Here is a 540,387-nt window from a genome sequence, read left to right as displayed (position 1 = left end):
GAGCTAAAACTTTTCACGCAGGTGCGCTTAACGAGGGTCACTTGGAAAACATGTTGGAACGCGGCCCCGAGGACTAGAGCTTGACACCTGTGACCTTTGACCATGATATTTCCCTAATAAAGTGGCCTGTTATTTGGTACACTTGAAAATGGCGGTGTACCTAATGGAGTGTCCGTGTGATTCCCTCGTTAAGTGCACCTGCGTGAAAAGTTTTAGCTCCTGCGGAACGTGAAAGGAGCTAAAACTTTTCACGCAGGTGCGCTTAACGAGGGTCACTTGGAAAACATATTGGAACGCGGCCCCGAGGACTAGAGTTTCTCACCTGTGACCTTTGACCATGATATTTCCCTAATAAAGTGGCCTGTTATTAGGTACACTTGAAAATGGCGGTGTACCTAATGGAGTGGCCTTGTGATTCCCTCGTTAAGTGCACCTGCGTGAAAAGTTTTAGCTCCTGCGGAACGTGAAAGGAGCTAAAACTTTTCACGCAGGTGCGCTTAACGAGGGTCACTTGGAAAACATATTGGAACGCGGCCCCGAGGACTAGAGTTTCTCACCTGTGACCTTTGACCATGATATTTCCCGAATAAAGTGGCCTGTTATTAGGGACACTTGAAAATGGCGGTGTACCTAATGGAGTGTCCTTGTGATTCCCTCGTTAAGTGCACCTGCGTGAAAAGTTTTAGCTCCTGCGGAACGTGAAAGGAGCTAAAACTTTTCACGCAGGTGCGCTTAACGAGGGTCACTTGGAAAACATATTGGAACGCGGCCCCGAGGACTAGAGCTTCTCACCTGTGACCTTTGACCATGATATTTCCCTAATAAAGTGGCCTGTTATTAGGTACACTTGAAAATGGCGGTGTATCTAATGGAGTGTCCTTGTGATTCCCTCGTTAAGTGCACCTGCGTGAAAAGTTTTAGCTCCTGCGGAACGTGAAAGGAGCTAAAACTTTTCACGCAGGTGCGCTTAACGAGGGTCACTTGGAAAACATATTGGAACACGGCCCCGAGGACTAGAGCTTCTCACCTGTGACCTTTGACCATGATATTTCCCTAATAAAGTGGCCTGTTATTAGGTACACTTGAAAATGGCGGTGTACCTAATGGAGTGTCCTTGTGATTCCCTCGTTAAGTGCACCTGCGTGAAAAGTTTTAGCTCCTGCGGAACGTGAAAGGAGCTAAAACTTTTCACGCAGGTGCGCTTAACGAGGGTCACTTGGAAAACATATTGGAACGCGGCCCCGAGGACTAGAGCTTCTCACCTGTGACCTTTGACCATGATATTTCCCTAATAAAGTGGCCTGTTATTAGGTACACTTGAAAATGGCGGTGTACCTAATGGAGTGTCCTTGTGATTCCCTCGTTAAGTGCACCTGCGTGAAAAGTTTTAGCTCCTGCGGAACGTGAAAGGGGCTAAAACATTTCACGCAGGTGCGCTTAACGAGGGTCACTTGGAAAACATATTGGAACGCGGCCCCTCGAGGACTGGAGGTCCACACCCCTGCTTTAAGTGAAAAGTCTGTTATTAGGTACACCTCATGGACACTTGAATAGGTACACCACACGATGCAGAATGCTAACAATTGGTTTTCTAGACCAGATTCTTCACTTAATACTTTTGATTTGTATTTTATAATTGATTTAATTGATGGTATTTGTATTCTTAATTCATTCAATTAAATTCTCACTCTACACTTGCGTTAAAATTTTCACATTCCATCATGACGCAGAAAATATCTGCAGGAAGTGTTCATTTTCTTGTTTTTCAAATATAAGTCTTACTATTTATGGTCTTTTTTTATATAAAAAAAATGCCTTCGTATACGTGGTCATTTATTGAGTAAAAGAGCCTACTTATACAAAAAGACATGTACACATACACATATTCAATAAAAATAAAATCCAGTGACTTTATTGTTATACATTGAGTAGATGTGTGTGTGACAAAGCGGGCAAAAAGATTGCCTGATCGATCCACAGTAACGCGAACATCATAAAAACATCATAAGAACGACGGTATGTGCCGCTTTCCACCCGATTCGAGATTCGTACCGGTGCCCGCGGAGACAAATGACAAATTGTGTTCATTAACCCAATGTATAGATCACTTATCAATTATTATAGATTACAGATGTGGTGTTATGAACATATTCACTGTGGCTTTGTTTGCACCTCTTATTCCTCAATGGTGGAAGTAGAAGGGAGGACATACAAACAAAACACAACTAAATACAGATAAAAAATGATAAAACAGAGCAACATAAGGCACTGGCAATGATTCATTCCCATTCACACACATTTGATGGTGACAGGAACAACAACATAGAACAACCAGGAAAAGGGACACCAACAGCAGCAGTGAAGTCAACAAATACAAAACACACACAATGAAGCAGAAATGTACAATGGTTGAAACCAGCCAACCTACATCACGTCTCGAGGGTTAGTGGAGTTTGTATGTATGTATGTAGGAATGTATGAATGTATAAATGAATGAATGTATGTATTATGAGTTTGGGGGTTGAACTCTGATTTTCACTTCAGCTTCTTCGTTGACCCCATCTTCTTCGTTAAGGAGTATTCATTTGTTACATTTAGACAAACAGAGTAGTGTTTCTTTTCAACAAATTCTTACACAATATTGAAAAAGATGAACAAATAAAATGTCTTCATAGATCTGTCAACGCTTCACATGCTCAAAACTTCATTTGGCACGAGACTCCAAAACAACAGACGGCGTTTTCACGTTTGGAGCTCAATTTGGCCGAAATGTTCCACGGAGAGCTGCGGAGCTGTGGCCGTGTCTCCTGGGCTCGAGGACTCCAAATGGTGGGCAATCTCAGTCCGAGTCGGAGTCTGAACATTCATCTGGAAGACAAAAAACACCTCCGTCAGCCTTATGCACGTCTTTGCAAAGTTTGGAATGATCAAGCATGATGATTGTGGACCAATACCTTGCCGTTTGGAAGGCTCCTCTGTGGTTTCTCCGCCTTGCTTCAGGAAATTGGCCAGCTCGTTAAAAATGAGATAAAAATCTAAAGCGAAGGCAATGGTAGCGATGAAGCCAAAAACCTGCGAGGAGGACAGAAGGTGAAATAAACACGGGAAAAAAAGGGGAAACAGTGATGCACGTTTACCCCGGCAGCTTTGGAGGAACCGTCCGTATATTTGGACACGGCGATGATGGAAATGATGAAATAGATGATGGCAGCAGTCACGCATCTCATAAAATCCTCGAAGGGGGGAAAAGAGGTGAAAGTTACAGCCGCTTTGGTCAACGCGTCGAGCGATGATGCGGCTCGTTACCATCAGAGGCCACAGGAAGCCTTTAAACCTCTGGTTGAATTTGGTGGAGTAGGCGAAGAGCAGGAAGAGAGCGGCCAGGAACTCCAGCAGCGGCACCGTCACGAAGGCGGCCGCCGTGGACGCGGCGAAGCAAACAAAATCCACAAAGGACAGCGCCTGCAAGACAATACATGGCAGCCTCATCTGATGATTTTTTTTTTTCCTAAACTTCTCCTCCTCTGCTTATTTATGAAGTGAGTCACTTCCCACATGGACTCTTGTTTACTTCCTGACATGGATCACTATCTCGTAAGTTTGTATTTCATCAACATTGGGCTCGGCATCCATCGGAACGCCAAAGTCCGTATGGACGCTACGCACATCTGGCTAGCAGATCTGACGCCAGGCCACCAGTGACTGTACAAGTAGGTCGGATCCACTTTGGCCTCCTTCCGAAGCAAAGGGCGGAGCTTATCCACCCACGCCTCCGGGCCTACTTCCTCCCTCTCGCTGTCACTACGGCTCCCGAGACCAAATTCACCATCAGACATTCCATCATGGAGTCCAACTTAAGGGTTAGGGCTGGTTAGCGTGGTAGCTCATTTAAAAACGAGCGGAGCTTTGCTCAGGCGGAATAAACGATGAGAATTTCTAAGAGGATGAAACACTTGTTGAGTCCAAGTTGATGTCGTGGTACTTCTCCTCGCCTGCAGTCAAAATGAGCTCTTAGGCCGTCATTGTGGGCAAACAGGGTCTACTTCAAAGGTTGGGAATGAGTGAGCAGGTACTAAAAGCTTGTAAAACCGGCTGGGAGTTACTCAAAACAACAAAACGGGCCAAATCGAGATTTCACACCAAAAAAGGACTGTTGGATTTATTTGAAACTAAATTGTTACGGACTGCAGGAAGAGTTGTTTGAAGCAGGCGGGATAATAATAACGCACACTGAAAGCTGCCGGGTGGTTCTTGATCGTCTTGGAGATAAAATGTAAACATTGAATCGAGTGTCTTCTGCCTCAACAATTGGTCAAGCACGCTGCTCATGTTGTGGAATGGAAGCGAGCGAGCGACTCTGAGGAAGAGAATGGCCGCTCTGTGGTCATGTCACTACATTAGCTCAAAGTCACATGACGCCAGTGTGTTGACCTCTTTACCGCAAGCACATGATATTGCTGATGTTGCATCTGGGTTCGAGCTACGCGGGCTTGCTATTGCGCAATGCTTGATATTAATTCCTCCATCCAATTTCTCCCATAGAGTAACAGACATCCTCATTTGGGTTGTGGCTGAGGTGGCTCCTCCCAGCTGACCTTGGACGAGTTACCAGAGCAAGTTCACTCCTTGATCCGTCGTAAAAGCGGCTGGCGCTTTTCTTCTTAGTGTTTAATGATGCCAAGCACTGGAATGCAACCAACAAATTCCTTGAAAGTTTGAACACACTTTGCCAATAAACATGGTTCTAATCCAGTGAGTGGAACGCGCCTTTAAAAAATATATAAATGATGACTTTGATGCCGAGTGTTTGCTTTTCAAAATGAATCAGGAATGAATGACATAACAATGAAAGCATCCTTCAGTCTTGATGAAATCCAGCAGGGAGCACACTCATGTTGTGCTTTGCGTCAAACTAACAAAAACACGTTAGATAGTTAAATAAGATCATTTAAAAATGTAAATCTCACTCTGTGTGTAAAGTTACAACAATAAAGTAATCTAACCGTATCGTTCTGAACTGAGACACGCCAAGTCAAATCGAAGCGTCCCTGAATATTCCGCGTCCCACAAGTTGAAAACCTCAAAATCGTCTTTCGACATTCAGCAGATTATATTGACTAATGAAATGAGAGTGGCATTTAGTTAAGGTTAAAGAGATGCGTGGAAAAATATTTTTTTGGGGAGTGGGGGGCGTGGGTGTGTTTCAAAACTTTTGTCGCTCCTCCGTCATTAATGGACGCCTTGCGACTTGACCTACATTGAAGCAGACGCACGAAGATTTGACTTCAAACCGTGTTAAAGCGCGTGAGGCGGTGACATATTTCCACTGTCGTAAGTAAAAAAAAAAGTTTCCTACCACTTCAGCGATGAGCAACATTCCTTTCCTGGAGGAGGCGAACTCTCTGCTGGGGAGGACCGACTGCAGCACGCTGCGGCTCGGCTGCCTCGACTCGGGAGCTTCCAGGTCTCCCATGGCTGCGGCCGCAAGACAAAAGTGAAAGAGGCAAAAAGGGCAAAGTAGTGAGGGAGAAAGAGAGAGATTGAACGAGGCTCCTCTGAGGTGGAAGCGGAAACAATGACAGCGCGGAAGCACAACGGCTAGCAACATCTGTTTGGCCAGATGTGAAGCTAGTGGAGGACAACCCTCCAAAACTCGCACGCGCGCGCGCGCACGCAACTCTCTACTATCATATAACTCAGAACATAAGCTTTTGAGATATATAAAATGATTAAAAAAAAAAAGTGATGTGTGATTGCTGGTTTCTTTCTGTCCATTCTATTTTCATTCCTTTTTCATTCTTTCCTAGGAGTCTGGTTTCACTTCTCACTTTTGGGCTTGCTGAAAAAAAGTGGCTGACAACAGGAAAGCAAATATGCGCAGCTCGCGCAGAATATGCACAAGGCCCATCTGTGGAATGTTACCGCAGGATCTTCCTTATGCTCTGTCACATATGTGGAATACAGTTAGAAAAGGCAGAGATTGAGTGGCGCCGTAAAGAGGAAGTGGCTATCTCTCCACAGTTTTCCTTTTGAGTTACGCTCTCTGCAGACTCAGCGTTTTTTATGAGGTCAACAAGCCACAGCATCACCAAGAGAAAAAATCAAAACTTTCTCCAAGTGGATCAGATGGCAACACGCCCTCACGATGCCACACATGATGACAATTTTGCTTGCTTTCATATTACTGCAAGCAAAATTCATTTTGAAGCACGTTTTGATATTTGCTCGGGTTTGACAAACAACATGACACGTTCGAACCGCATTTAAAGCAATTCATTGAAATGCTGACATCAACAATTGTGCAATTATGCAAATGATATTCGGGGACTGATCACATTCAAGATATCAGTCAAACCTTTGTGCATTTGAAAAACAAAAACGAGACAATACTGATTCACATTTGACTTTGTCAAGTGCAGTAAGGCACATGGTCCAGTTTGGCTTCCTGCTTTTTCAGTGCGGCCATTCACACTTCCACGGAGACGACTTGGGCACGTCGAGACACTTTCCTAACTTCTCGCAGCCGGCTGGGGCCCAGTTCTGGAACACAGCAGATGTCATTCAAACAAGAGAACTTGGAAAGCATTTCGCTCACTACCAAACAATCCAAGTATCGAATGAATTGATTGCAAGTCACCTCACTATTTGTTTTCACGGCACTTGCATTTAATCAATTGGCCACAAGAGGGCAGTAGTATGTCACAAACGAATCGGATGTTCAAGTTCTTAAGCGCTGCAAGAGGAGCAAAACGGTTGCGGTTATTTGTACACAATTGCTCGAGTGATTTTAGAAACAGCACGTTTGTTATTAAATCATAAATAAATAAATAGATCAATAAATAAATAGACAAATGAAAGTAAACATTCACCGTGAAGAGAATATCTTGCTGCCATCACATTCATACCAATTAATATTTAGGGTCGGCGGGTAGGTCATTAATACTTTGCACCATTTTTCTAATCCTTCAACCTATTTATTTTCCACTCTTTTAAAAAAATTTGTGTTCTGTTTTGTGCGTACTATTTTGCACAGTGTTCAGTTGGAGGATAAAAAAAAAAAAAAGTAAACATTTTCCAAGAGTGTCTTTCTTGAAATTTTGGGCAAACAACTTGCAGTGAGTCTTCCATGTACGTAATGAAAGAAGAGCCCAACTTACCATGACGGCAAGGTCACACATGTTGAGCTGGGGGATGCCCGCAACCAGCGTCTTCTTGTGTCGCTCCACAACTGGCGAGATACGGCTGAGTGCATCCTGGTATTCCTCTGACAGCACACTGTCGATACACACCACACTGAAATGAACAATCTACCTCCAGTTGTATGTCGCCAGCTTCCATTAGCGACATTTATTTCTCATCTTTAAAGCACAAGACGTGGAATATCTTGATTAAAAAAAAAGAGAATCACGCTTTTATTAGACCGAAGGCCGTGTTTGCCGACATCTACTAATTGACTCGCTTGCGAGGAATTTAAAAGGCACACGCACAACATAATCTCTCGGTTTGTTGTGGCTTTGTGCTGCGAGTGAAACAGTGGCCCCGGCGTAGGGCTTGATGAAACGCCGCCGTGACGGCCGAGCTTAAGTCATTATCTGAGAGAGGGGCCCCAGTGCAGCTTTCAAGCACAAAAACACACACACACGCCGGCACCCCGTGGGAAAGGCCGCTCAGCGGGGTGGCTGTGGAACTATCCCTCCGCCACACCCCCGTCTCTCAATTACTGCTGTTGGACTGCAGTGGGCCCCACACCTCTGTGCATGATTATATTCAGTGTGTAAAACACAGAGCCCCCGGAGGCTTTCAAAGGAACGCCACTGCCGCCGCCGCCGCCACTTTCAATAGGACCTGTAGGGTTAATGGTCTGTGTGCGTGTTGGGGGAAGCGGGCTTCTGGTGGCGTGACACACGGCTAGACAAATATCAGCAGTGCAATTACACCCCTGATACACTCGCCGCCAGCACCTGTGCCGGGCCCGTGTCGTCCCCTCGCGACAAGCCCCGCTTTCTGATTGGCCCCTGGGGACCGCGGGCGCGCGCGCGTGCATGCGGGGTGAAGTGTCAATTAGAGTAATAACCCCGGGCCCTGTCCAGCTCACACCTCCCCTCCCAAAGCCGAGCCGGATCTCCCGCAGGGCGGCGAGGGTTCCTTCCTCCATCAGCCGGCACCTGCTCCCTCCCTCCCTCCCTCCCTCCTCCTCCTCCATCCTCTCGGCTTTGGACTTTGCTTGCGCAATTAGACGAGCGGTAGCGCGCCGACTGCAATTAGTCTCTCTCGCTCTCGCTCCACGTTTGTCATCAGCTAACGACTGTGACCCTCGCCGGGAGGGGAGGGGAGGGGGGGAGGGATGATTACACCTCTCGGTTAAAAAAGCAGAGGAAATTTGCCGCGCTTATCTGAAATCACAAATTGTGCTGCTCCTGCTGATTCCCATCAGTCATTCCCCTGCTCTCCGCGCTGTAGATTCATTTTTGCGATAAGCGGCGGAGCGACTTCATAAAACGCGAGCAAGTGTTGGGTCGGCGAGCCAAGCGCGGCGGCGGCCTCCGCCAAAGCGCAAACTTTGCCATCGTGGCGTCCGCGCTCGGCTAATCGTATTTGAGCAAAGCGCCGCATCCAAATCTAATTATATCATTTGTTTGTGTCTCTGGCGCAAACAAATAATGAAAAGCCACCGTCAGCTAGCGCGACTCATTAGCATGACTATAAGCCTTAGCTTACTGGTGCACGGGCAAAGTGCGGAATAATAAGCAGGCTGTATGCAAATGGACTCTTTTGATTTATAATTTATGGCACCCAAGAGGGGCAGGGGCATTGCTCAGGTGTGTCGCCATGCCGATTACTGATTCATAACACTATTTCTGGAACACACGCACAGGCACACAATCAAGAACACAGTGGCAGACGGAGGGGGAATTGAGGAGACAATCAAACGCATGTGTCCTACCTAACCCCTCCCTCTAACACCGCCCCCCCCTGGCTCCTCCCCTCCCCCCGAGTGGAAATGGAGCACTTGGGTGAGGACTATTGATTGGGGACACGGTGGTAGGGAGCAGATGATGCCAGACGGAGAGGCTCTGCCTGCAGCGTCACAGCCGGGACCGCACTCTGGATGTGTTAACCTTGAAGCCTCGGGTCATCCCGCGAAAAAAGGGCTCTGAACGCATCTGGAGGTTGCGTTGACCCAGTTGGGAGTCCGCGCCTAATTGCGGATGACCCCTCCACAGTGCGGAAAAGCCTCTTGAGAAGTGAAAGTCCATTTTTGGAGTGGTGTGATTCTAGTTTGCATGTTTGGGACTGCGACACGAGTGAAGGCATGTGTGCAGACAGGCGCTGCATCATCTTAAGTGGCTCTTTAGGTGCAGGCAGAGATTAATGGCAGCCTGGCAGTCGCTCCAGCTGCGGGAGCCGAGGAGCACACGCTTAAAAAGGACGCTGGATGCAGAGGAGCAGCCACTGAGAAGGCAAGTGGCGCAAAGTCTCAAGGAAGATGGGAAATGGATAGATGAGAGTGGACATAAAAGACGCGGTGGAGACGCGCGCGCTCGCGGCCTTACAACACGGAAGTCGTGCCTGCATTTTATCTTCGACGCGCTCGGTACATGGCTGCGCATTGATTAGTTGAGCTTTTTTTCTTCTTCTTTCGAGTCGACTGTGCCAGTACAGAAATGAATATTTTATCATCCGATCCCATTTTGGAGAGAGGAAGAGAGCGAGACAAACAGCAGATGAGGAATCAGAAGCAGAAGAATTGATCATCCTTCACATAGTCACTCGGCTCGGTCATCTTTGACTGAAAAATACACAAACTGGTTCGTGAAGCAAATTTGAAGCTTCATTTGCCCATCATTAAAAAAAATCCTTACAATTTGTAATTTGTTTTTGACTTTAGTTCATTTTGATTCTTTTTTCATAACTGGTTTGTTCATTTTACTTTGTTTTATTCATTTGTTTAGTTTTATATTCAGTTTTAGAATTTTTGGAATATTCGTCAAGTGCAAGGTTGAGAAAAGAAAAAAAAGTCACTTAAGTATTGTATAGTAAACTACTGACGTTCCTTCCAGAGATGGACTTCAACTTCAATTCACCCTTTGATGACTCCATCAACACGTGTGTTGCCATACAAATAGCCACGGAGCATATTTTCACCCTCATCCGGTAGTCTGAGGCCAAAATACACCAAAGCCTATTAAACAGCACCCTCGCCGAATTTCGAGCTGAACAATTTATCTGGCAATTTTAACCTGCAGTGGCGTGACACACTAATCTGGAAGAGGGCTGTTTGCAATCACAAAGACAAGAGTGCAATCAGGCGCACGCTGCGTGGCTGAGCAGCTCAATCTGGCCTTCTTCTGCCACTGAATCCGCATTGATCTCATCGCCATTCCGCGCTAGTCGCTGGCAAACGCTCTGACATCATTGGCCCGCCACGCCTTTTCTCACGTTTCACGTTTCTTTGTTTTGCTCATCTCGCCCCACAACGAAATGCAAGCGACTGACCTGAGAGGGAACTTTTCCCCGGGATCTCGACCCAGGTGGAAAATGAGAGGCTGCATCGTGTGCTCCTTTTGCTCGTGCGTGGTCACACCCGGGACCTCCTGACCCGGACAGAAGTTCACGCCCTGAAGGAGAGCAGTAAATGATAATAAGTCAAATGGCAGGTTGAGAAAAAAAATGTTTGCATGATGCAAAAAAAAAAAAAACCATGCTCGTTCCACAACAATGACCACATTGAAGATGCGCACACAGTCGGCGAGAGTGTTTGGTCCAAAATGTCTCCTTTTGTGATTCCTTCATTTCTCCGGCTGCACTTTGGCAGGCAAGGTGATTGAGTCACATACACACTTGTTCAGAAACCCCCCGGAGATGGGCCTCTTTCTTCAAAAAACACACATTCACTTTTTGGGGTAAGCGCAAGTAAAATTGAAAAAGCTTTCATCTGTAAGGCAGTGTTGGCGCCCGCCCCCCCTCTGAGATGGCCCGACAGAACACCTCCAAATACATATTGAAGAGCGCGAGGGAGAACGATAGATACCCGCTGCCCCGCAGAGGCTCGTCTGATCCCGACCACTCCCGCCTTTGAAAGGCGAGAACTCAGAAATGCAGAAAAGGAAGAAAGAGAGCTCATCCCAGAGGAGGCCTGGTGCGGGGAGCTCTCTGCCTCTTGTACTGGCGTCTCCGAGGACGTGAATGATATGAAGAGCAAAAGGAGGAGGATTTCAAACTCAAGCAGTGCTCAGCTGCAGGCGCATCAGAGAAACAGCGGGCATCCAGCACAAAAAAAGAAAACGGAGAAATAGTTGGGACAAGCCTTGTGAATATCATATTCAGTGGCGGAGAGAAGGGGGGGGGCGGTTGGGCATCGCACCCCCCCTCTCCCCCTAAAATATGCTTGGACCCACACAAGGTATCAGAACAGACAATTGACTTTTGGGTATTTTCCGATTTTTTCCGATTTCACCCATCCCTTGACGGGAACATTTAATAAATCCTTATTAACCTTTTTTGAATAACATTTTGGGGTTGTAAGAAAAAATTGCGGGGAGGGCTGCAGACAACTAGTGTTTTTGCTATCTTAAACAGCACATTAGCACAAGGGACGTTAAAAAGTCATCAGTAGGAAAGCAAATTGTGTCCAGCTACCGGCAGTCATTTTTGTCTTGAAAAGTAATTCGCCAGCTCTCGTCAGCTTATATGAGTAACTCGCTTAGCGGCTAGCAAGTTAGCAATACAAAAGTATTTTGAAATATTAACACCAGCACAACGCCTGCAGAGTGTTGGACGGGCGCCTGCCAAATTTTCCTCATGGCTGAGCGGCATGAACACATGGCGCCTCCTGCTATTAACCTGTAATGTCGTCACGCACGCAAACAAACACGCAGGCACGCACCACCCCTGTTTATTTTTCACCATGCGGGATGAAAAGCTAAACTATAACAAAGTAGCGCGAGGGAAATCTCCATGATATGAAAGCTGCCGTATTTGCTCCAAAGGTAGGCAACTTGAAAAAAAAAAAAAGTCGATGGAAGTCCCGCAATCGGTTTCTGTTGTGTGTGTTTATCAAAAGCGCGTGATGTGTTGCGTGAACAGTTTAAGCATTCTCTATCGATAGCAAAAGCGGCGGCTTTTGTGGGAGCTCACTCAAATACATTTTCACTCAAAAGCCCAAATCATGCAAAAGCTCTCTCTTGTCCTCCCTCTCTCTGTCTTTCTCTCTCTCTCTCATGTACTCACACGAATCAATAAGCAACTAGCAGGCAATCAGACACCATTATTTGTGAAGTTCCACTTGAGTTCACATGAGATGATAAAAGAGGTTGCTATTGATTCAGCGGCCCTGAAGGAGAGAGCAATTTAAGCGACCGATGGGGCATAAAGCAAAGTGAAGGAGGGAGGAGCTCACGTGGACATTTCGAGAAAAGCGAGCAAAGCGTGTTGCTTCTCAAACATCACATTTCATATTCCTCCCCATACATATAAGCAGCGCAAAGTTGGACTGGACTCCGCCCCCTTCCCGTCTATCCGGCGTAAGTTCGCAGTGGGAAATGTTGCTATGTAAATGACAACGAGGGAATTCTCCACTGGAGCTGCAACAAACAAGTCAAGCGGCTGATGAATGATGCAAGTTTGCTGATTTGGGGGCTCCTCATTAATATTCATTACGCAGCAGTCGACTGATGAGCCATTTCCAGCGCAACGCCAGCAGAGAAAGCCGCAAAGGGGTTCTTCCGCTTGTTGCAAAACACTGATTGCACTCTACCATATGGACAAAAGTATTTGGACGGATCCAACCCCATCCACTCTTCTAGGAGGATTTGGACTGTTTGTCATTTGTGAGGTCAGAGGCCACCCATTAGACACTGGGCTCAGTGGTTCGCTCACCTTTTTGAACTCATCCAATGAGTTGGTCCAGGTCCAGTAGTGGGCCTTGTACTGGCCAAGCCTGAGCGCCATCAGTTGGTTGCCACGGTAATAGAAGATCGGCCTGTTGGAAGAGGACGTATGACGAGCGGGTGGGAACGCGATCCGGAAATGTGTGATGACATTTACCTGTTTTGCAGTGCTTGCGAGCTGTTGAGGAGAACCGGCGTCAGGTCCAATCCATCCAGGGCTCGATCATCGGGCGGGCTGATGCCGGCTAGAGATAAACTTGTGGTGTACAGGTCCATTACATTGGAGAGCTGGAAATTCACCTTTGAAAGCAAAACATCAGTGACGTCGTAAGTGCTCGTTGGAGTGAAAATGACTTTGCCGTCACAAATCGACAATGTCACACTTGAGGAATACCACAAACGCGCTCGTTATGTGGGATTTTATCATTAAAGGCAACACGGACGTTTGTGATCGTGCGTGTGTGTGTGAACACAGATTGCTAAAGGGGTGGGTGCGTTTCCTCAGTGCACCTAATCTCCTTCCGCAGGTTTTTGTATGAGGGGGGGAAAAAAAAAAAAAACGTGCATCTTTTTAAATGCTTGAGAAGAAGTCGAGAAAAGCAAGTAGGGAGAGGACGCCGCCCGGCTGGGCAAGAAAGCATCTGGAGACAGCGAGGGCTGTTTTTTTTTATTTTTTATCTCCTTCTCCCAGTCCCACGGAAAGAAAAAAAAAAAACGCTTTATTTTATTTATAAACTTTGAACTATTTTCAGATAAAATGCCATTTTTCCGCTGTCATCCTTGATCTTCCCTTCCATTCTCTCCTGAGCGAGTCTCGGAGGGAGACGGCACGCTCACAATCAGATAGCGCTATCAGGCCGCTGCAGCTGCACGGCCCATGTGCTGCTGTGCTCACACACACACACACACACACACACATTTGAAATTAATTCACTTTTCTTGCGCAGTAACCGCACAACTAGTCGGCGCAATGCATTCCAGATCACACGTTTAAATCCAGATTCAATTTTTCCTTTTTTTTTTGCGGACACACACTCGCAAAGGGATAAAAGAAGGCAAACTGACATTTAGTCTGCAATAATGTCCAAACATCAAAGGTGTTGTCGTTTTTGCATTGAGGCTTTTTTTTTGGGCGGGGGGTCTCCTCTGACTCATCTGTCCCCCCGGTCCGGTTCCCAGGAGATTGGCTGCCCTTGTGTCTGCATCCTGTTAACCAAAAAGGATTGCGACGCTCCGCTACACAACGGGTCGGGCAGCGCACCCGCCTCTCCGTCTTTGTTCCTCCGGGGCCTTCCGGAATTGCGAAGGATGCTGAACTTCGCAAGCCTTCATTCCGTTACACCTCCTTTCGGCCTCTTGGATACAATTTTAAGGAACAATTGTTTTACTGATTCAAATTGTTGTTATTTAAAGTTTATTATTATTATTATTATTTATTTTTATTATTATTTCGTTTATGGTTTAAGTTTAGGATGTGACAGCCCTTCTGAGCCTCAATTCAATTTTTGTTATTGACATTTTCTGGGAATATATATGTGAATATTTGTCAACGTGAGACGTTTCTGTGATTTAGGGCGATATCCAAAAACTTGACCTCTCTTAAATGTTCAGGCTGCAATATATCCCATCACTAAGGTCGCTTCACCGTCAGCCAGAGGGAAGACCTTTAACACAGCATTCTGCTCCGCCCCCCCAAAAAATCTCAAAGAAAAAAATAATTGCGTACGCATCTTCGTCTTTGATGCGGAGGACAATTACGATGACAAGACCCTGCGCACACAACAATGTTCCTGGCAGTGGAGTGTTTCTCTTCCCGTTCTCTTTTACGTACATCTTCTTCCTTGTACTCCTTCCCCCCCCTCCCCTTTTCTTTATCCTCAGCGCCTGGCATATTCAGATACTGAGTCCTCATTACAGCTCAATCCAACCTCAGCAAACACACAAACAGATTAGCTGCTTAAGACGCTCGCAATCCGCCTCTCCCTCGCTCCTCGGTAGCGCTATCAGGCCCCAGCACAACCCTACGAGATGAGCCGGGGGGCAAGGCTTAGCGCCGTCTGCAGCCTCCGCTCGCTTCGCCGCCGCCGCCGCCAAATCCCTCCGCATCACAGCCCCATGTCACAGCTGCCCCTAATACAATTAAAAGTCATTTGCGCAACGCAGCGGCTTAAAGGATCGCGCTGTAGGTGGGGGGTTAAATTAGCTTGTGCCGCAGAGAGGTGGCTCAATAATTGCCGTGCAAAATGACAGGAAACATGCCCCCCCCCAAAAAAAACAAAATTTGCTCGCAATCATACACTTGATCTTTCTTTCCCGGCCGGCGACAACTTCAACGGAGCCAAGACGAAGCGCTCGCAGCGCAAGCGGCTGCGACGCGTTGTGGTAAATAACGCACAAAAGAAACAAAACATAACAAGCGAGTCGATACAGAGGATTAGGAAATCAATTATTCATTTGCTCTCATAGTGATTTACAGGACTGCACACTGCCTGCGGCTTTCCATTTACATTTTGCGCTACCTGTTGAGAGGCGGAACATTAGGAAGGAACAAAGGCGAGCGAGCGAGCGAGTGCACGCCGAGTCACTCTGATGATTGATGTTTGGATTGTAAAAAATGAGACCAAACATCTGGGTGGGGTCCTTAACAATAACATTTGTTTTCAACCTCGTGTTGATGTCACCTCCAAAAACAAAAGCCTCTCTCGTCTTGTCAAAATTGGGAAAATTGCAGAAAGTCCAGCTCACAGCTACCTGGACGGGTCTGACTGAGGAAGGCTCATGTTTGCAGTTGTGAAATATATATGTATATTTTTGCTTGGTCTAAAGTTGCAAAATGAAATTATTTCAATCATGATCGTTTTTTTTTTTTTATCTCCAGTTTTTCACATCCTCTGAGAATAGCGATTGCACGGGCTTTTCGCTTTTTTCACTTTGGACTTTCAATGCCAAAAGCGCACTCACCGTGCCTGCTGCGATGCGTCCGGGCCACCAGGCGATGGCGGGCTCCCTCATGCCTCCTTCGTAGGTGGTCTCCTTCCCACAGAGGAAAGGCCCATTACTGCCACCTGAACCATGGGGAGGCATCAAAAGGGCGATAAAGGCGACAAAACGCAATGACGCTTACTCTCGTTCGGGCCGGACGTAAGAGCGGCTCCATTGTCTGAGGTGAAGAAAACAAAGGTGCTGTTTTCAATGGCCAGACTCCTCAGCGTGGACAGGATCCGACCGAGGCTGTAGTCCAGCTCCATCACCGCATCGCCGTACCTGCAAAACACCGCATCCTGGTAACAAAAACAATCACCCGGTGAGGCGGTCGGAAAATCACGGGCCCAACGCACCGGCCTCGTCGGCTCTTCCCGAGGAAGCGTCTGGAAGCGTAGACGGGGGCGTGGGTGGCGTCAGCGGCCCAGTACAGGAAGAAGGCTTGTCGGGCCAGACTCTGGCGACGGATGAAGTCGAGACCTTCCTGTTGAACAGGGAAACGCGAGCGGGAACATTGTCGGGGGAAAAAAAGGCGCAGACAAGTGGGGCTTTCGATATTTGTTCATATTTTCCATTCAATTGCTATTTTTGAAGTATGTATCACATTCAAACATTGCATGTCCAAGATTTCCTTGCAATTATAAAAACAAGAAAAACTGTTGACAAACTGTGACGTCACCTGCAAGTATATCTGCGTGAGGTTGGATTCTCCCGTCTTTCGGTCGATTTTAAACTCCTCGTAGTATCTAGAAAACAAGTCGACGTGATTAGACAGACAGTTATGCATGCACGTTTCAGGAAAGACACACGAGCAAACTCCACACAGAAAGTGAGCTTCATTCTCGAAGCTCAAAACAGCCAGACACACGTGCTAACCACTTGCTAGCATGCGCATTCAAATCTGATCGTACACCGAACAAATTAAATTGCGAGACGATGGAAGTTTCCCAGGTGCAAACTGTGACGAGGTTTGCCAAGTCTCTGCAGACCGCAGACCGGGAGGGACCACTAAGATGTTGCCGAGGTGCAGCGAGGCGAGCAAGTGGGCACGACGGCCAACTCTCAGCTCTCCTCATAAACACAACCTGCCGTCTCTGGAGGCCTCTCGTGAGTACGCCTCTTTGGAAACGTCTTCACGTCCAAGCTGCGCCGATTAAACTCCCAGCTAAGCGGGAAAAAAACACAGCCGGCCGGCTGCCAGTTGCAGTGACCCCGAACGCACAGACGGCTGTTTTGCCGGGAAACCACAAATGCAGGCGGGACGAGATGCTGGTCTTACTCACGTACCTGCCGACCATCTCCGAGTTGTTGTAGACGGGGATGTTGGGTCGCCCGCTGTTGTTGTAGGGCCCGAAATGGCAGTTGGGGGCACCGAACCACTCGTCAAATCCGTTCTTCAGGGGGAGGTACTGCGCTCTGTGGCCCAGATGCCTGGCGTGAAGTAAAGTGCTCTCACACAGTGCGGCGTCAACGCGGCTGACCGAGCACACGCGTTTCCACTCGGTCACGTATGCTGCGCACATTTTGCACATCGCTCTGATTTCAAGTCGGGGATTCCATTCCATTCACTTGAGTAAAAGGTGCACTTTGAGCTGCTGACACATTATTCTTCGCATTGTACGTTAGGGCAACATTTCACACAGGGAACCGATTTGAGACGTTCTACAGGGAATTCATGGATTCAGAAAATGTGGATGTATAGAAGGGGAATAAATGGATCAAATTGTGGCCGTTGAAACACAACCAATGTCTAATGGGGAAAACATGTCCGCTCTAAAATGAATACTTTGTTGCTGAAGCACCACTGGCAATAGAGCGCTCGATAACATTCAGTCCTTTTGGTTATGAGTCATCATGGAATAACTGAATACCGTATTTTTTTTCCACTCTTCCTTACAAAAGCACTCCACATCTGTCATATTTAGAAAAGATTGCTGACTTCAGGTCACCCCACAGCTTTTGATAGCATTTTGAAAGTACATTGAGAAATCAAGAGGCACTCACCATTTCCCAACGATCTTGCTGATGTAGCCTTTCTTTTTCAGCATCTGAGGTAACAGAATCTCATCCCGGGAGATTCCTCCCACAATCTCCTGTGGTGTGTATGCTGCAAAAGAGGTCCGCTATTTAGTCTGCGTGACTGCTGTGCCAACTGACATTAGCAGGCAAGAGATGAACACAATGACTTGAAGGGATTTGCAGCTGCTTATTTGGCAGCTTTGAGGATGTTTTTGTGGGTTTCACCGTTTCTGGCATGGCCATTAGTGGTGTAGAAGCCATTTCGGACAGGTAGCCTCCCTGTCAGTAGTGCAGCTCTGGCTGTGTGAAATGTGCAGGGGAGGGAGGGAGGGAGGGAATATTTGTAAAGGCTTTACAAGGTGACAGGGGGAAAAAGTCTTTTTATAAAATAACAGCAAGTCTGATCACTCACAGGGCGAACATAAAGGGTTGGCAGTGTAGAAGTTTGGCAGGAGCATGCCCTGTGCAGCCATGGCATCCAGGTTAGGAGTCTCTTTGGAGGGCTGGCCCAAAACCCCCAGGTCCCCCCAGCCCATCTGATTCGGAGAAGAAAAGTGCATCATTTTACACCGTGTAATAAAACCAACATAAGAAAAACAGTATTGTCACGTGCTGCTTAACTCACTTCCAGATAAAACCAAACAGAACATTATATCCGGATTTAAACGAGCAGTAACACAAGGAGAGTAAATAAAACTCACGTCATCCATAAGCAGAATAATAATGTTTGGTGGCGACGCATCTACCAGCTTTTTGGACCAGGAAACACATATTAACGTACACAAGAAAGCTAAAACTGTACCAGACATAACAAACACCGCAATGGCGATCAGCACCAACTTTCAGGAAGTGCTCTTTGGTTTCCTTCAGGGAGTTTGTCTGCGCAAAATCTGCGCATACAGATTTGACCATGAATTTTACATGGACGTTTTCAAGTCGTTCCCGGTCATTAATAAAAATGTAGTTGTTGATTTTAGAATATAATAAATCAATGTAAATATTTTTTAGATCTTTATCCAATAAATATACAGGCTGATTTAAATGCGAACGCCTCGTTGTCACGTGATCATCCCGACGGCACAAAATGGCGGTGTGCATCGCTGTCATCGCAAAAGAGGTAATGTTTCTTCTTCTGAAGCACTACTATCTGTATTATAGGAATATTTTAACTATTTTCTTAATTTTCTTGTGTACGGCTAAAAAATTCAGGATGTTAAGCTCCTGTGTGATAGTGTAAGGCAGCATTCAAGATCAGCAGTGTTTCGAGAAAGCTGCTGTCAAAATCGGTTTATTGTTGGAGTGGTTGCAGTATTACAGTGTTATGTTTTTGTGTTACCTCAGAACTACCCGCTGTACATCCGCAGCGTTTCCCCTCAAAATGAGCTAAAATTTCACTACACCGTGCACACCTCGCTGGATGTGGTGGAGGAGAAGATTTCCGCCGTGGGAAAGTCACTGGGTGACCAGAGAGAGTTCTACCTGGGTCTACTATATCCCACCGAGGATTATAAAGTGTATCCTCTTTGCTAAAGAAACACTTTTTTTCCCTTCAAAATGTATAAATAAAGCAGTGTACACATCTAATGATATTCAATGCAATAACTATGTCTCAAATGAAACCCACTATTGCAAAGATAAAGTTAATTAACCCTTGGTTAAGCCTAAAAATGATGCAGACCAGCACAAAGTACAATTCCACTCAAAGTGCCATCATCTTCATAGTATGAGCCTTTTTGATACAACTCTGGTACTGGATCGTAAAGTGCTGAATGAACAATATGGTGAAAGTAGGATTTTGCAATGGAGTCAATAGAATCCTTGAATGTTACTCCTTGACTATTTGACTAGATATGGCTATGTCACAAACTCCAAGGTTAAATTTGTTATTGTTGTAGATTCAGCTAACACGTCGTTGCGGGACAATGAAATAAGAAGCGTAAGTTCAATTACTTTTTGAATGTATATTTTGCACCTTTAAGTTACCTTTTCATTTCCAATGCCATTTTTTTCTTTTCTACAGATGTTCCGAAAACTGCACAACTCCTTCACTGACGTCATGTGTAACCCATTCCATACTCCCGGCAGCCCAATTCAGTCCAAGTGAGTTCATGCCGGGTCAGTTTATTCGTTTCTTTTTCAAAATGAAACCATTCAATGGTTGACCTTGTTTTCTTTCAGAGCATTTGATGAGATTGTCTCTGGAATGATGTCTCAAAGTGCTTGATATCTTCTGCAGCCTTCCATGTACATAACACAGCTTTGAAATGCCTCATTTGAATATGTAAATAAAAATATCCGTATCACAGTCCATGCAACTTCATACAAATGAAGCATCTCATCATTTTATTTGTTCACATAAAGCAAAGGATGTATAAGTTAAACAGAGGAGGATTTAAACACGGAGCACAAACAATACATTTGCATTAGTTCCTAAAAATGGAAGGACACATCAGCATGAAGACAGGACCGTCGCCCCATCATGTATTTTAACAAGAAGCTCAAAATAATCTAGCTCGAGACCTGATGCAGAAAACAAGAGAGCCTTTTAAAAATCAGTTCAACCTCCCACAGCCACTTTGCATACGAGCAGCAGGCAAAGGGCTTTCTAGCGCTGTTGCGGGTAGTGCTGTCCGCTAACCCCGGCTCCCATTTCCTCGGACGGTGAGCTGACCAGGAGAAGACAAGGGTAGCGTTTGGACGTCTGTTCGTGATAATCCACTGGGCCCCACTGTCTCTTCCCCACCGGGGGTGCGCCGTAGTACGGGTGGGGGTTCTGCTGTTGCGGTCGAGCCGACTGGTAGCGAAACCTGCCCCGGGAGCCGTGCTGGCCCCTGGGTGGCTGGAAGCCCCGCCCCCTGCCTCTTGAGTGGCCACCTCTGTGGCCGCCCCGGTCGGTGGTGCTGATGCCGGGCATGTTGGTCCTTTTGGGCAACACCTGAGATGTAAAAAATCACAAGGTATGTCGTTAGCGCCATTTGTCAAATGTTTTCCTATTTATAAAAAGATACAACTTAGTGTAAATTGGTTGAGTTGTAAGTTTTGCTTCCTAAGAAATTGTGAAGGGGATGCTCACCTTGAGGACTCGTCCTCGGAACAAAGTCTCATGCAAGCCAACGGCATTCTGCACCGAGTTGCGATCGGAGAACTCGATATAAGCAAAGCTGGAAAACAGCAGAATGAGCAACACTTTTTTTTTTGCAGCCGTGAGTTTCAAAACATATTGTTACCATTAGACTGACCCTTTGGGGTGGCCGGAGAACCTGTCGCAGAGGATGGTGACGCGGTTGACGGGACCACAGCCATTGAAATGGATCTCCAACTCATCTGCCGTAGCACCATAGTCAACCTGGGTTTTGAAACAGAGTGTCAACAAGGCCTGAAAGCCTGCCACGGTTATATCCACTTGATATTTGAATTGTAATAATTTTGTGATTTCAGTGTCTTCAGGCTGTTTTTAGCATTTGGACAAAGAGGTATAAAATGGGGGGAAATAAAATAGTACAATGAACTTACATTTCCGACATAAATAGACCTGTTGTCGGCATCTATTCTCTCCTCGGGTGTCATGTTGTAGAATGGGCCTGCGGCAAAACAAAAAATGGTCGACTAATGACATCACTCAAGCTTATTGAAGGCATTTCACGTCAGGTCAAGCAAGACATTGCATGCACCATAATGTGTTGTGGAGTTTAAAAAATTTAGTTCTCTTTCCACCTTGAAGGTAGTAAGCAATTTAAAAAAAAAAAAAAAAAAGTTTCCACTCCATCTCATTGGGCAGCGATGAAGCACATGAAGTGTCCCAGGTGTTAGCCACACACGGCTAGCTAGAAATGCTGCACTGATGCACACCTGGCTAAAATACAACATAGAATTTCATGCCGCCTCTATTTACTCCTAGCAAACATGAAATTATGGGTCATCTCACCAGGCCGGGGGCTGCCAGTCAGCAGCTGCATCTCTTCGCCATCACACCTGTCCTCCTCTTCTTCCACGCCCTCCTCCTTCATTCTTTCAGTCTCTTCTTCCATCTCCAGCTCCTGAACGCGGGCCTTGATGGCAGCAAGCTCCTGTCATACACAAAACGACAGCATCGAAGTCAACATCAGCTTTTAAAAAACAGATGTTCGTCCCAGGATTGCAAAACATGCATGATGTCCAGAAAACATGGATGCGCCCATGTGCGGATCCAGGATTTCGTGACAGGGCGAACTGAGATCGTGGAGGTGTACCGTTCGTTCAACTATGCTATTTAACAAGTTATCTTGACCAAAAATGCGGATGGAACCCTCCAGGTAAAAGACGATCATTATTACTCGCTGCTAAATTGAAGCTAGCTTGTTAAACGGTTACGTGCCGGCGTTTGCGCCATTGCTACGCGGCTGCTAGCGTCCGATTAACGACCACCACAGCGGCGGCTCTTTTCCGCGCCGCTAATGAAGGCACACTCACCGGGTCCTCGGCGAGATGCTCCCCGATGGACTGTCCCTGGAGATAGGCGTATTCCAGATGATTGTCGGCCATGCTTATTGTTAAAACATGGTTTCTCCAGAGAGCTCTCACCGTAGGCTGCTAGCACGCCACACGCAAATTGTGTCAACCCGGAAGCAGATTGACGGCGTGAGGTCGCGCGTGACGTCAACTCAGATCGGATTTAACGAGCGTCAGCTGCGCGCGTGCACGTCACTTGTTGCGTTGATTGACAGCTCGTCGTGGACCGCGTCTGTCAACTTCCGGGATGGAGTTCCGGGAACATGGGACCTGCTCCATAAAATTAATTGCAAAAAATAAAAATAAAATAAAAAAAGAACGGCCTGAAATCAGACTTAGTCTTTTCTGGGACAATATAAAATAATTTCAGATTAATAACATTGGGCAGTTTTGCTGTTGACAATGCAGTGTAATTGCCAATAAAGTTATAATCTGCAGACCTACTAAAATGTATTAATGGCCTACCTGAGTGTGAAGAATAATTATTCAGATTTCAGATAAAACTGAACGTTTTGGGCGACTTGTTTTTGGGTTACTTGCAACTGTGTAAAAAGAAACAGAATTTTTTACTGGGTGGAATTAGAGGCTCTGAAAATTCGCCCCCACCGTTATGTAACGGTACATTCAATTAAAATAATAAATTCACTAAGTTCTAACTTCACTAAGTTGAACTGTTACGCTGTGTGAGTGCTTAGTAAACAATTTTATGAGTGTAAAAATGCAGCGAGTACAGCTTTCATGTCATATTTTAATTACACAGTTACATTGTTCAACACAGACAATAACCTGAATTAGAATGTTTTACAGCGTCACACATCCAACAGAGCGAACAGTTAAAGAGCGGTATTAGCAACAGGGAGGAAAGCATGCAAGAAATAAATACAAATCAGAATTTAATTCCTCTGGCACATTTTACCTCATCTAAAAACGGCAACGGGAACTTGAAGAGAGAGAAAATCAAACAAAGAAGAAAGTGTTTCCGGGTTTCAGTCAACCTTTCCTACAGATATTTTTTTTCGTCATGTCATAGTGTATTGCACAATACCGTATAGAATGCTGTCAGACACTCCCATTTTCATTCTAGGTAAAGGTCAAAATGGGACCATCCTGAGCCATGACTTTTTGGAGGGGAGGGGGGCGGGGCTTACACAAGTGCTGTATCGGACCTTTTTCACGTTAGCCTTCAAGCGGGCTCTTCAGCAGTGCCTGGAAGGATGCACCATCACTTGAGCTGAGCCTTGAGACGGACGGACGTCATCGGTGACTGTTACCGGTTTCGGGTGCTCCATTTCGCTGCCTGATGTAAAATGGAGAGCCTTGAAAAGCGTTCACAACAGCAGAGCCCGTTTCTTTTCACAGAGTGCAGAGAAAAGAAAATGATCAATCTCATTTGTTTGACACAATGAAGATATTTAAGATCCTCTTCGGGTCTGCTTGCTTGGCGTGAATCTGGCTTCACGCCTGATCACAAACTCTTAATGTTCAAACAAAAAACATTTCCCTACCAAGTACAATGGAAGCAAATCGCTTTTGGTTGTCTTTTGGTCATTTACAAGCGGTCTGTTCGGTTTGGTTTGTTTCTCGGAGGGCTTGATTGCAGACGAGGGCGCTTGAAAGGACTTGCCACCGTAACGCTCGTTTGATGCCGATATCGTTTACACACACAGCACGTGAACACAGATAGTGTCGCTACATATCTCTGTCAGTCGTTTGCCTGTGGTCTTTTATTAAAGCTCGGAGGGTTTCAAGTACAAAAGAGGTGGCGGGGAAAAAAAGGAAAATCATTTTTATAAAACTATTCACACTGGACCACATGCTCACCATTCATGAGTTTCATCTCTGCAAGGCTTTGTAACTGCTAGAAGATACAAACAGTCCAAAGGAGACAAAAGTGAAACGGTTCGCTCTCGGACTGTTTGCATTTCAGACACTTTGGTTAACTGTAGTGAAGCGCCAAGCTCGTCCTATCTGGTTTGGCATCAAAGCCGCTTTATGGCAATGCAGGAGTACTTTGGTCTGCGCTTTTATTGGTTTGGGATGACAAATGGCTCGTCACGCGGTTCAGTGATATGTTTGGTTGTAGTTTCACTCACAAATGACGGACGCAATTACGGTGGCAAGGCCTTTGGCGATCCATAAGCAAATACTAGCCTAGCTATGTTAGCGGTAGCGCCGCTAGCATATTAGTTATGCTAGCGGCGCGACTGCTACGTCTGCACTCAGCCCATCTTTTTCAAAGTCCAGGTGAAGATCTCCTGGTGATTAGCTGTATGGTCTCAGGAGGTAGCAAGTGAGGAGTGCTCTGGCGTCGCCAAAGTCAACACAGAGGCCATTTTGTAGCAAATACAACAACAACAACAAAAATGCTACACACAGATGCAGCCAAAGGTTGCAGCTTCTTTGCACAGGATCGGCTTTAAAAAAACGGTGTTTAGTAGAACCAAATACTTGTAAAGCGTAGTGGGGGTCAAATGAACCTCTGATATTGGCTGTAGTTCATTTGAATAAATCATTGGAATATTCCAAATGAGCGCTCATTGTTCACAGGACTCAATAGAAACTAGAAATGGAGCTAAATCTGCTATATGAATTGGGTCCCCTCCCACGGGGGCAAAATATGAAGTACGTCACTCAGAAAATATTCCCCCATATTTGATGAGAATGAACCATCATTACATCTCTTGACTTTATCTTCAGTTAGTTCATTAAAGCCTAATTCACGGATTCCTGAAAGTCATGCAGTCCATGCACACTTGATCTGTCAGAATGTACTTTCCCCTACATCTACGCCACTGAAGAAAAGCCATTGAATTATTATTAATAAAAAAGAGAGAGAAAGAGAGAGAGAGCGAGAGGGGGGGGGGGGGAAAGCAGTTGATACATTGAAGAAACAAATGTACTGTGAGAAAAATCATATTCTGGACATTAAACTTTAAAGGTTTCTGTTATTTGGCAAACACATTTTTGGACCTCTTTAAATACTATGTACATTCACATTAAGTTACTGATGTTACTTTAAATATATTTATATGTATCTATATTATATGACACCCTATGGGCAGTTGCTGAGGTTCCATTCAGTAGCTGAATTCTCTTCATATTGCACCTCCGTCCTCTCACTGTCTTACAATGCGAGCCATACAAAATATTCTACAAGAGGGGGTTCATCTCAATCAATCAGATAGATACAACAAATGAGTAGATGGTGGGGCAAACGTCCTCGCCCGCACCTCACTGCTCGGTCCCCCGTCATGACCAAAACCAAAAGTAAGCAAACGAAACAGAAAAAGGATCCACAAAATGAGCGAAGGAGAGAAAAATATCTACAAGCAGGTTCCATCCCTTGTCCAGGCTGTCCTGCTCCGATGTTCACGCCAAAGCAGGCGGGGTGGGGGAGAGGGGGGGGGGGGGTCAAAAGGTCAGGTGTTTGGGGATGAAGGGAGGTAGAAAAAGAGGAGTGTCTGCACCGTCCGTCTCTTGGCTCTGTTCATCGTGCTTTGGAAAAAGGTGTGTGAATGTGACGGGAAATATCACCTCACGGCTGGAGATTAAAAAAGAAGAAAGGAACCCAAACAGACACATCCGACGCTCGTGCGTGTTCTGCTGGAGGTTTTTGGTAGCTACATTATGTCGCTTGATTTCCGTGTAGCTTTTCCGTTGCCTCTTTTTTTTTTGCTTCCCGCTCGCAAATTTCATCGGGGCGAGGCCTCGGTCCGTTTCAGCGAGTGTTTGACGTCCATCCGTTGGCTCGCTGAAGGATCGCTGAAGCCTCCGTTCTGTGGCGGGCGGGCGGGCGGGGGGTCGGGGTGGGTGGGTGCTGAGGAGGTGATGTTGCTTTGCGTTTGGTTACGAGCGCTTCTCTTTATCACTTAGTCACTTTGGCAGTGTCATACAAAGGTTTGGATTACGTTGTTTTTTTTTTTTTTATCTTTGAATTCATTTGGGTTCACAATGGTTTCGAGAGGTGAGTCCGGCGTAGATTTTTCTTGGCTCGCTAGCAAGGTAGTTAGCAGTTTAAAACTCCCTTTCGTTTCATGATGGTTAACAAACGTCACTATCATCACGCTTTGTTTCTCTTATTTAGAATATTTGGACTGTTCTTGGTTTTCCCTTAAAGCCAGAAAGAAACGTTCCATAAATCCTAAGTTGTGTTTTCTGAGGAACGGCAGGACATTGACCAAAAAAAAAATCCTTATCTGTTAGCATTTGGAGACGGGACTGTTAGTGCATATAACAGGTCTGGGTGCTCACATTGGGGCAAAATGATTTGGGAATCGAAGTGCTAATTGGTCTTGTCATCCTCAACACTCAACTTAAGAGCACATCCTGGTCAGCAAACGCTACGATATCTTGCTGTCGCTCATCAACATTGTGCTCACTGAATGCCAAAGCCACCCGTTGCAAAAGGCAGACTTGAGAACTTTGAAAGGAGCAAGGGGGGAAAAGGGGGTCAAGGTGAGATGAAGATTCCTCAGTTTGGTTTTGTCCTACCAGGGGACGGGACGGAACGTCAGCGAGATGTGGCGTCGAGCAGCGCCGGCGTGGCCGGAGTGGTGGAGCGAGAGGCGCTACTCGAACTGCTCTCCTTGGGGCTGGCCGACATGCTGCCGCCGCCGGCGCCTCCGGCCGCCACGCCGCTCTGGCCCGCCAGCGCCAGCGGACCCGGCGGGGCGCCCTCCGAGTGGGCGGGGGGCGCCCCGCCGGAAGCCGAGGTGCCGAGGGGAACGGCGGCGCCCCCCGGAAGCCCTTGCAGGCCTTGACCGCAGACGTGGTGGTGCCTCTCCCAGTCTTTGTGCTGGCAGAAGGAGCCGCAGTAGCGAGCCGTGTTGCAGCCGCTACACGTTTCGCTGGCTTTCCGCCCGCAGTTCCAGCAACTCTGGTGAGACAGTGGGAGAGAGACAGACGGTTGATAAAAATAAGTCGCTTTTGCTCTCCCAGACATAACGCCGTCGCGCGCTCGTGTGTTTGGAACTCGATTTACGGCTTTCCCGCGAAATCTATTTACACGGCGGATATGTTTGAAGTCGGCTCTGGCTGGAGTCACCAGCAGGTGGTGGTCATCTGCTCCGGAATGGCCTCAGTCTGGCAGCCTGCTCTTCCCATCTGGGGCTGTCTGCCATTATTAGACAAACAACTGGACTGCTTCCGCGGCCGTGATGGCTCCGTGGCCGTGCGACTCCAGAGCCAAGAGCTGAATGTCAGAGGCTGATGCTGATAATGTAGCCTTTCGCAAAACTGGGAGGGAGGGAGCGAGCCAGCCTCAGTCCCGCTTTCAATCGTGACATCCCACCTCCAAGAATTCATGTCAAAAGCTGTTTTTAATTTGTACTGCGACCGCTCGTAAAGGCTCAAAATAGGCAAATCAATTTAGCCTTGCCTCTAGGTAAGAGCACAAAGTTGGTTGTGTGAATTTAAAAAACAAAACCAAAACAAAAAAACAAATGAAATTGAAAAAAAAGTTGTTATATAAAGAGGAAAAACAGTTGTATAAAAAAAAAAAAAAGATTATATAAAGAGGAAAAACAATTGTTCTTTTGTTAGCGTGTCATATTTTTGTTGTTTAAGAAAACCCTGACTTACGGTCCCTGCAATTAACATGCAAAAAAAAATAAAAATGCTCGTAATTTGGTCCATCTGTATTTCTCTTGCGCAAAAAGTGAAGCTGTTGCTGTCTGTGGTACTCACTTCACTGGAGTCCTCCTGCTGGTTGATGACCGTAAGTGCATCCTCGGAGGCTTGCCTCTTGGCCTCGGCCAGGGCTCGTTCCATTTTGGAGCGTTCTGCCGAAATCATCTCGTGAGCTTTCCTCTCCGCGTCCGACACGGCCTTCTGCAGCTCCGACATGGCCTGCCGCTTGACTTCGTTCACGGCTTCCTCTGAGAAAGCAAAAGGGAAAGACAAGAGTCGCGTTAGGGCCTCCGCCGTCACTTCTTAAGCCGCTGTTTTGTCATCTCTTGGCGAACAGATGCACGCCATCCAAGAGTGAAAAAAGTTGAAGCCAGAAATGAGGAACATCCAGACTGTCGGCGATGAACACAATCTGGACTCGCACAGCAGATGCCTCCAAAGTTTTGTCACCAGCTTGGCTGTTGAGCCGCCATCATGGAATTCCCTTCCTGCCCGTTCCTCTCACAAATCCTCAGGCTCCAGGAATGCTCATCATCGCGACAATGCTCCCCGTACTCGACATTGTTGTGCGTACTTCCAGGAAATATTCAATAACGAGGCAGTTACGGCACAATATTTGGACAAAAGGAAACTCTGGCGTCGAGATGGAGCGTGTGCTTCCCCGTGAAAGACATTTTCTATGCTTCCAAGCTAATAGCAATAGTTTGTTGTGGAGTGTCATAGTGAGATGTCTTGTGATAAGATCTTCATGGACATTTGACATCCAAAGTTCTTCTGCATGGAGGAAGCAGATGGTTCGAAAAATACATGCTGTGTAGGTAGTAGGGGTGTAAATCGCGGGTTTTGTAACGATACGATATCATATCGATACAAAGAACCACGATATTTGCCGATATCTTAAAGCCTGCTGTGATTCATTCACGATACATCACGATATAGTGCTCTACGATCGATTTATAACAATTCATACGCAAAATCAACAAGGTACTGCAAACTCTTTATTTAGGAAATTACAAAGTGCTTCCAAACGAATGACTTGAAGCCCAAAGGGGAGCGAATTTCCTCGTCTTCTTGGACACTAGCCATAGCACCAGCCCAGGAGCCGCGTAGTTGTCGGCTCCCCTTTCACGTGCCTGCTCTGCTCACAACACAACACGCCGCGCACTGCTCCCGGAAAGAGGAAGCAAGCAACAATGAACTGGATTTCAAAATAAAGTCGCGTCTAATGTCCGAGGTCAAAAACGGGCGATATAGATCGATGTTTACGTTTAGCGTCGATGCCAACAAATCGTAGAGCATTATATCGATTAATCGATGTGTATCGATGAATCGTTACACCCCTACTAATTAGGGTTTCAAACTAGGGTTAGGGTTTCCGACTAGGGTTTTAAACCAAGGTTAGGGTTACAAACTAGGTTTTAAAGCTAGGCTTAAGGTTTCCAACGAGGCTTTCAAACTACTTTTAGGGTTTCTAAGATTAGGGTTTCTAACTAGGCTTTCAAAACTAGGGTTAGGGTTTTCGACTAGGGTTTCCAAAGTTAGGGTTAGGGTTAGGATTAGGGTTGGGGTTAGGGTTTCTAACTAGGCTTTCAAAACTAGGGTTAGGGTTAGGGTTAGAGTTAGGGTTAGGGTTACTAACTAGGCTTTCAAAACTAGAGTTAGGGTTAGGGTTAGGGTTTCTAACTAGGCTTTCAAAACTAGGGTTAGGGTTTCCGACTAGGGTTTCCAAGGAGTTTTGCCATCGCTAATTAGGGTTTCAAACTAGGCTCAGGGTTTCCGACTAGGGTTTTAAACCAAGGTTAGGGTTTCAAACTAGGTTTTAAAGCTAGGGTTAGGGTTTCCAACGAGGGTTTCAAACTACTTTTAGGGTTTCTAAGATTGGGGTTTCTAACTAGGCTTTCAAAACTAGGTTTAGGGTTTTCGACTAGGGTTTCCAAAATTAGGGTTAGGGTTAGGATTAGGGTTGGGGTTAGGGTTTCTAACTAGGCTTTCAAAACTAGGGTTAGGGTTAGAGTTAGGGTTAGAGTTAGGGTTAGGGTTACTAACCAGGCTTTCAAAACTAGGGTTAGGGTTTTCGACTAGGGTTTCCAAAGTTAGGGTTAGGGTTAGGATTAGGGTTGGGGTTAGGGTTTCTAACTAGGCTTTCAAAACTAGGGTTAGGGTTAGAGTTAGAGTTAGAGTTAGAGTTAGAGTTAGAGTTAGAGTTAGAGTTAGAGTTAGAGTTAGAGTTAGGGTTAGGGTTAGGGTTAGGGTTAGGGTTAGAGTTAGGGTTAGGGTTACTAACCAGGCTTTCAAAACTAGAGTTAGGGTTAGGGTTTCTAACTAGGCTTTCAAAACTAGGGTTAGGGTTTCCGACTAGGGTTTCCAAGGAGTTTTGCCATCGCTAATTAGGGTTTCAAACTAGGCTCAGGGTTTCCGACTAGGGTTTTAAACCAAGGTTAGGGTTTCAAACTAGGTTTTAAAGCTAGGGTTAGGGTTTCCAACGAGGGTTTCAAACTACTTTTAGGGTTTCTAAGATTAGGGTTTCTAACTAGGCTTTCAAAACTAGGGTTAGGGTTTCCGACCAGGGTTTCCAAGGAGTTTTGCCATTGCTATTTAGAGTTTCAAACTAGGGTTAGGGTTTCCGACTAGGGTTTTAAACAAAGGTTAGGGTTACAAACTTGGTTTTAATGCTAGGGTTAGGGTTTCCAACGAGGGTTTCAAACTACTTTTATGGTTTCTAAGATCACGGTTTCTAACTAGGCTTTCAAAACTAGGGTTAGGGTTTCCGACCAGGGTTTTAAACAAAGGTTAGGGTTACAAACTTGGTTTTAATGCTAGGGTTAGGGTTTCCAACGAGGCTTTTCAAACTACTTTTAGGGTTTCTAAGATTAGGGTTTCTAACTAGGCTTTCAAAACTAGGGTTAGGGTTTTCGACTAGGGTTTCCAAAGTTAGGGTTAGGGTTAGGGTTAGGATTAGGGTTGGGGTTAGGGTTTCTAACTAGGCTTTCAAAACTAGGGTTAGGGTTAGAGTTAGGGTTAGGGTTACTAACTAGGCTTTCAAAACTAGAGTTAGGGTTAGGGTTTCTAACTAGGCTTTCAAAACTAGGGTTAGGGTTTCCGACTAGGGTTTCCAAGGAGTTTTGCCATCGCTAATTAGGGTTTCAAACTAGGCTCAGGGTTTCCGACTAGGGTTTTAAACCAAGGTTAGGGTTTCAAACTAGGTTTTAAAGCTAGGGTTAGGGTTTCCAACGAGGGTTTCAAACTACTTTTAGGGTTTCTAAGATTGGGGTTTCTAACTAGGCTTTCAAAACTAGGGTTAGGGTTTTCTACTAGGGTTTCCAAAATTAGGGTTAGGGTTAGGATTAGGGTTGGGGTTAGGGTTTCTAACTAGGCTTTCAAAACTAGGGTTAGGGTTAGAGTTAGGGTTAGAGTTAGGGTTAGGGTTACTAACCAGGCTTTCAAAACTAGGGTTAGGGTTTTCGACTAGGGTTTCCAAAGTTAGGGTTAGGGTTAGAATTAGGGTTGGGGTTAGGGTTTCTAACTAGGCTTTCAAAACTAGGGTTAGGGTTAGGGTTAGAGTTAGAGTTAGAGTTAGGGTTAGGGTTAGGGTTAGGGTTAGGGTTAGGGTTAGGGTTACTAACCAGGCTTTCAAAACTAGAGTTAGGGTTAGGGTTTCTAACTAGGCTTTCAAAACTAGGGTTAGGGTTTCCGACTAGGGTTTCCAAGGAGTTTTGCCATCGCTAATTAGGGTTTCAAACTAGGCTCAGGGTTTCCGACTAGGGTTTTAAACCAAGGTTAGGGTTTCAAACTAGGTTTTAAAGCTAGGGTTAGGGTTTCCAACGAGGGTTTCAAACTACTTTTAGGGTTTCTAAGATTAGGGTTTCTAACTAGGCTTTCAAAACTAGGGTTAGGGTTTCCGACCAGGGTTTCCAAGGAGTTTTGCCATTGCTATTTAGGGTTTCAAACTAGGGTTAGGGTTTCCGACTAGGGTTTTAAACAAAGGTTAGGGTTACAAACTTGGTTTTAATGCTAGGGTTAGGGTTTCCAACGAGGGTTTCAAACTACTTTTATGGTTTCTAAGATCACGGTTTCTAACTAGGCTTTCAAAACTAGGGTTAGGGTTTCCGACCAGGGTTTTAAACAAAGGTTAGGGTTACAAACTTGGTTTTAATGCTAGGGTTAGGGTTTCTAACGAGGGTTTCAAACTACTTTTATGGTTTCTAAGATCACGGTTTCTAACTAGGGTTAGGGTTAGGATTAGGGTTGGGGTTAGGGTTTCTAACTAGGCTTTCAAAACTAGGGTTAGGGTTAGGGTTAGAGTTAGGGTTAGGGTTACTAACTAGGCTTTCAAAACTAGAGTTAGGGTTAGGGTTTCTAACTAGGCTTTCAAAACTAGGGTTAGGGTTTCCGACTAGGGTTTCCAAGGAGTTTTGCCATCGCTAATTAGGGTTTCAAACTAGGCTCAGGGTTTCCGACTAGGGTTTTAAACCAAGGTTAGGGTTTCAAACTAGGTTTTAAAGCTAGGGTTAGGGTTTCCAACGAGGGTTTCAAACTACTTTTAGGGTTTCTAAGATTGGGGTTTCTAACTAGGCTTTCAAAACTAGGGTTAGGGTTTTCGACTAGGGTTTCCAAAATTAGGGTTAGGATTAGGGTTGGGGTTAGGGTTTCAAACTAGGCTTTCAAAACTAGGGTTAGAGTTAGGGTTAGGGTTAGAGTTAGGGTTAGGGTTACTAATCAGGCTTTCAAAACTAGGGTTAGGGTTTTCGACTAGGGTTTCCAAAGTTAGGGTTAGGGTTAGGATTAGGGTTGGGGTTAGGGTTTCTAACTAGGCTTTCAAAACTAGGGTTAGGGTTAGAGTTAGAGTTAGAGTTAGAGTTAGAGTTAGGGTTAGGGTTAGAGTTAGGGTTAGAGTTAGGGTTAGGGTTAGGGTTAGGGTTAGGGTTAGGGTTAGGGTTAGAGTTAGAGTTAGAGTTAGAGTTAGAGTTAGAGTTAGGGTTAGGGTTAGGGTTAGGGTTACTAACCAGGCTTTCAAAACTAGAGTTAGGGTTAGGGTTTCTAACTAGGCTTTCAAAACTAGGGTTAGGGTTTCCGACCAAGGAGTTTTGCCATCTCTAATTAGGGTTTCAAACTAGGCTCAGGGTTTCCGACTAGGGTTTTAAACCAAGGTTAGGGTTTCAAACTAGGTTTTAAAGCTAGGGTTAGGGTTTCCAACGAGGGTTTCAAACTACTTTTAGGGTTTCTAAGATTAGGGTTTCTAACTAGGCTTTCAAAACTAGGGTTAGGGTTTCCGACCAGGGTTTCCAAGGAGTTTTGCCATTGCTATTTAGGGTTTCAAACTAGGGTTAGGGTTTCCGACTAGGGTTTTAAACAAAGGTTAGGGTTACAAACTTGGTTTTAATGCTAGGGTTAGGGTTTCTAACGAGGGTTTCAAACTACTTTTATGGTTTCTAAGATCACGGTTTCTAACTAGGCTTTCAAAACTAGGGTTAGGGTTTCCGACCAGGGTTTCCAAGGAGTTTTGCCATCGCTAATTAAAGTTTCAAACAAGGGGTAGGGTTTCCGACTAGGGTTTTAAACCAAGCTTAGGGTTACAAACTAGGTTTTAAAGCTAAGGTTAGGGTTTCCAACGAGGGTTTCAAACTACTTTTAGGGTTTCTAAGATTAGGGTTTCTAACTAGGCTTTCAAAACTAGGGTTAGGGTTTCCGACCAGGGTTTCCAAGGAGTTTTGCCATTGCTAATTAGGGTTTCAAGCTAGGGTTAGGGTTTCCGACTAGGGCAGGGGTGTCAAACTCATTTTTTTCGCGGCCGCATTGTAGTCATAGTTTCTTTCGGAGGGCCATTATGACTGTCAACCCAAATAAATGTATGAGCACCTCATATTATATACAGTATACGCTACAAAACAAACTGACAAATAACTCGTTTTCAAATCAAACTAGTAAAAAATGGTCAAATATATTCGCGGGCCACATAAAATGGTGTGGCGGGCCGTATCTGGCCCCCGGGCCTTGAGTTTGACACCTGTGGACTAGGGTTTTAAATCAAGGTTAGGGTTACAAACTAGGCGTGTAAATCGCGGGTTTTGTAACGATACGATATCATATCGATACAAAGAACCACGATATTTGCCGATATCTTAAAGCCTGCTGTGATTCATTCACGATACATCACGATATAGTGCTCTACGATCGATTTATAACAATTCATACGCAAAATCAACAAGGTACTGCAAACTCTTTATTTAGGAAATTACAAAGTGCTTCCAAACGAATGACTTGAAGCCCAAAGGGGAGCGAATTTCCTCGTCTTCTTGGACACTAGCCATAGCACCAGCCCAGGAGCCGCGTAGTTGTCGGCTCCCCTTTCACGTGCCTGCTCTGCTCACAACACAACACGCCGCGCACTGCTCCCGGAAAGAGGAAGCAAGCAACAATGAACTGGATTTCAAAATAAAGTCGTGTCTAATGTCCGAGGTCAAAAACGGGCGATATAGATCGATGTTTACGTTTTGCGTCGATGCCAACACAAATCGTAGAGCATTATATCGATGAATCGATGTGTATCGATGAATCGTTACACCCCTAGTAGGTAGTCTTACACTTTGATTGTTTGCTCACTCTTGGGCTGGATGCTAATGGGTCACCAAACATACATATTAACCCATCTTTGTTGTCAATGGCACTGAATGAGTTACGTAATAGGCAAATCTGCTTTTGATTTGAATTCCTCCATCATGCAAGCTATTTTCAGCTATAAAAGATTCCACCTTAAGGCTGCCCATTTCCATCCCAAGCACAAAGGTGATCCTGTTTGTAATCGACACTGCTGCCTTTTTTGAATTCCTCCAGTCAAGTAGCACTCTCCACACACACGCACGCACGCACTATCGCAATTTGCATTTTCACGTCAACACATTAAATCAGACGCGTCTCAGTGCTTTGCCTCATCCTCACATTTCCTTCATCCTCCACTTCATTCCCCCCCCCCTTTATCCCTCAAGCATTATCTGCATTATCTTGAATCTTGAATCTCAATTATCAAGCCTAATGTATGCACCACCGAGATAAGTTTGCAAATTTAATTAATTCTTATCAAGGAGAGTACATAGCAGATGCTAGGGCAATTAGCACTTAATGAAAAACACAGGGGCAGCGGCGGTATTAACGTTATAATTCCGCAGGGATTTGCCAAGTTTTTCCACAGACCAGATCCTTTTTTTTTTGTTTTTTTTGGTCCTGAAATCTGGATCAGAGAAAAGTCTGTTTTGAATGAAAAGGAGGCGGGGCAGACTAGCAAACGCAAAACAAACACACAGTGAAAGCAAGATGCTGCTGTGAGTGAGACACATTACTCACCCTGCTTGTTTTGGAGGTGCTTTAGCGCTGGCGAAAGCGGGATGCTTGTAGTGCCTGTATGAAAAACAACTGCAGTTAAAATTGACTTTTTTTTTTTTCTGCGGGTGAAAATGCAGCGCAATATTTTTGCCAACAGCAGCAGCGTCTTTGCTCCACGGAGATTAAGGACTTGCCCCAAAAGATTTTTGGACAAAGGTGGAGCCAAATGAAGGGGATTGAATCAAATGTATGTTTGCGTCCGTTTGGAATGTATGGATTTGTATTTCTAAATATTGATATCAATGCTGCTGTGGCTTGCCTGGGCCTGCATTTTCACCGCAGCTTAACTGCAGTGGCCTTTCATAGTGGTTACAGATGGAAGGCATTTTGCCAACATTTTCCAGAAGCTTTCAATCCTCCCGCCTCACCGACCTGACTCGAAAGTTCTGAGCCACGTTTCCACCAAATGGTACAGTTAGCATCTCCGCTAACTTTGTGATTTTGTCAGCAGTGGCCATGGAGCCATTTGGACATTTGGTGGAAAGAACCGGGCTTCGGTGGCGAGATGTATGATGGTGTCGCTTTTGGGAGGCTTTTGTTAGATGCTGAGGTTCTTACCAGCTTTTCTCCAGATTTCCTCGGGCAGGTATCCCGATGGAGGCCTGTGCAGAAAGTCTCTGTGGATCTCTGAAACGCACACAGACAGACAGACAATCAATAACGCACAGGTACTTTGCGCGTAACCCTAAAATATCGCGTCAGGATGACCTCATGCTTTACGCTACGTTAAAGTTCCCTCCTAAGCGTAAAGCTCGGCAGCATCCTAAAAAGGGGCCCTACCTTGCTACACGTGCCAAAACATGTGTGTTTGTCTACCTGTCTGTCTGCCTGTCTGCCTTTCAGCAGCCGAGGAAGCTCCTTTGGGCACTGCCTCACTGCTGCTAGCTGTGTTGGAGGACGAGTTGTGGTGAGGAGGAAGAGGAGGAGGAGGAGGAGGAGGAGGAGGAGGAAGGCAGTGCTGGCCGTTGCTCCCACCTTTTTTCATCTCCTCCACGTCGCTGTAGCGCCGGATCCAATGATTCATCTCCTCCCGGTCGGCCTCCTGGCAGCGTCGTAGCACCGTCAGAGAGCGACGCGTCTTCTCCACCATGTCCATGATACAGTTCAGCAGCTGATGGGAATAATGGAGATGAATATTTATTATGAATGACAACAACTTTAATCGGGGCATTGTTCTTTTGTACGTTCTATTGTTGCAAATTTAAATACAGTCAATTTAAACAAAGTTTGAAATGTAATCTAAATTTCATTTTGAAATAAAATTAAATAAATTAAAATTCTAATTAAAAAACTAAAAATACAGCCTAACTTGCAATGAGCGTTACAGAAATGTTGAAATGAATATATTTATATTATTATTATATTCTTTAAATTTAATTTTAACATGAAATACATTCATATTTAAATAAACGTAAAATTTAATTTAATTTAAAATTTTAAAATACAGCCTAATTTGCAATGAGTGCTACGAAAATACGGCCTATATATATCTATTTTTTCCATTTCCAGGAGACGTAACGGTCAGTCATTCTAATTTGCAAGTTCCCCTCAGTTGTTGCCCATGTGCTAGTTAGTGATTTAGAATTTGTGAGCGCGCTGCAATAATAACAACGGAACAGCTGGACTACAGATGAAAAGGTTGAGCGAATTCCTTCCAGCCTTCTGCTCCATTTGCTGCCAGATTTTCTTTCAGTTCTCTTTTCCCCCGTCTCATTGTAGCGTCGCCGCCTTTTGCTACTCCACTAAATGGCTTTAACATGTTCAACATTGGGTCCTTTCACATTATCCACGTTGGCTCTGCTGCCGTGCCGTCGGTCGGTCGGTCGCTCGCTCTGCGCCCGTCACTCTCCTCTCGGTGAGCTATATTTATTTCAGCGAAGTGTTTCTAATTTGGCAGGGGTCCAAGCCTGGCCGGTTCTCTCCATGACTGCAGCTCTTGTCTCAGCTGCTCTGCCCAGCTGGAGCTGCTCTCTGCTGGGTCCCGGGCTCCATCTGGGGCCCTATTTCTTTGCCTGACTGTGCGTGTGTGTGTGTGTGTGTCTGGTGGATGTGTGCGCTAATGCTTTCCCGGAGCTAAATGTTGACAAACTGTTTGCATGCGAGTGATGTCAAAAATGCCTACATTATCGAGATGCTTCCATTCTTCTGCCCACTCTCGATCTGTTAGACGGTGGTCGATCACTTCCTCTTGGCGGGCTCCGTGCATTGCTGTGACAGAAAGGCAGAAGATTTTCAATCCGCTCAACTACATTCAAAGTCGCAGGGAGGTTTTGTAAACATTTCAACAAATGTGGTCCGGCATGCTGGATTGCAGGAGCTTTTCCAGAACACCCAACATGAGCCTGAGTCACCTTATCACAGAGCCGCCATATTGGCTAGCTAGCTAGCTAGATGGATTCTTATAATAATATAATATAATATAATATAATATAATATAATATAATATAATATAATATAATATAATATAATATAATATAATATAATATAATATAATATAATATAATAATGAGCTTGTAACTCATCAAGGGGACACTTTGGCTGAGAATGCACGTCTTTCTTTCTCTCGGGCTAAAGCAGTCGGAAGGCATATATAGTTGCCACAGTTGTAGCACACGGGTATGTATGGCCGGGGGCTTTATATAGCTGCACGGCCACGAGGATTAACACAGTGGACTGACAACTGGTCATTGTTCCTGCCCCCCCCCCCCTCCAGTAATAAACTCAACGAAGGCGCCGTACCTGTCTGCCGATGTCTTTCTCGACCGTCTCTGTGTTCATTATGCCTGTAAGCGTCTCTGTATTGATGTGCCAGCGCCATGTCCTCCAAGCGGTAGTGCTGAGGGCCCATTTGAGGGTTTTGCGGGTGAGGCAGGCCATTGGGAGGGTGTGTGGGAAGGCCGTTGGGGGGTGGGTGAGCAGGGAGGCCCGTGCTGGGACTGAAGCGCTGGCTGGGGCTAATGGTGCAGGGCCTTTTAGCAAGGTGCTCCGGGTGCAAGCCATCTCTCTCTGAAGAGTCTTTGGTCCTGTGGAGCACAGAAATGTTGAACTTGACGTACGCAGCAAAGCAGGACACCCGTTCAAGTCGGATCCAAGCGCACCAGTGTTGATATCGTTCAAGTAATTGCAATATGACTTGGCTAATCCTTCAGGGTAAATGAAACACACAAAGAGAGCTCAAGTGATTGTCAAATGTTTTTTTTTTTTTTCCAGCCGCTTGCAGCTGCTTGGATGCTGAAGCTCCAGCAAACTCTGTCAATACTGTAAATTGGACAACTCCCACGCTTGCATGTGCACAAGCATGAACGCTATTCCCGTGGAGAGACGCTTGTTGTTCAGCTACAGTGGCGGCGGCGGCGCCCAGCTGCACGCCATATGCGGCAAACAAAGCCAAGTCCGAGCGTCTCCAGCGTTTCATCTGAAGATTGCAACTATTCTTCAGCTCGGGCTGCAATACGGACCAAACGCGGATCGTGCGGCAGATGTTTAGAGACGGCGTGTAGGAGTTGTTTAAGCGAGTGTGTGTATGTGTGTGCGTGAGTGAGGCCGTTTTGCGGCCATCTGCTCAGTTTAAAGTGGAGTGTTGATATTAATCTTTCAGGCATTCGGATGGGAATCAGTCAAAGGCCAACCAATGCTTGACGGCGGCGTGTAATAGACGTGCACGGCGGTTATCCGTGTGTATTTTCAGCGTGCCGGCAATACTCGTACACATCCTCGGCTCTGGCGAGCGACAAATCATACGAACAGCTGGCGCGGCCGAGCCTCCCCCCTCCCTCCCCCGAGCGAGCCGGGCCCGCTGTGGATAAGGCAAGAGGTCGGGAGGCGGAGGTGTGCGGATTACAGTCCCATCCAAACCACCTCCCCTCACCCTACGGAGGATGTGTTCAGTGTTACGGTCAGCACATCGCCATCTGGACACATATGGACAGCTGCTGGGAGCCTGCAGGTCATGCACTTAAAGGGCCAGAGAGAGACATTGACGAAGTCAGGGATTTCACATGCAGAAAACATGGACGAGTTGGAAAAATGTGTCACATTCACCGAGGAGTAAATAAAGCAAAACACAAAACGTTTTGGGAAATTGTGCCGTCACAGGTTTTCTGCCGCGTCGTCTCTTTTAATACCTTCCTGCCTGCTGTCCCGACGGACAGCCTGGCAACGATTGTTCCCCAGACGTCGGATGATAGATGGATGAATAGATAGATAGATAGATAGATAGATAGATAGATAGATAGATAGATAGATAGATAGATAGATAGATAGATAGATAGATAGATAGATAGATAGATAGATAGATAGATAGATAGATAGATAGACAGACAGACAGACAGACAGACAGACAGACAGACAGACAGACAGACAGACAGACAGACAGACAGACAGACAGACAGACAGACAGACAGACAGACAGACAGACAGACAGACAGACAGACAGAGGTAGTACATATAGCCTCCCGCCGGCTTCCGAAATGGTTCATCACCTGTCAGGGGTCCTTCTCTTGCCATGCTCGTTCATCTCCAACATGATCTCGGAAGAATCGAGCGGCGAGCTGGCGTTGGCGTCCAGAAGGAGCTGCTCGTGTTGAGCCAGGTATTGTGCCGGCGTCTGCTTGGCCAGCCTGGCACAGTGCAGCAACTCCCTCTGCAGCAGGGGCAGGTTTGCCTGGAACAAAATGAAAACACTCATTAAAGTGAGTCACAGAGAGAGAGAGAGAGAGCCAGAGAGAGAGAGAGAGACTAAAAGCCAGATAAGGCAGTGAAAAGAGTGAAAGAAGAGGGAGTGATAGATGAAGAGACACAATGAGATAAGACAGATCTCTTGACACATTCCTCTGCCATGTGTCTCCCTCCGAGGTGTGTGTTGTGGATGTGTATTAGCGCTGTCAAATAACTCTGGCAGACGTGTGTGCTTGACAAAACACAGACTGCTGCAATGTCCCAGATGTGGCCGATGGCCGCCCACAAGGATGCACGACACCCAAACACACACACACACACCCCTGACGTTTGGTCTGGACCTTCACCTTAATAATCTACACTCTGTTGACACAAAACACTGCCAGGTACATCTCTCAGGTTAGATTAGCTCCCCCCAAAAAAGTCATGAGCAACACGTTTGGGTCAGAGAGAGGGTAAATAAAAAAAAAATTGAATTTGAGCTGCATATGTTCGTAGAGAAGAGCCCTCCAGTAATGTATGAATGTGCAGGCCGTAGAATCCGGGGCAGCGCTAAATATATAAACAGACGCACACCTGTGCACGCTATATTTACCTTCAGGAAGGGAATGACGAAAGGCCTCAGAGGGAAGTTGGTGGCTTCGTGAAGTTTGGAATGAAACTCTTCAATGGTAAGTGTGGAGTTCTAGAACAATAACAAAACCCTTGAGCCTTTTTTTTTTCCCCAAACATTTGGGTGACATAGTAAATACCCGGCAAACTTACCACCAGCCCCAGGACCAGGCTGCGCACCCGCTCTCCGATCTCCGGCGATATGTCGTTGCCAAATTGCTGCAAGGTCGTCAGGAAACGCTTCAGCTTGCAGAGCTGGCGGGCGCCGCAGGCCGGCGGGAGCTGTTGGTTGGACAACGACGACGTGGACGACATGGCCGGCCCGTTGCTGAAGCCGTTGGGAGTGGACGGGGCGCCGTTCAGCGACGTGGGAGAGTGGCTGCTCCCGTTTAGCACTGCGCAGACAGACAGACGGACGGAAGGAAGGAAGGAAGGGGGGAATTAGGTCACTCCTTTTTGAGGGGGCATCCACGACATCTGGGGGGCTGACGCTCTGATGAAAGATTTCACGCAAGCACCTCACAGTATTGTCACCAGGTTGTGTGTTTTTGTGCAAAGTGCAGCTGTCTCACAAGTGTCACCATTTGATTCCCCTCTGCGGCCACCTGCTCTTGTGTCAGTCTATTTTGCTTGCCCTGTTCCCCCAACTCTCCCCCCACCCACCGACTCACTCACTAGGACACAACTATAAGAGGAACTTGTAAATGAGGTGCCAAAAATAGTCTGTGTTACTTTTATTCCAGTGGCAGGTGTGGAGCTAAATGCGGCGCCGCACATGTTGGCCATCTGAAAACAGATTTGCAGCTCGGAGGTTCACAATCGCATCAACATTCAGGCGCACGTATTTGAAGCCTTACAAAATGTCCGCAAACATGCCCAGCTTCCTGACTTGTTTTCTGCGAAAGCTGCGCTAGCTAGCGGCGCGCGACGCCATTAGCGGCACTTGGCAACAGGTGAAAGAACACGGCCCCACATTGCTATATAGGGAGGAAAGTTGACTGATGCCCTCTGCCCTGCCACCTAGTCTGCTACCAGCTGGTGAACAACACACACACATGAGCGCACACGCAGCCGCCGGCGGCGCACAAGCACTCAGAGACTCTTGTCAACAATTTAGCGGAACAAAAGACACGCCCACCGAGGAGCACACTCCACGCTCAAGTAGCGTCAACACTCGGTCTGCAGAACTGCTAGGAAGCACACATTGTGGAGGATCTCTTGACACGAGTGCCTTCCAACGGTGATGTCATACACACGCACTGAGAATAGATACGGCGACGAGACCTTGCGCCCGCTTGACAGATCTCCCAAACCATCCGCTCGTGGAGGTCTGCCTGCAGCCCCGTACGTCCTGCGTGGAGACTCAGTTTTTGATCGGTGGTGAAACACGTCGGCTGTGTTCACACCCACAACGGCGCCAAACACCCATGTTTAACTGCACCATGAAAATACCAAACCTTGGACTAGGCCACCCCTGCGCAGATTTCAACCGTGCTTTGTGCTAGGCTTGCATTAGCTATGGAAAAATCCAAATGTGTTGCTATTATTATTTTTTACAATGCTTTCCACAAACTCCTGTATTCCCGTAAAAAGCTGCTTGAGGTTTTTTTTTCTTTGTCTTGCACATGCTCAATTTATCGCTTGCCGACGTGGTCGTTGAGCACGAAAGCAAAACAGAAACAAAACCCGCAAGCCTCCCCAGCTGGGAATGATTGTAAATGAACGCAAAAACCATATAAATATCATAAAATAATAAAATACAATAAATATATAATAATAAATAAATAAAATGTGTTATTATTATTTAAGTAAATGAATAAAAATATAAATATACGAATATAAATGAAATAAAAAAAAATCAATCGAAAAAGAGGCGCTTTTTACTTGATTTACTGGTGGTGGGGGTGAAAGAAGCATTACGACTGCTTGCTTGGTTGACTGCCGGGGGTGGAGGAGGCATGGTTGGCGGGGTGGACCTGGGCTGGCTTTTCACATCCGCAGGTGAATCTGGCATTGTTCCAACCTTCGGCACTCTGCTACCTGGCGAGAAGCGGGGACAAATAAAACAGATCAAGATGGAGCACTACGGTGATGAGAAAAGAAAACAAAGGCCGGCGCTGACATTGTCACCCGGGAGCCCGGTTTGCAAGGAACAGAAGCCGCGTGGAAAGAGCCGAAGCAAATCGATGCACGGTGTGGAAATGGCCTCAAATGTGTACTGTGTCTCTGTTGGCTTGAAGAAACACAGGCCTGGGAGACATACAGTAACACCTGCTCACCCACTCAGCTGCTGCTGACCCCCCCCCGCCACTCTCCTTCACACACCGTGTAGCTCTGACATCCCAATCAGTGCCCCTCCAATCTAACCTATGGCACCCACCCACACACACACACAAACACACACAGCACGGCGCGGCGCGGCTGTCCCCTCTCGTCGGCGCTTCAGACAGCCAAGTTGACTGCCAGTGACAAGTGCAGCTGGATCTGCTGCTGTCCATCATTGGGGACTGACTTTCAGGAGAGGCTCCATCCCCGCGACCAGACGCTCGGCCTTCCTCTGCCAGAGGACCAAACAAGGCAAGAGCAGGCTGGCTGGTGGCGAGCAAATAGATGGCATGGCATGGCATGGCATGGCATGGCATGGCATGGCTGCACACCACCAGAGGAAAACTTTAGGATGTCTGCACACCTATGGAGTTTGCTTATTATGCAACGACTTCATTGATTTGCAGCGGGGTTGAGCTGAGCCAATGATTTCATGATGCTGACACAACAATTGCAAAATTTGCCACGGAATCTTAAATATCATCAAATAAAGTTTGCTCGGCATTATGCCATTATTGTTTGCCAGGCATCGGCGGAGAGTGTTTTTCCTCCGTACTTGCCCTTTCAGTTTGTGGAAGCAGATGTTCATAACCTGAGCACAGGACTGTGATGACTGGAACAGCTTGCGAGCTGCACGGCTTGCACGGCTTGCACGGCCTCCAGCCAGGTGCGGCGCGTAAAGCCCACAGCAAGCGGTAAGTGTGATATTTGCAGGCAGCACAAGAAGCCTCTTGAAAAAGCTCCTTCATAAAACTGATTTTCATCACAGAGCAATTATCAATGATTGACAGTATTTTTGATTTTCTGTCAATTTAATCAACACCACCCTCGGTATGCTTCTGTTTTGGGTTTTTTTGGGGGGAGGTTGCAGAGAAGCTTCGACAGTTGGCGTTTGTATTTAAAGAGCGTCGCGGCGGCGTATGCCGTATCGGGGTCACCGACACGGTGATCCTCAAAAGCACGAGGGCCAAGCTCGGCGCTCTCAACGTAAACACACAAGGTTAGAGATGGCGGCCGGTATAAATAGATGCAGATATTCTGGTCTAAAAGAAGCCCGAGCACACAAACAAGCCACCCGTGCTGACAAAGTTTCCTGTGGGGAGGCCGCCATATGGCCTAATAAAACCTCCTCTCTGATTAAATGTGCACTGTCACTCTATGTGTGCGTCTTCAATGCACCTCGCAGAGACTGTGAAGAAATTCGAGAGGCCAGTTTGCTTTCTTTACTTTCTGTGGGACAAGAGCGTAAAAATAAGAGAGAGAAGATAAGGTTGGGGGCTGCCGAGTCTGTTTACTCCCTCTGTGGGATTACAGACAGCTGTATAATCTGAACAGCTACAGGGACAGGGCTCACACATACACACCAGGCGAGGGATTTCACTTTTTAATACATTAGGAAGTCTGCTCGGTCTGCAAGCCCATCTGCGGCCATCTGGGCTCGCGCCGTACCATGCGCTGAAGGACGAAACACTTGCAGAGCAAGCAGAAGGGCCAGAAAAAAAAAAATAGATATATCAGCTAAGGTGAGACGGTTAAATCCAGGTCTGGACCATGCCCCCCCTCTGAGCACCCATTAAGAGGAAGCAGATGTGTCACCGTTAGTCCTGCGCTGACGACGAACGTAAAAATAAACAACAATTTGCGCCTGGCTCTCTTGCCTTTCGGCGCATCTGCACCTTTGATGTAATCTGGTCTAAAAGATTGCTCACCCAAAAAGATCTCCTTTCAAATGATCTCTGTCTGCTGCTCTCCCCCTTGTGCCGTGATGAAACCAGATGAAAAGACACACCGGAAGCGGCCGGCGTGTAAAAAAATGCAGCTACACACACATCGCCGCAACGGGACGCCAGCCGTCGTCTTGCCTAACACGTGCTTTCATTAAATGTCAACAAACGAGCGTCTTTTGATGCTCTGATTGCATTGATGGGCGGCCATCTTGTTCACTGCGATGGAAACACAGCTGCGACTGATTAGCCGGCGCGAACCGCCGCAAAGTACTTTCTTGACATCCTCCTGTCTATTCAATGGCTCCAAGTCCGCGGAGACTCTTGTCAGTGACCGCACAGCCCTAAACTCTTCCTCCCTCCCTCCCTCCCTCCTTCCCACTGTAATTCGTCCATGCAGTCTCCAGGAATGCTGTTGTTTTTAATTTCTCCCAGCTGCTCTGGCTGGCTGCCCGGCCGCCTTCCCTTCCCTTCCCACATCTGTTCCCTATGAAGGAGTCCGCACAAACAGAGCCTGAGCCTCTGGCCCGCAGACCCCCACCAGGCCTTCGTATCAAAACACGGACTTTGCAGCCGGCGGACCTCAAATTCGCACATACTGCGGCACCCCTTTTCACGCTAATACTGAACTATCTGCCTGATTTCCTCCATTAAAGGGAAAAAAAATGGCGGCCCATCTGCTGAGGAGGACTAACAATGTATAGGAAGAACACATGTTTTCTCTGTAGGGCTAATCATAAGATTTGTTTATTTGTGTCTGTACCAATTTGGCCCCTTCAGACAGATCCGGACTCTGTTTCATCCTGAGCTGATTTAGAGCTCACAGGCCTTTGAGTCCGGACTAATGATAGGCTGTGCAGTGTTGTGGGTGCACACACACACACACACACACACACACACACACACAAATGCATCGAACATATGTTGGCAGAAGAGCTGCAAACAAGAAAGCTGACAGAAAACAAGCAGCTACGTGGCATTGACAGAAGCCATCCGGGATTTTCAGCTAGGACGGGTAGCTCGACGGCATATACCCAATTTGGTGGGTGCCTTGGCAACCCAAAAAAATGAGAGCATGGGTGAAGGGAAATTGATTGTGGGTTAAGGGTAGCAGAGATGTTTGTGTGACTATGCGAGCTGCAGGTATCTTGAGCTGCGATCTGCGAAAGCTGTTATTGATGTAATTGTATTGAAGTTCTAGCGAGCATCTGTTCTCCTTTGGGAAGGTCTGGCTCCTCTCGTCGCCAGCGAAGTGCTTATGTGCGGCGCATCGCCGCTGCAGACGCGAGAGAGGAAAAAAAAAACTTCCTTTTCACATTTTCCCAACGGCTGCTAATAAAATCCAGATGTTCGACTTGAGCTGACTCCCTCACCTCTCCTCCCTCCACTTCTTGTGTCATTCTCCATCCCTCCTCTTCCTCCGCCTACCATTTATTTCAGCTTTCATCTTCTGCCCCCCATCCCCGTCCATCTACACCTCCTCCTTCAGAGTCATTTCTAAATAAAGGAAAGTATTTGCGACATTTAGTGAAGGTAGGCTGGGCCAAGAACAACTCCTTGGTGAGCCAGACACATCTGGAGTGTGTTAGTGTGGCACTTGGTACTACTGCCACACTAACGTTTAGAAAATGCTCTCGCATCTGGATCGTAGAAAAGATTTATTTGAGCTGGACTGGACAAATATTCACAATCACACGACGTCGTCGGCACCCAAAAACAGACACCCTGGCTTTTGGTTTGCTTTCCAATTTGGAGGCAAATGAAGTTAAGCTCAAGCAGCATGTTTGTGTGCGGCTTCGGGCTCTCTGCGTGAGAAGACTTGAGCACCTGAACATCAATAACTGTCATGAGGGCCACCTGGGACCCCGCAGCCAGCTTGCACCGTGGGCACACAGCCATCACCAGCACAGCTGCCACGGAGAGCGGGGGGAAAGGGGGGGCAGAAATATAGGGGAGAAAGCACACAGAAGGAGGTGCAAAGGACGACATGCCGCTCAGCTTTCTGGCTCATCTTCTTCAGCTGTGAGCCTAATTTTGCCAGCTGAGAGCTTCGCCTCTGGCCGCCACGTTCCGACACGGGATCAGACTTCCTTCCCGCTCTCCGATGACCTCGGTTAGCAGGCGCCATCAGACATGACATAATTCCTCTAAATACTTGTCAGGCCACCCATACGAGCACGAGACGAGACGGCCACCTGAGCGACTGCTGCACAAAGTCGCCAAGTCCCAGATTCCTGAAAGCTTCTCCTCCATATTTGCCCGCTATGTTGACGCCTCCATGTTATGCCGCACGATGATACGGCTTTGCAAATGCAAAATTACCTTTGTTGACAAAAATAGTTTCGCACTCACAAAAGCGTCAACTCAGCATAAAAACCAGAATTGGCCGATGAAAGTGAAATCTGCAGCCAATTATCGAGCTTGAATCATTAAACAGGCGACAACTTATTCAATCGCGATCAAAAGGCATATTACGGCGTGTCTGGCGAAACAACCAAAATAACTTCCATCAGCCAAAAGCAACTTGGCCCGGCACCAATTAGCTCATCAAGCTTTTAATTACTCTGCTAATTGCATACAGGCAGCATGAAGGGCAGCCTGGGAATGAAACATGGGCGCCTCATGAGGACCCATCTTGACAAATAGGACAAAGTATGTGTGTTGCTATTGTTCTGCTACGGTATATTAATTTCTTTGTGGTTATGCAGCTGTTGTGACATGAGCTATATATAAATAAAGTTACTATATCGTATGCCTTGCGAACATCACGGCAACGAGAAGACGGACCGAAGGTGCATTCTTGTAAGGGTGCAGGCGTGGGAACCTTATTGTATTGGTGGGAGAGTTTGCCTGGAGTTTCCACAGAGTGACCCGTCTGTCATAGAGTGCTGCTATAACACAAACATCCTCTTCACCCCACCCCAACACACACAAATGCAAAAGCACATGGCAACACTTACTGTTTGATTTTCACAGTTTGTTCTCCCCTGAATGAATATTGCGTTTTGCTGGCTAGGTCTTTCCCTCACATTGAGCAGATGTTGTGCCTCCGTTTCTTCCAGGAGCATTGTTTGAGGAGGTGTATCCAGGAAACAGTGGCCGGTGCTCACTTCCTGTGTGACAGGTGCACGATGGAGGCCTGACAGCTGCTGTCCTGCCCTCTCTCTCTCTCTCTGTCTCGCTCCCTCGCTCATCCCGCTCTCCTTTTCTTTCCAACCAGCTGCAGCCGAGCGCCGCACTGTTTGCCTTGACGTCATAACGGCTGCCTGGCGATTTATGAAGTATAAAAGTCTTCAATTTGAGCCTGGCAACAAATGTGTGTGCTCACGGGCGGGTTATGGCGTCGCGTTGTTTTTTAATTTCGCCACAGCTCCCGTGAATTTGGGCATCATTTGGGTTTGACTGTGTGAACAAAAGGCTCTGCATAACCTGAGCTGCCCACTTTGTGCAATTTGGAGTGGGGTGCTCCTTTGACAGGTTCAGGAGAAGCTCTGACAGTTTCTCTCGCAGCCAAGGCGCCAGGCAAAAATAAATAGCAATATGCCGCTGACTGCAAGACGGCTCCCTGAAAAGCAAGCGCACCCATTATGATGATGTGGATGACAAATTGAGACGAGCTGGTTAGCAACCGCTGTTACCAAAGGAAGTGTGAATCATCAATGGAGGGGAAAAAATGGTTTACAAAAAAAACAAATCCAAAGTTTTGAAATGTTCAGTTCACCCAATTTTTTTTTTTTTTTTTACAATATGGTTGAGAGATTGAAATGCAGGCTGGCCACAAGCCAAGTGCAAGGCACGTAAAACGATTTCCCATCACATTCGCACCTTTAAGCTTTTTTTTTTTTTTTTTTTTAAACCTATAAGCAATTTAGCGTCCTGGATGAATCGAATATTCACGTTTTTGGAACGTGGAGGAAAGTTGGAGTTGCCGAGGAAACGCCCGTCTAAACATGGTGTCTTTTGAAAGGTCACCTTTTTTCCAAACGCTGAAAAAGAAACGCATTTATCATGTAAAATGTCTCACTCATAATAGCTCATGAATAATACGGCTTCATCTCTCTTTTGGGGGCGAGCATTTGACACCATCAAAAATAAACCTTACACTCCCGCCGGGATCCCTTGTGACTTTTTAATGTCATACGATAAGTCACGTCTCAAAGTGACCATCCGTCTCGGACACATCAAGAAAACACGGCGGATAGTCGGCGCCCGGGCCAAACTGTCCATTTTATAGCCGCGTAGGTGATGAGAAGGCATAAAAGGGGATCAGGCTGGAGTTTGTGTGTGTGTGTGTGTGTGTGTGTGTGTGTGTGTGTGTGTGTGCTTTTGAGCGTGTGAGCAGAGACAGCCAGGCAGAGGAAGGAAGGCTGGAGCCGAGATTAAGGTCTGTTCTCCTCGCTGGTAACACAAGCGCCATTCAGCAGCTCGGCTCCCATTTGAAGAAGGACGGAACCATCTGTGTGGCACCAGATCTGTTTCCAGCAGATAACGGCCTTTAATTTGAGAAATAGATCGCTGGCGTGGATTTTATATATATGCAGAGCGTACTCTAGGCATAGAAAGACACAGAAGACGGGCTTAAGACTCCTGCAGACGGCTTTGGAGTGAATGCCCGAAGCATTTTCAGCCCTTTTGTGTGTGTTTACTCGCCGTCTGTGATAAAGGCCACGGTGGAGGGCAGGAGGAAGGGGAGGGGTAGCCGCCGTCTATCGAGACGTGGCGGTGATACGAGCTTCCCATTGTCTCTGCCCCCCCCCGACCCCCGTTCATCTGGCTTGATTAAAAGACTGCCACTGTAGATTAGCCCTGCTGCTTCCTGCGTCTGACTCTGATGCCAGCCGAGCAGAACTGCAGAAGTTAGGCCAGAGGTTTCGGGCCATGCCGGGAAGTGCGAGGTGAGGTGAGCTAGAATAGGCACAAGGCAAGGAAGGGAGGAGGAGGAAATGCTTTGGAATTCATAGCACGCATCAATTTCAATGTGACACAATTTATGGCTCGGCTGCTTCTGTCAGCTGGAAATGCGACTTGTCTTTTTTTCGAGAGCGTGATCGGAGGTGCAATTTGTCAGTGCTGCGGTAATTCGAGGAAAATCAAGCGTCAATCCAACAAATCATTAGCAGACATTTTCCTGCGAGATCATTAGTGGGTTGCGCCTTCTCGCCCCGCCGTGGAAAGTCAAAATGAGTCACCTCACAATCGCTGGGGATGAAAAACACGGTTGGGAGAGCCTCGTGTGTTATTCTTCGGCGATCCCAGAAGGAACGGTGGCTAAAGGAGAAAAAGTGATATTCCGCACGCACGCGGACACGCATTGGGGGTTTGACTTGGCCTCCACCCACCCTCAGCTCTGCTCCCACGCTGTGGCGTCAGCGGGCCGGCCGGCCACAGAGTGCTTTTCTCATTCCGTCAGATGTTGGGAAGCCGTTCAAGTTCTCCGCTCTATTCTTTGACATTCCCCATCTCCCAAGAGAGGATGGGCAGCCTTGTCGCAGTAATGTCAAACACATGTGGAGCGCGCACACGCTTCCAATGGACTCCAGATGCAGAGGCCACGCAGACTTTGACACTCGTCATCTCGTCTGCGATGCGAAAACTGTCAAGTGCAGCAAAAGTCGTGCGACTTGCAAAATAGTTACAGCCGGTTTCAATCCAAGGCTGCATGCAATTCATCGGACAACAACAAAAAGGCCTCCCAATTTAATGTATAATATTATTTGAATAACTTCCATACATTATCTGTTGAAAAATAAAAAAAAGGCAATTTGTTTTCTGAAAATTAACTAACTACGCTCAGACGAGAATGTGAAGCTGAAGACCTCCACAATATTCAAGATGTAAATAATTTTTGTAAATCTCTTGAGTGCCTTTTACTATTGTTTTTGTTGCATTCACAATATACATGCGTAACCAGGAGGCACTTCTACTACAACTTCAGTGATGTCATCATCAAGTAACCTTTCCCCTTTTAGGGAGCACTTGGAGAAATGCCACTTGGAAAATCCGCCGCTCAACTTTGAACCCAGAAGCTCAAAAGGCAGACATGCTAGCCACGATACGTCGGATTACAATGTGCTGTTTATTTACCAGCACCATCAGAAGCACAAAGGCCATGGCGCTGATGATGTCTCACAAATGTTCTTAAAGCAGGCCCGCACGGAGCGTGGCCTTCACTCACGAGCGATCGACAGACGGACGGAGCGAGGCCGCCCCCAAACGCGGATGTCTTTGGCTTGTCTTGTTTGTGCTGGCCCAGGTGTCTTTGTTGTGTTGACCACCTGACTGAGTGGCTGCTAGCGCTCGCCCGCCCGCCCACCTGAGGCCATCTGCTCCGCTCATTAATTAGAAGGCAGGCGGCTTCACCTGCACTGGCCGCATTTAAATCACAATCATTACGGCACAGCACACTTGGCCGGCCCACGCGCACGCACCAGAAAGAAAGACGACAATGATACAGGTGGAGAAACGACCATCAAAGCAAATTTGCATCTCCCGAAACCTCATCCGATGATGCTCTTATTGTTAGAGTGCGCTAAACGGCGGGCCAATAACCACTCACGCCATTTAAGAGCGCTATTTAATGATAAAGAGGGGACAACTGCCTCCGAGGGCCGGTCAGCTCTGGAAGGAGATGATGGACTTCTCCTGTGCGGTCAGGCAGGCGGGCGGGCGGGGCGCCGGCCGGCGCTGCGGTTTCACCCCTGCCTGTAACCTCACATCCATTGTTGGAGTCTATTATGGACTCTTCAATTATTCAGATGATATTTACCAGCGCCAATTATACGGGGCGGAAGAGAGCGCTGGCTTGGAGGCTGTTCAAGTAGGGGGGTAGAACTTTCGTTTTTTTTCCAGGCTATGAAAAGCGTCTTTATAGCATCTTTGCTTTGAAAAGGACCACAAATAAGGGTGCAGTAGGTGTCACGCTTCAGTACACTGTAAATGTTTCAATTTATCCCCTTTCACCTCCATCACCTCCATCCAGTGGAGGTGGACAAGCACAGCAAAGATTTTGTGTCATCATTTTGTTTCAGTATCACTTTGATGCTCACGCTCAGACCTTCCTCTCTCTCTCTCTCTCTCTCTTTCACTGTCATCCCTGTGTCTTTTATTCCCTGCAATAAATGTAAACTACAGCAGAAGTTCATAAATACCATTAAGTGTACATCATGTTGACAGCTTCTAATATTATTAAAACGCTCTCGCATAAAATGTCGCCTATCCTCCCCCTTCCACATGTCTGGAAATGTTTTATCGAATTGACTTTGGATAAAATCATGTTGACATGGAAAACCACACTGATCACAAGTGTCCCCTCACCTCAAGACGGATGCTGACGAATGATGAACAAATTTAGCAATTTCGGTGAAAGAAAGAAAGAAAGAAAGAAAGAAAGAAAGCTCTCAAAATGCTGTTTTGCACAGGCTGCATACAATCAAGATATTTTCTTACTCTGTGAAGGTCGAGGTCAAGATGATGTTGGTGAAGAGATGATAATCCAGTTTTTTTTTCTTCTAGAAGAGCTTTTATATCGCCTCAATCCTCATGATGAGGGGTGGCTGGGGGTCTTCTAGAGATAGAACGGACGGACGCTGGTCCTCGTTGACAGGAAGGGGAGGCAAAAGCCGCCACCATTAAATACATACAATTAGCGTCAACTTTCCTTTGGGCGTCCAGGTTGGGTCACTTACGAGGTATTTAATTTCTTATGAAATCAGGAAAAAAAAAATCAGTCTTTGGTATTGTAAGATGTCAAATATCACAACTCGCCCAGTCCATGTAAATCCGCTTTCTGTGTCATGGTCAGTATTAGAAAGAACCAAGTAACGACGCACTTTGGACGAAAACAAATCGTGCTTTCCCCTTTTGTTGGAAAGACTCAAAGCCCACAAGTCCTCAAATCCTGGTGACTCCCACGTCAAAAAAAAAAACTGCAAAAACAATAAGATGCGGATCCTCCGAGTCTGCAGCGTGCGTCTCTATCCTCGCGTGACTTCTTCCTCAGTTTACACTTGCATGATCAAAAAGTCCAAGAACGTCCGATGAGAATAATTCCTGTGTGAAAAGCAGTTTTTGGCTTGGTCGCGACGCGCTCCTTCTTCTCCACCTCCGCCGACTGACTGACTGTCAAGGCTTTGTGGCCGCCGGCCGGGTTGACTTTTCCAGCATGTGCACTCCCAAATCAGCCTTTCCTTTCCCCCCTTCTTGTTTTGTCCTCCTCACTAATGAATGGAGCTGGCGAGCCCACTGTGCGCACCAACCAACCAACCAACCGCGGCTCTCTTGCCTCCTCCGCCTCTCTTTCGCTCTCTCTTTCTCTTGCTCTGCTTCGCTGTCCTCTCTGGAGCCTTCTGTCTGCGTTTAAACACCATCTGGAATGAACGCCGTCTCTCTCTCTCTCTCTCTCTCTCTCTCTCTCTCTCTCTCTCTCTCTCTCTCTCTCTCTGATTTATAGAGTGACGATTGTTGTAAAAACGCAAAAAAGTTCAATTGTAACCCAACTCGATATAAAATGAGATTGTGCCTCGCGTGTTTATAATTTTATAATTCGAACCACCATCAAGTGACCAAAGGCACGGGGATTGTCAGTTCCCTCGCCGGCCAGTAAGGGCCGCTGTTTCCACACATCACGACGCCGAGGGAAGCTAAAAATGCACTTTTCCTGGTTACACATGCGTCTTTCTTTAACTTGCCCAACAAAATATTGAGAAATATCGAATTGGATAGGGCTGCACCCAAGCCTAAAGAAATCAACAATACGTTTTAGTTTCTACCAGTTATTAAGTGATTTATGTGTATGTTTGTTTGCGAGGGCTCAAGCAGATAAATGGAAGTACATCAGATGGACAGTTATTAAATGTGGGCTTCGCCTTTATTCCACGGAAGCTTTTATGCTCACATCCATTTTCCATTTTATTGTTCCTATTTATTGGGCGTCTTTGTTGCCTGCTTTAATTAGCGCCCAGTAATATCACACAATCTATTTTCTGTTTAGGTTATCTTTACACGCTGCTGTCTATTTATTATGAGGTTTTTTTTCTTTTAATTTACTGCTTAACCTTCCATTTAAAGCCAGCCACATCTGTGGCAACGTTGCGCTGCAGCCTATAGTGTTCTTACCTTGAACGCTCTGAAAGAAAGCAATGTTTGTTTGTGTCAATGATGAAACAAACAGCAGGCTGCCAATGTAATATAAAAATAAACTATTGTTTCAGAATCTTCATTTTGCTCCATTACAGAAGCACTGTTGGCTCGTACATTTTTTTTTTTCTCCATTTAATCTTGTTTATCGACATGGGCACCCGCATTTGCATTTATGACCACTTTTAAGACTTGTGAGGTCAACGAGAATATATTTTTATGATGACATGAATACCTACCGCAGAGCAGGACACTATATTTTCAATCTATATTACTGGCTGCAAATAGTTACAACTGTTTTTAATGACACATCAACTTTCAGTTCAGCAGTCATTTAAAAAAAAAAAAAAAGCAATTTGCTACATGTTACAATAGTTCCAGCAGGTACGTTCTCTCGTGAAGATCGTCCACCTGTCCACTTTGGCCAGGCCTCACAAACATAAACACCAATGCGCACACACAAAGTCATGATGAGGGACAGTAGACAATGCTGACACCCTCCCGACCCCGCCCGTGTCGACAGAACAAATAGAAGCAGCTAGTAAAGTACACACGGACAGCTGTTCGGCCCCAACTCACGTCTCACCGGTCGGCCTTAGCGGCCACCAACACAAATGTTGCTTTCATATCAAGCCAGGGGCGCCTCGGACTAAATAATGCACATGCGCTGGAAGCTCGGCGCTTATTTTTTTCCTTTAATGCCACCAAACATACATTCAGCAACACTGCAGATACAAAGAAGTGTTGTCCAGAGTGAGATCAAATTGATTTCAGAAATACTGATTGAAAAGAAGCCCAGTTTGCAGACCCGGAGGTCAAAGCGAACACGGTGAAGCAGCATTTAGCTGTTATGCTGCACGCATTCGGGAGAAGCTTATGCTTTAGAATCCATTTTTTCCCATTTTAAACAGTTCTAAATCAATTTCACGGTGGGGCCTTTTAGTCATTTTATTTCTTTCTTTCTTTCTTTTAAGGTTTTCCGTGAATGTGTTTGAATGTTACGTCCTTTACATTTGATTCATCTACTTTTGTTTTCTCTGCTCTGCCTGTGAATGTTGTCGGCTGTCGTGTTTGTAAAACGCTTTTATGAATTGCGTCTTTACTTGCAAGCACGTTGAGTTGCCTTGTGGATGAAAAGCGATGAATAAATGAAGCTGCCTTGGTTGTCACGGAGATGAGATGTTTATCCAACTTGGTTTCGCCCTCTCCGAATTCCAGTCAATGCGTTTTGTATTTGTTACTGTCTGGACTTTGCGGTCAAAGGTGCTTTGCGTTTTGTATTTGTTACTGTCTGGACTTTGCGTTCACGAGGCGGCGGCGTCCGTGTGGTCACGAGTGACGGAAAGGTCGGCGACGGGGGCGGCGTCCAAAGAAAGGATTCCTGTCAAGGTGACAGCTCCGAGACGGACGGGACGCTATTCTCCTCGGGAAACAACGTCAGTCAACCTGTCAGCCGGCCTCCCCGACAGCCTCTCATTCCTCTTAATTTGGCCTTTTGTTGCACGCTCAGCGGCTAAGCGTCGGCTCTCCGTGTGGTCGCTGTGATAAACTGCACAATAAAACGTGCGCAACTCTGCGAGATGAACTCTGCGACATCACGCCGGCTTCTTTCATTGTGAAAAGCCTTTTGTCTTTCTTTGCTTATCTGTCGTCTGCGCTCCATCCTTTTCTGTCTATTATGTATTGACAGCATCTCTTGAGCACTTTCTGATACGTCGGCCTTTGTGGCGTCGCAACGGTAATGGCAACTTGTGTGTGTGTGTGTGTGTGTGTGTGTGTGTGTGTTAAAGCAAGGAGAAGAGAAGTTTGCCGCACTCACACACACATTGTAAATCTTCTCTTCTAATGGCAGTCATGGGCTGGAGTGCTGAAAGGAGATAAGACCCTGAAACTGAGTGAAAAGGATCGTTGGAGGCATTGTATTCTCACTTCCCCTTGACTCAGCTCAGCTGTGGTTGGGCGTGCCGCGTTCGCTCTGATCAAGCAAGAAGATCGCAACAGGTGAGCGCAGACACGCCCAAAACAAGGCAGGAGGGATCCAATTTGGATCCAGGCCAGTCAATCTTCTCCCGTCACGTGAGGTTCTTCAATTTGAGCTTATCGCCAAGCGGCTCCACCAAGCGACGTCAGAGTGCCTGAAGGACTCTGGAGGTGTCATAGATGATTGACCCGCCCACTCAGGCACACACGCTGTAATCCAGAGTCTAACATGTCAAGAATTCCTCATTTAATCTGACTTTCCGGAACCAAGAGTGCCATTTAAAAATAATTGGCAATCATGAACTCATGCAATAAAAATAAAAATAAAAATAAAAATAAAAATAAAAATAAAAATAAAAATAAAAATAAAAATAAAAATAAAAATAAAATAGATGACGTGATCTAGCCTTGATTGTCCCTGCCTCATAAATTCCGAGAAGTGAAGGACGGAGCTTTGTTTCATTTCTTGTCTCGTATCGTCTCATATTTTCAAAGTGCCTTTTAGAAAGAGAAGACGCAAGCACGCCATTCATTGTCATCGTCGTGCTGTGATGACACCACGTCTCGCTTCTTGGAAAGTGACATCAGCAAATGAAACCAACTTTGCCCAAATTTAAAAGGAAAAGAATAAGACACTTTTAGGAGATGTTCCAAGAATTTGCTCTGGAAAATTCAGAGTATTAGGAACAGCTCTCAACATCATGGCCAAGACTACTGCAAGGTGCTCCAGCCTGCATGTGTGTGTTTGTGTGTTTGTGTGTAAGTGTGTGTGCATACGCTCAGACAGTTGGTGGTGCTGGCACAGGAGATAGCGAGTGGGGGGAGAAGAGGCAGTGTATCAACTTGTGAACATCTGTTCCTCACACAAACCACAAAGCTGGTGCGGAGAAAATAGAGAGGATGACTCCTCTCTCCTCTGCCCATCTTTCTTCACACACACACGCACGTTCACACACACGTTGTCAACACCTTGTCTCTCCTCAACATCCCTGCAAGTATTTTCCCATTCCTTAATCAGCTGAGTTTCTGTCCTCGATGCAGCAAAATCATTTTTCCCCCTCTCGAGTATCTCTGGTATGATATCTGTCACATTTGTTCTATTCAATTATTGAAAAATAACAAGCCAAGATAGCAAAAAGATTATTTTAGTTATCGCTCGGGAAAAAAGTCGGTTGGTCGAAACCAAAAAAAATGCATGCCTCGGCATTATTTGGAATTATTTTTAAGTGGCAAAATATGCTTTTATGTATGACTGCAAGGCGGAGCTTGGACACTTGGGAATGTTTGTCGATGGAATCATCCTTTGGAAAAAGATTTGTTTGGAAGGATGAATCAGTCTTTGTGAAAAAATAAAAATCCTTTATTGAGTTTGTCTCCTTTTCTTCTTTCTCATCGCCTTCCTTCCTCTATGTGGACCTGCTGGGAGGGTGCGCTAGTGCTGGCTAGCTGGCTGGCTGGCTGGCTGGGTGGGTGGTGGCAGTTCCTTATTGTGGAGCGCCTGCATGTGTGTGTGTGTGTGTGCGTGTGTGTGTGTCAGTATGCTGTTTGGGGCTGATAAGGCCCAGGGAGAAGAGCCAGCGTGCCGACATATTCTTACCGCCGCGGTTATCGGCCGTCGCAGCTGTGCCTGAGCTGGGCGACATCTGCTCCCTCACAGGAAGCCTATGCTGCAGCTCATAACGCCTCGCACTGACACACAAACACTTGCACGTGCACTGCAACACACACACGTGTGCTCACACGCACACACATGCACCGTTACAGGTAGAGCTCCTTGAGACAATGAAGTGTGTTTACAGCTCACACTGACACATTTTGATTTCTTTGGTGTGTGTGTGTGCGTTTCACGCGTGCGATGACTGGATTGGAGCAGTGACACGGTAGTTCTACTGGTTTTTTATCAGCGAATTACAGAGGGTCTGCTTATGACTAAGCCTAATTATAGAGGCCTTATCGGTGGCATGTTGACAAAGCTCATTACTGGCACGGAATGCGCTGCAGGTAATTCAGCGCGTCGGGTATTCGTCCTCGATCCGGCCGAGACTTTCCACGTATTTCGATCAAATGAGGATTTTCAAAATGGCCATGTGGATCCTCTTCAATCATTTGATGCTTTAATCGAAGGCTGTCAGTTCATTTTCAAGACATGACTTAGTTTCTTTGAGAAGCTTGGTCTTTTTTTTTTTTTCCGTCTTTCTACTTCACTCGATTTGAAAGGTATTAAAATTAGATTACAAGTTACTTAGTTACTTTCAGCAAGTACCTGCAAACCCATCTTAACATAAAAATGGCAAGTTGACTTCCTTATCCAATCAGGAGTTGTGCTCTCATCCTCCCAGCACACACACACACACACACACACACACACACACACACGCTCTACAATATTGCAACTTGTTTCATTTTCCTTTCCACCACAAAACATAAACGAAACCTCTGAAAGTCAGCTGCCTGTGGACTCAAAACCGTAATTTCACATCTGCATGGGAAATAACTTGCTGATGGTCACCAAGTCAAGTTAAGAACATTACTGCAACGGCAACTTTGCTTTTGTGTGAGCCAAACGTAAAGACCGAAATCCACAACAAGACAAATCATTTTGGTAAGCGGCATTAAATCAAGGCAAAGCGTTTCCATCTATCTCGCTCGCTCAATGAGCAGATCTGATGGAGCCTCCATCACTCATCACTGTCTCAGCTTCCATAAAAGATGCGCTCCTACCTTCAGCAGATCCGAATCGGACACTCGGCGCCGGCGCCGGATCGAGGCCTCGGCGTCGGAGTGCGTCTTTGGTTCTGGGCTCTCTGCGGCTGACCAGGGTCACGGTGGGGACAAGTGGCAGGTGTCCACCTTTCTGGTGAAGCCTTTTCTTGTGCTCCTGGTGGACCTCAGCAGACATTTTCCCATCTAATTTTCTTCACCGTTATGATCGGAATCTTCAACTCGCAGTTCTCGATTTGTCTTTACCCAGTAAGAAGGAAACTCAAATGCAATGAGGCGGAAACATGAAAGCGCTCCATGAAGCAAAAATTGGCAATAATGTCTTTTTTCACAATCACAAAGTTCTCCTAAATGTCCATCGTCCTCCAGAAGAGCCCGCTAAATTATACCTTGCAGGTATGATGCGATGTAATGTTCCAAAACGAGCAAAAAGCAAATTGCATCCTCTTCATCCTTTCATGTCGTCAGCAGGATGATTTCCTTTGATATTTTGTGTCCCGAAAATGGGAGCTTTGATATCGCGTTCTCTTCGAGATGATAGCAAGTTCCTTCCGTGTTTCTCCGGCGACACAACACGCGTGTGTGTGTGTGTACGTGTGTGTCAGCATAGCAGGTCAGATGGTGTCAGGGTTCTCTGTAAAGGGGCCGTGCTCTGGTGTGAACCCTCCTCCCTCCCTCCCTCCCTCCCTCCCGCCCTGCCCGACCAACCAAGAGGTGTACGCTGGTGCACCTTGCAGCGCGTGAACCTCTGGGGAGGTCAGCCAGCCAGGCCGGCTTCATCCACGGTAGCAGACCGCAGCGGGACCTGAACCTCCATCTGGGCTTCCTCCGTGGGAACCAGCTGTGACTGCGGCTGGTGGCATCTTCTTCCCTTTTTTTTCTCTTGCCCTCCTTCTGCAGGCTGGCTTGTGTCGGTGCACCCCTCCCATGATGGCTTTTGTACTTTCATATAGCAGACGTGCATCATGCTCGAGTATCAACCCAGTTGCTAGCGCAGCTCGGAGCCAAAGAAAGGACGAAACTAAATAAAATAAAATAAAACAAAACAAAATAAAATAAAATAAAATAAAATAAAATAAAATAAAATAAAATAAAATAAAATAAAATAAAATAAAGGGTGGAATTGTTGAGCGTGCTAGCTTCATTTGTGTCCAAAGGAATGTGCAAGGGAACACCTGTCTGGCCAGCCCATGTTGAACGCTGTCACTCCCGTAGCAATTGGTCTTGCAACCTCTGACCTGGTTACCCCACAGCTCCTCAATGACACACACGCACACACACAAACTGCAGGAAGCTTCTGTTGGAGCGAGATGTGCGCTGATGAGAGAAGTGAGAGGGGATGTGTGCACATGATGTGCCAAATGCTTGCTTGAAGCCAGATGGTCATCAGTAGAGAGGAAGTGAAAGAAAAGTGCTGTGTGCAAGGGGGGGGGAAGCAACTTCTTCACAGTGCATGTGGGATTTCCCACAGTTACTCGTGCGCATGCAATTATGGTGCTAGTCCACTTGAAGTCAATCAATAATTGACTCACAGATGTCAAATGAAAATGCAAGCTCACTGGACGGTCAACATCGTTTCTTGCTTGTCTCACATGTGAGAGTCGAGTCACACTCGTGTTGACACCTATAAAGAAAGTTTGGGAGGAAGGTGCTGTCCAAAAAGCATATCAATGTGAACCTAAATGTGACTTTTGTTTACAAGTAGCATGCTAAGATCAACTTTTATGCACCGCACCCACCTGATATCAGCACACAACCATTTTTTCTTTTCTTTTACTCCCTTCCCCAGATGTTGGCAGGTTTAAAATGAGGTTTGGGTGGAGGGGGGAGAGATAATAATTGTACCATAATCATGGGCAGACAGCTCTGACTCTGGCAGGTGCTATCAGAGTAGCGACCCAGTGGTGCCTTCTCCCCTTAGATAAGGTCAGGGGGGGCAAAGCGTGCATTACAGATGAGCGTCTCGCCTCGCCTTATCTCGCCCCAGCGGGCGCCGCTGGGGGCTTCCAGATGCCACGCGCCCAAGCAGCGGGGTCACAGCCATCCCACTATCAGCGGCGCGCAGACGCCCGCTGCCAAACACGGAGCCCGGCAGGACCACGCGCCATTAACTCTCTTACGACTCCATTGCTGAGGAGGTGCCAAATAATCGCTCACTTTTGTTTTGGCGCGCCCACGTGCTTGTTGTCGCTGTTTGTCGCCAGACGGTTTTGGTCACCTGACTGCGTCAAGCGTGAGAAAAAAATGAGGCCTGAACGGCTGGAAGGTGCTTGGTTGTGTGAAGCGGCCACATGCTGAAGCATCTTGAGACATTCACCGCGGTCCACCCACTGGATGACCTCTCAACTCCAGTTTCTTAGCTTGAGGCTAAAGTTGACTCCATTTTTCAAATCAACATTTGTTTGCGCAACTTGAGTTTCCAAATGCAGCAGAGCTCCGTTTCCCCTATGAAAGAAACAAAATACGACGTGGGTGCTTGATCCCAATCGTTCTAGCCTGAGGAAGCCGAGCTGTAAAATGTCACCAAACTAATAAACTGCATATTAGTGTCTTTGTAGTGGAAACGAGGCAAACAAGTCAGAGAGGACTCGTTCACCTCTCGTTCGCTCTCTCTGCGGTGTTTTTGGAATAGGCCGCACCTGTTTGGCACAGCCTGCGTTCGAAAACCTCCAGATCCTAACAGAACTGTAAAAGTTAAACCGTCCCCATCTGTGGCAGATGCACATTGAGCGCCTCGTCGTTCTTCTCCCTCCTCGCAGCCGACTTGGCGCTCATTCAAGAGCTGTCAGCAGCGCACCTGCTAAATGAAGCCCGTTCTCAGACTTGAACACATGCAGACACCGAGGCCCGTTCAGCAGGAAGAGGCTGTGTTTTGTTTACACACATGCTCACTCACACATCAACACAATGCTATGTGTACACTATATGCTTGACTGCTATTCTTTATTCCCAGTGAGGGCTCAAATTGGAATTTGGCAGCGAAAAATAGTGGTAGGAGTAAGTCACATGATCAAAGTCTCGAGGCTTTAGCTTCAAGTTTCTGTGGCCAAAATCAAGCGCAATAGGTTAAGTTGATTCCAGACTACATTTCGAGCAAATGGTGCTAAATCTCAAGTCAAGTCGTCTTGTCATTATTTGCATATTTAGATATAAAAAGAGGCGGGAATACAAGTTGTCTGAATTGCATGGACAGCAGTAAACAAACAAGTGTTTAATAATAATAATAATAATAATAACAGGGACAAGCGTTATAGAAAATGGATGGATGGATAAATAATAATAAAAATAATTATACGCTCAGCACTCAGTAGACTTTTCCTCAAAGCGCCTTACACTGAATTCACCTCTTCCTGCTGATGATGATGCAGCATCAGGAGCAACTGGGGGTTCAGTATTTTGCTCAAGGAGACTTAGACGTGGTAGCAAAGGCTGGGCTTGGGGGAAGCGTTTCAAAAAACTCTTGTCAACGGCCCTCAAAGCAAACATGTCCTCTTTTGACCCATCTTCTCACCTCTCTCTCACCTCCTAAATAGGTTGCCGCTGTGAATTGGAGACAGATGGAAAGGAAGGTTCCCCGCAGCGAGGTTCCCTTGCAGCTGCGTTTGGTGCCAGGGAGCGACGACAGCATCGTGAGGGGACACCGACGGCGGCGGCGTTTCCATCTTTGCTCTGCACAAAGGTGCAAAAAGCCGACGTGTGAGCTGCGCCAATCTGCTTCCAGGAATGCCAAAGTGAAGACACAAGTGGTGGGTGGATTGTTGTAACACTTAGCATTCAATCACATGACAATGAAGCAAACTCAGATCGGCTCGCTCCTCATCTGGCAAGTTTGGCGCCATTGTGCTGTTCCAAGGTTGAGCGAACAAGCTTCTTTTGTGTACAAAAAAACAACTATGAATGCATTTTTCCCTTTCTGAGAACTGTAAATTGGGTCTAGATCCAGTGTTAAGAAGGAGACATTTGATTTTCTGCTTCACTTCCATGTACTATGTGTAATTTTGTAGTGACAGTAAGAGGGAATCTCGGCAGATGTGGAGAAAGCAAAAAGTGTCAAGATGCCTCTGCTCATTAGAGGCGTATTTTACACATAGCGAGCGAGGAGTCCAGGGATTACTTGTGTTTGATCTGCTTTGCATAAACCGATCCAATCTAACCCCGCTCGCCAGGAAAAATCAATTAAATTCTCCGTAATTGGACTGACAGCGCACTCCGAGTAGAACAGAAGTCAATATTCAAGATGAAAAATGAAGCCAAAGGCCACCTCGCGCCATCGATTCGAAGCGGCTCGCAGATATTATTGCCACGTAGGAATATGAGCTATTGAGCTACATGCTGTTGTTATTGTCTCCGCGTTGAAATGGATGAGAGGCTGAGCGGGAGCGCCGGCTGACAGCTCCAATCAAGGTTCACTGATCTATATTCCGAGCTGCTTTGTTTATTCTTTGGTAGGTAGGAGCTAGCCCCGCTCCACACCATAACTCATGCGAGCGGGCTTCATCAAGACGCGATTACTGGAGAGGCGCAAAAACACATTAAGTCTGGAGGCTACTTATTGTATTTTCATTATGAAGTCTGGTGACTACACTACAATCAAAAAGCCGTTTAGCGATGGCAACAAACATGAAGAAGAAGAAGCAGCTTCTTATTCTAAATGAAAAGATGGATGAAGCTACAGTTGAGCGAGCGCAGCAATGTTTTTAACCTCTAATGATTCCAAATTCCTTTGGGGCGTACAGCCAAGTCAAACACATTGATGCTTGGTGTGGTGAAAATATAGAAATACTATATGTATGATGGATAATCATCATTATTATTTGATGTATTATAATAATTATTTCAATAAATGATATATACAATATATATTAATATAATTTATATCAAAATAATATAATTTAGATAAAAACTTATAATCAAAATGTATTTATTTATTTATTTATTTACTTACACTACCGTTCAAAAGTTTGGGGTCACAAAATTGTTTGGGTGACCCCAAACTTTTGAACGGTAGTGTATATATTTATTTAGATAATTATTTATAGATTATATATATAATCTTCTGTGTAAAAAATGTTATAATATATATGTATACTTATATTCATAGATTATATATAATCTTATACAAATATAAGATATAATTTATAATATTTAATTCATAATATTTTATTATAATATTTACACTACCGTTCAAAAGTTTGGGGTCACCCAAACAATTTTGTGACCCCAAACTTTTGAACGGTAGTGTATGTATGTTAGATTTTCCACCTTTGGAAGCACAAACATAAGACTATGAAAAGTCATTTTCAAGCAAAAAGTCGTCAGTGTCTCGCCATGTTTTCCACACGCTCTGTTCTGCGTTCATCTTCCGCTATCCGGGTTGAACCAAATGCTGACAGATGCGCACTAATCAGCAGACAGATGGACTGACCGACCATCAAAAGGTAGGCAGATGATCACATAGTTAGACGAGGCTTTGAAAAGGCACTCTGGCTAATTTTATAGACACATCTAGTGATGTTCAAGTCGGAGGGAGGCCGAGAGAAAGACCCACCATGTCTTCTGCTTGGCCCTCAGAAGAGCTGCGACTGGGCAGAGAAAAAAGTAGGCCCGCCTGACCCCCTCATTGAAAAATCATCACGTGACAAAACCACAATGGATCCAAATGGCTTCCGACAAATTTGTCTGGCGCCTTTTAATGGACATTAAACTGCTGCGTATTATTTCCTATGTGCCAATGTGATATTCGTATTTTAATTGCTCACGATAAATTCGTGATATTGGTGCTCAGGAACGCAAAGGGAAGCACGGTCCAATGTCAAGATGGCCGCCGTTGCCTTCGCTGCTGCCGGTCGCCCTCCACCTCTTCGCATCCTCTCCTGCCTGTCAGCTTATCGGGACCCTGGCAGACACTGTGATCGGGGTTAGCGAGCGCTGCCTGTATGTTTGTTTGCTTCTTATCCCACCTCGTAGCGTGCCACGCGGCACGCGGCGCCTCAAGCCCCTTAGCATACCCCGCGTGGACCGCAGAGATAAAACAAACTGGGCAGGGAGGCAGGGGGGCACGAAAGTTCAGCCATCAGAGAGGACGTAGACATCACCGGAGGAATCTGCGTGCCCTTGCCTCAGGAGAGGAGAGGAGTACTGCAAAGTTTAGGGAGTGACTGAGTTGATTGTCTTGAAGCCGCTCCGTTCCGATTTCCTCGGGCTCGGCCGCAGTCAAAGTCTGATGGAAACAGCTGCCCGCTAAGCTACTTGGAGAAACTCATCTGCCGCCTTCTGGCAGACAATTACACATTTTGCTCACGTGATTTCGTCATTTCTTTTCAAAGAGACGATCAGGAGTTTGTTGGGATCGTAAATGCTAAGACTCGAGATACGTTTTTGGTCAACAGTTACATTTTTTTCCATGTGGACAGCAAGAAGTTGCGTTAGCATGATTTACTGTTTGAATTTTTAAAGACAAAACACCGGTCGGGCTTTTTGGAAGAAAAAAAATATAGCCAAGTTTTGATGATTGTCATAATTAGCTCACGCTTGTCTTTGCGCTTCCCAAAGACTTTTTGAAGCTTCTGAGAGGAGGTGCTTTAGGTTTTCTCTCCGGAGTCCGGGAGGCGGGGTGGTGGCAAGATGACAACAGGAACCCAAATCTGTCAGCTGATGCTTTTTCGCAGGATGGCAAGTGTTTGAATTTCATACCAAACTGCCTACACCGGTCACATTTGTTTTCCCGCCCTATGGAAATAGTGGACCCGACGTACTCGTTGGCCATTTCTGTCGCAGAAACCTTTGAGGTCAAAATAACCGACAAGGACGCTTTGATGCCGTTCACCGTGTCAAGCGCTCCACCGGCGGGAAAAGAAGTCATTTAGTTCCGCACTTTTGAGCAGCAAAAGCAGTGTCCACAACGGTGAAGGTCAGAGACAGATGCAGGACAAAAGATACAATTCAAAGTGACAAATGGCTAGAAAGACTGAGATAGCGCTTGTGAGGAGAAAAGAAGAGAGAGAGAGAGAGAGAGAGAGAGAGCGATGAGAGACAGCGCCGTGCCCGGCGGTGGCAGAGAAAGAGGAGGAGGCAGTGAGTAAATAGTCAGCGGCTCTAATAGGAATATCAAGGCAGTGAAAGGTAAACAGGCTTCTCCAGGCAGATACAAAGGGAATGCGCCGGCTTTGAGAGCGCTGGAGTGCCGGCACGCCGCTGTGGCACAATGATAATAGCCCCGGGCCTGCCTGCATCCCCGAGATAAGGCAGAGCACTGGCATGTGTCGCCCCTGATCCCAATTTCACAGTCAATATTCATCCAGCTCGACAAACAAGCACCATTTAAGATAAAAAATAAATATAGAGTCCTTCTGCTATTACCTCCTGTTTATAAATCTGCACACAGCCAGCGCCCGCTGCCTTTTAAACAGTAGCAAACGCACGGCCCGCAAGCAACCCCCCCCCCCTTCTTTCCAGGCCCTTCCCTCCTCCTCCTCCTCCTCCTCCTCCTCCCAATCCTCTCATCCTCATCTTTGCCGTCTTCCTGCACATCTGGGGATTTGCGTGGCTTTGTTTTTAGTCTTTCTTGACTGCTGCAGGCCTGGGTGTCTTTACGTGGCTTCTCACCAGGCCACGTGAGTTGGTCACCGAGATCAGATAGGAGGCTGGATATCGTCCATATCCCCGCGGCTTTGATTGCTGCGGACTCGTTTTTGGACGTTTTTGTCCAGTGACACCTTTGCTGCGACACATGGAGCAGTTTCAAGATACGTATACATAATACATACAATACAATAAACAATAATAATAAATAATAAATAATACACTGAGCTCTGCTAAGGCGAGTTTATGCAGCAATGCGCTCAAGACATGGATGCATTCAAAGAGTATATATTAATGAACTAATTAATGATGTCATGATCCACTGCTTAATGTACCTGGCAACAGGCAGGCACTCATTTTGAAAGCTGTAGAAGAAAGAGTGTGCCAGAAGCGTCTGCATTTGGTGACATGTGAAAAAACGGGCTAGACTTGCTGTTGAGCTTCAAATTTATTTTGAAAAAGTTGAAGGGAGGAGAAAAAGCAAATGAATCTTATCCTGCAAAAAGTTTGCGTCTAAAATAAGATTACATTCCGGATTGAACAACTTCCTATCTTGTATTGCAGGCCTTAAGCTGCCTACGCCAGGCGGGCTGCGCTTTGATCACCATCTGCGACATTCCCAAAGAGAAATAAATCAAGATCCAAGCACAGCTGGAGAACTTGTTTTATTTCTTTAGCTGGGGCACGCTCGGAGAGGCTGCCGAAATGACTTTGAGGAGTTTTGCACCGCGCCGCAGGCCAGATGACACGTCGCTTACGTCACCGCGGCAGATTCAGCCCACTTGTATTTTTCTCAACACAAGAAGAATCTATTTCTATGAGTTGGCACGTGGACTGTAATTCTTGACCTCCATTCCTCAGGTCACTCAGCAGCTTCACCACAACGGTCCATCCCTTCCTTCCCTTTCCTCCCCTGCCCACCACCAATGACCAAGTGGCCATATCCCTTTAAATCTGGCCCCGCGCCGTCTCGGTGAGATTACTGCGCACTCGGCGAGGATCCACAGATGGGAGGGACAAGCTGCCAGCTGGCACAGGGGGCACCCACTATCCTCGCTGGAAAGTGGCCAACAGTCTCTGGCTCTCTGGCTCTCTGGCTCTCTGGCTCTCTGCTCTCTGCTCTGCCCATTCACACTCTTTCTCCAACATTCTGCTTCACACTCTTTCCGTTTGGCTAATAAACTCCTATATATGGTCAACGTAATATTTTAATTGAAGAAAGAAAAGTTCCAATGTATTGTTGGTATTGCCATCCAAACACACATTATTTAGTGTGTCGGTAAAAATATGAGAAGACCAACTGGATTAAATAATGATTATTAAAAAATTATTTATTTTTTATAAATGATTGAAAAGTAATGATTATTTTAAAAAATTATAAAAAAGAAAAAATAGTAAAAAAAATAAATGAAAAAGTTCTGGATGATCTTGGGAGGTACAAAAGTCAACTCAATTTGAGGAATTCATTAACAGTTACTTTGTCATGGAAGTCACGGGTAGTCCACTGAGAGGAAAAGACGCCTCCCGTTTTCACATGATTGTGACTCAGTCAACCCAGCGGTCAGCGTTTTGGATTTCATCAACAGGAAACAGGTGACCTTCTACAGCTCCATAACACTGAAGCATTATTCTTGATCATTCCTTTTTTTTTTTTTTTTCTTATCTGTCACCTTGCATTCCAGGACATTTTCACCACGATGTAATACATCTTGAAGCGACAAACGCCGTTGAGTGATGAGGACAAAGGCGCCATATGAAAATGTGTTGGCCATCTTTATGTATGACTGCGTGGCCTGTTTAAAGTGTCACAGAACGCTTTTCGGTAGCTTAAAGTTGATGTGCGGAAACTTTGCTCCCCAGCCTGCTGCTGCTGCTGCTGCTGCCGGCCCACCAGCTGGGCACTGCCGTGATTGCACACTCAGATTGCTGTGCTAGATTACTGTGACCCCACGGACCCCCTCCAGATGGACACGCACACACACACACAAACACACACACGCACGGTAGTAAATGGCTGGCTGGCTGGATGGATGGACGGATGGGTGTACATAATGCTTTTATGAAAATTTCAATCAAAAAGGAAAAAAAATCTTCGTGTTCTTTAGATGGAGCTTCGATGGATAACAGATGCAGCCAATTGTGGGAAGGGTAAGTGCGTCATTGTAAGAATATAGAATTATAAATAGAAAAGGCACCTGCAACAACTAATTGAAGCGCCATTTACAAGCAAATGATCAAATAGCTTCACACGTTCAAAATAAGCCACATGATGCAGAAAAAAAGAAATTAGAAAATGACTTCTCTGCAGCTGCTGAAAACAAACCACAGCAGATCTGATAAAACAGGGACAGTTCTGGAATCGAAATTGCAGCCCTGGGAAGATCAAATGAATTGATGAGATAAAGAAATGTCCAGCAGATAGAAGATGGGGAGTCAGCGCCATGCATGCAAACATTGCGCCGTACAAAACTCTGTTTACTTAAGTTTGAATATTATTAGACAATCAAAGATTTCAACTGCATTACAATTTGCCTTTAAAAAATATATAAAAAATATATGTATGTAGATATAAAATAATAATTAAATATTAAGCAGAATATAATAAATAAATTAATTAATTAATTAATTAAAAAAGATAAAGAAACTATATATATATATTTTTTTTTTAATCATGAGTCCATCTCATTCATTTGATCTGATTAGCCTGAGCAGGTGTAGTGAGGCGTTGTTTCGGTTACTTCAAGCTATGATTTAATTCCTCTGCTTTTATGAGGTGAGCCAGGAGCAGAAAACATTCAACTATTCTAATGAATCACATCACCCCCAATCGCCAATGAAGTGAAGAGGAAGAGGAAGGGCTAAAGTGACATGACACGCTTCACTTTGCATCACATTTGATGGACTGTCATTACGCTTCTCATCTCTTCATAGCAGACTGTGGACGTCACATGATATCAGTAAAGCTGAGAAGGTAACTTAAGGCTCTATATCCCTCCTCCTCCCCCACTATCGTCTCTCCCTTCAACCGGTACGCCCCCCCCCACCATCTCCTCCCCCCTTGTCCCTCCCCTCCTGTCATGTTTGCAGGAGCGAGAGCTGTGGAGGGTGGCACTGATGGCGTGAAGCCAGATGGCAGCCACAAGGCAGGCGGCGTGGCACCGAGAAATGAAGTGCGCACACACACGCCCGCACACAATCGCCCGCTCGTGCTTTTGCTCCTTAATGAAGGGCCATGAATTATTCATCACACGCGCACGCACACACACACACACACACACAGCTCCTGTCAGCAACAGAAGGCTCAGCGACTTCTCTCTATTTTATTATCATTTCTCCAGGCATTTTCCCTGCTTGTAAAGGAATACCAGGTGGTACTCTGCCCCTCCTCCCCAAGCATCAAGCCATCCTCCTACCTCCATCCCATTTCCTTGTCGCACCCTGTCTGACTGAGTCATTGCCATCTCCTCAGAACTTCCCACCGACTCGTCTTCCTCGAACCGACCCACGTCTTTTCTATCCACCTGTGCGATGAAACAACCCAACTGGAAGTTGGAGGACAGCCATCGGAAAGGTGACGTTCCCAGGAGAATACTTGATGAGGGAACGCGTTCAGGACTGAGCTTCCTCCTCGTCGGACCCGACACACACCTTTGACAGACTCGGTTTGGGTCCAATTAAGCGGCCTGATCGCATTTCCGAGTGTACCCCGTCCACGGTGACTGTCACGTATATGATGGGTGGTGAGATGAAAAGCTGCCCTCGCTGTCAGATGGGTTCAAGGTAACAAAAGAGATGTGAAGGGGAAGGAGGGCGGCTCGGCTGTTACAGGGGGGAGGACCGCAGCTCTCCGGGGAGCGATAAGGATAAGTGAGTCTGATCAAGTGTTGGTGTATGAGAGGAGTGATGGAAAAAATGGGAGGAGAGAGAGCGAGAGAAAGAGCCGCAGAGTGACGGGAGGAGAGGGACAGGTTCTGTTGCTCTGCTAAAGGTCACCAGCCTCCCCAGTGAGGTTGAATGCTATTTCAACCTCACTGGCGTGCTGCGACGCTCGGAGAGCCCGTCCTCATTCCTGTGTGTGTGTGTATTCTTGAAAAGCCCACAACTGAGAAAGTGCTACAAATGGTGCCGCAGCCATCCATCCATCCATCACACTGTTGCTACTAAAACTAAAAGTGAAAAAAAACAACATCGACAACGACCTGAAAATAGTCGACATCTTATGTTTGTAACCAACTATTGCAAAAATGTCCTCCATTTTGTCTTTGTCAAGAAATACCAGACATGGAATTGTAAATAGGCATTTTTGGACATTTGTACAGAAGAAGAAACATCAAACAGTCATTTGGGAATAGGAGTTTAGTATATTAACCAATCATTTGCAAATTTGTGAGACTAGAACTAATTTGAAAAAAAACAGCTAAAACATTTATCGAAAATACCCAAATTTAAAAATCAAAACAAACTGTAAAAAAAACGATTATAACCCTACTTAGAACATAATAGCACTAAAAAAATACATTATATTCTGACATGCAGAAATACAATAGCTAGAATAGATTCACAGCTAATCTAATAGAATGTGCTGGAGAAAAGTTTTGCACAATTACAAAATATATAAACATGAGTCAGCGTGTAGCGGCAGGAGGCCCTCCAAAATGATGACCAACGCCAAAGTGATGTTGATGGAGTGAGGGCAAAGGAGGCCACAGTCCTTATCACCTGGGCTTCGCTCCTGTGCGCGCCGGTGGAGACTCATTCCCTTACCCCCGGCCGTCCGTCGCTCAATAGATCTTTGCCGTGATTGGTCACAATTGAGAGGAGCGCGGAAACACGCTTGTCTCGTCAAGCCGCCTCACGTCGATATCACACCGTCATGATGAGAACTTGTGCGTCTGTGTGTGTGTAACAGGAAAAACACACTCTAATTTGACTTCTGTTATTTGTCATATATGTCATCGAATGTAATGTCAATGAAAATTCCCGAGAGCTCAACTTGCTTCCAATCCGCCATCGTGCACTGAGTCTGCTACTCAACTTCTTTTGTATTCTAATCACAACTGGAAGTATAATTTCCGAGTTGATTTCCTCAACAGAATGTGAGCTCGACCTCACGTTGCGTGAGAAATGTTTAATTTAGCATCGTGGGGGGACAAGGGCCAAAGCAAAACAAGAGTTTTTACATTTAGCAGCTTTAGCCATTTGCAAGGAGATCAAAGTCATCTCCATCCAACATGTAGTCTGGCTTGAAGCTGCCGCCGGCTGCACGGCTAAAGAGACCTTGGGGCCTTCCTTGCTGTCTGTCCTAAATGGCGAGATGTAATTGCAGGGCTGCCGCTTGCGACACCCCCCCCCCCCTGCTGCGTGGAGATGAAAGCTTGACTGGCTCAGTGGTGACCCCTTCATCCTGCCTCTCATTGTATCCTTTCTCATGAGCTTTCTGTCTTTCTTCTGCTCCCTGTCACCTCTTAACTCCACTCTGTCACTCACACAACACTCCCAAACAAACACCAAGAGCACTTTCACTTGGAGGGAAATAACCAAATGGTGACGATGGACACACGCGTGGGGGGGGGGCCGCGCCTTTGTCGATGCTGCTCTGCGGGGATGCTCAGCAGGGTCCATCTTAAAGCCTCAACAGTGACATGGCCATTAGGAGCTTCTCCACTCGTAAATAGAGGAGCATTGTGAAGTCGTCCGTGATGGTTACGATGTGTCGATAAGGAGATTTCACGCTAAATATTCACTAGTAGTCACTAAAATATTCAGTAATAATACTCACAAAATATTCAGGCTCGTATGTTCTACCACACCAAAGTCATGCTATCATTTTGGAGGAACGAGTTGCATTGGAAGCTTTGAATCTGATCAGGTGGTCATACGTGGAGTCCCACAAGGGTCAACCTCAGAGCCCCCATTGTTCAATGTGTGTGTGTTAGCTTTGGCTCCAATGCTTCAGAATGCCAAGGTTGGCTATATTGACATTTTTCATGTCGTGGCACTGTCAAGAGCAAATTAACTGCTGGATGATGTTGTTGCGCAACACCAAAAGTGAAGCCGTAACGTATTACAAATGCCAACGACTCTATTTATGGCAGATGTTTCCAATGACATGCATTATGTCACAAAGAAAATCACATTTGAATTTGTTCTCAGCCAGATGAATGAGGACATGCATCAAAAGACACATATGAAGCTTTGTAAGCTGACACTATTTTCTCTCTCTGGCACATTGTCTTAATGTTGTGCTTTTCACTTCAAAGTTCTCAAAGAAATTAATATGCATGTGTGCAGCTGTTGACATAATTACAGAGGGGGGAAAAGTGTGAAATTAATTTTAAATCTAATGTAAATTATAGTTATTGGCAGAGCTGCGCTAATTGTACAAAGAAAATATGCGCGCCTCGGGCTTGTTCATGTGCAGGCAGAGGCGCGTTCAATAAAGCAATACATTTAGTTGCAGGTAGAAATTTGGGATGATTTTCAGTCGCTCTCTGCTTGTTAGCAGCAGCAAGGACTTGTGTGAAACCCATGCAATTGCACCCAACAATAAAATAAAGAAAAGAGGCTCTGTTGACAACACTCACTGCTGCTACTACTGCTGCAGCAGTGTGCAAGAGAGACCTTTACTAAACACGCCCACTTAATTAACACAGGTGTCTTCACTTAGCACAGGTGTCTTCACTTAGACCATAGGTGTCAAACCCAAGGCCCGGGGCCCAGAGACGGCCCGCCACATCATTTTATGTGACACATTTTGCATTAACTTGATGTCATGACTACGATTACAAATTGTCTTCAAAAGAGATATTGGGAGCAATTTTATATTACCATTCATCTTTGTGAACAGTATTTACTGGTCTCTGATTGCAAAAGTAGTCAATTTGTTGGATAGCATATGCTGTATAAAATATAATATAATAAAATATCATGTAAAATATGGCCACTGGTGAAGTGAGGCTAATTTCAAATCTTGCAAACTCCACTTTAATCTGAAATGCTTTGACTGGATTCATTCACAACACAAAGATTGTCTTTTTCCAAATAATTATGGTGAGATTCAGATTCCAGCCCTCGAAAGCCGATGCCAACTTTATTTTCCAAGACATGTTTTTCTTATTTTATGTACCGTAATTTTCGGACTATAAGTCGCACCGGAGTATAAGTCGCACCAGCCATAAAATGCCCAAAAAAGTGAAAAAAAACATATATATGTATATAAGTCGCTCCTGAGTATAAGTCGCCCCCCCCACCCAAACTATGAAAAAAACCGCGACTTATAGTCCGAAATTACGGTATGTGTGTGTCTTTGGTAACTGTTTGTCTAAACTGCCTTCTCTTGCTGCAATGTCAACGCTTTCGTTTGAGTATGAAAACAAAGCCCTCATGAAAATCTACACAAACATACATATTTCCATATGTCGAGAGGCCCCCCGTCACTCGGCATCTGGGGTATATAGCTGCCTCCGCCCAAATTAAAACAAAGAGGGCCAAAAGATATTTTCCAATTCAGCAGATGTGAGTCATTTCATCTTGTGATTCAAATGAGTTTGGTGTTTTGTGTGAACAGATGTCCGTACCCCGCCTCCTTTATCAACATTAGCTGATTGGGTTTTAGCATGCGGCTTGCCGTGCCTCTGCCTCACAGGTACTAACGCACTAATCTGCCTCTGCACAGCTGTGGAGGAGGGCGGAGTGGAGAAAGCGACGAAGGAACCGACGGGGAAGGCCTGCGAGGGATGGATGGATGGATGGATGGAGAGAAAGGATGAGGAGGGAGGAAAGAGAGCGGAGGAGGAGGAGAGGGAGGGGGGGTGGTTGAGATGGCCAGTGGCCTGGAGACAGGATGCAGATGAGACAGAGAGACAATTGGAGGAAAACAGATGCCAACAGTGAGAAGAAAATATACAATGGAAAACAAAAGAGAAACGTGCCAAAAGTGAAATGAATTCGCAAGGGCTGATACGACATGTCCAGTGTATTTACAAGCACTAAAAATAGACATTTTTAACCGGTGCCGCTGTCAAAACACCTAAAGGGGTGAAGTTTGGAGGTTCCCCCTGTGGCTTCACGCCTCCTACTCTAATAGCACGTGGGCATTCAGGTGCACGCGTGAGTGCTTCTCCGCCCAGTCGACTCCTCTGAGCCCAACCGTCGGGCGTTTTTGTGCGGAGTTTGTTTTTGTCTGTGTGGGAGGGTGCAGCATGGCGCCCGGGACCTCTGGCATTACCCAGACGTCATGCCACAACAACGGGACTCTTTCTGTCTGCGCACCTGTTTGCAGCCCTGACACCAGAAGCAATCACAAAGAGCACCTCTGCACCCGTGATGGGGGGTGGGGGGGGAGTCAATTCGGGCTCGGGGAAAGTGCAGAAGAGGGGTGATGAAAAGCAGCATGATGGACAAAGTTTAGTGAGACAGACGTGGTGGCGAAAGTGACGTATGAAGCCAGCTCGGGAACGTCGTCACCCCTTGCGTCAGTCACTCTTCTCCACCCCGGGAGCTGATCGGGTGCACTCAGCTTGTGAGCTCATTAAAAAGCAGCCATTATTCCCACATTTGCACGCATGGCATGCAAAACTAATTTACTTGTAAGAAATTAAAAGTTCATTTTAATTGCGCTCGCACCGCAGTATGCAAATTAGGAGTACATAATGTACATTGATGCAGAGCCGACGACACAGTTGTACGGACGACACGCTGGAAATGGGCTTAACCCTTTCGGGACAATCTTTGGATTCCCCACGGCGAGCAAAGTATTGCATTTTTAGTCACCAATAGCTTAAGCGTGGGCAGCAATGGAACAACACAATTGTTTTAATGTCACTCAAGTTCAGGTGACAATCTTGCCAATCATCAATTGAAAATAGTCTTTTATTCTTATGGACTCCACATCAGGGGTCACCGACCGAGATTGAGCTGGGACTTAAAATAAGATGGAACGGAGTGTGTTTTTGTCTCCCGAGAGTGTGTGAAGCCTCTGCGCTGACCTTTGCGACCTGGCTCTGAGCTGCCAAATAGCCAATAGCATGTCAATAAGTTTGTAGTCTACTAGAGGCTTCCACTGGTGTGTGTGTGTTAGAATTATCCTGTCTTTGACCCTGGAAGTGATTTTTTTGGTCATCTCTCAAAAATTGTAGAGATCAATCAACATATGAAAACTCTGCAGTAATTTGTTGCATCTTTTGTTTTCATTTAATTATGATTATTATTAGAATGCATGCAGAGTTTAATTTGTAGACTTTTTCCATCCTCAACTCAAAGTTACTCGCTTACTAGTCTGAATAAAGCAATTGAAAAGTTGATGGCCTGTAGCTTTTCGCCGCCTCAGCATTTTCCATTACGATCGATTAGCTGTACAGAAGCTTCTAGTTGTACCGTCCAATTTGAAGCTGAGTCAGCACTGCGAGGCCATGGCGCTGCCGCGCGCACCCCGGCCGGCCTACGGCGCCAGGTGAGCTTGGCAAAGGCGATGGCGCTAGCGAGCGCAACGAGAGGAGGGCGCGCCGTTAGCTGGCGCGCGCGGGCCCTTAATGAGCAAAGTGTTGATTTGGCGCACATCCTAATAGGATCAAAGCTGTCATTTGGCTCCCCCAATGGCTGACAGGAGGCCACGCCTGGCACAGCACCAAGAAGGAAGGCAAAGCAGCCGCTTTTCTGCTTTTCGCTGTCATTCCATTAACTGCAAAGACAGTCAAACATCTCACGAAGCAAATCACGGAGCTGTCGTGATGGATCATCACCGACGTTTGTATGTGCGGAAAAGCCTCAAGGCCAAAGTGACTAACAAAGCCAAAGCACGGACAGCGAGAGCAATCGGAGCGATGAATGGAGATGATATTGGAATGCTCCGAGGAGCCCAGGAGCTGACTCGGGCTCATTGAGAACCATGATTTATGGCGCAGGAGTAAGTGGGCTTTATTTTGGCTGGGGAGCGCCGCGTGCCCCCAGGGCTGATGATGGATGCACGTGCGCACACACGCACACACATGCACGAACTTCAAGGCGATTGTTAGCATGCTACAAAAAATGTGAACAACTTCAAGGCGATTGTTAGCATGCTCCAAAAAAAAAAGTGTCCAAACGCAATTCGGAACGCAGAGACTGTATAATGAGACGAGGAACAAGAAAAAGTCATCACAGAGGGGGGAAATGGTCTGGAAAAAGAACAACAACTCTTCTTTGGCTGATGAAATTAAAATGCAAATGTTTTCTTTCCTCCTTTGTTGTTTTACTTATCAGGAGTTGCCTCTTTGTGCCGACCGGGCGCTACCTCCACTTTTTCTTGCCTCGCTCGCACCCAAAGCGCCAGCCATCCCCCTCTCGCCTCCTCCATCCCTTTGTCTCAAAATTAGTGAAGCGGAGTGCTCGGGCGGCTAATTACGTATTCAAATGAAAGAGGCTTGTTAATGTTGCACTGGGGAGAGGCAAGATGATTGGGAGAGGGTGATGGAATTGAAATGAGCGCCGGGGTGTCGCTCGGGCGGCGGCGGAGGCGGCCGCGGCGGCGGTGGAAGAGGCGGCGGTGCATCTGGAACCAGCCGAGCGCATCCTGGCAGATGTCACCTCCCGGGGGGGGGGGAGTGGGTAAGAGAGCCTGAGTGTGTGGGTGGGGTGAGCCAGGAGGGAGGTGTGAAGCGGGGGTGAGGAAGGGGGAGTACGGTCAGACGGGGGATGCACACGTCGCAATGACAGGATGGGAGGCGGGCGGGCGGGGTGTGTGAGGGGGGCATATGGCTTTGTTTCAACAGAGGACACACAAAGGAGAGAAATTGGATGGTTAATTTAGCACAGCGGAGAAGGAGAAAAAAAACGAGCTAATGAGCATGTTGTTTTCGTCCCTTTGTGTGGTTGTGCTACCACATTGTGACCACTTGCACAATCTGATGAGATTGGGAGTTGTCACCCCCCCCTAAAAAAAACATCATTTCAGTTTTGATTGACACTGTCGCTTTGGAAGTGCCCTGCAGCAGCATGAGAGCCGTCCGCGTCTAATGTATTGACTTTTGCAGGTAGCTAAATGAGGTAAACAAAATATTCGGAGAAAGTCTCAAGATAATTCAGCGCCGTTCTACACCACTGCTTTCCGCAACTCCATCCATCAATCAAATTCCAACTTCTCCAGTTCAGCCACAACTTTCATGTGGCAGGTCTTTTTGTTATAGACGACTGGAAAGCGGGTCACATGGGGACCATCATCATGTTCGGAGTAGGCCCTTGATGAATTTAAAAAAAAAAGAAGAAAAATCTGTGATTTTTGTGTACAAACTACGTTTTAAGTTGCAATATCACTAATAACCACTAGATAGCAGCCTTTATTGCCCTATGCCTCAAAGCCCAAATCTTATGCAGGACAAACATGGTACCTCATTAAAAATCCAATTTTGGGCGGTCAATTTCCAACTTTGGAGTAAATTGAAATAGTTGCGGGTTACCAAACTGAGTGAAGAGGAACGTCTAGTGCACAATGATGTACAGGGAGGGATGAGGCGAGGTGTTCACACACTTCCCCAACTTGCCATCTGCTCTCTGTGTCCTTCATCTGACATACTTCTCACCCATACGGGCGCTCGCTCACACACACGCGCACTCGACCTGTATTCAGCACACACACGCACACGCGCTTAGCTGCGGTCTGATCCTGTATTCATAAGGGTTGTCCTGGCTGCTCGCTACCCTGAGGCCTCCTGCCCTGTGGCCTGCAGCCATCATTAGGGCGAGCCTGGACGCTCATTATTGATCTTCTGCCTGATAATGCTATGGATGCTCCATCTCTGGGCTGCACCGCCGGGACTGGTGGCCCTTACCTGTCCGGCTGCAAGGATTTTCTGTCAGACTCATCACTGCACATCTGCACACATCCATCTATCCATCCCTCCCTCCCTCCCTCCCTCTCTCGGTTTCTCTCTCACCTCTGCATCCTTTCTTCCACTTTACCTCCATCCCCACCCTTTTTTTCTGACGGAGATGCATGGTGTTTCTAATTTGGCATGCAGACATTAATTCCAGCACAGCTGCTGCCTCCTCCTCCTCCATCCGAGACCCCCACCCATCCCCTCAACCCCACATCTCCGACTCCCTCCCTCCCTAAAGGCTTCTCTCTAATGTGCAGCTTCAGAGAGGCGCGGCAAATTAACACCATTTGTTCTGCGGAGCATGCCTTCTTCTCAACACTACAAGCATATCTTATGAGGTTTGTTTCAATGTGAGGGATCACTGAGAGAAGATTTACACAGCATTTTTTTTTTTTAAAACACCCCCCCACTTCTAATCCATAAGCCCAAAATTCAGCTACAGTACATGCGCGCATTTGTTTTATTTTTACACCGACGATAGCAAGCCTCGTAACTCTTTTATCTGGTCGCAATTGTGTTTTGCCTCCGCTTACCAACCGCTGAGATCTATTTTGTGCCGCGTTAAAACCAACGCATTGGCACGCAAACAAGAAATGTTTTATTCAGATGTTCTAAATCCGGGAAGATGAGAAGCAAATATGATTTTGTTTGAAGGTTGAGCAATGCTGCCAATGAGAAGTGTTTAGCAATGTTCAACATAACGTGGCACGCTTCGTCGCACCAGGTATCTCCTAATGGACCTCCTTCCCTTGGTTTCCACCTCTCCGTCTTCTTTTGCTACTTTATTTACCTTCTCGCCTCTTGCCGCCGCGATAACGGCATTATTAACTGGAACCTACACTTGACCTACACTCTCGATAAGCTACGCCCACTGAGGATCCCTCGGGTTACTATCTCGTGGACCAGCAGTGGCCGTAAACGATGAGGGATCGGTATAAAGTCCGTGCCCGGCCAGAGATGCTCGATGCAGATAGACTCGCTGGAGACATAAAAACAAAAGACGCCCCCGATGGAATGTTTAGGCAAGTTATTGAATCAGTCACAAGCTTCCCTTCCCAAAAAAATGTGTGTAAATGAGACAAGCGTACAGTAGGTAGAAGAAGTTGACAAATGGGCCGCCGGAGCATCTGCTCCAAGGAGGCAAGAAAAAGAAGCAGCAGAAGAAGGGAATGGAGAGCGAGAGCGGAGGGATGGAGTGTTGCTGCACTTGGAAAGCTGCCTCCACATCTGCTCGTCCATGATGTCTGCGCCAGCCGTCAGCTGTCATTTTGGACCGCAGTCAAGTGGCACAGAGGTACCGCGGGCCTGGCAACGTGCCTCCGTGCGTACCCAGAAACAACCTCGTTTGTTTTTCCAATACCGTCTAAATGTCCTGTGTCTCTCTTGACCCATCCGGTCCAGGGGGCGGGGCTAAATTCCGCTTTTGCCAGCTACCTTTCTGGAGTTCCATGTTGTGAATGACTTGATCCATTTGGAAGTGTGGAGATGTGAAATGAAATGGAAGTCTCTCGCTCACTAAAAAGCCCATCGGTTGTAAAACAAAACAAAAACAAAAAGCATGCCACTCGCAAGCCATCAAGATGCATTACAGGAGGGCAATTAAGCCAAAGTAAGAATTGAAGTGTCCCAACGCATCAGGCGGCCTCGTAAATAACTGGATTGTATTTAAGCACCGCCATTAGGCAGCGCAGACAAACAGCGGTGATTCGACAACCCTCTCACATCGGCCAAATGAAATGAGAGAGATAGAAGGGGGGGGAAAAAATGCAAGTCAGAACTCAAAACAACCAGAAAAGAAAGAAAGATGACTGAAGAGGACCAAAGTCCAATAAAGTATCAACCGATAAAAAATAAAGCACCATCGTCTTCCTTTTTGAGACGATGGCAACGTTGAGAACAAAACAGGATGTGACAAAGGATGTGGCAAAAGACCAATAAATAAATGAATACATAAATAAACAAATAAATAAATACATGGATGGATGATTGGATGACTGAGTGAATGAATAAAGGGATGAATGACTGAATGGATGAATGAATGAATGAGTGAGTAAATAAATAAATAAATAAATAAATAAATAAATAAATAAATAAATAAACGAGCAAACAAACAAACAAAAAAATAAATACATGGATGGATGGATAGATGAATGAATGACTGAATAGATAAATAAATAAATAAATAAATAAATAAATAAATAAATAAATAAATAATAAGCGAGCAAGCAGGTTCTGGTGTGTGTGTGTGTGTGTGTGTGTGTGTGTGTGTGTGTAAGCGTGTGTGCTGCGCGGTGCTGCGTTGCTGTGTGGTGCCTGGTTGCCTATGAATATTCCATGAGGCAGTGAGTGGGGAAGTGTGCTGCCTGGAACATCTGGTCCGGTCCACAGGGACCCTCGTGGCGAGAAAGCTGCAACTTCAGGAGGAAAGAAAGGAAAAAAGAGGTGGGGGGGTGCCAAAATGTGTGTGTGTGTGTAGTGGAGGTGGGGGGGGGCACCAGCAATCAGCAAGCCTGCATCATATGCTTGATTTGTTTGGCTAATTTGATTTTAAGACCAGTCGTCCGCACTCATACAATGCAGAGGAAATAAATGAAAGCAAAATATTCTTCAGGGTTAGCTTTGAATGTGATCCCATACGTCGCTCGCCATTCAACGGACGTCAACATGCCGGCCGACAAGCATTTGTTTGCACGCTCACGCATTTGCATTCAAATTGCCAAAGTCCATTACGGAGAAGACGTAGCGGTGTATATGGAGAAACCACAAGGTTTGCGAGGATTTATTCAATGGGACTCCAAGTGGAAGATGTGAAGAAGAGGCAAGGTTGCCAAAAGGGGGCGGGGGTCACAAGCGGAAAGGCTGAATGCAAAGTGCACAATTGACGACGGCCTTGTCACGGTAGCGTCGACGAGATGGTCCTAATGAGAAGCGGCTTGGCTTTCACCTAGTGACAAGCTTGCATATGGTAATTGGGTGAATGCAAGTTCTTGAGCACTGTCTGAATTCACCAGAAAATAGTGGCGATGACTTCTATTGGAGTCAAACGTACAAAAGATAATGCCGAGACCTTACCCTCAACTTATTTATTTATATTTGCCCTGACCTTGGACAAAGCAAGTTGAAATGTGAAAAAAAAATATATATATAACACTTTGATTTGTAATGCGAAAATAATTGACTTTATGTTTTGATTTGTGTAAGAAGTTGTTATCCAGCTGTTACTTTCTCTCATTAACAGCAATTTGATGTAAAACATTATGAGTAAAAGGAGAGGTCACAGCAGACGGCTTTTTGAGTAGCATAATTGCATTTGCTTGAGTGAAACATCTCAAGGTTTGCCGCCTTAGAAAGTCTCTTATGTTTGGATTTCAAAACAAAAATGCAAGCTCTTTTTCCAATGTTTTTTTTTCTCCCCAGCCATATTAGTTATTATAAAAAACCTTGTATCAAACATCTCTGAGCTGAATGTATCTTGAAAAAGAAAATATGGCAGGGTGAAATTAATTCGTTAGTCTGACTACTTTTCATGGAAGTACATTATGTTTGTTTGCAGTGTTTGTAAACCGGGAGCCGTCAATTACGTTATTTACTTTATTTCAATTTCAACTATTTAACAATTCTCCCAACCTAAGTATATTTACTCGGCAAAACGTGAGTTTGAATGAGAATAATTTTTTAGCTTAATAAACGAAGGATGACTTTTACTTTTACTCTTGCGTTTGTAAACCTCTTGCACAATTAGAAACTAATGATCAAATCCAATAATTAACTGAATTATTATAATTCCTCTTCCTGCCCTTATCAGGAGTGTGTTGCGGCAGCTGGAGCCCGATGCTGTCCGCGCTGGCGGATGAGGGTCAGGGTGTCCTGTCCTGTCCTGGATGCTGGATCATGGAGATCCTTTCATTAGACACGATCAACTCTGCCATGATTGGCCTTCACCGTGGCGCACCTGAGCACAACCCAGCACGACGCTGCTGCTTCAGCTTGCCGCCATCGCACTCAGCATTTATTAGCGCTCTACTCGCGTGTCTGCCGGTGGTAGAACTCGCTTGGGACTGGACCGGCTTTATGAAATGAATATAGGCATATGACGGAGGTACTTATTTCATGGAAGTGCCCTCATGTTTTTTTCCATCATTCCAAAAAAATAATCAAGTAAAATGCATGTCCATATCCAAAAATCTTCTTTGCTAAATCTCCCTTGTAATTTTGTACGCAGGCTGAGGAATCAAATGAATACAAAATCGATCGGCGTGTCCCTCCCGTTGGCAAACGGAGGCGTTTAAAAACGCTTGATCTTTCATGTGTCCGCGGAGGAGTCGACACACGGCAGAATCCTCCGGTCCAATATCCGCTGATGGATTGTCTGTTTGACCATAATATGTGTGGTGAGAGACCACACGAGCACACCTCATTCATCACTGCCACGCGCGCTACGCCTCACTTTTCACCTTCCCATCACGCCAACACACTCGTTTCCTCTTCCACCTGAGACCTGCACATCACACACACATAGGTGCCCTTCACCTCTCCTCCACCAGAGCGCCGACCTTTATCTTCACCTCTACTCCTTTTGACACAGCGCAGAGAATAGCTGGCCTCGATGGCCCCCTCCCTCCTTCCCTCCCACAGCTTTAGAAAGCAACGTGGCGCACGTAAGCATGTCGAGTGCAGCCTTGAGCTATTCACATCTCGCTATGCTAATTATGACACACTGTTAAGACAAAAACAACTTGCCAATTCAACATACGCGAGGAAAGTCTTGATGAGGAAATTGTTTTTTTTGTTCTCGTTTCAATGTTACGCTTCACACACGTGTGCTTCCATGACTATTCACTGGGCTACCGCGGGTCGTCGGAGGTCGAGGGGAAGGACTGGAAGTAGCGCAGCAAGCAAGCAACATTCAATAAAATAGGTGTCAAAATCAGCTGTAACGAGTTTTGCTCCGAGCAACCAAAATGCTGACGTCATGCAGGGTCTTTTTATTTGTGGTCAACAGCTTTTGCAAAACGATCTTGCCTGTTAATTGAAAGCCAAGTGTGAGCGAATTGCATCGGAGCACCCGTCCAACTCCCCCATGCGTGCATGCATGGAGATGATGGAGCATGTTCAGTATGCCGCGTGCGTGTTCTCCTGCTTTTATCCTCTCGCTATCAAATCAGCAACTCGGATGGTGTATTGTTGTGTTTTCACAGCAGAAGCAAGGAGTAAATTAAAAGCAGCGGCTGCCAGAGAACCATATGTCGAAAGGAAAAAGAAAAAAAAAAGGCTGCAAAGATGAATTGATTATCGCTGCCACTTCCAGCACCTCCGACAGGGATATTAGCGTGCGTGTGCACGCGTGCTGCTGCGCCTGCCTCGGCGTCTTGCGTGGTGTGTACGTGTGGTGGCAGCATGTTTGTATTGCCCAGGAGGCCCAGGAGGGGGACCTGTCAGCCATGATGGTTTGTATCGTCTGCGGCGGCGTCAAAACAGCACCGCAATAACATTCTTAAACTTGCCGTGCGGCCGTAAAAGCCAAGAAACGTGGGACTCGTTTGCGAGAGCTTCGTCTGTAACCTGTGACTTGGACTCTTTTGCTCTTTTGTCTCGGGCAGCAACATGTGACGTTAACGAGGCTGCTTGGCAGTAAGAAACGGATTCAGAAGGCAAGTCGCATACATTTATTGGACAAAATCGCAGAAAAAGAAATGTGGATACAGTTCAGTGGGTATTGACCCCCACCTGCTAAAGACAGACTGGAGGTGAGCATACTTTTACAGAATCCAGAGGAAAGAAAAGCAGAGGAGAGAAGGAAGTGAGCGAAAGAGGGAGGAAGACCACTCAGGGGAAATCAGCTCTCTCCACTCATAAACAAATTCATCATCAGCACTGACAAAGCGCACGCCGCATAACGATGAGCTTAAGTGCACAGCGCGGCAGGGAGGGGAGGGGAGGGGAGGGGAGGCTGAGGGGAAGAAAGACACAAGGAAAACAAAAGGTGAAATCAACATTAACATCCAGTTAGAGACACACAATGCCAAGCGCAGCTTTGAAGATGGATGCGCTTCTGCTTTACATTTCGCTTAGGCTCGCTGGATCACAATAAGGATCGCGATTGGCAAATTGCGATTATTATTATCATCGGCGTTATTATTATTATTATTGGATGGATGGATGGATGGATGGATGGATGGATGGATGGATGGATGGATGGATGGATGGATGGATGGATGGATGGATGGATGGGGTTGGGTGGATGGATGGATGGATGGATGGATGGATGGATGGATGGATGGATGGATGGATGGATGGATGGATGGATGGATGGATGGATGGATGGATGGATGGATGGATGGATAAATGAATGGGGTTGGGTGGATAGATAGATCGATAGATAGATAGACAGATAGATAGACATAGATAGATAGATAGATAGATAGATAGATAGATAGATAGATAGATAGATAGATAGATAGATAGACAGACAGACAGACAGACAGACAGACAGACAGACAGACAGACAGACAGACAGACAGACAGACAGACAGACAGACAGACAGACATAGATAGATAGATAGATAGATAGATAGATAGATAGATAGATAGATAGATAGATAGATAGATAGATAGATAGATAGATAGATAGATAGATAGATAGATAGATAGATAGATAGATAGATAGATAGATAGATAGATAGATAGATAGATAGACCTTGGGTGTGGTGAAGCAGCGGCGGAAGGGAGGGAGGGAGGGAGTACAAGGACCCCTGAGATGGAGGAGCAGAGGGGAGCCAGGGTCTAGACTGACAGCCCATAATTACGGCTCATTTTCAGTCATTAAGCGCGGGCACTGATTAATAATGAAGCCTCCCTCTTCCTCCTCCGACACGCAGACAGAAATATGCAAATACAGTACGTGCATGAACAAATACACTCAAAGATGAGCAGTCGGGCACGTTGCGCACACCCAGCGCTAATGGCCTCCACCAGGAAGTCGGCTGTTTGCTTCCTAGATGTATTTTTACATGCGCTGATAAATACGTCCGACTTGACAACTCCTTGTTTTCCATTGTGTTGAAAACCAAGGAGCTGTCCAGGACAGCGGTGGTGCTGAATTTCAAGCGAGCACACGAGCAGCGGGCGTCTCATCCCTCTGTTTTCTCTCCCCCCCCCATCTCCCCTCTTCCCCGCCCACCTCGGCATCTCCTCCTCCTTCTTGCTAGCTGTCAGAGGACCCAGCGCCTCCTTTGAACTCCAACACTGGCACCCTGCAAAGATCAAACTCTGAGCTGCTCCCCACCATGAAATATTTAACACACAGAGGGGACACGTTCAGTCATTGTGGGTCGAGAGCTGCTACAAAGGTGCTACATGAAAGTGGGAGACAAAATGAAAGGAGGAGAGGAACATTTTCAAGCCAAGGCTTGAGCTCTTCCCTTGTAAACAAAGTACTCCTCCATTCGGGACTCGGGTTTTGAATTATGTTGCTGGAAAAAAAAATCACGTGTTTCCATCAAAAAGATTATAATCATTCCTGATTAAATTCGAGTTGTTCTTATTCCGTGATTATTGACTATGACAACATTGGTGCAGACACAGCCCCAAACACACACACACACACACATGCGCATGAACACCAGCGGCACCAGTCCAAAGAGGGCCAGGACAGAGTGGGCTGGTCCCAGCTGGTCCCTGCTAACACATTCCAGTGCACCCTAATGACAGCGGGCCCCCCAGCTTCTATGACCCTGGCCCTAACACCCCTTCATGGGTCCCCAGGGATCCCGCAGGGCCGGGACGGGTGAGGAGGAGGACGTCTCGGGAGGAGGAGGGGGGGAGGAGTGACACAGATGAGGGAGGACACTCCAGGTGGTGGGACAGCTCTGAGGGAATTGGAAGTCATGAATATATTAACTGACAGGAGGGGGAGTAATGAATTCAAATTAAATTATATGTGCTGAGCACCGCATGAACACGAGCAAACACGCCGGTGATATTTCAAGGGGGTCGACATAATTATACCTTTCAGGAAATGTGATATAAAAAAAGGAAATAACGTGTGAGATAATTTGATGCAAAACACAGTTGCACTCAAAGAAAGTTCACAAGCTCAAGTTTTAAGGTGGCGGGAATTGTTGCCACCATGATAGTCCATGCGCTGAATTTAGAATATTACAATGAAACATGTCTGCTACTAATATATGAATATACACTACATATATATGTAGTGGGGCCGTTCACAATGAAAAAAATGGATCCAGCCGATGTTTAGTGTGGTGGCCTCGCCCCCTTTCTTTAACTTGTTTTTTGTTTGTTTGGTTTTGATTTGTTAGTCAGTTAAGCGTTGCCGGTGTTCTTTGTATGTCTCGTTGGATCATTATTTCCACCTATGCTTGTTAGCCCCGCCCCTCGTGTCTTTCAATCAGCTTCCTCAGCCACTCGAGTCTTGTCCTGGAGTTCCTCATTGTCTGGTCAGTTTGTTTGTATTTAGTTCCTTCCTTTCTGTTTGGTCTTCGTTGCCTTTTGTTTCTTCAGCTTTTCCTTGTTTGCTGTTTTTTTTTTTTCCATTGAAATGAACTATTTCTCGACTGAGCCACAGCCTCCTTGCTTCCCTGCACTTGGGCCCTCCATTTTCTCGATTCATGCATGTTACAGAGCAAACCAGGATATAATAAATAAAAAATAATAAAGGGATGGAAATTTGGATGGAATGTATTTTGATTGAAAAAAAAAAATAGATTGAGCGCTTATTCAAATAATCATTAGTAGCTCTAAAATTGAAAAAGGTGCTGATCGTCCATGTGATTGGTATCGGAAGTGGCCGATCACACAAATCCTTCTCGGAGCACCCCAAAAGCCTGAGAGGTGTTTTCTGATCCATGTTAATCAGGCTGATTTGCTCATGTAGGCCAAGCATTTGCTCCTTGTGGTTGTACAACCCGGGACAGCCGTGAGGTGAGAGGGAGTCCAGCTGTCTCCCAGGGCTGCAAGTGGGCGAGGCCGCTCCACACATGCATGACCCCCCACCCACTTTATTCTAGGGTCCGTCTTGGCGTCGCCAAGGGCAACTGTCATCCCTAAATCCCCTCCGCTGTGGTGTGAGGGAGGCCAGGTCTGGTGACCAGAGGGTAAACATCACCGATTGGTCCAACCGCAACAAATCTGGCCAGTTGGGCTTGCGACAGTGGTGAGAGGTGGGCAGGTTGGAGAGATACAGGAGAAGATGGTGGCGGCGGTGGGCAGAACCTCTGCGTAGCCAGTGGCAGAAAGATACCCGATATTATCGGTACACCAATACTGATGTCGCCATTTTCTGACGGATGGTCGTCACCAACTTCCCTTATGTAGTTCATTATTTTATTGGGGTGGGATTCGAAGCATTTTTCCTGAAACACGAAAAAACCCCGTCAATCTTTCCACTTTCCATTGATTTTGATGCGTAAAAGTAACATTCAGTTTGGCAAGATGTGTGCTCGACGTTAATTATGGATTTTTAAGGCCGATTAAAAGTCCCAGTCACACCGAGCCGTGTTTCAAGGTTTCTATTATTCGGCGAGCCTGTGAGATGGCGAAAGATAGCACGTGAAGCTCCCGAGATAAACATGGGCTGAGATGTTGCTGGATAAGCGCTTATCTCAGCTTTCACATGCCTTTCAGCTTTGTCCTTCTTTTACCCTCGTTCCGCTCCCTCTATCTCTGCCTTTCTATCATTTTCCATCTCTCACAAGTAATCTGTTTTCCCCCCACATTCCTTGTCCCCGTGTCGCCTTTCAATTTAACATGCTCATCCTGCTATCTGATCATATCCCGGCGCCTTCTCCAACCTTCTTGCTATGCAATATATAGACTTTAAAGTTGTTGGGGGTTTTTTCTCCATTTTTCCGCATCTCCTTAATGTGCCAGTAAAACGCAACCATGACTCTCGCTCTCACCTGGATGAATTATAAGGAGCGTTAAGAGCATTCTCCGCACGTACCAACGATGATAAATACTGTACGGCAAATTGAATAGTAAAATAGAGTGGGACGGGATAAGTTATATATTAGTGTGTGTGCATCGTGGCGCAGATTAGGAGGTGCGAGACAACAGATGGGTATGTCAAACAAAAAAAAAAAAAAGCCCCAAGCTTCTAACATCAATCACTGATCCCGGATTGAGATTGATGTGAAGGAGCTAACACGTTTCAATAGCGCGGCTAAAAATTGCTTACGAGATATGACAATCGGACAACTTGTCGCAAGCAATTAAGAGCAACTTAAATGACAATTACAGAGGAGGAAAAAAAAGACTGGTGATTGATCAAAAGATCTCCATCCAGAATGTCTTTTTTCTTTTTGGGATGCTCATTGCTCACCTCCTCTTTCCCTGGTGAATCATTTCATCGCTCTATTTCTTGCTGTGTCAGTCCCAACCGTGTGTGTGCGTATGCACGTGACAGATGAACATGGACGAGCTTGATGACAATGACAGGACTTGATGAGTAGATGTAGCTGGCTGCTGATGCTTTGACCATATGGACGAGTATTGTTTTGCCCCCCCCCCCCTTCACCGCCACAGATGGTGCCCGCGGCAACACAACACAACAAAACCTCAGCTATTGTTTTACCACTAGCAGTCATAATAAGGAGAAGGAGGGGCAAATAATTACTTGTGCAGCCAGCAAAATGTGTCCTTCTTCAGAGCTGGTGTCCAGAAGGGCAGATTCCTGAGAGAAAGAGGCCAGAACGCTTGTTGGTAATTGACTGATATGCTAATGAACACCTAATTATAGCCAGCGCACGAGCGCAGAGGTCCGCCTCGGCAGTCGGCGCCCCGTGACCCGCTTTGTGACAAACTGTCACTTCATCTTGCCGCATCACTCCACAGCCTATCAAATGTGACCCCAAAAATAGGCAAGTACAAATATACACACGTTGAAAGATTTGACATATGTGCACGTACAAATGGACTGGACTGGATAAGCGCACACTTGCAAGCACACACACACACATTTGCATGTGTGTGTGTGTGAGAGAGAGATGTAATGAGTATTGACTGGGGTGTAATAATAAACATCAAATCGTGGCAGCGCCTTGAAAGGAAAAAGTACAGTTTAGAGTCACGTATCATTAAAACGAGACTTTCTTTGGAAAAAATTCAAATGACAGTTTGGAATCACAATTGCAGGTTGTAACGTTTGGCGGCTGCACCAAAGGAAAAAAAAAAAAGACGGTGTCACTTCCACGGCTTATTCATTGAAATTGCTTGCCTGTGTATTCATGATCTTGTTTTACTTGTGACTGTGCTTTGAATAGTTTTACAAATGACTCTGCGGGGCTGCCAAATTACATCGGCCTTTGACTAAAAGCAATTTGAAAAGAGTCCCAAACATGCGCCACTTGACAAGTAAAAATGGCCATCAGCGTCCTTCCTTCCTTAAAAGGAATTGTTTTTTTACACACTCGGGGCTCGGCGGTGTTTTGTTTAGAAATTTTATTATGACATTCAAGTCGGCGTGTCCGGGGATTTATTTCAGATTATTTCAAACAATCATCCAAGAATGAGCACAATGGATGTTCCCTATCGATTATCATCGGTGGGCAGTTCTGGGTCAGACTTGGGCAGACCAGATGGCCTTGATCCAACAGGTGGTCTCTTATCTGGGCTGGGGGGGTCTGACATCTGCTAACCAAGGCAAGCCCCTCACTCAAGATGGCACAAGCGTCGTCCTTTCCTACCTACCAATGTCGATCACGTCCTTTCCACGGCTGATAAGTTGAGCCTGAAATTGTGCCGACCAATTTCAATTAAATGTTCATTATACGGGAGAAATGTTGTTTTTCCGAAAAGGAGGTGAAAAGAATGAATAAGATGCTCTGACTCTTTTTTTTTCTTATTGTGAGTAGCTCGGGTTACATTTCTACGCACCTCCAACTCAGGAACCGCTGCCGAAACAATCTCTGCAGAAATATTGTGATGAAAAGTGCGTGACACACGCTGACCTCAGCGTGAAAGTTCAGCCCAACTTGCTGCTAAAATTGAATTATTCATCAGACGTCAACGGCGTTCTTGTCTAGCTTTTAATTGACAGGTGTCGAGGTGAGTCCATATGGCACACATGCGTGGATACACGTATTCGACAAAGACACACACCGGTGCACACACGGCAAGGGAGGGACGTGCTCTGGGTTCACAACAGATGATGTACGTGTGTGTGTGTGTGTGGTGGAGGAGAGGTCTCGTTAGCACTACAAGTGTATGGCTAAATTAGTCTCCTCTATCCCCCATCACCTGCTCTCAGACACTGCAGCTGTCACCCAGCTATCTGGCTCTGGATTTATTTATGAGAGGTTTAAAATTGCATTCCGTACAGTATAGCCATAGTGTTTCTATGCCCCCCACTGCAGTGTGACACCCGTCTTTATTTGGAAAATAAAAGCAACTGTTAGTATCGTGTACACTATTGTTGTTGGTAAAGTCGATCTCTTTTGATTGCGAGTTAACTGTGTACGCAAATCTGATGATAATAATAATAATAATAATAATAATGCAATTTATTTGCCACCCCTTTCATGTGACACAAGGTGCTGCTTGGACAAATTTATCAAGTCCACAGAAATCCGCAATAGCTTATTGTTTGTATGTATATTAGTGATTTATTTATTTATTTATTTATTTATTTATCATGTTGATCAAATAATAGCTTTTTATTTATTTATTTATTTACTAACCTTTTGCAACCTGAACAGCTTTTCATAAGATAAATAGTTATACTAGGTTAGACAATTTCGGGTTGGTGACAGCCCTTGCAACCCACCTTTGGGGGAAAAACTGAGCAGAATAAAAGTGGACAATAGTTTAAATAAGTAAGAAAGGGTGAAAGGTCACAAGGGTTACGACCCCTATAGTTGTGTCAGTATGTTGTCACCAGCTTAGAACCTTTTAATGACACTCGAGTCATCTGTGTCTGCCACTTGGTGGCATATGGTCCCATTTCAGCCCAATAGACATCATTTGTTTTTATTTCTGCGTCTTTATTTCAGCCCCTCTACACTAATTGGCATGTGACCTTCCCGCCACCCTCTCCGTACTGCTCCAATAAACAAACAAAGATGTATCTAACGGACAATAGCAAAGCGTTTAATTTCTAATTTCACAGTCCTTTGGAAGAGGGGACAACACCCAGCGACACCCAGCGACACCCAGCGACACGCTGCTCTTTTCTGGCCCTCCAGTTTTTAAAGAGCATGTAATTACATCTGCAAGCTTGGTGTCATGGCTCCCATTTTCAATTTAATGTATAGATGTAATAATGCACTGTGGCCGGAAGAAAACATCCATCTGGAGCTGCCTTTTTACATGCTGCTCATAACTACAGTCAATCATTCAATTTGCAGCCATATACCACGCACGCACGCACGCACGTGTTGTGGACGCTGACCGCACTTTCAATGCAAGCCTAATGGATTGATTGGCTGATAACAGCGGGCCGTGAGTAAGTACTTTTCCCACTCGCTCGTCCGACCGACCGACCGACCGACCGACCGCAGCCATGCCGTAAAGAGATGAGATCAATAGGAAGCACCGGCAAAGCAGATTGAAGCTTGGCTTCGTTCAAATACTCCTACCAAATAAAAATCCTATAATCCTCCTCTTTGGCTGGTATTCAGGTTCGTTTAGAACAACTAATCCTGTCGTGAGCCTCCCGCGTAGGGATCAAACATTGTTGTCGAATAATAACGGCGACAACAATGTGTACGTTTTTAGCGCTTCGTGGTTTTTTGGATGATAAACACTTTAGAGTTGAGAGTTTTTGAACTATCGATATCCGGTATCTTGCCAACTGAAATTTTTGTCCTATCTGGAAAAAAAAGCGGTTCAAGTTTTGCTTATATGTCCGGATTTGAGTCCTCGTAGGTGATGATGCTGTTTGACTTCTTCCGGTCCACGTTTCTCCTTTTTTGACTCCCCTTGGACATACTTGCCTGCCTTGATTGTTCTCTACATCTGCCGGCCATTGTCCAGCAGCGTGCGACACAAACAGCCGTGTGTGATTGCTCGGGCGGGCCCGGGCACCTGTCTGAAACATCCTTTGACGGGCTGTAACAGAACCCCTGCTCTGCTAAAAATAGCCGGATACACACAGGTCAACTCGGGCTAATGATCGCTTTTGCAGGTCAGCCTCCGAGTGATCACTGTTGAGAAGTGACACGTATCCTGTAAAAGTCAGCGAAGATCCAAAATCTGGTCACTCTTTGTTAACTCTTTGAATGCCAACGACGAGAATATTGACATTAATGACGCAGGATCCCGTCGACGAGTATTTTCATCAACTTGTTTTTATTATATTCATGTTGACATGCACTACAACAATAATACAACTTGAGCTTTGTTTGAAATGTGTTTTTTTATTTGACATACATCTCTATAACTAACTGTTGGCAATGGTGTTGAGGTGCATAAATAACCAAATTATAAAAAACACATTTTAGGATGTCTCCTTGGTTACATTTGTTGTAAAGTGCCATACCGCCAGTTTGATTTATTTAATCATTTATTATTGTTATTTATTTGATTTATTGTGAAATCATGCTTTCCTATGCTATTGAATAAACACAATAATTCATCGATTCATGCTTGCGTACATTCGACAGAATTGCTTATTCCATCTATTCATACCGTGCCGCAAGCAGCAATTGTTAAAATATTTATTTCAACCCACAATCATACAGGAAAAAAAATCCTTCAAAGAGAAATAGAATGCAAATCGACAATGACGTGAACAAATATATTTTGTTTGTACAAATGATAGACAATTGCATTTTTCGCGTGTCAATAGTTAATCCTCAAAAGAAATGACAACAAAGAGGGAAAAAAAAAAACACATTTGCATATGTCAACATCCATCATATGCTTACACGGATAAAAGCAGAGGTAAATATTCCGGTCTCGCACAAAAAGACACTGTTAATCTGCCCGCAAACTTCACGCTTTAAAAGAACCGCAGCTAATTAACAGCACACCAGTACAGGAATATATTTTAATATTGATCTCCTTCTGTCCCTGGAGCATTGTCTGCAAAATGTGCCAGTGCGTGTGTGCAGGCAAGAGTATGATTATGAATATTTTAAGAGCACATTTAACATGGCGAAGCCGGAGCAGGCTCGCTGAAGGATTTGTGCCTACTCTTCAGCTAATGACCTCAGGCGCTTCCAGCAAAGCTTCTTCATATTTTAAAGAAAGTCGATAAAGCCGCAGCCCAGTCAGCAGCATTAAGATTCATACAGACGCCACGGGGGGGGGGGGACTCTGGCAAAAAAAAAAAAAAAAAAAAAAATTAATAACACGCGTGTCTAACAATCCGTCCCGCGATTTAGCGGAGTAACCGAGATCTCGGCCTCAAATGCAAAGTAGTAATGAACACATGGATGAGATCAATTCTGCACACGCCTCACTCTTACCTCTCAAATCAATGTACAAACACACTTTGCAGTTCCTTCGGGCCTCTCCGTGCGCACACAAACACGTGTGCTGCAAAGCAAAGCACACAAATACTTCAGCGGTACACAAACTCATGTGCCTTACACATTCATCTTTCCTCTCTGAACAAAAGCTTTATTTTATTTGATGTTTTGTTTTCTTATGCAGATGTGATGAAGGCTCTGAATGCAAGGTCAACCCTGGAGCAGAATCCACCCAAACTCTTTGTTTACAATCTGCTCGTGGCACTTTCAGACAGCGCCGAGGGAGCAAGGCACGGCATTGGCGTCAATGCAAAGTGTAAACAATTCACACATGCAAAAATAAGAGTGGGTGGCGACAAACCATATTAAATGTATTCACATGCTTTTGAATGCACCTCAGGTGGCATCTGTCCTTTGTGGTGGCTTTTCAGAATGACTGTTTGTAAAAAAAGAAATAATCATGATCAGATTTGTTGAAGTCCATTTAAAATGTAGCAATGTATTTGCCGGGGGAGTTTTTTTGGACAGTAGCTGGGTGAGTCGGTGTCACTTAGTGAGGAGACGATCGGAGCGTGGTAAGCGCAGTCGTCCCTGAAAGGCGAGACAGCATATGGCGTTGTCTCCAAGAGAACAACGCGGCACCCAAGCCGCCTGGCAGCAGTGGTGGGAGCACACGTGTGTGTGTGTGTGCGTCCATGCGTGCATCCATGTTGAGTCTCCATACAAACAAGCAAGTCAAGTCAAATATTAACAGTATTAAGAAATGACGTCATCCAAGCGTGTGCATTTTTGACTTTTCTTTGCCGTAATATGCACAAAGGCAAGCGATCTGGACTCAAAGAGCAAAAAGTCCCGAGCGATCATCTGCCTGGCAGAATAGTTTCCATTTCCCCGTGTGGGAGTTAAAAGGGAACGGAGAGAATCAATAAAGCTTTAATGGAAAGCCATCAGGAAATTCAGAAGCTCATTACAAGCGGAAAGCCGGGAAGCTCCACAGCATTTATTTAGAGCGAGTTACCTTAAGACTGCCTGTTGAATCAACTTTATTCCGTCCATTTGACCACACACTGTTATTCGCACACCAAGTAAATTCCAATAACACGTTGCGGGCAAATCATGGGAAGTTACAATCTGAGATTTGATTGGAAACTGAATGAAAAAGGCTGCAGGGGAGGACATACATATCTGCTACCCAAGCTGTTGAAAAGCAAAATCCAAGGCCAACCCAAACAATTCAGCATATAGCCACTCTCTCTGAAAGGCCACAATGAGAGGCTTGTTTAAGCAGCTCATCGGCAGCCTGGTAGCCCATATGTGCCTCACACGCCAGCGTCCCAAGTGGCTTCCAGCTCTGTGCAGTGATACCATCTCATCTGCCAACACGGACCTTTTGGAAAAGCCCCAATTCCTCTGGTTTCTCTCCTCCTGGCTGATGTGACCATCGTCAAGACAGTCTTTCTGCCAAATAAAGTGATGGTGGAGCAGTTGGGAAAAAAATAGAAGGCAAGATAGAAGTGTAAATAATAAAACAAACAGATCGTTTCTTGTCAAGGTGTGAATCTTCCCGGCCAGTTCTGACTTATGTGGTGAGAAGCAGACAGATATCCACGTGCAGATCGAGTCATATGCTCGTCTGCAGGTCCCGCATGGCGACGTTCCGCTCATCCCCCTGCTACCGCACATATGTTCGGGACAGTTGGACGCGGCCGATGGCGAAAATGGGTCAGGCGGACGCAGATGGAGAAAAAAATCTCCCACCGGGTTGTATTCACATATCTTACACATTCTCGAAAAAAAGTGAGATGGAAAAAAAAATCAAGCAGTAGCTCACAGGTTGTTTTTTTTTCCACATTTGTTAAAATCTTCCTTCTGAATAAATGAACATCCAGACAAAGTGTACAGTAAGACTGCTATTACTCAGACCTCACAGGAGGTTTGCCCTTTGACCTTTGAAATTGTAAAGAAGCTACATAAGTGCAGAGGGCCAAGGTTTGTAAAATGACATCTTCGGCTCAAGCATTTAGACGTCACATCTCAGAAATGCACAAGCGCATTTCTGAAAAGACCGAGAAGAGGATATACAAAATGCAGCTGGACGGTTAATCACACTTTTCAACACAAGCATAAAAGAGAGGTCACGGAAAAGGTTACATCACAGTAACATGTTGACTACCCTCCCGTCGCCTTTTCAAGTCATCGCAAACGACGTGTCGTTAATGTTTCGTCTTTTGTGAACGGAGGCCGTCTTGACGCAAAGCGAGGCCGCTCTTTGCAAGCGTCCTTGCACTGTCAAATCTTTCATAAGAAAACTGAAAGTACTTCATTGTGGAGTTGAGATCTTTTCTAATCTGATCATCTGTTTTTTTTTCTTGCACAACAGAACAGGTAAGCCAAAAATGTTTTTTCAGTAGCATGGTTCATCTTACACCTCACATGACCCCATCACATGATTTCATTCATGCCTGCATGCTCCGAGTGGCACTCGTATGTCAACAATCTGAATCTCTTGGATGAAAGTCAAGTTCGCAGCTGCGACATCGGAATAATTCATCGCCGGCTTTTTTTTTTTTTTTTACCCGGAGGAGCCACAGGTAGTTGATGAAGTGGCAGTGCCAAGACTCCCAACTGGCAAAGACGAAGCGCAGCTGCCGGGAGTCAGCACGGCCAGATGCCGTCGCTGATGTACCATGTGTTCCGAGCAGGGCAACAGTGTGTTTGTGCGCGAGCGAGCCGGCTGCGAGGGAAAAGTGCGAGACGCTTGCCAAGACATTCTCACGCTGATGCCAACCCGACACATGCTCGGGTAGTCCCCGTGGTTGGCGCAACCGTATCAGCCTCTCTCCTGAATCTGTAGGGGGTCCTTTCTTCCTCAGATGCGGCACCCTTTGCCAAGATGGAACCTGGCACCCGTTCGCCGCCGTCCCGTCCGTCGGCGGCGAGATCGTTTCAGGTGGCGGTCTTTGGCGAATAATGTCTTGGCAGCGGGCCATTGCAGCTTTACTCGGTGCCATCGTGTCACTGTAACCTTTATCGCCAATCCTTACACGGCTACGCGTATATCAATATATGTACATCTAATCTCGTACCGCGCCAACACGTCCTCCCGCGGTTCGAACGAGCCTCTCGACGGCTGCGATTCCTGTACCCGCGAGCAAAAAACATGGCTGACTTCCAGGAAACGAATCCCCAAACATTAGTCGTTTCTTCAAAGGAGGCAACATCCAGTCGTTCTCAGTTTGTATCCACGCAAAATTCGTCACCGGAGAAAAACCGGAGAGGGAAAATCACGACAGATAAAGCGTTGTCAACGTTGTTATCGTAGAGTAGCATCCTCTTGAATAGGAAGGGCTGGTCTTCCTGAGAGCGGAGGGCTTCTCTGATACAAAGACTCCACATTCATTAGGAACATGCCATCATCGTTTGTGGTGTAGGGGGTTTGGGAGGCAAGTGAAAACTTTTTGAACGTGTGCCACGTCTGTACCATTCTGTTATCCGAGGCCCTCGACTGCCAGCTGGCGGCTGAATGTGCCCACTAGCGCACTGATGCCAAGCTAGTTGGCACAGCGACACGTGATGTAAAGCCAAATGTGTCTCTTTGCTGTGGCTACATATATGCAGTGCTCACCCCCCCCCTTTTCCTGATGAGCACCTCCCTTCTGCAACGGCAGCTCTTCAATAATGGGGTTTGATATTGACAGAATTAATACTACTTGGTATTTAATTAATTTAAATAACCTTTTGACCTTTTGAGTCTAACTAAGAAAAAATTTAAAGCATGTTGGGGGAAAATGAAACAAATTAATACATTTCAACGCCAATATTTGACTATTTGTGGGAGGAATAATTAAGATACCAATACTGAAAGAATGAACAGTGATGCCTTTATTTTATTTTATTTTATTTTATTTTATTTTATTTTATTTTATTTTATTTTATTTTATTTTATTTTATTTCATAATGGCCACCACACTGAAAGCGCTGATTTGTGTTGATTAAAGGGGGAACAACTTTTCTGGCGGTTCGTGTTTCCTACCGGCATTATTATTGATTGCACCGTCCTTCACAATGAGGATACCGGCTTCTGGGTAAGGTTAAAATAATAAGTAAACAGTAGTGTTTTAGTCAAACATAATTAAATTACCCTTTCCGAAAAAAATTATTTCTGTTTGGTCGTTTCACTGTACATGATCTTTAGTTGTGTTAAACGTCGAATCGTCGCAAGTCATTTCTATTTACCCAAAACAGTAAGCTTCTGCACTAAATGTAGGAATTTAGAAAGTTAAATTAGATTTTCCTCAAGTGATGAAAACAAACATTGAAATTGTGATAAATCTGTCAATAAAGTATCATTTAATATATTCCAACATGATCACTTTTAGGTAACTAATACATGTCACTACCCTTGCATGCACTCATTGTGTCTACCTAATGTGTTGATGAATATCAGCACGTGTCTAAATATTCACATCATATTAATATTCAACTATCTTGTTTGTTCTTATCTGATCAGTTGCAGAGGACACTTTGTCAATATTGACCCATGAGGAAATTGTGCACCAACTTCAGTTGCAGAGGACACTTTGTCAATATCGACCCATGAGGAAATTGTGCACCAACTTCTGGTTCCTTTTGAATCACATCTTTGAGATGTCAACCATGGTGATGATTAAAGTGGGACCGTTCTGAGCGAGCTAACGCAACCATGTTGTCAAGATGTGTCGTTGCACGCTTCTCTCTGAAGTGGAGGTGTTACTGGGAATCCAGTGTTGACCTGAATTGTTGGTCTTCCCATCCAAGGCGATGGTTTTTAGTAAATGCGGTCCAGAGGAGAGCTCATACCCCGACGAGAGCTCCCTCGTCGAGAATCACCCGGAAGCCGGCGTTTGCTCGAGCTCCAGCATTTGGAGAGCGAACGGCCGTGATGGACTCGAGCGGCAGCCACAGCTACAAGCAGCTGTACGCTAGCAGCTTGGGCCTTGCGGGAAGAATCAACGCCGCGCTACACTCTGACTTGGGATGCCTGGAAGGTCGACCCATCTCCTTCCTGTGTGCTAATGATGCTTCTTATACGGTGGCCCAGTGGGCCATTTGGATGAGCGGTGGGACGGCGGTTCCGCTCTACAAAAAACACCCAGCATCAGAACTAGAGTACATCATAAGAGACTCCCATAGTGCTCTGTTGGTGGCCGGGCAGCCCTTTGCTGAAATCTCGGAACCCCTGGCACAGAGACTGTCGCTGCCTTACCTCACACTTCCCCCCACTTCCAAACTCGACACTTTAAACAGCAACGACGGCCAAGATGTGGACGCGGCCAGCACGGACTGGACTGAGCGGCCGGCCATGATCATCTACACTAGTGGTACGACCGGGAGGCCCAAGGGCGTTCTTCACACGCACGGCAGCATTCAAGCCATGGTAGGTCATTGCTTTTTGTCACTTTGGCTATTTGAATAAATGTTTCCGCAATTTTCTTATCAGACTGATGTTAGATGAAGCTGTCAAGCTGATTTAGATCAGTCAATGTTTCTCTCAGCGTCCACGACTGATGGATGTTAGGCACACTGCTTTGGGAGTCAATCGACACAATTGAAATGTCATCATATTGTGATAGAATATTTCAAGACATATTTGCATTTCAAGTGAAAGTAAAAGTGTGCAGCACTACTATTTTATGACAGAACATTTTAGGAGATAATTAAAGAGTGACTATTTTTATTCAAGTATTTGGGAGGAAAAAAAACGGTCGTCATTTTTTATTTTGAGACTTTCTACAGAACGTGTCAGACATGAAGGAAAGAGAGTGCCACTTTATTATGCCATTAATTCAAAACATGTTTTTAAATTCAACAACTGGGTAGATGTCTTACATCACCTCTAACGCACGCACACACACGCGCTCTTTGATTAGCATAATTCCTCTTTTGTTCCCGTCTAGCTTTCTTAATTAGCTCTAATTTATGCCATTAAAGATCTCCCAAAGATTTTGCTGTATAGTTTCGAGTCAAATTGACCCACTTGTCTATTAGTGCGGAAAATCAAATCATTTCGAGTGTTGTCAGAGCTTCATTTGTCTCCGCTTGATCTGTTGTGCTAAAGTGTCGAATTAAGGTTTTTTCTTCTCAGAATATATTAAATTCAACTAATCAAAGTTCCTGGAAAACTTCACAATCTTGTTTTAAATGAAGGATAATGATATAATTGTGTATGTTTTATGTGGTCCACCTGAACAATTGCAGTGAAAAGGCCTCACCTACTAAACCTGCAATTGGTCCCTTACAAAAAAACACCTGAACTGAACTGAAACGTCTTGCCCAGCGCCTGATTGATTGATTAATTAATTGATGAAATGGTGCAATCGTGTTGACAAAGGCCCTTTGACGTTTCCACATCAATACATTTGGCCACCATCCTTTTTCTCCCGGCCTAGATTGCAGTTGGCACAAACTCGGCTTTGCTACAATTTGTGCAAAACGTATTCAATGTGTTGGTTTTTTTTGCAACACTGAGCAATAAACACCATTTGGGAATTTGGAGTACCGTAATTTTCGGACTATAAGTCGCACCCATATATATGTATATAACTCGCTCCTGAGTATAAGTCGCCCCCCCACCCAAACTATGAAAAAAAACGCGACTTATAGTCCGAAAATTACGGTAGTTGCTCATATGTAAATGGTGGGTAAAAAAAAAAAAACAGTATAACATGAACAACATTGATTAACCGCAGGCCGTATCGTTGTCGTCATGCTAACGTTGCTAATTGTGTTTGTCAGGATAAACAGTTTTTTTTGCTGCCGTTATCTCTTCAATCCGGAAGTCAAATCATCCTTTCTGCCCTTCTCCTCCCTCAGGTGCGGTGTCTGGTGTCGGAGTGGGCGTGGTCCCGCGATGACGTCATCCTCCACACGCTGCCGCTCCACCACGTGCACGGCATCGTAAACAAGCTGCTGTGTCCTCTTTGGGTCGGCGCCACTTGCGTCATGCTGCCTGATTTCCATCCCCAAAAGGTCAACATGGTGCTTTCTTACTCTTAACTTGTTTTCTGGCAGAGGTGGAGAAAGCGGCCATTTTGCATCAACTGTGCTGTAATTTCCTATCTGGTTATCAGTGTCTCTCCTCCTCCGCTCTACTTTTCTTCTCCTCTTCCTCCCTCCCTCCATCCCTGTCAGGCTAAGTGTTTTGGGCCCAGTGATTAATTGCCCCGCGCGGCTTTGTATCTGACCAATGCCGACTCACGGTAAGAGCTTAAGCAGCGGATCAATCGATGAGCCGACGTTGACGAATGATGCCGCTGCTAAGGTGTGTGCGCGCGTCTTCGGAATACAAAAGGAGTGACGACTCAACTGTTTCCCAACATAAAGATATGTTTTTTTTTGAAGGAGCTTTAATGTGTAGACGGGAAGCAAAGCCCCTTGAAGGACACTTGGAAGTGTCAGAAAGGCGTTTGGCACAATCTTGTAGCCATCAGTATGCCGCTGTTCTCCATGACCTTGTGGACCCGACCACAAAGGGGGGGGGGGGCTTCATTGTCCTTCCCCTGAAGTTGGACTTGCTTGATGAAATGCTCAAGAGTCACTTTGTTTTATCCCTCAAGTCCTCTGAAGGGTAAAAGGAGGCAGCAGTTTTTCAAAGATACTCACAAAGAGGTAGAATACAGATTGATTGGCTCCAAATCAACTTTGAGCAATATCACTATCATGCCTGTGGCTTGTAGCGATATTTAATACCGCCGAATGATTTATGAACGCATTTCCATTTCAAGTGTTTTAATGCAAGCGGATTAGAAACGTGCGAGACCATGAGTTCTTCCATTATCACCAAATCTACAGACTACTTAATTTAATCTTCATAATCAATTTAAAGATGGAGCCGTAAAATGTTAGAACATATTGGAAAAATGTCCATCATCATTTCAGACCACTCCAAGGTTAATTCTTCCAAATGTCTTTATGGCGGAAAGCCAAATTAGATTTTCTTTATTACATTCAGAGACTATGCAAAGCCACAAAGTATTTCTCTTTTGTCTTTCTTGCTCTCTTTCTTTCCTCCCAACTTTCCCTCCTTCGCTTTTTTTTTGCCAGCGTGAGTATTCACCCTTTTAATATTCACTGACAACGACGACAGGTACTTTTGATAGATCAAATTTCATTTAATGCAATGACAGAAAATTGTGAACAGACTATCGCTGAGGAGGACTTACTCCATTTCAGATTTTGTTTTCCTTAAGTATCGGTGGCTGGTATCGGCAGCCTCCACGAGTACCGATACCTTAAAATAAGGCCGGTATGGCCCGTTCCTATTTCTTACCATAGTTTGTTAACATGTCACATGTTCTGCAACAAACAAAATCATTGCACCTCGGATGCTGACCGTGTCGGTCGGGAAAGGCGGCATTTGTATTTGGTTCCCACCTTGAGCTCACTGAGTTGTTCAGCATGCAGCCCATGCATTTGGGTTCTCCCTGCATCCCGTCCCCGAGGTGGAGGCCAGCTCTTTGACGGACATAAATTGCCTTCCTCTCCCCTTCGGAGTGGACTCGGTGGAAGCGCTCGACTGGTCATGATGGACAGCGCCCGCGGTGGTCAAGTCCGAGCCAGTTAATAATTCCCTAGTCACTATCTGCTGCGTAGCATGCGGGGCAGGCACACCCTCCTGTTTAGAGGAGCTTGTAATACCACCGTGTTAGAAAAGGAAGGAAATGGGAGAGATGATTTAAAAAAAAAAAAAAAAAAAAAAAGGGGGACCTGATTGAAATATCCTCAAATCTGTCGTCAGCCCGAAACAAGTTGATCCTATTTGATTGCCGTTTTGAAGTCCCATGAATGACAATCACTTGATGCGTACGTGAGGGAGGGAGGGGCTGCCATGCTAGTCAGCAGAGATGAAGGGAAGGAAGTACAGAGAAGCTGCAAATTGAGCTGGAATTAATGTTGACCAAGTGAGGATAAGTCGACAGAGAGACAGCCGGGGAGGAGCATTTGTCTCGCGGGCACAGGTAGAGGAGACGGACTTAAAGAAGAGTCTTGCCGCAATCATCGGCGTTGATGTGACTGAAGGAAGGAAGGCCATGAATTGTTTCAAATGTTTTTCAGCGTTATCACATTGGTGTTTGGCTTACAGGAAGGATTGCTTGTTTGAAGCAGCTCCACAGAATAGAGAAGAGCATGTATGGCATCTCTTAAAAAAAATACAAATAAAAAAAAAAAAGCACATTTGGTAGCTGCCCAATGTGTCAGTCGTGCCCCACAGCATTCGGCTGTTTTCCTCTCTGTGACCTTTTCAAAAGCCGCCTTTCCTTTTCGCGCGTTGACAGCTTTCATATGAGGCCGCCTCGTCCACGGACGGCAACCTGCCATTTGCATCAAATAAAAGAAACAAAAAGGCTTTTTTCTTTTTTTTAATGGCATGCAAATGCGAACGTAACGCTTTCTACTCCATTTATATTTGTATTGGTCCCGTCCATCAGCGTGTCTTTATCGCCTTTTTCCTTCTGCCCTCTTCAGTCAGAAGCCAAGCTCATCTCCCCCTCCCCTTTCTCTCTTCCCAGGTATGGGAGATGCTGCTGAGCTCCAAAGCTCCAGCGGTTACGGTTTTCATGGCCGTGCCAACCATCTACTCCAAACTCATCCACTATTACGACCAGCACTTGACTCAGCCCCACGTCAAGGACTTTGTCAGAGCAGTGTGCAAAGAAAAAATCAGGTATGGATTTGTAATTTAAAAAACAAAAAAAGCATACATAAAAAACCAAAATGGCGTCTCGCTTCAGACTGATGGTCTCCGGCTCTGCTGCTCTCCCGCTGCCCACTCTGCAACGCTGGCAGGAAATCACGGGGCACACGCTGCTGGAGCGCTACGGCATGACGGAGATCGGCATGGCGCTGTCCAATCCTCTGAAGGGCCCGCGCGTCCCAGGTAGCGCATGTCGAAAAGCTCCTAAAAGTGTCCCACCTCATATTACCGTATTTCCTGACCAGCAGGTGCAGTTTTGGGAAATTTCCATCTCCTCTAGGGCATACGGTAGATTTTGATAAGAATTAAAGGATTTGAATTGTGCCTTATAGTCTGACGCTAAACTCATTTCCTTTTATTGCAGTCAGATAAATCTTTTCTGATTATTATATTATCACCTTAGATTTATTTACACACGGTAAGATGAGTCAGAGGACAAGTGGAGCCCTTCCCAGACGTCCATGAAGCTTTTTCTCGTATTAGGTCTGCAGACACGTAAACTCACACTTAGACAATAAAAGCCAAGTCTTGAAATGAGGTCGGATCAGAAGCTTTTTTTTTTTCCCCTCCCCTCCTCATTTCTCTTCTTCTTCTACCTCCACCTTCCCGTTTCCATCCCGCTGTTCCCCGGCCACCTCTCCCACTGACAGCTAAAGCTAATTAGCTTGCAGGTTGTCTTTGTGGGGGTGTTGTTTTTGTTTGACGGTCGTTGAGTTGTTTGCTATCAACCGAGGTGGCTGCCTTTGATTCCTCTCAGGCGGTTATTAGGAGGAGTTTGAAGAGACGCCTTTGGCGTGTTCACAGGTGTGAGCGTAAACAGGCACTTGCTGGAGTGGGGATGCTACTTTTGCTCTTAAAGTAGGTTAAAGTAGATCAATAGCAAGCAGAGGAAAAAAAAGGGGGAGGTGGAATTGTCCTCTGTGCTTTTATTTGATTTTCATCCCCCGAAAACAAAACAAACACAGGTCCGATTCGGAGTTTTTTTGATTCCATTTCTCTGTATGTGGGGCATCGATGTGTCTGGCCTATTTTTATTGCGTCTTACAGTTTGAGAGCATTGTAGATAAAGAGCAGTACGTGATTCTAGGTCACGCTGCCCTTGCAAACATGTGCTTTGCATCTCGTGAAAATGTGCATCTGGATTGGCAAATGCTCACGTAAGATAAGGTAGACATTTTAGTTTGACATTGTGCTTTTTCTTTGACTTCGACACCCTCGCGCTTGGGATGAATGAACGACGGGAGTGCGACAATTCGTCATGGTAATTCAAGCATTTGAACAAAATTAGAAAAGGCCTTGTCGTGCACTCAGCTGCAGTCAGGCAGTGCTGAAAGAAGCAAGTTAAAAAGGAAGGAGCGCAACTTTCTCGTGGTTTGGTGACGGTATGAAGTGCCAGTGCCATTGCGTTTGTGTTTTGGGGGCCTCCGTGATCAATCGCTCGCTAATTGCTCGACTCTCAAACAAATAAGCCTTCTAGAGAGTTACGTAGTTTATTTAAAAAAAGAATTATCTTTTTTTCATTTTTCTACAAGGGAACGTCGGTAAATGCTCGACTGTCAAACAAGTATTCTATTTTATTTATTTATTTTTTCTCCAAGGCCACGTGTCAACATTTTGTCTCTAACTTGCGAGGTCAATCTGTGTGCGGCAGGAGCTGTTGGCTCGCCGCTGCCTGGTGTGGAAGTGCGCATTGTCATGGAAAACATGAACAACACCATCATTGTGGAGGGAAACCACAGGGAGAACCAGGTAGGTGGCAACTCCTCAATAAAGACATTCTTGACATCTAAACGGCCTCTCTCGCAGCTACGGCCAGGTCTGGAAGGGAAGGAAGGGGAACTGCTCGTCCGAGGTCCATCTGTCTTTAAGGAGTATTGGAACAAACCTCAAGACACCATCGCCTCTTTTGCAGATGACGGCTGGTTCAAAACTGGTAAGTCTCACTCCAGCGCTTTTCTTCCTTCATGCTCTCCGTTCTTCTGCTAGATGTTTGCCGGAGTGAATTCTGACACTAATTGCACAAGTAAAAAAAAAAAAAAAAATAGACATGCAGATAAAGAGAGGATGAGCTTGGAGAAGGCAGGCAGTTGAAAAGAGTCAGCAATGACAAGGTGAGGATGACTCGTGAAAGAGTGCTGGAGAGCAAGGCTAGGAGAGCCCAGTGTGTTTAATTGGCTTTGCGGCCTGGAAGGACAGAGATCCTCAGCACAGCACGAGGCTGTCACACTCCATTACAGCCGCTGGACGCATAATGAGAGCCTGAGCAATCTGCTCCCCGCAGACGGGACACACACATAGATGTACGTAGAATGGCACAGGTGGACTGGGATGGAGCAAATAGCGCTTAAAAAAAAAAAAAAAAAATCATTTTAACCAAGCCGAGGCAGGTCATGAAAAAGTCTGAACTTGTTTTTTCAGAACATGCTGTCTTCTCCGATGTGCTCACTTGGATTTGTTTTGGGCTTCACTTCTCTCTTCATGGTCACACCAGCAAGCTTTCTTTTTGTGCCCATCGCACTTGTCCGACCGACTCTCTTGTCGCCTGGAGCTTTGTATGGCGCTTTCTTTTTTGGCCTCGAGGTGAGGTGGAGAAGAATTGAGCGATGCTTGCCACTTTGTCGCTTTCACAAGATGTGCTTTTATCTGTCTTGCGTAAGAGTGCTTCTCAACCGTTTTTATTCCTTTTAACCGGGCACACAATTACATTACAGATAGATGTGCGTGGAGTCTACAGATCCAACGTCTTTCTCGTATAATTAAATGGACTGCATCTGCTATAAATAGCCGTAGCTATGAATATCGTTCCATTTGTCATCATTTGTAGTGTGAAGGAAGGAGTCGGGCCGTAATCTTCATTCGGCGCGCACACACGCCGAAGATGAAACTTGGCCAGCTTCTTTTTTTCCCCCCCGAGCCAGGCGAACGTGCATTGTCGGAGATAAACCGGCAGAATTGTTGAGTTCAAAGAAAAGAACTCATTGGCGGCAGAAAATGAAAAATCGTTGTTTTTGCGCCAAGGCCCAGCGAGTAAGATGAAGTCTTAGTCGAAAGGCGTTTCGTCGAAGATGCTGACGGCCAAAGAAAAAGAGGAGAAATGGCCAAAGAAAGATGGAATTGAAGAAGAAAAGAAGCGTGAGAATTAAAATCAATAACCCCTGGGCCGGCCGGAGGTGTCTGGTGGAGTGCGAGTGGGCTTGACTGGCAGCTCTATAGGGAAGCTGTCGCCTTCCCCCGAGTGCTCGCTCTTTCCACTCAACCTCACAAACATCTCCGAGCGCATTGATTCTTTCGGACTTTTCTCTTTTTTAACACCCCTGTTTGTCCATCTTTGCGCAGAGCTCACAATGTTTGTTGTTGACCTCCACACACACAGACGCACCTCCAGAAAAGGCTGCTAATGATTTATTTTATTTTTTTTTAATTATTATTTTTTCAATTTAATTTTTTTAATAAATTTTAATTTAATCATTTTTTTATCAATTCAAAATTTGAATGAAAGATCCCAAACTATTCTGACCCCGGCAAGACATGGTCGAGGCTCTTTTACGGCCGGCGGATCTTTTGCTCTCTTCTTCTCTTTGTTCGCCAATGTCACATTTCACCCGCAGTCCCACGATGTCCTGCCAAGCCAAATGTCACACAAAGCAACTCTCCCGCCTCCCAGCGGTCCCCTCCCTTCCCCTCCCTCCCACCTACGTCCGGTTTGTCAGCTCGGAGCACCGCCGGGTTTCCCGTTGAACTTTTGGAAATCGGTTAAGCCATTCATTCGTCAGCCGTGTGAAGGTTTGTTTATTTGTTTGTGCGCGCGTCACTTCCCGCTTTGTCCTTGAACGTGATGCTACGACGAGAGCAGATCCAGGACTTTTTATTTCTACTCAATGTGAATTTTGACAATGAGTCTCCTTCATCACAGGCATGTTTTCCACCTTCACTTTTGTGCGTTGGAGTGTAGAACAGAAGCATGTAAATGGCGACTAAGCAGTTTGCCAGATGAGGGTGTCAGATCTGAGACAGACATCAATCCTCAACTTGGGCTTGTTATCGACTTGTGAAGAGGCAATCTCATCAGTGACATTACCATAAAGCAATTCGAGCGCCTTTAATTGCATTATATTAAACAAATTAGATCAGCCAGCCGAGTGCAAAGTGCTGTTTTGTGTGATATTAATTACCAAAAAAGGAGCTGTGACAAAAGTTAAGGATGATGAATCGTGTCAGAGCGCAGATTTCAGCGCTTTGGCTGTCTCTTATTTATCCTCATTAAGTCCTCCATCTTGGCTTTTGGGCTTTAATGTCCAACATTAATATTCATGTATGCAAAGTGTTTACAGTCCCGCCGAAAAGAGGCACCGCTCGCGTCTTTTGAGCCGATAAGGTTCTCCTCGCCGCGCTAATGGAGGCCGCTGGAGGTTCCCCGCCGAATTTTGCGAGCCGCCCAGCTCCCGAATATCGCTCGGAGTGCCCACTGTTGGCTCGGCGCGCGGGTTCCCGGTTGCGGAAATCACCGGCGACGGATCGGTCGCTGGATGTGATCATCTTGTTGCAGGTTGCCATGGCAACCACAGAAGCGTGCAGCGCAATGGACAGACAGACGGACGCGATTACGCAAGTTCTCAAGTTGTCGGATGAATAAAGTTTCCTGGAGAAAGTGAAACTTTGCGACGACCTCCGCTTTCCGTTTAAGTCTTGATCTGTTTTTATTTCTTTTTCATCCTCTCCACTGTTTGCCTTCACTTTCTTTAATGCCTCTGAATGAGATGAAAGCCCAGCGCAATTAGGCTTCTTATCGTTTTAATTAAGAAAGCCATTCGGCCATATCTTCCTCTGACGCCGTGGCACATAATGGTGGAGAGGCTCTGATGCCTCCAGTCGTGTGTGTGTGTGTGTGTGTGCGTGCGTGCGTGCGTGCTGCTTGTGTATGTATGGTGTGCATGTTGTGTGGCCCCAGTAATACCAGCACTTACCAACATCCCTGTCTTTCTTGCTCGTAAGATTTTTTTTTCTCCTCCTCCACAATCACAATTCCCACTTGTGCCACCCTCTGAACACGCTGTTCTATTAAGTGCACACACACACACACACAAGGTCGAAGTGCTTCCAACTCAACCCAAGTAGCGTACTTTTAGTGTTAGTTTTTTTTTGCGATTACCCACAAGCGTTGTTTTACTTTCCACAGAGGTCGAAGGTCACCCCGTTTATCGGCCTCAGCTTGCAAACAAAGAGGCCCGCGAAGCACAAGAAAAGTAGATGCCGATAAAGCTACAAGCTACTTATTAGCTACTTAATGGCTATCTTTTTATTTCCTCCCTCATCTGAAAGCCAGAAGACGAAAGGGGAGAGTGAAACAGCCCCCTTACAGCCGCCCACATGCCCCCCCCCCCCATCCCCCTCCCGTCTTCCACGGCCTATCAGCGCAGAGCAGTGGTCTGTGAAGAAATTCCCGATATCTAAATTTACACTCTGTATCAATCTTGTTTAATAGACTGGAAAGCTTATAGGCAGCGCGGCAGCGAGCGAGCGAGCGCACGCAGCGGTGATAAATTGTCGGTGTGCAGGCGACAGCCGCCCGTGATGTATAATGAAATATTTATGATTTATCCCAGCTAATAAACTGAAATGAAGTGCCTGATGTATGGGAGCAGATGGGCCCCTCTATTGATGCCGAGCCACCGAGGCAAGTGGAAGACGGAGACGGACAGATAGGTGCCGAGAAGTAAACACACAATGCGATGAGAGATGCTGCCGACGGGTCCGAGGAAAGCGTGAAGGCTGGAAGGATGGAGTTGCTCAGCAGCCATAATATTAGGTACACCTGTGCAAGCTACTCCGACGCTACTCGTATTGTTTGGATGCTGTCAGAGCAGTTGAAATGAACTTTATTAGTTTGACCTGCAGTAAAATGAGAGATTTTTTTTTTTTATGCTTCTGTCTCGGAAGTGAATGGAAGAGTCAACACTCAAAAATTTTACTGAGCGGCCGAGTTTATCACGAGTTAACTAACGCTAATCTGTGCAGCTCTGCTTACCTTGCACAAAAATGCCACTGACTGATTTTTAGCAAATCACTGTGAGGTTTGTTATTTAAATTAAGTCCACAAGGGTTAAGTCTTTTTTTGGAGATGCAACAATGAATTGATCAACCGATCAAATTTCAAAACAATGATCAGCATTTTTCAAGTTATAGACTGAGTAAGTAAGTCACTTTGAAATAATAAAATGAAAGCATGTTTTTGTTTTTAAATCTGATTGATGGAATAATCGAGTTTGGTGCGTGCGTGTTATGTGCTTGTCATCACCTTGATAGCAGTTTTTTGCTAAATACCGAAAATCGCTGCCGGTTGGTGTGTGTTGAGTGTATTTGTCTGACCTCCTTTTTCTGACCACCTTGACTCAGTCGTGACTGGTGTCGCCTGGGTGGCCCCTCCCCTTCCCCTCCCCTCCCCAGTCCCAGCTGTGGATGCACCACCTGTAATAAGCCAAAAGTACATCTTCTGGTGCTGACCCATTTTCTCTACTCGCCGTCCCCTTGCCCAGCTGAGCCCATCCAAAGCCCCCACACTTGGCCCCTATGTGTGCCTGTGTGTGTGCTGAAAATGCATTTTTAATGATGTACACACACAGTCCAAAAGTCTCGCTTTTGAGTATCGGCTCGGACTCTCTCCTGTGGATTTTTCATGTGTTCCTGTGCTTCCAAAAACTGTGATGTTTAGTTCATAGTGTGTCATCATAAATCATACAAGTAGGCTCAAGGGCACACACACACACACACACACACACACACACACACACACACACACACACACACACACACACACACACACACACACACACACACACACACAGCGTCCGTCTTGAAGTGAGCCTGACTCACCAAGCCCCAGGGGCTCACTCAAGCCCGGTTAAGAAGCGCTGCTCTATATAGTCAGGAGGTGTGAAAGGGAATGTTTGTTTGTCTTCACGTGCCCTGCGGTTAGCCGGCGACCAGTCCGGGGTGTACTTCTAGGCCAGCTGGGATTGGCTCCAATTCACCGGTGACCCGAATGAGGACATGCAATATAAAATGAACACACGTTAACATTCATTTCATTCGACATGCAGGCGACACGGCAGTATTCAAAGATGGCGTCTATTGGATCATGGGCCGCACCAGCGTGGACATCATCAAGAGCGGCGGCTATAAGATCAGCGCCCTCGAAGTGGAGCGCCACCTGCTGGCTCATCCAGACATCATGGGTAAAAACCGCTGCCATGCGCTCGCCGACGTCGGAAAGTGTAAATCGCACAACTGTTGAGAATAAAATCAACGCCCATCGTATTGACGAGAGGCCATCTTGGACGCGAACGTTGATTTTGAAAATGTTTTGTTTGGTTGTGCAGACGTGGCTGTGCTGGGCGCACCGGACGATACGTGGGGACAAAAGGTCACCGCCGTGGTTCAGCTGAAGGAAGGTCACAATCTGACCTTGCCGGATTTGAAGACGTGGGCAAGGTAACGCTTATTTATCTTTTTTTTTTTTTACTTTTTTAAAATTATTTCCTTCATTATCTTTATCAACATATTCATAATATATGTTTACGTGTGTGTTTTAAAACCGTCTACCTTTACGAGGACATTTCTTTGATCCGATTAAAATTCGGACCTCATGCACTGTTTTCATGGTCGCCGTTTAGCATTTACGTGTTTCACGCATCACACGAAACAAATCACTTTGGCATGCTCAGATGGTCCAAATATACTTGAAATAGTAGAAATAAAAGTAGCGACTCGTGTCAGTTCGGTCTTGCGCCCGCTGAATAACAAAACCACCAAGCGTTTCTATTCCGATCAGGTTTTAAATCTGCTACTTGCATTTTTTTATTTTCTTTTTTTTCTGCTCACATGCACGACTGATGCTCTCACGCACGCGACTGAAACATTGTCAGCGTGGGTGAGAGACTTTCAGTCCAAGTGAGCAGGCATAGCTGCGGGGTCCATATGCTGCTGTGTTCCTTATGCTCCAACTTGCTGTAATGCTGACCCATATGGCGAAAAACGCACACACACACACGCTCCAGCCAGGGGGGCAGCCAGCGGATGGGCAGCACCAGCACACTCGCCGCTAACAGGGAAGAAGAAGGCAATCAAATGAGACAAACAAGTCGATGGATGCTCACTCTTCAGTGCCCCGGCTGCAGCCGCCACTCTCCATCTCCGTCACGCGTGCCCAGCACACACACACACACACTGCCCCAAAGAAGTTGGCAGCACAAGCGAGCCAATGTGTAGGCATGTCCTGTACTCTGTAACACTTGGTCTGAGTCATTGTGTTCACTCGCAGCGCAAAGCGCACAACTCGTGTAAAGTAGGTTAAGAAATTAAAAAAAGAAAGAAAGAAAAGCTCTAGGCTGCAACTTTCGCGTACGGGAAAAAGAAAAACACTTGAAATGAGCCGGGCCTGCTTCTTTGACTTTTATTTCTTTATTTTTGTGTGTCTTTTTGTGTTCTAATCGCTCTGCGATTATTTTGTTTTGTTGGGAGGGAATCGTCTGTGTCTGCGAGGTAAATTTGGGTTATTAGCGAGGAAAGCTACATGAAGGACGTTTCTTATCGCCGCCACAGGCCTCGCCTTTGTTGTGCAATTGTTTTCCGCTCTTGTCGTCTTTGTTGTGGCACGCGCACAATTATTGACTGGAGTCGCCGTCGTGTGTTGGTGCGCGTGGCGTATCTCACCTCGGCAGCGGGCGCCAAACGGGTCTTAATTCGTTGTCCGCTGCCGCGATTGCAGAGAACGCATGGCGTCCTCCGCCGTCCCCACCGGCCTGCTTGTGGTGGAGCAGATACCGAGGAACCAAATGGGCAAGGTCAACAAGAAGGACCTCCTCAGACACTTCTTCCCGTAAATTCAGCACTCCATTTTAAAGCACGTGAACATCTTCCAAAAATCATCTGGTTGTGATTTTTCTTTCCCCTCGAAATAAAACGAGAGTGTTGAAATTTGAAAGCGTTCCCTCAATTTATTGACGACACAGCTGCGGCGACGCAGGTGCGCCCGATGCCGGCAGGCAGATCCTTTAGCGCCACAGCTGGACGCCCAACTCTTCTCGCCTCTCATCCTTTCTCATCTCAATTTCCACAACGCCCGTCTTCATCACGACTCGTAACAGATTGCCGACTTGACTCGGAGATGCCTTCTGGAGTGCCGTGCCAAGGCGCAGAAGAAAACGCCGAGGACTTGGGAGAAGCTTTGAAGTATCGGAAGAAGAAGGAGAAAGGAAGTGAAAGATGATCCGGTTGGGATAAACAAACCTAATGAACAGCCAGAGAATTCCTAAATGTGTGGAAGGGACACACAAGTGCAAGCGTGACATGGAACAAGTCCGCACGCACGCACACACACATCGTGGTCTGGCCACAGCCACCAGAGACCTGATTAAGAGAGCAGCGCTATCGATCTGTGGGCTGGCAGACGAGGATGGATGAGCGAGCAGGAGCAGCAAAGGACGGCGTGCGTGCCCCCGTCCCGCCCCGCATCCCGCCCCGCTGCCCCCAGTCAGCCACCCACGCTGCAGCTTGAAGCGGGCCAGGGCCTCTGCGGCAGCCGAGGGTCCGACCGAAGCCGGTGCGTCAACCACAAAAGGGAGGCGGCATGTCAAAAACGGTGACGCCGGCGCCATTTTAGAAGCTGCCGCTCGTTGACGTCGATACACGCGACAATCCGGACAAGGACTACAACTCCCAGACGACTTTTTCGAAGTGTGTGTTACGATGTTCAGATGGAAGAGGGGAGTCTGTTTATTCCCTCAACTGAAGCTTGATCAAGTACTCGTGCCCTTGAACTATACTCCACCTCACACACAAACACACACACACACCCACACTTGGGCCTGTGTCTGCTGGCGCATGGTGGAAGAGGTTGTCTGCAGATGGCTGCTTATTGGACCCCGGGGTCCAAGAGGATGGCTTACGGGGGACACTGCTGAGCTTGTTTATGTGTCACACACATACACAAACACACACCGTTTGGGTGGCGTCATCCATAAATAGCTCTCATTGGGATGTTTGTCAATATTGTGCTTTTTTATAGCGGCGTGCCCGTGTGACGATGGCCGCGTACGGCCTTAACGCAAAGCAGCTGGCTTCAAAAATGGAAACATTTGCAAATGTAAATTTTCTTATTCACAGTGTTTCAATGACACTTTATTCGATTTATTTGCTGAGGCCATTTTTTCCATGGGTTGAGCAAACTCTCCGGGTACCGACCCCTTTGAAATTTGTCCGCCAGAATCCTTGTCGCTCCAAAATCCTCATTATCGTGGTGGTACCTTCTGAGTACTATGCTAAAAGCCGTGCTGCATTTCCTTTGCTAATACGTCGCTAACATTTGAAACGTGATCATTTGGGGACGTTTTTCACTTGATCGCGTCTATTATCGTTTCACACGGGGCTGCAAATGTCCGTCGTGAAGTTGCTCCCGTCGCTTCTCTGCAAATGCAAACAACACAAAGGCCAGCCTCCGGATTCACAGCAGCGCGCCCGCAACACATGCACGCTAGTGACATTCACAAAAGGCTCCCATCCTGCAGCTACTTGATGACCACGAGGGGCGCTCGGTTTGGAGGCGGGATGGGAGCACAACGGGCCTCAGGGACCCCCACCCCCCCGCAGTCTCGCAGCAGGCCTGCGTGGGTGCACGGGAGATGTGGCCTCTTGTTGTTTACGCGCTGCTCGTGTTTATTGTGAGGCTCCGTTGAGCCTCAGGCTGGCGCTCGCCCTCTCGCTCTGGCTCTCTTTATTTCCTCCTTCGCTGCAGTTGACCTTTTCCCACTCTCCTGGCACTTGCCTCTGCATACGCTTCATTTGGAACGCTTGCAACCTTGCACTTGACACAAAAAACTCAAACAACACACGCACACAATTGCGGCCCTTCCCGTCAATTAATACGCGGGAACCGGCTCTCACTTTCAAAGAGGTCGCATTAGAACAGGAGTCTCAAAGTCATTTTTGTAGTCGTAGTTTGACTGTCTACACAACAAACTGATGAATAACTAGTTTTGGAATCAGAGACCAGTAAAAACTGATCAAATAGTTTAAAAAGACAAATGGTAATAAAAATTGCTAGCGATATCTCTTTTTAAAAAGTGAAGACAATTTGTCATTTTAGTCATGACACATCGATGCAAAATCGGGCCCCATAAAATGATGATGCGGGCCAAATCTGGCCCCCGGGCCTTGAGTTTGACACCTATGCAGGCGTCGCTGGCAGAAGTCGGGCTTTCCTTTGCTTTGATGAGTTGAAGAGAAGAAGGCAGAATTAATGCAACGCTTCTTCACAGTCCCCCCAAAAACAGAGAATCGATCTCAGATTTGATCACGCCCGAGCTCTCATAAGTCGGCCCGCTCCACAATGGAGAGACAAGGTCACGAGAGAATAAATAGTAGGCGGGCTCGCCGATGATCGATCATTCTGGACAAGCGGCTGCGCCCGAGAGCAGGCCGGCTGACAAGATCATTAATAAGAGCTGCCGCCAGAGTGATCGATCAGCTCGATGAATGATCAGAGGCACAAATACTATAAAACACCTGCACGGTCAGACGTGTCTTTTTTTTTTGGACGAGGGGCTTCCTTCCAGCAAAACACTGCAACTGTTAAGATAGCCCAAAGATTTTCCCGACTGCACCGCGCAACGACGCGAGGCGAGTCTTTTGTGTTTGATTGGACGTAATTGAAGGTAGATGAGGAGCGAGTCGGCGGGGGTCGCCGGGTCGCCTCGCTGGAGTGTAATGGAGGCATTCATTATTGACGCCCGGCGCTCACAACACTGAGCTGGACGACGGGGAGTCCATTGCAACAATGAACGTCCGCCTCCTTCCCGTCTTATCTGCCGTGTGTCTGGCGGCGTGGCAAATATATCTTACTCAGCATCTGATGGAGATTGCTAATCTTTTCACTTAGAGGGAGAACGACTTGAGAAGGACTGTACTCTCTTCGCGTGGCTGCGCGTATCAATATCTGCCCATTGATCTGGGCTTGGCCTCTCCTCTCCTCCTCCTCTTCCTCTTCCCTTGGTCCACATATAGATTGCTTTTCCCAGCAGGTATCGGTGCCTACAATCTGGCTGATGGACGGCGTGTGTGGGGGGAGGCGGTATTGAACCGCAGTGTTACACGTGCCGCCGCAACGCGTTCGACCACTGAACACAAAAAAAAAGCCCGTAAAAATTTGCAGCAATGCACTAAAACTTGTTTTGTAATCGAAAAGTGTTTTGTAAATCTCAATTTGTGCAGCCAAACTAAACTAGAGAGCAAAAGTCAAATCAGTGAGGCACATTTCGACCACCGATGTAACGTTGCTAATTGTTATATTTTGGCGAGGCATTACAATTTTAACAGGGCTAAAAGCTCCCAAAAGTGGATTTCGTAAAATCTGCTTCCTTTGCTGTGTTTTACCTGAACGTCGTTTTGCCGTTGTGAGCAGCGTATTTGGCATTTGCTGTTCCAATGCTAAAGCATCAATAAACAGGAGTAGGTACAGCTCGTGCAAAGTCATTTTGATGCGTGAATGCATTTGTCCGTTTGTGTCGGCGCTGTTGCCGTCAGCGGCCGACCATAAATCAGAGGCCCTCGGGCCGGGGGATTGCCCGGCTCGCGGCTCCCTGTGTAATTACAAAGCTGACATTTAAACAGCGGCGGCCATATTTCACTCTCGGCGCCGGACGCGCCGTGGTCGACGGGCGGAGTAAAAGTTTTCAACTGAGGAACAAAGAAAAAGGATGGGAAGGAAAGGATCGATAGGAAATAGAATGCATTCTAATGCCTTGTTAATGGACCCGCATATTAATTATTCAAGTGCGGCCATTTTGACTGGCCATTAAAATGGCAGCTGAGAAGAGAAATGTGCAGCACACCCTGCCCTGCCCTGCCCTGCCCTCACACATTTTGGAATTTTCATTACAGTTAGTTTTAAATTTAGTTTTTTTAAATTCTGAGAATAGTTTTTAGAGCATTTGGGTTTTTTTTCCAACGTTTTCCTTTTGGTAGGTTTATTTTGTTATTGTATGTATTTGATTTTTTTAATATTAGCTAAAATAAATTTAATTTGTAAAATTTAAAAAATGTGTCATAAAACTACAATTCTCAAACAGCATCTATCTTCTGTATTGGTTTTAGCTATTTTGTTGTTTTTGACAAAACATTATTTGGAAGTGCGGAAAAGCTTGTTTTTAAATTTTCCGTCTTTCAAATATTTTGTTGTTGTGGAATGAATGGATCGACCAATCTCGGTTGACTTTACGTTGACAAAGGAGAGACTATAACTGATAAGCGTTTTAGAGGACTATTGGCATTCAAGACATTTACTCGGCAGGGTTGCATGACACGACTTGAATGCAGGAAGGGAGGTTGACCCTTGAGTTTGCCGTGGCAAGATGAGTGCGGTCATTAAAAATGGAGGGGAGGTAAAAGGTTGATTCTGGGGCGAAAATTAAAAGTCCTCCTCTTTCCCCTGCTGTCAGTCTGCATCTGCTGACTATTCAGACGAGCCGCCGCACCGCATGACCCGATTCCTAATGGCACTCAAGTAGCCGTCGCCACCGATGGCTCTTTCTTGATTTATTTCTTCCTTTGCGGCGACTGCTCCTCTCAAGTAGGGCTGGCCTTTATGAAAAAAATAAATAATAAGATTACAATATATTGAAATTATAATTTTCAAAAATGATCATTCATTGATTTCAAACCTTTTTTTTTTTCATCTACCATTCCATAAACACAAAAAGATCATCACGAGCAACAGTTGATGCTAATTTTCCCTTAGCATCTCAATGGTATTTTACATGGGCTTTAGCATGAGCATGGGCAATCTTTCTAAAACATTTGTCCAATTTGTTTGATTCTTAAGTTCAATGCAACACGATGCATTCAAGGTTCTTTCACATCGGAATCTTGCAAACTCACGTTTGGCTCCTTCATCGTTTCCTTCAACTGAATTGTTTTTACGATCACGGTTGGATTTCGATTCAAGCGCTCCGTTTCTCTCTTTGTGTCGCCCCGCTCGAGGCCGACACGCAGTTTTCTGCTCAGCACCACGCCAGTGGCAGGCAACATCTGTCTGGAGGTCCCCCTGCCACACAGCGTTAGAGTCAGGGTGGCTCGCTCGCTCGCTCCCTCACTCGGGTGGCCTGTCTGGGAGGGCCCGTGGGCACAACGGGGCCGAACGGGCGAGGGCGTCCGCGCGGAAACGTGTCCCCGGGTCCATCCCGCTTGTCTGTCTCGTGCCATTTGCAGTGCTTTTGCCAGACATTTTGCAGACGGTCCTTTTGTGGGTCAAAGGGCACAAACAACAAAAGGCTGCTTCCATCTCGCCGTCCCTGAGCGTCTTTTGCTGTGTCCTCTGCTCGCCGCCTTTATGCAAATGTCCATTTGTGCGTGTCTCTGATTCTTCATCAATTTGACCAGCTTTCATCTTCTTACTTTTAAATGGTCTCAATTCAGTTAAGTTGCTATTTACCAAAGCAAAATGGAACACTATCAGAGGCGGCAGGCGGGCAGGCGGGCAGGAATCTGTCAGTCACACAGCAGATAGCTCCTTCATGCAGCCACGACACAGATAAGGAGGAAATGGGAAGGCAAGTCGTCCTCAGTCAAATAGTGGAGGAGTCGTGGGATGTATGTACTCCACCCCCAGGTGCCTTTCATTTTTTTCAAATGCGTTAGTAGTCTCAGTCCAGTTGTGCCTCTCTCGCCATCTCTCTATTTGAAAACCTTAAGTTGACTCTTTACCTCCATATCCATCCATCTCTTTGTCTGGCCTTTTCTGAAGCAGCAGTATTTATCATCGCTATAGCGAGATGTCGCTGGCTCGCTCGCTCGGCCACGCTGTGCGTGATAGATGGACGAGTCATCCGTGTGCAGCTACCTGCGGAGACACGGCGCGCACGGCTATTTAGTAGCAGAACAAGACACATTGCTTTTCTTTCTTTGTTTTCAAACGCCACCGATGTGTGTGTTTGTGCTCGGGCTGTTTAGAGGGAGCCAGAGGAAGGAATGAGGAAAAAAGAAAAACAACAAGAGATGCTTTTTGGCTGTCCGGCAACATGCGGCAAGTGTGCACCAGATGAGCTATTATCTATCTACAGTGTATCACTATGTTGTTGACAAATCAATGGCTCTGACAGTGATGACTGCGTGTGATACAGCAAAGCACTCAGACTGTCTCCGTGCCTGCCCGCTGTGGAGGGAGGGAGGGAGGGAGGCTTCAGTGAGGGAGCACTTGAGGCAAGAGTACTCGGAGCCACGAGGGGAGCGTGCGTGCGTGCACGTGCGCGAGACAGAAAAGAAGTGACTTTATAGAACACACGTTTATTGTCGCTGCTTGAACAGGTGTCAAAACCAGACGTTCAAATGGTGCCAGAAAATGCCATGCACACAATGATGGGTGTCGGCATGCTTGTAGTGGGGAAAGTGCATCATTATTCTGCATGAAAAATTTGTAGAAAAGTTTGTTAGTCATTTTAATAAGAGGAAATCAGACGGATATTTGCTAAATAAATTAGGTTTTTTTTCCAGTTGTTTTATTTTCCAAACTGAAAGAATTTTTCAAAAAGCGATGATAAAAACTCAGTATGTTTTTTCACCAATAACTCCTTAAAGAATTCCACCAAAAAACAAGAAAAATGGAAAAAAAACCATGAAAAAAGAACAGTAAAGTCTACTGTATTTAGCTGCAATGCCACCAATCACCAGTAGATGGCGGGCGTGGCTTAAGTGATGGTGAACCTGTTAAGCATATGTACATTTTAAAAAAAGAAATAAATACAACAAACGAGCAGATAAAAAAGCATTTAAGCTGCCCCTCCCCGCTTTAGTCATTTAGTCCTGCCTAAACAAAAGACATTTTTGGCGCTTGTTTTGTAATGAACAAGAAAAGTCCATCCGAGACGACATGTACGCATTGTTCGGCCCTTCTTGTGGGACGTTGCCATGCATGAAGGAGGGATGAGCCACACAGATACTTGATGGGGTTAAAAGCGACCACTGTTAGCGGCACCCAAACAAGAAGACAAGTGTCGACAGCGACAGAAAAAAGACGGAGCCTCCCCCGTCCACCCTGTCCACCCCTTCCCCCACACCGCAGACAAGCATATGTGGGCTGACAACATGACATTGCCGGCAAAGAGGAGAGAGAGAGAAAGACCAAGAGCCAAACTAGCCCTGACATCTCCGATTGTGACAGCTGATGGAGGCAAATTAGCCTCACACATGCATACAACTGTCAACTCTAGCCTGAAAACTCCCCCCCTCCCCTCCCCCTTTTGCTGCAACCACCTCCACCCCCAGACCATTTACTCCAAACGCCATCCAGCCTTCTTTCTAATATCTTTCTCCTGATGGACCCACAGAAACACTCAGCAATGAATGAGCAACATTTTATGGGTGGGTTTGCATCACAAGGAGCTTTTCAATTTTGAGGTGAAGTGACCCCGGCCGTCCGGCCGGCCATGAGTGTAACAACCATATCGCCATGCAAGTCAGCCGCCACAAATTGGGGGCGAATGGCAAACGCCTTTTGGCCAAGACGAGCAAATATCCTTTCGTGTCATTTGTGTAATCCCCGGATGTCCTCGCACGGTCGCCACATGATGCATTAGATATGTGGCGCATTACATTTTTTAACTTAACTTGGATTAAAAGGTCTTTTTTTTCTGCTTGAAAATCATTGCTTGGAAAATGAGGACAAGAAAAGGGCAGAGAGGAATTTTTTCAGAGTGTTTGTACATTTCTGTGAAAGAAATGGAAAGCTGGCATTTTACTCTCTGACAGGTAAGAGAAGACTGAGTGAGGAAAAGAAGTGTGTGTTGCCAGTGTGTGTGTGTGTGTGTGCAGACTTGCACCCTGGGACGCAATGTCATCGATCGTGCTGCAGGAAGAGGCCTATTATCTCCAGCCACGGTTCAAGCGGGAGAGTCAAGTGTGTCATATTTGTTGGCTCTAATTGGCAACCCACCCTGGTGGAGGCAGACTGGGGTGAAGGCACTGCAGCAGAAACTCTTACCCACCCCCCACCACCACCATGCCCCTCACCCTTGTGCTACTTTCGTGCATTTCTTACTCGACTATTTGTCTGCAATAACCACGATGCAATCGCATTAAGAAATTGAAAATATATAAAACCTCTCTGAATGGAGAATTTTGAGGAGCATTTTTATTTTTTTTTTTAGTCTGGAGCTTTACACCCCTTTGTTGTCTTCTGGAACACAGATCGAAATGTGCTTTCTTGAGTCCTCTTTCTGCAAGCAGTTTTTTTTCTGTCCTTGCCTGTCTCCTTTTTTTTCACGGTGGAACACTGCTCTCTGCAGGAGGAAACCGATCCAACCATTTTGGTGTGCTAGTTTTTCCATAGGAATTAATCATCATTAAGTATCTTTTGTTTTTTCGATTACAATCAACGTCATTTAGGTTGCAATGATTTTTGTTCTGCATGGGGGATTCAACTTCAAACTCGCGGTTTGCCTTGCATTTTTTTCATATGCTGTAGCTACTTGTTTAAAAAAAAAATAGATTGACCGTTTAAACATTTTTATTTTATGGCATTTTGGAAGAACCTCAATTGGCATGAATCCAAGTCCTAAGGCCTTTTTCTGTGCTTTAATTGTCATTCTTCATCATCCCTGTGAGATATACAATTTATGGAGCGCTCTTTCTCTTTTGGGTATTATTTCTTCTCACCGATAGGACTCCATATGGATGCCATTTTCATATCTCTCTTTTTTTCAGTAAGTAGTTAGTATGAGAAGCTGAGAAGTGCGGACCCAGATGGCCCCTTTGGGTCTCTTCATGTCCATAAAGTTGCATGATTCAGCTGAGTGTGAGTGGGAAGGAGTGCACCGACGGGAATCGAGCACACGTGCATGTTCTCCATGTTGCTCAGATACTGTCGTGATATTTTCAAATGACTTTTCCGACTCGATTGAACTCGGTGTCGCTCATTGCTTTGCTGACACACGTTGCGTAACATCAGGTGGTCACGATGCATTTCCTCTGGCCGCCACAAGGAGCTCCCTTTCTCCCATCTACCTGGTGCAGCATCTGAAATCAATTAGCATTCAGAAGGTGATAAAGGAGTGGCGAGGAAGGGTGAGGCCTGCTTTCATTTTGCAGGCATGACGTGACCTTGTTGGAGTTGCGGAACCACAATGTCGGGTGCGTCTCAATACATTTGAATTCTGCAAAGTGCGACACAATTTTGGAACTCACTGGAACATGTTTGAGTTAAACAAGTTAGCCTCGGACGCAACCAAATGATTCTGTATGAACTCTGAACCTGGCGCTGAGCGTGTGTGTGGATAAGGAAGAGAAACATGAAGGCAAGTCTTGCCAACTGCATGCTTCTAAAATGACGGAGACAGGTGGTGGGTGCTCAAATCTCCCCTTCTGAACCCCAACACGTGTTTCTTTCAACTGGCTGACTTCTTTTCATGGTGTCACCTGTTTGTTTAGCTTCAATCCTTGCTGGCCAGACATCTCATTGTTAAAATCTTAATTGTTTTATTTTGGAGAGGGGTCAGATAAGAGGTGATTTAGCAGGGCCAGAACATGTGTGGCTTTCTTTTCAAAGAAAGGCCACTTTACGCCTAAATCCTTTATGCTCTGACTATCCAGAACAACCTTTGACCTTTGAGCTGACCTGCTAGGACGGACGGCCTTGAAGAGTGTTTGAAAGTTGCGTTTGGAATACTTGGGCCACAAACCATCCCAGTGCCAAAAACACATCCCTCAGAAGCATTTTTGTTCACTTTTCATTCTTTAAGTGTCAGCCGAAAAAAAAATCATCATTAATCATGATGTCGGACGGTCTCCGAGACAAACGCGTTAAACATGTTAAGTCGAAGAAATGTCTCTTTCTGTCAGGCGGCTTTGTTTTGGTGTATAGACGACTTAGTGCCGGCAGCTGCCCCACTTCTCTCCAACTGTCTGTGGGTCGCCAAGACTGTGAGTGACGACGGCACATGTACATGGGAGGGCCGCTGGTGAAATTCTAACCCCTGCCTGCCCCGCGACGTGAGACCCAACCCAGATGCTGCTTGGAAAGAGGAAGCAGCGTAAGGAAAGAAGGAGAGCAGGCAGCTTTTAGGGTTGCGGAGCCTCGCTTGCTCACTCGCACGTGTTCAGAGGGGCTCGGGAAGTCGGCTTGATCTCGGAGGAGGTCCGTGTTGAGGATGGCCAGGAGGATGTTGATAGCCTGTGTGCTGGCTGCTGTGATTTGTCAGGTAAATGAAATCGTTATTCAAATTTGAGCGAGGCTCGTTGGAGCGTTTTGTCAAAATGCTTGCCTAAATTCTACAGATGGGCTACTTTTATGTTTAAGATTCAGAATTCAACCTACGCTACGTGTAGCGTCATCCCGGTCTGATTTTGGCTCTGGGGAATGGCCTTCAGCTGCCCCGGCCGGCGTCTCTGTTTTATACAGTTTATATTTGTCGGCAGCCAATTTTCACTCACCGTGCAATCAGAGGTTGAAGTTGATGTCAACATTTTGAGCTGGTTTGGAGAGAGGATGGCTCCAGATGTGCACGTTTGGGGGCCAGCACCTGTCAAGCGACGCCATTATGAGAACGGATGGCTGACGTGTTACCAACGCCACCGGCGGCCATCATTAGTCAGTCTTTCTCCGTGTTTGGAAAAGCGACGGAGCCCAAGTTGGTCGAGTGAGTGAGTTTACCTCCGGTGGGACCATCTTTTGTAAACTGAATATAAACAGCCTCTATATTTCTGCGACTTATTGTCCGGAAAATACGGTAATTGGAGTTCACCGATATTTACAATCATTGGAAATTCAAATAGGTTGTTTGATTTGAAACCTAAAAAAAATAGAGCCTTAAAGTGTACAAAATGGAGCAGCTGAATATAATTTGTGTATTTTGCACGTGTCACCCGATAGCCGGCCGGCCGGCTGTTATTATCCGAGAGGTGTTGAGGCGGGCTGCTGGATTTTGGGCAACAGTCGGGCGGCAGCAGCTGTTCCCAGATGCATACGCCACGCCATTTGTCCCGCTCTGTCATCCCCCTTTGCGGAAAGAGGAGCGGCTCGCTTCCGGACCATAAAATCGGGTACAAATCAAGAGTGCAGCGGCCAGCTGGCGCCGAGCTCTCACTCATCGGAAACAATCGGTCAAAAGCTTGGCGGCCCGACGACAAAACAGAAATAAACCGTGTTGACTTTGCATTCTTTTGCAAGGTGAAAAGAAATCAGACATCCAATCAGTCCGTTTCTCGGAAACTGAATAAGGACTCGCGATCTCTTCTTTAACTTTGTAACATTTGCGCCGAGGGGACACCAGAAATAGCGTGGCAATGCCGTGACGCAGCAAAGAACAGAGGCGGAGACACTGTGACCTGGGGTCACCTGTGCGACCTCTAGGCCTGAGCTCAAAGACACTTCATGGCATGGGCTCCGCTGAAAAGCTCAGCTTGCAAACTTGTTTGTTTTTCAGTGGTGGAGAACAATGGCTGGATTGTTCTTGATATTGAAATCTTTGCATCGACAAACGGAATTTCAATTGATCATTTTGGATATCAAACGTTCCCGATTGCAGTCGGGACCGTGACCACTTATTAGCGTCGGCAAAACAAGCTGTCTGTACTTCTGTGAGGGCCCGGGGTCAAAGGTCAGCTTGTAAAGGTACCTGGGAAAAGCTTCTAAAAGCGTTCGAGGGTGTGCGGTGTCATCACTCAACCCGTCAGAAAAGGCAGCCGTTGGGCTAATTGGTAACGGGACACTTGTCTGGTAAAAACATTAGAAAAGTGCCGGCGACTGGAAATTATCCAAACGGCAGTCGTCGAAAGGTCGTCCCGCTGAGACCAGAGCCGACGTTATGAATGAGGCGGGAAAGTTGAGTGAAACAGCAGACCGATTTCAAATTGACATTTTTAATCTTCTTGACTGCTTTGATTCGTTTTTTGTTGGTTTTTGACTCTTATGGCATCTGACACCTTCCAGATTGTTTGTTCCCCGAGTGTGAAGGTTTTCCACAGAGGTTGACCCAAAAGCCCATTCATCACCCGTAACTCACAATAAAGAAGGCAAGCTTGAGCAGCTTTCTGCAGATGAATTTGTGAGCACCTACGGAATGCCTGTGTAAACATGCAAGTGGGAGTGTGTGCTGATGAAGGCCACAAATAGATGAGCGTGGCTGCGGATGCCGGCCATCGCAGGCGTTCCACTCGGAATAGCCATCGGGGAGGGGGATGAGACCAAAAAGACATTTCAAAAGAACACAAACAAAAGATATTCATGCTTTTTTCCTCATGGCAAAAAAGTTTATTTATTTATTTATATCGTTGTTGTTGTTTTTTTTTAATTTACTGACTTACTTACTTACTTATTTATTTAAACGCCTTTGTATGTTTGTCCGTATAGTAGCCGAGTTTGAAAGAGGAAATGAGCAATGGAATTGGCACGCACGAAGCAGGCGCTTTGGAACATATGGCGAGTCATGTCGGATTTCCCACAGAGACGATGTGAATAGATGATTTTTGTGTGGGTGGCCGTTTGCCGCCAGCGTGAGAAACTCTCCGTGCGAGCATGTCGGATGAATTCCGAGCACACGGCGCATCCGTAAGGTGACCCCGAAGTCCCAGTCAGGTGCGGGGCTGAGCATAAAGGGGAATTTGGGAGACGGGAATGTGGCTGGGCTGGGAAAGCGGAGGAACTCAATCCATAGCGGACAGCTGCTGTTGCTGCCTTTTGTGTCAATGTGGAGAACGAAAGGCCTGCGTGGTGACTCTTTGCGTTTCCCCATTCCAAAATGAATTCTAGAGGCTCTTCAAAGGCTGCTGGATTAGCCAGTGAAACCTGAAGCTCGGACACACTTCTTCTGCCTCCCGACAAATTTGCCAGCATGCCGACGCCGCTGTTTTTGCACAGGTGCGGAGTGCTCGACATGTTCGGGAGATCCACCCGTGGAGGAGCCAAGGCAAAGGAGCGGTGGTCAGGGTGAAGAGAGACTGGATCATCCCTCCAATTAGAGTTCTGGAAAACAGCAAGCAGGTCCCAGAAAACTTGGTCCAGGTAAAGGTTTCCACAGTGGCTCAAATCACAACTCACAACTAACACCAGCTCCTCTCTCCGACCAGATCAAGTCGGACAAAATCTTCACAGGCGAGGTGATCTATAAGTTGGAAGGCCCGGGCGTGGATCAGCCACCCAAGAATTTCTTTGAGATTGATGACAAGTCAGGAGTCATCAGAAGCAAGCGTCCGCTGGACAGAGAGAAGTACAGAAGCTTTAGCGTAAGGGCATTTTTACTGTGAGGTCACAAAGGCGTGTTTTTGGCAGCTTCTTGTCATCTTCCCACCAAACATATGCGCCTCAGGTCAGCTTTTTAAGGACTTTACCGTCATCAAGGGAGCCACTTTGCAATATTTTGGACAAGATGGCCATGATGTAATTCACAATGTCTAACTAAACATCCTTCACGCATTTCCTCCCACTTGATCCATGACTCAGAGATTGTCATTCTTGGAATGTTCCTTCGCAAAAGTGTGACAAATCTCAAGTCCAATGTATTTCTTTTTTCTTCCGATGTGTAGTTGAAAGCTTTTGCGCTGTCATCCAGTGGAGAGAGACTGGAGAACCCAACCGCCATTGAAATTGTAGTACTGGACCAGAATGACAACAGACCGGCCTTCACCCAGAAACAGTTCACCGGGGCCGTCTCGGAGTTCTCGGTGCCGGGTACAATCCACGTGACATCATGAAAAAGACAAATCAATCGGAAAGTCCAATCCAGTAATGGTCTAAAAATGTCGCCGAACAGGCACATCGGTCATGTCGGTGTCAGCCACGGATGCGGACGACCCGCTGACGGAAAACGCCTTTCTCAGCTACTCCATCATTGGCCAAGAGAGCATCCCGGCCAACGCCATTACCAAGACCATGTTTGGTATCAACAACGAGACGGGAACCATCTACACCAGAGACGTGGGCCTTGACAGAGAGGTAAGACACAAGACATTGTCTTCAGTTGAATCCTGATGTCCTCTTCCCACCTGCAGGTGGTCAAGACCTTCAGGTTAATGTTACAAGTGGCTGACATGGGCGGCATGGGGCTGACGAGCGAAGGTGTGGCCATCATCCACGTGTCCGATATCAACAATCATGCGCCGCAGTTCCACCCCAGCTCGGTGAGGCCAAGCCCAATGAGGACAATCGGGAAATGACGCAAGAAGTCGTCGACAGCTATTTGTGTTTATCCATCCAGTACGCCATGACGGCAGTAGAGAACAGAATAAACGCCGAGATCGGACGTGTCAATGTGACGGACGGCGACGATCGCGGGACGGGAAACTGGGAGGCCAAATATTTCATCTCCAACGACCCTGACAAAAACTTTGCCGTCACGACGGACAGCGCCACCAACCAGGGCATTCTGATGGCGGTCAAGGTAAGCGGACCTCATTCAGATAACAGAGGTTTACATTTTTGTCACAAAAATCAACTCAATTGAAATATTATTTGTCCCGCATATCATTCCAAATCCCCAGAAAAATATCTGGCCAACTCACATTGGGGCAGTAAAGCACAATTAAGACATGTACGGTATGTCATCTAGTGGTGATTGGTGATATTACAACTTAAAATTACAGCGTCTATTCACAAATTTTCTCTTTTTTGCTCCAATATTTGTTCACAATTTGGATTTTGAGCGTTTTTTCAGGATATGGGGTTTGTGAATAAATAAATAAATTAATTATTTTAAAAAAAGAAAATAATAAATAAATAGTCAAGGGATTTCAATTGAATTACGAATGTGATTTTATGTATGTTCTGCAGCCACTGGATTACGAGGCCCAGAAGGAGCACATTCTCTTTCTGACAGTGGAGAATGTCAATCCTCTGAGCGACAAGGCTCCCAACTTGCCAGCGAGCAGCGCCATGGTGGTGGTGACGGTCGTCAACGAGAACGAAGCGCCGCATTTCAGGGAGGACCCCATCCGCATTGTCGTTCCTGAATCGGTGGCTCCTGGAACGCTCCTGAAAAGCAACATTGCGTTTGACCCCGATCATTCTGACCTGAGGTAGGTATCAAGGCGTCGCTTTCTCATTTCATACGATTGTCTCAATGGTGAGCGTGAAGATGGCTGCTGTTCCGGCAGGTACGAGATCAGCAGAGATCCTGAGAGGTGGCTAACCATCGACAAACATACAGGAGACATTTCTGCAAAGAGAACCTTCAACATGCGATCGCAGCATGTTCAAAACAACATCTACGTGGCCACCGTCAAGGTTACGGGTCAGTCCGAACGGTCAATCCCGTCTTAACCTTGTGATATGTGTCGCTCAGCCATGTGGCGCACCTTCACCTGCGCAGATGCTGGCGGCGTGTCCACCACAGCCAGCGTGGCCATCACTTTGAAGGAAACCAATGACTTTCCCCCGACACCCTTCCCACTCAGCGGCGCCGTGTGCAGGGATGCGGGAAGGACGGCCTCCGGGTTGCTGCTGACCGCTGTGGACCACGACCTCCCTCCACACGCGGCGCCGTTCATCTTTGAAATGCTCGACGATGTGTCAATCAACTGGACTGTCATCCAAGTCAATGGTAGGATGGAAGAATAACGCCAGCCAAACATTGGCCAATGAATTTGTTTCCGCCCTGACTTCAGACACGCACGCAAAGCTGCGGCCTCTCGTCCACTTGGAGGACGGAGAATACACTGTCGCGTTGTTGGTGTCGGACTCTGGAAAGCCGCGCTTCAGCTCTTACGCGGAGATCAACGTGACGGTGTGTCCCTGCGACTCGCACGGAGACTGCAAGTCTGAGGCGGGCGCCGTCTTCGCCTCCAGCGTGGGGATCAGCTTCATCGCGCTTATTATTATCATGGCCGCTATTGGCCTCCTTCTACGTGAGTCACATTTTCAACCTCCAAACTGCCATTTTAAAAGGACAAGGGAAAAAAAATGGCTTGCACTTTTGAACATGTTTTGCTTTCTAGTGTTGCTGCTCTTGGCTGTGGCGCTCAAGTCGTGCGGCAGACGCCATCGTATCAAGAAAGGAACCGGTCTGCTTGTGGCCGATTCGGAAGACGACATCCGGGACAATGTCCTCAACTACGACGAACAAGGAGGCGGTGAGGAAGATGAGGTAAGGCCTCACCATGGATGAGATCCTATTTAGAGTAGCACAATTGATCCAGACGTGAGTTTCAACATCATTCAAATCCAAACTGGAATCATGTACGGTTATTCACACCATTCATTTGCCAATGACTTCATGGATTTGAATCCTTATATGACAAAAAAGTGACAGCTGAAGACAAGAATGAATGAATACATAAATACATAAAAACATAAATAAATACATCAAAACATAAATACATAAACAAATACAGAAACAAATAAATATGAATGACCGTCCTCGCAGAACGCCTTTAACATCGACCTGTTGTGGAATCCTCTGGACGCCCCCGTGACCCCGGCGTCGTATTACCCCGTCGCCCGAGGCAAGCAGCCCGTCAGGAGGGACGCGCCGCACGACCTGCCTTCTCCCGCCTACCCTCGGAGGCCCCCGGCGGATCCCGCTGACATCCAGGACTACATCAGTGACGTAAGACGCCTCTGTTTACCGAACCAACCAATCTGGAGTGTAATAAAAGTCCGCCGCATCCATAATGAGAACAAAAACAGATGGGCGGATGTTGAACTATGCCACATTTTGGCATTCACACACATACAGAAGAATGTCCGCATGACGGCCATGTTTTATTTCTGGGCCTCAGGGTCTGGAAGCGGCAGACAAGGATCCGAACGTGCCGCCGTACGACACAGCCCTGATCTATGACTACGAGGGTGAGGGCTCCCTGGCGGGCAGCCTCAGCTCCATCGCGTCGGCAAGCTCAGATGAGGACCAGGACTACGACTACCTCAACGACTGGGGGCCGCGCTTTCAGAAACTGGCCAACATGTATGACCCACGTTAGGTGGGAAGGGTGAGTGCTTTTACTGTTTCATTGGACAAGAGGAGATCTTCTCCATCACTGTGTGCCAAAAGGCGTTTTAGCGCAGCACTGCTCTTAAACTGATTTGTGAGATGTTTGTGAATATTTCAAAGGGCGCAGAGGGAAGAAAAACGAGTAGGAGCTCAACATGTTCAAAAGATGGATTTGATTTATACCCAAACTTGGATTGCTTGGGACGTGCGACTTTTTTTTATATTATTATTTTATAAAATGAATTTGTTACTCATGTTTATTTGTTTGATCATAACACCTCCATTCCAGCATGTTACACTTCTGACGCAAAATATGACTTAACAAAACAAATACAGATGCACAGAATTTGATGAGCCGAATTATTTCATTAATGCAGTACAAAGAATGTAGAACTTATTTTCATATTCCTAAGGGCACAACTTCAATAAAATTTGGCTCAAATATAACAATTAGAATGTCGCGTTTCAATCTACTGTCAGAGCTTGAGAAGATGGAGGATTTTAGCGCCCTCTACAGGACATAAAAGTCATTGTGGCGCTGTAATTGGGTGAGAAACAATTGCTGCAGTTCTTCCACTCATTGCATCTCTTTTTATTTTTTATTTCTATGCTTTAGTTGAAGACCATACATTGTCCAAAAAGGCCGAACAAGCATTTTAGCGTGTCGCACAAAATGAGTTACAAACTCCACTGAAAGGTTTCAAGCAAACTTACAAAAACTTTTCTTTCACCTGAAAGATTTAACAGTTGCTGACTCCAAACTTGAGAGATCTTTGACCTTGAGTTCAGTTTGCATCCAAACACTATTTGCAGAATTTTTGCTTATTTCCAGTCTGCAGCTCAGATGCATTTGCTAGAATTGTGCACACCCAACGATTAAAAAAAAAACAAGGCAGCAGCAAGTCTGGCGCCCACTTCAAGTCATCTCGGGATTCATGTCGCCTTGGTTGCGTCCGTGTGCGGGTGGCGGTGTTTCGTCCTCGCCCGTGTCTTGCTTGTCCCTCTGAGCTTCCACCCAGCTCTGCGGAGCAATCATCTTCTTTGGCCCGTGGGGGGACGGACCCAGCAAAGCCTCAATGTCGTCATAGTTCACCACCTCCCGCTCTAACAGAGCGTTGGCCAACTGCAAAGAATGCAATGCGGGCAAATGTAAACAACGGCAAGTACACAATTGCGCAGACGAGACAGGACAAAGACAGAAGAGGGAGCAAACCAATGTCAACTTGTCTCTGTTGTCCAGTATTAGCTTCTCTGTATGGCGGTAGGCGCGGGCGATCAACATCTTCGCTTCCTGAAAGCACAAATATATTAGAGGAATCATTTTAAACAGCAAGATTTGGAAGGATTCTAAGAAAGACAACAGTCTGCAAACACGGCGTAGGAGAAATGGAAAATTCTGAACGTACCAGGTCCATCTGCTGCTGGAGGCCTTGGCTGAAGGGTCGGCGCCCGATGGCACCCTGCTCCTCCGTTTCGGGGAAGGACACCTGGCCGACACTTGTGCACATGCCGTACTGCTTCACCATTGAGTAGGCCACGCGGGTCACCTTGCGCAGGTCGTCCTGAGCTCCTGCACAAGAACAAGAACGCACAATATAGAAGAACAAAAAAAAAGTTTTACACAGCTGTGTGTGTACCTGTTGTAACCTTATTAAAGGTAATGGCTTCCGCAGCCCGTCCTCCTAGAGCCATGCACATGCGCTCAAAAAGCTGCTCCTCGGTGAACAGGTACTGGTCACGAGGCAAGATCTGGGCAAATCCCAGGGCAGCATTTGTCCGAGGCGCAATAGACACCTAAAGCAAGCATAAAGAAAAATCACACTTGTGAGGAGCACTTGAGTTGGACTCAAGGTCAAAATAATGAAGAACCTTCATGACGGCCTCCGTGTGCTCAAGCAGCCACCCGACCAGCGCGTGCCCCGATTCGTGGAAGGCGACCACTCGCTGTTCCTCTTTGGAGAGGATCTTACTCTTCTTCACGCTTCCTAAGAACACGCGTTTGCATTGGTCGTCGACTTTTCCCATATGACAAAAAAAAAACGTATGGACGGACAAAGGCAAGCAGAGTCAACTGCACCTGCAATGACTCTCTCCACCGCATACTCAAAGTTAAACGTGTCGATTGATTTGTGTCCCTCTCTGGCAGCATGCAGGGCAGCTTCGTTACATATGTTGGCAATATCGGCACCTGTGGACAAAAATCATTTTAGGACGCAGCTTGAAAATGTTTTACACGCATGATGTACCGCTAAAGCCAGGCGTGAGCTCAGCCAGGCGCAAGGAGTAGAAGCCGGCCGGTTGAGTAAGCTTCAGGATCTTCAGATGCTGTTCAAAGATTTCCATCCGTTCCTGAGGAAAACAAACTTTTGGAATTAGGCTTCGGGATCGTTTTGAAGAATTCGTTAATGTCCGCCTTTCACCTGCAAGGTGGGAAGATCGATGAAGATGTGGCGGTCCAATCTGCCAGGTCTCATCAGAGCGTTGTCCAAGATGTCCGCTCTGTTTGTGGAGGCCAGGACAATCACATGGTCAGTTGTTCCCATTCCTGGGGGGAGAAAAACAACATTTGGAGTCATTTCTCTGGCAAGACAAGAAGCTTTCGATGGCACAACTTACCGTCCATCTCAACCAGCAACTGGTTGAGGGTCTGCTCCTCCTCCGTATTGGAGAAGCCGGACATGTTGGTCGAGCGCTTCTTTCCCACGGCGTCAATCTCGTCGATGTAGACGATGCAGGGTGCCCGGCCACGAGCCTCCTTGAACAGGCTCCTCACCCTGGCGGCACCCAGACCTAAAAACATTTTTCATTCATTTGATTTATTTTGTACAGCGACAGTGAGACGGGCAATTTATTTTTCTTTCTTATGCAAAGCATGTAGGTCAGAACCCCTCTCTCTATGAAATGGTTAGTGGCGGAAAAACAATTGAGAACCACTACCCTGAATCAATCAAGTTTTTAATTCAAACGATGCGTTTCCAACATCTGTCCAGCAGAGGGCGTTCTGACCACATTGCTTCAAACAACAAATTTAAAATGATCAATGACAATTTATTTGAGTTAGAAGTGAAATTTAGAATATTCACTCTCTGTTTCTCTCTCCAAAAATGTTACTATACTATATTTTTTCTTGCAACATTATGTCAACAATGGCAGCAGAAACACGAGTGAAGCCTACTGTACCTCCAATGACCTCCACAAATTCTGAGCCAGCCATTGCCAGGAATGGGACCTGCGCCTCTGTGGCAACGGCCTTTGCCAACAGCGTTTTTCCACAGCCCGGGGGGCCTAGCAACAATGCTCCCTTTGGTACCTTGGCTCCCAGGAGGAGGTATCGTTCGGGATTCTCAAGAAAACACAACATGATGACACTGTCAATTTCGGTTTGATCTGCCGGACACTGTTAGAAAACGGCAAACCGTAACGAGCCACGCGTCTCACTTTGAGGTAGTCAACAAATTCTTTCACTTCCATCTTTGCCTCGTGCATGCCTGCGACATCTTTGAAGCTCACACCTTTCCCCGACTTGCCGTCCACGATGGTGAATTTGGCCATCTTGAGCTGATTCTGTCAAGCAAGTGTACTTCTTCAAACAACGGTGAACAAAGAGAGAAGTTTGACTTTTGCTCACTTACAAATGCACTGAAGCCTCCTTCTCTGCCACCCATGCCTGCCAGACGAAAGATGTACCAGAGAATAGCCACGCCGATTGCCGCCATGCCAAGAGCGTACACAGCGCTGCAAAGAAACATGAAGAGCCACCGTACAAAACGCAGCAAAAATGACTGCTTTGTTATGATTCGGAAACTTTCATCCACCGTACAAAACGCAGCAAAAATGACTGCTTTGTTATGATTCGGAAACTTTCATCCCATCATACCTTGCAAACTGTTTTCTCTAGATAAACAAAAGCCGACTTACTTTCCAAAGAATCCAGTGCGTTTGTAGGAGACAGGTATCCGATCCTTTGTGTCAATATGCAGCTCCTCCTCAGCGGCCCTCAGCTTCTCCTCAAATTTGTCTATGTTGGCGACTTGCATTCTATACATGAGCGCAAGCCTCTAGCAAAAGACGCATGAAACCAGGAAGAATCAGTCATGAAAATTCAGTCGGCAATATTTTTGTTTATAGGAAATAGCGGTTAGCGTACAGGTCTGCCAAAGATGACTGCCCCGGGGTGAAGGTAGATTTCCACAATGTCGCTTTCAGGAACCACCTGCACCCGTGACACCTCTCCCTTCGCCAACATCTCATTGACAAAGTCATTCCAAGAGATGTTACCGCCGCTAGTGTTGATAGAGTTTAGTAGGCTCATGATGAGCGCTATTATAAAAAGGGTCCGCAGACGCTCTCGGTACATCTGGTCCTCCTGCTCGCGCCGTTTCTTTTCCTCTGAGAAGCACATTTGTGGAGATAGTCAACGACATGAGGAGGAAAATGGTATCTGTACAATCGTACCTTCATCTTCCTCTGGCTTTTTCCCTTTTGGTTCATTCTTTTTATCTGTTGTTTGTTTCGACTCAGATGTACTGAAGTAGCACGTTGCCCCTGGAATAAAAGGGTATTATCTGTGAAATATGGCTGCATTGGAAAGTAATGCACATCATATTGTAGAGCTCCATAAAAATAAGATTACCTAATAAATGGACTAAACCCACTGGGTTTTCAAGAAGGTTGTTCCACACTAATTTTCTGCTGAGTCCCGCCAACGTGGGGCTCAATGGTTTGAAGAGAATACTCTGGAACAGACATATTCAGATGGTGAGAAACCATCTGATGTGGAAAATGCAGTGTTTTATTGTGACAGTCATGATTTACAGCGGTATTGTCTACATATGGGGGGGCGGTACTAATTCTGCCATAGACAAAAATAGACAAAGCGGGTTAGTTTTATGTCCTTTAGTTGAAATACATAGTCATAACCACATCACATAAAACATGCGATATTGTTTCTTACTTTGATTAGTTTTTCAGGTTGTCCAGTTAGAGTCCTCTCGGACATTGCATATAACATCTTTCGTAAGCGCTCATTGTTGACAGTCGCCCTGTTGGCTAATATGTGACAGTTTCGCCTTGACCACGTCCATGCTAAGCCTCCTGGATATTTCGTGCAAAGACGAACGTGATGCTGCAACAGCGACGCCGCCATAACTTCGATCTGCACCGAATTATTGAATATACATTGCTGATGTTTGGTTTCAGATTAGCCTTCACGTTTATTTACTAACATCGATCGGAGCTAGCTTGCAATGTTGTGTGACGCACTTCCCGGAAATGTTACACGCACACAAGTACACTCCAAACAAAGCAATATGCATTGAATTGGCTTTTATTCTACCAGGGATGTGTGTTGGGAAAATTCTTATTCGGGCTTGTATTTGCACTCGTGTTGAATTCGATTTTAATGTAAAGTTGTTGAGTTCAAGAGTGTTGAGCTGCGCACCCTTTTACGCAGCCTGCTTGAAATACGACCACTAAAAATATTTATTATGTAGTTTAAAAACTAATGAGAAATAATAATTATAAAGAAAAAATACGAATCTATAGAGACAAGTAATTAACCATCTAGCGTTATTAACTGTCGTGACTACTCGTTTAAAAAAAGCAATGCTTGCATATAAAGGGGGAAAATATTTCTATTGGTTGAAATACAATAATGCCCAGTTTTTATTTCGTCAAAACGAGTTGTGGTTGCTGACTGTCCGTGTGTTTTGAGTGTGGACACTATTTTATGATACTGTACTTTATTTAAGCAACTCCAGCAGGGTGCGCTTCTCGTCAAGTTATGCTTATCTGACGTGCGTCTTGCGTAACGACACACGGGTCTCGAACTTTCCAGAGTTCCTTTTTTTAATGACACGCTCATTTACTTTAAATTTGCTATGGCAATATACAGATATGTTTTTAATGTATAGATAGACTATCAAAAACAATCGCACGAAATGAGGTCAGTTATAGTTGGGATTGACATACATAATGACCAATAAGATCGCGGCACTTTCCCGACCAATTGAAAAGCTTGTTCTATTGAAGCTCGTCTCCTCTTGACTGCTGGGTGCGCCCGGTTTACTTACCAGCCCTGCCCGATATATTTTCAACGACTGTCTTCTGTTGACCTAACACTTTGACGCTAATGCATCAAAAAATTAACATTTTATCTCATCATTTGTTTCCCGAATTTTGGAACCAACCTGTGAGATGCATACAAACTGTAACATGTGTACGAAAACGTGCAAATAACGTTTGATATGAGTGCAGTTTAACACTATCATAGTATTCTAAATTATGCACGCCCGCATATTTAACCGTGAATAGATACAAAATATGTAAATGAAAAATGCACGTCTTGGCTGAAAAGACATGTTTTTAATTAAAGAATGATCAAATGCGCACATTTAGAAATATGGTTCCTTTATTTAAAATGAGCTTTTCCAAACGTAAACACGTTTTCCAGAAACAATACATCGAACGCACCCGATGTCTGTTCTCCATTTTCTTTGATTGGCTCTTCGGTTGCAACAGTAGCGCGGGCTCCGGGCCTGAAACTCCGAGCCGTATCGGCCATGTTGGGGCATTCCTTGTACATCGACAAGAGGGGAGCGATCCTTTCCAGATCCAAAATGGAGGCAGTTTCATCGTGCGCGGAGGCGTTTTCGACCAATCACAGGGCGGCTTTCATTCCCCCAAGCGTTTCCGTCCTGCACCTCGAAGTCGAAGGCCGCTTGGAAAACGCTCGAATGGGTTCGCTGATGACTTTAACGAAACATTCCGTGCTATTTTGATGGGTTTTCTTCAGCCGATCAATTCCGCCGTTACACAAGTGGACTGATAAAGATTTGCACTCGGAGGTGAAGAAGAATTTGCTGGGTTGCAACCGTGTTTTTTGTGGATATTGGAGTCGTCTTTCCTCTGTCGTCTTCTTGTTGGTGTGTATGGTTTTAACAGGCTAGCGCTAGCCTCGTTTGCTGGGCTGGCTGCTTTTAGCTGCTCCTGCCGCCGCTGCCATGGTCCTTGCAAGTCAATGCGGATGTCTCCGAGACAGTTTGTGCTAAAACGAACTCGACAAATGGGAACATCTAGCATTGGCTGAACACACCGTGGCATGAAATAAAGATTCCGTTCCCACTTTGAAGGAAATCCCAAATTAGGTAAGTCGCACTTTCTTGGTTCACACGGTCAGCGCGGTATCAACAACAAACTGGCGATTGCTGTATTGTGTTGTAATCTGCTCTGTTGTGACTAGCAACAAATGTCGACTTCTAATGTCGCCGTTTGTTCATGTTTTGAGGACAAATGGCAGAAATGTATCCAATTTTAAGCCATCGTTATGATTTAATTTCTGTTTTTGGTAGGTGTATTTTAAATTGTTGAATTTATCGTGGTCTTTCTGGTTAATGACAGGCTGTTCTTTTTCCCAATAAAAACCGCCGTGAACTATCTCGATACGATTGCATTGTTGTGTAAACGTCGTTTTTTTGCATGCTCACAAGATTGTCTGAAATGGAAATATATCCCGTGCAGCAATATTCTGCAGTATTCGTTCAAGGTGGCACATTTCTTACAAGAATGTGGAGCGTGTTTTTGGCGTTCGTTGCTCTTGGCCTAAGCCAGGACCTCTTAACTGTTATTTTGTGTCACAGACGCACACTTTAAGCTTCCCTGTTCTCCATTTAGTTACTAAACGCGTAGAGCTTGCCATCAATGGAACGTGTCCACAAAGAAATATTCCAGCCCAAGTATACTGTGTACATAATAGTAAGACGTTGTAGTGTGTGTTTGAGGCTCTATCTGTCGTATTTGTGCAAGTGTTTAACGTGGAGGAGCTGGGTCGTGCGTGTTGAAATTTCATGTGAAGGAAAGGAAAGGAAAGGAAAGGAAAGGAAAGGAAAGGAGAGTCTCAACATGGTGGGCTTGTGGCTGAGCAGTCAAGCAAGCTCTCGTCTTTGGTGCAGGACCAATGGCGAGGAAAACACTGCAGTGCTGCTGCTGCCTCTGCTGCTGCTATTTTCCACCAAGATGGTCTGTGGGGCTCGTTGGCTTCATGGTGACTATGCTGACTCATTTTGCAGTGCCCTCAGCTGAATACTTTCAGTTTGTGCATCTGAGCTTCGATAGCCCCGATACACGCTAAAAATGGGTGTGTTCTTCAACAGATCTGGCATATCCTCCCATACTTGCTACGTTTGAAACCCGGGCAAGTGTTAGTATTGAGTTTCTTGCAAATTTCTGACTCCACCCCCAATGTTATTTGGAATAGCTTCTATCCTGCACATATTCAACTTTTGATCAGGTCTTATAGTTGCGGTTTGTGCGTGCTTTCAGATTTGGCGCATGGATCAAAGTCCACTGCAACTCGAGGGAGTCGAACCCACTTTTGTGTTTATTGTGGGCATTGCTTTGTTTTAATGAGCGTCCGGACCCAGTGTGCTTTTGGAACGGCACCGACAGGAAGGCTCTGCAGCGTGCCCTTAAAAGTGCTTCTCGTGAGCAAATGACGTCACGAGCTGTCAGCCACGCTGTGCACTATTTTTCTTTTGTAATCCTGCTCGCTTCAAAGTTGACACCGTGATATATACCTCCTGCCGCTTAACAAGTAAAATGCACATTTGCAGTGTTTTGCGGGAGTCGGAAGATTGTTCTTGACGATTCGCGTCTGAATGTCGATGTTTGTTACCCCGCTGGCCTGAGAACGAGCCGGAAAATTGCGTCTCGTTCATTCCAGCGCGATCGAAATCTCGCTGTTAGGACTTTGTGGTCACACCGTGATGCGCTTCCTTTTGACATCTTGCATTTTTGACTGTGGTGTTGAGAGCCGAGGCATGTCGCTACAACTTGTGCAACAACTCTGGCTGCTTTCCGTCCGCAGGCTCTCCCCTCCCCCCTGTGCTAAGCGTGTGGTCCTTTTGAGTAAACAAGTATAGCGACTCCTCTTTCGTAGCTCCGTCTGTGCTTCGGCGGCGCAAGTTGCCATGTTTCTTTCCGTTCTCAATCTCCGCAGACCCTCAAATGGATCTGGAACCCTTTTGTCATCTAGCCTACTATTCCGCTTCTCTCTCCTGTATGGTTGAAGTGAAACAGAGCAAAATGGCGGGCCTCAATCCTGTGGCTTCTCTCGGGACCGCAGAACATCATACTGGGCTTAAGGACGTCCCATTGGTGGACTCTGTTCTGAACCCATCTTTGGGTTGTGCCGGCATGCCGGTCCTCTGCTGGACCATCGCATATTTTCTCATAGCCAAGAGGATTTCACATCCAAAGGAAACGTTTGGCATGTTGCTGCTTCTCCAGAATGCTTTGCAGACTTGGCAGGGCATTTTGGGATTCTCAGCCTGGAAAGGGAAACATCAAGGTTACTTGTCGGGTTGCAGCTATCAAATCGTACGCGACTGTGATTTTACGACCGAAAATGTGATCGGATAGTGACAGTTTAATACAGTACAAAATGTACAGTTTTGTCTGATTTAATACCAATGATGAATATGCAAGAAAAAGTAACACATTTATTTCACTTGGCTCAGTGGTAGAGCACCCTAACTTTTGGACTCGGTTGCTAACACTGGTTAGCCGAGACGCTACGGCAGTGCGCGGTCAGCTTAGTCAAATTAGCCGTGGACAGGTTTGGTTGGTGGTCGATATAGTCGTGACTAGTCGATTAATCTTGGCAACCCTAATCCCAAACCCGTGTGTATCCCGTGGTTTGGCCTTTTGGTCATCCAATCAGCCCAAGCTACTGAGGACTTTGACTCCCTCGCCTGATCGCTGCCACGGCTTTAACAGACAGACCGCTCTGCGGAGCAGCCAAATGTCCGGTCAAGTTGCAAACATTTGCAAGGGTACAAAAATAAGATGGCGCCGGATGAGAATAGCCCTTAGCCTCTCTATTGTTGGCTATTCTGATCGCCGCTAGTCTTAAAAAATTAATGTCGGCCCTAGTTTGGAATGAGGATGACGGCGGCCAAAGTGAGCCTGCCCATTGTCTTTGGCAAAATGTAAAGTGCACATCATAAAAGCTGTTTGATACAACTCGCGCTCACATCGCAACGCTCGTGTCGCTTTACGACACTGAAAACGACACTTGCGGCTTTACGACACTGCCGCCGTCCGTCCGTCCGTGTGCGCGGGCGGCTGCCCGTCAAGCAACGACAAATGATTGAATGAAGTCAACAAACATGCGCAAGACTCCCGCCGATTCCTAATAGTCACAGGAAACGGAATGGTGAGTTGTCATTTTCGTCTCGCTCTCGCTTCTCCCTTCCTTTGCAAAAGCCTTTGTGGTGTTTATTTTTAAATTTGAAAAGAAAATTGAGCGACCAGCCCTCATACGTGCGTCTAACTGAAACGCCGCATCATATTGATCCTGAGAAAAAATGACCTAGTCTGACTTTATTGCTAAATATATGCACACGAGTGTTTGTGGTCATTTGATGTGGCTCTTCTCCACGTGACTAATCAATGTCGCAAGAATGCGTTCAACTATTGTTTTGACGCAGCGTGACTCAGTCGAATCGTCCGTATCCGACTTTCTCGTCTCTCCGGTACGATACACGCTGCAGCATTTTTCGAATCCCAGAATTGGTTCAAAACACGACGACGGCATGCAAAAACATGCGCCTGCACACCGGACCGGGCGTCTTGTGTCTTATCTGGAAGCCTACTTTGAAGGCTTCTTTTGAATTTGGGTCGAGACGGCAGAGTCTATGCCGGCCGGTTCCGGTAAACATTTGCGTACGTGGCTGTGTTAGCGCACAGATTGAATGCACAAAAATGAGCCTTTTAGACAAACGGGAAATCCCTCGTGTCATTTTGCAAGACGTACGACAAGTCTTAACCTTTTCCATCCTCAATAATGTCTTGTTGTGGAATGGCCAAAATATAATTGAAAAAAAAAAAATAGAAGGCAGCCCCTGCAGCTAGCTACAAACTGAGCAGGATGTTGCAGTGGGGCCGGGGGGGATGGTCCACTTGTTGTGGCCTGGGTGAATCTCAATCATCAAGGCCCTTTATTGGGGCTGGCCTTTTGATGGGCCAGCTGCAGCCATTCATCTGGCCATTTACATTGAAATGCAACAACAGGAAGGGGGAAGGAGAGCCTGGAGGAGGCGTTTGTGTGTGCTTGCTTGCTTGCTTGCTTGCGTCGTCTGCGCTCCTCGGATGCGAGGGAAATGCATTCCTAAATAGCAGAGAGAGGAGGTCCATCGCTTGGTGCTTCCACTTGCTCACATGTCTAGCCACCTATTTTGTTTCCCAGGCCCATTGTGGGGCAGTATACGTTAAGCATAACAAAGGATCTAAGCAGCCTTTTTGACCGCCGGTGCGTGCTTTTGCAGACGTCAGCTCTTTTCTGTCTTTACGGCCCGGCCTGGCCCGGCCCGGCCGGTGGCTATAAAGACCCCGTCCCGTGATTGGCGTCACTCTCCTACTTTAACAACACTCGCTCGTGCTGCTTTTTGCGGTTTGCAGTGTTATTTTCTAATGACGGACCATTTCCGTTTATGAAGCCGCTGTTGACTGGAGTCTCCAGCTTTTGTTCCCGTTTTGCTGTAGTAATAAATCTGGTATTGCAAAGGTGTAAGTTGCAGCCTTAACAAAAAAATAAATAAAAGGGGAGTTTGTCACTTTTATTTCTGGGATCAGGACAATTTCGAGACCTCCGGGCCAGCCAAGGGGACAGAGAAGATGACCGAACACAATCAGTATATGTCGCTGTAGATGCTGAAGTGTAAAAAAATGAATTATTTCTAAATGTTCATACATTGTCCTCCAAACGTTGTCAGGCAACACTTTGCTTTACCGTTGAATTTGTAACTCAGCCAATCAGAATGATCCCTGACAGGTAAACAACTTCACCTTATTCCTGCCACACCGGATCTTTCTCGCCGACCGCTCGGCACGTCGAGGCTTGTACAACTGCTCCCTTTCTGTGCTTGGAAAGCTTCCAAAAGATCTTGTATGTAAAAAAAAAAATGTTTTCGAAGAAGGCTGTGATAAGTAGTGACGAACGGTTTCCTGGAATTGCTGGTGGTTTTCCCAACGTGTAGAAGTTTTACATATGTTGTTATGTGCGTAGCTGTGTCAGTCACTCGGCGGTAAATCTTTTTGTAGAAACGGCAGCCAGCAGTCTGTTATGGGTTTCGAGCAGTTTTATGAAAATACGTACATTTTTCAGATCATGTTAATGATCAGGTTTTTGAGGAAACTGCTTGCTTGCTTGCTTGCTTGCTTGCCTGGGGTTTCTTTTGAGCAGATATAACAGGTCACGGGCAAATTTGTATTTCATAGACAGCAGTTGTGTACTGGTGGGACAAGACTGCAGGTTTTTTCCCCAAGCTGAAGATGGCTATTAATATAAAGTGCTCAAAGTTCCAAGTCAGGGAAGATGTCTTTATTTTTGAAGTTCTCATTTTTTGTCATGGGACTTTGATTCAAAGAAATGAGATATTTTTGCAAGGCTTCTGTTTTGATTCAAATGGCGCACTCGTGTTGGTAGGCCAACAAATGAATCAAACGTAGCTTGAATCAGAAAGGTTCGACGTTGCTGACGATTTCTTGTTTCGTTGAACGCAATCCACTTGAACGGTCTGAACGTTGGAGAGCTTTGACTCAAATCTTGTGGTTTCTGTTTTGATTCCAACGACACACGCGTCGCATGACTAGCCCAACAAATGAATCGGTCCTGACCTAGCTTGAATCAGAAAGGTTCGACGTTGCTGACGATTTCTTGTTTCGTTGAACGCAGTCCACTCGAACGGTCTGAACGTTGGAGAGCTTTGACTCGTCTGTGAATAAACATGCTGCGTCCTTCCTCCGCTAACCTTTATTTACAGCCTTTCTAGAAAGGACTATTTTGGTTAGTGCAGGTGTGGTAATGGCAGGCTTCACACGGTAGTTAAGTATACGCACACATATGCAAACATTTCCCCAAGAGCCATATCTGCTCTGTTTCATCATATCAGCCCGTGGTTGTCCCGCACAGATGTTTTGCGTGCGCTTCCTTTTGGTTTCGCTGGCTTACCTAGACGCCCGTTCATTCCCATTCCGGACCGGCCCTCCTCGGTTTTGCACATCCGAACAGTAGCCGAGGGTCGTCAGGAAGTTGCGTTTGCAGGAAGCCAAGGGCGTTGTACCTAACTGCCTCGTTTCCTCTTCAGACACAAATCATTTGAAATGATTGTAGCGCTCTGGCAGATTCTCTGTTTTTACGCATATGATCTACAATGCTTGGAATATGATTTGGATTTGTTTTAGGGGGTGCCGGGCCAAGGTTCCAAAAGGAACAAAATTGCTAAGCAACAGGTTTTTTTCCCTCACTTTAGTAGCACAGCTTTCAACAAGGTTAACAGTTGCAATCTGTATTTTAAAATCCATTTTGACACCAATAGTTTGCCTTGGACTGAAAATGAAAATATCGGTCATCGGCCTGCTTGACTACTAACAATAGACATTGGCCCTAAAGAACAGATCTTAATATCTGTAATTTAGACCCAATCCAGTTTTTTGTCGTGACCGACCACAAGCGTTTTCAATGAGCGTTGGGTTTAGTCTCTCGCATTTATTTCGCTCGGAACGATCGACAAACACGACAAAGGTAAACGAAGGACGTGATATGAAAGTTGATTTGTTCGATGTAGTTTCATGTGCGCCTCAGTCAAAACAAACAAGTGACGGCTTCTATCACATCTGCTGCAAGGTGTTTATCACTTCATCAGCTGATAACTGGCTGCTCTTTTTACACACGACTATCTTACATAATATTATTCATTCCATCTATCTATTGGAGCTGAATTCTGGATGTGGTTCAGAAAAGTGCGTGTTTTGTGGGTGGCTGTGTGTGCGGGTGAGAGCGAGTGAAAGGAGGAGAGGAAGCGACAGCTGGTCTGAGAAAGCCGTGCGCTGCTGCATGTTGCTCGATAAATCATCGACTACGTTTACATGCAGTCAATAACGCTTTCAAAATCCGAATATTAGCAATATTCGGGTTTTTAAAGTCCATGTAAATGCGCACGGAAAACACAGTGGCCTTTTTCCTGTTTTGAAATTCCGACAAAGGCCCTTTTGTAATCCAACTATACGAGAGCGAGGTGAGAAAAATTGAAGTACTTGCAGGAAGTACTTGTTTGATCAGAATGAATAATCGCTAGATTCCTCGAATACAATAATAATAATCGATAGCTGCACGGCTACTTGAAAGCAATGCTACTGTCACACAAACAGAGCCCCCGGCGACAAATCTCCACGGACTCTTTATCCATTTATGAAGACGTTTGCCTGTAAATAATGAATATTAGTGGGGCCTTGAGATATGATTTGCATGGAACGACTTCAAATCAACAGTGCTGCTGTTTAAAGGAGAATGGTGTTGATGTCTCAATCGTTAGCACGCCGCTATTTATTTTCGACTTCTTGCGTGCCGAGCGTGTTGGGATGTGCTTAGCTCCAACTTGCTACAATGAACTCTGGTGCGTCCAACGCGATTGGAAATGTCACGTCGGCGGCCATTCTGTGACGCATCAGCTCATGTGCATCTGGATAATGATTTCATATTTGTCCCTTGAGGGCTCCGGTTGGGGATGAGCGTCCTTGAGCCTGCACGCTGGTTTCTTTTTCAAGGAGGGATCCTCGCTTGGCGCCCCAATACCTCGATTGTGCAAAATCTGGCGTACTTTGCAGATCGAAGATGATGACGCACGGTGCACGCTTTACTTTTGATTTCTTGTGTTTGAAGACACCGCTTTGATTTTTTTTTTTTTTGAATGAGATGATATTTTTCTCCCCATCAGTCGTCCTATGAGCTTGTTACCTTGACAACGGCAGAACATTTTTATCAAGGGCTGCGCGTTCCTTCTCGTACGCCTCCATTCACGTCTCCGCCTTCATTAAATGTCGTCTTTCTACTTTTCTGGTTTATTGTTCAATGCTGTTTCTATCATCGTTGGTTTTTTTTGACTGCTTTCTCTGCTCGCCGCAATACGACCACATTAGTCCAAACAGGATCACTGACGCACCCCCCCCCCCCCCCCGAAAAATATTTGCTGCTTTGATTTCTTCTGTTAAGATACAGAACAAATGAGCAGTTGCCAGATCCAAATGATTCATCGCTTTTTATCGACTGCCATTCTCACCTTCTGCGCAAATGGACGCCTAATGCTGCATATATTTTTTTTCTTTTTTGAGAGCAGGAGAAGTGTGCAGTGGTTCCCGCCCGCTGAAGTCAGACCTCATCAATAATGTAGATGTTTTTGTACAAGAGATGTGTGGTGTGCCTGTCTTTTTCTGTAATCTTCCCCGGCCGCCAGTGTCGGCTTTCCACGTCGTCGTTTGTGCATTCAAGAGCAGATGACTAAATCTAATTAGCGGCCATATTACAATAAGATGGGATACCTGACGCTCGGACAAACTGGGGCTGTTGTGCGGAGCCGTCCATCCGTCGGTGCCTTCCAAATGGATCTTTTCTGCTTGGATTCACCAGCACGGACGGCAATGCAGAGAGATGTTTTTACCTTTATACACGCTTTGCGGCTTTGCTTGTGGTGACTGACAAAAAGTGCAAGCTTTTTTTTGCTCTTTTTTTTTGGTGGTCGCAAGTTGAACTTCCTTCCGAGAGGACGGAAATGATCCAAATTCCAGCAAAATATGCTTGATAACTTTAATATTCATCAAATTGGCCATTGCCCCATTGATGACGTTGCATCACCCACCGCGCGCGACCCAAAGTCGAGTTGGCAGCATGACTGAATGGTTTTCTCTGCTCAACTCTGCGTACACTGCAATTTTACAACTTTTAGAAATGTCATCAGAGTCGAAAACCGATTTGTTTTGCCTAGCTTGAAGCGCCACCAGTTTAAAGAACAGTTTGATCCCAGGAGCTTATTTAACATGACAGTTGACTGTTCTCGAGTTGTATTTTTCCAACGACCATACTGAACCATACAATGGGCTCGTATGATGCCATGCCACGGTGGCTTGTTAAGACCAATGAAAATAAATATCTTCAAAAGTTTAAAGCTGGTATGGTGTTTCATTTTGAAGCCTCTTTTTTTAGGGGGGGGTGCTCTGCGTTCCTTAGTTGGCCGACATCTCCTTTTGTCGTGGGGGACGGCCGTTGTGCTTCCTGGATGGATTATTACAATCCGTCAATCCTCAGCTTCCCGCTGGGAACCCACAACAGGTTCCACTCCAGTAAAAACACAATAGCCATCTATCATCCTCCGTGCCATGTAGGCCAGCCATCCCATTCAGGTCTGGCCCTAATCCTGCCCCCCCAACCTGCTACTCTGCCTTTCTACTCCGATGACTGTTTAACGATATTTGAAGTGACGGAAAGGTTTGTTTGTTTGTTTAGTTTTTTTACTTGTGTGTTTTGTAGAAATTCTCAACCGTTTCCTTCTACCTTGGAAATATCCATTTGCAGTATAGCGCTTTGTAAACGCTTTGTCGTTTCAAGCGGCGTTCACCTCAACTCGTGGCGAGAACAATTGTAGGCTCAAATGGACGAGGCAGCGCTGCACTGACTGGAATGTTAGCAGTTTAGCCCAACACTGGGCTTCTGTTAAATATGCTCCCATGTCCCGCCTCCTAAATCCCGATAAACCCGCGTTGCCATAGTTGGAAGGGAACGGGGAAAGCGTGGCTCTCCAGAAAATTTTGAAACACAAGCCTTGGCTTGCTCTTGTTGTTATTTTTCCTCCACACTCCACGTCGGATTGTGTCGTGCAAGTCCAACTCAGGTGTGTGTTGGGTGAAATGACCATAAAAATGTGAGGTGACTAAATCGCAGACTCAGCACTCGTTGGCGCATGCAAACAAAACATTGCTCATCATCATAAATATTTAACATGATATTCTTTTGGTCATTTTTGGGCTAATGTATGCACTTAGTGGTTCATTTCCGTTTTTGGGCTGTGTCGTGCGTGATTGCTGCTCGACACGATCTGCTAATTTGCTGTTGGAGACAACTTGTGTCGTGATTTGGCGTTGTACAAATAACATTGAGTGCTGAGTGAGATGGGCGAGATTGCATATTGCCCAAGGCTTTGTTTGCTTTACCTCATTAATCACGCTTTCTTTTTTCCCCTCTCTCTTTTTGTCATGTTTCAGGCACTGTGGACACCCCAAGATTCTCTGGTGCTTCTCTTTTTGGATTTTAGCGCGCTGACATTTTCTTCTCCCACAACCATGGAATCGGTATGTTGACAAGCAACTTCTTTTTCCAAAGTTTTAGACATGTGGATTTAAGATAGGAGACTTTCTTTTGGTTGATTTTCCCTCAAAAGCACTTCATGTTTATATTTATGTCGTTATTATTTTTTTATTTTGCAAGACTCACACTACCACTTATGTGAATTTAAAATTGTCCCAATTCACCAACAAGTCTTTCACATATGGGTCGCAATCTATGCGACCAGTCGCAACCGCAAGGCCCGTCCGGTGTGAATGTCGTGTTTGCCATTCCGATGTTTTTTTTTTTTGCTATAAATCAGCCCTCAACAAAGTGAAAAGTGGATGGGATTGTGCTACTGAGAAAGTAGCGAGCTTGGAAAGTTTTGCGGTCACGGCGGCGTCCCGTGAGCTCGCTACTGGGGCCGGTCGCATGCCGTCATGTGTTATTTTCATTCAATCTTGTCTTTTGAGGAGCTATCATTTCTGTGCCGCAGTTCCCTTTTTATCGGCCGCCAAAATGCAGCCCGCTTATCAGCCGCTGCCGGTTCTCATGACAGTTTGTCGCAGGATGGCGAAGGAATGTAAACTCTCGGCGGCGTGGCGGTCGGCCGTGTCTCGGCATGCTAACCCGCGTCCGCAGCGCCATTGTATTTTGTATGACACCATCGCAGACAGTTTTGCAGTTTATTTGGGGAAGACAAATCTTCTGCATTTATTTACGTGCTGCAAGACGTTTCCCCTGAAAGCACATTAGCGCCGTCGGAATGTCTGCATTAAGATCAGAGCTTAGTGCCCGCTGAACTTGTGCCTTGCTGTCCGTTGTCAGAGGTCGTGTGGGTGCGAAAGAAAAATAGGTCACTCGCTCGCTACTGCACGACGAGCTCGCGTTGCAACCAAATAAATCCCTTCCAGGCTACCAGATGTATTTCACACACTAATCACCCCATCGGCCATGAGCGTCGTTTTCTGTCGAAATCAACTTTTAAGGTTGCACATTGTCAGAATATATCTGAATAAAATAAATTGCTGGACAGACCGTGACACCAGCAGCTTCTCTCTTTGCATACTGTACATCATCTCTCGTCATTCTCGTCGACATTGCAGCAGAAAGCGCTCCTTTGCTTCTGCTTCTGTTTACCTCCCTGAGCTGCCTATATCTGCTTACTGTCAGTGGAAACCAAGGAAACTGATCACAAAGCTTATTATGGGTGCCAGGAGTGGAATACACACTGTGCCTGTGGGCACGCAGGCACAGACACACACATGCAGGGCCATGCGCCACCCTCCTCCATCTCCTCATGTGATGCCAGTCACATGGTTTCCAGGCAAGCAGCTCAGTAAATCAGAGTCGGCCTTTATTTTTAACTGCTTTAAATCCTCCACCTGGGCTGCAACCATTGTAGGCGTCTGTTGATTTTTGTTTTGGTCCCCCCCCCTCCTGTCTTGAGAATAACCTGGTAAAGCGAATTGGAGATCAATGTTTGTGCTTCTCCCTACCTAGATTTGGATGGATGAATTTGGCCTTTTCATTTTGCAAATGTATTAGTCACACTGTGATCCAAAGTATTCTGCACTTGCTGTTTGAGATTCGACTGGCAGACTCGCGGTTACTTCTCAACAATTCTGTTGGCTTCAAGCAGCCAAGTGCTCCAAGACTGAACTTCTTGTAATCTCACCATCTTCCCTCGTTTGCTCTTTGTACCCCCCCCCCCCCCCTTGGATCTTGCCCCAAATGGGCCTTGTTCCTCACTGGGGATTAGCGTGTGTAACACAAAAGTGGGCCCTGCCTGTCACGTTACATAACTCGCCCCGGGAAGAGCCACTCGGTTTTGCCCGGTCGGAGAGACCACTATAGAGGCTTTGTTTTCCCCACCTTGCCTTCTTCCTCCTCTCTCGGACTCGTCGTCCTCCCCTTCGGGCAGACTGCGCAGTTGGACTGTATAGAAGGAGTCTGTTTTCAGGAAACAGACCAGCCACTGTGGCGCTGAGTGGAAGAGTGCTAATAGCAACTAGCATTACGGGGCGCTTACATCTCAGGCTGCGGAATTCAAGGTCTACTCGGGGTCAAGGAAAGATCGGAAGTTCTGCTTTAGTGTAGCTTTCATTTCTGGGGCGATGGACCCTAGCGTTGAGCAAAAGGTTTGCTTCATAATATTGTGCTTTTGTGTGGTTTGCCTTCAGCCGCACTATTTTCTGGCAGGCCACAACACCAAACACTTTGGTTCTGGTGACTAATTTTAGCGCTGCGAGGCCCTTCTCCAAGGTGGGATGGATAAGATAACATATCCCTGGCTCTTTGCAGTTTGGTTTTGCCTATTCTGGAAGTGTCCACACGTAGACCTATCCCAAAATGGATTTGACAACATTGTTGGTAGACTTCGTTTCAAGAAAAAGCCACAGCGGTCACTGACAGAAGTCGGTCGGGATGGATGTGATTGGGATTTGCCAAAATGCAAATTGACATGCCACAAAGTATCAGGGAGAATGTCTTTTTGGCAAATGAGACAAAAGTGGAGTTTTTGGGCAAGTCACTTCATCTCAGCTCCCAGAAGCAAGAATTTGCATGTTTTTGTTTGATGGAGGCCCGTTTTCGCTTAGCCATCACAGGGTGTGTTGAGTCTGTGCCGGGAATACATTTTACAAGTCTTGAATACAACTTGTGTGGAACCCAGTCACTTTCCAGCATAGCGGTGAAAATAACTAGCGCTAGCTTGCGGAGGGCATTTTCTTCTAATCTTCCGGTGTGTCTTAAAAGCTTGCAAGAGGCTATTAAAGTTGAGCACGGGCGGCAGACGAGATACCGTACGACCGACCTATGATCTGCACTTTCTTGTCATAAAGGCTTCTTGTCTGATTTGCTTATGTCTGAAAGGAATCCGCTTTGAAGGAACTTGGAAAAACATTTTCCACCGTCATTGACTCGCATTCACAAATGAGCAATATGATAACATTGCAGGTCTTACGTGTCATATTTTGGCCTTGTCCGGCCGGTCCTTCTCATGACCCCTTTGGAACCACCGAGTTGTGACCCTGGTTTCAAGTGGCCTTGCCCCCGTTAGAAAGCCAACACCTCTCCCGGGAGAAACTGACCTTGTTGTCTTGTCACGTTGTAAATCTGCACAGCCTTCTCGCTTTGTGATATTAGCAGATTCGACAAGTACCGACTTATTTAAATGCGTCGCGTAAAGATTCCCAGAAACCTTCCGATTGAATCTTCTGTCTGCCTCTTTTTATTCAAATTTTGCATTTTCATGTAAACGTTCTCCTCCTGTGTAAGGAGATCAATTGAACAAATAACATGAATGCCGTCCCTTAAGACAAGCGAAATGTAATTGAAAACAAAGATTAGTTTGAGACCTCTCATTGTGTAGATGTCACTACTCAGCATTGTAGGCTTCAAAAATCTAGCTAGCTGAAGTCTCATATGTCTGATCAAGGCTTTGGAGGAGGACTCGCAATGTGGACGTTTGTTTGCGCAAGTCCTGTAAGCGCTGCGTGCCAAATAACAATTGCTCAAGAAAGCGAGCCGTGTTCGGGCAATGTGGGCTACCAGAGTCTTTTTGAAAACTGTCGAAGAATTCAGTTGTCTGAGTCAGAAACAATTTTCATCAAAGCTATCTTTATCCAAAACATTCTAAAATGTCATGCTTCTGAGCCTTCTTTTTGTTGTTGTCGGGAATGCGTTGCATCAGGCTGTAGCAGGCTTAAGAGCTGGACAGGGGCCAGCACTCAGAACAGGAAGCAGATGGAGCCATTTGGGCTTAACCCTTCCCACGCCACCTTATCCTCTCGGCCCCCCTCCTCCAACCTGCAGGCCACTTTGCAGAATAGAAGGAAGGCCGGCCGGCCGGCCGGGTAGGCTGCGTTTGGGGGATGGTCGACGCATCGGGCAGAAAGAGAAAGGGGACGAGGTTGTGGAACAATACTCTTGCATCAAAACGCTGGCCCGGAAGTGCAAAACAACAGCAAATAACCAGACATGATGGCAAATGAAAAATAGCAATTGGCTAATCACGGCAACTACACAATAGCATGTTTCAAAATGCTAAATAAAAAACACAACAGTCAGCGACTAACAAAAAAACGACAGCAAATAACTAAACACAACAGTACGCCCAAAAACACAGCACATAATTTTACATCCTACAATATACCGTAATTTTCGGACTATAAGTCGCACCGGAGTATAAGTCGCACCAGCCATAAAATGCCCAGAAATGTGAAAAAAAACATATATAAGTCGCTCCGGAGTATAAGTCGCATTTTGGGGGGCAATTTATTCGACAAAATCCAACACCAAGAACAGACATGAACGAGCAACAACAGGCTAAACGATACGGTATGCTAACGTGACAAACACAAACGAGGAGCTGAGAACGGGCCTGACGTAACATTCAGTTATTTAAAAAAACCTATTACATAAATAACACGTTTATAAAACCATCTGTGTCACTCCAATTCATTAAATCCATCGATCGTCCTTTGTCAACAATGCCGTGTGCCGCGCCGCAGTTCAAATTATTCCACAGGCCCATACAACGATATATATATAAACTATATTTTAAATAACTATCACATAAACAACAATATTATCATACCATTTGTGTCACTCCAAATCATTAAATCCATCGATCAAATTTCTCGTCCTTTGTCATCCTGGTGACAGAGGACATGTCCAGAGGATATAGGCGCTTTAAAGTGTTAATTACTTTATTTGATTTTTTCTCTCTATTTTTCATGTTTTGAATATGTTCAAGATAAAGATATCAAAGCATGTGAAATGATCAACTATACTAAAAATAACATGTGAAGTGGTCAACTATACTTGTAAGTAAGTGATGTGTTAATGATCAAGTAAACATTTGTGAAAAAAACATATATAAGTCGCTCCTGAGTATAAGTCGCCCCCCCACCCAAACTATGAAAAAAAACCGCGACTTATAGTCCGAAAATTACGGTATATTGATGGCGACTAGGTTCTTGAGCTCCCAGTAAGTGTAGCAACAGTATATTTCTTTTGCGTGCAGTGCATTGAACCATTTTAATTTCATTTTGACTTCATAACATGGAGACAACCTCCACGCTTGATGCTCTCAGTTGAAGTCAGAAACATTTTATACCGAGTATGTTGAGCACAGTACGGAGCTTCAAATAGACGAGCGAGAGAATTCAGGGTTAGTCGATGCCATTCCACCCAATCCGACTCGCAACATCTGTGATGCGGTAGTTGATCAAACCCCGATAGCGCTTTCATGCCTCGTGTCCTTAAATTTGTCTCCAAGTTCTCGAGCCCTGTGAGTTAGCTTCATTATTCAACATTTGCTCCAGTTGTGGAGGGTTATATTTAGAATTGTTGTTGGGGAAACCAAAACACATTTTCAGAAGCATTTCAGAGCATCTCATCACGAAACTAACAGTCTTGATGATGTTGTACTTGAGCTCAGGAACATTCAGATCTCCAGAGGTGGCCTTGTAGCCTTGAAAGTCTTTTCCGCAATTTGGGTTTTCATTTTTTGCTCTGTGTTGTCTAGTCCCTGGCCCATTCTCGTAAACTACTCGAAGGTTCTGTCTGCAATTCGAATTTCGGTGTGTGTTTTCCAGCAGTCGCAGCAGGCGATGGAGATCAGCCAAGTTGTGGGAATCAGGCAGTTATGTCATACACCAATGTTTTTGTTAGCCCCGCTAAGCTCCACTTTGACCGCAGAGACGCCCCCTTTTCTTTTTTTTTTCAACCAACCAACAGAGATGATCACTGTGACCTTGCTGATTTTACCTATTTTCACCATTGGCAGCTTGCCACTGCTGTAGCCAGCCAGCCAGCCAGCCGGCCGGCTGGAAATAAATACGCATCTTCACATTGTGGACACAGTCAGAGTTTTCAGACAAATTCAGAGAGTCTGCCTCTTTACCATCACCATCAAATTGGCAATCATCCACACAGTCTGTTGAAGGTGCCACATTCCATTTTGCTATCAAAAAAAATTAATCTAGCAAAATATATTTCAAATCTGTCTGCATTTTGTGTTAATTGTTCAAATGTACTCAGTCAACTCGTGTTGTATTTTGCTGACTGACTAGCCGGCATCCGTTCCACACAAACAGTAAAGAAAACAAAACTGAAACAATCAAATATCTTAGTCGATCAAATATTGCGTTTTAATAAAGGTGCAAGCGGCTGGCTTGTGCATGTTCCCGCTCTTCTTCTGTCCAGATGAACACATTAGGCGAGAGCATGCAAACAAACAGTCGCGAGGAACTACACACTTAAAAATGCTGGGTAAATCAAATTTGGGCCGACCCAACATCCTGGGTTGGTACAATTTTAAGCCCAGCCGTTTTAAGGGCCGTCCGTCCCAATGTGATATTGAGATTTAATTGGAGCAGCCTTTGGTAGGGTGGTCGTCTCCCCAACCTTAAGGTCGCGGGTTCAATCCCTAACTCTGGTGACATGGTCCAAGTGTCCTTGAGCAAGACACCGAACCTCAATACGCTCCCAGTAGCGCCGTTGTATCGCTGTTCGTACAAGGCCATCGCAACTTGACTCACGGTGGGCGGACTTTTTCAAAAAAGGTTCAACGTCAGACCTCGCCGCTCAAAACATTCAACGCTCAGCGGGTCAGAAAGCAAGCAGCCCTCGCTGGTGCTTCGCAGCCCTCGCCGGTGCTTCGCAGCCCTCGCCGGTGCTTCGCAGCCCTCGCTGGTGCTTCGCAGCCCTCGCCGGTGCTTCGCAGCCCTCGCCGGTGCTTCGCAGCCCTCGCCGGTGCTTCGCAGCCCTCGCCGGTGCTTCGCAGCCCTCGCCGCAGCCCTCGCCGCAGCCCTCGCCGGTGCTTCGCAGCCCTCGCCGGTGCTTCGCAGCCTTTGCTAATCTGTGGAAACGCCAGCCTGAATAAATGCTCGCACGCTGGTGGATTATCTTGCCAGGATGTTATTTTGCACAGGAAGGATGTTTGAAATGCCAGTCACCAACACACAACACCCTCCCCCGGCTTCTCTCCCACACACGCAACGCAGTCCTTTATAATCTGCCGTTGAGCTGCATCGGGCGAGTGCATCTTAGTAACGCCGAGCTCGGCAGCCTCGGGTTCTGCAAGTGTGCGCACGCACGCACGGCACGCAGTGTGGCAAAACATGGCCGCCTTATTCAGATTCCCCAATGTGTACCTCTGTCTTCATCAATGGTCTTCACTCCTTTAGCGCTCTTTTGAGATGTCGAAGGAGCCGGGGGAGCGAGATGAGGCAGGCGGCGAGGGAGTAGAAGCTCAGCCCGGGCATTGACAGAGTAGTAAGAACCCAGCAGGGGAGTGAGCGGCTAAATATAGCGCCTGTAGTGGAGTCTTGGTGATGTCACAGGCCAGAGAAGAGAAGAGAGGAGAGGAAAGGCGGAGAAGGGCTGGAGGCTCCTCTTACAGGTGACTGCTTAAGAAGCCTCCCATTCTGACGTTCTTCTTTTGCTGTAGTCATGACCCGACATTTGGAGTACCTTTTCAAATTCCATGAGAACCCCGGCCGGCAGTTCAACGAAAAGTAGAGTGATGGTGATTTCAAAGGAAAAGTAAGTGGAGCATTTGTTGTCTGAAGTGACATGACACCAAGACAGAAATGGAAATGTCAACCCTTGCCCACTTTCCAGCCGCAGAAGTCATATCTTGCCCAATATGCTCGTCTGGCTTTGGGATTTCCAAAACGACGGCGAGGCTCAGAAGCTTAAGATGCAGATTTGAAACTGCGTTCCCAATTTGTCAAGCAGGTTGTTTTGGTGACCCCGCCATCATTCCGACCGACCGTGACGCTCGCTCGCTGGCTGGCTGGCTGGCTCGCTCTTCTGCCGTTCCGCTATGTGTCTATGAATATCTAAAAGCGATGCTTGCACGATGAGGAAATGCGGACGAGCTTGCCGCATTAAGATTTACGAGCATGCACACGCATGCATTCGCTCGACTCTTTAGCGTTCCCCGTGCCAGTACCGCAGTCCTCGTGCGCAGACAATTGATTCGGTCTGCTCTGAGCGAATACATTGGGTGCTACTTAACGGATTGATATATCATTTTGCACATGCACTTTCAGAGTGAGGAACCAGCACAGACATTTTTGACTTTTATTGCTGTGGGGGCGCAAAGCCTCCAAGGGTCTTGTTGTCCTATTGATGCTTGAGCCGGCCCGATTCTTGGATACAGAATTCTGGAAGGCTGGGAAATCATCCATTGTGTCGATTATTTTGCCGGAGACTCGATGAGTGACATTCAAAACACCTTTTAATATCCAATGCTGTTCTTTAAAAACATGACATTTCAAATGAATGGATTTGACACAGTTACTGGCTTGGCTTGATTCTCACAAATAATTTGATTAGTTGTCGATTCGTTGTTGCACTGCTGCTAATATGACTTCCGCCACTTTATTACCGTGACTGTTTTATACAGTGCTACTTTTACTACAGTACTGAAAGCGCTTAAAATATTCCGCGAAGCCTTGGTTTTGTTCAACCCACAAAGTCTAGTTTGCTGCAAATGGAAATTCCCACGATTAAGCTTGACTTGCCACCGAAAACAAGTGGACCTATCCATTTGCACTCAATCGTCTTTCGTTCCAATTGTGGAATCTACGATGCAATGGCGGTACAACGGCACAGATGTTTAATCCAACCGCGCAGATGTTTAATCCAAGCAAAATGCCTGCGCAGATCGCAAGATCTTTCACAACGTGAATCAACTTTGCCTGTACCAAGTGAGTTCCAGCCCACCGCTGCCAATATAACAGCATGTTATGTGTGTGTGTGTTGTTCAAAAATATGGATACCTTAATATTCATAATTTTGCTTGTCGATGTGACCAAAAATAGTCTCTTTGGCCGTCCGAATGGTTGCACGATATTTCATGTTCGTGCGGTCAATGAATGGGGCTGTCGTAGCTAGCAACTTGTCAAATATATCCGGATACATCCTGGAGAAATTTGTCAAGTCTTTATTTTTTATTTTTACGCTTGTCCTATTTCAACAATTCGGAAGCCGTTATTTTGCATTTTTTTCCATTCGGGAGTACGTGCGTCGTCCCCCAGTTACACTGGTGAAAAAATGTGGCCCGCTCCAGTATTTGCCCATCCCTTGTTCCCTAAGTCACTCAAATATTAAATGTGTACTAGACAAATAGACATGTCGGGAACAAGCACCTATAAGGAAACGTTAATGGGCAAACATTAACGAAACAAAAGCGGAGCATATCAGGGAAAAGAAAGAGGTGAGAGTGTAAGAGTGGAGGAAGTCGGCCATGTGATAGTACAAAAGTGGCGTGTCTGCTGATGAGTAAGCTCACACCCGACCGAGCTGGAATGAAAAAAGCCTTTGTGTTGGTAAGAAGAGCGCTGGCAGCAGCCCAGCGCCTCCGACGAGCGCAGGATTAGGCTCGGACAATCGGGAGCGCCGGATCAAAACAAGGGCTCGGAACACCGGGGTCATTCTGCTTGCTAGGATACCATCTGCCCCGCCGGGGGAGGGGAGAGCTCGCCCAATGAACGGGGGAGGGGCGGACCGGCGCTCGACCGCGGCTGAGCCCGGCTCGGCCTCGCTCAATCGCGGCGTTTTCTAAATTGAGCTAGCCGAGAAAACTTCGCGTCATCTCTGCCGTCGGTGCTTGTGTTTCCTGATCGCTCCTCTAGTTGGGAAACATTGCACGCATGATCACCCTGCCTCTCCGTAATTTTGTCTAGGACATGACGACGGCGCTTGTGGTTGATTTTGACGAAACCGTTTCTGCCGCCCTCTCCGGATTATTTTTGCACCATTTGTCCAAGCCCAAGGACCCTTCCACTCACACAGGCAGCACTTGGATATGAGCTGACAGTCCATTTGGTCCAGTCCCCATCGCACCCCTTTGTGTTTTCATGAATCGAATGTGTCCACCGGAGGGAGAGGATGAGGGGAGAGTGGGCGGGGTTTACGCTTTGCCGCTAGCCTCTATGTGAACTCCGCCTGCAGCATGGACAAACCTGCATACCCCTGAGTTGTTTTTTTTTTTTCCTCTCTCCCCCAGTTTGATGCCTTTTGCTTGAAACATGAGCAAAAAGCTCATTTTGGCCGCCGCTGTTTGTGAGCGTGGGTGTTTGGTGTGAGAGGTGAGGGCAGTTTGGTGGCGGGATGAAAAGAAAAAAGAAGCAAAAGAGGCTTGCCAAGACTGATGTCATGTGAAACATTAGCCACGCTCCATGTGAACGCTTGTGCGCACATATGCGCAAGTTAAGTGCGTGCGTGCGTGTGCATTAGCAGCCGGGGCCGACCTGCCTGCTCTCATCAATAATTCACCAGTCCCCCTCCCCCAGCTGTCTCATCTGTTCTTCCACTTTCTCCCACCACCCAACCTCCTCCTTTGCCACGCCCTTTGTTAGGACTCCAGCATCAAATCATCTGCAACCCCCCTCTCATGATTTCTTCAAATGCCTGCATGGGTGTTTCCTCTTCAGCAAGAAAAAGATGCTCACTTGGCTGTTTTGGCAGAGCTCCCGTGACTGCATTAATTGGCGTTGATGCACAAAAACAAAAAAGAAGGGAGCTCCAAAGTCCCGAAGTGAAAGCAGCGACAACCTGACTACTGCCCCAATTACCGTAGGTTGACCTTGCTGTGCGACCACTTCACCTTCTCTTTTGCTTGCCACTAGATTGTATTTCTTCTCCAACTCTCCTGCAATGTCAGTGGAGGTGGAGCAATTTTGGAAGCCGCCCACTCCACACCATTTGGTTCAATTGTTTTGGTTTGGTCAGCATGTGTCCATTTATTTATTTTTATTCTCTATCTTTTTCTGGGAGCAAAGCCAAGATGGCAGCATCCACGAATTATGAAACATCTGAGTCTATGTGATCCTATTTAATAAATTGAGCTCTTGTTTAACCCTGACAATACCGTTCAATGTATTTATCACATTTTCTTTTCATGAATTGTTCTACCATTTTCTAACCAAGCGCAGATTTCACACAACATAAATGTAGTTCCCATTAAACCCCAACATTTTATTTGCAATCAAATATTACTAGTCGCGAATCTAATAAATAGATTTTTTGTTTTTGCACGTCACTAGTAAACGCCACAGGGAACCGAAAGTCACGCTAGTCATGCTCGTAGTTAATAATAATGCTGTGCTTGTATCATTTCCATTTGGACCCGACATCATTGATTTTGCATGCGTGCCCAAGCGTCACCACAGTGAGTTGCTTGCGTGATGTGTTTAAATCTTAATAGCCTCTTTCCCGTTGTGTGCTAATCCTGCCTGAAGTCTGAAGTCCAAGCTTTTTGCATGTTTACATTTACTCCGTACTAATGCAGTCAGTCAGCAAAACCAGAGCCTGGTTTCCATTTTCTCCCAAAATGTTGGTGTATATTCTCCCTGGCGTTTGCTTGACTTGTGTCGTGTTGTGGAGCAACGGTCGGGATTTTGTGCAGCCATACATCCAATCTTGAGAAGTTGCCTTTTCTCCCTCACAGCCTTGCAGAATGAAGGTGCTTGCTTGTAAAGCCAAGTAAAGGCTGATATGCGGAAGAACTCTCTTGTAGCCCCACCCCCCTCTCTTTCTTTCTCTCTCTCACTTACACACACACACACACACACACACACACTCCACACTGCCTATGTAGGTCAACATGACTCACTCCTTTCTGCTTCAAAAGCCTGCTCAGTTAGTTTCCCTATCTGGAGCCCTTTCACATTCAATGGGCTGGCAGTACAGTTGATGTGTTTTTTGTTTTGTTTTTGTGGTGTTGTTTTTTTTGCCATAAAGCAAATATTTCACCTGCTTGGCTGTACTTAGAAATTGCAGAGAGACATTTTGCAATCCTGCCTTGTTGGTGCAGCAAGCGGGTTTGGTATTGCTTCTGAGAAAACTGGGCCTATTTTGGCTTTTCATTAGACAGAAAGTTCAATTTGCTCCAATTATTCTTTTTTTTTAGTCCTGTTTAGAAATTCTTGCAGGTATATTAGTATAAAATTTGTGATGAGAATCAACCAAGGGGAAAAAATGCTTGATTCATTTGAAACGCTTTGTGATATTCACGCTCATTAAGAAAATAGAGCCTACTCCCGCTGCCCTGTTCTACGTTTGTTTGTGCGATTATCGGCGTTCAGTATGCAAGGGATCTCTGTCGTGCGCTCGCTCGCTCGCTCGCTCTTCTCATGGCAAAGAATCTGCATATGAATGCTGCCTTCCCGTCCTCACTTCTGACACTAAAGAAAGCCCAAACACTGGGGCCAATTAATGTGTGCGTTTGGCAAAGAAAGAGAAATAATTGATGATTCCTTCAATTAGAAATTGAAATCGGAATCCCCCCGTCTTTGTTTACATTGTGTGCTCGTGAGAGAGAGCAGTTTAAAGGATTTGTCTTACGCCGGCGCTAGCTAAAGTCCACTCGGTCAATATCGTAAAAAGATGGCTCGGCCAGCTAGCTCGCAATCCCGACCAACGTCCTGAAAAGCCGCAGCCTCCAACATGTGTCCTTTTGTCCTCATCTCTCCGGTAGTGCTTTTATTCCGGCCACAGCTTGGGCGTGGAGAAAAGAGTACCCGGGGACTTTTTGGATGAGTCACTCAACCGGACAAAAAAAAAGGAGGGGGGGGGATGCAAATAATACAACAATGCTTTGTAACCCTCCCCCAGTGCTTCCCCGTTATTACATCACATGCACAATTGAGAAAATGTCTTGTCGTGGTCAACCGTTGCACGAACCGTTATGCATAAGACCACGCGCTGCGAGCAACTTTTAAGTCGTACAATAGGAAGCCAGGCGTACGTGTTGGATGAGGTGGGGGCCTGGGCGTGCCGCCGTAAAAATGGGAGCTTTGTCGAGGAAACCCGAGTAGGCCGGCCGGCTTTTAGGGGGCCGCGCATTCATGTGGCTATATCAGCTATCGTTCCCCCCCCCCCCCCCCCCCCAGCTTCAATGCGGCCCTTGTCCTCGCAATTACACCGCCACAGAGACCCCTTTGCCGCCACAACGCCGCTTGTCCGAAAAGAAATTGGAACCCGGCTTGGTTCGCAGCATATTTTGCGACCATTCGTGCAAATTCCTCGGTGGGACGGTCGCCGATCAAAAGCATTGACAATTTTGAAGCTTTGTTCTTCGTCTCTTCAAGCTGCCTCTAAACCTTCCGTGCTTTAACTGACTTTTCTGTCCTTGACGCTCATGTGCAGTAGCGGTAATCCGGCCGGGTCAGTCCTGCCTGACAAAAACAGTGTCGTGGGCATCTGCCGCCAGCTGAGCATTTACCCAAAAATACTAGGCAGAACTTGCCTTTCATGGCAGCTTGAGCATTAGCTAAACTAGCATTAGCATCTGGCTTTGTTATGAACGGATGGGTGTCTGTCCATCCAATGGAAATAGAACGATTTTTGTGATTGCTTGTGATTTAGGGCTATACAAATAAACTTGACTTGACTTGACTTGACTAGAACGTCAAATGATCTTTTAGCCATTGTTCATGCCACTGCACGGATGTGGCACCAGAGAAGAAAAGTGTGCACATTTGGAAGCGTCTCTTTTGGCACCTCTGTGTTAATGTTGCACTCTGCTTTGGCTTTAATTGGCATAATTGCACGCATGTGTTTTCGGTTGTTGTCTGGAAGTGAACGTGCATATGTCGCAGATGCTAAAAAAGGATCCCTTGAACACCGGAAGACCAATTCCCTCTGGGTAGAGGTACCTTCAATTACTGCAGTTTCCATCGTCACAACAAATATGCTCGCCACTGGTCTTCAGAGATAAACAAACGCTGCTTCAAAATGGCACTCGACTTTCTTTGGTTGACGTCGTGGTTTGCTGTTGTATGGCTGGCCGCTACTAATGATTATTTCAGTAATTGATGAATCTGCCGATTAGCCATTTGTTGTTGCTGCCCGAGACTGTTTTGGACTGATGGAAGATGCGACTAATCTGTACGTATCCCTAAAAAAAAAAAAAACGTCAGGCATTTTGGCTCGATTATATGGATGCTAATGCTGTTGACATTATTTACGCTTTTTAGTCTTTGCTAGCCATTTAAACAATTCAGTCCTTATTCCACGAATGGGCACAGAATTCCTTGGAGATGAAAAACGTGCAAAATGCTGTTTTTGACTTAATAATAGCCGACGTGTTCTACTTTGGCTCATTGCCGTCGTCGCAAACACTACGGAAGTCAGCGCGTGCCGTGGTCTCGCAAATGACACCACTCGGCCATACCGCTAATGAAATGAATTCCTTCTCTTCAATTAACTTCTGCGCTAGTCGCTCCCTCACCAATGCGTGCGGTGGGCCGCTACATTCTTGAGTAGTTTGTCCCCTCGCCGAGCTCTTCCGACTTTAGCATCCGCTTGGATTGGTATCTGTTGATCCTCACCGATTAGAATTGCGCACTCGCCCGTTACCTCTCGCACCGGCTCCAGATTGTTCTTTAAGGAGCCCCAAATGTTCACAGCCACTGGGCTTTCATTCGTCCATCTTTGCGTCGTCTCCATCCTGCCCTGCCCTGCCCAGCGATTTATAATTCATCCGGGAGCCCGACTCTCTCGCCACCCCTCTGCACCAGGACAGCATTAACATTCTGTTTGGTCCCCAGCTAGGCTGCACCCACTTACTGATGCCTTTCAAGAAATGTTTGTTGATTCCTTCCTTCTCTGTCGTTGTCAAATTGTCAGTCTGGCTGCCAGTTGGTTATCCAGGTCTTCCAACACAGCTCCTCATTGCATCATATAACACCAATGTTGGAAGTTTGGTTGAATTTGCTCTTTCAAATGTGTATTGGCGGTATTGAATAGGATTTCTTTTACAACAAGTGGCAACATTGCAAAATGGCGCTGCACTAGCTTAGTTTATGTTTCGATTTATGTGGCGTAAGGCTAGCAAATCGTTTTGAAATTGATCATTCTATCCGTTATTCCATCCATGAATCAAAACATCTGATTAGTTACATTTGTGTAACATTTTCCTTAATTACAGGAATACATATTGATTATTTTTTTTATTAACCATTGAAAAATAATGACCATGAAAAAGGCCAGTTCAATTAATTTTTATAGATTGAATATTTTATTTGGAAAAATAAACATAAGCAGGTCCTAGGACATTGTTATCACCATATTTTGTTGTCGTCTCATTAGAAGAATTGTAATCGTCCCGACACATAGTAGGACGTTGTTTGATCACTGACTCAAAGGTCGAAAATTGATGGAATTGTTGAGAATTTGTCCTGCCAAGGCATTCTTCTGAGCGAGAGATTTCCTCACCTCGTTTTCAGCTATTTTACTAGCTTATCTGATATGTCTGCATCTGTCTCGTCCCTGAGTTGCTAGGCAACAGGCTTTCCGTGCGTGCGTGCGTGCGTATGCGCCCGCATGTTTCTGTGGCAAGAGTGGAGAGAGATGTTGAGAATAGAGAGGAACAAAGCAGATGAGAGAAAAGTACTCAGCGAGGAGAGGTTGAAGAAATTGGGGGGGCAGAGCACTGATGGAGAGGAGAAAGCCATAAACACTTTCCTGCATTCTTGCTGCATATACGTATGCGCCTGCCACTACCTTAGCGAGGTCGCCGGCAAAGACGGCGTGATTTAGCAGAGCGGCGAGCGGGCTACAAGCGCCCGCCCGCCACTTATTGGATGAAACGGAGAAGCGGACGTGCGCCGCATAGGAAATGCCGTCAAGGGAGTGGATTCTCTTTTCCGCCATCGTGGCCAAACAGGGCAGTTATGTTGCAAGTTCACGCACAGCCGTTGCAATGGGCGGGGCCAAGATGCTTGCGTGCACCCACGTTGGACGAAGAGAGTACAGTACAAGGTCGTCAAAAATACATATTGTCAGTTGCGTCATCATCATAATTGCCCCCAGCGCCAAAGGCCGCTCTGTGTCCGTGTTGCGCGCCAGTATCACACATGACGATAACTCCACAAGTGTGGCCTTGGCAAAATACTGCATTCACTATTGAAGGTATTATTGAAGAGTCACCCGTCCGTCTCTTCCTTGAAGCGGACGGACGGACGGAACGTGGCTCTATGCGCAACCTTTTGATGCACACTGCCTGTATAGGTTTTGTCATGTGCTCATGTGTCAGCCTTGGTTTTATTTGTCTGCACGGGTCAACGGCGAAATGAATGGGCCCGCCCGGGTCAGAGACTGAGCTGTGTGCTCTGGTTGCCAGGATACAGCAGCTGAGCCTGGCTGCCTCTATTTGCACACCAAACAGGCGAGCGAGCGAGCTCTCTGCCGCTCTTGTCCCTCCCTCCCTCTCCGGTTTGCTCTCCCCTTGTTGCCACAAGCGTTACAAGGCCGCAACGTTCAGGAAGATCCGTGCCTTGGATGGAATCTTTCGTTTGTTATTTCACACCAAATTTTCATGAATTAAATACAAATTGTGTGGGGGAAAAAAATCATAGCATGTCAAAAGTACACACCATTGCCTTTGGCTAATTGTGTACTCATTTTAAAAATCGCACAGGAGTTTCGAGACCTCATCGGCATGAAATGACCCCATATACTGGAATATGTTTTCTGCTCAGGTGTTTTATATATCTATGGAGACACACCACGATGCTAGTCATGGTATTAGCAAGCGAGGTACGCACGTAGGGAGAGCAACAAGCCCATCCCTGGATGCAGCTGCCGCGCTGCTCAGCTGTCACTGTGGAAAATTGGAGGTGTGTTTTTGTGTGTACACCCACAATCACCAGATAGTTAGTTAGGAGTGGCTGGCGTATGCTTGGAGCAAACAACTGCCCTTCTCGCCGACTATTTTACATTACATTATGAGACTCGGTGATGTTTACAATAGAATAGAATATAGAATAGATCTTTATTTGTCAATGATTTCGTGTATGTGCAGTCTCAAATCCCACCTTTATGCATTTGAATTGGATTTGAGATTGCACATCTGGACACTTAAGAGGTACCGTAATTTTCGGACTATAAGTCGCACCGGAGTATAAGTCGCACCAGCCATAAAATGCCCAAAAAAGTGAAAAAAAACCATATATATGTATATAAATCGCTCCTGAGTATAAGTCGCCCCCCCACCCAAACTATGAAAAAAAAACCGCGACTTATAGTCCGAAAATTACGGTATATCTTTTTGAAAATAAGTAAATATTCACTGCATTACTGTTAACAGGCAGCAACTCATCCATAAACAGAAGTAGTCATAGTCAGATTGATTTTGAGAAAAAAAGAAAAATAAATGTATCATGACAATAATACAAACTCTGACATGCGCCCTTAATACATAAGAAAAGAATATCAAATAGACCGCAAAGCAGCATTCAAAATATTCCCTTTTGAGATGATCATGATCGATAAATTCATGTTTGTCAACAGAATCCTGCCAGGAGCATTTAGCATTCCTTGTACATACCAGCTAGATTACCTACTTTGAATGAATGACAAGTAAAATAAGACCACCAACAACACGAGACTTTATAACCCATTTCTTGTCACAATGTTAGCACTACGCAGAGTGCGCTCAGAGATGGCAAGCTAATGCCGTGTAAAACATACGTCGTGTACTATCTAGTACAAGTAAACCAAACGCCGGTAAACGTGATTTCAGAAACTTTTATCTCAACCCCAAAGTAGATTGTCATAAGTAAACAGTGACTTCATGTTCATGTTTGCTGACTTGGGAGTTGAGAAGTGACATGTTAATCTGAAGCATGTCAGCCATTTTTCTTTGGAGATGAGCTAGCTTGTTGTTGATTTAGCCGAGTAACTCGACTGCTACTCAAACGCGCGAGAGGCACATGCTGCAATATGCTGACGTGCCGGTCGGTCGGCCGGGCAGAGGGAGTGGCTCCGGGAAGATGAGATAATGCAACTTTGGGAGAAAGGTGCATGCCAGAGAAACTGGCGAGAGCTCCGTCGCTTCTCTGCTAATCGCTGCTCATGTCAGGCACAAAGTATTAAGAATGTAGGTCGCCACATTGCTCAACTTTTCATATTCTTGATTTATTTCCTCAAGACGTGCTTTACATGCTTCTGCTGATGTTATTGTTGTCCATGCTGCAAGTGTCTTGCCAAATCGATTGTTTTTGTTGACTTGAACCAGTTGATTAGCAAGAAATGCTTCGGCCAGTCATCAAATCGGTGGTATCAAACTTTCTAAAGTTTATCCCTGGCAGCGGGCCTTCGATTAGTGCTAATTGTTTTGTTTGCTGCCAGGAACATCTTACAGATGATCAATGAGCATCCGTGGTGTTGCTCAAACATGACCAAATCATGTCAATTCACCTAGCAACTGCGCATCCCGTGCACCAGCAAAAGGGGAGCGAGCGGTTCAAGCTCGGGAGCTGTTGGCGTCTCTTGCTTGGCTGCTTTTCTATTTTGACTTGACGGGGGAGGGGGCGATATAAATAGCAGTCTTTGAATAGGATAACTGCAAAAGGAAGACAAGGAGGCTGTGGGGGTAGGCGAGATGGAAGCCACGCCAGCGAGGATAGGAGTGCCAGTGTCTCCGAACGCAGGGGGAAGGAAAAAAACCATGCGGTCTCATCTGTTCACTCGCTCAGTCACAAGGATGATTATCGTTGGATGCAGTCAAACGAGAGAGAGAGAGGGGGTGGGTGGGGGGGGGAGCTGAGGGACGAAACGCATGATTAATTCATGACCCTGAGAAGCACAAGACTTCTCCACACCGAGGAAGGTAGCGGATAGTAAACAATAGAGGAATGGCGCAGCCTATGGTGTGATCTAGACGAACGATCGCCACGTATCACAAATGTTGTCCCACGCTTGTGTGTGCGTGTGTGTGTTGATGAAATACAGCTTTTTATGACTATCAAGTATTTCTTTGCAACGTGGGCCGATGAAGCAAATCATTGTGATTTCTTGGAAATGTACAAAGCCTTTCTGAAAAATGTGAATGGTTTCACTGGCAAGTGCTTGAAACGGCTTCAATTTGCGCTTGTCTGGCGTTTCTATCAAAATGTGAAAGCTCAAGCGGTCAGGTGATAACCTCCCCCCCTTTTTTCCCCCTCTCCAGACGGTTGATGACGATGCAATGGCAGCGTGAATGAAGCTTGGCGTGGGGAGAGCTGAACGATGCCCAAAGGTGGGGGTTCTAAAACCCCCCAGCTGGACCACTTCCCACTTAACACCGACATGGTGGAAAAGCAGGGTGGGAAGAAGGTAAGCGCAGGCACAAACCAAAAACAGGCACAAATTTGCATTTCTGTGTCATCTATTTAGAGAATGTGAAACTTTGTTAGCTCCCTTTTGCTTCCTAGTTCCCATGCTTTGCTCCTGCAAATTCAGGGGGAAGAAAAAAAGAGAAATGAAGGGTATTTTGGTCAAACACTCACTGCAATCCAAAAAGATAATGTTCAAAACTCAACCCCCAAAATGTGACTTTTTGATTTTTCTCTATTGACAAAAGAACAGAGTTGCGTCAAACAGTCAAATGTAATTCACATATTTATTGTCATGTGTCGAGGTGCAATCGTTGTTGATAATTGATGAATCATCGAATACATTCAAATTGTCCAAATGGTAAGCATTTCAGCTTCACCCTTATGGTGTATACAAAGCATTTTCCCAATCGTGGTATTTTCCTAAGATGCCCATGTCCGCCGTTTTAATACAAGAAGCAGTGGCGGCGGTGGCAGCAACAAGAAGCAAGGCACAGCCGAGAGGTGCAGCTTATGCAGGCATACATTTACAACCCTCTGCAAAGGATTGCATCAGACTCTGGCATGGGGGGGGAGGGCTGAAACGCACACACACACACACACACACACTCGCGGGCGGGTGGAAAGCAGAGTGAAACGAAAAGGAAAAAAAGCAGCCATTGCCGAAGAGCGCAAGGTGTCATGTGAAGGCACACATCCAGTCGCGGCTTTAAAAATAGACATGAAAATATCTAGAAAATGCGTCTTACATTTTCGACTTCTTTGCGGTTTTTTTTGCTTCTAATACAACTTCAGTCGTATTGCCGAGTGTACTGGAGGCTGAGAGACGAGTTTGCTGAACAGTGTCGCTCGCCGCGCTACTGTACCATGACATCATCGTCTTGTGACCGGCCGGGGCAGGGCAAGGGGGTGGGGTTGAGAGAACCACTGCATAATTGAAAACATGCATAATGTGCTTGAGGAGGTGATGCGCACGTGCGGAGAACACAATCACCCCATCCAAACGAACCACGTCGGTGTGTCGCAAAGTCACCTTTGAGGAAGCATTTGCTTCTCGGACTTCTCAGTCGTATTTCTTCAGTCAAAAGCGGGACGGGCCTGTTACCAACTACGAGTGTATTGGGAATTTTCACCGCAATCTGTACTACAAAGAAAATACAAAATAAATTGTTGTGATAAGTGCCTGCCATAACAATAATAATATGGATCGATTAATAATAATAATCATGACCGCCCACATTTCTGCCGTCTCAATAAAGAAATAAGCCCAAAAATGGGTTGCTACAACCTTCAGTCATTGTCATTCAAAATACTTTACTCTTTCAACACTGTTCATTCAAATGGCATTTAAATGTTCTATGTTTGCCAATGCAAAGTTTTTCCCGTTACCTGTGTTCATTAACGCTTCGGGCCGATCGGTGTCGTTGACAGGAAAAAGTGTTGTCAAATAAGACTCCCAAATTGGATCGCAGCGATGGGGTTAAAGAGATGAAAGAGAAGGCCTCGAAAAGAAAACTGCCGTTCACAACCGGAGCAAATGGAGACCAGAAAGACTCGGACTCAGGTAAGGGACCGTGTCGTAGACCTTCGCCGCTCTCATTTGCTGACAATGCGGTTCTCCTCACTGCGGTCGGTCGGTTTGCTCATTTTATTTTGAGTCCGCAACACTCATTCGTGCATTGATTTCCAACACCTTAGCTTTTACTTTGGAACTCGTCCGACGTGCACGCTTGGAAGGACCCAAGCGGTAGTTATCAGCCAGGCAGTCTGGAGCGTGATTTCAGATCATGGCAATTTGAATTTGTGTAACACGCTAGCTAGCCTGACCGGGCCCAGCTTTGCTTTCGTTAATTAGCAAAGGAAGTAGAAGTGGCGCTTGTAGTGCTTGTTTGACTTTCGCATTTGGGAGGGGGGGATTTAGTTTGTTAATAATGTTCCAGCTCAGAGGCTTTGCTAACTGCCTTCATCATCTGCTTTGGCTGAGTAGCTACTTTGCTTTATGTTGTGTAATTACACGTTTGCAAAGCTTTTCATTCCAGTCAAAAATGGAAAATCGCGTGCCTGTGTGCGCGTCTTTTCGGTCAAGATTTGCTTTGGAGTTGTAACTTGTGAGATTTGTCAAGCCTTCTGTTGTGTGTTTGTATGCCATTGTTAGGCTGCAAAGTCGGAGTGCACGTTGGCATGTTCAGGTCTTTGTCGTCGCTCAGGTATTTTCCAAATTGCTCTCCTGCTCATTCTTAATCATTTGCTAGCATCTGCACACGATGCTACTTGAGTCCGATTCGGAGAATTTTTGTTTTTGCTTCCACTGATGCATTTGAGTCATTTTTATCTTCCAGCGTGTGTGTGTGTGTTTTCTATTCTCTTTGCCTGACCTTTTCAAACGGTTGCCCTGCCACGTCACCCACCGTCTTCCCCCTCTAACATGAATGGCAACGCTGATATGTCACGGCCATTACCACGCCACATCTCGTTGCTCGTCTCCTTTGTGATTTGATGGGAGATGAATAGTGCGCCGGAGATACGGTCAGGTCCGTTCAAAAATGCTGTTTTCTTGTTCCTCGTCTACTGCGGGTGGGGAGTGCAAATATATTAATTGTTGAGCATGCTTCACTTGTGATTACCATAATGACACGTGATTAAATGAGATCATTGTGGAAACGGCCACATATTGAGAAAAGGGGACATGGAAAATTTTTGCCACTTTTCTAGCTAAGCAAGAACTAGAGCAGAAACATTTTTCATTTCAGTTGTTTGTGCCAGGTGTATTTGTGAACCTGGCGATATGCTACGTACCTCCATAGTCAACTTTATACATGTTGACACGATACAATAACATACAGTCTGGCCTTACTCTTGAGCACATCCATCTGCATATATGTGCACATATCTTGAATCTTTTGAAGAAAAAAAGAAATCATTATCTTTCCCCATTCCTTCTCGTTTGAGTCACCGGCACCACAGCTCTCCCTAGAGTCAGGGAAGAGTTTCGATATTCAGAATCCAAATATCGATACGTGGTGATTTTTATTAGTATCCACGCGTATCTCGGTATCAATATTTTAATCTTGCTGCATGATGAAGCGTCATGAAATAGGCAGGCGACATTTGGCCATTTCTGTCGTGACCGCCTTCTTTGAGCTCCTGCATCGGTGTGTTAGCATCCCGCTTGTGGTGTAGCTTTGATGTGGCTACAAGACTCGGTCACGGTATGTGAGGCGCTCGCAAGTACTGACTGAAGGAAGGTGCGAGCTGAGGCAGTGATTTATGATGCTCTGTCGCCCGCCCGCCCGTCGTTCCGCTCTGACATCCAAACATTTGTCTTTTGTTTCTGTTCCCGGGCACTTTCTCCGATCAAACTTGTAGTGGCGCTCACTACACGGCTCGACGTCGACTTGTGCGGCGGCGCCCCGGTAGTCTCTTATTCATTGCAAAGCGTTGAAAAAACATCCTGTTAGCCATTTCCTGTTTCTTCTGCCTCGACTTCCTGTTTTGATCATTTGAGTTCCCCAAGCAAGTCATTGTCTGTGATGTGGCGTGCGCACGGTCAAACATATGCGGTCAAGCTGGTTAAGGCAGTTCTTTGTGGCAGAGAGTGTTAGCTCCATGAGCTAGTGTTTATGCTAGCCTTGTATTTTTTGTCTCCCTCCCGTATTGAACGCTTACCTGTGTTTTCGCTCTCACCGGGGTTGAACAATTCATCAGATGCTACTCAACAATGCCGTCTTCAATCTTTAGGAATATAAACGTCGGAAAATGACAGACTCTTGAAATGGCTTCAGGTTGACTGTGTGAAATGACCTCATGATGTAATAGTCATCAAATGAAAATTTGCTAAGTCGGCCCATTTACAGACTGGTAGCTGCCGTTCTGCCTTTCATCCCGATGCCTCCGTAGACGATTCCCTCTGTTTTCCGCATTCAAGTAATTTGGTCGGCTTTCGGGCGAGGAGCAGTCTGTTGTAAACATACTCGGAAAGCGCCAGCGTAGCACTTTCTCTCTTCTGCTGCTCCCAAAACATGTTTTGACTGCTGTCTGTGGTTCAAGTCCCGGCAGAAGGAATGTGTCGAAATGGCGACTGCCCATAGGAGGGTTCATCAAAGGGGGGTGGGGGGTGGCAACGCAGCTTAAAGCGTTCGCAGATGTTCCTGAAAGTTCAGCACATTTTAACTTGTGACTCCAGCATGTCTCATTTCCTTACAACAACAAAGAAAACGTTCTGAGGTGCGATTGAAATCATTTGCGTGTTTACGGCCACGTCACCATTGCCGAGTTGCAACGAGAAAAGTCACAGGGAAAAAGTCAAGCTCAGACAAGTCCGCCAGTGTTTCTGCAGATGCGGAAAATGTTTCTGACTTTGCGGTTGGATCACATTTCTCTAAATTGTAATGTTTCGTATGCTCAAAGATCAGATGTTACATTTATCATGAGTTGCTGGAGTCCTAGCCAAGGGTCATCAGATGCTATGTTGCTGCTGAAAATAATTGCTGGGTGTGTCTTTGTAGAGCAGCTGCTTTTGTCCCAGAGAAGAGCAGAGCAGAGTCGAGTCTCCATTCAGGCTGGCAAGCAGGCAGGCAGGCATGCATTGACCTTGGCGAGCCTGTGTCCAATTGAGAGTACACCAACTCTATTTCGTAATAACTGTGCTAGTGCCAAGTCACGCCCTCTTCCTGACTTGCGCTGATTGGCTCGGAAACGTAAACACGCGGCCCGTCGAGGCCTCCTTTTTGAAAAGGAAAACGGGATGAGACCATTTTCTGCAACTGTTGATTATAATAATAATATAATTGGGATTTTTTTTCTACTCATGTTTTTAGGGTCCGTTGTAGGTTCTCCTTATTCATCCTTACTTTTTTCCTCGAGGAAAAAATGTTCTGCAAATTCAAAATGACACGTGTGGTGACCAAACCGATCACGGTTATCCATATTGTCCCGATATTGCCAAACGAAACAGAGTAGCGGAGAAGCAACTCGCAGACAATTGACTACAAAAGTAGTCTGTACGCCGATGCTCTGTTTGAAATGATAATAAAAACCGTTTTGTCTATGCATGCACGAGTCCACCATATTTGCCGTCTCAAATGTTGTTGAAGTTTATCAGTAAAGCGCTTCATTCCTGTGGCTCCTTGTTAGCCAGCAAAATGAAATGTACTTCTCCCCCCCCCCCCCCCCCCCCCCCCCCCCCCCCTCACCACAGAGAAACCAGGTCCAGAGCGGAAGCGCATTAAAAAGGAGCCCACAAACACCCGGAAGGCAGGCTTGCCGTTTGGAATGGGGATGCCAGGCATCCGGGCAGGGTACCCCCTCTCCGAGCGGCAGCAGGTGGCCCTGCTCATGCAAATGACTGCCGAGGAGTCCGTAAACAGTCCAGGTGCGTGCTTATCATGGAGACCACGTCTTGTGTTGCACACCGACCGGGTGGCGGGCGGGCGGGGAAGAGGAGGAGGCGCAGGGAAGTGAGCGTTACAGAATAGCAATGACCGCCACCACCGCTGTGTACATTACACACGCTTGAAGTTAGTCTTAACGTGAGAGTTTCTGCTTGTCTTATTGATTTAATAATATTCACACCAGACATTGAGTTGGACAAACATCATCATCACCAATCTGATTTCTGTAGTCAGTCACATATTTATGTGTTAGTGTTTGTCAATGCTCTTCCTTCAAATCGGGTTTGAAAACGTAAATGAACGTGACTGTTTCAGATATCAACTCACTCGCGTCGGTGTGATGATGACAACACTGGCCCTAGCTTCCAAATGTTGTGAAATCAGCTCCAAGTCAGGCTTTTGCCAATTCTTAGTGTGAGGTCGCCCCCCTCTGGCCAAAAGATAAACAACAGTATTGCACCCATTCGAAGAAGAAAAAAGTTCCCCCCACTAAAAACCCGAAATCAAGTCACATCATCTGTTCATGGTATCGATTGTAACACTTTGTGCTTTTGTTGTCAACAGACACAACACCAAAGCACCAGTCACAGTCCAGTCTAGGTCAGAAGGGAACGCCAAACTCTGCATCCAAAACCAAAGATAAAGTCAATAAAAGAAATGAGAGAGGAGAGACTCGGCTGCACAGGGCGGCCATTCGTGGTGAGGTCCGCCGCATTAAGGAGCTCATCAGCGAGGGAGCTGATGTGAATGTAAAGGACTTTGCAGGTGAGACACTTTGGAGTTGGCGCGAGATGCAGTTGCGCTAATGCAACTTGTCAAAAAAAGGGACCCTTGGCACGTGTCAGCACAAATATCGTCATCCGCTTGCACTTAGGTTGGACTGCATTGCACGAGGCATGCAACCGGGGATATTACGACGTGGCCAAGCAGCTGCTGGCAGCCGGAGCCGAGGTCAACACCAAGGGTCTGGATGACGACACTCCTCTCCACGATGCGTCCAACAATGGACATTTTAAGGTGACAGGTTGTTTTTTTTTAAAATCAAACTCCGTTGAATATTTGGCCAAGTTTTGTTTTGGATTTATTTTTTTGAATCCAACTCAGTTGAATACTTGGCCAAGTTATCATTTTGGATGCCATTGCTGAATGTATTGGGCCCGAAGAAAATGGCCACTTAATTGTGCTTTCTTTCAGGTGGTCAAGCTACTTTTACGGTATGGCGGCGACCCACGACAAAGTAACCGAAGAGGTGAAACGCCTTTGAATGTTGCCAACTCTCCAACGATGGTGAATTTGCTGCTGGGGAAAGGCACGTACACCTCGAGTGAAGACAGTTCGTCAGGTGTGTAGTTTAACGTGAACATTGAGCAAAAGCGCTTTTATTTTGCTTTCAACCTTGCCTTTATTTCTGTTTCCTCGCGCAGAATCTTCCGAAGAGGAAGACGTTCCCTCGTGCGCCCCATCGAGCTCGGTCGATGGCAATAACACAGACTCTGAGTTTGAGAAGGGCTTGAAGTTAAAAGGGAAAACTTTAGAGCCTCCCAAATCGGCCGTCACGCCCGTCAAAGACGAGTACGAATTTGACGAAGATGACGAGGAGGAGCGAGTCCCCCCCGTGGACGATAAGCATCTCTTGAAAAAAGACTTCCGGAAGGACCCCGTCACCAAGGCCAACAGTTTCATCTCCATCCCCAAGATGGAGGTGAAAACCTATTCCAAAAGCAACTCGCTCACACCAAAGAAAGCCGTCAGGCGCATCATCTCGGACAGCAACAGTTCGGACGAGGACGACAGGACGCTGTGTTACACGCCGGCGCCGACGCCGCGCCAACAAGCCCTTCAGACAAACGCCAAGACGAGAGAGACTTCCAAACAGCTCAAAGATAAAAATAAAGTCAAAAAGAAGAGGAAGAAGGAGAGTAAAAACAACGTCGGCAAAGAAGTCAGGTTTAGCAAAGTCAACGACAAATTCTGCACGTCCGATTCCGACTGCGGCGATATGGAGAGCGAAGACGACAAAGGCTCAAACAGCATCAAGGAGTCCTCCATGATGGCAAAAGACTCTGGCGGCGGCGGCGGCGGCTTCAACGCGTCCTCGCACGCAAACTTGAATTCGCAGAAACAAGCGCCGTCGTTAGCCGAACAACACCCCAAGCAGTGGAGGACGGACGGCTGGAAGACGGTGTCGTCTCCCACGTGGTCCGACGTAAGCTCTCTGTCCGATTCCGTCAGGACCCGTCTGTCCAGCGAGTCCGACTACTCTTCCACCGAGTCCAGCGTGGAATCCGTCAAGCGAGTCAAGAGGAAAGGACAAGACAACAAAAAGAAGAATAACAACTTGCACAACAGCACAGTGGAAAAGAAAAACGCTGACGTGTACAAAAATGCCGACAGTACGGTCTCCAAAACGGACACGGACGGCAAGGTGCTGAAGAAGCACAAGGTCAAGCACAAGCACAAAAGCAAAGAGAAGGACAAAGCTCCCAGTCTGGTGCTCAATCAGGACATGAACGAAAAGTTTGTCAAAAGCTATTCGTTCGATTTCGACGACTCCAGGCAAAAGTCCATCACCGTCGAGTCGGAATCGCAATCCGAGAGCAAGATCAAGTTGTCCAAACACGAAAAGGACCATTCCAAAAAGGAAGAAAGGCTCTCCAAAAGCAAGTCGGAAGACAAAGATTGGCCGTCGGGAAAAGACTCGCACAGGACCACGGAAAAGGAGAAAAATAAGAAATCCAAGGACTCGGCCAAAACAAACAAGGACGAGCGAGACAGGCCCGTCAAATCGGACAAGGAGCGAAGCGCCAAGGAGAAACCGAAGGAGGACAAACAAAAGAACCACAAAGAGGAGAAGAAGAAAAAGTCCAAGGAGAAGTCGCGAGCCGATCGCAAGAGTGAGCAGAAAGAGGAGAAGCATCTCAAGGTGGACAAGGGCGGCGGCGGCAAGGAGGACAAGTGCAAAAAGGACAAAGTCGCCAAGGAGGAGCCCGAGTACGAAAGCTACGACGTCAACAACCGTTTCCTCAACCTGGACGACGCAAAGCTGAGCGCCTCGGACGAGCATCACGACCGCTGGGGCTCCGAGATGTCCTCCGACTCGTCCCTCTACGGAGACGACAGCTGGGACGCCCCCGTCAAGGAGTACAAAGAGTACAAGGCCAACAACGCCGTCAAGCTGATCGTGGAAACGGTCAAGGAGGAGACCAGGCGGAAGGACAAAGTCAAAGACAAGAAATCCGACCACGCCGACAAAAGACCGGACAAGGACGTCGCGTCCAAAAAGAAAGACAAGGACTGTTTGGAAAAGAAGAAGGACTGGTCGGACAAACAAAAAATCAACTCGGCTCACTCTGCGGAAAAGGAGAAGAAGAGGAAAGAATCCACGGAAACGGGCAAGGACAAAAAAGACTCCCTGGATAACAGTCGAGATCGCTCGTACGACTCGGTCAAGGAGAGAAAAGAGGGCAAAGTCAAGCAAGAGTCGCTCCGAGACGATTACGCCAACGACGCCTTCTTCAAAGAAACCGAGCCCGTGGGGAAATCGTGCGACGCCCGCGAACGCAACCATTCGGGGAAGGAGAAAGAGAAGAAGTTTGAGGCCACGGAAAAGCGAGAGAAAACAAAGGCCGACAAGCACAAAGAGAAAATCAAAGACAGGGCCGCCGATCAGGAGAAGGACAGGAGTGACAAAATGGCGGCGGAAAAAACGGCCAAGGACAAGGAAGCCGAGCGCAGCAGCGGCAAAGACAAGAAGGACGGCGCCAAGGACAAACACAAAGAGTCGCACGCAAAAGACAAAGAGCGAAAAATGTCCTCCGAGCAGAGCAAGGACAAGAAAGAAAAGGCCTGCCAAGACAAACACAACGAGCGAGAGAAGGACTTCTCCGAGGTCAAGCGAGAGGAACGGAAGCCCGAGAAGATCCGAGAGAAAACCTGGTACAAAATCGCCGACATCTTCACCGACGAAAGCGACGACGAGGACGACGCTTACAACGGCGCTCTTTCGCACGCTTCCGACGCCGTCAGAAAGGACTCGCTGCCCGATCAGGACCAGGATCTGGATCACTTCCCCTCGGACAAAGTCAGAAAAACGTCATCGGAGAGCAAACACGGCGCCGACAAGGCCAAAGAGCACAAGGAGAAGAAGAAGGAAAAGGCCGCCGCCGCCGCCGCCGCCGCCACCTTTGACTCGGGCAGAGAGCGCAAGGGCTCCCTGGAGAAACACAACAAAGACAAGAAAGAATCCGTCGACGTCAAACACAAGGAACGAAAAGAGCGGACGTCGCTCGACTCCAACCAGGAGAAGAAAGCCAAGCAGAAGCTCCTGGAGGAGAAAACCAAAAACAAATACAAGACGGAGAATAATCCCAAGGAGCGAAAAGCCTCCAAGGGCGGCGGCGAGAACGAAAAGTCCCTCCTGGAGAAGTTGGAAGAAGAAGCCATGAACGACTACAAGGACGACTCCAATGACAAGAACAGCGACATTTCCTCCGACAGTTTCACCGACCGAGGCCACGACGCCGTCGTCCTGGCCGGCTACTACGACTCCGTCGGCCTCGCCGACGACGACAGGAGGGACTCTCCGGCCGTCATAAGCACGCCCCAGGACAAGTTCCGAGAGAAAGAACGACACCGCCATTCCTCCTCCTCGTCTTCCAAGAAAAGCCACGACAAAGACAAAGAGAAGGTCAAGAAGGACAAACGCGACAAGAGCGAAGAAATCCGAGACGTGTACGCTCGCCGCGAGAGCTTGCCCTTCGACAAAGAGCCCACGCCCCTGGAGGCCGACCCGTACACCTTCCCGTACGGCGGCAAAGGCGACGGCGAAGACGACTTCGACAAGACGTTGGAGTTTGAAAAAGAGATGTCCAAGAAGGACAAAGCCGGCGCCGTCATCGGCGACAGAACAAAGGACAAGAAGAAAAAGGAGAAGCACAAGGAGAAAATCAAGGAGGAGCGCAACAAGCACCTTGACGCCTTTGGCTCGTCCAAGCACTCCAAAGAAGGATTGAAGGACGGCCCTCAGCTTAGCCTTCTGAAAGAGAGATCGAAAGAAGACAGCCCCAAATTCGACTTCAAAAAGGAGCGGAACCGCGACGCCTCGGACAAAGACAACCGCTTGGATCACGCAAAGTCCAAAACGAAAGATGAAAACGAAAAGCTCAATCCGTCCAAAGACACGGGACGAAAAGACGGCCGCCCGCGGGAGAAACTCCTGGTGGACGGCGACTACCAAATGACCAGTTTTGGTCAGATGTTGAGTCTGAAAGACCAGGAAATCGAAGAGCGTCACAAGAGGCATAAAGAGAGGATGAAACAAATGGAGAAGCTCAGGCCCAAGTCGGGAGACCCCAAACTCAAAACCAAGTCCACCGAAGAAGCCCGCAAAAACCGCGCTGAGCTCTCCTCCAAGAAATCCAGCCTGGCCGGCAGCCTGGCCGGCAGCCTGGCCGGCAGCCTGGCCGGCGGCCTGGCCGGCAGCCTGGCCGGCGGCCTGGCCGGCGGCCTGGCCAGCAGCCTGGCCAGCAGCCTGACCAGCCCGGACTCCAACCTCAAAGAGAAGAAGCTGAAGGACGTCGGGCTGCCCAAGGACGCCGTCCTGCCCAAGGACGCCGCTCCGCCCAAGGACGCCGGCCTGCCGGCGACGCAGATGGTGTCCCCCGCTCGCAAGTTCCAACCGGCGACGGACAGCCACAACGCCAAGGACTGGCTGCCCGGACATCAAATCAAAGAGAACCTGCCCGCCTCGCCCCGCTCGGAACACAACAGGCCCACGGGCGTGCCCACGCCCACCTCCGTCATCTCTTGCCCCAGTTACGAGGAAGTCATGCAGACTCCCCGCACGCCGTCTTGCAGCGCCGAAGATTACCCCGACATCATGCTGGACGGGCTGGACTGCCAGAACTCCTCGGCCATGACCATGTCCATGAATGCGTGTTCGCCGTCCTTCTTTGAGAGGTATTTCCTCCTTTCAATGTTGCGCTCTATTTTTCGCCTCCACCCTTTTATGATCTGGTTGTTGTCTTTGTGTGGTCCCCCAGCAGGTACTCGCAAGGTTTCCAGGAAGGCACTTGCCCCACCCCGGCCAAGAATCTCCAGCTGCCGCTCATCGGTCGTTCGGCCTCCTCGGACGTCCGCAGACCTCTGGAAGAAGACTTCAAAATGGAGGCCGACAAGTTCCTCCGGCAGCATAACGACCCGTCGGCCGAATTCGACGCCGCCGGCGCTTCGCAAATTCTGGAAGAGAAATCGGCCGGCGGCGCCGCCGATCGACTCCAGAGCTTGCCCTCGCCGTATTTCTCTCCCCTGGGGTTGATGGAGCCGAGCCACCCGACGGCCGACCTGGCCATGCCCACGCTGCCTTGCACGGAGACGGAGCATCTCTCCGACAGCGTTTACGGCGGCTACTTGCCCAAGCCGTCCACGCCGGTGCACCGGCCCGATCCGCAGGAGCCCTGCTTCGACATCGCCGCGCCGCCCACGCCGGCGCCCGCCGCGCTGCCTCCGCTCGACATCGACGACATAGCGGAACCTCACCACAGCGAGCCCAACTTGGTCCTCTCGGACCTCCCGTCCGTCATCGAGGAAAGGGACGAGGAAGAGGAAGACGACGAAGTGGAAGACCTGGACTTAGAGGAACCCACGGACGAGGATCATTGCGCCGTGCACGCGAGCCAGCCGACGCGGGAGGTGTCTTCCTTCCCCGCTCAAGTTGAGGAGCCTCTGAGAAAGAGCTGGCACGTCGAGTCGCCGGAAGAACCGGATCCGGAGGTCCACCGTTTCACTCCGCCGCTTCCCGAGGCCGGCCACGGGGAGAACTGTTACGAGCACAGCATGAGTTGGAACCACGACGTGGACCTTAAGTCTCCCCATCGGACGTACGGGGAGATCGAAGCGGCCGTCTCCAAGATCACCAGCCCCTATTCTCACTCGGACAGCGATCTGCAGCACTTGTCCGGACACCCGTCCGTCACGCCTCCGTACGCCACCTGGAATCGGTGGCACAAGGAAGAAGACCCCGAGGATTTTGATGAGCAGAAGGAGGCCGTGGCCGACATTCCTTCTCTGGACAGAGCCGACGGCGCTCTGAACGACGAGCCCAATTATTTGAATTCGTCCTCATCCTCCACCAGACTGGAGTCTTTCTTCCAGGAGTGCAGCAAATCCAATATTGAGGTTCCCCAGCAGATGGACGCGGAAGCGGCGTGCGAGGAGCCCGGCATCAGGCAGAGCTCGCATACCTTCTGCCCCGTCGCCGACGGGCACCTGACTTCGGCCGTTGCGCCCGAGCCGGTCGTGCCTTGGGCGGATCCTTTCTCCGCCGATGCGGATGAGCTAGATGACCTCGGACCGTTCTCCTTGCCTGACCTCCCGCTGCCGGAAAAGCCGGACGTCGTCGAGCACCGGGACTCGGATTTTGCCGACCTGGACAAGACCGGACAATGTCACATTCGTCATACGATGATGGACGTCGACGACCCGGACTTAATGCAGGTAGACCATTCGGGTCTTCTGGAGACCACGTGCTCCGCTCAAGACCAAAGGCCGGGGGAACCCGCCGTGCAAGACTTAGCGGTCCCGTCGTCTCACAACGCCTTTGGGCAAGAGTTGGACCCGGAGCCTCAGAGCGTCCCGGTCACCATCCCTCTGGCTTTTACGCAACCCAGCGTCATGTTGGAAAGCAAAATGCCGTACGGAGGCTCCGACGAGTCGGATCCCGACTCGTCCTATTCGTCCGACACCAGCCAGCTCCATCACATCCAGATTCACCCCGTGCCCGCCGTCGAGTCTTTGCGCTTGCCGCAAGACACCGCGGCGGCGGTCGACAAGCCGGAGGTGAGGCAGGAGGAGGTATCGGAGCCCCTGAGGGAATCTTTATCACCCGACGGGGTTCTTCACCTCCCGGTGGTCGCCGTTAGTCCTCCCGCTTCCCTGGAGCGGCCGGAAGCTCAGGAGACGGCAGCCAAGCCGGCCCCGGTAGCCCAGAGCGCAGATGTCCCCAAAAAGGTGGATGAAATCCCTCAGAGGATAACGCGCAACCGGGCCAAGAACCATCTGTCTGCTCTGGCTCCTCCTGTGAGCGCAACGTGTTCGACCCCCTCCCTGTCTGTGACCATCAGTCCGGTGGTGACCATCAACGCGCTCCCTGCCAGAACGCCGACTCCCAATTCGGTGTTGGCCTTTTCGTCGCTGAAAAAAGACAAAGAGCCGTTGCTCAGCATCTCGTCCAGTCCATCCAACTCCACTCTGACGCTGTCCGTACCCGCTTCTTTGAGCTCCTCGCCCACGGTGGTTCTGAGCAAAACGAGTAAAGGCCGTCCGCTCCCAGGAGAGGAAGATGACTCCCAGACCCAGCACCCGCGCAAGAGAAAGTTCCCCCGTTCCACCACGCAGCAGGTGCAAGTGCAGTTGGTGAACACGGCCATGCAGCAGACCCGCGAGATGATCCAGCAGACGCTGGCCGTCGTCGTCAACGCCATCAAGTTGGATGACATCGAGCCTTACCACAGTGACCGGTCCAACCCGTACTTTGAGTATCTGCAGATCAGGAAGAAGATTGAGGAAAAGAGGAAAATCTTGTGCTACATCACTCCACAGGCCCCTCAGTGCTACGCCGAGTATGTGACCTACACCGGCTCCTACCTGCTGGACGGCAAGCCCCTCAGCAAGCTTCACATCCCGGTGGTAAGATGAGCTTCAGAACCTTTCCGTGGGTTTCTGGATCTGCGCAAACGGGCGTTAAACGTCGGTCGGTTGTTTTTTTTGTTGTTGCCGCTAACAGATCGCGCCGCCGCCGTCGTTGTCTGAGGCTTTGAAAGAGCTCTTCAGACAGCAGGAGGCCGTGAGAGGAAAGCTACGCTTGCAGCACAGCATCGAACGGGTACGCAAAACATCCTCCCGCTTTGCGCTCCGCTCGGAAGGTCGGAAATGAGCTCGCCGGCTTTCCCGTTAACAGGAGAAGCTGATCGTCTCTTGCGAGCAGGAAGTGTTGCGAGTCCACTGCAGAGCGGCGAGGACCATCGCCAATCAGGCCGTGCCGTTCAGCGCCTGCACCATGCTTTTGGACTCGGAAGTGTACAACATGCCGTCGGAGAGCCAGGTAGCCATCGCCTCCGTACCCAAGAGGAGCCTCCTTCGCCTTTTGTTGGACTCTTTGTAACCGGCTGTGCTTGCTCAGGGCGACGAGAACAAATCGGTGAGAGATCGCTTCAACGCGCGCCAGTTCATCTCCTGGATTCAGGACGTGGACGATAAATACGACCGCATGAAGGTAAGAATCTTCTCGTGCTACTTGTACAGTGCTGTGCTGCCTTCCATTTTTATTGATTGATTGATTTTTAATTCATTCATCTTATTTATTTGGGGGCGGGTCCGTTTGATGGTGTCGTCAACGCGCCCTTTGTTGTCTGTGTGCGTCAGACGTGCCTGTTGATGCGGCAACAGCACGAGGCGGCGGCCCTCAACGCCGTGCAAAGGATGGAATGGCAGTTGAAGGTCCAGGAATTGGATCCCGCCGGACATAAGTCGCTGTGCGTCAACGAAGTGCCGTCCTTCTACGTTCCAATGGTTGATGTCAACGACGACTTTGTCCTCCTGCCGGCGTGACGCCTCTCGGCGCGGCCGGCAAGAGTTACCTTCATCCCGATCCCTTCTTCTCAGAGAGAATTTGTTGAACGGAACAAATGGAAAGGGCTAGCAAATTTGAGAAGGGCCTTCAGACAGGAAAACAGCAAACGTACAACGGAAGAGTGCAGATAGAAAACAAGAAACAACAACAACATGCTCTCGGTTCCCTTCCTTGAAGAAGGAAACTTCTTTTTACCGGGGCAAAGAAAATACTCAACTTGCACTTTTGATTCTCAGAGATTTTTACTCCTTTTTGAAGCGGAGCATGAAAAGCAGAAACCGTTTTTTTGCTTTCCGGCACCGGCCCGCGACTCCCTTCCGGATTGGGGGGGGACAGAGATCTATTTTCTGCATTCATTTTTTGGGTCTTTGCTTCATGAAACCGACGACCACTGGGGAGGAGCAGTACCACGCAAGGAAGGAGCTGCAAAGATGGAGCCACCGGGCGCAGGTCAGGTTAGGTCAGGTCAGGATGTCAACAACAAAACCCTGGTGCAACCGGTGGATTAGTGTGAGAATCCACCGGCAGACGTGACAGAGCGGGAATCTCCAGCGACACAGGTGCTGCCACACTGTCAAATCCCAGACGGCAGATGGATACAAGTGTCTGCAAGAGAGGAAGAAACTGTTGGGCGGGCGGGCGCAGCCTCTCAGCCAGGCCAGGAGGAGGAGCAGCCCGGCGGGTCAGGTCGGAGAGCCTTCTCGGCCGGCCCGCCGGCAAAACGCATCCGAGCGCCTCGGACTGCAAACGAAACAAACGGAACGAATGTTGACATTCAAAGAGACTATGGAGAAATTGTTGTTTGTCAGGTTCGGGCGGGCGGGCGGGCGGGCGGGGAGAAATATTGTTTTTGTCTATTTCTTTACTTGGGCATTTCATTGTTTCTGAGGAAGTGACTTGAAACACTACAGAGCCAATATTAGTTTAATGGAAAAGAAAACAAAGAAAAGAAAAGTGAAAAAAAAAAAAAACAAGTTGTATTCCGTAAATGATGTACAGTTTTTATATTCGTCAACCAATGTATTCTTGCTGCCTTCTAGATAATTTATTTTGCCACACATTACTGCACAGTTGTAAATAACCTATGTACTGTAATATCACTCAAGTAAGTGTAAGGAAAAAGAAAAGAAATAAAAGTATCTTTTTATGTACAGTTCACTTTTGGGCAGCACTTTCCCCTCCCTCATATCCGTGGGCCAAATATGTACTCGATTCTGTCAGTATTGGAAAGGCAAAGTTGTACCATCGCCGCCGCCGTCCGTCACTCGCAAACGACGCTTTTGAATTGAACCCCGGGGCCCCAAAGGCCAAGCAAGCAAGCAAGCCACACCTTTCAACCCACCCACACATGTAGCCGAATAGACCGGGACTTATTTAACAAATAGAGGAATATTACTCACTGCTTTACTACACAATTATATCGGAGTCATCTCCAACCAAGAAAATGCCTTTTCCGGTGAAAACTAATGTACTCCTTGTTGGGCAAAGTCACAGAGATATTTATTGTTTGGATGGAAAGCATACGTGATGTCGTCGTTCATGAACACAAGCGCAACCCCGCGGTGATGTTTCATGTATTTTTCATTTTGCAAAATTGGCTTGTCATATTCAGTTCACGCGTAAAATGAGAGAGGGTGCAACCGTCTGGAGCGTTGCAAGGTTTCCATTCCATGCTAACCTTTCAACGCAATACTGCTTAGCCTTACGCATTGCAATGCTGACCCACAAGATGGCGCCAGTGGGCTAGAACACTAAGTACTCTTGACTTAGTACAGGATCAGACGCTCGTTATTCTGAGTCCAAATCAAGACTTGAACATCGGTTCCGATAGAACCGTCTCGAGTCGCAGGAGGTGTTGTCATTGTTATTGCAGCTCCTCTGGGCACCATTTCCAAAAAGCTCCCAAATGGAATCATGCAAAATGTTGTGGATTGGCTCTTTTTTTTTTTGGGTCTCATATTGTTCCAATTGTATTCTGCTAGCTCTCTCATTCAAAGGCCTTCTGTCAGTCAATGGAGTCATTGCTGTGTTTATGATGTGTCATCGGATGCTATTACACTGTGCAGACAAGTGGCTAAGAGTATAGTTAACACCCCTCCAGGTTGGCACATGTCATATTTGAACCCCCCCCCCCCCCCCCTCACACTTATTGTTGTTGGTTTCTTCCAAAGTTAGTTTGTGTTTTTTGATCACAGAATGATTGTGTGTCCTTTTGACTCTCTATCCCGTTGTGTCGATGTTTTTGTTTCTAACACCAGTGGCATGTCAATCACAGTGCTTATCGAGCAGAATGTAAAGCCGTTACTACGTTTGTCCGCCCTCACTATTGTTTACAAGACGTCCTCCGTGTTTTGCTTTTGTCCGTCAGGCTTTGTTTTTCCTGGTGCAATCAATCACTGATTTGAACGGCAAAGGCTTGAAATGGTGACGGTTGACCGTGCAATTCATCAGAGACGTTTTCGCAGAACCCTCTCATGTCGTTACGCAGAGCAATAGACGAAAAGAGGTTGATTGAATGATCAGCCATAGCTACCGAGCCATCCATCCCCGCAGCTTGGCGAGCGCGGTGATGCAGATGCGAGCCTGACACCACCTCAGTCAGCAACATATTACCTCTATAATCCTCACATTCACACATAATTTACATTTGTTTTCATTTTCTTACTGGGTTAAGAAATACATCATTGCTATTTTTCCATTCGATAGAATCACAATGTCAAGCCTTTATTTCCCTAGTTTTATTTTTCTTTTCTTTTTCAAACCCAGACTGTAGCTGTTTCTTTGTTCCTTTTTCTTTTTTTTCTTTTTTTTTAGAATGGACAACGACTAATACAAAGCATGGAGAACTACTCTTAAAATGGTGAGAAATAACCTATTTATTATCCATTTTTTTCTGGCACCTGTTGTATGTTTTGGTTCAAGTTGGTCTCCGCTGTGTAAATTTTCCTCCTTGTAATGCGTGAAAGAGACGTACTGTAAATAGTTGTGTAAATAAAACCTCCCAGGACGTTTTGCACCCTCTTCTTTGTACTAGTCTGAAAAGTTGCGTAGAATGTGGGCTTCGAACAGAAACGAGCAGACTACGCTCGCCGCAGGTAGATCTGATGTAACAATGTAACATTTTTTATTTGTACAATGTAGTTCATGTACATATTGTTGGAGCAGCTAAGGGGGGTCAAATTTGAGGGCTTGTCGATGCTATCGTCAGTGCTGTCATAGAAATCCAGTACTTTCACCTTCTAGCTGTTTTTCATTTCCTGGAGAAAAAAAAAAATAGAAAACAAAAAAATAATGTGAGAACCAGAAATGGAGATGGGCGGGCGGGGGGATAAGACTAAAACTGAAAAGTAAAAATTCAAAATTGTTATTTTCTACAGTTGCATGTACAGAGAGCGCGAGAACTGCTGTTGTTCCTCAGAGATTATGTTCGTTAATAAAATTTTGAAATATTAAAACTGCCCCCTTTTGTTTTGTCTTTGCCATGAGCAAGATTTTCCCAATCTAAAGGCTGCATTTAATACTAGTCCGTGTGTCATGTTGAAATAGCAGTTCCAACTTGAGCTTTTTTTGGTCATCTAATAGCGTCAAAGAAATGCCCCTGCCAAGTCACTGGCTAATTTGGTGTTTTGGTCTCATCGTAACCATTCTGAAATCTTAGAGTGTGCACATGAATTAGCCTCGTCATTGGGAGGACGGGGGGGCTGTAACCTATTGAACATCCGGAATAGGAGCGCCAATGAATGTCAGTAACACTCATCCAACATCTTCCCTATGCAGGGTGTTAAAAAAAAAACGTTCGCTGGTGTGAAGAAAAGTCATCGTGATCGATTCCAACACAAATAGAATGATGTCTCACTCATAAAAAGAAATAGAATGATGTCTCAGCACAGGAGGGGCGTCAAAGGCAGACCGGTGTTTGTGACGTCAGACCCCCTTTCCTCCAACCCGCCACCGGCGTGCTTGATTTAAGATTCGACTCGAAGGTTGGCGGCCGCAGCTGGTCCAGTTGTGCTCCGGTCCGGACGTACCCGTGCAATCAGCCCCCGGAAATGGATTACGATGCCAAGGTGTTCCCTTACAGCGGCGGATACGGACGCTACAACCGAATGGTGGTGGCGTTGAGCTGGTTCCCCAGCTTCGCTGTCATGTGCAACCTGTTCAGCGACGTCTTCTACACGGCCATCCCGGACGCGTACCACTGCAAACCGGACCCGCGGCTCCTTCCCTCCGGCTTCCTCCTCGCTAACCTATCCAAGTCGCTTTACCTCAACCTGACCGTCCCTTGGGTCAACGGCACCGGCCTGAGCCACTGCGAGCTCTACAAGTACCCTCCGAACTCGTCGGACTTGTCCCAAAGGGTTCCCCGGGAGAAGGTGAGCTGCACCCAGGGCTGGGAGTATGCTCGCATGTCGGGGCTGCAGAGCAACTTCGTGACCGAGGTAAGGACGCCAGTCACTGGCCAAACTTTGATGTTGTCTACGGAAAGCGATCGCTGCTGAACGCTGAAAGGATCCTACTGAGTTGGGAAAACAAAGACAAAGTGGATATTACTCAAATAGATTGCTCAGTTTGTCAGTTGGCGGATAGATAAGATTGCGAATTGTGTCAATATTTGCTCCAACGGGTTTTTTTTCCCCCATAAAGACATGCTTGGATGACTTATGTGGAATGGACAACATTCCTTCAACTTATGTGGAAGAACTTTGGAGCTGTCAAGCACAATTGGACTCATTCATTCCAACAAAAGATAATCAAATTCGCAACACTTTAAATTGACAAACAATTCCACAGACAAAGCCAAAATTTGGTACAAAAAGATCTGGAAGAGAAGATGGTTGCAAGGAAAGAGAAACAACGTTGGTGTAGGTGTGCCTGCTTAGTGCTTGGCATAAGCTTGCCTGACATGCAAATAGAAATCCAGCCCAGTTTACAAATATTGATAAAGACATCTCCGACCTGATGGAGAGCCAGGAAGCATGGCAGGATCCGGGAATTTCTTTTTAAATGCCAATAAAATGAAGCTGTTTGTCAGAATCAAAGCGTTCACTGCCAAAGACGAGTTATGTCGTTTGATGTTTTTTTTGACAGTGTTGACAAAGTCAGTCTGCTTTGTTGTCAATTTCTTCACATGCCAAGACACAAAGAAATCAAAATGACGTTCCCACGGTGACAAGACATAGTACACAATATACATACAAGTAAACAATACAAAAAATAAAAACAAGAAGGTTCCCCTCTTAAATAGTAAGCTTACTACTTATGTGGTGATAATGAACCAAATCGGCAGCAGTGGATAGCAACGCACCAGTTCAAATTGAAAATTTCCTCTTTGCCAACAGTGTGGAGAAGAGACTTAACTGTCATGGTGACCTTGACCAGCAGTCTTTTAGTTAGACAATACAAAGCGTAGCATATGAGTGTCTATTATGATAGTTAGTATGCTAACTATTTAAAAATGTTGTTGCTGCTGCTGCTATGTAAAGAGCACACAGAAAACTTTTCATGCTGGGCTTGAACAAATCGCTCCAGTTCCATGGGTTCGCTCGATAAGATACGCAAGAGTGTTTTCCACGTCGACTCGTTGGCTGACAAATAAACAAGTTGTGCCTGTGCTTAGCAACCCTGCCAACTTGCATGGAGTATTTTCAAGTATTTGAATTTTTGACCATAAAAAACTCAAATGATGGACACTTAGTTGTGTGTCTACACATTACATTAGCAAAAGATCAGATTGCTGGCGAGTGGAAAAGAACATCTATTTTCATCACCACTCTTCTAACGTGGTTATGCCCGTCAGCAGTCATCTTGATTCAATTAGCTTGTCATGATCTACATTCCCGTCAGTTGGCACACCGAGATCAGTGATTCTCTTTTTTTTGTTTTTTTTTTACAGCTTGTGATGGAGCTTCATGTTGTTGGCCGAATGCAGTCAACCCCCAAATGTTCTTTGTAATAATAAAAATTCAATTGATGTTAGTTGTGTTTATTTTGTGTTGCAGTGGAACTTGGTGTGCGGTGACTACTGGAAAATTCCCCTTCAACACATCTGCTTCATGACAGGATGGATTGTGGGCTACATCTTTATCGGCTCATTGTGCGACTGGTAAAGAATCAAATCATGCCAGTGATTTTTTTTTTTTTTTTTTCACTTAGGGCTGCAATTTTGTGCTTATCCCATGCAGGCTCGGTCGCCGACGAGGTTTCCTGCTGTCCGTCAGTCTGTCCAGTGTGTTTGGCATGGCCGTGTGTTTGTCCAACAGCGCCGTGGTGTTTCTGCTGCTTCGTCTCGCTCAGGGCGTCATGCTCGCCGGGGTCTTCTTATCCTCCTACATAGCAAGTAAGTTGCGTGCGCTCGCTCACATGCTTCGCGTTAAGCTGGATGGAGCACGGAGGACGGCCACGACAATCTTGAATGCACTCTTATTAGCAGTTTGCATTCTTTTGGCAACTATTCATTTGTTGCTCACTGAAAGATTCAAAACTATTTTTGAATCCAGAGAATATTCATTAGAAGCAATTAATGTACCATTTGGGTCGAGTTAACTTGTTCATCTTTTTGAATCGGATGTGGCAATTTGATTTGAATACAGAATGTGAATGACCGGCACAATTTTGGTACATTTTTATTTTTTTATTTTCAATTTGTTTATTTTCTTTTTTATATGTATTTATTTATTTATTTATCTATCTATCTATCTTTTTATTTATGTATTTATTTATTTTGACCTAATATTTAGAACACACACTGACATGTAATTACTTGTGTAGCTACTTTCCCTTTGGCCCTTATAAACAAACTCTATACTGTAAAACTTTATATGAAAAGCGTGGCATTCCACAATTTACACATTCCGTGCGTGTACCGTACGAGAGGTGGAATTTCTCAGAGGAGTTCCTGGAGAGTTCTGTACTATTTCCTGTCAGCTTTTTTTTTTTTTATTCCGTGGAATTCCGTCAGTATGTCGAGATGTCTCCGGCAGGCGAGCATAGTAGGTGTGGACGCAGTGAGCGTACAAAAGGTCCTGATCCAATGAGTCCGTTGGGACTTGGCAGATGCCAGCAGATTTTTGGCATGGTCCTTTTCCATGTCGCACACCCATGTCTGTTTTTTTTTCACACCGTACACAACACTCCCCCATTCCTACAAGCCAGCTCTGGGCCAGACTTTTGATGTTGTCGGATTTAGACGGTGGCAAACTGCTGGCTGGGCAATGTCCTGCGGATTTGCATTCGCAATTCACCGAGATGTCAAAACAATAGCTGGGCCGGCCAGAAAGTAAGCAGGAAGGGAGCTTCTCACACCCTTTGTCCTCTTCCCCAGCCCAGGGGGAGGAAAGTGGAATAAATCCAGTGGCTGGGAAAAAGAGGTGAAAGGTGACATGCTGCACAGTCAACATTGATGGCAAAAGCTTTATCTTGGTTATTGAGCAATTTGTTTGTGAGGGCTGAAACACGTCTTGTTATGGATTGAGTTGTCATTCAAGGATTCCCGAGGCCAAGCGGGAAGCGAGGAAAGGCAAAGACCCAATTCTTTAAGATCCACCCCAATTTTTGGGGGGGGTTAAAGGTCACAAACCATAAAAGCTGAGCGCCAATTGGTGGGAACGACCAAATCAAGTGTGAATGATTCTGATTTTGATTGAATTGCCACACAAACGCTGTCAGTGCTTTTGTTTGTTTCGACCTCGTCAATGTCAGCAATTCCTGAAACCATTTGATTGACTTTTGTCTTTGTTTATTCTTTCTGTTTGTCCAGGGTTGGAGCTGTGCGACGCTCCCCATCGTCTGATGGTTGCCATGGTCGGCGGTTTCTTCGGCATCTTTGCGGAGGTGCTCTTGCCAGGCATGGCTGCGCTGTGTCGCCATTGGCCCATTTTGCAGGCCGTTACCACCTTACCTCTGCTCCTGCTCGTTTCCTACTGGTGGTGAGTCAGGGAATGGAGATAACCAAGAGCAAAATAAATGCCTTATTTGATTTGATGACTAAATGACGCTATCCAGATGTCTTGGCTCTCCTGGTGAAAAGCAAACTGTGTTGTTCAGCTGCGCGTCATTGTTTCCGGAGCCTCCCCGTTGGCTGCTGGCCACAGCTCAGATGGGCCAAGCCAAGCGGAGCATCCGGGAATTCTCCGCTCGGAACGGCGTGTCTTTACCGGACGAGCTCTTCCCCGGTGAAATGTTGCTGTCAGGTGAGCTGAGCCGCCTGACACTTTTTTGGACGGCTTGTAGTGCATTCTTCATTTTTTCCTGGTCGTAGAGATCGATTCGGTATTCAATGAAGATTGCCAGCCCAGATACTATTCCGTTTTGGAGCTGCGGCAGACTCGGGTTATTTGGAAGAACTGCCTCATCCTCAGCTTCACTCTGTAAGTGGGGATCGATCATCAAAAGCAACAAGCGGGTGGCTTTTGGCCGACGTGGCTTCTGACGCTTACCTTTGTCCGTCCGCAGCTTGATCGGAACAGGCATCCAGTACTGCTTCACCAGAAACCTGCACATGTCTTCCAGCAACTTCTACTTCAGCTACTTTGTCCGAATCACCACAGGAACCCTGGCCTGTATCTTCATCTGCTCCACGGTCAATCATTTTGGCCGACGCAGCATGCTTCTGCTCTCCGCCATCGTCACCGGCCTGGCCTCGCTGCTTCTGCTGGCGCTGGCCCAGTGTACGCCCGCCCGCTTTGATTGGATGACCATTTCTGCACGTGCGGTCTAATCTTGAGCGTTTGCAGCTAAGAAAGCGTTTTCTTGTGTTGTCAGACTTGCAAGGAGGCCTGGTGCTGGTGCTTTCGATTGTGGGTCTGCTGTTTTCGCAAGCTCTTGCCATGCTCAGCATCTTCTTTGCCTGCGAGGTGATGCCGACTGTCGTGCGGTGAGTGGGAGAGCTCACGGAGCTGAAGCCTCACGTCATGAAATCGTAACGGCTCGGCTCGGCCGGGACCGGACGCCGCCCTGATGAAAACAAGTTAGCAGCTTTGCTAAACAACCAATCTCCTTTGTGCATATCAGAGGCGGGTGCCTGGGCCTGGTGCTGGCAGCCGGCTGCGTGGGCATGGCCGCCTCTTCCCTGATGGAGCTCCAGAACAACAGCGGCTACTTCCTCCACCACGTGGTCTTCGCCTCTTTCGCCGTCCTCTCCGTGCTCTGCATCATGCTCCTGCCCGAGAGCAAGCGCAAGCCCCTGCCCGACTCGCTGAAGGACGGCGAGAGCCGGCGCCGGCCGCCGCTCTTCCCGTCGTCTCAGGCGGACAGGGTGGACCTGCCCTTGCTGAACTCCCGGCCCCTGTCGTCGGAGTACGATCCTGACAACTACTCGCGCCTGGTCTGTGCCACCAGGAAGATGTTGAGCAAAGACCGTTTGCCGTACAGAATAGCCGTGCGCCTGCTGTCTGATGGGAGCGAAGCGCCGGAGCAGGAGAGCGAACCGCTGAGGGAAGCGTCGGAACACTGAATGGTCATCGGTGACAATGGAACCAACCGTGCCTGCTGGTTGCTTATGTGGGAGCTCATCATTTCATTAGGAAGAACGGCTTCATTTTTTAAAAAAAGAAAGAAATCAATCGGACCCCTTGTAATTGCTGCGGCTGCCGTTGGCGTGCCAGCAATGGTTGATTGGTGCGCGCTTGGACACATCATGTGAGCTGTAGCTCTTTGTCCGTTAATGAGCAACTCGTGCACTTTTCTGACAGTGTGACTCAGCAGTGTCTCCGTCGCAGCTTCACTCTGTTTCCCAAAATTCCTTCAAGCGATGCGGCTTTCGAAAGCTCGGCCCGGTTCAAGCGCTTGCTCGTCTGGGAATTTTGTAGAACACACTAATGCACGCTGTTGAAGAAAGTCAGACATTTTGTGTTGGGATTATTTCCTCAATCATCACTTGTGTAAAGGGTGTCACTGGTGTTGGAATTAAACCCGTGTTTGTATTTAGACTTGGGAGCACTTGCCGTGGCCTTCTGAAAGACAATCTGTTGGCTTGAATACTTCAAGCCCCACAATTGGACCAGCCTGAATAATTCGGGTGCCAGATTTCCTGAATACGTCATTTTGTTTGTCGGTACTTCTGACAAGCCTCGGGAGAATGTAGCAAGAGAAACCGTTGTTTTTTTTTTCTTTCTTTTCCAAAGAATAATTGTGAAATGTGCAGTTTTCTCCACTAGGTGGCGCCTTCGTCTCACCTTTATGAGTCAATATGACCTCGTGTTTTCACTGTGGTTTGTTTCCTGTGAAAGTTGGCTCACTTTTAGAAATGACCAACGAACAATCCAGATGAACCAAAGAAGAACATGTGACATTTAATTCCATGAAGGTGCTTTTAAAAACTGCTCTGCATGTTGGTGAATGCAAGAGAGCCCATGAAGCACTTAGATGAGGATCCGAAAGGCCAACGTTGAAAGAAGAACGGCCATGCTGAGTGAAGGCAAAGTTCCACCGTTGGGGTAACCATCGTTGGTCCTACACGGGTTCTTCACCTCATCCAACGGGATGGGAAGATCATCTGGCATCAGCTTGCTCAGGCTGTCACGGACCTGATAGAGACACACACACACACACACAATATGCACATTTTGTGAGTCGCAAGCTGACTTTGGGCCAGATTCCGTTCAATGACCGGAGCCAAGCAAACAAGGGAGAGAACATGAAAAGACTGAGCTGAGATTCAAATCCAGGGGCCCATTTAGGGGTCGGCCATGTTAACCTTTTGGCTCACGAGTCGCTTCAGTGGTATTCCCTTTTTTTTCCATCTTGTATGTTGAGGGAATGAGCTGGGCAAGCGATGCTTAATCCAACACCATTCATGCTCAAATGAGTTTTGGGCCGATTCTTGTTCTACGTTTCCCTTTTTTTATGGGTGCGTTATAAAAATGCCCCCGTCCGGATATTGCTCTTGGCGTCTTACACGAGCATTTTACAGGCAGGCAGGCCAAGTGGCGCTCCCCCTCACTTGCTAAGACTTTTATGATGCCATCATCCATTAATGAAGTGCATGCCGACGCCTTTTTATGTTTTGCGTGGAGCAGCACGGTGGCGTAGTCATTAGCGCTTTGAATTTTGACTGTGGATTTGTCAGCTTCTCCGTATTCAAACAGCCCCATTTGCTCACCGAAGAATTGCCCATAGCGAGTGGCGTGTGATTTTTCTTTGTCTGCAACTCACCTCCTCTGCTCGTTTGAGTACACGAAGCAAATTGTTTCCCAGAGCGGCCTTGACTTCCTCATCCGACCAGCCTCTTCTTAACAGCTCAGCCACCAGACTTGGGACCTTGGACACGTCCTCCAGACCCTCAGGGAGTCTGTTTGGAAACATGACGACACCCACCTCGCTTTGACATTTGAGGTGAAGTCTTTTGGAATTACCTTTGGACGCCATCGTAGTCCCCACCGAAACCGATAATGCCAGCTCCTCCCACTTTCTTGATGTGGTCAAAATGATCTGAAGTGAAAACACTTGGATGGTTGAAACCTTGGCTTTGCACCACTTCCCCATATTCACAAAGCTTGTGATCGCATGCCAGTCAAGTAGGCTACCGGCGACGTTGGCCAGAGTGGCGGTGGGGGAGCAGCTAACGTAGTCATTGTAGAAGTTGATCATCACAATTCCTCCACTTTCGTTCTGGACAGACACAAAATAGGTCAGGTTTTGGCCTCTCGTTTAAAAAAAGCGTGTGAGCTTGTAATGGCTGTTTGAGTGCGTGGGATTGTGTGATTACGCAATCACCACTCTCTTGAGAATGTCATCAGGAACGTTTCTCTTGTGTGGACAGACGGTGTAGGCCGAAGAGTGGCTGAAGATGACGGGCGCCTTGGACAGGTCCAGCGCCTGCTGCATCACTGACACGGGCACGTGAGACAAGTCGATCAGCATGCCCAAGCGGTTCATTTCCGCAAGCACTTGCTGGAGGGGAAGTAAGATGATTTCATTTTTCAAATGTTGTAAGCGCTCTCGTCTTCACAATGGCATTCATCATCCACTGCCGAGGAGCGCCGTTTCGGAATCATTTGTTTTTCAAACGTCATTCGTAGGACTGGTGTAAACTGACCTTGCCAAAAGGAGACAGGCCGTTGTGTTCAGATGGTTCTGATCCAGTGTCCACAAGCCAGTTATCAGCCCTGACAATGAGATTGATTAGTTTTTTTTTTTGAAAGAATCCACAAACTCACCCTAGCTGAATAAATACAGTGAAATCAAATATGATGTGTTGGGACTGACAATTCCCGGTGGATATTTTTCAGGGCCGATGACGTCGAAATGTTTACACGTGTGTGTCCTACCAGGGTACGTTGCAGGAATGTGTGAGGGTAAGGTAGCGGACCCCCAAGTTGTAGAAAGTGCGCAGAGTGCCCAGACTGCTGTCAATGGAGTGACCCCCCTCCACGCCAATCAGACTGGCCGTTTTATTGACTTTGAACGCCGCCATGATGTCTGCACAAAGCACCAAAAGATCGCGTTGCATATTAACTGTGACCAGAATGGGGGAAAAAGACCTCATTGTCAAGTTGTCACCTGACCTTGGCTGCTGGTGGCAAACATAAACGCGTTTGGGTATTTGTGACACATCCTGTGAACGACATCAATCTGCTCCAGTGTTTGTCGAACGGCATCTTTGTACTGAGACTCGCAGGGCACATAGGCCGACCAGAACTGAAAGAGAAAGTCATAGGAGTATACCCATGGAGCCTTGAAAGAAGATGTGGATTAGTGTTACAAAGTGCTCTTGCCAAAGGAGAGAGCACATATCTGGCTCTCATCCACATGGCAGTTAAAGGAAATAGTCAAGATGGAACCCGAGGGCAGCAAATAGCCTCCAATAAAAACGGCGGGGGCCGAAAATTTAACCCTGTGGAACACCACACGACAGTAGGGCGGAGCACCTTTCAGTGGGAAAAAAACAATGTCCTTTTGGGATTCAGCTTTGGCAGTCGGGTTCAGCTTTTGCAGTTGATCTGATCGAGTAGTGCAGATCTGAAGTGGAAAATAGATGCATGTGAAGTACCTGCGCTCCCAGGTGACCCGTCTTTATTTTTGGGATGTTGGTGTGTGTCATTGCCAGAGTGTTTAGGTCCACTTTGTTCAGCTGGTTGTTGAATTGTTCGCGCAGTTGCCAAGGCAGATCATTGTGGCTGGAAGAGGGCGAGGGAAAACAACAACAACTTAACTTTACATGTCTGATGATCTCTCCAAGAAGCTCAGCAATGCACGTAAAAGAAGTTTGCGTTCATTCACCCGTCGATGAGCGGCGTCTCAGACATCAGCTTGAGAGCTCTGGCCGTGTACGAGTCCTCGCCCAAAGAGACGGACCAACACGTGGCGCATAAAAGCAAAGAGACGCCTAACGACATGTTTAACAGCACTTTCGATCCTTGCTAACTAGATACAGTAAGCTCAATAAGAGGCTCTGGGTTCCTCTGTAAGATATTATTAGTTAGCGTCTGTGTTCTAACCTTTAAGCGTAAGATGAGTGCAAAGCTCCTCCTCATGTTTCTCATCACAGCTTTTTTTCATCATAAAGTCTGCGTAGCCGCTCGACCCTGCCAGCTCTCCGCTCGTAAAACAATAGAAGTCGCTTATTGTCATAGAGGAGCTGTCACCATAAAGAATCTTTGAAAGAATGTTCCTAATTGAATTCAGCCGCCTCCAACCAGATGAATGTTGCTACTTTTCCAGTCGACTTTTGAAGACTGACAACACAATTTCCAAGATGAACGCATAATCCAATTCAATTGAAACTTTTTTGGAGATAGGCCCCCATCACCCTTACACGACAGTGTGCACGTGACCTTTTATTGCCTCACATGACACATGCCGAATGGCCATGACTTGGTTTTGTGATCTTTGGATAACTTTGTGTTCCAAATGTTTATGCCATCTTTTGTTAATCATATCCCTAAATTGTTGATGTGTTTTACAGTAAACGTATATCAATATATATAACAAAAACAACCACGGTTACTAGATTATTATGCACAACATTTCTCACATTCCATATAAAAGTGAAAAAAATGGGTTCAGCCCCAGCTCTTTGCACGATTCCCCACTTTTCTGAGGCATTGAAGATAAGAAGACAGTTTGCTGTAATCTTTGCAGTTGGAAGGTTGTGAACCCATGGAGTGGGCGTTGCTTCTTTTTTTTTTTTGCTACTTTATATCTAACATAGTGATAACGAATGGATTGGATGTAAGCCCAGTATCGTACTGCGTGATCTTTTTTTTTTTTTTTGCTACTTTATATCTAACATAGTGATAACGAATGGATTGGATGTAAGCCCAGTATCGTACTGCGTGATCGTTTTTTTTGTTTTTTTTTTACGTCACATTTCACATGCCCTAGCTGGTCCATATTCATGTTTTTGTATAAGTCCGATTTTCATTTTTTGCATCAGTGCTTTTTAGCTTGGCTCTTGGTCCTCTCATCAAGTTGCTTATTTCTTGCTTGGCTGAACTCCAGAGTCTGACACTAAAGTGTGTTTTCTTGAACAATGTTATTTCTTATCTCATGCACTTTTTCACTTGTGGTCTGAAATTAAAATAATCACAGTGGCTAAATTGCTTCAAGCGAACAGACCAACAGCTCGTGCGCTGTGGCTGCTTATAGTGATGATTTTCTTTCTAAGTACGGAGGACAAATGTTACACATTGTTTGTTTTTACATTTCAGGCAATGACTATGTTTATTTTGCAAGTGACGACGTGGAAGCGTTTCATCCTTTGTATCACCGCGAGTGGTCCAATCTTCTTTCTTTTGTGAACGAGAAGCATATTCAGAATGTAAATTGGCCTTCTTTACATCGGGCTACACGGTTCTGCTTTCACCGGCAGAACCCAAGTGTCAGCATGGAGGAGCGATGGAGCTACCAAAGTGGACGGCCAGACTGCTCCATAGTAATGGCTTTGACAGGGATATTCATATTTTAGAGGCGAACCTGCTGCAGAGCTGCCTGCTAAAAGAGGACTTCTCTAAAAGCCAGCTGCGTAGCCTTGCGTTTTTTTTTTTTCTCTTTTCTTTTCTGGGAGAGTGTGCCTTCTCGCAATAGATAACCAACACAGACCAAAAATATGCTGCTTAACCTCTAAGCAGACAAAGAGCACATCCATTTTGGGCAATAGAAGTCTGTGGATGATCCAATGACTTATGCCTTCCACAATCAATTTTTTTTAAATGAATTGCCGCAACATTTTGTCCCTTTTTCATGGCACGCTGGACAATCGTTCACAAACTAGCAGTTTAACCCCTTCAGAGACGTTTAGCAAGGGGAGGGGCCCTACACTGGGGGATTCCTGACAAGTGGTTGCTGCCGTGCCCAAAGCATTGTTTTGTCTTTGATATGGGCCAACCCGTGTCAAGTCGTCTGTCGTGACCCCGTCCGTGCACGTAAACAAGGCAATTATCCGACAGCGCCGATTGAACAGCCAGCGCGGGAATTTGGATGCAGCACGCAGGCAGCAAAGTGAATGGCTCTCGTCTTGAGAGGAAGCCAGCCAGCCCCATTTCCATTCACGTGTCTGTCAGACGGATCTGGTTAGATGAATTCCGGCAGTGCGTGACTCCAGGCCAAATTTTGCACTGATGCTGTAGCGTGTAATTAAGTGTTCAACATGAAAGAGTGTCTTGATGTGAATCCACAACATGGGGGAGAGATTAGTTACTGACCCCAGACACAAATCAGAAATTCAGCATGATCGTGTAGAAAATAGCAATGGCTCGGACGCAAAACATTTCATTTTGTTCTTGTAAGTATAGTTTGATTATCTGAAACTGCAAAGGTTGCCATTCTCACCTCAAAATGTCAACATGGATTGGGAAATGCTATCAACGGATTTTCAAATGGCATTTGCAATTTCAGCCTCCTCGTCAAGCTGTGTGCATTGAACGCCAACTTCAAAGTCATTTTAAAGTCAACGACTTGTCTGGCTTTTGCTTCTATGTTAGGTTGGGAGGAGGAGGAAGAGGAAGAGGAGGGTGAAGATGAGGCTGCTGTGAACTTGCTGCGTTGCAAAGCACGCGTGGATGCCGCAGCTGAGAGGCGAGGCGAGGCGAGGCAGGCAAGGGCGTCTGCGGAGTGGTGAGCGAGGAGAGAGTGACTGATTGCGGAATGCCGCCGCCGCCGCCGCCGCTTCCTGCTGCACACAAGCCCATGGCGTTGATTTCGTTGGGTCAAGCTCATTGGATTGCTCATTGGAAGCTCATTTTTCAATCTGTCCTGGTTGATCTCAGTCAACTGCAGGTAAGGAAAATCCCTCTTGTATTTTTTTTCTGCTTAATATAATGCTCAATTAGTGGGGAAACAACATGCATATGATCAAATATTTGGGATCTTACAAATAAAATGATGCTCATGTTACAAGATATGTTGAGAAATAATGTCGTCATTATTAGAGAGAGGAAACTGACGACGGAAGTTCACAAGTGACGAAATGAATTCTAGGAATGAGAGTAAAAACTACAGAGTACATTTTGACCTATGAGGTGTGTGATGTTTTGCTCTTCTGCATTTCGTTAGAGGCAACCTTTGGAAGAACTTGAGCGCACCAACTTTGGGATGAACTTTAAAAGTATGTGAGCTGCTATGTTAGCTGTCGTTTCTCTTTCAAATTCACAATTTGCATGGTGACTGACCTTTTGGTGTTTTTCTATTTGTGGATCTCGGGTATAGTATTCATCGGAAAGTAGTTTAAGAGGAAAGAGTCAAGGAAATATGTTGAAGTCCATCTGGATTGAGAGGTTAATATCTTTGTAGGAGCAAAGTTTAGCCTGGGTTGTTAGCAGATGTTACAGAGAGTCTTTGCTAACAAACAACTTTTTTATTATTTAAGCAGCTTGTGTTCAGTTCCCACTCAGCAGAAATGTGAAGGAAGATGAGAATGCATGCTTGTTTGTCTTCATCCGTGGTTCACTGGCAACCAGTCTCAGGTGTGCCACTTGTCTTCGTTCTTTGGCTCTCGTTTTCAGAAAACCTCAACTAGTTGTTTAGAAATTGGGCGAAACTAGTAAATCTGCAAGGCTGTCACTATGGCATATTTTTACAATTGACTATTGCATCGATGATTGGTCAAGCGAATAATCGGACGTAATTTTATTTGCATTGAAATGTATTAAATCATTTTCCCCTGTTTATTAACCAATTACTTTTGTTTATTTGATATTATTTGGCGATTAAATACCAACTAAACAACCGCTAAGCAAAATCACACAAGAAAAAATCACTTGCGACAAGGTGAGGACGAAACCTTCCGAGGTCTGATGTCAAGTCACACGTACACACACACACACACACTACTTATAGGCCACGCTGAAATGTGTGAACAGTGTGTGTGTGTGTGTGTGTGTGTCAGCTGGTGGTCTGATTGCGCTGGAGGCCTCGCCAGAGGGTGGACTTTAGCCTGTCATCTTCACTGATAGTAACCGGATCCTTAATGAGTTGTTTTCCCCCCCTGACTATTCTGAGATGAAGGCTTTTTTAATCATTTCAACTTTACTGTAAAATGAACCGTTTATAATGTGGTGCAATGCGTTATTTACAAGTCAAACATTTAGAATTGAACAAAACAGCAATACAATGTGTTGAATTTTGTTTTTGCGACAAGAGTTTGCAACCTTTTGTGACCTCTGTCGAAATAGCAACATATTGCTACATTACCACTCGCGCAAAAAGCACATGCAAATAACGCAAGTCTTTTGTTCGCCTGGACTCTTATCGAAAATGGTCGACTGAGTATGCTTCTATTATCTTAAGTATATATACAAACAAAATTGTGTTTCCATTATTGTGCATTGGACTAAAAAAGGTGTGATTTTGTTCTCCGTCACAAGCGCCACTCTGACAAATGCAGCAAACTGCTATCACAATTCAAAACATCTTTCAATGATTCTTACCAAGCCAGTCAATATACAAACGCCTGAAATTTTCATAAAGGTTACAAATCAGTCACGCCTTCTATATTATGTATTTTATGTCTGGTGCGACTTATAGTCCGCAAAATACGGTACTCTAGAATGGGCAGAATAGTCGTTCTTCATTATTAACTATTATTAATGTGTGTCAGGGCAAGGTTATTATAGTTAACTAAAAATAAAATTCTATTCCCCAACAGGTAAGTCCGGACACGGTCTCCTGACGATCCGATACAAAGCGCACAAGTGAGGAGGACCGGACCATCTTGGACCATGACTGCTTTGTTGAACCAAACGGATGCGGTTGGCAATTGTGCCCTTCTGCTGGCGACGACAGAGTCTCTTTTGAACCTGACTCCAGCTTCCCAGGCCAAAGTGATATCGGAGCAGCCGGCGGCTCCTCTCTGTACAGTCTGCTGCTGTGGCTTTCTCAATCGTGCCTTTGCGGTTGCTTTCATGCTCAGCCTGACTTTTGCCATAGTGATCGGAAATGTTATCACTCTGACTGTATTTGTGCAGACCAGACAGTCCAGGACACCACAAGGCTACTTGAAAGGTAACTTTCAACGTCGAATTTCAAAATAAGTTCTTTTGACTAACATTAAGAACCCGAATACTCCAGTCGAGCCAACTCAGGGTATACAGTGAAAATAGCAGTGGCCCCAAAGTTGAACCGAGTGGAACGCCATATGGGTACAGTTGGAATCGGAGAAACCAAGGCTACCACGAAAGGTTCTCTCTGCCAAATAGGATCTAAATCACTTCAGAGCTAGCCAATGGAATATTGCGGTCCATATTCTCAAAGTCTGCAGTCAGGTCCAACAAAAGAACCTAGTCCACATTAAGTAGGAAAACCAGTCATTGACTTCATATTTTCCTGTGTATTTCTTGACAGTTTCTCTGGCTATAGCTGACATGATGGTGGGCGTCCTGGTGGTCCCTTTCTCCGTTTACACGGAAGTCTCACTGATGGTAACCTACACGCCTCCCGTTTGGTACCAGGGCGGTTGGGCTTCTCAAAGGAGCCCCTGGCAGCCCTGCATGCTGATTGGACCCGTTTTTGCCGGCTGCACGTTTGTCTCCATCAGCACCATCTTCCTCATGACAGTGGAGCGAAGTGTGGCCATCCTGTGGCCGCTGCACAAGGACGCCCTGGTGACCCGGAGGAGAACTCTTCTCCTCATTCTACTCTCCTGGGCTGCCAGTTTTCTCCTGGCGCTGGCGCCGCTCTTATTCAGCAGCAACTTCACTTTAGAGTACAATGAGTGTAGCCGTATGTGCAACTACTCTCCAGTGTTGCTTGGCAACCGGTTGCCGCATGACGCCAACATCCTGCTGCTCTTCCCAGTCTTTGACTTCACTCTTCTGGGTGGAACGTTGGCCATTAACATTATGTCCTTCACAAGCATCAAGCAGTACTCCAGGAGACGCAAACTGCTCTCCGAGGGGAGTTTGACCGAGGGAGGAGGGGGAGGCTCATGCCCTCACCACAGACCTTCCTTTTCAGATATTAAGGCCGCTAAGACAATAAGCATCTTAACGTTTGCTTTCACCGCATCCTTCTCCCCCATTGCCGTGTTTGTGCTGGGCAACGTGGTGGGATACACCTGGTGCAACTTCTCCTTTGTTGCCTTCTGGATTCTAACGGCAAACAGTTGCTGTAACGTGATCATCTACAGCGTGAGGGACCATCGTTTTCGGAAGGGCGTGACGTTACTCTTTCAGCGTGATCAGCGCTATCCCCCACAGGAGGAGAAAGCCTGAGTGAGGAACACGACTGGAGCTTGTTGTGAAATACTTGCTGTGGATGATCGTTAAAGTCGTGTCGTGGCAACAAGCACCGCGTTTGTGTCTGGCGTTGTCAAGTCTTTGTTGGGAAGCTTTAGATGTTGTCTTAGGCTCCATGTTCTATTCCAGCTTGTAACTTTTTGACAATTAACGCTCGGCTTAGTTTTTGTCACGTGCGCATACTGTCGATTTCATGATCAAGATGTGGAGATGCCCGCAAGTTAGTATGTTGATTCTCTCCGCTGACCTCCTGGCCTTGGCTTCTTTTGTGCCCGTATCTCAGGAACGCAACTCTACAGTTATATCTAGAAGGCCGCAAGATGGGGTTTTTTTTTCCTAAGTGGACAACAAGGCATGTCTCGCATACCGTGTGGAAACGAACGTTTTTTAGATGGTGTGAATTTCAAAAAAGCATGATGCAGCTAACCCTTCTCGAAATGTTTGTTTTGTCGCATTCCCCCAGAATAAGCTAAGAGCTTCTCAATTGAATTTTGAGTACATCACTTTTTTTTCGATGCCACTTTTCAACTGAAATTGGATCAATGAAGGCACACTTTGTACACAAAGAATACTCTCTACGTTCTTCTCGACTTTTTACAAGGGGATCATAAGTTCCTGGAAATGTCTCCATAATGGCTTTGCATGTTATTTCACCTCTGGCTAGTTTTGGACTTCTAAAAGTTCGAAAGAAATGTGCATCTTGAGAAGCAGAAAGGCTCCACCTGCTCTCAGCGTGAGTGCTGTGGTTACAGTGCTTACTCGTGGATTCATCATTTTCTCTTTTCAAACATCAAGGCCAAAATGTTTCTTACTTAACAACTGAGTCATTGCTCGGAAAAACATCTGCGAGAACAAAGCATGAATGGAAACTTTGCTACTGTGCAAAGTTGTGAGGGACATACGTATTCAATGAGTTGAACTTCAGGTTGTCGTGAATGAATCTTCGCTAAATGTTCTTACATTTGAACACAAGTCGGCTTATTGGGCAGTGTCGAGTCAACTGATCAGTCATCGTTCTCATTCCAATGCAAATTTGATGTGATTTTTATGTTGACGGAAAATCAAGCTGATTTTTCCAGATGCAAATTTTTTTCTCAGTCCAAAGCAATAAAAGTATTACTTTGGTACTATCCGGTGGAATTTTAGTCTTGCTCGGTTGAATTGAGTGAACGTGTTTGCGGTGTCGGACTGCACCTTATGCAGTCAAAAGTGAAAGCTAACCTTTGTTTCTGCTTTGACCAGTTTGCTGTGTTCCCAAACATTTCATATTGTGTACAAATGCCCAAAGGTGAGTCTAATGACTGTTTGCGTGTAGTGCTATTGTGTATATTTGTTTGGCTATGTGTGATGTCGCGGTCATTTACGCTAGCTTGTTATTTAGGCTGGTGTCCATGCAAGCAAATGATATGAAGCTGGTTTGATCATTGACAGAATGTCGTTGCTTCATGGGATGCTGATTGTGTACATGCATGAAGCATGGTGTTGCTATTTTATGATCCCTTCCATTTTGAAGTGCTTTGCCACCATTTGATAGCTTCTATACACACACTTAGCCCTTTTTGTCTGATTTTGGTCCCCCCCGGACAAAAACACAGTTGAAGTGTATCCTGAAGTGTTTGAATGATGAAAAATTCATATTGCACCAGCTTATGGGTTCAAGTCATTTGTTTTTGCGTGTGGCATCCCAATGAAGGCCATTCATTGCTATCATACTGGTTTTTTTTTTTCTTGTAGGTGAGAAACTACTGCTCGCCTCAAACACAAATACAACAATTTGAACATTAGAAGGGGCTACTGAGTGCTGTGCTATCATGCTAATGCGGCTAAAAATGGCGAGCCACTTGTGGATTGTGGGTGCAAAAAAAAAAAAAAATGAAGGGGGGAGCTGGTGTGATGCACAACATGGAAGGGGGGGGGGTGGACATTGTGACCTGACATGGACATGCTCTTGTGCCCAGGCCTGACTCATGTACGCAGAGAAAGGAATGCTCTGGTGGGAATTGAATGACCTTGGCTTGGAGCTTTGTGCCATTGTACACAGGTTGGCCTTAACATTCGGAAGCAACCATTGTGTTGAATGTTTCAATGACTTTGTTCAATGTGAGCACACTAGGCTGGGCTAAAAAAAATAATGATGTTGGATTGACTCTTTTTTTTCATCAATTGGTTGCACAAAATAACATCATTGGGATCCAGACGACTACAATTTCTGAAGTAGTTGGATTGTGGATTGGACACATTTTTGAAGTCGACTATCCGACAACTTCAAAAATGTAGCTATCTGATCCCGACCGTTTTATTTTGTGCAACCACTTAACAAAATAAAACAGAGTATATTCTGCATTTTTTTCAGTGTCGCGAGCACACCTGCTTGTCAGTTCTCAAGGCTAATGTGGACAAACAATGGGAGGAAAAATGGCTTTAAAAAGCATGTCGCTTCATCGTGTATTAATTGACGTGTAATAAAGAGTTCAAAAGTTTGCATTTGTACGTACTTAGTCAGCAGCTCAGCTCGAGAGGTCGCAGCCCGAGCAAGGTTACATATTGCTGCCCGCCCGCCCGCCCGCCGTGTGTTCTTTTCAGCCCTCTCATTGCATGCTACTGATGCATTTTTAATTGTCCTCTCCAAGCACTTAAGGCAAGAGACGTGTGTCACAACCAATAAAGTGCACACGCACACACCACCTGTGGCTGGGCTCTGTTTTTGGCTCCAGCCAGGGCAAAGGCAGAGATGCCCGCGAGCTGTGCTTGTGCTGGTCAGGGGGCGGGGTCACAGCAAATGAACAATTTTGCACACATCTATTGAAATGGAATACAAACATGTGCAGATTGTGTCAGTTATCTCCCACACTGCAAGGATGGCTTATAGCAAAAAAAAGAATGGCGGGGAGGTGAGAAGTAAAAGTCAAATAGTAAGAGAAATACTTGTGGTTGTGTTGTCTTGCTGGCTATTTGATCTGTCTGCGCAGTGGCTCGACATGGGCTCCCTTGGCATTTGTGATCCAGCTCCATTTGTCCAGCCGGCGTTAAGCACACCTCACCGACGCGTCAGCTCGATTATTCATCGGCGCCTGGCCTGAGTGATGCCACCTGTCCACCTGTCCGGCACAACCAACATCAGCATCCAGCAACACGTGCTTGAAGCAGGTGCGTCGTGTCCGCAGTCCCTGCTGACGTTTGATGTTTTTTAAAAATAAATCCGTCTGCATCCCAATGTTCAACCTTGCACTCTTGCACTTAAGCTGAGTGGCCGTTGCAGCTTGTCTGCTGCAGCTTGTCTGCAGGGAGAGGCGTTACTGTAATATTCATTCCGCAGCAACCTTTCAGCTCATTGTGGAGTCATGAAGTCATGCACAAGTGATTGGCAGTATCAGCAATCAAAGCAAGTCTTTTTCTGAAACTGAAACCATTTTCCCCGTAAGGACAGCCGGAATAGGACAAAAAAAAAAAACACGTTTAGGCAGAACACCTAGCACTTCTTGAAATTCAGGTTCTAATAGCACAATTTGATGGTGGATGAAGTGTGCAGGCATCGCGACCTCTTCGTTAACGTGGGAAGTCTTTGCGGCGTGATGAAACGAATAATACTTGATGTACTACTCATCAAGCATTATTCTCAATCACGACAATCCAAATCACTCTTAAAATAGATTCTCAGTTGAAGCTCAGCAGTAGCGTCATTTTTAATGTCTGCCTTGTAATAATTCTGAACATGACTTCTGTCGCTGTGACCTTTCCTCCTGGCTTGACATCTTCATATCTATGACAGCCTAGGCAAATGTATGACTTGGTTTCAGTTAAGAGCGAGAAACCGCAGTCACATGGGCGGCCAAGCGTGGAAAGCCTCGTTCCTATCGACAAAGCTACCTGGTTCTGCTTTCAAGTGCACCTGAAGCCTTTTAAGTACTGTATTTGTTTGGGGGAGCGTTGCGCCTCGCATCCAAACTCACCTGCAATTGGCTTCCCTACAATAGATACAAATAGATCCCTACAATCAGAACGCCAGACTATGCAGAGTTCAAGAGTTGAAGCGCTTTGCTAATTGCTCTTAGCAAAAGGTGAACTCTGCACAGCTGGAGGAAAAACGGTTGCAGAGAAGACAGACGGCGGCATCGGCTTTGCTCGTGAGTGCATGGCGCCATCTAATCCTCTGGGGTTTGCCCCGACGGACCCAGAAACACCGTGCTTGTGCCCTGCAAAAGGTCAAAAGGGACAAGATGCAAAAAAAAAAGACAAATGTGTGCGTATAGGAGGCGAGGGGAAGAAAACATGCCCGCCTCCGACGCATATCCGTGCCCCGCAAATTGTTGTGAAAATATTTGTGTCTTCCATTATGGTTTGGCTTCTATTCGCTCGGCTGAACACAACACAGCTGTGTACTTTCTAAAAATGACTTTCAGAGGTAGGTAGTACTAAGGTCACGGTGTAAAGGGCCACCTCAACGTGGCCTCTTAAGGATGTGGAAGATTATTATTATTTCATGATCTAAATGAAAGTAATGACACATTAAGTTGAGGAATTTGCTGCTAGATGATACAATTACAAGCTTCCTTATTATTTAGTGACCTCTAGTGGTGAACTAATAAAATGCCTAACGGTGCCACAGAGACACATCATCAGCAGAGATGCGAGCAAATATTCAACACAAATGTTTGCATTTTATTTTGTACACACGCTGGAGTCATTGACCCAGCAAATTTGCTATGTTTGTCCCCTTTAGGATTCCGTAGCAGATAGATGGCGGCGAGACCTATCGGCTTTCTGTACGGTGAGGCCCGACCCATGTAATATTAAAAATGACTCGCTCTATAATTATATCAAATGTACATTGGTGTCCTAGAACATGTAGTAGTCGTTTACACACTGTACCTTTGTTATATATCAAGACGTAATTTGCTTCACTGAGCCCATGCGGGTGCCACGCAACATGCGCGAGCGACACGGTGACACTCAAGTCATCCTTGCATGCATATTTTTATTTATTCATCATGAAATGTTCAATTTGTCACACTGCATAGAATATCAGAATACATATTCGCACGAGCCACAAATCAACTCACATCACACATGAAGAAAGAGAAAGATGAAAAGAAAAAACAGAGCAAAGAAAAATCAGCAATTGAACAAAACAAATGGCAAAACTTGAAATTGGATGTGGAGCCTGCCATATGAAAAATGATGGCATGTTTTGAAATGATAGCCAATGATACTGAAGAGGATGATAAGACTACAATGAGCAGTTACTGAACCACAACTTGATTGTATAGTTATTCACTATTACATGACCCCAGTGAAATGTGTTTTTTTAAATCCCCCTTTCTAGAGTAACTTTTACCACAAACTGTGCAGGCAAAAGGTTTTTCCCCAGTGTGCATTCTTGTGTGTCTGATTAAGCTTTCCTTCAAAGCAAATGTTTTATCACACACCAAACAAAGAAAAGGTTTTTGTCCAGTGTGTGTTTTTGTGTGATTTTTTAATGATCCCTTTGTACAAAAAGATTTGCCACAATCAGAGCAGGCAAAAAGTTTTTCCTCACTATGTGTTTTTAAATGAATGTTTAAATATGCTTTTTTAGAGTAACTTTTACCACAATCTGAGCAGGTAAAACGTGTTTGCGCACCCACACTATGTGTTTTTAAATGAATGCTTAAATCCCCCTTTCTAGAGTAACTTTTACCACAAACTGTGCAGGCAAAAGGTTTTTCCCCGGTGTGTGTTCTTGTGTGTCTTATTAAGCTTTCCTTCAAAGCAAATGTTTTATCACACAGCGAACAAAGAAAAGGTTTTTCTCCAGTGTGTGTTCTTGCGTGAATTTTTAATGATCCCTTTGTCGAAAAACATTTGCCACAATCAGAGCAGGCAAAAGGTTTTTCCCCAGTGTGTGTTTTTTGGTGCCATAAAAGGCTTTGCTTGTGAGAATAGCTTTCACCACAATCTGAGCAGGCAAAAGGTTTTTCCTCACTCGCACTATGTGTTTTTAAATGAATGCTTAAATCACCCTCTCTAGTGTACCTTTGACCACAAAGTGAGCAGGCAAAAGGTTTTCCCCCAGTGTGTGTTCTTGTGTGTCTTATTAAGCTTGCTTTCAACGAAAATGTTTTATCACACACGGAACAACGAAAAGGTTTTTCTCCAGTGTGTGTTCTTGTGTGAATTTTGAATGTTCCCTTGGTAGAAAACGTTTTGCCACAAACAGAGCAGGCAAAATGTTTTTCCCCAGTGTGTGTTTTTGTGTGATATAATAAGCTTTTCTTTTGATAAAACCTTTTACCACAATCTGAGCAGGCAAAAGCTTTTTCGGCACTATGTGTTTTTAAATGAATGCTTAAATACACCTTTCTAGAGTAACTATTACCACAAACTGAGCAGGCAAAAGGTTTTTCCCCAGGGTGTTTTCTTGTGTGCGTTTCTAAGGTTTCTTTCAGAGCAAATGTTTTGCCACACACCAAACAAACAAAAGGTTTCTCTCCAGTGTGTGTTTCTGTGTGACGTTTTAATGCCGTCTTTGTCGAAAAATCTTTGCCACAATTAGAGCAGGCAAAAAGGGTTTCCTCAGTGTGTGTTTTTTTGTGATGTAATAAGTTTTGCTTTTGAGAATAGCTTTTACCGCAATCTGAGCAGGCAAATTTGTTTTCCCCACATTGTGTTTTGAGATGAATGTTTAAATACGCCTTTTTAGAGTAACTTTTACCACAATCTGAGCAGGTAAAGCGTTTTCTTGGGCTCGCACTATGCGTTTGGAAATGAATGCTTAAATCCCCTTTTCTAGAGTACCTTTTAGCACAAACTGAGCAGGCAAAAGGTTTTTCCCCAGTGTGCGTTCTTGTGTGTCTTATTAAGCTTTCCTTCAAAGGAAATGTTTTACCACACTGCGAACAAAGAAAAGGTTTTTCTCCAGTGTGCGTTCTTGTGTGAAGCTTTAATGCTCCCTTTGTGGAAAATTCTTTGCCGCAATCGGAGCAGGTAGGTTTTTCCCCAGTGTGTGTTTTTTGGTGCCATAAAAGGCTTTGCTTTTGAGAATAGCTTTTACCACAATCTGCGCAGGCAAAATTTTTTTTTTCACCAGCAGAATGTGCTTTTAAATGATTGCTTAAATGCCCCTTTCTAGAATAACTTTTACCACAAACTACGCAGGTAAACGGTTTTTCCCCAGTGTGTGTTCTTGTGTGTCTCATTAGGCTTTCCTTCAAAGAAAATGTTTTATCACACATGGAACAAGGAAAAGGTTTTTCTCCAGTGTGTGTTCTTGTGTGAATTTTTAATGCTTCCTTTCTAGAATAACCTTTACCACAAACTGAGCAGGTAAAAGGTTCCCCTTCGTGTATTTTTTTGTGGCTTTTCAAGGATGACTTGTAGGTAAAGGTTTGATCACACCGAGAACATTTCCAGCGTTTCTTGTCAGTGTGATGCGTCATATCACCTTTGGAGTGTTCATCAACAGTGCCAGAAGAGTGTGAGGTTAGTTCAGAGTCAGAGGCAGCTTTATCGTCAATTCCTTCATCGCTATCTGATAGCGGAGCAAGGAGGCTGTCTGCTTGTGATCCTCTACAGCGGTCTGCATCACCTTCTACCGTCTTGTGTGGAGGTGAGACGCAAGCCCGAGGCTCCGCTTTTCTGTTCTCCTCACGATGACCTTCATCTTCATTATCAGCAATAGAAGAGTGTGACGTTATCTCGTCACTGTCTGACGGTGGAGCTTGGGATCCTTTGCAATTGTCTAGAAGTGGAGGGATGGTGGCGTCTGGTCCTCCATGTTGCTCTCCATTACCTTCTTCACTCTTCATGCTGACACCAGTCAATGGAAACATGGTGATGTCTTCTTTAATGTGAGGATGTCGTGACTCCTCATCTTTGGCTTTCATTTGGGCACACACTGGCTCCTCCGTCTCCTCTTTAATTTGGGTGCATTCAGGCTCCTCCAGCTCATGAAGGAGATCACTGGGGACTGCGGGACACAAAACAAAAGTCAAGCTTTGCTCACTCAAGTCTTGATTTCGTTATGTCTGAAATGTTTTGGTAATGTGACTTTACAAAATGTATGTTGTTATATCTGACTGTTTTTGTCCTACTCAGAGACTAAAAGAGCTCATCATTCAAAGTCACGGATTTCTTTGTGACCAAGTCCGAGAGTGTCGCCATCACTGCATCAGAAGGTAGCTATGATTTTCAGTCAGTTAAGCTATAAAACTAAAAAACCGTCAGTGTACGTATGTTCTTTTTAGTGTAAATATGCCTTCGTTATTGTACATATGTTGTTTTGCATTATTCGGGCCAAAAAATGCAATTGCTATACAGGAACCATGTGGCATGCATGGCATCTTTGCTAGCCACGATCAAGCTAAGCTAAGTTCGTCAGAGAAGCTTCAAAGTGCACGCGAACCTGGACTCAAAGATAGAAATTCTGTTTGAGTCTAGTAAAATAGTGATGCGCGTAATATGTCGAGGCTTTAGTTCGTTCATCACCACTTATTGAAAAATAATTATTTTGTGAATAACGTACCCAAGCCAAGCCACGACGACGACAACAAGTCGGCCATTTTGTGATAGCAGGCCATGGGGAGGGCTACGGCAACTCACTAAGGCAAAACAAGACTTGGAAAAGAAACTTAAAATTTTGAGTTTGTTTTAATACAGAACAGGTTAATGAAATTTTATTTCACCGGGGAAAGATGATACAGGTGCCTTAGGTGCCAAGTGAGGTGACAGAAAATTAAAAAATATATATACCTGATTGAATGATTGAAAGTATCTTATCCCAATCAATGCAAGAGAATTATCTTTCTCAATTAATGGATCCAAATCGATTTTGGTTTAATGCTATCCTAAGAGTAAGGGGGGTGACCGTCAGTCAACATTAGAGATAGTCATTTGAAAACTTTGTTAAATACAGAAGTGATACTACAGCTAATTAAAATGCTTAGCGGAAATATGAATTTGATGGCTTTTGGGTATCGATTTCGTCTTTACCAAGTGTATTATTTTTGTAATTTGACGAACTGCCGCCACCGCAAATCTGTTCGTAATTCATTAACTCAACTGCGAACTGCGCTCTGCAGTCGAAGCTTACCCATTGAGCTACACAACAATCCTGTGGGTGGCGCTATTACACGTAAAGACTGTTTGCCAACACCCATTCAACTCAAGAAGTAGAAGAAGAAACCAACGTATAGGACGAATGGGAACGCAAAGTTAGTGAGGTAGCATCATTATATAAACCGTATTGTTTATTTCCTTGCAATTTCGTTCTTTATTTTTATTTTTTTGCGTCATCGAGTTTTTCGTTTATGGTTTTCTCTGTGGTCGCGTGGACTCGCTTTAGTGTAATTTCAGACTTCACGAGCTAATTTAGCTTAGCTTGCTTGCTCCTAACAAAGAGAGGCTGACGTTAGCAACACGTCGCTCGAAAGCAAGAGAAAGTGTTGCGATTGTCGTTGGAAAATGTGTGCAAAAGGTGTAAAAGATGAGTTCGAGGAAGCTCTTTGGCGAAAAAAAGACAACGAGCAAGAACGTCAACAACTGCACGCCGTCTTCCAGAAGCCCCAAGACGGATTACAAAGAGAAGGTTTGGTTACTTCTTACACCCAAATGTGTGTAATTCAAAGTACAGCGAGACATCACATCATGGATGGAAGGAACGCACTTGACTTGTCCAAACTGTATATTTGTCTTGTTTCCTGCATACGTCAATAAAATAGATCTTCATCCTGAGCAGCATGAGTGCAACTCCCGCGTGGAGCTGCAGGTGCCGCAGCCCCCCCATATTAAAGAGGAGGAGGAGGAAGAGGATATCACCTCTGTGCCATTTATCCGTGTCATTGTGAAAAGTGAAGATGAGGATGAAGAAGGTGATGGAGACCACTGCAGAGGATCCCAAGCAGATAGTGACAACACGACATTTCCTGGCACTGATGATGACGACGAGCAAACTAAAGGCAATACGACTTGCCGTACTGACATCAAACGCTGGAAATGTTCTCAGTGTGGAAAAAGTTTTGGCAACAACTCGGCTTTGAAAATGCACACGAGAACACACACAGCAGAGAAACCCTTTTCTTGCACAGTTTGCGGTAAGGAATTCTCTCAAAAAGGAAATTTGATAAGACACACAAGAACGCACACACGACCCACCACACTGAAGAAGCAATGCTCAGTTTGCGGGATGAGATTCCGTCAAAATTCACATTTGAAAAAGCACATGAGAACACACACAGGCGAAAATTCGTTTTCCTGCTCGGTGTGTGGTAAAGAGTTTTCTCGTAAGTCGGTTTTGACAACACACGCAAGAACACACACCGGTGAGAAACCATACTGCTGTTCAGCTTGCAACAAAAGTTTTAGTAGTCGTTCATCATTTATCCGACACAAAAAAACACACACTGGTGAGAAACCTTTTGTCTGCTCGCTTTGCGGTAAACAATTCTCTCAAAAGGGAAATTTGGTCAGACACACCAGAAACCACAGTGAACAAAGCACTTTAAAGCCACACTGCTCAGCGTCTGGTGTGATAGCCAGTCTAAACGTGCGTTCGGAAACGCCACTGAGGAAACACAGGGGCAGAAAAACAGTTGCTTGTAAGGTGTGTGGTAAAAAATTCTCTCACAAGTCCATTTTGACAATACACGCAAGAAGCCACTCGGCACAAAAAACATTTTCTTGTTCAGTCTGCAACAAAGGTTTCAGCGGCCGGTCGTCATTTGTTCGACACAAAAGAACACACACTGGTGAGAAACCTTTTCCCTGCTCGGTGTGCGGCAAAAGGTTTGGTGAAAAGGCACATTTTGTCGTACACACAAGAATACACACGGGTGAGAAACCGTTTTCTTGCCCAGTCTGTAATAAACGTTTTAGTGCTTTTTCCACCTTTTCCCGACACAAGAGAACGCACACTGGGGACAAGCCTTTTACCTGCACGGTTTGTGGTAAAAGGTTTGCCTTGAAGACTTATTTCATGGTACACGCAAGAACACACACGGGGGAAAAACCTTTTTCATGTTCAGTCTGTAACAAACGCTTCAGTGGTCGCTCATCATTTGTACGACACCAAAAAACACACACTGGAGAGAAACCGTTTACCTGCTCAGTGTGCGGTAAAAGCTTTGCCGGAAAGAAATATTTTATGATACACACTCGAGCACATGCTGGTGAAAAACCTTTCACCTGTTCGGTGTGCAACAAAAGTTTTAGTGTGCAGTCCTCGTTCGTTCGCCACCAAAGAACACACACGGATGACAGGCCGTATTCGTGCTTACTGTGCGGTATGAGATTAACTTGTCGCTCACATTTAGACAGACATATGACGACACACACTGGTGAGAAAATGTTCAGTTGCGGTGTGTGTGATAGAAAATTCTCTCGTAAGGACAATCTGAAAACACACAAGTGCGCTGGCAAGATGTAAAGCTGCAAATTTGGAATTCCCCTGTGAAACAACATGAGGTCATTTGTAGAGTTGATCCGACAGCAGAGATGAATAAATCGTGCTGACGGTTCTGTCGGAATCTTTTACTATTGAGGCTGGACCATTGTTTCTGGCAGCGCTTTTTGTGCATTGAAAACGGTACTATTCAAACTGTCTGTTGTGAAATTTCTGCATTGTTAAAATAAATCAAAAACATCGTTTCATCTTTACTTTTTATTTCAACAGCAAAGTGTTATACTGTATTTTTAACAATACTTGAAATAGTGTACAAGTATGTGCCCAGAGCGCCCTCCTGTGGTGCCACTTGCCGTATACATTTACAGCTGTTTGGAGCGTTTGAAAGGACGATAGCAGAGTACGAGAAGGGATTAATTAGATTAATTATTAATATTCCATTTAAAACAAATGTGTTTAAACTCCGACCAGTTAAGCTTTTGAGACCCGAGAAAATAGAACATTTCTGTCTGGTCTTTATGAAGGGGGAAAAAAGGGCGATCTAAAACTCGATTTAACCAGACCACTGTTCTTTTAATAGTCATTTTAAAGATGTTTTTGCTGGTTTAGCTTGGAAAAATACATCAAAGATTACGTTGACACACATTTGATCTCACTGAAGATCAGAGGGATGGTCTGCGTCATCACCGACGTCATCGTCACTACGACAACACAAGTCTCGTCTAACGTTTTCCTAATAAACTTCTTGGATTGTTTGAAGCACGTAAAAGTTTCGACACGGGGCTTCCAGACCTCCTGACAGAAAAGGCGACTACCGCAGTTAGGTTGACTGACTGGCTGGTACATTTCGTGCAGTCTCGGTGCACTTGGAAGCTTCTGCAGGCAGTTAGCTTATCTTAGCCTAGCTGAGTGCAGCTTGCTAGCTGCGAACAAAGAGAAGCGGAAGTGAGCGAAAAGTGTGTGAAAATGTGTAAAGTGGAAATGCTGAAGGCGTTGCTAAATCAACGACTCAGTGCGGCCGTCGACGAAATATTTGGAGTTTTTGCAAGAACGATAGCAGAGTACGAGGAGGAACTTTGTCGGACCAAAGAGGAGAACGAGAGACAACGTCAACTGCTGGACGCCCTTTTCAGGCCTCAAGCTGAATCACTTGGAGCAGGTTTGTTTAGTTTTCCTCTCGTTTGTGAAACAAATTATGTTCACTATCATTATTTCTATCATGAAATCCACGAGCCCCGGGCACTGTAGGAGGTCAGCGGAACGAACTTTCAGGCGATCCTATGAGCAAATATAAGAATCGCTAACAGGTGGTGAACGTCCAAGAGCAAACCAAATCTGATGGCTTCACAACTAACATTGAGCTCCATTTACCACTCGGTGTTGCTATGTCAGTCTAATCTGCCCCGGCACCGATAATCAATCATGTCATCTAAAATCGACCCTGACGGAACTGTTTTACAAATTTGATTTCAAATTCATCCACCATGTCATCCTTTTCAGTCCTCCGATTCGTTGCTAAATGCAAATCTTGTCAATCCAACCAAAATATAGAATGCCATTACAAAGACTTCAAATGTCTTGATTTAATCATGCTACAAAGCATGTTGTTCTAATTAAGATACACAAAATGGAAATAGAAATGCAGTCATTAAAATGACAAACAGGAAATACAACTGTATTTAATCAGCATGAACACAAACCACATCTGCCATATCTTACCTTGAGTGAGCAAAGCCTGACTTGACTGAACCATGTGCTTGTTTTCTTGTTTCCTGCAGCAGATGTCAGTGAGGAAGACCTTCCCTCCGAACAGCACAAGCGGAGCTTCAGGGTGGACTGGCAAGATCCAGAGGTCGTGCAAATTAAAGAGGAAGAAGAGGAGGCTGACATTAGCAAGTCGTCATTGACTGGTGTCCCTTTCAAGAGTGAGGACGATGGGCAGCAGTCACAGCTTCTTCACCATCAAAGTGAGAAGAACAGATGGCTGCAGGCTTCAAGCGGTTGCTCAAGTCAACGCGTGGCAAATGACGGAGGAGAATCGCAGACAGCAGACAGCCTCCTATCGCCACTCTCAGATCATGACAGTAACACATCACACTCTGACGGCAATATGGCACGGCATACGAACAACACACCCTTCAAGTGCTCTCACTGTGACAAAACATTTGGTACCAAGTATACTTTGACAAGGCACATCAAAAGTCACACTGCTGGCAAAGAACACTGGAAATGCTCTCAATGTGGGAGAACTCTTGGCGACAGGAGGAATCTGAGAAGACACATGATGGTTCACACAGGAGAAAAGCCATTCATGTGCTCAATTTGCGGGAAAAGATTCTCTCAGAAGGCCAACTTGATAACGCACACAAGAACGCACACTGGTGAGAAACCGTTTTCCTGCTCACTGTGCAGCAAACGATTTGGTGATCGTTCTGCATTGATTCAGCACAAGAAAACACACGCTGCTGGGGCCAAACATTTTGCCTGTTCGGTGTACAACCCAACTTTCAATGTTCATTCAAATTTGGGACAACACATGAGAACACCCACAGGGAAGAAACCATCGGCTTAGTTTGCTCTCAAAGCTGCACTGAGAAAGATCTTTGACACATATCAGGTCAACCAAATAAACAGGGTACATGATCACACTTTTTATTAGTTTACCAAGCCTATGATAAAAGCTCAACCAGTAGAGGCTGTTTACATATAAATATACTGTCTTAGTTGTGCCGCAAATGCTCATCATTGTGTGCTGTTGTCAAATGACTTTAAACCACAGTGAAGTTTGTGTCCATAATGTTTTGAAAATGATGCTGATGTCTCAGTATCAGCTTAAAGTATGCTTTATACAGCACACTGGTGTTTTTGTTTATTAAAACACACAATAAAAATGGTGAAACAAATTCATGGCAGTTTCATTCCTTTCTATTGGAATAAGTGCCCTTTTTTAATTGCGTGTCTATGTTGCTAGTTGCTATACCATTTGTGGTACAAGACACATGCTCTAAAACATCGAGGCTCAAATTGTTAGCCAATCTACATCTAATATTGCGGAAATGTGTTCTATTGATTCGCGCGTTCGTAACTGTGGCACGTAATTTGTCCGGGTGGAGATGCCGTAGAAATAGTGTTGCCAAGGCACTTCCGGGAATAGCTTGTGTTACCAAACGCGCTTCACAAATAATCTTCCATGTTTAATTGGGACTGAATGCACTGATGCATGGACACAGAACGTTACTTTAGTAGAGTAAAACGTTCTCAATTAGCTCCGCGTATCTGATTTATTTCTTCTGGTTGCATTTCTAGGCTGCAAATCACGTAGCTTAGCTTAGCTCGCTAGCTGCAAGCAAAGCAACACATCGCTCAACAGAGTTCGCGTACGAGTGAAAAGTGTTGAGAGTGTCGAGTGAAAATGTGTAAAGTGGAAATGTTGAGAGCGATGTTGAATGCACGACTGAGTGCGGCCGTCGAAGAAATCTTCGGAGTTCTTGCAAGAACGATTGCAGAATACGAGGAGGAACTTTGTCGGGCCAAAGAGGAGAACGAGAGACAACGTCAGTTGCTAGACGCTGTTTCCAGGCCTCAAGATGAACCACACACACACAAAGCAGGTGTGTTCAACTTGTTTGTTTTTTTACCTGTGGTTTACCTTGGTCCCATTCGAACAAGGTTGTGTAGTCTTTGTTTAAGTGCACTTGATGTGGAGTGGCCGCTCTCCATCATTGACACAACTACTATGAAAATAATTGGGTGCAATAGAGGGGGGACACCAATAGGTGAATATGTAAATTTCCAGGAAAGCTTTGTTTGACTTCAACACACAGCATTTGTTGTTTCTGCCCGGCGGCAGATGTCAGTGAAGAAAGTCTACCTCTCGAGGAGCAGGAGCGGAACCCCAAGGTGGAGCAGCAGGAGCCAGAGCCAGAGCCTCACCAGTATCAAGGGGAAGAGGAGGAGGCTGATCCCTTCCTCATTAAAGCGGATGAGGAGAGAGAGCCCCATCAATTGCTGGAATTGCCATCTTCCCGTGTCATTGTGAAGTGTGAATATGACGAAGACAAAAGTCAGAGTGGGGCGGAGCCTCCAAGCAGCAGCGCAAGTCGGCATGTGAAGACAGAAAGTGATGCGGACCACTGTGGATCAGTCAGCCGCATGGCTCCACCAGCACAAACGCACTCTCCTCAATCGGATGACTCGAAAGGTAATATGACTTGCCACACTGGCAACACACACTGGCCATGTTCTCAATGTGACAAAACCTTTGGTACCAAGTATACTTTGAGAAGGCACATGATGATTCACTCTGGAGACAAACCATTCATGTGCTCGGTTTGTGGCAAACGATTCTCTCAGAAGGCACACTTAACGACACACACCAGAATACACACGGGAGACAAGCCTCATTCTTGCTCCGCCTGCAACAAAACTTTCATCGATTGTTCAGCGATGGTTAAACACACAAGGATACACACTGGGGAGAAACCTTTTGCATGTTCAGTCTGCAACTTACGTTTCAGTGATCGCTCCAATTTGAGTAAACACATGAGAAGACACACGGGAGAGAAACCTTTCGCCTGCTCACTATGTGGTAAAAGATTCTCTATTAGGGGGCATTTAACAACACACACCAGAACACACACTGGAGAGAAACCCTTCACATGTGCCATCTGCAATTTAAATTTTAGCGATCGATCGGGACTGGTTAAACACATGAGAACACATACCGGGGAGAAACGCTTCTCCTGCTCAATCTGTGGTAAACAATTTTCTCAAAGGGGTCCTTTCAGCAAACACATAGAAATACACTCTGATGAGAAACCATTCAGTTGCAATGTGTGACCAAAGATTCTGCCATCTTAACAAATACAAGTTTCCTGCTGAGAAGAATGCTGATGCTTTGAATACATTGTGAAGAACCTTTAACCTTTGTCTTGTAAGCTTTAAATGTGTATGCAATCCAAAATAAAAAATCTTCAACTGTTTATTTTTATTTTTTTGCGGGCTGTTGTTGTGTTTAGCCAGAGAGTTCAACTGGGCTCAGCCAAGATGTAGCGTCAAAGCCTACACTTAAAAGTGAAGGAAATTGGAACGCAGCAGGGATGAAGAAACATTTGAAAGAGGGATAGCAGAGTACGAAAAGGCACTCAAGAGGAGAACGAGCGACAACGTCAACTTCGCTCTCAACCAGACTCAAGTTGAAGTACAAGTACCAGGTTTGCCTCATCTCTTTCCCTTGCTTGGTTTTTTTTTTTTCCCCTCCAAACAAGTCAGACAGGATTAGCATTTTAGAGGCTCTATTCAAATTTGGAGATGTACATACATCTGAATCGAGTCTTTTTGGAGCAGAAAACTTCTTTAAATATTTTGGAATAATAGTTCGTCGCATTTTACAGTTTAACACTGGCATTCATAAACATTTTCGGTAAGGATATCAATTGATCACACTTTTCAGCAGGCCGATGAAGACAAGACATGAGAGATTATTTTTTAATTGAAACCATCTCAAGCCAGATCAACTGTCGTCACAGCATGACCTGCACGAACTTTGCTCATTGGCCGCAAGACGTGCCACAAAAACTCACCTCGTTAGGAATCATTTTTTACATACACTGGGAATGACATGCTTAAATGAACGCAGATACAACTGTAATGAAACATTGGAAAAGCTTTTCTTTACAATCTCTTTTATTATGTGTAACACAGCATGGCAGCAAAACAAATGAGTCATTAAAGCAAAAGTAGTCACTGTAAATAGGTCGAAATAAGGTATATAAGATTCTGCTAATGCTAATCATTCTTCACTGTTGAATGATATTGAGTGCTATTAGCGGTTGACCAAAACAGCCGTGTTTGTCAAGCTGATACTTATGCGAGAATTTCTTACCGCACACACTGCAACGATACACTTTCTCCCCAGTGTGTGTTCTCATGTGTCGAACCAGTTTTGAACGTTCACTGAAACTGTAGGCGCAAACAGAGCAGGGAAAGGGTTTCTCCCCGGTGTGTGTCCTTGTATGTGTGCTCAGTTGTGCCTTCTGAGCAAAGGTTTTACCACACACTGAGCAAGGAAAAGGTTTCTCCCCAGTGTGGGTCCTCATGTGTTTGATTAAATTATTCTTTTGTGTTACTTTAAGACCACACACTAAGCACGAAAAAGGTTTCTCACCAGTGTGTGTTCTTGTGTGTCTTCTTAAATGCCCCTTTGTAGAGAATTTATTTCCACAGACTGAGCAGGCGAAAGGCTTATCCCCTGTGTGTGTTCGTGTGTGACTTATCAAACTTTTCTTGATTGAGAAGCTTTTACCACAAAGTGAACATGCAAAAGGTCTCTCCCCTGTGTGTGTTCTCATGTGAATTATTAAATTAGACTTTTGAGTTAGCGTAAGACCGCAAACTGAGCAAGCAAAAGGTTTCTCTCCGGTGTGTGTTTTTGTGTGTGTTTGCAAGTATCCTTTCTGACTAAATCTTTTACCACAAACTGAGCAGGCAAATGGCTTCTCCCCAGTGTGCGTTTTGGTGTGTGTTGATAGCTTTGCTTTATAAGAGAACGTTTTGCCACAAAATGAGCAAGAAAAGGGTTTCTCTCCAGTGTGTGTTCTCATGTGAACTTTCAAAGCATACTTGGTACCAAAGGGTTTGTCACATTGAGGACACTTCAAGCGTTTGTTGTCAGTGTAGCACGTCACATCACTTTTAGAGTGTTTTTCATTATCATCGTCACGATCATCAGAAGTGTCTGAAGTTGTGTCACTGCTGTCTGATAGTGGAGCTAAGTGTCTGCGTGCCTGTAATCCTCCACAAGGGTCTCCATCATCCTCTTCTTCATCGCCTTCGATCTTCACAATGACACAAGACAAAGGCAACCTGTCTTCAACCCCTTCCTCCTCCTCCTCCTCCTCCTCTTTAATACACAGATTCTCGGGCTCCTCTTCTTCTTTGACGTGGTGGCTCTTCACCTCAGGATGAAGACTTTCAATAGCATCTGCCAGAGACAAGAAAACAAACACAAATAGCACGGAAGAGCAAACTTGGTCATATTGAGTGTAAATACAGTTATTCGTGCAAATAAAGGAAGATACTAAACAAGTTGCTATAATTTTAAGAGTAAGAAGGCAAAAACAAACCTGTTCTATGTAATACAAGCTGGGGCTTTTGGAAAACGGCGTCCAGTCGTTGACGTCTCTCGTTCGTGACTTTTGTTTCACAGAGTTCCTCTTCGTACTCTTCTTTTACGTTTTTCGTAGACATTTTCACGCTATAATCACAACCCGTTTCACTTAAACGTGATCTCAGCTTTTGGCGTTGCGTGGCTAACAACGCGTCGCTTTGTTCACAGCTAGGAAGCTAAGCTAGGCTAAGCTAAGATAGCTGCGGAAGCCTCAAAGTGCACCGAGACGAGTTTATCCGCAAACGAAGTCTTGAGACGTGACGTTGAAGCCCCACAATATGATGACGTGTTGTGACGGGGTCACGTGGCTTGAGTCTGTTTATTATTAATTGGGGAAGCATTCATCCGTGCAGTCATCCTGGCCAGCGGCTGCAGAGCGCATTTCGAGACGTGAGTGGGGTGGACCTAAATGTTTGGCAGTAGATAAAATAAAATAAAAACTCATTTGGGTCATTAAAATAAGCCATTAGGGTTCGGGCTAGTTGTTTAAAAGCAGTTCCATGAGAGAGACCACTCTTAAATAAAGTCTATAGTTGTGACACGTTGTTTGTCCAAGCGAGTTGCCGTACATTTCGTGCCGTGTCGTTCTTGTTGGGCTTACAAAATTATTCTTCCCACTCGCATTGAAACCACGACACGGGCTTGATTGAGACCACTTTCCGGACTAAGACGTCTTTCAAAGAAATCTTGGTGTCAGGACAAACGTGTTTATGCTCATTTAGCTTAGTTTTGTGGAGCTGGATGGCTGCGAACTTCGAACAAAGAGCATTTTTTCTTTCCACATGCTCATAAACCTCGACACAGAGAGTTTTAGTCAAGTAAATTGACCATTGTGATTGACTCAAACTTTCCGGATAGATCCGTCTGCTGCGCGTTGAAACCTTTCAAGTGTTTTTAGCTTAGCTTAGCTTACTTTGACTTGCTAGCTGCTAACAAAAAGACGGCAAATTAAGTAAGACATCGATCAAGTGTGTCTTGTGTTGCGGTATTCGTTGGGAAATGTGTGCGAGTCAGTCGTCAGAATACGTGGAAAAACTTTCTGGAACAAAAGAGGAGGACGAGCGACAACGCCAACAACTCCTGGGCGTTGTTGTGTACAAGCAGCTTCGAGTTGTGTTACACAGAGCAGGTTCGTTCACTTTTTTACTCTTTTACTTTTTACTCTTAAATAATTCAATCTTTACCTTCATGCTGTGCATACAATGCTTTTCTCCCAGCTCATTTTGAATGTGCACAACACTTTCTGAACAGTCCAATACGTCTGATCAAAATCATCTTCACTTTTTTTTCTTCCCGCTTATCTGATTTGCCCAATAACCTTAAATATATACTTATCAAAAATGATATCATGCAACATCACAGTCACAACATCATATTTGAGTTGATCAAACCATGTGTGTTTGTCTGTTTGTGCCCTGCAGACGTCAGTAAAAAACGTCTTCATTCTAAGCAACAGGATCCGGATTCCCCTCACGCTAAAGAGAAAGATGAGAAGGAAGAAGGACCAGAACCTGAAGAGGAAGACGAGGAGGTCCATAGCACCAATTTGCCATTCCCTTGTGTCATTGTGAAGATTGAAGGTGATGAGGAAGAGGGTGAAGGAGACAACCAAGCTGCTCCACAATCACTTTGTGATGACATAACATCACACCCTGCTGCCTCCAACAATGAACACTCCAAACGTGGTCGGACGTGCCACAAACAAGGCAGCAAAAAACCCAACAAGAAATGCTGGAAATGTTCTCAATGTGGGAATACATTTGGTTCAAAGTGGGGTCTGAAAGTACATTTCAGAATGCACACTGGGGAAAAAACTTTTGATTGCTCAGATTGTGGCAAAAGATTCCCTGCGCAGGCACATTTGGAAGCACACACGAGAACACACACTGGGGAGAAACCTTTTGCCTGCTTAGTGTGTGGTCAAAAATTCTCAAAAAAAGGCAACCTACAACGGCACACCAGAATACACACAGGTGAAAAACCTTTTGCCTGCTCTGTTTGTGGTAAGAAATTTGCTGCCCGAGAAACGTTGGGAAAACACAAAATAATACACACTGGGGAGAAAGCATTTGAATGCATGGTGTGTGGTAAGAAATTCCCAGCCCAGTCACATTTGGAAACACATGCAAGAATACATACTGGGGAAAAAGCTTTTATCTGCTCAGTTTGTGGTAAAACATTCTCACAGAAGGGAAACTTAAAAAGCCACACAAGAATACACACTGGGGAGAAACCTTTTGTTTGCTCAATTTGCGATAAAAGATTTGCCAATAAGGAACAACTGAGAAGACACACAAGAACACATAGTGGCGATAAGCCTTTTCCTTGCTCAGTTTGTGGGAAAGGATTCTCTACACGGGGTTATTTAAAAGCACACACAAGAACACACACTGGGGAGAAACCTTTTGTTTGCTTAGTTTGTGGTAAAAATTTCACTTTTAGGTTATCTTTGATAGCACACAGAAGAACACACACAGGTGAGAAACCCTTTGCCTGCTTAGTGTGTGGTAAAACATTCACTTTTAAGATAGCATTGTTAACACACACAAGAAAACATACTAGGGAGAAACCTTATGCATGTTCAATTTGTGGTAAAAGATTTTTTGCAAAGAGAAATTTAGCAACACACATGAGAACGCACACTGGAGAGAAACCTTTTCTGTGCACGGTTTGTGGTAAAGGATTCTCTACGCAGGGAAATTTGAAAGCACACACAAGAACCCACACCGGGGAGAAACCTTTTGCCTGTTCAGTTTGTGGTCAAAGATTCATTCAGAAGGGAAACTTGAAAGTCCATGCAAGAACACACACTGGAGACAAACCTTTTGCCTGTCCAGGCTGTGATCAAACATTTTCTCAGAAAGGATACCTAAGCAAACACATGAGAATACACACAGGAGAGAAACCATTTGCCTGTTTAGTTTGTAGTAAAAGATTTTCTTGGAAGAATCAGGTTAAGAAACACCGGTGTGGTGGTACGAAGAGCAGCTGATGATCATGGAAGCTTGAAATAGACTCAATACAGTGGAGTGAAATGGAAACGTGTTAACAGTGATTTTGTTCTGATGTGATCCTGATGCAAAATAAAAGCCTTTTCACTTTCACTTGAAGCTTTGCCCATGATTTTTCCCTAATGAAGTGGCCTGTTATTAGGTACACCTGAAAATGGCGGTGTACCTAATGGAGTGTCCAAGTGACGTCACAGATCAAGCAGCCAATCAGAAAGTGGGGGTGAGGGCGGGTGTGGCACTTTTCACTTTCACTTAAGCTTTGGCCATGACTTTTCCCTAATGAAGTGGCCTGTTATTAGGTACACCTGAAAATGGCGGTGTACCTAATGGAGTGTCCAAGTGACGTCACAGATCAAGCAGCCAATCAGAAAGTGGGGGTGAGGGCGGGTGTGGCACTTTTCACTTTCACTTAAGCTTTGCCCATGATATTTCCCTAATAAAGTGGCCTGTTATTAGGTACACTTGAAAATGGCGGTGTACCTAATGGAGTGTCCGTGTGATTCCCTCGTTAAGTGCACCTGCGTGAAAAGTTTTAGCTCCTGCGGAACGTGAAAGAAGCTAAAACTTTTCACGCAGGTGCGCTTAACGAGGGTCACTTGGAAAACATGTTGGAACGCGGCCCCGAGGACTAGAGCTTGACACCTGTGACCTTTGTCCATGATATTTCCCTAATAAAGTGGCCTGTTATTAGGTACACTTGAAAATGGCGGTGTACCTAATGGAGTGTCCGTGTGATTCCCTCGTTAAGTGCACCTGCGTGAAAAGTTTTAGCTCCTGCGGAACGTGAAAGAAGCTAAAACCTTTCACGCAGGTGCGCTTAACGAGGGTCACTTGGAAAACATGTTGGAACGCGGCCCCGAGGACTAGAGCTTGACACCTGTGACCTTTGACCATGATATTTCCCTAATAAAGTGGCCTGTTATTAGGTACACTTGAAAATGGCGGTGTACCTAATGGAGTGTCCTTGTGATTCCCTCGTTAAGTGCACCTGCGTGAAAAGTTTTAGCTCCTGCGGAACGTGAAAGGAGCTAAAACTTTTCACGCAGGTGCGCTTAACGAGGGTCACTTGGAAAACATGTTGGAACGCGGCCCCGAGGACTAGAGCTTGACACCTGTGACCTTTGACCATATTTCCCTAATAAAGTGGCCTGTTATTTGGTACACTTGAAAATGGCGGTGTACCTAATGGAGTGTCCAAGTGACGTCACAGATCACGCAGCCAATCAGGAGGTGGGGGTGAGGGCGGGTGTGGCACTTTTCACTTTCAGTTAAGCTTTGACCATGATTTTTCCCTAATGAAGTGGCCTGTTATTAGGTACACCTTATGGACACTACAACAAAACAATTTTTTTTTTACCTCGTGTGGTACGAGGTAAAAAAAAAAAAAAAAGAATAAATAAATAAGAAAGTGTAGCGAACGATTCGGGGAACGATTCTTTTGAACGAATCTATTGAGCGAACTGATTCTAAAGATTCAGTTCACTTAAAAGAACCGGAATGCACATCACTAAATGGACAACGAACGCTTTGCCGTTGTTGTTCTTTTTTCGCACGCTTCAACTTCCGGTTCAATGTCATTACATTCTATTGCATTACTGCCCCCCTCAGGCGAGAACTTGTACATAAACACACTTCTTGTATACAAGTGAACACACAAACACATCTTATTGCGTTTTGCTCCTCTTATTTATTTATTGTGTTATTTATTATTTATTCATCACTCTTATTATTCATTGTTTGTGCCTTCTTGTTTTTATTTTGTGTTGTTTGCTTGTATGTATGTCGTGTACTACGTCTTGTCACCGTGGGATAGTGGAAACGTCATTTCGATTTCTTTGTGTGTCTTGGCATGTGAAGAGGTTGACAATAAAGCAGACTTTGACTTATCACAAAGAATCTTGTTTTTACTAATTATCTGAAGCTTTACATATCATACACACACACGTGCATTGCAGTTAAATCGTTAAGATCAAGAATGAAGTGCATTCAAAAAAGGCATACTTAACATTCTACAGGCATTATAGGTTAAAATAAAAAATCCAATAAAAATACAAAGAATAAACAAGAAGATAATTTCTTTGGAGCAAATCTTTTATCATACATGTGGAGTATTTCACGTCTTCTCCAATGGAGAACATCCTGTTTCTTGTTCATGTCAGTATGTATATCCCCACCATCTTCACTCTTCCATGGCAACTCTTTTTCTCCTTTAACATTGCTTTCGATCTCCTTTTATTCTGTAATGTGAGGATGAACCGAGAAGCAATTACCCCCCTGTGTGTGTTCTTATATGTATTCCCAATTGTACCTTCTGAATGAACCTTTTACCACAAATGAAGCATGAAAAAGGTTTGTCTCCAGTGTGTGTTCTTGTATGCCGAATTAAACGTCCCTTGACAGAGAATCTTTTACCACAAATTGAGCAAGGAAAAGGTTTTTCTCCAGTGTGTGTTCTCGTGTGTCTTGTCAAACATCCCTTCTCAGCAAATCTTTTACCACATATTGAACAGACAAAGGCTTTTTCCCCAGTGTGTGTTCTTGTGTGAGTTCTTAAATTTCCATTCCTGGAGAACCTTTTACCACAAACTGAACAAACAAACGGTTTCTCCTCAGTGTGCGTTCTTATGTGTGTTCTTAAATGTGTCTTCAGTAAGAATCTTTTGCCACAAACTGAGCAAGCAAATGGTTTCTCACCTGTGTGTATTCTTGTGTGCCTTATTAAACTTCCCTTTATATAGAAGCTTTTACCACAAACTGAGCAGGCAAAAGGTTTCTCCCCAGTGTGTGTTCTTGTGTGTGTTTTCAACTGTCCCAGTCTGGGGAAACTTTTCCCACAAGCTGAGCAGGCATAGGGTTTCTCTCCAGTGTGTGTTCTTGTGTGTGTTCTTAAATATCCCTTTACAGAGAAGCTTTTACCGCATATTGAGCAGGCAAACGGCTTTTCACCAGTGTGTGTTCGCATGTGTACTTTCAAATTATACTTGGCATCAAAGGCTTTCCCACACTGTGAACATTTCCAGCGTTTCTTGTGAGACGTCTTGTCAGATTTGGAGTGTTCATCATCGTCAGTGTCAGTAGAGTGCGTGGTAATGCCGTCACTATCTGACAGTGGAGCTAAGGGGCTGCCTGCTTGTGATTTTCCACGGCCGTCTCCATCCCCTTCTGTTGTCACATATTGACTTGAGCTGCAGCTTGAATGCTCCGCCCCTCTCTTCTCTTTACCTTTCCTGGGATGGGGCTGTGACTTCTGACCTTGCTCTTCATCATCTTCACACTTCACAATGACAAGACTCAATGGAAACTTGTTGATATCTGCCTCCTGCTCTTCATCTTTAATGTGGTGGATTTCTGGTTCCTCACGCTCTTCAGTGTGGAAGGTCGCTGGCTCCTGCTGCTCAGGATGAAGACGTTTCTCATTGATGTCTGCATGACACAAAAAGAAACACACACGCTTAGTAAAGTCAGTCTTTTCTTTGCCAAGTTTCGTATTGTGACCTTGACGTCGATGATTGTAGATTATTTCTTTTTGACGATGTTTATTAGTTATTTGCTTTATTTGAACACAGCCATTTTCATGACTCAACAATTTATTTATGACTCAGTGCTTTATTTATTACTCCACACTTTGGTTATTACTCATGCGCTATATTCTCTTTTGTACTACTTTTGCACAAGATACCTTCAGGGGTAACCTCAAGGGATAAATAAAGTTGAGTCTAAGTCTAGAACTGATAGAGTGACGAAAAGGTGCGACCTGGGAAAGAAAAGCAAGGCGGCTTGGACAGCTAAGTAACCGCTTGGCCGCTGTATGGCGTTTACACCAGTAGATGGCGCAAACACACTAAACATGGTCCTTGACTGGACTCGAGTGGCAAATTGAAATCGAAAATTGTCGCAAATCCTCTCAATGTGGTCTTGTCTTGTGATGCAATTTATTTGAGTCTATATTATTAACACATTAGACTTGAAAGTGCCAGAGTCTCAATGACAAACGGTTGCAACAAAGGAATCAAAGAAAGCAGTGACAAAACAAGTAGTGGGACATGTACAAACCTGCTCTGTGCAACGCAACGCGAGGCTGCTTGCAACCAGCGTCCAGTCGTTGTCGCCCCTTCTTCTCTTTAGTTTGACGAAGTTCATCCACAAAATCCTTTTTCAAACGTTTTGCACACATTGTCGCGCAACTCTCCCAACGCCGATCTCTGGCTTTGTTTTAAAGCTAGCAAGCTAAGCCAAGACAGTTTCGACGTGCTCCGACACGCATTTGGCCTGGCACGAAGATGTCATGAATGATAGTTTACGACAACAAATTCGTAATATGGCAAGGCATTAGTACGCACGGGACTAATTCGAGAAGGCTTAATCGGTGAAGCGCGTCTGTTTTGGCTACGGCTACGCTAACCTTAAGTAGCGCTGGATACTACGTAGTACGGCAAGCCAACACGGACAAACCAGCTTTGTGACTGTGGGGCTTTCAGAAAACTATATCAAGGCTGTGCCCACAACTCCCTCAATACCATCCCAAGCAGCCACAGACACACTTGTGTACTCAAACATATTTATTTAAAGTAAGTTTTACCATCAAGCAATAACTTAGCAAAAGGACTCTGGGGTGAACCAACACCAAAACAACAAACAAAAAAATTCTTCCTGGGAAAATAATCCAATTTAACTTATGTATTGTTTAAATAAAAATACAACTGCTTACCTTCCTTGCAAGCAGAAACAAAAGGTAAACAATAATACCAAAAATATCAGTTTACCCCAGCTTAAAAAAAAAGACACAGTTATACATTCCAGAATTTGGACCGAGTTAAAACACAATTCTATCTCTTAAATTGATAACTTGTCATTAAATATTTTACAACACATACTACAACTCCCTGGTCCTTTAACTGTGTAAATCTGGTGTTTAGGGGAATCTTTCATCACAAACTAAGCGTGAAAATGCTTTTTAGTCAGCATGTGATCTCATGTGTTTAGCCAAGCCTGAATGATCACGGAAACTTAAGGCACAAACTGAGCAGTCAAAAGGTTTCTCTCCAGTGTGTGTTCTGGTATGAATTCTGAGATGTCCACTTGTAGAGAATCCTTTGCCACAAAGTAAGCAGGCAAAAGGTCTCGCTCCGGTATGTGTTCTTTCATGTGTTGTTAAATGTCCCTTTGTTGAGAAGCTTTTGACGCAATATGAACAGGGAAAAGGTTTTTCGCCAGTGTGTGTTCTTTTGTGATTTGTTAAACTAATCTTCTGAGTGAATCTAAGTCCACATACTTCACAGGCATAAGGTTTTTCCCCAGTGTGTGTTCTTGTGTGAGTTTTCAAATGTCCACTTACAGAGAATGCTTTACCGCAAACCGAGCAGACAAAGGGTTTCTCGCCAGTGTGTCGTCTTGTGTGTGCTATTAAATGTCTCTTTCCAGAGAACCTTTGGCCACATATTGAACAGGCAAAGGGTTTTTCTCCAGTGTGTGTTCTCATGTGATTACTTAAAGTAACCTTTTGAGCAAATCCAAGACCACATAATGAGCACACAAAAGGTTTCTCCCCAGTGTGTGTTCTTGTATGGGTGACTAAATGTCCCTTTATCGAGAATGTTTTGCCACATACTGAGCAGGTGAAAGGTTTCTCTCCAGTGTGCATCCTTGTATGTCTTTTCAATGATGACGTGTTGAAAAACGTTTTGTCACACTGAGAACATTTCACATGCTTTTTAGTGGTATGTGTCATACCACCTTTGTGTTCATCATCATTATTTTCATCATCAGTGTCAGAAGAGTGTAATGTTACATTATCATTATCTGATAATGGAGCCAAGAGGTTGTCTGCTTGTGATCCTCCACAGCGGTCTCCATGATCTTTTTCTTCTTTATCGTCACTCTGATCGACAGTCATTGAAATCTTGTTGATTCCATCCTGCTGCTCAGTGTTGATGATGCAGGCCTTCAGCTCCTGCTGCTCAGGATGAAGATATTTTTGACTCATGTCTGCAGGAAAGAAGACAAACACAATTGGTTTGGTAATGTTTTGCTAATTCAAGTCTCACATTGTAATTAAATGCTATAACATAAATCATAATTTTGCAGGGTGCCAAATGATAGATCCATTCTTCATTGAACCGCAGGCCAAAGAAAAGCAAGAGACATCAAGCTACATTTTGACGTTAACAATGTTAGATTAAAAGTAAAGGGTGAAGTTGCACAATGCCCAGTCGTTGCGCTTCACAGATGAGGACTCGGTTACCCGTCTGGACTCTCTGCTGGGCTTTTGTATCCACCTTGAAGCCCTCTTCTCTCTTTTTTGAGTCATTTTAATGTGGGCCAGTTTATTGTATTTTTTCCCAACTCAGTTAAACAGGTATTGCGTGGCGTCGATGAACAAAAATGGCAACGGTGGCTAAAATCGTACAATGTCCGAAGCAAGTGAGAGAAACGAGTGAAAAACCTTTTCGATTCGGGGCTCTTTGATAACTGCGTCCGGGCGTTGATGTCGGTTGGGGTCCTCTTGTGTTCAACAACAAAGTCGTTCGGCATATTCTTCTGATTTCATGCTTTTCGCACACATTTTCGGCGGATAAGCACAAAACTTTGGAATCACACTTGATTTCGGCTTAGCGATGTGCTGAAAACAAGCACGTCTTTTCGTTAGCTGCTAACGAGCTAAACTAAGCATAGCTAGGCTAAGCTACGAAAGCCTGAGAAGCGTCCACGAAAGCGAGTTTATCCGAATGATGTTTCAATGAACGATATACTATTCTTATGGCGAATGTGCCGTATGAAGGCTTCTGTGTATTCAGCACAAATTTTCGAACATTTATTCCGTAGGTTGCAAGACAAAGCTTGCGAGACTTGCTTTGTTTGCTAATCACGTGATGACGAGACTGGCGACGCGATCTGAGGCGCGCATGCGCAGAAGGTCGACCGACTTGCGCTGAAACCTTTCGACGCCATGGGTCGTTTTACGAAAGGCCATACCCAAAGAAGCCAAGAGCTCTGGCAGTTAGCTGGTGGTAGGGATGAGTTGCTTGCTATTTTCTTGAAAAACAACATAAAATCACATAACGTGACACCTAATGAGTAGATGGCAATCACTGTTGAAGTCTTCCATACAACAAACAAAAAGTACCTTTCGTGGTTGAAATTCATTTGGACAACAGACAGAAGATGACTTCGGACGGAGGTTCTACAATGTTTTGTAAGGCCACTAATCGTTCGCCAGCGAGTGTATTGCAAACAACAACAAAAAAGCGACACTGTCATATATGTCCTAGTGGCGATGCCGTACAGCGGTTTCTGTTGTCGCTTCACTTCCGCCTACGATTTGTGTTACCAAACGCAATTCATTTTCTGTTTCACCCCGAATTAAAAGTGAAATATTAATGATGCTATGAGTACATCCGATCACTGCTTGTACTGGAGTAAAACGTGAGTCGTTAAATCCAAATAAAGTCGTCTCTGTGAACATCGAAGCTACTTGACCTAGCTTAGTTTAGCTTTCCAGCCGCTAACAAGGTGACACCTTTGTTATACACATGCAACTGAGCAGAGGTCGCAATCGTAAAGTGTTGTAAATATCGTGTGAAAATGTGTGCAAAAAGTGCGCAAGAATATTACGTGGAGGAACGTTTTGGAACAAAAGAGGAGAGCGATCGACAGCGACTTGTAACGGTTGTCACGAAGCTTCACGATGACGAAGCAGGTTTGTTCATTTCCTAATACTTGATACATTGTAATTTTCCCCCCTGAATGGAATCGTTATTATAAAATGGTACTGCGTTTTTTAGTACTGTCGTTGTTTTGGTGTCTATACGCCTGTCTTTGACACTACGTTTACACCCATTTGTATCCACGACAGCACTTTAAAATTCAACATGCACCTCTCAAACACGTGGGGGGTATAAATAGCTAACATTCATCTCACCACTGATGGCTCCAATCCATTTCCCTACTGCTTTTTAGCTAAAGTACTAAGAGCGCATCTGTAACCCTTCTTTTCTTGTGTCGTGCAGACAATCTTGATTCCAAGCAGCAGGAGTCACAACAGTCCTATGTGAAAGAGGAAGAGCTGGAGAATGATATCACCCAGTTTCCATTTCCTGGTGTCATTATAAAGAGAGAAGATGATGACGAGCAAGGTAAGCGGTCACGGCTTCATCCCAGTTATTGATCAAAATCACAAAATGAAACTCAAACCAGGTGTATTTGTCTTCTTGTGTTCTGCAGACATCGGTGGACATGTTTGTCCTGAGCAGCAGATGAAAGCGGAAGAGCAGGAGACTAATGGAACAGAGTTTCCATTGACTAGTGTCATTGTGAAGGTTGAAGATGACCAAGAAGAAAGTAATGGAGATCACCATGTAGGATCACAAATAGATGGGCTCTTACCTCCACTATCAGACTCGCCTGACACAGACAACGAAGACTCTCCAGTTGACACGGACACATACTGGAAATGCTCGCAGTGTGGAAAAGCATCGAGTTCAAAGTGGGGCTTGAAAATACACATGAGAACACACACTGGGGAGAAACCTTTTCCCTGCACAATTTGTGGTAAACGATTCACGCAGAAGGGACATTTACGAGCACACACAAGAACACACACCGGGGAGAAACCTTTTCCTTGCACAGTCTGTGGTCTTGTATTGAGTCAAAAAGTTAATTTGACTAATCACATGAGAATACACACTGGCGAGAAGCCTTTTGCGTGCTCAACTTGTGGTAAAAGATTCTCTGTAAAAGGCCATTTAAAAATCCATACAAGAACACACACTGGAGAGAAACCTTTTGTCTGCTTGGTTTGTGGTCAGACATTCTCTCTAAAGGGACATTTAAGAACACACACAAGAACACACACCGGAGAGAAGCCCTATCCTTGCTCAGTATGTGGTAAACGATTCTCTATCAAGGGACATTTAGTAGCACACACCAGAACACACACTGGGGAGAGACCCTTTTCCTGCTCGGTGTGTGGTCTTAGATTAACTCAAAAGATTAGTTTAACTAATCACATGACAATACATACTGGAGAGAAACCTTATGAGTGCACATTTTGCGGTAAGAAATTCTCCATAAAGGGACAGTTGATGACACACACAAGAATACACACTGGTGAGAAACCTTTTGTCTGCTCTGTCTGCGCCGTAAGTTTCAGTGATCGTTCAGGATTAGTTAAACACATGAGAACACACACAGGGGAGAAACTGTACTCGTGCACGTTTTGCAGTAAAAGTTTCTCCCAAAGATGCACTTTGACAATACACACAAGAACACACACTGGTGAAAAGCCGTACAGTTGCGACACGTGTGAGAAACGATTTTCCCGTAAGGATCAGGTGAAAAAACATAGGTGTGTTGGTGGAAAGAAAAGTAATCAATGAAATGCAATAATAATTGACTCATTGTGGTAAATGTGAAAACAAGTTGATAGTGTTCAATATCTATCATAGAGGCCTAAATTCTTTGAAGATAAATTGTCATTGCTTTTTTGGTGGAATTATGAATCCTACATCATCATTTGGAATTAAATGTGTAAGATGCTTCACATCAGCGCTGACTCGGAAATTATTATTCAATAACATTAACTCAAGAAAATGTACGCTGACGTTTTAATTTGATTCAGTTATGAAAGTCATCCTGGTGTCTTGTAGTAATCGATGCTGATTGAATTTTTGTGTTCAAAGACACGACCAGAAATGATTGCGTTGTTTAAATATTAACTTTCATATGAACTACATTTCTGTTGGAATTTTCTTGTCTGTCTTCCAAACATAATATGCAACAGCTGCAGTAGAAAGGTTTGACATTCCATATGACATTCTCCCAATCGTTAGGACTCTTAGGAAGTGGAATTAGCTGACATTTTTCTGGCTCGAAAACCTTCCAGGGAGTTTTTGATCTATTTAAATCCAGTCATAATTTGTTCATGTCAAAGCAGATTTTAATTCAACTATAATAAATAATTTAATAAAATGAAGATGCTTGATTAAGTCGACGCGTGAGTCGTTGATGTGGAATCCAGACAGCAACTTCCGTTTTGGTCGTCACCGAGCCCCCTCCGTACCCGGAAGCCTTTCGAAATTGTAGTTTCAATATAAAATCTGAGGAGCGCCGTCATACGCCCTGTCGCGATGACATTGCCGGAAATAGGAAAGAAGAAGAACCAAACTCGCCTCTCTAAACATTTATTTCTGGGCTAGATCCTGACCCACTGAAGAATCGATACCGCACGTCACTTCTTTCATGGAATAAAAGGCTATTATGCAAAGCTTAGTGTCCGGGTAAACTCGTCTCGGTGCACGTTGAAGTTTCTCAATCGTGCTTCGCTTGGCGTAGCTAGCTTGCTTTAGCTCGCTAGCCGCTAACAAAGAGCCACGTTTCTTAGCAACTCGCGAAGCAGAGCGCTAGACTGAGTGGAAAGGATTGTGATTATCGCGTGAAAATGTGCACACGACGTGTGAAAGAAGAAGCGTGCGAGAAGGAATTTGCTGTCACAGAAGACAATGAGCGACAACGTGAACGTCAACTGGACGCTGATTTCAAAAGGCCTCAGAATGTGTTACACACAACAGGTTCGGTCCATTTTTACATTCGTTAATTGCGTTGCATTTAAAAATATTCTCGTTACTTTTTCACGGTGTTGTGTTTAAATGTGAGGCGTTGTTATACTCATATGTTGTGTTTTTAAAAAGGCTATTTTAGAACATGCCAACTCCACACATGAATGCCGCAGCCTCTGAACGGCGAGGCGCGTGTTGGTGTGTTCAAGAGCAGTGTGTTAAGACTTGTTAAAACTGACACCGGACAATGTGTGTTTGTCTTATGCCGTACAGATGACGTTCAAGAGGAAGAGTCGAAGCACCCCCGTATTAAAGAAGAAGCGCAGGAGGCGGATATTGGCCAGTTGCCATTGACCTCTGTTCCTTCCGTGAGGAATGATGACGAAGACAAAGGTCAACATGAGGAAAACAGCGGTGCAAGCAACAGCTCAATTAACCACATGACAGCTGAAGGTGACGGAGATCACTGCAGAAGATTGCAAGCAGACAACCTTTTGCCACCACTATCAGATTGTGACGACATAACATTGCACTCTTCTGATACTGATGACGATGATGAACACGCAAAAGGTGAAGGGACCTGTCACACTAAGGAGAAACACTGGAAATGCTCCCAATGTGACAAAACGTTTGTTTTCAAGTCAGTTCTAAAGAGTCACATGATGAGTCACACCGGAGAGAAACCTTTTGTCTGCACGGTTTGCGGTAAAAGATTCTCTCGTAGACAAAATTTGACAACACACACACGAGTTCATACTGGAGAGAAACCTTTTGTTTGCTCGGTTTGTGGTAAAAGCTTCTCTCGTAGACAATCTATGACAACGCACACAAGAACACATACCGGAGAGAAACCTTTTTCCTGCTCAGTTTGTGGTAAAAGGTTCACTGAAAAGAGGCATTTGAAAACACACACAAGAACACACACTGGAGAGAAACCTTTTGAATGCACAATTTGTGGTAAAAGGTATTTTGTAAAGAAAAGTCTCATCAACCACACAACAACACACACTGGGGAGAAACCTTTTGAATGTCCAGTATGCAAGAAAAGATTCACTCAGAAGGGCTATTTAAAGTTACACAAAAGAACACACAGTGGAGAAAAGCCTTTTGCCTGCTCAGATTGTGGTAAAAGATTCTATCTTGGGAGGGATTTAAGAAAACACACAAGAACCCACAGTGGAGAAAAGCCCTTTGACTGCTCTCTTTGTGGAAAACGGTTCTCTGAAAAGGGGAATCTGCTGTTACACACGAGAACACACACTGGCGAAAAACCTTTTGACTGCTCAGTTTGCGGCAAAAGATTCTCTGAAAGGGGAAATTTAGTTTTACACACAAGAGCTCACACCGGAGAGAAGCCTATTGTGTGCTCGGTTTGTGGTAAACGATTCACTCATAAGGGCCATTTGAGAAGACACATGAGAACTCACACTGGAGATAAACCTTTTGACTGCTCAGTTTGCGGCAAGAGATTTTCTGATAAGGGAAACTTAAGAAGACACACAAGAACCCACACTGGAGACAAACCACGTGCCTGATCATTTTGCTAAAAAAGATTCACTGACAATGGACATTATCCACAAGAACTCAAAATCAAGGGGACACATTCGGTTGCAGTGTGTGTGATAATAAAATATTGCCTGGTAAGGGGCACAAATGTCACCAGTGAAGTTTTAAAGAAATACAGGAGGAAACTGACTATTAGTGGTTAAGACAGAAAAGTGTATTTGAGATCCTGAATAAAGTACAACGCATTTAAAGTGATAGCGTTCAGTGTCTTTCTGTGTTTTTACTGTCCGGTGAAAGGCACAGAAAAAAAAATCTGTTGTTTTGAAAGCCACAGTCCTGCATCATCTACAACTGCAGTGACATGGTAGTCCACCAAGAGATGAATTCTATGGTCTGATGAGATGAAAAATCAAGTCCAAGGCACCATGTTTGTAGTCAACCAGGTCAAAACTATTCCTATAGTGGGAATCATTGTGGTACTGCAGCAGCTTTATGCCATGAGGACGTTCTTTAGAAATTCACTGAAACGATCAGATACTAGTTAGCATTAGTAGCAATCACCTTGCCATTTGTTCACAAATTTTGATCACTTTCTCAACATTCCAAGACAGAATTTAGTTAAAGCAAATGTCCACGATAACTTACCAAATAGGAAGGAGCACCGCCAACCGGTTGTCCTCGATGCAGTCTGTTTAACATGCGCCTCCGGTTTTTTGAAATGGACTATTTCCTCTTGGAATTGAGAAGAAAATGGAACCCTACTTTGAAACGATTCAAAAACTACGACCACGTCACAATAATAATAATAAAAAAATCTTCCCAGCCACACGTGTCTCGGCCGTCGTTTTTGCTTCAATGATGCGCGCGCAGCTTGATCAAGTAGGATGGAATGGAGTCTACATTCATTTATGACTATTTCAAAACTGGTTATCACGATTAACTAAATGTCAAGCCAAATTGTTTCTACTAGGGTAAGAAGAGTAAATACAAATTCGTTTAATCGATCAATTCAATAAAGCAGGTGGATCAAAATGACCCAGTTTGAAATCGGCGTTCCTACCCGGAGCATAAAAAGCGGCGCACTCGGCTCCGGATGTAAACAACCAGATGTAAACAAACACCGGCTGCATGTACATCATGCGACAAGACACGTCATTAAGGTGCGTTCTTCTGTTTCCAAGTTCGCTCCTCTCATGGGACGTCCCGTCGAGGAGACCAAAACATTGACAAAGGGGCGATGCGAGAGGATGGACTGTCAATCTTCGTCTCCTGTATGACCTGCCCACGACAACGATTCACCCCTAATTAAAGTTTATTTAATAAAACAAGACAACCCAAGTCGATGTAAAATAGCTGATTGATCTTACTTACATTTAAAAAATAGAAATGTGCTCACACACACATAGACAGTACACAATAATTTAAAAAACCCCAAAAAACCTTCCACAAATACACTAATTTTGGAGTGCATCGTGCATTCTGTTTCTAAGTTTGGATAAAGAATTTGCAGATAGTGTCAACATATCAACAGACCTACACACGTGAGCAGTGCAATATAAACTAAAGTCACCGCACAGCTACATATTTATAAAACATAATACATTGTAGTTACATACTTTATATAATACATTATGTTACATGTATAGCATGGTGAGAACAATGATAGGGTGGGATCTTGCCAACAAATGTTTTATGGAGAAAGACCAGTGAATTTGTTGGCGTGAGTGAAATGAGAGCCAATTAGGCAGGGGCTAAAGCTCTCAGTGGTACATTTCTAAAGCTTACCACAAAGGCAATGACATCAGCCCACAAGTCAAAATCTTCATTGACTGCTGCTCGTCTCACCAGCACACTTGTGCTTCTTCACATTATCTTTACGAGAGAATTTTTTATCACACACATGGCAACTGAATGGCTTTTCACCAGTGTGTGCTCTGGCGTGTCTTCCTAAATGTCCCTTCTGAGCAAATCTTTTACCGCAAACGGAGCACGAAAACTGTTTCTCCCCAGTGTGTATTCTTGTGTGCCTGATGGAATCTGCCTTCAGAGCAAATCTTTGGCCACAAACTGAGCAGGCAAAAGGTTTATCTTCCAGGTGCGTTGCCGTGTGTTGAATTAAATGTTCCTTTACAGAGAATCGTTCACCACAAACTGAGCAGACAAAACATTTGTCTCCAGTGTGTATTTTTGTATGGTTAATTAAACTTGCTTTTACAGAGAATCTCTGACCACACACTGGGCAGGCAAAAGGTTTCTCTCCAGTGTGAGTTCTTGTGTGTGTTCTTAAATGTCCCTTTTCAGAGAACCTTTTACCACAAACGGGGCAAGAAAAAGGTTTTTCCCCTGTGTGTATTCTTTTGTGCCTTCTTAAACTTACGCTGAAAGAGAATCTTTGACCGCAAACAAGGCAGACAAAAGGTTTCTCTCCAGTGTGTGTTCTCGTGTGCCTCATTAGATCTGTCTTCATATGGAATCTTTTGGCACAAACTGAGCAGGTAAAATGTTTCTCTCCACTGTGTAGTCTCATGTGTACTTTTAAAGTATACTTTGAAATATAGGTTTTCCCACACTCACAACACTTGTTGTCAGTATGACATGTCATATCACCTGTCGAGTGTTTCTTGTCATCATCATCATCAGTGTGAGGAGAGTGTGACGTGATGTCACCACTATCTAATGGTGGGGCTAAGAGGCTGTCTGATTGTGATCCTCCACAGCAGTCCCCATCACCTTCATCATCTTCACGCTTGACAATGACAGTTAATGGAAAGTTGGTGATATCAGCCTCTTGCTCTTCCTCTTTAATGAGCGAGGGCCCTGAATCCTCTTCTGTTTTAATTTGGGTAGTCCAAGGCCCGTCTTCCTCTTTAATGTTGGGTGTCTCTGGCTCCTCTTCCTCCTTTTCCTCTTGAACATGGGGATGCTCTGGCACCTGCCTCTCAGGACGAAGATATTCTTCAATGAAGTCTGCAGACGCGCATAATAACAGATTATTATAGGGGTTGTGTCACATAGGGCATCTGGCCTAAATGAGAAGTATGGAAAAGTAAAAAGGTCAGAAAAGAGCATTGTGTCATTCTTGATCTAAACCAGGTAAATCTAGCTAGCTAGCCCACCAACAGTATTCATTGCAGTCATTTGCAAACAGGTTTCTGACACTAGTGTATAAAAATAGCAGAATAAATACTGATGTCAAACAGAAACAGTAGCACTTCACAAAATGAATCCATCGGCAGACTGTGCTAACTCCTAGAAAAAAGTCATTTCTTCACTTACAACCAGTAAGTCGGAAAGGGTCACGAATGACTTCAAAGCAGAACCTTGCTAACTGGGAGAGTATCGGTCTAATATGAACCCGGTGTCCCTAGTGCTCATGAATTGGGACCCATGCTTGTAAAATGTGAAGATACTGTACTGTAAATGCCCTTATGCAAAGTATGGAAATTCACATTCCCAACTGACGCAAATACTACCACCTTATTATTGACCTCACGAATTGATAGAGCCATTTAACGAGTCATTAAATTTGAGTCAAACTAATTGCTTGGTTAACTTCAAAACTGCACGAATGGAGCTATAATAAAAGTAAAAAGTGAACAAACCCGCTCTGTGCAACGTACCTGGAGGTGTCTTCAAAACAGCGTCCTGTGGTTGCAGCTCGTCGTCGTCTTTTGCTCGAGAAAGTTCCCCCGCTGACATTCTTGTACACATTTTCACACACTAACCACATCAATTCACGCTTGATCTTTAAGCGATGTGTCAAACGCGTATTTTTGTTAGCGCCTGGCAAGCTAACTACGATAGCTAGCTCGAGAAGCTGCAACGTGCACCGAGTAGACAAGTATAATTCCTGCTAGGAAGACTTGTTACTCTATTGTTACTTTATTAACATACTGCGTCGAAGCTTGATCGTGTTCAGAATGAGCCTGGGAGAGTCATTTTATAAGCTGACTCAATATGTGTACGGATCTACATCCAAACTTGTTTCACGGTACCTCCACGTGAACTAACAGCAGTAGTTCAGGGCCGCGGCACGTCTTGCGTCACTTCCGCTTCTTCCGTACTTCTTCTGTCGCTCTACTTCCGTGTCCATCCAGGGTGACCAAATCCGCTTCACGAAATAATTCTGAATTAGTACTCAATGTACTGAAGCCTCGACAGAGTACGTCTGCTTACCTGGAGGAAAATAATCATGATTCGATCTTCGTGTACGAAAAGCCCATTCTCAGTGCGCGTAAAGCTTCCCTGGCTAGTTTAGCTTTGCTTGCTAGCCCATAACAAAAGGGTCGCGCTTATCATTAACAATTAGCTAAGCAGAGATCAAGTGTGACTGTCTTGTTATTATTTAGGAACATGTGCGCAAAAATGGTGAAAGAAGAGTACGAGGAGGGCTTTTGTGGAATAAAAGAGGATAACGAGCGTCAACGACTGGACGCTGTCTTCGAGAAGCCTCACGATGTTTTACACGGTTTGTTCACTTCATAGCCTAAATGATGTACTCACTTTTCATCCTTACAACATAACTGTTTCTGAATTATTATCAATCTGGGTTGTGTTGGAGGCCTACGTTGTTTTCAGCTGCAGTACTTGAAAACATTTAAAGTATTATGTATTTATGTCAAGAACTGTGAAGTGGATGGACGACATTTAGTGGTTTATTTGACTCCGTGTTTTGCAGACGTCACAGAAGATCTTCAACCAGACCTGCAGGAGCCAGATCTCTTTTCCAATAAAGAGGAGGGGCCCTCCCACGTCAAAAGGGAAGAAGGGCCAGAGTCACTTCTTATTAAAGAGGAAGAGCTGGAGTTACATATCACAGAGTTTCCATTGACAGCCAAGTGTGAAGAAGATGATCATAATGATGAGGATGAAAGAGAAGACTGTCAAAGACCCCAAGAAGATGGCCTCTTGGCTCCACTATCAGAGAGTGATAGGTCACACACTCCTGACACTGATGATGATGGTGGTGACGTTGAACACGCTAAAGGTGATGTCTCATGTCACCTTGATAACAAATCCATAAAATGTCCTCAGTGTGACAAAACATTTTTCAACAAGTCACAGTTGAAAAGACACACGATAAGTCACAATCTAGAGAAGCCTTTTGCCTGCTCAGCTTGTGCAAAAACATTTGCTCATAAGGGACATTTGAACATACACATGCGGATGCACACTAAGGAGAAACCTTTTTCCTGCTCACTTTGTGGCCTGAAAGTAACGCATAAGAGTAGCTTAACAAATCACATGAGAATTCACACTGGAGAGAAACCCTTTGTCTGCTCAGTCTGCAACTTAAGTTTCGGAAGACGTTCATATTTGATAAAACACACACGAATACACACTGGGGAGAAACCATTTTCCTGTGTAGTTTGTGACAAAAGATTCTGTATAAAGGCAGATTTAAAAACGCACACAAGAACACATACTGGTGAAAAACCTTTTGCCTGTTCGGTTTGTGGCAAAGCTTTTTCTTTGAAGGGAAGTCTAAGAATACACACAAGAACACACACTGGGGAGAAGCCATTTGTCTGCCCAGTTTGTGGTAAAAGTTTCACTGTGAAAACATGTTTAATAAGGCACGCAAGAACACACGATGGTGAGAAACCTTTTGCCTGCTCAGTTTGTGGTAAAAGATTCCATGTGAAGACGTGCTTGATAAGGCACACTAGAACACACACTGGAGAGAAACCTTTTGCTTGCACAGTCTGCGATTTAACTTTCATCGATCGCACAGGATTAGTTCGACACACAAGAACACACACTGGGGAGAAACTGTTTGCTTGCTCAGTTTGCGGTAAAAGTTTCACGCAAAGATGCATATTAGAGAAACACACCAGAATACACACTGGTGAAAAACCATTCAGTTGCAGCCTGTGTGATAAAAGATTCTCTCGTAAGGACCGAGTTAAGAGACACAAGTGTGCTGGTGAGAAAACGAGTGGCAAGTGAAACATGAACTCTGAAGCCAGTTGGCAAAGTGCACAAGTGGCCCTAAATAAAATACACATTTTGAAACGGTTCAGTCCAGTTTGTTTCTATGGTCTTGCCATGGCTGCGGCCGGATCTGTGTGAAAGAGAGTGGGAGGAGCCCTTTATAGGCATTCAGGTGGTAACATGATGCGTTGGGCAGGTCAGGCGAGAAAGAATACACATGACATCACTTTCAGTATCCCTTGATAGTCTGAACTCAAAGTCCAGCACCCTCTAGTGGCCAGAAGAAACCTTTTCATACAGTAGTGACTACACGAGAGTAGAAAGTGAACAAACCTGCCCTGTGCAACACAACGCACAATATACATATAATTTAATTTTAAATATGATTTACAAAATATACTTCATTTGCAAAATGTACAGTCTGAATAGGAACCGCACTAAACCAAAAAAATTAAGGGTGTATTCAGACCAGAAAAGTCCTTTAGTCCGCTTGTTTGGTCCGGGCCGAAAGTTGTTGTTTTTTTCGTTTGGTGCGGATCCTATTCGGACTTTACATTTTGCAAGTGAGGTATATTTTGTAAACACATCCACGCTTGTGATGATCTGTGCTCCCATAGCTCAAAAACAATTTTAACATATTAAGATAGCAGCAAAGAAGTCTCCAACCCAATTCAGCAATTTAGATCAGGATTTACAGTCAGACTCTGCATCAGACTAATTAATCCTGAAATCACTTGAAGGTCTTTTTACATAATGGCATTGATCCCAGTCACATACTGTACACACATCTCATTTGTTGGAATGCATCTATAAAATACAGAAGGTTTTTGCTGACCCTGTCTGGGAACTAGTTAAGTGCTAAAAGAAAGTTGACAAATGCTATCATATAATTATACAATCAAATCATGACATGTGTTTTACTGCTTCAATATGTTTTCATACATGAGGTCTGTTTTAAAATATGAATAACATAATGTGTATTTTGTCAAATCCATTGCAATAAATGATGCATTGTCATTTGAGAACTCACATGCAAAGGCAGAAATGTGCGTGCAGTCAAGTGGCGCTTTCTCGCTTTCCAAACATATCTTCTGGCTGCACCTCTGGGAATCCACCTGCGCATGTGAAACAGGAACCAGAAAAACATGTGTGCTCATGATACTTTAACAGTCAAACAAGCTACGTGCAAGTGCCACAGAATTGCCCCAATTTTTCTTTTTTTTTATTGTTTTATTGTTTCATTTAGAGCTCAATAAAGGACAACCTGAATATGTTACTCTACATAGTTGAAAAGCGTCCTGCTTGTGCAATTTCCCCTTGATGCCAAACTCGAGGCCCGGGGTCCAGATATGGCCCTCCACATCATTTTATGAGGCCCTCGAAGACAAATTGTCCGCCGACTTTACGTGCCAATACTAGAATTACAAATTGTCTTCACTTTTAAAAAATAGAGAAGTTGCTCGCAATTTTTATCCCATTCATCTTTTTAAAATATTTGAACAGTTTTTACTAGTCTTGAATTGCTTACATAGTAGGCCATTGGGCAATGCCAAAATATTACGCACATTCACCAATTTTATTTGAATTTATAATTATTTTATATACAATTATTTTATATATTATATTTTATTGTAATAAATTTGGTAGATGAACAACATCATTACTTTTATTTCTAATATGCATTTTATATAATTATTTTATGTTCATTTTATTTTCATTTATCATTATTTGAATATTTTTTGTAATTATGCTTGTGTCAAAAGTCACGTTTTGAAGCATGCGGTCGGTCACACCCGCCATTTTGAAAAATGGTGCCACTATGCAAAGTGAACGCCCCAGCCAGGGCCGTCCTATAAAACATGCACTCAGGCCCTCGCAGAGGAGACGTTCCCATCAGGAAACCTTCACTTCCAACCATGTTCAGTGTAGTTGTGCTGCTGCTGGCCGCTGTTTCCAGTAAGTGGCACTGAGGCGCTCATATGACCTTTGACTCCTCATGTTTGACATTTAACATGCGGTCCTCCACAGGTGCCAAGTGTCAACAGTTGACCCAGCCGGCCGATTTGACTCTGCGGTCTGGTGAGGAGATGAACATCGCCTGTCAGGTGTCTTATAGTTTGAGCAGCTACTACACTGGTTGGGTCAGGCAGCCTGCTGGGAAAGGACTGGAATGGATCGGGTCCAGAGTAGATATATCTGGTGGTTATTACCGCAAGGAGTCCCTGCAAAACAAGTTCAGTATTGAACTAAACCCCTCCGGCCAAACAGTAACCCTAAACGGAAAGAATATGCAGCCCGAAGACTCGGCTGTGTATTATTGCGCCAGACACCCACAACAAAACAATCTGTCGGCGCACTTGAACAAAAATAAAAAAGGAGGAAGATCCCTCTCACAATCGTACATGAAGCATGCAACTGATGACTCAAGTGTTGTTGTCTAGTGGCACTCTCTGAAACTGTAAGCAACGCCACACCAGCACCTGCAGAATTTGGATCCCAGGGCAATCAAGAGAGGAGCTTTCCTCTTTCATCACACATTCCCGAAACATCTCGATCAGTGTCTCGTGAGGGCCCTTAAAAAAATAAAAAATAAACTCCTGCTATGATCATGATGAAAACATTCGTGATCATTTTGGTGAGAAATCATTAACAGTATATGACATTCTTGATCCCATAATAAAAGGTCATTTGAGCTCATTTGTTATTTCAGACTTGTCAATCAAAAGCATCCCGCCATATCCTTCTATGCAAAACACATTTCTCACCAGTGCGCTATAAAACCCGCCGCCGTGCTCTCGGACAAAGGCAGAACACCTCAGTGATTCCAACCACGATGGCCGACCGAGTGCTGAAGTACTTGATGGTTGCCGTTTTGGCTACGACGGCCGCGGAAGGCTGGAGCATAAAGCAGTCCGAACCCGTGTTGAAAAGACCCGGAGAATCCCACACATTGACCTGCAAAACATCTGGTTTAGATTTTTCTAGCTATGGATGGGCTGAATCAAATAAGAGCCGAGGAAAGGCTTGGAATGGATTGCTCTCATGGTAGGCCATTGGGCAATTCCAAAATATTACGCACATTCAACTGAAGGTAGATTGACCATCTCCACCGAGAACTCACACAACCAGGTCTATCTAAGCATAGACGGAATGAAGGCTGAGGACACGGCCGTGTGTTACTGTGCCAAAACGCCAGTGATGACAAAAACCTGATCAATCAAATGGTAACCTTTCTACAAACAGAAAGAAGATTCTCCTCATTCACTAATGGCAGCTAATTATGGAACAAGTAACAAATTGATCACATCTAAAACGACATCAACCCGGGCAATTTACCGCTCAAAAGATTTTTTAGCTGTACTTTCGGGTGACCACCTGCTCATGTGAAACAGGAACCATAAAAGCATCTTTCGCTCAAAATGAGACAGAAGAACACTTCACCCCCGCCCCAAGTGTGCATGTACTGTGCTTCTATGATCAAATTAAAGTCTCCAAAATGAAAAAAGCAAAACATTTGGTAGATGAACAACACAATTACTTTTATTTTTAATATAAATGTTAATTTTATATCATTTTTTATGTTAAGTTTATTTGAATTTATAATTATTTTATATACAATTATTTTATATATTATATTTTATAATAAATTTGGGAGATGAACAACATAATTACTTCTATTTTTAATATGCATTTTATATAATTATGTTCATTTTATTTTCATTTATCATTATTTGAATATTTTTTGTAATTATGCTTGTGTCAAAAGTCACGTTTTGAAGCATGCGGTCGGTCACACCCGCCATTTTGAAAAATGGTGCCAGTATGCAAAGTGAACGCCCCAGCCAGCGCCGTCCTATAAAAGTTGCACTCAGGCCCTCGCAGAGGAGACGTTCCCATCAGGAAACCTTCCCTTCCAACCATGTTCAGTGTACTTGTGCTGCTGCTGGCCGCTGTTTCCAGTAAGTGGCACTGAGGCGCACACGTGACCTTTGACTCCTCATGTTTGACATTTAACATGCGGTCCTCCACAGGTGCCAAGTGTGAACAGTTGACCCAGCCGGCCGATCTGACTCTGCGGTCTGGTGAGGAGATGAACATCGCCTGTCAGGTGTCTTATAGTTTGAGCAGCTACTACACTGCTTGGGTCAGGCAGCCTGCTGGGAAAGGACTGGAATGGATCGGGATCAGACTGGTCGGATCTGGTAATTATTACCGCAAGGAGTCCCTGAAAACCAAGTTCAGTATTGAACTAAACCCCTCCAGCCAAACAGTAACCCTAAACGGAAAGAATATGCAGCCCGAAGACTCGGCTGTGTATTATTGCGCCAGACACCCACAACAACACAAACCGTCGGCGCACTTCAACAAAAATAAAAAAGGAGGAGGATCCCTCATCCCTCTCACAATCGTACATGAAGCATGCAACTGATGACTCAAGTGTTGTTGTCTAGTGGCACTCTCTGAAACTGTAAGCAACAACACACCAGCACCTGCAGAATTTGGATCCCAGGGCAATCAAGAGAGGAGCTTTCCTCTTTCATCACACATTCCCGAAACATCTCGATCAGTGTCTCGTGAGGGCCCTTAAAAAAATAACAAATAAACTCCTGCTATAATAATGATGAAAACATTAGCGATCATTTTGGTGAGAAATCTTTTCCACGACGCCAACAACACCAGGAGTATGTGGCAAGGCATACGGGCGATTACAGACTACAACTCACCCTCCCCCCCGGTGGGTGAAGTTGATGCTGACTTCCTAAATGGACTAAATAACTTCTTTGGGAGGTTCGAGGCACTAAACAGCACTCCAGCAGTTAAAACTGTTCCCCACCAGGAAGAGGAGGCACTCTGCCTTGACTCAGCCGACGTGTTGAAGACTCTGAGGAGTGTCAACCCACGTAAGGCCCCAGGCCCCGACAACATACCTGGGCGGGTGTTCAGGGAATGTGCAGGTCAGCTGGCTGGTGTCATCACAGACATTTTTAACACCTCGCTGGGCCAAGCCACAGTGCCAGCATGCTTCAAGACTGCCTCCATCATTCCGGTGCCGAAGAAACCTCAAATCACCTCATTTAATGACTACCGGCCTGTTGCACTGACTCCCATCATGATGAAGTGCTTCGAAAGGCTGCTTAAAGAACACATCGTCTCCAGACTCCCCCCAACATTCGACCCGTTCCAGTTTGCCTACCGGCAGAACCGCTCCACTGAGGATGCCATCTCCTCCGTTTTTCACCTGAGCCTGGCTCACCTGGAGGAGAAGAACACCCATGTGCGGATGCTGTTCCTGGACTTCATTTCAGCGTTTAACACCATCTTCCCACAGCATCTGGTAGGACAACTGGAACACCTGGGCTTCAGCACCCCCCTTCGCAACTGGCTGCTAGACTTCCTCACCAACAGACCTCAGTCAGTCCGGGTCGGACAGAACACCTCCGATGTCATCACCCTCAGCACAGGCTCCCCTCAGGGCTGCGTCCTGAGCCCCCTGCTGTTCACCCTGATGACACACGACTGCGTCCCCAGGTTCACCACCAATCGCATCGTGACGTTCGCAGACGACACAACGGTGGTGGGCCTCATCGGAGACAACAACGACCTGGACTACAGAGAGGAGGTGGAGCAGTCGGTGGGCTGGTGCAGAGACAACAGCCTGATCCTGAATGTGGAGAAGACGAAGGAGATCATCGTCGACTTCAGGAAAAACCAGCCTCACCACGCTCCACTGATCATCAACAGCTCAGCTGTGGAGGTGGTCAGCAGCACCAAATTCCTGGGGGTCCACATCACAGACGACCTCACCTGGACTGTGAACACCACGGCACTGGTCAAGAGGGCACAGAAGCGCTTGTACTTCCTGCGGAGGATGAGGAGAGCCCACCTGCCCCCACCCATCATGAGGACGTTCTACAGAAGCACCATAGAGAGCATTCTGACAAGCTGTCTCTCGGTGTGGTGTGGAGGCTGCAGCGCCTCCGATTGGAAGAACGTGAGGAGAGTGGTGAGGACAGCAGAGAGGATCATCGGGGCTCCTCTTCCCTCCATTCAGGACATTTCATCTCAGGGCTGCGTGTCCCGAGCCCGTAACATCATCAGTGACCCATCACACCCCCACCATGGACTGCAGGTCCACCAGGTTCTGCAACAGCTTTTTCCCTGCTGTCATCAGACTGTTGAACACTTGAACTGTTGAACTCTAAACTGGACTCTGCATCACACATACACAGAACTGAACAGTATGACACTACGAACCACTATCTTGCACTGCCAACTTTGCTGAACTTTTATAATCCATGTAAATTTAAAAGTACGCAACCTGGTTTAGCATTCCTCTGCACACTTTTTAAATACTGTTTTGTTTCCTTTCACTATTACATATCTATCACTGCTGCACTTTATACTTATTTTATATTTTTTATATAGTATGTTATTTTTATTCAACCGCAATATCACTGCAATTGTTGTAAGCTGTATGCAACGGAATTTCGTTTTGTATGCACCCTGTGCAGACAAAATGACAATAAAGTTTGTCTAAGTCTAAGTATATGACATTCTTGATCCCATAATAAAAGGTCATTTGAGCTCATTTGTTATTTCAGACTTGTCAATCCAAAGCATCCCGCCATATCCTTCTATGCAAAACACATTTCTCACCAGTGCGCTATAAAACCCGCCGCCGTGCCCTCGGACAAAGGCAGAACACCTCAGCGATTCCAACCAAGATGGCCGAGCGAATGCTGAAGTACTTGATGGTTGCTCTTTTCGCTACGACGGCCGCGGAAGGCTGGAGCATAGAGCAGTCCGAACCCGTGTTGAAAAGACCCGGAGAATCCCACTCATTGACCTGCAAAACATCTGGTTTAGATTTTTCTAGCTATGGATGAGCTGAATCAAATAAGAGCCTACGAAAGGCTTGGAATGGATTGCTTTCATGGTAGGCCATTGGGCAATTCCAAAATATTACGCACATTCAACTGAAGGTAGATTGACCATCTCCACCGAGAACTCACACAACCAGGTCTATCTAAGCATAGGCGGAATGAAGGCTGAGGACACGGCCGTGTGTTACTGTGCCAAAACGCCAGTGATGACAAAAACCTGATCAATCAAATGGTAACCTATTTACAAACAGAAAGAAGATTCTCCTCATTCACTAATGGCAGCTAATTATGGAACAAGTATCAAATTGATCACATCTAAAACGACACATCAACCCGGGCAATTTACCGCTCAAAAGATTTTTTAGCTGTACTTTCGGGTGACCACCTGCTCATGTGAAACAGGAACCATAAAAGCATCTTTCGCTCAAAATGAGGCAGAAGAACACTTCACCCTCGCCCCAAGTGTGCATGTACTGTGCTTCTATGATCAAATTAAAGTCTCCAAAATGAAAAAAGCAAAACATTTGGTAGATGAACAACATAATTACTTTTATTTTTAATATGTTTTCATTTTATATCATCTTTTATGTTAATTTTATTTGAATTTATAATTATTTTATATACAATTATTTTATTTATTGTATTTTATTATAATAAATTTGGTAGATGAACAACATCATTACTTTGATTTTTAATATGCATTTTATATAATTTTTTTATGTTTATTTTATTTTCATTTATAATTATTTGAATATTTTTTGTAATTATGCTTGTGTCAAAAGTCACGTTTTGAAGCATGCGGTCGGTCACACCCGCCATTTTGAAAAATGGTGCCACTATGCAAAGTGAACGCCCCAGCCAGCGCCGTCCTATAAAACATGCACTCAGGCCCTCGCAGAGGAGACGTTCCCATCAGGAAACCTTCACTTCCAACCATGTTCAGTGTAGTTGTGCTGCTGCTGGCCGCTGTTTCCAGTAAGTGGCACTGAGGAGCTCACATGACCTTTGACTCCTCATGTTTGACATTTAACATGCGGTCCTCCACAGGTGCCAAGTGTGAACAGTTGACCCAGCCGGCCGATCTGACTCTGCGGTCTGGTGAGGAGATGAACATCGCCTGTCAGGTGTCTTATAGTTTGCGCAACTACTACACTGGTTGGGTCAGGCAGCCTGCTGGGAAAGGACTGGAATGGATCGGGACCAGAAGGGACGGATCTGGTTATTATTACCGCAAGGAGTCCCTGAAAACCAAGTTCAGTATTGAACTAAACCCGTCCAGCCAAACAGTAACCCTAAACGGAAAGAATATGCAGCCCGAAGACTCGGCTGTGTATTATTGCGCCAGAGACCCACAACAACACAAACCGTCGGTGCACTTGAACAAAAATAAAAAAGGAGGAAGATCCCTCTCACAATCGTACATGAAGCATGCAACTGATGACTCAAGTGTTGTTGTCTAGTGGCACTCACTGAAACTGTAAGCAACACCACACCAGCACCTGCAGAATTTGGATCCCAGGGCAATCAAGAGAGGAGCTTTCCTCTTTCATCACACATTCCCGAAACATCTCGATCAGTGTTTCGTGAGGGCCCTTAAAAAAATAAAAAATAAACTCCTGCTATGATCGTGATGAAAACATTAGTGATCATTTTGGAGAGAAATCATTTACAGTATACGACATTCTTGATCCCATCATAAAAGGTCATTTGAGCTCATTTGTGATTTCAGACTTGTCAATCAAAAGCATCCCGCCATATCCTTCTACGCAAAACACATTTCTCACCAGTGCGCTATAAAACCCGCCGCCGTGCCCTCGGACAAAGGCAGAACACCTCAGTGAGTCCAACCAAGATGGCCGACCGAGTGCTGAGGTACTTGATTGTTGCTTTTTTGGCTACGACGGCCGCAGAAGGCTGGAGTATAAAGTAGTCCGAACCCGTGGTGAAAAGACCCGGAGAATCCCACACATTGACCAGCAAAACATCTGGTTTAGATTTTTCTAGCTATGGATGGGCTGAATCAAATAAGAGCCGAGGAAAGGCTTGGAATGGATTGCTTTCATGGTAGGCCATAGGGCAATGCCAAAATATTAAGCACATTCACCTGAAGGTAGATTGACCATCTCCACCGAGAACTCACACAACCAGGTCTATCTAAGCATAGACGGACTGAAGGCTGAGGACACGGCCGTGTGTTACTGTGCCAAAACGCCAGTGATGACAAAAATCTGATCAATCAAATGGTAACCTATTTACAAACAGAAAGAAGATTCTCCTCATTCACTAATGGCAGCTAATTATGGAACAAGTATCAAATTGATCACATCTAAAACGACACATCAACCCGGGCAATTTACCGCTCAAAAGATTTTTTAGCTGTACTTTTGGGTGACCACCTGCTCATGTGAAACAGGAACCATAAAAGCATCTTTCGCTGAAAATGAGGCAGAAGAACACTTCACCCTCGCCCCAAGTGTGCATGTACTGTGCTTCTATGATCAAATGAAAGTCTCCAAAATGAAAAAAGCAAAACTTTTGGTAGATGAACAACATAATTACTTTTATTTTTAATATACATTTTAATTTTATATCATTTTTTATGTTAATTTGATTTGAATTTATAATTATTTTATATACAATTATTTCATATATTATATTTTATTGTAATAAATTTGGTTGATGAACAACATCATTACTTTGATTTTTAATATGCATTTTATATAATTATTTTATGTTCATTTTATTTTCATTTATAATTATTTGAATATTTTTTGTAATTATGCTTGTGTCAAAAGTCACGTTTTGAAGCATGCGGTCGGTCACACCCGCCATTTTGAAAAATGGTGCCAGTATGCAAAGTGAACGCCCCAGCCAGCGCCGTCCTATAAAACATGCACTCAGGCCCTCGCAGAGGAGACGTTCCCATCAGGAAACCTTCACTTCCAACCATGTTCAGTGTAGTTGTGCTGCTGCTGGCCGCTGTTTCCAGTAAGTGGCACTGAGGCGCTCACGTGACCTTTGACTCCTCATGTTTGACATTTAACATGCGGTCCTCCACAGGTGCCAAGTGCGAACAGTTGACCCAGCCGGCCGATCTGACTCTGCGGTCTGGTGAGGAGATGAACATCGCCTGTCAGGTGTCTTATAGTTTGAACGACTACTACACTCATTGGGTCAGGCAGCCTGCTGGGAAAGGACTGGAATGGATCGGGACCAGAATAGATGTATCTGGTTATTATTACCGCAAGGAGTCCCTGCAAAACAAGTTCAGTATTGAACTAAACCCCTCCAGCAAAACAGTAACCCTAAACGGAAAGAATATGCAGCCCGAAGACTCGGCTGTGTATTATTGCGCCAGATACGCACAACAACACAAACCGTCGGTGCACTTGAACAAAAATAAAAAAGGAGGAGGATCCCTCTCACAGTCGTACATGAAGCATGCAACTGATGACTCAAGTGTTGTTGTCTAGTGGCACTCTGAAACTGTAAGCAACGCCACACCAGCACCTGCAGAATTTGGATCCCAGGGCAATCAAGAGAGGAGCTTTCCTCTTTCATCACACATTCCCGAAACATCTAGATCAGTGTTTTGTGAGGGCCCTTAAATTTTTTTTAAATAAACTCCTGCTATGATCATGATGAAAACATTAGTGATCATTTTGGTGACAAATCATTAACAGTATATGACATTCTTGATCCCATAATAAAAGGTCATTTGAGCTCATTTGTTATTTTAGACTTGTCAGTCAAAAGCATCCCGCCATATCCTTCTATGCAAAACACCTTTCTCACCAGTGCGCTATAAAACCCGCCGCCGTGCCCTCGGACAAAGGCAGAACACCTCAGCGATTCCAACCAAGATGGCCGCTGAAGGCTGGAGCATAGAGCAGTCCGAACCCGTGTTGAAAAGACCCGGAGAATCCCACACATTGACCTGCAAAACATCTGGTTTAGATTTTTCTAGCTATGGATGGGGCTGGATCAGAAAAGTGCCGGGCCAAGGCTTGGAATGGATGGCTTATATCGGCACTTCGAGTACTCCAAAATATTACTCGCCTTCAATTCAGGGTAGATTCACTATCTCTCGACAAGACTCCAGCACCATGCTGTATCTAAACATGGGCCACCTGAAGACTGAGGATACAGCTGTCTACTACTGTGCCAGGAGCACAGTGATAGACAACAACAGCAAAAGCCCACAAAAACATTACAGTAGAACCTCTGACTTCAAACGTCTCCGGGTTTGAACAAATTGGAGTTTGAACCAAAAATTCGAAGCTTTTGAACCCCAAAATGGAACAAAACACCGGACTCCGACCAGCTTTCCGAGCCGGGTCGAGGCTAGCCGACGACGTCTCCGCGTCCCCGAGCAACTTTAAGTTCGGCTCGACAAGTTAAGGCGCGTCTCGAGGCTAGCCGACGGTGTCTCCGTGTCCCAGAAGCAACTTTTGGATTGGCTTCACAAGCTAAAGCGCATCTCGAGGCTAGCCAACGGCGTCTCCGCGTCCCCGAAGCAACTTTCGGTTCGGCTCGACAAGTTAAAGCGGGTCTCGAGGCTAGCCGACGGTGTCTCCGTGTCCCAGAAGCAACTTTTGGATTGGCTTCACAAGCTAAAGCGCATCTCGAGGCTAGCCGACGACGTCTCCGCGTCCCCGAAGCAACTTTCGGTTCGGCTCGACAAGTTAAAGCGGGTCTCGAGGCTAGCCGACGGTGTCTCCGTGTCCCAGAAGCAACTTTTGGATTGGCTTCACAAGCTAAAGCGCATCTCGAGGCTAGCCGACGGCGTCTCCGCGTCCCCGAAGCAACTTTCGGTTCGGCTCGACAAGTTAAAGCGGGTCTCGAGGCTAGCCGACGGTGTCTCCGTGTCCCAGAAGCAACTTTTGGATTGGCTTCACAAGCTAAAGCGCATCTCGAGGCTAGCCGACGGCGTCTCCGCGTCCCCGAAGCAACTTTCGGTTCGGCTCGACAAGTTAAAGCGGGTCTCGAGGCTAGCCGACGGTGTCTCCGTGTCCCAGAAGCAACTTTTGGATTGGCTTCACAAGCTAAAGCGCATCTCGAGGCTAGCCGACGGCGTCTCCGCGTCCCCGAAGCAACTTTCGGTTCGGCTCGACAAGTTAAAGCGGGTCTCGAGGCTAGCCGACGGTGTCGCCGTGTCCCAGAAGCAACTTTTGGATTGGCTTCACAAGCTAAAGCGCATCTCGAGGCTAGCCAACGGCGTCTCCGCGTCCCAGAAGCAACTTTCGGTTCGGCTCGACAAGTTAAAGCGGGTCTCGAGGCTAGCCGACGGTGTCTCCGTGTCCCAGAAGCAACTTTTGGATTGGCTTCACAAGCTAAAGCGCATCTCGAGGCTAGCCAACGGCGTCTCCGCGTCCCCGAAGCAACTTTCGGTTCGGCTCGACAAGTTAAAGCGGGTCTCGAGGCTAGCCAACGGTGTCTCCGTGTCCCAGAAGCAACTTTTGGATTGGCTTCACAAGCTAAAGCGCATCTCGAGGCTAGCCAACGGCGTCTCCGCGTCCCCGAAGCAACTTTCGGTTCGGCTCGACAAGTTAAAGCGGGTCTCGAGGCTAGCCGACGGTGTCTCCGTGTCCCAGAAGCAACTTTTGGATTGGCTTCACAAGCTAAAGCGCATCTCGAGGCTAGCCAACGGCGTCTCCGCGTCCCCGAAGCAACTTTCGGTTCGGCTCGACAAGTTAAAGTGGGTCTCGAGGCTAGCCGACGGTGTCTCCGTGTCCCAGAAGCAACTTTTGGATTGGCTTCACAAGCTAAAGCGCATCTCGAGGCTAGCCAACGGCGTCTCCGCGTCCCAGAAGCAACTTTCGGTTCGGCTCGACAAGTTAAAGCGGGTCTCGAGGCTAGCCGACGGCGTCTCCGTGTCCCAGAAGCAACTTTAGGTTTGGCTTGACAAGCTAAAGCGCATCTCGAGGCTAGCCGACGGCGTTTCCACATCCCCGAAAAAACTTTCGGTTCAGCTCGACAAGCTAAAGCGCGTCTCGAGGCTAGCCGACGGCATCTCCGCGTCCCCAAGCATCCCCGAAGCGACTTTCGGTTCGGCTCGACAAGCTAAAGCGCGTCTCGAGGCTAGCTCGTTTATGTAACGTTAGCATACCGTACCGTTCAGCCTGTTGCCTATTAATGTCTGTTCTTGGTGTTGGATTTTGTCAAATACATTTCCCCCAAAAATGCGACATATACTCAGGTGCGACTTATATACGTCTTTTCCCTTTTATTGTGCATTTTATGGCTGGTGCGACTTATACTCCGGAAAATACTGTATTATTATTCACGTGTCTGTCTTAGCGGTTCTTTATCCTTGGAAGGAAGATTTTTCTGAACATGGCTTCTGCCTACTTCTTGCTGCTAGAGACCTGGCAGCACTTCCTCTCACGGGCCACGCTAATATTAAACTTTCAGATTAAGGCGAGGGCCACAAACTATCGCTCCGCGGGCCGATTACAGCCCGCGGGCTGCTAGTTTGAGACCCCTGCGTTCGGCTTAACGCTAGCCCCTTTGACAAGTGCTGGAGTTGAGTTTTTGACAGGGTGTGTGTCATTGTGTATCTATATACTACGTGGGGTGGCACAGTGTTACACACCAAAGCAAAAACCTGCCATGATGTGATCATGTGAATAGCACTCAATTTGCAAATAGAAAGCACAAGGACACCTTTCTATTCATACTCTCCTGGCAGCTGATTATGGAATGAGCTATACTTGTGATATAAGACGTACGATACAAAAAAGTATCACTCAAGAGTTTATAACAATAACTTAAATGATTTGCTTCTCTCTCACCCCAGATAAAAGGGAAGGAAACAAGAAACCAGTGACAGAAAAAAACTTTTGCACCAAACGTTGCATCGCACACAACCCAGATGACAGGAAATCAACATCTCGAGGGATCTCTTTTTTCTTTTTTTATTTATATTTGTTCTTTTGGGTATTTGCATTGTGATCAGATTGGACTGTATCGCTGTGTACATACTTCGTCGACTGGGGCCAAGGAACCCGAGTCACTGTTACATCTGGTAAGTAAATGATATTTTTTGCCACCATAGTTTTTGTATGACATTGCACTTGTATTGAGTCATTGTGACGATGCCTTCGACTATTGGGGGAAAGGAACCAAAGTCACAGTTACGGGAGGTAAGTCATGAATATTTTGGAACTGGAAATTAACTTTAAAACATGCGGACTTCATTGGATTTTGTAGGACATGCTATTGTAGTAATTCTTTGCCGTTGATGGGGAAAAGCATCGGTAGGCATATGACAAATGCCAAGTATACTAAATGCCAATTTTTGATTTTTTTTGGTGTGCATTTTTATTATCATTTTAAGCAAAAGAAAGACATGATAAGTTTACAAATGACCGATTTATGGTATTAAATGTAGCTTGGGGGGGAAATAGTAATAATAATTTTGTTGATTAATAATTGAACACATGTTCATATTTTTGTTTGCTCATCTATTTGCAGCCAACAAGATTTGATGCTTTAAAAATCAGAAATATATATTGTCTTCCCGTTGCCATTTTACAATCCATTTCTTCTCAGGTACACCGATCAGACCGAGCGTCTTTCCTCTGATCCAATGTGGCTCCGGAGACACGTTTAGTCTGGGCTGTCTGGCCACCGGCTTCTCACCCTCTCCACTGACCTTCTCGTGGAGCAAAGACGGAACCGTCTTGACTGATGTCATCCAGTATCCTTCAGTAGACAACAACAGAATCTATACGGGAGTCAGTCGAATCCAAGTGAGGAGAGCCGACTGGGAGAACCAGGCCAAATTTCGATGCGTTGCCAAACATTCAGCGGCGGATGTTGAAGTGATATTCGACAAACCAGAAGGTAAAACTTTTTTTTTTAAGCAAAAAAAATAAAAATAGTGAGTACTAGATATCTCAAAATTCCTGCTATGACAATTACAGAAGCACCGTTTATTGCAATTATTCGATTGATTCCATTTTAATGTTGAGATCATTCTTTTTTCCAAGCAAGGCTACAAAAGGTCGTTCACGATGTTCGGATTGAATGATTCGTTCACTGTAGATTGGTTTTGGTGTAAAGCAAACAGTGAGGTGGAAAGAAAGGGCGCAAATCCTCCTTGTGCAACCGCTGACTCTGCCACAACTGTCAGAAAAAGATTTGCTTGCTTTTTGCTTCTCGCCGCATCATCGAATCATTCTGAAATAACTTTGCTTGCTCGCCTCGGCGTACGTATACGCAAACGCACGTACGTGATTCCGAGTCTATCGTTTCGTTTGTAAGAAAACATTCACGTCTGCTTGTGCGTATCTTTGTCAATACGTTTGCTTTTCAGAGGCCTTCCACCAGTTGCCAACTCTTAATGTGATGGCCTCTCCCGACGCCCAGGCTGAGGCCGAGGCTTCCTTTGCCTGCTTTGCCAAAGATTTTGCCCCAAACGATTTCGAGTTCACCTGGCTGCAAAACGGAAACAGCGTCATTGGCAAAATCGATGAAATCAAGACCGAGGACAGGAAGGGCGCGAGCAGATCCACGCTTTACAGCGCGGCCAGTTTTCTCACGCTGAGGCCCAACCAGTGGTTGCTCGACACCAACATCACGTGCCAGTTTAAAGGGAAAGGCGCGCAGGGAGACGTGTTTGTGGCATCGTCCATCATTCATCAGTGTACATCCGGTGAGTACATTTTGGAAACTAAAACCACGCTCACGGTACGGCGGCCTCGAAAAGAAATAACCAATCCTCGTTTCGACCGAAGCGGACGTAGACATCCGGATCACCGGCCCCACGTTGGAGGAGATGTTTTTGCAAAAAAAAGGAACCGTGACCTGCCAAGTCAAAGTCAGCAAGTCGGTGGTGAAGGATATCTCGTGGGAGAGCCAAGACGGGACGAACATGGCCGGTACCTCCGTTTCCGTCCCGAAAGGCCAAACGGGCGTATTCCGCACGCTGCTCGACATCACCTACGACGAATGGAGGAAGGGGATCCGGCGCGACTGCGTGGTGGTGCGCTCGGACACGGGGGAATCGCTGAAGAAATCCTACGAAAGGCAAATGGGTAAGAAAGCTTCGGATCGGGAGTTTGTGCGGTGCTAGCAGTTTGGCACACCTTTTGTCATCCCTACAGGTAAAACGCCGCAGCGTCCCACGCTTTTTATGATGGCGCCGGTGGAACATAGTAGAACAGACACGGTGACCCTGACTTGCTTTGCAAAAGACTTCTTCCCTCGCGAGGTTCTGATGGCTTGGCTGGTTGACGACGAGCCCGTCAACTCCACCTACGTTCACAGCACCACCGCACCTGTGGAAAACGGAGGCTCCTTTTCCGTCTACGGCCAGCTAACGCTCAGCCTGGAGCAGTGGCGAAGATTCGACGTGATCTATAGCTGTGTCCTTTACCACCAATCTTTGGCCGCCACCGCTAACGTTATTGTCAGGACCGTGACGTACACGTCCGCCAAAACCACCACGGCCAACTTCAGCATGGGCGACCCTGAATTGTGCGCCACTTAGTCTTCTCTGTCTTCTCCTGTTTGTGCTGTCTTTAAATGCAGATTTAAAATCCAAATAAAAAAACACGAAAAAAAAAACACATTGTTACTGTTGTACGTCGCAAGCTGTCCCTGTCGTCTTTATTTGGTTGTTGAATGTGACTCGGAGAATGTGACATTTCTCAGTGTGTCTTAACACGTCCGTATTTCCTTGGAGGAATTAACCATTTTTGTGCGACATGTCTTTGTGCACGTCTTCTTCCTCTCCAGGGTCTTGCCCCCGAAACAAAAAGTTCAAACACCAAGCGGTGGTCTCATTTTTTTCAAATATCTAATGGAGTCTTTGAAAAGCAGATCAGGGTCTCCGTCTTCAACATTTTTTGAAGAGACACGACCGGTTTTGAATAAAAGCTAGTAGCTGACATTTGTTGTCAATGAACAAGCGAGCGACTGCTCATTTTTTGGTCTACCAGGTTTAACTGAGCTGCTAATGTCCATTCAGCAGACTTGCTGGTGGAGACAAGCCACCAATGGAGCAATACTGTGGATGCAGAACAAGACAACATGGGATACACGGCGCTCACCTTCATCCTCCTCTTCCTCATCACGCTGCTCTTCAGCATCAGGACAATCGTTGTAAAGGTAATACGATAAATGATACAGCACAAGCCATGGTGTGCAAAAAAAAAAAAAGACCAGAGTCCAAAGCAGTTTTCAAAGCATGAAACCAGTCAGTCACAAAAGTTCTTTCTGCTAAAAAGAGAAGAAACAATAGGAGGTCAAGCTGCTTGGAACATCTCAACTTCATTTGATGGTAGAGCGCTTAATTAGCGGCAGGTGCGTGCTGACTCCCATTTAATATGAGGTGGAATGTGATTGGCTCATTTTCAGCACAGTTGTATGAGGATGTGCACACTTATGCAACCCTAATACCCCTGTTATTTTATTTTTACTCCCTCGCTCTAAAATATTTAGCAATGGAATCGTGCATTTGATAAGACACATTTCGTTAACATATTGATGGGAAAAGTTTGGAACTCGTTTCAATATTTTTTTTTTGATATCACAAAATTCTAGCATGTGAAAAAGCGGTGTGCAGAGTTTATATATACACATATATATTTATATAGTAGCAAGAGGATTGAAATTGATTTTCTTCATTTTCTTTTCAGGTCAAATGAAAAAGCCAACCAGGTATTGCTTGTAAAAATTGTCTCTTAAATGCAACTGTCGTTTCCCATGTACAGTAAGTAATGGGTGTACATTTACAGATTATTCCGTTATTTACAGTTTTTTAAATAAATATCCAAATGATGTCAACCTGAATATTTCTTATTCCCTTTTTTTCTGTTTCATATCAAACATTAGCATCATCATGTCAGCACCTGGATTCATTTGAATAGGGTCTTTCAATGTTTTTGTGACACCAGCTGCCAGTCATGCACGGTTGCTCCTCGCCATCTTTCATTTCTGCTTTTTCACGATGCTTGTGCCTGTGTGCGTGTGTGTTAACCCCCCCCCCCCCCCCACCTGCTGCTTGTGCTGATGCTCACGCATGGCAGCCCCATTTCCACCTGACTGTTAAACACCAGACAGTGTTAAAAGTAAAAGTGCCTCAAATGAAAGGCAGCACGTTTTAGAGTTTGAAGGTACGTACGACTCATTTCCTATGAACGTCCAAATGACCACAGTCACAATCGAGATGGGAAAAGGCAAGTTCAAATAAATGACAGATCAGATTTGTATTTTCAGTTCCGGCAGCGACGACCGCGCCTCCGGACGTCACTCCAGAAATGACATTATATCCGCTATGGGAGGATAAATCGGGAGCCCCCAAGGTCAAACTTTTGTGCCTCATCAGCGGCGCCTTTCCAATCACGACGAGCGTCCAGTGGCTACGGGACGACCGAAAGGTAGCTGCCGCCCAGACCGGGACCTTTCAGCCTGCGGTGGCAGGAGCCAAAACCTTCACCCTCATCAGCAAGATGGAGCCCAGCGAGAGAGAGTGGAAAAGCGGCTCTAATTTTACGTGCAGGTGGATCGGAGGCAAGGAAGAAATGCAAAGGTCCATCAGCATTTGTGAAAGTACGTTCCGCTTCATCGATACCACATCCGACGGCGTTGGCGTCGATGATCACGTGATGTCATCTGCCAGCTCAGGCAAACGGCGCTCCTTCCATTCACGTGGAGCCTCCCAGCTTCAAAGCCGTGATGACGGAAGGATCCCCACCCGAAGCGGTTTGTCGGGTTCGCACCGCGTTGGCTGCCGCCGTCACCTTGCTGGCGGAGGGCGCCGGCGCCACTCTTGAGCAGGCCGGCCGGCGGCGCAACGCGTCTCACATGGTCAGCGTTCTGACACTATCGCCAGATCAGTGGAAACAAATAAAGTGGCTCACATGTAAAGTGGAGCACCGCTGCTTCTCGGACATCAAGGAGAGAGTCCCTGTCCCAGGTAGGATGGACGGACGGATGAGTGACAGACGTCAAGGTTTGGAGATGAAAGGATCTGAAGAGGCTTTTTTTTTCTTTTCTTTCAGAGTCGGCGGTCGTCAAGGCTCCGTCGGTGGTCGTCAGGCGATCGCTTGCCGATTTGCAGACGGAAGACGGGGCTGTGTTTGAATGCCACGTCACGCCACTCGACCCCGTCGACCTCTACGTCAGCCTACAGGCTGACGGCGTGGATGTTTCCGACAAACGCTTCGTCGCCCTCTCCGACGCCCCCAGCGGCCATTCCATCAGTCCGCCTTTCAGTTTGCCCAAGTCTTTGACCAAGGAGGACGCACGTTTGACCTGTAAGGTGAATCAAGGCTTCTCAGGCGTCTTCAAGTCAAAGCCCTTGGACGGCATTTTCGGTGAGAGGCCGTTCCGAGAGAGCCGCGCGCACGTGCGTGTTCTCCCTCCTCATCACGTCATCTTTTATCAGCGGAACCGTCGGTGGAGCTCTTCCTGGTCACGGGTCAAGAGTCAAAAACTCAGCGACTCCTTTGCTCTGGATGGGGCTTCAAGCCTCAGATCACGTGGTTGAGCGGATCTGAGAAAAGACCTCCGTCGAGGACCTCCGACTTCAGCATGAGTGCGGATGGACGCGTGGCTGTTGCCAGTCAACTGGACGTCGACCGAGAAGAGTGGCAAAGTGGCAAACTCTTCACTTGTCAAGTGTCGGACGCGTGGCTGGAGAGAACTTCCACAAGTGCCGTCAATTTCTGCTCAGGTAAAAATCGCCGCCGCCATCATCATCATCCTCTCCAAAGTGAAAAATATCCATTCCATGCATTTTGACAGCCATCCCATCACGGGCTCAAAAGGTCGCAGTGTACGTTCAAGGACCGCCGCTCACAGAGTCGCCGCAGAGCCATCACGTGGACGTCACGTGCCTTTTGGTCGGCGTTCATCTTGAGCATTTCTCCATCTCCTGGAAAGTAGATGGGAAGGAATATCTGCACAATTCCCACACGGAGACGCCGAGCGTTCACGACAACGGCACCGAGACGCTTCGGAGCTCCCTCAGGGTGTTAACCAGTGACTGGGAGGCATATAAACAAGTTTCCTGCCAGGGGACGCACAAGTGCTCCAAGCGGGGCTACCAGGCCCACGTGAGCAAAAGCAAAGGTGTCTGTCGCCTTCTCCTTTCCACAAAAATGCCATCAGGCCAAGCGCGCGCGTCCACTTCATCTGCCTTTGTCTTCCTCCAGACTGGAGTCGGCCGACAGTGCGCATCGTCCCGCCGAGCATGTCCGAGCTGACCGCCTCCGGTGACCTCCCGCTGACTTGCCTGGTTTCTGGATTTTCCCCAGATGACAAAATAGTGTACTGGGAGAAAGATGGCCAACGAGTGCCACCGGGTTCGTACGCGAACGGCCCGTCGTGGAAATACCGAAGCGCTTTTTCAATGAGCAGCACGCTAACAGTATCCAAGAGTGAAGATCGGGGATCCGCTTATTCTTGTCGGGTCAGACACGAGTCGTCAAAAACACCTTTTGGGAGCACGATTGAGGATGTCTTTGGTGAGCTCCGACGGAACCTTTGCTGAAATGCGCGACCTCCGAGCATTTGCTTTCTCACCTCGCAGCCGCGGTGACCCCCAGCCGACCGTCCGCCATCTTGCTGCGGGGTTCGGGCGAACTGGTGTGCCTGGTCTTCGGCTTCAGTCCGCCGGCCATCGACGTCTCCTGGTTTCTCGATGACGCCGACGAGCTGTCGTACTCCAACACCAGTCAACCCAGCAGAGGCCCAGACGGGAAATTCAGCCTCCGGAGCCGCCTACGTTTGACCCCAGTCGACCTGTTACCCGGCGCCGTCCACACCTGTCGGGTGACCCATGCCACCCTCACGCTGAACTTGAACATAACAAATCCAGGTAGCGGTGATCTGTTACTGTCGTAAGCAATGTCCTATGTAATGACGTCGTCATTTTTGATCTCTTCTTTTGTCAGTGATTTTGCCAGATTGCAACGTATTGGACGACATTGCCGATGCGGTTGTCAATCAAGATATCAATGTGGAAAGTTGGTACATGTCCGCCACGTTCCTCGTGCTTTTCCTCATCTCCAGCATCTACGGCGTCTTGGCCACACTGGTTAAGGTGAGATGCAGCGGCTTTCCGCTCCAATGGTTCTCATGCAGATTTCGATATTTGCTCATTTGTGTATTGACCGATATCCCAATTCCTCCTTTAGACGAAATAATTGCGGCGCCAGAACTGACACTATTGGATTCTTCTAACGGAGATGGTTGCTGATGGCAGAGGAGATACGTAGTATTGTGAACCTTTGTCTATTTTATACCATAGAAATAACTGTAGCTTTTTATAAATACTACTTTGAAAACCTGTGATCTTTTTATTTTGGTTGTAAAATACCCAGAGAACATTGCAGCTCCTGTTAAATGAAAACAAATCGGGCACACCACCGCTACCTGCCCTATCACATTTGAGTGATTCGAAAATAAACAAATAACTAAAATGACGCTTCAATATTGTGAAAAATCCAATATTGACAATTATTGTTGCCCCAGTGCCAAATAAATTGTAACATATTATTTATTGCATATTTATTCTGCCCTAAAAATGGTTCACATCCTGAATGACTTAAAGACCAGCATGACTGACGCCGAAGATGTGAGATTTTGAAATAACTCTCAAGTAACACTCCCTACAGTGATACAGAAAACGAGACCATGGGTCTTTTGGCATTGATTAATTTATTGATTTAACATCTTGACATTTTGGAAAAATACACTGTCCTATTTTACTCTGGATCACATTACACTTCCCCAGATCACTATAATAATTTTTCAGCCTATTTATAGCATCAATGATCACTGCTGTTCTCACCAGTACACTTATGTCTGGTAACATAAGCCTTACTTAAGAATCTTTTATCACAGACACTGCAACTAAATGGTTTCTCCCCAGTGTGTTTTCTCGTGTGTGTTGTCAAATTTGCCTTTGTTGACATTCTTTGACCACAAACTGAGCAGGCAAAGGGTTTCTCGCCAGTATGCGTTCTTGCGTGTCTTGTTAAGTTTCCCCTCACGGAAAATCTTTTATCGCAAACCAAGCAGGCAAATGTTTTTTGTCCAGTGTGCGTTTTAGTGTGCGTGATTAAACTGGTCTGTAAATTGAATCTTTCATCACAAAATGAGCAGGCGAAAGGTTTCTCCTCCGTGTGTGTTCTTGTGTGTCTTGTTAAATTTGGCTTTGTAGAGAAACTTTGGTCACAAACCGAGCAGACAAAAGGTTTCTCTCCGGTGTGTGTTCTTGTATGTCTTCTCAAGTTCCCCCTGACAGAGAATCGTTGACCACAAAGCAAGCAGGCAAAAGGTTTTTCTCCAGTGTGTGTTCTTGTGTGCGTTGTTAAATTTGACTTCTGTGTAAATTTCTTACCACAAACAGGGCAAACAAAAGGTTTCTCCTCTGTGTGTGTTCTTGTGTGTTTTTTTAAATTTGTCTTTTGAGTAAATCTTTTACCACAAAATGAGCACTCAAAAGGTTTCTCCTCAGTGTGTGTTCTTGTGTGTATTTTTAAGTTTTCCCGAAAAGAAAATCGTTGCGCACAAACTGAGCAGGCAAAAGGTTTCTCTCCAGTGTGGATTCTCATGTGTTCTTTCAAAACCCGCTTGGTACTTAATATTTTCCCACACTCTGAACATTTCCAGTGTTTTTTGTCACTTGGACATGTCATATAAGTTTTTAAGTATTCTTCCTCCTCCTCCTCCTCCTCCTCCTCTTCCTGATCTTCATAGTCATCGTCATTATCATCATCAACATCTTCCGTAGAGTGTGAGGACATGTCGTCACTATCTGATAGTGGAGCAAAGAGGCTGTCGGCTCGTGATCCTCTGCAGTGGTCTTCATCACCTTCTATTGTCATGTGTTGCTTGTTGCGGCTGCTTCGAAGTGTCACTCCCCTGTTCTTCTCACTTAGACCTTCGTCATCATGATCACTCTCCAAAAAGACAACAGTCAATGGCAAATTGACAATGTCTTCCTCCTCCTCTTCTTTGATGGAGGGGCTATGCGGGTCCTCTTCCACCTCTTTATTGTAGTGGAGCTCATCTTCCTCTTCCTCTTTAACGCCGAGGGACTCTTCCTCCTCCTCCTCTTTAATGTGCAGGTCCTCTTGTTCATGTCGATCAGGACAAACATCTTCTATGGCGTCTGTAGGACGCGAGAAGACAAACATGGTTTTGTGAACTCAAATTTCACGCTGCATCTTTAATGCGGTGTAATATTATTCATTCAGCGTTTCCTTGACTGACAAGATGAATTCAGTCTGTTACACAAATGAACTTGATATCAAATCAATATTCCCTGCCATCGCGTATTAGCAGAATATATACCCTCACTAAATACGACCAATGTTTTGTGTGCTGCGATGCTGGTATTATTTGGTCCTTGTCGTGTCACGTATGACAGCTGAGCCATTTCCGATTGTCAAAACAAAACATTATTGTGAACAGATACAATCCAACGAAATAAAAGGAGACAGCAAGCATTGGTTGGCTAAACCCCAATTGTTTAGTGAACAAACCTGCACTTTGGATGACATCTCGAGGCTGCCTTCGTAGACGTTGTGGGTCGTTTTCCTCTTTTGTTCCAGAAAGTTCCTCCTTACAGTCCTCCGTCTTTCTTGTCCACATTTCCAAACGTCCACCACAACGCCTTACGCTCACACTTGATCTCTGATTAGCGTGGTGTTGTTGCTAACAAACGCGTCTCTTTGTTAGCGGCTAGCGAGCTAAGCTAGCTCGTGAGTCTTCGAGAGACGAGTTGACGCGGGCACGAAGATTCAACAACAATTATGTTGAAGTACAATAGTGATGAACGGCCTTTTTTGAGTCTCCATGGCGTTCGGTACTAATTCAACAGCAGTTGTTTCATCCATCTGGCGTGGCTTTAGATTTGAAACAACCAAGCGTTCTTGGTTCGGCAGTAGGACAGCAACGTCCCAGAATTCTTTGCGAGCCTCCCTCCACGAGGCCGAGAGGGACTCAACTTCCCCCTTTTTTTAAGGTCCAATTCGATGTAGAAAGAGCTAGAAGTGTTTCATATTTGTATTTGTCAAGAAACCAAAAACCGGCATCGTTGTGAAGCTAGTTCAGTTTTTCACAATTGCTAAAAGACATTTTTTGGACCGTCCAGCCATTTTCTCCAATCCCAAAAATGTAATTCATCAAATTCACCTTCCTGCTAAACTTTTGCCAAAACATACTCAGAGTCAATCAAATGAATAACAGTCACAGCATCGAAGAAAGAAAAACAAACCAATCTGATCGTAAAGCTGCTGAGAGAATATTTATTATTCCCAATAGAAAAGCATTTTCCTATGAGCATATTTTAGGAAAGATTTGTTGATTTGATTAGTTTATAGTATTTCACATTAAGTACAATTCACCATCTGACACTTGTCCGTTTTTACACAAACATTTAAGAGACAACACAGAAAACGTCATTGCTTATTTTACAGATATTCATATTGTTACAGTACATATAGGACCCAAACACGAGAGATTTGTACTTAACAAAACATAAAAAAAAGTTGACACTCTCTCTCTCCCTCCCTCATTGCACTTTATGTACATTTTTAACATGCTTCTTCAAGTGTCCAGACTGTGTAAAGTGTTTGGGGCAATAAGGGCAAGAATGTGGTTTCTCTCCCGTATGGATGTACTTGTGTCTTTTCAGGTTGTTCTGGTCGAAAAATCCTTTGCCGCAATAGGGACACCAGTGCCGTTTCTCACCACTGTGCCACCTCAGATGCGCATTGAGTTCCACACTCCTTACAAATCTCTTTTCGCACAAATGGCAGTGGAATGGTTTCTCCCCCGTATGGGTCCGTATGTGGATCTCCACATCTCGCTTTGTGAAGAAGGCCTTGTTGCAGAGCTGGCAGACAAAGGGCTTATGTTTGCCATGGACCATCTGGAGATGTTTGTTGAGGCCAAAACCGTAGACGAAGCCTTTGCCGCACTGCTGGCAAATATGGAGCCGGCCGTTGCGATGGACGATGCCGTGCCGTTTGAGACCCTTGGCGTCGGGAAAGCTTTTCCCGCAGTGCGTGCAGCAGAAGGGTCTGTGACCCGTGTGGAGACTGAGGTGGCTCTCCAGGGCAGCGCCGCTGCTAAGGACACGACCGCATTCCTCACACTGGTTCTTCAGCAGCTTCTTACCCACGACGGATCGAGGCTGCGCGGGTGCCACGACAGTCGGAGCTCTGACGTGCATGCTTTTGCTAACTCGTACTTTCGGAGAAGCGCAAAGCGGTTTGGTTTCCGTGGTGCCGCCGCTACGATGGTTCATGAGCTGCTTCGCTTTCTGCACTTTGGTTTGCGTATCTTTCAGCACATGCTTCGCTCTTGCTGCTTTGCTATTCTGCATCTTGATGTTATTTCCTTGCACGGGAGTTTTTAGATTGAGTCTCAGCTTGTTGGCAATGCTTTCCCCAGTCTTATTTGAAGCGCCAGCGTTTTTAACCCATTTGGGCATTTGGGGAGTTTTCCTCGGTGACCAGTTGGACTCACCGAGTTTTGAGGTTTGTTCTCCTTTTGAGAAGTTGCAACCACCGAGAGAGTCACAAGTGGAGGGTCTGCGATCGTTGGTATTTAGAGCGCAAGCAGTCGGACTGACTAAGCTCTTACGATTCTCGGCCGGGAATTTGCTCTTCAGAGGGCCGCTGATGGCTTTAGTGGATTTCAGACACACAGCGGCGGCTCCCAACTTGTTTGAGCTTTCCGTATCCCGACTTGCGCTCGGCTCTGTCGTGATGGCAGCGGGGTGTCTCGCACCGGGTTCGTCTTGAGGCAAAGCTGACCCGGGACTCGGAGACGAATCTCCAGAGGCAACGTGATCGGACGTACAATCGCAGAGCAGGGCTAATTTTGCCGTCGTTAGGTCGGTCGTAGTCGAATTTGAACGTGGACCTGATTCGGATGGTTTACTTGCAGAATTTTCAGCCATGGAATTTATTGAATCGCATTCAATAGTATGTCCCATTTTTAGGCTGTCCAATGCGTGTTTTGTTGTTGGGCTTAGGTTTCTTTCGACGTCTGGCGGCGGGGCGACAATTGCTACGCCGTCCGTAGCGTCTTTAAGAGCTAACCTACACACATTTACGATGGGTTTGCGGGGGATGACAGACACGGGCTCAAATGTAGTCTGACTGTGAGGGTAATCGATATCTGTACTTACTTGACAAAAGTCCCTTTCTGGCCCAGGAATAGGCTCATGGCTGGACCCCTGTTCATTTGTACTAACATTCTCCAATCTTGGTTTCTTGGAGCTGTACATTTTTTCTAGAAGTGGCTTTGGATTTGTTTCTGCTTCTTTAGCTTGCGAGCGTGTTCTCAGGTGAATTCCCAGACGGGCCAAAAAGGACATCGTCTGTGGCTTAGTCCTGGGGTCTGTGCTGGTCCCTTCACAGGAACTTTGGGCATCTGCAGACTCACTGGTCAACATCTACACAACACAAGGAAATAGCATGTTAGTCAGGTGTTGTGTTTTTTTTTCTTTTTCAAGTTTTCTTCCCTTTTTAATTGCCAAACCTAAACAAAAACAGTTTCAGACAAAGACCAGTAACTCTTACCTTTTGGGCGTCTTGGATTACAGGTGTCACGGACAACTGTGCGAGGAACTGAGTTTTGCTCATTTGCAAATGAGGATCACATCTGTCCTTGATGACGACGGGAAATTGTAAGCCCTGCACTGCAGTTGCAGTGGTGATGACGTCCTCATCCAGACACAAACTTTGACACAATCGGTCAGATACAGTTGGCAAATCAACCTTGTTAAAGTCCACGATTGTTTTCTCCAAGTCTGGTGCCTCTTTCAAAGTCGAGCACGGCAACGTCTCGGGGACGTTTAAAGTTTCAGCAACTGCTGTTAATGATGCCGATGGACAGATTGTCGTTTGCGACGCCTGCTCGCTGCTGTCTGGCGGGACAACTTCAGATTCCCTTTCATGAGTAAGCAATTGTGAAAGCAAAACTGGTCCAGTGGATACTTCTAGATCTGACAACTTTTTCAATCTAATTACCGGAACGAGTGGAAGACTCTCGGAAGGTCCGCTCGCCGTTGTTGCTGCTGCTGCTGCTGATGATGCGGCCGACTCTTCCCCGGGAGGTAGTTGTGAACTTTCGTAAATGCCGGTCGGCTGTGATGAAGGTTCCGGTTGCGGCGATGGCGACGGGCAGTTTATCGTTGCGCCCTCAGATGACAACGTTGCCACTTGTTCTAAATTTTGGCAAACGTCTGTCAGTTGCGACAACGGCGAGGCTGGCGATTGTTCCGCGGGAGTTTTTTCTGGACTTTTACAAACGCTCGTCGGCTGTGACGGTTGCGGCGATGGCAACCGGGAGAAAAAATATGACGTCTGATCGCTCAGCGACGGCGTTTCCTTTTCATCTAAAGTAACCGGAGCACCCGCGTTTGGATGCAGTGTCGATGACATCACTACGGCAGGTCCGACCGGACTTTGGTTCGTGGGTGCAACTCGTACCTCGGACAGTTGCGGAGGGCTTGCGGCGACATCTGCAGCTCTCCGAATTATAATTGTAATTTTTTTGCACACTGTCGGGGCAGAGCTTTTTTCCATTGTTGGTTTCGACGTGACGAGGGGAGCGGCCGTCGTAGAGTTCGCGTCATCTTTTCTTTGGGAAATTTCCGATGACGACTTGTTTTTGGCGGCGGCGACTGTGGACACGACAGCTGAAATCTGATTTGGGGACAGCGGGGCAATTGTACCTTGTGGATGAGTGGACGGCGATTTGGAAAAAACAAAAATCTTTTTGGGGACCAGCCCCGAGCCCGCCGTTATCTCGACCGCTTCCGCCAGTATGCTCGGCGAGCACTGCTCGGGTGACTTGCTTGCTGTATCAGTCAACGTTAGCGTGACGTCAGAAGAAGCAAGTTTTGGCTGGCGGCTATGAACGCTCGTGGGAGATTGGCAATTGCTGGATTCTGTTGGGTAAGTGTCACAAAGTGTTTGGTTTGCTGACTCCTCTCGCGCGTCCTCGTCGCTTCCATCGAGAGTGCGCTGGTCTTGGTTTTCTCCTGTGGGGGTCCGATTCTTTGACTGATCCATGGCTTCAACCAGTAGCATGGCATCCTGTAGCATCGCAGAGCTATCGCGTACCCCGGGAGGTGGTGACGAAGCTGTGGGAGATGAATTCTCCACTCCGTCGTGCGATGCGGCGCCAGCTGAAGGTAGCAAAAGTGTTTCCGTTGGGAACTTTGGCAGGTGTTTCACTTTGTCTGAGGGCTGTTTTCTTTTTCTTCTGTTTTTGTTGACTTGCTCTTGTGCGTCGCACTTGGCTTTATCTTCCGTCAAACATCTGATTTGCTCTTCTTCCGGCGGTTGGTCCAACAGCGTTGTTGGCTGAGTGTTTTGTTGCCCCAATGACGGTAGCTTCATTTGAAACTTTGACACCTCCGACTCTCGGCTCCCCAACCCAGCTAATATTTGTCCAGCGTTGGCTATGACTTCCATTTTGTCTTTTGTTGTAGCAACTAAGTTAAGATAATTTACTACCTCCATTGAGTCTTTCTGTACCGCACGTGAACTGTGATCCACCTCCGGACAAGGGTAAACTTTGGTCATTTGAGTGTCATGGCTTCTTCTGAGCTCTTCATTTAAACATTGCCGATCAATCTCAGGGCCGTTGGTTTCGTTTCCACGAGCAGATGCTGGTGGTGGATCTAAAAAAAGGTAAAGAGGAAAAGGCAAGTAAGAGATTTGTCAAAAACCTTTTCAAAATGTGTCACTTTTGACTTCTCACCTGCAACTGCGCACAATACGGCTTCAGAATCCTTTCAAATAAACAGAAGAGGGAAAAATAAATATAACACCATTTTGAAACGTCAAACCAACAAACAAAAGATTCAATTTTGTTCATATAGCGCCAAATCAGAACAGAACACACACATGCACATTTAAATATACTGTAACCAGGACAACACGCTTGCTAACAAGCTGTTCTCAATTTGGGGACCATCGATCCTTAATATTATGAATTTCTTGTGAATATGATCTTATTGATCTTCCCTTGCGCTGTAGTTTCAAGGCTACCATGAGTCAACCTGACTGAAGCAACCCAACCTCACCCCTGAGAAACATGCGAGCACCTTATGGTTTGAAAGCGAAACTGTCTTGAGGTTGGAATTTCCTTCTTTTGCAGCAGCGTCATCGTCGTTTAGCAGAAGGTACACCGTTTCCTCTTCATTACACTGTTTGCCTTGGTCATTTAGGATTTGTCCCACTGGTTCCACCAGTAGAAAAAGTTGGCCGAGGTCTGCAAACATGTACACAACGTGAAAATAAGATTGCAAGTGTATTTATTATATCTCAGAGACATCTAAAAAAGTCAAACCTGAAATTGTGTAATTTACAAGAGAATTGCTTCTTGGCACTTAATCGTCTGTTATGCCAAACTACGGCTGTCTTTATTCTACTCTGTTTACAGGACTTACTATGTCCCTCTTCTTAATCACGAGTCAATATTTTCCAAGGAAAATATGATGACATTACCTAGAGGAAATTCTTAGCAACCCGATCATGAACAATCCCATCGTGACTGGTATTGAACAAATGTCAGACTTAACATGATGAAATTATGAAATAAAATAGAATTAACATTAAAGTTCTTGTTTTTAACAACCATGCGAGGCCTTATTTTGGTTCATAAATGAAAGCACAAAGTTAAAATGTCGGCTGCTTGCTTAATGGGTCCCTTTTTCCCCATCATACCTTAACAGAAACAAAGGCTGTCATCTTTTCCCAGCAAATATTTGAAACTAAATGTTGTGAATGTTTATTTCGCTGACTTCTTGAGCTGGTCTGGTTGGCATTTGAACGTTTTCGAACGCTGCGTTGTTCGGGAAAGCACTTTCGGGGGTACAAGTGATGAAAATAGAGTTTAAAACAGGATGTATCAAAAGCCTTTGCATTTGGAAGACAATGTGCACATAAGGAACATATGATTTGGTTGCTCTTGGAAGACTTACGCATTTTGGTTTATGGCGTATACTTTGGTGTTTTGCTCGGAATACACACGGCTGTCGTGGCTCGCCGACCGGAAAAACAACGGATATAGCGTCACGGCGCTACGTTCAAAGACCCCTCAATGAGGGTCACTTCGAAGTGAATGTATTCTGCTTGGACCAAAACGACTTTTACGCATCATTTGGGGAGCTATAGTATCAAACACTATTCTTTAGCATTTAGAGAAGACAGAAGCATGGAAAAACTCACCACACTGAACTGCTGAATCCTGCATCGTCGAACGGCTCCTTTGGCCGGGAACACTGATCGCAAAGCTTCTCGCTTCCGCCTTTTGTCTGTTACGTTTGAGGGCCTCGTTCTCCGCTTTCAGCTTCGATATTTCTGCCTTTAATTCGTCAACCACCGTTTCGAAAAGTTTGGTTGTTTCCGTAATAGTACTTTTCACCAGAACCTCCATGAAGGAGGCGTACTTCGTTTGAAAGTGGTCCGTTGACATGTTCGTACGTTATCCTTTGGTGAGTTAGAGGGGGAAAAAAAAAAGAAACGGCCCAACTAGGAACGGTTGGCTCCGTCGAGTTGCGGCGTGTGCGATAGCTGTCTTCAAAATGGCTGCCAGGCACGTCAAGTCTTACGTCACATTTGCTGCTTTCCTTTGTTTATTGGTGAGTAGGTGGCGCGTTATCGCCACCTACTGTGCTGGAGTGTGATCGAAAAAATATTTTTAGTCCTCCACCCAGTTGCTGCCGTGTTAAAGAACTTAATATTACAATAAGAACCATTTTAATGAGCTTCACCTGTAGTACCCAAGTATTAGCTCTTAATTTCAAAGTTTGGTGACACCCAAATCAAATATAAGAAGTTCAAATGTATTATTGCAATAGTACAGATTGTAGCGTTTGAAAAACCAGGAGAACACTTTTCTTATATTTGAAAATGAGTATTTATTTCAACGTCACTGTGTACATTTTCTGTGGAGCCACCCTAAGGGCTACTAGAGCGTTTCATGGCCTTCGTCACTGTGACGTCATGGTGTTAGCTGGAGGCAAAAAAAAAAAAAACAGAAGGCAGGAGTAAACACTTTTATGTGGAAAATCGCCCATGCCTGCTATATCCTCGTCCTTTATCCCTGACATTGATTTTGCAGCACAAATGTCACACAACTGATCCTCCCATGTCTCCTACCCAAGGCTATTTACATTTTTTCTTTTTAAAAAGTAGTGCATAAACCAAATTAGTCTTCATTATTGTCCGTCGTTATTTGTCGACTGAGCATCTGCTGTGTTGGAATGGTGGGGGAGAACGAGTCAGTGATTCCAAAGCAGGCTCCGTTTTTTCTGCAGCTCCAATGACCTTCTTGTCTGTTTCTTCGGCATGCGTTCTTGTGTGCATTCTTAAAGTTGACCTTCGAGAGAATCTTCTATCGCAAACTAAGCAGGGATAAGGTTTCTCCCTTGTGTGCGTTTTCATGTGTTGGGTCAAATTTGAACACGCACTGAAACTTGAGCCACAAAGTGTGCAGGTGCAAGGTTTCTCGCCGGTGTGCGTTCTTGTATGCATTGTTAAACTTGCCTTTTTACAGAATCTTTTACCACAAACTGAGCAAGCAAAAGATTTTTCTCTTGTGTGTGTTCTTGTGTGTATTAACAGTTCTCCTCTGTCAATATATCTTTTGCCGCAAACTGAGCAGGCCAAAGGCATTTCTCCATTGTGTCTTCTTGTGTGTGTTGTCAAATTTGTCTTCAAAGAGAAACGTTTGCCGCAAACTGAGCAGGTGAAAGGTTTTTCTCCTGAATGTGTTCTTGTGTGTACGTTTAAGTCCCCATTCTGACTGAATCTTTTACCACAAACTGAGCATACAAAAGGTTTCTCCCCCGTGTGGGTTCTTATGTGTGTTGCTAAACCTGTCTTTAAAAAGAATCTTTTATCACAAACTACACAGGCAAAAGGTTTTTCTCCATTGTGTCTGCTTCGTGTGTGAGTTGTTAAGTTTGCCTTTAAAGAAAATCTCTTACCACAAACTGAGCAAGCAAAAGGTTTTTCTCCAGTGTGTGTTCGTGTGTGCCTCTTCAAACCGGTCTTTAAAAAGAATCTTTTACCACAAACTAAGCAGGCAAAGGTTTTTTCTCCATTGTGTCTGCTTCTCGTGTGCGTAGTTAAACCTGCTTTTAAAGAGAACCTTTCACCGCAAATTGAGCAGACAAAAGGTTTCTCTCCAGTGTGTATTTTTGTGTGTCTAGTCAATGAGAACTTGTTGGAAAACATTTTGCCACAATGAGAACATTTGATGAATTTCTTGTCAGCGTGATGTGTCTTTTCATCTTTAGAGAGTTCCTCTTCATTATCACCGTACGAGTGTGACGTTACGTCGTTACCTTCTGCGAATGAAGCAAAGAGGCTTTTTAATTTTGAGTTGTTTCCATCGCCTTCTTCACTCTTCTTCACAATAACACCAGTCAATGGAGACTTGGTGACATCATCCTGTTCTTCTTTCATGTGACGGACTTCTGGCAATCCTTCCTTTATGAAGTGTGACAAATTTGGCTCCTCCTCTTGGATTTGCTGCTTTGGATGATGATAATTACTGACGTCTGCAAACAAACAGACATGGTTCGACCTTTGCCCGTCACATAGAAACAAATGTTCAATAATCATTAACCATGTTTATGATACGCTTTATTGATCATTGGAGGGGGGAATCAGGTGTTGCAGTAGTTAGCAGTTCTGTAAAAATGATGATTATGAAGTCAGTGACTTTTATGTTTTGTGTGACACTCGGAGAATCTTGACAGTTTAATTCATTTAAGTGATATTCGAGTAATTTCAGTTGTAAACCTGGTCGTGGAGCCAGTTAAATTCATGAGCCAATGTACCAAGCAATTTGGACTATTTCTTTTTAACGATTACACCAAACCTACATGGAAATTTACATGAAGTCTCACAGTTGGAATTTACAATTTTTCTTTTTGGGCATTTTATATAGGTCATTTTCTTTCCAAATCTTCCTAAAGAATTTGTCATATCATCTTCAAACTACGTAGAGAGAGAGCTGGAATCCTATGCAAAAATGGTTACCTAACAAGTGAGAGTACGTGCACAAACCTGCTCTGTGTAATTTCGGCTGGTTGAAAACAGTGTCCAATCTTTGTCCATCGTTCTCTTTTGACCGATTAAGGTCTTCCTCGCACTCTTCTTTCACACTTTTTGCACACATTTTCTCACGACAATCACATCGCGTTCTCCTGAGCGACGTGACGCTAACAAAGGCTTCTCTCTAGCATCTTAGCTAAATTTATTAAGCTTGGTCTAGAATCTTTAACGAACAGACAACCGCCCTTGCTCGGACACAAATATTTGATTGATGACGTTTCAACTATCGATGAACGTCATCTGTCGAGGCTGCAGTACGATCAGTACTAATTCAGTACAAATGTTTTAGTGACATGAATGTGGTATCGTAGCAAACCATATGCGGAAGTATGGCTCAACCCAATGTAGTACGGCAACTCTACTTGGACAAATCACGTGGCTGTCAGCGAGCAAGAGAACTGTGTGGTTGTGATACGTCTAATTGTGCTGCTCCACAGTGGTCCATCACCTACTTCAGATTTTGTAGTAACAGCTATCAATGTAAACATGGTGATGTCCAGCTGCTCCACAAATTATGGGAGGAAAATGTAATGTAATGTGCCAATCTGCATATGGCAATTTGACGCCGTGATGAGCTCGCGAAGTTTTGTGCGTGAACGCAATTAAAAGGGACACTAAAGTCTAGAGCCTCCTTTGTTATCACTAATAGAAACTGGTAGCTGTTGCTCAAGATCAAGATCATTTTGCCTCGTTTTACGTGTTCTGTAAAATGATCTGATACGGCAAGAGTGCATAGTTTGACCAAGCGGACTTGCCGTACCGCTTCCGCTGCTGATCTACTTCCGCGTTTCTTGAGCCACACGCACTTCTTTAAACGAGTCCCCCCGAATTACTGCTCAAAGCTACCGACACGGCACGCTCCTCTATTAAAACGTGATTAAATAACTGTTAGGTTTTCAGTGCACATAGAAGCATCGCGAGCAATGTTTAGTTCATCACAGCGTGCTAGCTGCAAGCAAAAACACGTGTATGCTGGCGATAAGCAGTGATCAAGTGTGAGCGTTAAGTATTGCGAATTTTGCGGAAATATGAGGACAAAACGGGTAAAAGAAGATTACGAGAAGGAACTTTCTTTTTGAGTCCGTCAAATTTTGTCTCTCTGGTCCTGGGGGCTGGACGACTTCAATTAGGGGCTATTTTCAGTAGGATGATTCGGTGATGCTCCGGCTTCATATGCACGACACATTGCGTTCCAAGAAGTCACTTAAAATTATACTAATTGTATCATAATTTAGGTGACGTACAGGGAAAAGCAGGAAAAAAAATAAAAATCTGCAATCACAAAAACTTCCATCTATTTTCCTGTGACGATTCTTTGACGTCATAAACCCACAACCAATCAGGCCTTGATACGAGCTTGGATTACTTCCTGGATATTGAGATTTTTTTCCGCTGAAACCTTTGCAGACTGTTCCCCCGCACTACACTTTATTAAGGAATATTTCGATAATACAGTAGGAAGGACTCGACACATTTCGACGCATCACTACTTGACTAGACTTAAAGGTCATTTATGAGTTCTGGGTAACTAGTCTCGCTGCAGGCTAAAGCTATTTTAGCTTAGCTTGTTAGCCGCTAACAAAGAGACGCGTTTGTCGCTAAGCAGCGATCAAATGTAAAGTGTGTCAATATCGCGCGACTATGTGTGCAAAAGGTGCGAAAGACGAGTACAAGGTGGAACTTTATGGAGCAAAAGAGGAGATCAAGCGACAACGTCATCTACTGGAGGATGCTTACAAGAAGCCTCAAATTGAGTTACACGGACCGGGTTTGTTCACTTACCACTTTATATGTTTAAACTGGTTTTACTTCACAATTAAAGCCTCGTTTAGGACGTCGAACATTTGGGGCACTGAATAACGTCACGAGAGACTGACACTCATTCAATAAATAGATATTCGATATTTATTCATTTACTTTCTGTACAGTTTATCCTAACAAGGATGACTAAAAGGTCATCTCAAATTTGGGGCGCTCTAAAACACATGACGTAAAAATGAAGTTGTCATCTTGACAGTTGCTGATTTTTGTAAGAACCGCATTGCTTGAACTTCACGATTGTACATGATCAACATTGTGCCAATACAAAGTTACTGAAATAGTTTGGACAGAGCTAAGCTTGATTTGACCAAACCTTATGGATGTTTTCTTGTGTCCTGTAGATGACAATGAAGAATACCTTCATCTTGCGGTGCAGGAGTCAGAGTCCCCTTATTTTAAAGAGGAAGAGGAGGAGGCTGATATCACCAAGTTTCCACTGACTGTCATTATCAAGAGTGAAGATGATGATGAAGAGGAAAGTGGAGACCACTGTGGAAGCTCACAATCAGATAGCCTCCTAGCTCCACTTTCAGAAAATGACGACATGACGTCACACTCTCCTGACACTGATGATGATCATCATCACTCCCAAAGTGATAGGACATGTCGTGCGGACAAGATACACCTGAAATGCACACAGTGTGGAAAAACATTTAGTTCAAAGTGGAATTTAAAAGTTCACCTTAAAAGTCATAAAGGAGAGAAACAATTCACCTGTTCAGATTGCGGTAAAAGATTTGCCAATAAGGGAAATTTGAACGTACACACAAGAATACACAATGGGGAAAAACCTTTTTCCTGCTCAGTCTGTGGTCTTCGAGTTACTCAAAAGAGCGGTTTAACAACTCACATGAGAATACACACTGGGGAGAAACCTTTTACCTGCTCAGTATGCAGCAAAAGCTTCTCGATCAAGGGTCATTTAAGACGACACACCAGAACACATACAGGAGAGAGGCCCTTTGCCTGCTTAGTTTGTGGTAAGAGATTCTCTATAAAGGGTCATTTAAGAACACACACAAGTATACACACTGGTGAAAAACCGTTCACCTGCTCAATCTGCACTTTCAGTTTCAGTGAACGTTCCAAATTGGTCAAACACATGAGAACGCACTCTGGAGAGAAACCTTTTTCCTGTTTAGTTTGTGGGAAAAACTTCTCTGCAAAGACAAGTTTAGTAAGACACACAAGAATGCATAATGGAGAGAACCCCGTCGTCTGCTCAGTGTGCAACTTGACTTTTAGCGATCGATCCGGATTGATTGAACACAAGAGAACACACAGTGGAGAGAAGCACTTTAGCTGCTCGGTGTGTGGTAAAAGATTCACTCAAAGAGTGCACTTGACATCACACACGAGAATACACACTGGCGAGAAGCCGTTCGGTTGCAGCGCGTGTGAGAAAAGATTCTCTCGTAAGGACCAGGTGAAGAGACACAAGTGTGCTGGCCAGAAGAGCGCCACTAAATGAAGCTTTAGAAACTATAAAACGGCCACTCTAAAAGTGGCATCTGGAATAAAACAATCATTTTTCCTTGATGTCTTTGGTCAAGTCATTTGAGTTCTTTTTTGGTTATTGGCCGTCAACTTGTAACGACACCTCCACACCTGCAAGAAGCAGAACTGCCTTGTCTTCCAGATAGAAAAGCGAAAGAAAGCTAGTTCCCGTCAACGGTATTGCGTTAATGTTACGCATATTTAATGTCATTTACATCCTTTAACAACATTAATATTGTATTATTATTGTAGCGGCAGGTTGCGGTACTTCCCCAACTGTATCATAAACTACGTAACTCCTAAGCTGGGTCAGTGCAATCGACCAGGCCATCTCCACTCGACCCCCATCCAAACGAGGGACTTCCAGCCTTGGAAAGCAACCTGAGGGTTGATTTATTATAACTCAACCAAATTGCCATTGCTGTATTCAAAATAAGAGGGGCCTTTGGCGGTCACGTTTGCAGACGGAGGTGAGTTACCCGAGCGCCGTGGCGTCAAACTTGTGCGTGACGCCACGCGGCGTCTCATTGGCAGAGATGAGATTAAGATTAAGATTAAGTCCCAATGATCGTCACACACACACCTGGGTGTGGTGAAATTTGTCCTCTGCATTTAACCCATCCCCGTGTGATTTTAATCCATCCCCTGGGGGAGAGGGCAGCAGTGAGCAGCAGCGGTGCCGCGCTCGGGAATCAGTTGGTGATCTAACCCCCCAATTCCAACCCTTAATGCTGAGTGCCAAGCAGGGAGGCAATGGGTCCCATTTTTATAGTCTTTGGTATGACCCGGCCGGGGTTTGAACCCACAACCTTCCAGTCTCAGGGCGGACACTCTACCACTAGGCCACTGATGCTTGGGACCTGAGTGGGAGGAGTTTGCTGGCTTTTGCTACAAACTTTTGGAGGACAAGAAGACGTGGGCCGACGCTCAGCACGCCTGCCTGCGGGACCTTTGGCGCCCAGCTGGTGTCCGTGGGTTCCCGAGTGGAGCAAGAGTGGCTGAAGACGACTTTGGTGCGCTGTCTCGCCTCGCCCAGCCTCATTGCACGTCCAATCCATCCTGCAGCTCAAGCTGGATGCCGAGACTGAAACCGTCACGCTGAGCTCCCAACTGGACAGCGACCAGGACCAGCAGCAGCAAAACCAGTGGCGCCTTGTCCCCTATCCCCCCTGCAACCTGGAATGGACTTCAAGGTAACACAGCACGAGGCGCATATCTATCTATCTATCTATCTATCTATCTATCTATCTATCTATCTATCTATCTATCTATCTATCTATCTATCTATCTATCTATCTATCTATCTATCTATCTATCTATCTATCTATCCGGTCAAAGGTCAATGAAATTTGTTAGGGAAAAAAAGCCATATTACATCGTTAATTTTTTTTCTCCGTGGCATTTTACACCCGCCATTAGCATTTGAACTTGCTTTGCCACATGTGCTGTCTCTTTTTTTCCTCTAATTTCATGGCAGCTCAATTAGATGTTTCAAAATCCCCAGTGGTGCCAAATGATCTTAACTAATCATGGTAAATAACACATTGATAAGACTAGTCAGATATTTTATCAACAATACCGTATTTTCCAGACTATAAGTCGCACCGGCTATAAAATGCATCATAAAGAAGAAAAAGACATACATATAAGTTGGTCGCGTTTTTGGGGGAAATGTATCTGATAAACTCCAACACCACAAACAGACATGTCATCTTGAAAGGCAATTTCAAATAAAAATAGAATAGGCAACAACAGGCTGAACGGTAGACTAGATACAATTAAATGCATGTATTTTAATTAAGACCAACGAGTTTTGGAGTGTACTAACGTATTCTTTTTAATAACGTCACCCAAAAGAGCCATATCTGGCTCGCGAGCCATAGATTCCCGACGCCCGATCTGGAATGTCATTTGTTGCTCTTCTTACTAGCACACTTGTGTTTGTTCAGCTGATAATTAAAACTGAAGCGTTCATCACACACACTGCAACCAAATGGTTTCTCACCAGTGTGTGTTCTCATGTGTTTATTCAAGCCAGAACGATCAATGAAAGTTAATGTGCAGACTGAGCACACAAAAGGTTTCTCACCGGTGTGTGTCCTCGAGTGTGTTTTTAAGTTTCTCTTCTCAGCAAATCCTTTACCGCAAACTGAACAGGCAAAAGGTTTTTCCCCAGTGTGTGTTCTCGTGTGTGTTCTTAAATGTCCCTTGTCAGAAAATCTTTGACCGCAAATTTCGCAGGCAAAAGGTTTCTCTCCAGTGTGTGTTCTTGTGTGCCTAATCAAGCTTCCCTTTTCTGTGAATCTTTTATCACAAACTAAGCAAGAGAAGGGTTTCTCTCCTGTGTGAATTCGCATGTGAGTTGTTAAATGAATCTTTTGAGTTACTCGGAGACCGCAGACTGAGCAGGCAAAAAATTTCTCCCCGGTGTGTGTCCTTGCATGTGTCATTAAATGTCCCTTTTGACTGAATCCTTTACCGCAAACTGAGCAGACAAAAGGTTTCTCGCCGGTGTGGTTTCTTAGGTGATTTGTTAAACCTACCTTTACACAGAATCTTTCATTACAAATTGAGCACGCAAAAGGCTTTTCTCCTGTGTGTGTTCTTGTGTGCCTGATCAAACTTCCCTTTTCAGCAAATTTCTTCCCACAAACAGAGCAGGGGAAAGGTTTATCTCCTGTGTGTGTTCTTGTGTGTACTCTTACATGTCCCTTTTCAGAGAAAGTTTTACCACAAACTGAGCAGGCAAAAGGTTTCTCCCCAGTGTGTGTTCTTGCGTGTCCTATTAACTGTCCCTTTTGAGTGAATCTTTTACCGCAAACTGAGCAGGTAAAAGGTTTCTCACCAGTGTGTGTTCTGGTGTGTACTTTTAACAAATACTCTTTGGCAAACGTTTTGTCGCACTGAGAACATTTCAAGCGTTTGTCTTTGGTGTGACATGTCACGTCACCTTCAGCATTTTCATCAATATCAGCAACAGAAGAGTGGGACATGATGTCGTCACTATCCGATAGCGGTGCTAAGAGGCTCTCAGCCTGGGATACTCCACAGTGGGATTCGTCCTCCTCATCTTCACTCTTTACAATGACAGTCAACGGAAACCTGCTAATATCATCGTCGAGCTCTTCCTCTTTGATGTGACCGGGTTCTTGCTCCTCTTCCTCTTTATATCGAGGTGTCTCAGGCTGCTGCTGCTGCAGCACAGGTTGAAGATTTTCTTCACTGGTATCTGAAGAACACAAGAAAAAAAGACACGCTTTGGTACCGGCAAAAATGTTGACGTGTTCAGAAGTGCGTGCCGCCACGGAAAAACAATCTTTGTGGACACGTTTGAAGTGACCCTTTTTCTGCTCGTAATAACAAGGAAGCACTTGTCACAAGTGAACCAACCTGCTCCATGTTCACCTTGAGGCTTCTGGAAAACAGCCTCCAGCAGTTGACGTTGTGGCTCTTTATCCTTCTTTGTTCCACAAAGTCCCTCGTCATATTCTTCTTTCACACTTATTGCCCACATCTTCACTCGACCATCACACACTTGGCTCTTTAGCAATGTGCTAGCGACTAGCGTGCTATAATAAGCTAAGTTAGCCGGAGAAGCATCGACGTGGACGATTCGAAAGCTTAATGAGTGCTTTTTTGTCCTCCAGTAAAGTAGTAACGAACGACCAGCGTCAGGAATTTATTACGTTTGTACAAATTGCGAAAGACTTATTCAACGAAGCGCGAGTCGAGCCTTATTTGTTTTAGCTCAGCGATGTTCTTTTGATGACGCTCTATGCCTTGCTCCGCCCACTACAGACGTAATGGCTTTCCCATTGGATGACGCGCGTCAATGTCCTGTTCTCATTGGTGGGTTTTTAAAGAGTCAGGATTGATCCGTTCTCTCTTCTCTGCGAGCCTTCCTGAGATAAATGTGTGTTCAATTTTGAGAAGTCTCAAAGAACATTCCAGATATTCACAAGTACTAGATAGGAAAACACTGTTTGGAGATTCGTAGTTTAATTCGGGATCACATGGATTGACCCTCAACAGCTTACAAATGACTTCATTGACCGTAGCTCGTCTCACTCATCTGATGGCATGGAGAATATATTTTTATTCCAGAAACTGAAAGTGTGCTGTTTTTGTGTGTGTTTTCAAAGCACCACTTTTACTGAAGCTTTTGCTACAAACTGAGCATGAATACTTTTTCGCCCCATGTGTTTACTCAGTCCTGAACGAGCATTGAAAGATGACGTGCACAAAGAACAGGAAAAAGTTTTTTTTTTTTACCTGTAGGTATTCTCATGTGTATTGTTGAATCTGCCTTTGCAGAGAATCTCTTATCACAAAATTCACAGGGAAAAGGTTTCTCTCCGGTGCGTGTACTTAGATTTGCCTTTGTTGAGAGTCCCTTTTTAAAAACCGAGCAAGTAAAAGAGTTTTCTCCGGTGTGATTCTTCAAACTGATCTTTTGAGTGAGTCCAAACACCGTGCACGTGTACTGTTTCTCCCCAGTATGCGTTCTAGCGTGTGCTATTAAATATCCCTGTACTAAACGTGGCACACACAAATCCGACTTCAGGGGCCCACCAAAGTGAAGGACATTGGGATCGAGCCACCCGTCACCGAGCTAAGCGTCGATTCTCCAGTTCAGAAGATGGTGCTGATGCAGCAAAAGTTGCTGGACAACTGCCGAATAAAAGACGAAGAAGAAGCAGAAGCGTTGAACGTCTGACGTCACTCAGACAGACCTTCGAAGCGTGCTTGAGAAACTATAGTTCCAGAATCCGTACTGAATTTATTAAAGCTGCAACACTGCAACTTCATCATTACCGACTGCAGCAAACTTTTCTTACCAACTCGTCTCCGGATAAATTCGTCTTGGCTCATCTGGAAGTTTTTTCACGCGAGTTTAGCTTAGCTTTGTATAGCTTAGCCTAGCCAAGGAGCCGCTAACAAAGAGACGCGCTTGTTGGCATCGCTGACCAGAGATCAAGCGTGAGTGTGAATTGTTGTGAGTATCGTATGAAAATGTGCGCAAAAAGCGTGAAAGAGGAGTATAAGGCGAACATTTGCGGACCACCAAAAGAGGACCACGGGGGACTACGTCTACTACTCGACGCTATTTTCAAGTTGCATCAAGACGAGGTGTTTCACAACAGAGCAGGTTTGTTCACTTCTCACTTGTTAAGTAACAAGTGTAGATTGGGAACATTCAATTAAATCCTCACGTCTTGCTCCATATTCTACCTTTGAAAGATTCGGTTTTCCTCCTTGTATTGTCAAAGCAACAAAGACAACATGATGCAACAAAGGGCACACAGACCCCGAACTGAAGACCTGCTGAACTGAGAGGCCTGGTTCCGAGGTCCGGCTTCAACCAAAGTGTTGAACAAATCATTTCAATTTCTGGCAAATAAGTCTTCGCCTTCATTTTTAATGTTAAACAGCGCCACCGTGATTCCCAAACCGTGTAATTATACATTTTCCTACACGTGGCATGAGAATTGAGCAAAGCTGGACTTTACCAAACCGTGTTTTGTCTTCTTGTGTCCTTGCAGACAATAGTGAAGCCCATCCTAAGCAGCAGGAGCACGACAAGGTGCAGGAGACGGACATCACAAACTCTCCGTTGACTGTCATAACGATTGAAAATGATGAAGATGGCGAAGGTGATGGAGAGTGTCGCGAAGGCTCACAAGCACACGACGTCTCGGCTCCACTATCAGACAGTGACGCTACAACGTCACCCTCTGCTGAGACCGATGACGACGATGATGATGATGAACACTCCGAAGGTGACAAAAACACTGGCAAAAAACATGTGAAATGTTCTCAGTGTGACAAAACCTTTTGCAACAAGTCTTCGTTAACAAGACACACAAGAATACACACGGGAGAAAAACCTTTTCTCTGCTCAATTTGCGGTAAAAGATTCTCCATCAAGGGACATTTAATTACGCACAACAGAACCCACACTGGGGAGAAACCTTTTTCCTGTTCAGTTTGTGATAAACGATTCTCAACTAAGGGACAGGTAAGAACGCACACAAGAACACACACTGGGGAGAAAAGTTTTGCCTGCACAGTTTGTGGTTTGAGAGTGAATCAAAAGATTCACTTAATAACCCACATGAGAACCCATACAGGGGAGAAGCCTTTTACCTGTTCAGTTTGTGATAAAAGATTCTCTGTCAAGGGAAGCTTAATTAGGCACACAAGAACACACACTGGTGAGAAACCTTTTGCATGCTCAGTCTGCACTGCACGATTTGGTGACCATTCAGCCTTGGTTCATCACATGAAAACACACACCAGGGAGAGACATTTTGCCTGCTCAGTGTGTGGTCTTTCATTCACTCAAAAGATAAGTTTAACAGATCACATGAGTACTCACAATGGACATAAACCTTTTGCCTGTTCGGTTTGCGACAAAAGATTTCCTAGAAAGGGAGATTTGAGAATACACACGAGAATACACACGGGGGAAAAACCTTTTAAATGTGCAGAATGTGGTCTTGGATTCACACAGAAAATTAGTTTAACAAATCACATGAGAACACACACTGGAGAAAAACCCTTTCCCTGCTCAATCTGTGGGAAAGGATTGTCTACCAAGGATCATTTGAAATTGCACACAAGAACCCACACTGGAGAGAAACCTTTTGCATGTTCAGTTTGTGGCAAACGATTCTCTGTGAAGGGACAATTGCGAACACACATGAGAACGCACACCGGGGAGAAACCTTATGCCTGCTCACTCTGTACCTCAACATTCAGCGACCGTTCAGGATTGAATCATCACTTGAGAAGACACACAGGGGAGAAGCAGTTTTTATGCTCCGTTTGTGACAAGCGATTTGTTCTAAAAGGAGCTTTGACATCACACATGAAAAAGCACACTGGGGAGAAACCATTTAGTTGCAGTGTGTGCGATAAACAATTCCCCCATAGGTATCAGCTTAAGAAACACAAGTGTGCTGGTGAGAAGAACCGCAGTCAGTGAAGCTAAAAAAAAAAGTGCCTGGGAACCAACTTTTTGTGGCAAGCTGTAAACGCATACCATATATGTGATCTGAAATTAAATTCCTGAAACTGAACGTGTTCGGTGTCTCTTGTGGGAGGGGGCTTTGCAGCTTTCTAAAGGTTTAAAAACAAGTCAAACGAGAGAGAGAGAGAGAGAGAGAGAGAGAGAGAGAGAGAGAGAGAGAGAGAGAGAGAGAGAGAGAGAGAGAGAGAGAGAGAGAGAGAGAGAGAGAGAGAGAGAGAGAGAGAGAGAGAGAGAGAGAGAGAGAGAGAGAGAGACGCAAACAGCCCTGCAATACTTCTCGAGGCTTCATGAAATCAGCGTCCACTAGTCGACGTTGTCGCTCCTTTTATTTTGTTTGACAAAGTTCCCCCTCGTTCTCTTTTTTTTTTCTCACACTTTTTCCACTCATCACACGATAATCACAAAACTTGACGCACACACTTGCTATGTGTTTAGCTACATGTCGCTAACTAGTTCGAGAAGCTTTTCGGATGTGGGGAGTCCGGAAGAAAAAAGTCCAACAGTTGTTTGGGAGTTGTGTTGTTGTTGGTTTTTTTTTAAACCCTTGGCGCTTACAAATGACGTCATATGACAGCAACCTAACGTAACTCGGCACGAAACGCGAGTTAGGTAACAGCAAGTGCTCTCGTATGGATGGGTTCTTAGTTAGGAAAATCAAAGTACACATTAGACAAGCGGCCTTAGGTTTCAGCTAAATGCAATCATTATTATTAACGGACAACATCTAACTTTACTGAATGTAATCTTTGCTTTCTGCATTTATGACCAAAAGAAATCGGTCACACTTTATTTTTCCCTTGTGTGTTCTTTATACATGTAGTTTGAAATGTGTTGTGTAAAAAAAGCTACAGTATCTATCTTTTTTATTGTTCTTAATTTTTATTTTGTGTTGACTTTTGTTTATATATATATATATATTTATACATTTTTTTTTAAAAGATACAGTGTATTTGTTACATGAAAGAAAAAAAAAGGTCTCAATAGGGATCACATGAAAACGTAAAGATGGCATGTGAGCTCATATGAGGTTTTTGGGTATTGCTGTTTGTCTGTAGCCACTTCCTCTTTGGTTGCCGCAACGTCATTTGCATTATTTTTTTCTTCCCATTTCTAATGCGATTGTCCTCTTGTCTGGATCTCAGGATTCGCTTTGGAGGTCAGAAAGATCTCATTTGAGGCCTGCGGACTATGGAACATGACGATTTCAATGTTCACCTTTGATTTTATGATGCAGTCTTCATGCTCTTCAGTTGTCAGGATGAAGTGGTGGCTCCTTGTTTGGCTGCTGCCGCTTTTGGCGCGTTGTGATGGAGATCCTCAGAACAGTAAAGATACGGTTAGAGGGGACAATCCGAATCCAAGTGATGGCCGGGATGAGAAGGAGGCTTTGGAAACATATTGTGACAATGAAGACATATACCAAAGCTGCAAGGTTTCTGGCCCCAAAAGAGGTAAGTGATTTTTTTTGGTCCATGTTTGAACACACTTTGTACTGTATACTCAGAGTGGGTCAAATGTTATGTGGTGCCTTGAATGAATCCTTGAAAAAGAAGATACCTACAAATAGGTGAGTTTTTAGCAATAGTCAGGAACTGCAAAAGCAGGAACTGCAGCATCAGTATACCAAAATGGGGTTTTAAGGCAGGCTTAGGGTTTCAAAAGTGTTAACAAACAAACATGGATGAAATTTCCAGTCCAAGATTGTAGCCTCTGGATTTGTGGTTAGGGTTTCATATCATGGTTTCGAGACACTTAGCGTTGTTTTTGTTTTTAAGTTTACTATTATGATCATAAGACAAACATTAGGAGTTGTTTCAAATGCAGTTTTAAAGGCAGAAGTGGTTTAGAAAAAAAAAAAAAGCATAACACAACACACCCTGTGTTGCATTTGTATTCCCAAGTTACACAGCAAACGTTTTCAACAGGTTTAGCGGATGCTGAATGTTGCATGGCGCAAGTCAACACAATCCTGGGCGGCAGAAAACCCAACATTGACTTTGAGTGAGTATGTTTTCAGTATACAGTTCCAATCATTTTCTTCTTGCCCTTTAGTCTGCTCTCCGATTAAAAAAAAAAAAAACCCCAAAAAAAACCTGTTGCCGTTTTGAAATAACTTTTTTTTGGGGGACAATTACTAATCTGTTGCCTTGTCATGGCTTGAGAAGTAACTATAGAAAATCATGGTCTGTATAATTCCCTAGCCAAATATTTACATAAAAGCACGAGGAATGGCAAAAGCGGATGATTTTGTTCTTTGTGTGAAGAGCAATTGAGCGTCTGGAACAGTCGCTGGAGCAGATTGAGGTGAAAGAGACCACGTCCATAAGCGTGGGTCAGCTGGTCGCCCTCCTGCTCAAACCCGGAAGACGCCGCGCCGCCCTGCACATCTCTGCTAGCGACAACCATGTAAGCATTCGCCTTGTAACGAGCTGGGCTCGACTGACAACGCTCTTGGTTGGGGTCTTTATTGCAGGCCGTAGCGGGCGCGGCCATCAATAACGGCAGAGTCAACATCCGGCTGCCCGGAGACGTCCTGTCCAGCTTGAGCGACACCATGTTATTCTGCATGGTCACCTGGCCTCGATCCATATGGGTACACAATTTCACAATTTCAAAGTCAAGGGAAATAGTTTTGTAGGCTTCATCACCATTTTCCTTATAGAAAATGATTTCAAGTAAGCAATTTGTCCATTTAATGTTCGAGTTGTACTTTGACTTAAATTCAAGAGTGGAATCAGGACTTCTACTTGAATCAGCTTTTTTTTCTTTCTTTTTAACAGCAGTACCTCCAAATTAGATACATATATTTTGATACATCCGTACGGAGCAGATTTGAAATCACTGGTGGTTGTGCCTCAGGAGTACACAGTTGGTTTGCGGTCACACACGCACGCACGCACAGCATAAGAAAAAAAAACCAAATCTTTCGCAAGAGGAAGAGATGTCGGTGATTGTTTCAAATGCAGTAGCAGTTTGAAAAGTGCAATTGAAAAACAAATATAGCCTCAAAGGGAACTAAAACACAACATAAAAGCGATACATTCTTTCATCTTCAACCACGTTGAAATTTTTTTCAATACTTTACGAGGATATAAAAAGTCTGCACACCCCTGTTCAAATGTCAGTTCTTTTGCGATCAAAATCTTCCAAACTTTTTCTATCATTAAAGTGATTTGGAATATTAATGAACTGTGGAAAAAGAGAGGAAGTAAAAACAAGTGGTTGCACAAGTGTGCACACCCCCTTACAACTCTGGCTATGTTCAGTTACCCAATCACATTCAAAGTCAAAGCAGCACACACTCTAATGAACTGTTCTGGGTCCAAATGTTTCATCAAATAAATCGAGCATTTCAACAGGGGTGCGTTCAAAAGAATTCAAACCAATGTTTGTTGTCCACCGTTGCAGAACGTCACCTCAGAGGAACTCTACCAGAACAGGCTGCTCGGCTTGAGTGTGCGCGGAAAAAACATTTCAGGACTCCGGGAGCGAGTGAACATCACCGTCAATATGGTTACTGTCAACGTAAGTCGACAGTGGATGAAAATGCACATGGACAGCGTACATACATGCGTAATGGACGCAAATGTGGTCAACAGGAAACGCAAAGCCCCAGATGCGTCTTCTTGAATTTCTCTAGCAAATGTGAGTAGCACCGCCTATTGAATATGAAAGGACAGGATGTAATATCTGAGTGTGGCATCTAACCCTACTTGAGGAAATGGTCCTTTTGACACGTGAGCAAGTTTCCATCCGTTTGTGTCGAAGCAGCATTCAGCAGCAGCGGCTGTTTGACCATCTGGGAACCCGGGCAGAGTGACGTGACCTGCTCCTGCGACCACCTGACCTACTTTGGCATCCTCTTGGTCAGACATTCAGAACCGTCAAAGTAGACAAAACACATCATCCCTTGTTGCGCTGAGAGCTGCTGACCTTTCCCTGGCTTCCGACCAACTCAAATGCCTTGACTTCATTCTATTCCATCGACATGCCCTGAAAGCTGTTTTTCCCATCGCAGGTGTCCGCTCCCCTCTCGGACACCGACGAGGCGGTGCTGACGTACCTCTCTGTGATTGGCTGCAGCCTCTCTCTCGTCGCCCTGGTCATCACGCTGCTGCTCTTTGTCGTCAAAGGGTTGGTGTTGAGGAGATGCAACTTTAGATTATCACTTTCGTCTTGCAGAATCACAACGTGCCTCTGGAAAGTATATTGTTTTCCCCAAATAAATCTTCATCTCAGCAACATGAAAGGTCGTTCAAAAATATGCAAATCTAATCTTATATAAATGTAGCACTTTTATCTTAAAAAGTCCAACTTGAATCTCCTAAATGTTTTTTTTCAAACAGTTTGCAACTTTCAGAAAACGGACTCTTCTCTGCCCAGAATTTCATTTGATGATACTTTACCTAGCAGTTTATAGCTTTTCCTGCCCCCCCCCCCCCCCCCTTAATAATAAAAAACACCCAAATGAAAACTATCACTGCTTAACTATTTTTTAAAATATCAAATTCATAGTTGACTAGATAGATTTTATTTTGCCTAAATGATTGCCTCATACAGAGACGTTTGCGTGTGACAGGAAGCTCCGCGAGGACGTGTCGATGAAGGTGCACGCCAACCTGGCCGTGGCGCTGATCCTGCTCAACGCGCACTTCCTGTCCAGCCGCGCGGCGGCTTTGTCGTCCGACTCGACGTGCTTTTACATGGCCCTGGCGCTGCACTACTCCCTGCTGGCCACCTTCAGCTGGATGGCGCTAGAGAGCTTCCACCTCTACCTGCTCCTCGTGCGCGTCTTCAACATCTACATCCGCAGATACATGCTCAAGCTCGGCCTGGCCGGATGGAGTGAGTCCATGCGGATCTTATCCGCCCCCCCCCCCCCAAAGCAAACGATTTCATGTTTATACTTTTAAGAAAGCAGTTGTACATTTTTATCAACACGTCATACCGAATATAAGTTGGGCCAGTCAACAAAATGCATCAAACAGAAGTCGTCATAGCAACCAATGTCATTAGTTTGCTGCTCCATCTCACAGAAATCATTTTTAAGCAAGAACAAAGTTCAGTTTTATGAAAGCAACTGTTCCAGTTGACTCGACTTGCCCGTCCTTTCCTTGGCCCGTAGGTCTCCCCGCCGCCATCGTGACCGTGGCGGTCTTCACGGAGCCCGGCGCTTACGGGCGCGTGGCCCTGGACAGCGCCGATCCCAACAGCACTCAAATGTAAGTGACCGGAATTTGCAACTCGGCGTTGAGCTGACGGTCGGGTGGTGCGGCGTGCGCGCAGATGCTACCTGCGGGAGAGCGCGCTGAAGATGGCGAGCACGCTGGGCGTGTTCGCCGTCGTGTTTGCCTTCAATCTCGTCATGTTGCTGGTGACCGTCCAACGTTTGATTGGCTTCCCGCACAGGAAACGGGTACGCACAAATTCGTGTAAATTGTAATCAATTTTGTGTCATGAGGACGTTTCACTACTGTTATTCTCGAGAATCGATTCAATCATCAAAAAAGACGCATGGTGTGTTTGTGCACTGCGGCCGCAGTTCGGGCAGGGCGAGCGGGGGCGAGCCAAGCAGAACATCAGCACGCTGCTGGGAGTCAGCACTTTGCTGGGCATCACCTGGGGCCTGGTCTTCTTCTCCTTTGGCCACCTGAGCACGGTGGGCCAATACCTCTTCTGCATCCTCAACTCGCTGCAAGGTGAGCAAGCAAACATTGACGGCGTCCTCCTCGCTGGGCCTCCGTCGGCTCTTCACGTCTGGTCCTCCTCCCGGCAGGTTTCTTCATCTTCTTGTGGTTCGTCCTGTCTTGGAGAAAGTCAGGACCCTCGACGGCCAGCAGTAAAACGCCAAGCTCCAGCAGCTAAGCCGTCAGAGACCCTCCATGACGAATAAATCCTATTCTTGCTCTTTTTAAAATAATGTCTGCCTGTTTTGTTGACGTCCAGTAATTCTTGCTTAATGTAGAGGAGGGGGGGGGGGCGTTCTCTACTCTTCCCCTCAATTTAATAAAAAGGTCAAATCTGATTCGCTCAAACGTCATGGAAACGGTTCAATCGGAAGAGCTAGGCCACATGCGCCATCTCGACGTAAATGCGTAGTGACGTCATTGAAAATGTCAGCGTCCTGTCAGAACTCGCCTCAGAGCTCGCCTGCGATGGGAGAACTTGTTTTCAACAATTCGGAATTTGGTTTTAATCAAGCTGTTGCTTGAATAAAAACGATCACAACGACTGTCCTACGGAGACAAATGCAGTGCTTTTGTATTTAAACGCATTTCAAAAAAATCGTAATGGGCATCCGGCTTGCAATAGAATACATTTGCCGTGTGGGGGCAGTATCGCATTAAGAGATTCCAGAGAACTCCATTGAATTTTTACACAAGAATGTGTGCGACAAAAATGCCGACATGATCGTGAAATGGCTATCCAAACATGTTCATGCATGGCTTTGCTAAATATGATTGGAGAGTGAGTGAGTGAGTGAGAGCGAGGGAGGGAGGGAGCAAGAGAGAGCAAGTCAGCTGTCAGTTGTAAGTAACTGTCTTTTTTTTTTAACATGCAGCCTCATAACACATTTTTATGACACTAGTTTATGGTTGAATAGTAATGTGTACCTTCATCATTTTTTAATGTAGATTATGCTGTGGTTGGAGCTTTGGCAACAGATGCTCTCAGCGTCGTATTTGTGAGATGGCCCTCGTGATTTCCCATGTCATATAATGAGCACAGTTAAAGTCATTCAATTTCAAGAAAACACAAAGCTAAACAAATCCTGAAAAACATCAGAAGTCGAAGTAGCTAAACCGTTTGGTCTCAACAGATAGCTCCAACCAGAAACAAAAAGTCACAGAAGAGCGGGGAACTCAATATAAACAATTCTATACCCACAGAACATGACGGCGACAGGTGCATTTCAAGTTTGGCCGCGATTCTTCCTGTATATTGTGAGGTAAGAAGCGCCTCAATGGGATTTGCCGCATGTTGCTGACAGCTTTGTTTTTGAGGAACTATCTGCGTGCAAGCGGATTCGCAGGTTGGCCTCGGGGCTGGGAGACGACCTTCTATGAACCACGGCGGCGGCGGCGGCGCTCACCTGCTTGCAAAGCGCCCGTAGAGACGCACGCTGACTCACAAGCACAAGCAGCTGTTGCTGTGTGGGATGAAAAGCGCAAGTTTCTCTGACTGTAAATGGGCCTCCTTTTTCATGTGTCAGCACAAAGGAAAATTCCACACTTCATTTGGGCTTAATGACTGCTGCTCTCTGCTGTTTTGGTGTCTTCTTGTTTTGGTTGCAGCTCAGTGTTAGCATTGGAACATCTGTGGGAGCACCTGAACATGGGAAAGAATTGCTTGCCAGTCAATCAGCCAATTACAGGACACGCACATTCAAAGCTGAGCCCCGCTTGATAAAAATGGAGCCGACATTTGGCCAATAACCTTTAAATGCGGCAATTATGTTGGCAGCGCCTTCCTGGGGGTCTCAGATCAAGTCGCCAGATAAAAATGCGGTTATATCGACGTGTCTTTCCCTCTCACGGCCAGAGGAAATGAGAGCAAGCGCAGCAGGAAGTAAGGCCCTTTTGTGCCTTCTTCAGCAGAGTGGACCAAAGCACATGTGGTTTCTTCCAATCAGACAGTAGCTACATGATAAAGTCAGATTTGATCATTTATCCGTCATGCAAGCTGGAAGGTAGTCTTAGTACAAATAAAAATAAAAATATATATCTATCTATATATATGAGTGTGTGCTTGCATGTGTTTCCATGCTGCTCACCACCTCCCTCCACACAAAGGTTGTTGATGTCAGCCACCCCCCCTCAGTCCACGACAAAGTCTGTCTTTCAAAATAAAAGTAAATTGCAGTCTCTCCACTCCGATTTTGCATTCACGTGGTTGTGCGTATGTTCTCAATTGAATGTACACAAACGGAATAGTTGTGACAGTGAAAGACGGGCTCTAGTAGAGCACAGTCTTTAGATTTTTATTTTGCTGAAGGCCCTTTTATTTTGCGCACACATGATTTCCGGTTGGTCACGCTTTTTTTTTGCGCGCTCCCGCACGTTTGACATGGACACGCTCACGCGCAGCTCATCACTCGCGTACTTGCGGTCCTGCTCGTCCTGCCGGCGGAATAAAACCTATTGACTCCGGACCCTCAGCCGAGTGTTGTTTTTAGTTGTTTGTTTCGTTTTTCCCACGTTGCACCGGCTCCAAAGTTCATATCGAGGCGTGACAAACCGCTTCCAAGCAGGCTCTCAGGTGCGGTGGAGTTTCTCCCTTTTTTTTTTCTTTTTCTCAGGGTCGCTTTCTTATCTCGAGAGGAGGAAGTTGCAAATCCTCAGGAAACAAACTTCGGCACTCCTTTTTGCATCTGCCTACTTAAAGACACTTGAAAGAACCTCTTGACAGAAGCCACCATGGAGGCTCAGCCCGTCTCCCCCCGCTGCGTGGAGCTCCTTCCCGGCGTGCAAGTCAGCCTCTAGTCGCCTTCTTTTCCTGCCTGGCTTTTTTCCTATCTACAAGAAGACCCACGCCATAGTCGCTTTTCTCATCGTATTGCACTGCGTTCCCAACAACCGGCGCACCATGGCCGGCTCTTCCCCCCGTTTGCTGCTCCTCTTGGCGGTGTGCGTGTGCGCACTCGGGGCGCGTGGAGCTGAAGAGGAGGAGGAGGAAGAGGACGGCGGCGGCGGCTTCAACTCGGAGGTGGGAACGCCATGTCAGGGTTCAACTTGATGTCCTAGGGACGCAATTACCTGCAGCGAAAACCGTCTGCCGCGTGTGCGTCAGACAAAAGACAGGCTTTAAAGTGGTCTGATGAGCAACTCCCCACTTGTTGCTAAATGAACCTATGTGGATTAGTGTGTCCTTACCTGTGACAGCAACAATGCCATTGAGTGATATACTTTGTGTGCGTGCGTGCGTGCGTGCGTGCGCATGCATGCAAATGATCAATTATTCCACATGTCACTCCAGCGCATTATTGCACAGTCAGCACTTTACAGTTGCATTTCAGCTTATGTGCCCGGGCATGCTTGACCCGAAAACGGAACGTGCTCTCACGTCATGGCTCCAAAACACACAACAGATTTATGCTGTAACAGCAAACGTTGACATGGAGGAGGACTCCAAATCATTTTTATTCTTTTTTGCTGGCAGCTGCTTTCTTACGAGCGCCCCGTCGTTGTTGTTCAAGACCGTTGTGGTGTGAGAGCACTTGATTGTCGTCTCGAGTGGCCTTTGAACCCAAATCCTACTCAGTCTGCTCTAACAGGACGTTCCAAAACAACACTGACACCAAGAGGGTGTGTGTGTGTGTGTGTGTGTGTGTGTGTGTGTGTGTGTGTGTGTGTGTGTGTGTGTGTGTGTGTGTGTGTGTGTGTGTGTGTGTGTGTGTGTGTGTGTGTGTGCGTGTTTTTAATGACCTAGCCACCTACGATTTTGCAATTACAATTTGTTATGAACGGAGCACGTTTACATCATAATTACTGACGATAAACTTACTGTGAGTCATTTACAATTTCTTTAATGTATGGACTTCTAATGTCTTGTTTGGACTTCTGGACATTTGGTTTCAAGCCTTTACATTTCTATATTTACAGGCAATCTGTTGTTCCATATTTACATCACATTGAATATTTTTGTTTCCGTCATATATCTGTATTGCTATAATGAAACAGCTGGCGGATAGACAAGAGCAGTCAGTCACTGCGATGTGTCTGTCCAGCATGTGACGTCGCAGAGGCATGCCGGCCGGGTAGTGGCGACAAGACAATGGCTCCTCTTGTTTCGAGACACAAACGCGTGTGAGAGCAAACTTGAGGACGAAACACGAGAAGCGCTTGCGAGCCGCCCAAACGCTCAAATCGCTCGCTGCGTTGTTGTGATGACAAAAATGCGGACAAAACTCAATGTACACTTTTGAGCACGTCGAGTGACTGCAAAGGTTTGTTGGCATGAAAAAAGTTCGCATTTTGGGCTCCTTTTTGGCATTTCGGGCTCCACCTGCTCGACACCCACCGTGTTGGGATAAAGGCGTCACCGGCAGTCTCTTGAGGATTCCTGCTCAATATTCTAGTTGAGTTGGGTCTGCCCTTGGGACCTCTTTTTTTGGATCCATCAAATTGATTTGAGTGTTACGGGTGACGTTGTGTTTGACTTTGCAAACGCTCCGCTTGATGGATGATTTCCAAGAGAGAGCCATTTGCAAATGCAGGCATTGTTTTGAATCATGTTGTCGCTTCAAAGGCTACGTTTTTAGCATTTAGCCCGCTAATACTTCTTTATACAGTAATCCCTCGCTACTTTGCGTTTCGTTTATCGCGGCTTCACTGCATCGCGGATTTCTTTTTCAAATTTAAAAAAACATTTAAAAGTCAAAATAAAACTTCTAAATTGAGGAAACATGTGTCTAACCTTTAGGACAATGTAGTATTGCTCCAAATGTTCGTTTACATTCCTTTAGAAGTCCGTTACGCGTGTTAGCACGATCGCAAATTAGCATCTTTTCGCTAACTCGTTAGCCTGCCCAGCACTTCTTGTTGGTGACCGTACTTTGCGGATTTCACTTATCGCGGGTGGTTTTAGGAACCAATTATCCGCGATAAACGAGGGATTAGTGTACCGTAATTTTCGGACTATAAGTCGCGTTTTTTTTTCATAGTTTGGGTGGGGGGGCGACTTATACTCAGGAGCGACTTATATACATATATATGGGGTTTTTTCACTTTTTTGGGCATTTTATGGCTGGTGCGACTTATACTCCGGTGCGACTTATAGTCCGAAAATTACGGTACTTCAATACGTTTGATCACAGTCTCCGGTTGCTGCGAGCGGTCCCGGGACCCAACAGGTTTGCCGTAAAATGTAACGACTCGCTCCGGCCGGCCTCTCTCATCCCTCCACTTATCCGTCCGTCCGTCTCTTGGGACTTTTAGAGGGTAGGTTGGTGTGCAGGGTATACAAGATGGCAGCAGACCAAAACCTCCAAATAAAAAGGCTTCGTATCTTGGCTGACATTGTAGTGGACACAAACACACGCACTTAAGCACACACACTCGGTCTTTTTACAACTCCCGCTATTTGGCAGGTACGATCAAGGACTTTCTGAAAGAACATTTAATAGATGGGGCCTCACACACGCACACAAGGACGCACACACTGGCTTTCTTGTTTTGTATTCTGATGAGGCAAGATGAGCGTCCAGACTTGATGCTTTTAGACCAAGCAGGCAGCCACTGGCCCTTGCAAGTGCTGTAAGTAAGCTCACTACGTGGTTTACATCGATACACTTCTATGTTGTTCTGAGGTAACAAACTCGTGTTTTGTACCTGGTTGCCGAGAAATTGTGCTCAACCTCAAACAAGAAGTCTCATTTTTAGCCGGTAATGATTTTGACCCCATTGTTGTCATTTCTCAAGCGTACAGTAGCGCTTCTATTTTCCCACCGACTCGGGTTGTGGAAGTGAAAGGCTACACACCCGCTCCTTCTTTCTCCCATAGGGAGGGGGGGGGGGCGTGTTGGGAGCGCCAGCAGCTGCTGTACAGCGTCACCGCCAGCCAAAGGCCTCAATGCTCCGCTCCGTTCCCAGATGAAATACGGATATTAGTAGCCCCTTCCTTGTGAACTTTAGACAATTAGCATTGGTTGCTTGGAAGTGTCCCCAAATACTGTGACAGAAATCAAGTGATGAGGAATTAACTCTACGAGTTATGCAATGTTGCTTTGTCACAACACCTGGTAATTGATCTTTTTTTAACCGCAGTAGCATGATTAGTTGTGTGTTGCTCTCTTATCTGGAAGCTGAGGTGGGTCAGGGTCATGTTCAGTTCAGCCTTCTTACGCCTCTTCCTGCTCTTGTACACTCACATGCACACTCACAGCAACTTTTTTTTTTTGAAGCACAGGTGCTAAGTGGTGACATCTCTTTTCCATTTGTTGAGGAAAGTGATGAAATGTAACATGAGGAGGTTTTGTGGAGATGACGTTTAGCTGATGGATGGAAAAAAAAAAAACCCAAAAAACAGCTAATACTAGTAAGAAAGTCCCGGGAACAAAGGACTTCAAGAATCTACTATGTCAGCTGCTAAGGTTGCTCAAAATTGCAAGTGGAGCAGTTTCAAGTGCAGTTTCTACTTTATCAACGCTTTTGGAACTGCCAATTTGAAGTCTTGTTTTTTTTTTTTTGTTCAAATGAGAAATAACTTCCCATGTTGGAATGGTGTTACTGATGATGCTTTTGCATCTTTTCGATATCTTGGTGCTCTTTGTTTGAGTTTATTTGTTGTAGATCGTAGCTCAAAAGGTAATGGCTCTGGCTCCTTTGTTAGTAGCGTTAGCATTAGCATCCCGATGCCACAGATGTCCGACAAGTTTGGAATCTTGTAAACTAGTGTGGGCTAACAAAGAGCTGCTCTTATTAACGGCACATTTAGTTTGCCATCTTATAAACGATTGCTCCAAACGATTAATCGATTATCAAAATACTGTAGTTGTCCATGAATTTGATCAATCAAATAATTTTGAAACTTCTAGTTGAGATTTACCATACAAAATAATCGGAGGCCTTTTTAGACCATGACAATAAAGTACATGAGATCATGGTCCCTTGTTAGAATGAGCCACTTTCTGCTCAACTTTGTCCTCTGCGATGGTGACATTAGTGTCAAGCAATAAGGAAGACCAAGAAAAGGAAGTCTTTTTTTTTTTTTAATATACGATGGAAGGAGTGGCAGTGTCAACACGGGGCTTTATCGGCAACACTTTGCATTGTGCGCATGGGCGTGACCCGTAGGCGTGTAGTCATATCTTGTGTGTGTGTGCGTGTGAGAGATTAAGTTTCGACACAACAGCTGGGTGTATCGTTTGTGATTCAAGTATCACATTCGATGTTGAAGCCACAACCCCCACCGCATACTCACTCACACACAGCTGATCGCCTTCTCCCATTTACGCAAATCACAATCCTTTGACATATTGCGACAAATTCCTACGCAATCGTCCTTTTCAGACCAATAATGCTAATATTGTGTTTCTCCTCAATGGGGTTGTGGGTTTACACTCAAGTGATTGATAGATAAATATTCAGCACATGAAGCCAAACAACTAAGGGTCCTCCGGTAGTATGTCCATTAAAAAAGAAAAAAGAAAAAAAAGTTTTGGGTGCTTGTTTCTTTAACGTGCGGCGTCAAGTCAACACAAAGCGTGACGCTCACTGTGTGTTACAGTCTTGGCTACGTCTGTACGGCTACCTGCCTCAAGCCAGCAGGCAGATGTCCACCATGCGCTCCACCCAGATCCTGGCCAACGCCATCAGCGACATGCAGCGCTTCTACGGCCTGGAAGTCAGCGGACGCATGGACCCGCAAACCATCAGGCAAGCAAGCGCACACTTTCAACACAAACACTCACAATTCCATCCAAGCTTTTTCATTGCCAATGATTTGGTGGAAGTCACGGAAAGTGTTTCGTTTGCTCGCCGCAGCGCCATGAAGAGACCCCGCTGTGGCGTGCCCGACAAATTTGGAGGTCAGATCAAAACCAACGTGAGGCGGAAGCGCTACGCCCTCACCGGACATAAATGGAACAAGAGCCATCTGACGTACAGGTGAGAACGTCATCGAGCAACTACAGCGAATTCATTTCATGGTCTGGACCCAAGATCAACATCAGTAGAAGAAAAATCGCACGCGGAATTTGAATTAAAAAAAAAAAAAAAGTCGAGACAGACACAACTGCCTCCAAATGATATTTTTGTCCTCGTTGCGGCCCCTCAGCATCCAGAACTACACCCCCAAGATCGGCGAGTACAACTCCTTCACGGCCATCCGGCAGGCCTTCAAGGTGTGGGAGAGCGTCACGCCGCTGACCTTTGACGAAATCCCCTACCAAGAGATCAAGTACGGCCGGCGCAAGGAGCCCGACATCATGCTCTTCTTCGCGTCCGGCTACCACGGCGACAGCTCCCCCTTTGACGGCGAGGGCGGCTTCCTGGCCCACGCTTACTTCCCCGGGCCCGGCATGGGCGGCGACACGCATTTTGACTCGGACGAGCCGTGGACCATCGGAAACCAGAACGTACAAGGTAAGAGTGCGGGTCGCTGAAGAACAGTGTGTGTTTGTTTACTTGCCCAACCTTCATGTTCAAAGTCTTCTATTGTTCCAGGGATTGTTTGGCTTCCACCCATACATAGTCAACATGTATATTTTCCCATAGGAATAGAAATAATCCGGGTCAAACTGACACCATCGTATTCTTTTTATTTCCTACATGAAATATATTCCTTGGGAAAAATGGTAAATTGCAAATAGGCAAGGATTGAGTGTACATGCCAATGCGCTCTGCGAAGGTACGGCCTCATTTTGACGGTCTCCCTTTGCGCTGCTCCGCACTAACAAGCTCTCGAATCCCAACGAGTCATTTACCCAAAGAGCAGCCAAGCGAGACGGCGCATTTAAAGACAGTCAGACGTGTCCGTCTTAAGCTGAAGACAAAATGCTCCTTTGGCTGCGCTTTGAGGCCTTAATCAGTCGAGTGCGGCGACAAAGAGGGCCGTCGAAGACACTCCCACTTCGAGTACCATGCACACACACACACACACACATGTGCTGGCTCAGCTCAGCCAGCCATCCACCCTGTCCTTTGTGTGTTTGTAGATAAGAGGACAAAAAGACTAAGGTCACTAAAAGGGGGTGTTGCTTTTAAATGGTGGCCAACAATAGGATGATGTAGAGGAGTGCCATAGTAGGAACAGCAAAGATCCTGCGCAGAAAAAAAAAAAGAAGAAAAGTCTGAGTGATTTTTCTCTGTGAATCAAAGCTAACAAAGTGTCCAAAACTCTTATTGCTGTTTCAAAAGTCCTCATGTGACGCAGCCGCCGATGCACCTTAAGCAGAAAAAGTTCTCCGGTCGTCTGGCCGTAAAAGGTCATGACGTGTTGCGCGTCTTGCGCGAGTCTTGCGTGAGTCAGCCATTCCAATCTTCCCGGGTGATGAACAGAGCACAGCGCAAAGAAGAAAGACGAAAGACACCGGTGGCTGAACTTTTGGAGGGACATGGCGAGCCCAAGTGTCACCCTGGTTACCGCACAAAAGTTTCTTTATCTAGGCTCTTTGTTAGCGCTTGGCTAACCGCACAATGCTAATGTGGCCACATTCATGTGACTCACAAATTATCCGTGTGTGTGTGTGTGTGTGTGTGTGTGTGTGCAAACACACAATCAGCAAACAGTATTGTAAAAACTGTTCAAGTTGAAAAGGTCCAACAACCTCACTTGTCTTGTTTCAGTGTTCATCACACTTCGTTTTCACATCGACAATTGGGTCAAAAATAACCCAAATTGGGTCAAAAAGGGGCCGACCAAACTTTTTGAGTCATTTATTTAATTTATATTAATTTAATTTAATTTATTGGGTCAAATGAATAACCCCGTTTTGTAGGTTATTTGTCCATAACACTTGAATGTTTCTTTTTTGTAGTATAAAGGGTGAACATGGTAACGGCGTCCGTGTTTCCCCATCTAAAAGTAGTTGGGTCAACAATAAGCCAGTTTAGGTCCAAAAATGCACTCCCTCACAAAACAAATCCTCGACTGTTGATAAAGTGAGCTGAGTTCATAGGGCAGCATTCAGCCAAATGATAATTGAGGGGCTCCCCACATCACTTAGGGTGTCACGTCGGGCACAAAATTCCTTTCCCCATCTGGTGCGTCAAACAAGCGCGGCCCTTGACGGCCGGCAAAATGCGCGATGCCTATCTGCCGCCGTTCGCCATCTCTTCTACCGGTGACATCATCACAGAGCGAACAATGAACAGCCGGCATCTTCCGCTCCTCTGATGTTCGTCGGAGTGCGGAATGCAGGCCAGATCAGCACGTCCGATGCTTTCCAGATTCTCCCTTAACAGTTTTTAGAATCAAAGCACATGTTCATTATCATGTCCAATAAAATTTAATGTGTTTCATTTCCCTCGTGGCATTAATGGAATAAATCTTAATAGATGGAGATTGAGTTCATCCTTTCGACACATTTGTTCGACCTTCAGCTGAATGAGCGCAGTTTTGGAATGCACCTACTAGCTAAAAGGCTATATGTTAGTGTGGAAATGGGTTTTAAAAAAAATGAATTCCTTTCCTTGTATGTCCCACGTAGGCAACGACTTGTTCCTGGTGGCCATCCACGAGCTGGGCCACGCGTTGGGCTTGGAGCACTCCAACAACCCTCTGGCCATCATGGCGCCATTCTACCAGTGGATGGAGACGGACAACTTCCAGCTGCCCGACGACGACCGCAGAGGCATCCAGCAAATCTACGGTGAGAAAGACGGCCGGAGCCACACTTTTTGGGTCAGGACCCAGACTCACGTTGACCCTTTGTGCAGGTACACAAGACAACGAGCCCACTCAGGCCTTGCCCACCGTGACGCCGCGTCGCCCGGACCCCCGGCCACCGCACAATCCTCCACCTCGCCAGCCGGACCGGCCCAGGACCACCGACAGACCGGACCACTACGGACCTGACATCTGCGAAGGCAACTTTGACACGGTGGCCATGCTACGCGGGGAGATGTTTGTCTTCAAGGTGAGATCATTCAACTTACGCTTCCTCCAGGCAACATAGAAATGGAATAAATGGCAACACTGCTGGACAGGGGAGAGCCCATGAAATTGAAATCGGTGCCACCTGAAAGTTGTCATCATGGTGCTAAGCGCACTGGCCTGCATTCCACATTTAAATGAATCCAAATGGCAGGTGCTGTTTTGCTATCATGTCAAGCTGGAGATTGTAAAACCACAGGACGGCTGTGTTTTGCGAGAGACGGCGCTCCAATAAAAGCGCCCTGAGGTGTGGTCAGGTGTTTGGCCTTAAAGAGCCTCTGGATTCACACAAACGTGGAGAAGTTGTCTTTTCGCCAACACGAGGTTCCACTTTTGACAGCTGCTTTCCATTCGGCTCGATTGTGTCTCGACCAGGTGCCTTCGCATTTATTTACTCGTTGCACAAAAGGTAAATTCCAGACATCGCTTTAATTACCCTGCTCAACATTTTTTCCATCAGAGATGAAAGGAAAGTTGCAATAATAATAATAATAATAATGATAATAATAATTCTAACACCGCAGTATGTTCCATTTGGCTTTGTGTCTGTTGTGTGTCGATGATGGTGAGAGCGCGAGCCATTAGGTTGAGCAGCTCTCAATCTTTGGTGTGGCCGAGCGTGTCTGATTGTCTCCTATCTTTACTGCGAGTGTGTGTGACGCTCACCATGCCTCCTTTGTGATCCCAGTAATGAACACAGGGAAGGACTTTTAAATGCACTCAAGAGCACAAAATGGTCTTTGTTACTGTCAACTGGTCACTTGCAGAAGCTTCTGGATGATTTCATGCAGTTGATCTCCGAAATGAATGCAAATGTGACTTTTTTTGGTGTGCGTAAGATATGATGATGTTTTTTAGTAGTCAGAACATCAAGCTACAAGCTTCTGCCCAACATTTAAAGCCAGATTGGCCCTCCTCCCTAAAAATGTCAAAACCAAGCCAAGTGTTCATGATCAACATCATGCACTGGATGAAAAGCCAATTTATATCCAGGCTTGATGTTTCATGATTAAAAAAAATGCCCCAAAATTCAGCTGACTCAGCACATGAGCGCTCCGTTAACAAGGCAAAGATGGCCGACCGAAACTGCGGCGTGTCCTTTATGTGCCCGTCCTGTAGTTACACTCAAAGAAATTGGACGTAGCCCCCCCTCGCGTCAGCCGTTCGTTCCCAGCGCAGAGTCGTACGTTAACATTGATCCGATCTCAACGGCGAACATCAACGATCCGCTCGTCTTCGATTCCCGCCTCGGCGCAAATCTCGTCTGCCCTTCTCGCTCGCCCTTGAAGGACGAATCTTCAGACGCTCGCCAAGTCAAAGTCGTTGTGAGCATCTCTCCGTTGCTTTATCGCCGTTGCGCGCTTTTAGCGACTGACTCACCGGCTTATAAATGGACACACGCGGTGTAAATCTATCTCCAACGCCGAGGTTCACCCCCCTCTTACTTTGCTGCTTTTATGAGCCCGCCCCGATATCATTGGGCGGAACGTTGCGTGTTACAAAATGATAGTGGAGATGATCGTTTTGTACGTGCTGTAAAACAAATCATCATCTAAGGGTCTTGTCTCCACCAGGGCCGTTGGTTCTGGAGGGTGCGCAGGAACAGGGTGCTGGACAACTACCCCATGCCCATTGGACACTTTTGGCGAGGTCTACCCGGAGACATCGACGCCGCCTACGAGAGACACGACGGCCGCTTTGTCTTCTTCAAAGGTGCGTTGGAAACACGTATCGAAATGATGTGTGTGTGTGTCCTGTTTTTAATATATAACAGACCGTAGCGCTCAAAGGACCACGCCTCCCCTCCACATGTAACGCATTGACCATAAATCTCCCTCAGCACGGCTCGTTATTTCTACCGCGAGTCCCCGAGAGCAGCTTTACAAGCTCGCAGCCGGTTTGTCCGAGCGGGAGGCTTTGATGCAGCCCCATCCCGGACTGTGGAGGAGAAGGATGAGGTTGATGTCATAGGCAAGCCTGACAGTGTGACACTCGGATGCACGCCAAAGCTGCCAGACCTTGAGAAGGAGTGTCGAAAAAAGCATAGATGTCATCTTCTCTTGATTGGGTCTTATAATCTCACATCTGAGTAAAGTCTGCTTTGAAAATGGTGGAAATCCGTTAAGTCCTGGGAGCAACCATGACGTCAACTTTTTGTAGTATCCAGATTCGGGGTGCCTTGATTAGGTTTGGAGTGAGGCGTTTGAATTGAAGCCAAGTTGGGGGTAGTTCTGCCCAGAGGAATGGCGGAATTCCCCATTTAAGCAACAATAAAGCAGCGAGAGCTGACGTCAGACGCGCTCATTGCAATGTGGCCATGCCAATCATCTCCACGCGTTATTGTCAATTTCTAATCCTTGTGAAGTAGAACTTGGTGTAAGTTAAGTTACGTCGTCAAGCAAATCAATCGCCACATATTGAATGTTCTTACTGACTGAGCGTTTCAATCAAACTGATATGAAACCTTGTTCATGTTTGACGCGCTATCGTAAAAGTTCAAAATGATTACAAAACAAAATGGCTGACTATCTTGAACATTCCGATATTTAACTGCATCGTTAGAAAACAAAATAGCGGACTATCTTGAAAATTCGGATATTCAACTGCACACAGGCAAGACTTGTCAAGTCACAAAGTTCAAGTCGACTCAATTCGGGTCTTTGGGCCGAGCCAGTTTCTAGGTCTTAACGTTGACCCCTCCACTGACTCGCGCCTCCCATCTCAATGGCTCAATCCGACTTCTCTCCAGAAAACCGATTCTGGCTCTTCCGGGAGGCCAACCTGGAGCCCGGCTACCCTCTGGAGCTGGGCCACTACGGCCACGACATTCCCTACGACCGCATCGACGCGGCCATCTGGTGGGAGCCCTCCGGATACACCTACCTCTTTCAAGGAGACTGGTACGACAACAAAACCCTCTAATTCCCGGATAATTAGCCGACTCCTAAGTCATTGTTTGGACATTTTCCAGGTCTTTAAAGGTACACATGTAAGAAGTCAAGAATTTATGGCACAACAAACAGAACTGGCGAGGGAGGGCACTGATAAGAAGCAGGAGTATGGACACTCCTTTTAAGGCAATGGCGGGAGTGACAATACTCTTGCATCAGGCCTTGCTTCGATTCGCAACCAATGTAGAATGTGATTTTTTTTCCCGCCCCCGTTGGTTAAAATCACGCTGTTATTGTTAATGCGGTTTTTCATCAATGAGGTCAGCGGATAAGGGCTTCTTTCATTTGATCTGGCCGGCAGGTATTGGCGTTTCAACGAACAGTCCCGCTCTGCCGACAGAGGCTACCCCAAGCCTATTAGCGTGTGGGGGTCTTCCGTACCCTCCACTCCCAAGGGGGCCTTCCTCAGTGACGATGGAGGTGAGTGCAGATTAACACAGATGGGCAAAGATGAGCAGAGTGCTTCCTGAGGGGAAGGGAGATTGATTGATCGATTGGTTGATAAGAAGGTTGGGGGCTGGGAGGAAAGACACCAAGAAGCAGCCGAAACAAAGGAATGGAACACAGCAGGCCTTGTCTTCAACCAGATGAGCCAACACTGAAATTTGGGGAAAAATTAGAAAAGCACAAAAATCTATCCGTCTGTCCATCTATTGAGATAGGGATCATTTGGAGAAGTAATTAAATCAACGTTACGGCAGCTTTCCAAAATATTCTAGTTTTTGCATTTGTAACTTCCCATGGCATTTATCATCTTGACAAGTTGTTGATTTAAATAAGCAACAACAGAAGATTTTTGGGGGGGGGGGGGTTGTCGGTAAATGGCCAATTGTACGCACTTGATTCTGTAGTTTTAAGGATCTTTACAGAGCCAGGCTGACTGCATAGCTGGCTAAAATAAGCTAAGCTAAACTAAGCTTCGTTAAAATAAGCAGTTAGCTAAGCAGAACGTCACAATGCTGTCGTCTTATTCTGTTGTGTCGGGCAGCGTACACGTACTTCTACAAGGGATCCAAATACTGGAAGTTTGACAACCACCGAATGAAGAGCGAGCCGGGCTACCCCAAGTCCATCCTGCGCGACTTCATGGGTTGCAGCGTTGACCTGGACCCCCCGGACACGGACGCCGACGATAAATACCCCGACGTCAACCGGCCGCCGTTCGACCCGGACGCCGGGCGCGAGGACGACAACAAAATCGACGACGAGGACCGAGACGGCGACCGGGCGGAGGGCGATAAAGATGCCGACGAGGACGAGACCCGCGAGACCCGCGAGGAGGACACCAACGAGGTGGACGTGATTCTGAAGGTGGACGACAGCCGGGAGCGGACCATGAACATCCTGATGGTGACCATCCCCCTGGTTCTGGTGCTGTGCATCCTGGGCCTAATCTACGCCATCATCAACACTCTTCAGAGCAAGGGAGCGCCGAGACTTCTGGTGCACTGCAAGCGCTCGCTGCAGGAATGGGTTTGACCCCTGAAATCTCAATCTGTACTGACTGGGGATGGACATTACAATCCATCGACGGATCGATCGCTTGTGGATTCGTCGCAATCCGCGTCAAACTGAAAACGTCATCATTACGGTTTCCCTCAGAGGGCCTTTAAGACTGACGATATGCATACTGAATCGAAATGAATAGTAGCAAGAAACTTGAAGTAGAGACATTCGTTTGCTTTAATGCTTTGACACGTTTATGCATTTCAATCATCCATCCATCCATCCATCCAGGAAAACGAGTCAAGCGACCATCCATCCCTAGCCTGGCTGGCCCTCCACGGTGCATCGACTGTAGTCTATTTATACGAGACAAGTTTGCACATTGTTTCTGTTCATTGGGTGTGACGCAGTTGTTGTTTTTGTTTATTTTTGATTGATTGGTTGATCTCCAAACCAGGAAGTCCATTTTAGTCCTGACTGCCCCTCTTACCTCTCACCGCGGTACACTTAGTTTACATTCAGAGGGAGCCTGAACCCCACCTTCTTTAAAAGAAAAAAGAAAACAGCCCCCGAAGCCAAATTTATCAAGCAACGGGACAAGAAGCCAAACTCCTCGATGAGATTCTGTCCCGTTGCTCAGGAATTTGTGTACATTTCGAATTTGTGTGTAATAGCAATATTGTGTAACAGTGGTTGACACTCTTGGCTGGTTGACCAAAATAAGAGCCAGGTTGATTTCTATCTTTGCCTTCTTGGGTAGATGTTAAAAAAGTGTCTGTAAACACTCAACTTTATGCGTCTCACTCAAAGCGGGGAATTGGGAAGTCACACAGGAAGACCACCCGTTGCCTCCACCACGGTGGGGTGGGGGTCGAAGCCGGGCTCCCTCCGTGGGTTTCAAACGGGACGTGACAAGTACAAGTCGGCCGTTAATGTTGCGCTCGGCCTCTAATGGACTTTTTACAGCGGGCACTTATTTGTAAAGGTGGTGCGGCGGTTGGAGGCGGTCCCGGGTGGGCCAGCCGGATCTCATGTGAACGGCAGCTAATCTACTTCATTAAAAAGCAGCAGGTGTGCTCACCGGACCCCGGTTGACCCCAAGCCTTGAACCCCGAGAACCCCAAACACGCTTTCATCTGGCAAGAACAAATGATGCGCTTCCATTTTGGATTTTGTGGTTTTTGTCACGTTTTATCCCTTTGCCATCCCAGTAAAGTATTGAACAACAAAAAATGCAAAAGAAAAAAGCCAAATGGCAAAATGATTTTGGTCTTGTTAGCTCTTCCCAGACGATCAGCGTAGTTAGCGCTTGGTCAATCATCACCACTACAGGTACGAAAAGAACGGTGCTAATTAGCATGTTTTACTAACACGGTCGGCAAAATCTGGTGTGTGTGTGTGTCTATGTATTTCAGCTTCACGTGAAGCTAGCGAGCTACACGCTAACACAAAACGTGACTTCAGTGGGAGATGTTTTATCTGAGCGGCTCAGGTTAGCTTAGATGCTCAGGTTTCACATGCATGGAGAGAACATATTGCCTGCCTGCCTGCTTGCTTGCTTGCCTTTTGAGACAAGGAAAGAAGTGAGGATTAAGCACAGTTTGTAGATCTCAGGCAAGGAGGGCTAGTGGGAAAGGGGACTAGCTGGCAGCGCGCCACATGACCCAAATTCCCTGTGTAGCCAAGCAGCAGCTGGCTGCGAAGGAAACCTGAGCTTCCAGTGGAAAAGCTTTGTGTTTACTAACTTTAAAGGCCACTGACAGATGAGCAGCCCTTCCCCCTGACGCTATTAGCTTATCAAGCTAATGTCCCACCCAGGTTCAAGAGCCGTAGCATTAGCATCGGCAAAATAATTTGCTAAGAACATACCTATACTTGGCGATCTGCGTGTCAGTGTAACAATGACAGCATTTATTATTTTTTTTGGCCAATTAAAAGCTCTAACATGAGATCCCCGCAGTGGGAGAGCTAACTGGACATATTGCGGCGGCGTTGACAGGAAACACTCAATGGCGGTTGCCAGGAAACGGTGTCATCTGTCCGTCTTCAATGTGGGGGGGTGGTGGCAGCTAATCAGCGCTAAAAGCAGACCTCCGTCCTCCCACCCCCCATGTCTCTTCTTTCCTGCTTTTCACCTCTAGACGTGATCAGTCGACACCAGATGACCAGGGTGACTCAGCAAAAAAAATCTCTGTGAGATGCCCTTGATCTACTTGTCTTGTATAAGACTCAAATGCCCGTGATTGAAATGCTTGTTCAGCATATCATATCACGCACTAATACGGTCAAAATTTAGTCCCATTTCCAACCAGCGGTTCAGTTTGAATTGGCAGAATACCGTTCGGGTTCAAATCCATCATTCTCAGTTGTCAAGGTGACTCTCAGCCATATTGAGCCAATTGCCGCCGTGACCCCCAACATCAAAACCGGTTTAGTCCTTGGTCCTTCTGAAACCTCCCTCAAAGTGACTGTGTTGAACGCAGCTCTCCTCCCAGCAAAAACTTTGACGCAGCTTTTTATCGGCTGATGTGATCAGGAGGTCCTTCATGGTTGTCGGCATCTCACCCTTTTGTCACCGCGATTCTATCGTCTGTGTCTTATCGGATTTTTTTTTTTTTGCTGTGTGGTAATAACATTCCAATTAGTCGATTGATTATTTTGATTTTATACATTAGTGTTGTGTGCGTTCACCTCTAGTCGAGTGTTTTAACAAAGCCATGCTGGACATGTACACGATAATTCAATAAAATAAACACTTTCAAATGTTTTGTTTTTTGCTCAATCTCCGTTAGTTTGAAGCAGAGTATTTGAGGACGTTTGCTTTGGTCGCACGGGCCTGGGCCTGGGCCCGGGCCCGGGCCTTGGGCTTCCTGCGCTGAGGTCACGCTCCGTAGGGCCTTACTTCCTGTCTCACACGGGACACCGGGGCCTTGTGTGCCACCCAGAGGAAGCAGAATCAGCACTTAAAGGCTGGAAGACACAAAGCAGGCTACGGCACGACCGCATTGGGAGGAAGTACATTGTTCACAGTGGTAGATATTGATTTTTTTTCTCTCTCTCTCTCCAAAACACTCTTTTCCAACCTACATTGAGCTGAAGCGTATAATTGTATTTGACAGTAGTCTGAATCAAATCAAATTTTAAACACAAGAAATACTGAAGACTTCAGTTCATTACATGACGGTCAATTTCATTGTCATTGACAATGAAGTGCATTTTCCAAGACAACTTCAAACAGGAAGTCAATCATTAACACAAGAGCAGACTGAAAGTCAAACAAGCCAATCAATAGTCCAACACGTTTCATGTCTGTGTTTTAAACATTCCCCTTTTCCTCCCTGAGCTGAATTTGAACTATCATTCAATCTGTTCCTGTCTTTCTTCTAAATGTGTGCAGATGAGACAATTTGACGTTCAAATGAGGCCTTTGCAAAGCTTCTGGCTTTCATTAAGACGTGGAAAAAACAAAACAGAACTACACATTCCACCTGTGCGCGTAGCGTCTGTCACTGCAACCTGTCATCAACACAACAAATAGTGAGACGGCTTGTAAAATTACGGAACGCAGTCAAGATAATGAGCAGAATAGCACACAGCACATGTGGAAGACCATCACAGAATGTATGTTTAACTTAAATGACTATGTGTGTGTGCGTGTGTGTGTGCAGCAAGCCAGCGGTCAGTCCATTAGCCTGATGGAGTTTCTATTAAATTACAAAGTCTCTCTGTCTCTCTCTCTCTCTCTCGGTGTCTCGCTCTCTCGCTCTCTCTCTCTTCCCCGTCCCCCCCAATCACATTAGTGGTCTTATCTCATTTACTGAGTCTGTGCAGGGTTAGGGGGGGTTACGGTGGGAGGATGCCTACAGAAGGAAGGGCGAGACCACATAAATATACGTTGAGGTGAATTGATTGGATTCGTCACTTTACATATGTGTGTGTATTTGCACAAGAATGTTCTATTGTGTCATTGCACTGATTCAAAGCAATGATACGTTGGAAAAGGGATGTGTGTACAAATACGTACAATACAATCACCGGCTGTTCAATTAGGGACACAAATATGACACGCATGTGCTAGGTAGGTAAAGTGTGCTTTCAGTGCTCAAAAGACAGATTGTGTCTAAACTGCATAGAAGTTGCTCAGGCAATCCAGCGTCATGATTTTATTAGCTATAAATATTTTGTAGAATAAAGTAAGATTATAAGTACTAAAATGTATATAAAGTAAAATAAAAATATAAAAAAATAAAAAAGCTATAAATAGCTTTACGCTGTAAATACTTTGTAGAAAATAGTAATTTCAAAAGTACTCAAATGTATATAAAGTATAATAATATATACGATATAATAAGAATAAATAATACGTAAATAAAATAAATAAATAAATACATATAAATAAATAAATAAATAAATGTGTTGGGGTTTTTTATGCTGCAGGACATTGGTTTAGGAGTTTTTTGAAGAACAAGCCTCTCACTCGGCTGTCTTTATTTATTTATTTATTTAAATTTATGTTGCGAGCACAAGATGGTGCCAGTAAACCTCATGACAAGCAGCAGAGTGTGTGTGTGTCTGGAGACAGTGGGCCCTTAACCAACTTTAAATGCGGGTCTACCGCAACAATTGTCATAATCACAGCCTTGGACACAGACCAGCTAATGCACTGGTGGCGTCTTTCTATTATGTTGGTGTGTGCTGCATATTTCTCAAATTGTCACAAGGTGACACTCGGTCTCGTCCCGGTGTGAACCCACCCGTGCACGACATTGCGTACGTACGTTGACCATTTTCCTTCTTTTCTTGGCTTGTCAAACATGAGTCTTCATTGTATTCCTGGTCACTTTCGTCTTTGTGAGTGTTTCAAGTCAACACAAATGCGAACAAACACGCATGTGTGGCCTCAAGGGTCACATTTAACGCACTTACACAAAGTGATAGTGATCAGTAACCTTGTCTAGTTCCGTCATGGGTTAATGTTTAATGCGGGGCTTCGCTGACTGGCTAATCTGGCCTTCAGTTGTCCACAATAGCTTGATGTGTGTGTGCGCTTTGATGGCAAAACCAAAGTCAGGGTACAATTGACCCAGTGAGCCACGTCAACAGCCGCCGTCACTAATCAGTCAGGCTTTCAAAGGAGCATTTATATGGAAAGGCGCTTCATCTCCAAGCAGTTTAGGGCGTGCGCTTCCTCTGATGCCGTCCGTCCCGGCCAAGGTGAGGACGCAAGTGCCCAAATGGGCCGGCGAGATGGCGGAAACGGCAGGAAGCGCAGTAACTGAAAGGCAAGTGACATCATCTCCTTCCCACCACCCGTGTGTGTATGTGCGTAAACCTCCAAAGGTCCAGCAGTTGGAAACTACTACTAGTATGTTGCCAGACGAGCGCAGATTCAACCTCAGATGACCATGAAACCTTCAAGGCACGCAGGGTAAACATCAAAATAAGATAAAATCAAGTTCAATTGAGAACACCGCCACGGACTAAAATTGAAAATCGGTCGAGCTTTTCCTCCACATGCAGGTTGGAATTTGCCTTCTTATGGGAAAGCATCGTTCAGTGAATGCATCATCCAGTCCAAGTGGTTCATGTTCATCATCACAGCTGCACGCCACGAATAGACAAAGAGCAGACAAAGTGACCGATAAATAATAGCCTGCAAATCTCCTCTTGGGTGTGTGTGAGTGTGTGCGTCTATCTGTCTGCATTCCACAGGCCAATGAAGAAGACACACCAAGCATTCCGTGTCACGAACGAGCTTGTGTATGTGACCCAAAACATGAGCAAGCCAACATGACCCCAGCGACCTCAAGCATCTCCGTTCCAATGATACAGAAAAGCCTGACGATTGGACAAAACTTATGAAATCAGCGTAAAATCGAGCCTCGTTGAATTGCATTGGATTTTTTGGGGGGAATTAATTCGAGGAACACACACAATGGGAGCACAACGTGAACAAGATGAGATGTTTCCTGATGAAAATAAACAAACACGTTGCTTCCTCTGCATGACAAGAGGAGCTTCACAGCATCCAGACAGGAAGTAGGAAGTGGAGAGAGGAAGTGCAGCCAGCGCAGGTGACAAAAACGCAGCCGCCGCCATTCTATTGCAGTGAAGCACATTTTTAAACCTTCCTGACGACACTATCGGGAAATCAATGAATAGAGCTTGCAAAAAATGTTCTTTCAAAATCTAAAGACCTTTGGTGTTTCATGAGATATTTTCCAATTCCCAGCCTATGTTATTGTATGTATTAATTCATCAACATTGACACTTTTCTTCATATTATTGGTTGATAGTTTTAACCTTAGTTGTTACATTCTTTTTACATTACTTTATTTATTTTTATTATTTTACTTTTAATTCATTCTAATTTGAAATACTAACTCTAGGTGTTCAATCCAAGTACAGTCAGTAATTGAGATGTTTATTTGCCACTTTTTGACAACCTTAAGTGAGACCTTATCCGACCTCTGCATACGGCATGTTGTTGACTCCAATTGGCCGAGAGATAACCATGTGACTGTAACACCGCTCCTCATTGGCTGAGTCAAATTAAAAATGTCCGCCACCGAACGCACGGTGAGATGTTTTTTTCTGTAAGTACTCGATTTGATTGACAGGTGACCAACGACAGAATTAAACCCCACAATGATGGATTTTGAAACATCTCTAACTCGGACGGAAAGATGTGCAAGGCGAGATTTAAAGGTAAGATTGCTGGTGTTTCTTCCTCCAGTCGCTTGCTCCGTTTGTTTTATAAAAGATGTTGTCATGCTTGTTCGGGTGCAACTAAAGCACACCTAGGTGCAAGTGTTGCATATTAATGCTCATACGATAACAATACAATCTGATCTAATCAACAAAATGCCCCAAACTGCCACTTCCTGTTTTTGTTGTCTTGTTGTCATTTTCAAGCTTGTGCATTTTGCATGTTGTCTTGCATGAAATCGTGGCAGATTTGACATTGCCTTGGACTTCGACCACTATTTCAGGACAACTTTGGATTTAGCCCACTTTAATTCTCATACAGTGTCTGAGGAATTGTTTTTATAATATTTCGGTTTTAAATAAAATTTTCTATCAGTTGTGTGTATGTTAATTGGGCTGGTTTCAACGCCGCTGTGGTGGCCAGTTGATTTGTCGTGGAGGAGAATATGTGAGTGGATGTGACCTGATCAACCGATCTGTGAGTGGATAGCTTGCACCAGATGTCTGGATTTAGGTGTTCATCTTAGTGAGAACACGCAATCAAGAAAAGGCTCATGAAACGAGCATCAATGTTGCAGTGCGGCCACATATTGTGAGAGTGAGAGAAGAATGAGAGGAATGGGGCTCAAACTGAGGCAGACATCATTCCCACAGGGCTTTGGGGAGTCGCTGGGCGTGGACGGGAGCGGCCGACATGTTTGGAGCGTCTCCTGCAGACCTGTCATCGCCTTCGCCATCATCATCATCATCATCTCATCATCATCTCTCATGCATGTCGGGCGCCTTCCCAAACGCATGCAAACATGTGTTTGCCGTTTATTCCTGGACGAGCCGGACGCTCACGTGGAGCGCGAAAGTTGACGTGCCGAGCAAAGCGTCACGAGGGAGTCCAAAAGTGAATGGGCAGCAGCCGTGAGATGGTGAAAAAAGATGTCGGGCTTCATGTTGAAGTGCGGCAAAGGTGATTAGCGACGATGATTTAGAAGCCACCTCAGTTGTGATTCCAGTTAAGAGGCCGAGATGCAAACAAAGATGTTTCTTCCAATCTTTCCATTGACCTCACTCACAGCTGTAGCCGGCATACTTTGGTCGGGCGCGGCCCGGTGAGCCCCGAATATCTTCCGCTGCAGTTTTGGTCAATAGGCTCTCCTCCGGTGGTCGCCATGGCAACCAAGCAGGTGGCTGGAATCCCCCTCAGCTGTCGTGTTTCTGCGTTTGGCGAGCCCGAACATGCAAAAGTGGAATCCCTGCTGTTGCTCGCTATCTGCGTTATTTACAGAGGTGGAAAAAGTACTCGCACACACTACTTGAGTACTTGACGAGCAACGGGGCACGTTCCCACATTCATCTTGTCACTTGAAATCATTTTGAAAGTACTCAATGTATGTATATTTTTATTTGAATTCATCTTAAATTAGTTTTAGACTTATCTGGTGTTTTGACATGTATATTTGATAACGTGTTTTATCGCCATCATTAATTGCGATTGGAATAACCCATGATTTGAATTCTAATGATTTGAAGACTACCCAATGAATTGTTTTGAATTGAGAAAATGTGCCATGTAAAAAGTACCGTTAGTTTTTAGGGAATACAAACCACAAGACATTTGAAAAAATATTTGAGTAAAGTACAGATACTTAAAAAAAAAATCTTCATCTGAGTAACAATTGTGATTTTCTAATTTGTGGCAGTTGTGACGAGTCCAATTTAGCATGTAAGCGCTGGCTGCTGCTCGCTCTGCTGATCCGTGACCATTTTTTTGTTGTTGTTGCTCCGGCTTCATTTTTACCTCATCAGACCAGGATTTGCGCCTTTGACTTCTTAATCTCTCAGAGCCGCCGCTAAGCCTTTTTTAATTCATCTTACAAGTCAAACTTTCCAAGATAAGAAGCTAATAACTCAGACCTCACTGAACCTCATTGTGGCGTTTTAAAATGCAAACGCTTCAAAACTCATACAACTTCCACGAAACCATTTGGACCTGTTCAGCGCCATCAGTGCTTTTATTTTGATGGTTTGCTACTTCCTGTTTTTTGTTCCATTGCAGTTGTCTTAACAGGTTGCATGGAGTAGCAGGTTGAATTATTATATATATTTTTTCTTAATCTTAGGTTTTAGTTTATAGCTGTGTTGGAGATGGCTGAGCAGAAGTTTCTTGAGTTGAATTTATTTTTGTTGATCGCAACTTCCTGATTTTGTTCATTGTCACTGACTTAATGGTGTTTATTTGAGCAAATGACTTCAATTTGGATCTTTGTGAGTGATGATGTAGCTTCTCACGCTCGCCGCTTATTGTGAAAGTTCGAATCGCGGTTGACCTTTGATATTCCTCCCACCCAAGCTGTCGTCTACCTTTAAGCTAAACATGGCCGCCGTGGTTCAAAGGTGGCAAAGTTCAAGGCGCCGATGTGTTGACGTGTCGCCTGCGATGACGTTATCGCTCATCGATACAGCTCCCCGGTTCTCTCTTTGTTTAGTCTGACGGTCAAAGTGGCTCTCGACACTCCATTAGCAGGCCATGGGTCAAAAGGGCAAAGAAAGGCTCCTAAATCTTAAAGGCATTTTTTTAAAGACGCCATACGCACAGAAAAGGCCAAGTAATAGTGGGCTTTGTCATGCGGAGATTAAAAAAAAAAAAAAACACGTCGATGGAACCTCAAATGTTGCCCTCAAATTGTCGAATGCGTTTCCATCCAAGATAGCCTTTTGATTGAGAAATGCGGAAGGATAAGAAAATGGGCGGTATTTCCAAAAAAGTGGGCGGTGGGGTAGAAGAACGCAACCATTCAACATAAAAACATCAGCTTGAGTTTCTTGGTGCAGCAGATTGCATCCAATCATGCCCAGAATGTTCTTGACGTGATTCATGAATGTTCAGGCCTGCTTTTTTTGCTGACAAATCATGTACTTTCCACACTTGGAGGTGCCCCGTTTCCCACTTTGCATGCTGCGCTCACCCTGCAAAACTTCTCATAAAAAAATAATTTGCCCCCTGGGGAAATCAGGTCTGACCATTGTTTTTCTCTCGACGTTTTGAGTTCCCCCTTGGACGCCCGTGCACCCTTAGCAGAGGTGGCAAAAAAGTACTCATACACTGTATTAGAAGTGGTGCAGATGAAAAAAAAAAAATATTTAGTTACCACAAGACCCCACTGCATTTGTAATATGTTGACCCCCCCCCCCCCTTCCAGATAATGTGCGCCTGTCAAATCCAGACTCACAAATTGCTAATTGGGCCTGGTTCAGCGAAGCCGCACGTTTGTCATGTCGGACGTCGGGCCGCACTTCCTGCCTGTCAAGGATGCTTTGGGAATCCATTAACCCGATTGGAGAATTAAGAGCACTTTCACGTCCTTGTATCATAATCATCAATCATTACTGCAACAAAGACACAAAGCCTTATTGACAATTTATCACAAGTGATTTACAAGGTGGACGTCGCAAGGTCGAACACAATTCATTTGTTTGGATTTTGAGACAATTTAGCTCTACAAGAAATCATGGAAATGATGACGTCTAACCGTTCAGACATATGACGTAACATTCGTTCATCACCATTCAAGTGTAAAATGGTCAGATGGGCCAAGTTGTTAATAGATGAGGTTTAAAAAAAGCGGTTCCGCTTCTTTATTTTATGATTGTTATAATGTCTTACAGGTGATTTTTACAGCATGTTAAAACGTAAAACACATTTTAAGAATGGGATTGTGCAGTATTAGTATTTTGTTTATTTTTTAAATATTGTATTGAATATATCTAATGAATAGTATTAAAATAGTCCTACAGAGAAAATAAATGATTACGGAATTGCAGTATTAAGAATTAGTATCTCTTTCAAAATAAGTTGTTTGAATTACACGACTTCCATGCTGAAAACCGTTCATAGTTAACAAAATCAAACTTTACACCAGGCAGACTTTGTTTGCTTGTCCTTTGCTGCCCTCTGCTGCTCAAAAGCGAATATGGCAGCTTCAGTGGAGAGGTTTCACTAAAGCCGTTCACTTCTCCTAATTCGATCAAAAAAGAATTCAGGCTGATATTTATGAACTAGTTCATTTATATTTTAAAATCACCTTCCATGGTCCCCATTGGAGGATATTGTCACAAAAAGATGTGCTTCTTAAATCTTGTATGTTGTTGTTATTGAGCCAAAAGTGAATTGACACACATTTACTGTCAATTATGAAGACAAACATTTAAAAGATGTGATGAGAGGAAATGTGAACTTGTCAACTTGACAAGAGGCGTGCCATTTGGTACATGTCTGCAATGTGGCCGAAACTCGTTTGGTCCCCTGCAGCTCGGAATGTTGTAGGTCGTCATCACTTGCTGTAAGATGACATGGCACACACTTCGCGAGACCTATTATTCCATCAGATAGAAAAAAAAAAAAAAAATCCGGTTTGAATAGGAATGTTGCCAACTTTTCTTTAAGAATGACATGACTCATATTGTGGATGGCAAGTTTATAACCTGACTTTATAAACCTGTAGTTAAAAAAATGCGTTGCAAAGGATTCGCTTTCCGTCCCCGTGATCCGACGCATTATTATGTTTGCTGACTGAAATGTTTCTGTCACTTTGCAACACTGTCGTTGTGTCTTTGCTAAATGCTACCACGTGATTTATTGCAAATGATTTTGTGGACCTGCCAAGTTGCGGCTGGCTTTGAGAACCTCCGCCAAGCCTAGAAGATTCCCGGGATGAGTCGGTACGGCACGGCGTCGGTGTAGCGCTTCCAGTCGGCGCCGTACTTGCTTCCGCAACGGTGCTCGTCGCGCAGGCACCGGTGCACCAGTAGGACGCTCATGTAGACGATGTAGAAGTACGGCAGCAGGTGGCCGAATCCGCAGGCGGCGCAGTACGCCAGCGAGCCCATCAGGTCGCCCGTGTAGTTGAAGTGGCGCGCCGCGCCCCAGAAGCCCGACGTCAGCAGCTTGCTGCGGTGCGCGCCGCCGTCGGCCGAGCGGTACGAGCACTCGATGAAGGAGGGGGGCCGGCCCCAGATGGTGCAGGCGCCCTCGCTGCGGCGGAATAGGTCCTTCTGGTGGTTGGCGGCGCGGAAGATGTAGTAGCCCGCCAGGCCCAGCAGCAACACGGCCGCGGCGTGCGGCGGTGACAGTTGCACCGGGTGGTAGACCAGATACAGGCCCTGCACGACGGAGTTCAGTCCGAGTCACCGAGCAGAGTTAGTCAACCCACACTTGCTTGCTTTCCTTTCCTTTCCTTTCCTTTCCTGCCTCTAACTTAGCACATCATATTGTCTTCAAGGTGAGCTACCAGACTTGTGGACTGACCTGTAGCGTGTAGAGGTAAGGCAGCCACACGCAGTCGCCCCAGCCCAGGTACCAGCCAAAGTGGTCGTGGCAGATGTCGATGGTCTTGAGGTACCACGCCTCGTTCCAGAAGAAATCCAACACGTAGATGGCCTGACAGAAATAAAACCTCAGTCACCAGGGGGCGCTATGTACACTCAAAGTACCGTATTTTTCGGACTATAAGTCGCTCCGGAGTATAAATCGCACCAGCCATAAAATGCATAGTAAAGAAAAAAAAAAAAACATATATAAGTCGCACTGGAGTATAAATCGCATTTATGGGGGAAATTTATTTGACAAAATCCAACACCAAGAACAGACATGAATAGGCAACAACAGGCTGAATGGTACCGTACGCTAACGTTACATAAACGAGGAACTGAGAACGTGCCTGACAACATATTAAGAGTTATTCAAATAACTATAGCATAAATAACATGCTGAAAAGTTTATCGAACCGTCGGCGTCACTCCAAACCGTTAAATCCAACGAAATCTTCATCTTCGGTGTCACTTATAAACAACTCCACTAACCCTGGAAGTACAAGATGCATTTCACTTCCTCTTCTACGTGGCTCATGTCAGATTCATTGTCAATTACAGTTCCAATTATTCCACAGGCCTAATGCGTTTTAGTGAGAAAATAACATGAAGTTATTTAATAATGTGTTAATAATTTCACCACCGGCTGAACTATGAAAAAAAGTGCGACTTATAGTCCGGAAAATACGGTATTATGCGCAAAGACAGACTGCTCAGCCAGTGGCGTTATTGTTTTGAAATCTGGACTCACCTGCAGGACGTTAACCAGCAGCATGGAGTTGGTGACGTGACCGTAGAGCTCCTGTTGCTTGGCCATGTAGGAAAGGTTGATGAGCGTCCACGCCACGATGCCCGGGCGCCCGTTGAAGAACAGCTTGAAGTCAAACCACTTGCCCACACGCGGGTTGAACTCGATGCCCATCATGTAGTTATAGAAGACGTTGCCCGTGAACTTGCTGTGGACACACAACACATCATCGACTGGGACTCCGTAGCAACAAAACAAGCCGTTCGAAATAATGAGGGGGGAAAAAAGCCCCTGATGCAAAGGTGGCCATGTTTATTTTGAAACATGGGCCTTTGTTTTAAAAAGGTCAAACACTGATGTTTTTGAAACTGAGGTTGTCTACGATATTCTACAAAAAAAGCAGATGTCCTCACCAGTCCTGCGCGTTGGTGGGGAACAAGTAGGCCTTGACAAAGGCAAAAGTGGCCACGGCGTAACCCAGCGCGTTGGCGCACCACATGAGCGGGATCCAGTTGTCGAAGATGATGGTGGGCGAGAACCACAGGAAGTAGCGGGCGTTGGCCAACCACAGGACGTGCGTGACGAGCCAGCACTGCAGCCCGTTGATCTCGTACTTGTTGATGAGGCCTTGGGGGAGGTCACGGTCAAGGCTTTGCATTGGCGTGCCCAGGCGAGCGCGGCGCGCTACCTGCTGGGGTTCGGGCGCCGTCCTGAACTCCCCCGACGTAACCGGGCAGCACTTTGTGCAGGATGTCGGGCAAGCGCATGTACAACACCACCTGGAAGGTGACCCACGCGGCGTAGATCTTGGCCGCCGACCAGGTGACGAAGGGTACGCGGGCCCAGATGGAGAGTAGGGTGCTCTCGCCGCCGTAGAGCTCCAGGAGGGGCCGTGTAACGGAACACTGGTACTGGTCGCAAGCCATCACGAAGAAGAAGACGATGAACGGCGCCAAGCAGAGCAGGGCCACCACGCTCAGCAGAGAAAACCAATCCACTTCCCTGAGGACCACCACCGCACGCAAACAAATACGTACGTGCGAGAAACTTGTGCGGCTGATTATACGAGCGACCGACTCACCAGGCTCTCCCCCACTGCACAGGCTCTGCTGTTTTAGCTGATGCCAACGGACTGTGGCTGCCATTTTGGACCCGCCTCCTGGTGACTTCAGTGGCACCGTTCATGTCTGCCCAAGGATCACAGAAGACAGAGAATTGATGCCAGTCCTGGGTTATGCGTTTCAGCCCCGCTCTTGTTAAAGCTGCAGTTTTTTGAAAGGTTGAGAATTACAGCAGCGTATGCTCATTTGGATTTTGGCATTCTCCATTAGCATCATGTAGTGGACTTAGGTTAGAAGAAATGACACTATGTGGTTTGATGGAACATTTCAACAATTCTCTTACCATAAACTTCAACTGTGAATGACAGCTTGAAGCAAGCCTGCTTGGTCTTTTATTTGGAGAATTGAAATGAAATGTCTCCTCTGTGATAATAAGGATTCACTCCCTCCTGTTATTGTTTATTAACCGTGACAACCGTCTTGATAACATCTTGTACAAGAATGGGATGTCCTGTTATTGTTTAATCAACTTCATTTATTATTGATTTTCAATTGGTATGCCATTGTACTTCTCCGGTGAAAGTTCGTGACAGCCCAGCTTTAATATAAATGAACTAAACACGTATTTCAGCGTTTAAGCCAGCGCTTGATAATATTATGATCATAACAGGTTGGAAAATAGCACCATCGTTACGATGGTGACGTAACCCATGTTAACTCGCTTTAGTCGATCCAAAATCTGCCGGGCAAGAGTTGCTATGCTTTCTTACCTGACACTTTTAACAGCGCCGCCCTTTGTGCTCTTCTCAGCGGGACAACCTTAACGACGCACCCGGCAGTCGTCGCTCCACCGTCGGCTCTTCCCCACCGCACCTCTGGATGGAACTCACCGTTATCGAGTAGGCACGCCCCCAAATATGTTAATATTAGCCAATGGGTGGTTGAGAACGCGCGTAAAGGCGGGACCGCTCGGGGATTCTTTGCGCTGATTGGCTAACAGTCGCTGAAGCCATCCGCGCCTGACTCATTTTCTCCTGCTTGAATGGCTCAGCTCGCATGAACAAACAACAGGCAGGTTACATGACCAGTTGCTTACAAAATAACGAGTTTAACTCGTGGATAATAGGCTGGCTGCACGTAAGATCATATATATACATTTATAAACAGGCTGGGCCATGTGTAAATAAACACAAAATCGACTTTTATAACATACATGTTGTATTGATCGTAGATCTTTAAAACCAATTTCAATATCTACATACATGCATAAAGCTGCTAAGGATAATTCTCTGCAGTTTGACGTTTTATACTCAATTCTTTTTTTATTTATTATTTGCCTCTCTTTTGTGTCTCATGGTTATGTCGAACTATTGTTAATTTCATGTAGTGACACTACCATTCGCAATAAAAACGTTCTTTTGCTGCACTGTAATTTCTTGACCAAGCAATATGTTTTAGTTGGATTGGTTTGTTTTTAATAGAAATATGATAGTAATCAGATGAAATCGTGCATTTCTTTTCTTATACTTAATATTTGCATGTTCTAAAATAATTCTACTTTAATTGCGTCATTTTAGCCGCTCAGCCTCATCGAATATTTAAATAGATTACCAGCAGAGGGAGCCTGCGAGCCACTAGCAGCGTTTGCAACACACGGGGTCGATGCACTAGAACCATCGTGACCTTCTGTTAACTTTAGAATGCGCTTCCATATGTCCAACTTTGCCGTCATTTTTGCACAACTTGCTTTTTTCCTCATCAAGGAGACAGAGGATAAAACGCACAACAATCATTTATTGAAGCACCAAATGACCCGGCATAGGAACAATCGCCTTCATCATGCGTTTTCACATCATGAGACCACATCAGCAGCGAACAATTGATCAACAGCACCAAAACAGGAAGTGGCCGCTCAGCTTGAAGTGTCTTAGCTGCTTGGCAGAGAGATTGGAAGACTCTCCGGAAGGCATAAAAGAGAGAAGACATAAACAAACTATTTTTTTCTTCAATTTAAATGTAATCAATAGCAGACGCACAGCCCTCCCCCCTCCCCCCCCTCACTACTTTCTACCATGTCTGCATCCTCCACTCATCAATTGTCTGTGTAAGCTTTTCTCTCTGGGTCAATGTATGTTTTTTCTTCTTCCTTGATTCAGTTTGATGTGGATGACTGCAGTCGTTCCACGTCTTCTTCTGATTGCGCTGCTGTCTGCGGTCTCCGCTAGTACATATCTGGGCCAAGTGGAACACTTTTGCACAATTGGTACGGCGCGCACGCTGCACTGTCTGCAACCTCTTTTCGCTTTTTTTTCCAACTTCTGAGTTCTGAAACACTTCTATGCGTCTTATAGACCTATTATACTGCCATCTAGTGGCCAAGACACACACCAGAAGGACCGCAGTGTCCCTGGGGCATTGTAGCATGAAATCATGATGCACAAACGGTTGACATTGACTTTTGTGATGGTATTTATGTTTATTTTCTATCAAGTACATCGGTGTAGTGTTTTGTTCCCTCATTAAAAAAAAAAAATCTCATTGTTTTGTTTTTATTGAGCTGTAAGGGAGTGCTAGCATTTCTAGCCATCTCAATGACTGTGCCTTGGTTTGACAATAGTGAGGGAAACCCTGCATGAAATGTGGCCAAGAAGGCTTTTGTGTTGGCAGTATGAAGGCAGGCGGGCAGGCGGGGGGGGGTTGGGTGGGACGCCTGGCAAATGTACCACTAATCAGCTCCCCCGGGACGCAGCTCACGCTAGCCCGGCCGAGTGTGAAATATTCCGATTTACCCTCTCGCGGGACTACGTATATCTCGTAAAGATGAGCAGGTCGACGCCGTCGCTTGAATAATTTCCCGTGGAGGAATATCCATCCCTAGTTTGTCCTCCTCCGATCCCCACGTCCTTCCTCATCCACGCTCAATAAACACAATTAGCACGCTTACCGACAATGATGTCGACTGTAAACACAAACAGCAAATGGACACAGCGTGGGAACGTTCATTGCGAGAATGATGGGAACTTGAAACACCAAGGACTTGTTTGTGTTTCTTGCTCGCTCGCGAAAAAATGAATTCAAGGCCACCTCATCGGTGGCCTTGAATTCATTTGACCTTTGTGGAAAAGAACGGTATGTTTGTAATTACAAAAGCTGTAATGAAGACGCCCAATGACTTCCTGTTCAAAGCGTGAACATGATCAGCTTGAAATGTTTGCAAATATCTCGCCCATCACACTTCAATGTGTGCGCGCGAGTACATTTGGCACCATATTGTGTGCATCTCGGTGTGTGTTGCGACGTGAGTGCGTGTGGTTTGGTTGTGCATCAGTAAGTGGGGCAGAACTGATTGTTGCTGATGGCTGTAGGCGAGCACAGACCTACATTTTGCTCTCGTATACAGCACCACCAGGATGAGAAGGAGGGGTGGGAGGAAGGGTGCTCAATGGGTGAGGTCAGGAAAATTAGGGCCCCCTCCCCACACACACACACACACCACCCCAGCCAATGTTATTATCAGACATGTTCTTGTCGTGGGCTCTCTTAAGGGTTCCTCCCCTCCTTTGCTGACACTTGACTGGCAGAGTGCTGACTCAGCACACAGACACGCAGGAAGGAAGTGATGCCAACACACCAAGAATCAGCAGACACTATCAGAGAGACCAGCCCAGGAAAGTTGGTGCAGCAAACACGACTTCATTTTTCATAGTTCATTTTTTCTGGGGGGGGGGGGGGTCTTGATGAGCTTGGTTGCATTCGCACCTTTTGGAATTCTCACAATTTCTCTTGCCCAGACATACGACAAAGACGGGCGATTGTTGTCATGTGCGCTAACCAGACAAATCTTGCCAGAAATTCCTGCTGCTCCTTCACTCGATGGATGGATGGATGGATGGATGGATGGATGGATGGATGGATGGATGGATGGATGGATGGATGGATGGATGGATGGATGGATGGATGGATGGATCTTGCTTAATTTCTCTCACTTCCTCAAAGCAACAGTCCTAAAATTCAGAGGTCATCATCTGAGATTTCACCAAAGGCAAATTCTGCCTGCGTGTGTTTCACAGTTAGTGTTGCCGGAGACCCCCCCCCCCCCCCCCGCGACCAATTGCATCCCGCGTCTGCACATAGGCTCACGCGCATGGTCACGCGCACGCCGCTTTTCCATCGCTATCTGTCTGCCGCGCGCGCGCGCGGCCGGTTGGGTTTCCACGAATCCACATTGCGCCAATACGCGTGCGCGTCCAGGTACCGTGTGAACGCCGAGAGACAGAGAAAGAGCAAGAGAGAACGAGAGAGCGAGAGAAAGAGACAGCGAGAGAGAGCAAGCGTTAGATAGAAAGAGAGCGAGAGAGAGAGAGAGAGCGAGCGAGCGAGCGAGCGCATCTTTCGTCGTCACGTCGGTCTTCTTCCTCATCTTCTTTCCCTGCGTGTGTCGCTCCTCGACGGAGAAAGCCGGAGCGAAGATCTCCTTGGAAATATCTTTTTTTTCCCCCCTGTTTTTATATTTTCATATATTTGGTCGCGCGCTGTCGGGGCGCGCGCGCGTGCGTGTGTGTGAATGGTGGACTTGGCCAACATGGAGGCTGTGGAGAAGGAATGCGGGGCCCTTGGGGGTCTTTTCCAAGCCATTGTCAACGACATGAAGGTAAATACTAAGTGTGTGAGTGTGCGTGCGTGTGTGTTCCGTGCTTTGCTTAATAACGACACATGTACCGCCTTCGCCCCCCCCCCCCCTTCCTTCCTCATCCCCGGGGAGAACCTTGAGCTGAATCCAAGCTCCAAATGATAGCTTTTTTTTTTTATGTATGTGTTATGAGATGACCGTTTTTGTGGATCCTTCCTCCATCCTTTTCCTCATCCATCCATCCATGCTGCGCACGTCTGTCCGTGCCCCCCCCCCCCCCCGCCTTCCTGCATCCATTATCGGACGTCCTTTTTTAATGTGCATCATCACGTAATGCAAGAAAGACGGCTCCTTATTGGTTCATTCATTCATTCATTCATTCATTCATTCATTCATTCATTCATTCATCTCGCAACCTTATTGATTTCCTGTCATGGGTGCACGACATCAGTAGAAGCCCCCCCAGCCGTCAGTCAGACGCCCCCCCCCCCCCCCCCCCCCCCTGTCTGCTGGTAGCGCTGAGAGGCTGCGAGTGTGTCATTCCTCTGCATCCTCTTTGTGTGTCTGCGCGCGTGCGTGCGAATGATCAATTCATCTTATCGGGATTTTTTTTTTTTTAAGATGACGTTTGCTTACGGTCTGCATTTCACAATACGTATATTATTGTGGTTGAGAGACTGCTCTTGCTAATAATTTGGTCCTCTCCCACGCAGATAAGGGCAACAACATGACAATCCAAAAAGCACACCACATTGATAGCCTATCGTGACAGATACAAACCATTTTTTGTATCGGCTTAGGGGCGTAGGTGTACCTAATATTATGACCGACTCGAGTAAAAGCTGCCTCTGGCTTTGTGATTGTCAGTCAAACTGGGCTGAACTCTTGGTCCTGACCCGAACGAGGACATGAACGGTCTCGTGTTGACCGCAGCTGTCTCGCAGTTCTGGAGTTCTGGGTTTGCATCTCATCAATGTTTTGTTGTTTGTCTCTGTTTGTCCTGACGTGGCCTGGCAGTGGGTCCATTATGCGCCTTGTGTTTCGCCAAAAGCACTCAAGTACTTACTGTAGGTGTTCACTGATCCAATGAAAGGAATTTTTCTCCAAGTAGTGAAAGGTGATACGTGATTTTTGCTCGCTAGCATGCTCGCACTGGATCCGTGTCAAAGTGAGCGCCGCTGCGAGCGCATCTTCGCATGCACCCGATGCCCTCTGAACTCTACTTGGAGATTTCACGGAGACATTTGCCGTTGAAGTCACTTTTGAATGGCTTGTATAGCAATCCGTCTTTGGTGTGCTGCAAATGTGACTGTGAATCGATGTGCTCATTTACATCATAGCGCTTAACCTGACAGCTAGCAAGCTACATCAGTCAGCGTTGTCAGAAGTCCAAAATGTTAACTCCCCAAAATCAAGCCGGTCAACTTGAGCCATTGAGCAAGTCAGGAATCGAGTCCGAACGAAGCAAGGAGCCCCTTGGTTGTCCAAAACAACTTTGCCACGCTCCCCCTGAAAAAAGGAAACAGATGCTTGTAAAGGTCAGCCATGAACTAGCGGCAACGGCACACACGCACACACAACGAGAACAGGATGGAGGTGATGCCACACCGATGACAGACATTTGCAAAAATCATCAACATTCATTGCTGATCTTGTCCAATTTGATCCATAACGACAGCGCCACCTTGACCGATGAGTTTTATTTCGCACCAATCATGCAGAAACATTGTATCAGAATGGAACAAGAAATAAAACTAGTTTGGAAAATGTCAAAAATTGCCTTTGAGGGGGCGCGGCTTAGTGAGTGACATCAGGAGCCGCAGTCGCCTCGGCGTGTGAGGCTCCGGGCGTGAGCCGTGGCTAACAGCAGGTCCTAGCCAGTGTGTTCATTTTGTTCCAGAAACATGAACTGCGACCTCCTTCCAGTTTCTTAGGATGTAACTTCCAATATATTCCATACAAAAAATCCAAAACGCCCTCTCTGGATGCACGAGAGCTGGTCGTCACGGTGACACTTTTGACCGTTAAGCGTCACGCGAGTCCCGCCGACTGGCAGTGAAGGTGAAAGCTGCCTCCTCATCCTCCTGCTGCGCCCATTTTGAGACTGGCGCAGTCATTGGTGGCCTGGTTGCCTGGCAACATGGACACCTGTGACACAGCATCTCCATCGCTGCACCTCGTTGGGCACGCTAAACATCAGGCTCACCTTGAATTGAGGGGCGTTTCATTTTTATTGAATCATTGTCAAAACCCAGATAGCTCACAAATTAGGTTGAGTACTTTTACTTCATGTTAGTTCCTAAATAAACTTTGGCCTGTGACTGACATTGACATCCAAATGAAATAAAAATTGAAAATGAAATAATTGTTTTTATATCAAATTAACTTCTGAAATTGAAATGAAAGTATACATTGAAGAACAATAAATATTAGAAATAATGTTTGAATCCAAATTGCAACCTTGCGTAGGTGGTGCATGCAATTATCACAGCTTCCTTGACCCCACTTTGACTGTGAAACAGATTTATTTTCGCATGTTAATGAGCGTGTTGACCCCCAATCCCCCCCCGCCCCACTCATCCAAGTACACATTGTCACGTCAGCAGCTTGGATGTCCGAAGTGTCTTCAAAACATGCCTGCGCTTTTACTTCCTCATCGCAATCCTCCCTTCCTCTTTGCCGTCGGCACACACACTCCACCCAGATAGGGTGTGTGTGTGTGTGTGTGTGTGTGTGGCAAACATGCAAAGTAGTTTGCTTCTTTTTGTGCCTGCTATTTTTTTTTATTTAGTATATACGTATATATATATATACGTATATATATATATATATATATATGTGTGTGTGTGTATATCTCCTATGTGTGTTTAGAATGCCACAATGTAACCCTGGCTGGGCTATATCTGCACGCACACACATACACCTACCTACTCACGGGGTCACGGTCAGTGGGCCAATGCCATGGAAGAATAAATAAGTGATTTCCATGGATCTTATTCAAGAGCTCTTCTGTATTTGTCAAATGAAATGGCATTCCCTCCCAATCGACAATAATGCAGCTAGATCAAGCATCCAAAGCCAACCTGCAGGATGTGTCAATTCTTTTATTGTCCCGTGATGACGAGGGCGGGGGCGGCGGGGTGGCAGGACGGAGCTCAGACTCCAAAAAAGCAAGTGCATGACTAGAATTAGGGATCGGCCACACAGATTGTTTAGCCTATGCCATCATGAAAATCACTAGTTTTGCTTGGACGGGCAAAAATCATCTTCTGAATCTGTTGACATGTTGGTGCCTGACCTTCATGGTCATCCGGATGCATGGCCGCTCAGTGCAGCTGCACTAAAGCAACAATACGGACGCTCGGTGCCATCAAGCCAGGCAAAAAAGAACACAAGCGATTCAGCCAATGTCTGATTTCACCACACAAAAGGCGGAGCAAAATGGAGGCAGTATTCTGCTGGATCATTTCGTTTGGGGACATGAAGGACGGGCCTGTTTCTTCTCACTGTCTCTTACTGTGAGTGCCTGTGTGACCATAAAAAAAAAAAGGGCTCGAAGAGAAAGCGCTGTCTCGATGAAAGCGGAAAATCAGAGCAATGTGGATCGAGAGATGGCTTGACAAGTGACTGATTGCGCTCAACCCAGAACCCATCTCAACATTTTGCCTCCAAAACTGAAATTCAACCATTTTCTTGCTTTGATTTCGCAAAGTCGAACTGGTCGAGTGCTGACCACATTCAGGTGGAGTGCTGACCAGAATCAGGTCAAATATCTCCCAAGTCACAAATCGTACCAATTGAATATGGAAGAACACGAGTGACATCATCTTGCGCTCAAGTGGCGACTAGAACCCCATCAGACCTTTGACCTTATTCAACTTCTGTTGGCTAAAGAAACTTAGCGCCTCTCTTTTGGACGCTTAGCTAGGGAAACCATCTTGAAGAACACATTGTCCATTTTTTTTTTTTCGGTCCATTCCACGTGATTGGCTGTTCTTCCATTTTGCGACTTTTTGTTGCAAGTTGACCTTGAATCTTTGCTCTCCGTGCCGTATGTCGGACCCGGCGCGGGTCGGGCCGCCGGCGTCTCGCTGCGGACGAGGAGCTTAACATCTCTTTTGTCTCTTTTGTTTGGCCGGCGGCCGGCAAGCCAAACAGAGGAAATCCAGAAAAGAGCCACCGAGAGACATGGAGAGGAATGGAGGGATTAGCCCCGTTTTTTTTTCGTGGTCTAATCGCAGCAATTCACATGTTTGAAAAGAAACTCATTTCACAGCTTTTATGTTTGATCAAATGGATGATCCTTTTTCATCGAATATTTCGACTAGAACTGTGTTTTGCAGTCACACGGGGAGGAGAGACCGACCGTCATCTGTTCATTTGATTCTTGCATGGCTTTACACCGACGCATCATGATGTACTAATTTGACACTAAATGAACTAGCTATTAGTTAGCCTGTCTATAGCTTTCCCCATTATGTGTTAGCATTTAGCAAGTTGACTTTGAAGTTAATCAAAGTCCAGAAATAAATAGCGTGTCTCACCTGCTGTAATGTACCAACCGTGACTCTCCTTGTTAGCATTAGCATTCACGTATTGTTGCTTCAATATTTCTGCAGAATTCGTAAACGGTTTTGAATTTAAGCTATCATGCTAAGCTAACAGACATTGTTCCCGAATTTGTTTGCTGGTGGAGACAAACAAGAGGAATATTGAGCCCCCGTGTGACGAGAAAAGCTTTGACAGGCCTCACAAAGGCAGCCTGGGGGGGGGGGAAGAAGAGGCCATCTTGGCTGCCTCCCAGCATCCCCTGTCCTTAATGAGCCAAACATTTTAACGAGCTGAAGATAAGGAGGACGAGGAGGAAGATGACATCTTTAAGTGTGCTCGTAAAACACATTTTACAGAGAAAAGTATGGCTGATGAAACCTATTGTGTGGGTGGGTGGGTGGGCGTTCAAACCCTTCATGGGCTAAAGTGTGGCTGTTTTGGGAAAACACACATTTCGAGTCTTCAATGACGCAAATATACCCCGCAACAATTCCAACCCAAATGATGCCACATCAAACGGACCAGATTAGTCTTTTGCTGTCATCCCTAATGATAGCCCCGCCCCCCACTCTTTCCCATCGCCTTTGTTCACATTCCCCGTTTGTTCTTTTCCTAATTTTGAGGTCTTGCCAGGTTGATGACACCATCTGATACGCACGCGCGTGCACACGCACGCAGTCAATTTGCAGGCGTTTTATTGGGGTTCGGAGGTCAGCGTGGATCAAGTGTAATATAATCTAGGATGCAGCTTGGGGGGGGGGGATAGACAGCAGCAGAGGGTGGCGGGTGGAATTTCATTTGCAATGCTTCGATGCGGTTGCGTGTCTGTGTGTGTGTGTGTGTGTGTGTGTGTGTGTGTGAGATGGGAATTGAAGGAGGCTATTATGGGATTTGAAGGCTTCACATGGGAGGTGTGTCTACAATGACAAAACAAAACATTTTGACTCAATATATTTTTCCAAACAACTGTGTCATGCATTATATTAATGTGTGTCACCGTTTGTGTGTGTGTTACCAGTGCTCCTATCCAGTGTGGGAGGACTTTAGCGCAAAGGCTACCAAGCTTCATTCACAGCTCAGGTGAGTTGACTACTCCGGTCACGTTAATGAAATCGTGACTGTCCAAATTTTGCATTTGTGTGGTGACGTCTTTTTGTAGAACTACGGTTTTGGCGGCGGTGGCCTTCCTGGATGCTTTCCAGAAGGTAGCGGACATGGCGACCAACACGAGAGGTAGGAACCCGAAAAGGAGCCAGAATTTCCGGGTGCATATTTTTGTGTAGCATTGACTTGGTTTTGCTTTTCTCCCTTGAATTGTTTCCTCTATGGCAATTTTATCGTAAGCCGTCCGACATGGAGTTTAGTTGGTTTCATAGCTGACGGCTGATAGAGATTTGCAACATTATCACGCTCATTCGAAACCATCAAGTGCTGTTACTTGAGCATAATAAACGTCTGAAGTTTAAACGAATTTCAAGATAAAAACAATCAGCTCTTTGTCTTTTCATTAGTTGCTGCTTGGTCCATCTTGCACTTGTTGCATAATGCAACTTGCTGTTTGTGCATTTTTCGCTTGTTACATTTTAGCACGTTGAAATGGAGAAGTTATTTTGGGTTTATTGTCACAAAATGTTGCTTCATTGCTAATGCTTCGTTCCCGTCTTCAGATCATTCCATATTGAGCTTTCGGACTAATCGGTTAGGTCAATTTACCCATTGCAGTTAAGTAAAGTCTGAACAAGCAAAAAAAAAAAAGTGTCCTGCTCGGTGATGGTTGGTGTGAATGGTGTGAATGTAGTACAACGTTCACACGCATACACTTGCGACATGACGGCCGGGGCCAATCACACGCGGGCTAGGTCACGTGTGCCAGTGCGGTTGCCAGGCAACAAGTGAAGTGAGGAAAAAAATAGCCTTGTTGCTGAGAGCAGAGCAGGAAAGACTTAAGATCCTCCCTCCGTTGTTGGAGTCAGCTGTTTGGACGCCAGTGTGTGAACACAAACGCGTGCGCGCACACGCAACATGACCGACAACTGGTTGTTTCTGTGGATGCTGCTGTTTTGGTTAGCAAAGGGCTCAGGGATGACGTCTTTGTGGGCATTGAGAATCACGTCGCTGGAATATTTGTTATGAATGTTTTTAAATAGTTTTTATTTGGATTGAATTTGATTTATTTGATTGTTTTGATTCTTTTAAGTTTCATTTGAATCATGTATAACCTTGTATGAGAGACTGTGCTACCACTGGTGCTGCTGTTTTGGTCAGCAAAGGGCATTCAGATGGACGCCGCAATTTCATTTCGAGTTCAATTAATGCAGTTTTATTATTATTATTATTATTATTATCTAAAAAGATATCATTTTTACATTTAAACTATTTTTCTATTATCATTGATATTTTTTTATTGATTGTTGCTCCCATTTTCTTCTAATGATTAGTATTTTGAGTGCAATGCAATCTTTACTTCGATATTTATAAATGTATTTAACTATTTTATTTAGTTAGCATTTGTCATTCACGTTCCTTATTTGTTTCATTATAATATCCATTAATAATGATTTCAAGTTATATTGTATTATTTTAGTATTGATGATTAATAGGTTCAAGAAAATGAAATGGGTTCAGCAAAGAATTTCAGATTAACGTTTGCTTGTGAATTTGAAGTGAGGTCTTGCCACCTAGTTTTTTTTTTTTTTTTATGTGGGGGAGGCATTGGTTGTCCGTCCACTAGGGGAGGGCATCTTTTAAAAGGATGTTTTTATTATTTAACATTAAAAAAAGTTGAATAATTAAAAATGGCACGTCCCTTCCCAATGATCCCCCGCCCCCTAATACGGTAGTCTAGTCACTTAGTAGCTGGCATCTCTGGAAGGACATTTCCTCATGTCACAATCCAGCATTGTCCTGCGGCTCAACCAAACAAGACGTGCTCTGTTACACACACACACACACACACACACACATACGCACACAAACGAGAGCACACAGTGAAGGGGCTTTGGTGAGCATGGGAAGCGGAAAGCTCAGCGAGTTGTTCTTCTCCGACGCCAACTTGTGTTCAATGCGACCAGAGGCTGCGTGACTGCCGATGCCCGTGCGCGCTGATCAACGCAAATAGAGAGCGAACCCGAAAAAAGGAGTCTGTTCACATGATGGCACCAAAATGAAACTCAATTCTTATTCTGGCCGCGATACGTAAAGAGAAGCGTCAGGACGTGCACTGATTTGACCTTTGAGCCCGACAAGTGCCGTTGGCCGGCCGGGCCGGCCTTCAAAATCAGGTTCTCGGAGTCCAACTTTTCTCTTGTCACGCAAAGCATCGGTTAGCGGCGGCTACGTCGTGTCGGGCCCAGACTACGTTACCCACAATTCTATATTTAGAACACCGCAGTGTGTGACTCAGCGCTGGCTGCTGCTCGGCCTGCCCGGATGGTGATGACGACGTCGTCATTATTGCAGTTGTCATGGCAACGTGCCATTCTTGATGATGAAGCATTGCTCTCGCTCTTGGTATGTGCGTTTCTGTTTGATCATGTGTGTTTCCTTCTCGCCTGTCACGTGACAGCTCCATGCAGATGCGTTTCGCGTGTTGCCGTGCCATCTCTGCGCATGTGATGTTAGCAGAGCGTGAGATGTCAAGTGTATGCGTGCAGAGTCAGACGATGCATTTTTGCCCACCATTCAAAACGGCCCCCGGGTGTCTGAATAGTACAGCTGATGAATCTTTCAAGACCAGTCGTAAGTTCCCATGGCAACCGAGGTGCGGAGCCGCCATACGATGGAGCTCACGATGAGGTGGGAGTTTTCTACCTGCAGAGGTAGAGCCCGGTCGGTGTCTGTCGGGGCAAAAAAGCAAATACCCATGAGTAGAATCAAATATTTTCACTTCATACAGATGCGTCGACGTATTCACATATTGCACGCATGGTTTGCAATTGGCACAAGATGACTGACAAAAGTTTGCGCAATTACCAAAATGATCACAATGATCTGAATTACTGCAAAGATCGTCCTGTGAGCCACCAATGCTAATGTCGTTGCGCTAGCTGAGCACACTTTGCATCGAAGAGAGGCTAAATAAATAACAATTTGATTGCTTGGCCTTTTGCGTTCTGTCGGCACTTGCGAGAAAATGCTGGGTTGTTCTTTTGGGGAGTGGGTTTTCTTGTTGCTATGGCAATAGCTGCTTGGCTGGAGAAATGCAATGTGACAGGAAGTGGCCGCACCATGACCCCTCACACTAAAGTCAGTGTGTGGTGTGTGTGCGTGCGTGAGAGAGAGAGAGAGCGAGAGGACACTTGCAAAGGGTTTTGTGCCGCAATAGTCATAGCAATAATGATGCATTGCTCTAAAATCATGACCTGAGAATGACAATTACATTATGAGTCAGATGGGAACACAACCACTGAATAACACGTCCAGGTCAAGGTCAAAGCAACCCCAGCCTGCAAAAAATGTCCTTTATATTTATCGGCTATTAGAAATGTGGAGTGGACTTTGCGTGTCATCAAACAAGGACATACGTCTTGGCTGTCGCTATCTCGTGCTCGGTGGAGGTAGTAACGAGTGGTCCGTCCGTCCGTCCGTCCGTCCGTCAGTCCCCCCCCGTGAGTCTGTTGAGGATGTTTGCGTCTGCGGAGGCAGCAACCGTCTGGGATGTGGGCCTTATGAATAATTCTCGCCGGCCTCGTTAGCGTGGCTAGGGTTGGGTTAGCACGGCTAGCTCCTGCTTAGCAGCCTGCTTCTTTTGTCTCCTGCTTGCTGCTGCTGCTGCTGCTGCTGCTGTGTCACCATGTGGGATGGAAGTGTTACGCACAAGTGTAACCATGGCAACAGAGGCCTTACTTACTCTGACGTTTCCTCATTTCCTCGTGGAAAGAAATTACGTCGAACCCGAAATAAAAATGACCTACATCCAAAATTGCTACTGCGACAAACCAAAACGAATTAGTCGTCAGAGATATCGCAAACTAATCTAAATGTATCACAATTAAATAGCTATTAATAGTACCATAGGAGCAAAATATGAATGTGATTAAAGTTAAATAAGGATTAAATGACAATATGAAATAAGACCAAGGTTTTTTTTTACGATAAATATTAAAATAATGAATGAATGAATGAAAAAAATAAAATAAAAAATCCTGTGGAATTTTATTGTTATAGAAGCAACACAAATCTTTGTGGAATGTTTAACTTGATTTTAGATGACCTGTCACGAGGTGGAAGATCAATTCCCGAAAAGCCCAATTTAGACGTCTTGGGCCAGGGCTTGACAAAACTCAAGATAGGTTGTCAATATTTCTCTATCAGCAGTGATATGAATATCCACGCATAAGCAATTGACCGACAAGAATTTCCAATTGCCTGCGGATGCCTCCAAATTGCGTCAAAGCGCACCTTTTGTCTAAACGAATCACCTTAACTTTCTTTGACGTACTTTCAACTTCCTTGGTTGCCCCGAGATGGTGGTCACATTATCTCCAAAGAGCATTTTTAAAACGTGATCTGCTGTGCTTTGGTGCTTGAAAAACATTTGGAATCTACATTACAACTCAATTACACTCGCTCTCTGATCATCAAAGGCGATTAGAACGCGATAATATAGTACACACACACACACACTGCATTCCAGATGTGAGGCGTGTGTGTGTGTGTGTGTGTGTGCATCTCCTCATCTTGTTGTTGATCTCCCGCTGACTTTGAAAGGCATGTTAATGGGAGCCAAACAGGAAGAGGACCATCATAAACCAGAGCCAGATCAAACGTATGCAACACGCAGGAGCTGCAGTGCTGTTGTTGTTTAGTTTGTTCCCCCCCCCGAGCTCATTAAAATGCGTGAGACGAGCCTTCTCGTTTCCTCCTGCCTGGTTTCCGCTTCTCCTTCGTTTCTCCAGTTTTCTTTTTCTCTTCACCACTCCTCTCTTTCTGATGCTTACATCATCATTAATCATTATACGTTTAGTTCCATTCCAAATACTTGCTCAGGCCTGACTGGCATGCTTATGCGTGTTCATGTGTGTGTGGTGGCAGCTCTTCTTTATTGAACGGTTGCCGGGCAGATCGGGAGGCGCAGGGGAGGAATTTGTTAATTATGAATGGAGCGCTTTTCTGGAGATCCCAACAACGCTGTGTGTACATGCAATAACTGAGACAGAGCATCAATGAGAGGGTCAGAGGAGGCTCTCGCCCATCTTGTCCGTCTAAAATAGGGTGACCAGATTTGGGTTTTTGAAAATAGGACCCTCTTTATTAGAGGAGTGTCGGCGTTGTCCCGAAAAACGCACCCCTGCCGGAGAATACATATATCTCCCACACGTCCGTTTTAAGACGTGTCAAGTTTGAACATTGGCAAATATTGGTGTCAAAAGTACCCAATGAATGCGCACTGCATCGTCTCGCCCAAACCTCCGACCCGACTTTGGGCTCCCGGCAAGGGAATCCCACTTGAGTCCCAACTTTTTCCACTGTGTACATTAGCAGCAACATTAGTGCTGACTCGGGCCTGTCAGGGTCTTTTTCTGGACTCGCAGCACCTTGTTTGGGAATCACACGCACTCGCAGGACATCACTCAAGGCCAACCGGTTGACTTTTTCCACACCGCCTCCAGAAATAGATACCCGTGTTTATGTTAGCAGGTTAGCCGCTGTCACAAAGAATAAAAATAAAAATAGCGGTAGCACGAAGAAGAAAAAAAACAAAATAGCGGTAAGAAAGAAAAGAGAAGAAAATAAGAGAAGACATAACAGAAAATGGAGAAACAGTAGGTTTATTTCAAAAACCACAAGCCATTCATTTACAAATGTGATTGCACTTTAGTGTACATATTTAAATAATCAGATATTAAGAAGTGACAGACAGTTTTTGCATGATTTGAATGAGGCAAAATAACATGCTTTTTCTCTCGAATATATTGTTATAATCATTTGTTTCAAATGTACTGTAATTCTTTTCTGTATAAAAATTCAATTTGGTGTTCAAAAAATCTTTTTTCAAACTCGAGTCTTGAAAAAGAGGGGGGTTGTCTTACAATCAGGGTCGTCTTATATTCGGGCCAATACGGTAATTGACATCTGTGGTAAAAATGGCTCGGTTTTGGTTTCATCATGCCTGTTAATATAGTGTCTTTCTGAACGCCTTCTACTACTGCTACCAGCACCGTAACTAATTACTAGTGAGTACAATTGTGTACTTGTCTGTGATGTGATGGTCTTCCCTTCTCCAGGGGCCACCAGAGACATCGGCTCAGCTCTGACCAGGATGTGCATGAGGCATCGCAGCATCGAGGCTAAACTCCGACAGTTCACCAAGTAAGCTCTGCCCACGAGTTAGCTCCTTAGCCGCTGGTTAGCCGCTCGACTACTTCCTGTCCCGCCTAAACGCAAACACACTTTTCTACTACTGAGCAGTACTGCTCAGATAACCAGTACTGAGAACTGCTACTACAAGTCCTGAGCACTTTGACCAATATTGCGGATGACCAAAGTGGATACGTTTTGTTTTCCCGACAGTGCGTTGATGGAGAGCCTCATCATGCCTCTGCAGGACAAGATTGAGGACTGGAAGAAGACAGCCAACCAGTTGGACAAGGACCACGCCAAAGGTACCGTGCACAAAGTCAATCACGTTTTCCAAGTGCCAAAAGCCGCAGCGACCTTGGACACGCATGCTGGGAGTCGTTAGTTGTTGACCATCAATTAATTGTCCTATTTCTTGCTATTTCTGAATCTTCTCAACTTCATTGAATGCGATTCATACATTGGCTTCGCCAGAGTACAAGCGGTCGCGACACGAGATCAAGAAGAAGTCGTCGGACACCATGAAGCTCCAGAAGAAAGCTCGCAAAGGTGAGATTGAGATTGCACGAGGGGAATGGTAGAGATTGCTAATCGTCAAGACAGACGATGTCGCTCGCGCCAAGTGCAGCGTGGTCGTGTCACTTGGGAATTTCACTTCTTTCTTTCATGAATTAGTTCAAAAGGGATTTCTTTCTTTCATGAATTAGTGCCTTGAATAATTGTCAAGAATGAATTGGATTTGGATGAATTGGAATGTTTATGGGAAATAAACAAATGTGCTTGGTGATATATAAAGTACTTATATAAAGATGGCAAGTATGATGTTGAATTATAAACAAACAGGATGATAGGAAATGTGGACAAAACTTTTTTATTTTCACATTAATGGTCACGAATGAGTGAAAGAGCGCGAACGTCTTTTTTTCTTCAATTAAAACGCTCAGTGAGTCATCGGGGATGTTCTCAGTGACGTCTTGAGTGGAAGATATAGCCAGATGGCGACATCTAGTGGCCATCAGAGGTGGTGCGTCTCCGCAGCGCTATTTTGTTTTCTTCTGTGGGTTGCCAGACAGAACACAAAACCAGCCAAATACGAAAATACGTCACCTTTACAATTCAAAAGTTGCTGTTTATGCTTTTATTCCTCAGTTTTTCTCTCACTTGTAATGTTGGCTGACTAACACTTAATGAGACTTTGTGCTCACTCTCTCTCTCCCACTTTGCCGACCCCCAAACACACTCACACCCTTCTGGCTGGCCTCTAATAGAGATCCAGGGTAAGTGTGTGGCCCTCTTATGATCTTTTTCCATGTCCTTTAACGACACATAGGCACAATCTGACTTGATGTATTTCCAGTAAGTGTCTCGGCTTCCCATTTTGCATGCATCTCGCCCGTCTTGTAACAACTTGTCTCCATTTTTACTCACTCAGCATGTAGAGCAGTTTTGCTTTTGGGCCGGTTGGGGCTCGACAGAGCGTCTGCGTGCGTGCGTGCGTGCGTGTGCTGGCTCGCCGCTTCATTCTGATGCGCAACCTCCGACGTGCTTACATTTAGCTGCTGGTGATGAAGTTCTGCATGCTTCCAAATTGATAGAAGGGACAATCCCTGCAGAAGCATTTTGATTTTGGAGGTTCTGCTGCTGGCGACAAGCTTCTACTTTTGTCAGAATGGTGCCCATCTGTGCAATTGTGTTTGTCAGGGCGCGGTGACCTGCAGCCTCAGCTAGACAGCGCCATGCAGGACGTGACTGACATGTGTCTGCTGATGGAGGAGATGGAGAAGCAGGCGGTGCGGCGGGCCCTGGTGGAGGAACGGGGACGATTTTGCACCTTCAGCGCATTCTTGCAGCCAGTTGTGGTCAGTGATGCCTTTTCGTGTGTGTGTAGATGGCGCTACGTGCCTGTCTATCTTTGTGTGACAAAAAGAAAACACGGATAAAGGTGTGTGCATGAAGGGGACACTGAACAATGGATAGCAAAAGTCTACGCACCCCTGCTCAAATGAATGGTCTGCACTTGTGTGCGCGCGGGATGCCTTGCCGGTGGTTGTGTGACGTCGTTCATGTGTTTTTGTTGTTAGAATGGCGAGATTGCCATGTTGGGGGAGATCACACACCTGCAGGCCATCATTGACGACCTCACTGTGCTCACCACAGACCCACACAAGCTGCCGCCTGCCAGTGAACAGGTCTCACACACGCACGCGCACACACACACGCACACACTGCTGGAGAGCCCTGAACGCATGCGTGTCCTCAGGTGATCAAGGACCTCAAGGGTTCCGACTACAGCTGGTCCTATCAGACTCCGCCCTCTTCGCCCAGCAGCTCCAGCTCCCGCAAAAGCAGCATGTGCAGGTACACGGAAGGCTTTCATGGTTCTTGTTGCGTTTTGCTTTGACTTGACATTGCTGAGGGAGGCAGCCGTGTCGTGGTTCAAAATCCTGATTTGTTGAAAGAGGCGCTGTGCGACCAAGCGTGTGTGCCATGTGTGTTACGTCAGACTCATCATGTATGCTTAAGTGTCAGTCGTTCCACTTGAATGTGTGTCCAAATGCATTATTGTTTGTGCCAATGCATGTCAGTGTGTATCTGACTTTCTTAGGGTGTCACTTTGCGCATCCTTATACGTGTCAAGTTGACCAGTGTGAGCTTAAGTGTGTGTGTGCGTGTTACCTTGATGCTCCTGATCTGATTCTCTCCCCCGTTTTCTCCCCGCTTCCTCCCCCCTCCCACGCTCGATCAAACACAAACACTGGCGCACACAACTTTCCTCTCTCTCCATCACTTGTGTGTGTGTGTCTCTCTCTTTGTGTGCTTTGTGTGTATTGTTGCCCTCTTTCTGGCTCGTGCTTCTTAAACGGCGACTAACCTTCCTCCACACACACACACACACACACACACACTTGCCAATCATCAAAATCACCATCCCACTCACACACACACACATGCGCGCACACAGCAGTGTCAACAGTGGCCACAGTAGCGCCTCCCGCTCGTCCGGTGGAGGCGGGGGTGGCCCGGGTGGCGGCGGGGGCTCGCTGCCCCACTCACCCACCTCCTCTTCCGCGTCCTCGTATCGCTACCGCAGCAGCCTGCCGTGCCATGCCGGGGGAGCGGCGGGGGGCATCGCCGCCCACCGCCTCAGCAGCGTCTCGTCCCACGACTCGGGCTTCGTTTCTCAGGACGCCAACATTTACTCCAAGCCGCCCTCGCCCATGCCCTCCGACATCACCAGTCAGGTGGGGACCTCGAAGCTTCATGATTCCATTTCCAGCCCCCTCTACTGCAAAATAGTGAGACTTGACATAAACACCGTTGTTGTTTTCAATTGTTCTTTTTTGATGCGCCCGCCGCAGAAGTCGTCCAGCTCGGCGTCATCGGAGGCCTCCGAAACGTGCCAGTCGGTCAGCGAATGCAACTCGCCCACCACGGTGAGTCCTCACAGGCGGACTAAAAATACACAAAATGACACGACATGATCTCCCGAGCTGCGCGCACCCATTGCCGGTATATTCTGTCCTTCTATCCATTTTGCTTGGAATTGTATGGTATCATCAAATAAATTGCATTTGAGTGTATGTTCTGAAAAAGAACCCAGACACTAAATTTGAATGTGCTTATGGGCTTGAACTCATCTCATGCCAACACAAAGTACGTAGACGCTACTTTGCTTCATTGCGCTGCATGAACGGCACTCCTGGCTTGTCCTACCGAGTGCCCGCCACTAGAGGGCGACGTCCCCACCTCTCACCTCCCTCCTTCTTCCGCCACCAATGATCCTGTGACCTTGTCTCTCGTCCCGCAGTTTGGCTCGTCCTTCGCTACCTTCCGCCCCGCTCTCTCTCACTCAGGCTCGCCCAGGCCTCACTCTGTCACCTCACTTCCTGTCACCGCGCCCTCACCCTATAGCCGGTCCTCCGGCTCCTGCTCCTCTTCTCCCACATCCTGCAAGGTTCCCACCTGGAAGGTTTGTCCCCCATCGCCTGCTCATCTGCGCCTTGGTTTCTCCACCCCCCCCCATTGGCTTTCTTTTCTTTTTCTTTTTAACACCTTCATTTTGCTTCCTCAGGGTGCTTTCACGTGCACGTTTGGCTTTCTCTTTAAGTTAGTCGATTGTTGGCTTCTGGCCAAAGCGGAAAGCAGCTTGTGCGAAAGCACGCCGCCTGGACGTTACAAAGCTAAGCGGGAAGCGAGCGAGCGAGCTGACCGGTCAAACCGTGCGTCTTCCTGTCTGCAAATAACCACGCTCCAAACTCTTTAGGACTGGTCCAAAGCAGGTTCCTACGAGCAGCCCGTGGCCGCCGCCGTGGCCGCCGCCAGCACGGTCCAGAGGAGGAAGGAGCCGCCGCTGGATAGGTTGCGGGAAAACGAGGGCTCGCCCAGTGCGCAAGGCTACGCCGGCCCGTCCCACGCCGACGAGGCCCAGAGGCCCCGAATGTCCTCCGCTGCCAAGGTAACGTTGAGAACCTCTGCCGCGTTCTGGTCTGATCCAATATGTCTCATATGAGAACCACAAAGTGTTTCCAATTCAGAAGATGTCAAAGAAAAAATGTCTTCCCCAGTACGGAGACGAGGCGTCTCCAGCCGCCAGCGACCTGGCCATGGTTCTGACCCGAGGGCTGAGCACGGAGCAGCAAAAGAGCAGCAGGGACTCTCTGCAGTACTCCAGCGGATACAGCACCGAGACCACCACCCCCTCCTGCTCCGAGGACACCATCCCCTCTCAGGGTGGGCCTCAAAATGTTCTAAACGAATCTTTCAGAACGATGAAGCTAAGCTACAGATTTTAAGTTCGAAAACTCTCCTGGTTGAAAATGTCACAAAAAGTACAGCCCGTGTTTTGTTGGAATTACCGTCACCAAAGTTGCGTAGAAAAAAAAGAACCTGATGAAAATCCCCCAAAGCGGTGGCACAAGTTCAAATAAGAAACAAGACGAGATCCCAAATATGCTAAAAAGGATGCCTGAGAAATGTTTCTTTGTGGCCACGCGTCAGGTTCCGATTACGACGGCTACTCGGTGAACGGCGACGCCGAAGGCCCGGACGCTCAGACGGACTTTGACAAGTCGTCCACCATCCCTCGCCACTCCAACATTGCGCAGAATTACCGGCGCATGATCCAGACCAAGCGGCCCGCCAGCACGGCCGGACTGCCCAGCGGGGTCCTGGGACCCGGGGGTCACGTCTTACCCCCCGGGGCGGGCGCTGGCTCCGGCACTCCCGGCACCGCCACCATCCGTAGAACGCCGTCCACCAAACCGGGCGTGAGACGCACCCTCTCCAGCGCCGGCCCCATTCCCATCCGACCCCCCATCGTGCCTGTCAAGACGCCCACCATTCCCGGAGACTCCCACTCTCCCGGGGCCGCCGGAGGGGTTCCGGTCCGAGTGGGCAGCGAGGAGTGCGTCTTTGTGGCGGACGACGCCCAGGGAGCGCTGGATTACGTGAAGGCGTCGCCCAAACGCCTTAGCCTCCCCAACACCGCCTGGGGCTCCGGGGCGGCTCTCGAGGTCTACGCCCAGCAACGCGGAGCCGCGGGGCTGGGCTCCGGCTCCGAAGAGGAAAAGATGATCGCCGCCAACCGCCACAGCTTGGTGGAGAAGATTGGCGAGCTGGTGGCCGGCGCGCACGCCCTGGGGGAGGGGCAGTTCCCTTTCCCGACCCTCCCGGATGACCCCGCCGCCGCCGCCACGGGGCTCGGCGCCGACGCCCTGGAGGAGGCAGGGGGCTCCTCCGGCGACATGCTGACCACCATCAGGAGGGGCGTTCGACTCCGCAAGACGGTCTCCAACGACCGCTCGGCACCGCGCATCTTGTGATCGATCGGCATGGCGGAGGCTCCTGTTCGACCAGTAGGGAAAATCTCATCATATACGTAAAACAAGACGAATGAAAACATACGCAAACGGAAAAAGATACCGGTAGAGCTGACGCGATCAAATGTAAACACGTTAGCGCCGTAACTCGTGTGTGTGTGTGTGTGTGTGTGTGTGTGTGTGTGTGTGCGTGCGTAGGACGCATGTTTTCTCTTCAGGATACTCATGGAAATCTGTTTCAGCATTTATTTTATACTCTCGATAAGCACCCATGTAGTATTTTGCTCTTAGGATGACTTTAGCATACAGTACGAGTAGGGACAACTACTAGTACATGATAGTATACTAGTTAACATGCCGTGCTTACCGAGTAGTACAAGTAGCACATGGATGTCAACTACTTGTGTGTAATAAATGCTCAAATGGCTTTCCATGTCGGCAGAACCGAAAATGAGCGATGACGGTCCGAGCGTGGGGGTCACGTGATTGAATCTCGGCTACCAGCGCGGGGAGCTAACGGCGCCAGCCGCCCTTCTGTGGGTCGGTCTGCTTGTTGGCATTGAGCTGTGCTGGTGCCGCCCACACCGCTCTTTCTTTCTATGTGTGTGTGTGTGTGCGTGCGCGCGCCACTGCAGGACGGCCGGCGAGCCAATGAAGCGTCTTCTCTCGCGTGACTCGTGTTATTTCTTTCTTGTTTCAATCGTGACGTCGTTCTTGTGCGCCGCCTCGACAGGGCAAGTGGTGGAGAGCCAGCGGTCGTTACAGATACTCATATATAAATATATATATAGAAATATATAATATATAAATACACATAAACATTTATATTTTCTAGAACCAGAGGGAAGAGTCCGAAAACGCAGCAATAAGTGTGTTTTATTTTCTTGCTCGGTGGGAAAGGTCGTGGGGAAAGTACGGCGGTGAGCCAGCGGCGTGCGTGCGTGCGCGCGTGTGTGTGTGTGTGTGTCGGGAATCAACAAATGTCTTCAATGAAAAAGAAGAGAAAGGAAGTGACGAGGATGATGAGTAAAGTGGAGTGGAGATGGAAAAACCTCCACCGGGGGTTATCGAGGTCATCTTGAAGTTGCGTTCAATTGGTTGTTAAAAACATCAACAAAAATAGTGCACAGGTTCAGATAAGTCTGGAAATACATCAGAAGTTGCTCAAAAGTTAAGCTTGCACAAGTCAGACTCCTGTAAATTCCTTTAAATATGCACATACGTACTACCATAAAGTCCTCACAATTGTCACTGATTCAAATAAAATCCCTGAAAAATCCTATAAGAAAATCACAAATTACTCAGTTATATATATATATATAATTACAAATCATGTGAGGAACATCGGGTTACCTTGAAATGTGCTTTATAAATAATAAGCAAGGGAAAAAAATCCCACAATTCCTCAAAAGTTGCACGAGTTGAATCAAGGCTACCACAAATCCCTCCAAAATTGCAACGACTACCGTTAAGTCCTCAAAAATTGGGCAAGGTAAGATTTTTGTAAAATCCGTTTTTATTAGATTGAAGAAAACATCCTCTGCTAGCAAGATGTTTTGTTTTGTTGGGTTTGGGTTTTTTTCAGTTCATTTTTATGCCAATTCACGTTGTGTACTTTGATCAGAAAAAAAAAAGCACATTTACCGACGTCAGCTCGTAACGAGGAACAAACAAGCATTTAAATGAGCATTTGTTCACCTGTGATGGAAAGCGAATGTAACTTTTGGAAAGACGCATTTGTCGGCATAATGCAACAGAAAATACTGCTCAGGACGCAATTAAGTGTTGGGGGCATGATGAAGGCGAGATGGTAATAGAAAATGGCGGGGGGGCACAAGATGGCCGCCGCAGAGCGAAAGAGGCGAGACGAGTGTGCGCTCTTTTTCTTCTTTCAGCCTTACATTTGTGTTTTTCATGTCAAGGGGGAAAAAAAAGAGCTGTGTGTGTAATATAATATAGAATGTGCGGGATCGGAAGCGAGTAAACGTCGCGTTTTTAGTTTATTTATTGATTTAACACGTGTCTGATTTAATTGAAAGAGAGGAAAGTCTTTGAATTCTCCAATTTGTGTTTGTTGGTCGAGGAGATTTTCTGTTTTTGGGAAGCACTTCTGCGACAAACTGCCCACGTTGCCATGGTGACCCTACGTCAAGAACAATATGCACCAATTCAATTCAGACAACCATGAATAAATACTATGAACCCCCACAAAAGTTGCAGGCCCCCCTTATAATTCCCCTAAAATCGCATAACTGGTCTTTCATGGCCGAACAAGAAGAGAAAAAATGCAATTTTTGTGTTGCCGAAGATCCTCTCGGCCCTATATGAATAATATATTTGGAAATATGAATAATATATTTGCAAACATGCTGACTGTGTTTTAACTCATGTCAACGGACGTTCCGATACGAACGTTCGTTGAACTGCAGTGTGTCGGAGCAGAAACAAAAAGATGATCATTAATATTCTTCTTATTCAAGCAGTAACAATATACATGCAACGCGTGTGCGGGCACACGTGTTTAAAACGTTGTAAAGGAAGTTAGAAAAAAATCAAAACACTGTAAAAAAAGACTCATGATTATTATTTCTTGGCTTTTCTTATTTCCTGGTCCTTTTTTTCCTCCCTCATGACGACAATATCACAGGCGGTTTCCCACTTTTGAGCAGTATTAATAGAATTTGGAAAAAAAAATCTTATTTACAAAATACAACAGAACACGCACAAGCACAATAAGACGCAACAACAGCAAAAAAAAAAAAAAGGTAGAAACCACTCAAATGCGCAGTTTAAAAACAATGTTGTCATCCTTTTTTTCTTCTTTGTCTTTGGAAAGGTTCAGTCGCCTCTGCTCGTACTTATAATTTAACGTCTTCCTTTTTTTTCCCTAAAAGCGACCTTTTTGTTTCCTTGTTTTGTTTGTTGTCTTTGGGTTAACTTTAGTCACTCGCTGATGTAACAAAAACGCACTGTGATGATTCCACTATTAATAAAGGTTGTACTTCAACTGTGTGCCTTCGTCCCGTGGATTTCATATTCCATATACATAGAATAACCAATGGCATTTAGAGCATTTATTTGCAGAAAATCACGTCCAAAATACCAAAAAGATCCAAATATATTTCATTTGTAGTGTCTGCTTTCTTCCCCATAAATATTACAGATGATCGTTCAATTGTACTGTGGTAGTCGTATTACAAATTTGCACCGGCAGGGGGCACCCGAGATCTTTACATGTCAATTGCATCTCAAGAGTGTGTGCGTGCGTGCGTGTGCGTGCGTGTCTGAGCATACACGTTACACACCTGGAGTGCTTTGGTTAATTGACTTGGATATCATACCAATGTGGAAGAAATCAACGGACAATAAAGGAAGACACGTGATCAAAATGTTTGGATGGAAGGCAAATTAATTAAGAAAGAAAGAAAGAAAGAAAGAAAGAAAGAAAGAAAGAAAGAAAGAAAGAAAGAAAGAAGGCTGTGTGGATTAAGAGGACGAAGAAGAATTGCGCAATGGAAAGCGCAGATTGATTCTGCAGGACGCGGGCGGCAGGTAAGCACAGCTGTGTTTGTTGTAAAGCTCCCCGTGTGAAGATTAAAAGTCACGGAATAGTTTATAAAATTCATTTACGAGCAATTCTGAAAAGTCAACTTTAAGATGTACTTGCATTGGCGCTTCAACCATATTGAACATTTGTGAGATGTGCGTGGAAAATTCAATGTGAGAGTTGTCGCACACGTACTGACACAGATTGAAGTCAATAATTCATCAAATGTATATTTTAGAAAAGGCACAAGAAATGTTGGTCACGCATAAATGATCGGTCGGTCGGACGCTGGGCGTCAGTCCAACGACAAATTGGCATCAAAAGAAAAGAATCTTCTTCCACTTGTAAATGCGCTGCTTTTTAAATTATGAATGTGGAAAAACGACGGCCCTCAGTTGACGTCATGTGATCCAAAGTTTGACAGGGGCACTGGCGGAAAGGAAAAGAACATTTCGGAGTGCCACCGAAAAATGCCACTCGTTTATTTCCCGCATTTCTTTCTTTTTTGAAAGGGGACAAGATAGACACGTTGACATGACCATTCAGTAATGGTTGTTTCCATCAAGTGTGTCTGTGACCGGACAGCTGTGTGTGCATTGGTGTATGTAATTAATATTTCAGAATGCTGCGCGGAGGCGCTCACCATGCCGACGACCCCTCCCTCCCTCCCTCCCTCCTCTCGGTGGAGCGCTTCAGCCCATGTGAAATGTTCAGCCTTTGGCAATATTTCATCGTAACTCGCCGCTCATATTTAGCAGCATATCGGGCAGGTTGCCGATAAGTCAATCGTGTCCGAGGAGAGCGTCCGCATCAGCATCGGCAAGCTGCAAAAAGTCAATAAAGTGCCTTGATTTCCACGCGACCTTCAAGGAAGAGCAGCAGAAAATAGAAATATTGGGACAGGCCCTTCTTATCAGTCCAGCCGGTCGTCATTGGTGTTTACAAAATACAAGTGATTGGCTGAGCAAAGATTTAGGTTGAGTTGGCTCACACATTTAACCCAAAAAGTCTGCTCAAACGACAACAAGCCTAAGAATTGGGTTATTGGATAAGCGGGAGGGAGCGCATAAGCTCGATTGTGGCCTCCTTCCGTTGGGGGTGCTTGTGTTTGCTTTGTTTTGGCTTCTTGTTTCGAAAATGAAAGCAGCGGGTTGCGAGTGGTGCGCAAAGTGAGCCAAGCGAAGGCGACATCTGGCGAGCGGCATCCAAGGAGGTTACGGCGAGTGTAAAGTGGGCCGAGCCCCCTCCTCATGCTTGTTCTCGGGCCCCCTCGGCGCCGTCGTCTAACGTCTGGAATCTTTTCAGTTCTGTTGGCCAAGCGAGAACGCTCTCAAATATAGACGCCTTTTCTATTATTCAAACACGGGCCGAGAGGCTCGAGACGACGCTTGGAAATGCCGCGAGAAACTTGGAGCCACTGAGAAAAAAATAAATAAATAGTCAAAAAGGCGGTAGGTCAAATGTGGTTGTCAGGGATTCAAAGTCAGCTGATTTCATGTCCGGGTTTGAAGATTTTCAGGTCTGGCTTTGGCTTCTGAAGTTGCATTCAATTATGATTTGGCTTTCAAGTCACCATTGGGGTTGAAGTTTGAAGCAGCTTTCAAAACAAGTGACCCATTCCCAGTCTGCCGATGATCCCCTGAGGCCACGCCCCCTCCATCCCCGCGACATCACGCCTTGATGCCTCTGTGAGGTCACGCCTTCCGTGTCAAGGCGGTGACGCAAAGACAGCGGCTTCCCACCAGCGCCTTTCCCGCCAAATCATGAACGTTGTGGGCAACCTCATCAAATTCCTGGTCAACGCAAAAAAGAAGAGAGCGGAGCGATCCAAAAAGGTGCATTCACACTGTCCTGATGGTGCTGATGAGTATGTCCATGCGCTATCCAAAGTGCAAACTATCCAATCAAGCCTTTTGGCCTTTTTTTTCCCCAGCCACATGACAACTCCAAGAATTTTAGCGCCGCCGTTCAGATGCAGGACAACAACAATCCTCTGCTGATGGAGGACCGGCAGAGATTGCAGGTCGTCTCGGGGGACGCCCCGGGACCGCAGCCGGCGTCCCGGTCCTCCGCCGAGAAAGAATCCTTGGATAAAGAGAGCTGGGCCTGCTTTCAGAGGACGCTGCGGGGCGTGCAGGACTCCATGACTGCGTTCAGCAGCCAGCTGGAGGACGCCAAGCGCACCATGAACGCCACAGTGGCCGACCTGGAGGTGCAGATGCTCACCATGCAGAAGGACATGGCGGCCGGAATCGTGCAACGGGACCAGCGCATCGCCAAACTGGAGACGCAAAATGTCCTTCTGGTGGGGAGCCGCGGGCGCGACGCCGACTGGCTCGACTTGGATCCGCCTCAACGCTTACTGTACGACTGCCACTTTGCGGCGGTGGCGCCGCCCTTCTGCTTCCTGCGCCATTCCCATCCTCAGTACCCCATGCCCGACGGTAGCTTTCCGTCATACTTGCAGACCCCCCTGGACCTGGACTGTGGCTCGCCTCCCTTTGTTTGACATGACTAAAAACTACCAATGGAACGCCGGCCGCAGTCTGTCTGATAACCCAAATGAAGGATTCAAGACAGGATTGGGATGTGTAAATTCCAGGATTATGCTTTCAAATTAGCATTTTAGGCCAGGGTGACAGACGGGTTCAAGTTGGAGCGAGAGTTCTAAAATGGGATCAAGGCTTCAACGGCCGGCCGGCCGGCCTTAAAAATTGGACTTGTGGGTTATGATTTGCACTTGAACTCATTCGCTGCCATTGACGGATATTGACGTCAAATATCCATTTTGTGCTGGCAGTGAATGAGTTAAATTTCAAGTCAGAACTTTTGTTGCTAATAGGGATTGGGTTTAGAAAATGAGGGTGTCAATCGTGAGTTAGCGAGCGTTTCCAATTGGGGCTTGAAAGTCAGGCTTAGAATTCCAAAGTAAGGTTTCAAGACAGATTGTTTGGATTTTTTCTCAAGAAATATTTAGCGTTTCAGCTTAGTGATTTTAGCATAGCGTCCAGGCCAGGATTAGGCTTTCAAATTCCGTGACTCCACATTTTTATTTGGCATCATTACGGAATTTGGTCACGCAGAGCTCAAAGGAGGAGGCGCAAATGAAAAGTTTGTGCTGCTGTCAGAAAATGTTTGCTTGAGACTTCAAAGCATGTTTGTAGGCGTTGCAACATCATCTCCATATTTATAACTCTTTGCTATCATTAATCTTATCTTTGATCCGTGTGTGTGCGTGTGAGATGTGCATTGTGTTTCCTCTCAGCATCAAGTGCTAGCGGAGATGAGATGAAAATGGAAAGTCAGCGCCGCACGCACAAACAAAGGCGGCGCATGAATCTTTTTCACATTTGTTCTATCTGGCTGATCTGTGTTTATCTAGAAAGAGGCGTGCAGATGTTGGCTCACCTCTTCGTCTTCTTCTGTAATTTAAATGAGCTCCGGCGGCGTGAAAACCTCCCACGGCATCTGCCCCGACAAAACAATAGCGTGACAATCTACAAATAAACCTATCAAAAATTCAGCAACTGTCACAAACTCCTAAAGCTAAAACTAACTTCTTGTTCTGCCCCACCCCTCAAAGTCTACATGTTGGCAAAATATAGTTTGCAATATGCAACAAAAAAATAGAGCCTCGTTATTTTATTTGGTGACATTTAGAGTCACGTACCGAATTTTCCGGAGTACAAGTCGCACTGGCCATAAAATGCATAATAAAGAAGAAAAAGACATAAGAAGTCACAATGCAGTATAAGTCGCATTTTTGGGGGAAATTTATTTGACAAAATCCAACACCAAGAACAGACATGAATAGGCAACAGGCTGAATGGTACGGTATGCTAACGTTACATAAAGAAGGAACTGAGAACATGCCTGAGGTAATATATTAAGAGTTATTCAAATAACAATAGCATAAATAAGTTTATCGAACCATCCGCATCACCCCAAACCATGAAATCCAACAAAATCTTCATCCTCTGCGTCACTTATAAACAACTTCGCTAACCCTGGAAGTAGAAGATGCGGCTCTTATAATAATTTCACACATAAGTCGCTCTTGAGAACAAGTCGCACTCCCGGCCAAACGATGAAAAAAAAGTGTGATTTATACTCTGGAAAATACGGTAGCAGCAAGATGCTTTACAGCGTCACTCGATCTCTGAAATGTGATGGCTTGAAGAAAGTGCCCCAATGCTAATCCAAAACTGGTACGTTGTCTTCTGGCCCAGTCGCTGGAAGGTGCGCGGAGTTCGTAAAAACGTCTTACCCATGTTCTGTGAGTACATTTGTCCTCCTCGATTTGCCATTGGCATTCTTGGAGAACTTGACTTTTGCTGCGGGAGCACAAAGTCAGACTTGTCAAGACGCTGCTTTTTTTTCCCACCGAGCTGAACAAAAAACATGTTGGACTTACAAGCTGCAGTGTAATCGTCTGAAATGAAAGAGGAAAAAACATGTGCAGGTTTACCAATGACAAAGGGGCAAAAAATGCAAAACGTGTGCCCCTCACCACGATTGCCGTTACGACGCCGGACGATGACGATAACGATGGCTACAAGGAGGACCACCAGAGCGACGACCACCAACGAAGAAACGACGGTGATGATTTTCTTCTTTGTTTCATCATCTTTTTCGCCCAAAAAAACCAAGTGAAAAACGGTATTAGGAAATTGACCTTTCTGGCGGACAGAATGAGATTTGGCCAAAAAAGGGGAAAAATAAATCCAGCACGAGGTGACAACAACTGACCGGTTCTCACCTTCATTGCGTGTGTTGCTCAAGATGTTTCTCCTGTCCAGCTTGGTGATAATTTCGTCCTCGACACCAGCCAGCCCAAACACGCACTCGTACCGGCCCTCCTCCTCGGCCGTCGGTGTCACCTTCAGGTCTACCGTCATCTGGAAGGTTCCGTCGTGGTTGGGCAGGGTCTGGCCGTAATCCACGTCCTCGTGGAGCTGCTCGCCGTCTTTCCTCCAGAAAAGGTCGGCCGTGTAGGGGTAAAAACCTGACGCGTGGCAGGCGACCGGAGAGGACGGCGTCTTCTGAAGGAGAGACACCTTTGGTAGCTCTGTGCAGGAAGTGACATCATGCCATAAGAGCGGATAAGATTATCACCCATCATGAGGTACAATGTAGACCTTCAGTGAAACCCCCACATACCGTAATTTTCGGACTATAAGTCGCACCGGAGTATAAGTCGCACCAGCCATAAAATGCCCAAAAAAGTGAAAAAAAAAAACATATATATGTATATAAATCGCTCCTGAGTATAAGTCGCCCCCCCCCCCACCCAAACTATGAAAAAAAACCGCGACTTATAGTCCGAAAATTACGGTAGTTATTTTTTCGGAACTCTAGTGCCATTTTGTGGCATCTTGGTGTCAAGAACCCATGTTGAAGAGAGTTGAAGTTTCATTTCGACAAAAGCACTGCTTTGGCGCCAACCTTTACATCATCACCTGTTCTCATAAGTGCTTTGTGACCGTAGTTGACAAGCTTCTTCAACAAAGCAGGACAAATGTCGGTGTAGTAATGCTTCCTGTAGTCTTTTCGGGTCTGGTCGCGGTCCCACTTGAGTTTGGTGATGAACGCTTGCGCATTTGCCGCGACATACGTCATGGTCTTGGTGTCCAACGAGATGAAGTCTTCTCCGTCATAGCTGTGCTGGTTCCACCCTTCCGTCTCGTCCGTCTCATCGTTCCACTCGCAGCCAAACATCCACTGAAGAATGTGAACGCCTGAGAGGAACACATTTGGCACCCCCAAAATTGACCAAGCCAAGACTTGTTACTGGGGGGATCCAAATATTTGAAGAGAACGGGTTGAACAAACCTCCAGTTTGGTTGAAGCGTTCTTGAGCAGTTTTAATGTTGGTTCGGAAGACGTGCTCATTGACGGAATTTCTCTGTGTTTCCATCTCCCAGTAGTCAGGGTCATCCACGATGATTCTCTCCATCCAGTCCTGCTTGGCTTCCGCTTTCTTGCCATCGCTGTCGTAGTGTATGAACTCAACTTCGTCCACGTAACCCACCTCAATGTACGCTGGCAAGCTCGCAATGTTAGTGGACGCTGTTCGGAAATACTTCAGCGTGTGAATCGCTGAAAGATGAAGACAAATGTTGGATGTTGTACTAAACATTTGATTCATTCAATAAAACGTTTGTGATTCATTGAATGTTTGCTGAAGGACACTCCCCACCCTGGCCACTCCCTTTTCGAACTGTTGCCATCAGGCAGACGCTACAGATCAATTCGATCAAGGACTAGCAGATTCGCCAACAGTTTTTACCCTTCAGCGGTAGTCCCATTAAATGCCGCAAAAAAAAAAATATTGTTTGTGTATGTTCTTCTGTGTGGGGTTTTAGCTTGTATTTTGTATTTCTTTTTATTCTAGTTTTTATTTCTTTTTTTGCACTGATCGGTTGGCACTTTTTAAATTTCGTTGTACATGTGTGACAATGACAATAAAGATCTATTCTATCTATGTTGACGGTAACATCAAGGATTCCAATACATGCTAACATTCCAGTGAAAAGTTAGAATACACTATGTGAATTATACTTTTTTAGTGCCCCTAATATGCTCTTTATTTACATTAGGTTGGCCATAACGGCAGTATGTAAACTCAAGCCGTTTACGTTTTTTTTTTTTTTAACTTTCACTTTGCAAATGGTAAAAACGGTATGCGGTAATGCTACAATTCCGATGCGCTCTATCAGCGTTAACATTATAAATGGCTGTTCTCTTGATTCATGTTTAGTATCAGTAGCGTTCAAGGGTCATCACACAAAAGCAGTGGAATAACGCCTTTGAACTCACCAGGCGTCACGTCGGGTATTAATTCAGACAAAACGAGGAATAAAAGCGACTTCACAATCATGATCGGTATAAATTAAAAATTAAAAATAAAGAAGAGGTTTAGGGCAAGACCGAGCAAGTGACGAAAAGTTGCAATGACTACGGTGGCGGAAATGCGCACTCAAGCGGAGCTGGCACGGAAGGGTACGGCAACTCCACTTGGACAAATGACACGAAACACGGAATCAATCAAACAACGGTCATTGGACTACTCGACTCAGGTCAATAAAATTAGACGTTCATTGTACGAATCTATCCGATATAATGGTAAACTTGGTACAGTAAAAAAAAAAAAAAAAAGATTTATTTGATGTTTTTCCCCACAAACATTCACCTCCATCCATTTGTGACACAAATCAAATTGACCCTCATTAAAATTCCACACTCGAGAGTTAAATTTAAATAGCTATCAATTTTAAAAATAAAACATTTTCGTTGTTTTATTTCATATTTGTGCTGCATAATTGAAGTATGTCGTTAATAAAATAAGTGCATATGCATAAGTGATACAAAACGATGAATGCGTTAAAGGATATTTCTTTGTTTACATCCCAGAGCTGCCAACATTACGAGTCAAAAATGTGTTAGAGGCTCATATGTCAGCTGTCATTAACACTTGGGAAACAGCGAATTTTAATAATAATAATAAAAAAACAAAAGTAGATTTGTGTATGCATCCGCACGTACGGTATGAGGGGCATCCCCGTCGACAAGTGCATATTTTTGGGGGCATCAAGTGTGCCTCACACGCTTTGAGAGCAGCAAATCCTCTTTGTACGATGCCTGCTGACACATAATACCCTCATAAACATTTGTGTGTGTATGTTATCACGATGAACTTAGCCTTTCTCTCCTTGGGCCTTTTCCACATCAGAGCATTGGCGTATAATGTTGCTAATAATTGCAATTTCCTGCTGCCTTGCCTTAATAGACACCGCAAGGCTTTTCCAAGCTGGAATGCTGCCTGCATTTTGGTTGTCTACTTTTCCTCCTCATTGTCAGCCGTTTCAAGGTTTGGCGTGGGCACCCAAGTCAACTTTTTTTTACGTTTTTTACCTTTAAAGTCTGGCCGGCCAATACAAGCAGCCAATTATGGCCATTCGACTTTAGTAGAGGGGGCGGCCCGACATAGCATCACCACCGAAAACATCATAATTGGCTAAAACCTTTCACAGCGGTTGTCGCCATCGCCCATCCAGCGATTACAGGGGAAATACTTTTTGTTGTTGTTGTATTGTTCAGGCTTCAGCACCACCTAATCATCAAGGTGATTTTCCCTCAAGGCTTAATGTGTTTTTCCCTTTACCGTCTTGAAGTTAGCTTTAGCATTGCTCACAGTTGACTCCCAGTTTGTGTTATGAAGTCTAATGCGAAAACGGCAATCTATTGACACATTTCATTTCGCTTCATTGTATTGCATATTTCATTTGATCTCATTTTATATTTCAGATTTATTGCAGTGATTATTTTTTCCAAGTGGACTGTCATGATCTAATTTTTGCAGTTGAGATTACTTTTTATTTTTTTCACGGCATGTCTATTTTCCTTGCGTGACCTTTGCATGTCATACACACTTAATCATAATCCCTCCGATGTAGACGAGGCCACGCTTAATCGAACAACGGCAATAAAATAAACATGAACAAATTACACACATGACCTGCAGTTGGCCACGATTGACGCCGGTTAGCCACTTAGCGGCCAGCCAGCCAGCCAGCCAGCCAGCTCGACATGCCGTAACAAGCCATTCAAGTCACCTTTATTCCCTTACAGATGAAGGACGGACGTATGAGAGGATGAGGGCTCTGCATGGGATAAAATAATCCCCGCTTCTCACATGCATATTGCATTGGTATTATGCAGTCAAACAAATGTGAGGTTGCTCCATTGCAAATTTCATCAATAACGCAGTGGCGGTCTGGAACAGAACAAGGGAGCTCAATTGTGGTGTTTGTTCTAAAGTTCAAACCAAAAGTTTTTTTGTTTTTTTTCTCCCACAGGAGAATTTATTTGATGATTACAGAAGAATGGTGCTTTCCTCCTGCTGTTTCAACATCTTTACCCAGCATCTCTAAAGTAAATAAATGGCAGCGGAGGCCGATAATACGTCGACACTCCCGCTGTGCGCGCGTAATGCAAACGTCCCAATAAAAAGAGGACGGCACGGCTTTGACACCTCCGACAAAGGCCGGCTGACGCTTGAAAGCGGTCAGTGGCGTTCGCTCGCTCGCTCGCTCGCTCATTAGGAAAGTCGACTTTTGCCACGCGACCAAAGGTCGAGGGGGACGAAGGGGGCAGATACAATAGAAGAATAAAGACAAAGAGCCTCAGCGGTAGCTTGCTTGGAAGACAAATCTTTTTTCGTGAAGGAGCTTACGGCTCTGTGTGTATCCACACACAATGAAGATGACAGCGTTCAAACCTTTACTCACACACAATGAAAATGACAGACACTATTTGAAGCCTCCAAACTTTCCCTCAGGATCTTAATGATGAAATAAAAAGCAGGCTTTTTGCAGCTTTAAATTGCACAGCAGAAAAGTTATTGTTCTGTTAAAAGTGACACATTAAAAGTAAGCAAGCCGGAACTCAATGATGTCAAATTATGGAAAAAAAATGTGGATGTCACAAGCCGGCTTGGCTGTCATCATTGAGTCGGCATCCCCAATACATCGCAAACCTCCGCTTGTTTTCACTTGCATCATGGCATGAGAATATTCTGGGTCAAAGAGCCACATGCTGCTTCACCAGAGTCATCAAGTCCCTTCTACTCGGGCCAAATGATAAGGAAGACGGCGAGCTGAGCTCTTGTGGGAAGAAGCTGTATAAGAAAGAGATAAATGGTGGTAGGAGAGATGGATGGATGGAGGGAAGGAAGGCTGGATAAATGGAAGGGTAGATGAGGAGGATGGATGAATGGATGGAGGCTTTAGCAAAGGGCAGCAGAGACGGAATGATGAACGTAAAGAGGAATTGATCTTGTGGCCGCCAAAGCCTCGGGGGGGATGAATCCGGTCTCGGAGTAAAAGCGCTATTGGCTTTTTTATTCCCGCCACGGGATTGCCAAGGCTCGCGACCACACCTCAGCTTGCGCAGGATGACCTCCCCCAAGGAGAATTCGGCATGTCCAACGCTTCTAGTTTATTCCGGGCAAGAACGATAGCACAGAAAGCACAGGTTCTACATTTTAAGGCCGCTACTAACTACCGTTTTATTTTATTTATTTATTTATTTATTTATTTATTTGCTAACTTATTTACTAATTTATTAGCTGGTATGTTAAAACTGGAGCGTTAGAAAGATGTGCCGACAGTTTTGATTCAGTTTTTGGATTTAGTTTGATGAGAAGAAAAAAAATCTCTACTTATTTCTCCTGGAAAACCAAAAGCGCCCAAAACTGAAGCATTCAAAATGTTTATGACAGATCAGCTGTTACCTTTGGTGTGTTTTAAAAAAGATCAAAACCTCCATGGGCTGCAATCGGCTTTGCATTCGGAAGCATGCGGGCAGACACTCGTGAGCAGTGTTTTGTTGATTGACAGCCGCTCCAGCTATTAAACAGAATGGACCTTCTACCTGCTGGCTGAGAAGGGCTGGGCTGGGCTGGGACGGATGGCTGCTCGCTGATGGAGATTGTTGTCACACTGTTAGTTAGCAAGCTCACAACACCCCCCGCAGCTCATTATCCTCACACACGCACTCACACTGACAGTGTTGTATGGGAACTAATGAGAACATTCTTCAAGTCTGTAACCTTTACCTGAGAAAGGTGCATGTATGTGTGTGGTGTGTGTGTGTGCATGTGTGTGTGTGTGTCCAGGAGGATGAAAAGAAGTCCTCACCGGCAAAGAAAAGTGGGCAGCAAATATAGCTCCTTGACAACACGTTTACACGCTTTAGAGTTCCGTACAATGGAGCCATTTGCCACTTACGTCGAAATCACGTATAGTGTGACCTGATGTCGTAGCATCAAAAGAAGGGAAAAAAAGCATGCAAATGTAGGAAGCGGATAATATTGACACAGCAATTATTCATGAGAAATTATATGCTTTAAAATATATGTGTATATTAAAAACTTAGGTCAATTATTGACGCCATTGTTATGTGGATTCAACGTTCTTGGAAAAAAATGCCAATCAATTAAAAATACCAAGTGCAGAATTTGAGATAATGAAATGTTTTCCATCGTTCTTAACATTAAAACATTTCCAAATAATAATGATCATGGCTTCCAAAATTATTATTGTTATCATGTTATTGCCTACACTTATCATCCATTCAAAATAAAAGTTTCTTGCGTAACGAAAGATGTGGCTGGTGAGAGTGCATAAAAAGAGAATTAATGAGTCTTCGAAATAATAATAAGCAAGACTGACTAACCTTCCTAGCGAAAAACATTAATGAGAGGAATGAAAGCTTTTGAGACTTTTTCAAACAAAGATGATTCATCTCTATTCATCTCACCGGAAATTCTAATTAAACGGTGCAAGAGGCCGTTCAATTATTCTGGAAGTTTCCTGCTTAAAATAGTGCCTTAAGTTAAACAAGCATCGCCGTCTGTATAGAATCATTTCCCATTTCTCTGTATTCTCCCGCCTTTTGAGTCCGCGTTGTCTCCTCTTTCTGCTAGCATCGCGCTAACGGTTGCCACAGCGACAACGCAAAGCCGCACGGACACTCGCTTACCTTAATTAATTGACCACCGAGGGCGGACATTTCCCCCCCGAACGCCGCTGTCGGCCCATGTTTGCCTTCTCGCAGTGTCAAGGAAGGACTTTGGAAAAGGAGGATGGCTCCGGGGATTGGCCCCGGCTAGCTCGTTAGCGGCTAATTAAGCTCCGCTTGTTAGCGTTTGTTGAAGAGGAGCTTCTTTTTTGCTTTTTAAATGTTGTTTTCTTGCCACTTGACTGCATTAACTTGCACTTATAAACAATGTTGTTCATGTCCTAAGAAGTGACATGAACATAAATTTGTGTTAATAAGCCACGCTTGCCATGATTAAAGACAACTTGCTACAATTTTGGTAGCATGCAGTATGGTTTACTCCAATTAGGATACTTATTGTTTCATTTTTATTTTAAATGTCTTTTTTTTTTTCTCAAGAGCTAGCAAGGATGACAACATATAGTATTTGTGTTTCATGCTAACATTTGTGGTGTCCAATCATAATTGTAGAAATAAATGTTATACATGTTGGCCCAATTAAGACAGCGGCCATTGAGAAATCATTTGACTCCAGTTACCACGTGATACGATTCAGTCTGGTAACTTTGTGCGTTTCAAGTGTAACGTGATTTGATTCGCTTCGGTAACGATGCAATACCGTATGTTTGACTCCGGAGACCATGTGATACAATCTAATTATGATGCGATACAATTTACTGGAATTAAGAAACGATAAGACTCGCTCCAATTGCGCCGTGATATGATTTAGTCCAATTACGATCCAATACGCTTCCCTCCAGTGACTAAGTGCGTTTGATGCGTGACGGGGTTCTGATGACCAGGACGGGCCTCGTTAGGCCAAATAAGCCCGCCGCTCTTCGGGGCCGCCGGTCTCCCTTAATTAGGCTCTAAGTGACGTTCTCTTTGCATATGCAAATATGGCAGGCCCCATCATTAGCTTCCATATCTGCTCTAATTTTTACGGCCAAACAGACGCGGCGGCGCCAAGGGCAAACGACGGCCGGCCATTTATCAAGCGAGTGTCGCTTCTCGTTTGGAGTGGTGCTTTATGACGTTTTTGACGGCGAGGCGAGGGACGGTCAGGTCACGCCCGCATATCGGCTGACTTGTTTGGTCGGAGCGGTATTGGGGGTGTGGGAGGGGCATAGTGGAGCAAAGCTTTCTGACGAGTGCTAATTGGCCAAATGGAGTCACTTAGACACAACAACAGTCCCATCACATGGATGAGGAGGAGGAGGAGGAGGATGAAGAGGAAGCTGTCAGGAAGATCAACTCGAGAGCCCGCTGGCCCCCAGACAGCGTCCTTCAGCACCAAAACTTTCCACAAAGGGGAAAAAGTTTTAATGACTAGCGGACGTTTTGCTTTTGTGAGGGGGAACGCAAAATATTCACTAACATGAAAATGTAATGTAATCATTCACATAGATAAATATGTCAAATATGTAATAAGTTCCTTAATGCCTCGTGACATGTACTTGCTTATTTAGATGGACACTTTGTAGTGTCACTTTGTTGGAGCGACTATTTTGCTTCATTCTATTTTTGTTTCAGGCTAATTAAAAATGGGCGATTGAGCCACCTAGTGGCCAAGGTTTTGCGTTCGGGTCAGCACGTGACTTGGTGTGCGCGCCGCCCCTGAACGCGACGTGCTCTGTTGAATGAATCAGGTAGCTGCGTTTGACAGGAAGGAGCAAAAGTTTGTTTGGACGGCGAACTTCGCTATTGGACTCATTTGTTTGCACGTGCACAACATGAAATGTACATGGAAAATAAACAAGCAAACGCTGCAGCGTGGACCCGTCGGATGGAACTCAAGTTGCCTGGTAAGTAAGCCCAACAAACTTTAAAAAAAAAAAAAAAAAAAAATGTTATGCATTGGCATCGATTGATTATTCCTGAATGCTGTACGTGGCCTCGTTTGCTTCAACATACTTTATCCGCTATGTGTAAACTATGCGTGTGAAAGTTCAGAGATGAATTGATTTACCCAAGACTTGCATTAGCACATTTCTCGAAGTCATAAAAAGGAACATTTTCCTGTGACAAAATGGAGACTGTTTAAAAGATTTAGCTTGTTTTGTGGCTGCCGTATGTCATTTAATTGAGTAAAAGTTGGAGCTATTTAGTGGCGATTACACTCATGCCTACATTGTTGATCAAGTATTGCGCAACATATCTTGATTATGGACCCATGCCCGATGTTTCTTGCGTCAAAGTTGCTGAGCATCATCCGTAGCCTCCCGCACTTGAATATTGAAAACAAAATGAATCTTTTCATGCATTATTAACAAGAGAGCGCCAATCTTCTCCTCCGAAGTGACTCGGACAGGCAGGCCCCGTTCCACATCCGGCCCCGAGTGGAGATGTTTCCTCCTCCACATCCGGGCCCTCGTGATTCTCCTTTATGGTATACGCTCATGTCAGCCCAGGTTTTATTTCAAAGACCTAACAGGCTCGTGAACACAGCGCAGATGTTCACGTTTGACTCATAAAAGCTTTATGAGCTCGGCAGGCTTCTTTAATAGCAAATGTGAGCGCTTGTTGGCATATCTGGAGTCCAGCGCGAGAGTCTGCATTTATTTCACAAGAACCAGATTAGAATTCGTGTAGCCGCTGCGGCTTTCCACATTCTGATCCGCAACAATCATCCAATCGGCTCCAGCGCAAAGCCCAGCCGAACGTCTCCGCCGCCTCCTTTGTTTTCTCCCGACATATTTCCCTCGGTAGCTGCTGCTGTGCTGCAGGTGAGACTATACGTCTGGATAATCACGTCATTTGTCCCCCTCAGGTCACGTCGCCGATTTGGTCGGTCGTGCACGGCACACAGCGGCTCACTTTTTAGTTCATCAAGTAGGTCGCAAAGTCAAACTCACAGGTGCAGGTCCCATACGAGCTTGCGGGGGTCAGATCGTAGATTATGTAGTTCGCTGCTGTCAAACTCAAGGCCCGGGGGCCAGATACGGCCCGCCACATCATTTTCTGTGGCCCGCAAAGACAAATTGTGCATCAAATGTATGTCATTACTCAAATTACAAATTGTCTTCACTTTTAAAAATCATCTTTTTTTAAACATTTGCAAAGTTTCCACTAGTTTGATTTGAAAATGAAGAATTTGTCAGTTTGTTTGTATCTTATACTATATATATATATATATATATATATAATGTGAGGCGTTCCTACATTTATTTGGGTTGACAGTCATAAGGAAACTGTGACTACGATGCGGCCCGTGACAAAAATGAATTTGACACCCCTGAAAGTTGCTCATTTACTAGCTCAATGAGTTGCTAGGCTACATAGTAGCGTGTGATAGGTCACCAAAGGTTAAGTAGCGAGTGAAGTAGAACTCGTAGCTCATACAGTGGATAATGTAGTAGGTCACATTGCCAGTGCAATAGCCTACCTAGCTAGTATGTAATGCGATGCAAATGTCACGTACTTGTTAATGTAGTGCAGGGGAGTCAAACTCATTTTTTTTGCGGGCTGCATTGTAGTCATAGCTTCTTTCGGAGGGCCATTATGACTGTCAACCCAATTAAATGTTTGAGCACCTCATTATATACAGTAAAAGCGACAAAACAAACAGACAAATAACTCGTTTTCAAATCAGAGGAGTAAAAACTGGTCAAATATTTAAAAAAAAAAAAGATATTAAAAGTGAGGACAATTTGCAATTCTAGTCATGACACACGAATTTGATGCGCAATTTGTCTTGGCGGGCCACATAAAATGACGTGGCGGGCCGTATCTGGCCCCCGGGCCTTGTGTTTGACACCTGTGAGGTAGTGGGTCAAAAAATAGCTCTGGTGTCGTCAGTCACGTCGTGGCTCGCAACGTGCCCACTTTGCTCGTCCGCCCCCTCGCTCGTCTGTTTTATGCGCAGATATTTCCCTCGGTAGCCGTGTGGCGCCGCAGGTGCTAGCGTGCGCGCGGATAATGAAGCCATTCCTCCTTCCCCACTTGGCCTCACTCGATACGGGGGACACGCGCTCTGATTGGGAAGGTGGGCGTGCGGAGGGAGGCGTTAATTGCCTAATCGAGATTTGCCGGCCTGATGAGAGGAGGAGGACGGAGATGAATGGAACCGCAAGCGAGGCCGGGCGGCGTGTTTGTGGGGCGGGCCCCAATCGTTCAGAACCATGCCGGAAGATGCCTATTGAGTGTCAATGCCCCGCCCGTCGCATGTTTGACGTCGTCGTGAGCAAGCGTGGCTTTATTTTGAGAGTGACGCTCCAGTCGGCAGAAGGTCTCAGATAAAAAGTGTCATGCAAACAAAAGGCTGTGAGAGCAAATTGAAAAATTCAACTTGATCTGATCGGGAAGGTCTCAACGCATCCACTTGACAAATGACATTCATGAAATCCATTTTTTTTGAAAATCAGCATGTTCCTCGCAAGATTACACGCTGCAGGCCGACTTTGAACATCAGCCAATTCATTTGACTGCAACCACCCGACCCAAACTCTGGTTGCACCGGACTTCAAACCTGGCTCACCAACTCAATTTGTCAGAGGGCCAGAATTTTACCGCACACTCATCTTGGGGTCTACTAAAAATGAGATGAAAATTACATTTGGGTTGAACATTATTTGAAGTTTATGTGGAGCACGTCATTGTTTTCTCTTTGATTCTCATAATTGGACGGTTCACTTTGGGCATGCTTCTTACTATATACTTTGAAACCCTAGCGCTGACTTCAAACCTTCATTTTAAACTCTTAATGGCAAGAGATTGTTTTACATTTTACTAAACCACTTCCACCACTTGACTGTCACCCTGCAGGCCTTTATTTTCCTCACTCCGCGCGCGCACACACGCAGCCAGCCAGCCAGCCAGCAAGCAAGCAGCAGCCAGAAGCACTTTAGTGAATCGATTTCGGAATTATTTTAATCCACTCAAGTGACGTGTTATTGGGGACAAGAGTGATGGGAGGTGTGTGCAGGGCCGGACATTGATCAACGTGACGAGGGGCTGGGGTCTGGTCCCCCGCATGACCTACCCACCCACGCGCACGCATTGACACGCGCGCTCAAAATGAATAGATGTCTGTCAAATGCGCACGCGCGTGCACGCCGCCCCGTGTCAATTGCGAGGCTGATCACGCGTGCTTGCGAGCAGGAAGATGCAGCGAGAGGAGCTGTGCGCGCCCCAGTGATGTAAGAAGCCCCCACTTACGCTCTCGGGGGCGCGCGCCGTTGAGAGAGCGCGGGAGAAGAGAAAGAAGGAGAAGAGGAGGCGGACGCGCAAAGTTCTCCCGAGCAGAACAGTGCATCCTCGAGTGTGACGCCTCACTGCTCCGCTCGGTTTCTTTGCAATTAGTTTCTTTGGGCATTGGAGGATTTGAAGCGGCCCAAGGCAACCTCCCTCCCTCCCTCCATTCCTCCCTCCATCCATCCCGTGAGGGAGGCGTGCGATGAGTGCACCCATGGGTGCCTCCGTGGAGTTGGCGCTGTGCTGGTGAAAGGCGCTCGTCATGATCTGGGGAAGTCTTTTGCCGTTTTTGCTGTCGTGCGCGCTCGCCAACAGGACCGGGGAGCCTGCGCCGCTGCCGGAGCCCGCGCCGGTTCCGGTGCCCTTCTTCCACGGCCATGTGTTTGAGAACGCGTCGCCGGGTTCTCGGGTCAACGGGCTGAGCGTGCCGCTGCGGAGGCTGAATTCCCAGCGGCGGCAGTGCGGCGCCGGCGTCTCCGAGCCGCACTGGAGCCTCGTGGGCGACGGCGCCGACAAGTTTCGCGTCTTGGCGCACCACAACCGCGGTCACATCCTGCTCAGGACGAGCGACGTTCTGGACCGGGAGGAGCGGGCTGAATACGAGCTGGGGATCGGCATGTGCTGCGCCGGCTCGTGCGGGGAGGCGGCGGCCGTCAAAGTGGACGTGCTGGACATCAACGACCACCGGCCAGCCTTCCAGGACAGCGACGTGAGGCTGAGCCTGGACGACGCCACGCCGCTGCGCACGGTGGTCTACACGGTGACGGCGCGGGACGAGGACAGCGGCAAGAACGCGGAGCTCTTCTACTTCGCCATGCCCAAGAACGGCACGTTCTACGTGGTGCCCAAAAGCGGCGACATCCTCCTGGTGGACTCCATCCTGGGCCGGGACGGACCCATCAAGTTCACCGTGTTCGCGCGGGACCGAGGCTGGCCGCCTCGCACCAGCGGAGGCGTCAACGTGGAAGTCAGCCCTCGCCAATGGCCCCGTGCCACCCGGGACAAAGCGCCCCCCGCCCGGGCATCCAGGTCCGTCCAGGACGCGGAGAGCAGCCCGCTTTTCATCAACGTGTCGGAGGACGCGGGCATCGGCTCGGTGGTGATGAACCTGAACCCGGTGCGCTTCCAGGCGGCCGCCTTCGAGCTGATGGACGCGGAGAGCTCGCCGGTCAGCGTGGGCAGGGACACCGGGGATATTGTCATTGCACGCCGGCTGGACCGAGAGACCGAGCCGCTGGTGGAGATCATCGTCAGAGTGCACGACAAACGAGGTGAGTGAGGGGCGTAGTTGGCGGTGGTGGTGGTGGTGGGGGGGGGGGACCCCTCCGTGCCTCCCCCGTTCAAAAATATGCCCACCTTAACACGGACCCATGCGCACGCACCTTTACACCTTAACAGAAAACACATTAAGCCCAATTCAATTTCATTGTAACGTCAAAGGATGATTTTCAGTATGGAAGACTATATGTGATAAATTGGGAATTCGTGATGATACATGGACGTAGTTAACAATTAAGGACATTAAGGCATCAGCCCCCACCTTCCGAATGTCCCCCCCACCCCCATGCCTCCAATTCATTTTTCTAAATCATTTTGAAGTAGCATGCCTTTTGATGTTTGTTCAAACATAAAAACGGTTCATTATCATTTTCAAGTGTGATTAGAATTGTCAGGTAAGATTCGGATTTAGAAATAATTGGACACTGGCACACTTAAGTCTGGAAAGGTTTGATTCAAAGCATGTTAGAAAATGGGCCAAAATCGAGTACCTTTTTCTTCCTTTCCATGTGTGCATTGACCAAACTGGCAAGAATGACATTTGACTTTGTATACCTGTGTTGTTGTTGTGTTGCGATTGAAACACCTGGCTCCTTCTTTTTATGCTCATTGTGTTTTAACCACCAAAGTTTGACAATTTGGTTCTTTTGCTACAAACAGAGAGGAGCAGTTGAGCGTGAGATAATCATTTGCCCCTAAAAGTTGATTTCCCCTTCAATATTTGACCCCCCCCCCCCCATCCATCCATGCGTGCGTGCGTGTGAGGAGGAATGGATGCATGTACATGATTTTGCCATGTTTGTGCAGAATGCTGCACAAACAAAAACACTCTTTCTAACCATCGTGTTGAATAATTTAAAGAAGCAACACTTGGATTAATAAGAGCGTCCCTCACATGTAAGAGCATATTTGATGGAATTCTGCAGAGAATTTGCCCACAGAAAAGTTTTCGAGTATATCACAAAACTCCGCCAACAATGTAGTCCCAACTGTAGAGACAACTTCAATTGCTTTTCTCGTGATGTTAGTCATAATAATTTCCGCAGCAAATTTTGGTGGGCATTGGCGCACTCATTTTGGCAAGCGCCTGCATCTTGAAGACAACTCACTGACTGACATGAAATGAGGTGGACACGTTTATCTTGACATGACAAAGTTTCAAGCAGTCATGGCTGAATTTAGCAAGAAGTCGGCCATTTTGCTTTGAAGCTGTCACTTTTGGCCAAAAGCAATGTGATGTAAGAAGAAGCAAACCTTTTCCGAAGTAAATGCAAATGGAAACAATTTCTGTTAACAGCCCTGTTGAACCTTTTATTTGAAAAAAGGTGTCGCCATAAAATGTCGAACAAAAAGTCAAGTGTCTACACAGTGTTAATTCTTTGATGCTAGCTGGATGGAAATTTTGAATCCAGATCTTTACAATCCAGTGTGGAAGGATTGATTAGCTGTGGTTCTATCCAATCAGGCACTTTCTTGTATTGTAGTTCTTACCTTCGCCACTAAGTGGTGCTGTGCTGACAAATCAGTAACAAATGGAATGTGAATTTTCTCTACTTTCTCCTCCTCTAATCCAAATAGTTCATCATGAAATACATCCAGGATTATCATATTTTGAGTTTCATAGCTTGTGGGAAAAAAGTTAAAGATTTTTGTCTATCATTTGTCCAACGTGAAATAGAACTCATTGCAGTTTATTAGCGCTGCCAGCGAAGCTTTTTCTGCTTTCATGGATTGTGACTGATTTGGTCTTAATTGAAGAAACGGTCTTATCCGGCATTTTGTTGCTTTGCCGCGTCCCGGCCAATTAGCCTCGCTTTTGCTAACGAGAACATAGCGCCACCCTTTGTTTTGTTCATGTTTATCTAATATTCAGTCTCAATGTTTTTTGGCTGCGGCCGTTTGGATTTGTGGATGGCGGCGGGTCTTTAGTGTGCACTTTACTTTGCTACATGCGGAGTCCTCGTCAATGATGGAAATTGGTGTGAGTCAAACTGCTTTTCAGAGCTGCCCGACGAGAGTGTTCCATTTCAACCAGTGCTATTAAGGTCGAGTGAATGCACCAGAGATGAGCCTCTTTCATCAAATCGTCTTTGGAATCAATGCTGGTTTTTGTTTAGGGCTGTAAAGATGTTGGAGTTGTACAAAATGACACACTAGATATACAGTATGTCGAACATTAGATGTTGTGTGGTGTAAGTGTGGTGCGCAAGTCTTATGGAGGTCAAAAAGTGATGATAAGAGCGACCTGACTTGCGATGCTAATGCTAACAGAAAGCAAAACACCAATGACAGAAAATTTGCATTGATAAATATTGGAGCACCTCATGTAGACAGACAATATCACAGGTTCTTTATCTTCTGAAAAATGACAAATGATTGCATCTTATTGAGTCAGCGAGAGCAGTGATGAACTTTATTCGTTTGTCTGAATGACTGTATTGTACCACCCCCTGGTGGCCAAGGCGGGCACCCCAGAAGGAGCCGCACAATGAATTGACTCGAGACATTAGGACCAGTTTATTCATAAAGAAAATTTCCCACGTTTTGTTCATATTCATCTAATATAAAAAAGGTTATTTTCTGCTTTTAGTGCATTTTTGCCGTGCTCGTTATTCTCGCTTCATGTATTCGCCGCAATAGATCTGGAGAGGCCCCCGATAGTGTCATCGAAGGTCCCCTAAGGTTAAATCCACATTCGTCGTGCCATTTCGGGGTCAATTTCTTTTGGTATTTATTTTGATGCCTCCACAAGAGAGTGCATAGAAAGCACATTTGAGCGTCTAATCCGCCGTAATCCGCATACCTAAATACATTTCGATATCGAGTGCAGTATTTGAGGATTACAGCCAGCTGGGTGTCCTAAATTTGAGCGTAAACAGCGCCAGAGCGGGTGCGAAGGGGAGCGCTCGGCCTTTGGGCGGGTGGCTCACTCCCCGTCCGTTTAATCTGTTTGGAGAGTTTAGTGCGACCTCCCTCCATCTGCTCGCATTATCTCCGTAATCCCGTCTCACCCCTTTGCTTGTTGACCCCCCGTCCCCTCTCCTTGTACTCCAGCACCACTTCCTCTCATTTTCACTTTCACGTCAGGGATTTAGTGGTAGCCTGATTTAACACAACTGTTTGTTTTAGTGTGTGAGAGGGTGGATGAGTGTGTGTGTTTAAGTGAGTTTGAGATCATGTGTTTGTGCGTGCGTGCATGTGTCGGAGCACCAAGCGTTAGGCTAAAAGCCCCGACTGACTCCCTTCCGGCCTTCCTAAAGCAAGCGTGCGATTTGACCGCGTGGATCGCATAAGCGAGCACCAGAGGGCCGATGACATGCCATCACGGAAATGCAGCGTCTGCCGCTTGACCTTTTCCCGTTCCTGTCAAGTGAGCCACTGCAAAAGTCGGCACCCTTGGTAAAGGCCACAAAGAGGTGGAGCAGGATGAAGAAACCAAAATTGCATTTTATTTATATAACATTTACAGAGTCTTTTTTTTTTTGTGGGTCATGATATAGTACATGCCTACAAATGTCTTAAGTGAAACTGCCTCCTGGGGCGTCATTCTCCAAAATGACCAAAGTCAAAAGTCAAAGTCAGCTTTATTGTCAATCCCTTCATATGTCAAGACACACAAAGAAACCGAAATTCCGTTTCCTCCATCCCACGGTGACGAGACATACAAGTAGGCGACACAAAACAAAAACAAGAAGGCACAAACCATAAATAATAAATAATAGATAAAATAATTATTAATAATTAAGAATAATGGAATAATAACGATAAATAAATACATAAAAAATATAAATAAATAAATAATCATTTTGAAAATATATCATAAATAAATAAATAATGAAGAAATGTAACAATTTCTTCAAGGCAGTCTTGGACTGTAATTCTAAATCATTAACACGCAGCAAGCAAGCAAGACCGTGCGCATCCTCGTTGTGGTCGGGACGTGGAGCCTTGCTCTTGCTGACAAGCAGCAATGGAGTAACATTTTTGCAGCGACTGTGTTGTGTGACCCGCAGGCTGTTTGCACAGCAGATGGTCAGAAAAGGCAAAGATGGATGATTTAATAGTCCGGCGCTGCGTGCAAAGCAAATCACTACACTCCGCAAAGCGGCAAAGAGCTCGTAAGTCTGCCCGGCGCTTATCTCCACCCGATAAAAAACACAACAAAATAACAAAAAGCTGATAAAAGGGCTTGGCGGCCTAATTTTTTTTTTTTTTTTTTTTAGAACAATAAGGAGGCGTTTTGCTATTCTTATGCTGGCTTACAATTTGTGTTCTATAACTTTGCTGAGAAACGTCTCCCATGTGATGTTCAACATAGGAAGTGCAAATAACTTTTTTGTATGTAAAATTATTAAAAAAAACACACCAACAATACTGAAGTGGATGATTGAATTTGGCGTGATATGCAACAGTGAGAATAGTCAGCAGCGTCGTTAAAGCAAAAAACACACCAAGCGTGTCGGCCATCTTGAATTGAACACCACTGACGATTTACTTAATTGCAGCGTTGTGGAAATCTACACAGTTTGGAATTCAAAGCGGCCAGTATTAAGTATACACATTGCGCATGTGTGATGTTATCTGTGGGCTTTGTATGTTTGGTCACGTGACCCGCCGGCTGTTCTTGTGCTTTCTTTCCTCCATTTTAATTGAATTGAAAGAGCGGCGCCCTCCTTTAGCTGCTTAACGACGCAGCTGATTTGCAGCTTTTTCTCGTCCGTCGTCCTCCAGGAACGGGAGACAATAGCCGCGCCGGCTTTTATAGTTGGCGCGGGCCCATAAGAGAGCCACTATGCAATACTTAACTGCAGATTAATTTCAAGAAGATCCATCAGAGGCCTTCTTGGTTTATGCTTACACGCACGACACGGCGGGATTCAATTTCGAGGCGATTGGATGCCGACCGACATGCGCGTCTTAACTTTTTTTTTTTTTGGTTGCATTGATTGATTTTCTTTTTTTCTTTCTTTCCTCTCCCTACAGTGGCGGTATTTGTCATGTTGACAATAATACGGCGAGTCAGAGGAGAGGCGTGCCTCTAAAATGTGAATATAATGCAAGTAATGGAAAGCCAATCAAATCTATAGCTTGCAGTGTTCAAGTCTTAAAGCTGCACTGTTAGCATTTCCACTGCTCTGACAGCGCAAATGGGAAAATAAAGTCAGTGGTGTAGAGAAAGTGAATGCATAATAAACAAGAAGGCCACCGGCTCGAAAAAGCTATAGCATTAATTTATTGCGCACTGTGTATCTTTATGTACTGCTGCTGGGCAAGCCTCTCAAACAGTCACTTTCTTTGTCAAGAGAGAACATGAAGGAGACCGCAATTGGCTTTGACTTTTGGAGGGAGGTGCACTGTAAGTAAAAGATAGATCTATGTATTGCCTATTGTTTGGTATGAGTGGCTCAAATCTGACAAAAATCTCAAGATGTTTTTTTTGAAGGACCCCGGGAAAATTAAACCAAATCATTTGAATCCATTTATATTCAAATTTGTCAAAGTAATTCGGCTAATTGTGTGGCCATTTAATGTTGTAGTAAATGTATATTCAATCAATTTCCAACATTGCTGCTTGTCGGCTAGTTTGACGGACGTCCGCTCGGCGAGTCATCAATGGGAGGCTTTGTGCAAACTCCAAGCGGGAGGACGACACCGGGAGACTGTCAAACGCTGACAAATACGCTCAAGTCGAAAGAAATGCGCGTGGCAATGGGCGGCCCGAAGCACATCATTTTTTGTTTTTGTTTGTTTGTTTGAAAGCAGACACTCTGTCTTGAAAGCCATACTGTGACTCTGGCTTTGAACCCTCAAAGCCTGACTTCAAATCTCACTTTGCTGGCTTCACTCTGACTTTGCAGTTTCCCCGCCTGGCCAATGCAAAATGTTTGTTGTCCGTGAACATGAGCGCTGTTTTTTGTTTTTGCTGCCATGTTGTGAAGCAATTGTTCCGCTTTACGCCGATGGATTGATTTTTCTCACCTGTATCAGAGGAAGTCTGCTGGTGTGATTAAAGACAGACAAGTTGGGAATTAAAGATTGGATTGTACATGCACGCATTAACGCTCCTGATCTGTGTTATCCGTCGCCGCCGCTGTTTTGGAACATGTGACTGCCAAGCAAATGCTTGACTTCGCTTCCCCTTGAAATCACTAACAATGACTCAAACACAATGATGGCGTTCTTGCATGCACCACCGCCGCCATCGCAGCAGCAGCAGCAGCTATCGAAAGAAGGTCTGACATCCACCTTATTATCTCGTCATTCGTCACCCTGAAAGGGTTTTGGCGGGAGGCGGCGAATCCCTTCCATTCGACCTCGCGAGGTGATGCCCGGACAACAAAAAGCACTTTTATGTGGCATGAATGTACAAATAAATAATACAAATATAAATAAATATATACACATATAAATATATAAACAAAAAATTATAAGTATATTATATAATTAAAAACTACAAATTTTAAAAAAGTGTAAACAATTCTAATGAGGTCTCAGAAGCTGTGTTGCGATGGATCCATCCAATAGTGCAAAGAAGCTCCATGAAGAGATGGAGAGCGTTTGATTTCTGCCTCTTGTGGGCCGTGATGGCTTGGAGTGGCGGCAGGCCGCTTTCACGCACCTCCAAAGCGGCAGCGCGGCCAGCCGGCCCTTAAAGTGATTCCTGCAAGTGGTTCCGTTCAGTCTGTTCACTTTGCTTCCCCTTGTGTGTCCGCCAATCAAATTGCTGCACTCACAACTGTTGATTTGAAACCCTAACGTGGGGTTTCGACCCACTTTTAACTCCTTAAGTCGTCTTCAAAAAACTTCAAACGCTCAAAACTGCCGGGTTAAGAATTGGACCGATCCAGGAAGTTTGAAAACTTTGGGTCCCCCCCCCTGAAAAAAAAATCAAACAAACTCAATTTTGGGGTTTGCTTTGTTCAAACAAATTTGAACCCTAATTGGGTATTTTTTGAGCCAGCAGTTTTTAGAGTGTAATGAGCCACTAGTTTGCAAACAAGCGTCAACTGCAAGTGACACCGTCCCTCGGCGTGGAAGGAAGCTCTCCACGTCGCATCCGCAAACATTTCCCCACCATTGACTGTGTGCGTGTGTGCGCGCGCGTGCGTGCACCCTAGTTGAATTATCCAAAGAAAGCAAAGCCCATTAGCGAGCATGTCAGCCTGCACTGCATCATCACTGTGTGCTAATTAGAGATGCAAATAAAGCCTGAAGGTGTCATACCAGACGCAGTCCCGTTTTAGCACATAAACAATTCATCGTGCGCGCGCATGTGCTTTCCGCGGGCGTGTGTGTGTGGGGGCGTGCACGTATGTGAGCCACGATAACGGAAACGCATGCTGTGAGCTGTAATCCGCAAACGCAAGGGATTGAGTGAGTGCGCGAGATTAGCCACACCTCTTAATTAGCGCTCGACGTGTAGGAAGAGACGCAGAACGAGGAGGCGGCCACCCGTTCCGCACCTGTCTTCACAACTATGTTGCCGTTTCCGCTTTGTCTGAATTTAGAATTGAGTCTCTGTTGGCTCAAGACTTGTCAGATAAATAAATGAATAAATAAAATGATTGACACCTTAATAGAAAAGGAAACATTTTTGGTATAGCATTTGAACAAGGGTGTGTAGACTTTTGATATGCAGTGTTCACTTCTGTTATTTTTAAAACGCTTGATCTTTGATTGCAAATCCAGTTGGCTGGCCAGTTGCGGTCCACTGTGGAATGAGAAGATTGTGTCATTGTCATCTCGTTGTTTCTGCGCATTTGAGCGAAGGACATCAATTGATATCTCCGTTGTGTCATTGTCATCTCGTTGTTTCTGCGCATTTGAGCGAAGGACATCAATTGAGATCTCCGTCATGCTAAGAACACTGCAGCGCTTAGTGGACATCAATGACTTGTACGCTGTGGGAGTGCGAGAGGGTGTCGGGCGGGCGCCTGCCTGCCTGCCTGCCTGCCTGCCTGCCAGGCAGGATTGATTGTTTTCCGAGCGCATCTCCAGAACCTGCTTTGAAATCCGAACCCTTGTCAGAAGCACAAATGTTCAAAACTAGCCGGCCGGCGCCGTTTGAAGCCTTGGCCAACGCTGCCGGCTTCTTAACTAATCTCCAGACGTGTTGTGATGGTTTGAATGACAATTGTTGTACATTGATGCTGGAGGTCTTTCCCGCTGTTTGATCTAATCGCTGAATTTGAATGTCCAGCGGTTTTGCATCGCCACGGTAACCGGGCGACGAGACGCCTTCATCTTTGGCTGATTAGCTTGTTTGCCCCGGGGCGACGTCCGGTCACGCCGCCTGTGGCTAATAGGCCGACTCCATCCGATAGACAAATGAAAGGCGAGCCGCTGACCTTTCCTCAAAACACTCGCCTGGCTTGGTCTTTTTCTGCTCTCCCATCCGTCTTCTCTGGAGCCTCCCCCGTTCTGGGATAAGGCGTGGGGGGCCTCGATGATCCTCCGCCGTGTCGTTTATCAGTTTGACGCCTGAGCATCCCGCTCGGATTTCTCTCCAGGCCGCCGAGCGTGACGGATGGTGCGGATGCGCCGCCTTGCTGTTTACATTAAAGGGCGACCCCTCGCTGCTCAAGCGACCGCTCGCTTGCCATTCATCACAGCGGTCGGTCGGTCGGTCGGTCGGCCGGCATGCCCGCCCTCGCGTGTGTGTGTGCAAAGATGGATGCCATTCAGATGCCCATTTGCACATGTAAATGTTGTAAAAAAGTGTCTCTCCCAACATATCGAGGCTATTAGAATGATCCAAAAAGAACTGAACCTGAATAAAAAAAACCCTAAGAAAAGTCATTGAAACTACATCATGTGTATGATACTAATTTTGAGAAAACTGAAATTTTGCACTTCTTTGGTGCTTTATACATATGATGTGCATTTTTGGAATCGTCTTTGAGACATGAACATAAATTCATTGGATGCCAGCTGTTCGTTCGTTCGTTCGTTCGTTCTTTTCTTTCCTGACTTGTACCAGCAGCATGATTAGCATTCCGAGCGCAGAGCGCCGAGACACTCTTTACACGCAGAACATATTTCCAGCGAGAGCATGAAGGGATGTACGTAAGTTGTTTGTCACATATTGGGAGCGAGCCGAACTGAGGCCGTGCGCCGGTAACGCATCAGCGGCGCGATGGCTATCGGGCCTCGGCGGCGCGCCGTTGAATGCGATGGCGTGTCGATAACGACGACTGGCGTTTGTTTGTGTGGCGAGAAAGAAAAAAAAGCCTCGGCGCTGCTTCGGCTTTTGCGCTTGGGATTCATTTGCGCTCAATCTGCGTCTGTCCTTTGACACAAAGAACACCTGTCTGTCTGGCCATTTGAATACATGCACAATGTCAAGATAAGCCAAAACGAATAGCCCAGATGAGCCAAAAACGGTTAACCAAGATGAGCCAAAAACCATCCGGCCGGCGACGAGACACAATAGCGAGTCCTAATTTTCGACGGTCGCTCCATCTTCCTCCACAGCTGTCAGAGAGCGTGATTACTCGATTACTCGCATTACTTGATTACTCGGTTGAATCGTCGGCGTGCCCTTCGGAGTAGAGCCAAGATGTTTACTCTCCAGAGACGTCGATTGCTTTTGCTGCTGTCGCCTTTAATTGGCGCCTCTCCTCCTCATATGTGACGCTCGGGCGGCGGAAATTAATGTGCTGTCATTGCTTCTTTCTTGCAAGAGACGCACGCACACGCGTGCCCGCGGACCCGATCTGGCTCCATGTCGATACGAGCAGACAAAGGGCCCGAGTTATTGCGCTAGTAAGGCGCTGTTTGATTAGCATTATTTTATACAAACATACGGGGAACTATCCGCTCCAACGTAAAAACCACGACTGCCCGTCCTTTCCCGAACTGTCTTCTTCACCAAATCTGCACACTCGCAAGTCCGTTGACACTGGTACGGCAAACTCCCATCTGCATGCCTTTTGCTGATCTCAGCACTCTTTAGAGCAAAAGTTGCTCAAGTCAGCAGAAAAAAACTTGAAAGTTCCACTTTGTAGTTTGATAGCAAAAGTACGAAAAAAGAGAGAGACTAAAAAAACCATCTCTTGATCCATCCGGCAGCAGACCAGACACAAGCGGCGACACTTAATCGCCTTGTACGCAGGGATCAATCCCTCCCTCCCTCCCTCCCTCCCCTCCCTCTACGTATCTGTGTGTGCGTTGCACTCGGGATGAAGTGTCGATGGGTTCGGTGGTGGGGGTCGGGGGGGCATCCAACGCTCTGGCCCTTTAGATTGCCTCGTTAAACAACTCTTGTCCACCTGCCACAATCCCCGCAGAGCTTTTATCGGACTTCCCGCTATCAGGCCGAGTGCCACGCTGCATTATGGGAACCCGGGAGCATCGCCACTGCCGCCTCCCCCTGCCTGCCTGCCTGCCTGCCTGCGTGGGGGCTCTAGTGTGGGGCAACCCTGTCTTGAAATTGCATCCTGCTACATGTGCTCGGGGTTCACGGTTTGCATTTGTTTGCCCCCCCCCACCCCCCAAACTTGCCCATGGGAAATTTGCTCCACATAAGAAGCTCCACAAAAAAAGCTCATCTGCCATTTTGGTTTAAATCTGCTTTGAATGATTATTATTATTATTATTTTTTTTTTTTATTCATCTTCCCAACATGAAGTCCATGGGCATGTTTGCATGCGGAGCCACAGCAACATCTCAGAAGCCCACAGAAAAAACCCCTCAGAAGTGGTCCACTTTGGTTTGAAGAGGCCATTTTCCAGCGAATTCTTCACCGGTCGGCGGTCGGTCCCTTTGATTTGACCACATTTTAACACTCGACAGATGTACTAGCCGACACTGCGGAGTGTACGTCATGGCATTTTGTGTGTGCAGAACACAGCGGCAAAGTCTCATCTTTTTATTTTCTCCCAGACTTCCCCACTTTGATTGTTTCTTATGCTGGCTGAGCTGAGCAAATAGGAGGAGACAAACTCCAGCATGCAGCTCAACTCTTCTTTTCCTCTTCATCCGTCTTGTTTTATTTTTTTTCTCTTTCTCTGCGTGTGTGTTTTTTTCCAGCCACATCCGCGGCGCTTATTTATTTATGTGTCACCTGAGGGCCCGGCTCGGCCCAGCGGAGCGTGTGCGCATCGAGGTAGAAGCGCTCGGGTCCGTCCCTGGAAAATGAGACGCCAGCACAAGCCGCGAGTGGTCAACTCGGCACAAACGGAGAAACGAGATGAAAACACGCGGTTTGTCACAATCGTATTGTCCCATTATCGAACTTATTCATTTTGCCTCGTAAGCAACGCGCCAATAAACATCTGGTCTATCAGTTTCATTCTATTGTGCAAGGGCTTGGTCATCATGAATCCCCCCCCCACATTCAAGATTCCTTAGAAGAGAGCCAAAAAATGGTCAATTCAAAGCAAAGTGTTGGTCTTTCAGTCTTTTCAGGCATGGCTGCTTGGCACTTTCTTTGCAGGAGTTGATCTTGCTAAGTGCAACTGTCCAGCAGGAAGGATGGCATCAGGAACATGACATCAGATGTGATATTTCCCAGATTTTGGTCTCTTGAAATTTGGCCCCAGTTTCCCTTGGTTTGGAAATGTTCCGTGTCGAACCCTTCCGCCCTCCAAAATTTCCGACACTTGATGGCGGACTGATGACCTCCGCATTTGACTGCTTGTCTGCAGAATAACTTTTTACCTATAGGGGGTGCTAACATACTACAACATGGTTTGCGTTGGTTTAAATGTCTGATATGTTCAAGAAAAGGTCACTTATATCGAATTTCTATTGTGTTCTTTGGGTGAAACTGTAGTTATCCTCTATGAAAAGCATTTTGGGTGTCCGGAACGGATTCATCGGCTGTACATTATTTCCTATGGGAAAAATTGCTTTGCTTTTTGTACAATTTTGTTTTAGTGTAACGTTTTGGACTTTTCATTCATGGTAACCATTGGTTCCTAACCAGGGTTGAACAGGAATGACAGAAAATGTGGATTGCTTATTTGTATTTTTTGTTTTTTTCCTACGGCGCCAGTTAGCATGAATACCTGGCGGTGAGGGCATCATTGGCATCCATTATACGACAAGCCCATTGTGGAGATTATCTCCGTTCGTTCCCACAATTTCTATTGTGCAAGGTGGCACCGATCACTGGCCTCGGCCCCGTTTTTGTGCGTGTACTTGCAGTGGTGGCGGGGCAAAGGTAAGCAGGCCGCCACACAAACAAGCTCTCTGCCGAGATATTTTTAGACGCAGACACAAGCATAAAAAACACAAATTGGTGTCTCACACTTGGTCTGTGTATTAAGACGTGCGAACCCGGTTGCATTGTCTTCAGGCAAGAGCAAATTGGCACTCAGGTGCATCTCTGACATGTTCGTGCCGGGACGGAGCGCCCGCTTGTTATGGAGCATTCGGTTAAAGCCCTCCATTTAAAAAAAAAAGTTCTGTACGCACCAGCCGGCTTGCCTCTTTCTCATTTTCTTCTTGAGCCAGCAGATGTCGGTAACAGCTGGTGGCTTTTTTTGGACGCCTTTGCCAGAAACTTCCCTTTTAATTTGTTTGGCTGCAAAGTACGGCGTCGCATTGATGAACTGCGAAATGCAATCCGGCACGGCCCGTCCCGTCCATCCGTCCATCCTTGCGCATTCGTTCTTTGCGAGGCTTTGCGTGAATTTACCGAATTCACATTGCAATGCATTGGGACAAATATTGATTTGATGATGATCAGCTTCATTTGATTGTGGCAGCCACAATTGTCATCGTGGTTGTGAAAATTGCCAATCATCATTCACTTGCCTAACTTCCCTATCAACATTTCTCACCCTCAAACATCACCGTAGCGAGTCGAACATTTTCTACTCAAACTGTGCTGATTTACCCCCCCAAAAATTGAAATGCTGCCATCTACAGGAAAATGTGAGTCATTACAGTGTTCTTCCAAATTCCCGTACTTGACAGGTATCCAATTTGGCGGCTCGAAACGATTGAACGCCACTTGACGAACGGCAACGTCGGAGGCAGCTAACGAGTTAACAGTGGTTAACATCTCGCCGCGCTAGCGCCGCTGTTAGCTTTCCCTTTAGCGCTGTGGCTCAAAGACATTTTTGATAGTCATCACGTCTTTTGATTGAGGCTCATTGTGCCGCCGCCGCCGCCACCGCCGCCTTTTCATCACTGCTCTCATTCTGTCACCGGCGAGTGTTGAACATCTTCATCTTTGTCTGTATTCATACGCACCAAGGTTTTTCTTGTATATTAAACGGCTGCCTTTAACCACGGCGGGCCCCCGAGGGAACGCCCTCCCCCAGAGAAGACAACTTTTTTCTTTTTTTTCCACTCCCTCATTCTTGTTTCTTTTCTCAATTCTTCTCTGTGGTAACTTTTTTGTTCTCCCGCCACACAAAAGCTTGGCCTCGAAAAGCGTCGGGCCCCGTTTGCCAGAGTGTGTCCGTGAAAGCGCCTCTTGATGCATTCTTCTCCTCTATGGAAGTTGTTTTGAAGAAATACCAATCCTCAGCTCAGATACGGCTCGATTTCTCCCTTTTTTTTTTCCTTTTTAAAAAGCTCCCCCTCAAATCTATTATTCATTCATTATTATTCCTTTTCAATTCATTTTGCATTTACAATACATTGCTGATTTTCTAACTGAACCGTCATACACGTCTTAAAGTCGTTAACCCATTGTGAAGAGGGAAACCTAAAAGGAATAAAACACGTCTTTTTATATACTTGTGAGCCGCTTTATGAAGTCTGCTTTGGAGTAGAAGATAAAAATTAGCAGTGGGACTTTGTTGATTACAAGGCAGAGAGAAGTCGGACACGTTTCGGCACTTCACACTTGGGAAAGAAAAACGAGTCCAGTATATGTCGCAGTGAATAGCGGCGCAAAGTGTGTGTCGCCATCATCTTGCATTTACAGTGTGGCTAAAAAGCCAAACCTTGGTTGAAAAGAGCTGCGAGGACATTCAAGTATTTGTCTCCCCTCCTTGTTCTTCTCGAGTCATTTTAAGATCCAGCTTGAGTAACAAAAAAGTATCACACTTTCTGCGCAGGTGCCGCCATTTTTAGCGCTCTCTGCGGAAATGTTACACGGCCACTCCATGGAGGCGCACATTCCCCCCCCCCGCAGGGCGTTTGGCTCTCGCCGCCACAGCACGTTAAATCACTCCCACCCAACGTGAGCCGATTCCATTCGGGGCGTCCCTCGGGGTCAAAAAGAAGCGCTTTAAGAGCTTCAACAAGACAGAGATGCCCACTGCATTGCAGGTGTGCAGCCACTGCAGCAGACACACACACACGCACGCATGCCAGACAAAGACGCAAGAATGCGTCCTCACGTAAATGCTATTCCTTAGCCTGTCTATGGAGTTCCCCATTATCCGTTAGCATTACGCTAGTTAGTGCGCAGCTAGAATGCAAGGCCAAAAAAGGCTTCCGTCGTCACTTAGATGCTATTCGTTAGCCTGTCTACGGAATTGCCCATTATGCGTTAGCATTACGCTAGTTAGTGAACTCAGCGAGATTGCACAAAATGCAGCATGTAATTACACGTCATTATAGCCAAAATGAAATCCGTAACGTGGCCTCCACCTCTGTCACCCACTCGCACGTGTGTTTGTTTGTATGCCACCGCCGTCTCCATTCCCGCGTTTGAGCTCATTTGTCTTTCAGTTATTTACTGGTCGAACGCCCTCCTTCCTAATTCTTGTGATGGGAAAAAGAAAGCTCATTTCATGCTAGGTGGTCCCGCGCGCATCCACGCGCAAAAACAACGGTTTCTTTGCAAGCAACTTGTTGTCGCTGGTGTACCTAATACGGTGGCCTCTCTTGGATCAAGCCAATTGGCCTGCGTCCAGTCACCAGTGTAAAGAATATGATCCATTCATTGATTTTCTGTCAAAAGTAACAAATATAATAATGAAGCACGTGCGGGCCGGGCAGATCGATACATCGAAGACCTGATTCAAAGGAGTTTTGAGAACGGGCAGGCGGGCTAATTGGCTGTCATCAAGCCTTTTTAGCCATCAAATTGAATTATACACACAAAGTATTCATTAGATTACTCACATTAACTCGCCTTTCTTAGATTTTTAAAACTTTTTTTAACCCTTAAAATTATGCTAACCCCTGCCCAGATTAAAATCACCGGCCCAGGCTTTGGGGGCGCTCGTGCGTCATCCAATCGTACCTCTTCTTGTGCAACAACGTTTTGCCCTGAATCTTTTAATATTGGTATGAATTTTAATCACGCAATCCTGGCATATGCTAATGGCAGCTTGTCAAACAGGCGTGCCCGGCCGGGCGTGCCCGCCCGCCGCCAGTCAACACTGGCGCCTCACCGTCCTAACATGACACATGAGTTTGCGTGAGTACCAAAAAGAAAAAGTTTCTTCATTTCACAATATTGTGCCATTTGTTTTCTTTTCAAAAAAACATTCGCAAAACAAATATGGCAGTGGCACATTTTGCAATTGAGAGGAGAAGCGTATCGCCGTCTGGCAAACCCGACCCGAATAGTCATTTTTCAAGAATTGTTCTTTTTAAATTGAGAAATACATTTTCAAGAGCCCACTAACAAGGAAAGAGTACATGACATTGTCGCAAAATCAAAGGCTTGGGGGGAAAATGTAAAGAAGAAAATGGCTGAAGGATTGCAATCGTTTGCGTGCGTCCAATTTGCTGTCAAGTAACGACGTACGTGTGCGGAAACCGGTGAGAAAATGTCGCTAACGACTTTTGAAGCCACGCCGCAGCATCAGACGTAAACATTTGGATTTGTGCAAATGATTCTTGCTGCGCTTGTCACCTGCTGCTTGAAGATGACAACAAAAAACAACATCTGAAATAAACGTGTTATTGACTTAGCTGCCAGTCAGTCACGAACCGAGAATTACAAATGCTTTCTGCCATTGTGTAAAGAGTCACCGTTGACTTACTGTGCATGTCATAAAATATTAATATCCGCCTCCAGCATGTTCCAAATTTTTTCCCTCAAGCCTATGTCACCTAACAGCATGAAATTTGGCAGACGTGTTTATCTAAAAAAAACCCACAAAAAGTCTCGAGAAGCCATGCTGGAAAAGACACGTCTGCTATTTTGGTCCATTACAATTTCAAGGCAAAAATGTCACACTTAAGGTGTGAATTTTTCAACATCGTTTCCCCAAATTTCTTTTGTAGGTCTTCTCATCATAGATATGTTTACCAAACTCCATAATGCTAAGTGACTCGGGCTTTTTCTGCGACCTAACTCCAGACGGGGTCAACGTAGACAGATGGGCAATGCTGAATTGCAAAGTTTTTGAGTTTGGATATTATGTGTAGGCGCGGCATTGTGTCAAAATCGGATGAGTCGCCATAAAACCCAGACGTTCCTTGTGGGAGTCACGCGGCGGCAACATTTTGCTGACTCACAGCTGCCGCAAACTTTTCCTCTATGGCAACTCAATATACCTTTGAATTTCTTTTGGAATATTCCTCAACATGCTTATCCTCTCCAATGAGAACAAAGCTGGCTTTTATAAAATGTTGTCCTCGGCCTTCTCATCCCGTCGCCGTATTCGTGCTCTTTTGTTGCCAAAGGAAATATTGAATACGGTGAATTGGCAGACGCTACAAAAGACGCCTAGGCAGCAGAGAGCACTTGACCATCTCATTACGCCGACAGCAGACAGTCGGCCAGGGGAAACTCTTTATGCTCGGATCCTCTTTTTCCCTTCACAGTTCGTCTTCACGGCCGCAGAGTGTCACCAAAATCCAGTGAAAACGTCAATTACATTTGCGCTTGTTAGAACTAACCATTGTCATTTATACGTTTTATGATGAATATCTATTCTAAATATTATTATAACAATAATAGGACGACTGTATTAGGATGTTTTTCTTCTTGGATAACAATCGGGAATGTTGATGCAGATGATTGGCGATGCAAACGATTTGATGCCATCGAGGCCCGCGTCCTCTAATTTGGCTCGGCGTGACCTCGCAAACACCCCATTATAAAAGGTATACCAAATATTTGCGGACTCGTGGGAAAATGGCAAAAAAAGCCGGTGCGGTGGCATCATCACTCGAGTTCGAGTCAAGCAGCGGGCTTTTCCGTAACATGTTGAAATGTACCCGAGGTCAGATTTTCTGAATGTTCAGCGGGAACTTTGTCACGCATTTCCAGTTGGAGTCGGCATCCGGGCGGCCAAAATTTGGATCAAATCCGTCGAGAGGGTGAAAAGGTGGCCATTTCGAGTGCCGGCGGAATAATCCGGCCTTCAATTTCTAGTCGGCGCTCGAGCAGCAAGCGGCATTCCGGAGCACGTTTGACAGCATCGCTCCTTTTTGCCAACGTGCCAGAAAGCTGCCGCATCCTTTTCGGCAGCGGCGGGCGTGTTGTTCTCTCGGCCTCGTCATCATCATCATGTTTTGTCAACATCGTTATCGCTCTTCCCGTCTCGGGAAGCCGGAGCCATTTTAATCACCTCCCGTCGTTATCGCGGTCAATAGCCCGATCGCCTTCGTTCGTCACCCTAATAACCCGCCGTCGCTCGTCTCCCTGGCTCTTCTTCGCCCGCAACCCCACCTCCCCCACCCGTCTTGACTCGACAATCCTTTTTATTAAATCAAATTCGCCGCTCGCCTCGGCTCACCGCCATACGAGCGAGCGAGCGAGCGAGCGAGCGCCGACTAAAAGCCTGAAGGCAGCGTGAGATTTGGCCGAGGTGATTGTTTGTGTTTTCCTACATATAGATACGTGTGTGTGTGTGTGTTTTGCTCCACAAAAAGGCAATCCATCAGAATTTCCCATGGTGCCTACACACGACTTAGCCAGAGGGAGATGTAGTGTTGGTGCGAGCGGAAGGTATAAGCGAGAACAGATTAAGGCAGCGTTTGAGAAATGGCAGATTGACGATGCTGCAATAGCGAGATACCCGACGCCCTCAAGACATTTGCTGGAAGTGTGTGTGCGTGTATGGAGATGGCGCTACGTGGCTGCCTATCTTTGTGTGACAAAAAGAAAACATGAATAAAGGTGTGCGCATGAAGGGGCGCACTGAACAGTGGATAGCAAAAGTTTACACACCCCTGTACAATTGAACATGTGTGTGAGTGGGTTATGGTAGGGTGTGTATTTGAGTAAGGGCCTCTGTGTGTGTGTGTGTGTGTGTGTGTGTGTGTGTGTGTGTGTGTGTGTGTGTGTGTGTGTGTGTGTGTGTGTGTGTGTGTGTGTGTGTGTGTGTGTGTGTGTGTGTGTGTGTGCGCGTGTGTGTGTGTGTGTGTGTGTGTGTGTGTGTGTGTGTGTGTGTGTGTGTGTTTGAGAACAGACAGAAACAAAATAATTGAGTCTACTTAGCACACGGGTAACAACATTTCGAAAGGCCTCAATTAAAAATAGCGGCAAGATGTTGAGATAGCAACGCAAGGTGGTGTCAGTGACGTCACCTCCATTTTCCTTCCAGTCCGCCTTAGACAGCTAGCACTTTGTTCTGCGAGTGTGTTAATTGGACTTTTCATCCAATGTAAGGTCAGACGTTGCCACCCGGGCAGCAGAATTTCCGAACCATTGGAACTGCCATCTCTTGTCCGGTTATTTTTCCTCGGGAAGGAAAAAGATGAGTTCAGGTGTTGGCCAAAGGTCTTGCACTTGATCTCTAACTTCCATCCTGCTGGCAAGCAGACGGCGCCAAGTCTTTGGAGCGCTTTGGGGCCAGCTCATGGAGCCGGAGGAGGTCACGTTTGTCTAGACCGCGAGCGACGGCTGCCGGCCGCGGCAGCTGCGTCGGCATCCGGCCGGAAAACAAACGCCAGACGCTCGCTCGCTCAACTTTGCCTCCCTCGCTTTTAACGGGAAGGCACAGCTCCGTGTTCAATAGTTGACTTCTTTGGTGTTCAAATGCTCGCTGGCGAATGACTTTGCTTCATCATATACGTCGCCGACGTCAACGCAGAGTTGAGTTTTTTTTTTCTCGCCCCCCCCCAAGTGGCCTGAATGACCTAAAGAGCCGCTGAAAATTTGCAGGTGAGCTTCTCGCTTGACCTTTCGCTCGCTCAATACCGGCAGGTTGTGTGTGCAGCACACCAAACACACACGTACGCGTGCAGAGTGACAGAATGGCACACAAAACCATGTGTGTGGGCGAGTGCGACAGACAAAAAAAAAAAGTGGCAAGAGAAAAGAGGTGTCAGGGGAAAGAAAGACTCGGTGTGAGAATTGTGTGTGTGTGTGAGTACATGTACATGCTTGTTCCAAGAAACGTGTCATAAATGTTGCATTGTTATTGTGGTTGTTCTTTCATTGCCTTGGAACGTTGCCAGTTCACTTCCAATGGAATACACACAAAAAAAAAACCGTTTTTGCTTGAGTGTTTTGTTGGGGAAATTTAACGGCAGATGAAGATGAATGATCCCCGCACACGGCATTTTGTCTCGCAACATGAGTCATTCATTTCAATCAATGGGCAGAATTCCTGTTTGGTCCAAGAGGATTTATTGGAGAACTGCGCTCTGTCAAGTCTGCCTAGCAACCTGACATAAAAAGGACCGATTTTCACATTCACGTTCGTGTGACATTTTGAAGAACATAAAAGACCTCTTTTTTTCTTTCCCATCAGTGCTTCCTTGCTTATAGATATGAACTGTTTGGAATACCCTCACTCACATTTTTAGCTTTAACCTGGATCCAGTGATTAAAAAAACCAAACATTTAAATGACCTCACAAAAATGAAGATCTTGCATTGTTGCAAATGTTTATTTGATGAACAAATGAACATTGGTCCACTTTGACCACAGGCCTCCAATGGAGCGCTCGAGTGTCCGCCGCTGACAGACGGCTGCCGATGAATTTCAAATATATGAAAGCGCCTCCGGTGTGTGTGTGTGTTTCAAGCAGCGTATGCGCCGGGGTCTCAGGAGCTCCCGGTGTCTGTAAAGCATCTCGGGTCCCCGGCGGGCCTCTAATGGGCCTGTCAGCCACACGGCAGTCTCGTGAGTCTTTGCGAGGCTGAAACTCGTGTCTGCTATTGTGCGGAATGGCCTGATGCGCATGCACACGCTCATGCTCACGCACGGTACGACAGACGACGCGAGAGGCAGGGGAGAAGCTTTTGGTGGTAAACGACATCAGCCAGTGTGCAGGCTGATCCTAATTGACACTGATGCCACCGACTCCTCTGGGACTCCTGGGTGCGGGGAGAGTGCTTTGGGCTTGGGGGGGCAAGTGTGAGTGTGCGTGAGAGAGTGCAAAAAAGAGTGTGTGTGTGGGTGTGTGTGAGAGAGAGCATCAGCTATTGTGTGAGAGCATACATAGGTGTGAGCGAGAAAGCAATTGAGAGCATGTGAAAGTGCTTGAATGTGCGAGTGTCTCATAATGTTCTCACAGATGCTAGCAAAATGTGCTTCAACAGACCTGACGATGATGAGCAGCAAGACGCAGCGCCTCTCTTTGCGTGGTGGTTGTTGTTATTGTTGTTGTTGTGAGCGGGACGTGGCGTCCGTGGGCGGGATTCGCATGTGCCAATCTGCGTTATCGTCCCGCTCGCTGCGCTTGTCCGAGGGTGTCATCGCCCGGGCGAAGGCGATGTGCAACACGGCTGTCAACATTTATGAGCTCATACATGTTTGATGGAGAGAAACGACACACACATACACACTCACACACACTTCACTGTGTGCCTTTGAGGTAGTGGAGTAGTTTCTTCTGGCGCTTTTCTCAAAATTAGCTTTTTTTTTTTAAATACATGAATATAAAATAAGAAACAAAAAGAATTGAGTCACTACATTTTTATATGAATTTATATTTTCTTGCTTTTACATAAACAATTTCAGAAATGCACAAGTTTACTCCAAAAACCGAAAATATGTTCTAGAAATAATCATATATTTTATTGTTGATTTTTTTCCTTAAGAAAATAGTTATTCTTTGAATAACATATACATTCTCAATAAATAGACATTCATCCTAGAATAAAAACATTTAAGAATGTATGCATTAGTTGAAAAAAATACACATTTGATTGGCAAAAAATACGTCCTCTATAAAAAATGCACTTATTTCCAAAACATTTCATTTCAAAGCATTTTTTCTCAAAATCAGTCACTCTCTGTATGTTCTTGACAAAAAAAAAGTCCAAAATACAAAACTGCTTGAAAAACATGTTTATTACAAAACAGGTTTACCCTTTTAACAGACATCAAAATTGCAGGGACGTGACCTCAGACTTGGGGTTACCGAAGATTGGCATGTAAAGCGTCACTTTCCTCATCGGTCTTTCCCGACAATCCGCAACTAGCAAGCCGAGCTCATTTTTCAGCACGAGACTCTAACGAGGAAGTCGCCCGCCGGTGGGTGAATCATTAGCGGCGACGCACGTCTCGCTGGATGACAAAGGCGGTGGCGAGCGGCGAGATCGTGCTCTGACGGATGTCGGCGACATTAAGCGGCGACGTTAAGCCGTTAAACGCAAATTAACGAGCACTCCTCTCCAAATGGCGCATCGCTCGCCAGGTGCACGCAAACACCAAGGCTCACGGGCCTGGTCACGTCATTAGGTACACCAACTTGTCACCTGAAATGTGAAATGATTGCTTTAAATGAGATGTGCATGGATTTTGGCCAGCCCAGTCAGTCCCTGTCCTTGCCAATAAATAGCAGCTTACAAATCCATAAATAATGGCAAGAACTCTTGTGATTTGTGACTCGCCAGTTTTTGACAGGGCGACTTTGATCAAAACCTTAACAAAACGTCAACGATTGATGCCCGTGTGCCATTTGTCACGTTGTCACCGATCCGGACTCGCTATCAGTGTGTCGGAAGACTGCGGCCGGGTCGGGTCGGGTCGGGCCGGCATCTTGGCGCCCGGCCTGAAAGCGTTGTGATGCAAACAAAGTGACAAACGCCTGTGACGAGGACAGACACGACGCGACGGGAGTGACGCTGATACGAAGGACGTGCTCGTCCTCGGGCCAAGAGAGATGCGTGTCGCCGCGCTGTTGGGTGGGGGTGTTAAACATTGAAGGCCGTCGGGTGAAGTCGCCCAACTGTAAAAATCAAATGGCCTTACTGTAAATCACACTGATCCACATTGTGCCATAAAATGGGATTTATTTTTTAACTTTGTTAACGTCTCTCATCTATTCTTTAAAATTGGACACACTCTCAAAACACTCCTGCCTACGGCGTATTTATTTATGATTATTTTGCTGCGACATTCTGTCCATTTTTACGCTACCAGCGAATGACAATGAACGTCACTTGCTAACATGGCCGACGGCGCAAAGATGACTTGTGCCTCCACGTTTGTGAACAGTTAAAAAGTTAATTTCATCTCAGTGTACTATAAAGTGGACGTCATTGAAAGGATTTACTAGGGCTAAAGCTGCTCCTTTCCAATCGACGCCGCCGACCTACAATAAAGACCTTGAATGCCGCTCGCTTGCGCCGCAGGACCGTAAGAAAATATGGGGGGGAAAGCGGCTCGTAAAATAATGTGCAGGTCTTTCCATTGGACTTCTCTTAGCAGGATTGTAAAATGGAAGCAGCCTTGGGAAGGCCTCTGATTAGCGGGTTGGATGCCAAACAAAAAGACAAGCGAGTAGGCGGGGGAAAAAGAAGAAGAAGAAGAAGAAGCAGTCAATTTCTTCTTTTTCAAATCCACTTCAAAGCATTTGGCTAATCCTCTCACGCCCGCTCATTAATAATCCACTTAATAATCCCGTTAGCCGCTTTCACGCGCCACTGTTTGTTGACGTTCCGCCGACGTGAAAAAAATCCAAATCGGAGCGAGCGGTATCTCTTTCGACAAACATCGAAAATTGCAACGCCCTAAAAAAATGGCACAAACTCGCTTCCAGGCAGCATCAAGGGATTAACGCAGAGTGTTTTGCAGTTTTTTTTTGTAAACAAATGATTCTGATCTTGCACCTGAGATTTGATGTTTGACGTCATTCAAGATGTCAGGATGATATCTTTTTATTCAGCCAGCAACGTTGTAAATAAGTCTTTGTGTGACTAATGTTTGATGAGCAGTGAGTGAATATGTGGACCGCTACGTTAGCTTTGTGTGCTAGCTGCCGTTAGGCAATCTTTGCATGCTAGCTGCTGAACGCTTGTCACTTGTGAAAACAATGCCATGTGTTTTTCCTGGTAAAGTATTTGTGCCTGTGTGTGTTTAGTGCACAAAAATATTTGCGTAAAAGAAGAAAACAACCAAAGCAAACACATAGGCAAGACATTTCTCCCAAGCTAGACTGAGATGGAGCTGCCTTTAATGAAGCGTTTGATTTAGCGACACGTTAGCTGCAAGATTTGTGTGCATTTGTGCTTCCGAACGTGATTTGTTTTTAATGGAGGGCGGGCCGCCGTTACGGCCCCCCCCTGCGCCCGTGCCGCAGGACTGCGGATGTAATTGGTGTCGCTCGGGGGCCCACAAAAACTCATTTTGGAGAATTTACTGGCCCCGACCGGAGGAAGGTAAATGACAGAAGCTCACATTTAATCAATCAGCAGGTGCTCTTTTTTTTTTCTTTCTTTCTTTTTTTTCTTTTTAATGAGGAGAAATGACTCAAACGAATGAAATTACAGTTGTAATAGATGGCAGAAGTATTTGAACACGGCCCTGAAGTTCTGGAACGGCAAAGCCTTAAAACACGACTAAGCCATCCTCATTTCCGTGAAAAACACTGGACCAATCGAAAACCGCGTATTTCACAAATTGTGATGATGGAGGCTTACCAAAAGATGCTAAATGTAAAAAGTAACACTTTTGCTGCAAATAAGGCAATAGAAGAAATGTGCCAGAAAATTGCTGAACGTGTTAACACAGAACCTATTTTCGGACTCGCTGGTTAATTTCTCACTGCTGAATGTATGTAGTACATATCAAAAATATTCAATTAAGTGTGACACGCAAGATAAGATAAAATAAGCATTTAGCGCCTGAGTTAAATCTGCCCAATAATGGGGGACTCGTTAGCATAATGCAAATCTAATTTGCGGCTAATTTAAAATCAAGTCGTGATTGATTCTCGTATGTGATATATATATATACACCGATAGATTGATGAATATTTAATTGGTTCAATGTGGTGAAACGGACATGGCAGCAAATCAAAGTCACTTCTTTTCTTGACGGCGTGAGCATCGTATGCGTCTGCTGCCAGACATTTTAAAGGTGCAAAGTCACTTCTTCAGCCTCACCCGCCAAATTCAAATGTTAGCGCTGTGATCTTGCCAGGTTACATTTGGGATCACTGAAAATGCTGCCTTTAGACTCAACACAGCTCGCTAAGAAATTCATCTCTCTCGCTTCAGAGGATGCCACCCCGTGACTTTGTTCAAATATTGCATAATTCCAACATTTGGACTTTCCCAGCTGTGAGGAAGTCCAACGTCGAGGCCGGAGCTCAGGATGTTTGAGAACGGCGGCGACAGATGCCTCGCTCGCAGCTCTCGCCGCCATCTTAACATCTGCCGTCAAAAAAAAAAAAAAAAACCCAGAAAGTTCCAAGTGTGACTCTTGTAATCCCGACTGGATCTCGTCATACTTTAACGGGATTGAGCTAATCTGGAGTGAAGAGGAATGACCTCATTTTAGCGACTGTAGTTGGGGGCGCAACTCATAACACATCTTGAGCCACTATTATTACATATATCTTTTATGATCTCTTTTTCATCGTTTTTCTGAGACATATTTTTCAAGCATTCATAGTTTCCGAATGAAAGGCAGAATGTGATGCCAAAAGTTGAAATTTCACTCTTTCTTCTATTGTCCAATTTTGAAGTTATGTGGAAGAAAACTTCTTTATTCTTTTAGGATTAGACGACTTTATAAATCCAACAAAAGTGTCTTAGTTCTTGTAAAAATTCCATTTGAAAAAAAAAAAAGACTTAGTTCTCATAGATTCATAGAAGTCTTTTTCTTTAAAAAAAACACAAAACATGTTATTGCTGTTCTCATCGATTTCCAAGTCCTTTTCTTTAAAAAAAAAAACATGCTTTTGTTATCGCCCCACTACCAATTCTTTTTCCTTGAAAATGGGCAACTTTTGAATTCCAGACAGTCGAGCGCACTTTGACAATCATCGCCCAAGTGCACTTCAGTTTTCGGTTGACTTTTTGTTTTTCACTGCAAATCACTTTTGTTTTGATGAAGCTAATTGAATGGAAATCCACTGTATATATATGTATATATTTATTTTTGTTTACTTTGCAGTACATAGCTAAGAATCAAACTAATGTTACATTAGCTTCCAATGCTGTTAAATGCACTTTAGGAATAAAAGCTGCGTCTCATTTCTGATCACTTGAACTCAATTTTAATGCGGGTCGCGATGCCACTTGCTGTAAAACAACCGTCGGAGCGCACTTGCTAGTTACCTTTAATTGGTGTTAGGATTATGAGCCCGGGCCTTGAGAAGAGAAAAAAAAAATCTCACCAGTCAGGAGTCCCAAGAGCATTAAAAGCTCAAGCTGAGGTTAAAATTCTTGTTGCGTCGTCATCGAGAAGTGAGACTCCCGCTCGGTCTTCTGAAGCCGTAAATTGTAAACAATAACCGAGCGCCGGCCGCGAGGATGAGTGAGCTCGTTTCAACAGGACCAATTAGGGAGGCTCAAACAAATGCTTGATTAAAAGACAAAGTCACAAGTGAATTGAAGTCAAGCGGATAGATAAAGCCGTCCGTCCGTCCTTCCTTGTTGTTCGTTAAGGACGTTGCTTGTTAAAGTTGCGTCACGGGCTGCACACAAATCATCCACGTATAGAAACACCTTCACTTACTTGAGTGCAGGGGCGTCAAACTCATTTTTGTAGTCATAGTTTCCTTGGGAAGGCCATTATGACTGTCAACGCCTTCTATTATATACAGCATATGCTCCACAACAAATTGATAAAAACTGTTATTTAAAAAAAAAAGAATGGTGATTAAAATTGCTCGCAATATCGTTATTTTTTTAAGTAAAGTATTGACACAAGTTGATGCACAATCTGTCTTTGCGGGCCACATAAAATGATGTGGGGGGCCGTATCTGGCCTTGGGTTTGACACCTTAGTGTGAAGCAACCGTGTGCATTTCAGGACCATTTCAGGATCTTCACATCACGACATCAAACTACTGTGGAGGTTTGATGTGTCACTATCCTTTTATTTGCGTTTTTCCTTGTATCCATGTCTATTTTTGAGGAAACGTAGCATACAGCTAATGTTGAGTAGGACCCACATGAGGTTTTGTAAGTGCGCGTCAGCGGCGAACTGAAGCCAGCTGGAACCATTTGTGTCAATTTGAGCTCTGAAAATTGTCTTTGTTAAAATGACATTTCCCGCCCGCTCCGCCGTCAGCGCTTCATCAAAGTGCATTACAGATGGGAGCGACTTAGCTCTTTGTCATCCTCACTCAGAACATTGAATTAAGTGGCAACGCTCGTCCGTCCGTCCGTCCATCCCTCGGTGTGTTTCCTTGCCTCCCGTGCTTGAGTTGACCTGCTGGGTGAAATTTTGCATTTGTTGTTCTCTTGGCTCTCTCTTGATATATTAGGTGATTAAATGTCTTGTTATCATTTCAAAAGCGCCGTTACTGTAAGTGCCATAGATGATGTTGAATCAGGCCCTGGAATATTGAAATATGGGGTATTTTGATTTCACCGAGTTCTTGTAAAGTTGGAATGTTCTCCAACCATAAGGAATTGGTGACCCTAAGATGGCCGCTTAACCGCTTCCTCTTTGTCGTCGCATTGTCCCGACTTCTTCTTCACATTCTCCTACGGACTACTTCTTCTTCTCCTTGTTCTTCTCCGACTTGTCCTCCTTCTTCTTCTCCGACTTCGCTTTGAGGTCAACAAATAAGGACTGCCTCCAGAGCAGCTGCTTGGCCTCCAGCTGCATTCACTCGAGTAGGAATAACGTAACCAAAAAAAACGTCCATATTGAATCACGCCGTACTTTTTTTTACGTCCGTGTCGCACATAAAACCGATGTTAAATTCATGCTACTTTGAGGGGAAACGACCAAACACGACCTTTGTGCATGCTTGCCTCTGCTCCGGTTGGGTTCAAAATGGGAAACAGTTTGTGTAGAACAAAAGTAAAAGGGAGTTTTTTGCTCTGAAGCAGACTACAAAATGTATCAAAGTGTACCAAATGGATTGGATCAACTGATAAAATAATATAATATAATATAATGTAATATATGGAACATAACAATGGCTGCAAGCTTGTTGTTGAAGCTGATGTAGGCCTGGCGCTCGCGTTGTGACAAGACACGGCCTCGCACCGACAAGCGTGTGACTTCTCCCCCGAGTCGAGTCACTAAGCATCTAATGGATGGCTGGCCCGCCGTCTCGCACATGCCCCAGTTTGTGAGGCCAAGCGTGACGACCCGAGGACGGCGCTACACTTCCCGTAACCTTTGACCCCGGTCCTCATTTGCTCAATGTGCCTCTCTGACATGTCATGTGTGAGGGTGTGTGTGTACGTATATTTACAATCTGACCCTTTGTGGATTGGATTAGTGAGAGCTTCTCTTCTGCCCCTTAAAGCCGCATTGTCCTTTTTAGCCAATTCATTTAGCAGTCTGCAATAATCTCAGGGATGAAGACACGAGACATGCACACACACACGCACACACACACACACACACACTCATGCTTCCTTTTATCTTCATTGCTTCTTTACTGTCGATGCTTTGTTTCTTCTTGTCCTTCCTCTTGTGTTTCTATAACAACCGCCGGGTCAGTTTCTCTCGCAGCCTTGTGCCGCCTCCGTCAACCGTCCATGCGTCAACATACACACACGCACACACACGCACACACAGCTATATAGACCCATAACAGCATGTGAGCGCACACGCAACATGTTGCCTGATTGCACCTGCTCACTCGCAAAATGCTCTCAAAAGTCACGCACGCACAAGCTGTGTTAACGCAACATGTCAAAAGCAACTCTGCATCAGAAAAGATTCAATGAGAATGTGTGTGTGTGTGTCGTTGATTACGTGAACGGTTTGCTTCTCACGCACAAGAATTGCAATTCAAGTGCGTGCGTGTAAATGTCTTTCTACCTCGGTGGGCCACAACCACTGATTGTGGCGACTATTTGCTCGGTGGGCCCGAAAAAAAATGCCCTCCAATGAACTCCTTGCACCCTCTTGTCGATGATTGCGTTGATGGAAGAGCAGATAACGTCTGATTGCGATGACTTGCCGAGATGCGACCGCCACGTCGCTGAGGTGTCGTCTGCAAGGAGCCCAAAGAGGGAAGAAAAGAGCCCACAAAAGCAACTTTCGAATAGCGACGCCATCCCGTCGTGTCGCGTCCTACGTTAGCTGATGCGGAAAAGTGATAAAAGGTGTGTTTAGGCGCCGGGACGCAGATTAAAGATGGGTTTGAAACGAGGGGGAGGGTGGGTGTCAAAGGAAGGTTCGTGTTAGCGTCTTAAAGTTTCAAGTGAGCTGCAGAAGTCAGTCAGAAGGGCTGGCTCAGTGTGGATTGCTGACATTTTAATCGCCGCATATAAAAAGTGACGAGGTGCTGAAATCCATTGATCTCCCGCAGAGGGAAACAATAAATAAATCCAAATGAACGCCTTCTCTTTTCCTGCAGCCCATGCAAAAAACATTTTTCTTTCTTTTCCTTCGACAGCTTTACAGTAGCTGTTGCTGGCATTCAATTATCCACTTGCTAGCAGAACCTGAGCCCGGCCGGCCCATATAGTTTTTCAAGCCTGCTTGAGGATATGAAATTTGGCTTTCCAGACTAGAACATGTAACATTCTGCAAAATAGTCATTTGGTTGATATTTGTAGAGCTAGTACAGTCATCCAGTGACCAAGCCCAAATCACTTCAACCTTTTAAAAATGTATTTTTTGACTTGAGCAATTTTTTCGTCTTTTCAAAAGATCCAAACGTTGTCTACTCTTTATTGATTTGTATTTATTTTTCATTAAAAAAAAACAAACATTACTTTATTATTTATTATTATCTATTATTATTATTTACTTTATTATTTACTATGTATCATACACAAAATATAATACGAGTGCGTTTCCCGATGGGCAGGCCCGGACTGGTACCCGGTGCGAGTGGAACTAACGGTGACGGACGTGAACGACAACGTTCCCGAGTGGCGCATGGTCCCGGAGCCGTACCTGGCTGTGGTGTCGCCCGCCGCCGCCGCCGGCTCGTTGGTCTACCAGCTGCACGCGCAGGATGGCGACGAGGGCCTCAACGGCGACGTGGAGTTCTTCCTGGCGGACGGTAAGTCACGACGGGGGATTGAAATTGTGTTCAGGTTTCAAATTTAGATGAGTTTCAAGCTTGGCTGAGGCCAGACAGCCTTCCTTTTTCCTTCCAGCTTGCTTCTTGGAAATTCCCTCACACCCTCCTCCGTCAAAGTCCGCGCGAGTTGTTGACGAGCTGTCCGTCAAGTGGACGTTGACGGGCCGCCGACTGGCTGCCGACTGGCCGCCGACTGGCCGCCGACTGGCCGCCGACTGGCCGCCGACTGGCCGCCGACTGGCCGCCGACTGGCCGCCGACTGGCCGCCGACTGGCCGCCGACTGGCCGCCGACTGGCCGCCGACTGGCCGCCGACTGGCGCTTTTTCTTATACGCCTGGCTTTGTTGCAAGCTTCGGCCGCACGTGCAGCTTCAACGTGACTCGGCAGAATGAGACTTTTTATACAAAGAGCAGAAGAAGAGACCTTAATTGTCCCCCGAGGGGACGTGACTCTTTTCCACCAGCTCCGTGTACACACAGAAAATCAATCAAAGTGCAGCCGGATTTCTTTTGGGGACAAAACGTGACGGCAGGTTAATTAACAGATGTTCCATTCTTCACAGACTCGACTTGGATGTTGAGAAGCATTCTTCCTTTTGTCCAGGTGGGGACGGGCGTTTGGAGGTGGAGCGCAAAAGCGGCCAGGTGCGCACCACGGGGTTGCCGCTGCAGCGCGACCGCGAGTACCTGCTGACGGTGGTGGCCGCCGACCGACTGGGCGCCCGCAGCGTCCCCGCCGTGCTGTCGGTGGTGGCGGGGCCCAGAGCGCCGCAGTTCACCAACGCCTCCTTCACCGTCACCGTTCCGGAGAACACGCCCGAGGGACAGCCGTGAGTACGCGCCCAATAAAGTTGACGGCGGTGGAATCGCGACCCGCTTTTTTTCGCTGTTCAGGCTGACTCGGCATTTTGTCCAAATGCGGGCGTAGCTTGTGCGGCTGGAAAAGTTGGACGGCAAACTATTCCATAAAGCGTTTGGTGAAGAGTTGACTTTGATTTTCCCTGCCCGGGGTGACAAGGGCGCTCCCACTCCGCCGCCGCCGTGGTGGCCTTCGACGGCTTTAACAAGCAGCACAAAAGTGATTACTGCATCGCCGCTATTGATTTACACAGCGACAAACAAAAGGTTGCGCGACAAAGGCAGGACGCCCTTTTATGGTGTGTTAGATCATGTTTATTGGCGCGCACACACACACACACACACGTACACACAAAGTTTGCTGTGACAGTAAGCATTCTCGGCTTGGTCTCATTATCGCTTGCGTTAACCGTTTGGGTTTCAAATTGGGATTTCAAGCCAGTGTTAGAGTTTTTAATTACAGTTGCAGCCGAGGTTTCAAAATAAATTTGTGGTTAAAAATAAAGGTTGTCTGTCTAAAATGAGGGAATTAGGCTAGTCCACATTTAGCCGGCGACTTCTTTTGCCAACATCGGATGTCATCCCTTCTTTTTTTTTGTGGTGCGCGCAGGTTCCTGGCGGCGACGGCCGTCTCCTTCCAGAAGAAGCCCATCAGCTACAGCCTGCTCATCAACCCCAGCAGCCTTTTCTCCATCTCGCCCGAGGACGGCCAAATCAGCCTGACCCGGCCCATCGACTACGAGAGCGACCAGCACCGCTACCTGCTGCTGGTGCGAGCCGGCGAGGGTCAGGACGGCATGAGCAGCGCCGCTGAGGTATCCTTTACTTCCCATCCGTTCCTCAGATGCTTTGTTGGCATATCGCTGGTTGGTTGGTTGGTTGGTTGCTTGGTTGGTTGGTTGGTGACTTGGTTGGTTGGTTGGTTGGTTGGTTGGTTGGTTGGTTGGTTGGTTGGTTGGTTGGTTGGTTGGTTGGTGACTTGGTTGGTTGCTTGGTTGGTTGCTTGGTTGGTTGCTTGGTTGGTTGGTGACTTGGTTGGTTGGTGACTTGGTTGGTTGGTTGGTGACTTGGTTGGTTGGTTGGTGACTTGGTTGGTTGGTTGGTGACTTGGTTGGTTGGTTGGTGACTTGGTTGGTTGGTGACTTGGTTGGTTGGTGACTTGGTTATTTGGTTGCTTGGTAGATTGATTTGTCAGCTCTTTAGCTGGTTGATTTGCTAGATGCTTGGTCAATAAGTTTATGTTAGCTAGCTTGATTAGTTGGACGGTAGTTCGTCTCTTGGTTGTTGGATTACTTGTGTGAGTGAGCGAGCGAGCGAGCGAAACATTCGGCTGCTCAATGGAAGAGTTTGTTCCACGATTGGTTGATGAGTTAATGAGTGTTAGGGTCTTGACAGAAAGACAGAAGGCTACAGTACAGTGGTTAGATATTGCTTACACGTGGACTATTTCTTGACACAGGCATACTTTTTCTTGCTGACTGTTATTCTAGCTACATTGGTTTGTGGTTTGTGGCCGAGCGCGACCACGTGTGAGGCAGCGACAGTGGCGGCGGCGGCGGCAGCCTGGTGTCTCAGGTCAGCTCATTTCCGCCAGCCTCTCGTTTCAATTCCGTGCTAACGCAATCACGCCATGTACGAGTCTTTGCGTGCTCCCTGCACATGAACACGCGAGCACGCACACAACAGCCAGCAAACCCGTGGCATCCACACAAACACACAAATCACCTCAGGGACTCGACATGGTGGGATTTTTTTTATTGTCCATCTTTCCGACTGATATTTACAAAAGGATTTACTGATATTACAGAATTTCATCGTACCGACCGGGAATTAATGTCAGCGCTATTTACACACACCAGCGCACGCGCGTGTGTGTGTGTGTGTGTGTGTGTGTGTGTGTGTGTGCGTGTGTGTGTGTGTGTGTGTGTGTGTGTGTGTGTGTGTGTGTGTGTGAGAATGATGCAAGCTGGTGCATCTGCAAGAAGAAAATGTAGTTTACTACACATGGTCCCTCATGACCACATTTGACACACGCACGCACATGTGGAGTTCCCCGAAGTCATCTTCTTGGTAGCTTTAAATGGCGTAACTCTTGATTGTTACGTCACACTTTGGAGTATTATCAAACCATGTCCTGGTTTCCTCGTCCCCAGGTGCGAGTCATCATCATGGACGAGAACGACTGCGTTCCCGAATTCCTGCAGTCCATCTACAGCAAGGACGGCGTTCCCGAAACCGTCATGACAGCCACGTCACTCCTTCAAGGTGTGTACGTGTGTGTGAGAGAGAGAGAGAGAGAGAGAGAGAGGGGCGGGGCATATATGTTTTCCACGCACTGTCTTCTTGCAAATTGGAACTCAACCTTCTTCAAAATGGCCTTTCCCCAACTCCGCGAGGGGGCGCTACTGAGCGAGTCTTGGATGATTTTGCCCGAACAGAAGATCAAAGCCCAAGACCGGGCCAACTGTCGGCGCCGTTGGCGGCCGCCCAGCTTTGTCGCCACGGCGACGGTCGGCAAGCAGCTTGCGTGCCGGCTGGCCGGCAAAGAGCAAATTTATAAGATGGAAAATGATATTTTGATGATTGCTTGAAAAGAAGAAAGAGCTTTCTTTTTTGTTGCTTATGTTCCACACTTGTTCCTTGCAGAAAGGAAACAAAAACACTCTCCACTGTTATCCTGCCATGTTTGACGCGCACAGCTTCTGCCTTTGCACACTCGACAGATAGAGTGCGCTTGAGTGTTTTGTTTTTTTCTTTTTAGGTTTGCTTTTCTACGGGAGCCAAAAAGGCTCCCGGGCGCTCCGCTGCACGATAGCGCATGCGTGACGCACCAGACATCAAGCACACAAAAGAGCCAAAGCCACGGTGGTGTGCTGCGGGCAACGCTACAATCGCTCGCTTCAAGTGAAAAATGTCAACAACTTCAATCCGGGGATTTCTACCTGGACTGCGCCATAAATACATGGGCCCGCTATTACCCATACTCAAGTTTTGAGCTGAATAAATGACACTTTTGAATACTTGTTTCTTCTCATGCTAGCTGCCGGGCGTAAATAAATTAAGAACAAAAAAAAGTGTGATCTCGGCTGGTGTACCTTGGGAGGTGGGGAATTTCTCCCCGGTGTGTTTGTGTGTGCGTGTGTGTGGAGGTGAGGGAGAGGAGTTTGTTACAATGGAGTACAAATACATATCTATATATATATATATATAAGCCTCCATCATGTCACGTCTTGGCAAAGAAAAAGCAACTTCTTGCACAAATGTGGTTTCCATGGCGATTGGAGCCTCCTGCAGCGTCCCCCATCAGTACAACATCTTTTATGCAATACAACACACACACACACACACACACACACAATGCTGACTAATGGGCGCAGCAGGAGCTCGTTGATGAATGAACAATTGACTTTTTTTCCCCTTCACATGGGACGAGCGTCTTTGCGCCGGTTAGCGTCGAGTGTCTGGCTCGGTAAGAAAAAAGCTCATCAACAAACTTAATCACGTCAAATCCAATAATCAATAAAGCACAAATTGAAACTTCTAACGACCTTGACAACCCCCATTCTGCCGCATTTTCGGCCTTTTTGTCCCTTAAAAGACGACAAAGAATTGTTGCGCTTTTTGTCGTGATTGTCATACAAGTAGAAATAGAAGCTAGGCACATCTAGAGGAAGATGAAAACTTGGTGACTATTTGTGTAAATCATCGGGTTGTGATTTTCTTTTTAAATCAGGCACCTTCAAATAAATAACTTAATAAAAGTAAAGCAAATGATTATTCGGAGGCTCATAAAAGGTGTCACTTGCGTTGTGTCCCCGTGCAGCAGCAGCGCAATTACGGAATCAAACAAATGGAAAAAGAGAATGCCACTTCATAAAGCCGCCTTTAATAAAAGCGTCTGATCATTTACTAGGACGCTCCATTTGAAGCATTTTTTATTTGGATTTTCCCCCCCGACTGCCAGAAGCCTCGACGGCAATAAAGCGGCGCCAGTCACGTCCCGTTTATTCAAATGCAAAGTAAGATAAATTGGAGAATGGAGAGTTTGACGGCGAGCGAAAAAAGTTCTCGTTAGCGGAAAATATGCTTGCTCATGTCCCCGGTGGCGCGCGGCCTTTCCGCAAGGCAATCACTTTGCCGCTCGACCCGCATGGATTCCCAATGAGTCCCATCCAAACGCGTTTGCTCCCTCGCTCGCTCCCTCGCTCGCCGCCCGAGCGACGCTTTGGTCGACAATTAGTTGATTGGACGTCGTACTTGGTTTGGACCATTTACATCAGGGGTCTCAAACTCCAGGCCGCATTCCTACATGTTTTCTAAGTTTCCCTCGTTAAACACACCTGATTAAATTATCCGGCTCCTGCAGAACGCGAGGATGAACTGATCGGGCCCCCCCCGAGGACTGGAGTTTGAGACCCCTGATTTACATCAAGAGGGAACTTTCTCTCCACTGTAAAATACTATGAACTTAGCAGTTAGCTTAGCATGTGCCAACGCCTGTTAGCAGCAAACGAACAAAAGTTTTGAGCTTTTTTTATCGTTGTTTTCTTTCTCTCCACTGTAAAATATGAAGCTGAACTTGGCCGTTTTAGCAGTTAGCTTAGCGTGTGCCAACCAGCCACTGTTAGCAGCAAACTAATAAAAGTTGGTTTGTTTTTTTCTCGTTTTCTTTCTCTTCACTGTAAAAAATATAAAATATGTAAAAAAAAAATGCTGGTTTTTGTTCACGATGTGTCTTTTTTGTGTCCTCAGTTTCTGCCAGCGACTGCGATTCAGAGAAGAATGCGGAGCTGACGTACTACACGCTGAGCCCCGACTTCACCGTGTCGCCACACGGCACCATCTTCCCGGCCGGGCCTTTGGACTACGAGAGGCCCAACCACCTGTACGAGTTTGTGGTGATGGCGGTGGACAAGGGCGAGGTGGCTCGCACCGGCACGGCCACCGTGAGGGTGCGCATGGCCAACGTCAACGACGAGCCGCCTGACTTCTCGCAGCACGTGTGAGTACCGCTACGCATCATCCCCCACGTCCGCGGTTGGTTTGATATTTCCCACCTGGAAAGTCAAGTCCCGACTTGCTGAGCTGCTTGCAAACAAATGGTATCGTGTGACTGACTGACCGACTGACGGGCGAGCGTGAGAGGCGGCGAGCTCCGCTGGCGGCTCAGCCCCTCACTCACAGCTGCTTCCCGTTTTGGATCTGTGCGCAGCTGCAATGAGCCACACTACCCCTGTGCCGACATCACAATCGCCCCACCCCCTCCGGTGGCGCCGGCGTCTTCTTCTTAATTGGATGATTTTCTGGCAACGAGCCGGGCACAAGCGGTGAGCTCGGGTCAGTCGGCCGTGCCCACACTCGGAAAGCCCCGCCGTGCTTGTCGTCACTCTCAGAGAAGATTGTGATGGACTGGCGCCATTGATGTACTTGTCAAGTACACTCATGCATCGTGCATCTTATCCATTGTTTCTATAGCGGCCGCTGGTGCCGGTGCGGGTCCGCGTACGTGTTTTGTGTACTTCTATTGATTGAATGTCAGGCGAATAATGAGTCCCCTTTCTCCGTGTGTAGAATCCAACCTGCCACTGCAGCTGCTGGAATTAAAGAGATAAAGGCACTGGACAATTCAATATCATGCGCAGCCTCAATATAGCACAACAATGGAATTAACACCTGCTGCTATGTGGCGAGAGAGAGAGCGAGAGAGAGAGCGAGAGAGAGAGCGAGAGAGAGAGCGAGCGCGGGCGGACAGGACAGGACCAAAAGCAATAACAAAAGACAGCAAGATCAACGGCAATTGTTAGTGTGAAGTTTGGGAGGGGATGGACGGACAGACAGACAGACAGACAGACAGGCAGGCAGGCAGGCAGGCAGGCAGACAGACTGACAAGCGTCATTGTCTGCCGCTCGCTCGCTCGGAGAGGCCGCCACAGACGACACAAAGCGAAAACACCAGTGTGGCTTTTGGGAGTGCGCCAAGGTTATCGTGATTAACAATAATTAATCAAATCATTAAAATGGAAAAAAACATCATCTACTGGAACCAAAAATGCAAAAATAACAAATACTTGAAAATGTCTTTGGTTTTGATGCATGAGCTTTTGGGATTCATTTATGATTATTTATTTGGGTATCACTGTAAATAAGTAAAACACAATCTCGACTCAAATTAGCGTATGAATATCGTGCAAGGTCTTGTCCGGACTGCGACGTTTTGTAAGGCAGCAGTGACAACATTTTGTGTTGGAATTCAGACCTTGTGGGTTTTGTCATTTTTTTAACTCATTCAGTCCCATTGACTGTTCTAGACGTCAACTATATTAATTGGGTGTGAATGAGTTAACCGCTGCAAAACGAAGCAAATAAAAATAGTCCATACATTAAAAAAGTAATCCAACTAAAGTGATGCATTTTCAAAAAAAAAAAAAAAAAACTAATAAAATAGGGATTAAAAAATAACAACGGCAGCAATCTGCTAGCAAGTAACTTGAAAATGGACAAAAATGAGACAAAACACATGCTAGCACTTGAGTTGACAGACACACAGACAGAAAAGAGACAGCAAAAAGCAATAAGCAAAGCAATAAAAAGAGCTTCTGCGTGTTACCGGCAAGGCGTCATGATGGACCTTTTATTTATCTATTTATTTATTTATTTTGGTATTTTGGCGTCGGTGACAGCAAGGAGTCGAAAGGCGTCAGCGTGCGTCCGTCTTCGCCGACGGCGCCGCTTTGAGCTGTCGCTCCTTTCCTCCCACCCGACGACGACGGACCGCCGTCGCTGCGTGGCTTGCCAATTTGCAGCTGTTGCCTTGGCAACCGCTCCCCCACCGCAACAAAATCATTTTTTTTCATTCATCCAAAGTTGGAGAAAGAAAAGATGCGGTGGTGGGCATCCCTCTCCACTTCCTAAATGTCACCTTTGTGATAAAAGTCACCAATGCGGCGGGCAAGGTTTGTCTCCGAGGAGACGTCATTGTCAAAAATATCTTTTTTCCTTATCCCCGAGTCATCTCCATTTCAAGCATCTTCGACATTCTCGGCATTCTCGCCACGTATCAAAGCAAAAACACAATTAGCGTCAATGCGCTTCGAACGAAACGCCGACTCGACATTTTTCACCTCGCATCCCCATTAGAGTCCAAACAAATTTGAAGCAAACACACTTTTGGGAGTAATTATCCCGCGTGGAAGCAAGCTCACTTTTGATTTCAGCGTCGCTAGGACCAAGGGCAAAATCCATCAGCTCTCTTTGACTAACAAGAGAAATTTCAAGTTAAGGGATTATCGCTCCACGAGGAAAGCAAAAATGTGCTGATTGCAACGCGCTTGACATCAATCGCCTCTCAACCGCTTCCTGGTGGCATATGAAACATTCCACGCCGTGGGGGGTTGAACTATGGATTCCGAAGGGCAGCAGGCACAATTCCCTTGTTTTGCGGCAAGCTTATCTTCTGAAAAGCAAAAAAGGACTGCCGTGAGCTCACGTGGCGCTAACAAGTGAGACTTTGAATTTCGCAATCCAACAATCCAACGCCTGTTGCTTGAGAACTCGCGGGAGGAGGTGGTCCAGATGAATGGCGCAATCACCCCCCCCCCCCGCTTCCACGCCCCCCCCCTCCCTTTTTTAGAATTGTAGGCCAGTCGCCACCTAACCACCGGCCTCCAATTCCACAAAGCAAATCAAGTCAATAATTAAATTCACTAATTAATTTCCGGGGCCTGCGGGAGGCTTCTCTTTTCTGCGAGCTGAGGCGGCGTGCGGAGAAAACAAAGTTGCGCACACCAGGAAAGAAAAGGAGGTTAGAAAGTAATTAGTGTGTGCTGGTGTATGTCCGAGGTGCTTTTCATTTGATTGCAACATCGATCAGAACAAATTGGAGACGTGCCGAGGGTCCAAAACGGCGCCGGCCGGGGCCGCGTGGAGCCGACCTGATTGAAGTTTGCGTCCGTTCGCTAAAATAGCACTCTATTCACGTCAAAGGCGAGGTCGTTGCGCCGTCGAGTCGGATTAACCTGGCGGACCTTGAGCGTGGCTCCTCAAAATGGCGGCGCTCTTTCCGAGCAAGAAACACTCGGCGGACTGAGATAACGGGAGGGGGGGGTACAATTACTATTAACATTGAACTGATTTATTTCCAAATAAATACCTCAAAGTGGGAGTTTTTGTGTTTTTGCCAAACAGCATAAGAAAGACCCAACCAGGTAGAGAAAGCGCCGTTAGCCCACTGCGAGCTTTGTTCTTTCAAACGATCTTCTTCACAGCACTCCTGTTGACATAGCGCAGCAGAAAATAGTCAAACGCCTGAAAAAAACACTTCTAACGTTTGTCGAGGCTTGTTGCACGCATTCCAAGAAGAGTTTTACTTGCAGACCCAATCTGGACTGGGAAATCAAAGTCAAAAGTCAAAGTCAGCTTTCAAGACACACAAAGAAACCGAAATTCCGTTTCCTCCATCCCACGGTGACGAGACATACAAGTAGGCGACACAAAACAAAAACAAGAAGGCACAAACCATAAATAATAAATAAAAAAAATGATGCTAAAGTGAGAGGGGGCGACCCGAGACGTGGACCGAATGACCCAACTTTTGACGCTCAACCTGACTGAATGACTTTCCGCCGGCCGGCCACATGGCCCAATAAAAAGGGAACACATTTTAAAATAAATAAATAAACGATATGAGGGCTCAAGGCAGAAAGATCTGAGTTTGTCAAGGATGGTTGTGCCTTTTCTCTTTCAGCTACCGGACGTTCGTGTCGGAGGACGCCGGGCCCAACACGTTGGTGGCGACCGTGCTGGCCAAGGATCCCGACGGAGACGGCATCACCTACCGCATCGCCTCGGGAAACGAGGAGGGCAACTTTGTTATCGACAGCCAAAAAGGTAGGAAATGTTTTGCCTTCTTCTGACGAGGATGGACCACCACGCTTCGTTCCGCCAGCTCGCTCGCTCGCTCGCTTGGGCGTGTTGAAATTCTGACAGCTTGCGTCGCGCAGACTTTGAAATAATCAGCAGTGTGCAGCCAGACAAGCGTTTCCTTGCATATTTTCTCACAAAGACGACAAAACGACATCTGAATTTTATTGCGCCGTGTCGGCGAGCAAAGGGGCTCGTTTGGAGGCTTGGGCCGGGGAAGCGGGGCGGCGGGATCGACAAATCAATCAATAAATAAGACTCATAAATAAATAAATAAGACTCATAAATAAATAGGTCATTAGATTAATAGATGAATATATGAATGAATATATAATAAATAAATAAATGAATAAATAAAAACAACAAACATCTGTCTTAATTGAATAAATGACTAGATGCATAAATAAATAAACGAATAAATAAACTTCAGGCTTACTTGAAGAAAATGTTCATTCATTTTTATGCCACTCCTTTAAAAACAGAATTTTCAATAAATCAGTTCCGATATTGGGTGGCATTTTATAGTGCAGGTGTACCTAATGTTGTGTCCGGAGAAGCTAACGTTCATTGAATGAGCATAATCAACATTGCGGTTCGTTTGTTGCGACCTTTGACTCTTTTAATGAGCGCCAGCCAGCCTGTTGTCGCAGACACACAAGAAGGCACACAGGCAAGGTGACACGCGAGCGAGGTCCGTCACGCACTCCGCCAACGAGCTTACTATTTGCTCTGTAAAATGATTTTTTGATCATCTCCTAATTGACGTGGAGCACATTGGACTCCGCCCTCGCGCGTGATCCGTCCTCTTTTACCGCTGATGGTGATGGAACACCTTGATTGCTTTGCATGCAAACATAAACACACAATCTTCAATCGCAAGTGTTAATTTGCTTGTAAGTCAGCCCAAAAAATACTACAGTGGCTTTGTGGCAGATTTAAAGGGGCCATTAGGATGGCAACGGCTCGGTCAATATGATGATCAGGCTTTCCTATTACAAGCGCTAAATAAACGGGCGGTGGGCAGGCGGCGGCGGCTGCCAATAAAGCGTCTTCCCCGCTCGCCCTGCCACATTGTGTTGCGAGAGTGCAAATGAGCCAAGTTTAAATGGGAATTTGGAGCACATCAAAGTGGACGGGCTGTATAGCTCAACAAATGACTCCTGCCGCTTTGGAGCCGGCGAGTCGTCCCTCAAACGTCCTCGTGACGCTTCTCGTCTTAACCGGAGCAAAATCCTCTGCTGGCTGGCCTCCATCCGCGACTGCATTTTGGCTTTCCCGCCCCGCAACCCGGACTCTCCCGGCCGGCTTTTTCCGTTGCTGGCAAATGATGGTCCGGCACCGTTTTCGAGCGGTCGTAATCGCTTTCAACTTGATGATATTTCCAACGATTGTCGGAGCGGGACTTTGAAAGCGCGCCGTTTGCTTGCTCGGACCGACCGAGATCAACTTGAGCAGTGAACGGAGAAAAAAACGGAGAAGTGCGACCGTGAGCTGAACGACTCAAGTTGACCCTGAACTGGCTCTAAATGACTGGATAATGGCAGCAGACTGAGACCAAACGACTCCAGAGTGCACACTTAGATCCAGTGCCTCGACTCAGGTGGAGTGTGTGTGTGTTCAAATCAAAGTGCCAGCATAGAAAGCTTGTTGTCACAATGTCGGCTTGTCTTCCTTCGATTTTTTCTTCTTGTTGTTCCGTCCTTTAGCAGTTGGCCCTGAGCTTCTGTTGGGTTTGACGGCTGACCCGCATCTGATCTCAGCTTTACGCAAAACACCCGCCCGCATGGCTTTGCCCCGCTTTCCCTCAGGCTAATGTATTGTTATTCTGGCTTCTCTTCCTCCCCGTCGCCTTTCCTCTGATTCGCATCCTCTCAAGGTTCCTTCCTTCCTTCCTTCCTTCCTTCGTTTCCTTCCTTCCTTCCTTCCTTCCTTCCTTCCTTCCTTCCTTCCTTCCTTCCTTCCTTCCTTCCTTCCTTCCTTCCTTCCTTCCTTCCTTCCTTCCTTCCTTCCTCCCAGTCTTTTGGACGGATACGTATGTGCTCAATGTCCAGTCGTCCCTTGTCATCGAAATGAAACACACGCTCCTGCAATTGCTGCCGCTTGCATCAGCGCCGTTGATCAAAATATGATGCGATCCCGGTCGAGCACTCCGATGGCGTCTGTAGCCAGCGCAATTTCACATGGGCCAGCGAGCACCCTACCTACCGCTGGCTTTTATTTATGTTTTTTAAACCTGCTTTGACACGGATACTGTTTTGAGTTTAGATTCACTAATGAAGCGGCCGGGGAGTGCGCGCAAGTGTCGACGTGCGCGGTGGCAAGGACACGCAAAGGTCTGAGAAGATGAGAGGAGACATGAACCTTGGTGCCTTTGTGTTCTTGGAAGATCCTAAAACCTTTCCCGTGTAGCATTTGCATCCACTTAGGCGCTGCGTGCACGGCTCACGTCTTCAGCTCTTAGTTTCACAGTCCATTCAGGGGGCCCTCTTTGTCTCTCTCGGCATATACGTAATGCGTCTTGGCTATCTCCGGCTAAATCGAAACATATGATGTACACATTGAGTGGGGCCCAAACCACTTGCATCTATCTGGCCTTGTGTCGCAATCCATTAAGCCTGAGTGCCTGTGTGCACATGTTTGTGTGTGTGAGCGTGCATGTGTGCGCGCGCCTTCTTTTTATCCCACTGAGCCGCATCTGCGGTGTGGTGGATGTACAATATGTGAGATGTACGTATGATGCGGGCTTCGGAGATCTATAGGCCCGGCCGTATCTCCGATTAGGACTTCAAATTCCACGTCGGAACTCCCTCGTCATTTTGTCTCGGTCGAAAACTCTCTCGATGCATTTACTTGAAGGCTTGAATCCATCCATCCATCCATCCATCCATCCACCCACCCACCCACCCACCCATCCATCCATCCATCCATCCATCCATCCATCCATCCATCCATCCATCCATCCATCCATCCATCCACCCAACCCATCCATCCATCCATCCATCCATCCATCCATCCATCCATCCATCCATCCATCCATCCATCCATCCATCCATCCATCCATCCATCCATCCATCCATCCACCCAACCCATCCATCCATCCATCCATCCATCCATCCATCCATCCATCCATCCATCCATCCATCCATCCATCCATCCATCCATCCATCCATCCATCCATCCATCCATCCATCCATCCATCCATCCATCCATCCATCCTTTAACTTCTGGCACACCTGTAAGCGGTTGCCAGCCAACGGCAGGGCAGAGTCATTGGCTAACTCCATTAGCTAACCTGGAAACGGACGCCATCCGATGATGCACGAGTCTGCGGGGATAATGAGGATGTGGCAACGTTGTAATGAAGGTGTCCGGGTGGGAAAGTGCACCCGAGTGCTGGCGGGCGCCGGAGCGTTCCCTCATTTTAATTGACAATCGGCAGCCGGCGCAGTCGGAATACCCAAGAAGCCGCCTTAGAAGAGCGAGACGGCAGCGCGGCGGAAGGGTCAAAGTTGAAATGGAAATAGACGGCATGCAGATTCCTCGAGTGCGCGTGCCAACCGAGGGTCACGCTTCTGACAATCTACGAGCTTAATAGACTTCCTCTTACGCGCCAGCAATCTGCCAGTCTTATTATTGATTTATGATATGAATATTTGGCTGCAGTTCAAAGGCGGCCGGCTGGAGTCATGTCCGAACGCGGCGGCATCATCTGCATAAGACGCGCCGCCGCCGCTAATGCCGCTTATCTTACGAGTTGTAACTCCCTCCAGGTTTGGGCTTATTTGAGAGAACATATGCTCAACGGCAGAAAAAGAACATCTTCAAATGGGAATTGTAATATGTCAATCAGTTTGTACCAATCTGAATGACAAATAAGCTTGCCTCCAAAATCATCACTTTTCGAATAATCCCAAAATTCACTGTATAAAATCGGTAAAAGTAGTAAGCAAGCACTGTGGAAATGGTATAAACGTAGGATGGTGGCGTTGCGCTAAGCTCCGCCCCTTTTTTGCTTGTCCTCCAGGTTTGATCCGTCTGCGCTCCAGCCCTCCGCCTCAGCTCCAGGGCGTGGAGTACGTCCTCAACGTGACGGCCACGGACGACAACGCCTCGGGCGGCCCTCGCGCCCTGTCGTCCACCGCCCAGGTGGTGGTCGGCGTGGACGACGTCAACAACAACAAGCCCGTCTTCGAGAAGGTGACGTAGCGCCGAGCGACGGGCAGCTTGCGAGCGCTCTCAAGGGTCCTTGCAAAAGGTTTCGGGAGGCCATTTGCGGCTCGCTCTCCCTCTTGATCACCGTGACGACGGCGACAGCGCTGCCATCCTACTCCATCCCGCATAAGTCGTCTTTTGCCGCTCAAGCTCCTTGTCTTTGGAGCCGCCGTGTGGTTATCGGTCTCCCCGGAGGAGCGATTAGCCGCTCGGACCCTCGTTCAAAGCTTTGACGTCCCACGCAAGCGTGTGCAAACGAGCCAAACTTTAACGGGTCTCGTTTTGCATTTCTACTGTTCTTCTTTCCCTGCCAGCTGTTTTCAAAGCTGATTCGCCCGCATTGCCGGACGTATTTTCAGACATCTTTCGAGACAAAGGATCCGTTGTCTTCTGAAACAAATAACGGAAAATAAGAGCAGACAGACATCGTTTCTGGCCGGACAAAAGTATTTCAAATTGAATCACTTCTTTCATAATCAACGGTAGAATTTGGGCCGGTCTCACCAGAAGCACCAAATGATGCAAATTTTTATCATTTTGTTTTAGTTGTTGATTTGAGGAATAATGTTCTGGAGACATTTGTAGAAAAATCCACCCCAAAAAAATCAAAACAATTTATTTTTTACCTCAAAACTTGAATTCATATTCTCACAAATATACAGAATTATTATTTTTCCAGATTGTTCGCTGTGTGCATCCACTCAGGTCTGAAGGCGTAGTGAAAAAAAGGTGGAGTGGCTTTAAAAAAAGAAAAAAAAACCTAATCTATTCTCCAGTTGAGGTCGGGAAGCTTTCAAGCTTGTCTTCCAGCTCAAACGTTTGGTTAAAACATGTGACCGGCGTCCTCCTCTGACGCGAGGCGAGCACTCCAACTCGGCCGGCGCCGCAACGAGGTTCCGCTCTCCCTCAACGTGCACTCCAGCGGCAAAACTAACCAGCCGTGTCGCAGAGGTCAGGAACTGAGCCGGCAAATTTAGCGAGGAATCGCTAGCGCGCTCGCTCGGCCTTATCGTGGCGAGATGATGTCGAGTGCAAAGGAGAGCAAGGCTGCCAGATAGTAAGCGCTCTTGCTTGTTTATTGCATCTTTTGTCATTCTTCCAGCTCAACTTTCCAAACAATCTTTTCCAAGGTTTGTTTCCCAAAAAAAGAAGAAAAAAAAGTTTACTAAAAAAAGGAACAAAAAAGGAGAAAAAAGATTTTTCTCTGAAGGGTTCTGGGAAACGATGCTGAAAAAACAAAATGTCAGACATCTTTTTTTTCCCAATGGGTCGATTTAGGATGATCACAACTACCAAAATTCAAGTTGCTGAGCAAACTTTACTGAACTAACTTTGCTTCATTTCTATGGTTCAGGCTTTAAATTCTTCTGCTATATTTTGGCCACAAGGGATGACCAAAAAAAAAAACAACACTTTTTGCAAATGCCAGCTACCAACCAAAATGGCAGACTTGGTATTTGGGGCAAAAATTCCTAAAACCTTTTTGTGCGTAAATACACTTATGATTAACCAAACGACAAGTGACTAAAATTTGCACCAAATCTGCCTGCCTGAATTCCAAGCCCATAATAATGCGAACCAGTGACAATGAATCACAATATGATGAGAATATACAATCCGACGCAAACCTTTCTCTCTCCTTTCCGCCAGGGATGGCGTATTCAGAATATCCGATTAATAGTCGCACATTTCTGCACTTCCACCTCAATGGAGCCGTTAAGCAGCTCCGTGAAATTGCTGTGGAACTTCCCATAAATCAAGCGCACGCACACACACGCACACACACGGCTGCTGGTGCAGATACATGACAGTTAGCGGTGAAAATAGAATCAAGTACTTTTCTAAGCGAGCTTCATTAATTCACGCAATTTGGCTTGGAAAAGCAGGAACAGCTTGTGGGGGCGCAAACATCTTGGCGCAGAGAAATGCTACCTTATGTATAATAGATTCATTTTGAAAGTCTCACTTGCAGGCAGAGGAGCCCTGTGCTGCAAATGCACTCGCACTGCGGAGGGAGGAAGGGGGGGGGGGGGGGAGGCCCACTGCCGCGAGAAGTCAGTGGGGGGAAATCAAGAAATACAAATTAAAGCCGCGTACAGCCGTGTCAGCCTCGAGCGCTCGCCGCGACGCGACGGACTCGGAAGGAAATGTGAGCGGCACGGAGACGCTTTCCCGCTGCCAGACGCTTTCTGTCAGTAGGGAGCGCCGATGAGTCGACAGCACACTTGAGTTGATAAATTGGAAAAAGTGAAACAAGTTGACATGAGGCTCACATGCTACTTTCATACATTGCTTCCTCAGCCTTTTGCTCATCAAGTTTGTCAAAAGTCCGAGCACTCGGTTAAAAGGGTGCCTGTGCGATAAATAAACAAATCAGCTGTGCCTTAGTTTGCTCTCCCTCCTTCTCTCAGTGCCAGCAGTACCGCGAGAAGACGAGGGTTCTGGAGAACCAGCCGGCCGGGACCTTTGTGCTGCAGGTTGAGGCGGCGGACGCCGACGAGGGTTCCAACGGCAAGGTCACGTACGGCTTCATGCACAAAGACTCCACCGTGCCCGCCTTCAGCATCCACCCCGACACAGGTGCAGGGCTGTGGGCTTTTAGACTTTGCACCTTTGTTCGCCACCGTCCCGCAGTAGACTTTTGAAAACAGATCGTAGCATCGTTCTGAATGTAGAAAAAAAATGCTAAATGGAACCAATTTTAACTCATTCCGTGCCATTGACGGTTATAGACGTCAAAGATTTCAACTGGGTTGGCAGTGAATGAGTTAAAGATTCCTCAGATTCTGAATTTGAATTACTAACACAGATTTTTATTTCTATCTGTATATTTTAACTTTTTAAACTATTTATAAATTGCGTCTGTGTCATGACAACAAGTTTTTACGGCTTGGAATATCAATCGAGGTTTTCATCACCGCAGCGGGATGCAATCAAAAGTGATTCCTTGATTTCCTCGGTTTGCTTTTTACGGTGTCAAAGGTTCCCGATGTGCCCGTCACGTCTGCTGCGCTTTTGTCTGTAGGGACGATTGTCACGGCCCGCAAATTTGATCGCGAACGCCAGCGGGAGTACGCGGTGACGGTGACGGCCACCGACCGGGCCAACGACCCGCTGATTGGCATCTGCCAGCTCAATATTCTCATCGTGGACCAGAACGACAACAGCCCCAAGTTTGAGAACATTCGCTACGAGTGTGAGTAGAAAAAAACTCCCTCCACCAGCTACATTTTGAAAACCTTTTTTTTTTGTTGCCATTCGGCAAATGAAATCTTGCGCAAAGTTTCGTATGTTATGTTACGTTCAACAAGTGGCCCAATTGTTTCTTTGCAGACTTCCTTCGAGAAGACACCATGATCGGGACCAGTTTTTTGAGAGTGGCGGCCCACGACGACGACTTTGGAACCAACGCCGCCGTCACCTACTCCATGTCCGGCGAACAACCGGAGTACCTCAGGGTAAACCCGTTGACCGGCTGGGTGTACGTCAACCAGCCCATCTCGCAGGTAGGCGCTCGGACGCAGCATTAGGTACAAAAGATGGAGTTTGACTTCATTTGTACTCGATTGAAACGCAACAATATCAAAGTCTTATAGTCGTGACTTTAAAAAAGAGGTCAACGCAGATTTATGAACAGGTCAAATCAACACACTGGAGGAAAAAAACTCTTATTTTGTTAACAATTGCAACAAAATGATAAATATAAGAAAGATGTCTAACAAATAGTGCAAAGAACAAGCTTGAGATCGTCGAAACATGAAAACAAAAGTTGCTACTTGAACCACGTGAAAAAAATCCAGAAAATCGGGGAGTGTGACCTTCGTCTCGAGATTTTCATTTGCGCGCACAGCTTTCTTTTGGAAAACAAGTTTATGAATTTCTTTGTTTGGTCATTTTCACTTAAGGCCGTGGGTATTTTGCTTTTTTTACGTACATTTTTTCGGCGTTATTGATTTTATTTGATCATTTTTTTAGGGCAAAAGCTGTTGTAAAAAAAATGTACCGTATTTTCCGCCCTAAAAGGCGCACCTAAAAACCTAAAATTTTCTCAAAAGCCGACAGTGCGCCTTATAGGCTAGTGCGCCTTATATATGGATCAACTGATGAATTTGTTGATCCATACTGGTTGTACACAGTGCTCTGCCAAAATGTTTCAGTACGTTTTAGTACGACTAGTAAATTACAAGGTCGCATCGCTTCCCAGCATTACGGCAACTGTAGTCAGGGGGCGTCACCGAATAGCTGTTGTACCCGCGAGGCTATTTCATGTCAAAATAGGCTGCTCTGTTAATGTTTCGAGTAAATCTACTGATCGATATGGAAGGGAAACATAGGTAAGTAGTACCAATGCGTTAGATCGAACTTTAGTCAGTTCCGATCATTTTATAGGAGATCGTTTGAGAAACGCGATTGTTTACACTTTGCTGAGGCTCATGGGAGATTGCGAGCTGAGGCTCGTGAGACTTTGCGGATGGCTAATGCTATTGCGATAGCTGCTATACGTACCAGGCTATTTCATGTCAAAATAGGCTGCTCTGTTAATGTTTCGAGTAAATCTACGGATCGATATGGAAGGGAAACATAGGTAAGTAGTACCAATGCGTTAGATCGAACTTTAGTCAGTTCCGATCATTTTATAGGAGATCGTTTGAGAAACGCGATTGTTTACACTTCGCTGAGGCTCATGGGAGATTGCGAACTGAGGCTCGTGAGACTTTGCGGATGGCTAATGCTATTGCGATAGCTGCTATACGTACCAGGCTATTTCATGTCAAAATAGGCTGCTCTGTTAATGTTTCGAGTAAATCTACGGATCGATATGGAAGGGAAACATAGGTAAGTAGTACCAATGCGTTAGATCGAACTTTAGTCAGTTCCGATCATTTTATAGGAGATCGTTTGAGAAACGCGATTGTTTACACTTTGCTGAGGCTCATGGGAGATTGCGAGCTGAGGCTCGTGAGACTTTGCGGATGGCTAATGCTATTGCGATAGCTGCTATACGTACCAGGCTATTTCATGTCAAAATAGGCTGCTCTGTTAATGTTTCGAGTAAATCTACGGATCGATATGGAAGGGAAACATAGGTAAGTAGTACCAATGCGTTAGATCGAACTTTAGTCAGTTCTGATCATTTTATAGGAGATCGTTTGAGAAACGCGATTGTTTACACTTTGCTGAGGCTCATGGGAGATTGCGAGCTGAGGCTGGTGAGACTTTGCGGATGGCTAATGCTATTGCGATAGCTGCTATACGTACCAGGCTATTTCATGTCAAAATAGGCTGCTCTGTTAATGTTTCGAGTAAATCTACGGATCGATATGGAAGGGAAACATAGGTAAGTAGTACCAATGCGTTAGATCGAACTTTAGTCAGTTCTGATCATTTTATAGGAGATCGTTTGAGAAACGCGATTGTTTACACTTTGCTGAGGCTCATGGGAGATTGCGAACTGAGGCTCGTGAGACTTTGCGGATGGGTAATGCTATTGCGATAGCTGCTATACGTACCAGGCTATTTCATGTCAAAATAGGCTGCTCTGTTTATGTTTCGAGTAAATCTACGGATCGATATGGAAGGGAAACATAGGTAAGTAGTACCAATGCGTTAGATCGAACTTTAGTCAGTTCTGATCATTTTATAGGAGATCGTTTGAGAAACGCGATTGTTTACAGAGGGCTCGTTGGTTATTGGCTAGTGGATGCATACCGCAACCCTAGTCAACCTCAGTTTGATGCAGTATAGCTTCTATTTTATGCGCCTTATAATCCGGTGCGCCTTATATATGGACAAAGTTTTAAAATGGGCCGTTCATTGAAGGTGCGCCTTATAACCCGGTGCGCCTTTTAGGGCGGAAAATACGGTAATGATGTATTGTATCTGTATTTTTAAGCAGATCGTTGCAGTCCATAGATACTGTAGCTGGTTTTCTTCTAGTACAGGAAACTGCTGTATCATGATAGAATCATAATTGCCAAACGATCACAATCATTTGGTGTAGCGACTCGTCTAAAAATATATTTTCCCCGGCTGTAAAACATTGCGTCCCGAGTGCATTTGTTCCCGTGGGAAACTTCTTCCTCCCGTTGGACTTTTATCACCGCGGCCATCTCGGCGACGTGCAATTTCTTGGATTGCCGGTGCGTGTTCCGAGAGATTGCGCACGTCGTTAATCGTGCGCGGCCCGAGGAAATATCGGCCTGCGTCTGCTTTCAGCGAAGAAAGGGCTCCGGCGTTGAACCAATCAGACGGCCGGCCGGCTGGCCGCCAGACGTCTGCGCAATCAGGGAGAAAGCGTGGCTCGCTCCTCCAAGCATGGAAATGTGACGAACGGCATCCGTCATTAGCGCTTCGCCGCACGCTTGTGCCGTTTGATTGAGATGAAGACATTGCAAGTGGCAGCATTAGCTTGATTAGCTTGGCGCGTCAAATGGAAGAGGCGATAAGGATCCAACGGCCATCGCAAATTTATTCCCCATTATTCATAAAAAATACAATTGCAGGGGAAGATTCTTTTTTTTTTTATAGTATGTTGCGGGAGTGCAAAATTCACCCGTTTTGATTGATCCCTCTCAGGGGCGGCCATTTTGCCACTTTCTGTCGAATGAAAATGACATCACAGGTGGCAGGAGCATATTATTACTAATAACATTTTGGGGTTGACTTCCCCTTTAAGACGTCTAAATTGGAATTAAATGTGGACATGCATGCAAATCATCGTGCAGCATCAACGAGTTGTTTTGTTTTACTGATCAAAATCAAATGCAAAAACCTGCTTTTGGGGCTTATAAAAAAAAAAAGTAGCAATGCATTAGTGATACATTTGGAAATGCCTGCTTTTTACTTTTTATTTTCCTTTAAAAAAAACTCCACCATACAGGGAACTCTGATGTGCCATCATCTCATAAATAACAAAGTGCACCAAATGGACTGTTTAGCCTTTTTGACTGCCATTTTGCAAAACAGCCTCACTTATGACTGACTCACTGGCATTTGCTCTCAAAATTCGTTCATTTGCTGTGGCTTCAGAGGACCTACATCACCCGTGAGATCGTGGCCACCGACGGCGGGAACCGAAGCAGCTCCGTGGAACTGGCCGTGACCATCACCAACGTGAAGAACCAGCCGCCGCAGTGGGAGAAGGAAAGCTACGCCGTGGTCATACCCGAAAACACCGTGCGCGACACGCCTGTCGTGGTAAGTCCCGCACTGGTCGCATTCAAACCCACAAAACGTGCGTAAAGTGGAAAACAAAGGGAGGGAGGAAGGAAGGAAGGAAACAAGGAAGGCAGGAAGGAAGGAAGGAAACAAGGAAGAAAACAAGGAAGGAAGGAAGGAAACAAGGAAGAAAGGAAGGAAGGAAAGAAGGAAGGAAGGAAGGAAGGAAGGAAGGAAGGAAGGAAGGAAGGAAGGAAGGAAGGAAGGAAGGAAGGAAGGAAGGAAGGGAGGAAGGAAGGAAGGAAGGAAGGAAGAATACAAGGAAGAAAACAAGGAAGGAAGGAAGGAAGGAAGGAAGGAAGGAACGTAATATAAAGGTCTGTCAGTCAACATGTTTGTCAATATCTAGATTTAATATTCTCTCTTATTCCCCGAACTGTTGGTCCTTCAACTTTAGAAACCGGGTGAAGACTATAATCAACATGGTTGCATCCAATCGATATTCGTTTTCCACTTCCGAATGACACATTCATCTACTGAGAGGCGTATGCATAATTTGGCATTTGTATTAAAATGTATGAACCGCTCCATGAATTATTAACGTGAAAAAAAAAAAAAAAACAGAATCAGCCCTCGACGCCGCTCGACAAAAATTGGGCGGGCTCGACGAGCAGAACAAGATCGAAAGGCCCACGGCCAAATTGGAAGTGCAAGTCAGCCATTTTGGTTTGAAGCAGCCATTTTTGGTGCAACTTTCGACCTTTGTGAAACGGACGGCTCCCGAGCTGCTGGAACAATAGCGAGCACAGGTCAACCAGAGAGACGAGCCGTGTGCCAAGTTTTGCAACTTAGCTTTTCTTTTCTTTTTTTGACAACGCCAAATGGAATTTTGCCATTTGGCTTTGAAACCACAATTTGGTCAAATTCCAAGGCACGCACTTTGACAAACTCCTGCTGGGGAATTTGTCAAAAGGGCTCCAAATGGAAACAGATGGGTGACGTGAAATTGCCAAGCTTTTATTTTGCGCTGATGCCGTCTTCACATCCAAATTTGATGATACTCATTTATTTGCCATGAAAATGTAGGCACGAGGTTGATTGGTGCCTGATGTTTTATTTTCCGGGAGCAAAATGGTGCACCTGAGCAGACTCAAAAACTTGAATCCTAAAATATCATGACTATTGTCAATCATCTTGTTTTGAAATCTACAAACAAACAAAAAGTAGAAGCAAATGATCTCTTGATGAAGATGGTCATTTGTTGAGTTTTTGAATTCAATTTTTTAATCCGCTTTATACGTTGAAAGCTCGCGGCAACCCGAAGAGCTTCTTCGCCCTGCATGCAGATGCGTTGTAATCATCCCGAGAAACCGACCGGACGGCATTTGCACTTTCAAGCTAAAAGCGCATTTCTTTTTCCATTTAGGAACCCCGAATGGCTTTGAAAAGCATTTCAAAGGCTGGATTATTAGCCATCCATGTGAACCTGTAAACAAGTTGGACCTCTTTGACACGAGGTTGAGCAAACAAATTAAAAAGACAAAACGGCAACATGCTAAAGCCTCATTTTGAGCGCGCTGCAGATGTTCACTAATCGCCATCTTTCATTATTCATCCGCACTGGCGTTTATGCCTTCTCCGCTAATCACGAGTGTTTTCCCAGCGCCTCTCCAAAGCAATTAAGTCCATTAGAGCCGCTGATTGATATTTGCGCTGCGAGGATGGAAACAAAGCGGCCGCCGAGGGTCCTTCACGTTGAGCCGACGGGATCTCCCAAAATGGCAGCCCGTGAAAATGCCAAAAGCGCCCGGCGGTGGGGAAATTGGAACATTCCAGGATGCTTTTCATCAGCATGTTTGCCAGCCAGTGTCTGATTAACGCGCACTTCTGACTCCGGGCCGAGTTCTGGCTACGAGTGAGGCTTGGGGTTATAGGCCTGACAGCGATGTTGCTAATGCCTCGGCCGTGGAAACGAGCGCTCTCCCCGCCTTTAAGCGGCCATGTTTGCCAGCCGCCGTCTCATTACGGCGGCTCCGGCGTTCGGGGGGCTTGACCGGATTCAACGAGGTCACCGGCGTCCTGTCCAAGATGGCGTTTTGGAGCTTAATTGGGAGCGTGCGGCCGTGTCTTCTACATGGCTTTGGCCTTAATTAGCCAAGCAAGAATGAGGCGGGAGTGGCGGGGAAGATGGCGTTGTAAGATCCCGCCGGGTTTTCGCATGTCGGAGCCTCGCCGGAAATTTACGGCCTTAATATTTGACTTTACGTTATTGCGCGCCGTAAAACACGGGGGGCTGATCGCTTTCCGCTAAGTAGAAGAGCTGAATGTGCCAGGAGCTCTCTGGAGGTGGGAATGGATTAAAAGATTTCATCTGGACCGGGGCGTACAATTTAAAGCTAACGTGACAGAGATTGGTTTTTCAGAGTCAGAGTCAGAGTCAGCTTTATTGTCAATTCCTTCATGCTAAGACACACAAAGAAACCGAAATTCCGTTTCCCCTATCCCACGGTGACGAGACACAGTACACGATTAACATACAAGTAAAACAACGGGGGAGAGAGTTCAGGACCCCAACAGCCTGGAGATCACAACTTTCTCAGGTGGACCTCTGCGTGTGTTGCAACAAGGGGACAAAATCTTTGGTTTGGGTCAGGGGATTTAATCTTCTGTGACCTCTCTCCAAACAACCAGACCATCAAGGCCACCTCCCCACTGGGGGACCCCAGGGTGACGTATAATCTGGAGGACGGCATGGTCCCGGAGACCAACATGCCCGTCCGCTTCTACTTGACGCCTAACCGTGAAGACGGCTCGGCCTCCATCCTGGTGGCGGAGCCTCTGGACTACGAGACCACCCGAAACTTCATGCTGAGGGTTCGAGCCCAGAACGTGGCCGCCGTCCCGTTGGCTGCCTTCACCACCGTCTTCGTCAACGTCACAGGTCGGTCTTCGGTCTCCCGTTGTTGGCATAACCTCGCAATCCCGTTCCTAATAATGTGACGGGCTGCTTTTGAGATTGACACCATCGTCTCTGAAGCCTAGCTCAACCCTAGTCCTGATTTCTACCCCCCTCGCCCCTAATCCCGTTTTCTTTTCACCTAGCCCCAGAACAGCAAGTCTTGACCTTAGTCCAGCAAGAACTAATGAAACTAGCTGAGACTTTGTGACATTAGGCCCCGCCCCTTTCCAGAGTGGATTCAACTGAAATGTGGCGCATTCTTGCTCACTTCCAGTCGCTTTACCGATGGAGTCTATTGAACATCTGTTTTTTTTTTCTCCTTGACTGGAGTTTCTGCTCGATGACGCCATAGAATCATCTCTTCCCTCTCCGCGGCTTCAAGGCAGTCCTGGCGGCGCCGTGTCACGGCTTTGTCGGCTATTGATCTGTCCGATCGGAGCTGCAAACCTCATCTTGACACCGCTGTGAATGAAAAATAGATGTGGAGTCTGGCAGACGACGAGAGGCTCTTGTCAAACAACCGTGTGGAATAAAAAATTTAACCACCCTAAGACCATAGAAAGCCGGCCATTTTTCCACAGTCTTACTCTTCTCCAGCATTCCATTTTTCTTCATGAATGTTATCTTTAAGGCTAAGCTAATCCGACCACCTAAACCCAAGCGTACACTCCATACTGTCTCTAGCGTTTGCCATTTCCCAATCATTTGTAGATTTTTTTGGTCTTTTTCCCCCAGAATGGAATATAAAGATCTCAAATCAAATCCCAGCAAATGGGCTTGCCTTGTGGAATAATTTCTTGACTGGAATGTTTCGCTTCAGTGGAGGAAAGAATAAGACGTTTTGCTCACACTGTGTGTTCCACCGACACCAGAAGCGCTTCCCTCTTTTTTTCTTCTTCTTTTTTTCTTATGTTCGGCCCTCTGTCGACACATCCCTGAGTTAGCTGGTATTTGTCCAGAGTTCGAATGCTTTTTCATCTTCCCGCAGCCTTTAGAAGTCAGAACGACAGCCCGGCAAAGCTCCCCCTTTGGTCCGACCGCAGAGCTTGACAGTTGAGCGAGAGAATAAAAGAAGTGTCAGGGCAAGAGAAGAGAAGACGCCGCAAGACTTCTTGTCACGTTTGAAGCGTCAATGTAACTTCTGTGGAACCCAAAGGTTGGGCTCTGTAATTGCAAATGCGTTCTCAAATGCCAGAGATAAAGTGTTGTCATAAACAAAAGGTCAACGCCCGCATGCTTAAGTGCAGCCACTCAGAAAAAAGTGCAATACACCAACTTGCGTAGCCTCATTTCCAAAAATGACTACCTTTCAGGAAATGCAAGAACAATCCCAGCCCTCATTCTTGAGTCCCCAAACACTGCATGGGTGTAATGTCTGTACCTCATCTTCGAAGGAGCCATCTAATGGGCAGCCATCAATCTGCACGCAAGCCTCCTTTTGCGGTTGAGCTTCCAACATCTTACAACCAGCTCTCCATTTTGAACTGTCTATTTTCTGCTTCAAAATACTGGTACTTGCCATATTTGGACCAAAGGTTTCTGTATATTGAGAATAAGTCATCAAGTCTGGCCTTCTTGTTTGGTGGCCGCCACTTAACCCAAGACCCTTAAACTAGTCCCAAGCCACTTACCCTAGTGCTGGTTGGTCCCGAACTCCAAGTCTTCACTCCTAAACGCTAATATAATGTAGCCCCTAGCCTGAGCCCCTCCCTTTACTGTCAACGCTAACGTCTTAGCCCCTTTACTGTCAATGCTAACGCCTTCGGCCCAAACCCTAAACCCATGCAGTCTTATGTACTTGTACGTACGTGAGAAATCAATGAATAAATTGAAGTTTCTCCCCAACCCCCGTCTCCCCAATTTTCCAGATGTGAACGACAACGTCCCATTTTTCACATCCTCCATCTACGAGGCCTCGGTGACCGAGGGCGCCCAATCGGGAACTTTGGTGTTTCAGGTGTCCGCCAACGACTTGGACTTGGGCCTCAACGGGAAGGTGAAATGTGCAGTCACAGACACGTACTAAAAAAAAGAAACCAAACATTGATATTTGAAGTCCCGTTTTTGATGGCATGTTCTAGATCGCCTACTCGCTGCTTGAGGATCGGAGCGGCGATCACCAGTATTTCCGCATCGACCCCGAGTTGGGTTTCATCTACACGCAGACCGTTTTTGACCGGGAAACCAAAAGCTCCTACCTGTTGGAGGTCCAATCGGTGGACGGTTGGGAGTCGGCCAGACCCGGCAAACACGGGCAGCCCAATTCCGGTAAGAACTCCATTTAATGGATTGTCGTAGCCTCGTCCTTTTGTAGCGAAGCAGAACTGAGGATCAAAGAATATTTGAAGGCACTAATTGCTTTGGAATGATCTTCAAAAACATGTCAAGTGCGCAGTCTCTCAGATACTTTGAAGGCTTTTTTTGAAGGGCGAAACACCCCCAAAAACTCCCTAATGGACTTTGCTCAAAAATGCCTTGATTCATCTTTTGTCTTGTTGAGAATCACGAGAAGTACTCGACAGCTCGTGCTTTGGCTGGAACATTTGGAGATGTTCCAAGTGAGCAAACAAGCCATAATATATTTGATATGCTTTCTTTTGTATTTTTATGATAGATGCCATCGTTTGGACGCTTCAATTTCAAATGATATGAATGTGATCCGTTGATGTTAAAAGAGCCACTTGAGTGTTCGTTCTTACTGTATATTTTTTTTTACCAGCTGTCGAGGACATGAGATTTGTTGAAAAGGCTTTTTTTTTCCTTTTGGTGGACTAAAACGTCCTGAGGGAAAGGTGTTAGAACAGCACCTGTTGCCTTACAACTTTGCAGATAAGCAAGGTGTTGTTTTGGCTCGACAACAACTGAAAAGACAACAAAAATCAGTCAGCGTGAAAAGCACTCTTGATTGCTGCACTTCTAGCAGAGTTATCAAATCCGCTCCAGCTTGCACAAAAGACAAGCACTTTTGTTTGCTGGGAATTCAAAACAGAGAAATGGACCAGCAAAAAAGATTTTTTGGTGGTGCCGTTACAGCTCCGGTAGACATGTTTCTCTAGCTAAAACGACAACGGCCGACAGAAATAATGAGAGCCCGGAGGAGTCACGCAAAGGCAAACAAGTGGATGTCCGTGAAAATTCGTCCCAACATTTTAATGGACCAAATTTTGGGGGCATGGCCTATGTTGTGACTGAGTCATAATTTCTATGATTTGTTGAAGTTGAAGTTTGAAATTTATTTTAGAACATAAGATCGACCAAACACAAAATCATTTTTCACATTTTCACATAATTTCACGTTATGCCAATAAGGAACATAAATCGACATGTTCAAAAAAAGGAGAAGGAAGAAGCTATTGTTGAACCTATGTAAGGAAAAATACACAACACACCTGATAATCGGGCCTTCCTTACGTATGGACCTTAAAGTCCCACAATACGACAATTGTGTCGATGACCGACCGGCACCGACGCGGCCGCCGTTTAGCAATGAGCCACCGAGAGGAGGGAGACCTTTGTGGGATGCTTGGACAGCTGCGCTTCATTTAAGGCTCCATTTGTTTTCCGCGGCGACAGATGAAGCGCATACGTGCCTCGCAAAGTGCGGGAGGCGAGCAGATGCTCGGCCAGACGGCTCGTTCGGAAAGAAGCGTTGAGGAAAGGCGAGGGAGGACGGAGGACAATATGCTTTTGGTCAACTCATCCGATACGAGCGTGCTAGCGTTTTTTTAACTAAAGTCGGCAAAGTCTCAGTGTCAAACGTGTTGTAGAACATATGTGGGGTTGCTAGGAAAACACCTGAACTCATTTTCATTCCCATCCTAAGCTCCTCGTTTGTCACGCGTAACCTTCCGCTGAAGCAGATGGCCGACAAGCGTGCCTTGTGTCTTGTCTAAAAAACTTGGATCCTCATTCCATGTTAGCTGTGGGAAAGAAAAACAATCTGTGCTTCTCATTTTCGAAAAGTTCCCTAGAACGCGCTTGTATGGAAAAGAAGTCTCCAAACGGGCGCACTTGGCGGTGTGATTGTTTGGAGTGCCAACCTGGTCAAGGCGGCTCGCTCAGCTGCTTCATGCGACTTTTCGCACTCGTCCTTGCAACACGACATCATCTCGTGGCGCCGTGCCGGGTGGCCACCCAGCTTCCGTCTTTTTGGATTGGCTTTATTTGCTTCTTCCGTGCTCTGCAAGCGATGATAGCTGCTCGGGAGCGCTTTTCCATCCGTGGCAGGCACCGGTGGGACATAAAGTACAAATACTTGAGTAGATTCTTTTTTTCCCCCCCACCTCCCGGAGGTAATGACAAAATATAAACATGTAAATAGAGAGGTGAAGTCAACAAGTTCAGATCGTAGACCAAAAGAGTTGACGCTCTTCTTTCAGTAGAAAAGAGATAGTGACTGCATTTTGCTGTTCTTTACAAATGACCAGTGGAAAATGAAAAACCCAAAACATTGCTTTCTGACCCATAAAGTGGAGAAAAAGATTTTTTTCTCTTTATGCTGAGTATAAACATGTCTAGCGGAACGACGACTTTGACCCTAATATTTTTTGTTCTTGTGACCTCTCAAACTCCAAAACAATTAAAGCGACATATACTTTGACATCAAATAGAATCAAACATTTTGCATGGAAAGGAGTTCGAAGCGGAATAGTGTGCGAGTGTCATCCGTGTGTGCGTTTTCCTCGACAGACAAGTGGCGGGAGATGGATGGGAGGACGGTTTGCGTTCCTATTTTGGTGCGCGTCGGCGTGGGTGAACACGTTTGTGCTCAGGCTGCAAAGCGACGCGACAGATGTGCGAGGTGACAGACAGAATAGGCACAACTAGGCGCTCATAATAGCAGCTTTCTCTGGCTTATGGAAGATTCTTGTTGTTGTTGCGTCCTTGCTACTCGCAGACACGCCGTTTGTTTGTCTGCGCCTTTGCTAGTCAGGTCAAAGGTAGGGCACAACTTTTGAGGAAAATCACAAATGAATGATTGTTTTTCTTCGTAAGGGTATTTTTTCAATTTTGTATTTTCAGAGGTAAAAAGATTTCCAATTTTTGTTTCTCCCCCGTTGTTGCTGTCAGACACGGCGTACGTGCGCGTCTTCATCAGCGACGTCAACGACAACAAGCCGGCCTTCGCCCAGACCGCGTACGAGGTGGACGCAGACGAGGACGCCGACGTGGGATTCGCCGTCCTCACCGTCAGCGCCAACGACGGAGACGAAGGTGCCGATGACAAGTTAAAGTCCCAATGATCGTCACACACACATCTGGGTGTGGTGAAATTTGTCCTCTGCATTGAACCCCTCCCCGTGTGATTTTGATCCATCCCCTGGGGGAGAGGGGAGCAGTGAGCAGCAGCGGTGCCGCCGCGGCGCTCGGGAATCCTTTGGTGATCTAACCCCCCAATTCCAACCCTTAATGCTGAGTGCCAAGCAGGGAGGCAATGGGTCCCATTTTTATAGTCTTTGGTATGACCCGGCCGGGGTTTGAACCCACAACCTTCCAGTCTCAGGGCGGGCACTCTACCACTAGGCCACTGAGCTGACAAACCCATCATTGTACACGAGACACGACATTAAACAAGCGCACTGAAAATGACACGTTACAAATGAGCTACATTCAAGATGTGTTCATTACCGTGTAAATGACAAACATCAAATGTACATCAACAAATATCATGCATCAAATATGATACATTACTCGCCGGCACCGAGTGCCCAGGAGGAAATCAACAGTGCAAAATATGGCTATATTAGAAACGTAACAATCCGTTGACCTTTTCAATCCACCCGCCGATAATAGAGTGCTAATTAAGAGTCCTCGTTAGGTCGCCGAGATTTAAACCGATATTATTGCTCCGAGGGTTGAACTGCGCCACTCCTCGTCTGACATCTTTCGAATTCTGAAAAGATAGACTGGGTAATAATGTTCGCTTTTTACTACGCGGGCCACTGCGGGTGCTCTCAGAGCTTTTCTTGGGCCCGGCGGGGCTGTCCAAATGTTAATTCGCGCCATTAGCATCTTGTCGCTGTCCGCTGACAACCTCGGAAGTCCACTTTTGTCTCAGTTGGACTTTTTGACATTTCCTTTACTGTTAATTAGAAAAAATGAGCCAACTCACTCAATTGATGTCATTTTGCAACAGAGGGGGATTCCGGGCAATAATAATAATAATAAAAAATGAATAATAAAAAAATCAAATAATAATATGATTATGATCATAGTTGAAATCATATTATATATACAAAAAAAATCAATCGTATTGTGAAATTAAAGTCGTCATTTTTCTCAAGAATCTCGCCGTTATTTATTACGCTGACTCCCTGCTTGATCCCGCTTCTAAAAAATGAGTCACCTTAATGGTAATTGTGGTGATTATCATCATTAGTCATGGAGATCCCGATCAAGCCTAAGTGCAGAGTTGGGCACCTGCCACTACCAAATGTCTTTGCAAAGCTAAAAGCCAAAGTCTGTGATGATGAATAAAAGAAAAAATTGCAGCAATGTCAAAAGCACTTGTGATTTGGGGCAGATTAAGTGCTCATTAGATGCAAATGTGACAACTTGAAATCTGCGGCACCAGCGAGGCTGCTGTGCAGGAATTCAACATCTGTGTTGGACTTAAAAGGCGAGCCCTCGCTTGGGACGTCATTATCGGTAAAATCGATAAAAATCACAGAGTAGGGCAGCGTCCGCGAGCTCCTTCCCACTCCTGCCAGTGAGTCTTTCTTTCCCCCCACTCTCCCTCCACTTGTTTGTCGGATGTCAAAAAGCCGGAATAAATTCTCTCCGTAAACAAGTGTAGTCTCGTTAAAAGCCAGGGCCGGCCGCTCAATACGCGCGCGGAAAAAAGGTCTCGTTACAGCCTCCGTGCTGGCCAGAGTCGGTCCAAAACACCCGCGGACAAACTCCATCTACTTTCCGCCGCAACTTGCATGATTGGACCACGTTTGGAAAGCAGATGGGTTGGGCTCGCTTTCACGGTTTGCCGGGGTCAAGTGCTCCTCGCTGGGGTTAGGCGCATTTCAGAGTTTGCCCCAAGTTGAGTCGTTGCCCTGAAAGATTTTTATGCTTGCGTTGATGTTGAAGGTTGTTTTTGTGGTGCACTTTGAAAGCGCCAACACATTCATACGAAGCAAAAGGCGCGACCGTATCAATCAAAAGCCTTCAGCGTAGCGTAGTGATTAAAAAAAAAAAAACACAAATGATGAGAGCAAATAAAAGTAAATCCAATTCCCAGTAAGTCCAATATAATCATGTCAAAGCTTGTAAGCAGTATATCATTTGATCTTCATTTTGCGATTGTGAAGCACCTGCACTTTATGATTCCAGCGTCAACTGGTCGCAGAAATTTAAGTCATTGACGAAGGTGTGATTAAGTTTGCATTGGCCGAGCGTATTGTGTATGCTGCATATAAAAGACTCCTTCTATATTAAGTATTTCACGTGGTTGCCATAAATTGCATGTGTGTGTGTGTGTATGTCATCCAGGGAAACAAAGACTTTTGAAATGAGTCCACTTGGGAGATGAGGGAAACAAAAAACATTCAATTGATTTTGTTTGGACACCGCGCATCATCCCTTGACGGCCGCCGTCCTTGAGCTCCTCGCAGTTATTTGCAAATATTCAAGCCATGTGGATAATTAGGAAACAGAGTGCATGGGGGGACAATGTGAACTGCAGTCTAGAAAGGTTGCGAATCCACGTACCCCTGACGTCTCGTTTGGAAAGACAACAGAATCAGGCGGATTAGCGTTGCAGTTGCTTAACACACTTTCGAGGTCATGTGAATTCAAAATAGAAATATGTTATCATGTAAAGATATCGTTTACGAAACATAACCAATTTTGGGCCCAAGTCAACAAGCGGCGTTCATGTTTCACGCGTGAGGAGACGGGAAGCAACGGCGCCAAGAAGCGCGGTGTTAGCCCACTCTGCGCCGTTTGCAATTAAGACAACCTTTTCCGCTGTGTTAAGCCGAGAACGGCCAATTACGCCTTAACGAATCCCGGCTCCGTGGTTGCGTGATGGCGATTAGCATAAGGCTAATCGGAATTACGTGACACAATCGTCTGAACCACGCTGGCAGGCGTGCGGCCATTAGTTTGCGAGTGGCGAGGCGGGCCGGCGGGCGGGCGGATGCGCAGCGGCAAATCGTCGTCCTCTGCCGTTGGATCTTCAGTGACAAAAATGTTTGAAATTATTGATACAAATAATACTCATTTTATGTTATTATTTAATTTTTACTTGTCGTAATGATGATAGGTGAGGCAGAGCCTCAACTGCCTCCCCTGACTGCACGTCCCTGCGTCTCTCCTTGACGAAAATCTGCTTTTGACAGTTTTGCTCAATTTACATTGGAAAAATTCGAGGACTTTACATGGCCTCTTGTAGGCTGATTTTTGTATTTTTTCCCCAGCGTCTGCCTCATCTGCCATCTGCGTGATGGATTGTCTGCACGGCGACTGTTCATTATGCCTTCAAGGGCAGCTCAGAAAAACGTGTTACGACACATTGAAAAGGCACTGACTTGTTTTAATGGCTGTAAAAATTGGGGGGGAGGCAGAAGGGACAAATTCTGAAATGTGTGTGTGTGGGGGGGGGGCATTTCCATCTCTCTACTCACGACTGTATGCACAGCTCGGCGCTTCAATCACATGTCATCACACTGCACTTTTGAGGGCTTTAAAAGAACATAGTGATTGGACATCGGCAAGAGAAAAGCAAGCCGACCTTGCCGAGTGCAGCGTAACTTTTTGTCCTTTTGATACAGAGGGTGAAGTGCGCGCTGCAATGTATGCAGAGCAAATGTTCCCGCTCGACCCTGAACTGAATTGAAAACAGTTGAAAAATTGTATTTTACAAGTCCGAGAAAGTGGCAAAGGAGATTGCATGCTACATGTTCAGCATAAATGAAGGATAGCTTTTTGGTCGGCGAATATCAAATAGGTGCAGTTTGATGTGAGAGCCCGGACAAGAACTGGATCCAAACATTTTCTTTTGCCACATTGCATTGAAAACATCCACCTGGAAGCTTTTCCTCCATCAGGCAGGCAGCAAGATAAACTTACTATGGATTTCTCATCAGGAGCGTCTCTTCACATGCCAAGCCCGAGTAATCACCTTTTGTCGAGCCCGCTATCTGATTACACTTCCCCCCGCTAACATGCGCTAATGCTCTCCATTAACACCGAGCGGCCGGCCCGTCGGCGGCCGGGCGACGAGCACTTCCCGCGAGGAGGTTTCCTCGCAGGAAATCAATCCGCTCGTCACGGTGAGCGCCGGCCATTTTGGTGAGGCTTATGTGCTCTTCCGCAGGCGGGAACGCTAAGCTGCGCTACCAGATCACGTCCGGAAACACGGGAGGCGTGTTTGACGTGGAACCGGAGGTGGGGACCATCTTCATCGCTCAGCCTCTGGACTACGAGCAGAATAAAAGGTAGACCGCATTGATCCACTCAAAATTAAGATGAACTGATTTTAAAAAAAAAAAAAAGCACTTTGTGTCACACAGAGAAGACTCTCAGCGAACTAAGTGCCGGTGCCAGTTGTTGATGTTGACACAAGTCACGGGAAAGAGCTATGGATGGACACGAGGAGCATTTACCGCCAGTTGTCATCTTGATTCTCCAAGTCGTCGTGTCATCGTTGCAGGTACAAGCTGCGTGTTCTGGCTTCGGACGGCAAGTGGGAGGACTACACCACCGTGGCGGTCAACGTGGTCAACAAGAATGACGAAGCGCCCGTGTTCACCGTCAACGAATACTATGGCAGCGTGACGGAAGAACTGGATGGCTCGCCCGTGTTCGTCTTGCAGGTAGGTATGCGCTAATTCAAGGGAATTCAACTCGTCCACATGGATTTCATTGCAGTATGTAAGTGATCACATCTAAGAATTAAATAGGAAATAAAACATGAATATAATCATTCAGAAATGAAAATATAATATAAAATAATACAAATATAATAAAAATATCAAATGCGTTTTTCAGTTTTATTATTTTGTTATTTATTGTAATTGGTGAATGTGCATTGTTTATTTACTCTTGTTCATGAAGCGTTCAATTATAAAAAATATTAAGGTCAAATTGACCTAAATAAAAAAAAAAAAGTATGATTAAATTACAATGAATGCAATTATAGCGAATGATAAATGCAAAAAATTTAAGAAAAAGAATGACTTCAAATATTTGATGTGATTGTACATGCTGATGTATTTCATCTTCTTTCACTACTTTTGGGGTCGCAGGTGACAGCGTCCGACCCGGACAAGGACGCCGACCAGGAGGCCCTCCGCTACTCCCTCCACGGCCAGGGCGCCGAGAGCGAGTTTGTCATCGACGAGGCGACGGGCAAGATCTACGCTCAGCGGACGCTGAACCGCGAGGAGCGCGCCGCCTGGCGTTTTGTGGTGTTGGCCACGGACGAAGGCGGCGAGGGCCTGACGGGCTTCACCGACGTCATCATCAACGTGTGGGACATCAACGACAACGCTCCCGTCTTCACCTGCGCGTCCAGTTGCCGCGGCGACGTGGCCGAGAACTCGCCGGCCGGCACGTCGGTGATGGAGATGACGGCCACCGACCTGGACGACGCGGCCGTGGGCCAGAACGCCGTCCTGTCCTACAGGATTCTGGGCAGCTTGGACGGGACGGGGGGCGTTGCCGCCTTCTCCGAGATGTTTGCCATCAACCCCGCCACTGGCACCGTCACGGTTTGTTTGGGATTTGGGCAGCCGGCAAACACAGCGAGCATCCGGTTCTTCAACAATGCGCCTTTCGCTAGGTGGCCTTGGGCGGCCTGGATCGGGAGCAGGTGGAGGCCTACATGCTGGTGGTGGAAGCCCGGGACGGCGGAGGCATGGCGGGAACGGCCACGGCGACCATCCAGGTCACGGACGTCAACGACCACGCGCCCAGATTCCTCCAACACGTCTGCCTGGCCAGGATCTCGGAAAACGCCGAGCCCAACGCCGAGGTGAGCCGGCGGCTGAGCCCGGTTGATATTTGCCAGAGCCATGGCTGTCATATCGTGCGCAATAGAAAATCCATCCAAATCTGTCTTTGCGATATCTCTGCAAATAATAATCATAATGGGGTCACTTGATCCGTCAGTCACTTGTAATTGATGGAGTGGTTCCTGACTCATTTTCTTGCATAAATGTTGTTTTTTAATGGATCAAAATCCAATGGAAACATTTAATTGCTAAATTGATCACAAATATGTTTTCCAATTCGACTAAATGATGCCAATCGAAATAAGTCTGTTACTTTTTGTATCCACTCCAATGCAAAACGTCGTAACCCCTGAGTGCACTTTTATTTCGGTACGTATGCATCCAAACAAAAACTCGACAAACTCAAACTTTACTTGACATTTTCCGCGATTAAAAATTAAATGCGAAAAACTGGGGGGGATATTTTTCATCGGAAATAATTTTTCCTCTTCCTGGCTCAGGATCCCAAAAAAGCACTGCAGCTTTTATATTCCCTTTAAGCGTTTGCTTTGAGTTCTCAGCTCTGGGATGGGAGGGGAAAAAAAAAAAAAAAAAGTTCAAGACGGCTGAACATGCACACCAAGCCGCATCCAAAGCTTCCGTCTGGGAACGTGAACAAAATAGAAAGACGGACGTTTGCGTTCGATGCTCTCGTGGCTGCTGAATCCAATTTCAAAATCCGAATGCAATTCCGGCAGCCATCCGACGAGCCTCGTCTAAAAACACCGCCGCGCTATTGACGTGTTCGCTGCCGGCCCGTTTGCCAAGGTTCTGGAGTTGAAGGCCGAGGACCGAGACACGGGAGAAAACGGCCAGCTGACGTTCAGCGTGGTGGCCGGAGACCAGGAGCAAAAGTTCTACGTGGTCAGCAACAAAGCGGAGCAGCGGGGAAGCCTCAGACTCAAGAAGCGACTCGACTACGAGAGACACGGCGAGCAGAGCTTCAACCTCACCATCAAGGTGACTCGCTCGTACAATTCATGTCCAAGTGACTTGAGGTGCAATCACGTTCCGTTTAGACTGCTGTGACCAAAGGTAGACATACAAGGTCCTAGTCGCGACTGACTCTACAAAGATTGAGTTGATCGGCGGCGACGCACCGGGAAACTTTTAAGGTTCACTTGAGGACATGAAAGGCAATGATCCACTTTGTGCTTTTTTGCAGAACAGCAATCTGCCTCTCAAATAGCTCGCCAATGGACTCTTTTTTTTTTTTTTTTTTTTTCCCGTCTCTCGCAAAGTGCAGCCTGAATGAGAGAAGTGAAATGGTGCGCTTGAGTTTTACAGATGCGGCGTTACGCTTGCAAAGTGACTTTGCCAGATTTGGGTTTTCACGTTTGGGTTTCGGGCAAGGCTTAGGTTTTACAATTAGAAAAAAAATCATTTTTTTGGAACTGCTTGAACATGACTTATGTGTTGTCTGTATGCGTTCCAGGTTGAAGACTTGGATTTTTCCAGCCTGCTTCACTGCGCGGTTGAGGTGGACGACTACAATGACCACGCCCCGGTCTTCATCCCGCACTTTTTGTCTCTGGGCCCCCTGTCAGAGGACGTCCCCGTGGGGACCAGCGTGGCCCGCTTGGTGGCCAGCGACTTGGACTCGGGTCAGAACCGCCAGCTGCTCTACAGTCTGTCCCGAGACTCGGACCCGGACGGGCTCTTCGCTGTGGACCAATCGGGCGTCCTGACGGTGGCCCGGCCGCTGGATCGCGAGAGGGTGGCCCAGCACCACCTGGTGGTCATCGCCACGGACCGCGGGGTGCCCGCTTTGTCGGGTAGCGCCACGGTGGAGCTCCCCCTGCTGGACGTCAACGATAACGGGCCGCAGTTTGAAGCCGAGTACGCGCCGGTGGTCTTTGAGAACCTTCCTGGACCTCAGGTAGGATCACCACCAACGTGTCATGACGAGTCAATGACTGAAGATACACACACACACACACACACCAATCTACGTCTGAATACATTTTCAGGTTGTAGCCATGAACGAGACGTCCACGCTGCTGCGGGCGGTGGACCGCGACTCCCCGGAGAACGGCGCGCCTTTCCGTTTCGCTGTCCCGGAGGACTATCGCCACGACAACGACTTCTACCTGAAGGACAACCTGAACGGGACGGCCACGCTGACGGCGCTGCGGACGTTCGACCGCGAGCGTCAGAAGGAGTTCCTCATCCCCGTGGTCATGAGCGACAGCGGGCATCCCGCCAAAACGGTCACCTCAACGCTGACCGTCACCATCGGCGACCACAACGACCACCCGCACGTCGCCGGCGAAAAGACCGTCTTCATCAACACGCACAAAGGTGAGCTGGAATGATTTTTCTCTGGTGTGTCAAATTTCCAGCAGACATTTTTGTTCTCCGATTTGGAGATGATGAGGGCGTCTCAATGGTTTTGTCCAAGCGGCACAGCTCTAACCAGCAGAGCTTGTGCCGTTTCTCCACCAATTAAGCTCTCATCAGTATGCGGCAATGGAAGGCAATGGCTGCATTTTTATTGTCTTCTCCTCCCCGGATCATTATCGTCAACATTTTCATGGTCCTCGTGATTGTCCATTAGCCAGCAGGTGTCCCGCGGCGCCGCTCAGTCGGACCGTTTATAGTTGCGCCACCCGCCCGCCGGGCGTCGCACCAAAGCGCCGTCGGGGCCGATCAGGCCTCCGTCGGAATTGGCAAATTTGTTACGGCGGGAAGGCCTTTGTGCCGCGCATCAGACGCCGGCGTCGGCCCGTCAACTCGCGTTGATCTTGGTGCCACCGTGCGGGTCTTTTATTTTACTTTTGGCCTTCACTGCTGCAAAAAGTCATCAACAAAAACGGTTGGCTTTCAAATGGGGGTTGGCTTTTCAGCCATGGGTAGGGCTTTCAAAAAAGTGTTCTGGTATTGAGCCCAATTTGTGTTTTCAAATGAGACTTTTGAAGCTGTCAAACAAGGGCTACGCTTCTGAAGTCATGACTGGGGGTTGATGATTTTAAAGTAGGGTTTCAAGATTTTCAACATTTTCACAGTAGCACAGGAAGACTGAATTGGTTTTAGTTTTTGAAAGGATTGAAGAGAGTCTTAGGCTTTGAAAGTAGGGCTGCAAGCCGGTGCACTCGTGCCTTGTTTGGCTTGGAAAACCTCTTTTGAAATTGTTGAGGGCGTCTCCTTGAAGGTTATTGCAAAGTCCCATATCAATTTTTCTACCTTCACCACTCCTCCTCAATCTTCCACCACTCTGCAAGACTGAAACAAGAAATGGATTCTTTCTTTGTTTTTTGTTTTTTCTCTCTCTTTCTCTTCAGGCCGCATGCCCACCACCGTTCTGGGAAAAGTGTACGCGCCCGACCCGGACGACTGGGACAACAAGACGTACGTCTTCGAGGGACACGTACCCACGTAAGTTCTCCTCATCTTTGTAAACACAAATACAGATAAAAAAATATGACTCCAATGTTGCCAAACACTTACTACTCTGGATTTTCGATACGACACATACATTTGTCAGACCGATACCGTGGTCCTCGAGTGCTTTTTTTTTTTAACATACAGTCGAGCTCCATATACTATAAATAGGATCAATCAAGGGCGTATGGTCGATTCCAAGTGGATTGCCATTAAATACGCTCCATTAAAAGCCTACAGAAAATAAATATTGTCGGCTCCAGGTGTATAAACATGAAAGATGCTACACTAGAGTGTAAACGTTGTGCAACCCCGATGCAGCGCTAAAGTTGCGCAAGGTGTGATCGATACGTTCGGCCCATTGCTGATGGCCAAGCTGACAAGGAAATAAGGCTTCCACCTTCTTTGGCCGATCCATAAGGTGCGCGCGTATTCATTAGCCGCCGCGATTGATGTGCGCGGCCGCCCGCCATCCCGCCCGCCCCCAACATCTGGCCCGCATTCCGCACGGCTACGCCTGGACTCCCGTCTTTGCATTATTCACACGTCCATCAATCACCGCAACCAAGCCGGGCCGGGAAACTTTCACGCGCTGATTAAATTTACTGGCGCATTATAGTGAAGATCCATCACGTGTCAATACTGTTCGACGGACTTGTCATTGAATCTTTAAGATGTGCACCCCCTTTAGTAGGGGATCTCCACAAAAGTTTGGCATCAATTCATTTATTTGCCAGCAACAACCCAAACGATCCATGGGAGCCTTTTAAGAGCCAGGCCAAGATGGCACACCCCTCTCTGAAATCCACCCCCTCTCATCTGGGCACACCCTGAAAAAATGTCAAAATAAGACCCCCACCGTGGCAATTTCTGGGCTCAAGGGGCAAATGTTCCTTGACCACACACCCCTTTTATCTGGCGCACCCTTTCACACCCGATTAAAAACGCTTGACTTTTTAGACCACGCCTCCTTCACAATACAGACTTGCCGCATCCCCACTTGTCTCTGCACACAGCCTAAAAAAGCGAACCGATAAGCTTCATATTTTATTGGCCTAAACCGTTCACCCCCTTCTAGATCCAAAAAGACTTGGCGCCCACCTGCTGTGCCCTGTGCAGATTTACTGAAAGTATTCATCTAAGGCCACACTCACCTTTCTGCATCCCGAAAGAAAGATTTGGCGCACCTGTTTGAAAACAAAGCCCCTCCATCCATATTTGATGTGTATAACTTACTTCTGCCAAACTCGTCTTCAGAATCGATGCACCCATTCTTCCCTGTACACCCAGGGGGGAAAAGGTCAAAACATCTGCCACTAACTTTGCAGTGGCGGCATCCTTTCCATACTCCGTTCATCCGCCACTGATCTTTGTCATCTCGGTAAAAAAACAAAAAAAAAACGAGGGCTTTAACGGGAAGCACGTTGTAGCTCATCGTGCTGCGCTTTCCGCCTGTTTTACTGCGCCACTTGGCTTTTTTTTATGAGCAGATGTCAACGGGGCTGTCACTTCAAACCTTTGCCGTGAATTTCTCATGTGGGTAAATAAAGTTTCTATCAATCCACCTGTTAATAGCGCGCAAGTTGTCATTTTTAAAACTGCTGAAGTCGTCAAAGTATTTTTCATTCTTGCGCAATCTTCAACGTGGCGCCCAAATTCAAACAGGGGTGTGTAGACTTTATTATTTTTAGCCGCTATTTGTACAAAATCAATGGCACCCGCGCGTCAAAGTCTTTCTTCGGAGTTCAGTAGCACGATTGCTGTCCGGCGCCGCTGACGGGTCTCCGCCCTAATCAAACAAAGTAATTATCTGCACGGCAAGACCCAAAAAGTCATCTTGGCTCGTTTGTCAGGCATCCTTCCGCCTTAGCGCCTTACTGCCTCCGTCTATCATTGTCCCACGGGGACCTTGATTCACGGCGGGAAATGGAGTAAACACTAAAAGGGGGCATAAAAGACATCGTAAAAGCGCGCGATGGAGTGTTTTCATCCCTTTCCCTGTTTTATCCTCTGAAAGGAAGGTTGGAGGGGGAGGAGGAGGAGGTTGTACTTTAAAGCCTCGTTAACACCTCGTCAACGCCTCACTCGCCCGCTTTGGTTTGGCACGGCGCCTCGCTTTTATTTGTCGTCCTCGTGAGACTGTAGCAAAAGTTGGAGCCGTTTGTTTGCTCGCGCACAAAAACAAAAACAAGGAGGACAAATGTGATCATCAATACAAGAAAAATCACGACTACACACAGGCGTTTTTGCATTACAAATATTTTCAAAATGTGGAATTTAAAATGGATACTAGTAAATTATGTGAATATAAAATAGAATTTAAAAATGAGTTACGACCTTAAAAAAAAGAATGTACCTAAGTTAGCATCATTCCGTAGTGCACCAAAAGTGGTGTGAATAATTCTCTAAATAAATGGAACTTGATTCATTGAGGTGACATGAATTGAATAAATACTGTAAGTGGATGGAGGGAGGGCGTAAATTAAAGACAGCTGATGGACAGACAGACAATTGGATCATTTTTTTAAACTTAATTTTTGCATCACGAGACGACTGTTTTGCATTCACCACAAAAGTGTGCGTGGGTGTCCGCATTTCGGTGCTTCATTGAGCACACGCATCACAGTCCACTGATTGCAGCTGATGACTTGAATTACTCACACACGCACACACACAAGTGCAAGGCACAGTTTAAACAATGAAAGGGCATCCTTAAAGAGACACACGGCAAGCTCGTGGGTTTTCCTGGGTCAACACGGGGCCAGCACGTCGGCAACCCCCCCCGACGGCTTGGCCTCGACCTTGTCCCAACATTTCCAATCACGCCGCTGGGCCGTAGGCGGCGGCGACTGTTTTAATTTATGAGCCGGAGCATCCGTCCCATAATTGGCCGGGCGACGCTTTGACCCACGGCGCCCCCTAGAGACCTTCCCCGGGTGAGAAGGAGCCAGACAATCCAGGCCTAATTGCTTCACGCTGGCTCCCCCCGAAGTGTCTGGAGGACTTTGGAGTTGTTTGGCGAGGCGGGAGAAGGTCACGCTTTGCCCAAACCGCCACCTTCCCGCACGACATTCGTGCAGTGCTGAGCTTTTTTATTGGGAGGGGGGGCATTATTCAAAGTGTAAAAAGAGTTCTGCACTGGTAATGGCAAAAATATCACACTGATTGTTGACCTTTCATATAAAAGTGAAGAAAGCAGACATTTGGTTGACAATTGCTGCTGCCTTTTTTGTCTGAACAGCTACTTCATCTTGAACAAGCGCACGGGCTTTGTGATCATCAAGGAGAACACCCCGTCCGGCGACTATCAGTTCCTGGTGCGTGTTTCGGACGGCGTGTGGCCCGACGCCGTCTCCGCGGTAACGGTGCACGTACGAGAGCTGCCCGACGCCGCCGTGCACAACTCGGCGTCGCTCCGCCTCGCAGGTAAGAAATCATTTATTTTTTACGTCTAATTTAATTTAATTTAATTTAATTTAATTTAATTTAATTTAATTTAATTTAATTTAATTTAATTTAATTTAATTTAATTTGGCTTTACAAACAAATGTAAAATATAAAAAAAAATCCAACATTTGGAAAAAAAAAAAGAAAATTCTCTCCAGTGAGTTGATGTTTTCCCGATGAGACACTTTGAAGGCTGATGTACGATTTTCCATCTTGGATCTCAGGCAACACAGCCTTGCGCAGTTACCAGGTGCACGTCAGAGGTTCCGCCGTCTCCTCCACTTTACATTTGCCTGCGAGAAATAGGACACGGCTGAGGGGCTTTTACCATCTCTCAGATATTGAAATAGAACGTTCCAAAAAGAGGCAGGCGCTTTGGAGGAGGAAGGAAGGAGCGAGCGCCGTGCTTCGGCGTGCTTGCACATAAAAGGATTTGTCTTGCCAACGCAGGATGCAGGTAGATGAATGTGACACGGAGCAGCCGGTGGAAACATTGCTCAGTTAGGCTGCAAAGAAAATAGAGATACTCATGACACCTTCTTTGGATGGCCGCTCGCTCTCATGCCCACTTTAAATCACAAGATGCTCATTTCATGTGAGATTTTTTCCAATTATAATTTCAGTACGGCATACAAGATTTGTAAGATCCAAAATCCCTCCAAAATGAAATTGACGTACCACAAAAAAATCCAAAGAAAAAAAATACAATTTCACTTAAGAACCCTCATTTGATCTGAAAATCCAAAAATATACACAAATAAAATCTGTCCGTAATCATTGCTGACATACACCTAAACAAAGAGTGAATAAATGATCATTTTCCAACTCATTCACTGCCATGGACGTTTCTATTCGTTCAATGGAGAGCAAGCGTTCAGTGCCACTGACATATTTATTTTTACATATCAACTTTCTATGAAGAGTGCAGTTGGAGGCAGTCAACGCGGCTGCGCTGCCTTGTAAAACGAGACAAACATGAAAGGGAATATTTGCAGCTGAGAAAATCATCAAAGAAAATCTGGCTTTGAGATCATCCAGAGGTGAAAGTGTCTCAATCCAGGTGAGCTGTGCAATCATAAGCGCTCTCATCGATTGGCCGTCAGCGTGCTGGAATCCTCTGAAAATATTCCGCTCGGAGCTTTACTTTCGGAGCGGCTCCACTTTCTAAATCCTATTCCCGGGAACAAATGCAGAAAGCAATAACTGCGCGCCGCTTGAATGGCCGCCCGGCATGAGATTAATGCAAAGCGCCGACATCAACGTACAACAGCCGCCGCCGCCGCCGCTTTGGCCGTCTCGCTATCTTGAAAAAGGCAGAAAAAGCAGAGTCCTTCAAAGTCCACCAAAGCCCCCCCCTCCTCCCACTTGATGAAGAGCTCCTGTTGAGGCTTTGACCTTTAAAAGGCAACACGGTCAAGTGAGAGATTGCCCAAATAGTTCTCTCCCTCCCGGCGAGGCCAGCGAGGATCGATACTGCCGAGAAATTGGGAAAATATCTTTAATGGTTTCTGCTTTCAGCTTGCCCTTCTGTCTGTCCTGAAGGATGAAGTCCTTTCAGCCGCGTCTTACCATGGGAAAATTTGGCCCCGGGAGCCAACGTAAATTCCGCCATGCGCGTCAATCATGAGTAGACCCGCAAAAAAAAAAAAGCAACACCTGACGTGATTCAGCAAGTCAGCCACTTTGTTTTCAAGCAACAGTTATTTCTTAATTCCCCCCCCCAATAATTTAGCCTGTTTTAATTCAGTCATTAAAGAAGCCATTGCAGGAGATGTGTGCAGAAGAACCTTTCGGAGTCCTTGGCTCTTCTTTCGCTGCGTTTAATCAGCTTGAGCAGTTGTTGAAGTAACCTGCAGAAATGTTGTTTTTCTCAAAGTACTTTTTCAAGGCATCTTTCAAAACCTCGGGAGCCTTCAAAAACCTCTTTCAAAAAAGTCCTCCGCCGCACATGCCATTTAAATGGCCTTTTTTCGGTGTGTGTGCCGGATAATGTATTCAGATGGAGGCACACAGCCTGCAGGGAGGAGAGAGCAGCCGTGTGTTTGGATGTGCGCCAGGTGCAGAGGCTGTCACAGAGTGTTAGAACTTACCAGGCTTTCCCCCGCAGCCCACTTTACTCCCGACCGTCTCCCTGTCAGCCTTGGTCCGTCCTCCTCCGCCCGGATGGATGGATGAGAGCTGACGTTTGCCTCCAACGTTCATTCGGCGCTTGTCCGACCTCCTTTTTAAGATCCTGTCTGAATAGCTCTCACTTTACATGGATGGGAAGATAATGGATGATAGAGGGGGAGACGCAGGGAAGGACGGACAGACAAACGGATGGATGGACAGATTGGCTGGACAAAGTGCATAACGGGCCGCAACGCTTGGCCAAAGTATTCCGTGCAGCGAGCTGCGTCCCGTTACTTTTGTCCATACGTGCAAACCGCCGTGGTTCCATTACGAGGCATGTCCCAATACTTTTGGCCGCTTGTTTTTGTCTTTGATGCGTGCCTTTCCTCTGATATCCTTGTTTTTCTCTCAGTGGGGCGGGCGGGGCGAGGCGGGGCGGAAGGCAAAAACAAAAGCATGGCAGTCGTTTACGCTGATTTATCCTTGCATTCCGTTCATCTTTATGGGTAAATGAAAGAGCGCTTTGGCTTGTTTGCGCAATTTCAACACGGGCTGGGCTGGGCTGGGCTGGGCTGGGCTGTGATGAAAGCCTCCCGTGTAGCCTGCCAATCAAGAGAAAGCCACCGACCGCTGCAGCGCCGCGTGTCAATTAGCTGTCATGATGGACTAACAATCAAATGAAGCCTCGTGTTGTTGTTGTTGCTTTTCCTTCAAGTACGCTGTTTAGTCTTGCTCATCAGTGGCTCACTTTCCTCTTTCAAAGAAACCCTGCGGTTATTTTACCTTCCTTTCAAGGCTTTGCCTTCATTTGTCAGACGTCAAACTCGAAAGGCACATTTTCCAAGCTTGTCTTCAAATCTTAATTTGAGATCCTGACACTAGCCGAGGCTGACTTCACACCCAACGGCTGGCTTGAAATACTAAGCCTGACTTCCAATGCTGCTTCCAAATACGAGCTCAGGTTTAAACGTCCCGATTCTTAACCCTAATCCTGACTGAAAAGGAGACCAGCACCAACTTGAAACCAAATTTGCAATGTGAGGTCCAAAGACTAACTAAGCCCGGAAGCCTTCCCTGGCAGCAATGCTGACTCAAAGTCCCGATTTCAAGGCCCAACCCGACTCGCTGCGTGCGGCAGGGAATGAAACACGAGTTGACTGCGCTCTCTCTCGCTCGCTCGCTCGCTCGGCGCGCTTGTGATTGGAAATTAAGCTGCTAAATTGTCCACGGTGTAATCACCTTTAACTGGAGCACTTGCATATTCGCGAGCGCATGCAAGCTAACGCGCGCGCGCGTGCCAACGCGCACGCTAATGTTCTAAATAACAAGAAGCCTTTTTCAATAATTCATCCACACAGCTTTGGCGGTATTGAATTGAGATGTTTTCCTTAATCGCTCGGCATCAGCACGAGTGCAATTGCCGCTCCGGCCGTCGTGTTTGATGATTATGACTATTCTCAAACATTTTCAGACCAAAATTGTGAAAGTCACTGATGTGACTTTCATCCGCCATTCAAATTTGGACTGTTTTGGAATGAAATAATCCTCTTTCGGAAGACATGACGGCCACGGAGTTCCTGGAGCCCAGGGGCAAGCAGCGCAGCCGCTACGAGCTGCTGTCCGACTTCCTGTCGGAGATGCTGTCGGCCACGGCGTCCGACGTCAACGTCTTCGGCCTGAGCGAGGTCCCCGGACGCATGCTGGACGTGCGCTTCGCCGTGCGCGCCGGCGCCGCCTTCCTGCCCCCTGAGAAGCTGCACGGATATCTGGCGGCTCACAAGCAAAAGGTCACTTGGCCGCTTTCCGAGAGGCAGCGGCGCGACCGCCGCGCCCCCGACTGACCTGGCGTTTGTGCTTCCTTGCAGCTTCAGTCCTTCCTGCAGGTGCGGGTCTACCAGGTGCGCGTAGACGAGTGCCCGCGGTCAGAGTGCGGCGGGGCGGGCGGCTGCGCCAGCGCGGTGGGCGTCCAGGACACGCCGGCCGTGGTGGACTGCGGCCCCGTGGCTTTGGTGTCCGTCACGGTGGAGGCGGCCGCCGTCTGCGCCTGTCCGGGCCGCCAGCAGGCGCATCGGCCTTGCGACGCCTACCCCAGGAACCCGTGCTTCAACGGGGGCGTGTGCGTGGACACCCAACACGGCTACAGGTCAGTCGGGTCCGTGTGGACTATTTCAATTTGCTCATCGTTTCTGTCGTGCCGGGCGGCCATTGTCGGAAAAATCGTCCGAGAGCGGTAATCCTACGTTCACCTTGTTTTTTCTGGTGGTTCTGTCCATTTCGATTGTGCGAGGGCACGGTTGTCATCTGCGTTATTTTTCCGACACACATTGTGCCTGCTTGACCGATGGATTCTCGTTGTTGTTGTAGTCATTTATCTTTATGGTGCAAGGCAGTGGTCGTGTTGAAAAAGTGGCGAGTGGAGCAATTACCTTCTTGCACAAAATGCGTTTCATCGCACAAAGCGTGCAATGACCTTTATTTTTTACTCTGGATCATTTCTAATCAGTGTCCTCGTTTCCATTTTTTCAAGTTTTAATGAATTATTGACAAAAGGAGATTTTCTAATAATGATATCTTTTTTTGCCGCATCATATTTTTGCATTGCGCATTAGTGAGTTGCAAATGTCAATCTAATTCTAATCCCAAAAGATGATCCCCCTGTGATCAGCGCTCACCACTGCGCCTTTTTGTGGCAGAAACGTGCTCGCCCCGCACTTCCATAATTCAGAAGATGTCATCAAGTTCCGAGCGGCTGGCAGTTTTGTCTGAAATTAGACAAACCCTCTCGTCTGGCTTATTATTTGTTGAATGCCAACAAACGCCAGCGTCAGCATGTCGCCGTGTGATCGGAGGGGGCCGAACGGGTCATTTCTCGGTGAAGTAGCATGGGGCGCAATGTCCTGGGAGCTTTTGCCCCGCTTCAAACAAACTCTTTGTTGCCATGCAAACACTCTTTGAGCCTTTCCATTCTTTTGAATCTGCTTTGGGGCACAAATGAGGTTGCCCCACTCATTTTGCCTAGCAACAGTTGGCGAAGTCATATCTTTGGGTATGGCACCTTGCCCTTTTCGGTCCGCAAATGTTTGCGCCCCACAAATTCTGCCAAGCAACAAACCAAACCAAGAACAATTTTGCCAATAAGAAAAAGAGCCCTCCCCTGTTTTTTTGTCGTTGTTTTTTTGCGAGTCCTGTTGCTGCCCGATGACACTTGGTCTGCTTTTGAAATATGTCCAAAGTTTTCCTCTCAAGGTCTTTTGGGTCCCAGCAGAAGCACCATGTGTGCTTCTGGCCGGCTAGCTCGCCACAAAGACATCAAAGTGTGACTGGGCACTATTTAAATGACTATTTGAACAATAAAGGTGTTGAAAGGCCTTCATGGTGTTTATCCAGTGAGTTGCCCTTGCAACCAGTCAGCGGCGCCAGCCAGCCAGCCAGCCCCGAGTTGTGCTCCTCAAGGACTTTTAGCGGCAACAAACATTGAAGCTCATGAATAATGCTGCCAACTTTTGAAGACTTTTTAGATAGAAAAGCAATCACTGCGATCGGCTTCATATCTAGAAATGACTCCGCAGACGCCATTATAAAGAATGTTCGATATGTTTTTTATAACAGATCACAACACACTGAAGTGCCATCCAAGAAGAAATTGCTCTGATTTTGATTGCATTTTTTTTTCCAGTCTGTACATTTGTTGTTTGGCAGAATTTGAGGCACAAAGCCATGTTTATGAATTAAAGAAAATAAAGAAAGAAACAAACAAACAAACAAAATGACACAATAAGCCACTTCCACTCTTTGTGAATGCACACGCCTTACATAACAAATAGAGGATGCGGCAAGGCGACGCAAACCGATCAAAACCGTATGAAAATGGCTCCGATTTTTTTGCTGCTGCTAGGCAGAATTTATGGGGCTGGGAAAAAGTCATAAATCCTGTCACACTCAGCCATTGCTGCTCCACACAGCAAATAAAGTACACGCAAAGATTTCACATGCCCAAATGAAATCAAAACATTTTGGGGGGCTTTATTGCAAGGCAGAATTTGACCGTTTGATTGCAGACCACAAAATACACTATATTTGATTTTAAACTCTTAAAAGTGGCCACGCAAATCAATTCATCAATCATATTGGCCAAGGAGATCCCAAATGAAATCACTCTAACCACTCGGTTGATGAAACAAAACATGATTGTTGCTATTAAATTTCCACGCACTTTAGCGCCACCTGCTGACTCAAATGCAGATGAGCCACCTGCTTGATGCCCCACGGGAGCAGTTCCCAAAAGCGCTTTTCTCTCTCCAATGTCAGAACAGAAATATGCAAAGGACTCTGCGGGGGCGGGATTAAAAAGTGAGACTGGCAACAATTGGATATTTATTGGCATTTAGAAGTCCCCGATGGTGGTTTATTGCACGGCTCCCTGCCGAGTATTTCAACGCATGTGGGCTTTCGCAATATTCCCCCGCCGCCATGGTGTCGCTGCAGGTGATCAGACGCTAATTGCTGGCCACCAGTGAGCAATTTGGCTTTGCCAGGGCACAAACACGGTCCACAAATCATAAGGTGACCTACATTAACACCTTAAATTGTTCTCTTAGCAACATGAGATTGTAAGAATTTATTCCAAACACAATTGCTCGTGTTTCTGGTGGAGCTTAGATTTTGGGGAATCAGATTTCAACTTGTGTTGCCATGCCAACGTAACGTGCCCGGGCTCACGTATGTTCAAACGATTTGATCAATGGGAGTGTTTTGTCAATCAAAATTCAAATTCATTCTCTGGTGTCTGATCGGCTGGGCAGAGCAAGGAAAATTCAACCAGAAGAATACGTACATCTTGAACCATCTGGACACATTCATGTTTTAATTATTAGCATTAAAATGTACCAAAGTCCAAACATTCTTCAATAGGACATGCAGGAAACTATTTTGTTTTTTACAAACACATTTTCCACAATAAAAGACGCGTTGAAATGAAAGAAGACCTCATTCAGTAGTTATCTGCTTATTCAATTAATCATTTATAAATGTCTTTTTTTAAATTAATGTTTTTTATTCTTATGAGATTATTTTTTCATGAAGATAAACACCAGTGCACACTTGTTTTCAGTGAATATCAGCTACTTACTTTATCACAATCAATCATTTTGATCTGGAAGAAATGTTGCCAAGATCAACTGTTTGCTTTTAATCCCATTTTATAATTTTGTATTGTCAGTGAAGATTTACGTTATTAGCCTAAAAGCATGGTTGCCGTGTGAACAACAACAACATTTTCAGCGAGCACATTAGAATTTTTCATTGACATCATGACAAAATAACTATACACACACACACACATATATATATATATATATATATATATATATACACACATATACACACACACACACACACGCGTCCCGGGTCCACACGACACCACAGTTGCATCACATTTCATTACGTTTGTGTCCAAACACTCCGCATACTACTAATTAACCACTTTGCTTGTCAGACGACGACGTAAATACTCGGCGGCAAATCATCAAAACAAACATTTCCTCTCCACCTTTTTTTTTTTTTTAAATACAGCAGTTTGTAAGTGAATTGTTAATCAAGGGCTGGCTGCTGGTCGGCAACAACGTAATGTTTGATACAGCGCTCGTTATTTCATCATGCTGCTTGGAAGAAAAAAAAGCATGAGGGGAGAAGAAGACGAAGAGTTAGCATCTTCTGTCTGCTTTAATTGGTTTCAAAGAGGCCTTCACACAATTTGACACGGCAAATATACAATACATTTGATGATACGACAATGCATAGTTGCAAGTAGCAAGACAAATTATGGAAAGCAGTTTTAATCCAACCGCCACAGCAGTGGAATTAAACCCAAAATATATGGGAACGAAGAAAATGTTCACGAAATAAACAATAAAATCTCTACTGCTCTTTGGGAAGAACCAAAACGACAGGAGATGACCTTCTTTGCCTTCTTCTTTTTCTGAATTCCACATCATCACTTCCAGTTGAACTCAGTGCTGCCGGGCATATTGTGGCAGAATGTGGTACTACACTGTAGGCACGCAAGCTTTCAGTTTGGACAGGCCCGTGTACTGTTAGAACCCCTACAAAATGATTTTTGCAATCCGGCGCAAAAGCTAAACGGCAATAAAGCCACTTAAGACTCAATCCCGCTTTTGTCTGTCGGGCAAAGGCGGCCGATAAACTCTTAGGGCTGTTTTGTGGTCCGTGGCCAAGCCAAAAAAAAAACGGCAACAATAAAAGGGAGAAAATGAAACATAATCACTTTGCTTGCTCCAGTGTAACAATCCAGCTGCGCCCGTATGCCGAGTGTAATTACATCTCTCTTTTAATTAAACTTCATCCATAGTTGCATAACGCTCATTAAAGAAAAACAAAAGGGGAGCGAAAAGGCGGCCAACAACCGTTGGCCGTTGACGAGTAAATTGCGTGTAAAAGATCTTTGGGGGGTTTGGTGTCGTTTAGTTTAGCGCAGGGAGCTTGAGAACATTTGCTGCAATTAGTGTGAAACAAAAAGCTTCATTTTCCGTTTGTTTGGCTGCGGCTCCAATTGAACGCTTAGCGTAGCAACGTAATGAAGCGCTAACAACAACAACAACGCAGCGCGGCGCGGCCGCACGCAATTTTTCTTGATTGCTCTGCTGTCATCTTTCATTTCATTCAAAGGCACAATGACAACACAGACAACAAAACGAGAAGTGGAAATGGCGGGGGGGGGGGGACATTTTTCGAATCTTGAAGGAGACATGGAGTTCATCTAAAAACACCCCTGATCAAATGGCAGCTCGAGTTTTTTTTTTTAGTACTGAACTGTTGGACTATTTGACTTTATTTAATATCGGCTTGACTTGTTTTTATCAGCACTCATTCACTCATTTTAAAGGTTCTCTTTTAATTCATTTTCAACAAGCGCTACTTATTTATTTGACCTTTGTGCTGTTACATTTGACAATTTTCATTTATTCATCTACAAATTTTTATAACAAATTACAATTTTTTTTACAATTAAATTTTCTTTAACCGAGGCTCAGTGAAATGTTTCAAGTTTTCAATCGACTCGATAGATCCTGTAGATACCGTATTTAAGTATCTGTGTGTATTTGTGTCATTGTGTGCTACACACAGACACGCACACACGAGTCATTGAGCATATGTGGTGATAAAAGTTAATTTGAGTGCACAGCTTGGTTTAATTAGAAGCAGCTGGAAAAGGGGAAAAAAGGAGGGCAGCATGATGCGATTGCTCGTGCACCACATCCACATCAGACCACCCCGGATAATCCCGGGATTACACACACACGCAAAACGTCATTCGTACGCGGCCAGTGAATTGATGGTCCTCATCTGTTTCCACAAAATCCCTCCCTCACATGATGGATGCTGCTTCTTCATTGTTGCCCCGCTACATTGTACATTTCAAAGCCATGTTTTTTTGATGGCTTTATCCAATATACTGATGAATCCAAAATTATAGTTGTATGTTTTATTTTGATTGTGTTTTCTTGAATCATTACCATTATTTTTGATTTTTATTTAAAAAAATATTTTTAGTCATGATGACTTCAATTTTACATTGGAGCATCATCTCCAATATGAATATGATGAAAACTATTTTTTACTTATTTGTACTAAAATACACAGATTTCTATACATATATACAGTATGTTTCTTTTTAAAAAAAAATGTTCAATCACTTTACACTGTATTTTTATTTATTTTATTTAAAAAAAATATTTCAATCACTTATATATTTTTATTTTATTATTATATTTTTTATTGTTGTAATGACAAGCAATGTGTGGATGAAAATGATTCCCATTACAAAAAAAACATACCATGCAAGAAATTGTAGAAATATGATTCTCTGGCTCATGCAGTTCTTTTTTTCACTTGAAGAAAAATGCTCTTTTTTTTTTTTTTTTTTACTTTTTACTTTTTAACGACATCCGCAATCAAGAACATCCCGGGAAGAACATCCCCCAGCTATAAATACTAAAAAATATGAGCCAAAAAAGTAGACAGGAAACAAACAAAGATAGATCTTGTTGCCTGTAATAAAACATTAGCGTCAAAGGTTGTCGCTAGTATTAATGGTGAATAAGTCCGCATTCTGACAGCTTCCTGACATCTGCAAAGAACTTTATGCGCAGTCAAAGGTAGACGCTGTTGCTCAGAGCACGGGAGGAATACAGCAGCAGCAGCAGCAGAAGAAAAGCAGAAGAGAGCTTGTCAAGTCAGAGACGAGACGAGACGAGACGTGGCGTGTCAGCGGCGGACAGAAAAAAATTGGAAAGACGAGCGAGGAGAGGGAAAGATTCTGGGCGGTGTTAGAGGACGGGGAAAAAAACGTAAAAGCCAGTGTCACCCAAAGAGAGAAGTCATCCATCCACAAATTCAAACTAACCACCTGCTGGAAAATCACACAGATGTGGACAACGTAGAGACATTTTTAAATTAAAGTTAAGTTAAAGTCCCAATGATCGTCACACACACACACCTGGGTGTGGTGAAATTTGTCCTCTGCATTGAACCCATCCCCGTGTGATTTTAATCCATCCCCTGGGGGAGAGGGGAGCAGTGAGCAGCAGCGGTGCCGCGCTCGGGAATCAGTTGGTGATCTAACCCCCCAATTCCAACCCTTAATGCTGAGTGCCAAGCAGGGAGGCAATGGGTCCCATTTTTAGAGTCTTTGGTATGACCCGGCCGGCCGGCCGGGGTTTCAACCTACAACCTTCCAGTCTCAGGGCGGACACTCTACCACGAGGCCACTGAGCATTTTGACCTAATTGAATCAATTGCTTTTGAATCATTTGTAGGACAGGTTTGTTCATTATGATATCTTATTTATTCATAAACCCTTATTTTAATCTTTTTTTTTAGGACTATTTTGATTCGCGGAGTGCAAGAAAACCAAAAGGTTAACGATATGTAACTTTTGCAGGTGCCAATGCCCGGCCCAGTTGGAGGGTCCCGAGTGCCAGCAGAACAAGCGCAGTTTCCACGGCAACGGCTACGCCTGGTTGCCTCCCATGACGCCGTGCTTCGAGAGCCACATCTCGCTGGAGTTCATCACCGAGGTGCCCGACGGCCTGCTGCTCTACAGCGGGCCCCTGGCGCAGCTGCAGGCCTGGGACTACGAGGACTTCATGGCTCTCGGTAGGACCAATTTTGGATGAAATTGTAGCAAATTGTTCTAGCCGTGTTGAAACCGGCAAGCCAAGGCAAGGCTAGCATGGAAATACTTGAAAGTAGAGATCTACTTTACTTTACCTGCTCTTCTTTCTCTGTTGCTGCTCAGCCCAGAAAATGAAAGCGTGTTCTTTGACGTGAAATTCATTTTTGGAGCTTTAATTCCCTTTTGCTTTCCACCTAGCGGGGGATTAGGATTTTTTCATTTTGGCTAAGCTGACACTCATTTCACACACAAGCCGGCACGCTCACGCACCATCCACAAGCGTCCATGGACCTAGCGTTCGGCTTTGTAACAAACGCACTCTCATGAGAACTGGTTGCGTGCGAGGGTGCGCGTGTGTGTGTGTGTGTGTGTGTGTGTGTGTGTGTGTGTGTGTGTGTGTGTGTGTGTGTGCGTGTGTGTGTGTGTGTGTGTGTGCACTTCCAGGAGCCACCAGGGTTAATGGATGGTTAGCAGCAGGGCGACGGCTGACTTGTCGCAGCGTGCGTGCTAATTGGCGTCGGGCGCTACATATTTAGAGCTGTAATTAGCTTGTTTCAAGGTTCACCTGCCGCATGTAATTAATCCGCCTCCATGAGCTACACTGCGGCGGACATGGAAAGCCAGGATGTGCCCATTTCCCATGATTTTCCATAATCCCGTTGTCAAAAGGGTGGATTGGTTTGATTTCAATCAGCGCTTGAATAGGAATTGTCTTGATTTTGAGTAAGATCTGACTTTAAATGGAGTATAAAAGTATATAAATGGAGTCAATAAGAAACACACCATATTTAATGATGACTCACCACACGGAAAAGTTGAGCGAGACGCTCCTGTTGAAAGACATACTTGACGGATATAAACGTCGGTGGGAGTCATCGGTTGGATTCCAGTTGATCGAAACGTACACAACAGTCAATGAGTAGATTAAATTCATATGAGGGATTCTGAATGAAGTTAAGCGGCCCTCTTCAAAGTCATTTGAATCCTCGGAGAAGCAAAACTCTCCCAGTTAAATGTGGCTCAAGCGCTGCAGCTGTCCGCCGCGTACTTATTTGAATTCCTCAATCCTCAAATTAATTAAAGTGACGGGAACATGAAAGGAAGAGTGAGAAAAAGTGATTGCGCTTGCCCGGTCCAACGTAAGGCTAAACAAAGGTCAGTGAACGCGGCACGACCTCATTAAGCTCCGAAAAGGCATGCTTTCAAATGGCAATGAAGACGAGGCGCACTTGCTTCCACTCAACGGAATGTGAGCTGTGTCTTAAAGGAGCATAAAAAATATGAAAAAGAAAAAAAACAGCCCCAAAAATAAGGGTTATCTTCAAGCATGCCGTGCTCACCCTGAAGCTCAGGCGGCCATCTTGGATCGATGGATGTGACTTGTACTTAGATGAAGGCGCCCTAAATAAAAGAGATTAGCATTAGAAAGTCATTACACGGGTGCACTTTCCAGACTCAGACTTCAAAGTATCAAACGTAGAAATTTGCAAGATTCAGGGTGGAATAAAACTACTTTGTACATACTTGAATGCTGCGAACATAAAATACATGAAAGATAATCATAATAATGGATTCAAAGTCAACCAGCCACTGTTTGTGCCCGAGCAAACTATCTAACCATGCTTATACCTGCCAATCTTAATTCTCCGTTTGTCTGGAACAAAAGACGCTAGCAAGCTCCGCCATGAAAATTTGAAAAGGTCTGCGCCAAGCCAACTTCTTCACTCTTGTCAAACAAGCGGCAGCTGATTGAAGCACTCTTCAACATTTGCGCTCCACGCAGATTCGTCACTCAATTCACATGATTTAACGGACTCTTTTTTTTTTTTTTGCATGGACATCAGAGCGGCGCCCATTTGAATTACGGCAACGCTCCTTTGTGTCTTTGTCTTATCTCGGCGGTTTCATTATGAATTCATTCTCGTCACATTTGTCGGGAACGTCGGTTTGATCTCTTGTCACGGGGAGCGACTCTGCCGGGAGGCCACAATTACGAAAGATTTTGTCGCCGCGACCCGGGGCCAAACAGCGGCAATTAAAATGTGTCTCGCAGCCGCGGCAAGCACGGCCGACTATGATTTTTATTTTTTTCTATTATTATTATTCCTTCTAAATTGAGAAGAAAAAAAAAAACATGGTATCTTTATATCATCGTGTGATACGTCTTCAAAGAATTTAGCTAGCTATCTGCTTGGGTTCGCTCCAGGAATTTTGCCATTACCACAGCCCACTGTTTGCTAGCTTTGTTGAAGATCCGAAATCATCTATCTATCTATCTATCTATCTATCTATCTATCTATCTATCTATCTATCTATCTATCTATCTATCTATCTATCTATCTATCTATCTATCTATCTATCTATCTATCTATCTATCTATCTGTCTGTCTGTCTGTCTGTCTGTCTGTCTGTCTGTCTGTCTGTCTGTCTGTCTGTCTGTCTGTCTGTCTGTCTCTCTCTCTCTCTCTCTCTCTCTCTCTCTCTCTCTCTCTCTCTCTCTCTCTCTCTCTCTCTCTCTCTCTCTCTCTCTCTCTCTCTCTCTCTCTCTCTCTCTCTCTCTCTCTCTCTCTCTCTCTCTCTGTGTATTTCCTCCATTTGACTCATCACTCCGCCGGTTCCTTTCTGTCTGTTTTGCCACGCTGTGTTATGAGAAGACAAGTTGTAAAGGTGACTGGAGTGAATGAGGAAACGGCGTTGAGGAGCTCTCCAGTCAGCCGGCGAGGCCTCTAATTGATCCTCACCAGCGCTTTGGCACTTTTTTTATGTCGCCATAGGCCAAGGTGTCATCAAAGTGATGCCATTGACTGGCGGAGAAGAAGCGAGCGAAGAATGTTTTGGTGTGTTTGTAGAAAAGCAGCCTGATAAAAGTCAGAAGTTGAGCACCAGAGTTAATGGCAGTTCTCGTACTTTGCTTCATACTTAGTTTGAGGTTATTGCCGTTCAGCTGGAGAAAAAACAGCACGAAAAGCCATAATGGGGAAAATTGTTCCATTGTTCACTTACTTGGCTTTTTATCGACCTACCCAAGCATCCATCCATCCATCCATCCATCCATCCATCCATCCATCCATCCATCCATCCATCCATCCATCCATCCATCCATCCATCCATCCATCCATCCATCAGCATTTTGAACAAAACCAAAAATCTTCCACTACCACCCCCAGATGATCAGATGAAATCCTCAAGCCCCTCCGGTCGTATAGCTAGCTAGCAAAAGCATCATCCTCTTGTCTTCCCTTGGTGTGCCGAGCCCACCACCACCACCGCTACTGGCGAGCTTTGCAACACTTCATTAACTTTTAATTTCCCATTTGAGTAAGTCGGGAGCACGGACGGGATGGAAAAGAATAACGGCGATGCTGCTCAACGGGAGGAAAAATAAACAGCGCCGTCTCGCTTGCGTGCAGACGGACAGCGTCAGTCGGGGGCCGTGATGAATGAGAATGTTTGGTTGGATGTGTTGATTTCCAGAAAGAGAGCGCCGGGTACCGCTTTCCAATGCTGGAATACACCAAAGCGCCCCTCCATAGAGATTCGCGCCTACGCTGAATTGCCGATTCATTTTTTTTTCCCCCCCCTGTGGTCTTACAATAGGTTACGGTAGTCTAAATATAGAGTTGAGCACCTGCAGTGTAGTACCACGTTCTGCCACAACAAGCCCAAGAGCAATGAGCGCTACTGTAAGAGATGCAGTGGAATTAGGAGAAGAGGCAGAGAAGGTCCCCAACTCATCTCCAATAGTAGTTTAAACGTGTGTTACAGTAGCAAGTTGTTTGAAGGTTTACGATTATGGCCACACCGAGGCTAATGTCTGTTAGCCAGTCTCTGGAACTTAACATTACATGTTAGCATTGAGCTATTGCACGTTCATTCGACAAAATGAGTGGTTTGGCTGAACATTTTGCTGTTTAAATATACAATGTTTGATTCTCATTTGATTTATTTGTCAGTTTTACAGTTTGTTTGTTTGTTTGTTTTATTTAGGATCCCCATTAGCTATGGCAATGCCAGCGCTACTCTTCCTGGGGTCCAGTAAAACAGAAAACAGCTTGATGCTAGCATGCTGTCACCGTGCCTCTTAATTCCTCAAATGATGTTATGCGATCGTGATAATATGCAAATTTTTTTCTTCTTATGTTTTTCAATATTTGTATGTGTTTAAAGGATATGGGAAGCGTAAATGAAACTTTCAAAAAATCTTTTGACACGATCTTTGTTTTGCAGATTTTTACCACATGGGTCCACGTTGATGAACGAATGTTTGACTGTACACGCCGATGATTAATCGGTGCTTTCAGAATGTTGATAGAAACTGATCACATTTTAGCGTCTCCTTCTCCACTCAGAACTAATCGACGGGACGCCCTCGCTGAAAATCAACCACGGCTCCGGCACGGTGGTGTTACAGTTGCCTGGCAACATCAACGTGGCCGACAGGCGCTGGCATCGGCTGGACGTCCGCAGCAACAGCAAGGTGGGCCACAGTTTTTCCATTGTCTGGTGAAGAATATGAGTTCACAGGTAGTGAGCTTCTAAAATGAAGTCAACCATTGAAAGAGGAGCAAAGTTGTTTTCTGTCCTGGCCGAACAGAGAATAAATTGAAAAAAAAAAAAAATCTCAAAGCTATTCCGCAGGGGTCCGTCTATACTCGGTCCAGTTATTTTCAGGATTTATATCAACAATATACCCCAAGTCTCTTGCCCGCCAACAAGACAGTTGATTTTTCAAGCTCCTTTCTACACACCAGCTTCATTTCAATCACATTTCTCTCACATCTTTTTGCATATTCATTTTTCCTGTGGTGGCAAAGTTGTTGAAGGTGTTCAAGAGTCCTTGAGTGAGAGAGACACTCTCTTCCTTGTTCTGCAATGTCTTTCAAAGCAGTCAAGGAAATTCCCTACAATGCAAAAGACTAAAAGAAACAAGAAGTATTCATTATAGGTAGAAAAAGAAGTTGATCTTTACAGAAGTCTTGTTGACTTTATAGACGAGATGCCTTCAACTTACTTTTATTCTTAACGGCGGTTTCGGAAAAAAAATCAAGTGCGTTTTTGTGTCAACGTTCTCAAAGAAGAAGAAAAAAAAGCTCAGAACCTGAACGAGGCGAAGTATGCTGATTTAATACAAAGAAAAACAGAGGGGGGGATGAAAACAACACCGATTGGCCACTCTTAAGGAAGAAAAGGTTTGCTTTGGTAGAGTCAATGTTTAAAGTTTGCAGATTTGTGCCGACTTCTGCCAAATATGGCATAATACGCATAAATAAATCACAATTAAAAACGAATGGTATTCAATAAAAACATCTTATTAAGTCATTCAAAATGTGATGATATTATCAAAAGTTTGGTTAAAAATTAAAATGCTATTAAAAGTGAGTTCATTATTTAAGTTACTCGTTAAAGTTAATAAAATTGCTATATTCTATAAATCTGACATGGTCATTAAATAGGTGACTGGTGTTAGCAATCGGGCAATGTAATTATTTTGCATTCAAGTTATACATCTTTTTTTAATTTTCATGGCCTAAAATAAAGGTGAAGCAGATCTTCATTTTTTTTTCCCGACGTCTTCCATGGGCTGGAATCAATTTGCGCTGAATAATTAGCATGTCATCTCTCATTGCAGGTATGTTGCCTTTCAAAATCCTTTTTTCAATCGCCTTAAAGCGACCTCTCGTTACCAATGGAGGGAGGCAAGTGACGGACAGGAGGAATCCTCCGAGCCAGCCTCCTCGCCAATCGACACCTTACCTCAAATAAATGCAGTGTTTAGCTTAGCACCGGCCTTTGCTATGATCCAATTGTGTCAGCGAGCTTCTCACCTCCTTAGTAAAAGGTTTGGAGCTAAAGGCCTCCTCTCCACCTTTTCTGATTACGATGTAATAAATGCCAACTACGTCATTCTATGCATTTGCTGATAAAGTGGCCTTCATCCGCAGCAGCCACGTTCTCACTTCAAATAAGCGGGCAGAAAAATGCCCTCGGCCACCATTTGGTCCCTTGTAAGCCCTCTTTAATGGTGTCGTTCCCCCACCGCATGAAAGCGACCGAGCCCGTCACATCCTCAGCCAAGAAGAATTCAATTATCGGCCATCCCGGAAGGCGTTCACCTCCGAGGACCGACGCCGTGCCGCTTGGCCTCGTTTTTTGGGGGCTTTCATACTTTGAGAGTGGCTGGCCGGAGGGTGTTTTTTTCTTTTTTTTCTTCCCCTTTCTTTTTTACTTGTCTCCCAGCAGCCAATCAGGACACGGCTTTGACCAAATTAGCGCAGGGAAAATGTAACCTCAAGCGATTATTAATGAATTGAGCTTTTACTTTCCGACACCAGAAACATTTCGTTCTCTCTTCATTTGTCGCCTTTGCCCGCAAAGTGCTTCAATTTAGTCGTTTGGTGGTAAAATGTTGACGTTTTTCACTCACCCTTGAAAGCATCAAAGGAAGTGGGAGCGCCTGATTTGGTCAGCCCGATGAGCTCCGGAAATATTTGGACGGCAATAGACGCCTTTCCTCAAATATAATATCTAGCAGTTGACTTTTTTCCACTCAGGAGATCATAAAAGCCTCATCTCGGTTTCAGTACGGCCCTTCTTAAGCCTCACCTTTCTACACTTTGAAATAATGACTTTTTACATTCCAGAGAAAATTCATACTTCACCTCAAATAGATAAATACACTGTACTGTAGTCTGTCTGTCTCGCTGCCATTTTCTCTGGAGTAGAACATAATGTACTGTGTCATTAGTGGATGTCAAGTGTTTAAAAGGTGCTGTGTTGTTGCCATGGTTACAGTTGGAGAATGGCAAGCGGATTAAAAGAAACCTTTTGTAGCATTCGTTCGGATGCTACAAAAGCACCCCTTGTTTTGCTCATTTTATGCAAACGCGCACTCAATTGCAGATTTATTTGGGCATATGTTCAACGGCATTGTTAGCATTTATTAACCTGTATGACCTTTGATATAAATCCTAAAAATAATTGATATACAATTCCGTGATTAAATGTCTTTTGTGAGCGCTAGCTCGAAAGCACCATGTACTCCGGTTTGAATTTTCAAATTTGACGCGGCCGTGACGTGAGGTCTTTTTCCTCTTCTCTCAGGAAGTTCGCTTCACCTTGGATCGCTGCTCAGGGGCGGCCGTCAAGGAAATGGAAGGTCTGGGAAGTTGGCTGACCACTGAGGATCACTCGTCCTGCGAAGTCACCGCCACCACGCCCAACACCGACCGGTACGCCTCCAGCTTTTTTCTTTTTTAGAGTGACACCAGGAGCAATTTTCTGTTCTTGTAATTTCTACTTCACGATCAGCAAAAAAATCGTCCGTCGTTACCGATACTTGGTACCGGTACTCGGCCATCCCTAATATGGCCGCTTTGCAGATACCTGAACACGAGTCAAGTGTTACAAGTGGGCGGAGTCAACGAGGATATTCCCTACATTTACCCTCAGCTTCAACACAAGCACTTCACAGGATGTATACGCAACCTCGTCGTGGATAGCAAGGTAAAACAACACACGGTAAAATAGCAAAAAAGCCTTCACTTACTTTTGACTTTCTTTTATTACAAATTATTATGAAAAACAAAACTTAAAACTTTCTTTTCCCCTCCAATAACTTCTTCTCAGGAACAAAATTCTCTGGTTGTTGGGCCTTTATAATATATAGAACCATTATTATTAAGTCATATTGAGAATGAAAACAGTAAAAAGTAGGGTGAACGTTGTCTAAATTGTCCCCCTAAAGCACTAGCTGAATAAACGACACTCAAACGACATGACACGCATTTAAAGCGAATGACAATTGCCCCCGACCGAAAAAGAAGAAAAAACTGTCAGCTCCTGCCCAGAGGGAAGACAGAGTTCCTATTTTGTATGGTCCTCCATGTCCCCGCCGAGTGCACTGGCAAGGTGAAGTGGATTTTGCAGTCAGACTGCAAAGAGCGCCCGCCTTCCAAGCCACTGTCAAGGGTTTCTTTTACCTTTGGCTGCTCCAGCAGAACAATTCAAGCTTGACTAAAGTGAACACGGCGCCCTTTGTGAGCCTCCAGAGCCTGAAATGTGAACCCCAGATCCTGTTTTCTGCTTAGCCTAGCATGGCGCTAACCTGTGACTGGCATGCTTTTACCTCACTGGCCTTTGAAAGCTGCCCTGCTTTTTCAACTCAAAAAGTACTCAAACAATTTTTCCGACATCTGTAGGGTCCCATTCATTCCCATCGGACCGAATAGGACACTTTCCGCTCACCTCTTTTGGGAGTCGAAACAGAAGTGCCAGACATTCTTGGAAAGTTATTCAGTAATGACGCAAACAAAAAGTTGGATTGGACTTTTGAATTCAGGTAATAAACTGACATTTATCAATTTGGATACAGGCTCTGTTGAAAAATATACGCAACCATGATGAAGTCCCCCAAGACTTCATTTACAACAAAGTGAGAATGACTTGTGTGAGTCGTTTGAATCGCACTCTGACACAAAAAGGCAGAAAATATGAAATATGGAAAGCATGTACACTTTTATCTGTAAGCATACAGTAGACCTCCTCATGAACCCGAATGGAGCCGTGCAATTCAATCAAAAAAGTGAAGACGATTTATTCTGATATGACTTCAAGGGACAAAAAAATTCTGGAGTTCATCGGTTCGACAGTTTTGACGGCTGGCAAATTTCCTCGACTTTGTGTCTAGCTGGCTAGCTAACTCGTTGCTTGATGGCACAGCAAGCAAACTACTTGAGGAGTTGGGACTGTCAAGAAAAAGACCAACACTGAGGCAAGTACAGGACGTTGGAAGGGCCAAGACAAAAACCCTTGAGACATCAAGACCAAGCCTGAGTCAAGACTGACACAGAGAGCTTAATGAGTTGTCACAGCCAAGCACTTGACATTTTAAGACAAGATCAAGACTTTGAGCTATCCAGTATTGGTCATTTGAGTCCTTCCTATGACTTTGAGAGCCAAACCTGAGTCAGACAAAGACTGAGCGTCAAGACCAGGTTGGGATCAAATCTGCTTGAGTCAAGATTAACCAAGGTTGAGTCTGACCAAACCTTTGAGAGTTTGAGGCCCGAGACAAGACCCAGACTTTCCCAAGTTGAAACCAGACTTTGAAGTGTCTCTGTTGAGTCTTAAACAGAAATGAATACCCAGCCTGAGCCAAGATGGCGTTTTGAACAAGGCTTGGTCTTGAAGCAGAGTCAAGATGAAGCTCAAGCATTCTAAATGTGGATATCGTGGAGCCCACCTCTTTTAACTCCTCTTTCCTGCTTTTGTATGAACTCTGCTGTTTTGTCTGGGAGTTGAAATCATTTTTTTTTTATCCATTCAGTTGCCTGCCTTACTGTGGACTTCTTAGCCATTGATCTGTGAAGCTTAGCAGCAGCCAGGAAAGTAAATGTTGAGTCATAAATCAAAAAGTGAGTAGCAGAGAACATAAAGCATAGAAAGTGGACGTAATGTAAGGCTCGGTGTAAACAAGATCAATGCGTCAGACGTCGGTGTTTTAATAAGCTGTGTCTGCTTTCTTGATGGCGCACACAATTTTATTTATTTATTTATTTTTAAATACAAGTCATGACATCTGATATTCATGGCGGCTTGATAAAGCTGCAGCCTCGCTGTGACTCAATGGATGCTGTTTATAGCCACTCAAAACCAAGACTCAGAACTTGAAGAGCTTGGGACCCCGTGGTCAAAGCCATCCCAAGCAAGCGTTTGCCCTTTAGACCAAAGAACAAGACTTTCTCGGAGTTGAGAGCGAGTCACGACCATAATTAGAAAGGGTTGAGAATCCTCTAGTCGGCCTTTCCTGTTATGGCTAAAACAGAAAGAAGCTTGTCTTAGAGACCAAAGTGGTTCAAGTGAATCATGAGCTCTCTCTTCACAGCTTGAATCAGCGGAGAGGTTTGGAAGTGATCTACATGGTCTACGTCTTGGCTTGAATTGTTGAACGTGGGGGTTCTTCAAGAAGCATAGCTTTAAAGACTCCCCTGCGGTGGACCGCTCATCATTCTCTCTGAGTTTGCAGCAGCTTCTTCAATCGAGATGAGAGCTGCGGTACTTCCTCATCCGCTGCGTTGCTTTTCATGGGCCGCTCTCTTTCTTGTCTTTGTGCCCGTGGTTCGTGTCCCTGCAGCTGTACGATCTGAGCTCCCCGGCCGACTCGCAGTCCAGCTCGCCGGGCTGCCAGGCCACCGACGGCAGCTGTGTCAACATGGGCTACCCGTCGTGCGGCCGCCGCGGACACTGCCATGGAGAGTGGGGCTCCTTCAGTTGCCAGTGTCTGCCCGGATACAGCGGGCAGCAGTGTGAAGAGGGTAACCCCAAAAAAAAATGACGCTCCTTCGTTCGTTCGTTTGTTCATTCGTTCGTTGGGTTGCTCGTTCGTTCAGTTGTTCGTTCGTTCACTCGCTCATCTTGCGAGCCGCTCGTAGAGGTCAAACGACCAAGTTACCTTGTTCTTTTCAACGTTTGAAGGATTTATATGTGATGTTAACACAAGAACAGAATTGATTGAGCGCTAATCAATGAGCAATGACAGGGCCCTTGAAGGTTCTGGAGGTAATACATCACGCAGAAGGAAACAAAGCCTGGCAGGGAAGCTGACAACAACTGGCAGCCAGACAAGCGCTGGCTAAATCACACAGGCGAGGCGTCACTTCCAAAACAAATGAAACAACAGAACATGTCCACAGCGTGACAGACAACTCCAAAGGAAGGAAACAAAACGTGTGAAAATCAAACGCAGTGACAAAGAAACAAGTCGTAAAAAAAAAGCTCCTACACCAGCGCAGCTACAGCACTACCGATCAAACGGCGTCGAGCTTTCTGGCATCCGTTCAATCGTTCACTTGAGATTTGACAGTGCAGGCTTCTGGTATTTACTGCTATTAAAGATGAAGGACAGGCAAAACGTTTTCATTAGTCTGTTCTAAAGAATAGCTGCGCAGTATTAATAATGACTTTGTGTATCCTGGAAGCTCGCTGGAGCACAAAGCTCTGCAAAGGCCAAACACCCACATCTTTGGAAAAAAGACTCATTCCAGGAAGTGGCCGAGCAGGCTACTCAAAACACTGACTCTAGCTAGCTTACCTTTTTGTTAAAGATTAAAAAGATTAAAGTCCCAATGATGGTCACACACACACCTGGGTGTGGTGAAATTTGTCCTCTGCATTTAACCCATCCCCGTGTGATTTTAATCCATCCCCTGGGGGAGAGGGGAGCAGTGAGCAGCAGCGGTGCCGCGCTCGGGAATCAGTTGGTGATCTAACCCCCCAATTCCAACCCTTAATGCTGAGTGCCAAGCAGGGAGGCAATGGGTCCCATTTTTATAGTCTTTGGTATGACCCGGCCGGGGTTTGAACCCACAACCTTCCAGTCTCAGGGCGGACACTCTACCACTAGGCCACTGAGCTGGCGTGACCTTTTTGGTTCATGGGCTAACATAGCATAGCATAGTTATCCTGAGCGACTAAGACGAGAGCAGAAATCACAAAAGTTTGATAGAGTCACTTACCAAAGCAGCAAACGTTCAGGCAAATATAAAAAATAGATATAAAACCCATGACCTCTTTCCTCACGCTTTTGCCCCTGGCAGAGGTTAAAAAAGCAAAGGATCATTTTTAGACGAAACGAGGGCAGACAAAAACAAAGCAGCAAGTGTGCAATTTTGCCTCCCAGCACGACACTCTTAAGCTTGCCGGAATGAAAGAAAAAGTGGAAGTTGCACGCACGGTGGAGATGAGAGACGGATGGACGACTGTTGTGTGAACTCACCCCGGGGGAACAACATCATCAGCAACATCTACAATTTGAGTTTTTTCCTTCTGACACGCTGTTTGTTGTGCAGAGGTTCCCGAGTACTCCTTCGACGGGCACAGCCACGTGCGCTACCAGCTGGCCTCGCCCTTGCCGGCCCGCAGGACGGCGGTGCAGATCCTGGTTCGAACCCGCAAGCACAGCAGCACCCTGCTCAGTCTGAGCTCCAGAGAGCAGAGCGAGTACCTGAGACTGGAGGTAGGACTTGTGTTCTCTTCAAACTCCATTTCAAACTTTCATCCAGCCTCCAAGCCTTCATTTGAAACTTGAACTGTGTTTTGAGGCCGACCGTAAATTGCCATTGTAACTTTGGCTCGAAGCCCAAATTAGAAACCCTGACCGTCCGTGGCTTGATGCCATGTTATTAAAACTTCAGATTGAGGTTGACACGGCGGCCCCGCAGCAGGGACTGTTTACTGCAATAAGCCACGCCTCCTTCCCCGCCTCCTCCAAGATGAGAAGCAAACACGAGCACTCGCCACGGGAGGATCCTGGCGGGACTCCAACTTGCTCACTTTTAATTGGGGCTAAAATCAGGTGGTTAAAAGCAGAAGCCCAGCGGATTGTAAATAGAATGAATTCGTTCACGGCTCAGCCTGGAAACGAGCCGCCGCCGCCGCCGCCAGACTTTTGGGGCCGAATGACCAAGACCGCTAACGGGAAGGGAGACGGACGGAAGGACGTGCAGTAAGGCGTGAGGGGGAGAGAGAGAGAGACACTATGAATATGAGGAAGCTCTCAACGGATGGAGGAGCACAAGTGACAAGACAACTTTTGGAAATGAGATGAGGCGAGGCGCAGTGCAGCACTTCTTTGAAAGCCAAACACTTTCTTGAAACTTCAACTCTGACTTCAAATCCAAATTTCAAAGCCCGGTCGTCTGGAAAGTGTCCTTCACCAGTTGCTTTGGTGGACGGCAAGTTATCTTGACGCTCGTCCAAAAGCTTTATGATGACTGCCCCCCCCCCCCGTCCCCTCTTCGAAGGGAAATGGCCCTCACTTGAAGTGTGACTGTTTTGACATTCTCGTTTACCAACTGATGACGCAGCATCAGGAGCGACTGCGGTTTCAACATTTCGCTCAAGGCTATTTTGACACGGCTCCAAATTCTTTTGACATTTTATTTATTTATTCTATTTATTTATTTAAAATGTATTTCTTCATCAATTTGTTGGGACATTTGAGTTGGGAGATGACTGCTCTACCACGGAGCCACACCGCCCCCATTTGTAATGATTGATAACCTGTGTCAAAAGAGTTCAGTGGCTTTGGCCACATCACGCCAAGGTCCAGTTTTAATGGTATCCATGACAACCAGTTCACCCTGGTCCTGCCTTGCTCTGAATAAAGAGCCAAAGCGGCGTGGTGTGTTTTTTGTGTGCATGGAGCGCCCACGCCTCTTTAGTGTCTCCCGCTGTCATCTGGCTTCATGTTTGCGGCGCGGACGTCTCAGAAGCGGATGAGGAGACCAAGAGAAGGAAATTATGCACAATGGGACACTTGGAGGAAGCCCTTTGAAATGAGCACAAGCGTCCTCCAAAAGCATTTTTTCAACATGAAAGCTGACAGACACTTTTTCGTGCTGCATCCAGTGTGTGCGCGCCTGCGCCTGCCCTTGCGCCTGCTCGCTCGCACTTTATACAGAATTCAGCGGAGGAACAAATGTTTGTGTCCATTCCGCATTTCAAAGTGTCTGAAGTACCAAGTAGTGGTAGTAGTAGTAATAAAAATAATATGGGCGGGTTCAAATCTGGGTTGCGGACTGGGTTAGTTCGGTTGTCAAACCTTGGTTAGGCTTCTAAACAAGGATTGTGCTTTCTCCTGGTTGGCCAATCAGATTTATCAGGGCCTGCTGGGTGTCTTCTACAACTTGGGCGACGGCGACCACAACCTGAGCGTTCCCACGTACCGGCTGGACAACGGGGAATGGCACCAGGTGGCGCTGGAACGCCACGACAACGAGATGACGCTGCGGCTGGACGGCGGCGGCGGCCGACGGGAGGTGACGGGGGCGCCGGGACGCAGCCGGGAGATCGTCATCGACCCCACGCTGGTGGTGCTGGGCAACGCTTTCCCCTCCGCCCTCAATAAGAGCTTCCAGGGTGAGTCCACGACAAATGGCCTTGGCGCTTTTCGTACGTTGACTCCACGATCGGCAGCATTTTTCCCAATTCAATTGTATTCTTAATTCTATGGAAGGCGATTTCACGGGACTAAGAAAATAAGTCGAGCACAACTCCCATTTCTTTCCTGGCAGCGTTTATGCGCCTAAAACCGCGCGTGCAGATAAGAGAGCGTTTTGCGCTCGGCATTCATTAACATGTCGGAGAAAATTACAAAAATGCAAACAAAGCAAACAAAGTCGTCACAGCAGAATGCTCAAAGCTGCAGAGGAAAGTGCGTGTGAAATTCTTCGGCTGCCACAAGACAGCCTGGCACACATTCCGCCGGAGTCAAAAGAAAGAAAGAAGACAGCGTGCGTGCGGGCGAGCGGCTTTTCTTCCGCATGCATCCTCCAATGCAGCACTTCCAAAGTCTCCCAGTAGTTACTGTCTCCGGTGCAACAAATGAGACAAGAGCGCGCCTGCCTTTTTTTGCCGTCTCAAGTTAGCATTTAGCTTTTCAACGATGAAACGTTGCCACAGAGCTTTTTTTTCCCTTGCAACAACTCTGAGCCGGTTTGTTAGCAGGAAAAACGTGAGGCAAATGTGGAATTGCCTCACGTCTTTTCTTGTCATGTGTAAAACACGTTTTTATTTCTATATTTCCTGTACCCACACCGAAGACGTACACCACAAGTTGTCTTCAATGTATTTTGTGCAAAAATATTTTTGTCAACTTCAATGTATTTCTTGCGCGTTTCAACATTTGCACAGGCTGCATGAGGGATCTGCGGCTGAACGGTCGGCACCTGCCGATGGACGGCCAGAGCTGGCGGGAAGGCGTGTCGCAGATCAGCGCGCAAGGCCTCTCCTTGGGGTGCCCCTCTGACTCGTGCAGAAGGAACCAGTGCAGCCCGCCCTTCACCTGCGTGGACCTGTGGCGAGTCCACGAATGCAGGTGGGCTAAATGCGGCGTGCCTACCTGCGTGGCTTCGGCATATTATTGGGAATGATGCTAACAGTGGAGGAAGCGGAAAGTCGTTAGTGTGCCGAGTGATTCTCTTTGAGGTGGGAGCCAAAAGAGCTTCCTGGCGCCACTCAGAAATGGAGCGCAACCAACTCGTGCTCCGGTGGACTCATTAAAAGTTAATGCGGATGTTTTCATTTGCTTTCGTTTTGGTCAGATGACGTCCCGGCCTTCTTTTTTTTTTTTTGTTCTCCTCGCCCACCCCACCCCACCTCACCTGGTGCCTCTCACCCTCTCTGGTTCTCTTCTGGTCTTCCTCCCCATCCTCTTTCAGCTTGTGCTTTTCTTTCCTCCTCCCCTTCTGCCTCTTCCTCCTTGTCGTTCCCTTTCTGCCTGTCTCCTTGCCCCCTGATCTCCTGGTCCAGCTCATTGTCTTGCTCCTCCCTTTCTTCTCCTCATGACCCTGTTCCTCCCGCTCCTCCTCGTCTTCCCTTTCCTCCTTGGCCTCCGCATCCTCCCCCGTCTGTCCGCCCGCTTGGAGCTAATTAGCACGATTTCCGCCTCTTCGCGTTTAATGTGTCGGCGGCGGCGGGATCCGGTCCCGTGCGTCTTTTCTTCGTTGTGCCTTTTCATCCGACTCCTCCGCGTCCCTTCTCGGTTTTGACTGGGCGAAACGAAGCGGCGCCGCTAAGTGCTCTCTTTGCATCGCTGTGTAGCAGGCGTGGGCCGAACCTGCTGACTATTTGCATTACCAAGAGTCATGTCACCCTCTATTGTTTTATTTTTCAGTGGTCCAGCCGTTTGATTGTTTATTTTTTCATGTCATGACCTCATATGTTAATTGATTAATTGTACTTCACAATGAGAAATCATTGTTGTATTATTATTATGATTAGGATTATGATTATTTCTTTCTTTATTTCTTTATTTATTTAAGTTATTTATTTTATAAGACGATGGTGCTTAATATCTGTTGTTGCTTTTTCCTTTCCTGGGCTGGTTGAAAGTCATCTTAGCTTTTGTACGGATACCAAGAGAGATTATTTTTTCATGCAAACTGGAAAGAAAATGCACACAAGGATCAGATGCGCAATTGTGACTCTTCTCACTGTTTACTCTCAAAATAAACACCTAACGCCGGGTTTGTTTTGGGGGGGGTGTTCTTTCGCAACACGGCAACAACCCGCTAGCTGATTAAAATGAAAAAAAAAAGGGAGCATAGGAGTCTTTAAGCGCATCGTCTGCCTTTTTCTCACAAAGTGAGGCGACGCGCTAACGATGCCGTAAAGCGTCAAGTGTCAGTGATAAAGTCTACTAATGACGCCGGGAGCTGCAGACTACATTTAAATCAGACGTTTTCATTTTTATTTCTCTTTCCTTTTTTTTTCGTTTAAAGGGGGCAAAACATTTCTGGGCAGAGAATTTGCATGCATAAAACATGTTGGTGCGTTTCCACTCCCGAAAGCAGAATTTTTACACTCAGATCTCATTAACGGCGACTCCTTGCTAACATCAACACGCCGAATGATTGACACATATTGCTGTCTTTTTGGTTTTCTGTCAAGGTTTGTCTCTACTCGCCAGCAATCGCCCTTCTCTGGTCGTTTTTGTTCACATTTTTGGGGGTTCTCTTTGGCTATTTATGTCTATTTGGAGAATCGCAGCTACATTTGACATTCATTTAGATGGGTAAATGATTCTATTTTTTATTATTTATTTATTTTCCATTTCCAATTTCGCGGACCACCCACCTGCAATACCCCCATGGACCACTAGAGAACCACTGTTTGACAATCTCCTGCTCTGTCAGAGTGGATTGCAGACGGCCGCCATCTTTTCCTGTCCTATTGTGTCAGCACGTCAATTTGCCAGCAATCACTCTCGATATCAATGACTTTGCTCGTCTTTGAGAAGTCGTCTTTTCTTTATATTGGAGCTAGCGGCGTGGATAAAACCCAATTAGGCTTTCCAGAGTAGCGGAGGCAATCCGCAGGCCGGATTGAGTGTCCGGCGGGAGCGGACGCGAGCAGGTGTTAATGTTGCCGTAAAACGTCCCGTAAAAAAACACACGCGCCTGTAAAAAGGTCAAGCAGGAGAGTCTACTTGACATTTATACGACTTTAAAGCTAATCACAATATCTGACTTTGTAGTTATTGGTGCCAATTGGCGATTCCATTCCTGTGAAAGTTATTCTGGTTCAGAGTCGTTTTTGCAGAAGATTCTTGCTCGCTGTTGACGGTTTTCTTTCTTATTTTTTTCTTTCCAGTAGATTGCTGTTTACTTTCACAGGTTGTTGTCGTATTTCACAGTAGATTGTTGTTGTCTTTTCAATGCAAGCCTTTCTTGTCTTTGTCCCCCAGATGCCCTCCGGGCCACATGATCCGCGTGAACGGCAGCCGGAAATCCTGCGTGTACACGATGTGCGCCACGCGCCCGTGCCACCGCGGAACCTGCGTGGCGCAGTCGCCGACCAAGTTCACCTGCCATTGCCCCGACGGCCACCGGGGGCGCCTGTGCGAGACCGCACTGGCCGTCTACAGCGACGACGTCGGCCTCAGCTTCGGCTCGCTCTTCGCCATCTGCATCTGCTTCATGGCCCTTCTCGGTAATGCCGGCCGTCTTGGATCCAGCTATGTTTTTGTTGGTCCATCTTTATTGTCTGTCTGTCTGTCTGTCTGTCTGTCTGTCTGTCTTTCTTCAGAAAACATTTAATATGCTCTTGTATAGGCAAATACTGTCCATTCTCAAAGCAGAGGTCCCTTATTGTTATCTGTTTTTGAGAACTTTAGGTTTGTTGCACCCACAACACTGGTTTCTGACTCAAAAATGTCAAAACAAAACCAGTGGCTATACATTTGTTTTTGCAATACCTAACTATAAAAAACAAAGGCATGACTAGGTTTCAATTCCACAATTACTGAGGTGAAATATTTGATTGCGAATGTTGGGAATATGCGAGATTGGGAATATTTGTGGACTCAGTGTGGCACCTGCTGCACATGCTGCTCATTTGCATAATGTGGCGTTATTTCAAAGATGTGTGGGGTTGGATCCCTCGTCAGCGCTCGTGATGCCAGGGAGCGTCTGGAAATGACCTTCAATATGCCCAACTTCATTATTCCTTGTTTTATTGGATTCGTCCCCCTCAGCTCATAACCTTATTAACCTCTTATTTTTTATTTAATTTTCTTCTCATTCTATTTTTCATTTGTTTCTCATTTCCAATCTGCCTTTTGTTCCCCTGTTTGCTTCATTTTACTCTGCTAGTTGGAAAGCATCCTTGAGAGCTCTGCGTTGGAATGTTGCCAATGAGACACCTGTGCGATTTCTCTTTGATAACTCCCCTTTAGATGATGAAAAAAAAAATCCATATAAATCATCACCTTCTCGCAATTTTGGCCAACCGTTCAACCCGGTCCCGTTCCACCTCCCCTCCCCTCCCCTCCCTGCTGCGTAGAAAGACTTTACATCTGCTTTGACATCTGATCATCGCACAAGGATTCATCGTTGCATGTTGTTCTTGTCGTCGTTGGGCCAAAGCCAAAAGCATCGAAACCCAATCGTCGTTTTGCCGGTGTTAAACGCGAGCGTGGCGAACAGCGGCCTCCTCCCTTCTGCTGTTTCGGAGGCTGCCCGGGGTGACAAGGAGGTGCCGCGGGGTACGAGCTGTTGTCAGCGCCGCCGCAATGTTCGCCTTATTGAATTGAGGACGATGGCGCGCACAGCAGGCGGCTGGCGCAGATCACGCAGCGACGTAACCAGACACGGCGTGCAAAAAGGGGAAGATGAGAAACGGCGCTTCTCGCCCGCAACCGCTGAGGAATGACGCTTCTTGCCTGCTTCTCTCCACAAAGACAAAACCAAAAGTCGTTTTGGACGGGTAAAAGAAACCCTTTTGTCCTGAAATCTCAAGACAAAGCAGATTTGATGACATTTCCTAACCCTTGCCAATCCCTTTGTCACGGTAGCTTGTGGTCTGGTGCCATCTTGTCACCTTGGCAGGGTGTCGATGGCGCCGTGATTGACAAGCGTTGTCTAGGCGCCAGTGTCATCGGTGATCAGTCAGTGGGGACCAATCTCGCCGCTGATTTCAATTCAGCCCAGTGTCGTCCGCGAGCGCCGATTGGAGCACGGCCGGCCGGCCGGCAGGCAGGCAGGCAGGCAGGCAGGCGCTGTCACCAAAATCCCAGTGGGGTGTTTGTCTTTGCCTCATCGTGCAAGATGAATGATTCATCTGATTGCAGTTGATCATGTGGACAGAATGTGGAATGAGCTGAAGACATGAAAGATGCTTGCTGCTGCTCAAGCCATCCATTTTTACTTTTGGAGGCATTTGCTCTCATTTTGCCAAAGAACTACTGGAACTGTAGCGACATCTTATGTTGATCCAACTATCTAAAAGTACAACTATAATTTGCCATTTCAATTAAAATCAAATTAAAATGAACTAATTCATTAGAATTTAATCAAATACAAACAATAAAACTCATTTAAAAGACAAATTAATTCATTGAAAAAAATCCTTGATTTCATTTTTCTCATCAATTTTGTAGACCCACTTCCTGTTTGTTTCTTTAAATTTTAAATAACGCCACATTATGCAATTGAATACCATTTCTCATTGTTCCTCCAACCCCCCTCCTCCCCCATAGTCTCATGGCCAAATTCGCTTTCATCCCACCCGAGAGACTCCCGTTCCCAATTGTGTGAATATTTCCTCTCAGAGAAAGTGAGAAACATCCATTTGGACCATTGTTTTAAATCTTCTTGAAGTCCACATTGACCTGAGAGTGAAGAAGAGTTAAGGAGTCGGAAAGTCGAACCGAGGAGAAAAAAATCCAGGAGGAAGCTTTGGGACTTTGGAGGCTGCGAAAACAAATAAACACATAATGTTTCACTCTCATGCACGTGCACACGCTCGCACGCACGCACACACACTGTCAGAAGCACTGATCAGCTCTTCCATATCTCTGTTTGCCCTCCAGGGAGGCCTTTTGAGCCCACAATATCCATCTTGTTCTTGGCCCTGACCTCTGCTTACACACACACACACGGACACACACACACACACGGACACACACACACGGACGCACACAAGCACGCAGCACTTGGCCTGTAGGCTGTGTTGTTTTTTTCCCCCTCTCTCTCTCTCTCTCTCTCTCTCTCTCTCCTGGCGTCGGAAATCGATGCTAGCGAAGCGCGTGTCTTGACAGCAGCTCATCTCAGATCTGTGTGTGCTGGTGTTGCTTTCACATTCCCACTATTTTTATTTTATTTTTCTGTTTGATCTGCCAGCTTGGCCAAACAAGAACCAATCAGTTACTGAAACTGATCTCAGACTCGTTTTATTTGCTTTCATTTTGTTTTTTGGACTCATTTTCATTAGTTTTCTCATTTTATTCAGTTTTTTTTTTTTTTTATATCTAGCTGCTTTCACTTTTTGATTGTTTCTCTATATTTTCCCCGGCCACTTTTCTTTTGCTTTTTTGGGGAACCATTTCACCAAATATCTGTGTTTTTTTTCTTTTGCTCTTCCTCAACTCGTCCTCCCCCTCCTTCTCCTTGGTCTTCATCGTCTCCTTCTTCTCGCTCGAGCGTTGCTTTGTTTGATGGAGCAAATGTGCCAGAATGGAGTTACGCCGCAGCCGTAAATGACTATCGATCGCCCCTTACCTGCTTCTCCTTCCCTCTTCCGTCTTTTTCCAGCCGAAGGAGCGTGAGGCGTATTTGACGGTCAGCTGACGACGAGCGGCGCTCGTCAGCTGGTGACACATGGCCGTCGTCTTCTTGTGATGTGCGGATGAAGTGTCCCACATTGACGGCAATCAAACGAGCCGGTGTTTTGTCGCCGTGACGGACGACCCAATAAAAGAATGGCAAAAACCTAATTGGGATTGATGCCTGGCTTTAAGGATCCGAGTGACAGCGTGCCACATTTTTACAACGACCCTCCCAAAATAGTGAGAAGTAAATCAATCTGGGAATAAAAAAAATATATATTTCACCGAAATGTTTGTGATCAATGAAGTTTTTGCTGAACATTGTAAACAAAAATATGGGTAGAAATGGATGACATAATCAAAATAAAATAAAAAAAGAACTGGCATCTGTCGTGTACATCTGACCTCAGTGATAAAATGCTAACTGCCTTAGCATAGTCGGAAGCTAATTTCCTTCCTAGCGCTATCTTTGGCCAAAATGCAGATGAAAGCGCGATGCTGATGATGGTGCATTTCAGTGCTGCTGCTGGGCATTTTCCTGTACACACGCTGGAGGAGCTACAAGGGCCTGAAAGAGGGCGTGTACCACGTGTCGGCGCACCACGACGGCTGGGAGGACGTGCGAGAGAACGTCCTCAATTACGACGAGGAGGGTGGCGGCGAGGAGGACCAGGTACCCCACAAAATACACACATGCAGCATACAGTATGTTGTTAGCTTGCTTCAGTCGGGCCGTGTACGCAATGTGTCATTGGCGCACTTCGCGCGCACACATCAGATGCTGATGCTGTAACCACGGCAACAGCAAAGCTCAACCATGTCAGATTGTTGGTGAAAGCACAGGCTTGTCTGTGCAAGAGACAAATTGAACACAATTAACACAATCAGTGTGCGCGTGGAGAAAATTGAGCCCACAACAACTCGACTGTACTTGAAAGAATGGCCTTTCCGCGCCTGCAATGTTGTTGTTGTTATGTAGCAGTGGGGGCAGATTTTTCACAGTATTCGGTAGTACTGCAAGCCAGTTCTCCGAGGGGGGGGTCTCCCTTCAACCTCCTCTTCAGGAGGTCAAACGCAGGCTCAATTAAGAAGAGCTTCTCCTCCACCCAATGATTTGGGGTGATGCTGAAGCTCATCTCAATTAGCTGCGGCTCATCTCTGGACAAAATCCAATCTGGTCCAAAGCACGCCAGCTCATCCGTGAAACGGAACGTTTTTCTTTGCGAATGAGGCCCCGTGCGTCGGCGTCTTTGTGCAGAACGCGTACGACATGGCCGAGCTCCAGAAGTCTCTGCAGCCCAGCCCGGCCCAGTCGGTGCAATACTGTCGATCCCGGGCGCTGCACCACCCGCCGCCGGCGCATCACCAGCACCACCTCCACCTCCTCCACCAGGCCTCGACGCCCCCGGCCTGCGTCCAGCCGCCGGACCCCCTCAGCAGGACGGCCAGCTCCGGCACGCCGCCCCCGTCGGCGTCCTCGTCCGCCTCGGGCACGGCCTGCGGGTCGCGGCGGGACGTGCCGCCCGCGCGCTTGCCGGCCCAGGGGCAGCCCCCCCGGCTGGGCCGGCGCTCGCTCTCCTTCTCCAGCCAGGATCTGGCCCGCTACCTGTGCGAGATCATCCGCGACGCCGACCAGCACCCGGACACGGGGCCCTTCGACTCCCTGCAGGTCTTCTCCACCGAGGGTGGCGGCTCCCCGGCGGGCTCGCTCAGCTCCTTCAGCTCGGGGGGCTTGGACGCCGGCGACGGGGCGGCCGACGCCCGGCGCGAGGAGACGCTCGGGGAGTGGGGGCCGCGTTTCGAGAAGCTGAGGGCGCTGTACGAGCGGGCCGAGGCCAGTGACCTCTAAGCGCAGGGGACCCTCTCGAGGGGGAAAGGTGACCCTCACGCAAACACACGCAAACACACACATACAGACTCTCCATGTTATTTGCTGTCAATCGATCGCCTGGATAATGGAACGTGCCATTTGAGCACTGACTTGGGATGGGCCGGCGGACCCACGCCGTCGCCGTCATGGACGTCAACCGAGGGTCCTTAAATGTGAAAACATGTTTTTTATATATTTATATATATATATATATATATATATATATATATATATATATATATATATATATATATATGCAGGCACAGCAGAGACACCTAAAAATGTATTTTTGGCCTCTTTGCCTGTTTCTTGTTGTGTAAATAATCACCAAATGGCCACTTTATTAGGTACACAGACAAGCACGCATATGTAATGGAATGGGGGTGGATTTGAACTGTTCCTGGGTCAAAACCACCAGCACACAAACTATGAATTGTACAATAAAATTGCACAATCCAAATAAAACAAAACTACTCATCACACTGGTCAGAAATGTGAGTGAAAGATTTTTAAAAAATGAAAAGAATATTCATTGTTAAAAGAAAGAAATAGTCAAAACGTGGTGAGAAATTGAAAAGCGGTCAAATGAAAATGATTGCCACGAAAATTTACGAAAAGATTGAAACAAAAATAGTAAAAATGTTTTGGAGAAAATGTGAACAGCTTTTCAAATGACTTCATGATTGTTTTCGGGAGGCGAGTCCTTCACGTAACGGTTTGCCAACGGGCTGTTTGTATTTTTCACTTCAGTCCCGTTGACAAAAAAAAACAACAACCTTGATTTGGGATCGTTAGCAATGGCTATGCTAACGTGTCACTTCACAGCATCTCTGCGACGTGGAACAGTTTCGCTCACGATGACCTTTTTGTGTGCAGGTTCTGAAAGGGAGCTTTTTTTCTAGCTTTTTTTGAGGCCTCAAGTTTGCCCAGGAACAGACTGTCCACCTGCATTATTCCCTTTGTTATTTTTTTTCTTGCTACAAATCTCTTCTGTGCCAAATAAACTGGCCCAAGATGGCGCGTGACACGTTTACAAGGAGTCGCGCATATCGACGGCGTGTTTTCTCGCGCGACATCTAGCCACTTGATCTTGCGCTCTCGTTCTTGTCTCCATTTGCATTGCGACAGCCAGGAAACAAAGCGGCTGCTTGCAGAAGGACTGGCTGGCGGCAAAATAGCACATGCCAAAACGCTCAAGGACACGCGTGACACAAGCAGGTCGCCGTTCTGGCCCGGCCTCGTCTCGCCGCTTTGCCGCCGCGAAGAAAAGGTGATTGTTGTTATTGCGCTGATTAAAACAAAAATCATGAATGATCATCAAAGCAGCAAGGAGTTAATAATTGTGGCTCTTTGTTTTCCTCCTCACTCGTTTGCTTCTCCGATCGATGTTACCGAGAAAATGGATGACCATTTTCATTCATTATGAAACCATTTGCACAATTTGGTTTGACTCATGATTTTAAATGGGATCTCAAAGCCGAAATGTTCTTTGCAATTATATTTTCATGTGCCCCCCCCCCACTCGTCTAAACGTTCTCTTCTGATTAATATTGCATTTGAGGAATATGGATGAAGGAGATGAATGCACCCATCTCAGGGGGTGGCCATTTTTACCTCTACCGCCCCCTGCTGGAGACTAGACTTGCCCCCGGGCGAGCATTGCCAACGTCAGGGCTCGCCTCTTTTCTGGCTTTGGTCACGGGATTTTCTCGAGTCAAGACAAAAAGCCCCTTTTCATCAACAAAGTCAACACTCATTTTGTAATTTTGCAGTCATTACAATCTTTGTGGTATTTATTGAATTTGTCCTCATTTTCACCAATATTTTGAACAATTTTCAAGGGTCCATTCCCATTCAAAAACACAGAAACATTTTGCTGTATTTTTCAGTGAATTGTTTCTGCTAAGTGGCCATTTTTCCAGTAAACCCCTTCCTCTCGTCTTGTACATTTACCCAATTGCCGAGCTAGCAATGAAGAGAGCTGCAGGGAGCTGTTTTATCTCCTCGCTCACCTCCGCCTGCTGACCCCCATCCAACGACGGCAAAAACATTGAACAGGCCGCAAAGACAAACACCCCCACCGCTCTGCGTCGCAGCGTGTTTGCGAGGCAGGACAAAAGCAAGATTGACAATGTCATCAAGTGCCTGATTTGTTGGTCCACCGAGGTGGGGGCAGGTTGTCTGTCGCACATCGTCACATGGAAATATTCTTCAAATTGATGGAGAAAGGTTATGGGGTTGCCACTGTTTAGATGTCAACTGAAAAAGGTTTATGGAAAGAACTGCCTCAAGGCTACATGGACAAAACTATTGAGACACTTCCAGGATAAAGGCCATAATAATGTGATGTCAAAAAAGGTCACCAACATATTTTTATTTTTTTCGATAGTCACACATCTTGATGACTCAGTCGAGCACTCTCGCACCAAATTTATCCAAACGTGGACAGCAAATGATGGATGAAGAGACGTGTCCCAAAACTTTTGTCCATGCGGTTTTCACGAAGGATGTTTTTCTTTTGACTTTGGGTTGCAGTCTTTTCATTTCTTGCATTGTCATTTTGAGGGCACGCATGTTGTGCTTTTTTGCCCGACCTTGTACATAAGGAGAGGAAAAGATTATTTACGTGACACACTCGCTCTTGCTGCCTGCGACAAACAGGAGAAAGCGAGAGCCAAGTGGAAAACAAACAAGTGAACAAAAAAAAAAAACTAAATCATTTTCTAAAAGTGGTGTGTGATGATGAGCTTTGAAGAGTTTTGTGCTTTGTATTTGCTCTCATTTGTTTTCCTCAATAAACTTCATTTGTTTGCACTGCTGCAAAATACAAAACATGCTTTTGTTGTTGGACCAATGTCATCAACATGGCTGGACTTAAACCTCGGTATTGACACGAGTTTTATTTTTACATTTTACAATTTCTGCACTTTAAATCATTTTTAATGGTTGTTTCCACACCAAAAAATCTCAAACTTTCTCCACATTTTTAACATGTTTCATTTATTTCCTCAAATCTTTTTGCCATCCTTAAAAAACAATTGTCATCATGTTTTGAAACCCACCAAATGATTTATTTCTTCCACGTTCTAATCATTTCCTTTTCATGATCTTATTAAACACATTCCTTTTCCCCTTATGAAACAATTTTCAGAATCATTGCTGAGTTGCAGTTCAGTTGTATTTAGCAGTTAGAATTGAATTGTTTTCACATTTTTGTTCTTGTATAAATATTCAAATGAAGTTTCTTTTATGCCTTATGATACATTGAAGTTTTATTTTTTCACATTTTTCAAATATTTGTCATTTTTTCCCCAACACCATTCTTTTGGCATCTTCCCTCATCTTAATGAGGACTTGTTTTATATGATTTTATTTTCTCGCTATGCGACGCACCCACTGAGTCCAAAGCGCAAAGCATCTGAGCAGTCATCACGACAAGCATTGGGCCGCCGCCGCCGCTTGTCAATCACGTGTTGCGAAAGCCTGGCACGTTCTCCGCTCGGGTCTTTTCCTTCCTCTCAACTCCCCTCAGCCGCCACAAAGCTTCCTTTCATACACAAGTGATGCAGCAGCAACACTCACTGGGGCTATTCTGGATTGCCACGGAGAATCAGCGCCGCAATTTCCTCACTGCTTCCATTATTCATGCCATTGTGTGTGTGTGTGTGTGTGTGTGTGTGTGTGTGTGTGTGTGTGTGAGTGACTGAGATGATTGGAGTGCAAGGTTGAAGCTTCGACTGATGAGAATAGCGGCAGTGAAGGGAAAGCAAAAACATGAGAGGCATCACAACATGGCTCCCTCGCCGGCTAATAGCGTTTCGCTAGCTTCTTGTAGTGTTGGCTCGTGAGTGAACGATATGAACGATTTTTTTCACTGAACGAGGGTTTCAGTTCATATGACTTCAACCAGTAGGTGTCGGTAATGCGCATTGAAACTGGTGCCACCTCGCCGTAAGTAAAACAAAACGAAGAAGAACATGACGTCACTTCCCGTTCACGAACGAGTCGTGAATTGCATTTCCTGTTCACCAACTGAATGGGAACGTGTTGCGTCTCCCTCCTGGCGTCAACTATGTAAGCCAGAATGTCGATTGACGATTTGCCAAGGAAAGAAAGAAAGAAAGAAAGAAGCACTCAGTGAAACACCGCTTCTTTCATGCGCGTTTTCTCCAAGCTAACGGCTAACTTTATTGCATGAAGGGATGCGCCGTTATGCAACAACGGGGAGATGATGCTTCTCTTTGGGTCATCTTGATTTTATAACACTTAAAATAACGTGTATGCATATATACGCCTAAATATTGTTATCCAATATATCTACTGCAATTTCACATTAGATTGCTGGTTTGAAATTTACTTTTAATATTATTTTAATAAACATTTATGTTAAAACTTGTCTGGTGTTTTATTCCTTGTTTTTATATTCGCCAATTAAAACATAAAAATCAGACATTTGGTTAACTGCTTTATATGACAATATGTATGTGTTTTACGTTGAGTTGGAGTCCCCCAAAATAACAAATGTCGGCATAGCGGATTTTTTTTCCAACCTTTTATTCAAACACAAACACATTCGGTATAATAACACCATTAACTACAATCCAACAAATACAAAATTAAAACATCAATGTCGGCATCGCAGCAACGCTGTCTGTCGCTGACTCGTTAATCTTCGCGAACGAACCTGAAAATGGCGGTGTACCTAATAGTGTCCAAGTGACGTCACAGATCCAACAGCCAATCAGGAGGTGGCCTGTCATTAGGTACACCTGAAAATGGCGGCGTACCTAATGGAGTGTCCAAGTGACGTCACAGATCAGACAGCCAATCAGGAAGTGGCCTGTTATTAGGTACACCTGAAAATGGTGGCGTACCTAATGAAGTGTCCGAGTGATGTCACAGATCAACCAGCCAATCAGAAAGTGGGGGTGAGGGCGGGTGTGGCACTTTTCACTTAGACCAGGGGTGTCGACCTCCAGTCCTCGAGGGGCCGCGTTCCAACATGTTTTCCAAGTGACCCTCGTTAAGCGCACCTGCGTGAAAAGTTTTAGCTTCTTTCACGTTCCGCAGGAGCTAAAACTTTTCACGCAGGTGCACTTAACGAGGGAATCACACGGACACTCCATTAGGTACACCGCCATTTTCAAGTGTACCAAATAACAGGCCACTTTATTAGGGAAATATCATGGTCAAAGGTCACAGTTGTCAAGCTCCAGTCCTCGAGGGGCCGCGTTCCAACATGTTTTCCAAGTGACCCTCGTTAAGCGCACCTGCGTGAAAAGTTTTAGCTTCTTTCACGTTCCGCAGGAGCTAAAACTTTTCACGCAGGTGCACTTAACGAGGGAATCACACGGACACTCCATTAGGTACACCGCCATTTTCAAGTGTACCAAATAACAGGCCACTTTATTAGGGAAATATCATGGTCAAAGGTCACAGTTGTCAAGCTCCAGTCCTCGAGGGGCCGCGTTCCAACATGTTTTCCAAGTGACCCTCGTTAAGCGCACCTGCGTGAAAAGTTTTAGCTTCTTTCACGTTCCGCAGGAGCTAAAACTTTTCACGCAGGTGCACTTAACGAGGGAATCACACGGACACTCCATTAGGTACACCGCCATTTTCAAGTGTACCAAATAACAGGCCACTTTATTAGGGAAATATCATGGTCAAAGGTCACAGTTGTCAAGCTCTAGTCCTCGGGGCCGCGTTCCAACATGTTTTCCAAGTGACCCTCGTTAAGCGCACCTGCGTGAAAAGTTTTAGCTTCTTTCACGTTCCGCAGGAGCTAAAACTTTTCACGCAGGTGTACTTAACGAGGGAATCACACGGACACTCCATTAGGTACACCGCCATTTTCAAGTGTACCAAATAACAGGCCACTTTATTAGGGAAATATCATGGTCAAAGGTCACAGGTGTCAAGCTCTAGTCCTCGGGGCCGCGTTCCAACATGTTTTCCAAGTGACCCTCGTTAAGCGCACCTGCGTGAAAAGTTTTAGCTTCTTTCACGTTCCGCAGGAGCTAAAACTTTTCACGCAGGTGCACTTAACGAGGGAATCACACGGACACTCCATTAGGTACACCGCCATTTTCAAGTGTACCAAATAACAGGCCACTTTATTAGGGAAATATCATGGTCAAAGGTCACAGGTGTCAAGCTCTAGTCCTCGGGGCCGCGTTCCAACATGTTTTCCAAGTGACCCTCGTTAAGCGCACCTGCGTGAAAAGTTTTAGCTTCTTTCACGTTCCGCAGGAGCTAAAACTTTTCACGCAGGTGCACTTAACGAGGGAATCACACGGACACTCCATTAGGTACACCGCCATTTTCAAGTGGACCTAATAACAGGCCACTTTATTAGGGAAATATCATGGTCAAAGCTTAACTGAAAGTGAAAAGTGCCACACCCGCCCTCACCCCCACTTTCTGATTGGCTGTTTGATCTGTGACGTCACTTGGACACTCCATTAGGTACACCGCCATTTTCAGGTGTACCTAATAACAGGCCACCTCCTGATTGGCTGTCTGATCTGTGACGTCACTCGGACGCTCTATTAGGTACACCGCCATTTTCAGGTTCGTTCGCGAACGAGTGACAGACAGCGTTGCTGCTATGCCAGCCGACACACGTTATGCCGACATTGATGTTTTAATTTTGTATTTGTTGGATTGTTGGTGTTGGTGTTATTATTCAAGAGATTCAAGATTCAAGAGTTTTTTATTCGCCATGTTTGAGCGTGCCAAACAAGGAATTTGACTTCGGTAAATCACAGCCTCTGTTCAACATTTAGGTGACTAACAACACTCAGGACATGTGAAAAATGGCAAATATTATCAAACATCCCCTGATCTCTCAAAACTCAAAACTCCAGCTAGGGGAAATGAGAAACCTTGAGAAGAGACCACAGATGGGAGGGAGGGTCCCTCTTCCAGGATGACCAGGCTGCAATGGATGCAGAGAGGACACATTATACAAAGTCAAAGTCTGCTTTATTGTCTGATTTTTGTTTTAATTGGCGAATATAAAAACAAGGAATAAAACACCAGACAAGTTTTAACAAATGTTTATTTAAACAAAAAAATATTAAAAGTAAATTTCAAACCAGCAATCCAATGTGAAATTGCAATAGATATATTGGATAACAATGTTTAGGCGTATATATGCAGCCACGTTATTTTAAGTGTTATAAAATCAAGATGACCCAAAGAGAAGCATCATCTCCCCGTTGTTGCATAACGGCGCATCCCTTCATGCAATAAAGTTGGCCGTTAGCTTGGAGAAAACGCGCATAAAAGAAGTAGTGTTTCACTGAGTGCTTCTTTCTTTCTTTCCTTGGCAAATCGGCAATCGACATTCTGGCTTACATAGTTCACTGACTGATCCGTTGATGCACGGGAAGGCAATTGACCCATGAACTCGTTCGCGAACGGGAACGTCAAGATTCGTTCCCTCACTGATCCGTTCTCGCGATGAACTCAACGGGAAATGCAATTCACGATTCATTCGGAAACGGGAAGTTACGTCATTTTCTTCTTCGTTTTGTTTTACAGCGAGGTGGCACCAGCTTCAATGCGCATTACCGACACCTACCGGTTGAAGTCATATGAACTGAAAAAAAACCCGAATTACTTTAGGAAGTGATTCGTTCACTGAAAATATTCGTTGAACGATTCGTTTGAACGAATCTTTTGAGTGAACTGATTCTAAAGATTCTAAAAGAACTGGAATGCACATCACTAGCTGCTTGGTGGCACTTCGCTTATACGTGCTACCAATGTTTGTTAGCATTTAGCTAGCGGTTTCAACCCCAGTTGCAACTACGAAGCACTGATGCGGTCAAATGAGTTTCCTCACATTTTACAAGCAATTTCATAGCATCTTGCTTGCGTTTCACAAGCCATTTGCTTGCACGTGAATTTTACATTTGCCAGACTATTGCTAATGTTTTGGTAGCCTCTCACCAGTAGTTTAGCACTCAGATGCTCTAGTGGTTCACTTATTTCAAATGCAGAATCACTGCTAGCCTTTTGTTAATATTTTGTCTGTTTGGCAGTAAAATACTGTAGTTTGGACCTCACATTAATCTAACCTTTAAAAAAAAAAAAAAAAATCACCATCACTGACTCACAACATATTCGCATTTCCAGAGCCATTGACGGCACCAGTTGATACCAAAGTGCACTCCTTTAAAGAAGGAAAAGTGAATGGATTTTCTTGTGCATTGTCCACAGGTGCCAAACATATGTGCTTCTTGGTACACACACAGTTGAACAAAGTGTGCGTCAGCTGCTGTCATCTTACGAGTTCTTCTTGGCTTTCTTCTTGACTCGGTACACATGGAAGGTTTTGTTCTGGAAGGTTCTTTTGAACAAGGCGGCGTATTCCGGCGAGTCCGTCTTGACGGCGTCGCAGAACCGCGGGTGGGCGGCGGCCACCAGGTCGGCGTCGTTATCCCCTTCACCGTCCATGATCTGATTGGACAAAAGGAGATCACGTGACCGTCACAAACAGGACGATAGAACGATCTGGTGTTCATTTTGAAGTCAAGGATGTGGACCCACGTGTCCGTTGGCCAGGTCCAGCAGGTCTCTGAGGCGACATCCTCGCCGGTGGCGGCGCTCGTAACAGATGGAGTTCTCCAACACCACGTAGTGGGCGCCCAGCCCTTGCAGGATGGCGTGGACGTCCTGCGGAGAGCGCCGGGCGTACACCTGGTACACCTTCAAGGCAAAGCGGGACAACCAGCGTGAGGCGGCGGCCAGAATTGTCTTTCTTCACGAGTGTTGCTTTTCAAAATGACCATGGCTTTTTTAGCAAAAAATAAAGAAATTACCATGTCTTCGAGAAACAGTGTTCTTAAAAATGATTATTAATCCTGTCTAATTTAATCACATTATTAATGTCCCATTATTCCCATTCAAGGAGGAAATTTGCAACTTGAACCATTTGGGACATTTCACTGTGTTGTTTTTTTTTTTTTTTTTGGGGCTCCATCATTAAAGACACCAACATCTGTCTGGTAAGGTGGAAAAACGTTTGATTTCCTCTGGCGGGCCAATTACGCCAACTGCACTGAAAAAGGCCTTTGGGGTCTGTTTGATTTCTTTTCTTCCAGATGTTGATGAGGAACAAACCTCAGTTGAGGTTTTCTACGGCGACAGACAAGAAGACCTTGGCTGCGTCTCGGCTGCGTCACTGATTGGCCCCCGCCCGGGTGGCCATTTTGCCACATCGTGCGTGTTGTCGCTACCTGTTTGGTCCGGTCTCTCAGGTCCGCGTCTTCATAATGCGGGTGGTTGGTGATGATTCGCCCCGTGCACAGTTTGATGCCGGCCAGCAGCTGCATGCTTCCCGCCAAGACGGCACGCTCCGGCGTCTTTGTGCTGCCGACAGATTAAAGAGAGGACGTGGCCGCCTTTGAGACACGACGCGGCCGGCGGAAAGAGAGAAAAGGAATCTGTAAGGTGTTCGTTCACGTTGTCGTCTTTGTTGCGGAGGCCACGTGAGCTTGAAGTGGTTGTTTTAAATGGCGACTATAGAGAAGTTGAAAAGCTATTTTGAAAACCTAACCTTATTTTCAAACCCTATCTTGCACCCGACGTGGGCGCAAAATTGAAGTCAATGCTGTACGTATTTCTCGCTGTTCCATCTTGAACGCCCGCAGTGTCAAATAATGACTTGCATCAGGCGACAAATTCAAATGAGCATTTTTCCAAATGACAAAAAACGTCGGCGCGAAGGCATCCATCTTTCATTTCGCTCCTTGTTAGGCGGCGCGGCTTGAAGTCAGTGTGAATTCCCGCGCACGGAAGCTAATAACTCAGCTCAGACGCCGCGGCCGTAAGACGAGCCTCCTTCGCCGCCGTAACGCTTTCATCCGGAATGTAATTAGCGCGGCGGGCAGGCTTAGCCCCTCCCCGCCCGAGTAATTCCGCGCAACCCGTATAATCCTGGCAGCCTAATGGGATTAGCTCCTGAGGCGAGGAGCACGCACACACATTTTAGCATGAGCAGCCGCCGTAATCACGACAATCGGTGTAATGACAGCGTTGTTGCGAAAACACGGTGGCGACGCTCAAATTAGTCACACGCAAACATCCGATTGAAAAGAGCTGGGAGCAGTTGAACTCTCCGCTAAACAAATCATCAGCACCTACCAAATCGACTTCGGCGAGCCCGCTGCGAAAGCCCGACTCACTTTCGAACGCCTCATTTTAAACGCCGACTGTGTCGAAAGCTTCATTTCAGAGCCCGTAAGTCGACTTGAATTCGTCGAAGCCTTTTATGAAAGTCGCAAACCAAGCCTGACTCGGGCCGGCAAACCGCACAATACACACAAACGAAAGCGTTGCTACCTGAGCTACATTGCGACTTGGTTGCTAACCAAAACAGCAGCATGTCAGCAGTCCCTCAGAGCAATTAAGTGAGAAGTCTGCACTTGAGTAGTGAGACAGCCGCTGGAAAGTGCACAGCAGCCGCAGCCAGACTTCCAAAGCCCATATCCCACCAGGCCGGCGCTCTTGATCAGCAGCCCGGCCACGGAGACCCTCGTGGGGGGGGGCGAGAGTGGGCGGCGTGGCGGACACGGGGAGGGGGGGGAGCTACCGGAGCACTGCCAGAAGATGGGTCTCTTCCAACAACTACCATTTTTTATTCATCAAGACCCTTGGGCTCTCATCAGTCAGGGGCCACCCGCACACACACACACGTGCGTGCACACACACGCACACAATGCACACACACACACGGCCTAATCAAGAACATCAAACAAAGTAGGGAAACTAATAAGATTTGCCTTTGATGTCAGAGATGACGATGATGGTGTGTGTGTGTGTGTGTACCTAATCCAGGTCATGAGCTCCACAGTGTCTGGATCGTAGAACTCCCTCAAGTCAGACAGCTCCTCCACCATCTTGGGCCAGAACTGCAGGCGACGATGAAAATGATGTCGTTATGCCCCAAAAAAACAAACGTTGTAGTGAGTCATTGCGGCTAAGTGGCGCCCAATATGCAGTCGACGGTAGGTGCTTAAAAAAAAATCATTAGCGACGTTAAGCATTACCTTCATTAAAAATAGCTGGCATTGAAAATAAAAACAAACGACTAAAAACCAAATTTGCAAATGAATTATGAAAGGCAATTTGAAAAGTGTAGCGTATCTGACTAAAGTCTTTTTCTGTGTGCGGGCGCACAATGGTAGCAGCAGCAGCAGCAGAATGAAAATGCTTGAAGGTGTTGCTGCTTCTTCTTTGCCTGCTGCTTGTACACAAAAATATTGCTGGTATTATGAGATGACAGTCACATAATAGGAAGGGGGGGGGGGGGAAATAATAAAAGGACTTGGTGGCGCACAATGGCTGGTTCTTGTTTGTGTATTGTTGTGTTGTGCTACCTTGTAAGAGAGGAAGGCCAAGACGGCGGCGGGCGCGGCGTAGCGGACCAACGTCAGCTGGCGGACGGAGGACACACAGCAAAGAGGCGCAAGTCACTCAAGGCCAAACCTAAGAGCCACACTGCCCCCTGGTGGCCGCAACCCTGCACTTGGCACGTCGCATCAGGTCGCCAGTCTGGACGCCTTTGGGAATGAATGATGCGCTCGCTGACTCGATTATTCTCCCCGCAAATTGGTTATAAAAGGTACCTGCGGGTACATTGAGCGTCTGTCTTGAAAGCCTAATTCTACCTTAACTGAAATTGTTAAATGTTTGGCATGACTCGTCAACTCCCAACTCTCATGAAATACAAAAAACAAATCAGAAAAGCAAATGGTGTCTGGAAAGCCCAGTTGTCACTTGAATCCCTGCTCTTCTCTCGCAACCTTATTTGGAAATCGCAACTCTGGCTCGCCATGTTTGAAGATGCAATCTTTGCTTCAAAAAGTCACGCCGTCTTCAAATTGTAACTTTTTCAAAGTGTAACTTTTTGAAACTCCAAATCTGGCTCCCACTTCAACTCTGCCAGTCGCAAAAGCCTTATTTGAAAAGCTCTCGGTCATTCTCATTCTTCCTCCCTTTCTGTAAGGCTTCATTTGAAAGCGATGCCTTTGCGACTTGAAACCCAAATCAAAACTCCAAAACCTCATTGGTGGGATTCACTTTCAATCAAGTTAAGGTGTTCACACTGACCGTGACTTTGGTGTTGCATCGGAGCGCGTGAAGGAGCACGGCCCAGACGTCCCTCCCGCACACGCCGTACGCCGCCACGGCACACATATGTCCCGTCCAGATGTACTTCATCCTGCTCGGTGAAAAGAAGAAACCGGTTGAAGGCGTATAAACAATGTGAAAGCTTGTAGAAAACAAACTTTTTCAATATGCAGAAGCGAAAGGGAAAAAAAAAGAAAAGAAACCCCAATAAACAAGAAACGCAGTCTGCCTGCACTTTTGGCCTCCTGCTCTTCATCAGCACTTACATGGAGCCAAAAAATCCAATTTGTCAGTTCGTGTGCAGTCTGTCTCTGTGCTGCTGTTTAATGCTTTCACACACACACACACACACACACACACACACACACACACACACACACACACACACACACACACACACACACACACACACACACACACACACACACACACACACACACACACACACACACACACACACACACACACACACACACACACACACACACACACACACACACACACACACACACACACACACACACACACACACACACACACACACACACACACACACACACACACACACACACACACACACACACACACACACACACACACACACACACACACACACACACACACACACACACACACACACACACACACACACACACACACACACACACACACACACACACACACACACACACACACACACACACACACACACACACACACACACACACACACACACACACACACACACACACACACACACACACACACACACACACACACACACACACACACACACACACACACACACACACACACACACACACACACACACACACACACACACACACACACACACACACACACACACACACACACACACACACACACACACACACACACACACACACACACACACACACACACACACACACACACACACACACACACACACACACACACACACACACACACACACACACACACACACACACACACCACACACACACACACACACACACACACACACACACACACACACACACACACACACACACACACACACACACACACACACACACACACACACACACACACACACACACACACACACACACACACACACACACACACACACACACACACACACACACACACACACACACACACACACACACACACACACACACACACACACACACACACACACACACACACACACACACACACACACACACACACACACAGCCTCGACTTTGCTGAACTTGCGGGTGAAAACGTTTGAATTCAAGTCTAATTCAGTGACTTTTTAATCCTAATTCCTAATTTTGAAAGGCTAATTTGAAAAGCCCGTCCAAATTTGAAACACTTGAAAGCCTTATTTGAATGTGGAATTGAAAGCGTGCGCACAGCCCATCTTGCAAATGAAAGCCGACAGGATGGCTGTTTTCAATATTTGAAGCCCTACCCAGCCTATCCTTGAAACCCTAACCCTTGTTTTCACCCTGAGGCTGTTCTGATTTTGGTGCATCAAATGCAGTGTGCTCGAATACTAGGCATTGCTTATTAACATCATAAATTCGTTTTTTTTCCGATATTATTGAACGCACCTCGAGCAAACGAGCAGATGCAGGCTTTTAGTGAACCAGGCAGACAATGCATTTGAAAGATGTCCCTGAAAGCCTCATTTGAAAGCAAGACTCCGCCTTCAAGACTTCATTTGAAGCTCCCATGCCGGCGCCAAAGCTGGAACACGTGAGCGACTCCGTCTAGAATGCGCGGCACGTTTGTAACGAGCTGCGAGATTCTTGAAATGAATCCGACACAAAGCAAAAGTCACAACTCCAATTATCGACTTCTCCGCTTTTGCAGTTGTCGGCGCAATCGCTTCGTCACAGACGAGCTACACGGAGTGACGCGCACGGACGTACTCATCCACGTGCTTTCATTGCGTACGTTATGAAACGACAACGCTTTCAGAATAATAAGAGAAGTTCGGCGCCGGGCGGTGTTGCTGCGGTTGCCGTGACAACGGCCAGGCGCCACTCAACAGAAGAGGCGAGAAGAGGGCTCTGGGGTTCAGGCGCAGGGTTTGCACCCGGCGGTTGGCTTTTGGACCCGAGGAAGGCGTCGTGCTGTGTGCCCAATTGGAGGGAGGGGCTTACGTTACGTTTGGAGGGCACCGCAAAGTCACCCGAGGCACAGACGCTAACTTGGCGGCGAAAAGTAAAAAGTGTATTGAGAGCAACAAGGCAGAGGAGAAAGTGCTAAGTGTTTGCCATCACCTCATGGTGCTGAGGGCCAGCAAGCCATAGAAGAGCGTGTGCAGCAGGTTGTAGGCCACGTCCGGACGAAAGGATGCCACCGCCGGACCCTCCGCTTTCCTCTCCGCAGCGCCACCTTTTGTTCTGTAGGGAGAGGGGCTATAGGTCGTAGCGACTCAATGGCCGGCGGCGGACATTTTGGGTTTCCCTCGGGGTGCACCTGAGGTTGCGTAGAGCTGCCAGCGCCAGGGCGCCGCCCATCAGCACCAGCGTGAGGGCGTAGGGGCCCAGCAGGAGGCTGGCGGACAGACGCTCTAAAGTGTCCAATGGCAGCGCACCGAAGGCCTCCTCGCACAGATACAGGTTGGCGTCAAAGTCCCTGGAAGAAAAAAAAAAAAGCAAAAGGAGCCGTCAACAACGGTAACTTGCGCATGATAAGTCACGTCAACAATTGTGCGTTTGTGATCTTTGTAACGTTCCGGGCTGGCGGACCGATATAAAACATTTCTGGACCATTTTCACAAGAGCTTTTAATAATGCCGCTTGTATATTTTGTGCCAGCAAGATACGGCGGCAGAGATATACATCCCCCCCCCCCCCCCGCGCACATGTGTGAATATCACAATAAACGTCGTATCGCGCGCCAGCTGCTGAATAATTGAAGGGCCGCTGGCTCGCAGCGTTATCTCGCCAGCGACGACGCACCGAGCTAATCGATGGTGCGAACGCTCATCTATTATTCACGCGCGCAGGTGCCGTGGCGTCGGAGGAATAAAACGCACAACGACGGACGAGAGGAGAGCCCGAAGAGAGGAGCGCGAGGCGCGTTTGCCGTTCCTACCTCGTCGGCCCCCGGGCAAACTTTGACTTGATGAATTTAAAGATGTGCTCGTCAGATCGCAGCCGCAGCGCTTTCTGCAAACACACGCACGCGCATGCAGATAAGGTTGGGAATGAAATAGAAATACAAAAACAAACTTGCCTCAAAACTACCCATGTCAGATGAAGAGTGGCCTCCAGAGTGTGTTTACTCAACTGCAGAGGGAGGGAGGGAAATGGATTTTTCCCGCTCGCTTGTAATGAACCAGTAATTCACTGCTGCCGTGAACGTTTGTGTTCATTAAGTGGAATGCAACTATTTACAGCAAAGCACTGTCATGGCTAACGGGTCCCTGTAGATGGTGGCGCTGAGTCGCTTTGCATGCTGGCCCTCAAGTGCAAAACACCAGAAGAAATAGCTCAACATAAGAGCAAATGAAAACAACAAAACGCAAGCAACCTTTGGACCCTTTTTTTGCGGAAAAATGGATGTTGGAGAAAGGAAAGAAATGGCAGAGGACAACCTTGGTCAGGAAGTTGAAGGCGAAGGTGAGCAGGAGGACGGCGGTGCTGTGGATAATCAGCTTGAACACCCGCGCCGCAAAACTTCCCGTCTTCAGAGAACGCTGCCGCAGGAGCACAAAAATCAATTCGCAAATTTTAGACAACGTTTCGAGAAATAATATATTTTGGTCATTTAGGGGACATTTTTTTACTCTTTTGTAGAATTTGCCTCAAATCACCGAAATCTACCTTATCTTAAGTGTCTATTTTTTCTGTATCATTAAAGCTTCCATTTTAGGAAACTCTAATTTAACAGCGTCTGAATGACTCATACTGCTTTTTTTTTTTTCTTTTTTTTTTAAAGCAGCCTCCTTTCAACAAGTAACTTAGCATACATACATGAATGATTTAGAGCCTTGCGCCGTCTCGCTGCCACGCAAAATATCTTCCTAATTGTTGCCGTGATAAGATCGGATTGGAATAAATTACATTAAGACTTGACGGGGAAATGTGTTCCTGCTCACAAAGTGGAATTATCGGCAGCTTAAACAAAGCCATGCTCGCGCGCGCGTGTGCATGCGTGCCAGGCGTCGCATCCATCTTGCGCGCGTCTACGCACATGGACGTGACGCACGAGGAGGGCCGCCACGATGAAGCTCAGCACCAAAGAGCCCAGGATCATGCCGTTGAAGAACTGCAGCAGCCAGACGCTCAGCAGAGCGCTCACTTGGACCAAGTACAGCGTGGTCACCTGGGAAGAAGAAAAAAAACAAAACAAAATACAACACTCAGACCGAGCAGACCAAAAAAACACCTCACAGTCAGTCACAAGAGGGCAGCAAATGACCATATATGCTCATATCATAGAACGGTATGTGTTGAGTCCAACCTGTGCGGTGGTGAGCACGTCCACACAGTCCAGCGTGTAGACGACGAGGGCCTGAACCAGGAAGATGAACTGGTTGAACTGCCAGGTCACGCAGAAGCACAAGCTGCACACGAACATCAACCACACCATCACCTTCTGCCCAGTGGAAGGAAAACACACAGAAAAGTCTTGATGCTGACGCAGTTACGGGAGTTAGCATTGGGCGTTAGCATTGGGCGTTAGCACGCGCGCGCGCACCTGCTGCAAAGTGCCCAGCCGAGGCCTCAGGTAGCACGTGATGGCGGCAACCTGTAGCGCCAAGAAGGGCAAAGACCAGTTTTCTCTCAGCGAGATGGTGAACTCCACACGAGTCGTGTCCACCCTACAAACACATGGTCCTGGATGAAGCTACGCAGATCAATACGGGCTCTGGATAAAACCATGTGGGCTGAAGTGTTCCTATTGATTCGTCCAAGAAATGGGTTGTGTTGTTTTGATCTTTGTGAACATGAGATCAAAGAGAAGCTAGCTCAGTTAATGAGGCGAACGTTTGCGGTGGACTGACTGCGGGCGGGCTGGCGGGAGTTTTGCTCAGTGCCCACCTGTTGAGGATGTACCAGATGGCGGCCAGCGTGCCCGCCGTCCACGAGCCAGCCAGAAGCCACGCTGTCAGGTACAGCGCCATCACGTAGACCGCTTGCAGCGAGAACACGCTGTAGATGTAGAAGTACATGGGCTCCAGGTATGACTGCAAAACATGCAACAAAATTGTCAGCATTACCCCCGCCAAAGGTTTTCTACCAGTTTCACTTTTTCTGTTTTGTTTTTTTTTAAATAGAAATGTTCACGTGGTCGTGCGTGTTACCTGTATGGGCAAAAGCCTGTAGAGAATGCTGAGAAGGACCTCCTGGTAGATGTTCATCCTCTGCAGGAGGTTGATGGTCCTCTTGGACTCTGTCAAGTTGTCGTGGATCAACTCTGATAATCCTGAGCAAAAAAACAAAAAAAAAATTCAACATACAAAACACAATATTGGGTGGTCCGATTAGTACCAACTCCAAATTTACATTTAGATGAGACCGTCAGCGTAAGAAGCGAGGCTCTACAAATTCAACACCTGAAGTCACTTTTACTGAGCTAAATGAAAATCACTCGACATGTCCGTCTCAAGGAGCCCTGCTCGAAATAACACAGGAAGTTAGCCAAGTTGCTTGAACGAAGCCATTTTAGGATTATTTCCTTCAAATCTCTGCGTGTGTGTGTGCCACAATACAGTAATTCTTCCAGAACAAACATCTCTGATCCAGAATGAATCTGTAGCCATACTGGTGTGATTATTCCAAAGAGGCCCGCGGGCAGGGCTGGAAATGGTTACAACATGTTTGCTGTGATTGAAACGATGCCTGATGCCAACTTGCGACATTCCAGCCACTTTGGGCTGCTTGATCCACCGGACAGCAACCGGACGCATTTTCCGTGAAACAGCGTCCACGTTTCCACCCACACGCTTCGCTTTATCGCTCCCTCGTTCTCTAAACATTTCCCTTCATTACACTTCCTCCTTTCTCCCGGTGACTTCATTCCTCTCCTCGCTCGCGTCCAGTCAGTCGATTAGCGAGTGTAGCGGAAAATTGCGGTAAAGAAGGAATTTTGATGACCGTGATGATGGGAACAAGGAGTCATTTTACCCACGTGCATCATTAGCAATAAACTGTTGACGTCGGGCTACAAAATGGAGGGCGTAGCCAAACTAATGCTAATGTGTCCTGCTAACGTAAGCTCGAAGCAAGTCAAATTGCTTTTGTTTTTACTTTTTGCATTTTAAGGCCAACAACATTTGCAAACCTCAGTTGGCATTTTAGCAACCAGGTAAATGAAGATGTAACTTTTTGGTCATTTATTAAGAGAACATATTTAGTCATGAACGATGGTTAAAACATGCACGTGACGACATTTAGTTAGCGCTCAGCAGTCACACTGTAACATAGCTAATGCTAATTCCTCTAATTCTCACTTGATTTGTCTGTGGTACGTTTGCTTTTACTCAAACAACGGAATTATAAAGGTTATAAATGATAAATTGAGGCCATGAACAAAGGCCTAATGAGGTTTGCTAATATTGCTAGCATGAATTGATTTCACATTTCAGGTGTACCTTCCTGTATGGATGGGGCGTTCAACATTTGCTTGTAGTACGAGTAGTAAAGTCCACATTCGGTCCGGAAGGAGATCTCACGCTCTACCTCCTGTAACAAAAATGTTGCCCAGTTCACTTTAGCGTCTAAGATTTGCTTTGACACTTCCTCGAAAAGCAGCTATCTAGCATCAACATACAGTACTCGCTACACCTTGTTAAGAGGAACTAGTGTGAGGAAGAAAGTTAAATATGTAAGGCTTTGTCGAAAATGCTGAATAAAAAAAAAAACAAAAAAAACCTCTTGAGTCCCAATGGTCAAACTGTGTTGTCGTTTTAGAATTTGCGGGTTCTTAGGTTTGTTGGGCGCTACCGTGAGCTGTTGGAACCACAGCAGGTTCTCATGCAAGGCGTTGACACAGCAGGCCTGCGTCAAAGCCAGCAGGCCGGCCGTCGTCAGCCCTGTCGCCGTGGCAACAGTCCGTCGCCACCTCCACCGTGGAGCTAGTGAGCCGGATCCGGAGCTTCCCTCATCCTCCTCCTCTTCCTCCTTGGTCGTACCCCGTCGCCGTTTGCGGAGCTCCATCACCATCAAGTGAAAAGCTCAATAGAAGAGATCCGAATCAATCTGGAGAAAAGGTAAGAGGAGCGGCCGAGGTGTCTTCAAAGTGCTTCCAAATCATTTAGTTTTTGAAGCTCCATGGCAGAGAAAACTCTCCTGAGCAATGAGCAGCTCCTTTACGACCTTCCGCTCCGCTTCACAAAAAAAAAAAAAACAGGGGAGCAGATCAGGATCTGAAGCAGACGCGCTGGCCCTGGACTGGAATCACCTCCGGTGCCTTCGTGGTGTTTTGTTGAGGCCCCAGTAAAAAGAAAAAGAAAGGGCTCTGCCAGAAGTCGAAGTGCAGGACGAGGATGGAAAAGTGGGAAGCCAGTGGACTGTGGCTCGCCTGACCTTTTATAAGAATAGGACGGAGGGAGGGAGGGAGGGAGGTAGTGGGGGGAATGTTTGGGAACGCCAGCACACTTGTGGATGTGTCGTCCAGCTGCGTCCCAAATTAACTCCCTGTTGCGAGCCACGTGGACATGGCTAGCAGCACACAATGAAAGTGGGCGGGCGGCTGCCCTAAATGAACTGCACTGCTAATTGTGTGTCATTCCGCAACAAAATGCTGCAGATTTATCATGCAACACAATTCTTCAAATGTACTATTATTTTCATCAAACCATCCTCCCCTAGGAGACTTTTAAAACTTCCCGCCGCTCACTTTGTACCGCAAACAAGGACATTAATCACTAAAAAATATTTCTCATAAAAATACTCATCTCACAATAAGCTTAAGTGATGAACTTTCCAGCTTCTGTCCTTGTTACCCGGCTAAGAAACTCGGTGTCCCATGAGAATGTGAGTGTAAATGTCCAAAACATGTGATGCTTTTTTTTCCAAGGTTGAAAAGTAACAGAGAATTTATATACAATTTCATCTAAAAAGGATTTAAACTAGGATATGACATAGCGGTGGAGCTTTTAAGGTTCTTTTGTAGCGGAAGAACAAAGTGTTGGAGGTCTGATATTTGTATAACGTCTTCTTGGAATGTGAGTATGTGTTTGTGTGTGTCCATGAAGAACATAGTGCACTGCCAATGATGATGTCAACCCCAAACACGCTGTGTCCACTCTGTTGCCGTGGTAACACAGTCAGCGCTACAACAACAAGCTCAGGCTTTGTTGCAATACTACCTTTTTTTCTTCAATCCCACCGAAGGTTCTGAACACATAAACACATGTCTAACGGATCAAATCAAATGAAAAAGTGAACAGGCAGCAGCTGCGTCCGTTAGCTAGAGCACTAAAGCGGATCTGACGGGCTTAATGTTAGCATAGCACGGCTTGCAAGAATTGCCGTTTGTTCACCTTGATGTTGGAGAACCACAGGTCGTTCTCGTGCAGCGTGGCCATGTACATGCAGCACAGCAGGCCCAGGCCCACCGACACCGACCAGCCCACCGACGTGCACACGATGGACCCCCACGACCAGTCACCTGCGGTTGCACGCGTGAGGATCATGAGGAGGAAACGTCAAGAGACCGTGCCAAATCGTCATCTTTCAATTGTATGATTTAACTTTTTGGTGAACTTTACCCACAGAGAGGTGTGGCAGGTATGTGATGGAGCGAACCTGGAACTCACCCTGCAGGAGGTCGTCCTGGTGATGATGATGCTGGGGGCAACAGTTGGACTGATGGGGCTGCTGAGGCTTACAGTCGGCTGCGGTGCTCTGTGGGGGGCACTTAGCCCGGCTGCCCTTCCTGTGGCGCAGCGCTGCCATGATGCACGGCCCTGCCACAGATCCAAATGTAAACAACGACGCCACCTTGTGTTTGTTTTCGAAACTGACTGTGGTCGATTGGATGAGTTTGTTAAATATTTGGGGGGCTATAAACGAGATTAGATCAAATCTAAAATACCGTTTTGGTACACAAGATTGATCTAAAATCTCATATGTGGTTTATACTAACTAATAAGGCCACATTGTTGTGAGTTTGCGAGCATTGTGTTCCCGTAAGAAAAACAAACGAACACGCACCGGGAAAACCAAGCGTACGCGTCCGAACCGCAGCCCGAGGAACGTCCACTTAGGCGGCTCTCGTCTGCTTTCTACCAGTCTTGGTTAGCTCCACGGCCCATTCATATCCCTCTCACCTGCCTTGAGAACACACATTCATTGCTTTAACTGGCTTTTCACCTCCCGGGGTTCGATTGAGTATTCACGCCGGAACCCGACAGGATTGCCTTCGAAATAAAAGCAAAGGTCTTCCTAAAATTCAATTATACTCACAACTTGCTATCGATGGTATTGTTTTCCTTTAATGAGAGCTATTACATATACCAAAGCGTGATCAAAGAGTGCGCACAGCAGTTTTTAAACGACATTTCCCAAGCGAGCACATTTTATTTTGTCCTCCGTCATTGTCACGGCTCTATCCGGTGCATGAAGACAATAGAAACTGTCAAAATGAGCCAAAAACCCTCACCGTCATGTGCCAAATATTTGATATATTTTGAATTATTTCACACTGTTAACCGATACTGTGCCCATGAGGCCCATGGTTGTAATTTGCAGTGATGAGTTATGCTAGCATTACATGTAGCAGTGGTGCAAAGCTAATGCCAAGTCATCTTTTTTGGTCTATTTGATATGTTTGCAATACAGAGCATGATTGTGCTGCAGTGTCAGTCCATGCACTTAACGAGTGTTTGTCAGCGCTCCTTGCCTTTTTCCTGCTGTCTTGTAGGGCACAAAGGGTGGTGCCAGCCCCATGAATTGTTCTTGGCAACAAATGACAAACATATCCGAGAATTTCAGTGCCCTCACAAGACTCGAGAATGCAACCATTGCATGCCTACCAATGTCGATGGCATTTGAGTTTGTTGCTGCCACTCCTAGTCTAATTCTCTGCAATGCAACGCAATATGAATTTTGTCTGGCAACAAGTGACACAACCAGAAACTAAACCATCCATTATCCTCACCGCTTCTTCTCAGGAGGGTCACTAAGAGTTATTGTGAGATGGGAGTGGCAACATAGGTGTCAAAAGAGCATTACTTTAGAAGCGCACATTAAATGTTCACTTGTTTGGAGACATTTTAGCTTCAGTTGGTCTCCTTCCTCACAAATTAGCATCCACAGAGCAGCAAAATCTGCGGATTAAGCATAAGAGTCGAAAAGCTGCCTTAAAAGAGCTTAGGAGTCAAGATTCTTGCCTCATTTCAGTCACTTCTTCCTGTTGACATTCTTTTAAGAGGTTTATGTGGACAACGTTATCCTACAAAGACACGAAAAGCATATCCTACTTGTACAGATGTCACATTTGAGTAATGGGATTACATTTACCTGTTTAAAAATACAACGTGTTTGTGGAAAGAAGCCCATATTGGATTTAGAAGACGCCGGTTCACGCAATGGCAAGAAAAACATGACGGGCATTAAATAACATGAGCAATAAGGTTAGGTTAAAAGTATATCATGTTAAAATGAACAATCACACAATGATGCTGTGGCAGGACACGTTTTATTGTCACCTGGGCGTTGGTGGACACAGCAGTTTTCTTTTTTAAGTTAGAAAGTCTTTAAAATAGTGAACAAAAAGATTACATATAAAAATAGAACATACATGTAAGGGGCCACTATATATGCATACACGCTAAAAAAAACAGTTGACACTGTTTGACATTTGTGTTTGTAGGCACCATTCCGGCCGGGAAAATTAAAAAGCAGATTTCCTTTGTTCAAGTCCCTTTTCCCCCATTCTGAAAATGAAACGTTAGCTGTTTTTAACTCGCGCGGCATACAAATTCACTCAAAAGAATCCACTTTTTCTTTTCAAAGTGTCGTGGAACAATCATGCGAACAAACTAACGGATAAATACGTGTGAACTCAAGCCGTGATCGAGTTTCTACACATTTTATTAAATAAACATTAAATATGACAGTAGCTGAATTGAAAAAAATAAAAATTAAAAAACCCAGCTGCCTTTCACCAGCATGGTTTTTGTTTGGATGAGGTATGAACTTGGACCAGCGCTCCATCACCACATGGCTGGAAATAGGTTTCGAGTCCTTTTTTCTGTTGTCTCCGCCAACGACATGAGGTGTGAATTTGGGGAGGGCCATATGAAAGGGACATGCGGCACTTTCTGTCTGACAGGGATGCTCATTTGACTAGTTTAGCAACTTTTGCTTTGCCCTGCCCTCCTGCTGCTGTATAGGAGTTGAAGTGACAAGCTTAGTTGAAATTAAAGGAGGGGGGGAAAAAAAAGAAACTACAGGAATATAATTGTGAATGTGATCCAAATTGTGCTTGGTTGGCCTTGGTGGACTGTACATTGGACTATTGCTCTGTGAAGCTGGTTGAGACGATTAACGGGATAAGCGCGACCATTGAGGTAAACGAGCGTGTGAAATATTCGAGTCAATTCCTGGAGGTCGTTCACTGTGCTGCCTGCGTGTGTGCGTGCGTGTGCGCGTCCTTATTATTGAGTATGATGCTGATGAGGTCACCTTCGTGCTCCTTCATGTGTTCCATCAGTCGATCCTTACTGGTCGACTCCAGGCCGCAGATACAGCAGCAGAAGAGCAGCACGCAGTACTCCACCCCGCCACCGCGCGGATGGGTAGGGACCGGGGCCATTGGGCTCCCTTGAGGAGTCGGGGGCGAGGGCTCAGAGCCGCTTTTGGGGAGCGCAGAGGGAGGTTCCGGAGAGGGCTCGGCCGGGACGTTGTTGCTGTCCTGCGAGGACGGTGTCAGAGACTCTAGTCCCGTAGACGACGGCACGGGAATTCTGAATAAAAACCAAATACATTTTGACATTTTTTCCCCCCAGTAGAGAGAAATCTCTTCTTGGTCGTATTGCACGGCACGCTTACCGGCCGCTCTGCGAGATGGCCTCGTTGATGGCCTTGTTGACCTGCTCGTAGTTGTAGTTCTGGTCCCCGGCGTGCTTCCACATGTGCGACTTGAGGGAGGGCGGGTGGCTGCACACGTAGCCGCAAAGCGAGCACCTGGCGGCCGGAAAAGGCGTTAGGAGGCGCACCGACCGGCGTTTGCCGGGGTCTGGTCCTCGGCTCTCACCTGTACTGCTCGAGGAGCTGCACGGCCTGCTGCTCCTGAGGGTGCCTCCTCATGTGACTCTTCAGGCTGTTCATGTTGGTGGTGGCAAAGTCGCAGTTGCAGCACCTGCACACGCCACAAAGAGTGTCAGCACCACTGTGCATATGCTGACTTCAAAACAAGGTATTTTTTGTCACATCAGCAAAATAAATATGTATATTATTGTCGGTATTTGCATTTCCAAGTCCATGTTTCACCTGTAACCCGTTTTAAATCTTTTTTTCTTTTCTTTTCAATCCATTCCTCCAATGTTGCTGTGGTGGGAAGAGTCAGTCAAATATTGTGAGCAAAATACTCCCTAATAGCCCAAAGCACACAAGTGCTTGAAAAGGAAGTTCAGGCTCTACCTGCAGAGTAGATAAAATGCTTCTAAACACATTCCTTTCTCCTGCTCTTGAACCTCTTCAAACTCCATTTTCACGCTCTTTGACAAAGGATAAACATTTTCAAGACACAAACACAACGAAAATACAGCCTTGTGCAGCTTGCTTTGTATTCAAGTGCCAACATTTGACCTTCCTGCAATAAAAGCAGGGAAAAGAGACAAGAGCTTTTGTGGCTCTCTACTGCCCCCCAGTGGACATAGGAAGAACAGCAAGGGGGCTGGGAGAAGATGCTCAACTTCATTTGCGTCAGCCAGCACGCATACAGAGAAAGTGCTATTTAAATAACCGATGAATAAGTTCCAAAAGCAAACTCGGCGGAACACCAGTTTACTTTAGTTGAATAACCGTTTCATTTGGTTTGTTTGTTGTTTGGGGGGTTTCCAAATCATTTGGGGTAAAAAGAACTGTTGGCCTTACCGGTAAGGTTTGTCCGAGTTGTGTATGCGTCTGTGGTTCCTGACGCCTACATATGTCGCGCTGGTGTAGTTGCACACGTCGCACTTGAACGTCTTCTGAAGGCCGCCTTCTGAAAGAAAAGAGAATGAGTCCATGAGCACATTGGCCGGTTCCATCGATGACGGCGCAGCTCACCTTCGTCCGGGTCGCGCTCAGCTTCCTCTGACGCGGCGGCCGTTTCATCCACGGCCGCCAGCGCTGATGCGTCGGCGCTGACCAAGCTGTGATGCTCCCGCTCGTGACTTCTCAACTGACTCTGAAGCGGCAAACACAAACGGGAAGCTGTCATCTCTCGTTTCGCACATCTTTAGCAGGTTGCATATGCTTGCACTGTCTGTTGCTTGAGCTCCACTCAAATCTTCACAGAAGTTCATTTCATCCTATTTTGGAATTTCCGCCGGCTGCTGACCTTGTAGTGGAAGGCGTGCGTGCAGGTCTTGCACTGGTACGTCCTGGTCTTGCAGTGGTGGATCATGTGCGTCTCCAGGTCCCGGCTGTCGGCGGCAATGTGCTCGCAGATGGGACACTGGTAGGGTTGCCTGTGGCGGTGCACGCGCAGGTGCTGCTTGATGTAGCCCTTGTTGCCGCTGCTGTAGCGACACAGGCGGCAGCGGTACGGCCGCTCGCTGCCGGCCACGTAGTCCACCATACTCCCGTCGGGAGGCCCGCCCGGGCACTCGGGGGCGGCGTTGGCGTTGTCCTGCAGCTCCTTGAGGATGTCCTCGTCCGAGGCGTTCTGGTCCGAACGCTCGCGGAGACGCTCGATGACGGTGAGCAGAGAAGAGCTGATGCCGGCGTTGGCGGCGGGGCCTTCGGGATTCCTGCACGTTTCAAATGGCACAAATGACTTATCGCTGCTAATTGGGTCATTTCTTGTCAAATCAACCAAGAAAAGTCTTTGAGATAGTTTCTTTTTGTGTTTTGAAGACAACTTCCTCCAAACTTGTAGGAGCAAATTCATCAAATTGCAGACTTTGCATACTTGCGTGGCTCCTCGTTCCCGCCCTGGCGATGCTCCGCCACGGACGAGGTCTCGAGTTTGAACTCGGGCGTCCTCGTGGGCAGGGCGACCAGGACTTCCGCGGCCAGCGAGTGAAGACGAAGCGATTCCGAGTGCGTCCTCTTGCGTCCGGCCGGCGGAACGTTCTCGTCCGGAGGGAAGTCTCCGCCTGGCGTGCGCACCCCCTCCACCTCTTCTTTGACCTCCAATAAACTTTGAGCGGCATCCGCTTCCTGGTCGAGCAGCAACGGCGCGGTGGCGATAACGGCGTCCTCGGCAGTGGGCAGGCGCTCGACGATCACGTTGATGTGTCCCGCGCTGTTAGGGTTGCTGTGGATGAAACACTGTCAGCCGACAGATTCCATCTTTTGCATGCGTGTGCCTTTAAAAGGCGGGGCCCGGTGGCTGTTACCTGTTGATGATCTTTTGCGCCGACGTCAGCAAGCTGTCGTCCGCAGACGGCGTCTCCGCCTCCGCGGCGACGTGCACCTCCAACTCAGATTCCTCGGGGCTCCGATCCTCGACAGCGAACTGGCCCTGCTCTTCTTTGGTGACGTGAGGCGGACTTGATTCGCCGTCCGGAAGTGGCACGCGCGGTTTGAAGGTGGCGGAGTCCGCCTCACAGCTGGCGGGCGCCGCTATCAGCGAGGTAGCTTCGTCCTCTTCGAAAACGGGGTAGGAGCAGTCGAGCAGTCCGGCGTGCTTCCAAGCGTGCGTCTTGAGCATGCGCTGTTGGCTGCACACGTAGCTGCAGATCAGGCAGCGGTACAGGCCGTACTCCTCGAAAACGTACCACTTCTTTTTCTGCGGCTGCCCCTGCTGTTGCTCGCCGTCGCACTGGCACGGACGAGCAGAGCAAACGTTAGTAACGTTTGGTAGCACAACTGGGAGAACTCCACTTTGGTCGTTTTGCAGGCGAGCGACTCCAAGTTAGGCAAGCTTACCTCCGAGCCCGCCGGGTCGGCGTCCCTCTGGGCGCCGTCTTGGCCCTCCTTGGCGTCCGCGCTGTTCTCCAGGTGCATCCCGACGTGCTCCTCCAGCTGCGCTTGGTCTCGGGAGCTGAAGCAGCACTCGGAGCACATGAGGATGAGGTCCTGGTTGTGTTCGTTGTGCTGCTTCAGGTGCTCCTTGAGCAGCGGAAGCGTGGGCGACAGATACGGACATAGGCTGCATTGGTAGCATGTTGCCGAGCGCTGGAGCTCACAAGGGCTGCTGCTGCTGCTGTTATTGTTGTTGAGGTCACCATGCTCGTGTTCCACACTCAGCTTCTTGTGAGGAGAGCCTCCTCCTCCTCCTCTCGGCTGGCCCCTCTTGTGTCCTGTCAGGGTGCAGCGGCGCTGGGGCCGCTTCTCCACAATTTTACTCAGCTTCTCGATGACCTGGATGAGCGAGTCGGTGTCCGCCTTGCGCTCGGGGGCGTCCGCGACGCGCCCCAGCTCATGGGGTTCGGACAAAGGCGCAGCCGAGGAAGAGGCGGCGGCGGCAGCGATGAGCACGGCAACGCTGTTGTCCTCCATGACCTAGCGCGAGACACGTGAAAGGTCAGCACCAACTGGAATCCACAAAGGTGCACGTGTCTTTACTGTAAAAGTGTGCATCAATGATTCAATTGCCTTCTTTTAATTGTTTTGGAGTTTTAGATGTCACAAAAGCAAGTCCATTTCATTTCGTAAGAGTTAAGGGTAATAGATACTTGAGCCATTTCTTGTTTGGTTTGGTGCGTTGAAATTGTGTCAATGGAGGAAAAGTGATTTGGACAGCTCTATTGATCTTGCAAAGTGGGAGAGTGGTGGTAGCGAGTGGCAGTTAGTGATCAAGAGTATTGTCTTGATAAGGACACACACACACACACACACACACACACACACACACACACACACACACACACACACACACACGCGCACACGCACGTGCTTTTGTTGACATTGTCATTTGAAGAAGAGATGACCACAAGGCTCCTTTCCTTCATCTTTCACCAATCCGTCACTTTCTCACTCCATATCGCCTTCCTCTTTTCAAGAATCAAGAGGGTTTTTTTCCCTCACCACTTCTGCTTTGCGGAGTGACTCACGCGTATGGAACACCCTTAGCCATTCATGGATTTAAGATCTGAAAGTTGCGCGTGGGAGTAAACGTTTAAAGACTCAATTTGGAGGACGTGAGGCCCGGGCAGCCTCCAGCGAGCACCTGTTCGTCCGCATCTAAAAATATGTCAATCCTTCTTTCCCATTTGTGGGTTTCAGATTCAAACACACATAAAACGTCGTGTAATCTAACAGTCCGTGACGCCCGCGGTAGTGTTTAGTGGCGAGAATGCGTGTTCGAGCCACAAAAGCAGCGACAAAGGTGAAATGTGAAGTTTGGCTACGCTAGCAACCGGCTAGCTGCGAGGCTAACCCAGCACACAAGCGTGGGAAAACCCGCCGGAAAGCCATGACTTTTCATCTCCGGCTAATGTGTAACCGAATCATGACTACACTTGGACTCGTAAATTGAGTTAAATACTCACCGGGTCACCGCCCTCTTTGTCCTCCAAACATGCAACTGCTCACGTTAGTTTTATTCACCAGTCATAAAAAATAGAAAAGTAGCCTCCGTTGCCCACATTGCAAAATGGCGAGGATGGGACCTGGGTCACGTGACTCAGAGTTTGTAGTCAGGTGACCAGAATTCGAGCTGCCGATTGGACGGGACTTCAGTACCTTCTTCACTTCAGTACCTTCAGAGACAGTTTGGAAAATACAAAGTCGTATTATTTTCAACGCCGTTTAACGGAGCAAACATATTCAATACTAAAATAAGAAAAACGGAGAACGTTTTGATATAATCAAAAGAATGAAATGTAATATTGTTGATTAAAAAGCTATTTCATGTGTAAAAACATTACAGTTGTCATGTTACTATTGAACAGTTCATTTCTAGGATTTTTAACGGTTCATTTAAAGACAAATCATGTAAATTGTTTGCCTAAATACAAACACAACACATGTCTATTCACAAATGATGCCAGCATATGCAAGTCCATCCACGTGATACGCCCACACATCATGCATGCATGCAACCAGCAGTTTGTCCCTCATGGACATCATCTAGCCATGTTTGGCGTCATGTAAACATAAGCGTTTACCGAGCGGGGTTGAATAAAGTTGGAATTTTCATTGTAGTTAGCCTTTATATTTTGCTAGTTCTTCATACTGGAGAGTGAGTTGCTCAGCAGAGTGGCCGTTGGGGGTTCAATACCCATGTCGAGGTATCCTTGAGCACCCTCAACCTGTTGCTCCTGATTCGGCCTTATCAGTTGGTAAATGAGGAAGTCAATGTGAAGCCCTTAACAGGAGAACAAGCGCTACCATTTGACCCATTCACATATCCGCGGTCAGTCCGTTCAAAGTGTTTTTCCTTCCTGCCGTCCACACATGATGGCTTTGTCTTCCATCTCCATCAGCGGGCTGGGGGCTATGAGTGCTCGCTCATCAGCGTCGCTCATCTCGACGCCGACCTCATCGGACGCCGGTGGGCGCCCGGCGTCCAACCTAGCTGATGGCTCATAAAGTTCCCGTGGCGCATTAGGGCCTGGCCCCGGGCGTGGAAAAAGATGGTGGCTGAAAGCAGGTTATTTCTGTTGCTGTATTAAAGTCATACTTCAGGGTAGCTTGCTCCAGACTAAATGACACAAAAAAGACTTTTACCCTTTTTACATTTGAAGATACTCTTCACACATTTTGGTGTGCGCGTGACATGGAGACACAGTGATAACAGTTAATCAATTTGACATGACTGACATCTGCCATTCTTATTAAATGACTGGAAATTAAACTCAAGAAAATAAGATAGGTGAGCAATTTTTTGTAAAAACCACTTTTAATTAGATATGCAAGTTGACTTTTCAAGATGATTTTATTTTTTTGCGCTGAAGCCCAATCATCATTTTATTTCCTATCACATTAGGTTCTTCTTAATTCACTATAACGTCTTCGCAATTGTGCTGCTGTTCCAACAGTGACCACCAGGCGCCAGTCATGGTCTGCTAGGCGACATTGCATTTCAAATACATTTTTGTTCAACTTGCATTGAGCTGGGTTTTTGCTCAGAACAAAATTCAGTGGATTTTGAAAAGCTCAATATGATTCGTATAAATCACTCGAATAAAATTAGGACTGAACATTTTTAAAGCATCAATACAAATTAAGCATTGATTCGTATTGTTAATTTTATTAATAAGTCCCTATTTTAATCAACAGATCAAATGCTTGAAAGTGATTTTTATTTTATGCAGAATTCAACTAAAACCAAGACAAATATTTATGTAGAAAGGCTTCTATTTAGCTTCTTTTCTGTAAAATGTAACTTTTTTTTCAAAATCGATCTTTTTTTTTTTTCAACCTTCTTACCTTCAAGCAATGGTTCCACAAACCTCCTGTAATATTTGATCAAGTGCATTTGTCGATTTTCTGTGTGGGTGCGTGCGCGCGCGCGCGTGGGGGGGGGGGGGGGGGGTAAGGGAGATGGATGGCATGTGTGCGTGCGTGTGGTGTCTGGTCTAATTGTAAAGTATTAGTTACATTACAGTGCAGCCGGTGTGATTAATGGAACTTATTTGGGAGGACGAGGTGGACTCTCGTGCTTCTCGTGCGCGCGTGTGCGCGCGTGCGCGTGTTGTGTTGAGGATAGTGACAAAAGCTGAAAATAGCAAATTGTTAATTTTGTGCGTAGGAAAGTGACAGCAATTTTTTTGTCTGTTGTTTTTAACGTTCACGTAATTGAGGGGTTGGCATTAGGAGACAAATGTAGAATAATAACCCACATTTTTAGAACCTTACTTTGAAACTCAGACGTTGGCTTGAACCCCAATTTGAAAAGCCTTGTTTGAAACCCTAACCCGAGTTTGAAAAGCCTTAACCCTCACTCCGGTTTGAAACCCAAACTCAAGTGAATCAATCAAGTGTAAAAAGAAGTGAAGCAGAGCTTCCGATAAAAACAAGTCCTTTTTTTTCTCTTCCGGTTTGTCAGCATAATCCTTCCCGAAAACATTGCAAAGCATAAGACGTGCACAGCTCCATTGCATTTTGATTTGTGCATATTTCAGGTTGAAAAGAGCTGATTGGCTAACAGTTTAAGGAAGGAGCAGCTAATTGGCTAACAGCGTGTGAGTGTGCTTGTGAGTATGCGCTAAATAAAAATGCATCAATTAATAATTAGTGGACAGATGGTTTAGCACATTTAATTGCTTACACCTTCTGTCTACTTGCATGCGTGTGTGCATGCGTGAGCCTCTTCACACTTCAACGGTCTTCCGGAAATAATCACAGCGTCTTGCTTTCGGAAGAGATTCATTCGATTACAAAGCTTGTTTTTTTTCCCTTGAATTATTTTACATGTGGATGAATGTAAACATACGATGTGAAGTATGTACCCGGCGTGCAGCCTCTTTGGCTGAGGTCCAAGCGGCGTGCAAGTCATTGGACGCCACCGTCGCCATCTGTCGACGCCTGCGCTTAACTGTACTTGCAAACGGACGCACTCCAAAGTCTATTTTTAGCCGCCGCCGCATCGTGTGCACGAGGTCAACCCTATTTTTTCTCGGTGTGAAAACTCAAACGTGATGAAAGCGGCAAAAACCAACAGAAAGTGATCTTTCGCAATCGCTTCACCATTATAGCAAACCATTTTCGGGCAGACTCGATTTGACGGTGACATTTTTGGAGACTTTGAAGTCATTGGACGGATGAACGAAGGCCTCCGATCTGGAAAAATCCAAAAGGGGACTTTTGTTGTGAGAAGGGAAGAAGAAAGACAGCCGGGTTAAACGCAAACAAATGTATGCCTCTGTCCTCGATAACCCTTCGTTGTCATCGCGTGTGCACGCGCAAGCGCACGCACGCGCACGCTTCACTATGATCTCCATGTCGACGGGGCCTTAGGGGGTTAATTAAGCGGCTACGATAGTGCCACACTCATGAAAACAAGACGGGTTGCTTTATTTCTGTCTTTTCTTTGCTCTTTCTTCTCAAAGCCTCTTGGCCAGGCTGCATGCTGATAATAATGATAATAACAATAATAATGCTGCTGCAAAAACACAACAATGAAGGAAACAAAGTCAGTTAGAGGAAGATCAGCAGAAATAGAAATAGGACGGAAAATAACAACACACACACACACACACACACACACACACACACACACACACACACACACACACACACACACACACACACACACACACACACACACACACACACACACACACACACACACACGGCAGAGGGCAGCACAAGACCAGAATATCAGATCAGGCAATAGACGTCGAATTTTAGCTGAGAGAAATTACCTGGACATGTAGACAGAACAAATGATTGCAGACTGAGACCTGGAAGATCAATGAGTGGCACTTTAACACTATTGCACCTAGGACCAAAAATAAATAAATAGATAGATAAATAAAAAGAAGACCACCTCTGGTGAAGTCACTGGCGAGCAATCATTGAGAGAATGAGAAGTGTAACGGAAGCAACGCGGTAACTGACATGAAGACCGTGGATGAGCAACTTTATGTTCCGACCGAGTGGAAGGTAAAGAAGGACGTACAAACGTACACAGGAAGAAAATAAAGAGTCAAGTGGTAGAAAGTTAAACTGGGCCACTGGTTTAATCCCAAACATCCATATACAACTTTTTTGATTTCATCTTTATACCTCAGCATTTCCTGGTGCATAAAGCCATGTTGATTGCGTTTTCTTCCCAAACAAACAGCAGAAAGCGCAGCGCGCTCGTAACCCGCTCGGGCTCTGGCGTAAAACGGGATGAAATCCTCCGCCTGTCGGACTTAACATAATGTAAGCGAGTGTGAAATGAATGGAAAAAAATCTGCCTTTTATCTGCGTGCCGAGCGCCCGGTTTATCTGCAACTTCAGACAAGCGGAACGTCCAAAAGCCTGCGAACGCAGCGCCATGGCCCCTTTTTGTTTGTTCATGTAGCGCGGCAAAGCCGAGGTGCGCCAAAATCCCAATCGCGTTTGTTCTGTTTAATTCCCGCCACGTTAGCTACTGACCCGCAACTAGCCTTGTCGCGCTCCTTATGCTAATGGGATTGTAGTGCAACAATAGTTAGTCGTAAAGTCAAATGGGATAAGGTCCTCTACATTTGTTGTGAAGTTCTGAAGGCCAATGAAATACATGAAAGTTCAAATGAAAATTGTGTTCGATGACTCTCGGAGAGTCGCAAAACTTTGACGCTAGCCACAGGAGCTTAATGCTAAAAGGTCGATATTGTCGCTCACGGACAAATAGGAAAGCTACAAACTGTAGGTCACCGTAAAGAGCTTTCATTGTTACGTTTACTTTTGTTTGGCTGCTAAAGTTTAATGTTAGCAAGGATTGTTGTTTTGTTCGTTTTAATGCAAAAGTTAAGCTAAGTACATTGCCATGGCTAAAATAACCAAAACATAAAACTTGATATTGCGTTGACATAGCTTGGACGGTTGCAAACAAAGAAACAAAGAAATTTGTTTGCGTTTATTGTCCTGACAAGAGGGACAAAATTGGTACGATCATTTTTGTTGCTCCGACTGCAGTCAAGGATTTCTGCGTTTGTTGTGGTGAAGATCGCTAAGTGGCTAGGCCAAGCGAGTTGCCGTGGCGGCGTACTCATTAGTGGTACATTACATGGGGGCTCTTTGTTTGAGCCTTGAAGATTTTATCATCAAATTTTACATTACGCATGTTCACAACGCTGATGTAGAACTGTAACTTTAAAGACAACACTAGCTGGTGTATTTACAGTATAATGAATTTGTTCATGTAAATATGCATTAAGATGACCTTTTTTGAGGCAACATTTTCTTTGTCAGTCTCTGAGGATGATGTCATCTTCTCGCTCCGGTAATCCCAAATAATCCCCGCTTTTGTCCCGCTCGCTTTGATCCAACGGCCCTGCCGTTGACGTTCTAATCGCTACTGCATTGTGTCATTTTCTTACTCTACTTTGGGATTTTGAGAAAGAAAAAAAACCCCAGTTTTAATTCATCGTGATGCAGACTTTATGATGATACACAATGCTGGTATTTTAATCAACTCAAGTGTATTTCAAGAGCACTTGAAAACAACCACCGCAAGCAAAATGAAGTCATACAACAACAAACACAGGCAAAAAAAACAAAATCATAATGAAGACGGTAAAAAACGTAAACAGTTAAAAAAACAAAACAAAGTTGAGTCTTATACGGGTCAAAAGACAAACAAAATGTTTTTTAAGGCGAGCAGCGAGGCCAGACCATTGAAAGATAAACCGGCCCAAAAAAAGTGGAAGACCGTATCAAATGGCGCTAGACACTATCGACTGCTGAACAAAGCAACAGGAGGAATTCAGAATGGTGCTGCATCTGCATTCATTGCAATTGCCGTGCGTGCTGGCCAGCAATGTGAAAAGTGGAGGAAAAGTCCCTCCTGCGCTGTAAACTTTTAAACGCGCCGAGGAGGAAAAGTCGGAGCAGCAAAGCACGCCAATGTGCGTTTGGGGGCCTGAAGAAAAAAGAAAGATGAAATAAGAAATAAAAGAAGAAGCAAAAGCAGCACGGATGTGAAATGTCGTCCCCAGGATGAGCGCTTTTTACTGTTAATGGAGAAATAGAGTGTGTGGCATATTTAATGGCTTTTTGTTTTTATTGTACGGCGCTGAATAATTAACTGGGAAGCGGCGTGTCACGCAGATTTATCTTTTAATTAAAACAACGTGCGCGCCGCATATTTGAGCGCGCGTCCAAATAAATGCAACACGCCCCCCCCCCCCCGCCCCAACCGAAATTTATGTTTTGTTTATCCTGCGCTTAATTATTTGAAAATTATTCACTGTACGGCCACGCGCCGTAATAAGCAGTCAGCCTTTATTCATGTACGATGAATACGGGAGAGACGCGCTCGTTATGCTATGGATACGCAGGAAATAAAAACAGTCAAATCATGTTTTATGACCTGGATTAAAAATCTCCAAAAATGTACTGTTTACATTTTTTTACATTTCTTTTTTTTTTTAAACTCCAGCTGTTTAAACTCCCGTGGCAATTCATTTCATTGGTCGCGCGTTTCTTCAACCAAAATGTCGAGAAAAAAGAGCAAAACACTTATAAAGTTCAGCTGTGTTCTGTGTGAAAGGGGAGATTGACCTTTTGATATCTGATAACATTTTTAGAGACTGACTGTGTATAGCTTTGCTGGGTTCTGTGTGAAAGGCAAAGACGAAAAAAGAGATGCTACTTCTGGTAAATAAACACTGGGTTCTGTGTAAAAAGGCTTTGAAGCATGAAAGAAAATTTAAACAAAGCGCTTACACACCCTTTGAAGATATTTGTGAATTTTCATTCACACAAACCAGTCACTGGGTTCTGTGTGAAACACAAGCAGACAAGGCAACGTTCTACTTGGAAACGATGGATTTCGTGTGAAAGACAGAGGCATCAAATAAATGCCGGCTATTTTTCTGGATTTCTGCATGGAAGAGTCTACACAGCCACATAAATATTCACTTTTGCCGGGCTCTGTGTGAACGTCACAGGCTGAAAGATGCCATTTTTACCCTTTGGTCTCAGTTTTGTGTTCTCGCTGCGTCAAAGATGCCACACAGTGACAAATAAATGATTCCCGAGAGCTTGTCGCTATCTGGAAAAGCGAGTGATGATGCTAATCTAATCTGGTCCGCTCCTCCACCAGAGGATGAGTGTCAGCGCTAACGGCTCAGCGGCGGCGCTCACGTCTCCATTAGCTGCGTCCGAGTGGCTCTCGCACACACACAGACAAAAGAAACAGGACGTGCGGTCAATCCCGCTGTCCGCTCAAACATGACTAATGTTAGAGCGCTAACTCTTGCCAGTATATATTCTAAATAAATATTCTGGGCTCAAATGACAGGTTTTGGACCTAAACGGAACATTTTGGAGCAATTTGTTCTGAAATTTTCAACCGTGGACCGTTGGGGGGAAAATTGGAACGAAATTGAGGACAAAAGTTTGAAACATATTCGGAAGCTGGAAATTTGTGGACCAAAAGGTTGGAGAAACGTTTGGACAAAAATATGGCCCCAATATTGAAACACAAATAGGGAAACTGACATGTTTTGGTCCGACCTCTGACCTCTGTTTCATACCGATGCAAACATCTGTTTTCATGCATACATAACCCAACAAAAGGTACAAAGAGAAAAGTGTTTTTTCCTCCAAATAAAAGTAGTTGATTAGTGAATATGATTGCCCTTGGCCACCGAGCGTGAAAAGACAGTTACTCGGCATAATTAAACAGGATTCCTGCGTTCTTTCATGTCCATTAGGACAGCGCTGGGGAAACGGTCATTATCACCCACAGGAAATAGGACCATAAATACGGTGAGAATGAAAATGTCAATTAGTGGTCAGCGTGTTGGAAATGCAGCGGATGTTGAGGATGGTGCCAAGTATTTATCCACATTTGCCGCTGCTTTTCTCTCGGAAAACCACTTTTTGAACACAACTTGCACCCAGTTTGGAATTTGGGAGTGCGTGAAGGCTCTGGCCCCAATATTATCATCCGGCAGCTCCTTAATTGTATTTTAATCTTCAGGTTGTCCATTTTGAATGGCTCAAAGAGGCTGAGCTTGGAAGAACAATGAAAAGTCAAAGTCCCTTTTGGCAGAGGATAAAGAATCTATGCCTGTGAGTATTACATCCATTGTGTTTTGTGCTCAACAGGTGTTGGAGCGGCCGTTTGCATTGCATGTTAGCATTCATCTGACATGCTCGTTTTGAATAGAGATGGTGCAATTTGCTTTGTTTTGATTGTTTAATTTGATGGCAAACCTCAGCTGGAAGGAGCAATCAACAAAGCAGTGTCATTTTGTGATATTTGAATTGCTGGTTTAAGCATCTTAAGGTTTCTTTTTATTCCGTATATTGAAGGCCTTCATTATGCAAAACCATATTTCGACTTTTTACAACTCCGCGGATGTTCTGTGTTAGGCGAAGAAGGAAATTGTGTTGATGTTTTTATTGGCGTATTTGGACCATGAATCAAACAGCGACACATGAGGAGGATGAGAGGCGGATGCGTGGAGTGTGCGCGCGTGTGTGTGTGTGTGCATCTGCATGCAAGAGATCAATCTGAAAGTCCTCTGCAACGGCCACTTCACACCCTGGGAGCACTCAAAAAAAAAAAAAAAAAAAAGATTACCATTACACAGCCTCACCCCCGTCCCCTCCTCACCTCCTTTCTTGCTCCCAACAGACGATGAGAGGAAATAAATGTTGACACACACACACACACACACACACACGTTGGCACAAATATAGCGAGCGAATCCAACGATGGCAGAAATGACAAAAATAAAAAAGACAGATTCGCGGCTAAACGTCAATAGGTGGTGGAGGGGAGGGGCAGCGTGTGTATGTTGTATTAAAAGTGCATTTGGAATTCTTCGCAGCGCTCCACTTCATTCGGGAACGTCTGGGTCTCGCCCCCCTAAAAGGACACGGGTATAAATCAAGTTTGTGGCTCACGCGCAAAAGCCCAATAAAAATAAATAGATGAGCGCTGGTCACCTCGGAGCCATTTTGAAAAAGCGCACTGCACTCCTCCCCCACGCACGCACGCACGCACGCTCGCTCGCTCGCCTGCCGCTGTGTCCGTAATGATGACTTTGATTGTGCGCGAGCCCGGCCCACCAGATCAAATGTGAAGCGCAATAAGATGTGGCCATTTATTTGCCCTCTGAGGCCGCGGAGCGTGACCAACACTCTGGAGGGGGCGCTACAGAGCTACAGTCATGATGTCCTTCTTTGGACATTTTCATCCACTGGGAGCCAGCGGGGGGCCGCGTATTTATTTTGCTGCAGCTAAATCACGCGGGACTTCTTCAAATCTCACTCGAGTTCCACAAAACAGCAGGAGACTACAGTTATATATCTCGCCAAATTTGCATTGAATCTCTCGAGAAATCCTTGGCTAAATCTTGGCAAGATTTCATCAGATCCCTCGTGACCTCCGCAAATTTCACCAGGCTTCTGCTGAATCACAAGAGGCTTCCTCAAATCTGGCAACATTCTTCAAACCTCACAAGTCATCCATTTAATCTTGCCAAATGACTTCCACAAATCTCACAAGATTCTCATGAACTCCCACAAGAATTGCACTAAATCACGTCGGACTTCCTCAAATCGCTGCAAAAGATTTCCTTAGATCTTGCGGGAAAAAAAAATCCCCACATCCCCGCAGGCTTTGACTAAATCTCTCAGGACTTCTGAAAAGAACATATAAGGATCTGTTGAGATCCAGCAGACAGAAGATGAACTTGCATGTTTATTTCATTTTTTCTGCCCCCCAAATGTGCTTAATATTTCCTAACATGCCACCTTCTGACAAAATAAGATACTTGAGAAGCTGGAAGGAAAAAAGTGTTAAAGTTGAGCCAAAGGATATTGTGAAGACTTTTTTTTTTTTGAAGGGATCTGGAAGACTTATGGAGCATCTCCGTAATCACCTACAGTTTGCATGTCGGAACAAAAGGGAGCTTGCTTCTTGACGTGACTAATCTTGCTAATCAGCTAAGTTGATTGCAGACGGCGCACAAAGCACAATTTCTTTTTTCTTCTCCGGGATGGAGACCAAGCAATGATGGCACACAAGCAGTCACTGGACACAAAGGCGTTTCGTGGTCCCTAATCTTGTCGATTTTTTTTCTGGCTGCTGAAAGACATTTGAAGACAAAAGTGAGATCTTTAGTTCGACTGGCTCCAAGTGCATTGAGGGGAGATCAGCTTCAAGAAGGTCCTCGCGTCAAGTCACGCCTTGAGGCTGTTGTCACGGCGACGCAGCAGCTGGCCTCACTGCACACCAGACACCTGCTAGCTGTCAATCAAGTCGGGGGGTCAGTGTGTGTCCTGAGGCTATTGATGAAGCTGTCATCCAGACGATGAGACGTGTCCATCATGTCTTTTTTATCGCTGTGGCTTGTCTGTTGCTCTCTTATCAGTGTGAGCGCGTGTGTGAGTGTCCTCATCATCATCCTTGAACCTTCTGCAGTGTGTGTGTGCGTAAACTGGTTTCCTCGATAATGTTGCGATTCCACTGGACAAGGGTCTAGATTTGTTTACTCGAGAAAAATGCGAATCTGGATTCAAAATATACTCCAGGAAAGTAAATTTTTTTTGCCAACTTTGAGCATGTAAGGTGGCCCCGCCCGCCCTGTTTTAGCGTTAACTGTATGCAATTGTTTTGTGTGAAATGAAAAGGTGGCAAAAGGAGCTGATTTTTTTTTTTTTGGGCCCGTTTAATTATGCATCGGGCCGTGCGGTGGCGCGAGCATTAAAAAGATGCGAGTAAAAACGCTCATTAAATTTGCAGAAGTGACAACATTTAAAAGCAATGCACACATACATATACACACACACGCACGCACGCACATACACACACGTGCATCCATACTGGAGGTCCGTTTGCGGCTCACAGATGAAAGGGCTAGCTCGGACCCGCCCGTCCTCATTGCTCTCACCAAGTAGTGACTTTTACTGAACCTTGATATTTGCGACTCGACGCTTAAATTGTCTTTGGTTAAGGAAAAATCGGAGGAAACGCCTTGAAAGTTGCACAAAACATTTTCTTTTGGCCTTTTTTGGCACCACAACAATAAGACTGGCCAGGTCTTGTTGTCATGTTTTGCCATCAACAGTCAGCAACTTTTCTGAGCAAGATGATTTCAATATGATTCAAGCTTGTTTGATTGTTTGGCCCTAGAATAGATTCTATTTCTATTTTTACCAATGCAACAAAAAAAAAAAACTCCTGTGGATGAGGCTCCTACCAAAAGTGTCATCCGTGCGAAGAACCAACAATAACAACCTCAAGTTGATGGCATGCTGACCGTCAAATGCGGAACGTTTGGGTGGTGTGGGGGCAAAAAAAAAAAAAAAAGACAAGACATAAATCAGCGTTCACCTTGTCAGTGATACTGTAAATGCCACCCGCGTGTCATGTAAACACACACACACACACTTGGCTGATTGTCTCGTCACTCCTCAGTGGCGCCTCCCAGCTGCCACGGAGACACGACACACCTCACGCCTGCTCCGCAATCAACTTCCTGTCAGTTTCTTGTCAATACACACACACACGCACATCCACACACACACACATATAATTGCGTGCCTTACTTTCTAGATGTTTATTGCTAATCGATGCAGAGCCAGCATATGCTGCACATCCGCTTGCAAAAGTATCCAAGCAGAACATTCATTTCAGAACATAGAAGCAAAATGTTTGCATGTTGCTAGCGCGCTTCCGAGGTGGGCTTTCTCCAGCTCGGGTCGGGATCCTCCCCTTGGGGGTTGCGCTCTCAACCTGCAGCTCCAGACCTCCTTCACTGATCCAGCAATGACAACATCTGCCCTCAAAAGCGGGACCCCTTCCCAAGGCGGGCGGCCGCAGCCGTGCCCCCGAAAAACAGCGTCCCCCGTGGGCCCATGTCAACAGCCCAACGCGGCGACGGAATTGAGCAAAGCCGGCTTCTGCCAGCCGAGCGCTTGGTCGCTTGGACTCCGGCTCTGACACGGCGCCTTGTAAGACTGGCACACGGGTGCCCTCGGGCGCCGGGGGACCGACAATCGCCAGCATGACAGCCAAAGAACCCAACGTGACCCCCAATAAAAACTCAAGTTGTTTGTTTGTTGAAGGAGTCAAGTCCCAACCAAAAAGTTAACGTTGAGGGCCAAAGACGAGGCGACGGGGTGGCAATTTGAAAAGGATGCCCAGCCTGGCTTCTGAACGTTCTTTGTTGTGTGGACATTTTTGTCCCATGGCGACTTGTGCAAAGTTTGTGTTTTTTGCAGTGGACGGACGTAAAGAAAACAAAGGTTTCTCCAAACGGCGTCAGTTTGGTCGGCGTGAAGAGACGTCCGCGGGGAGACGGCCGCTTCCAAACGCCATGGCACAAATAATCAGCCGCTTGTTCTTCTTCTTGGCTTCCGGGGCTCGGACTCCCGGCTCAATTAGCTCCCGATAGGACGCATACGTGGCTGTTTATTGGGGTTGAATATGCAAAGCAGCCTCGTCAAAGCGGCCCGCAATTGAGCGGCAAGCAATTATCGGGCGTCAGGCGCGGGGAGATGATTATCTCGGTTAGGGAGCGGCTCGGGGAAGTGGCGTATTGATTGGCCATCGGGGAGCTAATAACGGGAGGTTATCTACATGTAGCATGAGACTGTGGCGCTACTTAATACGCTGGGCCTTATCTTGATGGAACGTGTCCTTATTGGGCCGGCGCAACAGAGGTCAACGCAATCGCGCTTGCATCAAAGACACACGGCGGCTCCTGCAACACATTTGCTCGGGGGAAGCTCATTTGGAAAGGTCCGCTCGCTCGCTCGCTCGCTCTTCTTCTGTACTGCTAAGTAGGACCAGGACTCGGGTTTAGGTCAGGGATTCTATGCTGTTTTGTAGCCAACCAAAGCAAATGGGGAAAAAAGATCAAATCCTGAAAAGAAATTCTGCAAATGGTATTTGGGGGTCCACTGTTGAAGAGGAATCGTGTTTATCATTATACCAAATTTTTAGGTGTTGAGGTACTAAATAAAGCATCACTGATATTTATTTCAGATTGTTTTCCAGATGCTAAACTAGAGTTACCTTCTACAAAATTTGTTCATGTTGTTTTTAAATGTCCAGAACGGATTGACGAGCCTGCAATGATTTCCTGTGGGAAATAGCGCTTTGGTTTTCAAACGGTTTAGTCACTTTGCGGATGGTACAAGCGTGTTTACGCTGTACAACAAATGAATTAAGCGTATTTACGTGGATTATTTGTCAAAAATGTCCCTGCGGCATGGAAACGTTACCCGAGTTGAAGGTTTTCGGTGGAGGGAATCCTCTCGGGAGGCCCGGCCGGCTTTCACTGCGAGCCCCAAAGATTACGTGCGGTCCCCTTCGCAGGCGCGCAGTCAGGAGCTCGCCACTCGGAACAGGAAATTGTGTCGCTGTCAGGCGCGACACGCGCACAGAAATGTAAATGGCCCTCCGTGTAACTGGCGCGCGCCTCACATGCAGCCCTCCGTTGTGTCCCCTGGGCTCCCCGCCTGTCCACCACGTCCATCTTGTGTCAAGCCCACCACGCCTTTAATACGCTGCATGCTTGTGCTGCTCTGTGTGTGCGTGCGTGTGTGTGTGTGTGCAAGCAAAGCAGACATTTTTCTTCGGACATTGAAATGAAAGCCTTATCAAGAATGGACTTTTTGGGCATTCAACGTTCAAGTCTCGCTTGACTCCACTTGTGCTTTTGAAAGACCACCGGGAGTCTCAAATGAACCCGTGGTGTGTGTGTTTTTTTGAAATCATTCAAATCATTTAGTTGGCTTCAAAACGAAATTCTTGCCGTTGATGTGCAATGAGTGGCCGTTTGTTGTTTTGGAAAGGCTCGCGCGTCACCGATCTCTTCATTGTGCATCGAGAGTCATCGCGTGAAAAACGTTGGGCCGCTCAGGTGAAATTTCAGGATCACCTGAAAATTTGCTTGTCAATATTGCAATTTAATACTCACTTGTTTTTTTCATGGTCGTCATTTTTTGAGTTTAGTATCAGCGGTTGGTATTGGCACTTTTCACAAAGACCCGATACCTTGGAATAAGATATCGATACTCAGCCATCCCTACAATAACGCAAACAAATCTGTGACTTTATCTCTTTGATTTTTCATGTCTCATGTGGACTACACATTTATTTTTTTACAAAATTTAAAAATGTTTTTTTTTTTACAAAATCAACTTATGTATAGCGACACAATCTAAATGGAGACAGACACCTAAATGCTCCTTCATTGGCAAAGCCTAGATACCAATGGAATGAAGTACGGCACGGCACGGCACGGCACGGCACGGCACGGCACGGCACGGCACGTTTTCCTTTCCAACCTTTGCGATTGGAAAATCCCACTCAACGGCGTGTCGATTTGAATTTGATGGCTTGTTCAGCCCTCCTCGTACGTCGAGGCACCGCTGCGCGCGCCTCGGCTCAATAAAGGTTGCAAAAGCGCCTCGTAGACGTTGTAGGTCAGGAGGCGTCGCGCCGAAAGGGGAGGCGGGCCGAGAGACAAAGAAGAAGGGAAGGGCAGCGATTTATCAATGCAAAGTTAATAACATCCATTTGAATCTAACTAAAAATCAATATTTCATTACCAAATTGTTAGCCGCGATGAAGAAGGATCGGCCCGGTTGCGAGGAGGCGGCGGCCGACGGTTCGATGGGGAAAGACGGGATGATTCATGGGGCCGTCGGGGCCTGGCGGGGGAGGGACGGGGGGCTAAGAGTGGGGGTGTCGCAGCCGCTGAAAAACTTGGGAGAGGCTCCCGCGCCGGCCAAACGACCTTGGCGGCGCTGAAGAAAATGAAAGCAACTGTCAAGCGGCGGCGGGTCAGCGCGGGCGTATAAATCATCCCCGAGAGCCAATTTACGGCGCCTACGTGCGCTTATTAGCCGCCGCGATTTGTGACAACGCATGAAGGGAAGTGGCGCCGCGTGTTTGTAAGCCGGCGCAGTATTACTCGCTGACCTTTGCGCAACAAACGCGCGACGACAGCGCTTTCAAATAGATCGGCAAACTCCTGCCCGGGATTTTTCTTCACGCGTGCGTCACTGTCGGCTCGCTTCATCGTAGCCTTCGCTAACGTGCTACGGTGGCCCGGATGGAGTCAGAGAACCTTGCAAATGTTTGGGGGTAAGAATCAAGTCGAGAAATAAAAAGGAGATATACCTCTCAAAGACCGGAATGGCGGGAAAAAGCTTTTCGACCTCTTTTGAAATCAAGCTATCACTCTCGACCCTCCGAACCCGAATTCAGTGTCACTTTCGCATGCCTGCCAGGCTGCTATTGAAGGAAATGGAATGTAGTTTCTGCTAAAGAAGTGCCAGTGTCTTTGATGTTAAAAAAAAAAGCCACAGCCAGAGTGTGGGTGCCAGCGGTCAACAGTGGCGGTGGTTGGCAGCGGTCGCCACGGCAACAGCGCTCCCCGGCCCGAGGTGTTTTATACTTCCTGTCGGATAATTAGCCCGCATTTTATGCAACTTGTAATGGCGAGAGCACGAGTGGCCTCTTGAAACAGATCATTCCGGAATGTCTTCGGCCCATTACGCCAGCTGGAAATAAGCGGCCGCGCTGAATATTTATGGCGTAATTGCCTGTTTTCGCCTTTATTTTCGTAACAGGGGCGAAAAGCAGTGTTGTTGTTAATTAAGACAAAGGCATTAATTATTAACGGCGCAAACATGTCAAGCAAGCATAACTAATTATTCTGGCGTGTTAACAGTTGTTTTATGTTTGCAGCCGCTGAATTATTCAGGAGGCGGCGCGTTCGGCATTGTTTGAAATGTGCCGCGTTAAGTGGCGCTGACGACGCCGGTCGTCGCGTTGTCTGGGGAGAGGAAAAGAAAAAAAGAAAAAGAAAATCAAGTTTTACAGATGGGCTGACGTCGGCGTTAATTGCTCATTACAGGTGAGCGTTGCGGCGGTGAAGAGGCGCCGTTAATTTAACGCACTACAAACTGTCAGCGGGTGAAGGTAAGTGGATGTGACGGCACATAATTTGCGTTGTTATGTCTTAATTGTCACCTGATGTGCACGCAATCTGGAGCCTTGTCAAAAAGAGGACAAAAAAGACACTTCCTCCAGGCGAAAGAGGCAAACGAGTCGGATGGAATGAAAAAGCAGCATCTAAAGCTAGCTTTTATCCGCTGACTGCTTTGTCCAATGTTTTGCTAACATGAGACTTCCGCGAGGGCGGGGCCATTTTCATCATACATCGAACTGGCAAAATGATTTATTTCCTCCTTAAAAAGTACTCTTCAACTTCCAGTCAGGCCAAATGCTGCCGAGCTGACTCACTGCTTTTGATGGCAGGAGTTTTGCTACCATTGCTTGCTAGCTTACGCTCATGCTTAGCCGTTTTACGCTCATGCTTAGTCGATGCTTGCTAGCTAGCGTAAGTCGACAACGCAGTCCAAGTCAGCAAATTAGGAAACTTCCGTTACTTTGCGAAAGCAAAGAAAACTCTCATATTTCACATCATCCAATTAACTGACAAAAAACACGTCTTCATCAACTAATAGCGTAATCATTTCCAAACTAGCAAACAATCTGTCGAAATTGTAGACGAATAAACGGATTGCACTGTGTGATTAGCGTGATCCTAATGAAGATGAACTAAACTAGCAAATGAATAAGTTGTGGATTGCAAACCTTTGAATGAACTGACCGACAAAGAAGAAACACGTGTGATAATTCCATAATCGTAAAAAAGGAATCATTTAAAAACTAACCGCGTGATTTGCATAACGCTGAAATTGGCCACCCAAACAAAACCAACCCACTTAACAAATCAACGACCGTGTGCATCGACAATATCGCAAACCTTTCATCAAACAGACCAAAAAACTATTCACAATTCAAGATTGCACAAATTCCAATCAAACAAAGAAATGAACTCTGTCATCTGTGTAACTCTCCAAATGAAGTACACGATTTGTGTAATCCCAACCAAATATCATCTTCATTAAACTGCCATGCTGTGGGAGCGAGCAATTGAACAATTGTTTGCCGTGAAAAATCACACGATGATGTTTCGAATATTTTGACCCTGTCGTGTCGCTAAATAAGGTCATCAAAACACGAACCTAACAATTAAAATATCAATCTTATCGTTGTAAAGGCAACATTTTTGACACTCTTCTATTGGATTTTGTGCTTAATGAAGGTTCTGTTGGAGCACACAAAAAAAAAGTGCAAATTTCAATTAGCGGAGAGCGGAAACGGCTGTCGCTTTTAATCGCTCTTGTTTGGCGTGGAACATTGTCATGTCTGTCAAGTGTGATGCTTTCCATAAAAGTAATTACACGCCAGCCGTGACGCCGTCGTAGCATAATCGACGTCCATATGCTCGGCCGACGTTTTCATCAAAAAGGCGACTTTACTGCCTTTAACGCCATCCATCCAGTCCATTAAAACGGTGGAAATAAAAATAAAAAGAGCATATGAAACGTCTGTAGTCATAAAAGCAATGTTATAACATTTATAAAGACGCTTATACTGTTTAGCCGCCAAAAGTGGAAATCCAACTGAGATGGGCTGAGCCCTTTGCTCGGGACAAAAAAGAAAAACAAACGGCAGTAATGAAAACACAATAAAAAAATACATAAAAGGTGTATATCAAGGATTCTATGATTATACGAAAGGTGTGGCCAGTTGAGTGATGTTAGGAATCAGTTTGTCCCGTGTGTGAGTGTGAGCCGTGGCTTACAGCAGCTTGTCGTGTAGCGTATGTGTGTTTTAATGGCTGCGGCTCGCCTTAGCCACATGAAAGCACACTGTAGTTGTTGAAGTGAACCCAAAACGGTTGTAGTCACGAAATGTGGAAGGCCTTTCCCGAGCGCTGAGCTCACTGCACTGAAAATTTCCTTCCTATCGCTCATTTGGGTGACAAATGTACTTTTTTTTGGGTGACAAGAGACACAATGCTTCTTCTTGACATGATCTGTCAAAACCATCCCGGTCCTCACGCGTGCACGTCCAAATGTTGTCCCAAGTGCAGCCAATTTGGCAGCGTTGAAAAATTTAGCAACCCCCTAATTCGCACGTTTGGCCGCGTTTAAATTTTCATGGAGCAACGTTCCTTGTTTTGGGCTGAACGGAGGCGAAAGGCAGCCTGCGACGAACCAAAGGAGCAGCTGTCAATGACGCGCCGCCAGCCTCGTGACTTTTTGCCGACATGTTGACAGCCACCCAGGAAGGAAGAGTTATTTTTCCCTTCCTCGAGCTGCCGCATGATTAAAAGGCAAATGAGTGACACGCCGCTCGACACCCCAAATCAGCCGGCCGCATTAATATTTCACGTAGATGGCGGCTGCGTATCAAAACACCGCGGTGGCGGAGTGCTCCGATGTCCTGCGGGCCTGGAATGCAACACGGCCTCATTTGAGGGTCACCGGCATTGTCATTTGTGCACGCTTTGGACAAAAGCCAAAATTTGGGGAGGAATAATCGAACTGTTAGCCTAAATACGGGAGGTATAGTGCTGCTCGGAGAGACGGGAGACTCGACTTATTTCAACATGTTTTGAGGTTTTGCAGCGCAAACTTTATGGTAGCGACTGGTCACAATTTAGTTTATTTCCACATAAAACAGAGAATTCTACATGTAATATGCAAGCTTGTTTTCATCTTAATACTAACACGTAAACACTAGCATGAAGTGCAGAAGTAGCATGTATGCGTTGTAACCCTTAAGCAATGGATATCTGACCACAAACGGTGAAGCAACATGTGTTGACTGATAAGACACAGAAACATTTCAAATATGCAGTACATATCCTTTGTTTTCAAAAAGCCAAAATGTTATATTTTTCATACATTTTTATCCGAAAGGCTGAAGTGCCCTTAACTTGTGAAGGATTTTCCTGATTGGGCATTAGCATTAGCACTAGCACTGGCTTGCGAGAGGGCTAGCATGCTTTTTCTCGTCTACGTTGGCAGCTCGGTACGAGTCAATCACCTAATCTGAAATGAACTTTATCGCTCTTGTCGGGCAGATGAGATCTGGGGGGCGGGTGGGGGAGTAACGACTTAAAAGCCGCCTTTTCGGGACGACCTCAATCGCAAAGTGACATGCAAATGTGGCTGATGGCGCCGTAAATTTTCCCGCTGGTGGGAGGATGACGGCGAGCGGTGATTAAAGTATGAATGTTAAAGAAGGGGGCCGGGCGGCGGCGATAATGAGGATGGCAGAGGCGGATAACCGTGGAGCGTGAAGCCACTGGAATAAAGCCGGCCGTGGAGGTCACGCCGCGGCTCCCCGGGCCCTCGCCGCGGTCAATATCTGTCGTTGGCTAACGTTAGCCGCGCCAAAATTCATTGGCCGTCCTGGGCTGACCTTCCTCGGCCGCCACCTAATTATAAAGTCCGGTATGTTGGTGCGAGAAAAGGTTACGCGCCTAGTGCGAGTGAGCGGGAAATAAATAAATATAGCATATATTAATAATGAATGAGTGGCATTTGGGGCAGGGAGCTGTTTGTGTGTGATTGCATGGCTGCTTTCAAGCATAAAACCTCCGCCGCCGGCTCGCAAAATGTCACAAAAGCTGATTTATGGTCTGTCTTGCCAGTGCATTATTTGAGCTTGACAATCTTAATCATTCACACTTCCCACATGGCGGCGGCGGCGGCGGCGGCGGCCCGCCCGCCCGCCCGCCCGCTTGGTTCGCTCTCTCGCTCGGGCGCGCTCACTGTTTGCTCCCTGCGACCGCCTTAATGGATTATTGAAATATGAAAATACACGGGTGTGAGGGATCCCCGCCACCGCCAACCCCCAGAGCGGTATCAAAATGTCAGGTTTGTACTTACAAGCCGGTGCCGCTCGACGGGGTCAAGGGCTTCAATTACTTGTGTACGCCGACGTGAAAGGTTATGTCGCCCGCCGGCTGTTACGGCGCGCAGGTAACCGCCGCGCTAGCGCACAACAAACGATACGGCTCTGAGACACCAAAGGTTTTCTCTTCGACTGTGTGAATTAAGCACTTTACATTTCAAGCCAGATTGACTTCCGCTCAAAGTGGGAGCAAAAGCAGGCTCTGGTTTCGCTAGCGCGCTGTCGCGTCCGCGACCACGTTACGCTCTCTATTTAGCCAAACGACGGAGAGTCTGCGCGGCCTTTCACGCTGGCCTTTCCAACACCTCCAGTTCAGCGGGAAGGTGTTGAAACTGGACATTAATGACATGCTGTGGTCTCCGCCAAGCGCCCTCCCCCCCTTTACCCGAGAGTCCTCGGCACCGATAAAGGAGTTGTTGTAAAAGGCTCGAGAGTTATTGGGAGTGATATGAAATGTTCTAAATGTCATTAATTGACACCTTTTTCTGTAGGAGCTGTCAGCAGGGAGACAGAAAGGTCACACCTCAAGAAGGGGGGGTGTGGGGGGTGGGGGGGAGATATGACGCCCCTCCACTAGCTCGCCGCCAGCCCGCTGACTTATGGCTGTCGTTAACATCGCGGAATGGATGGAAGAAGTCCCTTCTCAAAGCCCGCATCGATCCGCTTGCCGCTTTCGTGACAATCAAAAAAGGCCAGAAAGTGGCCAAGACGTTGCCGGGCGGAGCTGGGAGACTCCAGTCGCATGATTTGACTGAGATTGACAATTTTAGGACTTGGGACTCGCTTGGTTAAAGGCTCGAAGCTAAAGCTAATGTTCGCGCAACAATTTAGTAACAAAAGACAGAACAAATACAACATCAAAGACTGCACAAAGCGACGTCAACATCGCAGCTTAGCTTAGCGATAGCCGGTGAAGCATGAACGAAGCTTCGTGAGGGTTTTGCAATTCATTGAGCGGGCGAAGCACGAGGTAATATGGAGAATAAATATTGTTGAGTTCACTTGTTCGGTTGACTGTCATGACTTTTGCGATTGTAACATCGGACTTGCCTGAAAGTTGAAGGTTAAAACTTGGTTCCACCTCTGATGCACTTTGAGTTTTGGATCGGAGCAGGAAGAATGATCACTTTGCCGTGTCCAAAATGCCAGCGCCGCTCCCGATGCATGCTGGGAAGATGAATGGCGCTCCCGCTGGTGGTGGGGAGGGAAAAGTTAGAAAGTGGCAGGGTTCCGCCTCCACAATCTGATGTACTGCCCATCATTGTGGACTACCGTGGCTAAACTTATGAACGGGATTCCACTTAACAATCTTTCAATTTTTTTAAAGGATTGATTTACTCCCAACAAAACACCCCACCAAGATCCTCAATTTTTGATGCATCACTGGAGGGTAAGTCATTTGTATTTCAAGCAGGTGCTCATGAACTCATTCACCGGCACCCCAGATAAAACACAACTTTGACGTCTATAAGCGTCCATGGCAGTGAAAGAGTTAAAGTGACCCAAGCAAAGGTTCTGGTCGTGTGATGTTGTACGTCGTGCTAGCAGCCGTGAGCCGCTTCACCCCCAACCGCCCGCCCGCCCGCCCGCCATCTTCACTTGCTGACAGGCAGCAGCGGTGGCGGAAAAAGATGGTTAATTTCTGACGGGATATTATGCTACATCACCACTTGGCATTTCAAGTGAAAAATGACTTTCTGCTTGGCCTGTCGCCATCGTCGTCGTCTACCCCAACCGCAGAATACAGGCTGAGATGAGGAAGTCGAGGGAAAGGAGATGATTAGAAATGGCTGACATTGGTGAAGTGAGCGCCTCTGATCCGCCGTCAAGCGTCGTTAGCAACGTGCTAACAATTCAACCCGCTTCTTTGGGTGCATATTACGCCAAAGGTGACCAAAATGAATCGTATTTTGCTTTGTTCTTCAAATCCCGGCTCATTCATTAGCTTGAGCTTTTTTAACTCGCTGTCATAGATTAGCCGCATTGGAAGGGACATAACATTGTTATCATGCCAACACTTTCAAACAGATTCTTTCTATTTACTACTTTTATAATTGTGTGTGTTGCGGGATTGCGTAGAGTCCATTTCGCTGTGTGTGTCTCTGCTTGTGTGTTGTCGTGCACTTTCAAGGAGTCTAATTTGTGAGATTGGTAGCCAACAAATAAGTCTGTACAAGATTAGAGGGCTAATTCGTCGGGCCGAACAAGAGCTGGAAGTGCGAATCAATGGAGCCGCCACGCTTACAACAGCACACGCTCACCCTTCAAACGTTTGCCGTGATTAGCCGGGAAGGAGAGAGCGACGACAACATCGGCATCGCTGTTATTGACGAGAGCGGCCGCTGATTAGAAAGCGATACGCGGTCGTATTTGGTCACGTGACCTCCCGCAACGTTCGCACCAATTGAATATTTAACAACCCAACCGAGCAGTCGCAGCGGCTCGAGTTCTTTTTTGCGCATGCGTTGCTTCATCTTGTGTGGATCTTTTCTTTCAATCATCCATCCATCCATCCATCCATCCATCCATCCATCCATCCATCCATCCATCCATCCATCCATCCATCCATCCATCCATCCATCCATCCATCCATCCATCCATCCAGGAAGCAAAACCTCGGACTGGCAGACGGCAGAACTCCTCTCAACTTTTTGGCGGGTCTGCTCGGATGTTCTCTTGACCAATTAGCATAGCTAGCGTCAGCACAGCTAGCATGGACTTGAACTTTTGCATGCAATTGTTTGTGCGTATGTGTGTGTGCAAGCGTAGCAATACGCAATAGAACAGTGCGCAGGCAGCAGTGAAGAGTTTTAATCTCATCTGTCTGAACGTCTGTTTGTGCGCTTGTCCTGCGGGGCCGCCTTGTTCACATCAGTCTTCCCGCTCATGTTCGACAAGCTGGCTTTGTTTGTACACAAACGCGAGCGCTTGTCATTTTGATTCTTTTGTGTTGCTTGTCTGACTCTGTGTGCATGTTTGCATCACTAACATCAGTGTTTTTCTTTCAAGTGTTGCACAGCCAACATGCTCACAGATGTCGCTTATGTGTTTTGTGTTTACGTATGCGCTAATGTTCCGAAGAGCTCACTCGGTCGGTCACGTGGACATTTATTGACGCGTAGCGTGTAAATATCTTTTAAGTGGGTTTAAAAATAAAGTCACATGGTTGTAAGTACGCAAAGGGCCAATGGGCCACTTTTGATGTCGGTGGGCCGCACACACTGCGGCGGTTGGGACGTACGCAGGAAGTGATCTAAGCGTGTATAACACTCACGGCGCCCCCCCCCCCAGGGGAGCCGTTAACTTGAGACGCGAGCGAGATGACGTCTTGGAGCGCCACATGGCTCCGCTAACACAAAACACATGCAAACGTGCTCCACACCTCCGCCGGTGACATCATCACTTCCTGTTTGGGAGGGCGTGATGTCATCGCCGTGGAGTCAGATAACAACGCGAGTACTATGAATTCAGTGACAAATTTTGACCCATCGGCGCAAAAGCGGCCCAACACGTCGACCATCCGTGTCGGAAACAGAAGTGGCCATTTTGCGTGAAATCCGAGGCTGCGATGAATTCACAAAAGCTTTATTTGTCCTGCAAATATGTTGGGAACTTCTTCAATGTGTCCTCTGCATGCTTGGATGAGCATTTTGTTACAGGACTCACAAACAAACAAGTGTGGTGGTTCTTAGCCGCGAGCGAGTCTTAACGGCCAGATAGTTGAAAAATAAAATCAACACAGGCTGGAGGATGCTGGCTCAGGTCTGAAGAATCAACGCGAGCGCAGAGTTTAGCTCGGGGACACTATTTTATTTTTGGGGCGTTGGTGTTGCTTTGATCCAGCTTTTCTGGAGCGCTGTGGCGTAAGCCGCGCTGCGTGGAATGTGTGTGCGGCGCTAACGCCACAAAAGGCTTACTTATCTGGGCATTACCTATTAAAGGTTTAAGCCCTCCGCGTCCCCTGATAAACACTTCCTATAAGGCCGCTATCTCCCCGCGGCCTTATCGCGCACTTGAAGGTCCTTCCAGCCGTAATTTGTTTAATTAAAGTGTCATTTTCAGAGGGAAATATGGCCGCCGCATGCAAAGAAGTTGATGTGCATTTCCATCCGTCCTTTTTTCCTCTCTTTGTCCGCAGCTTAGATTTAGATTAACTCACTTTTTTTTTTTTTTTCTAACCACACTATTTTCTCCTCATGTTTGCAAGCAAGGAGGGGAGGGAAAAAAAGACAACGGGATCAAATCTGAGTGCCCCTCTCCCTCCTTCGACTCCCTCCTCCTCGGAGCACATTAGCTGCTATCTTAAAGGGGCCCGGAGAGGATTGGCTCTGCGGCCCCAGGATGGAGCTCGCCTTGTCAGCGCTTTGCCTGATTTCACTGTGTTTTCATTAGTCGCAAAAAAATAAAAGCAAGGAAATGAACGGGAAAAAACAAGCGCGGCCGTGGCCGCTGCGACTGGATAACCATGACACGGGCTGCAGGTAAACGCGGCCCGGACGACACGTAAGAGTCAGAAGCCTTTGCTACATTCAAGGTCTACACTTTTTTTTAATTTTCTTTTATTTATTATTTTTAGTGTAATTTTAATAGTATGTGTTTGAGGGTTAGGGGTTAGGGTTAAGTTTAGGGTTACATGTGAAGGTTTTTATTCAAACTGTATTTTTATTTTGTTTATTTATTTGTGATTCTTGTGTTTGGGGATCAAATTCACCCTCCTGCTTGATGAAAAAAAAAAGAAAAGTAAAAAATGAAAAGCTCTACCTAAATATATACTATATATGTATTTCCCGATCACAAGACGCGTGGAAGTCGGCCGGTCGGCGCTTCGAATTCAACTCGGCCAAACTTTTTCCGAGCACAACTTGGTACGACCCGAGTTCAGCGGTGAATTCCGAAAAGGGAAGCAAATCCGAAGCGGGGCTTTGCATGTTTTATTTCGACGGCGGTAATTATGGAGTCTCTCTCGGCGTTCCGCAAGGCCTCTAATGAGTTCTCCACGGACCTCGCCTTTATTTGCGCATTTGTTTGTTATTTTTAAACTTGATTAAGTCCCCTTGTATTTATCAAATCAAAGAGGAACGGGAGATAGAAGTGTCTCCGAGTAGGTGAGATCAGACTCTTTGCTCGTTGTGTTCTTTGGCAAATTCTTTGCAGAACTCGCGTCACAAGAAGTAAGCATCCAGAACAGCTGAACTTTATCATCGGCGCTGACTTCCATTTAACTCATTCAGTGCCATTGACGTCAAAGATATTAACTGGGTTGGCAGTGAATGCGTTAATGACCGAACTTTCTTGGTTGTTTTTTAGAAATGTTCTTTTCCTATTTTACTGGGGAAAAAAAAAGGCATCCGAATTTCTTTTGGCTTTTTTGCTCTTCTGAAGTCTGCGTGCGATCTGTGAGCCGATGCAGGCGACCATGCATCAGCGAGCCACCTTGCAGCGGCCATATCTGCTTCCACGTGACTTTGCCGGCGCTTTAGGAAACGGCAGGCCGAGATTAATGAAATGATTATCATGACTGATGATGTTACCTATTTCCGCAAAAAAAGAAAAAAGGGGAAAAAAATGACTTTGGTGGCGTAATGGTCAAACGGCGGGCGCGGTTGACAGAATTATTAAAAGAGGAAGAATTGAGTAATTCCTCCACATTTATCAGTCTGCGCATCAGAGTTAATATATATTGTAGATCTCACCTCGCTATTCTTCTTCATATTTCCATCCTATTAGGACACCGGCCACTTCATTCACATCCAAGATGGAGGCTAAAAAAATTGAAAAAAGAGTCAGGGGTGGGTGACACGCTGACCACAAAATGGTAAATGGGATCTTGCCGGCGCCATCTTTTTCCCCCGCTGACATGATAAATACCCGCAGTGCGGTGTGATGAATGTTTTTATAACGCGTGGCAGCGATAACGTTCCACTATTCATATTTGGCTGCCGTGTAAAAAGCGGCGAGATAAAGTATGCTACTCCGGCCGACCCGCCGCTTCAACACGGGAAGTCAACCTGCCGCGTGATAAATAAACAGATAAATTGTGATAAATGGCCTGGAAATAGCAATCGACGGCAACCCTCGCATCTTGAGGCGGACCCGAGCCTTCGGCGTTTTGTACTTTGCGAAAACAAATTGACTTTTGCGACATTTCCGCTTGTTGCTGTTGCCACGTTTTTGCTGTTTTGTGCGTCGCTCGCGTGACTTGGGGAATATCGCGTACGTCTTCATCACGGACCCGGCGTTCCGATTGTGTTTTTTTTTATTTTATGAAGCGTGGCGCCTCCGCCACATCTGCGAGGAGGCCGTAATGGCGCGGCGCGGCCCCGTGAGGCGGTGCGGCGTTTTGCCTCGCGGGACGCTGAACGGCGGCAGGAAATACGGCCGCCGTGAGAGGCACTGGCAGATGGCTGACGAGGCATTTTTACCCATAACGCCCCAGTAAAACTTTAACTCCCGAGATTTAGTGCTAGCGCGCTGCACTTAGCGAGCAGCCGCTGCTGCCGCTGGCTCTTCTTCCCCTTTTATTTATTTGTTTTTTTTCCCTCCTTCCTTTCCTCTCCTGCCCTCAAAAGTCCAAAAGTGATGGTTTTGCAAGCGCCGCATAAACATGCTTTATTGACGGCCGCGCTCCGGGATGCAAAGGGTCGGTATCATTTAGCCCCACGACACTTTTAGAGGACAAATAAAAGCTCAGATTTGCTCAAACGTTGTTGTCAGGCCTCATCGATTGCCCGCGTAAAAATTAAATTATTCATCGTGTCATAATATTGACTGATGACGACGCCGGCCGGGCCATCATTTAGGGAACCCAAAGGTCTCCTAGGCAACAATGGCAATTAAGGCTTTTAATTCGCCCGCCGTAGTCTCCGAGGGCCCGGCCGGCCCGGTCGTTGTTCTCCATTTGCGTCGGACGCCAAAGTTGTCCGAGCGTTTGTGCTCGTTACGCTTTTTTGTTGAAGAAGAAAAAAATCAATCAATATTAAGATGCATACAGCTGAAAACGTCTTTCCGACCTGGGGTGAGACGATTGGGCTGGGCTGCCATTGGTGAATTGAGTAAATAACCGCAAGTCAGCGAAGACATTGTGGCCGGGCCGACTTCAGGTCAAAAGCTTGGCCCAACTTCTTTGTAGATCGCTGCTTCAAGATGTTGCTTTCTGATAACGACGCCAAGGCTTGCGTTTGGATTTTGGATTGGCCCCTCTGAGCTCGCTTGTGAACGGGCAGACGTTATTGGGCTCGGGCTGGCACAGCTGCAGCCGCGTCTGTGTGAATATTCCTCAACGTGGCGCTACCATTTGTTTTTACGGTGGCGGCGGCGGCGGCGCACATCTGCCGGGCATGTCTACCTGCTGCCTGTAAAAGGCCCGTGCGGCGCTCGTAACCCGCCGCCGAAATAAACAACTCGGCCACTTGTGAATTCAATATTTTAATTTGCAGTCTGTGTGTGTTTGGCTTCACTATTAATGTCTATTACGATATTATTCAAGGTTTGTTCATAAACCAAGGCCTGCGACGCCTCACTCTGCTCTGACGGGATGTGGACGAGCGTTAGCGGCGTCTTGTTCTCGTCGGTGAGCGTTTTGACAGCGCGCCGTGCGTGACATGGTGTGTGTGTTTGATCCCTTGTTGTCATTAGCGCCCCGTGATGGCGCACAGGAAGTTTCCCCGGGCGAGTGCGGCGGTTAAAACACCATCGAGGTCATTCCGCAAAATCTGGTCCCACGGATATTGTCAATCACGCCATCAATATGTATTCACGCACTCTCACAGTCGCCACACAATCTCACATCACACGTGCAAACACACACATTCACACACACGCACACACACTGGGGAAAAGAGACAGTCCAGAGCTGCAGCTTGCTGTCATCCCGTCACATGATGCAGGTCCAGCCATGCGTGTGTGTGTGAGTGTGTGTGTGTGCGTGTGCGTGTGGGTGCATGTTTTGTCCTTGGACAGGTGACACTTTCATGGCCCAGTGAGACAGGTGTCAGAAAAAAACGAGTCCTTCTTCATTGTGTCCACAAACACCTGACAGACAGACACTTGCGCGTGTGCACACACAAACACGCACATGAACGCACACGCACGCACGCACGCACGCACGCAAGGAGATATCAAAATACACCTCATCTGTGTGGATGTTTTCCGAATCAGCAAAAATCCAAATGTTGCTGTCCTAAAATATGTCCACCAATTTAAATGATGTGTTTGTGTGTGTGTGTGTGTGTGTGCGTGCATGTGCGATGCTCACTATCATACCTTAGAGGCCAACAGATGCCGTTCCACCCCCACCGTCGCAAAGTGCCTCCTGCTTTTATCGCTTTCGCTGTTTCCCATGCAGCTCGCCTGCATAATGAGAGCCCTGGAAGGAAGGAAGGAAGGAAGGAAGGAAGGAAGGTTTTGGTCGGCGTCCAGGAAGTCAGGCAGGAAGCGTGTCTGGATCTGAGTGGCGTGAGGGGAAACAGAGACCATTCATCAAAATCACAATCATTTGAAGGCAACCTACAAAAAAAGTGCACAAAATGACAATCAATAGCTTCCGTTTTTGAACATGGTCATTTGTCGCCATTTCCTCACAGGTATGCGTTGATTTGGGCTACTTTGAAATGCTTCCAAGACAAAAAAATAAAATTAAATATCACAAAAATATATATACAACCTCATATCGTATACAGAGACATTATGAATCTTATCCAAATGAAAAAATGCTTCCAAGACAACCCAAACAGTCCCAGTGAGAATGAAATGACCCGGAAGAAGGACAATAAATATAATCGAGCGGCGACTAGCTCCGTTTCCAGTTTAGGAGGACCCAGCAAGGCGGCGTGGGGACAGAAGCGCAAAAAGAAGAATGCATTTGGGAAAACATAAAAGCCATTGCGGCTGACATTATGACGCATTAAAGCTGTTTTGTATTTTTGCTTCCCAAAAAGCCCGGCCCGTAAATTTGCGGCGGCGCTCTATTAAGTGCGACTGATCCGCATCCACCTGAGGACAATAAAGGAGTGCGCTTCCTCCAAGACGCATCTCTGGATTGTTTTTTTTGCTCCCCTGCCTCCCCTCTGCTTATCACAGCAAAGTGCTTTTAATTTGCCTCTTCGCCCAGACGTCCCGCTTCCCATTTAACGCCGCGTCTCCATTGGCTGGCCCAGCCCCGGCGGGGCGGCGGCAGAGCGTCCGCCACCCTCCGCCGCCGCCGCCGCCGCCGCCGCCTTTATGGCCTCCTCTCCGCCGCGCGCGCCATCCACCTTTTTATGTCCCGCCCGAGAGCGACAAAACGTCTCCTCAGCAGTTCCGCCGCTCGTCTCCCCTCCATCTTGCCGCGCTTAATTCCCCGCTAAGTGTGTTCGCTGCACTCGTTAACTGATTAAGCAGTTTAATTAGGCCGCGCGCGCGGCGGAGACGCCGAGGAGTTGCGACTCGGAGAACCGGCGGAATGGCCGAGCTGAGACCCGGGGAGTGGAGCCGCGGAACAAATGCCGGCCGTATTTCTTGTCGGGGAGCCGCGCTCGGGATTTACGAGCGCCTTTCGTCAACTGACGTGAAATTTGGCCCAAAAGAACCAGAGTCCGAGACGCCCGCCACAAGCGGGGAGGCAGCCATTTTGCTTCAAAAGAACGGAACTGAGATATTCTGGATTCAAGTGGCCCTTTTTGTGCTAGTCCCGGTTCCGTACCAAGTAGTTGACCCAAATGAGCCCCAATCCCAAGCAGGCGACCCACAGCTAACCTTGTGAGAGGAAAGGCATTGGCGCCGCCCTCTCGCACCCCCGGCGTGCCCCCGCCCGCCATTCCAGGTGAGATATCCAGTCCGACTCTTGAACGGCAGGAGGTCAGCGCTGACCTGCGTGAGGCCCGTTGGGCTTTAATTGAAAGACGGCAGCTCACGCTGAGGCGGACGCGGGCGGCTTATTACTGGCATGGCTAAAAATACACGGCGGGCGGGCCAAAAGTGCTTCATTGTAGCTGCGACGTTGTGACAAGGATTCAGGTTGTGGTCGTGTCAAGCAAATGTTCAGCTTCCCAAAAAGGCCAGTGTCAAGAGTTTCACGGAAGGTCGGAACTTTCAAATGAGGCAAATTCAAAGTAGGCCTGCTATCCATTTGTGACCACCTAAAATTAGTTCCTTCCTTCCTTCCTTCCTTCCTTCCTTCCTTCCTTCCTTCCTTCCTTCCTTCCTTCCTTCCTTCCTTCCTTCCTTCCTTCCTTCCTTCCTTCCTTCCTTCCTTCCTTCCTTCCTTCCTTCCTTCCTTCCTTCCTTCCCTCCCTCAAATAATTGAAATGAATTGTTTCTCTCCTTTTGTCCCTCAAGTGTGTGTGTGTGTTAAGGGTCTAACCTCTGACCTTTTAAGTGGGAGCATGTCTGGGTCGAGAGGATCAACAGCAGGTCACGCAGACACAAACATTCTTAAGTGGGCGTCTGTTGGGGTGCGCTCGGTTCGTTCACCATGACAACAAGACGTCAGTTAACCCCCAATTATTTGTTTGTTGAACAACACACGGTGTGCACACCGCTACGAGTGACACACATTCATTTATTTCCTGCATCTGGCTGAGTTTTAGAGTTTTTATATCTTCACAAGTCATTTTATATAAAGCTTAAATACCACAAGTATTTTTTTTAGCGTTACATTAGTGACTCGATTACATTACTCACAATAATTTGCACATACGGTGTCATTCCGTCTAATCGAATCCGACGTTGACGATGATTCAAACGTTGCCATGCGGCAGATTTGATGGACACCCACGGACCGTGCGAAGGTGGGCCGAGGGGCAGGCTGGCATCTGGGGTGGCAAAGATCAATGGCGCACAAACGCAGACGACGGGCCGAGACGGAGCACGACATTAACAGGGAGGCGCTGACAGCGGCTCCGTCACTGTCACTTTGACGACCGGAAAGCAGCTGCAAATATTCAAATCGTTTTCCATCGGTGCTGGCCGGCCGCTCGCCGTTGCTTATTGGCAGCAGAAATTGTTTTCCTCTGCCGTCTGCTGCAGCCCTCCCCTGAGACCCCCGTTTACCACCCAGCAACATATTGGCAGTTGACGCCAGGCTACTCGACTACGCTTGCCACTCACGCGCTCTTTATCACCCACACCGCTGCTATACGTTAATCCTCTGCCGTGTGATGTTTCCCTGCCATCAGCATAATCAGCTTTTCAATTTGCAGCCCGGCTTTGTGTCGGCAAACGGCGGCGCGTCGGCGTACGTTTCAAGGCGTTCCGCTCGGGCACGACACTTAAAACAGCCTCCGGTGCAAAAAAACCCCAAAACAAAACTCATCACCTGTCATATGAGACGACCGCTTTCCCATTGTATCGCAGCGGTTTCGATTGGTGTGTCGTCCGGTTTTCTTTTGCGTTTGGGAGAAAAATGGCTAGCGTGGGCCTCCGTGACAGCTTTTGTGTTGCGAAGAGCGCAAGAGCCAGCACAAAAGACCGGCGGCCTTCATTTGCATGGGGATGGCGAGACACCTCGACGCTAAGCGCCGCTGAAATTGACGATATTTGCACATTGATATGTTCGGAGCAGCAAGAAAAGCTGCACCGAGGCCCAACGGCAGGCCTAATTGTGCCTGCCGTACGAGTGGAATCTTGGACGGCAGAGATGGAGTCGTGCTTGGAAGTTGGCCTCTTAGTAAAAAAGAAAAAGTATCACTTGAAGGCTGCAACTATCAAATGATCGTATAATTGATTATCAATCATTTGAAAAGATTTCAATTGTGAAAAAAGGTTCAACACATTATATATATATACATATATATGTATTTATATAAACACACACAAATCAAATCATTTTGCAAAATGTGTGAGGATAGTGAAAAAGAGCACGCCGACATAAAAGGTAGGAAGAGAGCAAGCCCACTGGCTTTTTCCTTGGTGGCCCCGCAGGAGGTATTTGCGTCTAACGTGGCCACCAAATGGTCTTATTAGAGCGCCTCTCCCGCAGAGGGCCCCATACATCAGCCAGAAAGTCCTGATTGTTCCGGGGGCAACGGCGCTCATTACTCAGCCGCTCGCCGCCGCCTTTGTTTTTCATCAGCTGACCCCATCTCACCCACCTCTCTTCTGAATCCTCCGTGTAATGTTTATTTGAGGAGCCGCCGAGCACGGATGGAAGATTTAGCCGAGGCGGCCCGCGAGGACACCAGACGGACGCGGGCCGTGTTCTTCCCCGGCCCGGTGAACTCCGATTGACCCGCGAGTGGTCCTCCGGTCAAGATGGATGGCGGCCGGGAGGAGGTGGCATTACGCTCGGCCGGCCAGAAGCCTAGTTAGCGCGCTGATCACTCTTTGTTGCAAATGTCACTTTGCTCAGTTGTCCCAACTTGTGCAATGAGTTCAGCTGAACACTTCATAAAACAGCACAACAACAGCAAAACCTGCCTGTCAGAGTCATGCTGGCTCCTACTTCCAAAAGTGACTTTCTTGCTAGAATTGCATTGACTATTCATTACGTTTTAGAGCAGGTTTGTTACCTCATATTACAATTACATTTGAGTTTTTTCAGGGTATCTAAGCAACAAGGCTACGAGCGACCTCCCCGATCTCACTGTGGCAACCAGCAAATAAAAGCATGTTGACACTGAAAGATGTGCCTTTCAAGCCTACTTTCCCCAGCTAGCGCGAAAGCTAGCCAAACACAAGACGCACGCTAGCTATGCTCAAGCAAATGATCTTCCTCCGGTCCCGTCGCTCATCCTCAAACGCCACCTTAGTTAGCATGGCTGAATCCGCAGCGGGCCCGACAGCCGAGTTCATGTGCAATTTAGGGAGCTGTATATTCCAATTAGCCGCCACGGTCCCGCCGCTACGGCTAGTGTACAGAGGGAGTCACATTCAATTACAGCTGGCGTCCGCTGTGGATTTGTGTGTTTTTTACCTGTCCTCACGCATCAAGTAAACGTGGCGGCTTCCTCCGCCGGCGTGTATTTATGTTTATGTGCGCCTTTAATGGCTCCCCATCACAGCAAACATCATTTACATTAAAAACAATGTGCGTGCCACGGCAGCAGCTTGTGAATGATGGTCAGCAAGCTGTCCTACATAACTCCGGCTTAAGGCAAATAAAAGCACACACAATATGCTAATGTTCCGCCCATGAGAGGGGGAGGACCAAAACAAAACAATAAGTGCCATATTTGTGCCAATACATCATTATATGACTTCCCTTTTGATTTCCCTGCTTTACTCTTGACTTATTATCATATGAAAATAATCAGGAATTTATTTTTAAAGCCCGTGCTTCGTGGCTATATTCTTAACATATCACAAATCGTTTGATGTGTTGAGTGTGTGTGTGTGTTTTTTTCCTATTTCAAAAAAAAGTGCGCCTCTAGAAGAAAACAAAGGCTCGCATAAATTAGCGGCGAGGACTGCAATTAGACAGTCGCAGTGATTGCAAAGGAATAATTACTGAAGAGAAACAAGGCCAGTAAAAAAAAAAGAAATAGACATATAAATAAAACATCTTTTTTGGTAGCAGCGGAACATAATTATCAATTACAAACGGCGCATTGTTTCCACTGCTTCCTGTTGCACTGGGAGACAAATGCATATACGTCCGTCCGTCCAGAGAGGCTCCAAATGCAAAATGTGCATCTGAAACATATACTACGTGAGTAAAGCTAGCGTCTTTTAATGAGCCCAAGTGGCAGCACCTTCCCTTCAAAGGATTTTATGGTCTTCTATGGAAGCGGAATGTTGTCGCCAAAGTGGGAGATGAAGAACAAAAGGTTACAAGACGTAGATTTGAAACATTTTCAATATTTGACAATGCTGATTTCTTTCTTTTCGGCAAGAACAAACACGGAAAAATGACGCCACTTTAACAAAGGGTCACGCATCATATTTACCAAACTATTTTCTTTTCTTTTTTTCTTTTATTGAAACTAATTTCAACATGCTAGCGTGTGGCTAAAGCTTTCAAACAGTGGCAGGGTTTGGAATTTGCCATCTCAGGCGGGCTCCAGCCTAATCGGGATAAGCGCTAACGTAAACGCATGGCTGCTTGGATTACAATATGAATTATTGATTGAACACAAGACGTGAAGCATTCTCTCGTCTCCGATGCCCACTCTGCTTAACTTAGAGCAACAACAGTCTCTAATTCACGCCGCAAACTTTCCCTTCTCCGATACCTTGATTTGATATACTCCGATAGAGCCGTTTGCCCAGACGCCATCAATTGTCTATGGATTTTTCCCAGCGCTCCTCGCCAGAGAAACAAAAGGCGGAGGAGACGAGGCCGAGAGGCTTTATTGATATGGATGTCGGTCCAATATCGCCTCCTTTCGGCGCCGATCAATCACAACGTCAGCGCCAGACTCCCCTTTAGCCCGTCTCGCCCGGGGGCCCCCATAAGCTCTTTGGATGTTTGGATGATGGATGGATGGATGGATGGATGGATGGATGGATGGATGGATGGATGGATGGATGGATGGATGGAGAGATGGAGAGATGGAGAGAGAGACGAGATGAGGAGAGAGATGAGACGAGATGAGGAGAGAGAGAGATGAGAAAAAATAGAGGGATGAGATAAAATAGAGAGATGAGAAAAGATAGATAGATAGAGATAGTCATCAAAAAGAGTATGTATTTATGAGGATGGGCAGGGGACATAGTGGGGGCTACGGATGTACACCTGGCGTCCGGCACAGATGGCTATCATCATCATAAACATCGTCATCAGCATCTCTCACTGCTTACCATCACTTCGCATTGCTGCCCTTCTGTCGCGACATCCACGAGGCACGCACGCACACACACACACACAGATTGTCGTCATTCCACGCTTGGATGGTGTGAGTCGGTCCAGCTGAGAAAAAGTAATTATGGTCCATTAGTCAGAGAGGCTCATTTGTTTGTTTGTTTGTTTGCTCTTCATCGGTGGTGGATGAAACGTCGGAAAATGGCGTCTGTGCTCAGATAACAAGAAAAAAACAAAAAGACCAAAAGAGACGAGTGCGCCTTGTGGTAGCCAGCACCAAACTACCTATGGCACATTTCACTTTGTTATCATAAGCAGCGGTGCGCAAACGTTGCCGTGACTCTCAAACGAGCCAATTAAAATCAAAACAAGTAATTGTCTATGCGGCTGACTTGAGGCTGGCCCAACCTTTTGGTGGTGACGGTCCTGAACTGGAGCACAATATTCAATTTCCAGTCCTCATGCGCACGTTGAAATAGTGTTGAAATATTTCATTTTTGCAATATGGTGGAAATGTACGCAATTACACATTTAGTCAGGCATCTTTACTCGACTCTTTTAAAGACACAAAAATAGACGGACTGGTTGCCGGACTTACGTCCCTCGAATGCTGCTGCTGCTGCTGCTGCTTTGGTTAGCAACAGTGATTGAATGGGCTCATCAGGTCCAAATTGTGTCTTGGTTACTGATGCAGATCCTTTCCCCCCATCTCAACTCAGTAAGGGAAGTGGAGGAGAGGATGTGCGTGTGCATGTGTGTGTTCTTCCACGAAACAAAAAGAACATGGTTGTCAGTCTTTGATGTTTTTTTCTATCCTCCCTGCAGCGCGCTGGTCTTTTGTGTGCGTCCAGGTACAACAAGACCTCCGCCTCCTACAAAATGGGCTGCTACTGACGGGATGTCCGCAGATTAAACACACAAACAAGTTAACATGACGTCCGCAAGGAATGAATGTTCTGCAAGCTTAGGCCAATTGTAGGAATTTCTCCAACTGATGTGTTTTCGACCACAAGAGGATGATCTTTTTTGCTCACTTGGATGGGAAGAGGGGATACGATGCTGTGTGTGTAGCATCAGAGCTGTGAAGCAAACCTCAGGGGGCACCCACAAGGGGAGGGCTGGGGTGTTTTATTTCTTTTCAGCAGCTGCCAATCCATCAGGGCTCAGGCCAGCGCGACGCGGGGCCGACAGGCAGCGGCGAGAAGAACAAGAACAAGGCCCGGCAACACAAGAGCGTCCGTGCGGCTATCACTCATCCCTCGACAGATGCCGAACTTTGCGTGACCTTTTCTACACACACTCAGAGTCCTTACCTCACCGCCTTAAAGACACACACACACACACGCGCGCAGACACGCACGTGCACGTTTAGGTTTTTGTCGAGCACAAAGCCGACAAACTTGATTAAGCCGTAAGGATCACCTTCATAAAAAACATTCACTTCTTTGACAGTCACAAAACTGCATTACCATGTATCCACCACCCTTGTTGGCTTACAAAAAAAAGCCAATTTTGATCCAAAACAACCCAACAAATTGGGTTATGGTTTGCAAAGCAACCCAAAGACGCAGTTTTAACCCAAATCGGGCGTATCTAGAGGACAAATGGCTAATATAAAGACACACAAAGCCCACAAACATGTTAGCGGCGTGTTTGAGTGGAAATTTTGGATGGATGGGTCGCTCGAGTCCGGCCAGGCGACACCAGCATAAGATTCACGGCGCCAGATGCAGGCAAGTGGCGTGTACATTAGAGTCTTTATTACACAGCTAGCGGCCTGGCGCTAACTCACTTAGAGACTGCGGGCAACAACAACAGGAACACGACCAACCTCCTTAGTATGTTTGTTAGCGCAAGTAAAGGATGCACAATGTCGTCTCTCACGCGCCACATCAGATGACATATGAAGATATTCATTATGTGACACTATTATGTGTGTGTGTGTGCGCATGCATGTGCAGCATCATATGACACGTGCTATTCATTAAGGCTTTGATTGTACCATGTGTACGTATTTCCATTTTTCTCACAAAAGGTGTGCGTGGCTAATCAGATTGAGATCACCAGGTGTGTGTGTGTGTGCGAGTGTGACATACAGATTTCATCCATTATGTCAATTATGAATTAGCACCTCTATGCCATCACTCTACCTGGCTGCTGTCTTCATTAGCCAGCACACACAAACACATACACACAGTCATGGCTGATGTGTTGGCGGGCCGCTGCTTGGAGTGCGACATGAATCACGAGGTGACAGGCCCTCAGCTCGTTCGCAGACACTCGAGTGCTCGTCAAACGTGGCCGCACATCACTTTTATGGCGGTTGTCGTGGCAAAAGTATTTGAACAGCGACAGGAAGTGAAAAGTGACAAAAAACGTGGAGGTTTTCCCCTCTTGCTGGAGCAGAGACGCTTGTTCAGCAAATCATGCACTTTTCCTGTGGCGGAAAAGGTAAAAAAAAAAGACTCAATTGAAAAACAAGCTTGATTGCAAACTATTTTCGCAGAGGATAAAGAATATGTGCTTGTGATATTGTCCGTTTGTGTCCCTTCTTGCTAATTGTTAGCCTGTCAATGTCATTTTCCACATTGGGTTAGCATTAAGCCAGTAGGGGCAGTTTGAAGCGTCTTTTTGGGAAAACAGTTTATATCATCAAATCATGATTCATCGGGCCTATGATAATGAGTTTGTGGCAAAATGTTTCCAGAGAAATAATAAAGTCAACCGTCGCACGTGACGTATACATTTGTGCTATGAGACACAAAAGCTGGAAGTATCCCAGCTCCCGAGCAATGCAAAGATGAAATGTGACGTTTAGCTGCTGCTCTGATTAGCTTGCGCTCATTTCCCCGTCATCGCTATTACCTGCCATGAACCGTGTGTGTTTGCGTGTGTGCGTGCTACGGAAGCGTTGATGGTGTCAGGAAGGTGCAATTGAGATCATCTCGTCTCACATAGCCCGGAGCAGCCAGTGCATTATGGCTACGTCGCACCATTATCCTCGGCATTTGAAATCTGTGCAAAGGTGCGCGTCTGCTCGTCCCCCACTCACTACCGACAAATATATTGGGACAGAGCTCACAATTTGGCACCTTTTGCAAATATAGCTACTCTTGGCGCATTCCACCTCCTGTATCTGTCCCAATACTTTTGTTCCGTCGCATCAGCCTCCCTCCCACACCCCTTTCCCATAGTTGCCCCAAATTCTTTGTAGGTGTCCCAATTCTTTTGCATCTCTCAATACGTTTGCATAGTTGTTCCAATACTTTTGCTTTTTCTTCACATGGCAAGCCACTCCACTTATTTCTGGTAGGTGTCCCAATACTTTTGTATGTGTCACTTCCTGCATGTCTCATTTGCCCAAACTGCAGTTCCCTTTTTGGTGACCCAATACTTTTGCACACACGGCGCATAGCATATGGTCCAATTTATTGCGTGCGACGGCGTGACATCCGCCGTCCATCATGACATGTAAATGCCATTGAAATGTGTCGATTAAATATAAAAAAGGGGGCCACGTTGGAGTTGATTTGACGAGCTAACAGCATTGTGTCGCCGGCGGGTCTGATCCGTGTCACCCCTGTCAGCGGCGTTCTGTGTCGACGCCTCCCCTCGACTCGCCCCCCCATCTCGGCGGCTAATGGGCCTGTCGGCGAGGTCAGAGCACGTGACGGCGGCGGCGGCGCCGCGGCGGCTAACGAGCTGACATGCGCCACGGCCGCGGTGACGACGGCGGGGTAACGTTGGGGCGAGCCCCCCGAAAAGCAAGTTGTACAGCAAGCTGAAAGATGATTCATGAACCAACAATCGTTCCCTCCGCTTAAGAGTCAATTCATGCTCATTAAAACAGCAGCTGTGTTTCAAACATTGAATATAACAATGCATATTCAAAAGGTTAGCCACTCAGCAAGCCTTAATCAACAGCGATACAAGAGCCAGACTGAACGGCACGTTAACGATGGCTGCAATGATTCCTTGGAAATCGTTCCATTCGATTCAACCTCATGGCAAAACTTTGAAGCCCCAATCAACCAATCAGAGGACACCAAAATGAAAATGTCACTTTAAGTCTCATCATTTGTGAGTTTTGCCTTTTTTTCCCCCCCCCCCCCCCAGTGTGTGTTGGCTACGTGTGGGGCTCATGAAGGGCTGCTAATTGTTTTTGTACTTTTGACCTCTTTAAGGTGTTACGTGTGTCAGTGCGCCAAGCCTGCCGGGCTGATGTGTGGATTAAAACGTCACCGCTTTTCTGAGTGTGTGTGTGTGACAGTGACGAGCAGTGACGTGCGGACTGACAAGCTCTCTCTCCGTCTCGGCCTGTGTGTCAACGTTGTAGTGTGTCAGTTTCCGTGTCACATTGGCGCGCTGGGAGCTGCTCCGAGATCAGCTCACATTAGCGTTAAACACTTTGAGTGATTTGGAGGAAAATCCAAATCAATTTGCCCTCCCTCCCTCTTTCTTTCTTTCTTTCAAGCAGTCCCCTCGGGCCGGGCCCGCTCGTCACTTGGCCCCCGCTGACGTTTCGACACACAAACTTCACATGAAGGCAAAAGGCGAGCGCTTCGAATGGCCTCCAAAGAGGCTCAATCAGCAGCTGTCGATCGGGCCACCTGCGAGCGTCATCGACAAATTCCATCGGCGGCCGGGAGACAGATTGAGTGACGGGCCTGATTGAAAGCCTGCGTGGACGCAGACGGGCTCAAGCTGCTTCCCGACACCATCAAATGTGACGTTTGACGGATGCCTGGCGGAAACAAAAAACAGCGGCTGACATGCGGGGACTTAATATAGTTGACTTAACATTTGTCAGCCTGTGCCAGTGTGCGTATACCACACTTCCTAAATGTTCGATATTCTTCCGACAGTTAAATTCTTGTCCCGCCTGCCAATACTAAGCTAAAGCTACTTCCTGTATTCATGGTGTGCTTTGTGACTGGTGCATGCTAACGTCAATGCCAACAGGCATAGCATGCGCTAGCTCGGGCCGATTTGCTTACACCGGCCCGATTGCGGAGTTAACCTTAAAAGTCGGGCACATGGCGCTTTCCGCAGCCAAGCGGGAGGGACGGTGGCACGGCCGACGCGAGGGAGGCCTCGGGCGGCGCCCTGGCTGTCTGCTCATTTGCACGGCCCCGGAATCTTCTGAGTGGATGGCAAGTGACGGCATGAAAGACGACTGCCAATCAAATTTCACGCTGCAACAACTTCAACAAGGGGAGATTGATGGAAGGAGGACACACGGGCACACACACATCCAGCAACGCCATCAACATAAAGGTCAAGTAGGGTTTCAAAAAATGATCACCACTTTGCCCATCGTACCTGCCACCGAGTATCCGTATTGGGTACCGAGTGAGTCTCGACGTGGACTCTATCGGTGAATGGTCCTGGTGCTAGCCACAGCGTGAAAGAAAAAAAAGAAAAACCGCCAGCGAAGGCCCCGAGGCGACAGAGGAGCCGTGGGATTGACACATTAGGAGATGACGTGACTACGCGAGCCGCTATTTGAGCCGTAATTGGCCACGTCGCCGAGCGTTACATTAACGACACGGAGACGAGGACGAGAGCTCTGACAAAACTGTCTGCGCTCGATCCGTCACGCGGCGGACCGGAGCGCAACGGACGGGATGCCGGGACAAATGAGCTCTTCAAGCAAAGTTTCAAGGCCGGTTCCGGTTTCAGTTCCGGATTTGGATCATTTAGCATTCCGTATAGTGTCGTGGTGTGATGTCACATGGTCATGATGTCATGACATTACATCACACCCACTCCAATCTCCGATGCCGATCCAAATTTGCGCTTCCTTCTTCAAACCGAACTTTGAAGTCAAAGTTGACGTCACCTTCCGTGTCTTTCACGCCAACTTCTCAGAAGCAATTCTTCCCTTTCTAACTGGCCTGGCAGCCAAAGACTTTTGAAAAGCAAGACGTGATTAAAAATTCTCACCTTCGCCCCCTCGTTTCCCAAAAGTCGTCCCCCTCGGATCTCTGCCATTTTACACCTGCGTGGAAATTTCAAAAGCGGAGCGCTGACCTTTACACAAGTTCTACCCGCTCGCCTTTAACGAGCTGATTAATGGCGCTCCGCTCTCACGCGGTTGCTCGTCGCCCGTAAGAACTCACGGGTAGAAAGACAAGGTTCGGGCGGGAGTCTCTCAATTTGTCACTATGTTTTTGCTGCCGCCATTTGCTTTGCTTACTTCTTTTGCGTCTCATCTCTTCAGACGATATTTTGTGACAAAGTCAGAGAGGGTTTTTGTGCATCTGAAAGCTCGACTCCGTCCCGTTTATTTCCTTAAGGCGAGAGGATGACCATCTCAAGGCAGGAAAGCGGCGAGACAACAAAAGATTCCCGCCGAGTGGCGGATTCCGACACGGCAGCACTCCCAACAGCGGCTGACTGTTTTTTCTTGGGCTTTTTTGTGTCAGATTTACAACTCAGTCACATTAGCCCACAGTTAAATTTTTTTTTTCCCCCCCCCCCCAATCGAGGAACTAAATGCAAGGAAACACATTGCTTAAAGTTAAAAAGTAAATCAAATCATGCAGAAGCAAAAAAAACATGAAGTAAAACAGCAATATATAATAAAGTCCAGCGAATAGCTTGAAAATAAGAAGCAAATGCAATGAAACAAATTGTCCAATTAAAAGATTGGGGGACCCCCCCACATGATTCAAATCGAAGCCAAATCCAACGCAATGGCGTTGACATGACCTACGAGGTGCCGTCAATGTGTCTCCATAGATTTGCGACTCATTTGCATCCAAAAGACATTTGCAGATGCATCCCAGTCGCCTGTGACGTTGCCTGAGAGATGGCAGTTTTGCTCCTCGGCGTGCCCTCTGTCCACACCTACCTGACCGCCGCACGTGCACACACACATACCACAACTTGACATTGCATTAGTGCTAATAACCGTTTTGGTCACGGCGCTTGCTTACAAATGTCCCTCAAATCTCAACTTATCATTTAATTACACTGCTGGTCGGATTGCGCGTGGGTGAGGGGGGGGTAGATTTGATTGCCTTGTCAAGATGCAAAAAGAGGTGAACGATCTGGGACGTGAAGAGGTCATCAAACCCTCAAAGCTCCGTCCCACCTCACGCTCAATGATGCGGCCAGCCTGCACTCACTCGCCACTGGAAAACTTTCGGGCAAATCTTCGGGCTGAACAAAGAAATTGTGATGCCGCCATAAATCCGTTCAAATGAAGCAACGCAATCCTCCAAAATGGACTCACTAGATGATGATTAACGACATGATTACAATTTCTTTGCGTATTTCCCGCTTGTTGTTTGGCGTGTAGGCTGCGTGTTCACGGACGTGACACCCGCATCGCTTTGTGATGAGTCCAACACAACCGTGCGGTAATTGATGACATTAAACGCTAATTGCCTGCTCCTAATTGGATCAGACTCAATTAAAAAAAGGGGGAGGGGAGGCGACCCGGTTCTCCCTCCCACCATCCTTTGTGCTGTTTTTGCACATTCCTCAGCACAGATTTATACGATTTGCTGCGGGAAAGGTTGTCATATTTCAAGAAAGGAGGAGGAAGAGGAGGTGGGGGATGAAGGGGGCGGCGGTGAAACGCGACATCAGCACATATTGTAATTTCGTTTTGATAAGGCCACGCCGAGAGGCCCGCTCTCACAGACTCGACAGCCATCATTAGCCACGCTAACGTTAGCGCAGGCGGCTAAAGCGGAATAACATCAGCAAATGAGCACAGGTGCGCCGGCCGCGCCGGGAGCGGCTGATAACGTGCAACACTTCCTGCTTCGTCGCTTGATGCAAATTGAGGCCTGTGTGCGCGTCGTCATGTGATGGGGTCAGGCCTCGTCGGCGCTGTTTCATTAGCACTCGCTTACGCCGCCCGCCAAAACGCCAGTGACGTGATGTTCATTAGTGGAGTGACAAACAGTGAGGAAGACGCGGAAGACTGCACATCAGCAGAAAAACTCAAGAGGGTCAACACAAATGGCAAAATGAAAAACTTGAGGCGCTTCGCTACGTCCGTCACGTGCACTTTCCAGTAAGGACTCGCTAAAGTTGCATCATAATTTGTTTTTTTCATTCACATCAAATATTTTTATTCACGTCAAATACATTTTTTTTTTTTAAATTCACACCAAATATTTCTCTTTTGTTCTTTTTTCTTCACATCAAATCTGACTTTTAGTCAAATAATTTATTAAAGTAATTTATATACTTATTAATTTTATTTAGTTCATTTAAGCAATGAATTTGATTTTTTTCAAGTTGAACTTTTTCTATTTTTTTTTTTAAAGCCAGATTTTGAGTCTGGGTAATATTAAGTTAGGATTTAGGGTTCCAAATTTTAGCTTGGGTTCTGGTTTGAATCTGGAATTGGGATGGGCTTGACAGGCTCCGCTACAAAGGTCATCACTGACTTCCTGCTGTCTTTACTTCAAATTCATCCCAAACTGAAGCTAGAAACAACAATCAGCACAAATCCTCTCCACTTCAGTCTCCTCAAATGTTAACCGGACCCCAAGCACCTTTCAAATGCACATTAAAACAACACATTAGCATCTTTCAGCACCATAAGGAAAGAAAAGGAGCATGGCGGGTTGCACAATCCAGAGAGGACGTTGACTTTTTTTACCTGATTAAAATCTGCTAATCTAATGCTAATCGGCGATGCCAAATGCAACAAAACTAGCATCAGTGGTGCAATGCTTAGCAACAAATAGTTGATACTGGATATTCTAAATCATATAAACAAAATACAAACAACAAATATTACTTGCAACAAATTTGTTCATCTTCTTTGCGTGTTCTGCTTCTTACCGGAATTGCTCGGCGACCTTTCCAAACGTCCTGCTCCATTTTCGGCTTTGCAAGACAAGACAAGAGATGAGGAGACATATATACAAGCAACCCGACGAGACGACCAGGCACACCTGGACAAGGTGCAAGCTGATTGGTCGTCTCAAAGAAAATGGCTGACGGGAACAGGTGAAAACCGAAACAGAACGAGTAGACGCGCATAAAGCATGACACAACATGGAACAAAACTAAAGCGAATCAAAACAAAGTCAACAAAAAAAACACAAATTATGAAACTCACCGACGGGCAAAGTGGGAGGTAAGATATTGACGATAATATTGATCAATTTTAATCCATTCCAATTTATCAAACATTTCTGGAAATGCATAGTTCCATTTCCCCTTGAAACTAAAAGAACTCACCTCATGAAAATAGGAACATTCTATCCATTTCCATGTTTGACATCACAGCAATTGGAACGTGCAGGCTTCTCAACGGAATTGCCGGAGTTTATTCCAAATGTCCTGCTTCCTGTGCGCGCGTGTGTATGTGTGTGTGCAGGTGAGCCAATGAGGACGTAGCGAAATGGACGCTTCTCATGTCTTTTGTGCAGTTGCTTGTAGAGCTGGCTTTTATTTAGTCATGCTGTCTGCTTCCATTGTGAGCGCCTTGTATTCCCAGCATCACCACATACACACACACACACACACCTGGGATGAAGCTATCTGGATGTGCAACCCAGCCGGTCCAGCCTTTTCTGAGTGCGGCATTGTGTGGCTACAAAAGAAAGCCATGTGTTTCCATGCATGCCGCTCCCCCCCCCCCCCAAAAAAAGACACAATCGAGATGTTAATGCCCATACATTTCTCTTCCACTTCTTCTACAACCAAAGAGAAGAAGAGGAATCATGTTGAATTGTTGTCATTTTCTTTGTGCGTTTGCTTTTGAATAATGCTCATCCAAAAATGATCAATTAATAATGGTGCACCAACTGTTTGATTCTTTTCTATTTGATTATGTTCTTGCTGCCATTTACGTCTGTCCAGAATGAATTTTTGGATTGGTTGATCTGTGCAAAATGTGTTCCAGCTACCTTCAAGGAACAAAACACATCTGGAGCGGCCTGGACGCACGCGTTGAATAATGAGCAACTCTGGTGAGGATGCTGGCTTTTATTTCACATTTGAAACCGTTTGGGCGCACGAGAGAGAAATAGAGTTGAATTTAGTGCCTGGTTTCTTTGAGGCTAATGAGAGCTTTAAATATGACGCCTGACATTTTCACACACTGTCACACCTTGTCACTGCAAATGAAGTCCTTACACACAGCTCTACGTACGTGCGCGTGTGTGTCCAGGCTTTCTGTATGTTTTGCAGTTCATCTACAGTATTATCAACAATATTATACAGCATATGTTTTTGAGTAAAAAAAAAAAAAAAATCTGAATTGCATCAACTAAAACAACACACTATTAAACATCTTTTTGTGGCATGTGTTTTCATAGAAAAAATACACCTGTGTAATTTGTAAAAAAATATTTCATATTCTTTTCTTTCTTATTTTAAATTTGAAACTAT

At 46.0% G+C, this 540,387-nt stretch overlaps 38 protein-coding genes, 2 long non-coding RNA genes and 1 gene segment (V, D, J or C); 20 read left to right on the top strand and 21 right to left on the bottom strand.

The window, feature by feature from the left end:
* Positions 1 to 1,893: 1,893 nt before the first annotated feature.
* LOC119120324 (CKLF-like MARVEL transmembrane domain-containing protein 3) lies at positions 1,894 to 5,852 on the bottom strand. Its single transcript, XM_037247106.1, has 5 exons — positions 5,357 to 5,852; positions 3,307 to 3,462; positions 3,138 to 3,233; positions 2,955 to 3,072; positions 1,894 to 2,868 (listed from the first exon to the last, which is right to left on the bottom strand). The coding sequence occupies exons 1-5, from the start codon at positions 5,606 to 5,608 to the stop codon at positions 2,840 to 2,842; spliced, it is 651 nt and encodes a 216-aa protein (XP_037103001.1). The 5' UTR covers positions 5,609 to 5,852; the 3' UTR covers positions 1,894 to 2,839.
* Positions 5,853 to 6,255: 403 nt separating this feature from the next.
* Positions 6,256 to 18,745, bottom strand: galns (galactosamine (N-acetyl)-6-sulfatase). Its single transcript, XM_037247101.1, has 14 exons — positions 18,593 to 18,745; positions 18,304 to 18,427; positions 18,117 to 18,191; positions 17,877 to 17,979; positions 17,160 to 17,303; positions 16,552 to 16,618; positions 16,229 to 16,356; positions 16,015 to 16,154; positions 15,852 to 15,955; positions 13,048 to 13,190; positions 12,880 to 12,982; positions 10,498 to 10,619; positions 7,158 to 7,275; positions 6,256 to 6,540 (listed from the first exon to the last, which is right to left on the bottom strand). Exons 1-14 carry the CDS (start codon positions 18,698 to 18,700, stop codon positions 6,454 to 6,456), a joined length of 1,566 nt encoding a protein of 521 aa, XP_037102996.1. The 5' UTR covers positions 18,701 to 18,745; the 3' UTR covers positions 6,256 to 6,453.
* Positions 18,746 to 18,899: 154 nt separating this feature from the next.
* Positions 18,900 to 20,199, top strand: trappc2l (trafficking protein particle complex 2-like). Its single transcript, XM_037247112.1, has 5 exons — positions 18,900 to 19,008; positions 19,233 to 19,405; positions 19,740 to 19,827; positions 19,912 to 19,991; positions 20,070 to 20,199. The coding sequence occupies exons 1-5, from the start codon at positions 18,976 to 18,978 to the stop codon at positions 20,113 to 20,115; spliced, it is 420 nt and encodes a 139-aa protein (XP_037103007.1). The 5' UTR covers positions 18,900 to 18,975; the 3' UTR covers positions 20,116 to 20,199.
* pabpn1l (PABPN1 like, cytoplasmic) lies at positions 20,197 to 22,510 on the bottom strand. The gene is made up of 6 exons (XM_037247105.1): positions 22,341 to 22,510; positions 21,817 to 21,958; positions 21,405 to 21,472; positions 21,131 to 21,237; positions 20,965 to 21,052; positions 20,197 to 20,826 (listed from the first exon to the last, which is right to left on the bottom strand). The coding sequence occupies exons 1-6, from the start codon at positions 22,410 to 22,412 to the stop codon at positions 20,497 to 20,499; spliced, it is 807 nt and encodes a 268-aa protein (XP_037103000.1). The 5' UTR covers positions 22,413 to 22,510; the 3' UTR covers positions 20,197 to 20,496.
* Positions 22,511 to 26,256: 3,746 nt separating this feature from the next.
* On the bottom strand, positions 26,257 to 59,288 carry cbfa2t3 (CBFA2/RUNX1 partner transcriptional co-repressor 3). The gene is given in 12 exon segments (XM_037247094.1): positions 26,257 to 27,116; positions 27,118 to 27,255; positions 28,065 to 28,255; positions 35,943 to 36,011; positions 36,201 to 36,495; positions 37,507 to 37,592; positions 38,124 to 38,407; positions 39,866 to 40,047; positions 40,657 to 40,746; positions 40,827 to 41,068; positions 42,567 to 42,713; positions 58,559 to 59,288. Coding segments are annotated over 12 exon segments (2,331 nt in total). The 5' UTR covers positions 58,737 to 59,288; the 3' UTR covers positions 26,257 to 26,687.
* A 38,156-nt stretch (positions 59,289 to 97,444) lies between these two features.
* On the top strand, positions 97,445 to 112,128 carry acsf3 (acyl-CoA synthetase family member 3). The gene is made up of 10 exons (XM_037247097.1): positions 97,445 to 97,504; positions 97,930 to 98,835; positions 100,272 to 100,427; positions 102,968 to 103,122; positions 103,190 to 103,335; positions 104,804 to 104,901; positions 104,959 to 105,085; positions 110,250 to 110,384; positions 110,529 to 110,640; positions 111,917 to 112,128. The coding sequence occupies exons 2-10, from the start codon at positions 98,122 to 98,124 to the stop codon at positions 112,029 to 112,031; spliced, it is 1,758 nt and encodes a 585-aa protein (XP_037102992.1). The 5' UTR covers positions 97,445 to 97,504; positions 97,930 to 98,121; the 3' UTR covers positions 112,032 to 112,128.
* Positions 112,129 to 122,204: 10,076 nt separating this feature from the next.
* Positions 122,205 to 129,566, top strand: cdh15 (cadherin 15, type 1, M-cadherin (myotubule)). The gene is made up of 14 exons (XM_037247093.1): positions 122,205 to 122,393; positions 125,051 to 125,194; positions 125,260 to 125,415; positions 125,716 to 125,860; positions 125,943 to 126,124; positions 126,181 to 126,309; positions 126,387 to 126,569; positions 126,959 to 127,203; positions 127,282 to 127,418; positions 127,497 to 127,727; positions 127,792 to 128,031; positions 128,122 to 128,270; positions 128,550 to 128,732; positions 128,905 to 129,566. The coding sequence occupies exons 1-14, from the start codon at positions 122,343 to 122,345 to the stop codon at positions 129,103 to 129,105; spliced, it is 2,376 nt and encodes a 791-aa protein (XP_037102988.1). The 5' UTR covers positions 122,205 to 122,342; the 3' UTR covers positions 129,106 to 129,566.
* A 180-nt stretch (positions 129,567 to 129,746) lies between these two features.
* Positions 129,747 to 134,390, bottom strand: spg7 (SPG7 matrix AAA peptidase subunit, paraplegin). The gene is made up of 17 exons (XM_037247092.1): positions 134,071 to 134,390; positions 133,750 to 133,852; positions 133,572 to 133,661; positions 133,264 to 133,505; positions 133,035 to 133,174; positions 132,749 to 132,851; positions 132,555 to 132,680; positions 132,297 to 132,459; positions 131,733 to 131,906; positions 131,537 to 131,661; positions 131,363 to 131,465; positions 131,194 to 131,304; positions 130,986 to 131,101; positions 130,754 to 130,910; positions 130,523 to 130,686; positions 130,330 to 130,407; positions 129,747 to 130,239 (listed from the first exon to the last, which is right to left on the bottom strand). The coding sequence occupies exons 1-17, from the start codon at positions 134,260 to 134,262 to the stop codon at positions 130,033 to 130,035; spliced, it is 2,394 nt and encodes a 797-aa protein (XP_037102987.1). The 5' UTR covers positions 134,263 to 134,390; the 3' UTR covers positions 129,747 to 130,032.
* A 1,403-nt stretch (positions 134,391 to 135,793) lies between these two features.
* On the top strand, positions 135,794 to 182,329 carry ankrd11 (ankyrin repeat domain 11). Of its 2 annotated transcripts, none has more exons than XM_037248137.1 (14): positions 135,794 to 136,261; positions 146,208 to 146,294; positions 165,245 to 165,390; positions 166,821 to 166,953; positions 170,587 to 170,760; positions 171,344 to 171,544; positions 171,654 to 171,796; positions 171,974 to 172,121; positions 172,204 to 176,737; positions 176,824 to 179,464; positions 179,562 to 179,660; positions 179,736 to 179,879; positions 179,958 to 180,050; positions 180,200 to 182,329. In XM_037248137.1, the coding sequence occupies exons 3-14, from the start codon at positions 165,304 to 165,306 to the stop codon at positions 180,383 to 180,385; spliced, it is 8,583 nt and encodes a 2,860-aa protein (XP_037104032.1). In that variant the 5' UTR covers positions 135,794 to 136,261; positions 146,208 to 146,294; positions 165,245 to 165,303; the 3' UTR covers positions 180,386 to 182,329. The 2 variants fall into 2 exon arrangements, with proteins under 2 accessions (XP_037104032.1, XP_037104030.1); XM_037248135.1 differs by having other exon boundaries at positions 176,821 to 179,464.
* LOC119120899 lies at positions 165,610 to 182,632 on the bottom strand. Its single transcript, XR_005097586.1, has 2 exons — positions 182,554 to 182,632; positions 165,610 to 165,997 (listed from the first exon to the last, which is right to left on the bottom strand). It is a non-coding gene; the product is annotated as an uncharacterized LOC119120899 (long non-coding RNA).
* Positions 182,633 to 184,368: 1,736 nt separating this feature from the next.
* Positions 184,369 to 189,959, top strand: slc22a31 (solute carrier family 22 member 31). 2 transcript variants are annotated; one of them, XM_037248139.1, is made up of 9 exons: positions 184,369 to 184,780; positions 186,407 to 186,510; positions 186,590 to 186,744; positions 188,164 to 188,332; positions 188,451 to 188,596; positions 188,665 to 188,773; positions 188,859 to 189,073; positions 189,168 to 189,279; positions 189,417 to 189,959. In XM_037248139.1, exons 1-9 carry the CDS (start codon positions 184,457 to 184,459, stop codon positions 189,856 to 189,858), a joined length of 1,776 nt encoding a protein of 591 aa, XP_037104034.1. In that variant the 5' UTR covers positions 184,369 to 184,456; the 3' UTR covers positions 189,859 to 189,959. The 2 variants fall into 2 exon arrangements, with proteins under 2 accessions (XP_037104034.1, XP_037104033.1); XM_037248138.1 differs by having other exon boundaries at positions 184,369 to 184,846.
* A 714-nt stretch (positions 189,960 to 190,673) lies between these two features.
* Positions 190,674 to 193,943, bottom strand: dpep1 (dipeptidase 1). The gene is made up of 10 exons (XM_037248140.1): positions 193,626 to 193,943; positions 193,396 to 193,522; positions 192,911 to 193,043; positions 192,674 to 192,824; positions 192,442 to 192,511; positions 192,120 to 192,296; positions 191,930 to 192,014; positions 191,759 to 191,834; positions 191,559 to 191,694; positions 190,674 to 190,930 (listed from the first exon to the last, which is right to left on the bottom strand). Exons 1-10 carry the CDS (start codon positions 193,739 to 193,741, stop codon positions 190,766 to 190,768), a joined length of 1,236 nt encoding a protein of 411 aa, XP_037104035.1. The 5' UTR covers positions 193,742 to 193,943; the 3' UTR covers positions 190,674 to 190,765.
* On the top strand, positions 192,195 to 201,798 carry LOC119120898 (trace amine-associated receptor 13c-like). Its single transcript, XM_037248141.1, has 4 exons — positions 192,195 to 192,307; positions 196,328 to 196,622; positions 198,490 to 198,845; positions 199,185 to 201,798. The coding sequence occupies exons 3-4, from the start codon at positions 198,563 to 198,565 to the stop codon at positions 200,051 to 200,053; spliced, it is 1,152 nt and encodes a 383-aa protein (XP_037104036.1). The 5' UTR covers positions 192,195 to 192,307; positions 196,328 to 196,622; positions 198,490 to 198,562; the 3' UTR covers positions 200,054 to 201,798.
* A 3,234-nt stretch (positions 201,799 to 205,032) lies between these two features.
* On the bottom strand, positions 205,033 to 208,644 carry LOC119120241 (oocyte zinc finger protein XlCOF6-like). Of its 3 annotated transcripts, none has more exons than XM_037246964.1 (4): positions 208,578 to 208,644; positions 207,578 to 208,022; positions 205,762 to 207,544; positions 205,033 to 205,418 (listed from the first exon to the last, which is right to left on the bottom strand). In XM_037246964.1, exons 1-4 carry the CDS (start codon positions 208,630 to 208,632, stop codon positions 205,383 to 205,385), a joined length of 2,319 nt encoding a protein of 772 aa, XP_037102859.1. In that variant the 5' UTR covers positions 208,633 to 208,644; the 3' UTR covers positions 205,033 to 205,382. The 3 variants fall into 3 exon arrangements, with proteins under 3 accessions (XP_037102859.1, XP_037102858.1, XP_037102857.1); XM_037246963.1 differs by having other exon boundaries at positions 205,033 to 206,034; positions 206,125 to 207,544; XM_037246962.1 differs by having other exon boundaries at positions 205,033 to 207,544.
* Positions 208,645 to 209,223: 579 nt separating this feature from the next.
* LOC119120250 (gastrula zinc finger protein XlCGF57.1-like) lies at positions 209,224 to 211,699 on the top strand. 2 transcript variants are annotated; one of them, XM_037246991.1, is made up of 2 exons: positions 209,224 to 209,639; positions 209,773 to 211,699. In XM_037246991.1, exons 1-2 carry the CDS (start codon positions 209,516 to 209,518, stop codon positions 211,473 to 211,475), a joined length of 1,827 nt encoding a protein of 608 aa, XP_037102886.1. In that variant the 5' UTR covers positions 209,224 to 209,515; the 3' UTR covers positions 211,476 to 211,699. The 2 variants fall into 2 exon arrangements, with proteins under 2 accessions (XP_037102886.1, XP_037102885.1); XM_037246990.1 differs by having other exon boundaries at positions 209,224 to 209,664.
* A 421-nt stretch (positions 211,700 to 212,120) lies between these two features.
* On the top strand, positions 212,121 to 214,358 carry LOC119120280 (zinc finger protein OZF-like). The gene is made up of 2 exons (XM_037247048.1): positions 212,121 to 212,610; positions 213,233 to 214,358. The coding sequence occupies exons 1-2, from the start codon at positions 212,418 to 212,420 to the stop codon at positions 214,021 to 214,023; spliced, it is 984 nt and encodes a 327-aa protein (XP_037102943.1). The 5' UTR covers positions 212,121 to 212,417; the 3' UTR covers positions 214,024 to 214,358.
* A 206-nt stretch (positions 214,359 to 214,564) lies between these two features.
* On the top strand, positions 214,565 to 216,728 carry LOC119120270 (oocyte zinc finger protein XlCOF6.1-like). Of its 3 annotated transcripts, none has more exons than XM_037247028.1 (3): positions 214,567 to 215,062; positions 215,302 to 215,652; positions 216,474 to 216,728. In XM_037247028.1, exons 1-3 carry the CDS (start codon positions 214,864 to 214,866, stop codon positions 216,575 to 216,577), a joined length of 654 nt encoding a protein of 217 aa, XP_037102923.1. In that variant the 5' UTR covers positions 214,567 to 214,863; the 3' UTR covers positions 216,578 to 216,728. The 3 variants fall into 3 exon arrangements, with proteins under 3 accessions (XP_037102922.1, XP_037102923.1, XP_037102924.1); XM_037247029.1 differs by having other exon boundaries at positions 214,570 to 215,062; positions 216,470 to 216,728; XM_037247027.1 differs by lacking the exon at positions 216,474 to 216,728 and having other exon boundaries at positions 214,565 to 215,062; positions 215,302 to 216,433.
* A 375-nt stretch (positions 216,729 to 217,103) lies between these two features.
* On the bottom strand, positions 217,104 to 218,731 carry LOC119120263 (oocyte zinc finger protein XlCOF6.1-like). Its single transcript, XM_037247013.1, has 2 exons — positions 218,576 to 218,731; positions 217,104 to 218,433 (listed from the first exon to the last, which is right to left on the bottom strand). The coding sequence occupies exons 1-2, from the start codon at positions 218,697 to 218,699 to the stop codon at positions 217,250 to 217,252; spliced, it is 1,308 nt and encodes a 435-aa protein (XP_037102908.1). The 5' UTR covers positions 218,700 to 218,731; the 3' UTR covers positions 217,104 to 217,249.
* A 491-nt stretch (positions 218,732 to 219,222) lies between these two features.
* Positions 219,223 to 221,723, top strand: LOC119120252 (gastrula zinc finger protein XlCGF57.1-like). Its single transcript, XM_037246996.1, has 2 exons — positions 219,223 to 219,748; positions 220,041 to 221,723. Exons 1-2 carry the CDS (start codon positions 219,619 to 219,621, stop codon positions 221,609 to 221,611), a joined length of 1,701 nt encoding a protein of 566 aa, XP_037102891.1. The 5' UTR covers positions 219,223 to 219,618; the 3' UTR covers positions 221,612 to 221,723.
* Positions 221,724 to 223,513: 1,790 nt separating this feature from the next.
* Positions 223,514 to 226,072, bottom strand: LOC119120266 (gastrula zinc finger protein XlCGF57.1-like). The gene is made up of 2 exons (XM_037247019.1): positions 225,684 to 226,072; positions 223,514 to 225,053 (listed from the first exon to the last, which is right to left on the bottom strand). The coding sequence occupies exons 1-2, from the start codon at positions 225,802 to 225,804 to the stop codon at positions 223,897 to 223,899; spliced, it is 1,278 nt and encodes a 425-aa protein (XP_037102914.1). The 5' UTR covers positions 225,805 to 226,072; the 3' UTR covers positions 223,514 to 223,896.
* Positions 226,073 to 226,175: 103 nt separating this feature from the next.
* Positions 226,176 to 234,442, bottom strand: LOC119120278 (gastrula zinc finger protein XlCGF17.1-like). 2 transcript variants are annotated; one of them, XM_037247045.1, is made up of 2 exons: positions 234,335 to 234,442; positions 226,176 to 227,615 (listed from the first exon to the last, which is right to left on the bottom strand). In XM_037247045.1, the coding sequence occupies exon 2, from the start codon at positions 227,611 to 227,613 to the stop codon at positions 226,585 to 226,587; it is 1,029 nt and encodes a 342-aa protein (XP_037102940.1). In that variant the 5' UTR covers positions 227,614 to 227,615; positions 234,335 to 234,442; the 3' UTR covers positions 226,176 to 226,584. The 2 variants fall into 2 exon arrangements, with proteins under 2 accessions (XP_037102940.1, XP_037102939.1); XM_037247044.1 differs by lacking the exon at positions 234,335 to 234,442 and adding an exon at positions 228,073 to 228,528.
* Positions 228,743 to 233,944, top strand: LOC119120260 (gastrula zinc finger protein XlCGF8.2DB-like). 3 transcript variants are annotated; one of them, XM_037247010.1, is made up of 4 exons: positions 228,809 to 228,822; positions 229,226 to 229,326; positions 229,637 to 229,762; positions 229,851 to 231,173. In XM_037247010.1, the coding sequence occupies exon 4, from the start codon at positions 229,883 to 229,885 to the stop codon at positions 231,002 to 231,004; it is 1,122 nt and encodes a 373-aa protein (XP_037102905.1). In that variant the 5' UTR covers positions 228,809 to 228,822; positions 229,226 to 229,326; positions 229,637 to 229,762; positions 229,851 to 229,882; the 3' UTR covers positions 231,005 to 231,173. The 3 variants fall into 3 exon arrangements, with proteins under 3 accessions (XP_037102904.1, XP_037102905.1, XP_037102903.1); XM_037247009.1 differs by lacking the exon at positions 229,226 to 229,326 and having other exon boundaries at positions 228,743 to 228,822; XM_037247008.1 differs by lacking the exons at positions 228,809 to 228,822; positions 229,226 to 229,326; positions 229,637 to 229,762; positions 229,851 to 231,173 and adding exons at positions 231,711 to 232,195; positions 232,457 to 233,944.
* An 803-nt stretch (positions 234,443 to 235,245) lies between the features above and the next one.
* LOC119120269 (oocyte zinc finger protein XlCOF6.1-like) lies at positions 235,246 to 237,722 on the bottom strand. Of its 2 annotated transcripts, none has more exons than XM_037247025.1 (2): positions 237,310 to 237,707; positions 235,246 to 236,656 (listed from the first exon to the last, which is right to left on the bottom strand). In XM_037247025.1, the coding sequence occupies exons 1-2, from the start codon at positions 237,398 to 237,400 to the stop codon at positions 235,512 to 235,514; spliced, it is 1,236 nt and encodes a 411-aa protein (XP_037102920.1). In that variant the 5' UTR covers positions 237,401 to 237,707; the 3' UTR covers positions 235,246 to 235,511. The 2 variants fall into 2 exon arrangements, 1 of the variants encoding a protein (XP_037102920.1); XR_005097491.1 differs by having other exon boundaries at positions 236,549 to 236,714; positions 237,310 to 237,722.
* Positions 237,723 to 237,756: 34 nt separating this feature from the next.
* LOC119120261 (zinc finger protein 501-like) lies at positions 237,757 to 240,640 on the top strand. The gene is made up of 3 exons (XM_037247011.1): positions 237,757 to 237,897; positions 238,039 to 238,157; positions 238,368 to 240,640. The coding sequence occupies exons 2-3, from the start codon at positions 238,043 to 238,045 to the stop codon at positions 239,636 to 239,638; spliced, it is 1,386 nt and encodes a 461-aa protein (XP_037102906.1). The 5' UTR covers positions 237,757 to 237,897; positions 238,039 to 238,042; the 3' UTR covers positions 239,639 to 240,640.
* LOC119120293 lies at positions 239,147 to 241,139 on the bottom strand. Its single transcript, XR_005097495.1, has 2 exons — positions 240,654 to 241,139; positions 239,147 to 239,753 (listed from the first exon to the last, which is right to left on the bottom strand). It is a non-coding gene; the product is annotated as an uncharacterized LOC119120293 (long non-coding RNA).
* Positions 241,140 to 241,457: 318 nt separating this feature from the next.
* LOC119120286 lies at positions 241,458 to 244,067 on the top strand. The segment is given in 2 exon segments: positions 241,458 to 241,579; positions 243,655 to 244,067. Coding segments are annotated over 2 exon segments (495 nt in total).
* Positions 244,068 to 247,370: 3,303 nt separating this feature from the next.
* Positions 247,371 to 260,959, top strand: LOC119120240. The gene is made up of 13 exons (XM_037246961.1): positions 247,371 to 247,482; positions 247,555 to 247,854; positions 253,484 to 253,534; positions 254,062 to 254,355; positions 257,734 to 258,066; positions 258,137 to 258,433; positions 258,519 to 258,833; positions 258,905 to 259,192; positions 259,264 to 259,590; positions 259,674 to 259,985; positions 260,051 to 260,338; positions 260,415 to 260,563; positions 260,658 to 260,959. The coding sequence occupies exons 1-13, from the start codon at positions 247,386 to 247,388 to the stop codon at positions 260,664 to 260,666; spliced, it is 3,060 nt and encodes a 1,019-aa protein (XP_037102856.1). The 5' UTR covers positions 247,371 to 247,385; the 3' UTR covers positions 260,667 to 260,959.
* Positions 260,960 to 261,159: 200 nt separating this feature from the next.
* On the bottom strand, positions 261,160 to 263,436 carry LOC119120255 (zinc finger protein OZF-like). Its single transcript, XM_037247003.1, has 2 exons — positions 263,013 to 263,436; positions 261,160 to 262,639 (listed from the first exon to the last, which is right to left on the bottom strand). The coding sequence occupies exons 1-2, from the start codon at positions 263,119 to 263,121 to the stop codon at positions 261,291 to 261,293; spliced, it is 1,458 nt and encodes a 485-aa protein (XP_037102898.1). The 5' UTR covers positions 263,122 to 263,436; the 3' UTR covers positions 261,160 to 261,290.
* An 84-nt stretch (positions 263,437 to 263,520) lies between these two features.
* Positions 263,521 to 270,097, bottom strand: LOC119120237. 2 transcript variants are annotated; one of them, XM_037246954.1, is made up of 5 exons: positions 269,727 to 270,097; positions 268,601 to 268,767; positions 268,255 to 268,285; positions 266,064 to 268,174; positions 263,521 to 265,936 (listed from the first exon to the last, which is right to left on the bottom strand). In XM_037246954.1, the coding sequence occupies exons 1-5, from the start codon at positions 269,971 to 269,973 to the stop codon at positions 264,044 to 264,046; spliced, it is 4,449 nt and encodes a 1,482-aa protein (XP_037102849.1). In that variant the 5' UTR covers positions 269,974 to 270,097; the 3' UTR covers positions 263,521 to 264,043. The 2 variants fall into 2 exon arrangements, with proteins under 2 accessions (XP_037102849.1, XP_037102850.1); XM_037246955.1 differs by lacking the exon at positions 269,727 to 270,097 and adding an exon at positions 269,480 to 269,577.
* Positions 270,098 to 270,400: 303 nt separating this feature from the next.
* On the bottom strand, positions 270,401 to 272,960 carry LOC119120257 (zinc finger protein OZF-like). The gene is made up of 2 exons (XM_037247004.1): positions 272,577 to 272,960; positions 270,401 to 272,065 (listed from the first exon to the last, which is right to left on the bottom strand). The coding sequence occupies exons 1-2, from the start codon at positions 272,686 to 272,688 to the stop codon at positions 270,732 to 270,734; spliced, it is 1,446 nt and encodes a 481-aa protein (XP_037102899.1). The 5' UTR covers positions 272,689 to 272,960; the 3' UTR covers positions 270,401 to 270,731.
* Positions 272,961 to 273,970: 1,010 nt separating this feature from the next.
* On the top strand, positions 273,971 to 275,984 carry LOC119120268 (gastrula zinc finger protein XlCGF52.1-like). The gene is made up of 2 exons (XM_037247024.1): positions 273,971 to 274,392; positions 274,787 to 275,984. The coding sequence occupies exons 1-2, from the start codon at positions 274,266 to 274,268 to the stop codon at positions 275,914 to 275,916; spliced, it is 1,257 nt and encodes a 418-aa protein (XP_037102919.1). The 5' UTR covers positions 273,971 to 274,265; the 3' UTR covers positions 275,917 to 275,984.
* Positions 275,985 to 277,758: 1,774 nt separating this feature from the next.
* Positions 277,759 to 279,740, bottom strand: LOC119120258 (gastrula zinc finger protein XlCGF57.1-like). Its single transcript, XM_037247005.1, has 2 exons — positions 279,333 to 279,740; positions 277,759 to 279,171 (listed from the first exon to the last, which is right to left on the bottom strand). Exons 1-2 carry the CDS (start codon positions 279,454 to 279,456, stop codon positions 277,850 to 277,852), a joined length of 1,446 nt encoding a protein of 481 aa, XP_037102900.1. The 5' UTR covers positions 279,457 to 279,740; the 3' UTR covers positions 277,759 to 277,849.
* An 899-nt stretch (positions 279,741 to 280,639) lies between these two features.
* LOC119120254 (gastrula zinc finger protein XlCGF57.1-like) lies at positions 280,640 to 283,024 on the top strand. The gene is made up of 2 exons (XM_037247002.1): positions 280,640 to 281,091; positions 281,486 to 283,024. The coding sequence occupies exons 1-2, from the start codon at positions 280,950 to 280,952 to the stop codon at positions 282,928 to 282,930; spliced, it is 1,587 nt and encodes a 528-aa protein (XP_037102897.1). The 5' UTR covers positions 280,640 to 280,949; the 3' UTR covers positions 282,931 to 283,024.
* Positions 283,025 to 283,975: 951 nt separating this feature from the next.
* LOC119120251 (adhesion G-protein coupled receptor G5-like) lies at positions 283,976 to 288,893 on the top strand. 3 transcript variants are annotated; one of them, XM_037246994.1, is made up of 14 exons: positions 283,976 to 284,131; positions 284,210 to 284,426; positions 284,877 to 284,976; positions 285,240 to 285,381; positions 285,449 to 285,568; positions 286,384 to 286,500; positions 286,575 to 286,620; positions 286,747 to 286,841; positions 286,994 to 287,109; positions 287,555 to 287,820; positions 288,101 to 288,197; positions 288,262 to 288,391; positions 288,518 to 288,674; positions 288,752 to 288,893. In XM_037246994.1, exons 2-14 carry the CDS (start codon positions 284,234 to 284,236, stop codon positions 288,838 to 288,840), a joined length of 1,668 nt encoding a protein of 555 aa, XP_037102889.1. In that variant the 5' UTR covers positions 283,976 to 284,131; positions 284,210 to 284,233; the 3' UTR covers positions 288,841 to 288,893. The 3 variants fall into 3 exon arrangements, with proteins under 3 accessions (XP_037102889.1, XP_037102887.1, XP_037102888.1); XM_037246992.1 differs by having other exon boundaries at positions 283,977 to 284,426; XM_037246993.1 differs by having other exon boundaries at positions 283,980 to 284,426; positions 284,901 to 284,976.
* Positions 288,894 to 291,032: 2,139 nt separating this feature from the next.
* Positions 291,033 to 306,735, top strand: mmp15b (matrix metallopeptidase 15b). The gene is made up of 10 exons (XM_037246984.1): positions 291,033 to 291,681; positions 296,203 to 296,351; positions 296,460 to 296,582; positions 296,752 to 297,059; positions 299,126 to 299,287; positions 299,355 to 299,554; positions 301,146 to 301,284; positions 302,321 to 302,471; positions 302,824 to 302,942; positions 303,511 to 306,735. The coding sequence occupies exons 1-10, from the start codon at positions 291,562 to 291,564 to the stop codon at positions 303,999 to 304,001; spliced, it is 1,962 nt and encodes a 653-aa protein (XP_037102879.1). The 5' UTR covers positions 291,033 to 291,561; the 3' UTR covers positions 304,002 to 306,735.
* Positions 306,736 to 315,248: 8,513 nt separating this feature from the next.
* dhcr7 (7-dehydrocholesterol reductase) lies at positions 315,249 to 318,755 on the bottom strand. The gene is made up of 7 exons (XM_037247006.1): positions 318,617 to 318,755; positions 317,867 to 317,972; positions 317,474 to 317,787; positions 317,199 to 317,412; positions 316,789 to 316,993; positions 315,976 to 316,107; positions 315,249 to 315,830 (listed from the first exon to the last, which is right to left on the bottom strand). The coding sequence occupies exons 2-7, from the start codon at positions 317,968 to 317,970 to the stop codon at positions 315,366 to 315,368; spliced, it is 1,434 nt and encodes a 477-aa protein (XP_037102901.1). The 5' UTR covers positions 317,971 to 317,972; positions 318,617 to 318,755; the 3' UTR covers positions 315,249 to 315,365.
* Positions 318,756 to 321,987: 3,232 nt separating this feature from the next.
* On the top strand, positions 321,988 to 341,014 carry mtss1lb (MTSS I-BAR domain containing 2b). Of its 6 annotated transcripts, none has more exons than XM_037246968.1 (16): positions 321,988 to 322,497; positions 328,046 to 328,107; positions 328,187 to 328,260; positions 334,254 to 334,338; positions 334,540 to 334,631; positions 334,801 to 334,875; positions 335,595 to 335,603; positions 336,028 to 336,185; positions 336,408 to 336,515; positions 336,587 to 336,684; positions 337,289 to 337,568; positions 337,686 to 337,760; positions 338,135 to 338,296; positions 338,591 to 338,782; positions 338,892 to 339,057; positions 339,325 to 341,014. In XM_037246968.1, the coding sequence occupies exons 1-16, from the start codon at positions 322,411 to 322,413 to the stop codon at positions 340,146 to 340,148; spliced, it is 2,547 nt and encodes an 848-aa protein (XP_037102863.1). In that variant the 5' UTR covers positions 321,988 to 322,410; the 3' UTR covers positions 340,149 to 341,014. The 6 variants fall into 6 exon arrangements, with proteins under 6 accessions (XP_037102863.1, XP_037102866.1, XP_037102864.1 ...); XM_037246970.1 differs by having other exon boundaries at positions 321,989 to 322,497; positions 337,418 to 337,568; XM_037246971.1 differs by lacking the exon at positions 335,595 to 335,603 and having other exon boundaries at positions 337,418 to 337,568.
* Positions 341,015 to 343,784: 2,770 nt separating this feature from the next.
* Positions 343,785 to 350,675, bottom strand: LOC119120275 (H-2 class I histocompatibility antigen, Q9 alpha chain-like). Of its 2 annotated transcripts, none has more exons than XR_005097492.1 (8): positions 350,512 to 350,675; positions 349,525 to 349,791; positions 349,152 to 349,430; positions 348,452 to 348,760; positions 348,203 to 348,319; positions 348,107 to 348,124; positions 347,837 to 348,026; positions 343,785 to 343,795 (listed from the first exon to the last, which is right to left on the bottom strand). XR_005097492.1 is itself a non-coding variant. In XM_037247036.1 (8 exons), exons 1-8 carry the CDS (start codon positions 350,570 to 350,572, stop codon positions 347,887 to 347,889), a joined length of 1,125 nt encoding a protein of 374 aa, XP_037102931.1. In that variant the 5' UTR covers positions 350,573 to 350,675; the 3' UTR covers positions 347,442 to 347,886. The 2 variants fall into 2 exon arrangements, 1 of the variants encoding a protein (XP_037102931.1); XM_037247036.1 differs by lacking the exon at positions 343,785 to 343,795 and having other exon boundaries at positions 347,442 to 347,924; positions 347,991 to 348,026.
* Positions 350,676 to 360,267: 9,592 nt separating this feature from the next.
* Positions 360,268 to 467,196, top strand: si:ch211-186j3.6 (neural-cadherin). The gene is made up of 38 exons (XM_037246953.1): positions 360,268 to 361,718; positions 390,729 to 390,926; positions 391,552 to 391,777; positions 392,416 to 392,620; positions 393,959 to 394,070; positions 396,558 to 396,807; positions 400,549 to 400,691; positions 404,749 to 404,921; positions 407,348 to 407,516; positions 407,962 to 408,132; positions 408,270 to 408,442; positions 411,966 to 412,133; positions 414,786 to 415,035; positions 416,922 to 417,049; positions 417,135 to 417,321; positions 420,124 to 420,267; positions 424,364 to 424,484; positions 424,700 to 424,862; positions 425,295 to 425,759; positions 425,831 to 426,022; positions 426,810 to 427,001; positions 427,477 to 427,920; positions 428,012 to 428,342; positions 429,323 to 429,416; positions 432,664 to 432,848; positions 436,539 to 436,768; positions 436,847 to 437,124; positions 443,941 to 444,155; positions 448,524 to 448,651; positions 451,276 to 451,403; positions 451,554 to 451,677; positions 454,307 to 454,487; positions 456,021 to 456,187; positions 457,827 to 458,091; positions 458,866 to 459,049; positions 461,420 to 461,664; positions 465,298 to 465,452; positions 466,038 to 467,196. The coding sequence occupies exons 1-38, from the start codon at positions 360,710 to 360,712 to the stop codon at positions 466,626 to 466,628; spliced, it is 8,784 nt and encodes a 2,927-aa protein (XP_037102848.1). The 5' UTR covers positions 360,268 to 360,709; the 3' UTR covers positions 466,629 to 467,196.
* A 7,481-nt stretch (positions 467,197 to 474,677) lies between these two features.
* dpy19l3 (dpy-19 like C-mannosyltransferase 3) lies at positions 474,678 to 488,143 on the bottom strand. 4 transcript variants are annotated; one of them, XM_037246981.1, is made up of 19 exons: positions 487,964 to 488,143; positions 487,567 to 487,719; positions 487,291 to 487,418; positions 485,398 to 485,488; positions 484,108 to 484,229; positions 483,845 to 483,990; positions 483,501 to 483,624; positions 483,264 to 483,398; positions 482,994 to 483,125; positions 482,395 to 482,496; positions 481,893 to 481,966; positions 481,272 to 481,430; positions 481,073 to 481,195; positions 478,770 to 478,881; positions 478,037 to 478,093; positions 477,486 to 477,568; positions 475,895 to 476,027; positions 475,206 to 475,364; positions 474,678 to 475,115 (listed from the first exon to the last, which is right to left on the bottom strand). In XM_037246981.1, the coding sequence occupies exons 2-19, from the start codon at positions 487,703 to 487,705 to the stop codon at positions 474,942 to 474,944; spliced, it is 2,193 nt and encodes a 730-aa protein (XP_037102876.1). In that variant the 5' UTR covers positions 487,706 to 487,719; positions 487,964 to 488,143; the 3' UTR covers positions 474,678 to 474,941. The 4 variants fall into 4 exon arrangements, with proteins under 4 accessions (XP_037102876.1, XP_037102875.1, XP_037102877.1 ...); XM_037246980.1 differs by having other exon boundaries at positions 487,567 to 487,716; XM_037246982.1 differs by having other exon boundaries at positions 487,567 to 487,716; positions 487,982 to 488,143.
* A 1,287-nt stretch (positions 488,144 to 489,430) lies between these two features.
* Positions 489,431 to 495,548, bottom strand: znf507 (zinc finger protein 507). Of its 2 annotated transcripts, none has more exons than XM_037246965.1 (10): positions 495,400 to 495,548; positions 493,836 to 494,410; positions 493,303 to 493,734; positions 492,873 to 493,220; positions 492,300 to 492,711; positions 492,026 to 492,146; positions 491,852 to 491,960; positions 491,010 to 491,114; positions 490,805 to 490,939; positions 489,431 to 490,719 (listed from the first exon to the last, which is right to left on the bottom strand). In XM_037246965.1, the coding sequence occupies exons 2-10, from the start codon at positions 494,405 to 494,407 to the stop codon at positions 490,368 to 490,370; spliced, it is 2,586 nt and encodes an 861-aa protein (XP_037102860.1). In that variant the 5' UTR covers positions 494,408 to 494,410; positions 495,400 to 495,548; the 3' UTR covers positions 489,431 to 490,367. The 2 variants fall into 2 exon arrangements, with proteins under 2 accessions (XP_037102860.1, XP_037102861.1); XM_037246966.1 differs by having other exon boundaries at positions 491,852 to 491,957.
* Between the last annotated feature and the right edge of the window lie 44,839 nt (positions 495,549 to 540,387).

The sequence above is a fragment of the Syngnathus acus genome, chromosome 3 (assembly GCF_901709675.1).
Source record: "Syngnathus acus chromosome 3, fSynAcu1.2, whole genome shotgun sequence".
Classification (NCBI taxonomy): Eukaryota; Metazoa; Chordata; class Actinopteri; order Syngnathiformes; family Syngnathidae; genus Syngnathus; species Syngnathus acus.
This window is presented reverse-complemented; position numbering and strand designations above follow the sequence as displayed.

What these genes read in the sequence shown, in the direction of transcription:
- spg7 (XM_037247092.1), bottom strand. Translation starts at nt 134,262, where the DNA reads ATGGCGGCGTCGCTGTTGCAGCATCACGTTCGTCTTTGCACGAAATAT. An exon ending in GTTGCTGGTTGAGATGGACG is followed by an intron (nt 131,662 to 131,732) that starts GTAAGTTGTGCC and finishes TTCTCCCCCCAG; the next exon opens with GAATGGGAACAACTGACCAT. An exon ending in ACAGAGACAAGTTGACATTG is followed by an intron (nt 130,240 to 130,329) that starts GTTTGCTCCCTC and finishes CATTCTTTGCAG; the next exon opens with TTGGCCAACGCTCTGTTAGA.
- LOC119120237 (XM_037246954.1), bottom strand. Translation starts at nt 269,973, where the DNA reads ATGTCAACGGACCACTTTCAAACGAAGTACGCCTCCTTCATGGAGGTT. An exon ending in TTTCGCTTTCAAACCATAAG is followed by an intron (nt 268,286 to 268,600) that starts GTGCTCGCATGT and finishes TTTATTTGAAAG; the next exon opens with GATTCTGAAGCCGTATTGTG. An exon ending in CGTATTGTGCGCAGTTGCAG is followed by an intron (nt 268,175 to 268,254) that starts GTGAGAAGTCAA and finishes ACCTTTTTTTAG; the next exon opens with ATCCACCACCAGCATCTGCT.
- LOC119120257 (XM_037247004.1), bottom strand. Translation starts at nt 272,688, where the DNA reads ATGTGTGCAAAAAGTGTGAAAGAAGAGTGCGAGGAAGACCTTAATCGG. An exon ending in GCCGAAATTACACAGAGCAG is followed by an intron (nt 272,066 to 272,576) that starts GTTTGTGCACGT and finishes GTTTGTTTGCAG; the next exon opens with ACGTCAGTAATTATCATCAT.
- dhcr7 (XM_037247006.1), bottom strand. Translation starts at nt 317,970, where the DNA reads ATGAACGGTGCCACTGAAGTCACCAGGAGGCGGGTCCAAAATGGCAGC. An exon ending in CCCACCAACGCGCAGGACTG is followed by an intron (nt 316,994 to 317,198) that starts GTGAGGACATCT and finishes GTGTGTCCACAG; the next exon opens with CAAGTTCACGGGCAACGTCT. An exon ending in CTTACCTCTACACGCTACAG is followed by an intron (nt 315,831 to 315,975) that starts GTCAGTCCACAA and finishes TCCGTCGTGCAG; the next exon opens with GGCCTGTATCTGGTCTACCA.
- dpy19l3 (XM_037246981.1), bottom strand. Translation starts at nt 487,705, where the DNA reads ATGGCAGCGCTGCGCCACAGGAAGGGCAGCCGGGCTAAGTGCCCCCCA. An exon ending in CGCCCCATCCATACAGGAAG is followed by an intron (nt 484,230 to 485,397) that starts GTACACCTGAAA and finishes TTTTTTGCTCAG; the next exon opens with GATTATCAGAGTTGATCCAC. An exon ending in TGGCCTTCCTCTCTTACAAG is followed by an intron (nt 477,569 to 478,036) that starts GTAGCACAACAC and finishes CGTCGCCTGCAG; the next exon opens with TTCTGGCCCAAGATGGTGGA.
- pabpn1l (XM_037247105.1), bottom strand. Translation starts at nt 22,412, where the DNA reads ATGGCCGACAATCATCTGGAATACGCCTATCTCCAGGGACAGTCCATC. An exon ending in GACTGGCAGCCCCCGGCCTG is followed by an intron (nt 21,473 to 21,816) that starts GTGAGATGACCC and finishes GTTTTGCCGCAG; the next exon opens with GCCCATTCTACAACATGACA. An exon ending in TCCGAGGACGAGTCCTCAAG is followed by an intron (nt 20,827 to 20,964) that starts GTGAGCATCCCC and finishes TTTACATCTCAG; the next exon opens with GTGTTGCCCAAAAGGACCAA.
- LOC119120269 (XM_037247025.1), bottom strand. Translation starts at nt 237,400, where the DNA reads ATGTGTACAAGAATGTCAGCGGGGGAACTTTCTCGAGCAAAAGACGAC. An exon ending in TGTTTTGAAGACACCTCCAG is followed by an intron (nt 236,657 to 237,309) that starts GTACGTTGCACA and finishes GCGCGTCTGCAG; the next exon opens with ACTTCATTGAAGAATATCTT.
- LOC119120255 (XM_037247003.1), bottom strand. Translation starts at nt 263,121, where the DNA reads ATGTGGACAAGAAAGACGGAGGACTGTAAGGAGGAACTTTCTGGAACA. An exon ending in AGATGTCATCCAAAGTGCAG is followed by an intron (nt 262,640 to 263,012) that starts GTTTGTTCACTA and finishes CGCGTCCTACAG; the next exon opens with ACGCCATAGAAGATGTTTGT.
- LOC119120275 (XM_037247036.1), bottom strand. Translation starts at nt 350,572, where the DNA reads ATGATTGTGAAGTCGCTTTTATTCCTCGTTTTGTCTGAATTAATACCC. An exon ending in GAGCAACACACGCAATGAAG is followed by an intron (nt 348,320 to 348,451) that starts GTGAGAACCGGT and finishes TGGGCGAAAAAG; the next exon opens with ATGATGAAACAAAGAAGAAA. An exon ending in CAAGAATGCCAATGGCAAAT is followed by an intron (nt 347,925 to 347,990) that starts CGAGGAGGACAA and finishes CGCACCTTCCAG; the next exon opens with CGACTGGGCCAGAAGACAAC.
- LOC119120251 (XM_037246992.1), top strand. Translation starts at nt 284,171, where the DNA reads ATGACGATTTCAATGTTCACCTTTGATTTTATGATGCAGTCTTCATGC. An exon ending in CCTGGCCTCGATCCATATGG is followed by an intron (nt 285,569 to 286,383) that starts GTACACAATTTC and finishes CCACCGTTGCAG; the next exon opens with AACGTCACCTCAGAGGAACT. An exon ending in CTGCTCTTTGTCGTCAAAGG is followed by an intron (nt 287,110 to 287,554) that starts GTTGGTGTTGAG and finishes TGCGTGTGACAG; the next exon opens with GAAGCTCCGCGAGGACGTGT.
- LOC119120252 (XM_037246996.1), top strand. Translation starts at nt 219,619, where the DNA reads ATGTGTGCGAGTCAGTCGTCAGAATACGTGGAAAAACTTTCTGGAACA. An exon ending in AGTTGTGTTACACAGAGCAG is followed by an intron (nt 219,749 to 220,040) that starts GTTCGTTCACTT and finishes TGTGCCCTGCAG; the next exon opens with ACGTCAGTAAAAAACGTCTT.
- LOC119120240 (XM_037246961.1), top strand. Translation starts at nt 247,386, where the DNA reads ATGCACTCAGGCCCTCGCAGAGGAGACGTTCCCATCAGGAAACCTTCA. An exon ending in TGCCGTCAATTTCTGCTCAG is followed by an intron (nt 259,193 to 259,263) that starts GTAAAAATCGCC and finishes GCATTTTGACAG; the next exon opens with CCATCCCATCACGGGCTCAA. An exon ending in CACGATTGAGGATGTCTTTG is followed by an intron (nt 259,986 to 260,050) that starts GTGAGCTCCGAC and finishes CTCACCTCGCAG; the next exon opens with CCGCGGTGACCCCCAGCCGA.
- LOC119120270 (XM_037247027.1), top strand. Translation starts at nt 214,864, where the DNA reads ATGTGTAAAGTGGAAATGTTGAGAGCGATGTTGAATGCACGACTGAGT. An exon ending in ACCACACACACACAAAGCAG is followed by an intron (nt 215,063 to 215,301) that starts GTGTGTTCAACT and finishes GCCCGGCGGCAG; the next exon opens with ATGTCAGTGAAGAAAGTCTA.
- trappc2l (XM_037247112.1), top strand. Translation starts at nt 18,976, where the DNA reads ATGGCGGTGTGCATCGCTGTCATCGCAAAAGAG. An exon ending in CCCACCGAGGATTATAAAGT is followed by an intron (nt 19,406 to 19,739) that starts GTATCCTCTTTG and finishes CTATTTGACTAG; the next exon opens with ATATGGCTATGTCACAAACT. An exon ending in GGGACAATGAAATAAGAAGC is followed by an intron (nt 19,828 to 19,911) that starts GTAAGTTCAATT and finishes TCTTTTCTACAG; the next exon opens with ATGTTCCGAAAACTGCACAA.
- galns (XM_037247101.1), bottom strand. Translation starts at nt 18,700, where the DNA reads ATGTCTGGTACAGTTTTAGCTTTCTTGTGTACGTTAATATGTGTTTCC. An exon ending in GACGCATCGCAGCAGGCACG is followed by an intron (nt 13,191 to 15,851) that starts GTGAGTGCGCTT and finishes TTGCTTTCAAAG; the next exon opens with GTGAATTTCCAGCTCTCCAA. An exon ending in CATTGGATGAGTTCAAAAAG is followed by an intron (nt 10,620 to 12,879) that starts GTGAGCGAACCA and finishes GCTCTCCTTCAG; the next exon opens with GGCGTGAACTTCTGTCCGGG.
- LOC119120278 (XM_037247045.1), bottom strand. Translation starts at nt 227,613, where the DNA reads ATGAGTCAAAAATATCTTCATCCTGAGCAGCAGGAGCTGAAGGCCTGC.
- LOC119120250 (XM_037246990.1), top strand. Translation starts at nt 209,538, where the DNA reads ATGAGTTCGAGGAAGCTCTTTGGCGAAAAAAAGACAACGAGCAAGAAC. An exon ending in GTTACTTCTTACACCCAAAT is followed by an intron (nt 209,665 to 209,772) that starts GTGTGTAATTCA and finishes TCAATAAAATAG; the next exon opens with ATCTTCATCCTGAGCAGCAT.
- mtss1lb (XM_037246968.1), top strand. Translation starts at nt 322,411, where the DNA reads ATGGTGGACTTGGCCAACATGGAGGCTGTGGAGAAGGAATGCGGGGCC. An exon ending in AAGCTTCATTCACAGCTCAG is followed by an intron (nt 328,108 to 328,186) that starts GTGAGTTGACTA and finishes GTCTTTTTGTAG; the next exon opens with AACTACGGTTTTGGCGGCGG. An exon ending in GCAAGGTTCCCACCTGGAAG is followed by an intron (nt 338,297 to 338,590) that starts GTTTGTCCCCCA and finishes CAAACTCTTTAG; the next exon opens with GACTGGTCCAAAGCAGGTTC.
- LOC119120263 (XM_037247013.1), bottom strand. Translation starts at nt 218,699, where the DNA reads ATGTCTACGAAAAACGTAAAAGAAGAGTACGAAGAGGAACTCTGTGAA. An exon ending in GCTTGTATTACATAGAACAG is followed by an intron (nt 218,434 to 218,575) that starts GTTTGTTTTTGC and finishes TGTCTCTGGCAG; the next exon opens with ATGCTATTGAAAGTCTTCAT.
- znf507 (XM_037246965.1), bottom strand. Translation starts at nt 494,407, where the DNA reads ATGGAGGACAACAGCGTTGCCGTGCTCATCGCTGCCGCCGCCGCCTCT. An exon ending in GCGCAAAAGATCATCAACAG is followed by an intron (nt 493,221 to 493,302) that starts GTAACAGCCACC and finishes TTTCATCCACAG; the next exon opens with CAACCCTAACAGCGCGGGAC. An exon ending in CGCACGCCTTCCACTACAAG is followed by an intron (nt 492,147 to 492,299) that starts GTCAGCAGCCGG and finishes TTGCCGCTTCAG; the next exon opens with AGTCAGTTGAGAAGTCACGA.
- si:ch211-186j3.6 (XM_037246953.1), top strand. Translation starts at nt 360,710, where the DNA reads ATGATCTGGGGAAGTCTTTTGCCGTTTTTGCTGTCGTGCGCGCTCGCC. An exon ending in AGAACCTTCCTGGACCTCAG is followed by an intron (nt 427,921 to 428,011) that starts GTAGGATCACCA and finishes ATACATTTTCAG; the next exon opens with GTTGTAGCCATGAACGAGAC. An exon ending in GCGAGTACCTGAGACTGGAG is followed by an intron (nt 456,188 to 457,826) that starts GTAGGACTTGTG and finishes TTGGCCAATCAG; the next exon opens with ATTTATCAGGGCCTGCTGGG.
- LOC119120241 (XM_037246962.1), bottom strand. Translation starts at nt 208,632, where the DNA reads ATGGCCTGCTATCACAAAATGGCCGACTTGTTGTCGTCGTCGTGGCTT. An exon ending in GTCGTCGTGGCTTGGCTTGG is followed by an intron (nt 208,023 to 208,577) that starts GTACGTTATTCA and finishes TGTGTCCCGCAG; the next exon opens with TCCCCAGTGATCTCCTTCAT. An exon ending in GCTCCGCTATCAGATAGCGA is followed by an intron (nt 207,545 to 207,577) that starts TGAAGGAATTGA and finishes TGCCTCTGACTC; the next exon opens with TGAACTAACCTCACACTCTT.
- dpep1 (XM_037248140.1), bottom strand. Translation starts at nt 193,741, where the DNA reads ATGTCGTTAGGCGTCTCTTTGCTTTTATGCGCCACGTGTTGGTCCGTC. An exon ending in CGGGTCACCTGGGAGCGCAG is followed by an intron (nt 193,044 to 193,395) that starts GTACTTCACATG and finishes TTTCTCTTTCAG; the next exon opens with TTCTGGTCGGCCTATGTGCC. An exon ending in GCCTGTCTCCTTTTGGCAAG is followed by an intron (nt 192,297 to 192,441) that starts GTCAGTTTACAC and finishes CTTCCCCTCCAG; the next exon opens with CAAGTGCTTGCGGAAATGAA.
- LOC119120268 (XM_037247024.1), top strand. Translation starts at nt 274,266, where the DNA reads ATGTGTGCAAAAGGTGCGAAAGACGAGTACAAGGTGGAACTTTATGGA. An exon ending in AATTGAGTTACACGGACCGG is followed by an intron (nt 274,393 to 274,786) that starts GTTTGTTCACTT and finishes TGTGTCCTGTAG; the next exon opens with ATGACAATGAAGAATACCTT.
- LOC119120266 (XM_037247019.1), bottom strand. Translation starts at nt 225,804, where the DNA reads ATGTGTGCAAAACGTTTGAAAAAGGATTTTGTGGATGAACTTCGTCAA. An exon ending in CGTTGCGTTGCACAGAGCAG is followed by an intron (nt 225,054 to 225,683) that starts GTTTGTACATGT and finishes TGTGTCATGCAG; the next exon opens with ACATCAATGAGAAACGTCTT.
- acsf3 (XM_037247097.1), top strand. Translation starts at nt 98,122, where the DNA reads ATGTTGTCAAGATGTGTCGTTGCACGCTTCTCTCTGAAGTGGAGGTGT. An exon ending in CTGATTTCCATCCCCAAAAG is followed by an intron (nt 100,428 to 102,967) that starts GTCAACATGGTG and finishes CTCTCTTCCCAG; the next exon opens with GTATGGGAGATGCTGCTGAG. An exon ending in TGACGGCTGGTTCAAAACTG is followed by an intron (nt 105,086 to 110,249) that starts GTAAGTCTCACT and finishes TTCGACATGCAG; the next exon opens with GCGACACGGCAGTATTCAAA.
- LOC119120898 (XM_037248141.1), top strand. Translation starts at nt 198,563, where the DNA reads ATGACTGCTTTGTTGAACCAAACGGATGCGGTTGGCAATTGTGCCCTT. An exon ending in ACCACAAGGCTACTTGAAAG is followed by an intron (nt 198,846 to 199,184) that starts GTAACTTTCAAC and finishes ATTTCTTGACAG; the next exon opens with TTTCTCTGGCTATAGCTGAC.
- slc22a31 (XM_037248138.1), top strand. Translation starts at nt 184,457, where the DNA reads ATGGATTACGATGCCAAGGTGTTCCCTTACAGCGGCGGATACGGACGC. An exon ending in CTGCTCGTTTCCTACTGGTG is followed by an intron (nt 188,333 to 188,450) that starts GTGAGTCAGGGA and finishes TGTGTTGTTCAG; the next exon opens with CTGCGCGTCATTGTTTCCGG. An exon ending in GTGATGCCGACTGTCGTGCG is followed by an intron (nt 189,280 to 189,416) that starts GTGAGTGGGAGA and finishes TGTGCATATCAG; the next exon opens with AGGCGGGTGCCTGGGCCTGG.
- LOC119120258 (XM_037247005.1), bottom strand. Translation starts at nt 279,456, where the DNA reads ATGTGGGCAATAAGTGTGAAAGAAGAATATGACGAGGGACTTTGTGGA. An exon ending in TCAAGGTGAACATGGAGCAG is followed by an intron (nt 279,172 to 279,332) that starts GTTGGTTCACTT and finishes TGTGTTCTTCAG; the next exon opens with ATACCAGTGAAGAAAATCTT.
- LOC119120254 (XM_037247002.1), top strand. Translation starts at nt 280,950, where the DNA reads ATGAAAATGTGCGCAAAAAGCGTGAAAGAGGAGTATAAGGCGAACATT. An exon ending in GGTGTTTCACAACAGAGCAG is followed by an intron (nt 281,092 to 281,485) that starts GTTTGTTCACTT and finishes GTGTCCTTGCAG; the next exon opens with ACAATAGTGAAGCCCATCCT.
- LOC119120324 (XM_037247106.1), bottom strand. Translation starts at nt 5,608, where the DNA reads ATGTTGCTAGCCGTTGTGCTTCCGCGCTGTCATTGTTTCCGCTTCCAC. An exon ending in TGTTGCTCATCGCTGAAGTG is followed by an intron (nt 3,463 to 5,356) that starts GTAGGAAACTTT and finishes ATTGTCTTGCAG; the next exon opens with GCGCTGTCCTTTGTGGATTT. An exon ending in GTTCCTCCAAAGCTGCCGGG is followed by an intron (nt 3,073 to 3,137) that starts GTAAACGTGCAT and finishes TCCTCCTCGCAG; the next exon opens with GTTTTTGGCTTCATCGCTAC.
- LOC119120261 (XM_037247011.1), top strand. Translation starts at nt 238,043, where the DNA reads ATGTGCGCAAAAATGGTGAAAGAAGAGTACGAGGAGGGCTTTTGTGGA. An exon ending in GCCTCACGATGTTTTACACG is followed by an intron (nt 238,158 to 238,367) that starts GTTTGTTCACTT and finishes CGTGTTTTGCAG; the next exon opens with ACGTCACAGAAGATCTTCAA.
- LOC119120260 (XM_037247008.1), top strand. Translation starts at nt 232,066, where the DNA reads ATGTGCACACGACGTGTGAAAGAAGAAGCGTGCGAGAAGGAATTTGCT. An exon ending in GAATGTGTTACACACAACAG is followed by an intron (nt 232,196 to 232,456) that starts GTTCGGTCCATT and finishes TATGCCGTACAG; the next exon opens with ATGACGTTCAAGAGGAAGAG.
- LOC119120280 (XM_037247048.1), top strand. Translation starts at nt 212,418, where the DNA reads ATGTGTAAAGTGGAAATGCTGAAGGCGTTGCTAAATCAACGACTCAGT. An exon ending in AGCTGAATCACTTGGAGCAG is followed by an intron (nt 212,611 to 213,232) that starts GTTTGTTTAGTT and finishes TTCCTGCAGCAG; the next exon opens with ATGTCAGTGAGGAAGACCTT.
- mmp15b (XM_037246984.1), top strand. Translation starts at nt 291,562, where the DNA reads ATGGCCGGCTCTTCCCCCCGTTTGCTGCTCCTCTTGGCGGTGTGCGTG. An exon ending in ATGGACCCGCAAACCATCAG is followed by an intron (nt 296,352 to 296,459) that starts GCAAGCAAGCGC and finishes TGCTCGCCGCAG; the next exon opens with CGCCATGAAGAGACCCCGCT. An exon ending in CGGAAACCAGAACGTACAAG is followed by an intron (nt 297,060 to 299,125) that starts GTAAGAGTGCGG and finishes TGTCCCACGTAG; the next exon opens with GCAACGACTTGTTCCTGGTG.
- ankrd11 (XM_037248135.1), top strand. Translation starts at nt 165,304, where the DNA reads ATGCCCAAAGGTGGGGGTTCTAAAACCCCCCAGCTGGACCACTTCCCA. An exon ending in AAAAGCAGGGTGGGAAGAAG is followed by an intron (nt 165,391 to 166,820) that starts GTAAGCGCAGGC and finishes TGTCGTTGACAG; the next exon opens with GAAAAAGTGTTGTCAAATAA. An exon ending in GGAGTCCGTAAACAGTCCAG is followed by an intron (nt 170,761 to 171,343) that starts GTGCGTGCTTAT and finishes TGTTGTCAACAG; the next exon opens with ACACAACACCAAAGCACCAG.
- cdh15 (XM_037247093.1), top strand. Translation starts at nt 122,343, where the DNA reads ATGGCCAGGAGGATGTTGATAGCCTGTGTGCTGGCTGCTGTGATTTGT. An exon ending in GGCCACCGTCAAGGTTACGG is followed by an intron (nt 127,419 to 127,496) that starts GTCAGTCCGAAC and finishes TCACCTGCGCAG; the next exon opens with ATGCTGGCGGCGTGTCCACC. An exon ending in TCCAGGACTACATCAGTGAC is followed by an intron (nt 128,733 to 128,904) that starts GTAAGACGCCTC and finishes TCTGGGCCTCAG; the next exon opens with GGTCTGGAAGCGGCAGACAA.